We start from the raw sequence: 505240 nt of genomic DNA, 5'->3' as shown, positions 1-505240 counted from the left end.
TCAAAGAATGTATTGAGCTGCAGCCCGTCCAAACAGAAAAATGTGTCTCTGTTACATGCAAACGGTGCCCGAGAAGTCTTTTTTTTTTTTTTTTTTAACTGTAACTATTTACATTTTCGTATCGTATCGGTAATAAGTTACTGTAACTAGTTCCAATGTTATTCAAGTCACTTGTAACTGCAACAGTCAATTCTCATTAAAAACAAACTCAGATTAGACAAATTTCCTGATAGTACGAATTTTCTACATGGTCCGGGCAAAATTTAGCAGCTGCTTATTGTAAATTACTGCTTATAATACGATTTCACTTAACACAGCACGCCACTGGACTAGACTGTAAAAGACACATTCAAAACTAGCCCTCCGGTAAGCATGTTATCCCACTCAAGTGAGATAACAAAAATATAACTAGATATACCTACTCTTGTGCTATATATATATATATATATATATATATATATATATATATATATATATATATATATATATATATATATATATATATATATAGTGTATATATACCTATAGTTCACGTTGTCTCAATTTGATGCTGATGTTTCGTTATTTTGACACATGGGGTCCAATGTACCCAAACACCACTTTCAGGCTTCCGTTTTCAGCAGGCGGTAAGGATGTTGCGCAGCTCTCAAATGAGCGGATTTGCGGACGGTGAGAATATGTCACCTTACCTGGTGAAACCATAAGGTCTACACTTCACAAGTGTTACTGCAATTAGCTCACTGTTTGCATACACCTGGCTAGTGTAAACGGCTAATCCCGCTTTAATTCACATGATTATACCCATTTCACTGATGTGTCAGTTTAGCCAGTTGTTAACGTGATAGAGAATATGTATGATAGACAAGGGGCTCGTTTCTATCAACGTCGCTCACACTACTTGGTCGTATTACTAGTATTCCACCGACACCAATACACAAGTATAGATACGACAGGAGGACCACAGTCATTTCCCTCATTGAACTTTGAGAAACATGGCTGCTCTCATTTATGCTGTGTATTTTAAGACATAGGCTGAGACAATTACAACGACAGAGGGCATCGGAAAATGCGTGTGCAGCATCTTTGACATGGTTTCTGATTAAGACATTATAGTGAATCGCTTGAAGGGGGAGGATATATGACAGACGACCCCAATATTCAAATGAACCTCTCATCTGCTGCTGAGAGTGTGTACCAGGGTGAGGGGGTCTCTGCCTGTTTTTTCGCACTCACGTCGCCACCTTTTTGATGATTGCGTAATTCTTTCATAAAAAAAAAACTCAGCCTTAAAACTACTGTAAATGGAAATTGGCTGGGGATAGCGCAATAGTAATAGTAGCATAATAGTTTATTTAATTCGACAGGATTCAATCTAAAATATAGGTAAAATATAAAACATCTTCAAGCTGTTATTGAATGAAAAACACGTGTTTTTATTGTACGACCTTTTATGTAGGAACAGATTACAAAACCCATTTTTTTAAAGTTATAGATGATATAACATAGTTATGAAAAATACAAAAGTCTGAACGGCCATTTTTTTTTATTGTATTATGTGATATTATTTCGTCACAACGTACAGCCTATTAACTATGTCTACTTATAATTTAATATAACGTGTAGCTTAAACGGGCCAATGTATTGTTAAGTCATATAATTGTACTGTATAGGATAGCTGTTTGGAAATGAATCTGTCGTGTTAAAGCAGATTGCACTATAGTAACGTGGGGATGCTGTTGTTAAATCCGGTATTGCTGACCACAGGTGTTAAAGTTGACTGGTTTGTAGGATGTGAGGAAGTTACGAGAAGTGAATTCCATAATGAGTTGACACTAAAATAAGTGGAACCCCGTAGGAAAGTAATTAGTCTCACTTAATCACGTTTTGACTGCAAATAATTGATTCTGCACTTCATAATCTGTATCGACTTCACGGTTGACTAATTTTATAATCACTCCTTAAATGTCAATGGTTTTTCTTTTAATTCTAAAGTTCCACAAGGCCGAGTTAAAAAAAAAAAAATCTGACATGAGTGTTAAAAATCATGCAATCACGCAGTTTTGTTTGCATGCTGTTCCATGTTGTGCCACAAGATGGCGAAGCGCTACCAGCAATGTTTAGCTATAAATGTATCTGTACTGTAATATCACATATCATCACATCACTTTGGAACAGATGATTTCATTGCGGAATTGTTTTTTTTATAAAAAATAAACAATAAAACGTGTTTTCCAAAACTATAAAGCATTAGTTTAGCGAAACCCTGGGTTAAACACAAATGTGTGTGATACTTTTAAATATTTGGAAATAATCTGGAAGTTAAATAAATAAACTCCAAACATATGATCAAATTGCACCTCTATATAATCAGATAAGATTATTTTGGAATGTTCATAATTAACGTGCGCTATTGTGAGGTCGTAATTCAGGAATGCTTTAGTGTTTGTTATTACAGTATGCGCATAACTCCGTTGGACTGTTTCTACACAGTCTGTATGGTTTGTCCGCAATGTTGCGTATATTTCTCCAACATTTAACCCAACAGGACTTGAATAACATTCCTGCATTTCTTTAATGAGCTCTGTCTGCAAGCACGAAAACTACAGTCCCAAAAATGTCTGGAATGCATAAGCAGTTTATCATTCAAATCACTTTCAGCCATTAGACAATGTATTATTGCATGTTTCTATTAACGGATTGAATAATGTTGGAGACAGTTGGTCACTGTAAGCTTTATTGTGCGTGGTGCTAAAATTCTTCAAATACTCAATCCAGACGGTACTGTTTGTTTAACTTTTCGATTGCTTTAGCCCCAAGGTTATAGCGACAATAGCCTATGTACGGGCATTTTAGCATAGGACTCATCCTGTGTACGTGCACCCAGCAAACTTGATATTCGTCAACGTTTTCTTTTTTGTTATACGATGTGCCTAAACAGTGGCGGGGGGAGGGGGGGGGGGGCTAGCCAAGTCCGTCTGAAAAGTAACTGAATAAAATAAAATAAAAAATAACCTTAGGTTTACAGACGTGCGTGTTATACGAAGTTAACGATAATAATAATAATAATAATAATAATAATAATAATAATAATAATAATAATAATAATAATAATAATTTTGGTTTACTTTTGCCTGCTCAGCCCCTCCCCCCTCGGTCCGCCACTGTGCCTGAATGATTTACATATTGTATCATACTGCATGTTATTTTTATCAGTAGTCTGTCTTATTCGTCTGTCTGATTTTACATAAATTATACAGTGATTGGCAATGTACAGTATTTATTTGCTTCTATATAAATAAGTGTGCTACCTTTAGCAAGAGGAATATACACACACACACACACACACACACACACACAGAGCTATCCAAAAATGTTGCATCACCTAGAATTTTGGGATTGAGACTAATTTAATAAAAATAAAAAAATAAAACTATATGAACATAACTATAAAGCGGCATGTAAGTAACATTAGTCAGCAGGCTTCTTTTGACTTTATGAAGCAAAATTAGTTAGCTTTGTTAAAAACTGGCCATTGCTCTCTGTGTGTGTACATATATATATATATATATATATATATATATATATATATATATATATATATATATATATATACACACACACACACACACACACACACACACACACACACACACACACACACACACACACATTTATGAGATGTAGCAACACAAATATAATGGGCCATTAATATCACATACAAGCCCTGTAGACTCTGTAAATAACAACATGTTGAAATGAAGCAGATGAAACGGTGTGCTCCACAGTCCTGCAGTAGAATTGAAGCACGCGCTGAAGGCACGGCTCAGGAGGAATGTATAACTTTGTGGTTTAAATTGGCGGCAAGTTTCCAGGGGCCCCGCCTTAAGTCCACAGATCTGATTCATTCATCTGGTCGCTACAGATTTCGGTTGCGACTGTGGTCGACTTGTACTGATAAAATTGTTCAGTAAACGCCATTTTATTGGCGCTCATATTTCAGGTTTTAACGAACCCCTTCAGCCACATCCAAGTAGGCCTATAGGCTATATTAACGCAGTTTTGTAAACGTACAGAATGACATTTTACCTGAGGCAAAACATTATATATTAAAATTAGAGAATCTGTTTTTCTAACCACTTTAAGCCGTAACTGAGAGTTAATAAATTTTCTGCATTTTTTAAATTACGGTTTTTTTTAATTGATCTTCATAACGTTTAGTTTAAACAAAGTTTTATATATATATATATATATATATATATATATATATATATATATATATATATATATATATATATATATATATATATATACACACACACACAATTATATTAATTTATGTACATTATTTAAAAGCAGGCCTTTAAAGAATAACACTTGTTTTGTGTACATATATAACTACTTCTATAGTCGGTAGTGGATTAATTACATACAGCCTAGTCTTTTAAAAGCATGAGTTTCTTTTTTGGTATTCTTTAAACGTTCGTTAACTGAATCTCTGTAAAAAATACACAAGCATATTAACTGGTACATTTACAGAAGAATGTGAAATATACCGTAGACTATCCAGTAATTCTGTATCAATTGGGGTGTAAAATATATATTTGTGAGTAAATATTAGTTCATGTAGCAATCTGATATCCGAGTCACTTAATAAGCATTATTATACAGGCAAAGTTTCGTAATTGTAACCGTCTTTTCCGATGTTCTCCAAAAAAAGTGTGACTATTAATTATTATTTTTATTTTTAACTTTTTATTGTCGTTTAAACTGTATTACTAGTATCAACCGCTTGGTGTCACTGTTTAACAGCTGAGACATCCAAATGCAACATTTACCATTTAACAAGCAAGTTGCTACTTAAGTATTTTTTTCTCCCAAGTTGCAGCATTTAGACATTATAAAATGCAGTATGTGAATGAAACACATTTAGCCTACACTTAACGTTGTAACATTGTTTTGCTTTCTTATTATTATGCATTGTTTTATGTATTTTCTAAGAAACACGAGTTAGTTTGTTTTTATGTATCTGTTTATTTTAAATCGTTTTAGTCAGGGTGTTGGTTCACTAATTATACATTAAACCATAGCGAGGCAAATATCTAGCTGCCATTTGCTACCGCAAATGTAGTGTTGCGGTGCGCTGTTTTTGATGTAGTATCACGTTATACTAAACCACTACAAATAACAATTATTTTCAGTTGCTATTTTACACACATTTTAAAGACAGTAAATGTATTTTTTCTTTCTTTTTTTGCAGATTGAATCAAGTATACAAATCGTTTGAGGTGATGATGTGATTCCAAAATAAATCAGTTATTTCAAATGAATAATGAACAAAATGGTTAGAATATGAATCGATGAATATGCAGACAGATAGCACTGTATTTGACTATGAAATGCATTGCATGCTGGGGTGGGAATCAAAAGTTTAAACATTTAAAGGTCTGGCTGTAGGTTGTTCGCTTTAAAATTAACACGCCTACAAAATGTGCCAATATTGCTTTGTGGTGTTACAATCTAGCGGTGTTATAGATTTACTTTTACTTAACGGTTGTATAACTGTGGTTTTCAGTAACTGTTTCACTGTAATGCGTGTGATTACAAAGCAAGCCAAAAGTAAAAACAAAAAAAAAACTCCCGAGTAAGCAAAACCTACCCAGAGCTAAACTACAACTAATTTTACAAACAACAGAACCCACAACGCTGACTTTGTAACCAACCAATCACAGCAGCTCTAAAGTTGGCGCCAGTCCAAGCCCGCCGAACATCCAATAAAAAAAATCAGAGGCGGGTTAAGACTTGAATAGGTGGTTAAGACTAACCAATCACAAGTGAATTTTACGAGCAACACATGAGTGCACGCCCCCATTGAATGCTTATGGACTTTAAATACAAGGTTGATAACAACTCAGCCGCAGAATCCAACTTTTCGCACTATCCGTGAGTAACGTGCAATAGCAGCTTTAAGGAAATACACGCAAACGAGACGTCGATAAAACTTGGTTTAATCCCAAACTTTTGCGTGCGCTTCTGTTTGTTTTTTCTTAATTCTGTTGGATTGCCCTTTCATATTAGCACTATGTCCAGCGTTCAGCTGTCCAGCACGTCCTTGGATAGGTTGGTTGCCAGAAGGACCTTCCCCCTTCACGCCAGGACTGGGGTCTGTAGGAACCTGTTTGGGCCGATTGACCATGACGAACTGAACCGCGAGATGAAGTCCAAGCTCCGGGAGATAAGCGAGCGGGACCAGCGTAGATGGAACTTCAATTTCGAGACCAGCACTCCATTGGAAGGTGGCCACTATGAATGGGAAGAGAGCGAGGTGGATGCAACGCCCGGTTTTTACAGAGAATCCATCCAGATGGGTAAAATTAGGATTACAGTCCCAGGCAGGGCAAAAACATCTTTGGACACTATCAAGGACAGCATGGACTCTGACTCCAGCCAGGAATTATCCTCTCCCTCTTCCCAGGAGAACGACAGGTTGTCCGGTTTGGATAGCATTGATCGCTCCGGGGAAACGAATCAAGAAAATCGGTCGGATAAATTAAACTCAGGAATTAAAGCCAACAAAAGCGATCCTTGCATTTCGAGAAAAAGGGCATCTGAGTCTTCAGCAACAACGCACAATACAGGTAAACATTGCATCCACGCATTTCAGAGGCTTTCATTTGTACCATGTGGATTTGTTTTTAAATAGCCTGTACTAAACACGTACACAAACCTACATGTAAAAATCAAATTAATATGCGTTAAGCAATATGTGTAGCAGTGGCTGAAATACCTGGTTTAATTCAAATGTAGGAAACGTAAATAGTTACAGAATTCAACTTTGCTTTTATATATATATATATATATATATATATATATTGTATGTGTGTGTTATGTCGTTGACTTATCATTTTCCCTGCTATTTACACTAATCACTTCTATTCTATCCAGATGTATTTGTAAAGAGGAAACGAATATTGGAATGTAAACATTCTGAGAACGGTTCAGCAGCGGCGTCTGGGATGGCAACAGAACAGACTCCTCGCAAAATAATCCGATGAAGGTAAGAAAGAGTGCTTCTAGTATTTTCTGTAGTTTGAGATTCTTTGTAATTAGTTACAGTTGGTTATCAATAAATGTGGGGGTGTGGAGTTTTAGTAAACAACCCGCATACTAAAAATGGTAAAATCAAAAAAATGTAATCTTAGGTAAACTTTTGGTGTGGTTTTAAAAATGGTTGATTTAAAGTGTGTTAGTTAAACTTGCAAAGCTAACGCAATCTGGTTAATAATTTGCATATAAAATGGCTGTTGGCAACATAGTAGCAGTGACTTTTAAACTCCTTCGTTAAGTATTTGGAGTTCATTCCTGTAAACTTTTGTGTGTAAAGGGGGAGGGGGGATTGACGTCAACGTGGCGGGAAAGGTTCTAGTAGCATGGTGACGTTAGCATTTTTTTTTTTTTAAGATGACTCATGCAGTTAGTGTTGGGAGTTGGGGGTTTGATTGTGCTTGGAGGGGGAGGGGGAAACACACATGTTTTTTTGTGCATGGGGAAGATCTGATTGCTCACGATGTCTTTTGTTTTTATTTTCAGATAGTTGCACAAAATCCTGGTGAAGATTCGTGGGGTTTTTTTTCTGATCGAAGAAAAGACTGTTCCTGCCGATGGCTCTGAAGAAAGTCTATCCAGGAGAGGAAAAAGGAGGGGAGGGACTGCCTCCAAATGTAGCAAACCAGTGGCTTTATAATGTAGCCACACAGTGTTAGACGAATTAACATCTGTGCAATAGAGCGTGTGTGTGTGTGTGTGTTTTCTTTTCTATACTGTCTACACTGGCAAACGTGTAAAGCTTTAAAAGTTATAAATATTAAAATATTTTATTTCTGCTGATGTGTTATTGGTCCAACTTGAGTTGTATATTTGTACAAAGGTCTTTAAAAATATACTAACTTATATTTTGTATTTATGTATTGAGTTCACGTTGGCGAAACCGAAAATTTCATTTTTTATGTTTTGAGCCAAAGGGCACTTTTGTTTTGCTTATTTACGAAATGTAAAAAAAACAAATGTTCTATTTTTTTACAGTTTTTTTTTTCTTGCAATCACATCATGATGTAGCTTTGAAATCTTTTAGTGTACTTGAAATGAAATGTTTCTGAGCCTGTTTATTTTTTATGTATCACTGCCATTTTACAATAATTTCGCAAGAACAGAATAAAAAACAATGGTTTACTCTGATTCGTGTTAATTTTCTTCTTGTCTACCCTCCATGTATGAGCAGACGTTTTAGTCACAGATGGTAAACCTTGGTATATTACAAGAATAGCCCCTCAACACGCACACAACAAAAGGCGTATATGTACGGGGTATTGACAGCGTCTGTGTTGCTAAATCAAACAACAATCGTAGCAATATATTGATTTATATTATATATACACACACATTACATTTTTAAATTAACCACAGCATTACACACCAAACATCTGACTAAAATCAAGCTATCGACACCCTTAAAATCCAGTGACCAATATTAAGAGGTTCGGTAATACATACAAGTTGGAGAGGAGGAGGTGACCCCGTCTCTAAACACCTGTTCAGAAATTGCATTAGCCTAAACTACAAAGGCTATGCATATAAACAAACTCTACACGGCGAGCTCCAAGCCGGTGTGTTTAATCCTCTCTTTATCAACAGACCATAACAGCTGTTACTATCAACCATTTAAAAACAAAACACAACAAAGAGATATATATATAAATAACATGGTGGTTTGGCGCCCCTCAGTAAAACATATCCCCGCTATGTTTCAACTTTCTGGGATAAAAAAAAATTCAGGGAGATCCCTAATGCCACCTGACACAGAGCTAGATGCGCTGGGATTAGAAAGATGCACGTTTGCCCTGCACAGAACAATGTATGCGTTTGGTGGATCAAAGCTACATTTAAGTAGGCATTGCTCAGGTCAAGTTTCATGCAAAAACAACATGATGCTGACCTAAAATGATTTGGTTATCTGTGATTTTTTAGATTAAATATAAAGATGACGGCAATGAAATATCCTGATATAATTATTGCTGTTAAACAAAACCACTTAAAAGTACGTAAATACAACAGTTTTGCGGGTAACTAGAGTTTTTTTTTTTTTTTTACATTTGCTGAAAATGAACATACGATTACACTGTTGAAGATTTAGAAATTTTAACGGGTAACGTTTATGAATCACGCATAAATAATTATGTTTCTTTTTTTCATGCATCACAAAATAAACAAATTCTCAAGCAACACTTTGACCCGTATACAACTTTATTACTGTCAAATGTGTCAAATTCTCGTTTCTTACATGTTCTCTTTGTGTGGCTATTTTTACAACCCCACCCCCTTTGTGTGAAAAGGATGCTCACCGTTCACGACTGAAGTTTCATTTTTGAATGAAAATAAGGAACGCTGAAACCGCAGAGAGCAGGTGACCCGAAACCCACAACAGCGCCGGGAAGAAAGACTTTGAATTATTCATTCAGATTGCCAGATCAGAATGGACAGTCTGTCATTTAAAAAAAAATAATAATAATAATGTAGGCTAGCTGACCAGAAAATAATGATACAACAATAATGCGCTGTGTGAAACTACAACATTTCATGTAAACGTACACACTTTACACACATTATGTCTGCTGTAATATCAGTTTCCCTCGGTGACATCGAGTATATTTTAGAAAATAGTTTTGCATTTTGAATCTGTTGCAAATCAGAACCTTTTTTTCTGTTACCGAATGAACTCTTATAGGAACGCCTCATGGACTGTATTGTGTACACTTTATATAAACCTGTTAGTTTAACATTGCGTAACAAGTCAAGTTAAAGTTGCATAAAACGAGCAAATATAGGGTATAAAAAGGCAGACTATGCCTGTCGTGTCGTTTACAAACCAAACACAATACTACACCCCGACATTTGATTAAGGAATTTATATGAATCACGCACTATTTCAGTTCGGTGGTCTGGATGATACTAGCAGTAATATTCTTTGACAAGCGGTTTTTGCCAGAATATTGAGTCATGTGACTGTAATTATGTTAAAGACACGCAAAATAGTTATTACAAAAAGAAATGCGCGACAGGCTACTGTAAAAAAAATGCAGAAGTGACCATTTATTTGCATAAGACGAAAAGGGCGATATCACTGCAAATCATAAATCTTTAAAAAGAGAACGGGCAGCCCTTTGTTATATAATCTGCAACTGTTCGCGTTGTTTCGCTCCCCCAGGATCACAGATTTATACAAATCCAGAGATCATTTCAACAAGGCGTTCAAGTCTCTCAATGTTTACAGAAAGAAAAGCAACACAAGTATAAAACGAGAATGTGCGCTGCGCTATTTTATTTTACTGGATGCATACGGGTATACTGCGGGATGTCTCTGTATGTTTAATAAAATGACCAATACATTGAACGACGCAGCTGGATAGTGTACGATTTATAGACTTCCTTTCTCTTCACCAATGGAAGCAGGTGCCTTTGGGACCCCCTATTGTCTCCACACAGACATTCTTTAAAATCAGCACATTGTAGAGCGGATAACCTTTTTAAAGGAACCTCTTATAAACACACACTTTTATACTGCGAAACAATGTCCAGTTACCTCAATGGAGAAGGCACCTGCTTTTAAATTCAACCCTACAAAAGAGTAGCGCAGGCATTGAACATGTCTCTGTGCAGTCGTTTTGACTTTTTTTAGTGTTTGAATTGTATTACTTTGTATATAGTATATTATTTTTATAACCTAGTGTTTAAAATAGAATTTAGTGCTAGTATACATATAGGCCCACTGATATGCAAGTTCTTAAATAAACGTTCAAGTTGCGAAAAAAAATGAACCGAAACGCTGTTATCGTCTGATTATAGTGTCTAATAATAATACTAATAATACTAATAAATCATTTGAAAGGCTTTGGTAAATTAGGCCTACTTTATTTAAGAAGGCTCCTGGTTTATAGAAGGCGCAGTGGGCCTATAATTTAATTTAGCTTTAAATGACATTCATTTCTACAAAACTATTTTGCGTTATACATTTGATTTTACGATATATATATATATATATATATATATATATATATATATATATATATATATATATATATATATATATATATATGCAAACTAAGGACATTCTTAGCGGTTTGAGTGGTATGACTATTGTTCTTGATATTTATGTCAATCTTGTTGTTATTTATGGGGGTGGGGGTGGGGGTGGGGTGGAGTCCCCGTCCTCCCCCCCGCCCCCCCCCCGCCTTCAGTGTCTTTTTCTCATTTCCAACACAAAGCACATAGCCTCCATTCTCCCTTCCTTTGTAGCCATATGGCAAATCCATGTAGACACAGCCAAGATCCATTTATTCAGGCACATAATGTCCTGCGCCGGCGAACAATCAGAATTTTGTTAGGCTCTTCTATTGCGAGTGGGCGAAAAAAAAACACAACAACATTTAACTATGACGGATACCCAACTAATTATGAGCCATATGCGCCTTACAGTTTCAGCGCAATCCAATAAAGTTTGCTGTAAATTCGGGGTACTTTATAATTTAAAGAAAACAGATGTCCCAACACTACACATCACAGGATTAATGAAGTCCCCTGGATATATTCGAGTTCATTGTTGAAAACGAGCATGCATTTTTATTATACGACCGGGAAAGACTGGGACTATGACTCCAGGAAACTGCATTCATTTGATTGTCTAATACAGTATAATCAGATTTTATACGAATAGTTATGCTATATGTCCCAGTTCAGCGGTGCTCATTTTAACACCAACACATTAATGCGTTTTAAAATAATACCAAAACATAAATAAAATAAACATTATTAAATCTATCAAACACACACACACACACACACACACACACACACACACACACACACACACATACACACACACAGATAAATACGTCTGTATTCTCTCCTTGATTTATTTACACAACGTAGCAAGAGCACATTTTCAAAGGTGTATTTATTTTGGTATATGCCTATGATTATTATTAACAGCAAGGTTCAATCATACTCCAAGTATCCAACTCCAAGAAAAACCTGTCGCTTTCACCAATTGCTGTGACATATCTACAAAGCCTTATAATGTAAACGATACAGGAGATCAAATAAGTAGCAAGCAAACATCACGTATATAACGGATACTTCCGCGACTGCCTTTTCTTTGTACACACGAAACTTGTTTGCCAACTAAAAAAAAAAATAATACCGCAATAACTGTCCCCTGTCCCCGCCCCCTCCCATGGGTTTAAACTTTCTCAAATGAATCCCCTACAACTGTTGTTGTCTCTAATCCAGAACCACATTAAACTACTGTATTTTTAGATTACGCATTACTCCCTTGCATGTCTATTTAGCCAGTAAGAAAAGCGCATCTTTATCAATATATACTACGTGTCAGTATTGTCTTTCAGTCACACATATATTTTTGTAAATGTGCCTTACTGTTAAAGCGTTAAAAAGTTTACGAATTATGATACAATATTATTATAAGGCATCAAGCTACACTTCGTATTCTACTCCCCCCCCCCCCCCAAGGTTTCAGCTCCATAAATTCAGTTATACCAAAGTGTCCTTGCTTACCATTGTCTTCCGTTAGCCTCACCTGTCCTTACGTTCCATTATTTATTATAAGTAATAGCTGGTGTATACAACTAGTTTGTCTATAAACACAAGTTCATATAATCGTATATTTTGTATATGGGCATACTGCAAATTGTTGCTTATTTTTACGATTTACGTTTGGAATGTTTTATGTTTTGTGCGTTCAATTGAGAATATATATATTTTTTAATTAGGTTCAGTAGTGGCATTTCCCCAAAAAGCAAAACAAAACAATTTTGTACCGATTACACTGTATATTTGTAATGTATTTATTTGTATCATAGATCATTTGAGAATAATACATAATTGTAATCAAAATAAATAAATAAATAAAATCAAGCTGCTGTGCCAAAATGTATACGTTAAATATTTGCATGCATGTTTAATGTACACATTAGGAATGAATCAGTTACTGACAGGATTTAAAAATGCGATTCGTTTAACATCTGTACGAAACTAAGGGTTAAAAAACAAAACTACCCCCCAAAAATTCTATTCGTCCCTTCTCAAAAATGATACTACAATTGATATCCACGTTAGGGATTCAATCTCAAATGAAATTAAGTCTGACGTTTGATTTTGTCACTTAAAAAACGTATTATTTGTGTATTCATTTCATTATTATTTGTTATTTGGAAGTCCTGAAGTATGTAATAAGATTAATGGCATCCGTTGAAAAAGAACACTTTTAATTGTAAATCTTTACAGTGCCCTATGATGTGCTTCGAGTCTCAACTGCATATATCCAGTGAGGATAAATTCACAGTTGGGATGTCTTCACTACTACTATTAGTTTTACCTTAAATGTTTGTTTGGTTGACTTGAAGTTACGGGTGATGTAGGCTACTTTGCTGAGATAATTACTCTAAATTGGCATTATTGGCTGGTTTTGTACATAATCCTGCAAAATCTTCAGCTTGTGACTGTTGTTTATGATACAGGGAGATGGTGCAGACCTCCTAACGGATTCTTTAAACCCCTTCCCCGTCACACCTAACCCAGTTGAACTCATATCAGACTTTAGAAACGTGCCTGGAAACAAAAAGTAAATCTCATTTGAATACGGCACACACTCCTCAGTTTCCATCTGCAAAGGATGCAATTAAATGCAAAAAGAAAAAAAAATGCAGCTAAAGAGAATTAGCATTTTCCATGGCCATCTGGCACTAGGAGAAGACGATGGGTAACAAAAGCTGATTTCGGAAGAGGAGAGGCGAGTGTGCCACCGCATTGACCTGCAAATGAGGCTTTGTCACCGAATTAAAGCTCCCCGACCCACAGGGTCCCCAAAAACGCGCATCATTAAAAACGGTCGGGATAAAAAAAAAATCAACCAATACTGCCAGCCTTAGAAACACTAGCAACACTCCACACACAGACAGGGGTCGTTTGGGCCGAGGTGAATCTGTCACAGAGTTTTGCTGAAGATAATTTATTTTTTCAACAGCTGAGCTCTGTGGCTGACATGTTTCGAGTTACAGCTGGGTAATTTACCCTATACCATATAGGCCTAATATTCCACAAACTGTTGGCAACGCCAGTTTTAAATAGCTGCAAAAGAAAAAGTCAATTTCTTCAGAACAACGCCAACAAAGGCCTAATAGGTTTGGATGATAATTGTACTGTTTAGTGATGCAAATTGAAAAAGGTAATCAATCTAATCGAAACCTATTCTATACAAATGTAAACCGTGCATAGACCTTCCATTTTAGAAATATAATTTAAATGAGGCTTCTGTTTTAGCGTCTATATATTTTCGTTAGTAAAGTCTGAAACCTGAATTGAATTAACCCACACACTCAAATTGTCAAACATCTGGACATAAAATAAAGTCAAAGGGAAACTATTTTGCTAAACCTATTATTATTATTATTATTATTATTATTATTATTATTATTATTATTATTATTATTATTATTATACGATATTTTAACCCAATTGAAGCTCTAATTTTAGGCCTATATTTTTTTTAACGATTTTGTCAATATGCATGCAGCAGTTTAATTGTCTATTATTATGTTTAAAGATGAGCACACTGTATATTTCAGAGTCGAATAGTTCAATGCACACAAATAATAAAGTTATAATTCCTTTGCTACCTTGACCCTGGCTTTAAAAAAAAGGTCCCGGAACCGGGGCGGGTGACTGCAGATGTACATTACTACACAGTCCAATTGATTCCTTATTCTTTTCCCCGCACGTTGTTTGGGCTCACAGGTGTTCCCTTTCTTTGCTTGTGTTTTCCACTCAGTATTCATGTCTTTCGGTAACAATGAAGCTCTTTTCAATGAGATCAGCCAGGCAGAAGGCTGGTTGACAGGGAACTCGTGGCAGCTTTTCAGATTTTTTTTTTTTTTAAATCTTTTTGTTACTTTCCAGAGGCTGGTCCCAGTTGGGGGCCCTCTGATCACTTTTTAAACATAAACATCCCGATTCACTTCGCTGATCACATGCATCACGAGGACTAGGCCGAGACTGTGTCAGCAACAACCATAGCATAGGCAAGTGCCCAAACTACAGACGATGTTTTGGCAAAACAAAATTTGGACTAAACCTCTGGGATCTGGCGGACAATATATTTTAAAAAGGAGAGAGTCAGTTGCATACAATAACCCACAACGGCTTAACCCTCAAAAGCCATCTTTCCAGAAGTGGTCAATTCTTATACTTATGAAATATGTTTAAGTACAGTATCAAATAACCCAAAACTATGCAATACGAGGAGAAAAAAAGAAAGAAAAGAATATCACAGAATGTGTGTGATTACAAAGCTCTTTACTCGTCTTGTCATTATAAGTGATGGATTAGACAATCCGTTGCTGCAGTGCGCCCTGTGCTCTAAAGACCTTTAGAACAGCCGAACGGAGCGCAAATGCAAATGCATGCGCTTAGCTGCCTATTGTAATGCGCGTTGCAGAACCTCGTGCATTCATGTGCACATTCCAGACTTGCTCTTTTTTAACATTTAGAAATAACTATGGCCATATAAAGCAATAGAGGATAATAATCTTTGCCTTGCACTGTATACTGCGGCAACAGACCTTATAATCACATCTTTATACAAAACCACCGAGGGACGAAACGCTTTAAGGATGTAGCTTACTGTATCTGAATGCCATTGGTCTCAGTCCTTCTGTATTAAATGAAAGAAACAATGTTCCATTATCTACGTTTAACTTGGTAATACAAATATCAAGAGCCAACTCCAGAAGGCTTCCTTTAGTTTATCTTTTAATAATACACTATATTTGTTTCTGTTTTTTTTGTTAATCAGTTTTTTAAACGGTAACTACTTCTAACGATTTCTTAATAAAGAAAACAAATAGTCGTCAAAAGTTTCACTTTTTAATGCAGTGCTGAAATACAGTTCTGATGTATTTGACAGTCGCTTCTTTAAACTGTTATTAGGAATTAAATTATGTTTATGAATCATTAGCTATTTGTTATCTCCACACTATACCACAATACAAATCCACAATTAGGCATTATATAAGGGCTTCTAGTTTTTTTTTTTGTTCGTCGTGAAATTTATGGAAAAAAGTGTTCTATTTGTTCTGTTTGTTCATGAACTATACTGCATTACTTAATAATAATAAAATGTAGGCTATTAAATAAGGCCTACACTATATCTCTTTCGTACACAACAACAAATGCAGGAAAACTAGAGATAACTCATTTTATTGACATTAGTCTATTGAACTAAATAATAAATAATACAGTTGAAAATATTTTTGTACATTTATTTAGTTAGGTTAAGTTTAAGATATGTTTCGGCCCAGCTTTATATCAGATTTCTATTTTGAACTATTTAAACAACGTTACATTCAGACTATAGTTTGTGTTTAGAATATATTTCAAAATATAACAAAGCTCTACCCCAAATAGATTTTAGATACTGTACTTTAGTCATCAATTTAATTATTTGTATTACTTGGGTTATTGTAGGTTTATTTATTATTTCAGTAGGTTACTAAATACAACAGATTAACACGTGCTTTGTAATAATGCTTTATCGATGAATTTGTTATTAAGTGAAGGATCAGTAATAATACACCGCCAGGGGATAATACTAGTGGGTTTATTATACTTGATAGGATATTATCTGTTAATATCATGCCAGTTGCTATCACTTCAGATCATATTATACAGATTCGGTATCAATAGTAATTGTGTTGAGTGTTGTTCTGTTGAAAAAGTCATATTTGAAAATAGTCTGATACATTTTAGCAACGATTTTACCGTTTTTTTTTTAAAGGATCCATTCAATAACGAATGTGTGTCTAAGATTCGAATGTCCATTAGTTACAAGGTTTAGTAAAGAGATAAAGCAAAATGCCTAAATTAAACAATTTATTTGATGAAGGCATTTTAAGCTTGGGCTATATATATATATATGTAAATTTACACCCCAATTAAACTTGTTTACAGAGTGTGTTGATACCTACTGGATTAAAAAAAACAAAAACGGTTGAGCTGTCTGTTGAATTGGCGTTTCATTTTAGTTTTGTATTAATCATTACAGATCGTTATTCCTTTTCAAAAGTTGGCTTTATTTTATTTGAAATGTATCACAATATTTGGGATTGTCCCAAGAATATAAAACCTTGGCCAACAGTTTCTCCCTTTTTCTGGCCTTCCCATCACTCTGAGAGCCTTAAAAGCCAATAGCTCTTCCAATTATTTGGTTTCTATTAAAACTCTTGTAAGGGGAAGGGAAACGTGTTTATTACAATTGACTCAGCCTGTGAAGTGATTCAAAAATAAAACTTAAAATAGCAAATCAACTATGTTTAGATACTTAACTGAAATGTTTATATTCATGTTAGCTGGATTGCACAAGTAAGTGTATTGAACAGGTTTTCATGGGCCATTCAATAAATTATATCACATTAGTGTACAGTATATAACGTTTCAATAAAAGGGTTGTTATTTAAAGTTCAAATTAAATCCATTTTCATTTCATGTCAGTATTGTCAATAGAACCACCTTTGTGTTGAAGATGTTCTTTTTTATTGTTTATCCATTTAAAGAATGCAAATAAAAAAATGTTGTTATTTGTCTGCTTCTGACTCACTTCCTGTCCTGTATGTAAATTTCACCTCAGTGGTCTCGCTCCAATCAGACTCTGTACCCTACAGCACAGGAAGTCGTTAAGTACCAGAGAGAAACAGTTGCTTTGGAAACGACAGCTTCCTGGTCCCTTTCCTGTACTGTAGGTCAGCTCCATGGTCTGGCCTCCCATTACAAGATTTATGCCAATGAAGACAGTATCTTGGAAATGACTTGCCTGCAATTAATCAAGCTTTGCAGGGACATTATTACAATAAGGGTTAAACATAGTATTGTACAGAACACACAACAGGAGAACATAATTCACTCATTTTAAAATGAGCTTCTTATATCTCTAATGGGTATTTGTATGCTGTTTTGTCATGCTTTTCTTTTGTAAATATTAAAGCTGTAGCCTCTAGAGTTTTTAAATCAATTTCTTACTTGCAACAAGAGTGTCCCTGAAACTTATACACGCTACCCCCCCCCCAACCCATACAAATGTGAAATACTATAAAATGATAAACACATTTTACTGCATAAGATAGCCAAGCTGGTTTTTTTTTCAAATAAAAAAAGAGCAGACTTTGTATTACTGTTGAAATCATCACTAATGATCTTTAGTGCCCCATGAGCCAATGAACCAATCTGTAATAGCAGGAAGAGAGCTTTTGAAAGGGGCTTCTACATTACAAATGAAACAAAAACTGATCTGATAAAATGTCTTATTTAATGCTTACTTAAACATATCTATACAGGTTTAACCAGCTGGGACTGGACCCTGTTCAGATTTGTGATCTTTGTGGAGTACTCTGCAGTCACTTAGGCCTCTGTGCTGCTATAACAGCTGCTACTATCTCATAGACCATTTAAGATTACCACTTTGTATTTCCAGTGTTATGGAAACTCCTTTGGCGCAATCTAAGAGTACCCTTCACTTTGACCTGTGATCAAGATGGCACATTTTGGTTGTATGATGTTTTGGTTTCTATGATTCTTTCAATCAAGTTTCATAACTGGTGTTGTCAAGTAAAAATGAAATCTCTCTGCCACATTGTTTCAGCCACTTACCATCATAAATAGAACACACTCAAAAGTGTGAATTTAGAAATACTAAAAGAATGTACCTTATTTTGTACTTAATAGTACCAATTCCATGCTTTAACCACTGCCAGTCTATGTAAATGCACACAGACAGTCAAAGTATACCATTACACCTTTCCAATGACATATATATATAACAACCTCTGATTGGTTAAACAGCATCACATGACTGTGCATATATATAGTGTATAGCACGGCTTGCATACTAATGACATATATATATATATAGGTCTGTGTGTGTTTAAAAGACTATATATGTGATTTTAAATTGTGCATTCAAAGTCCCTTTCCAATTGAACACATGCTGTGCCATTGTGCTTTAATTGAAACTACCAGACAGGTGAATGAATCAGACATTTCCTCTGAAAGGGACACTCTCTCTAGCACTGTGGATTGAGAGGCTTTAATACATATATGTAGGCTTCAAAAACAATACTGTAGAGTAAAGGTTGCTTTTCTTTTCTGTTACCCATTCACTTCCTGTGCTATAGGTCACATTCACTGCAAAAGCTGAAGTGTAACCAGATCACAAGACCTACAGCACAGGAAGTAGTAAGGCATGGAAAAGCAGCAATTGTAAAAAAAATAAAATAAAATAAAATAAAAATAAAATCAGAATATGTGATCAGGTTGCTATTGCTAATAAAAGGTCAAAAATGTTACTTGCATATAATTAAATAAAATGTTATGATAAAGTGAATGCACTGACACTGAAACACAATTTTAACATAGAGCAACACTTTAAGACCGGTGCACTTTCCATATTCAATAAAACTGACTAATGTAAAGACATGTATTTTAAAGCTTTGGTTGCCCTCATAAAAGTTTCCCATAGTAAAAGCACAACAAAGTGTAATAAAGCACAGTGAAAGCATAGTAAAGCATAGGTAAGGATTGTCAAGATTTAGCCTACAAAACTGTATGGTAAAGCATATTTTTTTTAAAAAAATAGCAAATCATGGGAAACTATAGTAAATGCATAGGGGAAAAAAATGGGAAAACTGCAAAATTATCATGCAAATGTACAGTGGTAAACTTTAGTAAGGTTAGCACTTCTTTAAACTAGCTTTTAAAAACAATTACAAAGATATACAGTATATGACACTCTATGTCAATACTTTCTGGTAGAATAGGGTTCCAAATGTTATCTGGTGGAGACTGCAGAAAATGCCTCTCGTAATTTCATTTTAGAAGATGCACCCTCTATCATGTTTGTATAAAGGATCTAAACCTTCGTTATTTAGATTGGCTCGTTTGAATACAGATGATAGACTGAGTCTTGAAACCCTATCCTTAATGCAGCATGGCAGGTCAGTCCAAGGTCAGTGTCCACACAAATAACCCATTCAGGGCTTTCTTAATGGAACGGTGTGTTTAGCCTGGGCAGATGAGGTTAGTATAAACATCAGCTCAGAGTTCCAGGTGTAGCTCTTTAGAATCCTCCTCTGCTACTGAAAACCAAACCCCAGATAAACTGTTAGCAGCATAAACACAGGAATTCCACAGCTTACATGCAATAGCGGGGTAGAAGTAAAAAAAAAAAGGTTATATACTGCATAAAGATTTAATGGATAATCAGAGAATGTGTTTGGGTTTTACGATTGGAAAATGAAACAAAGAAGTACCGTAATACAATATTTGCATGGCAAGGGACCAATGCTGTGTGTTACTTTTATAGTTTGATCTGCTCTTTTAACATAACAAGGTATCATTTAATAATCTAAACAGTGATCTAAATACAGCCAACCGATATATTATTATTTTTTTATTATTTGTTTATTTAGCAGATGCCTTTATCCAAGGCGACTTACAGAGACTAGGGTGTGTGAACTATGCATCAGCTGCACTTACAATTACGTCTCACCCAAAAGACGGAGCACAAGGAGGTTAAGTGACTTGCTCAGGGTCACACAATGAGTCAGTGGCTGAGGTGGGATTTGAACAGGGGACCTCCTGGTTTCAAGCCCTTTTCTTTAACCACCGGACCACACAGCCTCCTATGATATTAATCTAGTTGAGAACCCCCCCCCCCCCCCCCCAAGGGTGACTTATATAAACACAACATTACTACATATCATAAAAGAGCAGCAAAATGTGGATCTACCTTGTCTGTGGAATCCTAACTGCCAGGACTGAACAGTCTTCCTCATTCTATTCGAATCATGATAATGTGAGTTTTCAACTGTGCTAGCCCCACCTACTCAACAGATAAATAGACAGAGAGCAGGTTGGGCTGACAGAGCTGAATGAACTAAAGAAGGCTGTCAGTGCTGGCACTTCGGAAGCTCCAGTCAAGCTCAAAGCCAGGTAAAGGCAGATTTAAAGAATGGTGATACCTCAGTATTGGAGGAACAGGACCCAGAACCACTAAGAGTGATTGTTAACAAACAGTTTCAAAGGGAAGCTTCATGGCAAGGCTGGTTACCTTCAGGAAGGAGACTCAGAAACAGGAGATCTGCGGTTTAAGTACTGTTGCGCACGTCTATTTCCAAAAGCATGAACAAAACAAAACACGGGAACAAAAAATGGGTTTAAACTAACACAAATCAAACACCCAAGTTTCAGCTATCGCAGTGTATTGTACTGAACTTTCTCCCTTTATACAGGCTGGGCATTGACCTTCACTGCACCGTCTCTACTGAACAAAGGATTTGGCTCCCCTTATATACCATGTGGCTGGGGCTTGATTGACCATCAATTAGTCAATCAAATCCCAGCCACCTTCCACACGTGGGTCTGGCAGGGATGGAATTAACCTGTATTGTTACAACTGTTTAAATAATGTACATGTTATTTTTCTTTTTACACTTATAACTTTAAAGTCTGAAATGTCTGCTCTAGTGCACTGGGGTTTGAGATCTGTCCTCTAAATCAAGAGAGAGAAATAAAAAAAATAAAAACAAGGGCTCTGTTTTTTCTGTCCCATACCACCTCATTTTGAAAAGGGCTTTGAAAATGACAGGTACATTATTTAAACAGTTGTAGCAACACGTGGGGACATGCAATGTTATATTTTCCGCTACTTACTCTTTAAATCTCCCATGTTTGTAAAGGGGTGTTTCCTCATGCATGTTTACACAGTTACTTTGCACAGTAATTATGCAGTTTGCACATACATTTCCAATAATAAAACAAGTAGAGCTACGTTTCCCATTAGTGTACAAGAGAAATCTGTGCAGTTAGTGACATCTTTTTATTCCAGTGGTTTATACTGTCATTGTTCATTATCTGAAGCAGCAGATGGGCTCATTCTTTGGATCCCTGGGGCTTAGCTTTTTGGCAGTACCAATTTAAAATGACAGAAGGACTCAAATGACACCCCCCCTCCCTTTCATTAAAATGTAACGATTACCATTTAGAAACTCTATCAAGAGATGTCTTTGGCATTTTAAATCCTTGTTCACCAAACTGTTCACTGCATTAAAAAGAGTGCAGTTCATTACATGCTGACTCTTTGTTGGGATTGGTGATTCAGTTTTATACTTTATTGGGTACTATATACACTCAGACTTCATTCCTTCATTCAACACTTACAGTATCACTGTTTTCAAGACATTTAAATCTGGACAGATTAAAGACCCTTGTTTTTTATTGAGAAACAAGTGTACTATACTTTCCTGTTTCAGAGGCATATATGGCAGTCTTTTGTTAACTCTATTTTTTAAAGGAGAAATTCCATTTGAGAGTGTGCTAGGGAATTACTTAGTTGTTTGGTTTTAGTGAATTAAAGATGAAACAACGCCAGGTTTATGTAATTTAGCATGTACACACAGTGCTGGACAAAACCGTGAAAAATCAAGTTATGTATTGATCATACTTTAAATTTCAGTTCAATGCACTTATTTCAAAATACAATAATCTGAGCACTGAGTGATAAAGGATCCCACATTTTTAAAAGTTACTGATTGGATTTTCAGATAAAAATAGAAGGATTAAAAAAGTCAAAATAATGATAATAATAATAATAATAATAATAATAATAATAATAATAATAATAATAATAATAATAATAATAATAATAATAATCACACATTTGTCCATGACAAAGGGACCTACAGTCAAAGTTCTAATTTTAAAATATATATATTTTTTATATATTCCCTGCTTGTATTCTTTGACTACAATGTAGAGGTGTATACAGCAGCTAACCTTTAGTATTCAAAAGCAAAAGAAAATAAATGATGTGCAGACTCCTCACAAAATACACTCACAAGTGGTAACACACATATGCATATTATAATACATACAGACGTGCTCAAATTTGTTGGTACCCCTCCACAAAAAACGAAGAATGCACAATTTTCTCTGAAATAACTTGAAACTGACAAAAGTAATTGGCATCCAACATTGTTTATTCCATATTTAATAGAAATCAGACTTTGCTTTTGATTTTTTATTCAACATAATATTGTAAATAATAAAACAAATGAAAATGGCATGTACAAAAATGATGGGACCGCTAACCTAATATTTTGTTGCACAACCTTTAGAGGCAATCACTGCAATTAAACGTTTTCTGTAGCTCTCAATGAGACTTCTGCACCTGTTAATAGGTAGTTTGGCCCACTCTTCCTGAGCAAACTGCTCCAGCTGTCTCAGGTTTGATGGGTGTCTTCTCCAGACTGTAAGTTTCAGCTCTTTCCATAGATGTTCGATAGGATTCAGATCAGGACTCATAGAAGGCCACTTCAGAATAGTCCAATGTTTTGTTCTTATCCATTCTTGGGTGTTTTTAGCTGTGTGTTTTGGGTCATTATCCTGTTGGAGGAACCATGGCCTGCGACTGAGACAGAGCTTTCTGACACTGGGCAGTACGTTTCGCTCCAGAATGCCTTGATAGTCTTGAGATTTCATTGTGCCCTGCACAGATTCAAGGCACCCTGTGCCAGGCGCAGCAAAGCAGCCCCAAAACATAACCGAGCCTCCTCCATATTTCACTGTAGGTATGGTGTTCTTTTCTTTGAAAGCTTCATTTTTTCGTCTGTGAACATAGAGCTGATGTGACTTGCCAAAAAGCTCCAGTTTTGACTCATCTGTCCAAAGGACATTCTCCCAGAAGGTTGTGGCTTGTCAATATGCATTTTAGCAAATTCCAGTCTGGCTTTTTTATGTTTTTCTTTCAAAAGTGGAGTCCTCCTGGGTCTTCTTCCATGGAGCCCACTTTTGCTCAAAAAGCGACGGATGGTGCGATCAGAAACTGACGTACCTTCACCTTGGAGTTCAGCTTGTATCTCTTTGGCAGTTATCCTTGGTTCTTTTTCTACCATTCGCACTATCCTTCTGTTCAATCTGGGATCGATTTTCCTCTTGCGGCCACGCCCAGGGAGGCTGGCTACAGTTCCATGGACCTTAAACTTCTTAATAATATTTGCAACTGTTGTCACAGGAACATCAAGCTGCTTGGAGATGGTCTTGTAGCCTTTACCTTTACCATGCTTGTCTATTATTTTCTTTCTGATCTCCTCAGACAACTCTCTCCTTTGCTTTCTCTGGTCCATGTGTGGTGCACACAATGATATCAAACAGCACAGTGACTACTTTTCTCTACTTTAAATAGGCTGAATGACTGATTACAAGATTGGAGACATGTGTGATACCAATTAAAGAAACTAATTAGTTTGAAATATCACTATAATCAAATTATTTATTATCTTTTCCAAGGGGTACCAACAAATGTGGCCAGGCCATTTTAGAATATCTTTGTAGAATAAGCAATAATTCATCTCTTTTCACAGCTCCTTTGCTTTATTCTATGACATACCAAAGGCATGCAAGTATACATGATAAAATAGCTTTTGATTTCATCAGTTTTCAGGAGGAATGAAGCATTATTTCAATGAGCTGTAAGGGTACCAACAAATTTGAGCATGTCTGTATATAATAATATAATACATGTATTGAGAAAACCTATTTAAAAGCAAGAAAGACATCTGATTTTTTATTACATTCTGCAATTTCTCAAATGGACGGAAAGCATGCGTTTCGGGGTAGCTAATTGTGGCTCCAAACTTGGTGCCAGGGAGTTTAATCGATTAATGAATGTTTAATTAAACCTTGAAAAACGAAAGCCAGGCCAATCAATAATCAATTAAAAAATAATGTAATCAAATGTTGCATTTTTACTAAAATAGCAGAACCATACTTAAAAAACAATACAGCTTAATTAGAAGAGCAGTTGATGGAGCCATGCATTAGGACAGCATCATTTTAATGGATGTGATTGGATGTTTTGCTGGGAAGTGACGACCGCCCTCAAGGTCACTTTGAATAACTCACTGCTAATATATAGGGTGAAGTAAGAAATTATTAACCAGTTTAATGTACTTAGAATACAACAAATAAAAATAAAAAACTGTACAGCTATGAGGGCTTGGATAACAAGCACAAGCACTGAGATTTCAGTGTTGGAAAGAATTTATACGAAGAGCTGAACAAACAGCTGCATTTCCTGACTGGGCAAGGTGGGGAATGTTTATTTGCATCCTTTAAATATCAATATATCCTGCTGTCCAAAGCCTTTATAAACAAGCACGTTTCCTGTCTCTGTTTGCACAATTTTGTAGCCCTTTGAGCTGTATTTAAAAATGAATGAATGAATTAATGTTGCCATCCTTCTGCGTAAAATACACAGTATTAAGATACAAGCATGCTTTAGGTCACCTCAGTAAAAAGGCAACTTCACAATTAAAGCTCCTACAATATCAGCAGTTCACTGGTTAAACCACCGCTAAATGATTTCTCAAATATGACCAATATGCTGTAAACTACCAAATCCTTTGAAAAGTTAATGTTACTTATTTTATTTAGGTTAAAAACATAACTATTAGAAACGAATACAGTAAATTAGATCAGTTTGCTTAGAAGAGAACTAAAACAAACATTTTGACGTGCCTTAATCACAATATTTCACTGTAATAGATATAAAAACATTTTCAAAGAAAACTAAAACATCTGTCAGACAGTTGCTGGAAGGTGCAGTACAATTATTATTATAAACAGTTTAGTTGACAGTTTTGTAACAACAAACTTGCTTCAAAATAGGTCTTGTAAAGTAAAAAAAACAACCTCTCATGCAATAACAAATACAACACACTCATGTTAAAAATGATGAAGATGACACAGCCAACACCATTGAGTTTTATAGTTAGTTTTTAAGGTAGGCAAGATTTATCAAGGCCTTTAACAAAAATGCAATTTACTCTATTTTTTGTTTAAGTAAAATAAAACTCTTATTTTCACAAAACAAATACATTTAATTGACTGACTCAAAGGTGTGGCTACAGTGTTTCTAATTATAGATCAGTAAGAGCTAGCATCACAGACCCTGATTAGGACTACAATAGCAAAGGTAACATGAGGTCGTCTAAGATTGCTCATCATAAAGAAATCTGTGAAAAATTGTCTCTGATAAAACTTGACCTTTGTGTTAGAAAATTAGCTTGCACTAGAACTAAACATTATTATTATTATTATCCGTTCATTTGAAACAATCTCCTTCCATCTATTTATCAGTCTGTCTGTCTGGGTCTGGTAAATGTTAGGCTTATAAAACTGTGAATACATCAAATGGTGTTCCATAGTCTCGACTTGAGGGCTGGGTAAACATCTAAATGTTCATTAGCTTGGATTAATGGCATTTGGGTTTGAGATTTGCTTTACAGATCTGATTGAAGAGATAGCAATAGTGCCTTCTTAAATGGACAACAGAAGGACAATTTGATGCAGTCGTATGCCACTTGCACCCCACAGGGATCAGCTAAAGCCCTTTCATACCCAATGTGGAATACAAACAAAACTTACAATTGTTTTCCATCCATCTGGATTTTATTTGTTCCGTGAATGTTTATTTCTATAGCTAAGCAAATTATTCCATTAATCTTACCTGTCAAGTACTTCCATTCACCATGTGGGTCTCACATGTGCAGTTTTTAAAGAAACACATTTAATAACATGGGTTTTAATTTCTAATGATTATATCTGGTACCATATTAGGTTAAATACAGTTTTACATGCCTTAATTTCAGGTTTCAGTCAGGAAAACTCATGCGACAGAAAGAACAATATTTATTAAAGCTTAGACAACAAATACTACGTTATACATATTTTCATTTCATCTTTGACCTTTGACCTCGCCCTTCAAGGTACCCCTAGTGGAGAGGCTGACTGTAGGGAAGCCATGAGCAGGGGGCAGGATAGCTGCCTTGAATCTCTAACAGGTGAATTAAAGGAATGCTCCAGCATCCAAGCACACACAGTTCAACACAGCTTTATGCTAACACAACTCACATTATTGATAACCACACACCAGTTTGTACTTGAAATCGGAGGGATGAGTTATAGTTTATAATTAGAGAAATGTCAACTGCTGAAACCATTTAAAATTCAGTTCAATCAAATATAAAGTTATTAGGGAAGAACTGAAATTCCTTCAGGAAAACTTGTTCACTTTTGAATTTGATTTACAGGCAGTTAGCTTGATGGCACCAGAAAAGCTATTCATCTTAACCTTTGTTATTCAGGGACCATAATCTATGGGTGCTACGCTCAAGACCATCACAATAACAGTGCTCCATATGGCCTGTCAGCTCCCCCTAATTTGTGGCAGTTGCCCACAGGCTCAATTGATCACAATCTTTGCTTGACCTAACCCATTCTGTGGATTAGTAACATCTTTCTTTGGTGCATAGGCCGTATAAAGTCTTAAAATCAATTTGAAGAGAAAAAAGTTCAGGAAAGCATCAAGTTGAAGTATGGAGGCACTAGGGTTTTTATTTAGTAGCCCAAAGGACAAACTTCTTTGTCTCAAAGCGGCAACAAAAGAAGACATCTGGAAAATGCAGATCTTGGCATTCTTCGTCTCTGTACTGTTATAAGGTGGCTGTCAGGGGTAGTATTAAAAACACAGGCAAAAGAAGGCAAGTCAGAAAGGAGAGGTGGGTCTACCAGAACCAACTCATTCAACAAGCTCCCTGAAGCATGTCAGGAGCAAGCAAAGGGAAGGTTTACAAGTCTGCAGCCCAATTCTCTCATCACTTCACTGCTGATATTGAAATTACGAATAATGGAAAAAAATTTGTAGACAATGACCACTAGGCCCAGGACAAAATGTTCACGGATGTTGTCAGCATCTGAGTAACCAAGCTGCAAAGGCCCTGGTGACAACAATAGATGAAGGAAGAAAAGGAAAACGTGAGGAGGCCTAGGCCTCAATAAGGCCTAGAGCTGCACATGCTGCTGTTTCCTTGGAAACCAACCATGCTCCTAAGGAGGTTTGATAGGCCATTGTGTATGGGACACAGGATGTGTCATACACCAGATGGTCGTGTGCTGTATAACTCAGTTATCTGTCAGAAGACACTAAAGGAATGTAGGCAGAAAATCCCTACAGAAGATGGAGTGGGGCACCATCTGCTTCTTGAGACTATAGGCACCCTTTTACCATACGTAGGGGGGTCTAATAATTACCACCTATCAGAAAGAGTGTGCGAGTGGATTATTTCAGGTTCACAAACTCTGTCTAGCAAGGAGTCGCTGGAGGTCAGGGACCTGTTACAATGTAACGCTATGAATTTATAATATAAAGAGGTGTCTCCTCACTGAAATCTGCACGACAGCATTAAGGATTATAAATGGGTTGTTTTGTTTGGAAACAAAAATGACTTTGTTTTGACTGATTGAAATGCTAGAATAATGTAATTTGAATATTATTGATTCTGAATGTATGTGAGGATTCTGCATGGTTCAGTCTCTAACTTCTTGAAAACTGAAACTTGACTGCAACTTTGTTTTACCTAACAGCAACCTTATTTGCTGGTCATAAACTTTACAGAACCTAATTTGCATCACAAAGCCCCCTACATATGTCGATTTATTGAAGGTCCTGCTTTACTTAGCATAGTGCACTTTATCCTGTCATCATTATAGAAGCTAGAAATAATCTAATCATTGGCAACAAGCAATAACGTTAAATTAAGATCCCCCCGCACTTTTGCTGCTAGTTTTATCATTTCAAATGATTGCATTCCCTTCAGAAAAAAATGGGGGCAAACTTTGCAAAGTTTGGTCCACAGTATTATTAGAATTTGTAATTTGTAGAATTACAAATGACTTCGTACCAAACAAAAAAAAAAAAAAATAGCTTAGAATTACAAATGATCTCATACAATAAATTATAGAGATAACATGTTTCCTTTGATTAAGGGATCAACTGGCTGGATCAGTCAGATATCACTGGAAACCTTAGAGTTCCCCAATTATGGTGCTAATTTATAGCTGTCTGCTGGGTATTCCAAGGTATCTAGCAAGACATAATAAAATGCTGCCATGTTCCAATGTTCTGTATGGTGATGCCAGCATTTTACTGTTGTGGCATACCATTGCTGTGTCAAATTACCTACCTGGTGCCAAACCTATTCTAAATCTTATAATTTATTTTTTGATCACCTTTTTTTTTTTTTTTAATAAGATCAAACAATGTACAATACTTCTAACAATAATAGTACAAACATTTTGTATTATATAAATAAACACCCTTAATAGAATTGACAGGGTGGATGCAAGTAGACTAGAATTTGAAATGTTCCTATTTACATGTTATGCAAATACTAGCCGGTACAATTTGGTATCAATATTGTCCAAGACGTTAGATTACAATAGCTCTTTTTTTTTTTTTTTTTTTTTTTTTAATAGCAGAATCTCACATATTTTAATCACATTTGTTCAACAATTGTTTTTAAAAAAAGTTTAAAATGTTTTAAAATGTATATATATATATTGTCAATAATTAAGGAACTGTCTTCTAAATGTTGGTCACAATCATTAATTTTGTGCAGTTGAACAAAACTTTATTTTTCTTGTTGATTTGCGATCTGCCAATTTAGAGACACAGTTGGTCCCACACTCTGTCAATTTCTGATTAAATATATTTTATTGAACAGACATTATTTTAAAAACAAACAAAGAACCACGACGTGTTTCGACACAATGTGTAGACACTGTCGACTCTGGTTGCACATGTCCAGAACAGCGTGTGCGTTTCAAATTCACATATTCTCAAGGGGTTCTGTCCGACAGAAGCCTATGGTATATACACAGACATTTAAAAAAATGTGTGTGAATGACCGATGGATGGTTATGTATTCTATTGTAAGTATCCAGCGTTTGGAAAGAGTGATGTATTGCATCTACCGCCTGCAAAGTCTCTTTTAAAACACGAAATTGAATTACATGATTCCTCAGTTAGTTGATTAGAAAACACGCACCTGCTGAAGAAGAAATGATGGAAAAACTAACGAGAGAATGCGCCTTTTCAGGTAACCTAGCCATATTTATTTTGTTTCCTTCATATAAAATTATATACAAAGTTATTATTTATTAGAATTACGGTTATTTTGTTATAGGTTGGTATAGAGAGAAGGCATCTAGAGTAATTTGTTTATTGAAGTTCCATAAAAAGAAAAATCACTTAAATTAATAGTATCATATTACCGTTGATCTAATTACTAGAAGGTTTTTTTTAAAGTATATATTTTAAACATTAAAGTTAATAATTTGATCTCATATTTTAGGTTACGTTTTTTGTTTGTTTTATTAATACTTTTTTAAAATTTATGGTCCTGCGCCATTCAAAAAGATTAATTTATGTTGACTACTTATGTTCTTTCTATTACTTTCTATTACTGTGTATATATATATATATATATATATATATATATATATATATATATATATATATATATATATATATATAATGACATTACTTGTTGTTTTATATGCGATACACAGTAATATTTATAACAAGATACAATTAAGTACACATAAAAAAGGTCCAAAGGTGAGATAATTGACACACAGTTAAAACCATTAATGCTGTGATAACCCAATAAACATGTATTTGTTTTATAATGCACATACAGTAAATTATTTTAAATTATTACCTGTATAGAAGATTTGTTTCACTTTAAACTCTGAACATCAAATATAAACGCTGCTGGTAATAAACAAAATGAATGGTAATTTAATGTATTTGTCATGGGACCAGATTCCATTATCTTCTACAGTTTTGGATGATACAGTAACAAATATCAAATGAATAACTTAAAGTTGTATAGTTTAAAGCTAAATAAATTCTAATTAATTAAAAAAAAACAAAAAACAAAAAAAAAATACTGAGTGTTAAGTAATTTGGATAACCTAAAGCTGTAGTTAAACCTAAGACATGATTGGCAATGTTTTATACAACAATGAGATTATAAAATCAGTCGGCATATCTGGATGTTACAGACTGCATTCATGTTCATGGCAGATAGAAATCTGAGGCAAATGGCGCCCATATTAAACAGTTAATGCATTTACATTTAGGGTATTTTCTGCAGGGAGATTGGTGGTATGTGATGATTGTCTTACAGTCTTACAAAGCTCATCATTTGCTGTGTCCAGCTGCCAGATTTAATTGCACACTGAACCACTGAATGGTTTTTCTTAACAGCAGAACAAAAGGGCCAACAGACTTCATCATCACTCTTACTAGAACAAATTTATGTTAGGATGCCAAACTGAAATATGAGCCCCAGTGGGTATACCTTGTTGCTGATTTTATTGCACAGGATGGGGGACCCCTGCTGGTAGTAGCAGGACTTTAGTAGCCACAGGCTCCTCTGCCTACTGTGGCCAGCTGTGCAGTCTGTTGCAACGCATCTGCCATCGTGTCCTTTATTAAAGTCACGACTAACACAGTGCATCCAAACTGAATTAATCAATTATCTCTCTAATAAGACCAACATTTTGTGAACTACCAACTGTTTTTTTAAACTTGGATACAAAATAATGTAATTCATTTGCACATTTGATTGATAATATTAGAAACTAAAACAGTAAATTAGAACCATTTGTATAAAAGAAAATTATTACAAATTCACCTTAGCATGGATGGAAATAAGACTCCCACTGCATAGCAGTTTGAGCCATTCCTGGTTTTACTATGAGTTTAATAAGACACAACTGAGCTTGTTACCTGTACACTGGAGCTAATCAAGCTCATATTAAAACCTGGAATGGGTGAAACTGCTATGCAATGGGAGTCTTATTTACATCCCTGCTTACTATGGTTAAACTGTTTAAGGTATTGATTTGTTAAAGGAAATTACAAGTCCTTCAGTAATAATGCCATCACTTTGAAATTTGCAGTATTTTATAGAGTGGATACACTCAGACAGTTTGAGTCAAATACATTAGCTGTTAAAATAAAAGCATGTGATTTGGTTTACATCTACTACTTTGTGCATTCCTGCTATTCTGCCTTACTTCATCAAGACAAAACAATATATTTGTCTGGACCTTGCTTCACCCGGCCCTATCCACCGTTTCCCTGGAATTTGAGTGGCAGCCTCAGTGTTTGGAGGACACTAGGGGTCTGATCAGCAGGGCAGGCCTTGTGTTTGACAACTCTGCTTTATACTCGGTGATTGTCCTGTGTAAAAGGGTGGCCATTTTAGAGGAATACAAAGTCTAAAACATGCATATTCATAGTGTAGAAAAACAGTGCCCTTTTTACAGTAATAAGCCATTCATATCAGACCAATAACAAGCCCAAGTGGATCCTAATATACAGAACTTTGATTATCAAAAGGTCTTGCCATAGACTGATTTGGGTGGCAGTTAAAACGTGCAGAGTGGCAGCTAAACTTACTCAAGACAGTTTACGTAATTAAATAATCCATAGTTTTATATTATGTTCTTTCTCCAAGCATCTTTTTAAATGATTTAGTTTGTCTTCTTCAACACTGGATGCATATTTTCTGAAGAACGAAAGTTAAGGATGTCAAAGATCTAAACAGTGCCCAGATCTGAATACTGCTGCTCTTTAAATCAGTATTAATCTCGAAAGTTACCCCGTCTTGCCCAGCTGCACTGGCTACCTGTAAAGTTCAGGCTTACTTTCAAAATTCTCCTGCTTGCCTACAAGGCCCTTCATCACACAGGTCCAGAGTATCTCTCCAACCTGCTGACCCGCTATGTCCCTGCACGCAAGCTGAGGTCCTTTGACTCTGGCTTGCTTGTTATACCCATGCAAAAGTGCACCACACTCAGAGAGCGCTCTTTTAGGTTCATGGCCCCAACTCTCTGGAACTCTCTCCCAGCTTTAGTGCGGGTAGCTCCCACAAATCAGCTCTCAAGACCCACTTGTTCTCTTGCTTTCATTGCTTTTTAAGCCTGATATCTGTAATTAGCTGTTGTCTAAATTGCTATTTCAGGTTTTTTCCTCCATCTTATTCGTATGATTCTGTATGACACACGCATCCACAATGTTTAGAATTCATATCCTAGCCTTTTATTTAATGTATTATTTCTGTATGTAATGTATTTGCATTGTTTTTTTTACTATTTGTATTTAATGTACTATACCCTGTATTTCAATGCATGTCTATTTTAATGTATTATGCATTGTTCCTCACTATCTTGTAAAGCACTTTGTGATGGTGGTCCACTATGAAAGGCGCTATATAAAATAAATATTAATTAATTGATTGATTGATTAACTTCTGAATGTTTTACTAGCAAAGTTTAATGGATTTTATTATTCAACCGATGTTGTTTCTGTTTAATAAATACTAAAAGAAACAATTCATTAATTTCACTATTGAGATTGTTTGTGTTTTGTAAAAGTACAGTTTAGCATTTCTTTTATCTAAAATGCTTTTCTTTTTTTCAGAAATACTGAGTTCACCAAAAGGGTAAGTCAGATGTACTTGTACTTTAACAAAAAATACAACTTACAAAACAAAAGTAACCCATAATTTCAGGAGCAGCCCAACCGTGAATAAGTTATGCGAACCCTTCACGTAAGTAATTTTATAGAAATACATTGGTGTTGTAATGTTGGTGTTCTCGGAGTGTGGTTTGATTTATTTTGCTGTATTTTATTTTATAGATAAATGGCTGTTACAAGGAATATCAATCCACCGGAAATATTACCTGCCTGTGTGTGTGTGGTCCCTTCAGGGCTGGTAAATGATATCAGATGTCTTCTAGTCTCTGTATCACACATGCAGAAATTAAAATGGTATTACACCTAATATTTTACTGGAGATTGTCTTTCCTCAAACATTTTTCATTCAAGTATTGCTCAAGTGCAACTTTTAAATACGAAAAAATTCACACTGTGCCTCTGTGTCGTTGAAATGAAAAACCTCTTAATTTACAAAGAAAAGGTAAGGCTTTGTGCTAGCTAATCAGCAGTTTTATGAGTAATATAGTTGTATGTGGTGGGTCTAAACTAATGCAGTCAGCATGAAAAACGACCTATAAAATGTAAAATAAAATACAAATTGAAACAATATATTCCTTGTTACAAGACTATAATGTAATAGTTTAAGATAATGACTTTCTGTCTACCGGTATTTATTTCACAACGAAACCCAGAGCCCATTGTTTAACTTGAAATATTTGTGAGTTAAAGGTCATCACATGCACTCACTGCAGACGGTATTACAGTCAAATTGTCAGTGATTTAAAAGATAAATCCATCTAGATATTCTTTAGCATTTGTTTCTGGCAGACTGGCAAGTAGAACAGGGAAAGAAGAGCTGGACAAGGGAAATAATGTGTCAGGCGTGCAGGTTTCGAAACAAAACGTTAAAATAAATTAGTTCTGCACCGTATAAAACAGAGCTGATTTTACCAGTGCTTGCTAGTCTAACTGATTAGAAGGCCGTCTTTGTTGTTCTCCAAGTTGCTGCAGTGACATTTTAGATGCTAGTATAACAAGATACTGTAAATGAGATACTGTTTTAGCAGAGATTTCATTAAGTAAACATTTATTTGAATCTTTTTGGAAGTAAAAATATAAATACAAAACTGTGTTCCATTTTTCTTTGTGGCCTTGCTAAGTGAAGAACGGCAAATCAAAAACCGTCAAAATCCCCCAAGGTAGCAAGTCCCAGAAGAGTGAAATCGGACCAGAGAATTTGGGCTCCCACCTGAATTGGGAGCCAACTCGAGTAATTTAAAAACATGGAAACGGAGGGGGGGGGGGGGGGGGGGGGGATGGGGGGGGGGTTTGGGCAACTCGAGCACGTACCCAAGTTCTGTGGTTCATGGAAATGTGGTACTAGAATGGCTAGTTTTATGGAAGTTTTATGGAGCTGAAGTTGTATTGTTGTAGTGTCAGTATGTACTAATATTTCTTTGGTAAATTGTTGTTTAAAACCTTAGCTCTCATTGTAATGCTTTTAACGTGATATTAATTGTGTAACTGTTTTGTGTGATTTTCAAACTTATTTTTGTTGCATGCTTAATAAATACCATCTTTCTAAGATGAGATTCCCAGTATTGAGTTATTTGCTCATGTTGAACAAACACCATTTATGAACTTTGAACAGTCTGGAATGTGGTCTATTTTTGGCTTGTTGTAATGTGTAAATCCGCCATTGTTTTCAGAGAGCGATAATGAAAACGGGTTTGTAGATTATAATAGGTCACCGTTTATTGTAGTGGTCCCACCGAGATGTTGACAGCGTTACCCAAACAATCGAAGGCATCTCTTTATCTCCTACAGTTTTTGGAAGTTCCTTAATTTATTGCCTTTAAGAATATATTAACTGCCTACAATAGTCCCTACAACCGCCTGGGAGAGACTACACGGTGACAGCATTGCTACTGGCAACATTGTCGTCCATAGGCCAAAGGATGCCCCCGTTCCTGGCTCAGGACTATGACCAAGACTGCTGGGTGTTTAAGGGGGGAGGTGGCCTTTGATTCCATATGTGCTGTGAACAAAGGGGGAGATGTGTGTCAGAGTACCCCTGCCCATGGGTGTATTTTTGGTTATTTTTTATAGTTTGGGTTATGTATCACGGGGGAGTGTCACAAAGACGGCCAGAGTGGGTGGCGTCAGACCAGAAGCAGGAAATAAACAGACAGAGACTTGTGGTTTGGTGGAGCTGAGCGAATGCTTTCGCTCAGCATTTAATAAACAGCACAGAAAATAAAAGGTTTGTAACAAAAACACAGGACACGGCACTATACGCCAAAATAAAAAGACAAACAAAACGAACTAAAAAGGTGCACAGACAGACGAACAAAACATGGTGAGCAGATTACACTAACTATTTACTTTTCCAATTCACAATTACCTCCGTCTCCAATCCCGTTCTCAACTCACCGAACACCCAACCCCGACTGAAAGAAATGTGCGTCTATATATACTATTGTGCTGGGATTCAATTACTAATTAATTATTCACTTGAATCCCAGCACGTGAATTAATTCTGTGCAACACCGTGCTCACATATTACATTTAACCAGCACGTGAAGTGATTTGTGCCCTCCTCGTGCCTAAATACAAATCTACCTTTTTAAATCACACGTGAAACACAGACCCGTTTATATCCCGTGTACCAATCTATACACCAACATTAACACACGCAACATACAACACATAATAAGCACACAGGGGCGGAGCACATTGCCACAGGGAGTTACACTGTATATTGATATGTGAGCATGGGGTTGTGGGATAGTGTGTGTGTGTGTATGGAATAGTGGTGATGGGGAGGCAGTTACAATCCTACCTACAAAAACACGTAGGAATGTTGCTGGAGCCGTGAATTGATTAAATGATTAATTAAGGCTCCAGCCACAGGTGTATAAATAGGGTGATCACGGGTGACAAAGAGGTTAGTGTGTTCGGAGGCGGAACGAGGGTCAGGAGGTAAAGCGAAGGAAAGCTTGAAAAATCATAACAATTGCTACGTGTGCTGGTTTAACACCAACACAATACTTGTTTGTTCTGTGTCCGTTTGTGTTGTTTGTCTGTTCTGGCCACTGTGCCGTTTTGTTTTGGAGTTCAGTGTTTGTTCCTGTTTTGTGTAAACCTTTTATTTTTGATTAATAAAGAAATGAGCGCATTCGTGTCTCGCACTGCAGTACTGGCCTTTGTTGTTGGTTATTTCTTCTGGGTCTGACCTCATCCACACAAGCCATCGTGTGACATGGGGTTATGTATGTTACTAACATCCTTGTTTTATTTGGCCTAAACTGCTAATATCTGGAAGCATTTAGTGTTAATAGTATTCAATTGACTTTATCTGCTGTTTTGGAATGTGACTCTACATTGGAAAGCATTTGTGTCGACATCTGCCGTGCACAGCATGTGTTACAAATCCAACATGAAAGTGCTCTAGTTCATGGCAGTTTTCATAACCTCCAGCTGACGGCCATGGAACCAATATAAGGAAGTCCACTGGTTCATTGTGTTACGTGAAAAGCAAAGTCGAGACGTTCATAGTGAACGTAATGTAAACACTGGTACTGTACCCTTGCCAATTATTACTTCATATATTAATGTGACAATGCAACCGTTTTTTTGGTAATCCTATGCATGTAGTGTGTATATTGACAACAGGGGTAAATCTACAAATACCATAACTTTTAGTGTATAAAGTATTAACAAATTCACATTAAGATTAGTTATACTGTTTATACTGGCATTGCTGTGGCGTATAACAAGGCAATAATGGAACTCCAAAGTCAATTATTTGAACAAGACAGTTCCATAATTAAAAGAGAAACACTTTTATACTACAACTTTACTACAAGTCTTTCATTTATTTACTTTTATTTCTATGAAATAATCATTTTAGTCCACAAAAAAGAGTTTTGAGAGCAGGCCTTGAGCGTCCATGTGAAGAGTTTCATCAGTAAGCAGTGGTTTTAAAACTGGTGTCATTAATTAGTGTCATGTTCTTATCTATGCTTTATTTGCTGAAATGATTCTTATTCAACAATATTTTACATATAGAATATTGTATAGGAGACTGTAGGATACAAGCTGAGATCCACTTCACGAGAATGGGATCATTTAAGCTGCTTCTTTCCAGGAACTCAGTACTGTAATTTAACAAAGAAGCACAATGTATGTAAACAATAAGACCTGACACAGAGGGCATTACCATGCATTATGGACTGTTTAGGTAATGCCTGATGTGGAGGGTCTTGCTGTTTTTATTCTTCAATGTTACAGCACAATGAATTATCATTTGTATTTATTTGAACTGTATTTATTTAGTTTTTAGTTTTTTATGTATCCTTCCATACAAGCACTCTAAAATGAACGTTCTACAAAATACAGTCCTCAATTATAACAACATTGCCTTTGAGCTTCTCTATAAAATTAGTGCACAAAACAGTGTTTTTAAAGCACATTTTTGCCATTATTTTAACGATTTTATTTTTTCCTGATGGTCTGCAAGTATACCAGATATCTTGATCGCTTCCATTGGTTGGATCTAGTCTGGTTCATGGATAAAGATTTAAAGTTGGCGGATTCTTCAGTCATTTCATTACATATTTCTCCAGTGACTTGATGGGGCAGTTTGGATCATCGGGGCACTCATACATTTAATGATCATATTTTGTTGTAAATAAAACATTACCCTTTTAAATGACCCCTACGCATTTTATTGCAGTGCACTGGGGCCACTGCTCAATCAGTGCCTTCACTTTTGACAGGTGTTTTACAGGGAGAGATGGTGTTTTTAGGGGCATATATTGTACAACCAAGTCAGTGATTTGTTATTTTAATCAAACAATGCAGCACACGTTCACTTTTCTATTGAAAGCGTTTTTTGTTTCAGATATCTTTAAATTGGGTTAAAACAGATTATGGGTTATGATTAAATGTAACAATACGTGTTACCACCCTGCTAGTAGTACTAGGTTTTTCAGTTTGTCCGACAGCACTCCTCTTTGTAATACTTGACTTTAAATGACATTTTATTACAAGTGAAACTGGCAGCGTGATACTATTTGATTTGTTATTGTGATGGGGTTACAAACATTCTAATTCTAAGTTCAGCCAGTGCAGGGAATTTTTTCCATTGGAGTATATATATATTTGTCTTGTTAATTGTTTTATTTAATTGTGTAATTGTTTTGGTTAATTGTTTTATTATTAATCATTACCTGCACCTGGCTACTATTGAAAATTGGAGCCAGGTGCAGGGTTTAAAAGGAGAGCAGTCAGCCCGCTCTGGGCGGCTGCTGAAGAGGGTAGAAGCCCAACTGTGCTGGTGTGTGGGGACAGCTGTAATTTAAAAAAATGAAAAAGGTAGAGTGAAGCCTTTTTGTTGTGTGTGTGTGTGTGCTGTTTTTGTTACAGGTAAACAGCTTAGCTGTCCTGTTGTTTAGTTTAGGTTCCTGTTTTGTTTTAGTTATTGCTCAAAGAAGAGCTAGGTGTTTGTTTTGTTTATTTTTGTTTTTGTGTTCATTAAAAATAGCGCAACCGCGCTTCAAAAATCCATTTGCGTGTGTTGGGTCAGTGCTTTTAAAGGGGCAACGAACTGTGGTGAGTGCGAGTCTATTACAATATATATATATATATATATATATATATATATATATATATATATGTGCAAAAGTTTTAGGCAGGTGTGAAAAAATGCTGTAAAGTAAGAATGCTTTCAAAAATAGACATGTTAATAGACTATATTTATCAATTAACTAAATGCAAAGTGAGTGAACAGAAGAAAAATCTAAATCAAATCCATATATTCAAAACAGCATCAATTCTTCTAGGTACACTTGCACAAAGTCAGGAATTTTGTAGGCATATAGTCAGGTGTATGATTAAACTATTATACCAAACAGGTGCTAATGATCATCAATTCAATATGTAGGTTGAAACACAATCATTAACTGAAACAGAAACAGCTGTGTAGGAGGAATAAAACTGGGTGAGGAACAGCTAAACTCAGCTAACAAGGTGAGGTTGCTGAAGACAGTTTACTGTCAAAAGTCATACACCATGGCAAGACTGAGCACAGCAACAAGACACAAGGTAGTTATACTGCATCAGCAATGTCTCTCCCAGGCAGAAATTTCAAGGCAGACAGGGGTTTCCAAGCTCTTTTGAAGAAGCACAAAGAAACGGGCAATGTTGAGGACCGTAGACGCAGTGGTCGGCCAAGGAAACTTACTGCAGCAGATGAAAGACACATCATGCTTACTTCCCTTCGCAATCGGAAGATGTCCAGCAGTGTCATCAGCTCAGAATTGGCAGAAAACAGTGGGACCCTGGTACACCCATCTACTGTCTGGAGTAGACTGGTCAGAAGTGGCCTTCATGGAAGACTTGCGGCCAAAAAGCCATACCTCCGACGTGGAAACAAGGCCAAGCGACTCAACTATGCACGAAAACACAGGAACTGGGGTGCACAAAAATGGCAGCAGGTGCTCTGGACTGATGAGTCAAAATTTGAAATATTTGGCTGTAGCAGAAGGCAGTTTGTTCGCCAAAGGGCTGGAGAGCGGTAAACGAATGAGTGTCTGCAGGCAACAGTGAAGCATGGTGGAGGTTCCTTGCAAGTTTGGGGCTGCATTTCTGCAAATGGAGTTGGGGATTTGGTCAGAATTAATGGTCTCCTCAATGCTGAGAAGTACAGGCAGATACTTATCCATCATGCAATACCATCAGGGAGGCATCTAATTGGCCCCAAATTTATTCTGCAGCATGACAACGACCCCAAACATACAGCGAAAGTCATTAAGAACTATCTTCAGCGTAAAGAAGAACAAGGAGTCCTGGAAGTGATGGTATGGCCCCCACAGAGCCCTGATCTCAACATCAGAGTCTGTCTGGGATTACATGAAGAGAGAGAAGCAACTGAGGCTGCCTAAATCCACAGAAGAACTGTGGTTAGTTCTCCAAGATGTTTGGGCCAACCTACCTGCCGAGTTCCTTCAAAAACTGTGTGCAAGTGTACCTAGAAGATTTGATGCTGTTTTGAAGGCAAAGGGTGGTCACACCAAATATTGATTTGATGTAATTTTTCTTCTGTTCACTCACTTTGCATTTAGTTAATTGATAAATATAATCTATTAACATGTCTATTTTTGAAAGCATTTTTACTTTACAGCATTTTTTCACACCTGCCTAAAACTTTTGCACAGTACTGTAGTTATATATATATATATATATATATATATATATATATATATATATATATATATATATATATATATATATATATATATATATATATATGACACAGTTGTAGTCAATGGAAATGTATAATTTCTAGAAATTTCTCAAACAAATAATTACAGGTAAACAAAACTTTAAAGCAAAACTCCAAAAATGCTAATTCAAAAGTATTCCTATCCTGACAAGGAAAATGAAATTTAGAGCTAGTTGAGGCATCTTTAGCAATACTAACCTCTCACACAAATCAATATTTATCAATATAAAATTAAGCTAGCTGTGCAATGAAATGATATAAAACATAATTTTACAGCCTTACTCAAAGTACATTATGCTTAATTAAAAGCAGAGTACAATACATGCACTTGTCTGAACAGTCCTCCTCTCACCTTACCTGTCAAACGTGATATTGTATCATAAAAAGAAGTTCAGTAATCTTTGTGCTCAGGGAGAAATAAACTGTTGTGCCAGTCAGCTGCTTCCCAAATAGTTCAGACTTTTGTTCGAACCAAACCATTTGTGGTTTGCCCTTCGGTAGCATTAGACTATTGCATTTAAGATGTCTCTTTCCAGGAACTCAGTACTGCCATTTAACAAAGAAGCACAAAAAACGTATTGTACATTAAAGGCACATGCACTCATATGAACTCATTCCCCTAATCCTCAAGGACCCACTATTGTACACATTATTGAGTGTATCAGAATCTTGGGATATGTGTTGCTGCCTGTTCATCCCGCTGTACCTGGTTTCACAGACCCTGGTTAGCACTAATGTTACCTTAGGTAAAGTAGTGTAAGATTAGTGCTAACTGGAGTCTGTTATGCCATCTGTTAAAGTTACATAACATTGCATTTTGGTGTGAAGACCTTCATAAACCAGGCCCATAATGCATTCTATTAAATTGTATGGCTACGCTCCCCGTCACTGTAGCAACTTCCCACAAAAGCTCAGGAGAACTGATGGTCAGTGGGCCTCCGATCTCACTGCCAAGCCAATCAGCTCTTTAGGGTAAAGGCCAGCACTGCAGGGGTCTGCTTGAGTTCACCAGGCGCCAGGCCGGTGAACACTGGGGCCCAGATTTCTAAAAGGATTGCGCATGTTTTACGACCGCAAAATGGGCACTGAGGGTTCTTGGATAGGATTTATAAAACACACGCAATGGCATAAACACGCAATTAAGACGTAATTTGCGGGGGCAATGTCTCTGTGCGCTTTAGCCCTTGATGCATATGCAATTCTGTATATGCATATGTAATTCTGTATATGTATATGTAATTTTGGGGCGTTCCTGAACGAAACCGCTAAAATTGGGAGGGAATTTTGCAAATGAGGTCTATTAAATATTCTGTCTAATTTATTAAAGCTGCCGGTAATTGCGGGCCTCGTATTTGCTTGATTATTTTAAGAACTCTGAAAAGCAGGTGTTAATTTACCGCAGTCAGACTGTAGGCTATATAAAAGGCAAGGTGATGTGGGAGACTTGTCTGCAGCAAGACATCGTTTTCAAGGAAAAAAGAAACATTTAATAACATTTTGCAAAGAGCTTATTTTTTATTTAACCCTTCTGATCAAGTCAGTTTGTAAATTGCGGTTTATAATACCGTATTGTTTTGCAATACACGTTTCATCATAGCTTACATGACATAAAAGAAAGTCTGCAAATAGAGAATATAGAATCCATGTAAAAAAAAGGTTCTTAGAAGCATCTAAAAAGGTCTTTGTGTGCCATTCATTTTCTTTTGGAATGTGTAAACTACACACGCAAGGTTGACCCAAACCCGCTACTTATTGTGAGAGGTGTGTAATTCTCCACCGCTAATTGCGGTGAGGGGTAATTAAATGGTTTGATTGCGGAATCGCCTGCTTCACCTAATTAGTCTTATATAATAGGTTGTTATTTTGATGCTGAGTGCGGCCGTACTGAACACACACATTACATGTCTTTTTGCAGTCAGCTTTTCCCCTTTATAAATTTGGGCCTGATTGCCTCCCTAACCCAGAGCTACTGTAACTCTCCCTGTGGAAACACCAGAGAAGACTGGCAACAATCTTTTAGGAAAACAGTGGTTCATCTTTATTTTGCTATCTGACTTGCACAACCTACGGACAATAAATTATTGAGGCAAAACCAGCAGGGACTGTTTCTCTTCATCGTGCTACAGCGGATACTACCTGCCAGGTGCTTGGTGAGCTCAGGGGACACCTGCAGGACTGTCCTCCAGAGGCTGGTAGCTCGCCGACATCTGCTCTTGACTTCCTGGGTGTAAAAGAAGAGATTGGCTTGGTCGTGGGATCGGAGGACGCCCTCTGAACCTTCAGTTCTCCAGAGCTGTGTGGGGAATTACTGTGCTGAGGGAAAATAATTGGAAGTTCTAAACTGGGGTGAAAATCAGGGGTAATAATTGGGCACTCTAAATAAACAAATAAACAAATATTGAAATATTGAGTTTTGGATTGGTTAAATATGAAGGGAGCACTTTATTGTGGGCATTTTATGCAATGACAAAAAAAAAAAAAAATGATGGGCTATTAGGGTGCTATGATTAAAACAAAGTAAATGTTAATGATGGACTCTTGTTAAAAAGCAAAAAATAAAATGAACACAACAATAAATCACAATGGTTCATCATTTTAGAGCCGCTTGGTGGACAACTTGTATCTGCTTTTGAGTGCTTTTACTAATATACCGTTACAGATCATGTACCAAAGTTAAGGTTAAGATAATAATACAGAAGCTGGTTCAAATATGAGGACTGATTTATTGAGTCAGAAATGATATTACACTGTAAGTGATACACTTTAGGTATCAAAGAGAAAAATCATTACAAAATCAGCATGATTTATACAGCAATTGCCCATATCCCTGTGTCATAATAAAATAAACCTGAAGACCTTTGAGATTGTAAAGGTGTATAGTTCAGTTCAAGCATGTAGAGCTAATTTTGTTCACCAGTGCATTTGTCTTATGGTTAGGTTTTGGCACGTTTAAGTTAAAAAAATGTCCAGTGTCTTTGACTGAGTGCCTATTGTCTTCTATTAACCAGTAAACAAACACAGCTAACTTATCTAATTGTGACCCAACAGTCCCTAAACTGACTGCATTATTATTATTATTATTATTATTATTATTATTATTATTATTATTAAAATACCAGTAATGCATGCTAGTCAAAATACAAAGAAAAAGTACATCATGTCTCATATACACATATGTGTGATTTGTTTCTAAAAGTTTGACCTACATAAAATACAATAAATGTGTACCGGTATACATAACAAATCCATGACAGTAACTACTTCTTGTCAGGTAAAACTATAAGAAACTAAATCAAGCAGAAAAACATATCAGCTAGTGTCTTCTTCAGTTTGAATGTTTGTCTACCTGACTTCGTTTCTTCTAGTTTTACCTCAATTCTGATAGAACGTTTTGAAGTTATGGATGATAACTTTCTTCTGTCAGGACTACCAAGTTCGGGCTGGAAGTGCAGCGTTGTATCTTTACAAAGCGGAGATATTACACTCATACACCCTCAAAGAAATGTTAACATACAGTACAGTGTAGATCATGACACATCAGATCCAGTTCAACAGGATATCGACACAAAACTGGCCATTTCTCCAGTAGGAGGATTAGACTCATATAAAAACATGTGGGTAAAATGCCAACTAACCAAACTTAGTGGTGGATATATCAGTATAAAAATGGGTAGGAAAAACACTGGGTTATATTTACAACATTGCAGATATTGTCTTTTGGCTGCTGCACGCTTACATGTACCAGTTAAACTTTTGTAAAATACAGGAATCTTCTACTTGAATTATTACTGTAGTATTTGGTTTGTAACTTTATTGTAAAATCACCTTTGGTATCAAAGAACTTCTGGCACCAAGTATTGGCTGATATCGAAAGCACCAGGGGGTAACTAGCACTGCCAAAAGAACAGGTACAGCACATGCAAAATTACATGAACGTTTCGGTTTCTTCTATTAGGAAACCTCACAAGGCACTTGGCTATAAGAAAAAAATGATTAAATCTTGTCTGAATACATTTCAGATTAAAGGCTTCACAATGCAATGTATACTGTTACTGTAGCTAAAGTAAAAGACTGCTAGCTTGTGATTGGAGACCTGTTTAACTAGGCTCAAAACTGGCAATTGTTTTCAAAATTATTATAAACAGGGTTAAATAAGGTCTTTCTTTTTTTTATATTAAGTTGTTTTTTTTTTACTGATACTGTTATGGGTAGCATTCATTGTGTCAAAATACTACAGTACTTTTTTGGTAAGTTTGATACAATTTGTAAGATTAGGAGACACAGGCTACATAGAATTCTGAACATATTCATACATTACTACTGTACATCTGAATGACATTAGTAAAATAGGTGTTTTAAAATCTGTTTTTATGCTTTAAGAAGTTAAAAATGTAAGAGTGTTTTTGAGTTGTCCCGTTTCTTAAATGAGTGTGTCCAGTTTCGATGTGAGGGACAAATAGATATGCAAAATATTAGTTATCTTCTTGTTTAGATTTACTTTGTATAAATTTTCTGTTTTCATGCTGGTGAATTTTAATGTCTCAATGTGGCATCAATAGGGTTTTCAGAAGCATGTTTAATCTCAGAGTACAGCCATTAGCCTGTCCCACTGCAACACTGTCCCTGGTCGATGTATCTGCATATAACATATGTTCAATATAGTGTTGCAGCGGTATAGGTTATTGGTTACATTCTGGTTTACTAGATGTTCTTTGAGGTTAGACATTTATATTGAGGACAAAAGTGAATCTAAACAAAATACATCCATTACGCAGAATAAAAAACTTTAGATTCTGACTTTAGAATAAAAAAAATATATATACACACACATAGATATATGGCAAGTCATTATTATTATCTGTCTGACAATTTTTTTTATTTCTAAAACCCATCTCACTTGAGAGAGTCTGCTTTTAGATTTTAATAATGCTTCAATTTCCACCTTGTGAGAATACGATCTTCTATTTGTTTTTATGATAACATTTATTTATATCCTAATGGTCTTCATGTCTCAGTTTAACTGAAGGCTTGATCTTCAAACAGTATTTACAGTCGAGCATGCGGGGGGAGGCACTCAGGAGCTGTGGTCCTGGTTCATCCTGGGGATGGACAGCTGCTCGTAGGTAGGCAAGGTGTTGCTGTTGGAGAGGAATTCGGACTGCATGGCTCCGCTTCGCACTGCTGGTCGGGCAGGCTGACTCTGAAGACCAGCGGCCAGACAGTTCAGCACATCGGCAATGTGGTTCAGCTTATGGTCCATATGCGTGATCTGATGGGAAATAAAATTAATTTAGAGCTCAAACAGAAAATAACTGTTCGGTCCATCAAGGATCACCCCTTCGCTAGCACAACATAAGCCCCCAGGACGGTATGTAAAGCTTTCGCAAGCGATCACAGTGTTTTAAACCTGGTAAACTATTCCATGCATGTAATAGCTAGGATATATAGAGGCATCTGTACAAGTTAGAAAATTAGTTTGAAAAAGTTGGTTTCATAGACCCCGATAAGCACTAATCTTGCACTACCTAATGCTACCTTAGCGCCAAACAGTGTTTGTGAAACCAGTCAAAAGCATATCAGAATCTGAGCATATTAAGATGCCCAGTCCATCTGTTAACATAATTTGCACTTACCGATTTGTGGGCAATATCACAAACTATTTTGGATCACGTACCACTATGTTAAGGTTGCAAGTTTCAGTCCAAGGGTTTAATAATGTTTCTTACACGGGCTGGAGGTATTCCAAATTATATTGCCATAGAGAAATCCAACTTAAGAAAAAGCAACACTACTGTTTCAGACTGAGATGATGTTTGAAGTCAAGACAAAGAGATAGCATTAAATACTTGTTTGGAACCAATACAGCTACACACAATTTAACTAGCAAGGAAACCTGCTAATAATACTACTACAACTGTGTAAACAGTGACTTCTCAACATCACACCATTCCAACCTCACTCACAGGAAGTTCTATGCATAAACTGTTTAAACTTGTAACCAAGGCTTAGATTGTTATCTTCAATTCTAACGCTTTCCTTTAGATGGCCACGGAGTTGAAAAGGGGAAGCCCCCTAATATATCAGTCTGAGCATTAAACAACTGCATAACCCCTGTAGTCACCTATCAAATGCAGCCAATGTGGGTTTGCCTTGCAACGGTCACAGAAGCTGTGTTTTGAGGCTTGTCAGATTTAGGTGGTTAACAACTGATGGAAATGCAGATTTTATTTAACGTGCCAATGACATACTTTATATTCATGTACTTAGAAGTTTAAAGCACCGCTGGCCTTCAGGGCCCTAAACATATTTTCTCTATAAGTAGAGCTGGTACACAAGAGTGTAAACATTAGCCTGTAACCTTAGAAGTTAAAAGCACCCCAGTGGCCTCAATATAGCTCTCAAACATGTCTTCTCAAAGTACAGATGGCACACCTGCACTCTGTCCCCTGCTGATGTAAGAAATACCACATTTGTTCAGGTACTCTCGCTGCAGGTAGCAGACATGTTTGAGCGCTCTATTATCTTTATAACACACACTTTGAGACCAGGACCAATGGGCACATTTGGGAGTTGAGAGGAGTTCAGAGGGTAGAAAGCACCATTTCACACAGGGAGTGGTTGGTGGTTGCCGAGCCCTGTTGTGGCTAACGATTAATTGGGATCAAGTATCAATTGAATGCTATAAATGGCTTCTTAAAGCTCTATAGTAGCTGAGGAGTTAATACAAATGTTGTTTTTGATATACTGATAATATGTTACAGGAAAAACAGTTGATATTTTATAAGACTTTAAATATATAATGTAGTAATACTAAAATACCATTTCACCAACGTTAGACTAGAAGTCTTTTTCAAGTCAACACAGTTTCAATTAACTAACTAAAGACACTGAGAAAGACTTGTAGTCAAAATGCTTGTCAAAGAATTTACCCTTGAGTGTTTTATTATTGTGGAAACATATGTAATGCCTGTTCTTAAAGTTGCAGGGGACCTCTTGTTAGGCGGTGTTTAAAGTTGTTTGGGTTTTTTTATTCCTGTACAGTTCCACACTGGTTCCCAGTGGACTTCAGTGCTTGCTTTGTGAAAGTGCGCTCGTCAGCCCCGTGGCCATGCAACTGAGACATTCCCATTGAAAAACGTTCTTATCAGCTGCCCACACGGTCGCGGCTGTATCCTGCCTGTCACAATCACCAAGCAGCACGTCTACACTGTTCCTTCAGACATGGCAACAATCTAGACTGGTTTCACAAAGTACTTCCTGAAGTCTGCAGGGCTTTCAAAACCCCAGCCAGCATTGTGTGGGACACATGAGGCTAAAGCATTCCTCAGGATTAGTGCTCTTCCACTCGTCTGACTGCAAGTACCCACATCAATCACAGCAAAGCATATAGAGATAGCGTGTTGTGATTTTTAGTTTTTTTCAGGTTAAAAGCTTTCACACTGAGAAGGTGAAATCAGCTTCTGTTTTGTAAATGACTCTGCAGCTGATGCATAGTTTACACGCCCTAGTCTCTGTAAGTCGCCTTGGATAAAGGAGTCAGCTAAATAAACAAATAATAATAATAATTATAACCTAAGCAGACAGACACACTTGATCACAGGTGACACTGTACTGTTTAACTGTGCCTGAATAGTTTCCTAAACACTGAAAATATGAAGGCTGTATCTCAAAAGGTTGAGATGTGGGAAGCAAGGGATGTTTAATCATGATCTTTACATGTAGTACTTTTCGAGTAAAAAAAAAAAAATCTTAAAATGGAAAAACAAGTCTACGTAGCACTGTTAACCTGAAACAATGAATCACCTTGTCTGAAAGAGTTACTGTATAAATTGTATCTGCAAACAGAGAAGCTACTTTTTTATACAGAGAGTACACACATGTGTGTTTTCATAAAGTACCTAGCTTTAAGGCCACTTCAATAAAAAAAAAACACACCTTGCAGTTAAGAACACTTTTTTACAGCCCCATTTTGACGGCAATATAAAGTTAACTTCAGTATTAAGGCCACCTCTGTATTCAGTATTAAGGCCACCATCTGCAATATCAAACCTAGTTTAAGACCAATATGCTGCAAACTAATAACTCTGATGACTTGGATGCCTGATGATATAATTTGTTTACCCCTTTTATTTAGATGAAAGAAACTAAAACTGTAAATTAGAACAGTTTGCATAAAACAAGTATCAACTAACACCTAGAACTGTTGAATAAAGTTAATACATTGTCTAAACTGGTATAAAGTTGATAAAAGAAATCCTATGTACATTAATTAATAAGGCCATCCCCCCTATTAGTAGTCCCTGCACAAGACTTAATATGGAGATTTCACTGTATTAGGATTCTGGCAAATCCAGTACTCTTGAGGTCTATAAGGAGGTCTTATATCTTTCAAACGTTACACATATACAACAAGCTGGAAGTGTAAGTTCACAGCACAACCAGAATCTCAAGTATTACTTGAGCTGGTATTAGAAAGGTGACAGTAACAACAGATGTATACTGTGCAGTTCTGACAGTACGCACTCCACTTGTTAGCAAACTCTTTAATACAAAAGACATCTGATAGAATGACAGGCTAGTGTACAAAAGCACCCCGTGCGCTACTCTCTTTAATTCTTGTAATATTGACTGAGGGATTTGTAAGGCTTTTTGCATTTGATGTTGGGGTCACTAGTACTTGAATGCCTTGTCAAATAAATAAGCTATACCACAAAACGTGCGGACTGATGGCAGGCAGCATTTTAATCTCTGGATTGACTGAGGCTCTGTTGTTTTTGCATCTTTTTGCCAAGAGGTTGAACTTTATTTAAAGGAACTATAGTTTCCTCAGGGGGGGAGTATCAGGTGATTATCTATCCAAGCAGGCTGAGTGCAGGTTCAGTTATATTTCTTCCTCGACTCGAGTCCCTGCAAGGCTCTTATCTGACAACTGTCACAAGGTAGAAATGCAACTGATTCCCAAATGTGTTTTTCTGAGGACCAAATGAGGAGGTGATCAAGTTTAGAAATATTAAAAGAAATTTAAATTCAGTTACATTCAGAAAAACTTAGCCACAATGTTTGTCTTTGAATTACCAAGTATGTTTTAGGATTTATTATTTTTTTCATTTTAAAGGATCATGTTATTTGACAATCAAGTAGATATTAAATCAAATTAGTAATTTTACCCCTAAATAAAATGTGTTTACTCTACTTTATCCGAAAGCAAAATAAGTCGACATGTTAACATTTAACATCATGATGATAAAACATTAAAACCTTGCTTTCTAGCCATTTTTAAAAAATGTTACATTTTTTTGTCCTTTGCTCTTATGGACCGCAAAAGTAAAGGCACCTTCAATATTAAGGCCACCATCTGCGGTCCCAGATGCATCACACCTTTGTTCGATAACCTAAAGATAACCAAATGTAATTTTTAAAACAAACCATTTTAATTGGATTTTTTTTTTAATGATTGAAACAGTAAATTAACATAACAGTAAAGTAAAATAATATCAGAAGAAAAAGGTTAAACATTTCAATAAATTTGAAATATTACAAGAAATAATATCTACAGTACCCTCGGTAGTAAGGCCACCTCCCTATTAAGGCTGGTCTTAACAATGAGGTTTCACTATGTAATAATAATAATAATAATAATAATAATAATAATAATAATAATAATATCTCACTAGCACTGACCTCTCACCTATTCCTGTTTAGCTTCACCTCACAGCACACACTGATAAGAGATGCTGACTGACAGACAAGATCAGCAGATGCAGAAGAGCAATCTGAACAATACTGCATACAAAAGCCCTGTTTCAAACAGACCAACAAGGTCAGTGTGCAGCAAATCTGAACATGTTCCTAACCTGAAATTCATGATTTGCCTCTGATCTGAAGGTTATAATTTTGAACTCCTTCGGAAACTAGTTATAGTGGTGAGTGACCATGGTGGTAAGTAGATTCAAATGTCACTGGAATTGTTTGCATTCCTCTTGTATTTTATGCTGTTTGCAATCGATCTGAGTGGGTTTGGGTTCTGTTGCTCCAGTATCGAGTAGTATCACTGTTCTGTAATTCTGCCTTTACCTAACAATGAGTTGCTTTGAGCTTGCTTGGAGAAGCCTAAATGCTGGGACTAAATGGCCTTGCTTATTCCATTCAAATAATGTGCCATTCTGACTTATGTACACAGAGAGTAGGTGGGGTTGACAAAGTTAAATAGTCACATGATCACATGATTTAAATGGTCCTGGCACTTTGGATGCTCCAGACAAAGGCTGTTTTCAAAGTTCAAAAGGCAGATTTAGAGGAAAATGGTAATTCAGTATTGGAGAAACAGAACCCAGAACCACTCAGAATGACAAAAACACCAAAACTTTAAGGTACTTACCTAATTGCCTTTGTGCTACACTACATTTAAAAATGAAGATAAATCTATTTAAAAACTGTCCAAAACTAGTTTTTTCAATGGACAACACAATTGTTTTAAAATCTATTCTTGGTATGCCCTCCCTTGCCCAGTTTGTGATTAAATAGCTCAAGCAGACCCTTTTGAACCTCAGCTGTATATCTTTGTAACAGTTCAATCATATTCAACTGTTAGATGATTTTATAATGTCAGTAATCGTCACAAGTTACCAAAAAGTCCCTGTCTTATACCAAGATGCACAAGGGCTCCATTTCATGTACTATAAACATTACCTGATTTGTTTCAATTACTGAGGAGGAGTAAACAGAAAAGGCAGATTAGAGATGCATACAGAACACGTCTCTTATCTAACGGAAGTCTGAACCCACACACTTAAGGACAGGATGTTGAAAGTACATCAGGTACTGTAATTCATGCCCACAACCTTGTATCTCTTCGATCAGAAATGGCAAGTACACAATGTTGTGAAAATGCGATACAAAAAAAGACAGAAAGTCTCAATAAGTATTTGGCTCAGTATTTTGGCGTCAGGCCATTGCAATAGTAGTATAGTTGTGTTTTACAGTTAATTACACAAATAGACAGACTTCAACAGACTAAACTGTATCTAAACCAAACAGCTGGCTTGTTTAGTATCAGTTTACCCAACATGAAGGTCTGTAATTACATAACCCTAAAACAGTACAAACCAGGGACAATCTCAGGACTTTACAAGTACTGAGGCTTTATTAGGACCCATCTACCCGATTGGGTTTGGTATCACCCTGAATTAGAGATACAAATTGGGTTTATCATGTGATGTGATCCCTGCAGGACTTTACATATGTGGGAGCAGCACAATTGCAAACAGTCTTCCATAATGGGGGAACGATCTAACGGCATTTAAAAAGAGGCATGATAGTGGGTGCACATCTTGCAGGTGCCACTGTGGCAAAGACAATCATGTTAGTAGGCTGCTCCAAAACATCGCCATTAGAACGCATCAGCAATGGCAAAACAAAGGAAAAATGGTCACCAAGAGAGACAGATGTTGCCAAAACAGGGGCGAACAGAGGGGAAAGATGTTTACAGAGGCTTTTCAGTTCTGAAATATTAATGCCTAAATAGATGAGCATTGCTCAAGATGCCTCCCAACACCATGTTGAGTTTATGCCATGTTGTGTCATGACTGTGATCAGGGCAAGCGGTGGTGCAAGTCCTAATGTTGTCAGGCAGTTTATATTATGTGTATATATACAAATACAGCTATATACCTACAGTCAAAATGGGGACTGTTATGCACTGATGGCACCCATCACCATACACCATAACTGCCTTCTCCAGGTATAATCTGATAAACTATATATTTTCACCAATAGATTAATTAAGTCTGCGATAATGAAGACCTTCTGTATGTGTAAGCATTGCACATCTCAACACTTCAGACCCATGTAGAGGTCTAGGAAAGAAAAAGTGGAGAAAAAGTGCAAAATGTTGAGTATTAATATCTGGATGATATCACGGTTCTACTTCATTGACTTCTGCTGTCATCTCCAAATTAATAGCTTATATATATTAATACTCCAAACGTACCCCCAGGCTCCAGCCATATAACCCTTCTGTGAAACTGTGTCATAATTTGGAGCCCAGCACGTGACACAATCTCTTGCTGAGATCAAAGTCAACGGTAATACAGGTTCAAAACTAACGACTTCTGCTACTTTCCTTTAGGTCAGTGCCCTGATGTACAAGCAGTCACTTCCCTGCACTTTGATTGCCAATTTGTTTTAACAAGACTGTACAAAGTCAAAGCCAGGAGGCACAGCAAATACTAATTCATGGCCATTAAAAAGAAAGACCGTACACAGACTGATTTAGGGCTCAACTGTTTGAATTTCAAAGAAGCTATATCGAGTAGCAAAGATAGCAATAGATACTGTGACTTTTGGGTTATTCTTGAAACTTTAGAAAAGCATGCCGATCGTTGTTTTCATTAACGGGAAACAAACACAATGGCAATTAAATTGTAACAGTATGCAAAGTGAACGCCCAAAATGGAAATAATAAGCTCTTAGAAAACCTTTTTTTCTATACAGGGACTGACATCTTTAGAATTACAGAACATTTTTTAATTCTAAGGCTGCATTCACACCGTTTCAAACGGACTCGGTCTGGTTCGTTTAATTTGAAACAATGTATCAATGTGCTTGCTGTTCACACTTATCTGTGTGCAAAGGGACCGAGTTCGTTTGGATGTGAACTAAGTTAGTTTTTTTTTCATCCTTTTTCCTTTTCTTTTCATGACCGAGTCTGTTTGTGTTCACAACGCAGTTTTCAAGTGAACTCGGTTCGTTTATATGGTGTGTGAACCAGATGTTTACAATATCCTGCAAGACATATTGAAAGATGGCAGCTATTGATGTATTGCTCTGGTTTTTAATATAGCATGTTTTAGATTCTTTCATATTGCTGTGGAAGAAAGCACTTGGGGAGGCACTTTGCTAATTTAATTCATACCTACAGTAGGAGAATAATGCAGTTTACACATTTCTGCACGGTTCTCCTGCTGTCAGCAGTAAACACAGTAATTTAAGAAAAGACTAAAGATATTTGACTATTTTTATGATTTTTGTCTAGTTCGGATTTTGGTGTCTGACCAAACTTCTGTCAGAGCTTCAGTTTCTCCCACTGTCCAGATTTTCACAGCGAAAAACTAGAGTTTTTTTTCAATTCACTGACGCTGTTAACATAACAGTATATGAGTCAGTATATGAACCGAACTACGTGCAAAATGTTTACTTCCGAGTCAGGTATAGTTTGTTTCCTGTGTGCAAAAGGACCGAGTCCAGAAGTTGTTCACATTGACATTTAGCAAGCAAACCAGACTCGTGCATTTGTCAAACGTACCGAGACCAACTCTTTAAACTTTGTTATTCATACTTCACACCAAATGTACTGAACTGTACTGAATGTATACCAAACCCAGTGTGAAGACACCCTAACACACACAACTGAATTTCCTGTGACATACAATATCATTATTTCTGCTTCTCAAAGGTTCAACATTAAAAAGAGCAGTACAGCTTAAAACTACCTTTGAGGAATGTAAACAAAGTGGTCTGTCAACATATAATGCATTCTGTTAACGGTAGGAATAAAGCTGTAAACAGACTCCAATGATTCTTAGTGTAAATATGAACATTATTGTGGGGCTCTGGAACTTGGAGGGAAATGCCGTTGATGTTTTCCTTTTAAATAAGGACTTATTTAGTTAAACAGAATGAGAATAGGTATAATAACAGGAGGGTGTGTGGTCCAGTGGTTAAAGAAAAGGGCTTGTAAGCAGAAGGTCCCCGGTTCAAATCCCACCTCAGCCACTGACTCATTGTGTGACCCTGAGCAAGTTACTTAACCTCCTTGTGCTCCGTCTTTCAGGTGAGACGTAATTGTAAGTGACTCTGCAGCTGATGCATAGTTCACACACCCTAGTCTCTGTAAGTCGCCTTGGATAAAGGCGCGCGCTAAATAAACAAATAATAATACCACCACAAAACAGGCAAGACAGGTAAATTTAAACCGTCTTTTACAGGTGTCAGACCCCCCCAAATACAGTAAAAATATTACAGCCTGCCTGCAAAATGCTCATTCAAGACAAACAGAACAGTACTTACTGCAGTCAGAAAAAATAGTCCATGGTATTTAATCAGATTAACATTGATTTTTTTTTCCACTATGTTTAACTGGGATAACTACGATGTACAACTAATTTAACTGGAGCGAAATTATTTAAAAATCTTATTATATTTAAACACAGCACATAATTAAACATGTTACAAACTTCACATGATTCCACAGTTATCAAAACCTATTTGTGTTCGTTGTTTAAAAACAAAAGACCACATGTTTTTAATAGTGCCAGGGGCTAAACTGAACTACTTATAAACCCATTGACCCTCTGTTCTGCTGAGGTGGAAATAAGGATTTAGACGATAGATGTGAGATTTAATTTTGATGGTATTGAGAAATACTGGAATTTTTTATTTGTAGAATGACAAGTTTCTCAACCACATACCACTTTTTTGGGATGTCTCAAGAAACGTTCTGGATTTAAGTCCTTTGTCAATGGAAGCACAGGCTAACTTGAGGGAGCAGTTCAGTCTATGCTTGTCTAATGCTTGGTCTCTTGCCTTCATAGACAGACTAATAGTTCCTCTATTAGGTACCTGTCCTTAGTGTTGCACTTTTAGGGTTTAGTTTCAAATTAAGAAAATTATTGGAAACAAGGATGTCAATAACATGCACCCCGCTGCCACGACTGTAAATTCAAAACAGAGCAAACAACACGACAAGAAAGATGAAAACCATGATGCATACCAACAGAATGAAGAGAAGAGAATAGAAGAAGAACATTGTAGAAGTGGTATTTAAGACCTGGACGGCAATAGGTAAGCCAGTTAGGGGTTAATATCATGGTAAAGTATATTAAAATGACTGATTTGCACTATGTGAACTAGAGATATGGAAAAAGTTAAGTCTGTCATACGTATGTACGAGATAGAGGCCTAACTTTGAAAACTGACAGAACATGTTGACATAACATTTTACAAACCAAAAGTACAGGAATAAAAAATTCAGCATTCTAAATGCATTCCTGTGACTATTAAATGATGAAATATCATTTTTGCAGAATTATAGTTACAAATGTTATGACAACATGTTATAAGTACTTACATTCTATTTGGGGTTTCAGCGTGATAGAAAGAGTTATGCACAATGTGTGGCCTGTAGGAAAGCAAGTTCAAATAAAGCATTACCTGAATACAAAAACACAAGGAACCTCCATTGAGGAGGCTAAAGTCATGGACTAGCAAGGTGAGCAGTGATACTGGCGACATCAAGCAAGGCCACACAATAGCAACTGATCAAAGCTTAATGCCTCCACCACAATTAACCCTTAAATAGAATCATATGAACACCTTCAATCAGGGCTCTTTGTAGCCAGACAAAAGATCCTGACATCAAAGCATCTCATCCAAGCCGCCCCCCCTGTCCTGTCAAACGCAGCAGTGGCCGCGGTGGAAAACCAAAAGAGAACCACTCCCTCACAACCATCAGGGAGACCACTGCACAGCACTCTGGGAAATGAACACCAGAAGGGAGGGGCTTCTGTGATAGTGGTTCAGGAGAAGGATGTGTACTTATTAAAAAAACAAACAGAAGATCTGTTGTTTCAGTATCATTTTGGAAAACTGAATTAAACAGTAAACAAGATATTAGGGTTACAAGTCTTTTATTTTCAGTTTGGCTCCCCTTTTCATTGCTGCTTTATTTTTGGTTATTACACTGTTATTTGGTGATTGTTGTATTATTATTTGTATTAAATGTACAAATATTAAAAATAACTTTCAGACTAGAAGCCTCTCCCAGTGTCTTCTTATTTTTAGCATGGAGGTGTAAACACAGACAGTATGGTCACCACATTGTCACATTTTCATAAAGTACACTTTTCTGCCCATGAATGTATTTTAATTGTAATTCTTTTTTGTTTGTAGTAAAATATGTATTTGCATGCTCTACTTTTCATTAAAAAAAACAGTTCCATCTAGTATCTTGACACGTGACCTTTTTTAAAAAAAAAATAATGTTTTGTTTTCTCTGGCAACACAGACAGCAGAGCCGACTGTTTTTGTCAGTAAAATGACACAAGTGTAACCCCACTCTCCCTGCACACATTTACAGCCAAGCTCCAGCTCGAATGTTTACTCTAGTCTAAAGAATCCCCCAGAGTGCCGTTTTTTATCACCGACTGTCAGAGAAGCACTAGAGCGGCCTCATAAATCAGCGTGCAAACTCATTACATCAGCATGCTGCGGCCAGGATTTGAGTGGAGCGCGCCTAGTCAATAAACTGCTTTACAAAAAAAACCACACACATGCTCGACGAGGATTCCAGAGGATGTTATTTACCAATCAGCCAATGTTGTGTGTTGTGCACCTTGCTAGAGATTCTGGGGAGGCGTTTCCTCCGGTTGTGGACGACGACACATAAACCACATATTATTAAGTGGTGCCAGGGCAGCTGGTGTGTATGCAAACAAAAATATGCATAACTCGTGCCCTACAAGATGATAGGTGCCTGAAGGTGGTAAAAAGGCCCATTCTGATGACCTTTTACACTATTTTTGTGTGGGATAACCTATACAAATAACTAGCATTTAAAAACATGTTTCAAGGACAACAGATAATTCATTAACATAAGAGGCTGCGTCTCTCATGTCATTTGCCCACTTAAGCTGGAATGACCCTTTGACACTGAATATATGATGGTCTTATCCATAACTATAAACATTCACTTGTGGTGAATTTAGAAATAAAATAAACTTTGCTTGTTATTGAATTTTACAAAGTTTCTTTAAGTATTTCTAAATAAACTTTTTTTTTTCTTTCTAAAGACTAAAGATTACAACAGTACTACTGCAGCAATACAACCTCTCTGGAAAATATGAGCGGATATTATATCTTCCTGTTAGTGAGCACTTACAAAGTTGAGAAGTGAAAGTCTGTTAAGCGCATATTGTAAAAAGTGTGTGTGTGTGTGTGTGTGTGGAGGGGGTGTAAACTGATCACATTATCACATTGTTTTTTCACTCGCTTTTTTATTTATAGTAGCAGCAAGTTACCGCAGACGCATGAGTACAAATAAACTCAGCTGGGGGCCATAACATTGTGAGTAGCAGAGATGGTCATGGTATGATTTCTGCAGCAGTTTCACAATGCTCAATCCTGTGGGTAACTTTTTCTTTCTTTCATGTATTTCTTATAAAACTGAGGGCCTTGATTCTGGCAGGCACTGACTCAGTCTTCCCCTTGCACCTCAATCCTGTCTTGAACACCCTCTGTTTGACATTGAGCAGAGACTAATTGTGCAGAATTCTCAAACAGTTATCCAACGTCCACTGACTGCCACTGCTATGAGATATTCTACACACGGTACTGGATTTGAGGAGATTACATGGGCCAGTGTAGCTGCAGACATATTGCTCCTTCTACTTAGGAGGAGCTCTCTGTCTTTCTTTGTACCGTACTAGGAAGATACATTCTAAGCATACTTTATAGGGACAGAGGTGATCATTATAAAGCTTACTACTGGGTGAAAATCCACTCAGCCCAGTAGGACCTGCAAACTACCTGGGTTCAGGATATCAATGCAGGGGCGGCTGGTTAACAGTGTCCACTTGCTCGCCGAACCCCCAGTCTCTTATTAAAGAATTGCCTTCTTCTGGGTGATGTGCGTGTCATTTCCCCCCTCTCACGTGACACTGGCACATCAACAATGCCGTTCATCCCATCTGTTTAATGGGCTGAAGCCAGGCTGTGCTCGTTGAGAAATGCGAGCACCCAAATCCACCGTGCACATGTGCAGTAGCAGCCAACTGTCAGCCAAGACGGGCTTTGATTGGCTTACAAATGTCTGGATGGAGCACAGCCGGTTAGCGAACATGGTGAATAGGTGATCAGCGCACATGTACCAAGACAACAAAGTCTATATATAATATATATGAGCTGCACAACTTCATCTCTTCTCAGTCTTGCATGGTGTGTTACTTTAAGTAAAGACAGAACATGTTTGAACTATTTAAAATGTTAACTTTAAAATAATGTTAGTTGTCTTATTTGTTCAACTTCAGCAGTGCTTTAACTTAAGCTCAATAATATCTTGCTGTGTTCGGCAATTTTCTGTAATCAAGAAATTTGCCTTGATAAGACCTGGACCCCACCCCCTCACCTGCATCTGAGGTGTGAACACCCAAAAATGCACCAGCCGCCACTGTCATAGTGTACATATTAATTGACACTTTCTAGGTAAGAAAATCAATCAGCAGTATAATGTAAACACAGATACACAGTAGGACCCAAGCAGGATCCCATTTTCATAAAATAATCCTGTGGTACATTTGGTAGGCCTGTTTACACAGTTTGCATTGACAATTATCCCAACATTATCAGTGCTGTGTGCCAATTAGTTTGCTTTGACCCTGCAGCTTGTTGCAAGAACGCAGTACTGAACTGGTGAGACATTTGTTTTTAACATGTTGGGTGTTGAAAGCCAGTTTACACAGTGCTGTTGCAATGTGCAGAGAGATCTTAACACTAATCAGATATGTTAGTTAACATAAATCCCCTGCCACGATTGTAAAACCAAAATTACAGTCTTCAGTATCATGAAAAAATAGATCACTATAACCTACACCCTTTGCAAGTGTGCCATGCGTATGTACAGACTGACAGACAGAAGGACAGGTTGCGCCATATATCCCCAGATTCTGATACTGAAGTTTCATCAAAATTAGACAAGCCGTTTTCTTTACATATGTAAAACTCGACTTTGAGTCACACTGAATTAGGGGTCTGATCACGGCCTCATTTACCTTGCTCCAGTATCAAAACAAAATGTTAGTAGTAGTTGTTTTTATTTGTTATTAGACAAGACAACGATAATAAAACCTTTTTCCAGAGGTCGTTGTGCTCATTGACGCTTGTCTCTCTCTCTTGATGCCAAGACCATGACTAATTTCCTGCCTATCTGCCTGCCTGAGCTTTGTGGATAATTTCACTGTTGAGTAGTTGCCCTGGTTAATCATAATAAGAGCTGGATTTGAGCTTTAGTGGGGGTCCTTGTCTTCACAAATAACTATTTAGTTAACACTCACTCAAACTGGTCACCTTGAGGAGGAGATAACTAATTTGGATATTTTGGATGGCTGCTGCTTCAATTGTTTATGCTTCACTGACAAAGTGCAAAGAACAGTTCCCTGCTGAAATTAACCAAGTGTAACAGTGCACCATTTTAAACAAGTACTACATGGCAAATAAAAGCTAGTCCTAAGAACCTCAAGCTTTCAGTACACCTTTAATTTTACTGGGCACTGAAGTACACTGGTGTAGACACACAAACACTGTGCAATGACCCCTTATCAAAGTTTTCAGCCACGTAGCAAACCAGGATAAGCAACCCCGGAATCTATTGCAATCTTTGTTCCCAAGCCATAGCCAGCATGTAGAGAATAGTGTGGAATAACAAATGGCAATGACTACTTCAATGAAAATGTGTTAAATCGGTATTAAAGGACCCCATTGATTCAGCATCAACAACATGGTTAGGTAACCCATTGCACACCATCACCACTCTCTGTGTAAAGAAGTATCTCCTACATTCCAGCTTGAGTCTATCTGCACTTCATTTCCAGTTAGCGCAAATTCCATAGGTAATAGCTGGCAAGTTCCTCTCTGTTACCAATAGCTGTGAATGTGGCTTCTGAGGTGCAGCTCTATGGCTGAGATATTCTGCACACGGACACATGGATTTGAGGAGATTACATGGGCCAGTGTACCTGCAGACATATTGCTCCTTCTACTTAGGCAGAGCTCTCTGTCTTTCTTTTGTACAGTGCTAGGAAGATACATTCTAAGCATATTTTATTGAGACAGAGGTGATCATTATAAAGCAGCTACACACTACTTGGTGAAATCCCACCCAGTACAAGACCCTCTGTGCAGACTGAACTAGTCAGTACGACTTGCTACCCATCTGAGTTCAGTCTTTACCATATATTATGCACAAAAATTGACACTATTCAGATAAGAAAATTGATCACTAGTGTTACTTAAACACAGACATCAGTTGGACCCTAGCATGCCATGCCTGTGTACACAGTGAAACAGTTTGCATTGACAATTATCCCAACATTATCAGTGCTGTGTGCCAATTACAGTTTGCTTTGACCCTGCAGCTTGTTGCAAGAACGCAGTACTGAACTGGCGAGACATTTGTTTTTAACCTGTTGGGTGTTGAAAGCTAGTTTACACAGTGCTGTTGCAATGTGCAGAGAGATCGTAACGCTAATCAGATATGTTAGTTAACATAAATCCCCTGCCACGATTGTAAAACCAAAATTACAGTCTTCAGTATCATGAAAAAATAGATCACTATAACCTACACCCTTTGCAAGTGTGCCATGCGTATGTACAGACTGACAGACAGAAGGACAGGTTGCTCCATATATCCCCAGATTCTGATACTGAAGTTTCATCAAAATTAGACAAGCCGTTTTCTTTACATATGTAAAACTCGACTTTGAGTCACACTGAATTAGGGGTCTGATCACAGCCTCATTTACCTTGTTCCAGTATCAAAACAAAAATGTTAGTAGTAGTTGTTTTTATTTGTTATTAGACAAGACAACGATAATAAAACCTTTTTCCAGAGGTCGTTGTGCTCATTGACGCTTGTCTCTCTCTCTTGATGCCAAGACCATGACTAATTTCCTGCCTATCTGCCTGCCTGAGCTTTGTGGATAATTTCACTGTTGAGTAGTTGCCCTGGTTAATCATAATAAGAGCTGGATTTGAGCTTTAGTGGGGAGGGGTCCTTGTCTTCACAAATAATTATTTAGTTAATGCTCACTCAAACTGGTCACTGATTTTCTTACTGCGCAATCACCCCTTATCAAAGTTTTCAGCCACGTAGCAAATCATGATGATAAATAACCTCAGAATCAATTTCAATCTGTGTTCCTAAATCATGGACAATATTTACAGAATTGTATAGAATATGAAATGGATAGTTTAATGATAATTGTGGTATTTAAATCTAGATGTCTTTAGGAAAGCATCCGTGGAGCTAGTATCATGGTAAAATAAATCAAAATGACTGATTTACAGTATGTGGAATAATTTATTGTGTTCTCCAGAAACAATTTGTGTACAAACAGAAAGACCCCTCCATATAGCCCCACAATCTGATAGTGTCAATAACTGATGCTACATAATGTTGATAACAAGTAATTCAGGAATTCAGTAAGAGGTTTTCCAGATATACAGAAAATGTTAATTGTGACAAACGTATGTACACTTCCACTATATCCCCGTCGCCAAGGATTTCATATCTTCATAGCTTTACAATATGTAGAATTACTTATGACAGATGCAGAGTTGTATTCAATTAGTGGTTTCATTAACCTAATCAAGTAGGCTGGAATAAGGAATGTCCATACCAAGTTTCCTCACAATTGAATGGAAAATTCTGAAAACTGGGACATAAATCCCTGTTGACAAAACCATTGGCTTCCCCTTGGTGTAGGAACAATACTACTTCAAAGTGTTTATATTTTAGTTTGTTTTATATTGTGGCAGACAAATGTCACATTGTAGGGTGAGAACAGTCTGTACAGAAATACAAAGAGATAGACATATCATTTTAATGAAGCACACTCATTCCAGCCTTGTAGAAACTTTCTTTGGCATTTGTTGGCTTCTTAATAGTAGACTATTTGAGGGCAAAGAAACACAAGGGGATTTGGTATAAATAAAAAAAAAGAGGTCTGCAAGATTGGAACAAACACGACAGTCTAGGCCAAAGCTATGGACGTGAGGGCTATAATAATTTGAAGCCTCTTTGCCTTAATCTAGCTTTCTTTTTCTCACCCAGTACAGTGTTGTGGACATTTATTTTCTTCTTGTCAATGAGAAAAAACAGTGAAAAAACTAAAACAAGCATGCGAGTAACGGAGTAGTGGTTAGGGCTCTGGACTCTTGACCGGAGGGTCATGGGTTCAATCCCCAGTGGGGGACACTGCTGTTGTACCCTTGAGCAAGGTACTTTACCTAGATTGCTCCAGTAAAAACCCAACTGTATAAATGGGTAATTGTATGTAAAAATAATGTGAAATAATGTATAATGTGACATCTTGTAACAATTGTAAGTCGCCCTGGATAAGGGCGTCTGCTAAGAAATAAATAATAATAATAATAATAATAATAATAACGTACATCCCTCACCACAGCCAGGGCTGGGCACGGAAATGTTTTACTATTTATAAAATAACTATTTTCAAATAGAAATAGTAAATAGAATTTTCAGAGACTATTTCTATTTAGAACAGAAATCTATTTTGTAAATAGTTTTTTTAAATAGATTTTTTTTTTACTGATGTACTTGTTGATTGAGGCAGGGCTGACATTCTCAATTCATTATTATGAAAAAAAATAGTGCATACTACAACTGGTAAACAGTGTCAACTATTACAAAAAATAAAACAATTCTACTATTCTCAAATTAGAATTTACTATTTAAAATACATTACTGGCAACCTATTTTCTAGCTGCATTTTAAATAGATTTGTGGACAGCTATTTTTCTATTTAAATAATTTCCTTAACTATTTTGCCCATCTTTGCCACAGCTGATGTCAGTATGATGAAAAGGCTGGTGACCGTGACAGTATGAGTATGTACAGAACAGTACAGATTATGAAGTTTCATGACAATTGTATGAGTGATTATCCAGATATATACAAACATGGAAGTGTGACATACGGACAGACGGATGGATGAACGGACAGACAGACACCTCTCTATAGCCCCAGAATCAAATACTCTCGATAACTAAATAATGTTAATACCAAGCTTCATGACAATCGGAAAAGCGGTTCCTCAGATATTTGGAGAAGTCTGAAGTGTGACACACATACGTCTATACAACTGCCTTCACTATCTCTGTAGGGGTTTCGTCCCCAGTGGGGCAGAACAGAAGGCTAACAGAATGCTAGTGACCCCATACAGCACACCTTCATATGGCAGCCACATTAGATTGGAAGTCAATATCATGGTATGTTAGGAAATATAAGTTAGTAAATAATGTGTGGTGCAATTTTCATAATCTAATTGTGTGAAATGTGTGTGAGTGTGGGTGGATGTTATTATAGGTTATGGGTTTCAAGCTAGAAAAAGTTATGGGTCCCAACCTTAACCCCCTCAGGTTCTTCTGTGGTTTAATAATTAAAAGGGATCATCTTTAAAATAAACTCTTAATGCAATTAATAATCCAGAAATAAATACAAGCATATTCCTCCTGTCCTAAATCAAACTGCTAAATTGCTAACTATTTTTTTCCCTAAGATGTAAGGAAGACAATTAAAGCAAACACTTTAATCTCCTCGTTCTGCATCTGTCATTTAATCCGGCGGCAATATTAACCCATGTTTGATGTGGTTCTCCATTGATTTAAAAAAAAGTACTTGAAACAGTTGTACTCAAAGCACATTTTTGTCAAACAAGATCAAAATGAATTACACTCCACTGCTGTTTGATAAATAAATACTTTTGATGGGGATGATCCAAGACAGCAGATTATTTTTTTTGTGAGGTGGTTAGAATGTAACCATGGTAACAAAACCCAATGTAAAATACATAATGTTTGCAGAACTTTCAACTAGGGGTGTGCAAACTTCACACCCTTTAAAATAAAAGCAGCACATTTTTTAAAAATTTTGCAGGTTGCAGTTTTTTGGAAATATAGGTTCTCTGTAAGTCACACACACTTCAAACTTCAATCAAAGTAAATCAAGGTAACATACAGAAAAAAAAAAAAAACATGATTTAAAAAATCCTCTAACATCAAATAACAGTTCAACAGGAATTGCATGGACTAAGTTACGCAGGGCCAGAAGACTGAAATTAAACACATACAGACTAACGAGTGAGAAAGCCAGAGTGGTTCAATAACATTTTATAATTATCTATTTTTACTGCAGTTTCACTTGAAGATTTTCAATATTGCCCACCCCCACATTCAGCTCTACCAGGAAGCAGCTGGAGTCAAGAGAGTTAAAATAAATTCAGGAAGCAAAAAACAAAACAAAACACCACAGGTCATAAAGCAAAATTCAATTTTTAAAGTCATTTTTGTGTCCAATTTGATTTTTTATCTTCAAGCTGCTACGAGTGAATAATTACATGACATAGTTTTCTAGAAATAGCCAAAGCAGAAGCTGAAACTGAGTGGTTTTTTTATGTTTAAAACATTTCCGTGACGCCACCCTTTGATCTTTTGATTGATTCATTCTACAAATCTTCTAAGTAAAAGTGGCTTTGAAGAGAAGGGGAGTGTGGGACAGATATATTGTTGATTAACAAATTCACAGTTTGTGCTACGAATCCACAGAAAACTGTTAATTCATCAACACAACCACATAGTATTACACATTTCAAACGTAACACTTACAAAAGAGCTTGCGATTTCAGTTTAGCATTTCCTATTGCTTGCTAATATAAAAAACACATTTTCATAATTTCAAATTAACACAAACACGCCTCTTTTTTTTTTTTTTACGTATCTTCTGAATTGGCTTAGGAACAACAGCAATTTCATTATCACTTAGTAAATCTCCATCAATTACACGGACGTTAGATTTAAACTGAGCTTTTGCATTTCTTTCCTGGCTTTAACCATTGTTCAAACAAGCTTACAGCCCACTTACATTTTGCTTGAGTACTTGAGTGCTCTTTTTTAGGTTTAGCAAAACGATCAATTACTTCACTCTCCGTTCCCGGTTCGCATTCCTTTTTTATGCACTTTTCCTAATGCCACTTTCATGTTCCACATCTAAAACAGTCCTAGCTACCATCTGCACTTACAACAGACACTTTTGTCTGTGTAAGTGGGATTTCAAATTCAAACTCCGAGGAACTCATGAAAACATTCCCACAATACAAGAGCAAAAACCAAATCCAATTACCAAATTAACAATCAAGTCGAAACAGTGAATTGTTTTTTTCACTCTCATCATTTTTACTGAAACAGTTGTCCATACCAAGCAGCAACAACAATAATAATGAATTGTATGCATCAACTGCCTCAAGATTAATGGAGGTTAGTTACAGGACCAGTCAGTATTTATGGAAACTGGTGCTTTTGAAGCGAGGCGACATGCTCGAGGTATGGGAACGGGTTAAACTGGACGGGCACAGTATCTATTCCAGCCTGACAGGCCGAGCTGTAGTTTGAACTCTCCATGACCTTATGATGCATAAGCTAAGCACGCCAGGTGCATTCGTGTCCTGAGCCAACATGGCACCGAGTCAGCAAGTGATATGATGGCAAATCCGTTCAGTCATTTCTTTTTCCAAGAGAATTGCAAACAGATTGATCTCCGCGGGCTAAATTGAGTCATGAAAATATGTTACACAAAGCAATTTCTTAGCTGTCGTGTAAAGACAAAAAACCCAGTTGAACAATAGTTAAGATGTCTTACTGCAGGTCAGGAGAGTTCAAGCCCCTTCATGGCTATTCTATTACCAATACCCAGTTTCATCTTGCAATATGGGGAACTACATGCTAGAAAGTAACGGTATTTATCTGACACTGCAGAAGCATAGTTAGAATGAATCAGTTTAAAGATTTGAGAAAATATACAGGGTGTTCCCAATTAATTAGTAATTAGAAAAACAACAACCATATACGAGACCCTGAGCAGTTAGTTATTACTTTGTTTGCTGTAAAAGTTTAAAAGGGACATGACAGTGGGGCCTGACTAGTCTGGGCTATTATTTACAACATTGTAAAAACATTAAATCTCCCGTTAAAATTCAATTCAAATGCAAATGAAACTATTGAATGAAAATCAAGTACAATAAACTCCCTCCATTGTAACCAGCTCCACATAAAGGTACGCATACAATTAATCCCTTTTTAATTTGAATCTGATGATCTATTAAGACTTCTTTTTGGAGGTCTTATTGAAAGGAATACACAACTCAGCATATTACAGGAACTTTTAAGGGAACACTCATTTTGTTACAGCCATGACAGTTAAACAACAGTTAAGCCCCACCAGGTTGTGTGATTGTTAATTCTGTGAGGACAGCAGTGGTGATTGCAACGCTTGACCATTGCCCTCCCTCTCGAGTCCCTGTGGACCCGGGCACATACAACATTAGCTGTGTGTTCATACGCTTAATGCATTCGGCAACAAGAATCCATCGTGACCTCTCCAATTCCCATCGGCTTTCTCCCTGTGCCTCCTGAGCCGGCTCCAAGAAAGTTGTTTTCCCAATAACAACACTATTATTGTACTGGCTCACTTTTGCCCCCGACAGCCTCAAAATGGTCATGTGACCCTCCCCTGGAGGAGGCTACAGTATGTCTGTGTGTCATCTGCTGGAGAAATTAAGAATAAATAACCTGCCAATCATGCCCTGGCTTGTAGCTCTCAGACCTGGTGCTGCTTACACAGCACAATGCGTGAGGGGAGGGCTCGTCTCCTGGTGTATTACAACCGTGGTCGGCTTACAATACAGCAGGTTATTTCATTATTGGCCCTGGCTAGCATATCTGTTCTGGACAAAGCTCCTTTCAGGAGGTACCCAGTGACTTCAACTTGACCCTATTTATCAGACCCTTGCAGCTAGGGAATGCGTTTCATTATCCAGGGAGCACCTGTGCTCATCGAGCCAACAGCCCCCACCCCCACCACCACTGCCTGCTTGGTGCCTATGGATTTGAAGTGTGATCAGCATCTACTCTCCATTAGGGGTGAAGAAGGGCAGAAGCTGGGCGGAAACCGGCAACCACACACACCGCAAGTGAGCATCTTAACCACTATGCAAAACTGCCAGGCTGGTCTGCGAGAATGGTTATAGAGCTTTCAACCTCAACGGTAGGGTCAGTCCCGTAATGACATCCCGTTGTGCATCTGTGGCAAAGTGCCCCCCCTGTGTGTGTTATATGTTACGTGTTGTGTGTAAATGTTGGTGTATAGGCATTGGTACACGGGATATAAGCGGTCTGTGTTTCACGTGTGTGTAAATTGTATATTTGTATTTAGGCACGGGGATGGCACACCACATCACGTGCAAGTAAAAAGTAATATGTGAGCACGGGGAATTGCACTTTAATTAATTCACGTGCAGTTGTACCGAGATTCCAATTGAATGATTGACTAGCAATCGAATCTCGGTACAACTGCATAAAAGCTGCATGTTTTCACTCACTGGGGGTTGGTGTTCGGTGAGTGGAGAACGGGTTAGGAGACGGAGGGTAGTATAAAGTAAAATAATAGTAAAAGAAGCTCACCGTGTTTGTCTGTGTAGTTCGTTTTGTCTGTCTGTTTATTTTGGCGTGTAGTGCCGTGTCCTGTTTTGTGTTCTGTTGGTTAAACCTTTTTATTTTGTTAATAAACGCTGAGTGCAGCCATTGCACTCAGCTCAGCATCACCACCGTCTCTGTCTGTGTGTTTCTCTCTCTGGTCTGAGTTCCTCCCTGCAGCCATCTTTGTCACAGCATCCCACAACACTGCCTGTTAAACCCATTTCAAAATGGTGCTGTGAATTTAGTGTTAAAGAAAGCTGTAGAAGACAATTGCACTGGCTATAGTCTTAAAGATATCATCACTCCTCATATCTCTCAGGCAAGCTGCCCTCAATCCTGAACTAAACACCCTTTGCCATTCACTCCTTTCAAGCTGTTAAATGTGCCAGATTGGAATGGTTTTGTGGCTAATTTCTGCCACTTCTGTGGTCGCCCGACTTAAAAGAAAGCATCCTAATCAGCATAATACATGATATTGCCTATGATGCATAACCTATGAGAGATCCTTTATATTTATCTATTTATAAACTAATAAAAAGATACAATGAAACCAAACTGTATTCCATTAAATAAACATTACAAGAGTAGCATCTTTAATCACATTATATGAACTTGGAGATGATCTGATATTTACTGAACAGATTTAGCAGGCTGTATTTGTTCATAAATAGGTTACTGTATATTAACTTACTATTAACAAAAGTTAACGGTTAATAACAATGAATACTAATTCTTTATTTTCAAATACAGTACACTATTAACACGTGCTACCTCTGTGTGTCCCACTGGTGCTGCCAAACTCTAACATTTATGATGCACAAACACACACACACACACACACTTGTTAGGGGACCACCACCCACAGATTATTCGATTAAGGTGAACAGCCAGGTGGAGTCAATGCCTTTCCTGAATTTCAAGTCCTTGGCCCTGATATGCCTTTGCTAGGACAATATGAGACCTAAAAAATTGTGGCAACACCTATGGTAAGATTTTCCTAGAAATATTTGGCTCTCTCTATGTACTTTACAGGGTTAACACACAATGGGTTTTATTATTCTATGAAATCAACCTGCTATGACGTTTGATGGTTCTTCAAAGCCATCCTTGAAGTTGACCCCTGACATCTGTTGTTTATGGAAAAAAATCAAACACCTGTTTCTATTGCAAGGTCTTTTTCAGGCTCTGAAGTAAAAAAAAAAAAAACACAATGTTGCATTAGTTTACCATTTGCAACTAATTTAGTGTAAAAAATGCTGCCTACCATGAAAGATTGATTTATTTATGGTTTAAAAAAAAAGAATAAGACAGAACCACAGGCCAAAAAGCCTGGCCTTCGAGTTTTAACTCACCCACTGTGAGGGTGTGAACTTAGGAGCCAGAAACACATGGCATGTATTGAAGTATGACCGGTTCGTCATGAACATGTTTGAAATAGTTCTCTTATAATGAAAACTATAATGTTATAAAACTAGCAATAATCAAGCAGATAGGAGTCTGGGTATTCCATTAAAAAATATTCTGAAAATAAATTGCTTTTAGACTCAAAATAGGGTCTCCTAGATTTTATTTTAAAAATGAAATGACTGGTGTCTATTAAACTGTTCTTATCTTATTACCATTGTCATTCAGATCAATGCAAAAATTACTGAAAAAAATTATGAAAGGTATAAACTAAATAAACACACTTGCACTGTTGGAATTGTTAGTTTTCATTGATCCTTTTTGAATGATTCGGTGGTATTAGGATCCGACATGGTTTAGATAAATGTAATACACCCGTGTTAATAAAACATTACAAAAACCAATAAAACAGAGAGGCACTTGTTTTGCTATTCAGGTACACACTAAATGGATTTTTTGTTTTTAATTAACCACCATCCAAGAGCACCACTACAAAAATTAGATCCAAGAAAAATAATTTGTGGGTTAACACCACTTGATGAACAAGCGTTTGATATTCCATAAGCACAGGCGTGACAAATGTAACCCTTCTGTAGGCATGTTCACTCAGCCCTCCTCATCTGTTATTGATCTACGAGCACCCTGGCTCTGGTAGAGCAGACAAGCTTTCTTCAAAATCCAGAGCAGTGTGCTTTCTGCTTGGAGCCGTTTATACTGGTCCCAACGCAAACTCACAACTCCAGGGCTGCTTTCAATGGCCACGAGCCAAACATTTTATTAGCGTCTTTGAGATGTGCAAGCTCAGTAAAACCAGAGCTTTCAAATTTAATGAGGACAGAACCAAGGCAGATGCTGCTGCATTAGCAATTGATCTGATATCAAAGTTCACTTTTTTATTTTTATAATTTAATAAGGGCTTTATTAAATGAATACTCCTCAATTTTCATAGCTTCTTTGTATCTATTTAGTATGTTCTTATTATTTTTGTATTTAGTGTGCCCAATTATTTGACCCCTGTTTTTCTTCCCAATTTAGAATATTATGATTATTTTCCCTCACTGTTGTAAATAATGCCAGTGGGCATTCTCTGGTTCCACTGCCAAGCCAATCGCCTCTTTTCACCCAGGTACTTGACGTGGATGTTGGAGAGATACTGGCCCCTTAATGGACAAAGGACAGCGTTGCTAGTGTCTGCTTTGAGCTCACCCTACTGGGCAGTAGGGTATATCAAAAAATTACTGGTGCACACCACAAGTGGTCTTTTATATACTAGCCTCACTACAGAAGCAATGCTTTCTCTACACTATTGCTACTAAAATGTTATACCACAGTAAAGACACCCTACACAAAAATGAAATAAGTTATACATACTTTAGTTGATTTTTCTCACATCAGTCTATTAAAATGTTCTTTAGATTACTCATACATTATGATTACATGTTTGGGAAAACAAAAAATGACTATTGTTTTTGAGTGTGAAATGCAAAATTATAAAAAAAAGGTTTATAATGTATAATTTAGTAAACACCATAGCTCCAATTGATTATTTTATTAGTACAGTTTTGATCTACTATAGTCTTCACTTTAATGAAAGTAAATAATGAAGGCCATGACCTCCAGTAACCCTACTAGCTTTACTAAACATTGAGGCTTCAACAATTGACATAGTTTGTAGACCACATTAGTGACACGTCACACTTGTGATACAAACCTCAAAGTATGTGAGAGCCAGGAAACAGTACAAGAAAAACACAACTAAAAAAAAGTAGTAACACTTACCAGAACTGAAACTGCAAACAACGTACAAATCCTCACCAGTGATAAACACAAGACATGACACGGGTCAATAGAATGAGAACAGATAACTTGCATCTCATAACAACCATGAATACTTCTATTGAACCTGGACAGCAGTTCTACAAATGTGACGTGAATGTGATTTGATGCGCATACGCAATGGAAAAACTTAAGCTTACGAAAAGAGATTTTGTTTTGCCACATAGAAAATAAATATTCACCATTCTTGAAACTTTCTTGCACCAAATTTTCTTGAAACAAGTCTGTCAGTAGCTGCTTTTTCCAACAGCATTTCTTCCACCAAATTCATTTGGACTTTGAATGATGGCAGCACCACTTGTTCTCCCTGTATTCTACACAACCATGCAATAAAATTAGCATTGGCAAAAATAATCAATAACATCCTGAAAATGCAAATTGTATGTGTGGCATACAGAAATGTGAAGTGTAATTTCAAAACTGTGTTTACAGTGTAGTTACAGTAGATGAAATCTCCAGGGAGACAGATAGAGACTAACCCCCATCTTTGAGGAACAATAGCCAGCTTGTGTGTGTCGAAGCTGGAAAGGTGCAGCAGCAAACTCCCCACCCCCTCTAGTGTGTGCAGCCCAGACTACCCTCAGCTCCCCAAACTACCATTTATCATTTTCTGCAAAAAAACCCCCCAAAAAAACACAACATTTCTTGGCACGGCTCCTTTCCAAACAATGATTTCCAAAACAGCCCTCCTCCATTCCAGCCGAGTACGAAGCCACAATGCTTTTGGCATGGCTTCTCAATTAACTAGAGGACCTTGTGCCTCCTGCATTGTAAAAAATGAATATGTTTTTGCTGCAGTGCATCTGGGAAAGTGGGTTACTGGGTTTGAGGACACTTTAACTCCTTCACAGCCAGCCAGTCGGACAGATTTGCTTTACTGACAAACTGTGGCTGAACAGTACGACATTGTGTGCCACATGAAACCAGTGCACACACTTACAAAAGGTTCTCATAATTGTGCAATAATCACTCAAGTCAAGGCTTTATCACATTACATGCAAATATAATCCAGACCTACCATAGCAGTGTTTGATAAAAGGTTGGTGAAGCTTGATCAAGTTAGTTATTCTGTTCAGTGTGACGGTCACACAGATCTTAATAAATGTTTAATACGATGTTATCATAATGCTGTATTTTCAGTTGAAATTACTTCTAGATTTAAAATGTGGTTTAAAAATGATCATGGTAAATTAAATGAAATTAAAAAGAGCCATACTGTGGAGCTCAAGTCACCTGATGGTCAGCCCTGCTTTAGAGAACTTCATTGTTATTGTAGATTGATCTATTACTTTTTATGTAAGAAAGTATTATTTCTGTTTATTGCACCTTTTTTAACTCTAATTAATTATATTTATTAAAGTTTTAATACATCTTTGTTGCATACAAAAAATGCAATATGAAAAAAAGTAAAAGATGTGAACATACAATAGGGAACACTGTAGTTTAAAAAAAACAGGAGCTCCCCAGTGTTCTTGGTTTTAACCATTAGCCCATGCTGTCTGTCACAGGAGGTGGGCAACTGGAAATAATACTCTGAGAAATTGACAGAGATAGGGCTTTATAACATACAAGTACAGTAGAAACAATACTCTTCTGTCCTCAAGTTAAACCATTTCAGAATTATTCTTTTCATCCAAAACAAATATTCTTTCAATGCAAAAACATTTATGACCACAAAAGACTAAAACAAGACAAGCTTCATGATGTAAATAATGCACACACACTCGTCCTTCAACAGCACGAGAGTTACAGAGTTGGCTGAACAATAAATACAGTAGAAATGTTTGTAAAACAAACAAAAAAATAGTTTTAAGAAATCCAACCATAAACACAGACGTAACCAACACAGTCACAGATGTTAAATATTGAAAAGTGTCCAAGGGAGAGAGCAACCTCCATTGGAAAGCCACGGACAGACTGAAAAATAAAATCTCAGTCCCAACATATCATCTACAAAAAAAGAAGAGACAGATATGTCCTGGGTTTCTTTCTGCTACAGACAAATTCTGTAGGTAAAACTTTAACAAACTAAATAAAGCAGACAAACGTTTGCCTTCATTTATTTAACACATACACACATCAGTACATTGATAAGAACGTATATTTCTTTGCGTACGCGTATGTGTGTGTTTGTGTCAGTCTGTGTGTGTGTGTGTGTAGAACCCTGCAATCCTAAACTTCTCCTGAGAATACACGCAACAAACAGGCAGAGAAATTACTGTGGCTGATAGCGTGCACAGAGAAAGTCAACATAGAAGTAATTAGATAATTGATTTTTCTTCTAAACATCTGAGCTGTCCATCATCGCCTGTAAGGAGTCCCATGGTACTTAAGTTTTCACCAGAGCAGAAAGATTGTGGGAGGGTGTCTGCTGGAAACCTACACTGAGCCCATTCAATTTCTTCAAACAAACACTGAAAAGACATTCCACAATTAAATATGTTTTACACAATTAAATCACCAAAGAGACTGGATAATATTGTCTTATTTGAGAGCTTTCCTTAAATTGAGGGAGATCTTCACATTCAAACTGAAAGGAACTGAGAAGTCTTAACAGAGTTTGTTACAGGGATGGAATTCACTGTGGTAGCAATATAATGTCAATAAATAACATGTCACTTTGTGATTATTCCAGTGGAAATATCCTCTCTAGGACACTGACATTTACCTCAAACACCAATTCTTCATTTTAACATCAAAGCGCTCAATCAGAATTCCAATGTAAAGCACTAGCCGAAATGTTTGTTAACTTGAATTCTTTTTAAAATGTCACTTGTGCATTTTAACTCAAAGCTATACAAATGCATCAATATATATTGTGCCTACTGTAAGTAACCTTCAATTGAACATACATACATGTGGTCATTATGAAGTCACACGGGTTTACTCTGCTGTTTAGTGCAAACACAATGCGTCTTGTTGCTGGGCTTACATTCATAAATCTATGTGAAATCACATATCAACAATCAACCGATCACTGTTGAAATTGTCAGAATTTTCCAGTACATCTTATCCTGTTACCTGATGTCATCCCACAGATCAGACAACATAGTTGTAAAGTAATGTAAAACACTATTTAAAAAAGTAGTTTGTTTTTGTAATTTACAATAATTGAATACTCCATGTGTAGGGTGTCTCTTATTATAAGAGATGTCATTTTCACAGTTTCATCAACTTCACTTTGAGGTCCACTTGCCAAGCTGCATGAAATTACATCTCTTATACAATAAGAGTCACCTTACACACAATATATCAACGTGTATGTTATGCACTGATTTAACTAGAAAAGCTTACTGAGACATGCTTTATTTCTAAGGGGTTCTGGCAAAACAACAGAAAACAGAAAGACTGCACGGTGCTGTACGATATTAGCTGATATCCACACAACAAGGTCAAAGCATTCATTTCCACAAAGAAATGTCATATGAGTATCCCATCAACATCAGGGTCTACACCATATAATAAGAAAAATACACATAAAGTTTCCCATAATCAATAACAGTAGAAACCAAGGGCTCGTCATTGTGTCCCAAACACGAGAAGAAGCTATATATACCCATATCTATATAGCTGGATGTACTGGCTGCTAAGCTATTCTCTAGTTTGAAATAAAAATCTTGATACATCTATGTATCGACAGACAGACATCACTGACAAAGCTGATGACTAAAGTAGTGTTGAAGGGGGCGGTTTTGTATCTACAGTATTGAGTATCTGCACTCCACATCTTGCTGACTACTCAATACTATTATCTGCCATCCGGCCCAGCAATAGCCTGGTCTGTTTTAAATGAACAGATTTGCTGATACAATTACAACCCATGCTGCCAGGGAATTATTGATTGACTCACTGGAAACCACAGTAATGAAATCACAGAAAGAAAATGGTCAATCAATAGTACTGATTAACAATGGGACCAGAAGGTCGAAGAGCCTTAATCCAAACCGGACCTCTCTTTGTAAATCACACCATATCCCTGAGCTCGTCTAGCTAGACAATATTTCTTGTCAGCAACTACCCTGATTCACTGGAAAAAACTGCTGTACAAAATTCTGTTTTATTTACCTGGCGAGTTTCTAAGTAACTAGAGATTTATAAACCCTGAACAACGGTTTACAGCAATATATAGTGTAGACAAACAGTACATTGGATTTTTAATATTACAGTAAAGAGATGTTAAATTGATATTTTTGTTTTATTGAACTAGTGACTCTTAAAATCAGCACTACCAGTTCAAAAGCAACACTACCATCTCTACTACCTTCTCTGAGCAGTGTCAGTAACTACAGGAATTTACAATAGGAAAAAAACAGAATGGTAGAGAGATGCTGTCTTATAAGAAATATTACAGGAGTGACAACCAAGGCTTTGAAATCAATTTTTGTATCTCTTATTTGCTTTAGGAACATTATCTCAGGTACCATAACCATTTTACTGAAGTTGTTCCTATTTTTGTCGTGCTCATGCCATGTTTTTTACTCTTTTTAATTGCAGGCGATTTACACATTTCCACGGTCTAAAGAGCTTAAACTTTTGCTTTCTAATGCTGTATCACTTAGTGTTGTAACCTTTTCTACAGCCTCACCCTGGCAGATGCACAGCAAGTGACGGGACACCAGGAAGTAGTAGTGTAAATTATAGTGTGGCGCTTGAAAAATATACTTCAATTAAACTAAAAAGAAAAGGAAAGAACAAAAGATATTCAGCACAACAGTAGGGGGGCTACTGATGACTGGCCCTATGCATATAGCTAATAAGTAGGGTAATGATTTCAAAGCATTGTCTTTTAACTGTATAGACACCTTATTTTGTGATTTTGTGACTATTCTTCAGTACCCCCATAACTAAAAACTCAATCAGAAGATAAACTGGGCAGTACAATTAAAACGTTGTCTATGATTAACCTGTACAATTCTTAGCTTTCTCCAGAAACATGCCGATGTGAGCAGTTTGTTTGTATTTACTGATCACAAAAATCATCCCCAAATCCTAACACAGCAGAACACTACACATTGCTCTCGCCACAATCCTGCACCACAGCTAGCTAGGCTTTGGCAAAAGCTTTGTCCTGAGCTTTTGAACTCATTCCAAAACTGCACTCAAGCTGCACCCACTGCAAAGCGCTCCTATGATATGAGGGCATTTACGCATCACAGGTGCAGGCTGTGCACATTTCTTAGCATTGCACTGTCCATTGCCTAGCATCAGGGGGCCAAATGCACAAAAAATAAAAGCAAGCTGTACTGAATCACACCAGATGCCACAATCCTCGGATCTCAATCAAATTGAGCATCGTTGGGATGAACAAAGGATGCATTTGCTCTTCTTTCTCTGTGAAATATTAATGACTGAATAGCTCCCTCGATGCATCTTCCAGCACCTGGAGTCTATGCCACATCTGACAAGGCTGTGATCAGGGAAAACAGTAGCCCAACCCAATATTAGGTTAAGGTCCTAATAAAGTGACCAGGCAGGGTATTTTGGTAGATCAGGGCTGATGCAGAACTTCTGTTGGGTGGTAGTGGGGAAAAAAATGTGTAAATGTAAACTTTAAAAACATTTTAAAAGATGGAAAAAAGTCTTAAAGGGTTAATCTATACATAAAGTAGATACATTTGGTGCCTATTAAATGGGTATTAACTCTGCAAATATAGCAATTAGCAGCTGGAACTATAACACAATGTTTAGTAGGCTGTAACTTTAATTGGCCAGAAATCCTGACTTGGACATATTCTCTTTTACTCCGGGATGTTGATATATACCCCGGTAGATGAAATCAACTTCAAGTTCTATAAAAAGGAAACTTTGCTCACCGCATTTCTATGAAGGCACTATATTAACCTGTCGCCTCAAGCATTTTTGCAAAGCTCAGTTATATATACATATATATATATATATATATATATATATATATATATATATATATATATATATATATATATATATATATATATAAAATAAGTAAAAAAAAACAAACAAAAAAACACTCCTATGAAAATTATGAATTGGCAGCCAAATGCTACAGGCATTTCTGTCTGTTTCTATTTTCTATGGCAGGGAAAATAAATTATAGATTAATCAGAACCTGGCGGCTGTTCAGAGCTACATAATTATAGATGCAGTGCGTGGAGTGTGTATTGCTCACAGTCAAAGAAAACTGAGCATTCTCTCGAGGGATTTTATAATAAAAAGCCATTCGCTGTTGAATTAATGTGGCCGTCAGCATGACTTAAAGGCTTAATAAATAAATGTACTAAACTTAAAATGCAGTGCTATTGACGACGCTTAAAAAAGCAGCACACTTCAATGAGAAAGTGTTTTAGCTTGTCTCTCCAATTCCTTGAAGAATCATGTGACTGATATGAGGCCATTGCTTGTTGCATTTAAAGGCTGCCAAGAATTGGAACGCCTGTTGAGCTCTTTGATATTAGCTGTCACATATCATGACATAGTTGGGCCACTTTATTAGCACCTGTACATAGTATCTGGTTGGGCCACCGTTTGCCATGATATAATCTTGCATAGGGCACAAGGTTTCTCGATAGTCTCATTCTCTCTTAATTGGTGAGGTATGCAGAGAACTGTGATGACGAACACGTTGTTCAGGCTCCTTCCGAACATGCTCAACTGGATTGAGAGCCGAGGACTGTTAGAGCCGTGGAAGAAGTCTCTGTCATGCTCCTCAAACCATTTTGCACAATGCTGGCATGGTGGATGAGTGCATTAACGCCTTAAATATAGCATTCGCTATCGGGGTACAAGTGCAGCACTGCTGGGTGGACTTGATCTGCTGCAAGGATCACAGGTCATCTGATATCAATCTCTAATTCAGAATGATGCCAGGTGTAAGACAGGTCTTTATGAAGTGGACAGGTGTACAGGGCAGAGGGTACATTTAGTATGGTACTTCTGTGTAACTTAAAATGAAGTGTTAGAAAATCATTATGAAATGATGGTAAATCACAGGCAAAAATCACTGCAAAGTAAGACATGGTAAAAAAAAAAAAAACACAGTAAAGATGCTAAATGCAATGGTAAAGTGCTACATTATTGTTCTTTTACAGTGAACTGAGTTTGGGTAGTGGAATTACAGCACAGGTGTAAGAAAGGGTGCATTTCGCTTATCTTAGCTGAGATCTCCTATTAAGTTTGGAAAAAGGCACTGGTGCACTATGCACAATGGGCTACCCTGTTTAAACTAAAATAAATAATAATATTCCTTAATGAACAATCCTGTGTGCAACCAGGCAACAAAACTGTCTTGCCTCACCTGAGTTGGACTGTGGATAAAGGAAAGCCCTGTTTACAGTCTCGAAGTCTTCTGCTCACTGGTGCTCCTGTTTCACTATACAATTACAGGCCTATACATGAGGCTTGTAGCTGTAACCCCAAACCTTCAAATTAACCAGAACACACAGATGGGACTGATTTCTGTAACGCTATATTTAACAAAGCAACTAACTGCTACAAATACGTATCAAAACACTGTTTAAAACCAAAACCCTGTAAGAAAGAAAGAAAAAAAAAGAAAGAAAGAAAGAAAGAAAGAATTGATTGATTTTTCTATGGTTTCCTCTTTTAAAGGATTTTGGTTTCTTCCTCCATGGATTTTTATTCATTCAAATTCTCTTGCTTTAAAACATTAAAAAAGCCAGCGGCAGCCCATGGCAGTGTGTTTGTAGCTGAGCTTCCCTAATCCTCGGGAGGATACACATTAAGCACTCAGTGAATGGTGAGATCTCCAAGTGCAGCTGGGAGTCCAGCCAGAACGACTCTGAGGATTCTGGGAGCTGTCCTAGCTGGCGCCAGCGGCAGCCATTCAAAACAACATCGAATTCAATCACACTGTGCCTTTAACCTTTTCGATAGGGGAATAGAACAATATGTCACCTGGGAGTGCTATGCTAAAATTGCCACACTACATTGTTAAATAAAGTGATTATAGCTAATAATTGTATGCATTTTACACACCATGCACTTCCATTCAAATCTGTAGTATTGAAAGACATCTGTGTTTTAGCAACCATGTGTTTTCATTTTAAAACATGATATCTTGTTTACAAGCTATGCTTTCAGATAGTGCTGCACTTCCTGGGTTAAAATGAAATTGTCCCCACCCCTTCACTGGCTTCTTTCCTGTGATTAACCAACCAGTGGCTTCCCCTATTCACTGACATGCTTTTTGCCCGTAACATGCTTTGACCCCGAAGACCCCGCTGAAGTGATAAAGGAAGTGCAAGTGAAACACCTTTCTTAAAAAGACAGATATGTTTTAAAACACAAATACATGTTTGCTATAACATGTATTACCTTCAAAACAGACGTGACACCCGAGAACCTTCAGAAGTTGGAAAGTCCATGGGTATTGACAATTTCAGAAATACCGCTGTCCAATTCCAATCGCTTACAAATAAGTATGTGTGATGGGGTGCTAGCTCGCCCCTATAAATTTGTGTTTGTTATTGTTGTTAGTTTTACTGTTTTCATTATGTTTTTGTGATTCTTGTTTTGGTTTGGATCAGCAGGGAAGGGGTTAAGTTCCTCCCTGTGAAAATACATGTGAGAATGTGGCTGGAGCCTTAAGTGCTTAATTGTTAATTATTAGTTAATTGGGCTCCAGCCACAGAGTATAAAGGGCAGGTGAAACCCTTTGTGTGGGAGTTTTTTTGGGTGAGTTTGTTTGTTGGTGTGCTGTGCTGTTTAGTTTTGAGAAAGAAACTGTAGTGAAGGCGAATGCCCAGCCTACATTTCTGTATTTTGTTTGAACCTTTTTGTTGGCCCTTGTGCCTATTTATTTGATTATATTTTGTTTAATAAAGATCATTATTTTGCACCTTTCACTGTCTCTGAGCCTCAAACCTCTGTCATCCTGCCACACTTGGTGTCAGTAGTGGGATAGCGCCACCTAGAGGCTCAGAGCAGTATTTGTTTTGAATTTTTGGAGGTTTTTTTTTTTTTTTTTTGGCGGTGCGCAGAATGGGAAAAAAACAAAGGCAGCGAAGAAAGCAGCAGCAGCAGCGGCAGCAGCAGCGGCAGCAGCGGCCGCCACCACCAACCCAAACCCTGTGGGAGGACCCAGCGAGCTTGTTCCTGTGGTGCTCCTTGTGCGGGAAGGAGGACCACCGGTGGAGGTCCTGTCCGGATGGGCCACCAGCTGACTGGTGTGGGCGCTGTGAGCTGGATGGCCACAGCTGGGCAGGATGCCCCCACAACCCGGACCAGGAGTAGCTACCAACCCCGTCCTCGACAGCCACCCCACCAACACCGCCTTCACCACCATCACAGGAGATCTGGGAGTGGTTGGTGCACCCCGAAGCGGACCTCTTCCACGACCTCCCCACAGCCATCAGCACGCTGTGGCATCGAGATGGGGAGAGGTGGGAGGAGTGGGAGTGAGAGCATCACCCGGGGTCCCTCCAGGAGATAGCCGTCATGGTCCTGGCATACCTGGCGATAGACATGGGGGAGATCCCCCTCCTTGAAGAAAAGGGGGTGGAGCCGCTGCCGTCGCCCAGAGAGGGGGAGCCGCTGCAGTCGCCCAGAGAGGGAGGAGCCCGAACGTCCGCAGCCCGAGAGGGAGGAGCCCAAACATCCGCAGCCCGAGAGGGAGGAGCCCGAGCGGGAGGAGTCTGTGCGTCCACGGCCCGAGCGGGAGGAGTCGGTGCGTCCACGGCCCGAGCGGGAGGAGCCGGAGCTGTCTCTCCCTCCACCGCCAGCAGAGGGGGAACAGCCGGAGCTGTCTCCCCCTCCACCGCCAGCAGAGTGGGAACAGCGGGCGCTGTCTCTCCCTTCACCGCCAGCAGAGGGGGAACAGCGGGCGCTGTCTCGCCCTCCACCGCCAGCAGAAGATGCTGGAGGTCCCTCCCAGCCTCTGTACTGGCTGCTGAAGGGAGCGCGGGGACAAACTGCCCGGCGGCTAAGAGGCACAGCACCGCCCAAGGATGCCTGCCTGTCCGCATCGCCTGGGGTTGCCTGCCTGTCCGCATCGCCTGGGGTTGCCTGCCTGCCCGCATCGTCTAGAGAAACTCTCAGTGTGCTTTCTCCTAGGGATGCTGGTCCGCCGTTGCCTGGGGTCGCTGCTGGTCCGCCGTCGCCTGGGGTGGAGCTACTGTCCCGAGCGCCAGAGAGGCCAGAGGGTCCCGCGCCGCCAGGGGGTCCAGAGGGTCCCGCGCCGCCAGGGGGTCCAGAGGGTCCAGCGTCGCCAGAGGGGCCAGAGGGGCCAGGGGGTCCCGCGTCGCCAGGGGGTCCAGAGGGTCCAGCGTCGCCGGAAGGACCAGCGTCGCCGTTCCCGCCTCCGCCACCAGAGGGAGACGAGCTGCTGTTCTCGCCTCCGCCACCAGAGGGAGACGAGCTGCTGTTCTTGCCTCCGCCATCAGAGGGAGACGAGCTGCTGTTCCCGCCTCCGCCACCAGAGAAGCTGGAGCGGGCTCTACCTCCTGCTGCCAACAGGGAAGAGGAACTCTGGCTACTGCCACCCTGGCCGGAGGTTCCTGCAATGTTGGCCACGCCCAAGGATGCCTGCCTCGCATCGCCTGGGGTTGCCTGCTGCTCTGCTTTTGTTCCTCCTAGGGTCGCCGAAGGTCCTGCTTCGCCTGGGGTCGCCGAGGGTCCTGCTTCGCCTGGGGTTGCCTGCTGCTCTGCATCGCCTTGGGAGCCACCGTTTGCAGAGTACGAGGGAGAAGTGGAGCTCCCGCTGCCGTCTTCATGGCCAGGGGCTCCCCTCCCGAGCTTACCTCCCGAGGGTCCGCTGCCGTCGTCGCCTCCCAAGGGTCCGCTGCCATCGTCGCCTCCCGAGGGTCCTGCTTCTCCTGAGGTCGCTGCCAGTCCTGAATGGCAGCAGGAAGTACTGTGGCCGGAGCCTCACAAAGGGGAGCTGCCGGCCACGAAGAAGGGGGGGGAGGTGAGGAGACCACCTCCACCACAGCCCCGACCACCACCCCTGTGCCACAGCCCGGCGCCTGGGGGTTGGATCCCTCGGCCTGGGCTCCTGGACACCCAGGCTCCATGTCTGGACCTTTGGTCGCTGGGCCTGACTCCCAGGTCGCAGCACCACCCGGCACAGGAGGTCACCTGGTCTCCTGCTCCGCTCCCCCTGGTTGCCCAGACGTCGCTGCACTGTCGCCTGGGCTCGCACCTCTGCCTGGGGCTGCAGCCGACTGGTCGCCTGCCTGCGCTCCCGACGCCCCATACAATGCACCTTGGTTCCCTTTCGCCAGGTCTCGGTCCCGCCAAGAGGGCGCCGGGTTGTGGACTGAACCTCCCTCAGCATTGGGAGAAGGAGGACCTCCCACCATGGCCGCCCTCTTGGGCCACTTGCTTCCCCCCGTCCGGGACTTTGGGACTAAGGGGGGAGGTGGCCGTTGGGGCCAAGTGTGCTGCGCACAAGGGGGGGAAATGTGATGGGGTGCTAGCTCGCCCTTATAAATATGTGTTTGGTATTGTTGTTAGTTTTACTGTTTTCATTATGTTTTTGTGATTCTTGTTTTGGTTTGGATCAGCAGGGAGGGGGTTAAGTTCCTCCCTGTAAAATACATGTGAGAATGTGGCTGGAGCCTTAAGTGCTTAATTGTTAATTATTAGTTAATTGGGCTCCAGCCACAGAGCATAAAGGGCAGGTGAAACCCTTTGTGTGGGAGTTTTTTGGGGTGAGTTTGTTTGTTGGTGTGCTGTGCTGTTTAGTTTTGAGAAAGAAACTGTAGTGAAGGCGAATGCCCAGCCTACATTTCTGTATTTTGTTTGAACCTTTTTGTTGGCCCTTGTGCCTATTTATTTGATTATTTTTTGTTTAATAAAGATTATTATTTTGCCCCTTCCACTGTCTCTGAGCCTCAAACCTCTGTCATCCTGCCACAGTATGTAACAAATTATATTGCACTTTGGGTTACAGAACTGCTCAGCCTACCTTTGCAGCCCTCTCACCTACCCAAAGTGCTTTTACCATAAGAGACAGGGTCAACTGTACATATGAACTTGTATATACTTGTCACAGGATGTCTTGAGCAGTGACGTCAGACCCGGAAGAACACAATACTGAGGGTGAAATGTGAATGCGCTTGCATGTGCCGGTTTTTTACAAATAAAAGGTTTAAACAGAAAACAAAACACTGAAAATAAAGGGCCAAATGAACAGACAGACAGACAAACGGGGGACAAACACTAAACAAGTATCGTGCGAGTCCTCTTGCACGAGTAGCATTTGTTATTATTATTATTATTATTATTATTATTATTATTATTATTATTATTATTATCATCATCTTAATATCCTCTCTACATCTGCTCTCCCCTCACGAACACACAACCCAGAGTGAGTGACTTGTGCATCTATATATACAGCTGTGCTGGGATACAATTACTAATTCATTTGAATCCCAGCACGTGAACTAATTTGTGCATTCCCCGTACTCACATATTAATACACATTTTATCTGCAGCTGAAGAGTGCAATTCCTGTGCCTAAATACAACTTTATATTTTAAATCAAATCATGCTACACAGACCTATTTATATCCCATGCACCATTATATCCACATATAACTGACATAAAACACAAAATACACATAGGGGCGGTGCACACTGCCACAATACTGTATACCACCACACCTCGAGTCATTGACACAACAGAGAAAACAGTAAAATGAAAGATTTTTTATAACTGTGGGTGAACCTACATTATGAAAGTATTGCACTGTGGAAGCAATGTGATATTTGGATCAATAAAGAGATGGGAGCAGGTAGACACTAATTTTAAAAAAGTGTAACTATAAATAAAGTTTAGAGCCATAAATTATAAACATATATGCGCATTGGCAATAAACATAGGAAATAAATCATTCCACTTTTTTTCTTTCAACTGGGGTCAACAGAGTCATTTACAGAATGTTTATTTTGTTTTCTTACACACTCTTTTTCTTTAAGCTTGCAGGGGCTAAGTCTTTTCTTTTTTTAAAGAAGCAAGTGTAAGCCTGACCAAACTTGTTTTCATTTAGCAGCCTTGGATTGTTTTTGCCAAATCCTGAGTGCCAAAAGCGAGAGCGAGGGGGGAAGGAGAGAACAATAGATATTTGTTCTGCAATATATTATTTGACAGGAGTAAAAAAAAAAAAAAGGAGGGAAAACTGCTTATGCAAGCTCTTTTCTACTTATGAGAAACTGCTGAAAAGAAGTAAAGGGGGTTTACTGCAGATTAACCTGGCTTTCTTTCTCCAGTCCAATAGATATACAGAGAAGGCTGGCTCAACCTAAAAACTGCATTTCCATGAGAAAAGGCATTAAGGAATACTAAAAGAAACTACACTTTAGCATTTCTTAATTCAGCACTATTGAGTGTTTAATAGCTATGGAGGATCAAATGAAGAGGCAAACTGCAAGCATTTTACTTCAAAGGATGAACACCTTGCAGTAAAAAGTACAAGGGCTATTCCGTGCTTCAAATATGATTTTAATCGTTATTATTTTTATCTTATCATACTTTTTTATAGAAAAATTCTGTGTGCACTGCTCAGATCTTTTTTGTATGACATGGGAAAGTTGCTAGAACTTATTTCTCTTTCACTTTTCTATTCCTGTAGTGGATTTCAATGGTTACCTGTAGCATCCCATAAACCCTCACTGATGTCCAATCTAACAAGAATATGCGGACTGAACAGTAAATAAGATTGTTTGAAAGTGTTAGGATAATTAAACTGAAGTGTCTAAGTATTATATAAATGTTCATTTCACACCTCCACCTGTAAGAGGCAACACAGTGTATGGCTTTCCATACCCGATTATAGTTAAACTATGAAGTGGTTAACCATGCCATCCAACAACAGCCACATGGTTTAAGAAACTACGTCCTACTCTACCACTCAAGGGCCAAGAGTAGGGACAAGTTTCAGTTAATCTGGGGTAATTCCACTTTCAGGACCAGTGTAAGCATCTGATTTGGTGCCAACATCCTTTGGTGCCCTCCGCATCTGATGGCTGAGTAAAGGAAGTTTAGCAGACTATTTGCAAAGGAAGTACTGTTCCTTAAAAGACTGTCAGCGACAAAGACAATTATATGTTTTAAATAAAAGTGAAATAATGTATAGCTGCACTGTTATTTAAATACTGCTTATCAACACAATTCTCCCATACAGACTATGTCGAACTTGCTTAAAGAGATTCAGAAAACCTGTAATGGTCCTGTAAGTAAATATCACAATTACCGGTAACATGTTTCACATGTTTCAATGAAGAAGCAGCCAGCTCAAACCAGCTACGTTCCTCTAAGTGATTTATTACTGTACATTTGGTACTCGTAAAAACAAACAAAAAGTTCAAGACCTATTTCAATTACAGTACAGTATCTTAAAAGCTTTGGAGGGCAGGGTGTGTCTTCATGTTTTTGTCCGTATAGGGAACTTGCACAACTGTTGTTTTAAGAATCCTCCTGTTGACCCAGATGTGGCTCATCACCTGACTTACATCTCAGAGAGACATTGAGCCTGCTCACATTTCACTGCCTGAAGGCATAGCCGGGAGTAAAAAACAAAGATGAACTGCATTATAGAAGCACATAAACTATATTCACCATCTATAACTTTAAACACTCAACCATTAGAATTACTAAAAAGAAACTGACAATTTGTATCAATGTCTTCAAAATGTCATGTCAAGTTTATTTTTACTAGGTACTTCCACAGCAAAAACTGAAAGTATGCAAAGACAAATATCTGAAAATGATCTGCCCAAAATGAATGCTCAGTTCAAAACAATCTATTTAGCTCTAAAATGAACCCAGAACAACCACAGAGAATGCACATTTCACTAAGTTGATTCAATTAAGCACGTAGTTCCAAAAACATGCACAAATAATCTGCTTTGACTCCCAAATGAATGCCTTCTTCAAAACAACCCGTTTCAAATCATTTGACCTTTCTATTTGCTTAGGAATGGGTTCTGATTGTACTAACTGAAAGCAATATAAATGCACCCATCTTAAAATATTACACTGAAAGAGCAATTATACAATGCTATTTTTGTAGAGAAACTGGTGAATCCCAAAGTAAAGCAACCTCACTATTATTCAGAAAATGGTTCCGAATACAGTGATTCCAAAGTTGATGGTGGTGCTAGTTTTTCCTGTGTGCATCGCACTCATCTTCCTCTCTCCTGACATGTTGCTCTCAATCTGCTGGCTAGTGGTACTGAAAGAAGTGGCTGAACCTTGTCAGGAGAAGAGGTTCGTTTTCAAAGTCCTTAATAACAGAGATGGCAAGTGTTAATTGCTCCCTATGTTATTCACCTCTGGAAATCATGAACTCTGCTCTGAAGAGAATTGCATGCCAGCTCAGCTGCATATTTACTTAGTTTATTTAGAGAACTGCTTATCCAATTGAGATAAAACTTGATAAGGACATGGGCTTGCACACGTCATGTAAAGAATCAGAACCTGGGTATTTATGGAGGTTCCTGTCTGTTTTTTGTAAAACAGACGCCTGTTCTTACATCAATACAGTTTATAGGCTGTGGGGCTGATTTGATCAACCTATATCCCTCTGGGTAATACAACTGGATTGCATCAACCACATATTTTTAGGAGGTAATCATGGATAGGTGGTTAATGCATTCCAGTGCTGTAAAATGCTCTAATAAAGTATATAGTTTCTCACAGGGATATGTATGGTACTGACATGCAATGCTTGTTTGTCATGTCATGTTGTTGACTGCAATGGAAAGGCACAAGCTATGTTAAAAGGCTGAAGAACAATAGAGGAATTGAATTGTGATTTAGCATGGTGCTCTGTTTTGTTTACTGAGAGATATGATGGGACGCTCCCTGTAGTTTGTTTACAGACTGTCTTGCCCTCAAGGCCTGGCTGACCCATATTTCAAACAAGAGAGGCCCGAGTCAAAGTGTAGTGTGCTACAGACATAGTTTACACACAAAGTGCATTAAAACCTGGGGGAAGAACATAACTTAAGAAGGGTTTTTAAGTTTTAAAGTAGTAATTTCATGTATGCTTTGTGGATGTAATGGTTTCCATCGGCACCACCGGTTCCATCGATTCAATCTGCAAGTGGATGCTACACTAAGGTCAAAAATTGCCCATCTGTATCATGTTTGCTATCATTTTTATATTAATTCACCCACCTGTTTATCTGATTCTATTTTCAGCACTGTTCTGCCTACATGTTTTTTTCTGCAATCCTGCATCTTGAAACTCGCCTCTAGTCTTGTGCATTCGAATTTGTCTGTCAGAGTCTTAATTCAGATAGTGCTCCTATTGATTTGTTGCAGGAAGCGGAAAAGATGGAGAAAACAGGCACAAGTCTATCCGTAAAGTTGTCTCGTATATAACAATACATGTCGTGTCTGTAATTGTATAAGAGATGCAAGCCCTACACAAAACGCAATATTCTAAATCACAAAAACGAAGATTCTACTTGGAAACTACTATAAAACATAAAAAGTTTTATTTTTATTTTTTAAATGTGTCGTGTGTTTTTTGCATGGGTTGACACAGGCACAGAGGGTAAGATGCTCTGGAATTGTGACAAATCCTGAACGGTGATTGGTGAATTACATGATTTTTACAAGACTGTCTTCTTCCATAATTATTCAAAACTCAACAGTGCTAAATTTAGAAATACTTAATAAATTATATGACAAACTAGTCAAAATGTTTGTCATGGATTATATTCCAATTTGTGTAACATTTCCAAGACTGTTTTTTCATGTGGGACAAGGTCATCTGCACATATCGAAGGATTAGATTTAAGTTTCTTTTGAACCTGAATTATCAGCCACAAATATCCATTCCCTTTGGCAAATGGTTCATTCAGGTTTCATCCAATATCAAAGTGGAGCTACAGCTGTTCCATCTGCAGTCTTCAATCCAATCTGCAACCGGACATCAGTTTCAAAGATCACCTGTATGCATCACAATTTTGCAGAATTGCTTTTTATAAATTAATTCATCAATATCTAATATTTCCCTGAAATATTTTCTATTCTGCATTGCTTTACACCCTCATTAGGTAAGTTCCACCTTCAGCGAGAGCTGCCAACCTGCAATCCTAATTTGGACTGACAAATTCCCAATAAAAATCGATGTGATCTTGACCTGCTGACTTGCGAATAAACACATTTCACAATATGATTCTGTGCAAGTAAGATAGCAAAGCTAGAATTGTGTTTGCCTAACGTGGAAAATCACACCACTAAGCACTTATAACTTATACAGATTATGCGCCAAGATGTTTTGGGAGAACATTTTGTTACAACAATCTGCTATTGTGCATTGTTTACTCAACCACAGTGGGTAAAGACATCTATGCATTTTCAAATTATTTCACCTTCCTATTTGCTTCTACATGAACGTATCAAATGAATGCTCAGTTTATCACAATGTAATTTCCTAATTTATTAATAATAAAATCTCAGGGGTGAAGACTTTTCAGACTTTCTAGATTTAAAATAATTTTCCTTTGGTGCACACAGGAACCATTTCTAGTAGGGAAATATGTCCCAGGGCATTGCACAGAACAATTTCAGCACTGTGCTGAGTCCATTATCAGCTCCATAGAGGGGCTCCTACTAAAAAGTTCTCACCACAGCAGCAGCAACAGTTCCATGCAGCTTCAGCTCTGCATACACCACAGCCAGCCTGGGACTGAGAAGCAGCTGTGTTTCTGAATGACAGAGTTGTGAGTAAAGGATGTGATTTACAATCCCTGCTTCTCCCCGAGCAGCATTTGGCTAGTTAGTGTGTGTGTGCGTGTGTGTGTGTGTGCGTGTGCACGAGTTGGAAGTGGACAGGAAGACATCTTATTTTGCAGAAATACGGTCTCTCACACTGTCTGGTAAAGTGCCTTGTAGTTAATAAAAAATACAAATAAAAAGTTTGCCATGGTAAAATCAGTAATTTTGCAGTTCATCATCAAGGTTAATATGTCATGTGTAGAGAGATGGCATGCAGTTTGGTTTTTGGGTTGTACAAACTTCTAATAAGAGACACCGAGCACTGACACATTCTATCCTGTTCCGCATCTATTTGCCGGTAAATGTCTAGGTTTCTGAAATCAAATAGTGAGTTATAGTTTGTAGCAAGTCTTGTAGTTGGCTTCTTAATATTGGTGTGTATGTCCATTGGGACTTTTCTATGACACTGGGGGACCTTTGCACCTTTTGAGAATTGTTTATTTGAGCGCAGTAATTTGTGATACCCCACTCATAACTCTGAACTCTCAATCAGAAGCTACAGTACAAGATGTAGTACTAAAGAAGATAAGTCAGCAATACTACAAGATAATCCATAATATTGCCAGGAATATGCATCTCATCATTTGCATTTCTTAATGCCTAATTTGACTACTGTATAGATATTCTTATATCAATAACCTTGGTTTAAAAAAAAAAAAAAAAAAACTTTCACTGTCTGAATCCCTCACAGATTAGAGTAGGGAATTGCAGTCTGGAGGTCTGTCCTGAACATGTAAACACCAAAATAGCCTGTCTTTAGAATATTGACAATGCTGCCTACAAATCTACCAGCAAGGAGGTAGCCTGAAGGCAACACATGTTCTTCGATGCAGAATACAATTAGCAGTGCAAACAAACCTTCAGCAGGTCTCAGAACCAGTGAAAGTCCTGCGATTCTGCAGAGCTTGGGTCAACAAAAACAAGCTCATCCTTGATTCAGCTAACTTTTGTTTCGTAACAGTTGCTGTCTGATAAAGGTACGTGGGAGCTGGTGGATTTGAAATGGAAGGTGAATCACAAGGATTTGACATGAGGTTGGAAATGATAGAAAATGGAATGATTCAATGATCACTGTGTTTGGCTGTCATCAAACCCCACCCTCACACCCACTTCACTGAGCTGGGGGAATACAGGATGTGAGAAGATGCCTACAAGGTAGAACGATCTGTACTGACAGGCCAAACCAAGTCAAAAAACACCTGCGTAGAAATTCAAATCTTAGTGTCAAACCACAACTTTAACACTCTCACACTGGGGTAGCTTGGTGGCGTAGTGAGATAATTCTCCAGCCTTTATTGTCAACTCTGAAAGCTTGGGTTTGGAAAGTGCTGTGGTGTTATACTTGAATTAATTTTAAAAATGTGGCCATTTTTATCTTCATATTGCAGGATCATTGCAAAATAACAACAAGAAGACATGTGTTATTCAGAGGCTACTCCTATGCAATCAGATTACGATTTAAATTCATATGAATTTGCTGCCCTTATTTTAAAGTGTTTCCGAAAATAGTTTAAATGGACAATGAAACATGCAACTGTAGTTATTTCTCTGTTTAACCCTAAAACTACAGAAACACACTTAAAGATATTTGCCAATTACATATGTTTGTGTTAGGGTAGCAGTCAAGGCAAGAGGCGGGAATAACAGAGGTCGAAGACAGAGATTGCAGTTTTAGAAGATCTTTATCTGTGTACCTTTATTTTACAAAACAAATGCTTTAAATCATGCAAACCAAAATGACAAATAGGCTATCTCAATACAGGACAAGACCGCACAACCTGCTCTTAGCATTTTCTCTGAACTAACTATCTGAAGCTATCTCAGCTCCTCCTATGTATGTGGTCAAGCTAGATTGAAAAATGAATTGCCAATCTAGTTTAAATTCCCCTCCAATCAGGTCAGACTAACATTCTCACATGGCTGGCTTATACTGACTGTTGGTGAGGAACCCAGACACCATGCAGGGATTCAACAGAAAACAATCCCTGCTTTTAAACGAATACAAACATAAACTAACAAAGTCAATCACAAACCAAACAACAAAGGTTCACACAGTACCTTTCTAAGACCACACAGGTCTCTTCACTGTAACAAACACCTTCACACAGACTGGAGACTGCCTAGAACAAACATTTCTTCTGGTTTAAATACCTATCTGCTAATTGGAGGCAGGTGATAATGATTACAGGCTGGAGCCAGATGAACCCTATCCTGGCTCCCTCCCATGGCATTCTGGGGGTTGTAGTCCTGCAGCTCCCTTCTTAGACAACAATTTTTTTTTCCTCTCTCCACCCTATTCTGCCACTACACACACACAAACATGTTTATATGCTCAGGGCCTCAGCCCTGCCACAATCCTGTACGGCACAAATGATCTAGGAAATCAAGATAACAATGTGTTACTACTGTGTAAAAGTTTACCATAGTAAAAGCATGGCAAAGCTTAATAAAGCATAGTGAAAACATGGTAAAGCATAGGAAAGCAACATTAAGAACAGTGAGGTATGGTAAAGCATATTAATAAACATGGTAAACCAGGGTAAATTATGGTTAACACATGGTATTACCATGGAAAAAGCATGGTAAAAAGTGCAAAAATACCATGGTAAACTTATATAAGGGTAGTTATATGATCTCAATATATTTGGCCTTTTTGTTTAATTAAAAAGTTGCAAATCCTCTTTCAGTTGTAAACTGAAGTCAGTGTTGGAAGGGTTACTTTTATCCATTACAGACTGCAGGTTTCATTTCATATGGATCCTTGTAAATGCTGTGTTTTCTGTGGTCATAGTTTTGTGTTTTTCTCTTACAAAAATAAATAATCCCAAATAGTAAATCACTAAAATAAATGACAGAAACTAATGATGGTTCACTAATGTGATTACAGAATTGGGTTATCATTTTTTACTCTTAACCACTGCTAATCAGTGGTATTAGAAGAGAACATATTTGTATTTTGACCTGCATTACAAAGTAAAGAAATAACCCAAATCTGCCCAGTGTGTTCAGCAGTAGATGTATGCGTAGCTGGACTCTGAATGATTGACTGGGGAGTAAACAAGGTTATCTAATCACATTTTTCCAAGAATCTACATTTAAAAGATTCTAGAAAACACATCCAAAAACAAAAAAAAAAACATTCATCTCAAACAATGTAATGTAAACTTTCAGCTAAAAAAAAAAAAAGTTTAGGCATTATACAATCATTTAGGGCAAGTGTGACCCTGGGGGATAGGCAATCAGCTTCTAATAGTTCTGAGAATTGGAATTCAGAACTGAGTGAAACAATTGGGTCATATGAATTTGGTCTTTAAATATTGAAAAATGCATCTTGCATTGTAAGTAAAACAAAATAAACTTAAACCATGAAAGATGCTACTGGGAACAAAAGAGCAAAACTTGGAAATCTAATTAAGCTCCATGCTGTAAGGAGTCAAATAAAAATGATTGGTAACACTTTAAATCTGTCTAACTACTGTATACTATAATTACGTGTTGCACAAAAGATTGTGTAGTTAAAACTAATCATTACAAATTGAGAAACGCTGCGTCTTTTGTAATTACACTGTACTTCCACAGGTGATTGTGTATTCACTATTCCATAGAAATGTAATTACCATGGAAACACACCTCCAATTACAGGTTTACTTGTTGTAGTCAGTGTAGTTAGACTATTGCGACGTACCCTGGGCTGAAAGGCCACACACAAGTCGCAGAAGTCCTCTCTGCCCATGGCCTCCGAGGCATGTTGGGCCTCCAGGCACACAGCGGGTGTTCGCCTTACAGGATGTGCAGACGTGGAATGGAACACTTGTCATGGTTGCCACTACCGAGTGCGTCAAGCACTGTGTGCACCAACTGGCCCGCGTACACCGGACTGCTATGATCACCGAGTGCACCGAGCAGTGTACATCCTAAGCGTATCAAGCACCGAGGCACACCGAGTGGACCTAGCACCGAGCAACGGGTACTGTGCTCACTGGGGTGCTATCGTACCGAGGACACAAAGCACTGAGTGCACCGAGTGCACTAAGCACCGTGCGCACAGAGCACCACATGCACCGTGTGCACAGAGTAACGTGTGTACCGGATGCACCGAGGCGATCTGTACTAAGCACCGTGCGCACCGTATGTACCAAGGCGCTATGCACCGAGTATCGTGCACACAGAGTGCACTAAGCACCGAGCGCACAGGGTGCACTGAATGCACCAAGGCGCTGTGCACCTAGCACCTTGCGCTCCAATTGCACTAAGCACCGAGTGCACCGACTGCATCGAGCACCTTGTGCACCGCTCACCACGTGCACCGAGCACCGCACTGCAGATGTACCAGCAAGAAAGAAAAAGGTTGAGTCAGGAGTCACTGATTCCGTGAAAGTGGCAAGCCAACTTTTAGCCTGAAAGGCAAGGGAACTGCAGTGACTCGAAGCTCTTTTTCACAATGCGTTCAGATACTAACACAGAAGGTCTTACTTTACTGTCTTGAGAGGCAAAAAAGAGTATGGCGGTTTTAACCCCTCGGTAGGTGGGACCGAGGGCGTCATCCCAGGAAGGGGCTTATCAGCAGCTCTGTTGTTGTTGGTGGTCGTCTTCGAATTGAAAGGGAACTGGCTTTTCCTAGTTTCTTTACTGCAGGAACAACAGCGTCAGGACAAGGCCTCAGATTCTAGATGTTTATGTATCAAATATTCTATGGATTCTTAGGTTTAGAGAACCCTCAGGCCCCTTTGTTATTGATACACTTTGTATAAAGCCAGTGGACAATAATCACACTGTATCCCAAAGGATGGCATTTCACAAAACCTCTGATTTCTAGGATTTTGTTTACTGAGATTCCTAGAAAAATATGACTTCCTGAAATTCCTAGAAAGACTAGTTTTTCCCCTCTAGCACATTAATTTTTTTCTCGTACTTTTCCTTTTACTGGAATCTGAAAATGTATTGCAGTGTTTTCTTTCTATGGAAGGTTATGTCAAGCTGGTTGTAGTGCAAACTTACACAAAACCATGACACATGCTAAACCTTTTTACTGTAATACTGTCTCACTGACCACATTACTGCTGTGTTGTAGCACACGATACAGTAGCATAGTAGGAAAGCAGCACAATAATGCTCCATACCTGGCAGAAGGAATGATGCATTACTGCAATAGTTTTTCCAACTACCAAGGTACAACCATTCAGCAAAAACAACCACTCAAAAACATGCCACCAACTTTGTTGCCTACAGTAATTAAATGAACTGTGTGCAAGCAATAATGTATGCTCGTCATGAATTCCTGCTATTCCAAATATTTTTAACAATCCTTCCTACAGCTTTCTGAAAATGAGTTTCAGGAACGGCAGTGGTGGCTTGATTCATTAAACCCCACAGAGTCAACATGGTTTGTCTCACTGCACCAACTTTCCAATAATTCACTTTGACAAACTTGTTAGGCTCTGCTTACAGTTAAAAATAGGCTGTCAATGGCCTTCATGTTTCAGTTCATCTTCCTTGTTCAGTGGGTAAATTGCAGTTGGTGTTATAAACTGTAGATATGCCAAAAATTGTGTGAATCAATGCAATTTTTCTACTCCGCTGCAAGGTTTTAACAGGGCTGCTGGGGATTGTATATTAGGTGTTGGGCAAACCAGTGAATGTAGCTAAGTGTTTAATGGGAGCCCTGTCATATTTCTACATTTTTCAGGATACTTTTACAGAGGTTTATAAGCTTGGGGTGCCTTGGCCTGCATACGGGGGCAGTGCAAGCTTCATTAAAAGGTGCAGGTTCTACAGGCAGGCCAGGAGATTGTGATACGGCTCAAGAGTTTTACAACGCTGCTACACCTGCGCAAATAGCACAGTTTCCTTGTCGGTTTCGATCTAAAAGTCATGAGGTTTGCTATTGGTTTATCTAGTATAATGTGGGACACATGTAATGCCCATAAAGACAATGGGCCCAACTGACAAAGCTTTAACTTGTGAGTCATTTGAAGAATGTTTTTTTTTTTTTGTAAGTCAGTTTAATACAGTGCTCCCTAGATATTTCACAATTCAATAACTCAGCAATTCTGGTTCTTCCATTTTGACAGTAAATTGTACTAGAAGAACCCTTCACTGATTCACTCTTGTGTTTTTTGCTGTGTAAAAGAGGGGGAGCTGTAGCTGTTTAAGGCTATTGCTATTGGCTTCTTCAACAACAGTTCACAACAGATTCTTCTGTAAATAACTTGTGTGTTAAAATATACTTCACACACACATTTTGGAATGATAGTTTCTATAAAGTTTGGTGGTCAGCAATTAGCAAAACCTGTATGTATAAACACTACAGGCTGTGTATACAAAGACCTGTTCAACACTTCAATTACCTGACTGTTTTCATGTTTAACAGAATGACCCAGTTTGACAAATACCACAAAAATACTGTAGATATGTATGTATATGGATAATTTAAATTACATATGGAAAACAAATATCAACAAGGCAATAAAGGACATGTGAAAATGCTAATGAAAGGTAAGAAATGTTTTTTTTAAAGCCTTGATTTAAACCAACTTAAAGTTGTAATGACAAGGACCTTCAGCTGTCTAGCCTAGAGGAAGAAATTGTTGAGTTCATGGACTGTCCAGATGAAACTTGGACAGATGGTAGCACTTTAAAACAACCCTGCTGGTTCATCTGGACTGGTTGCCTGTCAACTACTGCAGAGGGGGAACCCTTTCTAAAGACAACTGGAGACCGAGGAGCAGACAAATCATAAACGAGAAGGAAAAACACCTGTATTACAACGCATGTCTTGCATTAATTAAATATTTTTACAAAAGTTTCTACAATTTCCTGGATAACCCCTTGGCCACCTTTACAGATCCCAGTTTGAGAACCACGGACTGTATCAGATTCAAGACTTAAAAGGCTGTGGTTGTCTTCATTGTGTTTATCAGTACCAATAAGGGGTTAACTTTCTTGACTAAAGACACACGTGTGACCAGCACTTTACCTACAGAAACCTGGTTTACTAGTGTAAATTGTGTGTCAATGGACTGAATTTGTACCTACTGTGTACCATTGTAATTTGGGATATTAAGCTGACCATGATTTTTCCATGCTAAATATATCTTGCTTCTCTATGTTTATTGAAGTTAACCCTAACCAAGCACAGCACATAAAACAGGACCCGAGGACACAGTTGGAAATTAAGTAGAGGTAGACTTAGGACAGAGGATTGGAGACATTTCTTTGCACAGAGTGTATGTAATGGGTTACTAGCCTTGTGGTTAATGCTGAATCTTTGGTCTCCTTTAAGACCCAACTTGACAAAGTTTCAAGATCAATTAGGTACTCTTGTCATACACTTTATTAGGTTCTTAACCATGTTTATTTTTTACAGTATCGGTATTTGTTTGTACAGTGTCTGAGATGGATGCTTAATATTGTTCTCATTTGGCAGTGTTTTTTTTTTTTGGTTACACATACTGTATGAATCAGTCCCAGTATAAAGTAACAAGTGGTCTGAATCCTAACTTTCTACACAGTCCCAAGTACACAGATGGTATTAATAAACTGCCTACACAACATTTTTGAAGCCTGCAACGAGCGCTTGCTTTTTACTACTTTGAAAGCAGGGTCTAAAAGGTTAACATTTAATTGAATTTTTAACAAAAGAAAGGATATTTCACAAGTCACTTGCTTCTCCAATGGTGATTAATGGCCTGCAGCTGGAGCGGCTGTAATCAGCAAGTCCTCTAATAATTCATACAAGGAAAGCTGCATTTACTCATCTTTCATCAACTCCCTCCTCCAAACCCCCTACACACACTCCCCATACAGCAGGTAAGAACAGCCCCTGTCATTTGTTAACATGCTCCCTGGCTGTGCTGAGGCTCTATTAACCTACACAGAATTCGGTGGTATAATTAAGACCCTGCATGGAAAACAGCGACTGCTCTGAAAAAATAAAATAAAAAGCCAGGTAACAGGAAATCACATTCCTCCTGACTGAAGCCCCTTTTTAAAATTCCTTCACTTGTTTTTTGATTGAAATTCTTGGCACAGCCATACTCCCAGAGAAACACAAACAGCCTTGGGCCAAAGATCTGAACAGCTGCTACGGTTGTGACCAACCCCCCAACTCAACCCACCCCAACCCCCCCCCCCCCCCCCCCCCTCCCTTTTGCAGCTATAACAGTGCGTCAAAACATACACTGGCAGGAATAATACTGCACCCAGACAGACAGCTGGAGAGCCAGTGCAAACTACAGAGCTCTCCTTATGAGTATACTTGACACCGTCTGAAGCAGCTAAAGAATACGCGGACTCACGCTTTTGTGAATTTTCAATTAATCAGCTGCGGGCCTGGGGACTGGCCTTTGGGGAGGGGGTTGAAGCTGGGGGGGGGGTTCTTTTTAGCAGCCGTGGATAGTGGGCAAAGTCAAAGGTATTTGCACAAACTTCAGCAAGTGCACTTAATCGCCAGCTGTCAGATAAATTGTTCATTGGCTTCTTACACTTTTAAGAGGGGGGCTGCAACTGGTTTGAGGAGTTTTCTAGTCTCATTCGTCCTTGTCTGGATTTTTTTCTCCGACAAGCGTCCCCCCCACCCTCCTCCTTTCCTCAAAAAAATGTCCCATTGTGAAATGGCCGCACTCTCTCGCTCTCTCTGCACATTCAGGTTGTAAGGTTACATGTCAGCTAATTGCTGGCTCTGACTCGGGATTTGTAACATTAATCTTCTTGAAATATGACTACTCTCTTAAACGGGACTCCTTCATTTTAATCCTTTTAAATGACCTTTTATTAAAGTACATAACAGAGCCCCAGCTGATTATCACGTAATTCATCATTAGCTTGCGTTCATGACAGGCCTAAACAATGTCAGAAATGGAGGATTTTGAAAACTTTGTTATGATGCTGGGTAATATAGTGCTCATACAAAGTGAGGGGCAAGAGTACATTCAGTTATGGGTTTCACTCAGACTGCTGATTGTATGGTTTGTGGTGGTTTTGTGATCTTAGCTAATGTCCAGTCAGTGCAACTCCCAAACTCATTCCTTTGGAGCTCAGAGCTAAATCCAGGCCTCCAGAAAGAAAATGCATGTGGGGCTAGTGCACAGCAGACTATTGCACCAAAACAGGAGAAAAGTTCATCCAAAGACGCAGATCCCTACATGGCACCAGCTCCTGCTTCTGTAATGACACTTGTGATCTAGCCTATGTTACCTCTCTCTGGCAGGCAACTAAAACTGAAGAAATCACCGTAACACACACAAAAAATAGAGAAAAAACACAGTACTTTAGTAACTGCAATAAGAACCACTCACAACGATTGGAAACACCATTACATTAAAAGCTAGTTTAAGAAAAAAAACATGGTAAACAGTAGTCCTTTAAAAGATAATAAACAGTTCAAATATTATACACAATAATTAGAGACACATTGTACAATATTTAATCCACAGCATTACCAATTACCCCCATTCATAAAGAAACTGCACACTTTATAACGAGCATTGGCATAGGCAAGTAATCTGACAATGATTACTAGCTTCTCGTTCCTTTGAATCCACACAGTTTACATCATGTTCTGGTACCCAAGAAGTTGAGGAAGCTTCCTCAAATGGCTGTGTGCTTAACTTAATAATTACAAAGCTATTTTAGGGTGGCATCAAAGGACTACTGTAGTCTAGCATATTTCCTATAGTTATTTTAAGGTCAGACTTCCTGGCAAGGATTACATAGTGATGTATGTGAAAATTGTTGACTGGCTCGGTAGGTTGGACAGGGCTAGCATGGATTAAAGAGAGCTTGTCGGAAGGAAACAGTCAGCGGAGGTGGGGATCAGCAGCCAGCACATATTTTGGTTTGTTCCAGCTGGCCCGTGGTGGCTGGGTCTTTTTGTGCCACGGTGGTTTTGTGCCGGGCTGTTACAGGTCGTTTGTTTATCTGGGAAGAGCTGAAGACAGCAGCTTGCACGCAGAGGGTCTGGGCTTCAGTGCTACGACTGGCTGTCCACATTTGTTTTTTTTTTCCATTACAAAACATTCTGAAGATAATTGCTTGATTTTTATTTTCCATTGTGGGACGCCAGATGGAATCCAGAATGTAAAACATTGAATACTTTGCCTAATTCCTGAAATAGTGTTATGTCCAAAGCTTAAATCAAATCAGAGACATACCGTTGTAAACCTTTATTTTTTTTCCCTTGAAGGTCAGACAGTCACATATGTATTGCCAAATATATAGTATCTGTTCTGTGTTTATACATTCAATCTTTTTATCTCGCTCAGACCCCTTGCTTAATAAACATTTTTGATGTCTCTGAACAAATAACCTCTACACATACACACACATGATTTTAAAGAGCAAGCCATCTCACAAGTGCAGTGAAATGTCATCCATGGTCTAGCAATGTAGAATAGGTTCATAATGAAAGTCCCTGATTTTATAAGATGAAAACAAAACATAAAATCAGTCCAGCAGTCCAGTGAACGGTTATGTCATTGTTTATTGAGTACTACTGGTTTATAATAATGTATGGCTTGCTGTAAACCCGCCCTAATCCTATATTTTTTAATACTGTCGAGAGTATGCTTTTCCTACAATTTATTACAATACAATACTAATATTGACAGTTTCTCCTGGTACAGTACAGTAAATATTATCTTCATTACAGAAACTTGTACTTTCTTGAGCAAAAACAAATAAAAACTAGAAGTTGCTAGCAACTTTACGGCTTCCAAGGTGTTATCGTGAAATTTAAGCATTGTGATTGGCCGCTATCCATGTGACCAATGAGCTTCATTCAGTTGTGGACATTACTTCCCATATGTCTCTACTATTCTGCAAAGTTTCAAGAGTTTCTGTGCAAAAGTGTTGATGTTATGGAACATACAAAATTTGAGTAAAATGTCAATATGGCCACCATCCATATGACCAATCAGCTTCATTCATTTGTGTACACTACTTCCCATAGGCCTCTACAACTCTATGAAGTTTATAGGTTTCTATATGTGTTCCGTAATTACCATGACCCTATCTGCACTCTCTAAAGAGTTATAAGCAAGTTTTGCATTTGACCTTTAGGAGAGGTAAGAGGTCATGGGCAAGGGCATTTTTTGATAGAGCATACATGGGTTCCATAGTAACCATGACCCTGTCTGCACTCTATAAAGAGTTATAAGCTAGTTTTTCATTTGACCTTTAGGAGAGGTCAGAGGTCATGGGCAAGGACATTTTTTGATAGAACATATATGGGTTCCTATGTGTCCCATAGTAACAATGACCCTATCTGCATTCTCTAAGACGTTATAAGCTAGTTTTTCATTTGACCTTTAGAAAAGGTCAGAGGTCACGGGCAAGGACATTTTTGGATGGAGCATATGAGGGTTTCTATATGTGTTCCATAGTAAACACGACTGTATCTGCCCTCTCTAAGGAGTTATAAAGCCAGTTTTGCATTTTAAGGAAATTGTCCAAACTATGTCCAAACTATGTGTCCAAACTATGTGGCCAATCAACTTCATTCTTTGGTTAACATTAATTCCCATAGGACTCTACTACTCTTATGAAGTTTCATCACTCTACCACATTCTACCATAGATAAACACTGCAATATGTAAATGAACATAACTGAAATTTGATTGGCTTGCGGTGGCCATGTTTTTTTTTTATGTAGTGACTTGCCTTGAACAAACTTGATAGACAACCTTACCAAGGCTATGTATGCAAAGTTTTGCTTCAATCGGCATAACGGTTTCAGAGAAGAAGAATATTTTTGACAAATCCAATATGGCCACGAACCCTGTGACAAATCAACTTCCCTTGAACAAATCTAAAATCTAGGGTATAAGGGTAGTCTGTGCCCCAAGTTTCACATCTCTAGCATAAGCGGTTTTGTGAAGATTTTTTTTAAATCGTCCACAACTCTTGAAAAATACAATGTGGCTGCCAAACATGTGACTTATGACCTTCATTTTCACTCTAACACAACTTCCCAAAGGCCTCTACCATGTTTCGTGAGTTTTCATGCAACAGTGTTGATTTTAGAGCTATTTAAAAAAAGGGAGGAAGAAAAAAAAAATGCTAACAGAAACAACAGGCCTCTCCTACTTACCCACCAAATGACTGAAACCACGTAGCAAAGCAACATTTGGATAATGTACTGTACCAATACATTTAATATATGTACGGTATATTTTATTTCAAGAAAGGTTTAACAATAACTCCAGACGTGCTGCCTGTGTAATTTGTTCAGTGGTCTGGCTTGTCAATTAAAGAGCAGAGACAGACTTACTAAATCGCTAGTGGCTATTTTTAGGTTGGATTTCTTGGTGGGCGTCTTGGTTTGGGAACCCAGCTGCACAGTGGGATGTGATGTGGTGTTTTCATGAGGTTGTGAACTTTGTACTTCTCCAGTCCAGGTTGGGTTAAAAACATATACAACGTGTGTGTGTGGGGGCTTGTTGGCGCAGTGGTCTAATACAGTTTGAATCATTTTGGTTTTGAATATGGCTCACGCCTTAACAAAACCACCACACTCTTGTAAAGCACAGCAGTATACTGCAAAGGATAAGAGTGGGTGGTCATGGAACTTGAAGAAATGATCTTGTCTGTTGCCACATTCTAATTCTTTACATGTGCATTGAATCCTATGTAGGCTTACTTTACTTGTGCAATTTTACATAGTACATAGGATTCAATACCAATGGAAAATGAATGGGACTATAGACAAGGTAATTTCTACAAATATCCATTAAAAGTGAAACAACTTCCATAGTATATATAACATTTTTTCCTAGCAGAATTCCTGTCTTAAAAGACTGTTGTTCTTTACAATACTTTAATCATGGGATACCATTTTTATTACTACTACTCTAGTTAATTACTGCTGTTTCTGAAAGATCCATTGTTCTTGTAGTGATAGTGGTATACTAGGACAGTCTATTAAAATTCACCTCCACACAGATTTAATGGTAAATGAAGGACATAGTATCAATAATATACCACCAACATTTAAAACACTGGACCATCAACTGAAATCAAAATCACACAGTTCAAAACTCAGAGGCTTAATTTCTTTATCTGATCTCAGAATGAGAAGAAAAAAAAAAGTAGATAACACTTTCGTTGTTTTCCCAGTTTCTACAGAATTGGCTCCAATTTCAACCTGCAGTCTAATTCTCTTTGGGTGTGCAGCAGTTGCTGGACAGTGATCCTAAAAGATGGCCAATTTTGTGAATAAAAACATCTATTTGTTTTTGTTTCACTGGTATTATGGCGAGGTTAGAAAAACAAAAGAATACTTCTGTACATCCTTACACCTGGAACCACACCATGACCGAGAATACTTCTGTACAGCCTTACACTTGGAACCATACCGGCACCGAGCCAGGCATATTACAGAGGATTCTAGAGTTCAGGCTCTAGGTGGTACAGAGGGCTAACTCCCTAGCCTTTCACTTCTGGAGGCCTGGGTTTGAATCTGATTTGTTTCAGCCTTGGACATTGTCGTTTACCTTGGGTTAATCCAAAATCTTGGAGCATGACAAAGCTTTTGTAGCAAATACCTGCATTTACCTGCAGTGGCTTCATAAAAAAAACCAAAAAAACTGAACGCAGTTCCCTGACAAATCACTGTACATCTGGACATTATTGGCTAAAGATACATTAAATGCAGATATCACAGTAAAACAATCATGCTTTAGCTAATATCTGGTCAATCTTTTGGTTAGTCAGGCTAGTAGTACAAGTAGTAGCAGAGAGAAACAAAAGTAATTCACCAGACAGCTTCTGTAGTTTTGTGATATTAAACATATTGCATGAGATTAAACACATTTTGTTGCATTTTGTCAAACAGCCTTGAATGGGATACTTCACCTTTAAGTCAAAAGGATAATACTGTGGAGCTATCTACAGCTCAAGCGCCATACTCTGGACAGCCCTGTTTCAGGTAAAGCTGAGCACAAAGCTGCTTTTAGTAATCACCACCATTTTTTTGCAGGATCAACTTGACTCTATCATCTCGCATAGTTTAAATTTCCATTTCAAATAGATGGCAGAAGTGAAGAGAAAAGCCAGATTAAGTGAATCAATAATGAATTACAAAAAGGAGGAATCTGTGAGGCTGAGACAAATCCAATACAGCAACCATGTGGCTTTTCTTTTTTAAAATCAACTTATTCTTTCTTTCTTTCTTACTCAAGTATTCATTTAAAACCAGCAAAAAAACTAAAACTGAATAAATGCTGCAGTTAAGAACCATCTGCCAATATTATACAAGTCAACCATTTCTATCTATCTTCTTTCTTTTTTCTTCCTTCTCTGTCTCTCCAGGTCCCTCTTTCCCTCTTTTTCCATATACACTCACTGTGTTCTGATTGTGGTGATATAAGCTTTGAGTCACAGGCACTGCGTTTTGCAAAGGTTAAAAGGTTAATGAGGTAAAAACACAATCCCTCTGGTTATTATCTCAGAATCGTAAACAAGGATGGTTACGGTGTACCAGAACCTAATCCACAATTGGCCAAAACAATGGAAATATCATTTTAAAAGAGTCATGGATTTTATCCAAGAAGGACTCACTGAACATCTGACTCCAACCACAAATATTTTTGTATTTGGTGGTGCTGCAAAAGCATCTCAAAATGTAGCAAGCACATGGGACCATGTACATTCTTCCTCTTTACCCTTAAGTAAGTAAAGACATAGGGCAGCATTTTTACTCCCGTATTGCAGGATACACTTACTATACATCATGAGAGATTCCTGATAAAACCAATTCTTTATGATCATATTATTCATGGGCAGCTGACCATACTGCTATTAGATAACAAAACAGGTGCCCAATTCACAAAGCGTGTTATTTTAGTGTTCATTTCATGCCTAACATATTATGTATTATATAATTTATGATATATGTATCTTTATAAATATGATCATGGTTCACTATTAAGGAGTATAATATGTTTACATTTTTAAGGCCAATACCAATAATAAAAAGATTTGTCTTAATTTATTTTTAACAGTCGCACCAATAACCATCTACAAATTTCTTTAAAAAGAATCCCTGGAATGTTAATTTTGATCATCGGGTATATCCTTTTATTAAATGGGAACACAACCTCAAGTTCATCCTTTAGAATGTGGCATTAAAGAATTAATTTATAAGTCATGTCATATTTAGAACCATAGCAGAGTAAGTACCAGCTACACCTATATCATGAGGGCTCAAATTCGTCTGATTTTATTTTTGATCGTATGACGTCCCTTTAAACTAAGTTTGAGCCCATTCTGTTTCCTAATTAAACTCAGAAAAAGCTGTTAATTACAAAACAATGTTGTTTGTTTTTATCTTCATATCTTGACTGAGTCTGATTATGTTTAGCCTTATTTGTATTTCAAACAGAGCTGACAAGTCACGTTAATTGTTCATCCCTGATCCCAATTGCATTTAATTCTTACAGTTGCTGGGTTTATCACTGGCCTTTTGTTATTTTCACTCGTTTAACGAGTTGTCTGGACAGATATTCTTTTCTGTATAAAATCCCCAGTAATATATATATATATATATATATATATATATATTGTGACGTATTTTGACCTTTTCAGCCGGAGACTGTGCTGTCCTTTCAAATAGGTGTCTGTCACTAGCCCTTTTTCAGGCGCTAACTAAACTGGTTAACAGTAGTGCTATCTAATGCAGGGCAGGGTAAGCCTGTTCCCCTGTTTAAACTAATTCCACAAATCACCTAATCCAAATCACCGTCCAGAACTTCGTTGTCAAAAACCCGTACCTTTGTTTCGTTATCAGAAAATCTTTCTTTGTCCAACACACTTTTCCACTGTTCAGTTTTTCCCCTCTCACCACTTCAACCCTTCTCCTTGAACACACAAACTGAAACCTTTTTAACCCCAACTTGATCACTTGCATCTGATCAGCATTTGCCCATTAATTATACAATTAAGCAATTGTTACATTTGTTATCATACAATGTGTGTGGCTATCCCCAGGGTCCTAAAGCCTCCAAATTAATGTTTGGTACATACACATCATCACTATATATATATATATATATATATATATATATATATATATATATATATATATATATATATATATATCCCTCAAAAGCTCAAAGTAGGTCACTTATATCAGCACCCCCTCTTTGAAATAATTCACCTGTGGGAAATCGAACCCACGATTCAATTTCCTTGTTCCTGAACTTCTTTTATTTCACTGTGGCTGCAGTTCGACACAATTTCCTGTATGTCTGTCTTTCTAACCTGTTTTTAAAAAGACCTGAGATGCTTCCTACAACTATCCAGAAATGTCCTTTTTACATGTTGTTTTGTAGTATGCTCAATTATTTTATCTTTTAGAATATCCAAATATGTTGCCTTAGTGCACACAACCCAACAGCAGCTCAGGACTGATGGTCAGTGGGAGTCTTCTGATCTCACTGCCAAACCTGCCTCTTTAAATCCAGGAGCTCTACAGCAGATGTTGGTGAGTAAGTGCCCCTAGGAAGACAAAGGCCAGCCCTGCAGGTGTACGTTTAGAGCTCACTGGGTGTCTGGCCATTAGGTCATGCAATTGTGCGTTGGAGTGCCAGAGCCAGCACTCTCTGTGGAATAGTCAGCGAAGATCAGCAGCTTCACACAGCCATGATGCTCCACTGACTTCATGCTTTCACTAGGGGAGCCTCTCGGACCCCCATATCCACCAAATTTCATCTCTATTCCCACTTGCTTCCATGGATCTTTTAGTGTATAGAGAGTACAAATTACACTTATTTTCAATAAAGACAGGCAGAGTATGACAAATATGGGATTTTGTTTACAGGGCACTTAGTTACAGGGCACATAATTGTTTTGAAATGGCAAGGCAATTACAAGGTCATAGTATGTATGAATTATATAGTATGCATCAAGTGTTAGAAAGTATGAACTGTATAATTTGTGGCAAGGGTATTTTGTTATTATACTTTTAAAACACTTTCATATTTGGGGGAATTTTGCCCATGAAAATATTCACATTGCAGCCAAAAAGTAATCTTGTGTGCCTGCAGCTAATACAGCTCTCAGAATCTAACCTCCATGTATATCTGGTACACCAGAGTATAGCTATTAACCTGCCCCACTTTCTTACATCCACTTGGGGCAGAGTGACGCAAGGAGACAGGTTAATGGTTACACTCTGGTGTGTGGTAGATGTAATTGGAAGTTAGACAAAAATATCTATTGAGGACACAAGGGTGCATTCAACTTCTGAGTTATAAAAAGTTACCAGGTTGAGATGAAATAGTTACAAAGTGAATCTAAATAACAACAAGGATAGTTGCTGTTTATATCTTTCAATTTATATACGTTTCACTCAAGGCAAATTATTTTTTTAATTGCGTTTTTTAAACAGCATAACACCACGGTCACTTTCCGCTTCACAAATCCTTATTTTCAATCAACTAACAGCACCTCAGTAGAGTTATATATGCCATTCCATAGAGTCACCACCCCGTGTCTTGTCACACGCCCAAGGGTTTGCTATTGAAACAGAAGAGAAAGCAAATCCAAGTACAATCCTGGGACAACAAACACTCCCAGGTTGGACCCACCACCTCATGTGTGGAGAGACTCGGGTATCACACAGTTTATAACCGGTTCAGTTTAATACGGACCACCCAAGAAGGAGCAACCCTGCTGACACAAATGAAAATTCCTTAATCTCCGTGTTTTAACCAAACCAGTCAATACTGAGCTCATAGAACAATGTGGAGTTTCCACTGCCTGTCCATTAACACTGGCATTCTTTCTTCATGTCCTCAAATTCACTCAAGTAGAGAAATGACTCGCTGAGATTCTCACTTACATTGCTACTCTGTTGGTGCTCTAGTATAATATCTCACTCTATGCACTTTACAATAATGTATCCTTATATTTAGCATTACGTAATCCACGTTGATATTTATGTCTCTACTATGTATGGGACCGCTATTGCTCGTTCTACTGCGTAACAAAGTGTCCCGAAAATCACAGAGAAGTTTAAAAAGATAAAAACTATATATTTTTTAAAAAAATATGAAATGACAGGAAGTGGATTCATGGAGAAAAACCTTGATCTTACTACTGAGCTTGTTCTTTAGTTGATTGGTAGATGTTCATCTTTAAACCGTATGGTTTGCGGTTCGCATCCTGCCCTTGCTTTTAAGTTCAATTCAATTGGTGGAGTTGACAATTCATTAAAAGCAACAGCACAAATCCATGTAAATATAACCTCAATAATGCACTTATACTACAGTTTTGATGTGTTGATACACCCTGACAACTTCTCAAATCAACATTATAGATGGGAATCGCTACATAATGCAACATGTCAAACTATATATATATATATATATATATATATATATATATATATATATATATATATATATATATATATATATATATCATTTAATCAAAAACCTAAATGGTTTGATCCATGTAACAATTTAGACTTTTTCATTGGAAAACATCATGTCCCAAGATACTGTAGCCATAATTGCAATCAATATAACACTATTTCAAGCATGGCCTTGCATGGGTTATTGCATTGGTAATGAAGTTCAACACTTTGCTGAGTCTTGAATGCACAATTGAATTCTCCTTTAACGATTCACAGGGGGGAGTCTTTGGTTGATTAGGTAATTGCTGTTAAATACGGTCCCTTGTTTATGCCTTACAGGTTAGTTCTTGGCATCGGCAGACACCATCTGATGTGTGGGTACACTGTGGGTTACATAACATTTTCTGCACAGATACAGTGTTCCATCAGCACACACCGTGTGGATTACAGAGCACTCTCATGCACAGGACACTCGGGATTTCATTGTGGACACTTTCTGTTTGGGTTTTGTATTTTTGTTTGGTTTGTCAGCCAGCTGTGTTCCCCCCAGATACCATCGCTGGTAAAGGGGAGGTTTATTTTAATAAACACAGTCGTTTTGGGAGAAATACTGTTTCGGGACTGTTTATTCAATACACCACTCGCATCCGTCATATACTGATAATAATAATAATAATAATAATAATAATAATACTTATAACTGCACTTGCTAATGATAATAACAACAACAACAATTATTTATTATTATTATTATGGAACAGAGCAGGATCAGTTTCCTCATCAGGTCAACATATGATGTTCTCCCATCACCACAGAACCTAAACCTCTGGGTAGGAGAGGATCCCTCATGTCCTTTGTGTTCACCTGCAACATTAAGGCACATTTTGACAGGATGTAAGGTGGCTCTTAGCCAAGGACGGTTTACTTGGCGCCATGACCAGGTGCTGCGATGTTTGGCCTTAGCATTGGAAGACAAGTGTAACATGACCAATAAGTTGTCACCTGTTCCATCAAAACATTACAGACAAAAGACAACATTCCTCCGCCCAGGAGAGCAACCACCAAGAAAAGGTGTTAAAACCAATCCTCGCCCAGGACAACTGGAAGCTGCTAGAGACTGGAAAATGCTGGCAGATGTTGGTCAACGGCTTATTTTTCCACCTGAGATTGCCACCACTAACCTTCGACCAGATATTGTCTTGTGGTCTGGATCAGCACGCCTTGTTCACCTGGTAGAGTTAACAGTGCCATGGGAGGATGCTGTAGATGAGGCGTATGAGAGGAAGAAACTGCGGTATGCTCAACTAGCCACTGAAGCGGAGCAGCGAGGATGGAGAGTTCGGGTTTACCCAGTGGAAGTGGGTTGTCGAGGATTTGTGGCACACTCTACAACCCGGTTTCTCAGAGACGTCGGATTCAGTGGCCAAGAGTTGCGTCGCACAGTGAAGAACTTATCTGAAGCAGCAGAGAGGAGCAGCAACTGGCTGTGGTTGAGACGGAAAGATTCTGGCTGGGGATCTCAAGCACAATAGAAAGAAAGAAACACTGATGTACGGGTAAGTAAGCTGGGCTGAGTTGAGTGGGGGACGGAGGGAGGTGATGCTGGGACGCCAGAATCACCGTCGAGCCCTCTTGAGGTGTCGTGGGCTAGTCGACGAAACACTGAGGATGGAAGGTGCCCACTTGAAAACCCCAGAGATGTACCCTACTTAGCTCAATCCAGATGGTTGTCATGCTGATGCGCTGGGGAGGCCGCACTGTGGTTGATCCCCGGAGCCAGCATCGCAGCCGTTGTGTGTGCTGATGCGCCAGGGAGGCAAAATAAGCTGATCCCTGGAGCCAGCATTACACTTCAGCCATTAACACCAGACAGAAGGATATCTACATCATCATATGGAAGGAAACGTAAATGGATGGAGACACATATGGATCACATTAGTTTACTGTAAAGCTACGTCTTAGTTGGTGCTTATCTTGGCGAGAGCCGAGTTCAATTCAGCATGAAGTTTTAACATCTACTCTTGTGTAATGGAAATCATTATTATTATTATTATTATTATTATTATTATTATTACATGCAGACCTCAATTCATCAAACAAAACTTGATTCATCAGAAAAATGTTTATCAAATACAGTCACTGAATTCACATTGGTCAACTGCTGATTTTCCTATCTGAAAATCCATTCAATTGTAATGACTAAAATGGTTCAATTGCTAGAAGAGCTAGAATATAAATGACATTTTTAATGGATATCAGGTGAAATGTTAAGTGGATAACACTACTTAACATCAGTGGATTATTTTCACAGATGCACCACTTTCATCTGTTTATTGCTTACCAAATAGCCCTTTCTTCATTGTCATCAAATACCATTTTAGTTGAATAAGAAATCCCCCATAGGCTTAATATAAAACAGATGTATCAACTGGGAAAAAGAGAAGTAGTATATCAATAAAATGGAAGATCTTAGAACAAAAAACACTTTGAAGCAGTGTTTTATCTGACATCCTTTTTCATGCTACTTTGGCATAGCAACAATTTCAAAACCTTTTTAACTTTCAGCTCCAATAAAATGCTGTACATCTTAAGAGATCAAATGCATAATTTCCGTGCTTCTTTTATAAAGCATGTACAAATTCCTAACATGCTCCCCCAAATGAATCTCCCAAGCTCACATCAGTCCCTTCATCACTGAAGAATGGTCGAAATATTTATCTTACGGGCTCACTTCAAGAATTCGCACGGGATGACTGGCCAATTCATTTTTCTCTTGTACTACCAGGGGAAATGAACTATAAATTAGATTTGAAAACAAATCACATTGCTACAGCTCTCCTCCAATATCAATTTACTATTTAGCTTCAAAAGACAACAGTGGCTTCTTTTTTTTTTTTTTTTGGCAAAAGCTAGCGGTTAGAAAAAAAGAAAAGGGATTAAAAGTGTGATTTAAAGGGGTGATTTCTGTAGCTGAGGTACAATGATGTTACTCAAGGGACCATATTTCTGTCTATAAAAGAAGTTTATTATGAAACTGAATTAACACCACATTTTGGATTAAAACACAACATGAACATTAAGAAAACAAATGTATGCAATGCAGATCAAATAGATAAGCCTCTTTTTTTCCAAGTTTTGGATGTGTCACACTAATTCACCTCTCTTAATTTGGTTTAAAAAAAATGTGTACCCCTAAAGAAGAAAATAACCTATTTCCTATTAGGGCCAAGACACGTCAACACTTTTACATCTCTTTGAAAGCACACAACGTGCAGCAGATCAGCTCTGTTTGGATCAGCAAGGACATTCCTGTTAGATAAGCCCTTCTTACTAGTTCTTAAAATGTCATTCCTGCTTGCCTCCTTGCAGAGAAAGATAAACGTCTGTAATTGGAATGGCATAATGTGATTGCTACAACAGACAATGGCTCCATTCATTCTTGCATCATTATTATTATTATTATTATTGTTATTAGTAGTAGTAGTAGTAGTAGTAATAATAGTCGTACTATTCTTTAGTAGACGGACAGAGACCCAATTAATGCAATGCTAATACATAGAAACGACTGCTCCTTGGAGAGGTTACTTCAGGCTGTGTGACTGGCGAGTAGCCAGCTTCATTACCAATCCCTGCCTGACCCAGAACATTTTGTACACTTCAGGCACAAGGAGGGACAGATTGTCCACCAACAAACACATTAGCACTTGCGTTATCTGAAAAATTACATTGGTCTACTGTTTTGCAGCACGCAACTGCTGGAGCATATCTGTGTTACAATTATTGTGCAGAACATCTAGAACTAAATGTCTCATTCCTTGTTAAATATAAAAAGTAAAAAATAAAAACAAAACATACGTGGGCCCTATTATAAAGCAAGTGCCAAAGGAAAAGGCTCAAAAGGTAATAGATTTACAAGGTACAATTTAGCAAGAATCAACTTACTTGCTATAATGTGTGGTTACTAGTTGTTATGAGTAGTTCCTAGCAAGTTTTATGGCATTAAAGTTATGTTAAACCCACTTGAAAATGTGCCTTTCCATTTTCTTCAAAGAACAATTTGGCATGTGAAATATTATTTACCTTAATCCATGTCCTCTTCTTGTTGTTTAGATTGACTTTATCCTTTTCTGTTTCAGTCATCCAAGTGACTTTTTAAAGCACCCCTGTGGCCTCAATAGAGCTCTCAGAATCATGTCTAACCTCCAAATACATTTGGTGCAACAGAGTGTAACCATTAAAGTGTTCCCCTGCAAAACATGTGCCCCTAATATATGAAAGTAAAACCACTTTTGTACTATGCAGTATTTCTTATGGCTAGGTACTTTACCTAGATTGCTCCAGTAAAAACCCAACTGTATAAATGGGTAATTGTATGTAAAAATAATGTTCAAAAAATAATGTAATTGTATGTAAACATAATGTGATATCTTGTAACAATTGTAAGTCGCCCTAGATAAGGGCGTCTGCTAAGAAATAAATAATAATAATTTCTTACATCTACAAGAGAGAGAGTGTATTGGGGGACAGGTGGATCTGATGTACTTCACTGTTAGACATGATACTCTCTATTGAGGCCACAGAGGTGAGTTAAACGTCAAAGTTTTTACCAGGATGTGATGATTGAAACAGAAAATGATACAAAGTGAATCTAAACAACACAAAAAGAATACAGTACTAGTTAAGATACACTATGATATTTCACACCCATACCAAGTTTCTCATTAAGTTTAAAACACATGTGGTCTATAATGAAACATTTGAGAGGAGGGAATGAACACACAACAGGCATTCAGAATCAGTTTCAGCTTGGACAGCTAGCTTTATTGCCCTGTATAAAATCCTTGAGAGAATATAACAAGCCATTGTTAATAGAATAGGTAGGGGAAGGCTGAACCCCCTCCTTATCAGCTTATACCTGCCAACCCACAGCTACAGAAAGGAAGATAATGACTAAGTCTTATAAAGGACCCCATTCACTCCTATATCTAACTTTGCACCTGTTCTATAACTTGATGTGCACCAGGAAGGTTTCAGATCTAATTGATTCAAATGTAAACAGCGTGTATTTGCAATTCCCATATGGGGACGAAGAAAGTATGTAAATATTTTTCTTAAGTGGTAAAATAAAAATGACATTTGTGTAGCATGTCCCATTAATCTGGCTACACTAGCAGGTGTTATAGCTGAAGTGTCCATAGGGATTAGACTTAAATATACACTTCATTAGTACCTAACATTGGCTTGCTCTAATCACAGCCTTGATACAACATGGCATGGACTCAACCAAGTGTTAGATCGAGGGCTGCTGATACAGTAAGATTAATATTTCATGCAATTGGTATAGAGAGATAGGCAGGAATGTGTTGCTCAAGTTCACCCCAAGCATGCTCACTTGGATTGAGATTTAAGGATTGTGGAGGCAAGGGAAGATGCTGAACTCTCCTCAAACCATTTGCACACAATTCTGGCACGTGGATGAGTGCATTATCGTCTTGAAAGAATCCACCACAGTAATGTTATAAGTGCAACATTATTTGCACTTATAAACTATGTCAGTCGTACCCCTGGCCATAGTAATCACAGGATCCGGGGTATGCGCCCACACCAGAATGATGCCAAATCCAATCGGGTAGTCTGGTCTGAATAAAAAGGCTAGGCAGTGTATATAGTAATGTATTATAAATAGGGCTTCTAATTTTCGGTTTTAACCGATAAAACAACCCCCGATACAAAAAAAATTTAATCGATGGATAGCCAATAAACACCGGAAAACACTGTAAAAACTGTGGAAATGGTTAATCTATTCACGTTGACGTTACCCTTTTCACATTAAAAAAAAAAAAAAAAAAAAACTACTACAAAAATAATAATAAATACATTTCTCTGTGCTGCTGGGCAATGTCCCGCCTTCCTGACTTGTATCTATCATTGATTAGTTCTGAATACTTTAAACCCGCCCCAACTACTGAGTGACAGCACATTCCTACATTTCTATTGGAGACTCCGCTTGCGAGATTTAAAATGAGATTACAATCAGGATGGAGGCTTGTTAGCGGGATTTAAAGCTGTATTACAGCTAAGACACAGAGGATTTAAAACAGAATTGTGGTGAAATGTACAAAACATGCCTACACACAAAAACCCCAGAAGAATGTGCCCGTGACCATAGGGAATTCGTTGTGGAAGACAGCAAAGGAAAGAAGGTACAACTAAGTGTGCAAGTACTGTCGAGTTACTATACATATTTTGACACACACAAAAAAACAAAAACAAAAAACGCTCAAGGATTTTGGAAAGTAACCAAAAACACTAATTTCATACAGTATATATCAAAAACGAAAGCCCCCCCAAAAAACGATTTACATAAAACTCGAAAATAGCTAAAAATGAGCACAGAAAAATACAATTAATAAAACCCAAAAAACAGAAGCCCTAATTATAAAGTATAGGTATTTGAGTAAATAAGTATCAACTCAGTTCTCTTGTAATCCTTATACAAGACTCATTTGTAATGTATGGAAACATACTAGGAGTAGACAAAACATCAGAGACATCTCCATTAACAATGTCAATAGGCAAATAGGTGGTCATGGGCTGACAGGACAGCAATCATTAGATGATGTGAGGAGTCATTATTATCACTACAAACCCTATGGAAAACAGTTCCCTGTTTTTTTAAGCTTGAGATTACACTTATATTTTTACTGCTAATTAAACTGTTATTAAAATTACAATCCATTTATAAATACTGTGGCATGCAATAGAAAGTACCAGGAAATGCATGTTTGAAAAGGTTCTCCTGTTTAACAACAACAACTAAAAAGTATTGTGGAGACGAGGGGACATGGGTGAAAAAACAGCCTGGAGGTGTTTGGGTGGCAAAACCGGTTCACAGCAGTTCAGGGTTGGCTGTACTTTCACAGATTTACAACTTTGTTTTGTTACTGCTTTGGGAGCACATTAACCCTTCAGGTGCTTGTGTCCAGTGTACTGCAAATGTTAAAAATCACCCAGGTGCTTGAATTCTTTTCATTATCCAATTCTAACTTTCTCTTTAATGCATTATTCATCTAAATTCTCCTATATCAACGACAACCTTACATTTTGATAAATAGGAATGATTTTACCTGACTATATATTTTTTTTTAACTATTAAATATATATACACACACACACACACACACACACACACACTTCTATGCAATTCATGTTTTTTGTAATTTTTTTTTTCTGTGAGAAAAATATATTATATACAAGTTGATTCATAATTGGCACCACATTGTTGTTTTGCATTGTTTTCAATTTTACTTAAAATGTTGACATTCTGATGTTGCAAACATTTTGAATACAATTATAGCTGACATCCTAGTTCTAGTAGCTTTCTGTTGACACCTCTGCACAGGCCTGGGGACAGTGATAAGCCTGGGCATGTTTGTGGCTTGATGTGGAAGTGTGCCGGGAGAGAACCGCCAAGGCACAGTGCTCACTCAGTCCCGTCTCTGCAGGCATGTCTGGGCTTGTCAGTGAGTCACAAGTTTGATCCCGTCAAGACCTGCAGCTGCAGAAGAGGGGCCTGCAGAAAGGCTCACTCTTGTGACTCCAGCAGGACACGCCCCCTCTTGCTTCTCAATGGTGTCGTCCAAACTTAGAACGAAACCTTGTGCGTGTGTGTATTTACCAAGTGTGCACTATTTCCCTAAAAGTATTTGAAACATATGATAAACAAACGTTATAGAGACAATAAACAATTGCAAAACCAGCATGTCTGCTGTCTCTTTGAGTGATTGAGTCAGTTCTGTTTATATTGTGATATTTAAATTTAATTTATTTTACATTTTGTAACAGGGAGGAGGCTGGGTGTGAACCGTCAACTCCGCACACTGCTCCTTAAATGCAGTGCATCCCACAACACTGCCCGTTACAATTGCACTGATAAATATTATTTTGCATACTAATTTGCATGTACCCAAGCACAACACACACCTAACAAATGCTTCATAAACACTGTTACATCTTAAAATGAAGTTAAGACATGTTACAGCTCAAAGCCCGAACGGTAAAGGACACTTCAGTCAGATGACAAAACGGGCCTGTTCAACCGTGACCTCAATTGTTAGAGCTGGCCTTTAACGGTGGACACTAGGTGCGGCTGTACCATGAATACTTTCTCTCTTATACTATACACCATGAACTGAAACAGCTTGCATTCATATAATCAATAACTGAATGCTGCTTCTAGTTATTTTTTTCACCCAAATATTATTATCATTATTAATTTATTTATTTGGCAGACACCTTTATCCAAGGTGACTTACAGCTGTTACAGGGCAGTAATGTTTAAATACAGTGTAGTTTACAGTAAGTGTAAATACTACTAAAATACAACTGATTCCTACCTATTAGAAAGTTTGAAATTTTTAAAGAATAAAAAGTTTTGTTTAAATATGAAAGGTGGTTTACCACGGTTCACTGTTTTTGTAATTTCTATGCAGTGAAATGTTTGTTTGAGGTATTTATTTAATCCTGTTAGCACATCATGAAGCTAGTACAGATTTAATTTTTTTTTTTGAAAAAATGAAGATTAACATAATTTGTTACATTAAAAAAGCATGTATTTGGAGAGCATTTAAAAACATTGTTCTGTTTTAAATTCAGTGTGTTACATGGTAATCAATTTCAATTTAAAAGTTCCAAAAACAAATGTACATTCCAGACTGATTAACTAACTGTTGGTAAAATCATATCACAAGATGTTAACAAACAGTGCATGTCGAGCCATTTTATTTAGGAAAAGAGCCTGGCAAAAAATACGTTCAGTTGTTTAAAAATCTGTTTTACAGGTTTGAGTCAGAATTAAATTTAATTCAGAGAATTTTGTCCTATGGATAAATGGAACTGATCATTTTAAACTGGAGTTCCTTCCTTTTGCTATAGACAGGCTCCCTTAACAAACTTTATTAATAGTATAGAAATCATAAAGGAGCAGTGTAAAGATGAACTCTGGCAGCCACCTATTAGGTTGTAGTTTGAAATGAAAGCTTTGAAATGTCAAGATGAATAAAACAGTTATACACAATACTCCTAATTATAGAGGTGTGCAATTTTTTGTTTTTATGTATTTGTTATTTATTAAGCCTCTTCAAATCTCAGTCATCATTTGTTTGCTTACATTTCGGTTTCTATTTTAGTGCATTTGCGATCATTCTGAGTGGTTCTGGGTTCTGTTGCTCACTGTTGAGTTGGATTTGAGCGTGCCTGTAGAACTGTATGACGCACTCCATTCAAATCAATGTGTGACCGCTCAGCTCTGTACAGTAGGTTCAACCGGCACAGTTTAAAAGTAACACTCACATGATTTGAATGGAATTCTGAAGGCTATTCAGTCCTGTCACTTATGACTTTCCAGGCAAGTTCAAAGCCAGGCAGGTATAGAGAATAGCTCAATATTAGAGCAACAAAACAAATCCAATGAAATGCCTAAATGCAAACTCGGGTCTCTCTTGAGAACTTCAAAACAAATCCAATGCAATGCCCAAATGCAAACAAAGAAGCTCAAAACAAGCTAACAAACACGTTCATGAATTCATCATGGCTATAATTTTCTTTTAAATACATTTTCCTTGTTTGACATTCTTAGAATTAACTTTGTCCCCCACTAATTTCAGAGCTCACACAAACACAATTATTTCTTGATTAACAAAGACATTTTTCATAGTTACCTCTAACTTGGCTTTATAATTGAGTGAAAGCAGCAATATCCGACTCAAGACTGACCACAAAGTTGTTTCTCAATTCCTTTTTTGAACTTCTTCACCATAACCCACAAGTTTACTTTTAGTTCTCGACATCTCAGACCAGGGCTGCCCAATCCTGGTCCTGAAGGGCCGGTGTCCTCCTGGCTTTTGTTCCAACTGCCCCCTAAATGACTTAATTGGACCAATCAAGCACTTATTAGAAGTTTAATTGGTCCAATTGAGCAATTTAGTGTACAGTTGGAACAAAAACCAGGAGGGACACCGGCCCTCCAGGACCAGGATTGGGCACCCCTGTCTCAGACGAATACATTTTTTTCTTCTACATCATGTATTGTGTAGGACCGACAAACAAGAGTTTGCAACCAAAAATGATTTTGCATGATTACTAAGGCTGCAAAAACATGGGCTAAAACTGAAATATGATAGTTTCAAATGCACATGTCATTCAGATGTAAGTTTCAGCGGTAAAGTGTGCCAGCTGTCAGAATGGTGTATATTCTTTGCCATAATAACACATAACCAGGCCTATCTAAAAAATAAACACTGTCCCACTTGGACAGCTTGCTTCCTAAATATTATGGTAGTGAAAAGATAATCGTCTGCTCTTCAAATACATGCAAATGACGTCCCATCTGCACGAGTCCAACAGTTGCTACAGTACCCTGCTTTATCCACTTAATACGACCATTAGAGAACAGCATGTGGAGATATTTGTTCATTTTAGATTAGTACAGTATCCAGTGCCATATTCATAAAGCATTTACCACTGTGCTAAATAACCAGTTTCTAAAAGTATTCCTGTTAAAAAAGCTTCAAATGAATACTTCAGGAGGTTTGTTTGAGAGTTTTGATATGCACCTTAGATGTTTCTTGATATTTCCGTAATATTAGCAGTTTTCATTTTACAAAAAAAAAAGAACCTACCTGTCCATCCCTAATGGAAATTTCCCTGATGTACCCTGAACTGGTGGTTTACCGGTTTTCAGCTGGTCCATGAATATAAGTAAATTACAAATCCCTTTACTGAAAAGTTCTAAAAACAGCTGTTTGTACATTCTTCTATTTGCTGTAAACCTAGTTTTCAATTGTATACCTGTCCAGTAATAGGTCAATAGAAAATGTTTTATCCAATTCTCTTTTAGTTGGTCAGTTTACCATCAGTTGGCTGTCACTATCCTCACTTTTGTGGGGTAAATAACAAACAAATGATACATTATTAACCCGCTGTACTCGGCAGGTGATACGCTGGATACATTTTGTATTACCAAAGGTTCAGGATATTAATACCACTGAAATCTGACGATCCCCAAGAGTCGTTCTGCCCTGATTCAAATCGATAATTACGTGGTAGGCATTTAAGAGGGGTGGAAAAGCATCCCTATTTATATCACATACGTTTCACAATGGGTCCCTTAAGGACAAACGTTTGAACTTTTCAGTGTTGTTCAGATGCTTGTGCTGTTGACTCACTAAAAAAACACTACCGCCTAATTTAACATGAAAATGAGTCTTGGCTTGGCTATAACTCAGCTGGACACAATTGAATTATAGCCTTACTGGAATTACTTCTACTATTACCATCAAAAAATACCTTATTTAAACTAGCTACAAACTCAAAACACTTGTGATCTGTTTGTAGTGCAATGGAAAAAAAGAGGGGACTGTTGTGCAACATGCAAAACTGTGACCTAGCAGTAATGTGAGACACTAAATAAATGCTTGGAGCTGCAGAGGGGTTTTTTTCCCCCTCCCCTTATTTTTTAAATGTATTTTAAGAAAGTGTACTTATGCCAGTAAATAGTATTTATATATTTCAAATGTAAAGGAAACAGTGCAGTGTGTTGAACTAGGGTTTTTAATTCCAAGACTGAATTGTTTTTCCAAGCTGTAATTAAAAAAAAAATCAATTATTCCTGACATATTTAGCATATGGAATAGGCAAACCCAAACTTGGCAGCACCGTCTTTTTACACCTCATTAATTCAAGCACCAGCCCCTGATCTCAGACCTTGCTATGAAAGCAAACTCAAACCAGCCTTGAAAACATTTAAGCAGAAGCAAGTTGCTATGGGGCGTTGCCAAATAGCCAGTATATAAACACTTTATAAATTAAAGAGCATCTCAGTTTCTAAACACATAATTAACTGGAAGGGGTTAAAATGCTGGTGAAATATTAATAACAAGAGGCCAGAGTAAGCCCTGAAGGTCCCACATTAATAGCTTTCTGTTGCAGCTTGTGTACTCTGAATGGAGTGTGGACAACTGCTGTTTGCAGAGGAATCGAGTGCTTGAAGCAGATCTTCTGTAGCTTCACAAGGAGGTCTTTTGTCTCCTGTGAATGTTTAATGCCACTAAGAGGGTGCTCCTTCCAGGGCAGGGCGGTTGAAGCACATTGGCAGGGGGCACAATTATTTTCTTACAGTATGTACTGTACTTGTATTTTTGGATAACAAAATTGCTTTTAATAAAACCAACAAAGAGGTGCAAAGAGGAGCTACAGGCCCTATATATAATTAGAGTGGCTAAAACAGAAGTAACCATGGTCCATGGCTCTCCTTTGGGAACTCCCCAAAAACAGATCAGTGTCTGCATCAATTTGGTGGCCCATAAGAAATCTTCCCATTCCTCAGATCCAGCAAGGAAACACTCCGCTTGCTTCCCAGCACCAACATGGGGAGATATTGCATGGAAGGACTTTCATTGGCTGTTAGAGGAATGGGCAAAAGGGCAAAACAAGCAGAAAGCAACTGACACAGCTTTTAAGACTCTGAAAAACTGAATACATAATTTAAGGAATTTCATTGTGTAAGCTTGGAATGCCAGAATGACGTTATTGCAGTCCCTGCATTGAGCAGAAAGTTAATAATTGACAACCTGCAGAGCGATGCCATCCTTGTATGTATCTTCTAGTCCTGCTAGCAACATAAAACAGCCATGCGCACAGCATCTCGTTTAATTAAGTCCCTGTTAATCCTTTTTCAGATGCATCTTCAACAAAATGAAGTCAGACAATTATAGCAATGGTCATTCAGAAAAGATTGTAACAAAAGATCATTACATTGGAAAGGGTTTACTGTAACACAGAACATAGGACACATAGGCACTTGGTTATCTCACACATTACAGTCTGCTTAAAGTATTCATGTTGTGAGGATGATGGGCTGTTCTGAAGAACAGACTGCACTGCAGATTTCTACAAGCTTCCCTCCAGAACAATTCAAACACCTTGCAGAATGTTCGCATTGAATCCATGATGAGAGGCTGCTTACCTGCTCTGAGAGAAGGTAAGCCACTTCAGTAAGTGTGAAAAGGAGATTCACCTACAGTACCTCATCCCATTTACAGTGTGTGTAACCTGAGGTAAACGGGTATTAAGTGGCTAGACATTGTATGTGTGGTCACCTGCCTCCACTATTCACCCCTGTAGGGATATTGCACGCCAAGCAGAGAATTACCAAAACACCACCATCACTGGTGGGAATCCTTCTAATCCTTTAACAGAAAGAGTCTTATCTTAAACTCCCTTAATAAAATTAGTCCTTAAACTGCCGACATGGGCTGGTTACAACTGTATTAGCCAAACAAGTGTCAGTCAGTCACAAACAATTTAATTAGTTATCCTAGATTTGCATTTCTGCCAATTTACTTAGTGCTGAAAAAGTTCAATTTAATTATTTTTTTTTATTTTTTATTTTTTTTTAAACCAAACCAGACCTCAACTTTAAATACATTCTGTGACTAACATGTTGTGAAAGCAACATTGCGTGCCTGTGGTGTTAAAATATCCAGCTTGGGTTTGCATTTGGAAATCCTTTTTTCTCTAATCAAGACAGGATTGCCGAATGCTGCAGATGAAATCTATGGGGTGCCATGTGAAAAAAAAAAAAAAAAAAAGCGTTAATATTTTAACTTTTTTTTCAGATTTAACTTAAATCTTGTATTTTTTCCCCAGATTTATAAATGTTATATATATATACAGATTTATAAATGTTATAATATATATATATATATATATATATATATATATATATATATATATATATATAATGTGTACATTCAGATATAATTTATAAATCTTAAAGTATTTAGCAACTTTAACATTTAAATGCTAAATCTTTATATATATATATATATATATATATATATATATATATATATATATATATATATATATATATATATATAGTTATTAAATATTTATTTTAAGAATCAAGATTTAGCTGTTTGCAAATAAATCTGGATTTTGTGAATTTAAATATTTAACTAAATCTTAAATCTCTAAAAATATTTAACATTTAGCTAAATATTTAACTAAATCTTAAATCTCTTAAGATTTATTATTTAGCTAAATATTTAACTGGCCAGCTAATTTACCCCATTTAACTGGCCACTATTTACCCCAGCAGGGATATGCATCCCCAGTCAGGAATTACCAAAACACCACCACCACTGTCTCTCTCTGCTGGTTTCAATACAATGCACTGGGACAGATGCAAATTACAATGTTTACCAAGCTGATTCAGTGCAGGCACTTTTTATTTGAGTCCTAGATGCATTTGTTACCTTAAAAACACATCTTTACATTGACTGATAAGGATTATAACCTTTCACCTAGTACAAATGACCTGTAACACTTGCTTGACCTTCTCTGTCTCTCTTTGGGCTCTGTATGTTTGTTTATGTACCTCATAGTATTATCGTTATTTACAACATTAGCTGTTTGACTAAGCCTCAGTAAGACCAGGGAGTTGGGTTGCAGTTGTGTCTGTTTTTGCATGGCTTATGCAAAAAGCACAGGGGATTTTAGGCCTATTGTTTGGTTGGCACTTGAGACTCTAGAAATGACAGAACTCTCCCCAAAGCAAACACTGCCGGTGAACAATACATGTGATCAAACCTCTAGTTATTTATCCAACTAAAATACTGTACATTTGTGTTCCAGTTAAAAAGCACACTTTTGCTTTGCAATTGTGATAATGTCCTTGGAAGACTAAAGCTTCCCTATTACATACCGTAAAGTTGCCATGGTTACATGAGAGGAAAAGGCCTGGCCAAACCCTCAAGACCTCTTTAAAAGTTTGTTAAACTTCTCATTCTTTTATAGTTCATGGCATGACATCTCCATAAGCACAAAAGTGAGGTTCATAAACATCAAATACAGGGTTGCTATGTATTGAAGGAGTCAGATTTACAGTAAGAAAAACTTGGTAAAAGGTGAGAAAGATAAAGAAAATTGCTGGGGATTACCACCGTTTACACACAAAGCAATGTTTCCTGGAAAACAAGGTGCAAATAAATCATGACACGGTTCAAGAGCAGAAATACCAGTAAAACAGCAGGTCTATCAGGAGGTGAGTCCACTGCTTGTGCAGGTGTGAGGACTTTGGGCTGTGAAGGGCTTAAAAGAATAGCTTTGACCCTAAAAGGCCAGGAAGTAAAATTGCAGAAATAGTTGCCATTGCACTTAACCCAAATGTGCTCTCTCTGGTGACCACATGAAACTTGAAAGGAGTGGTATTCGAATTGGAACCCTCATGATAACAAAAACAAAACAGGTGCACTTTTCCTTAAAACGTTTATGAGCTGGTCCTAATTGAGAAGCAATATGGTACACTCATAGTCAGGATTCGGTCAATAAAAGTTTTTTTCGGTGTTTGAGCAAATTATTTTTCTCAAATTGCGAAATGTAAAATACCAAATAAGCAAAGAATGGAAACACAAAAGAAGAGACAGCTTCTTCGGTCTGCTGGAGGATCTCTGGAGCGTCTTTACAGTCGGAATGAATTTCAATTGTAATTTTGACAAACAAACTTTCCCTTTGTACAGCAGCAGAATTTTTGTCAAGCAAAGAAGTGCTTCTGTGTGCGTAAGGGAGTTTAGTGCAATTCTAAATACCATAGCAGCAAGTCTTGCAAAAACAAATACAGTGACTTGTATGTTAAAAATAAAAACATGAAGATGGCTTTTTTTTTGTTATTCCACTGTCTGGTGCTGATTGGGTCTGCAAAACCTGTTTTCTAAAAAGTGGTATTTCACCCCTTCCATGATTTATGAAAATATTAAAAATGTTTAATAAGCATCCTTTTCTTTCTTTTTTCTTTCTTTCGCTTAGAAACAGTGATTAGACAAATGTAGATTGACATTTGACTTTGCAGTTTGTGTATAGAGTAGTCTTAAAATATGAATAAAACAATCAGCTTTTACTTGTATTTGTTTTTTCCTCTAAAACTGTACTTTCTAAATATCAAGGCGAGAACATTATGCACGTTATTTCAAACTCGCTTGAAGTTTAATGTTTGACCTCACTATCCTCCTAAATTGCTTAACACGACCCCCTTGCAAATGGGGCCATGGTCTCAATGGGTTAACTTCCTGCATAAACAATAAATACATAAATATATATCTTATAAATATAATGTACTGATTTTATGTTAATTCAATAAAAAATATATAGTATTAAAACGTTTGTATTTCACTTGATGCCCATTTTTAACACCCCACAATTAAATGCTATTCGCAGATTGAGCAGCATCTTTAAAATCTGTTTAGGAACTGTACATTTGCTCAAAGCACATTTTGCAATACGATTATATCGCTTTACTTAAAGACTGAAGCAGCTGTCTTTTCTTTTGTGTTTCGTTCTTTGCTTGTTTGGTATTTCCCATTTCACAATTTCAGCAAAATAACTGGCTCAAACACCAAAATAACCTTTCATTTCGTTCTTTGATAATTTCTCAGTGCTCAAATCAAATTGCGAAATGGTTATTTTTGTCAGTCCTGACTATAAGTGTGACACATACACACACAACTGGAAGAGTAAAAAAGATCATTTTAAATTGGCAAGTTTAGCTTCTGAACACCATTTGTTTAACAGAAGGAACTGCACACACCTGTTTAGTTGTATATGCTAATATGAAGAAATATATATATTGTTTCTCCGGAGAGTTTGTTCTTGCTGGCACACCTCAAAGGTTCTCACCAGGCTCAAGTCATCATTGGCTTTTCAGTTCACCAGAAACCTACCTGCAGTTCCCGTAATCCCACTGACCTGAACCGAGCCTGTTATTGTTAGCAGTGGTGCCTATGATGTCATTCTCTGCAAAACACACTGGGCGAGGTCGCACAGCATATTCAAACTGTGCAATGTGGAGGTCAAGAGATTTCTTCCCAGGTCTGGCCGTCTTCCGTTTCAACAAGAAACTCTTGGATTACTGTGTTGTGTGGATTGTTAGAACTGAAGGCTTCAAGACATCTTGCCTTGTGTCCTCCTACTACTCCATCGATTGCACAAAACATATTGGATCCAAATTATTAGAAATATTATTTATTTCAACCTCTGGGTCCTTATGCAAACATACTGTGGTACTACAGCAATAAACTGCAGTACAGTTTTTGTTTTAAAAAATGTTAGTGCAGTAGCACTTTTTGTTTATGAAGCACCAAAAACAGTTTTGAAAGAAAATGAAAACTGTTAATATCATAAAACTATTAAAAAACACTTCAGGGACATTTTAATGAAATTAACCTTACTAGTTGTTTGTTATTTGCATGTATTTTGCATGACCATGATAAATTAGACCCTTGTTCCCACTACAAATATTCTTGCCATCAAGATGTCCCACTTGTTTCTGACTTCACACAGCTACACCCTACCAGAGGAGCCTGAAACCAACTTCTGGAGCATGTTACAAACATATAAATTAAAAACACAATAAAAATGGAAAGCTGCCAATAAGCAACATTTGTCAATATAGGTTGGATTGAGGCCAGGCTGACTTTAGCTTATTTCTGTCAAAGATGGCTTGCTGCAAGGTTAATTCTGTCAGGCGATTAGGGTACAAAAACAACAAATTCCCAGTAATAAAACTTTTCTATTAAAAACAGACAATCTATAGATTGTTCATGTTCAAAGACTTCGAAGAACCAGTGATGTTATTCTCTATACATACATACACCAGTGGCAGCTTGTCAAAAGAGGCTACGTGTGTAATTTTGTAAAAGTTAAAAAAACAAAAAAAAACAAAACTTACCTTACGTAATGCTTTCCAAGGTCTACTGTATTGCCCAAATGTAGCCTCAAAATGGGATTCTGAGCGTCTTCCACCTGCAGTCACCCTCTGTCTGTCTGTATTTGTATTGGCTACACGATGCAAGCTTGCGACTAGCCTCTACCACTCATAATTAGACTTAATCTTGATGTGTCTGTTGACAGGCAGGTTTTGGGTCACGTGTGGCTACTCCTTTAAGTCTCAGTTTCCATACAGTACGTTGTAGATTTTTTAAAATTCATACGCCATTTTCCTTGCTTTCAATTGAGGTAAAAATAAGAATAAAAAATATCAATAAAGGTTGTCCAAAGCCTAAATTGGACCTTCTTCAAAACAAAATAGCTTTTTTAATTGCTCATTGTACGAAAAAATCAAATGGTTGAGTATTTGCAGTTTGGTTTTTCAAACCGACTCTTCATCTTCCAAATATTTTTTCTACAAATGACAAAGGATTCATCAATCAAGTGTAAGGACTGCCCAGTCCCTGACCACATTCCGGCGCCTCCTTAAGACTCACCTCTTCAAAGAGCACCTGTAGAACTCCTCTGTTTGTATCCTGGGACACTATCACCCTTCATGTAAATGTGCTTTATTTTGCTCTTATCAGCCCCCTATTTTACTGCATTTAATCCTGTACTTCAGAATACTGTAATCTGCCAAGTTTTTAACCTGTAGTACTTTGTATTTAATCACATCCTGATGTAACTATCACTATTTAATCATATCCTGATGTAACTATCACTATTACCTGCTGTATTATTGAATTGTGGTTTGTCAAACTTGTACTTTGCTTGAACAAAAGTTATTGTATATCTTGCTCTTATTGTATTACTTGTATTGTAACGCTTGAAATGTTTTTGTTTACGATTGTAAGTCGCCCTGGATAAGGGCGTCTGCTAAGAAATAAATAATAATAATAATAATACAATGTTTTTGTTATATTCAGTTGCTTGACTTACGTGATGCGTATCACATTACTGTATCACGTTTCTTATTAAATTACAAAGTACCTTTTGAAATGTGCAACGTTTTATTGCATATTATATATATATATATATATATATATATATATATATATATATATATATATATATATATATATATATATATGCCGAGTACATCCCTTCCCTTCCCTTCCTGTGTCAGTTTGGCTATTTGTGGTATATTTATCTCATTAATGCTCACTAATGGTTGGGCAGCTGTAAAACAAAGGACAGATCTTTGACTCTCCCAATGGCTAAACCTACTCAAGACCTTTAACCTTTAGCCTCCACTCACTTATGACTGGACTGCCATGGAGAAAATACAGGATCTATTGGTTGATTTTATTTTACATAAAAAAATAAATTTCTGCATTAAATTGTAAAGAAAATGAATCTGCGATGAACTCATTAGTTGACTAATCGGTCTGATTAATCTGTTAATCGGAACATCCCTTTTATATATATATATATATATATATTTATATATATATAGCCTCCCCACTTATTAAAGTCAGGAGCCACTACTGATACACACACAGTGATCTTGCAGGGGTGTGTCACTGGATTTCTGATTGCATGACGCAATTGCAGAGTGCATGTTTTGATTGAATCCCACACATCCATCCACTATATAGGCTTCAAATGTATAGTATGAAAGAAATGCTAAGAATGCCTTAGCATTTTCATTTTAAAACATGATACCTGGACTACACTAGGGTAAAGGAATTTTGCAGATGTTGCTTTCAGAAAGCACTTTCATGGTCATTTCACCTGAAGAGTACAATTGTTATTCCTGTCAGTAACCAACCAGCAGCTTGCCCCAATGACTGCTTTACAGCCAGTAAGATTATTGACCCTGAATATTTCCTAGATTGTTTTTCATTCTTCGTTTTTCAACTTTTGAATAATGGAAAACTGTGGTTCATTTTCACTTTTTACATTTTCAACTCTCCAATAATGGAAAACCAACTGATTACAAATTAAATGACAAATGCCACTGGGACTGGAAAGGCTCCACTTGTGACTGAGAGACTGAGCAAGAGTGGCAGCGGCGCATGCAGCTGTTCAGTGGCCAAGCAGACAAGCAAGTGGAGCAGCAGCACTGCGCTATGGACCATGAGAGGGGAGAGGCTGAGGGCGAGTTGCTGCACCCCCAGTTTGAGCTGCACGTGGAGTACAAGTGTGTTTCTAGCTTTTTTTATATTAACAATGAAGACTTTGAAAAATTGGAACTTAGTGTCTGTGCTGACTCTCTTTTCCTCCCCCACATTAACATCTGTTAACATACTCTGAAAACTCTTGGCACAGCGATGACAGATCTCACTGGTTTGGTGGCAGCTTGAACGCGCTACCTGTCTTTTCGATGTCTTTTAATTACTAGTACGGCAAAACAGGAGAGTTACTTGACCTTTGTTTTTACTGCCAGTAGGTGTTTTCCTAGTGATTATTATTTCCAGTCAAGGGCAGTTCCGGAAAAGCACTTCCTTCTTTCAGAAAGGGATACGACTTCTTTATGGTGTTACAGGTTCTGAAAAGTACCTTGAACCTGTTCACCAGGAACTTTGTGTTGAATGCAAAAGGATTTTCAAGGTCTGAATCAGCCTTTACAATTCCACTGCTATTAGGTAATGCCTTAAGCTGCATTTAACAGTACACTAGGGCAACATCCACCAGCTAAATGCCTGTGTAATTCGGTTTTAATTGTGTTTAACCATGATAACAAAAAGTCTTGTTTACAAGGATTCTTCAGGACTTCATGTTACAATAAGCTATCTAGTCTGATAAATCACTTTTATAGATTTTAGCTGAGCTGTATCATAATAAAGGTTATTCAGAGTTCATTTCTTCCCTAGTTTTTTTTGTGTTTGTTTGTTTTTTTGTATTGGCCAAGAAAATAAATACATCTGTGTTAATTTATTTACTTTGCAATTGTCTGGCTTTTTGTAATAACCCCAAAAAATCTGTCAACTGTTTCTCTGTCCAAAAAAGTATTACAGTAGTTCTATATCAATGCACTTTGACCACGGCAGCTTTAGGACCACTGACCTAACAACATTTAAAACAGGTATGTCAGTAATATACACTACCGCGTCTGTAAATTCAAAATTAGAACTCAGTATGATGAAAAAGTTGATGACTATGACACATACCAACAGTATGTACAGAATAGCAGAGAATAAGGACTAGCAATGAAATGTTTAATTAAAATGTGTTATTCAAAAATGTAAGCGTGGCATACAGATTGTCTGTCCGTACATCTGTCCACAACCTACATCCCCACAATATCTCAATAACTTGTACTAAATAATGTTTATACCTAGTTTCATGAAAATTGGATAAGCGACTCTCCAGGGAAAATGTGAGACTTTAACGCAGCAAAGAGCTAAGCCAGATGAATGGGATGAACATGTGGTGATGTACCTGCACAAAGTTCGAGCTGCGAAGGATGCATTCCTTTAGAAGCCCGCTCCAATCGGCATACCTCTGGGATCCCTTGGGCCAGGGGATTGGGGAGGGGGTAAACCTGGGATTATGGAAACATTGTTTTTTTTTTTTGAGATCCCAAGAAATTCGCTCTGTGTTTTCACAAGGATTTATGGAGTGAGTTGTGAATTCGTTAAAGTTGAATGAATGTTTCTAAAGCAGCGGATGGTTCCTGAGGTTAGTGGTGGAATGTACTTAAAGGAAAAAAAAAGAAATTGCAGTTCAATTAACTCACAGATGTGTCAAAGAAAAATATTCAGCCCTTCGCTTGCGTAAAAAAAAAAAAACAAAAAAAAAAACATTGGTTTCCATGGCAGACATTCCAAAGTGTGCCTTTGAAATGAAAAATATCAAAGGAAAAAACCTTCTTCAGCATCAAGCCTCGTTAAGTTGGAGGCTCGTGCTGCAGACATTATACAGTCCAGTATCAACAGATCAGCTTGGTGGAAAGGTATACGGTTTACTTTACATCTCTCTCGCTGACATTCATCAGCTATTCATTCCCTCGTGCGTCTGTCTGTCCTATTTTTCTTTCATTCTTTTCCTTTTTTTCCCAATGTATTTTCTTTGAGTCTGTGCTAAATGGCTAAATTATGGAATGCTATACAACACATTAGGAACTGTTTTAAGGAATATTTTGTTTAGAACTGTTTTGATAAATCAATTTTTCAGTTAATGAAACCGTTCAACTATTTTGAGAGGGTTAGACAGTCCTTAAACATTCCTTAAAACAGTCACAAATGTTTTGTGAATCAAGCCTGCTGTGTGTAATGCGACAATGGGCTTTTTCACAAAACATTTTTTCACTGTTTCAAGGACTGTTTTTTGAAGTCTGTTTTGATAAATCAAGTTTGCAGTTCATAACACTCTTTCTGAATTGTTTCTTAGAGGGTTAATTGTGGGTCCTCGCTAAAAGCACTGTTAATACCAAGAAATGTTAAAAAACAATCCTTAAAAATAATTCCTTAAAAGAAAGTTTTGTGAATACGGTGTGTGTAAAGTGGCAATGTGTTGCCATGCCACAGTGGTTCTGTGGCTTTCATCGTGCTATTGGTTCCACTGCAGGATCAAGGGGACCAAGTGGAAACGAAACATGTTGCAAATTCATCTGGTTTTTTGAGGTGGTTTAGAATTGTCTAGTTCAATTACATCGTTACCTCAGGAATCAACTCCTTACAGTTCTCCTGGTATGCCCCTGCATCAGGAAATGTCCAATACTGAATATTTTGTATTTTTTTTTTATAATACACTGGCTTTCATGACTAGCATTTCAAAGTGCCTTTGACAAAATATATATAACGCTCGCCACACAGGCTCTCTTGGGCTCTTTTCCCTTCAAAACACGACGCAACACACAGGAATGGAAAGAAAAGCGTTTGCACGCATTTTAATTTTTACAAATCAAAACAAACCAAAATCCTAACTCTGTTTTTGGAGCACTGACTACACACGTCAGGATCCTAATTCTAGTAAGCCGGACAGCTAAGCTGTTTGCCAGCTGGAAAACACACAGGTTTACAAAACAAAAAGGAACACACAGTTACCTTTTTTTTTTTAGTACGATTGAGCACCTCTTCAAATCGGGCTCCTTCACACAGCAGCAGCCCTGAGCAGACTGACTGCTCTCCTTTAATACTCTGTACCGGGCTCTAATTTACAATTACTTCCAGGTGCAGGGGATAATTAACAATAATTAACAATTAAAATTAGGGCTTTTCAGCCCATGTCCTTCTGGGAGGAATAGTCCTGCATTCTCCCCGGACTACACTTTCTTACACAATATATACAGGTATATAAGCTCAAATATCTTCAGTACAGGCATCAAGCCAATTAAGCTGGAGTGCAATGGCACTATACAGTCCAGTATCAACTAACCCATTTCATGAAATGGAATAAAGGTATACTTTTTTTTTTTATTCCTAAAACATAAATAAACTAAAAAGACATTAAAGTCAAAATATTTGTTATTGAATTTTACAAAGTTGTATTTAGTATTTCTAAAAATACTATAAAAGTACTATATTTATTGTATTGCACTCACATTTTGATTAAAGCAAAGTAAACCCAACATTATTTATCATTTTCCTAAGTTTATACTAAAAGAAACTTTCACTGTTATGAAATTGACCCTAATAAATTTGTCCGGTGAATGAAATTAAAATTAAAATCAGCCATGTAGTTTTCTCTGCCTTTTGAAAATCACCATATTGTTTGTGTCACCATTTTTTTTAAACAAAGTATTATCTCCTACCTCAAAATGAAAGGATACATGCATTTTCTTAATTTTATATCAATCTGGTGGAGAATGTACCAGGGTTAAAAACCAGCAGTAATTCTTTGTTGTCATTTTACTTTAATATTACCATACACTTTCAAAACCCTTTATTCTCAGTTTTTACTGAAAAATCCCCAGGTTTAACAAAAGCTATAGGTCAGTATTTACCGATTTTAAACCCCCACAAAAAATGGCCCATTCAAGTCATGTGAAAATAATGATTTACACCATGGAAATCCATGGTTTTACATTCCATAGATATATTTATGCAAATATAAAATGTGTTTTAATGTAATATGCCTGTTTAACACACTGCATTTAAGTAGTAATACAATTTAACTTCAGCAGCTTTACAGTTTGCACTCACAAAGAATAGCAGGTGAGATGTGCTCCTCAACCCTGAGTATCACCCCTACTCAACCCTGAGTATCACCCCTACTCAACCCTGAGTATCACCCCTGATATATACCTGGAATACAGGGAAATTCAGTATTGTATTACTGTATTTACACAGACCTCCCATTTATTTTTATAAACACTGAAGTAGGGGCAGTTAAAATGTTAGTGATATTAATATTAAGCAAGAAAAGAATTGATAATCACGTGTGTTAGAGAGTGGCTTTAACATTATATTGGGGAAAAACAATGCTCCTTGGTACCCAGCAAAAGTGAAGTATAAGTGAAGGTGAATACCATATTCATCACCATGATTTACTGGTGCTACCTTTTTTCTGGCATATCTATTAAAATCAAGTACATTTTAAAGGTACTGGTTCTATTATTTTACAAGGAAATGAGGACAAAATGTTCCTTTTATAACATGGTGCCTAACAGTGGAGTTCACAGATACCTGTGGAACTCTTTCTGTCAGCTGAATGACCGGAACTCTGTTTGCCAACTCTACACAGACATGTCCCAAATAAACCTCACAGGTAAATTACAGAGCCGTTTGTTATATTCCAGCTCAGAATGGGCTGACAAGGATGTATTCCACAGAACTGTACAAAAATATAAAAAAATAAACCGTTTCCTCAAACCTTTTTTGCACCAAGTAGCATATTTACAGTACTTTTTTTAATTGTATACTCCCAGGGTTTTTGTAATTTAAATCTTCACTATAGCTGATATTACACAGGCCTCTAAGGGTATCAGTTTATCATGCTTATAAATACAGTCAGCATACTTTTTTGTTCTTTTTCTAGCATTATATTTTTTGGCTGTGTCTCATGATTCATCTGTGTGACTATAGGTTTTGTACCAGCAGCCCTTTGAAGAAATCACCTAATTTTGATGGCTATCTCTGCTTTCAGAAGCTGTACACTTCATAGGTTACTATGACCATTTGTTACCTTGAGGGACATACGATGGGTATATCAGCCACTAGGCTCGTTCAGTCCTATACACCTTGTTCTAACAAGACCCCAGACATCCTCTCTGTCAGCCTGACAAATGACCACACTGCTGCACAGGATGGGCAAACAACCCTAGACCTGCAGCCAAGCACATTATAGCACTGGGCTTCAACTTAATAGCCACTTTGGCGCCAAACACTAAAACTGCACCATATTTACTTAGTTGCCTCACAAAACCCTCGGCGGACATAAAGTCAATATTCAGTAAGTGTCTGTGTGCAGAAGAGACTGCAGTGCATTTTTTTCTGAGCTTTTACTGTTTCCCTAGAAACAGATGAGCAAAGTTCACCTCTTTTGGGCCTGGTATGTGAAAGGGATTGTACAGAAACCCACTGCTGACTCAGACACACAATGCTCTGGCACCAGGTGCCTATGAGATTGTATCATACTGATTGCTCTCATTAGGAATTTATGGCCATGGCATTGGTGTAGTGGAAATGGAAGGGTTAAACCCTCTATCTTCAATTTAAAACTCTCTTGATGTGAAACAGCAGAACACAATCAGACGCTGACTGTTGTAAGAGTTAGAACTGCGTTTTAATTTGCAGATTGTCATAATTCTCCAATATATGTTGCTACCTGGGGCTTTTAAATGTCAAAGGTCTGTATTTTAATCTGTGCAGAGTCAGTGTCTGCCTGTTGGATATAGCAGGCTTAATACAGTCTTAAATCTTTGGGGAGAGGGGGGTTGTTAAGAGTATGGGTCTGATTTCATTTCTTTGTTGAAGATTGCTAGATTTCAGATATTGCCAAATAAATACTCGTAGATTTTTAAAAGCTTTTTAAATATTATTCCCCAGAAGGGATTCATATACCTGTACTTGAGGTTAATGTATGTTTAGTTATAGCTAAAACCAGCTGTCTTAAAAGTGTATAATGGTATTAAAGAAACAACAGCACAGCATTACTGCTGGTTTTTAACCATGTGTACATGAACCACCAGAATGATATAAAATTAAGAAAATGTATGTATTCTTTCATTTTGCAGAATGTTTTGGTGCATGTACTGGCAAACTAAATTCTCAGCTCAGCTATTCATTCAGAGATCAAACTCTGGCACTGGCTCTTCTATAAAAAGCACTTTGGCGGATCAAGCCCATGGTACACACATCTATGACAGGCAACTAGAACTGAATAACACCACTCCAGAATTCAGGTGGAAGCACCTTAACAAAATAAACAGTAATATAGGAATTCAAAAACCTCAAAATGATTGCAAACAACAAGGGAACGGTAAAACAAACAAAGAAAAACTAGGAAAATGAAATTTGAAGCTACTGTAGCAGAGAGAATAAGTAATAAGTAAACATAAGTTTAAAAATGAGAGGAGGCCATTCGGCCCATCTTGCTCGTTTGGTTGTTAGTAGCTTATTGATCCCAGAATCTCATCAAGCAGCTTCTTAAAGGATCCCGGGGTGTCAGCTTCAACAACATTACAAACATTAAACTTACACTGACTTTAAATGTATGTCTACTCCTTTATATTTCAGGTTTGAATTAAATTATAATGTATCAACAAATACAGTAATACACAATACTACTATGGGGCACAACACCATTAAATATAATATTAATAATAAAAGGCAAGATAAATTATTAACTGAAAATGGGAAAGATATGTTCCTACAAACTTGGAGTGGGTCTGGTTTAACTTACTGCCAACAATCTCTCCCTCTGCATCTCCGCTATCTGCAAGTGTACTGCAGTGGATCTGTGAACGGCTGGGGAGAGGTAGGGCCTGTGATATTAATCCCAGGGATGGCAGTAAGACTGTGCAGACTTCGAGGCTGCTGTGATTAATGCTGGTCGAGAGAGTTCCTTTTGAGGGTTTGCACGCGATTCTCTTTACAGGTCGGATTCCCACCTCTCAAATGTTATTCAAAATATTTACTGCACTGTAACAGACCAGGGTTTTCATTCCTCTATTCCCCAGCGCATATCAAAGCACTATCAATGGCTCCAGGAAGCATTAATGACAATGCAACAGTAATAGGTTCCTTTCTTTCTAACTTGTTTAGCTCATTTGTTCACCGGACTCAACTTTTTTTTTTTTTTTTTTTTTTACACACATTTTAAAACATTTTGGTGCATTTTATCATGAAAAGTGATCCATGATCCTGATCTATAACTATACAACACTCAATAGTGCTACAGTTTGAAACATTAAAATGGATAATCATTTAGATTAGAAGTTTTGAATGCCTTTTATGTTGAAAGAGTTTGTATATTTAAGTATAGTGATAACATGTGGATGATCTCCTAATGGTCTCATCAAGAGGAATGTGCGTTACTGATTAGGCACGCAATTGACAATAATCTTCCACAAGGGTGAATGCGCTAGTTACAGCAGGTCACGTAAGAAAGAAACAAGTTCAACATGAAAAATGCAGATAAGAACATTTTTTAAGGTAAATCATTTTGGCGATTCCTAAAGTTGAAAATATGCTCTGCTATAGTGTTACCTGGTTTACTCTGAATGGGCTATCTGTTATGATTGTTGCTCCCCTGACTCTCTTTTTTTGCAGCGTTACTGCAGCATACAAGAGCTCAATTCTGGCTGTTAAGATAAAAACTAATTTAACTTGTGAGCCAGATTCTTGTCCAAGCCTCCACATGTAAAAGAGTACATAATTAATTAACCTGCTGGTGTGCTTCTTTGCTCCCAGTGTAACTGTTCATAATCTCAGTTCCACACTATTTCAGGTTCTACCTTTTTTTTTCTTTTTGCAACCAAGCCCAACAAAGAAGGATTAGATTCAGGTGCACCGTCAAGTAACAGCATGGTTACTGCACTAACTTCATACCATTACAATCGTTGCCACTGCCTTTACACTTAATGGCGTCTGTTCAACTGATCGCAACAGCAGCTGGTCTAAATACTGCTACTGAGAATTCAATTAGTACCAAGGTTTGGCGAATCAAACTATGTATGATTTCCTACTGACTGGTATTGTTTGTAAAAAGAAAACATCCCAGTTTCCTTCACTATCTTAATTTTGAACCATTTTTTATAGAATTGCTACCAGTCGTAAATATGGTTTCAGATGGTATAGAATGCATCCTATGTAAAACAGGCACCCCTTCTATGCCACACACCACTTGTATACTACAGTGTCAAAATCACCACGGTATACTTATTGAATCTATTACTTGAGTATACTGCCACCCCACAATCGATATATAACACCCAGATTTTCTGTGAATTTGTTCAGAATATATTTAAAAACTGACAGCGTATGTGGTGCTGTGTGGAGGTCATTAGTGATCAGTGTGCGTCACTGATACATGAGCCTGTTCTCTGAAACGCACTGCCTCCTTGTTGTACTGTATCACACTTACACAATAGCAGCTGGCTCACTCTGTGATGGCTGAAGGCACTGGAGACCCTGATAACCAATCAGCAGGGCCCTGTCAACACCTGGGCCAGCTCCCTGTAACAGGAGCCACACGTTTCACTCCAGGAAAAAACAGAAAGTACCAATTATTATGGAAAACCAATACCTTTAACCTTTACCAAGCCCTCTTTATTTTCCAGTGTCGCAATTTATTTTTCATATCTGCTTCTACTTGTGAAGAAGAAAGAATTAAAGAAACAAAGGCAAGTATAGTACACACACATACCACCATAATGTACCAATGGTCAACTGATCTACATACTGTGGATCTAAATACTGCTGTAATTTAAACTACTAAAATAGGTACACTAAAGAGACACAAGCTCTGTTGTTTAATTTCATAACCTTGATAAACAGTAGTGATAGACCCCAGGATTGTAGGATACAGGGTGCCCAATAAGTCAGGCACCATTGGCAGACATATTAGTGGAACAGATTCAGATAATGTCGATGTGCGGTGCCAATGGGGGTATGATAATATATGTATGATATGGCCTACGATACCTGACATGAGACAGTCTGTATATTCAGTGATGAAGAGAAACAATTCTGACAGCTGGTATTTTCAATTTTGTCTTTGAACATGGACATTTATTTTGAATTATTTATATTATTTGGTATTACATACGGTATATTGTTTTTTCTTTTCCAAATAGTAGTCCAGTACCATGCGAGACACTGTAACAGATATCAAGTTATTTTCCTTCAAATTCCCAAGACTACACTTGTGAGACTGGTAGAGCATAAAGGACAGTAGACCCTATTGTGTTGGAGGCCCCAGAAACAACCCCATTGTTTATATGGTTAAACGTAACCATCCAACGACAAGACAAATAAAATGTAGGGAATTGAATGCTACAACCTAAGCGGTTTCTTAATGGTTTAAGTGCAAAATAAAAATTGGAGGTCATTCAACATATTTAAAATATATGATGATGATCAGCACCTATGTTTTTCACAACATGTAAAAATCTTGCTAATATAGGCCTAAACCTGGAAAACAAAAATAAATTATAAAAAGTGATAAGATGTACTTCTGTTATATTATTCGTTGGCCCAACTCTGCAGTTATGCTGCGACTCTATTTGGTTTCAGAATGAGCAGTTGCTTGCTTCCATTTATTAGTAATCAAGCCTCCCTCTATCTCTGCTTCACTTCGACCCACCGGTCTGCAGAGATGTTATCAGATGGGCCAACTGCAACGAGGCAGGAGCTGTGAATCATGACCGCTGCAGACTGGAGCCACACTTCAGGGAAAAACAACCTGCTGACAGACAAACACTGAGAAAGCCATGACAGCTTCAAGAGAATTGAGAAAGAAACAGAAAGCCTTCTCTCCCTCATACCACTGCAGGGTAAAACACATTGACATTCAGATAAACTGTAGCGTGCACATAGAAAACAAAAGTCATAATTCACTGTTGACATTACCCTCTGTCCGGACATCACAGCATCAAACTTTCCCTCTGTTTTAATCCCTGTGTATTATAAATAAATAACAGATGAGTTACCCATCAAGGGGTTCGGTGGCATTGTAAACCACAAGAGCAATGTCACAGAAACCTTTCAAAGTCAGTACTGAATGACTATAAGAGTTTGCAGATAACATTAAACTAAATTACATGTTTTGTTATGCTATTGGAATAACACTATACAAGAGGCACCTATATAGCAGACATGAACTGCTCTTGACTGTATTACTTCTCTTTTTGTTTTGTGGGACTCACATCTTTAAGGATTCATAGCATGAGGTGATGTTACCAAAAGCAAGTTGCTTGTAAAGGACTATACATACACTGCTTTGTAAAATGGGTTGATCAGAGGCATAGTTTGCTTCCCCATTCTTTCAAGCACCAAATGTAATTTATAAAGAATGCTAACTGCTCAACACAGCATTTCTTCATCTCTTGAAACCATAGCCTTGTGTGACACGCCAGGGGCCCTGCACAAGCAACATGTGTGTTGTGTGGCTGCTTTTATACAGCCACATGTTAAAATGTTTATTTCATAGAAAAGAAGTGTCAAAAAGGAAGCGCACATGGAGAGAGCAGGGCTGAGAGCAGCAAGTTATGCTTTCTGCTCTGCACTGGGATAGCTGTAGCTTGGGTGCCGTTGTGTTTATTTGTGATAGTGTTTGTTTAATGTAAGTTTTGCTTAAACCTTTCATTTGTTATTTGTGAATAAAGTGCACCAAGGCGCTTTAAACTACAGTTCTGTGTTTGGGTTTGCCTGCCGGTCGCTACGCCACATCTTAGTATATTGTTCTCACACTAATATTCATCACACAGTTTAAGGGCTTCATCTTTGATCTCAGTCAAGCCCTGAACTTTTGATCTATAAGACCTAAGGTCACAGTGCAGCTAAGTGCTTCAGAGGGCCAAGGCCACAAGATAAGGTACAGGTCAAGTCTGCCCAATAATGACAGTTTATAATCTGTGATTTCTGCAACAGAGAAAAATAAGGCACTGCCAGATTAGCTCTATTGTCACAAACAGATTTGTAATGGGGATATGCAGATTTTACATACTGTATTACCATTCAGGGGTCCCATTTTAATAACACATTTATCAAGTCGAGTCAGAGAGAGCCCACTTACACAAAAGTGTGTGTTACATAACAGTATCCGTATTGCAGTCGAAATTTTGCAAAACTAAAAGGAACAAGGTAGTCAAAAGTTTTGTCTTATTGCTTCATTTAGCTTATAGCATAAAATTAAGCCATTTGATGAAATATTTGTGGTTATGTTCAGAATTCCATTCTGCAACTCCATCGTTTCTGGAGTTTACTGTGTCTAGAGGTGATAAAAACAAAAAGGAACAAACACAAAACTGAAAACTGAAAGTCAGATTTTCAGTTCATTGCACACGCCTAGGCCTCTAGCACCCACATTGTCTCAGTCCAGGGTAAACATACAAGATAATGTAGCCTGTCAACTCATTTAGCTGCTCCCCCTCTCTCTTTCTGTTCCCTGACCAAAAATAAGTCTTTCTACAATCTTGTAACTTGAAACCCTTTATATCTTGGCAGGAGTCCATATCTGGAAGCAAACAAAAGTGTCTGACCCCCCTCCCCCTCCCCGCTCTGCACAAGGACAGAAAACATTACTCCCTGCTGGATAGCCCCAAGAGATAGGATCTGCTTTTCCACTGGATGGTTACATGATAGATTGTTGGAATCAAACCAAGGCTTGGACACTGAGGAGCCAAATTAATAACGCTTGTATGGCACCATCTACAAGAAACTAGACAAGCAGATCACAAACATAGCCATCTCGGGTTTTTACAAACAGACAGCTTATGTAAGGAATATGACACAAGCCAATGTTGCTATTTTTTATATCAATTTGGTTACTACCACAATACTAATATAATTTAGAATTTTAATCTTAAATCAAAACAGGTTTACAGAATTAAATACATCTAAAAGTGCAGTAAACTTAATACTATGAAAGGACTCAGTTGAACCAGAACCATCAGCTCTTCAATGAACCCCCATGCCCAGTAGCACTACCAACTCTGACCAATGGCTGCCACCGCTGGATTATCCAACCATTTTAATTAGGGATATCCACAACAACAAGATTGTTAATGACTATTTAAGGTGGCTTCTAAAACCTTTGGTATCTTTTGGTAATTTATATAGCAATACATAAAGCAGTTATGTTGATGAGGCCCATTTTACAGTAAAGCACTTCAAGTTTATTGTTATTACATTAAAACAACTTGGCATCAAACTTGCAAACACTTAGCTGAAATTCATATGATTGCTCCTATTTTTACTCCTGTTGATATTTCATATAGTTTACAAATCTTTCATAAGCAGGAAAGCCACTTTTCACTGTTTCTGGGATACAGTATCTCTATAATATCTCTGTAAATTTGTTTGGGGAGAAGCTAATCTCACTCACTGCTCTTGTGCTCTATTAAGGTCAATCAAGGGACCAACACAATGTGGGTTAGTATCAAATGAATACCATAGGATTCTGATAAGTTTATAAGCTTGTTTGGCCAATCCATTTAACTGGTTAACACTTTATTGAACAGTTTCACCATATTAGGGGTGTATTTATTTTAGTTTTTTTGCATTTGAGTTTTCAGAAGCGTGTCGGTTTACTTAGAAAGGCGGCCTTGGCACTGAAACAAGGATGGCATATTGAAGGCCACTTTACACTGCTGTCAATAGGAGCAAATCAGGACTGTAAAGGTGGACTTAAGTGTGACCTTTTTACTAAGGTGGTCTTAAAATAAAGTTGCACTATATATTTCAGTACAGGGATCACAAAAGTGAAAAGTAAACAAGAGGTAGCCACCATTTTTTACATTGTTACACATTTAAACTATAGTTATTTCAACAGGAATGCAAAGTTATGCATTATCTTAATTAAAAATGCATCATTTATGATTGACTTTTTTATGTTGACCCTTTTTTCTTTCTTTCTTTTTTTTTTTGTAAGTAGTCTGTCAAACTCACTATCAATACATCAGTCTGGCATCATACACAGCCCTAACCCTGCTATGCATAATGGGAAAGCAGAAGGAAATCCTTAGCAACAGTGGAATGTGACAGTATGTTTATTTACATTAAGTGGGATCCTGGATTTGGACTTCCCTTGTCCCTCTATCTTAATGCTACTTGTCTTGATATCTGTTTGAGGTCACTTCCTCTTTCCAGCCATGGTCTCTATTTATAACTAACTGCTGGTTATCACCCAGTGGACGAGGGTTTTCTGGGTCCCCCTTTAAAAATGTACTAGTAAGAGCATAGTAACGTGTACTAAAGCATAGGTAAGCATTGTGAATCCCAGAGAGGTATACTAAAGCATATTAATAAACTTGGTAAATGCATAATACAATGAAAATTGAACAAGTCAGCACTCCTTAAAAAATAATATTTTTATTTTAGTTTAAAACATGGTTAGGCAGGCCACCAAAAATGAAAGATAAAGTAGCAGACGCATTGCAGCTATCAAGCTTTCGTCAGCGCATTTGATTCCAGTTTTATTCAAGTTTCAGCACCCATTGAGAACTTTACTGAAACCGAGTTGAGCGTGTTTGTTACAATGTTTTTGATATTAAATGCATAATATAACAATGGGGAAAATTCTACATTACCTTGCAAATTAACTATGGTACCCTTTTATAAGTGTATCCACAAATAAATTGGTTTATTTGCAGTAGGCAAAGGTGTAATTTTCATAAGTGATTCAGAGGCCACTTTTGGGTTGATATTAGCAGGAGCTGAAATCAGTTGTTCAGCTGAAACAGCCTGTGGCATTTTAATGTGGTGACAATAAGCGGCATGTGAAGTTAACTATAGTGGTATTAAGCAGAGTTGACTATATTATCACCTAATAGAAGCATTGCTTCCCAATGGTAAAAACGAATCATTGGAGTACGTTTATAAATAACTAAATAAATAAGGAAATGGCATTTAGTGCTGTCTGTGTTCGTTCCACACTCTGTGGTTTGTCTCAATGACTTTTCATTAGACATTAAGCACTAACATTATCACATGAGCATCTGTAGAGTCTGCACAATGCCACCAGCAGAAATCCAATTACAGTAAATAGATTATCCTTAATGCACCCATCAAACCAGCCCCCTAGCTAAACAATCAGTCTTGTCTGGGGGAAAAAAAAGAATGCTGTACTGTTCTGTCCCCAAATCAGATCAAATGGCCATTGAGACCACATCTCAAACATTCCATGAGCACAATGAATGATTTGTCAGTATTTTTTGACATTATGGAGTATTTTCTTTATTATTATTATTATTATTATCTATAGAGCTATTATAATTCATCCCACACGGAAGATAAGTTATAAATAATATGTTGAAACAGTCAGCCTATTTGGATGTATATATTGTTTTAATATTTTATATATATTTAAATATATCATACAGCATATATATTTTGAAAAATTGCTTTTTTTTTTGGCACATTGACTATATTTTGATCTGTTTTTGACATGAAGCAACGCAACCAACTGAATAAAGGCCCTGTCCACACTACATAACCGATCTTGAGAACCGTACTCAAAAACGTTTTAATTAATCGAGCTCAAAGCGTCCACACTAAAGTACAGTTTCATGTTTAGTCTGGCTTAATGCATACAAAAATACACTGGTTACAGTTCCTAAAAGCGCAATGGACTGTGGGACTGAATATGACATTATCCCACCATGCACTGTATTTCATGTTTACAACCCGGCAAATATGGAGCCCGTGCCCATGGAAGACATGGCGCTTCTTAGCATGAACGTTATGGCTTTGTTTCTTAAAAACACAAGGTACATTTTGTCATAATGTATGCGTTTTGTTTTGAACTCTGAAGTTCACCTTGACCGATTTCATCGCTCCACATATAAATGAGCCTTGATTTCAGCATCTGATCACGTCGCTCTATGAGCCACCATTTTTACAACAAGCCCTTTAACTCCTTCAGCCGCCTGTTCCGAGTACTGTATTTGTAATGTCCACGCACCAAAACATATCAGAAAGCATTTGGGGATATTGGAGGATACACAAAAAATGTAGTTCGGTATTACAGCGTCCACACTTCTGACAAACCGCCTACCTGATGCGATCTAATTTAGAACTGGACTCGAGACCACCCCCTGAGGCAACTAATATGGTTTAAAGACATGTGTGGAAAGGACCAAATACCATAGCTCTGCTGATATAAAGCAGATTTAATGCAATTAAAAAGCAAAAGTGTATTTTATATTAAGTAGGAACAGAGTGGTAACAAGGATTTATTTATTGCAATAACTACCATGGTAACATTTAGGCTAATATTTATAGTTATAGAACTCATACTGCTAAATTTCCCTGATTTATTTTTATGTTATGTCATGAAAAAAATGTTTGTGACATACTACAATAGAAATACATACTATTGCTAAGCATACTGTGTGTCATTTAAACAAACTTACAAAACATTGACATTTACTGACTATGTATTCCCTTGAAAAATGTTATAGAAGTTTCCCCTACAGTTCCTTCAAATGAGTTAGGGGAGCTACAGTATTCTCATTGATATTGTATTTATTGACAATGTAAACATTTGTGAAAAACCAAAACATGTTATTAATGTCATGAGCGGTGTGCAGAGGAAAGAGGATAAACTCATATGCCATAAATACCCTATGTCATGGTTTTTCAAAACATCGTCTTTATATTTCTATATCTTTAACAATGAAATGTATGTATGTATGCATGTATGTATGTATGTATGTATGTATACATGTATGTATGTAAACCCAAAACAGTGTAATACATTTTTGCTTTGGTTGGTGGGGACATAAAAAAAACGAGACAGACCCAACATTTGTTTTGAATAAACCTCTCATTAAAACAGTAGTTCAAATGCAGGAGGAGCATTGTTCTCCATACTGTTGTCATTAAAAATTATTTGTAGAATCCAGGCTGTAAAATGAAATTGTTGCAATCATGGGGCATGCTGGTTCTAATTACAATTATTAGGGAGGGAGGGAGTTTTTTTTTTTTTTTTAATTATTTTTATTTTATTTTAGTTTAGAGGTAAAACTGGAAACAGATCGCCAGGCCCGTACAATCTGGGATCCATTGCTAGTTTCTAAATTCCGCTGGGCTAATTCACAATCCGCAATTAGCTGAATATTATATCAAATGGTGGGACTTCCCGAAATTGGGGAGCTGATAGGTCTACACATGGTTTCATTTAGCAATAGAGAGAGCATTACCTGTGGAGCTGCCATTAGGGACTCACAGGGTGAAAACATAACAACAAATTCACAACAGGCCCTCCATGCAATGAGGTCCTGTAAAAGCACTGGCAACATTAGGTTCCTGTCTCCACACTGTGCTGAGGACAGGCTTTCTGGAGGTTTGGCCTCATTATTTTTCAGTCTCCAGCTCCAGCTGTGTTGCTGTGAGAAGAATTACACAAGGTATATGGGTGATAGTGCCAGCATCCTCTGGTGATGGCAACGGTTTCAGTCCTGGGTTGGCAGCCAACGGTGAACTTGAAAAGTGTGTGCGCCTCAATATTTGAATATATGGCCAAGTTACATTTACCTTAAGCCACCCCCCCCCCCCTTTGCGTGAGGTAATTATTTTGGCATGCATAAGAAATAGAATAAAGAGAAGTTATGAATGAGAGCAGGCTATTTGGCCAGTCTTCCGTAGCCTACTGTACTCTGTACTTTATCAGAAATAAATCATCCATTAAGGTCATTTTACCTGCAGGGACCCACCTTATAATAAGCACATGTTTAGCTTTATAGGTGTTTTCTATGTTAGCAGCATAACAAAACAACATCTGGGAAAAAAGCTAGTTATCACTCTGAATGTACGTTCTGAAGACATCATTAGAACACACCAATCTTGCTCACGGGGACAAAGTGTGCAGGCTTCAAGGAGAGTGGAAGCTTGTGAGCCTACAGCTAAAACTACTTTTGTGGAATTGTTTCACAATTATGGGAGACTGAACTATGGAAAAACAGTAAAATAGGACTTTTTAGCATTGATTGAACATGATTGTAAGGCAGGTCATCTTTAAATATGTAAAAATAAAAAATGCATAATAATAATTGTATGGAGCAATATCCTTATAAATCAGTTTTTTTTTCTGGTGTTTGCACTGTTGAACCTGGGGTTAAATCAGGACACTCATTTCCTAGGCTTGTATCTGTTACACAGAGAGAGGTACCAGAAATAAAACACCCTGCAATCAAATACTTGTAGACGATACAGGAAATCATTTAGTTGGTTCACTCTTAAACTGCCAGGTTTCATTCATTCAGCAGAGGTCAGTTGCTCAATAGTACAGGTGCTATCCCTTAATCACTAAGAATTTGTACACTTCACTCTTTCTTAGTTAAACTGCCAACCTTTAACCTTCAGGAAAATTGTTCCATGTGTTTGGGGGCATTAAAAAACAATCCGCACTTGTTGCTAATTTGTTGAGGTAGTACCACTCGTGAGTTTTGGAAGAATTTATTGACGCATGTAATTCAAGCCATACCAAAGAGGCTGAATGTTTCTGCCAAAGATCTTTGTACAGGCAAGTGCCTGTAGTGTTACTACAGTATTTAGCATGTTGTGGCCCCACAGTTGCAGGATACTGGTACAGCTGTGGTAAAATGAAGAAGAAAGTCTCTAAGGTGTAGTGTGGGGTTTTTTATGTTTCACTGTGACAGTCGAGAAGGTCATTTTTACAGTGTTTCAGCTTTGAAAGTTCATTTTGGCTCATGCTTTAAAATAAATATTTGGAAGAAAGATTCCATGCTACAGCTTGTCAGCAAAAGATCTGCGTGTGCAGGCATGGGCAATGTATGGTAGTTTCTAAAACAATTTGGTAAATTGATAACAAAAAAAAAACAAACAATGTATTTAAAATAGAACATTGAAAACTGTATCCTCTGTAAGTACTTGTACTGCAACAGAGACAACTCATGCTGTATAAACGTCCGCCTTTGGCAAGCTATGACAACCTCAGATAATTTTAATCCATTCAGGCTTGACAACGAAGCTTATGCCTGAGGGCCATGTCATTCAACATCACAAAGGCTTGCAATATAAATCAAGCTCTATAACTCACTCACTGGGCTCAGTACAAGTTTCTCTCCACGTATCTACCAAAATGGGTTGATGTCGAATGGCTCAACTGGCCCGATCTTTACACAGTACAGTAAAGGAAAAAGGGTCTATAGGTGGCCACATGCGGCTCCCAAGCAGTTCAAGCGCGGCTCCCGGTGAAATGCTGGGTGATGCACACTTTGCGGCCTGAATGAAATGAAGAAAGAATATTAAAACAAAAATGAAGAGAGAAAATGTAAAAATAAACACAACACGTTTCTTTCTCCCCCCTTTTCTATCTTCAGTTTCCTTGAGCCTGCATGTTCACTGGCGCCTGCGTATTTCACCTCGAGTGAAAGCCGGATGTGCAGTTCAAAGTCAATCAAGTGCTTGTTCATTTTGTGGAGACAATGTCACTGAGCAATTAAACAAAAGTATGAGGCTGTAAGCCAGGATGGGAGGAAGAGTTTGCTTTCACTGAAAACAGGTAAACCTGTCTCATTTGCAACAAATCGCTTACACACTATAGTCTGTACAAGGCGAGCAACTTCAAATGTCATTATGAAGCAAATCACAACAAATTCAGACTTGAGGAGAAACAAGCTAGCCTCTTTAAAACCACGCCTCAGCAGTCATCAGATGCTCCTTTTGGCGTGAAGTAAAGAAGCTGAAAATATCGCTCGTGCCAAACGTCCTTATTCAGATGAATGAATGTTTTTATAAAACTGTTGGCGCTAGACTAGAGAATACATGTTTAATGAACAGGTACTCTAATCCCTTTCAAGATAAATACAGTGCATTTGTCATCCACAAAGCTCTCAAAAGTATTTAATACACTTAGCAGTCATACAAAAAAAAAGCTTCCTTTTTTTGAAAACTGAGCATTCAGATCTTCAAGGGAAGAACTTGTCAAAAAGAATCCTTACAAAAATGTGTCTTTTTATGTGGTGCTTTTGGTGAAATCAGGGCAGTTATCGTATTTTGCTTCATAATAACTGAATATATTTGATTTAAAGTGCACAATATATACAGTATAAACAGAAATAATGGAAAAACACCATTTGGCAACTCCTGGTCTATAGGATGGGAATTTTGCCTACAAGCGACGACCAAAAATGAAATATTTCTTTAAACAATATCACAGTTTACTATTTATCACATCTCATAATGCTAAACAACATACAAGGTACTGAAGACCGGAATTGTTAAAAGATGGCGCTCACAAAAATGTATGCACAGATGAAAGAAATACCTTAAAATGAACACGTTACATTCTTGACCGTTTTGGACCCTTGTTCTAGTGCAGAGTTTAAAAATTATGGAGGTTCAGACTGTTCACTTTTGAGCATAAACAGTATTTTTGGATCCTTTTAGTGAATTCTGTATGCCTCATCTGTTCTCTAGGCTCAACCACTGTATCTGGGTAATATCTTTTCCATGTTCCTCTCAATGAGTTTACTTCAATCCCTTCTAAGACTGTCTAACCCTGACCCTGTCTAACTTAACCACTTCAATCAATTCATTGTCATACTGAAAGAAGAGACCATGTACGGGCATGCTCAGGACTGAGACAGGGTTACAGGTCAGCAGATTTAAGTGGAGTTATGTTTTCCAGTCTGCAATAGACATCTGCTGTTTTGAGTCCCCTGGACCCTGATACCAGTCTGCAGTTTTGAAAGAGTTAAAACTAGACATGTGAACAACAAAGCATCCTGGAGCCACTGTATTAGGGAATGAACGAGACGTGATTTTGAGGTAGAAGTACCGGTATATAGGAAATCTGTATTGTTAATGGCTTTTGAAATATTGCAGCCAATTGTTAAATATAAAATTATTTGATGAATTAATTGCGTCTCTTTTCTGAAGGAAAAAAATTACTGTAAGCTCACAAATATGGTCTGTTAATCATTGAAAGCAGGTAGTTTTTTTTTATTGCAGTATATCAAGTCTGGGTCATGAGGGCTCACATGCAAAGATAAACCTGTTGCAGCTAAAAGCCTTAGGAAGACTAAAGTGTATTGTTGATTAAAGCTTGATATAGGGTTATCTCGCTCACTATTTGACATTGCGTTCCAGATGGTTAAGAACGTCGCTAGACAGCTATCAGTGATAATGTGCATATAGTTTTGGTAAAGTATTTACTTTATCTGTCACAGTGTCCAACTGTAGCTATTATACCAAATTGCTGTAAACAGGATCTACCCTATTCTATTTAAATGGCATGTTCAAGTAGTTTGTCTCTATGTATCCTTAAGAAATCACAAGTGCAAGACCTGGGTGAGTTTAGGGGTTTGGGTTACAAACTATAAAAATGTTTTGTTTCAAACCTTTGTCAAATTCTAGGCAACTCTTTGTGGCAGCTAGTGAAGGCACCCATTATGAAAGACGCTTCACTCATCTCACATTTTCAACCAACAAAATCAAAAGCAGTATTGATTTGAGAAACTCAGAAAGTGTTACATATGGCTAGGTCATGCTAATGGGGACAAATATGGTTTTAGCATTAGGATTTTCTATATACTGTTCTATATTCTATATACTGTATATTTTAGATATACTGTTCATTTACAATATTATGACATTTATTAGGTGTGTGTTTAATAAAACAAACTATTAAATGCACCCAGAAACTGGATTGGAGTGTCCAATTAGACACTTTATATGGGCCTGGTTTATAAACTTTAAAATATCCAAAAGTCCAAAAAGAGAGACAACTTTATAATAGCATGTTAAACTAACAATTTTATATCAAGTAAAGCACAGAAATATTTGTAATAGTATTTAATTATATATTTTAAGAGGTACAATTCCCTCTGTACTCCAAATTCAGTAAGTGGTAATTACTTTGCAAACAAACAATATCAATTAATGTTGTTTTTTTAACTGTTTCTTAACACACAAATATTGTCTTAATGATGCAGTCTACTTACATGTAATACTGATCATATATATATTTTGAACATTGGAACGAAAGTCATTGGAACATTGGAACAAAAGTCTTTCTGACCACTTTTACTTGTAATCGTGACCAAGCCCATATAAAAATATTTTGCAAGAGCAAACATAGAAAAATTCACATGGGATGAGTTTTAAGTATAAACCCCTCCATTATAGCTCAACCAATGGGGTTCAATAAAAATACCATGAAGAGTCCAACCCTAGAAATATCACTGACAATAAGCACAGTTCACCTTAAACTGGCAAATTAATCATTAAAACACAGAAGTGTTGAATCAACAAATATCCCTTGTTTTGCTGTGAAAACGGTACTGCATTGACTGTTGTTCATTAATACAATGTATTTTCAATATTATTATTATTATTTATTTCTTAGCAGACACCCTTATCCAGAGCGACTTACAATTGTTACAAGATATCACATTATTTTTACATACAATTACATTATTATTATTTTTTTTTACATACAATTACCCATTTATACAGTTGGGTTTTTACTGGAGCAATCTAGGTAAAGTACCTTGCTCAAGGGTACAGCAGCAGTGTCCCTCACTGGGGATTGAACCCACAACCCTCTGGTCAAGAGTCCAGAGCCCTAACCACTACTCCATACTGCTGCCCTATACAGTGTAAAGGATGTGTGCTGCTCCGCACACTTTGGGTTATTTTCTGCACGGCTGATTGACCAACACACACAGGATCTTGGTTTCAAATGCGCGACTGTGCTTTTATTTCTTTTTTTTAATACGCATGGATAACACACACTGTTGGGGCTCTTCACACAGGAGACACCCAGAAGAGACTACCTGCTCTCCTTAAATACCCTGCACCTGGCTCTAATCTACAATTGTGGCCAGGTGCAGGTGATAATTAACAATAGAAAACAATTACGCTGGCAGGAGCATTTTAACCCCGTCCCTGCCAGTATTACAAAACAAACATTTTAAGTTGCAGGGCCACTGCCCTGTCACAACAGTCAGTTATGCTGTACCCAGTGTACTAATTCAAAACTTGAAAGCAAACACATTGCAGTGTTCTTTGTATTGTGCTACTGTATAGTACAGTATGTTGAAGTCCCAATATTGTACAGCAACTTACTTACATGGGACAACTTTATACTCTTGCGTATTTATTTATTTATTTATTTAAGCGGAATGGAAATCTGTTGACTTCAATGTGAGTGATTTTAACCCGAGTGTAAAATCCCATTATATTGTGATAGGGACATGTATCATGTTGCTAAACAATAAATTAAAATTGCATTCACTTTTTTAGAGGATCCCTTAAACCAGGACAGTGCCATAAACAAACTATAATTGGTAGTATAGAAAATGTGAAAACTCTGGTAAAACGTAAACGTTAGACCATCCTTAAAATCATCCCCAAAGAGCTTGGAATGGCTTTCATTACTGTATAAAAAAATCTCATCGAAAAGCAAAATATAATAAAGCATAGTAAAAGAATAGGTAAGTATTTAAAAAACATGGTAACTTATGGTAAATGCATGGTATAACTACGGGGAAAGCATAGGGAAACTGCCAAAGCACTGTGTAGTAAACTTTTATAAGGACTGTTTAAAAAAGCATTTCAAAATGACTTTGTATGACTTTAAATGACTAAGAGACACAGTAGGTGCAGAACTGACAAATTCCTTCACCAATTTGTAATTGATTCGATTAATTATTTTAAGAAATTGTAAGTAGTTTTTTTTTTTTCCTTGTATCAATTTGCATCAACACAATCAGTTTGAAGCTGCTGAGGAATGAAACAATGTAAAATGGCAGATTTTGCCAGGCTAATGACTAAACAAAGGGGTTGCTATGCAAGGAAATGGTAGGCAAGATGCTAGTCAGCTAACTCTGATCCAATCAGATTAGAATGGTCATTTAAAATGAGCAGTAATCTCCTCAGTAATCACATTAGGGTCCCTACAGTAGCCAACCACCAGTCAGGCAGAATTTCTCATGGCCCCTTGGAAATACTGCCATTGTAAAATGTACATTTGTTAAACAAATAACTAAATAAAATAAAATAAAAATCACCAAATCAGGATAGAACAAGATCATATTACTTTATACATTATAAATGTATAAAACATGTACAAAATTATATATTTATCCTTTGAACGTAAAAGCTATTAGACTAGAGTTATCTTAAAATAATCTTTATTGTTCCTAGAATGCATTTGGGGGAAAAACAATGCACCCACATTGTCATTAATTACTGGTGATTCCACAGCTCCGGTATATTCTGCTCACTGTAAAATACATTTCCAACAGATCAAATGAGTTATTTTGGAATGGTTTACAAACACCTTTAACCTTGGTTTCTTGGAGTAAGGTACTGTGTGTATATTTATACTTTGTTGTTTACTTACCCCCCATTCTTTTTGTATTTAATAGCAATTTCGTATTCCAGTCTTTGTGTGATTCATGTGTTCTACTTACTGTACAATGAGACAATCTGCACATATTAATTAATATTAAATCCAAAATGTGAATGAAAAGACTGTAATGGTGTCTGTTACTATTGAATTTTGAAATTCAGTCTAAAGTGTGTTGAAGATCTTCAAATCGATCAAACAATAAAACATACACGTATGGGAAATAAACTGTTTGGCAGACACAAAGTAAATACACTAAACTATAAACCTGCTATTTTGCAGACCAGCTTCCATTACATATTATTTGTCTTTGGTTAATAAGGGGTCATAAAATCACTCTGTGTGGAAAACAGTAGTAGAATTAAAGGGCAGGCAGAATTAAAACAGAGCACCATTCTGGTGCCGTTATTGTGTTTTTCTGGGTGTTTTCCTTGACTTATATTCCATAGGAGAGACGCTGTAAAATTAGTCACTGTTTGCACACTCACCTTCCTGGGAGGTACATGGCGCTCCAGCAGGGTTTTAGCTTTGTCATAAAAAGCTCACTGCCTATTACAAATAGCCATCATTTTTAGTAATAGAGGTGATAAGTGCTTGAAGGATCATTTAGAGAGGACTCTACCCTCGACTGGCACCAGCTTCTCCCCGTCTGCCAGCTGCAGTGTAGGCAGCTCTGGAATTATCTGTCTGTGTCACATCAGCCCATGCGTCAAAGCAAGACTCGAGGAGCCTTCGCAAGCAACACTTTTAAAGGAAGAAAAACCACAAGAATAATGGGTTTCAGCAACTATTGCTTTACAAACAGCAATAGCGCTTAAGCCATATCCAAGCTATGATTGGCGACACTAAATTAAAACATAAACAGCTCTTTAGTTCAAAATGCTTCTGTAACTGTTCATTAGCACAGTCCTGCATATGGATTTGTAAAGTACCAAAAACTCCAAAGACTATTTAATCTGTTGTGTCTTCCAGCTTTATTGCCTTTCTAACACAAGCACTGTAGCTGCCTGTCTCAAATACGTAGGAATCAAACCCAATTTCATCTAAAATGGTGTACAAAAATTGGTGCAAAGATCTATTGATAATGCTGTGTAGCCAGAGGCGCTGGAACCATTTTTATAGTGGGGGTGCTGAAAGCCATTGAACAAAACTGTAACCCCTGTATATGAAGGAAGCCATGCAAAGCCAGGGGGTGCTACCACACCCCCAGCACCCTTAATTCCAGAGCCCCAATGTGTGTAGTTGTTATAGATGAAATTTTTTGGCTAAACAATGTTCCAGGTATTTTTAGATTAGTGTATTTAATGAAAGTGCATTTAATTGCTCCTGCTGTTTTATTAGTTTACAGCATGATAAAACAGCTTTGTTTTAAATTTTGGACTGCAGAAAAAAAATATGTAGGCGGAAAGTTAGGGCTGTGAATAAATATAAATGATGCAAATACCTAATCCATTCAGTTGATGTTTTCTGTAAATGTCCGGGTCCAGATTGGATTATACACTACAGATGAAACTGCCCCCACTATGATATTAGAATAAGATGAGAAGAGTTTTTACAGACTGGTTTCATGGCACTGATGGACACCTGTCTTTAGACACCAGGACCAGTGGACTCAGTGGATTCAGGACAGAGGGTAGGAGGCAGTGTTTCACAGAGGGTGGTGGGGGTATGGAACTGGCTGCCAAGCTATGTTGTTGCTGCTGACTCGTTGGTATTCAAGAATCAACTAAAGCGATTCTGAGATGAACTAGCGGTTAGGTACCAGGTGAGCATTGATGGGCCGCCTTTAGTTTTCCAATGTTCTTATGTAGTAAGACAACTGAGCAAATTCACATTAGCAGTTAGTAGTATTTGTTTTCATTTGGTTAATAAACTTCAATCTGATTTCCACCAACTAAAAAGCAAATCAAATGGTGCCCAGATCTTCCTGCCAGCTCAATTTGAAACCATACAATTACAAAGATGACTTACCAAATGAACCACTAAACCATGAAAGCAGACTGTACATGTACAATCAACAATTATAAGTATATAAACCAGAGCGGACAGCTGAAGAGAAAAACAAAACAGAACTGTAATCGAGTCACTGGGTTTTGACCTTCAGTCACATTTATATTTTACAATACTATCCGAACCACTCAGCTGAATGTAATTACATAGGTATTCTGTATGATTTCCAGCAAACCATGACACTGACTGTAGCTGTCTGTTCAGAGTAATTACCATTTTCCATGAAATAGTACAGTGGCCTCAGACTGTGAGAGTATAGAAAATGAAGCCGCTTTTTCTGAAGAGGGCCTATTAGGAATCAGGGAGGCATACTTAGCAGTGCACAATAAGAGAGGGGAGCAATTTCCAATAAGTAGAAGTAAATATGAACAAGATTGGAAAGGATGAGTCTGTTCACATGAACAGTTGGGGAATTATTCATTAATGGACAAATACTCAATTGGAATTCAATAGATTAATTGAAGATTAATACTTCATAATTGCATTTTAGCCAATTAACGTAAAGACAGATCATTCTCTACTATTCTTTTTTTTTTAAACAGTAATAGAAGTGCATAACAGATCAAATGTATGGATTGTATTTATCAGATAGAACCACTTGTCACATTTAGTATGGGACTAGAATGTACACTGCCTGGACACTTGTACCTAATGTGATCACAGCATTGACATGGCATAGACTCCACAAGGTGCCGGAAGGGATACATTCAGTCATTAACATTTCAGACTTGACAAGCCTCTCTATCTGTCTATGTTTGTCACTGCTGTGTGTATCTCTTGGCGACCACTCTTCCTCACTCTGATGGCCATTGTCTTAGAGCAGTTTACCATCATGACTGTCCTTGCTACTGAGATACCTGCTCGACCTGCACTCACTATGATGACCCCTTAGATCTTTGCCTTTTATGCATTTCTGGTTTTGCAATCATACTGCTTCCTCAGCTTTATAGTGCCGCAGGGATCACATGATCAGGGTAGATATTTACCCATAGAGAGTATAACGTACCGTAAGTTAGGCCAAGACCCACGGAGCATGTTTCCTCGAGGGTAAAAGGCATGTATTCTTCTCTCAGTGTGTGGATTGTCCCAGAGTCTACTCCAAATCTGAACACTTGGTAAAACTATGCGCCTGAAGAGGGCATTGCGATGGAGATACGCTTTTAGTTCATGGCGCCTAGGTGTCTAAAAAGGAACCACTGGAGCCACATCCACTTCATATCTGGCTCCATGTAGTTACTTTTGTCCGTCACAGTTCTGTCTGTATGTAGGATAACAGAACAAGAAGATACAATTCTAAAAATAGGGAATAAATATAACCAAATAGACACCAAGGTCTTCTGAGAGATAACGTGGCTGGGAGGCATTGATAACACAAAACTTTAGATAAAAAAAATAAACGCTTGTGAAAGCACATTCTTTTAAGTTTCTGATGACTAATTATGGGATATATTTAAAATCACTGCAATGGTGGCTATGTCATTGTGGGCAGGGTTTCAGTGTGTAGATGGGGATGAAGGTACTTCACCCTCTGGCTCTCTTCAGCACAGCTGCAATTACCAGATGCTTCCCTTAGAATTAGCAGCTTTTTCTCTGTGGACAGTGATCAACAGGACCTATGTTAGTGGAATCAGCATGTTTTCTAAATTGCAAAGTTACTGATGTAATCATTAATGTATTTTAAAAATTATTTAAAATGACCAATTGTTGTAAAAAAAAAACTTTTACTATTTTTTTTATTTGGTTGTATATATTATGTTTCTTAAATAGACTAAAGTAAGAACCAAATAAATTGTCGACCTATATCTAAAGTAATATATTTCCCAAATACGTTTAGTCATATTCTTTTTAAGTCTTGTTAACTATTTTTTCATTAAAAAATATATAGTATTTTCCTAAATGTCATTTGATTGCAGTCAATTTGCTAAAGCATAATTCTTTTTTTTTCCTGCATAAAGTGTATGGAAAAATTATTCTTGAATTAATAATCAATGACTGCATAAGAAAAAAATATACAGCCCTCATTTGTTACTGTATGCAAGTCCTGAAGGAGGTCCAAATCGAATTCAGTACCACAGCCCTACAATCTACACTGTAGTTGCTCCATAGCAACTATAAAATATATCCTGTCAGAAATTATAATTCAATACCCTTTAAACAGGACGTAAAGGCTGAAATCAAGCTTGCCTGTATAATCCACCCGCATTCTTATTTATGTGTTCTGCTTCAGAGGAGAATTTCAGATAATCCCTGTTAATTAGAAGAAGCTTCCCAGTTTTCATATGAACGGGTTTGCTAATTGGAGAGTTTATAGACCCGCCCAAAACATAATGGCAATGAAAGGCATCCTGTGTAAATATTTACATGTCCTATAACAGTGAAGCAGTGCAATATTGCAGGCCTATAAGCCCATCCCTGTCTAATACAGCAGTTACCGACTCCATCAAGTGTGGGTGTTAGGTCTGTGCCTCTTCCTGGCAGAAAAAACCTGTTTGAAACGGATATTAAAATGTATGTTTAAATTTCACAAGCCATGCCAACTGGCTACCCACACAGAAATAAACGTGGGTATCTTTTCAATGCTGCATTTATTAGAAGGCCTCACCTAGAAACCACTTACAACAGGATCTATGTGGATTGACTACTGACCCATTAATACTGAAGCAGGGTGACATTTCCCTAATAACATTTTTACCACAGTAGTTTTGCAGTTTTCTTACACTATGCATTTGTGTTCAACCATACTTCTGTGGGCTTAAGCATTTATGGTTTTAGTTAACATTTTAGTGTCATGATTCTTTTATATAATTGAATACATGGCAAGACTCACTAATCGGAAATATAATAAAGTGAATCCTTTAAAGACACTGTACTACAAAACGTATATTAATCGGGTTAAATGCAATTGACATAAATGGTAAAGAATCTTAATACTGGCTTCATTAAACCTTTTCAGTGCTTCTGACAAGGTGTCTTAAAAACCATGTCAAACCATTGCAAACTATGGAAAAAGGAATAGTATAGCCATGGGATAAGTGTGGGAAAAATGACCGTGCAAATTTATTAAACTACTGTCACTTCTTATGTGCCAATGATGAGGGACAACATAAAGGTTGTAACACTGTGCGGTTAACATGTTGTGAGATTATAAGTTGTTTTTAATGAGGTATTTATTTTTTTGGAACTGGAAAGGCAAAAACAATATCATGTATTATTGCAGCCAATTCCCTTGCAGCTGTATATCTGGAGCACAGTCTAGCCAGCTCCAAGTACATCATGTATCAAACTTAAGGGTTGATCTTTGTTATACAAATTGAAAAAAGGAAGTAGTTCCAGACTCCGGGAAATCTCTAGTTCCGTTATGTTTACCCAAACAAACATGAAACGTAAACATGTTCCTAGTCCAGACAGGCAACACTGAATACAAATATCAGAGGGCCAAATAATCCGCTGCCAAAATAAAACTTTACTTCTTCTGCTGTACCACGGTAGAAAAAAGGCCACTGCACATTATCTATAAAAAACCTTTGTGGGCTTACAGGTTATTTGTCCATCATCATTCGTTGAATAGTTATAATATTCCATGAAGGTTTATGGAGTATCCTCTATATTTTGCTGAACAAAATGCATTTGCAGGTGTACATTTCTTAATATTTTATTGTTCCTCTAAAACCGCAACAATAAAAAAGGATCGCCTGTTTTATACAGAATCTTCTTCTCATTACCGAAATTCGTAATTTACATATCAGTGAATAAAAACATTTTTGGTATGTTAATCAGGGCCGTTGCCAGCCATGAAAAATGACTGAGGCACTTGCCCGTGAAGAAAAAATATGAGGACATTTTTATATGTTGTTTATTTAAATACAAAAGTTTAGTTAACAGTACCTGAGGTTCTAAATTTGCAGGACCTGTGTGGTTTTGTAGAGTGCAACATTCAAACTTAACATAAAAGAAAATACGAAATGTAGCAATGCCAGAATATTTGTTGTAGACACCATACTTAGTTTAAAATTCTAATCTATCAGACAAATAATTTTAACAGTGATGTCATTATCCAAATACCGAGAAGACAAGAGTGCTTTCATACATAAAGTTTTGTGTGATATTAATTATAAAATCACATTCAGCAATAAAATTAGCTTAAGCCGGTTGACAAGACGGAGAGAATTTAGCTGCATAAGCACTCCAATGAGGGTTGCAGCTCTAGCTTTTTGGCTGGCCAGTTGATTTGATAGGCTGTTTGGCTGTGTTCTGATTTATACTCATGAATATGCATTTGACTTATATTAATGTGATTGGCCAGCTGCAAGGCTCCTTGCAAACTGCAGCACTATGAACTCAACACAACCCTCAACTCAACTACTAGTGTCAATCACGCACTGTCTGAAATAAGCTTCAAGTATCCCACTTCAAATGCAAAAAGGGATGAAATGCATTTTTATTTGCGGCAAAGCAACATGTAAAAGGGCCTAAATAAATAATTATTAGTATGATTTTAACCGAGTCACGTGCCTCAGGTGCGTCATAGCTGGCTACGGCCTTGTTAATGCTGACAGTCTATACATTACCAGTACCTGAAAACTTATCAATTCATCTCAACCTGACAAATACTGTGTCGCCAAAATAAATAATATTAGTCATGTGCAGGGTGATTAGAAAGTAAGTTTACCATCTGAAATATGGGACATTGATGTGGCAAAATGCTCATATCTACAGACTGATATAAACCATTTATGGATTTGTCAAAGAAAGTGTTCTACTATGCTAGCAAGCCAGCACAACAAAATGAAACAGAGAGCAATGCCTATGATCTGTCTAATGACTACTATACTTTTTCATAACATAATAATTATCATTATTAGAAACAATGATTATCTATCTATCTATCTATCTATCTATCTATCTATCTATCTATCTATATATATAAGGAAACTGATCATTTGAAATGCAGTTGGTTCAAACAATTGAACCGCAAATGCAAGAACTTTTCTGTATAATTTTGTGTAAATAAGTAGAAAACTATAAAAGAAGGGGCAAAAATATTATTCCAGAAATAAGACAACAGGTTTTTTATGCTGGGTTGTTTTTTGGCTAATAATAATAATAATAATAATAATAATAATAATAATAATAATAATAATAATAATAATAATAATCATCAGTAATAAAACAAACAAATGAGATGGATGCAGTAATTGTATCAATCAAATATGTGATTAAAACTATGATTAATTAAAATTTTTAAAAATCGCAAGGTTACACGATTCATTATTTTAATTGCTTGACAACCCTAATTTGTACATAATGTAATGTGTAGCTTACCCAAAACACATCAGTGTTATCTCAGGGTAATGATTTATACATTTAAAACACATTGAACACTATAAATGTATGTGTGTGTGATTTTATTGTATTTTTCTTTAAATCCGACACCTCCTTATGTCGGACAAACATGACCGGTTTAGCGAGGGGCTACTGTATGATTATGAAAAGCTTTTTGCTAGAAACACATTTTTTATTTGGGAGTGAATGTGGGGCCCCATTATAGAATCTGATGAGATTAAACTGCCTTTCATTATTTATTCGAAAAAATGTTGCACGAATCTCGCAATGCTAGAGATCAACGCAACAGATATTTAAATTAGTATATTTATTAACATATTTTCTTTTAGTATATTCAACAAAATGTATACTTTGCAAATTGTCACAACGGAAATGCAAATTGCAGTTTGTTTGTGCTGCGACTGGCCCATCTTAGTAAATCTACCCCTCAGTCTCATAAAAATCAACTGCATCACTGATCAATCACTGATCAGTTCAAAATTAACATTTATATGAAACATAAGAGTAAGTAGCTTTAAATGCCATTTCAATTTTTCAGGATGTTTTATCATTTTGAGTGGCTCTAGGTTTCGTTGCTCCAATGTTGAGAGTTCTCATTATTTTTCTCTAAATCATACATGGATTTGAACTTGGTTTGAGCTTGTCTGCAGAAACCCATAAACTGGCACTAATAGCCTTCCATATTCTATTCAAATTATGTGTCGGCCCCACCAACTCTCTCTGTCTCTATATGAGTAGAGATGAAAAGCCACACGGTCACATGATTTGAAAAGAATGAGGAAGCCCATTTAGTCCAAGCGCACAGGATGAAGACAAGTGCAAAACAAGCTCAAAGCTGGTAAATACAGATTTAGATAATATTGGACCAACAAAACTCAAACCACTCAAAATGATAGCAAACACCCTAAAAAAGAAAGGGAAATGTGAATAAAAGTTATTAAAAAGGACAAAGCTACTTACTTTAATACACTGGACATAAGGGCTGAACCAATTTCAGGTAATAGCTTCTTGATCGCTTTTACAAGGAATACATACTCTCAAAACAAGCTGCTATTATACAGCTGCATCCGGGAGGCCCCTCCTGTAGCGCTCAGTTATCACAAGAATCGGGTCACTAAACACCAAGATCACACAGCTTCGAGCCAGACAGGAAGTGTTGGAATGGACACAGAAACACAGTGTGCCCCGCTAAAGGCTACACCCTGCTCTTTCAACTTCACTGAATTAACAACCTGCAAAAAATCAAAGGAGGAGAGACTTGGAAGAGGTGGTTGTTCAAGTGCACTGAATCCTGCTTATTACAGTACCAGCTGTATAGCACTGCACTACTTTATGAACAGCTTGCCCTGTGTGCTGAATCAAATGAGATGCTTCTTAGAAACAACAGAGTGGAATTTTAGACGAGTATTACTTATTATTATTATTATTATTATTATTATTATTATTATTATTATTATTATTATTATTACTGTTTATTTAGCAAACGCCTTTATCCAAGGCGACTTACAGAGACTAAGGTGTGTGAACTATGCATCATGCGTCACTTACAACTACGTCTCACCCGAAAGACGGAGCACAAGGAGGTTAAGTGACTTGCTCAGGGTCACACCATGAGTCAGTGGCTGAGGAGGGATTTGAACCGGGGACCTCCTGGTTACAAGCTCTTTTCTTTAACCACTGGACCACACAACCTCCACACTTAGCAAGTCTGAACAATTTTTTTACAATTTACAATTTAAAGAGCAAGTAGCTTTGCTCAAATATTGAGTTGTATTCAGTTTTTCAGTTTGACGTTAACTGTTTTGAAAAGTCAGAATTCTTTTCTAAATTGCTGGCACTTTTTTCCCAAAATGGAGCCATTTTCACTGCAGGTTTATTTGAGTAACACTTAGACATGCCAATTGAATTAGTGTTATCATAGGTATGATACTGATTTACTGTTCAATCTGCATTTAACTCAGAGACAGGAGTTACTGACACGATGTGATTGTTTGGGATTTTTAAGATCAACTTCACTGAGGGGTCAAGAGACTGGTAGCCACAGAGGTTTTCTGGAAGTTGCAATGGAGATTCAAAGGCAAACCTGTAAATGGCCCAAAGTGCTACAACAGGGTTTTTTAATGAGAAATAATCACTCTTTGTGTATCGTAATACTAAAAGAAACTTAATCAATATTGTTGGCAAAGACTTGAAGTACATTCTCTTTCTCTACTTGAAGTACTTAGTGATAGCGTGCAAAACTAGCACAACACTAATTGTCTCTCTTAATAGGACCATTAGGAGATCACACCTTCCCACTAGAGAGGCGGACACAACACCAAACCCTGGGGTATCTTTAGTTACAGAAGAATCATTTCATACATATTGCTTGAACAACTCAAGCCCTATAATACATTTACTGAAAAGAATGGTACATGCCTGTCTAAGATTGTTTGTCAATAATTATCTTTTGAAGATACATGCATTGTGGGCATTGCGTAACCAAGGGGCATGTATTGACTTACATTACCCAGAATAAAGTTGATCTTTAAAATGCATTTAATGTGATCTCAAAACTTAATTATACATTTTACTTTGCCAAGACTGACCATGTCTACAGTTGTTCACAATTGACCTGCACACAAACTGCAAACTATTCTAAATGGGATTTCACAAGCCAGTGTGCTTTAGAAAGTCTGTGAGAACATGTCAGATTTAGTTTCATGCTACCTCAGAATTAAACAAATTTTGATTTGTCATTTTCATTTCCACAGCCAACTGTAATTACTGGTACAAAAGCTGATGGTGTTCACCCCTGGTTAGAGTTACAACAGCAGCTAGCAGATTAAATCACTGTAATTCCCTCTTCTGCCGTATAGCACGATGAAGCCTCAATGTTTAGCTGAGGGCTGTCCCAGGTTAACCTTTGTCCAGTTTCATGCAATGCTGTAGTGGTAATCATTCCTGTCTGAAGCATTTGATTGGTTTCATAATTAACCAGGTCACAGCTATTTACACATAGGCTTTGGTAATTAGCCAAGGCCTACATCACTTGAGAAGCGTTTGCGTTCACATTTGTCATGATTAAAATGCATCAAAACAAAGTCCAATATCGGAAAATAAAATAACAAATTAATCAACACAATGTCAGAATGTAGCTAAAACTATCAGGTTCTTGGAATTGGTCCATCATACTGTACTCCCCTGTATTGTAGTTTCCTTGCTGTATTATTTCCAGGAATAGAGTTTTCACATTCATGTCTGACAAAAGCAGGTTTAAATGGGAATAACTTGCAAATAGTCCTAACCCGGATGGGCGTAGACTCACAATTAAGCAATAGGTAGTGGATACAAGGCTGAATTATGAAAATGTGTAACATACTATTAGAAAATAATTAAAATTGGAAAAGAAAATCCCTTAGTCAATTGCCTTTGCATTATAGCAAAGCTTGTGTATTATTTTTTTTACATTCAATAATGTATAGTATATTAAACCTTATAAATGAAGAAATTGCAGAATATCTTACAAAGCCAGGTTGAATAAAAACAAGCCATTATATGCACATTATATGCACAAAATGTAGTAACTTTAAATTTATAAATAATGCATTATGCATTATTACAATTAATACAACAAGAAGAAACCCAAATGCTAATTTCCCTTTAATATTTCACAATTTTCTGCCTTGGAAATGATAGCGCAGAATTTCAAGTACTAGATGTCAAATCCCACCCATTGTATAGTTTGTACTTTTCTTTATTAAGAAATCATACACACATGTGTTTGCACAATTACTTCTTCTCACCTTGTTAACAAATATCACCAACAAATTGCCACTCAAGCCTGACATGTGCTAACCAGGTTGCATTCAGTGTAACGGTAGCAAATTCAAGAGTACGTACTCTTTTACAAAAAACCTGTACAAAAAATAGTATGATTCCTTCAAAATTCACCTGTGCCATTTATTTCATTTATTTAATTGTGTGCTTTGTAAGCAATATCCAGCTTTTTTTTTTTTTTAATATTGTATAAAATGTATTTTTACTGTGGTACCTACCATAGAATTGTGACAAATAATAATGCTGCCATCCTTATGCAAGTTAGATAATTGTAGATGAACTGAAAAATCTTGAATTAAAAACTAATTTTTTTTTTACTTGTGGTTGTTGTAGCCTTGTAAACGTTTACCAAGGTGCAATAAAGTACAGTGAAAACGTGGTTAAGCATAGCAGGGATGGAAATAAGACTCCCATAGCATAGCAGTTTGATCCATCCCTGGTTTTACTATGGGTTCAATAAGACACAGCTGAGTTTGTTACCCGTACTCTGTGTCTAATTAAGCTCGGAGTAAAACCTTTCCATCCCTGTACAGGTAAGCACTGTTAAGCCCAGAGCGGTGTGATAAATCATACTAATAAATATGGAAAACAGTTTTATGTGGTGAAGTTTTATAAGGTTATCTTGGCATGAATTAGTAAAATCAGGGTATGCAATGAAAATGTTGTGTTAGTGTGATTTGATGAAGGGACTTACTGATCACGGTGACAAGTGACAGCAAATTTGACACACCTTCAGTTCCATTTCCTGTGACTTATTTGACGCTATACAGGCACTGAACAAATCATTTGTACAGCCAAATTGTCACTTCTAGAAAGGGAAATATACTAAATATCACTTGTATCAATAGGTTAGCTCTAACTGGCTCCACCCAGCATGTACAACCTTGAAGTGCCATATTGGCATGGAGGGATTTAGGCCTTGAGTCCTTCACTAATATTTTTAAAACATTACCAGCAATGATTAAGAAATAGGTTTTCTGATTATTGTTTGTTTCACGTTGCATTCTCCAAAATAAAGACACAGCAAAACATGGAAGCATTCAGAAAAAAATATATCGAAATTTCTCAGTACTGGTTAAAATAGTCAATAACAGTGTAACAGTGTAAAAATGAATCTGAAATTCCTGCTGGGTCTTTTGAATGGAAAGTCCACAAAAATTGCCTCTTTCCATTCACAAGCAATATCTTAGTTTCATTTCCTTATCTTTCTTTTAAATGATTCCGTTCTGGTAAATGTCTAGTTATGTCAGTGGCTTTTTATTACACTGTATTTTTTAGAACGGCTGAAAATTAAAAATAAATTTGAGCTATCAGTATCATGAAAAAAGTAGATCACCATAGCATACAGTAAGTATAAAATGTAAAAAAAAAAAGAAAAAAAAAAGGTGTGACATATGAACAGACAGAACAGTTCCATGTTTTCCTTGATTCTGATACTTATGACCTGTGTGAAACACTGTCCTTCAGTTATTTGTGTGGGGCATTTCTGTATCAAAAATGTTTGCTGCAAATGGTCACTCACTGTTCCACCTAGTGCACCAGCGACAAATAAAACGACCGAGGTGTACTACTTTTAAAAAAGACAAGTCCCAAAAGCATTGCACAAACACTTGACCAAAAAAATAAATAAAAAAAATGGAAACCAAAAATTCACATGACGACAGTATGGCAGCCATATCTGGTCACAACTATGTACATTAAGCAATTTATGAGTTATGAGCTGTTGAAAAAGCATCCACAATAATGCCGAATTACAATTTCAACTGACTCCTTATAAGGAGTCCTTATAAATATCATCAAGACGGTGATTGTTTTGGGGTGTATTTTAAAGATATAAACAGTAGCAGATATAAATGATGCTGCTCTTTATTCTTGTATTAATACCGATTGACCAACGTATTAGCATTAGTACTACACACCAACGAAATGAAAAACCAAGTTCACACATTTTAGGGTGGCAGAATTAAGATCTGCCACTGATGGTGAACAAAGAGAACAGCCTCAATAATGAACAATTTCCTTAAGTGGGTTGAAAGTATATAAATCAGAGATTCATAAGCTGCTGGAAAACGGTTCACAACCAGACCATCCCATTTCCACCTCTGTACAGAGATATCACTGCTCATGACGAGGAACTAAAACTAGTTTATTGCTTGATATAACTCATTAAAAAAAAATATATATATATATATATATATATATATATATATATATATATATATATATATATATAAATCCCTTAGTCTCCATTAAGCTGATAACTGCAGTAAAATCCAGTCACAGTCTACAGTATCATGAAGTATATTATACTGTAAAACTGAAGAGCAGACACATTTTAATGACCTTCATCTACTGTACATGTGACACTGATTTGCTACAAAACAACAAGTGGTGCCAGCTAGTCCGAGAGTCAGCAGGATGTACCATGCATTGGATGGCATTCTCTTTTTGAAAAAAAACAAAGCAAAAAAGCAAAGTGCTTTTCAGTCTCACCTCCTTTCAGTTATGAATCAAATCGGATTCTCCAAACAACATAGAGACAAGCTGTCTGCCAACACAAAGAGCCTGGGGACTTGATTTTAAATCGAGGGACTTAGAAGGTAAATCTTTCCTCTGATAATGAGGGATATGCTGTGGTTTTCTACATTTTACAGCTCACTTCTACCTCTGCCACTGTCTGCAAGTTAAAACAAATGTGTGTGTGTGTGTGTTTATGTGAGGATACGCACCCTATGTATCAGAATATAGCAAACTAGACCCAACCAGTCCAGTAAGGAACAACGTTTTGGAGGAATCTCCTTTTAGCTGCAAGATCAGTTCAGCTCCACCCCAGAAAGCACACAAGACACAACATGAAGCATAGATACAGACACCCCTTTCCAGGAACTCAGGTCCTACCTTATCTTCCACCCGGTTTAAGCGTGATCCAATGGTGTTCGTTCCTCTGTCTTTACTTTTTTCTGGACAAAAGCAAGAACAAAAATGAGTGGTACTAAAAATGTTTTTTTTTTTTTTTTTTTTTTGCAGTTTACACTCTATAGACCCAACATTTCATGCTGCAACACATTTGGGGGTGAATTAAACACATTTATTTATTTGAGATAGTACACTAGAACTGAACGTCTAAGTATTGTATTTCAGGGTCTCATATTATCTCTTGAAGTTTTTTTTGTTTCAATTATTTTTATTATTGTGTAATGTTCTCCTTACCAAAAAATAGGATCTTAGACCTTGAGACTATGGTACTCACAAGCATGTTTAGCAATTAGCTTAAGTAAAAAAAATCCCCATGTAAACTCAAGACTAGCATTGCAACGTCAAGAGTCTAGTCTTGTAAAATTGAGAGGGGTTTCCATGAAAGCCATTTAGAAATAATAACTCACAAATCTTATTCATTTTAATAATTGAGGATCAGCTTTGGGGTCAACATTTTCTGACCGGATAGCGAGGTCATTTTTCATGGTAGCTGCCAGCACTCCATCTGTGTGTGTGCATGGAGTAAGTGTGCATAACATTGTCCATCAGCTTTGATTTATTAGGATTCAATACTTTCATAAAAAAAAGCTTCTAATGGATACATATGTTCGATTCCATAGCAATAATCAACTCATGCAGTTTTATTATTAGTTAGACCTGTGCATCTATTATGACCTATGACCTAGTTAGACCTATTATTGATGAAAGCATGAGTATTGTTGTGCTTCACTGCTACTTTAGCCATCTCTCTCTTAGTTTGAACGGCCAACCATTTCTCTCTCAACCTTACACAAACATACATTGATATGTGACATTTTGGTTTACATAATTCCATCTTAATTCATGTTTGAGACAATGGAGCCTTATGCACATGCTTCATAAATTATTTAAACAATTGTTCTTTAAAAATAGGTTTTGATTAAATAGTTTGTTGTTTGTGATGACTATTGTTATAGAAACCAACATTCTAGAACATGAATCTCAAACTGTTTAATAATAATTTCATAAAAAGACAGCACTTCACTCTTTGCTTAAATAATAAGTAGCTTCCCATTTAATTTTATTTGCCTTTTTACATTTCCCTTGTCATTTTATTGCATTTGCAATCATTCCAAGTGGTTCTGCTGCTCCCATAATTAGTTATTTAATTTAATAAACAAATCTAAATCTGACTTTACCTAGCTTTGCGCTTAATTTGAGTTGGTCAGTAGAATCCAAAATACCAGGACTGAATAGCTTAACCCAGTCCATTAAAATCCTGTGATATTCCAACTCTGCTATATATGTATACCAGAGGAGGAGAAGGCTGTGTGGTCCAGTGGTTAAAGAAAAGGGCTTATAAGCAGGAGGTCCCCGGTTCAAATCCCACCTCAGCCACTGACTCATTGTGTGACCCTGAGCAAGCCATTTAACCTCCTTGTGCTCCGTCTTTCGGGTGAGACTTAGTTGTAAGTGACTGTGCAGCTGATGCATAGTTCACACACCCTAGTCTCTGTAAGTCGCCTGCTAAATAAACAAATAATAATAATACTAATAATAATAATAATACTACTACTACTACTACTACTACTACTACTACTACTACTACTACTACTACTACTACTACTAATAATAATAATAGGAAGGCTATTAGTCCCGACTCTTAGGGTACTCCAGACAAGCTCAAAGCCAGGAAATGGAAAATTTACAGAAATATTCAATACAGGAGCAACAAAACCCAGAACCACTTAAATGAATGCAAAGACCATACAATAGTAAGGGGCATATAAAATAACTCCATTCCTGTCTGTATCCAGAGAGGTCTGGGCTTTAGGGTTATGTTTCCAAACACTCTACCTGTAAAGAAAGTTTAGTAATGCTAGCAATTGTTTTAAATTAAAAGTACAAGAAAGCAGATTTCGGCTAAAGGAATACACTATTTCAGAATATTCAATATTTCTTACCTGTTTATAATCTTCTTGTGTATGTTCTTCCATAACTATTAAACACTCAAAAATGCTGAATTAAGAAATACTGAAATAAACTCAAATTGTAACTTCTTTAAAATAATCCAGTGTGTGGTTTGCTGAGTCTCTGTAGAGCTTCATTTACTGGCTTTACTAGCTCATTTCCCCTATCAATTACTGCTTCTGAAAAGACTCCTAAAAGCTGTATTTTTGAAGGTTGGTTGTTTTAGAAATGACCACTAGGGGTCTGCATCTGTAATTTCTGCCTCATCTGGCCACCTCTAATTTCTATGGTTTTGTATTGATACTGTATATAATATTCTTATCATTTAAAAATCTTAACAAGATAACAATTATGCGCAAGTGCATTATTATCATCATCATCATCTATTTATTCATGTATTAATGTCTAATTTTATTTCACTTTCTTGCTTTCCATATTTTTCTTCATGCTTCACCAAAATAGTGTGTATTATTTGTATGCACTCGTATAGTATATATGTCTGTACCTTGCTACTGACAAGGCGCCAGCACTTCAGTATCATGTACAAACAATGCACTTAACAGCTGTGTTGAAATTCAAGAAGAAGAACAATGATGGGAATTGGTGTAATAAAGAACTGAAAAAGCAATTAGTCTTGTATTATTTGGTGAATTTATGATCATGGTAGATAATGGTTATTGCTATAAAAAAGGTTAGTACAAGTTTCGTGCAAACAACTCATAACCAAGCTTTAGTGTGTGCTTAGTGAATTGATTTATAGGAGTTACCTGGAATCTAATGCAGAAAGAATGTACAGATACTAAACTTGCTGATATAGTAGTTTTGTTTCAAGCAGCCTAGTACAAATAATAATAATAATAATAATAATAATAATAATAATAATAATAATAATAATAATAATAATACATTTAAAAAATAGGCTTACCTGAGGCAGATTGAAATAAGGAGGGCTTTCCTAAGGACTGGTCCAGTCTGTAGAAAAGAAAAACAGAACACGTATATAATTAATGTTTAACTACGATTGAAAGCGGATGGTTAATGGCAGTGGCTATAGCCTGGCACAGTGCTATGAAGTAATTCCACCTCAGTCCTGACCTGAACACAACACTGTCTGCAGCTCAGTCTAGAGACTGACAGTTGTGGTGAGGGGTAAGCTGAGACCACTTTAATTTCACTTGGGGATTCAAACCCAAGCCCCCAGAATATAGTCAAATAACCTGCTTAAATACAGGACCTCACATGGTCTATTACAGATCATTATTACAGGAAAATAACTACAGTAGACAGTAACAAACACCACACAAACTAACTGGGCAACCAAAATCACCACAGGGCTCATGGCTCCTGTAAAAGATCCGACAGTTGGACTTTAAACGGTTAAACACAGCTAGCCTGGCTTTGTTTGTTTAGGTAACACTATTCCTTGTGTTGAAAAGGTAGAGATTGTATTAATGCATACATTACATCATTGTAAGTCAGTTACAGAGTCTATAAATATCCTCCATTCCCTGAGTGTTGGTCAGGGTGGATTCTATTGTGAAGTTAATACAGAATAAAAGACACGCTCTGTCATTGTAGTAAATGCATGCCAAGCCTGCCCTGCATGTCGAGTGTAACTGCTTCCCTTTTCTGATTGAGCCAGATAGCAGAGTTATGACATTAATCAAACACAACAGTGTGTCGACCAGGTAACAGATATTAGAAATGCTAAAGTAACTAAATACATGAACTGAACCAACTTGCTGAACTCTTGAATCAAACGATGGTGTTGTCTAAAGGATGAGGATCTACACCGAATGTATACCGTATGAACGTTTGTAATTAAGTCGGTAATTAAAATGTTAAATTAAATATGCTCTTTTGCCTGTATTGTGCGATCATTGAAGACTACATTGCTCTGTAAGTCATTTAGACTCAGGGGTCAGTCTGTTAGCTTTTTTTTTTTTTTTTTTTTTTTTTTTTTTGGAATCGGCAGTTATTTTTTATCCCATTTTCTCCCCAAAGGACAAAGCAGCTCTGGGCCGCTTACAGGCAGGCCCGCAGGCGCCCGGCCAGCCTACAGGGGTCACTGGTGCGTGGTGAGCCGAGGACACCCTGGCTGACCTAACCCTCCTCACCCCAGGTGATATGTAGAAATACATATCACTCGAGGGACGAAATGGTTATTGTAACCTTTGGAAAAGAAGGTAAAACTAAATTAGTTATTTAAACTCGGTTCACTGTTTACAAATCATGAACAAAATCGCCTTCTCTGGCCACAACATCGCATTTCATTTTGAATTTACCGACTTTTGTTGATAAAAACTAATCCACATCTGGGAGGTTACTAGATGTCCTCTGCTTTTGACCAACTCTGAGGACACCTGTTTTTTAGTCGCCTGCGAATCATGCTTTAAGTGGCTGTTATAAAACCTATATGTACTCGACAAGTTTGCAATGAAAAACAGTAGGATGGACTTGGGGATCTGAACAATAGGTAAGGTAGGTTAGTGTTTCTGTTATTTAATTTGTATGTTTGATAACTGCAGTTTGGAGTGTAGTTAATTTGTACTTACAGAAACATTTTTATAAATTATTACCCATCTGCAAAAATCTCCATCCCCCCACCCCGAAACAAAACCCTGGCTACACCACTGGCTTGCCCTCCTGCTGGACTCTAGCAGGAGGGTCAGTCATTTGTAAATACCTTCGCTGCAGTTCCTTGATTCGCACCATGAGGTTGAGGTGGCCCTGAGAGTACTGCTCAATTACATCCCGCACGTCGTACGGCTTCCGGGCTTGCTAGAAAAGAAAGGAAACAAACTGCACGTTACACACTGCAGAAACAGGTGCTTTACCAAATACACATACCTAAAACAGAGATGAGCAATTCCAGCCCTTCCTGACCAGGTCTTTGTTCAAACCTTGTCCTTAGATGTTAATTTGAACACATTAAGCCTTCATCCAGTTCCTACAGCAGTTAACTAGTTAGACATTTTATACCTGGTTGAACAGAATGGCCTTCCATGACCGGAGCTGACCATGCCTGTTCTGATATGTACACCACCAAGGGCCAGAAAGGGCATGTATTCTTTCAGCTTGAATTACTAGTAACCGTTCGCATTAATGAAGGCCAAGTTAACTTTGAAACAAAAAAGACTACCCACAGAATTAAAATGAGGTTTCCCAGTATTACAACGTGAATCACAATATTGGCAGCTCGCTGGTATGAATCTGAGTTTTGTCAAGTTGCTAATCTTGGCTGTGGGACCACAGAGGAGCGTTGCATTGGCCTTAATTTGGGTGAGGGAGGAACAATGGGCTGGAGATAGTACTAGCCAGACAGGCCCTCGTCTCCAGGGTTCAGTAGCTTGGTAAAATCCATTGTTTAGGTTTGGAGGGTGAAAAGATACAACTGGCTTGACAGTTGGAATTGAGCTTGCTTTTTGATCTTCAGTCCTATTGATTGGTAAGTGGGTTGCAATGGGGAGGCACATTTGAATCTAACATTTTAACTAAGGTAAAAAAAGTGGGATTTTATATATTATGAAAAAAACACCTCTGAAGAGATGGTATCACTTAATTATCTACAGCAGCATTACACAACTCTCCAACTCACTTGAAATAGTTGTGATCACTGTATAGAACAAGGACATGTGGTTTATAGTATAAAGCTACAACCAGACCTTGTAACCAGAGTTGTAACCAGACCTTAAACCAGCTCCTCTGTGTAACCAAATACCTGGCTGGTAATAGCTTTTCCATGAGCCCAGACATGTTTGGATTCCTATAATCATTAGTACATTAGCAGGAATAATAATCTAAGGGAACTAGCAGGCATTTTCTGCATCACATACAAGAAAAACATTATTTGCAAACAAGCTTCATTGAAATGAGGGAATGAGCACGCCCTGGCAATGGATGGGGTATGTGCACAGCTATGGCATGTGGTTGTTTAAAAATAGATATTTATAAAAATGGCTGCACGCAAATAGCAGCCCCTTCATTGCTCAGTGATGGATGGAATAGGTATGACAAAGCACACTAGATCAACTATGGTAAATGCATTGTATAATGATTGGAAACTTACCATGCAAATTTACCATGGTAAACTTTTAAAGATTCCCCCTTCCTGTTAAGAGTCTATCCTGCATTTCTACAATAAAAGCAAACTATACGTATGTACAGTGAAACCTTTCTATTGAGGCCAGTGTAACAGGGCAGATAGTTCTGACTAAACGTCTTCATTTCTCAATTGACGTTGCTTGAAATTGCGTTGCTGAAGACTTAGAAAAAGACTAGAATTGAATTAAATGGACCAAACGTTTGTCAAATAATGTTCTTTTAGTACTACTACATAGTCTGCCATTGAGGGTTTTACAGAAGTATTAGCATTGCGCATACTTACACTTGTACTTCTAACCTAAATTGGTTTACATTGTGTTCCTCCAAATAACAAGTGCAACCAAAAGTTATTTGGAAATAAAAAATAAATAAATAAATAAACTTCACATCTGCCCCAAATGAACAAAATGGAAAAACCTGTTAAATTAATTTAATGTTGTATTATTATTATTTTTGCTTTTTGGCTGTTCTTTAAATGAAAAGAAATACAATCATAAAATAATGGAAAAAACCCACCCAGACACTCAGTAAAATGTGTGTTGTAATTGGCCTTTAAAGACATTCCAAATTGACTCAATGCATTTTAATGGATTTGACAAAACTGAATTTGTAACAGTGCAACTGCATGAAAATCTAATTAAGGAGGTAGCTTTCCAATATGTCAAAATACAATACTGCACTAAGTGCATTGGCTACAGACAGTATTTTCATTCTAACTTACTTACTAGTACAATTACCCATAGGGTTACTATTAGGCAGTCTATTCAATTGATCTCAAAAGCATATATATATATATATATATATCTATATATATATATATATATATTATATATTATATATATATATATATATATATATATATATATATATATATATATATATATATATATATATATATCCAAGATCTTTCATTTTATGTTTTCAGGGGCCCGAGTAGCGTCATTCATTCACTCACTCATCTCAGTCATAAAAACTACACAGGAAGTCCAATTTCAGAAAATGGGCATATATTTAAAAATGTATTTATAAATGTATTTTTATTGATGACATGACTACATAAAATATTTAATGAGTTATATAACACTAATTTATTTTAAACAAAATATAAAAATCTGGATATGTATTACATACTTAACTTACAGTCTCAGTCACTCCACTGAGTACGCTCTCTAACTGCTTGTCATAAATACTGTCAAACGTGAAATCAGCTAATCATTCATGTTCCAACCAGAAACTACATCCATCTCTCTGATTGGACAGTTACAATAATACAACTCCTTATTATTGTTGTTGTTATTACATTATTAATAATACTGTCCTTTTTGTACGCAAGTGTCAATGGGGTTTCTCATGTCAAATTTGGTTCTGGTGTTCCTTGTTCCAAAGGTCTGCTTGTCACTCAGAACAGGAATGAAAGAACAGAGAGAGTGATTCAACCTGAGATGCAGTGGACAGACCGTGGTTTGCCCGGGCAAAGCCAAAAATAAGTTATTTAAAACATTTTTTCGAGTTTTGCCCAAAGTCAGTGGGCAATTCGCAAATTGCCCGCATTTTGAGTTTTGCCTGTAACATATTGCAGCGATCTCAGTTAATGCAGGCGGGCGCATCAAGCAGGGCGAGGCAATCCACACACAGGCAGGCACGAACCCAGGACCTCTCGCACTAAAGCATAGTGCCGATACCGCTGTGCAATGAGCATATATTGGGCTTATGTCTTTGTGTGTGATTATATCACCTACCAGCCCTGCTGCTGCCTTATTATTATTATTATTATTATTATTTACAGACGTGCTCAAATTTGTTGGTACCCCTCCACAAAAAACGAAGAATGCACAATTTTCTCTGAAATAACTTGAAACTGACAAAAGTAATTGGCATCCACCATTGTTTATTCCATATTTAATATAAATCAGACTTTGCTTTTGATTTTTTATTCAACATAATATTGTAAATAAGAAAACAAATGAAAATGGCATGGACAAAAATGATGGGACCGCTAACCTAATATTTTGTTGCACAACCTTTAGAGGCAATCACTGCAATCAAACGTTTTCTGTAGCTCTCAATGAGACTTCTGCACCTGTTAACAGGTAGTTTGGCCCACTCTTCCTGAGCAAACTGCTCCAGCTGTCTCAGGTTTGATGGGTGCCTTCTCCAGACTGCAAGTTTCAGCTCTTTCCATAGATGTTCGATAGGATTCAGGATCAGGACTCATAGAAGGCCACTTCAGAATAGTCCAATGTTTTGTTCTTATCCATTCTTGGGTGCTTTTAGCTGTGTGTTTTGGGTCATTATCCTGTTGGAGGACCCATGACCTGCGACTGAGACAGAGCTTTCTGACACTGGGCAGTACGTTTCACTCCAGAATGCCTTGATAGTCTTGAGATTTCATTGTGCGCTGCACAGATTCAAGGTACCCTGTGCCAGGCGCAGCAAAGCAGCCCCAAAACATAACCGAGCCTCCTCCATGTTTCACTGTAGGTATGGTGTTCTTTTCTTTGAAAGCTTCATTTTTTAGAGCTGATGTGACTTGCCAAAAAGCTCCAGTTTTGACTCATCTGTCCAAAGGACATTCTCCCAGAAGGATTGTGGCTTGTCAATATGCATTTGACCAAATTCCAGTCTGGCTTTTTTATGTTTTTCTGTCAAAAGTGGAGTCCTCCTGGGTCTTCTTCCATGGAGCCCACTTTCGCTCAAAAAGCGACGGATGGTGCGATCAGAAACTGACGTACCTTCACCTTGGAGTTCAGCTTGTATCTCTTTGGCAGTTATCCTTCTGTTCTTTTTCTACCATTTGCACTATCCTTCTGTTCAATCTGGGGTCGATTTTCCTCTTGCGGCCGCGCCCAGGGAGGTTGGCTACAGTTCCATGGACCTTAAACTTCTTAATAATATTTGCAACTGTTGTCACAGGAACATCAAGCTGTTTGGAGATGGTCTTGTAGCCTTTACCTTTACCATGCTTGTCTATTATTTTCTTTCTGATCTCCTCAGACAACTCTCTCCTTTGCTTTCTCTGGTCCATGTTCAATGTGGTGCACACAATGATACCAAACAGCACAGTGACTACTTTTCTCCATTTAAATAGGCTGAATGACTGATTAAAAGATTGGAGACATGTGTGATACTAATTAAAGAAACTAATTATAATCCAATTATTTATTATCTTTTCTAAGGGGTACCAACAAATGTGTCCAGGCCATTTTAGAATATCTTTGTAGAATAAGCAATAATTCATCTCTTTTCACAGCTTCTTTGCTTTATTCTATGACATACCAAAGGCATGCAAGTATACATGATAAAACAGCTTTTAATTTCATCACTTTTCAGGAGGAATGAAGCATTATTTCAATGAGCTGTAAGGGTACCAACAAATTTGAGCACGTCTGTATTTCTTAGCAGACGCCCTTATCCAGGGCGACTTACAATATCACATTATTTTTACATACAATTACCCATTTATACAATTGGGTTTTTACTGGAGCAATCTAGGTAAAGTACCTTGCTCAAGGGTACAGCAGCAGCGTCCCCACCAGGGATTGAACCCACGACCCTCTGGTCAAGAGTCCAGAGCCCTAACCACTAGTCCACACTGCTGCCTTCCCCCGTGCACGCTACAATATATATATATTTTTGCAGACAGAAATGAAAAGAGATGCTCATATGCTCATATGGGGTGTTTGGTTTATATCAGCAGTAACATCCTCAGCGGCGGTCATTACCTGAAGATGACCATGTGAACTAACATACTTCCTATTGAATTCATGTAAAACAATCATCAATGTAGGAATGTATGACACATACAATATCGACTCATATCGGGGGTATAAAACATTGCCTTATTCACAAATCATTATTGTAAGAGTTAAATATGAATTATTGTTTAATAGGAAAGCATACACTTGTTCACGTATTTTAAATGTAATTAAATTTGAATTCCAGGCACTTTAAGGGCTACCAAATGGAATCACATTTTAGTATGAAACTAATTTGTTTGTAGAACACTGCAGCTTTATATATAACTGATGATTTACAGAATGCATTATTGGTTTGTCTACAGGATGAAAGAGCACAAAACCCATTTCCAATAATGGACCTGTGTCAGTGAAGTGGGGATGGTTTATGTCAAGACCCTCTGTTCGCTATACAGTACTGTACATCTGACCAGAGCCAACAAACAGGGAGAAAATATACATTTATTTTGGAAATATGTTGCAGGCCTGGATAATAGCACATTGCAGTGCTCAGGCCACGTTCTCCATGGGCAACACTGCTTGAAGACACATGCTTGAAGGTGCCGGTAGAGGTAAGGCAAGCCCCAGTGGTCTATGGGGATTCAAACTTGAGAGGGCCATTTGGAAATCCAGAACTACAGCAGTACTGAGATTTTCATGCACTACAAGGTAAACATAGGTGGCTATACTTCGCAAAATGTCTAAAAGGAAATTATTGCTTACATACAAAAAGGGACACTTATAGAGGCATGGGCACAAAAAAACAGACATTCTAAAAACATCTCTTCTGCATGCAAGGATGATTTATTTTTGGTTATAGTTTCCAAAAATGTATCTGTTTATTTAAAAAAAAAAACAAAAAAAACACTGTCTCCCTGCAGTACCCAGTGGACGTAAGTGTATTTGTTCAATGTTGTAATTCTCACATCCACATGTTAATGGTTACACTCTGGTGCACCAGCTGTACTTGGAGATTAGATGAGATTTGAGAGTTGAACGGAGGCAACATTTCTGAGCTTTAAAAAGTCATCAGCATGTAATGACTGAAACAGAAAATGAGATACACACTGATTATAAACAATAAGAGCAATGCATTTGTTAACTGATATTTCATATCTGTACCCAGATTGTTCTTTAAGGTGTCATTTTTACATATAACGTTTGTTACCATTTGGATATTTGGAGAAATGATATCTTGTTGACTATATAAGAATGATCTAGTTAATGAACCTGCAATTGGGAAAGTGGATGACTGTGTGTATGCTGAAACAATTTAGAACTGTAGTTTATTTTCTTGTATTTTGTGCAGTATTTTTCCAGCTTTCTTGAGTTTTTTTTGAAGAATTTACATGCCTTTAGCACCCCCCATTCCAAACGCAATTAAAATTCAGAGCACTTCATCGTGGAGCTAACATATGGATGCATTTTGACACTTTCTATGGTGCTATATGTGATATTGCTCAATCTTACAGTGAGTAACTTGACATTTGGACACCTTGTAATTAATATGCATTTGTAGATGCAGAAAATAAATAGGCTCTAATTTATATTATGGTGCACACCCTTATTTACATTGGCGGGGTACAGCCATAAAACAGAACTGATATATTTCACTACAAAACTTTTGTTGGACTTGAAGTTGTGATGTTAAACATTATTGTAGGACTCATTTCAGTGGGTAGGCTGTATAGGAGTGGTTAGGGAAATGAATGCAGGCATTTGATTGATGAAGAGATAACCAGAATGTCAGCAGTGATACAGACCGTTTGCGGGGGCGAAGGTCATGGCCATTAGTCAAAAAATTACATTGAGCTAAATTTCAGGAACCTGTGTTGTTCCCAGTGGACTACAACCCCCCCTTCTCCCTTGACTGAACAATCATCTCATTCAGCAAGGCAGAGAATAGTGGGTGTAGCTCCCAATTACAAAACCCGGAATTGTGCTGGCTTGGGCTTTTCATCTCTCCACAAAGGAAACTTTAACTGGCAAGGAGAAGTTTTTTTTTATTATTATTTACCAAACAAAACTCCCATTCACAACTCACCTGAAACTTCTTTTTGGCCACAAAGTATTGCATCCGTCGAATCACGCGAATAGCAGCGCGGTGCTGGTCTCGTAGTCTGTGGGAAAGATGGAGAGAGGGAAAGAGGGAAAGGGGGAGGTGAGCCAGGTGAAAAGGGAGCACACAATGCACTTTACAAAATAATTGTATTACATGTGCTTGTTTTTCGGTTTGCAAGAGTTACAATATGTTGATTTGGTATCGCCCTCAATTGCGTCTTTCGCCAAAAAAAAAGCAAACTACCAACTTTGTAAAACACATGGGTAAAGAGCTAGACTAAAAGAAAGCCCAGTAGACATTAAAGGCCAGTACAGAGAAATATGGCCTTAATAGGGGGGTGGTCTTACTATGATCTATAATTTATTTTGTTTATTTAAAAAGTTTGACCATGTATGTAACGTGTTAACACTAATTGAACAGCTTACCCATTTTAGATGTTATTTACATTTTGTGCAAATCACTAACACAACTAAACCATTTTATTTGAAAGTGAAAATGTTCTAAATGTAAAACAAAGTATATACTTTGAACTACAAAATCACATAAAATGACAAACTAACATTTCAGTGGAGTAATTTTCAAAATAGCATTCCCACATATCTAGAAAAACCTAAAAGAAATGTTTTAAATGACAAACGTCATAAAAGTCTTATACAATGTATTCTAGTCAAAATGTTTGTCATTGAGTGTATTACGTTTCTTTTAGTATTTCTAAATTCAGCACTATTGAGTGTTTAACAGTTTGATGACAAATGATATCTCATCTAATGGAATCAGAAGAGAATAGCAGAATTGACTCAATATGGAAAAAAAAAACAACATATTTACAAAGATCTGGAAACAGTTATTTGCCCCAATCATCACATATTAACAAAACAAACACATGCTTCCTGTGTGCTTAACCATAACAAGACAGAGTTCATGCAAACTTTGCTTTCACTGCTAATTAGCAGTAACCTGGCAGGAGTAGGCCTTCCTAGTGATACAGCAACACTACACTGGGACCCACTGCTGGGTTTCATGATCTGTTTGGAAAACTAAAATCTGATTACTTGTTGTAAAAAGTTTTATTGGAATAGTTCATCTAATAAGAATATTAAAATACACGCTTTCTGAAAAGTGTTTACTTTTAAAATCTAAATGTTTTGAAAACTAAATGACAGATGTACAGAAATAGACACCCCCATATCCAGTATCCTCATAATCTGATACTTGTTAAAATGCTAACTAATATTACAGTAATACAGAGTTTAATGACCTTAATAAGCAGTTTTCTAAATATGTGCAAAAATATGACATACAGATGGACAAATGTACGGACAGACAGACCCCAATATATGACCCAGAATCTATTACTCTCAAAAACTAGATCACGTTAATCACAAATTTCTTCACAATTGGATAAGCAGTATGACATGAAAAGTGAAGTTAATCACCAAGACTTATATCCACTGAATGCACATGTATGATTGACATACAGATAGATAGACAACGGCATACATATATGCTCAGATTCCAATTGTCTCAATAGCTTGTGCTATAGACAGACGGTCAACTGACATACATCCAACAATGCTCCCAGATTATGATATATTCAATCACTTGTGCAAGTTTTGTGACAATTGGACAAGCAGTTATATGCAAAACTACACACTTTTTTGTTTTTAATTATGTCAGATCTGATCTGTGACATGTTTAAAGCAGTGTGGACTGAAACAAATGCTGTAGGGTACATGGCTTCTTTCATTTAGTGTGGGTTCAGGCACAAAAGAATTCCGGGTGGGTTTGGAAAACTTAATTTTCTGAAAAGTAATTCCAATTTGAAAACTTGTGTAAACACCGTTTTTAGGAAAAGGATCATACTATTATTATTGGATTAGCTGTTCACAGTTCTGTAAACACAGGAAAGGGCAGTTTTAATAAGCTTCACTTTCTAATTTAATTTTCTAAAAGCAGCACTTTATTTATTTTATTTTTTTACAAAATGTTAATGCATTCATTGATTGCTACTCACACATCTTAATTTAAAAATAAACTGGCATTTACACTGCAGATCTGAAACACTAGTGGCAAGTTACATATAAGGGTACCTAACACCGGCTATAGTACACAGTCTTGGTATTAAAATCCCTTGAAGTACTAAACTATCTGACAAACATTTCAAACATAGAACCTGTACTACTTACCGGTAGTTAGACTTTAACTAATGTAGCTTCAGCATTCTGTTATCTCAAAAATGAGCCTGCCCGGCACATATTAGGAATTCTAAATGAGATATTAGATGTGCAGTCGATTGTGTTTACCCGAGGACACTGTCCACTGTGTTTACCCGAGGACACTGTCCACTGTGTTTACCTGAGGACACAGTTCCGGGGATTGTTGGATTATGCACAGGTGTTTCCTGTTTGAGGTGTTTCCTGTTTGAGGTTTTAGGATTGAATCAGTGTTTGTTTTTGTTGGCATATTAGTATCCCTTGTAGTTGAGGTTAAAAGTCACCTGTCTACAATTCACAAACTAACCCACAGTTAATTTAATTATAAATCAATTAGGTCTGACCAACACCCTTCAAACCCAATTCATAGTCTTATCTCCCCACCACACAAAAAATAACAACATATTTGAAATGCTTCCCTTTTTTTTCATGACCAATAGTAATAATTCATGTTAATTACTATCAATTAGGTACACAAAATGGGGATTTCAACCACATATTTAAATTGACTTGCGTTGCCTTACTTTTAAAACCCTTATTCTTACGAAAATATGTGTCTGGAATACATTCTGCCTGAAATTAAGTCCAATATATTACTGTAAAAGTGTTTTACTTTTTCATCTAATTTAGTGACTGGTCAATAAAACAGAGAGCTCACCAGGGTGCCACAATCAAAAAGGGTCCTCTTTCTCTCATTTTATGTTTCATATCAAACTTAAAGGAAGAGACCCTTTTGAGTACTACACTTGTACTGGAAATATTTGACACTAATCAAATACATGGAGAAAGGTTATTACCTTTTTTATGTTTCATTTTTCATTTCTCATACAGTATTAGCATAAGACAGTTCTCAAAAGCGCCCTTTTTGTTTTTCTGTTGATATTTTACTTTGACTCAGGTGAACACTGTCAGCTTAAAGAGTGATTTTTTAATTTTATTTTTACTCTTTACTATTCATTACACAGTGTTACAACTAATACAGTTGTCTCCCTCCTATTGTTTTCTACTGTATGTGCAGCACAGCAAGCGTAAGAGATGGGGTCCTATTGCCAGTAACACAGGAAGTACCTCCAGCAAATATTGTGACAAATAAATTGTAATAGGGCAGAAAAAAAGGGCTTGACCCGAGTCAGTATGAAAACAATGACTATATATTTTACTTCTTGAAGTTGTCTAGTTTTATCTTTAAAAAAATAAAATAAAATAAAAACTGCTCACAAGCCAAGTAAATTGAGCCTTCTTAAATCTGCCCTTTGGAACATCATGGCCCCAAAGAAAGATTTATATTCAAGCTGTATTTGAATTACAGCTGTTTTTGTACATCTTTTGTCTAAACACCCACAAGCAATGTGGTACAGCCAACAGGGAGTTGATCCTGGGGTATTGTTAATTAACAAATAAATCAATCATGCAAGTAGTGGGATTGGACAGTCCGGACAGAACTCCCTAGGGCTAGTAGGCTTTACTCCAGGTATCTGTGTTACAACATCTGGTCACAGAGATATTGGAGAACACTGGAATTGCGCCAAAGAGTTCACGTTTAATCAAATCTTTCATCATTTGCACTAGCAAGGCCATCGGTTTACAATTTACTACAGTCTGAGGTTATTCTCGTCCTTTCACACATTCCTGCAGTCCGTGCGAGTCATGCCTAAGCCGAGCCTCTTTCCTTTACTATAATATTTTAACTTGGACTTTTTAAGATGGATTAGGTTGCCCCTTGGGGCATTAAATAACAGGAACTGCTGGCCACAGAAGAAAGGCTAAAATTACCCTGTCACTAAATTCTGACTTAAGGTTGTGTTCATAAACACTGACAACTTGCTGAATATGCAAGAAACTGGGATTTCATGTCAAGATATTTTCTTTCTTTCTTTAAAAACAAAAAAGAAAAGGTGAGTTTTGAAACTACTCATTTACTAACCAGGATACCATAGCGATGGATAAATGTTAGTTAACTGGCATACAATTCAAAATACAAGAATGTTAACTTGATTTAGTTACAATGTATTAATATTTACTACATGCACTTAATCACATAATTGTGAGGATAGAACTCCATACATTAATAAGCAAGTAGCTTAACACTGAATATATATATATATATATATATATATATATATATATATATATATATATATATATATATATATCAATCACACAGTACACCCTCGCTAGAACGCCCTTCATTAGAAAAAACCTTCAGCTATAACAAACCTGGCCCCTGGACCTCAAATAAAAAAAACAAAAAAAGATAATATAAACACGCTCTCAACATCGCGGTCAGTAAGCACGGGATGCCACCTCCGCTGTGAAGTGAACTCTTTTGTCTTAGTAAGAAGCGCTCGCTGTGTAACTATGCATCCGAAACAACTATGCATCAATTCACATTGGATCCCAGCAGGTTCGTTACAGCGAGGGTTTGCTGTATATATTTCCATCCCCTTCACTTTCTATGATGCCTGCAATAATTATGACGGGTTCTTATTGCAATGCCTCAAGGACTGTGTTTTCACCTTTCATGAGAAGCTCTTCATTTCCAGCTGCCTGCTATAGATATATGTCAGTTAGGTTAGAAAGTGTATTTATGGAAGTATTAGCCAGCCATCTTGTGACCTGCCACTTCCAGTTCCTTTTTCTTTTGCTGGCAAATGCACAGCGGTGCTCATATATACATTTATTTGATCTAGCCTATGTCTATGGCACACAATTGGAACTGAAGAGCAGCTCCTGAACGCAAGAGATTTGCATTTGTATTGATGACGTGTATATTAAATAGAAAGAGGTCCATTGGTAGTTGTTTTGTAAGGGTTGATACTGTATTAAGAGATTAAGGCCTTGTAGATTTAATTAAGGCCTTATAGATATGTTGTTTGAATTATTATTTTTAGAGTTATTACTAGGATTCAATATCACAGAAAATTACACAACCTTTATCTGACCTCATTCTTTACTGACAAACTGTACTGAAGGTCTTCTTCAAGTAACTTGCCAAAATGCAATAGCTGAGCTTCAATCAAACCCAGAGAACCTTTGATATAACCATTAGACTACAGACCCTATTTACAAGCAGTACCGTTAATAGGTAACTTTTTATCCCGTCTGCCTTGCTGTTTCTCAAGAAAATGTTTTAAACAAAGTCCAGTTTGAATTGGTCTTGAATTGGTCACTTGACACTAAGTGGAATATTCTATATATATATATAAATAAAAAAATATATATATATATAAAAATAAAAGAATAATAATTAAACAGTACAGCTAATTTTAATGTAATTTCCATCTGATACAAAGACATTTCAGATGGTGGTATCACATCAATATCAGGGTCTACTACATATTATATATAAATAAAAGATATCATTTGGCCTATCGCTACGGTTCTCATTTTGTGGATCAGGCACACGTGTGATTTATCTCATTTTTCAATCGCTGAGTTGACTCAAGTTTAATGGTGTGTCAGTCTGTCAGCGCTTTGAAGTCTGTTTCTGGTGGAGTCTGGTTGCCTTTGAAGTGAAGCTGGCCCTCGCTCAGTGTTTGTTATTTTTCTGCTCTATAAAACCAATCTTGTCGCTGGACATCAGACTGCTGGAAGCACAGAGCTCAAAGGATCATGTTAAATAAAAAAAAAAATACATGTTTTCAGACCTTATCTCAGGGGAGTCTTAGAAATACACCAGCATCCAACAAATATCGGGACAGATAAATAAATGCACAACAACTTGTGGGTTAGGGTATTTATAATCATGTTACCCCACTGAGACCCCTAGCTTACTAAATAACCCTGACTATGTGATCCCCTTGAAATATGAATCTGGGTGCGGTGGTAGCCTAATTACTAAATTTACTTCCAAACACAGAACATCTGACTGGCAGATTATTTGTTAATTTCTAAAATTGTTTCTGCAATGGTGTCTGTCAAGCACTGGGTATCTTTCAATGTGGGACCAGTGTGAGCACAGACGCCTAAACCACTATGGATGTATTTATGATGGGGCTTGGTGGTCCTGCATGTTTTTTTCAATGTCATTTGCCGACGGTACAATTGATATTCAAATTTAGGTATATCAAGTGAATCAAATGCTCTCTAAAAAATAGTTTCTATTGACACTAGGTAGAAGAAAATAAATAAACAACTACATGAATACAACACCATTATAACACCAAGAGCCAAATCTATTGAGGTCTTTACACCAAACTGAAATGGCTGTTGAACTTACAGAACATTTAGCATACAATTTGTAAGGTTCATTTAAAGATTCAAAGACGAGTCTCTGTTGTTTACTGTTACATAACAAGAACTTGGGCCCAATTTTCAACTTTAGGCAAATTGCCCATGTAATACAATTACTATAAAGGGGACAATTCACCTGTGATTTACCCAAAGTAGAAAAATAGGCCCTTGACTCCAAAAGTGCTTCTAGTTAATGTCACAAAACTAGTATGGTACTTCAAGCAATTTCAAGACAAGGTGAGATTTAATGACAATATGTAGCTGGGTTTGTTACAGTTTGTAACAAGAACAGTTTGATTTTCCTTTCACAAAAATTGCTGCAAATAAAACAGTTTTCATATTTATTGAAGTAGAAAGCAGAAAAGAGAGTCATCATTATCATTCATTCCAAAAAACATAAAACTTTGGAATGTGTTTCTGAATTACTGTGTCCAATTAAAATGTTCTTTAAAAAGCTTTCTAAAATATTGTATACATACAGAACAATGGTCATATAAAATGCTTTTTCACCCAGATAAAATCCTTCAAATTCCAGTTCACTATAGCTACACTGTAGTTACATTTCTGTTGTATTATTTAATACACAATAAATAACAACTTTGTTAAATGCACGTTACATTATCTCCATTCTCACAATCACATAATTATGTGCTACAGTAGAACAAGCCATACCCAACGTATCTGTATTATGAAGTATGTCATGTTTAAACAAATAACATTTTGCAACAGGTGGTGAGCTTATGGTGAAAAACATGTATAATCTTTAAAATTTTATGTATGCTTTGCCTTTGCAGTTAATTCTAAATGTATGTTTTGTTTATCTAATTGATATGAAATTATTACACTATGTAACACAATTTTTGTTCCTGGGTAGTAAGTGTTATTTCCTAATTGCTTATGCCTCAAAAGTATAGAAAATGGCTATTATTCCCCACAAACTTTGCTTTTGTGACCAGGACAGTGATATTTTGAAATTTACCTATTTCCAATGAGAAAACGGGCGAATTTGTGTCTTTTCGTTCACATAATGTCAGAAAAAAACAACATATGAATCCAAATTAACATGTATTTGTACTAAAGTAATGCAAAAATGACTACAAAAGATTTAGAAGTGAGTAGTTTTTCGAGATTTACGATTATACTGTAAATCACTTTCACGAATCAGCCCCCAAATATAGTCTCCCATCATGTTCTCGTTATACTGTCCTTGGTAGCGGCGTTCAAAGTCCAGTATATCCTGGTGGAAGCGCTCGCCTTGCTCCTCCGAGTACGCTCCCATGTTCTCCTTGAATTTATCAAGATGAGCATCAAGGATATGGACTTTGAGGGACATCCTACAGCCCATTGTGCCGTAGTTCTTCACCAGAGTCTCAACCAGCTCCACATAGTTTTCGGCCTTGTGATTGCCCAGGAAGCCCCGAACCACTGCGACAAAGCTGTTCCAAGCCGCTTTCTCCTTACTAGTGAGCTTCTTGGGGAATTCATTGCACTCCAGGATCTTCTTTATCTGTGGTCCGACGAAGACACCGGCTTTGACCTTTGCCTCAGACAGCTTAGGGAAGAAATCTTGAAGGTACTTGAAGGCTGCCGACTCCTTATCTAGAGCTCTGACAAATTGTTTCATAAGGCCCAATTTGATGTGCAGTGGTGGCATCAGCACCTTCCGGGGGTCCCAGCCGTACTCATCATACTTCAAGGCGTCCAGCAAGGTCCTGATGCTGTTGTAATCCTCTTTGAGGTGCACCGAGTGAGCCAGGGGAAGAGACGGGTACTTGTTACCATTATGGAGCAGCACGGCTTTGAGGCTCCTGGATGAGCTGTCAGTGAAGGACAGTATAACGAGAACATGATGGGAGACTATATTTGGGGGCTGATTCGTGAAAGTGATTTACAGTATAATCGTAAATCTCGAAAAACAACTCACTTCTAAATCTTTTGTAGTCATTTTTGTATTACTTTAGTACAAATACATGTTAATTTGGATTCATATGTTGTTTTTTTCTGACTTTATGTGAACGAAAAGACACAAATTTGCCTGTTTTCTCATTGGAAATAGGTAAATTTCAAAATATCACTGTCCTGGTCACAAAAGCAAAGTTTGTGGGGAATAATAGCCATTTTCTATACTTTTGAGGCATAAGCAATTAGGAAATAACACTTACTACCCAGGAACAAAAAAAAAAAAAAATTGTTACACGGTGTTATTATTATTATTATTATTATTATTATTATTATTATTATTATTATTATTATTATTATTATTGCTGTGTTAGTCCCGGTAATCATGATATTGCTGTAGATCTGAAGAATCAAAAGCTCAACTGGAGAAAAACCAAAGTCAGGTATACAATCTGAAAAAGGCGCTCGACATGGTTTATCTTAGAAAATCACTGGACCTAAAATACACTGAAATTATGTATTTATTTTTTTACCATAAACAGGCACACTGAAACATTGTTACAATGTTGTTTTTTTCTCTTGCATATCAGTTCTCTAACACGTTGTATTTTACAAAACATTTCCACATTTAGGGCCTCAAGGAAAAGTATTAAAAACCTCTGTGGAAAGGCGTGAACGTATTTTATGTTTATTGGTTTTATGGCTTTTTCTATCTTAAATACAATTTCCAATAAAATCTTACCCACGGTGCAGGATATAAATATCCCACTGCTAATGTTTCAGTGCGGAGTGGCAGCTGCAGAGTGCTACATAAGCATCTACAGTGCCAAACCCCAAAGTCTATGCTCAACAGCCTCTCGCGTGTCTTTTATAAATCATAGTTTTATTAGGTTCCTAGTTTAGGTGATACAGTGAACATTTGTGTAAAATAGATAATAGCCCAGTCTGACCCTTTTGTATATTGGTCTTGAATCTTAGTCATGATTCAATAAATATTGCTATATTTAATTAAACGACAAACAGATGAGATTAAACGAAGTGTTCAGTTTGAGAAAGGCCTCCACCCTTTCTTACACCGCATGTTTACAATGTTTTACGATCACAACGAAGCAATGATCAACAGGACTGTCAGTTCTCCTCTGGAACCTGCATTAGATGTCGTGCCTCTCCTTTCAATTCAATGTGCTGAAATGCCAATTCATTACAACTGGCACCCTATGGGAAAGAATACAGACCCGTGTGGTTGAAAAAGTTAATTTAATATCTGTTTGCTTGTGAGACCCGTGATTCTCTCTCGTCGCTTCAGGTGCTGGCGAGTGGTCCGGGTGACGAGCCCCACATTGAAACTCTGGGTTAGTGGACTCCCTCGAGGATGAGCTCCACATTGAAACTCTGTGTTAGTGGACTCCCTCGAGGATGAGCTCCACATTGAAACTCTGTGTTAGTGGACTCCCTCGAGGATGAGCTCCACATTGAAACTCTGGGTTAGTGGATTCCCTTGAGGATGAGCTCCACATTGAAACTCTGTGTTAGTGGACTCCCTCGAGGATGAGCTCCACATTGAAACTCTGTGTTAGTGGACTCCCTCGAGGATGAGCCCCACATTGAAACTCTGGGTTTAATGGGAATATGTTTGTCTTCAAACCGCCTTTGACTGTATTACTGAGTACTTTTTTCGTAAAACTACAAAAGTGCTTATCAAAATTAATTTTCTATATTAGTGGTCTTGGATAATAACTCCATGGTCATATTGCATGAATGTCAGATGACCCCCTACAGTGAACTGGTCATTTGTAACACACATAAAATTGCATTCAAATCAAAATTATTCCAAAATCAACACATCACTCTTGTACATCCATTATCTGTACAATAAGAAATGTCTGTTAAATAAGTTCCTTCATTTTTTATGTCAAATTAAATAAATAAATTGATCCGGTGTGCAATGGTCTTTAAACAGAATTAACATGCTTTCTTACAATAAAAACAGTCAGTGACTGAATTCTCAGCAGGCCTAAAACATTTCAGTTTTAAAAGGAAGAGTTATTTCAAGCCCTGGACTGTTTATTTTCTTTTTTTTCCTATGGAAAATGTGGCTTACAGAAGTCAATATTTTTGTCATGTTTCACTGACTCCAGTGTTTCATTGGGGATTGTCCAGAAAACAAAATCCTTCCACTGCTTGTTAAACTTCTCAAAATGGTTCCAGCTAGTGCCACCTTCCTGCTATTCTTAACAGCTTAAAGAAAGAAAGAAAGAAAGAAAGAAAGAAAGAAAGAAAGAAAGGAGAGAAAGAAAGAAAAGAAATAAAGATGAAACCAGCTTGTTCTCTACCTAGCCCTGCTGAAATATTAGATGAAGTCGTTTTATATGTACTGTTTTAATGGCAGTAGTGTTGAAGGTGAAAGCAAACAGAGGTAATTATATATACCCAGTGGGTCTCTTAAACTAGTCCAGACTGCCATTGTGCTTTAGTGGCTTGGCTCCAAACTGGCAGGCCAGACAGACAAAACCACTTAAGGCGAAGACATCGCCATTTATTTGACTCCCAAATCGCTATGACAACACAGGGGTCATCGAAGATAAACACTCCAAAAATGTAAGGCCATCTACTAGACTTTGCCATTAGAGGTTTTGAGGTTGGAAGAAAAGGAGGTGCTACGACAAATTGCTCTAAAACATTAACCACTTAGGGCAAATCTTTTCCCAATAACAAATCAGCTTAAGAGCTAATGCATGTGAAACATTTGCGAAATTTGTGCCACAGGGTTTTTAATGCCCATACAAAGTAAACATGACCTTGGTTTATAGCATAATCCTTTGTATTTTAGCTTCAACAGGCTATTTTGGTTTGCCTAACAGATGGCACACTATACAGCTTGGTTGCTTGTACCCAGTTTTTGCAGCTGGGTGAAACAAGGGGTTAGACAGAAGCTACGTAACACAGAGATGCAAAGCATGCAATTTGATACTGTAATGGGCAGTGTTCTGTAATGTGATTCTGAAGGTGAGATGAGATGAGATTAAAAGTTCTATAATGAATACAGAAGAGCCTGGCACTTTTGCATAGTAGTTAAGATGCCCGCTTGTGGTATGTATTATAGAGCAGCCATATAATGACACAGGAATGTAATGCCAGGTGTTGGTATCCACGTTTATATATAAATGAAATCCTGTTCTTCAACGCACCACCATGTAGCCTGATGTCTTGAGACTTCAGCCTACCTAAAACAACTGAAATTAGTTAACCTGTTGACAACCACTTCAACAGTGTATCATTAGCCAGTGAATAATAAAGACCTGGGGTTGACATTAGACATAGGCCTAAAGTGAGTGCTCAGTATCTAACTGTATTGTGTTATCTTAACTGTGCTACAAAATCTGCTAGAGAGACTACACACCACTTTAAAACTTAGCAGCATGACCTGTCACATATCTGTCATATACTGTTGAGGTTTTTGACATCAAGATTGATCTTTGGGAGAGGCAGGCACTTAGCACTGCAAAGATAACTATGATAATTTTACTGGAATGCAGTAATGTGCATACTGTGTGCTAATATAATTCAGCAACAGCTTTGATTTGGAATGAGCCGTGAAATTATTTTGATTTTTTATAGTTTTTCATTTTATATTTCACAAATGTAATAGTATATCAATAATAGTATAGTATAAATCATGTTTTAACTACATACATATTTTTTATTAAACATTATCTTTTTTTTTTTATTATTATTATTTATTTATTTATTTTACTTTTTTACATTTTGACATACAGACCTGGCACAGAAAAATTATTTAGTTACCATAATTTTTCACTGGTGGCAGTAACAGTAACATATAGTACCCAACTCTTTAATTAACTGGCTATTTACAGTAAATACTGCCCATGCCCTTTATAAAAATACCATACGATAAAATAAATAAAAAAAAAATAGTACACTGCCCTACTATTGTGGGGCAATCTACTCATTAAAAAAAATAAAATAAAATAAAACGATAGGAATTGTATTTCAATCCCACTGCACAGAAGCAGGGCTATATTATACAGCAAGCTTGGGGTTTCTCAGTATTTAAAAAAACTAAGCAAAGCAGATTCATTCATCAAATTCATTTGAAACCCAAACCACATTTGCTCCAGTACAAAGTTTGCACAACTGAAATAAAACATACTAATACAAAATATAATCAAACAAGCCATATTTTCCCCAAAAGGAATAAACAGCTGATGCTTAATGATATCTTTTGAAAATCTGACATTATTTTGTCAGCGTAAGCTGCACACATCCCCTCATGGTCAATTCTTTGCAGCGTTGTTTAATTGTTATGCACAGTTTAGGCATTTTAGAGACAAACATCTCTTCTCTTCCATCACAATCTGAATTACCAAACAACTCGCTCCAAATTATACATCTGCACAAGTGCTAGTCAGAGCTTCAGTATCCCTTCAGACCGTGTCTATGGTAACGGCGGAGCCTTGACAACTACGATTGTAAGTATTTATTAAAAGGATTTTTTGTATAAACCTCCTCATTTAAAAATGTTTGCTTTACAATGATTTTTCATTTTATTTCATTTTATATTTGCATTTCTTTTTATTTCGTATTTGCAAAAAACACTGGGCTCTACATATATGTATGTATTCGTATGGTCTGAAAAAGAGATCATTCCAGGCTTGATAAGTACGTCTTTATTGTGGCAACTGGTAAAGAGATTTCAGTTTTAAAAACAGAACAAAACCTGACCGGCTAGCATCCCTGAACAGTTTTCTAATTCTAACAACAATATTAAGGTCATGTGTTTAATATTCTCCTTCAAAGAGAACATCTCTCAAACCTGATTTCCCTTTGCAGCAAAAAAAAGGGAGAAATGGTAAGAGACAAAAATTAGTTTTTTCAACTTGAGAAGTTGCTCAAGGATAAATAGTTTTCTAATGGCTGGGGCACCCCAGGGATTTAGATTAGCAGTCCTTTGTGTTTTCTTTTTAGGACAAAGCTTTTCCTATAAATCACCTACAGTAATATGAACCAGGACACAGCGCTGTGCCATTGCGGCTCAGATTGATGGCTTTAAAATCAATTTGAATAATAGCAGAAATGTGAAGCTTTTGTGTATGCACCTAACTCTGCAGGCTGCACCCTTCAACAATACCAACGGAAGCCATCCCTGCCCATTAATACAAATGTAAATGCTGAAAAGAGCAATGGGTGTACTTGCTAGTTAATGTCAAATAAAATATTCCTCACAGTAATGTTTTCCCCAGAGTAAAGAAACTCTATGCTTGGCTGGTTCACATTGAAAGTTTTTCAATGGAGGAGTTATTGAATTCCAATGCCACCTGGGACACTTTGTTCCCCTTTTAATAGTTTTTCATTTTAATTAACTTATTTATAAATCTGTCTACGTTATGTAAACGTCTATGAAAGTGATCATTTTTGCCTGAAGGCCAAGCTGAATTATCAAGCAGGAATGACTATTGATAATATTATGAAACATATTTTATTTATATATGAATATGTGAGCTGAATCTCTATTAGAGATTTCAAGATCTAAAAATACAAGGGTATCTACCATAGGATAGTGACTGCTAAACCCAACTGACTGGTCAACAGTACATACTGTATTCTTTTATAATTGGAAACTACTTTTTGGGGAGGACAATAAAAGCTGCTTAAAAGCTATAGATTTTAGTATATACTTTAAAATGCTGGTATATTAACTACATTGTACTTACAATTTGTTCTTAAACAGACTTATATGATCTGAAAATAAATATGGAGTTCCATTCTTACAATCACAGAATTGTGCGCTAAGTGCATGTACTAAACATTAGTAAATGGTAACTACAGTTTAACAAGTTTTTTGAAGTGTACCCTTTAAAATATCCATCATTTTTGACAACAAGAGAACTGTTTTTTGTTCTCTAAAGATGGATGAGACAATCAGAAATAATAAAAATAGTTGATTACATGATGTTAAATATAGGTGATATCTTTTTTTTATATTATGTCTCAATCTTAAAATTCTAGGTGATGCCAAACGTTTGTCCATAGCTGTACTATTCCTTTCTATTTAACCCTTTGGGTATCATGATATTGATTCTATATATCCACTTATTATCCTTTATTCTTATATGGTACATTATCCCATATTGTTTCTTCTAAAACTACACATTGTAGGCCTTTTACATTGTGAACTATGTAGTAAATTACATCACAAACACGTTAATAAACTTAAATAGAAATAAGTGACTGTAGTTACCATGGCATCAAAAGCCTATAAGTGCCTACACTGTTTGTTTTCAAACACACTTTCCCTTGACAACTGCATTGCATATTGTCCGATATTGGATTAGAGAATAGGTTAATATGTATATATGTATGTATGTATGTATGTATGTATGTATGTATGTATGTATTTATGCGTGTAAGCATGCATACTGTGTATGTATGTATGTATGTATGAATGTATGTATGTATGAATGTATGTATGTTTGATATCCCGATTGACAAATAAATCATCAATCTTGAAAATACTTGATGCAACAGATTTCTACAACTTTCTTGTTGTTGCAGGCAATGTCAACAACAATGTCAAAGACAAAACCAGTTTGGACCTATTTCTTTCCTTTTCTATCTGTTTGAAGGGTAAAGCTATTTTGGCACTTCCAGGGTTAACAAGGAGCAGGCGTCCTTAGGATTTACCCTTCTGAACGCAAGGCTCCCAAACTTGGGTCCTGGAGAGATTAGGAGGGAATTTGCTGCGGGCTGTCAGACTTCATTAAGTTAATGGAACTGGGAGCTGGCTGTCTTCCAGGACATTGTAAGGGTAAAAACAAGAATAATGGCTTTAGCTGAGGAGCGAGAGGGCTACTTTACATGATCAGGTTTCAGCTTGGCAGCAGACTGGAGTTTATTAGCCATAAATAATGACCAATCTGAATTGACTCAAGTCAGCTTCCAGGATTTATTTACGCTCTGTAAATATGTAACGTCTTTCCCAAACAATGGGAAGGATTTATATCATATACATTTTCTTTAAATACCACTCCTTGGTTATTATTTTAGTATTATTGCATTGTTCATGTTTTTTTTTTCTTCTTTGACAGTCCTTGAATCAACTCACAATTAAAACAATTAGCTTATTATAGGTATTATGTATGCATGAGTGCTTTCAAAAGGTTAGTAGTGTTATGTAATTGCTACAGCTAAATTATACTTAAATACACACTTGTATACAAACGTGTAGGTAATAAATTACATTTTGCAAGCCTTAGCACAGCAATATACTTGCATGTAAGGTATACAGTGCTATTAAAACACTTTATAACACTTTGCTATGGTAAAAGCCTAGCAGTGCAGTGTAGTAAAACATACAACAATTATATTAAAAACCATGTCAAATCATGGCAAACTATGGAAGACAATGACCACAAGAAAACTGCAAAATTATCATTCAAAAGATGGGAAATAACTAGGAAAATTCTAAATCTTAAATTGTGTCACTTGATATGTCAAGTGTTAGTTGACAATATGCTCATAAATAGAGATTAATTGAATAATGCTTTTTTGCAAGTTTGTTCTTGGTGTTAAATTGGAAGGCGGCCTCCACGGATAACACAGATGATTTTTATTGTATAGAAGTGTCCAATTAGAAGAGGACAAGATGATGAGAATTCAGATGTCCCGCAGAACCACATTACCTAAATATTCTTACATAGAAACAAGTTTCTTGTTATAAGAAGAACAATATAAGAAATATTTCATATTAAAATGAGGAACAATTTCTTATCTGGCTCCAAAGCCAAGAAAATTATTTATTTGGAGCCAGATAAGAAATTAGTTTTAATATTATTTGAAAACATTTTTCCTCTTATAAAAGAGCAACAGTCCAGTAATAAAATATGTGTTCTGAATAAGAAAAGTGTTTTTGGCACTGCAATGTCAAAGCCAGGTTGTCTATCCAAGTTTTAAGTATAAGGCTATAGAAAATGGCTAGAGACACCAGATTATTTTCAACTATCCACTCACATAAAAAGGTATGCGTTTTCCACAATGATCTATTTCAAGCCAGCAGCAGGACTAGTCAGCGCTCATTATTCACCATGGTAGCTCCACCGCCCCAATAATGAGTGTTATTTAAACAAACAGAACATTTTTACTGATTCGTGACACTGAGGAGGTACAGCGGCCCAGTGACCCATGCAATAATACGACTCTCCACGTTGCTTTCTCTACCTCCTACTGGTCCTAATATAGCATACTAATTGCGCCCTCAGGAAAAGGCCTATGTTAATAGAACATATACAATCACAGATGTTACTCGCCACCTTACAACATGAAGCCTTACCCCCATTTTGAGTTGTTTATTTTTATAACACACACCCAGCCGCTACCTACGAGGTGCTGCTGCTAAGTGCTCAGCTGTTAATAAGTCATGTTTTTCTTTAAGGTCATTTTGCCATACCTGTGGGCACTTACAGTAAAGAGCAACTTGGTATGAGTATGAAATATGACAGTTATCTTCACTAATGTATTCTTCTTGTTTAGAATGACTTTTGTATACATTTTCTGTTTCAATCATCACATCACTGTTGACTTTTTAAAACTGGGTTAAATGCACCCAAGTGGCCTCAATAGAGAAACATTTCTCTCTAAATATAGCTGGTACAACAGAGTGTAACTATTATCCCCTTCAAACACTCTGCCTCAAGTGGATGTAAGAAAAAACGCATTTGTGCTTACTGATGTATTTCTTGCATCTACTGGAGTGTTGCAGGTTAATGGTTACAGTCTTTGGTGTCCCAGCTGTACTTACAGATTGACAAGCTTGAGAGCTGTATTGTAATTATTTATTCTGCCGTTTTTTTGATTTTCTTTTAAAAATCTTACATGGGACAGCACAAATTCAGCCATACATGGTTAAGCTGTGATTCCACCAAGGGGTTCAGGTGATATAATAAACATCAAGAGCGAGTGGTTTTTTTTTTTTTTTATCTACCAAGTTACAAGTGCCCCTTACCAGAAAAACATAACACTGAAACCCCTGCAGCTGCAGTGAGTTAGTAAATAAATGAAATTCTATAGTCTACAGCCAAGCACTCATTTAAACATAGCGCTAACTTGTTTACAACTCACTTTACTGAAGTATAAACTGCCATTGAATATATGTAATACCAGAGTGTTAATTTCCATTGTGTTTCTATACGTATTGGCTAGATGATGTTGTATTCTGCTGACAGGATGTCTTGTGCCTCTTACACCTCAGAGCACGAGCATGTATAAGATGGTGCTATGATAGCAGCTATTATTGGGTTTTTCATTTATGGTGTTTATTTTTGAGGAACACACAAAAAATCATAATAAATCACTCATGTATGTAACTGACTCAGGTTCTTCATTGTGAAAACTGTTGTCAGGTTTCTTCATTTAATGCGATAGCATAAGATATCTCCAGGAACCAATAGGATATTTGGATGGAAGGTAAATATATTTAGCAACTTTCAAATGTAACCCTTGTGTATTCTTTTTATTTAAGTATTTGATTATATACACATATTTCATGTTGAATTTTAAAAATAAGTTCAGTATTAGAAATACGTTTTTCTATTTTCTTCCATGTCCCTTGTTACTGGCACATTTTTCCATTAAGTACATCGGGAGCTTCCTAATTGTCTTTCTTTTTCGTTGTACACTGAAGGAGGTTTGACATGTTCAACACTCAGCTGGCCTGCTTACTGTCATGGATGTCTCTGTCCCTGCTACAAGAATCCGAGCTGGCTCAAAATAAATACGTTTCTCTAAAAAGGTGGGGGCTATGTTACAGCATTCTGTGCGCTCCTCAAAACCAAGATCCCTAGAAATGAGCCATTGCACACTGTTCCAAATCTATTGTCTTGCCATTGCTTGTAATGATGTGGTGTGGTAGGCTTTCTTCAGATTATAATAGCTCCCAATGGAGTTTGTCAGACTTTCCTGTAAGGTTAATGAGCCCCAGTGGGTTCCCTGGGGATGACATTGGGATATTTAGGCACAGTATGTAAAGAAATGGCTCACATTCTTGCTTTTGGATTCTGTGTGTCACAGAAGCTGCATTTCAGAATAATACCCATGTACAGACAGCCAGGTACATACTGGGATCCCCCAAGGACAAACTCTAGCCCCGCCCCACCCCTGCCCCCTCCAAACATACTACAAATCAATCTGTTAGATTGGAAACTAATCGCTGCTGCAAAATATCGCATTGCTGTGGGAAACAAATAAAAACTAATAAAACTATTTATTTTATTTTGTCATTATTGTTTATGATGGCTTTGTTATACTGAAAAAAATAATACTGCACTGGATATTTTCAGCATGGGCTGTTAAAGTACTGTAGGAAAAAAAAAAAAAAATTATTATAGCATGTTTCAGAGCAATTAATCCATAATGTATGACTATAACTCACCAAGACTAGGAGAACAAGACCGCTGACCAAAACGATGAGTATTTAAACTATAAATGCAGGAAACTGCCCCAGGTTCAACACTGGTCACGCAGATCCATGCACTCATCTAAAGAATGTCAGGCATTACACTAGCAACATCTCCCCCTTGAGTATTAAGGGAAAAACAAGCCAATTAATCTGCTGGTTTGAGGGCGATTTTAAAGATTGCTGTTATATAACTTATCGTTAACTTTAAACATACAATCATAAGATCTTCAATATTGAAAGAAACTAAATGTAGGAACAACTTTTTGACAAAGAAGTGTATTTAGTAGTTTTTGTACATCATTTGTCAAAACATATGCCTACTTTAACTTTTTTAGTACAACAATGCATACAACTGTATGTAATACGATTTAATAAGAATTGCTATGTTAGCTCCTACAGGCCATGCATATGTTATTTATACACCCTACTGCTGCAAGTAGTAAAAAAATGGAAAACTAAAACTAACTTAACTGTCAACGAGATCTGCTTTCTAATAAAGTTTAGTGCACAGAAGGCCGGACTTTGATAAAATTGATAATATTCCTTTTAAAAAACACTTATGAATTATATTTTAGTGTAAAACTTAATGTGACCATGGGATGCTACAGCTTTAAAGAAGGTCTTGTAAGTTAGTGTATTTCCTTATTAGATGCTTCCCACTATCCTGAATTCATTACACTGAATTTGCTGGATCTGTCATTTTGCAGTAGAGCATTTTACAGAAACATAAATCTTACTTTAAATTCAAATGGGCAGATCATGCAGTTTTTGCTGGTTCTAAGCATACTAATTTGGATCTTAGGGCTGAAATGTATTTCCAGATTATTATTGTCTGAAACAAAGGGTTAAGTCGTGGCACTCCACATTACATCACAAAGGTTCTGATCATCTCATTCCGTTTGAAACGAAAGACATACAAATTGTGTGCCGATCCACACTTTAGCCTCAAATCAACGTTAAAGAAGTGATGCTGATCGGCTATGCTGAATTGTGGTCTCTAGTTGGTCCTAGGCCTGGGAACAATTGGGACTTTCATGTTTGCTAACAATTCCAGCAAAATAGACAGACTTTTATGAAGGCAGGGAAGCATATTGAGCCCAGAGGTGAAGCTGTTTGTGCTTTCCTACCTAACTTCAGGAAATCAGCTTTGAGAAGCTATACACTGGGAGTTAGTAAGCATGGACAAGCAGAAATAATAAATACAGAACAAACTTAACACATAACAGGATGTAAACAGGTGAGAAGTGACATATTAAAACACTGTAGTGATATTCTTCCACCTATGAAGGCCTGGGCATTAACACAATCACCACACAGTTTGTCAGCTTGTCTAAAAAGGACGAGGACTGGTAAATGGAGAATGAACTGCTTAAGACACCGCCAGGGCAAACAACATTTAAGGATTATATTTTTCAGTATTTATTTTTAGACTTTTTTGTGAAACAGTCCTAAAAGTGAATTAACCTAGAGATGTATTTTTTGCATTTCAGATAATATTAAAATGAGGAACAATCAAAGCAAACCAGTCCTCAAGTTAAAGCCCTTGGCTGAGACTTGAAACCACAGCACAGTACTGATAGACTAAATAACTGTGGTAAATCTGCAGTGTACAACTCAACTATTACTTGAACCGTGTACTCAAACACAGGTGCAAAAGGTACATAATTAGGCAGGTGACTGTAAAGTAGGGTTGGAACAATAATCGATTATCGTGATATTATCGATAATGTTTTTGCATCGATAATTGTATTGCGTTGAAAAATAATTATCGATAATCATTTTATCGTCTGTTACCCACTATGATATGCTTGTGTGTAACAGTAACTCTGCATTGAAGCATTAAGACAGGACTTAACTGTCTGCGTGAGACGCAACACGTGATCTGTGCGCGCTGCGTAGTGGGAAGTTGTAACATGTGACGTAAGATTCACGGAGTAAAGGCAAACGTTTGAGCTAATGGCGATGGCAACTGCAGAAACTACGAAACCTTCCGAAAAGATTTTAGAAAAAAGAAACAGCATCAGTCCTGTGTGGCAGTTTTTTGGAGTGACAGAAAGTGATCCGCAAGGTAATAAGCCCGTCTGTAGGCAGTATGGAAAAGCTGATATTTTTTAATCGCAATTTATAATTTGTTTGTTTGTTTTTTTTTAAACACTTTTTTTAATAAGTAGCCTATATTTCAAAAGTTTAAAAGCTACCAAAGATTTGGTTATATTTAGGGGTCTACTTAAATCGCGGTAAATTTACGTATTTTTCACGGGTATGTTGCGGAATAAAATTAGGATTTCGAGGTCATTTCGCGGACCTGTTTAAACATTAAATAAACCCAAGTAGACAGTATTTCAGAACACTATAAAGCCTAAAAATAGTGGTACTTGCTTCATTTCTAAAACAGAGTGCTGGCATTTGTTAAAGGCGAGTATGCAGCATCACCTGCAGTTGACTTGCCCATACATTGAGACTGCGCGTTCTGCATCCACTGAATTGCTGGAAGTTAAGGCAAAGCTTTGTCAAGTTATACAGATGTGGAAATCGATTAGAAACAGCCCAAAAACTCGGTTACACAAGGGCATCTGGCATACTTTAATAAAGGCAATGTATGCAGCACGTTCGTTGTCATGTTATTTGTCCCATCCAATCATTTATTTTATTAGTACCGAGTCAAAACAAAGAAGACGTGGCTATTCGGGTCTAAAATTCCAACTGTAATGTAAGCAGCAGGTTGAAGCGAGGTGGCTGTGCTGGATCGTTTTAGTACTGATTTAACTTGCAGACAGGAATACTTCTTGTCTGTGCAGACTTTCCAGTTTGGTTTCTGAAAGCTGTTTATTTTACGTTCTGTTCAGCAGCCTCTGAAGTAGCCGTTTGTTTAATGCGTGATTTTGAAGCTATATAGCAATCGATCGTACTTTCTCCAAATTCACATTAAGATATGGAAAACAATTACCTCTGTCTGCATGTAGTTTCTTTGTGAAATATCTTTAAACGATCATCAGCCGAAATATACTTTGCTTTTTTTGTCGTCCATATCTACTATTTTCCCTCCAATGCTGAAAACTAGATTTTAGCAACCTAAATGAAAACAATGCAGCACCTTTGTCCCGCCCTCTCCTGCACAGTACAGATCACATAAAATCAGTAAAGACGCACTGATAGGCTGAAAACTTTGTCATTTGAATAGTAAACAAGAACGTTAACTGCTTTGGAGAAATTATTTTGTAAATGTTACTTGTGGACATTTTTTTTTTTTTTGCTTAAACTTAAACTGCAATGCACACGGGACGACGAAGGAATAAAAATGGGCTATCTACAGAAGGAAGATACATAGTTTGCATCGCTTGTGTTGTGCAGTAGTTCATTTAAACGAGGTTTCTTTTTTTCTCTCTCCGTACTTGTTTGTATGCATTGGCCCCTAAGAGGTGAATTTTGCGGTGACCCCTCAATTTCACGATTTCCGCGAAATCGCGAATTAGGTAGGTCCCTAGTTATATTATTTGTGCTTTTTTGTAACCAACCATTGTTTCATAACTTTTATTAAAGATGCTGGTTTTATTTCTTCTAAACTCATAGAGGCAGTTGTCATATATAGCTTTAAATTTGATAAATTCCAAGACATTTTACATGTTATTTTTTCAGCCGATAATCATGATTATCGTGATAATTTACAGCCGATAATCGATAACTGAAAATGTCATTATCGTCCAACCCTACTGTAAAGTGTCCTTCATCTTGCACTTACTAGAAGAGTTAACCTTTATTGTATAATGCACAAAAATATCTGTTGTTTCTATCAGTTAACCTTTTCAAGGCCAAGCCTTGAAAGTATTTTGGGCCTGTCGTTTCACAGCGCCGCCTGTTTTGTTTTCCAGTTGCATAATTTAAAATGATGCTGAATTGTGATCTGTGTGTACTGATAAGCTTAAAACAGTCACATGGACTGAAGGGAAGGCTCGATGAACTTTGAACCCAGATGAGATTGTAGTTAGGAGTGAAAGCAGACACAGCTAATTTTGTGAGAAGTAAATGATTGCGCAAGATAGGCACCCAGGCTGCAATGGAGCTGGTTCTTAAAAACAACAACAACAAAAAACAGCTCAGGATTCCAGCATAGCATTCTAAACCCGGCTTTGAAAGGGTTAACTACACTCGTTTGGCCTTTTTAACATTCTTGTCTTAAATTCAATCATTGTTCAGTACCACTTTTGGGTTGTAGAAGAAGACGTAAGCCTCTCTTTATTCATGGAAGCAAACCAGAACAAATTAGAGGATGTACTATACATATGTTTACACAAACCGAAAATGCAAGGGGGATACCAAGATAGAAATGCAGAACAAGGGAGCAGAATTCAAGCAAGATAAATATGACTGAGACTTCCCTTTTAAGATATGAGGTACACAAAGATTATAAATCAAAGGGTTTGCATAGCCACCAAAGTAAAATGTGTGTTACTGAGGGTAAATTATAGGATGCCATGTGTAAAAAAACATAAATCTTGTATTTTTTCCCAGTTACAAGATAAATCTTAACAAGATTTAACATTTAGCTAAATATTTACTGGCCAGCTAAATCTGGAGTTTGTATGCAAATGAGCCCCGCCCACTTTGTGCTTTCACACGATTAGATTGGCTCTTGTAATGCTAATTGGAAAATATGCAAAATCCAGCATTACAAGGGTCAATCAAATCACGTGAAAGCACAAAGCAGGGGGAGCTCATTTGTATACAAACTCCAGATTTAGCAGGCCAGTTAAATATTTAGCTAAATGTTAAATCTTGTTAAGAGATTTAAGATTTAGTTAAATATTTAGCTAAATGTTAAATCTTGTAACTAGATTTATAAATTATATCTGAATGTACACATTTAAAAAAATATTTATTTATTTTCACAACATTTATAAATCTGGGGGAAAAATACAATATTTAAGTTAACATGATTTACACATGGCACCCCATACAATTAACACAGAGGTATATGTTTGCCTTTGCAGAGGTAGCTGGTTGTAGATTAGACATGCTCCACATGTATATGCACTTTACAAATGCAAGCTTTTAAATACCAATCCGACCCCTCTCTTCAAATAGCAGCTATACTCTTGGGTCTGGGACCTAGTATGCAATGATATACATCTCTCCATACATTAGAATACACTTTAAAAATACAGTTACATTAACTAAACGTAGCTACACTGCAGTTACCATTTCCTGTACTTTTATTTAACAAAGTATTTTTTCAATAATGTAGCTTTATTGTAAGAACGTGTATTAAATAATGTAACACAAGTGTAAGTACAGTGTATATGTAGTGCAGTTAATGTTCCTGTATTTTGAAGTGTATCTAATATTTCTAAATAGTGAGATACTATTCCCACTAAAGAGGATTAGAAATCCTTTTGATTACAGCACAAAAAAAAATAAAAAAACTTCCTAGGAGACGTCCAATTATAGAAACCAAGTGAGAGTTAGTACCACCGTGATTTGACAGACTGATGGGAACATTCAGGAAAACTTTTTAAAGATCTTTTTTTTTTTAAACCATTTTGCTTACATACTTGGGAATAACTTTGCAACAATGAAAATGACTGGGGGGGGGGGGGGAGTATTTAAAAAGCTTGTGTTGCAATTTGATTATTTCATTATTGTACATGCAGAGGCTTTCCTTCGCACTCACTGATGTGGGAACTCCCCATCTGGTCTGCAAACTATACGGCTTCCTTTCCCATCCCCTGGTTCAGAGTGAGAGATATAGTCCCATGACCTGGGAGGTCACCATCTGCTCACTTACACTGGCACAATGCCTACTCCGCTCGAGGTAATGCCACCAACCTTTCCTCCAATTCAACAAGAGACGTCTGAACCCCAGCAATGCGTTTGCACACAATGGGCGCTGGGTCCCGCTGGGATCTGAGCAAAGATACTACCAAGGGGCTCCCAGAACTTACAGTAGTCTGGGATTCCATGCCCATAGACATGCACAGTCTCGCTGGAGCACAAGGTCATTCTGCATAAACAAAACACTCAATTCTTGTTAAGTGGCTAATGTAGCCTATTAGCGAGCCATTGTGTCAGACTGTTCACCCCCCCAGCCCTCCTGCTCCCCTCAAACCCCTTTTAATGTCATCTGACACATCCACTCCAGAAGGACATTTCTTCACAATCATTATTCAAGCCTCAGGAGTGCGCTTAAGAATAGTGAATGGCTCCCAGATGTAATAAAAAAAAAAAAAAGAAATGTCATACCAACTACAACAAGTGCAATAAACATTTTATCCAAGTGCTTCCGGTCTGCAGGGCAATTATCTTTCATTCCATCAGCTGTTACTTGGTCTAAACTGCAAGTAAACAATGATTTCTTGCACCTAAAGCAGCAAACAAATGCTTACCTCTCACTAACTTTATTAACATTATTTCTCCACCCACATTTATTGTCCCAAGTATCTTCTGGCTTTTAACTTTTTACGTCAATGCAGGATATGCAAATAAATAAATAAATAAATAAATTGATAACCAACAATTTCAGACTAATTTTGCTTAACATTACCATCAAATATTTTCTGGGTGATTTAAGAAAAACACATGGTCTAAAAACTTGATAACCCATGAACATTTCAGCTTACTGAAAATAGTATTCTGTTGGTAATGTACAAAACAAGGAGAGTTTATCTAAAGAAAATTACAATCTGGGATTATCTACTTTTTCCAAGACACCCTCAGATGTTAAGATGTCAACCTTGCCAAGGTTATCCAACCTACGTTTCACAACCTGAGCGGCAAGGTGGTTAACACCCTTCTACAAGTGTACCACAGCTAAAGCATAGTAAAGTGAGGCATGGTAAAACACAGAGAGGTATGGAGACACACACTGAAAATCATGGCAAACCATCAAAAGCTATCATAAATGCCCATGGAATTTATTGGGGAATGAATGGGAAACTTATAGAAAATCAAAACATAATCTAGTTCCTTAAGACTTTGAACCCAAATGCCTATGTGCAGGCTCTTATCTGGAGATTCCATGGCTAGCTCACTGTATCGCAATAACCATCTTCCCTGCCAGTTCTCATTATTGGCTGGATTTGATCTCCTCTTACAATGTGCCCATCTGTTCTCTTCCATACTTGGTCCTTTTGAAAGTTTGACATTCATTCCCGTCCGCATAGCTACAGGCACCTGAAGCTGATGGGCATGATTATGAGCTGCTGTCTCTAACTCACAGAGTGCAACAGACTGTCATGGGAATATATGAAGTAACTAAACTGTCCTCAAACAAAAAGTGCATCTGGGGGTATTTGATGAAAACCTCCTGTCCATGTAAAGCATACAAGTGTATCAGTTTAATCAAACAGATTTCATCCTAGTGATTGAATACATCTGTTCTAAACCATATCAAAAGATACTGGATTATATGGTGTGCAGAGTTCTAAAGCAAAGCAGATGACCAGTGAGAATGGATACACTACATATAAAGAGGCTATACCATGAACGAATAAGCCTAAGGGGGGCCGAGTGGGTTGTTTACGGCTGTCATCAAGAGTGAGATAACCATAGCTCTCCATAAACGTTTATAGGGTATTCTGCATGGAAAAGAAAATATGTTTGAGCTAAATTAAATAGCTGAGAATTACTTTGCTTAGATCAAGCTCTGCATCTGCTTACAAATGCAGTGCAATTCACTCATTCCCTTGTTGGATTTGAATGAATGCAAGATAGATTCCAAAATGAGACCCAGTTAAAATGAGTTTGGTAGACAGTAGTGCAAATCACAAAATAAACACATAGTTGGTCCAACTGGCACTTGGCTCCCACTAAAAACTTAAAATCCTGTTTAAAACTCAATAAAGAAAGATGTCTTATCCCTCAAAAAATGTGAAGGTTTTCTTCTCTAACAGCAGGAAGTCCACACTATTTATTTTACAATATCTAACCACGATGACCTTATCTAACACAATATTCGCTTAGCTGGGAAGCCCCTAAGGTGGCAGTGCTTCACAGACTAATTGAGAGACCTGTGGTAGATATTAAGATTGTTTCGACTGGCTTGGTTTCTCCTCCACTGATAACAGCTGTCCTTGTAAAGACCTATTAGGTGTATAAAAATGCACCAACAATTTCAACAGAAAAATACATCATTTTAAACTGTAAGAACATGATCCAACTGTTAAAAAAAAAAAAAAGCAGACCAGACTAGCAGTAGATAGTTTTGATACAGTAATGGTTATTTTAGATTGCGCTCTGTATTGAGGCCAGTCAACAAGAAGTACCCTTATAGGGGGTGGCTTTACTGCTAAAGGTACATAGACTTTAAAGAACCAGAGTACCAGATTGTTTTGATCATTTAAAAAGTTACCAGTTTAGTAGCACCAAACCAAGCACAGAACTGAAGTTGTGAATATATCCAAACGCTGCTGAGCAGTGCTATGGTACCTACTTTGAGAACAAGCCTGTAAACTCAATTACAACCATAGGACGTTGAAATGACAAACATTTTCTTCGGTTTCATTAAAGCTGAGCTGAAAAAACTGGCAGAGATCTAAGTTGAGGACAGCCATTCTCAAAAACTGTACAGGCTATGTGAGCATCTGGGTGAAAATGAGTGACAGAATGTCAGAGTGTAAAATGCTGTAAGTGTCACTGGGGTTATTGTGTGTGGGTCTTTGTGTAGGGATGGCACTTGTCTTGGTTTCCAGAGATAATGAAACTCTTAACCTCGCCTTATGCTGCTCTGTGACATCTCGTCACAAACAATATCCTCATTGAAATGCACACAGATCATGGCTCCCTGAGCCCGCCTGATTATCATATATTGGGTGGTCTCTAATGAGTTCATTGGGTTAATGAGGGTTTGTGTAAGGTGGAAACCCTCTGTTTTGTCCTGCCTTGTACATGGGCTGCCCTCGACATCCAAAAGGCCAATTAAAGCCCATTGTATCACCCGGCAAAGGCACTTGCTGTCCGCCACACCATTCACTGGCATTGTAAGCCACTCCCTCCACACAATAATCCCCTTGCTCTGTCTACTCATACATTTTTAGTATCTTGTAAAAGACATCAACGTACATTGTGAAAATTCAGGTCACACGGGCAGTAACTTGCACATTTCCATTTGTAAAAAAAATAAATAAAAAAAATAATAAAGAACAGTTTTGCAGAACAACTGAAGGTTGAGAACTTTCCGCTTCTGAGAGAACTCGGGTTAATCAAAGTCTAAATTCCTTACGTGTACTCCATAGGAAATGTAAATATCTAGCTATAGATTTTTACTTCCAATCCATTTTATGAAATGGAATGAAACTTTCATTTCAATTGCTTTTCATTCACAAGGAATCTCAAAGTTTTTTTATAAACCACAACTGAAACTGAGCAACTAATAAAGAAGAGGGTTGGAAAACAATAGCCATTTTGCACCTCCTCACCACACAACAATTACAGAGGTAGACTGAGACCAGCAGAACCCATTTCACATGGGTGAACAGGGGATGGAATTGATCCAAGGCCGAATAGAGAAGTGCTCTAACCACACCACCACTTCTCTGCTGCTTTTGCTTTCCTTGCTATCGCAGGATTCAGCTAAATGCAGTAGATTCCTCAAAACCTCCTCTCTTTGTTTCCTATATATTGGCTACGCTCCATGTTCTTTTGAGGAGAGACATTAGGGATTTTAAAAAAGTGTTTACTGACAATGTGTTTGAAAATGTGTTGGGTTTATAGAACAATTTGCAATGCTGTAGTAGTTAAACACTGGATAATACAGACTATTTTCTTGTGCCTTGAGTAGTTCACATAAAATGTTATGTTGTATAAATTAAAGAAGTTTTATCTACTTCCTCCCTTTTAAGTGAAACCATTTACAGGCTGCTCCTTCTGATTTAGCAATACAATCTACAATCTAAAGTTTAAACTTATAACCAGGGACAGCGTAAAAAGTACAACTGACTCAAATCCATTAGTTTTATCAGCATCTATTAAGAGTAAGTAGCTGGGTTTCAAAAAATACAGTATTACACATCCCAACGTGTTGCTAATACGGTTTAAATAATGTACCTGTAATTTTTTTCATTATTAACATCCTGACAACTTTTTACACGTATAACTTTTCAAAATATCTGCTTTAGTGCACTGATAGTGTAAGGATTGTGGCCCACATTGTCAAACAGGTAACACAGCAATAACGATCCATGATGTGGTACGGAACAGAAAAGCCAGAGCAATTCTTGTTATGTTTTTTTTTTTATTATTTTTTTTTTTATTGCTTTTCCTGATTTAGAGGACAGATCTCAATCCCCTGTGCACTAGAGCGGACATTTTGAAAAGAGCTTTGAAACAGACTTTAAAGTTGTAAGTGTAAAAAGTTGTCAGGATGTTAACAATGAAAAGAAAAATGACAGGTACGTTATTTAAACAGTTGCAGCAACACTTGGGGACGTATAACGCTATATTTTTTTGGAACCCTACAACATTCCTTTACAGAGCTTCGATTGAACTGCTTGTCTGTCAACCGGCAGCTTGCTTCCTTGCAAAAGGCCTCACAGCCCACAACCCCTTTCCACACCTGTGCAAATTGACAGCAGCATTTCCAGTTTGCTTAGGGAGATCTCGGCACACAACGGCCTCTGAGCCCTGCTGACCATTGGAGCTGCCTCAAACACAGGCTGGCTTGTTATTACTGTTTGAAGAGCAGCGCTACCAAGGTGCAAAAACCCTTGAGCGAGTCACTCAGTGACGGTTTGGAAGGCGCCCTGTCTCTGATAGTGTTTAGAAATGCATTACTGTCCTTTACTTGTGGTTTAGGGTTTGATGAGTCATTAATTACAGTTCTCTGAGCAGATCTAGGCAAAGCAAACAGACAAGTTAGCTATTGTTTTAGCAAGAATGTGTTCTCTTTTAACACCAGGTCTGTGGTTATTTTTTCTTTAAAAATTCCTAGTACAAAAATAATTAGATTTTGTACAACCTAACAGCTACAAAACGCAGTCTGGAACACATTTATGCTTGTTTTTTAAAGTTTTCTTCAAGCTTGCACCCTCGGAAAACACACAAAAAGGAAATATAAAAGTCTGAGGATAACTTGCAAAATCCATCCACTTAACTGTATAATCAAGTAGACAAACATTTGGGCTAATTCCTTTAAAAGACATAGCTGAGACTTTGGTCAACTTCAGCTTTTCTTTTTTTTTTTTTTTTTACCTCAGAAGTTCTACATGACTGTTTGAAGTTAGGAATAACTCTGTATCTGGTTAATACAGCTTGCTCACTGCTTGTGTTTGGGTTCTTATACACATTGACTGATGCCTTTCAGAAGTCACAGTCCTCTGTGGCTATTGTCTTCAAACGAAACCGAGTCTTTCTAGCTAACCTTCTTCTGTAGGCCCACATTTGTTGGATGTCATTCCGTGAAATGTGAAAGCAGTTTCAGTTTGAATATTTTGGGTTTCTAGCACTAAAACTCACCGCCAAAACATTGACTTGTGTTTCCTTTAACCACCTTGTCTACCACAGAATACTTTTTACCAGATGTCACCCTACTGTGCTCAGTGCGTGTCGAGAGACACTGATTGCTTTAGCATGCACTCACTTGAGGGCACGAATAAATTTGCTGGATTTATGATATTAAAATTTGAAAAAAAAAATTAAAATAAAAGTGGGTTCTGGACGCAAAAGCTGCGTTTCACCAAGTGTAATTTCTGACAGTTTCAACGCTTTTTTTATTTTTATTGGCAGGTTCAATAAAAGCCAGATGCTGGCTTTTCTGGGTCCTATAGGTGATGACAGGCCTTCATTAACTGCTGGTTAAAGCACGCTTCTAATCCCCAGGACCCCCTAGAAGCATATGTAAAGAAACAGGCACTGCGAAGATGTGTGGCTTATCAAAAAGACACTACAGGTATATAAAAATTACCATTGCCAATAAGGTGCAGGTCCACCATTGGCAGCCAGGATTGCACTAAACAACGCAATCCTTTTGACACCTGTGAAACACTACTTGCATCTTGAATACCGTAGCACCTGCCAAAAAACATCTTCCTCAGGCCTCTAGTGCCCCGAGTACAGCATAGTACACTAGGCTTTGACACGAGTGGGTTTTAGATGCTGTGACCTTGAGTGAGGGGAAAATCATTTTGGATCTTACAGCTTCCTAACTGTATTTCTTTTATAATATATAGTTGTAATGCTGATTCAAGCCATCTGATACAAGCTATCTGATACAAAGACGATACAACTTGAATGTTCATAGATTACTGTAGTTATTCCGCGAATGAGGATGGCCAAAAGGGTATACTATACAGTATATTTTCACACCTGCCTCTGGCAGAAGCCACAACTCCTGCGTGCTTTTGAAGCAAGTCTTTAAGGAAGATTATTCAGAGAAATAACCCACTCCCCAATTCCTTTTCAGTGGTGTACGGAAGGGGGGCTTTTGAATATAGCAGTGCTCATTTCGGTCACACTTCTGCTGACTCTGTGTGTCCCCAGAAAAGTGCTTTGATCACAATTACAAGTCTCACACCACAAAGACCGAGCCCAGCTACAAAGGAACTGCAGTACTGCTCATTTTGAATGAGGGTCCCTAGCCACCAGGCTTCTCCTCTACCAGTGGGGTCGCAAACGCTGAACACTGATAAGAGCGTAGTGTTAGAGTTTCTGCTTAACTCTCCTTCGGCACATTGCAATATCTTGTTTAGCTTATTTAGGAAAAAAGCCCCCCACACAAACTACACTGGGTTTTAAGTTTGAAGTATAATGTCATTAAGAATTAAGTGCAGCCTTACACCAATCCCCTAGCACTACAATAGCAATTATTAAGCCCATAAACAATTCTAGCTATGGGATCATGTACAGCTGGTCTGAAGGTTCTTAGATGGTTACTATCCCATTTAAACAATAGTGAAAGAAAGACAGAGAGAAAAAGAGAGAGAGAGAGACAGCGAAAGAAAGTCCCCTCCAACAACTCACTGAAAAAAATGAAATAGTGACAGACCTGAATACCTTTACTATCTATACAAACAAATGCTGTAGTGCATCATAGTGGATCAAATCTACCCAACAGTTCTGAACTTGTACCCTAATGGCGATGGCTACTTTCAAGACAATAATGTAGCATGACACAGACTTCAGGCATCTTCAATGGCCAATGAAACAAAAGAACAGCTTATTGCATAAGTTACATTTCATGTTTTAAGGTTAAGAAAACAGTTATTGTGCTTACATTGTTTAAAATGTTCAGTTATTCACATGGCTATTTTTCTTTTTCTTTAGTGATGAAGATCCAAACAGTACATTGTTGTCTACAATCAATCAGCACCCCACTTTCCTGTTAAATTCTGAATAAAAATGGGCAATGCTGGGAAAATCAGGCACCACAATATTTTTGATAGAACTTTACAATAACAAGTCTAATGTGCGTCACAGATTATCATGATTAAAGGACGTCTCGCAGCGATGCTCTTGGTTTGTTTTCATTATCACAGTAAACACGGCTTCAGAAACCTCTAATTGAGTAGGAAATTAACAGTGTAAACAAAGCTCCGTTCGAGTGGGACATTTTCTGCTTGGTTAGCCGTGGTCCGGCAAATTTAGGCCTGTGTTTACGGAAAGGGCGTGTGAGATAAAGAGGGACCCATCAAAATGAAAACATAAATAAAAAACCTTATCTAGTTTAATGAATTCTGAGACCTAGTTAGGAAGGGATGGGTTAATAAACCACAGAGAGGTTCATATAAACACTTCCGCCCTTTATATAAAATCCACTAGGGCTTTCTCTCAGGGGTTTCATTAACTCCCATATTAGCATTACTAAGAACAATGCAAACCTGTTGAAGAGTGGCGTTATTAAGACCCATTGCCAGGACGTGAAAGAATTCTCCATTAGGTATTTTCATATACACTGTGTGGTTCAGGTCCATCCTGGATTACTAAGGATTGGTTCATTTTCTGCTGTAAATATAGTGCAAGTACAGGAAGTCTTTAGGTTCCTGTGGTGGAAAAGATTTACAACTTCCATTTCCTAAGATATATGATGAAAGCATTAGCTAAAATGTTTGTCAACTTAGCCTATCATTCAATACGTAATGATGTTTTAATCTAAATACAAGGGGTCATATTCATAAGATGAATAAGACGGCTGTAATTTGCAGGCACTAAAAAAAAAAACCCAAGTGATTTATAAAACTACTACATGGTTATTTTACAGGCCAGTAATGGGTTTAGATGTGATTTACCATCAAAGACTGTTCCTGAGGGATTTTATCTAACCAATTGTCTGAGGTATACAAATGAGCCGTGTCCCCTACTGAAGACATCAATGGCATTCACCATCTGTTTACACCGTCACGTTATGGCTACGGAACCTGTCTGGAGACAGGCAGGTTGTCGGAAATATCGAGATGTCAGTTTTAAAAATAATAATAATTGCACACACAGGTTCAGGACTAGAGAGGTTAAGGTAGGTGCAGTATATGCTTTTTGATATATAAATATATAATTTTTGTATATGGCTTACATGCACATGCCTTCCTGAAAACGAACTGTAACCACCAGAAATGTAAATGTGTTGTCATAGCTCATGACATTTTACTTTTGGTTGTGAAAAAAAAAAAAAAAATGAACAAGGAAGTAAAGCAGTAACAGACTTCCTGGAAGGCAAAGGCATGCAAAGTGTAAAGCTTCCCTTAACCTAGTGTACAGCTACAGCCAAAAGTTTTGCATTACCTAGAATTGTGGGACTGAGACATCATAATGATAAAAAAAAACTATATGAACATAATTTATATATTTTATTTAACATCATGTAATCAAATAAACTACAAAATGGTATCGCAAGTCTACCGGAAGCTATAATAGTATTACAGTATTTCATGCTAGATTTCAAAATGTCACATTTGTCAGTTTTCCTTTATGGAAAACTACAAAGCGGTATGTAATTCAGTATGTAAATCGTGAACACACGTACGTGTTGGGGGGTCGTAATAAAATATAATAGGAGGAGGAAACGACAAGAGTGAAGAGTCTGAAAACTCTTACCTCTTAGTTCTTTAAATCTAACCATTAAACCACACCACATCCCATTATATAAATACAACATTACCATTGTGCATCCATTGGGGAGGTCTAATGAATGGTGATAATCTCAGAAAACATGGTCCTGCCAGGCTCTCCCTAAAAAGGGTGGACTGTGTTTCTCATTAAGGACAGTCGTTAATTGTTTCTCAACAAACAATCAGCTTTGTCCTGCCTGGTTCCTTATGTGGATGGCACCTTTATGTAAATACAGGCAAATGGCAGCATGGAAAATAAGCTTGTACTGCACTGATAACTTGTCATTTCTGTAGCGCTTAGATCGGAAGCAGCTTTCAGGCTAGCTCTTAGAATGTGGTTTACAGGTATTTCTGACTATCTTCAAATTAAACCCCTAACTGGTTTACATGCTGTATGTCCTATGGAGCTGACCCATCCCCTTGCCCTGTCCTGCCAGAGCCATCTCAGGGGTGAGGCCCTCCAAGGGTCAACTAGCTACCTCCAAGTATGATCCACCCTATAGTGATGCTTAATTAGGTCGAGCAAAGGTTGTTACTTCTTTGCAAATGACACCTATTTTATGACATGAAAGGATTGGATCATAAACAGCATTTAGATGTTTAGACATATTTTGGTCCCGTTACACTTAAAGAAAAAAAAAAAGAAAGAAAAGCAGTCTTATTATCTAAATGATCATGTACTAATGAGGGCACATGTGGCACATTAGTTGATAAGCATTCATAAAACTGATCTGATTTATTAAATGAGTAATCTGATCTGCAATGTCCATCATTTGAATTTGGAGCTTTAATGGGTTACATACAGTACCTGCTGTAAGAGATCCTGATAACCACGGTGTTTCCCATTTCAGAGCTGATTTGATGCAGGACATTCTAGTAAGGGCTGTATTTTCCCACACTTGATTAATCCCACAGATTAACCGCAGATTAACACAGACATGGTTTTTACAAAATGGCAGACGTTAAGCAGAACTCCCTGCAGTGACTAAACCCTTCCTGGCAATAGAATTACCAAGCAAAAAGCATTGGAAGGGATCTTTGTGTAGGCATACAATCTCTCCTATTAGAAATTGAGATCCGACCAGTTATTTTAACTTTGAAATGGTGTAAGCCAACGGGATGCAGGAAATTTTCAATCATTAAACTCAATAACACAGCTGACGGTGTGGGTATAAGACACTTCCAAGTGGTGGAGGGCTAACGTAACATATCCCAGCCTTCAGAACAACCAGCCCATTCCATCTCATTTGCTACTCTTGTCCTTTCTAAAGGACAGTTGTTTTAAACATCCAAGAAAATAAATATTAAAAAAGACAAATAATTTGTGGTTCAGACCTATATAAATAGCTAAGGAATACAATTTCATGGTCAAACACTACTGTTGTTTACCATAGTCTTAATTACTGTATCTCCATCACCAGGTTCCCAGAACAACATGCCCTGTTATCTAACAGGCCCTGAACAGTTTTCTTTGCCTTTTCTGTTGTCCAGACAGCTGCCCTCTTATCAGCTCAGCACGTAAGCTTAACAGAGCAGAACCTCACTGACAAACCGTCGCTTATTGAACAGGAACACTGACCAGGGGACAGCAGCAGATGACTGCTGGAGCAAAGTTCAAAAGAAGTGACCAAGGTCAAACAGCCTGGAGCTGCCTCTCCAAACCAAACATAGCGAAAGGCAAAACAACAGATGATGTAAGCCAACACAGCTGCGTAGACAACTGTTAAGTACATGTGTAAAATTACGCTGGGCTGGGAACATGTTAAAAGCAGGATGTCAGGATGTTGTGGATACACGAACTCACCACTGGAAGCAAGCCAGAAGATCGAGACAATAACACTGCCCAATTTTAGAACTTGGTGTGAATTATTCAAACAACGTCGTCAACGAAGGCCCATTAATGAATCAAACAGCTATAACAAGGTACTGTATGCCAGTAACACACATATCAGTGATAATAAAAACACATTGTAGGTTGCTGTAACTTCAGAAAGTACAGTAGGTTACCATACCCTCAATCTATTTAGAGTATCATCCGATACAAATAGCGAGGGAAAGTTTACTCAAAACCAAGATAAGAAAAACCTGTTTCATACCTGTATATTGTCTACCAGACTATTTGCATGGCCAAACAGAATTACAGTAACTAAAAGATATCAAAAGAGGTACCTATATAGCTAGAAAAATGCATGCTCTTGAACTCTGCCTCATAACTTAGTATCCCACATTCAGAAATCCCTGGCAATCAGGATAGAGTGGAGGCGGTCGTACATCCCGTAGTCAAATTTAGCATTTTTCCATACGTACCACTTTGGCATTAATATCATTTAGCATAAGTTATTGGGAGGATCAAACTGTGGGATGCCTCCCTGTGTCTGCACATCCGTCCATTTGTTTTACCTGCATCTTGTGAACACAAGCTATTCCACTGTCATCTTAATATACTTTCCTATAATACTAACACCCCATTTGCTTACTTAATGATATGTAGGTCTTAAATACCACTTCTCCCATGTTCATTCATCTATGTTTTGCCAGGTCTTGTTCTGTACTATTCTGTACATACTGTCTTGTTCATTAACTTTTTCATCATGCTGATCGCTCTGATATTGAATATACAGTCATGGTGGAGGATGTACATGCCTGACAGACGTGTTTGTTGTTGATTACATTTGCTACAACAAATACAGACCTATTGAGGTTGCTAGTACACTGGATAGAGCGTTAAGGGCTCCTGTCATGGACTGTAATAGGTTAAACCATTCCAAACAGAGATTTAAAAGCAGGGAAGTTTGGGGGAGGTTCTGGCACTCTTGTGTGTGGATACAGTTTGAAAATGCACCCTTACAATCAAAATCTGCCGATGCTAAATGAATCTGTTTCAGTGATGTCAACCTAAAGCATCTCAATAGCTTCACTGTGAGGGGATAGAATCTGCACAAAACCTTTCGACATAATAGTTTGAAAAGCCTGACTGCCAGCCAAGAGCTGCTGAGAAACCCTGTGACTGCTACGAAACACTTGGCTGTAGACATAGTGTTTAGCAAGAAGGTTGAAGTGAGAGGCAAACATGAGTCTGTAATTACAGTGCCAGTATTGCCAGTTTTACCGTGCTTCAATGGTTGTTTGTATTTTGGGGTGCAGTACCATTGATGGCACATAGGCGTAGCTGTTTTGCATTAAGCCACCCATCAAGAACTGTGTGGCTTGGTAACTGTTGTGCGACACCAACATACAGCATACATGATTTAATTTGCCATGTTTCCAAATGAAAACATATACCATCCAAATGTCATTTATGTAGCATCCTTCCTGTAGAAGCACCCCAAGATGTCCTACAGCACTACAGTTAAGTTTTCATCTGCCACTGGGATTGCCTTGAAAGCAACTTGCTCATTTCCATCAGCAGCAGATCAAGATCGAAAACAGTTTCAATTGGTACTGTCAGCAGGCTGGTAAACTCAATCTCTCGCACTGATAGAGGAGGATACCTAGTGAGAGTCTAAAGTAAGGACATTCAAAGTGACACAGTTCGAGAGCCCTAGCCCCACAGGTTCTTGGAATCATTGGTGATCACAAAGCACAGGCTGGGATGCACTGTATAGACGAGAAGCAAAGTTTTGAAATCAATACAATACTCCACTGGACACCAGAGTAATGACATTAGAAACTAGGTTTGTGTAAGTATTCTGGCTGCTGCATTTTGTACTAACAGTGAAGCATCATGGAACCTGGCAAACAGAACTACATTCAAATCGACCATTGAGGTTAATCAACGCTACAACAGCTTGCTCACTTAATATACCTGCTTACTGTGGTCACAAGCTGTGTCAAAGCATTTTAGCAATTATATAAATAATAAAATACATGAATGTATTTAAAACAGAAATAAATTAATACATCAACCCAGCTCCAGCAAACGTGGTTGGAAAGCAACACAGATAATAACAGAAACAGCACTGAATAGACAGAGTGGAGGCTGCAGCTGAAGCATTTCCTTGTTGATTTAAGAAACCAGCCTGGTTAATGGTGACTGCGCTCTCTCTCTCACTCACACTCACACACACTCACACACACACACACACTCACACACACACACACAATGATCTATGTCAGTCCTGGAAGACCATCCTCCTACAGACAGTAATCTGAGCCTCTGCTGGGGATGGGGATTGTGAACCATCTTCTATGAGGATATAGAGATGTTTGTATTTACTAACTCACTGTTGTCACAGCTGGGAGGGCAAAATAGTACAGGTGCAGAAATTCAGCTTTCTAAGAGTCTTTCCAGAAGCAGTCCATGTGGTGGAAACAGGACACAAAAGGATAATTATTTCAGAAGAAACTATTTTTATAAATGGGCTTAATTATATATAGATATAAAAAATATACAATAAAAAGGCTGACTAAATAGTAGCAAAGAAATTGAAAACAAAGCTATCTTGAAGAATATTCACCTATAAAAAGCCTTATGTGGAGCTCAGTAAACCATATATGGCGCAAAGCCATCTACTGGACAGCTCTGTTCTTTATTATTATTATTATTTATTTCTTAGCAGACGCCCTTATCCAGGGCGACTTACAATCGTAAGCAAAAACATTTCAAGCGTTACAATACAAGTAATACAATAAGAGCAAGAAATACAATAACTTTTAGACAATATAGACATGACTTTTAGACATATTGTTCTAGACAATATACAGACTGTACACAAAACTTAGGGTTTTAAAAATGCATATCTTTAGCTGTAGAAACTAACCACAGTTATAGAATGTGGTCAGTCACACCAACATATAACCCTAAGCATCTGATGACGTACAGAAATTGTAGTAGTTTCCACAACTGTTCAAGCATTCAGCAAAGATGGGGGACACCTCCAAAGCAAACAATGACGCACACACTACCTAAACAAAAGTGTGTGTCTGTACATGAAAACAGAGACTGTTTAACTGCAAAGGGATGATGAATGCGTGACCAGCCTTTGAGACAAACCCATGAATCCAGAACTGGACAAACACACTTGTCCTGCACCCAGCCCTGTATTTTTTTTTTTTAAACAACCTTTGTCACTAAAAAAACAAGCTGGGACCAGCAATCAGGACCATAGAAAATCTACTCCTGACTAACACAAGCAGCTTCCTTTGCTAAGCTTCCCTTTGGAACAATACTTGTAACACAGTTGTTTGGTCAAGGTGGATTGCTACAGTTGATGATAGCTGTCTTTTTCGGTGACGTCATTTCATTTAAATTACTGTAAAAATAGGAAGAGAAACAGGAGGATTGTTTTTAGCAAAAAGCCATTTTATTTTTTCTCATTGTCTGTAGTCCGAGGCAATATGTTCTATTGAATCATAAGTATCTAAAGTTTAAGATATGCCATACAGCTGCTTTGCTTATAATTGTATCATTTTCCTACAGTCTTTTTGGTCTGCTGCAAAAGCTCAAAATCATTGAAGGAAGCTTATAAATATTTTCATTCCTCAACAGCGCATAAGCAAATAGGCCCAAATTTGCCAGCATGATTACCCAGGAATTGCCTGCTAAGATCATATAGGCAATTAAGGAGTTCCCTATGGAACAGATGCTTTTAAACTGAAAAAACAGACACTAAGTATGAATTTACTGAAAACACAGTATGTTTTTTAGAGAGAAATGTTTACATTGCATATGATCCCTGTTGTAATGGAGTTCAGGGTATATTCTCACAATAGGAATTGATTTATTGCATTTGCTGATTCATTTGTTTATGGTTCTACTATGATAATGGACAGAAATGTTTCCAGCTGGTAAGGTTGAGTTGCTCATCTCTATCCAAGATTAAGTCCTGGTTACTCATGCTACTATAAATGGCATGGCAGTAAACCACAGATGACATAATGTTAGCCCACGTTCTCTACCACAGGTCAGAGGGCAGCGAGTCATCGGAATGATGTCATGCTGGCCCCCTTCTTTTTGGTGCAGATTTTGGCGCTCTTTTTACTGCCTGGGAGGGGGTCGGGTGTTAGGGGTGGTGAATGTGGGCCTATTACTCAGTTGAAGTGTTTAGGATAATAAAGGCTGCAGACAGATAAGAAGGGACAGGAAATGAACACACTACTTCTCAGTCACTTTGTGCTCGAAGAGAAAAAGTAAGATGGATCACAAAGTGGATTTAATTTAGTTTGGATGGAGGGGGATGGAGTTTAATTGTAATGCAATACAATTAAAAAAAAAAAAAAAAAGACATTTGGTGGGAATACAATGGTTTTCTTTGTGGAATCGTATAGTTTAGATACAATTAGACACTTTAAAAAATAATATATGGTTCTGAAAATGTACTTTTGTAGTACAACTACACAAAATAAAGTGATATGTCCGATTAAAAGATTATAAAATGGTTTTAAAAGGAGTATTAACCATCTCTAAGTTATGTACTTACTGGTACTTTTACCACAGATACTGCATGCAACTCATTAAAGAGTTGTGTTATAAAAAAGGGAAGTAGAAAAGTACCCAGATTACTACCTGTGGAAAATACCTTCTTCTAATTTAAAACTTTATTTAAAAGATGCAGAAAATCCCCAACACTGTCTTATATCAAACTGGGCTTATTATTAATACAGCTTTATTTTTTTAAATGTTTGATGCTCCTTTCTAGACTGCAGCTGAAGTTTGCAGCTTTAAAAAAAAAATATATATATATATATATATATACAGTATATATCTTTACAAAAATTCAATAGGTTAAAGCTTTAGGAAAAGGTACCAATCCTACAAACTGAATGTAAATAAAAAAATAAATAAAAAATACTTAATCATTAGGATCAGACACAGCAGGAATTCCTGCTTTAAAATAAACAGCAAGAACGGCTGCTATTTATTCATTTATTTTTTTATATGTAGTTTTTAAAATTATGTTTTTATGGGTTGTTTTTTTTTGTATGTATTCGGATATTTCAAATGAAATAGCTATTTAAGTGAAGGATTAACTTTGTGTAGTATACAGCACGCTCTGCTTGGAGCCTGGAGGCTAGACTATCTATGTAGGTTTATAATAAGGTATAACTTTAAGAAACAAAGTCAAGCAGACACTGTGTACTCATACACTGTCACTAGCCAAAATGTTTGTCTGCTTGACTTCTTTTCTTATAGTTTTACAGTTGATTTGCGTGTTTTTTTTAAAGTTATAGACTGTGTGTGTATGTAACGAGCTGTATATCTTAAACCAGTCAAATAAGATTATTATTCTTCAACAATTCTTTTTTTTATTTTGTAAACAAAGACATCAGGCAAGGTACACCACAGAAAGACTGCACTTGGAGAATTCACCGTTCACACACTAGAAAATAAAAACGAGTAGACTTTCACTATGTTCCTTTCGGTTAGGGATTTTAGTAAATGGCTCACACACTTTCTCCACCCCTGTTACACCTACAACCTTCCATACCAGTACAGGCAGGTCTTTCATTTCACAGTGCAAGTAAAAATGGCTCCATTCAATTAATTACAATGACTGTAAAGTTTGACATAATCCAATCGGGAATGGCTCTTTTTCCTCATTTTACTTTTCCTGTTTGTTATGGAGAAACCAGGGCCAGTAAGACGTCACTTAAGAGGTGCATTTGCAATGTATATTAGCAAAATGCATTTACAGTACAAAAGATCATTCTCCTGCTTGAAGAGCTTATCTGAAGAATTCTGCAGCTCTCATTGTGTTTATTATTTGTGTGGGGAGACATGGGGGTGGGGGAGTGGGCTAGGGGTTAATTTATGGTGATATATATGGTCAGATGCATTAATTTAACATTTGCTATTTGGGTTTTGGGATGGAGGAAATCTTTTAGAAATAACAAATTGTATGGGCTAATTTTCAAAGCTTGGTAATTCTGTTAATAAAGTTCGAAACAAAAAATGATATTTTGGTTTAAACGACCAGTTAAGACACCAGAGAACATAAATGTAAGTTAAAATACAAAAATAAAGCTGGTTCTATTTGTGAATATTATCAAATTTCACTTAAACTCCTCTACAGCATAAGTTAAAGTTCTAAAGTACCGGGTCCTGTATGTGTATAACAATTATACACAGCTAAAAACATGTTTATATAGATGGGGGTTGAATCTCTGACTGCCATGTGAATGACTCTGTTCTCTTCAACTAGATTTGTTTATGAAGGACGTGAAAGAAAAATTTAAGATAAAGTATTTATCGTTGTATCTTTACACAAACATATTTTACATTTCATTTTGCAGTCCTCTGTGTAGGTTCACGATGGAATAAACACTGTCTGTAGTTCAGCCAGATTTCCAGGTTGACTGGGAAAATAAACCCTGCTTTAATACTGTATCTAGTCAGTGCATATACTAAGCTGGGGAAAGGAAAAGCATTCCACAGTTTCTTCGGGCCGGGTCGGATCTGGGTCTAATAAGAATTTTACATCGGGTTGGGTCGGGTCGGGTAAATAATTGTCAGTTCGTGGTCGGGTCGGGTCGGGTTGATTAATTTGGACCTCATATATTCATGATGTGGTTTTTAAATAAAATAATAAGTTAATGGCTTACTATGAAAGGAGCAGGAAAGCTAAGTCAACATTTCACAGATGCTTCAATACAAAGACTTAAACAACCTGGTAAACTCTTTTGTTTTTGGTTTTGTTTGTTACGGCATGCCATAACTTAAAGACTAAGGAATATGCTAATTACCTGCAACTTTTCTGTTTTCCAGCAGGATGTGGTAATAATGGCAAAGGTGAAGGTTACAGTCGAGGCGATGCAATGAAAACATTACAGTGCATGGAAATGTTTTAGAACAATTGTAATCACAGTTAATTGTGCATTTTATGATCCCTTTAGTATACTAATGCAGCATCCCCTGTGGCTGAGGTTTTGAAAGAAACTACTGGCATTTCCTAAATTACAGATCACTCATAAAACTCTTGCTAAACACTGGGGCGCATTCTCCAGTCGTTAATTAACTCCTATATTTGTGATAGGAGAAAACCACCTGTTAATTATACTAAAAATAACTAAGACAAATGTAAAAAGGTCCCTTAAGCAGTCTTGAGTTGTTTGGTACTCATTTTGTAACTGGGAGAAAATAGGAGTCAATTAAAAGAATGGAGGAAACTTTGTTTCTAAAATGATCTACTGTAGTTTTAGAACAAAAGAATGAGCACCAAATCCCATCTGGAAACAGTCAAGCAAAGTATCATCTAGATATACCCAAGTTATACACAACTCTGTAATATCCCACACAAAACACCATCTCACCTAGTGGAACTACTGAAAGAGAATGTTCCACAAGTCTAAACTCTAAGGTCTAAGGTCCTGGGTTAGAATTAGGGTGACCAGACGTTCCAGTTTGACCGCGACCGTCCCCTTTTACCATCAGCAGTCCTGGTTTGCAACAGAGCCACATAGCACTCCCTAAGTTAATTAAAACAATCACCAATAGTATCGGAATATGATTCCAGAATAATATTTTTCACAAAGGTTTCTACACTAAATTAAAAGGTATGCAAAATGATAGAAATTAACATATAGTTAAAGGCGGCCATGACTTGGGAAGGGAAGGTGCAGTGGTTGTGCAGCAGTCAGTTTTTTTGGGAGGGTTATTTTAATGTGAAAATAGTAACAGTGATAAAAAGCACCGTATTCAAATAAAGGGTTAAACGGGTCTGTAGTCCTAAAGTTCACAGGAAACACCTGAGGCCTCTGGGGCTCCCTGGCAGAGAAAATGAAGAGGAGCTGTATAATCAGCAGCCTGCGCTACTGCTATCAGTGAAACCTGATCCACGCTGGTCTGTGAGAGAGTAGGCAGGAAGGGAGAAGAAACTCTGGGACTGCCACAGCTCCCTGCTGAGAAAGAGCTCATTACACTTGTGCAACCCCCAAGAAAAATATTACATTTGATATACATTTGTTTGTTCAATTTGGGTTTTATAGTGTTGTCACTCTATTGCCCTATGTACAAGTAGCGTGAGTCATAATGTTGTTAGTGCTAATTATACATTATGAAGCCATTCTCAGCCAATCAAAACACCAGATTTTAGAATATTTCAATACATCTTATGGTATAAGAGTATCTGACTGGACTTTTGCCTACCCAAAGTGCTCACAAGAAGACACACTCTTATACCTTGAGAGACAGGGTCAACTATACATACAGACTTATACCGTATGGAACTTGGCACAACCCAGCAGCCACTGCAGTGTATGCATATCAATAACAGTGAGAAATTTCTCTCTACGGTAAGAATATAGATTTTAAAACCTTGGTTACCACTCCATTATATAGTATAGAAAGGACAAAAAGATTAACATTACAATTACATTTGAAGTTATTCCTAACTTGAATGGCAAAAACTGCAGATTGTTCTCATTCATAATGTTAAAACTTTGTAAAAACTTCCCCTGCCACAACGAAAACACCATACCAGACCAAGAGCGTTATACTTTGATTGTGAGCCAAACATGACTAATAGACTGCCAGGATGTGTCCCAGAGTTCTGAACAAGGCATAAAATAAACACAACCAAAACTGGGGGAAAAAAAAACACTTATTGAAGGCACCAATATGCTATAAACCACTCCTCAGACACTACCATCTTTAAGATTGATACATTAACACAAAATACTAAATATAGAATGATAAATCCAAAACATAATTTTATATAGGAGAAAACCATGAAGGGAATATATTAACAACACAACAGTTGTTAACACAATCAATGTTTTTTTTCTGAAGAAAGCAACCATGCCAAAACAACAACTTACAACAAGCCCCGAAATTCAACGTCCGAGTTGTTTTTTGTTGGTAACTGGATGATAATGGCGATTTAGAGTTAAGAGCTTTGAGATCCAGCCTGTGTTTAAAATGTTCTTCCCCATGTAATGCTGGCACTCTTTTGAGTGCTGTTGTGTGAAGCTCATATATTCTGGTTTCAAACAGCAGGATGTAAAAGAGCACAGAGCAGAAGAGTATCCATAGGTGCTCCTCAGTTATGACCCTGAACCTCCACTGCACACTAAACAGCCTTTGTGCTTACTCTCTCCATTGGCTTACCTCATGTTTTACTAGTAATATGTTCAGTTCAAATATTCTAGGGAAAACAGCAAATTTTAAACACCTTTCCTACTTTTGGGTCATTTCCGGTTTTGTCACAAAAATAAAAGAACTTCATACTTTCTGAAGTTGTCATGGCTTCAGCTTGAAATCCTCACTCTCAACGCAGACACACCCTCTTAAATAGAGACGTCAAGCACTGCATATGAAAAGTGAGATTTCACAGTATTAGGGGGGAAGCTTTGTATGCAAAACTCAATTTTGCACATAAATGAACAGGCACAAATCAGGACAAACATGTCCTTTGTACCCCACTCAGGACACCTTGCTTACTAAATATCTTGGTATCACTGAATAGAAACATACGTAAATAAGGTATGTACAGAGTGAAAACAGAACAGTACTGCTGTGATATTTAAAGCACTAGAATACAAGCCATGTAGTAGAGGGTCAATCAGCAACCAATTTCCCAATGGGCAGCAGTGCGGAGTGGTGGTTAGGGCTCTGGACTCTTGACTGGAGTGTCGTGGGTTTAATCCCAGGTGGGGGACACTGCTGCTGTATCCTTGAGCAAGGTACTTTACCTAGATTGCTCCAGTAAAAAACCAACTGTATAAATGGGTAATTGTATGTAAAAATAATGTGTAAAAAATAATGTGATATCTTGTAACAATTGTAAGTCGCCCTGGATAAGGGCGTCTGCTAAGAAATAAATAATAAATAAATAATAAATAAATAAAATATCAGACCGGTAATAAACAGTAATTCATGCATTGAAAACACTTTATTAGTCAAAAGCAAGAAGCACAAATACTATTTACAATGGCCTTCAAATACAATTCAAAACATGCAGGTGCATAGTATTATAAATTATGTTATTTCAGTAATGGAAAAGATGACAAAATCTGTTCTAAAACCATTGCAAACCTTGACAATCTACATATTAAGTGTAAACATTTACTTGAGATGATAAATCGATAAATTGATTAATTACTGCATCTCTCTCTATTTCCCTTTCCTCTCCTTGCCTGGTGGACAACGAATAGTTAATTTGCTAGACACTGATAACTCTGAAACTCACTCCATTAGCCAAGTAGCCACAATTAACTTTAAAAGGACCTCATTGTGTGTGCCCTGCCTCTGACCGCCTTCCTCGGTGAAACAAAAGACAATGACAATTACCTTTCTGGTGCAAGGAAACAATATAATAATAAATCACTAATGAAATGACTGTTCAACGCATCTTAGTGAGGCTAAATAGAAATCTTAATAAAGGAGGGGGGGGGGGTGGTAAAACATTAATAAGCCTCACCAAGGTCTTCACAAAGAAAATGAAAATAACAAATGGCATTAAGAGGAAAGCAGCACGAACGTTAAAAAAAAAAAAAAAAAAAAAAAAAAAAGCGAATCAAATCGTTTGCACAGATTAAATAAGAAGTCAAAATAGCTACCCACCGGGAAAGGGTTTATTAGAACTTCAAAAACAAAGCCCCCACTTTCTCCATTATTGCCAGGGGGTCTTTCAACTCCTCCAGAGTGGGCTTTTAACTTTCTCTTCAGAGAGATAGCCAGAGAGAAAGAAATTAGTCTTGGCTTGGTGCTGACTGAGCTGCTTGGAGAGGGCAGGATTCATTGCTATGGACTCTGCCTCAGTTGGGTTCATCCCACATTTTTAAAGAGGGATTATCCTAAAGAGCGGCACTCTCCTTTGTCCTTCTCCTTGTTACTCACTGATCCTTTCATCTTGAAAGATCAGGGGAGAACCACGTTCACTTCAACAGTGTAATATGGACAGTGGGAGGCAGATCTTGCTTTTAATTAATACTTAACATGACAGTGTTATATCAAAGGGCCTTTAGAAAGGGCATTAACTGTTGATAGTAGTCCATTTCCCTCTCTGTGAAGATGACTATACTGTACTAAAAAAGCCATTTCTTAAACAGAGTATGTTAATGGCAGAAGTATACATAAGTTAAGATGCTGGCTCTTTTATAGAAATACAAAAATAAACTTGAATTCAATGACAAACATTTCAACTAGAAGTCTTTTGTCAATATTTCCATAGACACTGAAAAAGACTTCAAGTCGAAAAGTTTGTCATTGAATTTAAGTTACTTTTAGTATTTGTAAATTCAGCACTATTGAGTGTTTAATAGTTATGGTTAAGATGCAGGCTCATTAACAATTAGCTTAATGTGGGGCGAAATACAGTGATACCACAAAGGTTATATTTCAACATCCATAGTCTTATACTGCATATTATTGTAAGACTCAAACAAAAAAAAAAAACAGATAAACTTTAGCTATAACTGCAGTAAACTACATTTGTATTAGTCATTACTAATTCAACATTAAACTTGCTACAAATATTCAATTGAGTTTAATTACAGTAACAGAAACATGTCTTTTAACACTAATTTTGGTAGCTACTTAAGTCTAAAAAATGTTTAGGAACAAAAATGTACAGTAGGCTTCTTTTTCAGTACTGTTTATTTTAAGATGAAATCTGGGATGTTCAAATCTCTGTCTCGAAGAACAAGTTGGAAGGTTTTAAAATCAGAAACCTTTTAAAAATGAATACATTATTGCAGTTCACTTAGAAGCATTCTGAATACTGTATTTACAGAACAGATATTTCCTATCGTACTGCAAAACGTGTTCTGAATCCTGCGCTTGTATGACTAGAATATGCATTCTGAAAATCAAAGGCCAAGTCATCGAATGGGGCTTTAAATATGTGGGGCATATATTCAAACACAAGTACACTGTTTAACTTATTTTGGGGTGCAATGACACCTGAGTTAGTGTTGGAAGATATTTTGAAGCCAGACTTAATAGTGTGTTGATTGGTTCAAAATGGCAAGCGACAATAGTGGAGAGACTAAAAGGAATAAAAACATAGAAAACTGATGCAGCCACCTTGTATTATTGATAACGGTTTACATGTATGACCATAATTGCCATTTTAACACATGCTGTATTTTAAAAACTACCAGTTATAATGGATAAGTGTCCATAAATTGGACGTTTTGCCTACAAGTCACGTCAAAAATGAAATCTTTACTATCAAAGTTGTTTCACCTTTAAAGGAATTTGCTCATTTACAGTCATTTTTACTACTTTATATGAGCAAAACAATATCATCTTTCAATATTTACCATATCTCATAATGCTAAACAACATACTGAAGCTGTTTAAAGAAAGTGCTTACATTAAAAAATGAATGCAAAGTAAGACAAAATTGCATATTTGCACAAGTGGGCCCACATAGGTTTCTATGCAAAAATTAAGAATGTGACAACAGACAAGTTCATTTCTGTGATAGTGCAATTAAAAGTGAAACAGCTTTGTAAATATAACATTTTTGGATGTCAATTGTAGGCAAACTTTCCATCTTAAAATATCCTTGTAGTGGGCCCTGATCCTGATATAGCCATCTGTAATTACTTTGTATTAGATTGTATCAGATGGATATGATGCCACATTAAGATATATACTGTTATACTGTTTACTTTAGATCTGCAGTATAACAGTATCTGCAGTGTTTTTTCTCAAAAGGATTGAAACCGGCTTGTGCTGTACAGCACCCTACACAATATTCTAAATACATTTACAATTTGTCATAAAATGTTGCTGTATTATTTCTAAAATGATTTTGCTATGGATGGCAGTAGCTAATCACAATGCATTGGAATGTCTGTCAATCAGTGTCCCATTGCAGCAAGTAATCTGATTGGCTGAAAAGGATGCAATGTGTAAATAAGGCATAAAGCAATGCAGCTGCACCATGATGTCATTTTAATAGTAAGGTGATGTATAATGGCAAGATGCGATTCAGTAGTTTATTGCGCATGTGTAACGGATCATGCTATGGTTAGCCCTGCAACTACCACAGGCACATGTGTGGTTGAGTATAATTAAGTTCATGGTATTTTAAATGAACATCTACATTTGTCAGTTATTGAACAGATACAGCTGGTTTCAAAGACCCCATTAGCACTCAACTTGGACTACATTATGTTACCTTAGGTAAGGTAGCTAAGATTAGGATCGGTGCTGCCAGCTGTTTTAGTTTGAAAACAATTTTCAGAAACAGAGATCTAGTAAAAACCTTTTTTTTCTACAGCTACCCATTTTAGGCAGTGGATTCTTTTAACTGTGTTAACCTTGCTTGTGTTTTCTTTTGACCACTATAAAACGGGCTGTATTTCTCCCCCAAGGTAAAAAAAATTGCTTATTTCACAGCATTTCTCGATTAAACATAATATTTATTTAAGCAGAAAAAACTGCGTTGTCGCATTCAAAATTGATAGTTTTTCTCTAGCATTACTATACAACAAATATTCATAAACATTTAAATGCTTACCTGAACAGTAAAAGCTACATTGCAGAATGTTTCGTTTTTTAAGTCCACCTTTTGAAGACATTTTATTTTCAACATCAGTGAATTACCAAACTAAATAAAATTGAAAAAAAAAACATAAATAAAAGTAAAAATAACAGACACATGAAATGTCCCCATCCTGTACTGAACAGAGCGATCTTTAGCAGAAATATTTTTAATCTTTGATGCAGCTGGTGTCTTTTTCGTTGAAGACATTTTAAAGAAACTGTGCAGCTCTATGCAGTGTGTTCAATCATTTACTGGAAGCAAACTAAACCGGCTGCCAGATTCCTAACAGGTAGTGTGTCAATAAGGCAAATGTTTCATGTAATTATTTTTAAGGGCAAAAAAAAAAAAATGGATATATTTACACTAGTCTTTCAGAAATTGAAATCGTGAAATCCGTAAAAAAAATGCAGCCTTACTTATAAACATTTACCTTGCTTGAACAAAAGTTATTGTATTTCTTGCTCTTATTGTATTACTTGTATTGTAACACTTGAAATGTATTTGCTTACGATTGTAAGTCGCCCTGGATAAGGGCGTCTGCTAAGAAATAAATAATAATAATAATAATAAATAATCACCAGACGCAATACTAATACAGTGCACAGTGAAAAGAGAGTTGAAGCATCAGGTTTGTATACTAGTGAGGGGGGTGGTTCTCTCCAAATACATTCTACATGTACTCTAGTTATAGCTAATATGCGTTCAAGTGCTTTGTACTCCTGGATACTGGTTTTAATAAAACAGAAGAAGTCAGTGCCTTTTTTTCTGAGGCTGACTTTAAATGAATCTGTCAATTATTGCAGGCTACGCTGTGCAGTGAATTTGAGCCTTTGTGATGCTTGTTATTGAAACTTCTGTCGTTCTGTGATCGTAAGATTTGGAATCCTCATGAAAGTGAATGGTTGACAGATTACACTGGTCATATAATAAATAACAATACAGCTATCCACAGCACTCCATGCAGGTTCATGGAGTATTCTGTTTATATTACAAATTCAATGTATGGTAAAGAAGGTATGTTTGAACCTAAATAAAACAGCTAAATCATTTGAAATCAAGATCTGCTTAGCAACGCAGCGTCATTTGGAACACTGCGATTTGATCAGTTATTTTGTCATTGAATTTCAATGAATGCAAGACAGATTTTAAAATGAAATAAACACATATTTCACTCTATAGCACTGAAAACTTTATACAAAGCTAGAACTCTCAACAATTGATGTACGAAAGTGTTTGGGCAGGGCTGTCCAGTTGCATTATTCATTGTCAATTCAATTTTACAGACCCACTAGCACAAACTGTGGTCCAGCAGCAAAAATAATTGCTAAAATGGCATATCAGCTGTTCAGATAAACCAGGAAACTCCATAAAAGAGGTAGATTTCATCATATGTTCACCATTTATTTTTTCTAGGTACTGTGTTGATTGTTTTCTACCCTGGATCCTAAAACTCCCTGGCCTGAAATGGGAGGGTTTGACCTGAATCAAATCACCAGACGTATTATTTCACTCTAAAACCCTCAGCTTCTAACAAAGACACGTCTCCTATCCCTAGCACACCACTGCTCATATGGGCATGTTCTTTTAATAGAAAAAAAGAACAGCATTTTTGCTGATTATGAGACTTTACTCTGAGCTCTGGCAGTTTTTAATCTGCCTCTCTACGGGTTTGGGGTCATGCTTCATTTACCTTATTAACTCAGACGCGCTGTAGCTAAGTGTAATTACAGCAACAATAAAAAAAAGACTAAACCTCCTGTACTGTCATTCCTCGGGCTGAAATCCTTTTATAATACACTCCTTTTTATAGTTAACACATTAAAAGCCCATTCTGCTATTTATTACGCAGAACACACATCATGTACTAATCGCCTAATTTAGTATAATCATACTTAATAAGGATGTGCCTGAGTGGTCCCATGACTTGGTCCATTTACTACAAAATATTTATGTGTACCCGAATGAACAGTGCTCTGTAGTATCATAAAGACCTATTTGTTATTAGACGTGTTGGTGATAAACAGATTAAATCCATGAACACCGAACAAAACAAAAATTCTGACCCCTGTCGGTGAGAAGAGGTTAAAAGCTCTACCACGAATGCAGCCTGGTTCTTTTGCATGGTGGTTATGAAGCCTGCATGTGGTGTGTGTGGTCCCAGGTTCATACCCAGCCTCCTCCTCTGTTTTTTCCTGTTAAAATGTAGTCGTTTTTTTGACATTCTGTATGAAGTGGTGCTTAAACAAAAATCCTTGCGGTTTTGAGAGTAATTCTTTCTAGTGCGGACAGTTCCTGACATATGTTCCCTCAAACTTTAGGGGGTCAGAAGTACTACGAAACCCCCATAAAGGGTTTGTTAATGTGCCCCTAATCCCTAGATCTCCCACACATCTGGAACTGGTTACTGTTTACTGCCAGCATCTACCTTTTACACGTTTCTATTTCTGCTTCCAGAACATTTATGACTGTCTCACATGCTGTCTACCAGACTTGTAGTCATAGCTCGCGGGGTAGCCAGCCAGCCAGCCAGCCTCTGTCTTTTGGTATTTGCTTCTTTTAAGCAGTAAATTCAATTTATTTTCTGTATTTCTATTATTACAATTTATGTTCCTTTTAAAACTGCAGTTGGTTCTAAATACAGTCTTCTATCTTTGGGCTACCTCAAGTCTTCAGTGCTGTATGCTTTCTATAACTGCATTTTACATGTTTATTGAGAGGTGCAAAAATACAAATATACAAAACTTCAACTGTGAATGATTTCTTAAACGTAATTTTTTAATAACTTCATAAACTTGTTATGTGTTCCACAAGAAGGATCAATTTGACACCAAAATATAGATTTGTGCTTCTCTCTGTCTCCGAGTCAAATCACTATGTAACACAATTTTTGTTCCTGGGTAGTAAGTGTTATTTCCTAATTGCTTATGCCTCAAAAGTATAGAAAATGGCTATTATTCCCCACAAACTTTGCTTTTGTGACCAGGAGTGATATGTTGAAATTTACCTATTTCCAATGAGAAAACGGGCGAATTTGTGTCTTTTCGTTCACATAAAGTCAGAAAAAAACAACATACGAATCCAAATTAACATGTATTTATACTAAAGTAATACAAAAATGACTACAAAAGATTTAGAAGTGTGTAGTTTTTCAAGATTTACGATTATACTGTAAATCACTTTCACGAATCAGCCCCCAAATGTAGTCTCCCATCATGTTCCCATCAGGAATAATAGCCATTTTCTATTCTTTTGAGGCATAAGCAATTAGGAAATAACACTTACTACCCAGGAACCAAAAAGAAAAATAATAATTTGTTACACGGTGTAATCACGATCCTGCTAATACTTGCTATAGGAGAAGGTTGAAAACCAGATCTTCAAATGTTACAAAACAAAAATGTATCAACTTGAGTACGAAATATTACTTTTTAAAACGTATACTATTTGGTCAGTATGTGGTCTTGAAAGCTTGTACAGTATATTTAAACTTCTATGATGATCAAAAAAGGTGTTTTTCTTCTTTCAGTTTCTTCTTTCTGTTTTAAAGCAATTGTGCTTCTTGCCAAGAACATTCTATATGTTTCTTACAATAAGAGTGCTGCCACAAAGCTGCTTTTGGGCAGATTGTTAAAATCTCTGACTTGTACCCGGTTGTCAATCAGCCTATTGTTTCCATCGACTCGGAAGGACACAATAGACCTTTGTCTTTCTACAAGATTAGCTAGTCCCCTTAGTCAGGCTTTAGAAGACTGCTTCCATTTTCTGACGTATAAATTAATCTTTTCAGTCAACCGCAGAAAATGAAAAATCACTTTTCAGTGAAAGGAGCGCACGCCCACCAATGTAGCTATACAGTAGTACGCACATTGAGAATGTCAATGTGGGCTGAGGCATTAGAAAAGCTTTTGCATACACAGGTTAGGTTAGACATTCTGAAACAATTGCAGTAAGTCTTTATAAAAGAATAGAATTTTAAATGGCACAGTGGCTCGAGAATGCTTGAGGCGACTCATCCTCAAGTGCCTCTAAAAAGCACAAAATAGGCTTTGGTATGGTAAATAAAAACCCTGCCATTCTCTTTACTCAAAGGCTGTTTAAGACAGATTATTTTATATAAAATTCCCCATTAATATCAAAATTGGTTAAAATTAGAAGAATGTATTTCATAAATTTAATTGTTGAATGAATACAAAGTAAAGACATTCATAAAGAAGTTGTAGAATTCAGTTCAGTTTTTCTAATTTATATATATATATATATATATATATATTTAAATTCCTGACCACCCTTAAATTTGGCCTAGTCCACTTATTTTCATTGAAAAGAGGGAAAAGGTCAAGTGTCTGAGGCAGGTGGTTGATTGAGATGTCAGCTGGAATACCGAGAGGAATCATTTTTTTGAGCAGATGACGTCAACAATACTGATATTGAGAGTACTGCATGATAAAAACTCAAAATGGTACGGCTGACGTCATGAATTGGGTTCCTCTGTGATGTGTCAAGGAATGGCTGACTGAGAGACCCTCAGCAGACTAGATCAGTACTACATTCAATGTTAATTTTCAATTGCGTATTGTATTTTATTTTTTCATTCATGCTTTATTTTAACTTCTTAACGGTTAATAACTATTCTTTGAGATATGATGATGATTTTTTTTATTGTAAATGGTTGGTAATATACAGTTTAGTAACCTTTTTATGAATGACTAAATAGTCCAGCTAAAAGTATTTATCAAACATCAGATCCATTCTTTGGGAATATCAACTCCAAGTCAATATCATATCATTGAAATGGGGTTGTTTAAAGGCAATCATATCAGGTTTTATTTTTTTGTACTTTATTCGTTTATAAACAGGTTAACATATTTGAACAAACTATAAACAGAAAATGAACAACATTTGTTAGATAGCTGTTGCCCCTTTAAAAACTGAAAAAAACCCAACCAAAAAAACAAAAAACACACAAATATTGAAAATGAAGGTCATTATGTATTACCCAATCGCCAGTGTTTTGAAGGTTTCCAGTTAACCGGCATGAGTTATTTTGTATAACCCTCTGCTGGTGTAGTGTCTTTAGGGAGAGACAAAATTAAACTACAACCAGCTGAATAATAATTGATCAGTAAAAACACAGTGCTCCTTTGGGGACCTGGCGTGCGGTGAGAGGTGAAAGAGAACACTTCAGAGAGGAACATCTGCTTCCAATTGGAACCTATATTTTGTGAAGCATTACTTTCAGAGCTCTTAAACTCCAACTCAATCCACTCCAATGACTTGGCATCTCAACCCATTGAATTGAATGGAAAGGCAAGGCCTGAATGCGAACAACAAACTGTACAGTTCAAAGATGAACGTCTTACCATTCAACTAAACAGGAGGCTCTGTAATTGAGCGGTAAGTACATGTCTAAGCTGATGTCAGTATTATTAACTCATTAGCCGCTAGGAGGAGTTTCACTACATCATGATACAGCGTTCCTATACCTACTGAATTTTGAGTTCAGGAGAAGAAATATTAAAAGCATTATCTGAAATGTAGGTTTACATACAAGTTATACTCAAATATATAATAACAGTCCCAGCTTTTAGGACTAGTATTGGCAATTACAATGGAAATCACACCAACACACTGAGAAGGCTAAATTACCGAGCTAGCTCAAAGTACTGTATTCAAATCCAGTCTGAAGAGGGCTTAATGGATGGGGTCTCCTACTATAAATTTACAGAAAATTACGCCAAGGATATAAAATATCCACAATGGAACTTCCTTGGCAGCCAGCGCATATAAAAATTCAGTTGCAGTGGAACGTGCTGCTGACCAAACAGAATGCACGCAGTAACATGGTGAGATTTACATAGAAAACAATCCCTGGCTTATTCATCTCCCATCTGAAATATGCTAATTAGTAGAGAATTCCAGAAGAATCACCAGTTCACTATGAAACTTTTTTTCCTTATGAAAATAATCTACTTCACAATAAATAGTATGTGCTGAAAGCTACCATGCCAACCATCTTTTCAAAAGTAAGGGCTTAGTCCTCAGTCAGATACAATTAGTTCACTTAGTCAGTCATCCTTTTGCAGCACACGTAAGGCTTAAATTACAATTCTGTTGTAACAAGGGTTGTAAAACGTCCAACTCGTGATTAGCTTGGGTACTCTCAGCTTCATATTATTTAGCAGCCCTTCTCATCCATGCTGACCTGCAATTTCGGTCCCTCTCAGAAGACATATTGAATGATGCACCTGTAGCACAGATTGAGCTTGTTGGGGTTATCCAGCCAACAAACTGTCAGGGAATCCAATAGTGGTGGAGGTAGGTTCCTTGTCCAACTCATTTTAAATTAAAGGTTCCTAGCAACTCAAAAATACATACACACTGCCTATGCACTTTATTAGGACATGTACCGAATATCATGTTGGCCCAGCCTTTGCCCTGATCACAGCCTTGACAGATTGCATAGACGCCACAAGGTGTTGGAAGGTGTCCACTCAGTCATTTATATTTTACCCAATTGGTACACAGAGATAGGCAGAGGATCGTGATGACAAATGCGCCATTCAAGTTAATTCCAAAAATGCTCAAATGGTTGAGATCTGGGGATTGTGAGTGTCAGGAAAGATGCCTTTAGTCTCCGTCATGCTTCTTAAGTAGGGTGGTCAAACGTAATTTTAGATTTGATCAAAAAAAAGATCAAATCCATTTTTGTGATCAGTTTTCTTAAACATATCTGAAATGAAAACATACAAAAATACTTTAAATATTAAAAAAAAAAAAACACCTTTTTACGCACCAAATGTAGCTTATTTATTTATCTGGTAGCCTCTTGAAAACCGCACATCTCACTATGGGCAGAAGGTGGTAAGGGCGTGGCACCAAACAGTTGATCTTCACAGCAAAGCTGTGCTGTTGCCATTGTCTCACAGAGCAGAGAATGAGTTAAACTTTGATAAGCCTGAATGCGTGTCACTTAACCAAAGTTCCAAAGAATTCTATTTTGTGAGATTTATATAATATTTTGGGACAGGTTTCATTGTCTATTGCGATATGTAGTGAATTTATAGCTCTGTAAACATAAAATTACTCAAACATATTTAAACATTGTAAGACAGACTTGTAGTGGATAAAAAGTTGTATTCAAAATATATATTTATTTTGCAATTGAGGATTACTGGGATAACCTAACATCGATTTCAAAACTGGTACATTCACGATTCGCACACACTGTCCTCATAGGGGATAACGTGATCACACCCTGTTCTGCCCACTCTTCCTCAAGCCATCCGAGCACGTTAGAGGGGTACTTTATCATCAGTACAAGTGCAGCATTGTTGGTTCCTTAAGTAAATTACGGAGTTTGTTTGGCGTTCCAGCGTAATCAAGGGATCCAGGAAATATCAGGAAAACATGCCCTACACCAGTGCAATGGCAAGTGCCATCAAGTAGACATGTCCGAATAAAGAGACCAGGCAGTATATGAATACAAATATGCAAGCCTTGTTCTAATTGTGACATGCACACACTTGACACTAATGCCCCTTTTACACAGGCACACCCGAGCCGAGCCGGTGCTGAGCCCAGCCAGCCTGGTATGGCTCTGGTACCTTGAGTTGCTTTTACACTGAGCCGAGCTAACTGAATGATGTCACATGTCATGAACGTGCTGGATCTCAGAGAATGGAGAGGAGGCATATGGCAAAAAAGGTAATGTGTTTTTTTTTCCTCATGCTTGTCGTTCAAACATTTGCATGCAGTATGAACTTTATAGCCTAAAATTAGTAATAATGACAATAAAAAATAACCATGAAGTCATGCTTAAATATACAGACTATTATAGCTATATACAAAGATGGTCCTTAGTTTTCGGTGTTATTTTATTTAAGATTAACATATTTATAAAGTGACATTAAAGCCATATGTCTTATCTAACGTAAGTTAAAGGAGTTTCATTATTTCTGTTTAATACTTAACAGAAGGGCCCAAGTTAAATCAAAACATTGACTCACTTGTCAAATAATTACAAACTGTTAATGTATGGAGATTCACATTTAGTGAAATTGACAGAAAAAAAAAACACAGTACAAATCCGTAATACTTTAGTTTTACCGTTATTAATCTGTGAAAAGACAACTTCAATGACAGTATACAGTGAAAAAAGAAACAAACATATAAAATAAAGACAAAAGCAATAAGGTTACAGATGCAAGTGTCAAGATGCACCAGTGTCATGACGACAGGTCAATAACCCCGCCCACGGCCTGCTTCGGCCCCGAGCCAGATTCAGATATGTTAATCGGGCTGGAGTTTCACGGTTCGGGTCGGGTATATTGCCAGTGTAAAAGCACCCGACTGATGAAGGTCCCAGGCCCCCACGGGTCGGGTGTGCCGTGTAAAAGGGGTATAAAAGCACTTACTTAATCCTGTATCTCACTAATGTCACACAAAACAAAGCAACCAAAATATTTCTGATAATTAAACATGTTTATAGTCCTGGCACCTTTAAATATAATGGTGACAAAATAGGTCCGAGATTGAAATCCCCATCTGAAAGCGATTACAAAAAGTTATGCTGCCATTTTATATGTAAAAAAACAAAAAAAAAACACAGTAATAAAATAAAAAGAAAACTGCTGGAAGTCAGCAATACCTCCTCACGGTGTACTCTTTACATTTAATGTTTTCTTTCCATTTTCAGTTTAGGGGGGTTTATATGTTTTTTTTGGTTTTTTTTAATAAAAAAATGGCATAGAAAACTGAAGAATCTGGTATTAACAATAAGTTATGCTAAAAAATACTGTACCAAGCTTTACGAAATAAGCGGTTTTCCAGATATACGAAGAAGGCTGTGAAATGTAACAGAAGCACGTGTGCAAAGACGTACAACCGCCTTCACTAAATGAAGAGAAACTGCAGCAAGTTATTTTGTAGTGCCAGGATATTTCATGTTTTCAAAATTAACAAAAAAAGCATTGCAGTAGAGAATTCCCAGATGTAAAATAAACTCTGTGCCTTAATAAATAGCCTTAGAAGGAGGAAATCGCACCGTCTGATAGATCTTAATAATAGAATAATACATACTTGGTAGTATATCATATACTGTACAACTTTAGGGTGTTCTTTAAAGAAAGTAAAGTGTGATTTTTGTATGTGTGATTACAGAAGTATTTCTCCATTTTTTGTAAGCCTTCATTTTATAACTTGCATAGTTTACTTTAGCCAGTAGCCAGTGGTACTGCAGGTATGAGCTATTCAAACAGTAACCCTTTGCTTCTGAACGTGTTGGCTTCTAGATTAAAGTTGCAACTTGTCAGCAGCTAAAACTGCCTTTGAAATGTATATACACTGGAATCAACACTATTAATCTTCCAATTACTGCAAAGATAACTAAACTATGAAAGAATGTAGTCAACAGGCCAAAGGAATGGTATTTTAATAAGAAACTGAAAATGACACCTGGGTACGCCACAGCTGTGGGAAAAATGGAGGATCCTTTTTCTAATGACTATAGTATTACTATTTTGACAGAATGCTCTTTCAATTGGTAGCGCTAGCAAAACTCACTTGCAGTATATTTTTAGTGTGCTGGCATGAGGGAATCAAACCATATTTAACAGTTTTCTGGAGACCAGTTAGTTTGTATTGGATGGAAAACAGCTTTGAATCCTTATAAGTTTATTTATACTTAAAAACATTAGAAACAAGCTTAGATTAAAACCATACCACCTTAATTAAAGGCATTACAAATCCAAAGTATTACTAGCTTTTTTTTTTTTTTTTTTTTAAGAAAAGAAACTTCAGACCAAAATATGTCATATTTAAAATGTTAAATATACCAGGAATAAAAATGAATTATATACGATTACAAAACACTAAATATTGTCACTTTAATTGAGAAAAACCCTTTTAAAAAACACACTGTACATCAATTTTTGACTATATATAAAAAAACTGCATCTTTTAAAAGTAAAATATTTATTTTGTGAATTCTTTCACCTTAATTAAAAAAAAAAAAAAAAAAAAAAAGTTTGCTTTGTGCCTGTTCCACGGAAAGCCCCGAAGTAAAGTAGAAGAGATAATTTGAATGGAGAAGTGAAAACGCTTTTCAGAGATTCCACTTGCATTGTGGCAGCTTTTCTCCAATCCCCATTTTTATATCTGTTTCAGCTGTAGGCCCGAGGTCTAGTTTTTGTTTCTTTAGCCTTATGAGTCAACAGGACAGGGCAGAGATCAGACGAGGTATAAAAAGCTGAGAGAAAGGCAGTCAGGGTAGGAGGGAGAGGAGGGGGAGGGCAGGGGCTTCAGAATTGGCGGGAAACTTCAGAAACACAAAGTAATTAGCATGTCTATGTGTCATCAGCCTGCAGATAACGAAAAGAGAAAAGCAAGGGCTGGACTCCATGCAAGGAGTCTAAATCAGTAAAAAGTAAAAAAGTTAAATAAGGAAATGTACACAAATGTTACGAAAAATAAAAACATTCCACATTCCTAACCCTCTTTAGAAATAGTTGAGAAACTTGTATTGAATAAATACCAACATGTCAGATTTAATAAATAATAAAAAAAAAAAGTTTTGTGAACAAGGTCCAGTGATAGGAAATTTCTTGTTTTGCGCTGGAGAAAAAAAACCGTACTTTAAAACAAGAAACAAATATGAAAAGCAAGTAATTCAATATTATTATCTGCGACTGGAATCATGTTTTTAGTACTGTAATAGCAGAGAGTGACATCCCGGTTTATGTCTTGACATTTCTTTTCAAAATCTTTAAATACCTATTGTCAAAATAACGGAAACCAGGAGTTCTCAAACTTTGGAAATGTTTCAGACTGTGCTGACCCCCCCACCCACGGTGCGATATCATATGAAATTACTGTACATCAGTGGTCCCCAACCTTTGCTGGCCCATGGGCAACAACACTGAACACGTAACGCACCGCGGGCAACATCATACTTTGATCTACCTATCAGCCTGAAGAAACATGTACTTGTGGCAAGCACAATATAGGAGACAGAATTTCTCTCCCTCAAGCTAAGGAAACATTTATGTGTGTAAAATAAAATATAGGACCTACATCTCAGACAGTGGCGATTCTACAGTATATCACACAGGGGGGCACAGAGGGGCCCAAATTTAATTATGGAGGGGCACCTTAAGGGTTCTACAGTGTTTTCACATCTAATAAAATGCCACACAAAAACAACTGTGTTAATTAAAAATAAGAAATCTGCAACGGCATAATCTGATTGCAAAACTGTATTAAATAAAGTGGGGGAAAAACCACACACAACTGTGCATCATCCTACAATTTAGCAAATTCTGAAGTGCCTTGAACCCCCCTAACTAGTATTAACCTGGACACACTTTTTTTCTTTTTTTAATAAATAGCAATAGAGCAAAATAAACATATAAATAATATTATAAAATACTTTAATGCCGACATTAAATGCTGGGTGAGTTTGAATCTGATGTATTACAATATATGTAATATATTGTGAGCAAGAACAGAACAAACCCCAAATGACAAGGGAGAGGTGGTAGGCTCATCATCAAAGATGGACTTCCTTGTCTCACTTTCTGTAAGCCAGGGCACTTGCAACACTGCAGTGGCCCTCTTGATCAGCAGTAGAAGCTCTGCCGACAGGGAGATCTTAACCGCAGAGGATGTGCTGTCTGACTCCACGTCCTCAGACGGGAACGCCAGCTCTTGTTCACCCACCTCCTTAGGGGCAGTGATGGACAGCACATCATCCTGTTGCTAATCTGTGCTCGTAGCCCCCTGGGGTCCCAAGGGGACAGGCGTGGCAGGAGGTGCAGAACATTCAAGTAGTAACTCTGGGAGTACCGTTCCTTGGCGGGGAACAGTTGCCCAGAGCTTCTCCATCTGCTCCGAGTCCAGTGATCGCTTGGAATGGTGACTCTTCTTGCTCTCCCTTGGGGGAGGAAGAGGAGAGGCAAAGGAGGATGAGGAACTTGCTCCTTGCCCTGGTGCGTCATCCAGTTTCCCTTGGCACAGAGCCATGGGGTGAGGATGCAGTCACTTCTCTAACAGAGGGTGATGGGGAAGAGTGCTGTGCAGGAGTAAGGGACGCAGTGTGCTCTGTAGAGCGGCAGGAGAGACGTTTCTCAAGCATACGCTTAGAGAAAGGCACACAAAACTAGCAGAAACTGCAGTTCGCCAGTGCCTCCTTGGCGCGCTCTGGCCCCAGGCAGGAAGAGCATCTGCCGGACTTGTGCTCAACAGGCAGACTGGCCTTGCATGTGCTGCAGGGATAAAACTCAGGCATGATGCCAGAAACAAGCAATGCAGTGTACAGTATACAGATGTACAGGTGCTACCTCAATCTGCTTATAGCCAGGAACCAGGGGGGTCAAGACCCGAACAACACCATTCTGGTAACGGACCAGGGTCTTGCGCACCGGTCGGTAGTGTGTCGTGTAGGACCAGGTCAGTACCATACGATACGGGTCCACCGGTTAGCAGTTACCGCAGGTGGCAAAGGGATGCTCACCTTTACAAGTCACTGGCAAAACCACTCAGTCAGTACTCACACGAGACTGAGGGAAGCCTTCTCGTTAGAATGAACTAACAGCCTTCGTAATGGTGATGCTAAAGCTGTCACCAAAACGGCATCAAGATACTGTGGTTGAGAGTGCAAGCAACCACAACCGAAACACATATCTTGGTCCTGCGCAGCACTGCTGTTAGCCCAGCAGCTGCTCTCACTACACGTGTGCCACAGCACCATGTTGCAGACAGGCCTGCGCTTGGTCTCTGTAAAAACAGAAAAAACACAAGGAGAAAAAAAGTTCTCTCAACAAAATACAGTAATTTAACAAATTACACAAATAATATAAAGCGTCTCGTAATTTTTGCCAAAGCCAAAACAAGAAATAAATAACTCACGCCGGAGCTATTGCAGCAGACTGTGTCACAGGCTCTATGAGCAGCTTTGATATATCTTATTTGGGTTTTGGGTCTTTAAGAGGTAAATACTTATACGGTAATGGTTACATTTTGTACTTTCGTACAATATATCAAATTAAACTAATCAGCCACAAACTCTACACCCGGGATTGTACTGAAATTAGCCAACTGCTTCAAAAATAAATAAATAAATAAATAAATAAATAAATAAATAAATACTGCGAGGATGGCTATTTAAATAACCATTAAATAGCCTATATTATAATGGTTTAATTAGTCTTATCAATTATTTAACAATGTATCCCAGTTATGAGCTTTGCAAATCTGGTCACCCTATACTAGCACCCTGCATACCATAAATGTGGTCTTTTACCTTCAAATATAACACCACAAATACATATTTTCAATTGATCTAAACAGCAGTGGATCTAAAATACCACCGTCTTTTAAATCATTCCTGAATCCAGATATAAAAGGAGACTAACATGCACTGTTGGATGTATTTGATTTTCATAAACTTGGTCCCTTTAATCATCTGTTTAACGATGGTGGTACTAAGATGACATAAAGAAGACAAAAAAAATCCAAAACACACCAAACAAAATCTGTCAATTACTTTATAAACAGAATAATATTTAAAAGTTTACAAAGGTTTTGGAAAAAATGACACATTAACTTCTTTATTCACATTTTGATTCAGATGAATGCTTACGCTAAAACATGTATGTAGTGCATTTAGCAGATCATTTTTACCTCAATTTGACTACCTTAGAGAATTTATATTTTGTATTCCTTGAATTGTGACGGTTAGAAAAACATGATTTACTGTAAAATGAGATTTCCCTTACACTGTACGTTCCAGCACTCTTCTCTTTACAAACAAGCTGAAACACAGTAACTATTCCAGTAACTAACCTGGAATAAAATTCTCAACGACTTTGAAAAAAAAACAAAAAAAAACCAACATCTGCTACATAAAGATATTTAAAATGTTTTCATGAATAAACTTGCTTGTAATTTATGAAAAGCTGCTGATACAGTATGTGGACTCCCGCCTGTACCCAACGTTAACAAGGGCTCAAGTTTGTCAGAATCGAAAAACAAGCCTGGCTTTGCCAAAAATACTGAAACGCTACATTAACCTAGCTGTGAAAAAACTGTGCCAAGCTACCTAAGCAGTTTGCAATCTCATGTCCTGTTTAACGCCAGCCCTTCCACTTTAAAAGAAGGGTTGTTTGTGGCTCGAGCTAGTAGGAACAAACAAGGCAAACAGTCCACATGAACACTTTCTGCATGGTGATGGGCGGTTTGTTGACCGAAATAAACAAGAAATAATTCAAAATAAAAAGGAGCCCTCAAAATAATGTCAGTACCAAGAGACAGTAAAGGAACAGTAAACACAGTTAAACTTCTCTATTAAGACCAGTCAAAGAACCAAAACATTTGGCCTTACAAAGGTGAACAGGCTGGCTTGTAGGTCCAGGAAGAGACTGACACCAGTAACGTGGGATGAAGCGCTGCTGTGCGTTTTTATTATAAATAAAAGATTTATACAAAACAGAAACAAAAACACTCATGGCACGCTGGCCAAAACAAACAGACAAATAAAACAGTGAACCAAACAAGCATAGTGCGGAGATAATTCAGCACAAGTAGCAATTGTTTTGTTTTTTTTTATCTATATTTTCACTCACGTCTCTCGTTCTTACTCCCTGAACACCCAACCTCGACTGAGAGGTTCCGGCCTCACTTATGCCGCTGTGCCTGAGCTTGATTCTACATGTGAATTGATTTGGCAGGGGAGGCAATTAACCCTTCCCTGCCGACCTAAAACAGTAGTGCAAAAATAAAACACATTTAAATCATAATATAGAAATACAAAATATGCACAGGGGTGGGGTGTACCCATCACAGGGACATATCATTATTTGTAACAATTTAATATCCTAGGATTTAGATTGTTTTCAAGTTCTTAGTTGATTTACATGATTAATAAATCAAACATTTTTTCTTGATATTTAGTTTAGTTTATTTTAAACAAACTGTTCTAATTTACTGATCTAGAGAGTCTCTGTCTCTACTATATATTGGTTGGCAGGTTACAGCGTGATGGTCTTATTAGTGTTAATAGAGAGAAATTTAGCACAGCTTTGCTGCACTTGAACCTGCCAGTGGTAGCTTTAATAATGAATACAGAGGTGGTGTTAATATTGAGGTGACTTTACATTGCTGTCAGGAAGAGCAAAAAACAGGACTGCAAAAAATTGGACTTAAAACATGAGGTGGTCCTTTTACTAAAGTGAGCTTTAAGGGCCTGTATAAACCAACCTTTAGATTCATTGACAGATGAATCCTAAGAAAGTTTGGCAAACAGCTGCCTCTTGTGACACAACAATAAAGACTGCCACCAGCAATGCAGGCAAGTGCAGTAACACTTCCCCTGGTGATTCTGAAGCGGTTTAATCTTTGCTTCACTTTCAGAGGGTTAATAAGTTCTGCATTGTGCAGCTTGAACTAATCTGTGATTTGCCCTAAGGAAACGCATGCAAGGGTTTTATAATGTGTTGTGCTGTAATTCTAGAAATTATTCTCAGCTAGACTGTAAAAAAATCAGCAATGCAGGACAGGACCCATTTTTTCTTGTAACACTTACAAAATGTTAGCAGTTCCTAAACATTTTGTTTATTTCATACTTTCAAAACATTTCAAACATTAGAGAAAGTTCACAAATAAACATATTCTTTTAATAAAGTGCGAGTTATTCACACTTTTATAAAAGCTTGTTATGATTAAAAATGGTTTGGTATTCATTCAATCTTTATTAACTATACAGGTCTTGAAAAGATCAATGTACTCCACTCTGCTCTAACAGTACAGGAAGGATAACTAAAACAGCAGACTAGTAAATGGATATACTAATATATATTCTGTATTCATTTTTTAGTTTGTACTGTATACCATTTTATTCCTTGGATTTCATTCCTGTGATACCAAACACTAACTAGCACAGTAAAACATAACCCAAGAATAAAAAGAGCAGGCAGGCATGGAAAAACATGGGTGCAAAATTACGGTACAAATATAGTGTTAATCTTTTATAAGGAACATATCCAAAATTCTTAAACGGAAGCAACAGTAACTAGGCCCAGAAGCAGCACTGCCACGTTCAATCACATTCAAATCTCTACAGCGGGGGGGTGTAGGTCAGATAACATATTTTACAAGTAGCTGCGGCTCTCTGTGGGTTTTTCTGGAGCCAAGTTACTTACTGTCATTGGTATGACACCCCAGTTCTGCAGAGCCTTTTGGATGCCAAATGGTACAAGAACAAAGAGAGGCAAACACCTGTCCAAGGTGCGGCCCCCCGCATCTAAACCCAACAAGCATACCACTTCCAATTCTCAGGTTACTAACACGAAGCAGGCAACTCATTAAAGCAAATTCAAATTTCATAGACAAGTTGGGTGTTCAATGTGCTCCTGTTACAAACTAGCAACTGCGTACTTAGCCACTAAAATGTATTTCAATATTGAAACAAAGGGATCACTGTTCCCCCCTTTCAAATGAAGCTTTGGCAAACGCGCACTGCTTGCACATGCGGTATAATCGTAATATTTAGATTCAAAGGCAGATGGTAATGTCTCTGCTGAGAAGAGGAGAGGTCAAGTTATTCCACTGAAAGAGCAGAACAAAGGTAACATTTCTTCAAATCGTGGCGTATGATACCTGGGAATAGTTGTTTTCTTTAGGGGTCTCAGTTTTATAAGGGATCTGCCCTCTGATGATTTACTCCTATTGACAGCAATGTAAAGTGACCTCCAATATTAAGGCCACCCGTGTATTCAGTATTCAAGGTCAGAATCTACAGTCCCATGTCAAATCTATGTTAAATTTAATCTCTATAAAAACATCTGGATGGATCACAATCATATTTGCAAACTAACCCTAAAAACTGACTGAAACAGTGAATTATAATAATTTTTATAAAACTAAAATAATGCCAAGAAAATAATTAGTGTGAGGAGTGGAAACTGAAGTGTATAGAGGTGTTGACGCAATATTCTATTGTGACGTTCATTTTATTGAAAAATAATGTGAAATTTGAAATACATACAAAAATAAAATATACATTTGATTTTATAAAATAATATATAAATGACCGTTCTCATAGATCTAATGAATGTAGATTTACACCCCAAGTGTGGGAGACAGGATGAATTTGTACTGAGGACTTTCTCCTAGAAAAAGAATGTCCACACCTTGTATGTGACCAATACTAACTATCTTCACTCAGCCACTTAAAAGACCACATACAGCATCAGGTGACCATAAGAAATTATGCAAAATAAATAAATAAAACAACTAAAATCAGCTGATTTTTTTATTTTTAAGACCTTATTTTTTCCATGCAAGTGTTGTGTACGTGTGTGGGTCTTGGGGTGTCTTATTCCTTCCTATTTTTACAGCCGACCAAAACACATGAAGGTCAAGTGACTAACCCACTATCACACAGTGAGTCAGGTGCAGAGCTGGAACATGATTTTACAGCTTTTGTCCTTTGATCTACTGGACCACACTGCCTCTTGACTCACATAGTTGCCAAACAGGATTTTAGTTAATTCAGTATTTTCCAACCGTTTTGTGCTTAGATTTCAGCGGTTAAATCAAAGCTCCAAGCTGACTCAGTTTAATGTTTTGAATAGCTTTGCCTATTAAAACAGGTTAAACTCGCGTGTGCCACGGTTTTCTTTACTGATGAGGACACATTCCTTATTTGGCATTTGGTAATCTTCTGTACTAACGTCTGTGTCTTGTGATCTCTTGTAGTATTATATCTTATTAGCAGTGTGTGTGTGTGTGTGTGTATGCTTATCTTAGAAAATTAGGACCAAGAGAGAAAAGTTATGAGAGGATAGCAAGTGGTACAGGAGAACAGTTACAAAAAGAAAATAATTGTGGAAGAATTATATAACTGCAGGCTTATTTGGAGGCTTATTGTGCAGGCTTATAACAGAGAGGCTTATTTGGAGCTCTTTTGTTAGACCAGAGGAAGAAGAGAAGACTGCAACACTGTCTCCCTGAAATTGGTAATTATTCCTTTTATCATATTGCATGCTGTTCTGCAAGTTTAATAAAGTATTGAACAGCTTAATTGTTGCATTGAGCAAATCATTCCGATTTAATCCACAAAATAAGAGTCACACCAGTGAGCCAGTGAACAGAGTTGTATTTAAATACAGCAACATGCATGTTGTCTTCTGCAGATTCAGCTGCTCAGTCCCAGTGTACAGCAGCAGCAGTGAGGCAGTAGATTCCTGTATGACTGAGTCATTGAGTAAATAAAGCAACAATGACTGAGCAGATCATGTAGGGATACCTCCTACTTTCAGCCTAGTAGTAATGACACCTCTATCAATGTGACAGGAAAATCAACGCACATTTGGTTCCTACTGTACCAGATGGTTTATCTTAAAACACAGTGTTGTAAAGGATCCCAATTATTCAGCATCAGCAACATGGATAGGAAACACATCCCCTACCCTCACCACTTTCCGTCTGTTCTTAAGTCTCCACTTATTTTCCGACTGTGTCCTCTGATCCTCGCTGCTGTGCTCCATGTAAAGTATTGGTTAGGATTTGTATAAACTCCTTTAAGATTATAAAGACTAGAAACACAAAATCACATTTGAACTCCTTTTTTTATCTCATTAAACATGACATACAGAATGGCATACAGACAGAATCTAATAGTCTCAATAACCTCTCAGTACCTAAATGGTATTAATACCAAAGATAACCTGATACAGTATATGCAAAAAATGGAAGTTATGGACAGATTTACGGACACACAGACAACTTGTAAATCCCCAGAATCTTACATTCTCAATAATCTATGCTATGAAATCTTACTACCAATTTTATCCCAAGATATATGCAAAAATGTAGGTGTGGCAAACACATACGTACGACCGCCTCCACTATATTCCCTTTGCAGGTGATTTCTTCCCCGGTAGGGGATAATAAAAGCTCTTTCCTAAGTGACTGCACATTCAATTCCATACGCTATCCACAGAAACATATGTCTTTCAATGAGCTGTTGTAAAGAAAAATGTCTCACGTATTAATACGTCAAATACAATATGTTGTATGTACATAGTTTATACACATGGATTTTTTTACTTTTTTTTTTTTTTTTTTTACACAAGTTATAAAAATATCCGCTACAAACAGACTTTGCAAGAGCCACGTTTAAAAATAAAAAAAGGAGCAAAATATAATATTAAACAAACTGATTTATTCCCCGAGGTATAGAGGAATTAGGGAGTGAACAGTTCTGGGAAGTGTATTTGGACTTGGTGTACAAAGCAGTATTCAGTGTGCGAAACAGCACCTTTGGCTAACAGAAACAGAGTTTGAAAGCTGTTGGTTCATTTTCACTCAATCAAAATGAATCCTTCATAGGCGTCCCCAGTGGCTCACCATGTTGGGAGCCTGGTGAGTCTTATGAGTGTAATGGGCAGGGCTGTATGACGCACTGCCTTTACAGAGTGCTCTGTCGTGTGACAATACACCCTGCCCTGGGGCCTGGGAAAGTACTGCATATTGTTTAAAAGAGATTTTTTTTTTTGCAAATCCATGGAGAAAAACAACATTATCTGGAACCAGCCTTAAATTAAGATCCTACTTTAGGGTGTTATAATTGCAGGATGTCAATTTGTCCAGTAGTATTCACAGTAGTATTGGGATTCTGGCAACATTGGGGCAGCAGTGTGGAGTAGTGGTTAGGGCTCTGGACTCTTGATCGGAGGGTTGTGGGTTCAATCCCCAGTGGGGGACACTGCTGCTGTACCCTTGAGCAAGGTACTTTACTTAGATTACTCCGGTAAAAAACCCAACTGTATAAACGGGTAATTGTATGTAAAAATAATGTGATATCTTGTAACAATTGTAAGTCGCCCTGGATAAGGGCGTCGGCTAAGAAATAAATAATAATAACAGAGTCTGTCCCCTGTTGGAGAGCTACAAGCTCTGTAACCACCAATGCAGACAAACTCCATCATTCTGATGGTGCAGGGGCAATAGGATCCTGTTTTCTACAAGGCTGTAATGCTAAAGCTTGCCATTTAATTTAGTAAGGTCAACACACGCTGCTATAAATCACACTTCCTGCAGTTACTGTTATATATTTCCTTTTTACACTTGCATTTATTTCTGGATTGCATGTCCCTATGGGATACATAACAAATTAGGGTAATTTTTAATACGATTTTAATACTTTAGACTCGAAGAACAGTTGTGTTTGGCACCACAACAGGAAAAGCACTGCCTTTGACAGATCCTATCAAACGCTTGATTAAATTAATCTCAGCTTGCCACCGCGCTTGATTCCTTTTAAATGGGAACAAATAATGATGTCATATTAATAATAGCTTAAAAGAGCAACTTTAAAGTAGATGGAGCTGACAAACGAATGCCTATAAATGTTACCTAATAGAAATTACTATCCACTAAAAAGTTGCACGTATTATAGTCATTTGATTCATTTAATGGTAAGCTTTTTTATTAATAAAATGTACTGATCCTTCCTTCTGCCATGTGCCAGCATTCTACTTCAAAAGGTCAAATGAAAGAACGAAAATATGAGAGTCAATGAGGAAAAGCTTTGCAAGAATTCCCAGAAGCCTCAAGTTTTGTCTCTGGTCCTTAGTAACCAATTGCTGCTTTTCCAATGACACAGGTGTCTTCAGTCTCTCAGTATTCCTCGATGTGCAGCATATCATTAAAAAAGACATGTTTACTATAAAGTCTTGTATATTATATAGGAAAACGTGAAACTTGCGAAAAAATTGTAATTTATATTATATTATATTATATATATATATATATATATATATATATATATATATATATATATATATATATATATATATATATATATATATATATATATATATATATAGGGCAAGATGTACACACCGTCACACTGAACTGCTTTGCTTTTGCACCAATCCTTTCTCATATACTCCTGCTGTAGACGTTTCAGATTGCCTTTGGTTTTAATCTGATAAACAGCTTTATACACATATTTTGTAACCTTTCAGGTACATTGCTATTATTACACGATTATGAGGTCCCTCTGATGTGCCTGCATTGGTTTAATGAGGAGATGGCATTCTATATGAATTCCTGCTCAGCTGCTTTTAGGATGAGTAGGAATATCACTCTGAGCTACACCCTTTCAGAAATACATACAAAGTGAACAGCAGGAACTAAATGACAGCACTTGGCACCCTCATACAAAGAAGCAATACAGAAGCTGAAGAACTTACTCCTAGCTGCTAATTAGATCTTCAGACCCGAGGAGGGGGGGGGGGGGGGGCTAAAGGACTGGGTGGTCCGAGCAAAAGGCAGGACACTGCACGCTTCTGCCTTTGTTCTGACCAAAACCCTGGGTGTCCAGTGCTTGAGACCACATCACTGTAACTCAAGTGCTAAACTAGCGCATAATAAATCAATGATCTGACCCTGTGGGTTATAAATGTCAATATATACATAGCAACGGCAAACGATTTAAACAGTGTCTGTATTTAGATTTCCACCCTTTGGATCATTTGTGTTTTTCTAATACCTTTATGTGTTTTTTTTAATATTTAATATGTGAGCAGCCTTTTATTGTGTAAGAGATGATATATTGTGCAGGTTCTGGCTGCTCAGACTGCACGGAATGATGTATCTTAAAATGACCCTACACACTCCGTATTAACTTATTAGAACGGAAATCACAAATTAGCAGTAATTTCTCATAAGTGACTCATCATTTAAAAAAGATCAGTTTTCTTGGTATTGATATAGAGAAGATATAGAGCCTGTTACAGCCGTGGCCATCTCAAGACGTTTTGCATGCAAATCATGGAAAAGCTAGATTTCAGTTTTGATTAAAAAACAGGCACTAAGCTCGGCTCCCTAATATCACCTGTGTTCGGCTATACCAGGATATGTGAAAGAGAATATCTGGAAAGTTTATGGCTGGACAGTCTGGAATGTTCTGCAGTGCACAGTGTATCTGATGGAATTAGTTGGCAGGACCCCTGTGCTCAAGCTTCAAATTTGGCAACACCACAAATACCAAGGATACTGTTTAATTACTTGCTAATGCGTGTTTTGTTTGATTTTCTATTGCTGTTTCTGCTTAGGTCTTTATGTTTACTGTGGCCTTCACCTGTGTAGTGCATGGCGCCACCTCACTTCCCCACAATGACCCGTGAGGAGTCTTTTCAGAAGCAATTTTGCAGGTACATCATTTGCATGGAAAATAATTACCTCAGCAGAAATCAGAGAACTCAAAACACATGCAATACTGTATTAAACGGTTAAATACAAGCAAATGTAGACGATACAAATCTCTCTTTATGTGTGCTTTTGACAATAGTTACCTATATTTTCTCATATTTATGAAATGAAGTCTGTAGAAGGTATTGAGGCTGCGCTAAAGCACACACATTATTACTGTCTTAAATCACCCTGCCCCGTCAAAAGTCTCATTGAGGAGGTTAAAGTAATCCGCTCTATTGGGTTTCTCTTTGTGTATCATCCATCTCTTTATTCTCCACAGTGTCTTATCTTTCAGTCCATGCACACGTCAGTCACAAACTCCTGTCACCAAATATGCTGATCTTCATTACAACAACAAGGCGGCACATGCAAATATCTTTGTAAAATGTGACTGAATTGAAGCGTAAAACTCGGGGCATTGTCATAGCTGCTGTCCCAGATGTTTTCATTAGCAAGCAAACTAAACCTGGGTGGTAACAGGCAGGGGCGACCCTAAACTGGGATTAGGGCATCTTTTACACAAATTGGACAACCCTTGACCTTTATCCCTGCCCTAGATACATTTTCCTTGCTCCTATCTCATCTTCGGATGCTGCTGTGTGGCCTTTCACATCACTGGATGTTTAGCAGAAATCCAAGTTGGACGCAAAGTCTAAATCCTACAGGAATTAAACCACAAAGACCAGCGAGATGTCATGCAGTGTGGGCTGCTGAAACAGTGTAATTGTTAGGACAGACGGGCATTAATTTATTAAGCAGCAATAGCACACTTCTAACTCAAAACATTATCATAACTATGGGACATGGTAAACCCAATGTTCTCTTTAAGACCATTGACCAAATCCTACATCCAGCCACCAACAGATCCAACTCCCGTCCATCCTCCTCTTACCTGTCATGATTTCTCCTCTTTCTTTTGGAACAAAATCGACAACATCTATTCTACACTCGCCCACCACTAACCCAGTTTACTACTTGACCACCTTGACGCTCCTCCTGTTGCCCCTCCTGCCCTCTCCTCTCTCCATTGCTGATGTTTCCAGCTTACTGTTGAAATCAACTACTGCCACATGCCCCCTGGACCCCTGGCCAACTAACCTTGTCCGTCTCTGTGCTTCTGATCTTGCTCCCTCCATTATGCACACTCTCAACCTGTTCCTGGACTCTGGCTCGGTTCCTGCTGGCCTTAAACTTGCCCGAGTTACGCCGGTACTCAAAAAACCATCCCTTGACCCAGCTGACTTATCTAATTTCCGTCCCATCTCCAATCTCCCTTTTCTCTCAAAAACTCTCGAAAGGGCTGTAGCCAGTCAGCTGATGAAACACCTCACGGACAACAATCTGCTTGAATCTCTACAGTCTGGTTTCCGTCCGCATCACAGTACTGAAACTGCTCTGCTCTGAATTTTGAATGATCTCCTGCTCATTGCTGATGCTCCCTCTGTGCTTGTCCTCCTTGACCTAACAGCCGCTTTTGACACCATAGATCATGGCATTCTTCTTGACCACCTACAAAAGTATGCTGGAATCTCTGGAACCTGTCTCTCCTGGAAGTCCTCTTACCTATCCGGATGCATGCAGTCTGTTTTCTATGCTGGACGTAGTGGTGTTGCAAACCCAGTCACTCGTGGTGTCGCCCAAGGATCTGTTCTTGGGCCCCTTCTCTTCAATATCTACATGCTTCCCTTGGGTCACCTCATCCACCAGCACAGCCTCATGTTTCACTCCTATGCTGACGACACCCAGCTCTACTTAAAATTCGACCCTGGTAGCCCTTCTGCCATGGTCCGGCTCTCGGTTTGCATTCAAAACATCGAGGCCTGGATGTCTGCCAATTTTCTTCAGCTGAACACTAGCAATTCTGAACTCCTTCTAGTAGGATCTAAAACTCAACTTAAGAATCTAAATATAGCTGCCCTGAACCTTGGAAACTGTCTGCTGCTGCCTTCCCACACAGTATGAAGTCTTGGCGTACTTCTTGACAGAAACCTCTCCTTTGATGCCCACATCTTCGAAACATCTCCAAAGTCCATCCCTACCTTTCCCTCCCAGATGCGGAGATACTTTGTTATGTATTTGTCTCCTCTCGACTACTGCAACTCTCTATATGGTGGTCTCCCGGCACGCACCATAAACCGACTGCAGCTAGTTCAGAATGCCGCTGCCAGGATCCTTACCAGATGTAAAAAATGTGAGCTGCTGTGTTGCTGCTACTATTTCATGTATTATGCTACTATCATGTATTATGCACTTTCCACTGTATTTGATGTATTATGGATTGCTTTTTTTTTTTACTGTATAGCATGTATTATGCATTTCTTTGTATTTAAAGTATTATGGATTTTCTTGTTGTTACTGCATCTTGTAAAGCGCTTTCTGATGGTGGTCCACTATGAAAGGTGCTATATAAAATAAAAATTGATTGATTGATTGATTGATTGATTTAAATATACTGTCGACCAAGCAGTTATATTGCTAAACTATTAATTATAGCCATGCAGTTATACTACAGCCCCAGGTGAAACTTGCATCACAGTTGAATTAGACACAGCATGTGTGCCATGGTTCAGTTTAAACACAGCACATCTTGGTCTTGTTACTTATGTTCCATACCTGGACTGGACAATCTGCGGCTGAGATCATAACATCTGTAAAACTGCCCAGATACAAGGAACTGTAAAGTTTAATATCCAAATGAAATAGCCAAGCAGCATCATCTGGTAACATCAGGAATGATTACTCTGTGTGTAAATATTCCCTCGGTAACCAGGTGCTGCAACTTAATTATTCCATATACAGTAGACTCACAAATTGGGATCGTGTACTGCACTTACAAACTGCAATGAAACCTGTTCTCTGCACAGGATGATGTCTATAAACAGGATAAAATCTACTCTGCAGCGTGATTTATAATCTCAAAACTCTCCAAGCAGTATATTGTACCTATTCAAGAGCACTTTGAATAGTTAAACATTCAAATCTTCAACGACTGAACGACTGTAATGCATGTTTTGTCAGGAAGTGAGCTTTTTTCAATTAGCATGTGGATAAGTTATGCTTTCCTTTTCTGAATAATTTGTGTGATTTAAATGACACACTGTACTCAAATAGGAAGGGATACATGCTTAAAAGTACTGCTGTATATACTGAAAAGCATTTAACAGGAGCCCGACATAAAGAAACCCATCTGTTATGGCTATTAAAAAACACAAAATAATTGTTTGCATTAGTAACAGTGGCTTTGTTTAGACTTTGATTGCAGTTCTACTGTTGTAACTAACAGTGCTGAGTCAAGTGTAGGGAAAGTTTACAGTTGGCCTGCACTCCCGTAGTTAACTGTTGCTAAGCGTTGTGTGGCAAGAAAACAAAAAAACACACAGGCTCTGCACGAAGGGGGCCATTTGGGTGGCTGCTACCTGCTGTGTATTATGTTAAGAATGTTAAGTACCTGATAAGGTTTTCACATACACACAGCTGTAATTCCGTTATCAACTAGTTAATGCACAGTTACTCCTTGCTTTCCTTCAACAGGAAAAGCGAAATTTAAAAAAAAATTGCTTACACAGACAACTGTATGAGCTTAATTTCATCTGTGCACAAGTACAACTAGCAAGAACCATGCAAAAGAGTGGTAATACAGGAAGTAAAGAACAAGCAAGGGAACTGTAATGAGTCTCCATTTAAGGTGTAGTTTAGGGGTCAGAGCGGCTCACCCAGTAAAGGCACTGCCATGTGTTGTGCAGGGTGAGTTACACAGTCAGGGGAGTGTGAGTTCACATCCTGGTTGTGTGACATTGCCAGTCTTCGCTGGGGATTCCACAGGGAGCACAGAATTGGCTTTTGTGCTCCAAAGGGTTAGTGAGGCAGAATATAAGGGTATAAGAGGCATTCCATTCAAGAGTTCTGTATAAAACAACCTACTATATTACATTTGTTGTGTGTAGCGTGTAATCTAACAGACACCCACAATGTATTAACTTATTATAAATCACAATAACGCAGATTGTATACTTTAGAATTGTGCCGTACGTTATATGCATGGGATGACAGTTAGTAAGGCTGCATTTATCTTTACTTTGTTTGGGCACATTTTATGTTTTTTGCCTTGTTTTTAAATGACCAGTGAAAAAGAAATTATACATTATAGCTTAGTGTGATTACTTTAGCTCTATAGCTCCAAACAGACCTGTTCTGCTAGCTAAAAAAAAGGCTTGCACACATCTGTCAGAAAGCAGCAATCTGGCCAGTTTCTGTTCCAAACAATTTAATCTATTTAATTATTTTTCCTTCAGTAGAAACCAACTTCAAAGTATTTTGATAAAGCCATACATCATTATGCAGTTTCTGAGGAGAGAGAGGGAGGGATATCTTTTTTTTTTTTTTTTTTTTTAAAGGAATTTTCCAGGGGGACCAAAAAAAAAAACAAAAAAATGTTAATTATTCCCTGTTCAGGGTAGGATGCACATGTCTTTAATAAACTGATCTAATGAAAGTTAAAATGTATCAAAAGCCTATAATAGGGTTCTAATTGATTTATAATGACAGCTCTGAAAGCACCGAGCTGCTGAAGCCACGATTGGATGTAATAAAATGATTCCAAATGTAATTTGCACGCACAGCAAATAAAGCACTTGGAGTTGTTTTCGACATGTGTTTCTTTGATTGCAAACAGCTGATCCACTACGATAGATTCATATTTTCCAGTTACACTTCCAGCAAAAACAATCTTTTGTTTTCTTTGCGTGCGTGCGTGCGAGTGTGCGTGAGTGTTATAGTGTGTGCGTCCGTGTTAGTGTGTGTGCGTGTGTTTAACAGGAAAGAACAATAATTTCCATTTCTGGAAGGTTAGAAGTAGAGGTATATGAAACACGCAAGAATATAATTTACTGAGACCAGGCTAGAACGGCAGTGGGTATGGAATATCAGTTTATCTTTATCACTGTATTCTTCTGGAGATTCAGTCCTCATATTCTGGTAGTTTATTTAAATGTTTAAGCATCCTTGGCTTCAAAAGGACTGTCTCCAAGTACAGCTGGATGTGACAATAATTGTTTTAAAACATTTGTAACTGTTCAATTCAATGTTTGTATAAAACAGCAACACAATCATCTGGTAACTGTTATTTATTTTACTAGGATTTTTTTAAATTTTCCTTCTTTTTGTTTGGCAAAAATACAGTACAGTGACAAAATGCTAGCCCTATGCTTGGTGCTACTTAAGAAACTTCCAATTGGTAACACTCCAATTGAAGAAATAGTCAAACGCTTGTCAAAGAACTTTCTTAAGTTTCCTGTACTAGATATTGTAGTGCTTTTAGTTAGGGATACAGTATAATGGTCTGTTTGGACTGAATCATGTTTGTGTGTATTCCACTCCATCTCTGCCTTTTAAAAATAAAACCTCAATCTAGAAAATTGCGTGCAGACTTTCTTCATTTTTCTGATGTTTTGATGCCGATGTCAACAGTTCATAACTTTTTTAAGTAATCGATTAACTGCACAAAGGCATGCATTAAGAAAAAATGATGTTCATGTAATCTTCTGGTGACACAAGTAACCTTATAAGCTTGACAGGACCATTTCTGAAGAATGACATGACCTCCTGGGATGAACAGAGAACATGCCTTTCAGAAACGCATGTTGAAATCTATTTGTAACAGAATAGAGGCTTAATTTAGGGCACTTTGCAGCTTATAAAATACAAAAGCAGATCTATAGACGTGATGGAATGAAGCAGGTTTGTACACCTCCCTATTGGTTCATGCAGTGAAAACGCTGTTGCCACAGCAAGCGGGCCTGACTGGGGCAGCTGCATCTCAGAAAGGTTAGCACTCCAGGACAACAACATCCAGGGCTCTGGCCCCCCAGTGTGGACAGCAGCCAGCCTCAACACAAAAAATGCAAGCACGCTGGCCTGTCAGTCAAGACACTGGGGGGCAAGTGGACACCCCATTGCCAACCCCCTGAAAAGTGGATGAACGCATATCTATTTAAGAGAAGGGGAAAAGGGCTTTGACCTGGACTCCCATTGAAAAGCCCAGCTTTCTAATGAGTTCCGCCCCCTGATCCACATGTAAACTGAGCTCTTCAAATCTGTTTTTGTCCCATTCAAATGGACACGACTCTCCTCTGATCTGCATTGAGTACAATGGTCTAAACGTTCAACTGAGCATTTCTGTTAAAGGGATTTCAATCACGAATTATGACTTTAATCCCCTAGTTTTCATTGACATTGATTAGGTGGGACCTTCTCTTTATTTAGCTTTGGGGAGGGGACTGTTCAATATCCGTAACTTTCCCTTATATATTTCACTCATCACTTTGAAAGAACTGATAACATTCTTTCCCTTTGCGATTTCAAAACACATCCTTACAATAATACAAATCTATGTTTTACATCTACTGTAGTACAAAGTTTTATTCTATATTCTAGGATACATTTCAAAATAGAGGTACATTAACTACAGGTAATTAAAAGTATTTACAGTGAAATACACTTAATAGTATTACTGGTTTGTTAAATCAACTGCATATAGTAATTAAAAATGTCCTTTGTAACAACTGCTTTATTTAAGAAATACAAACATGATCACATTAACAGGTTTTCACTGTACCAGTTAAAAAGATTTGCAGCACACATGTATTTGATTGTGCGGACAGAGCATCTGTTAACATGTATTTAAACAGTAAGTAGCTGGGTTTCTAAAAATCTAGCGTTATACATCCCCACATGTTCCTACAACTGTTTAAATAATGTACCTGGAATTTTTTATTTTCATTGTTAACATCCTGACAACTTTTTACACTTACAACTTTAAAGCAGACATTTTGAAAAGAGCTTTGAAACATAAGTGTAAAAGGTTGTCACAATAAAAAGAAAAATGACACATACGTTATTTAAACAGTCGCAGCAACACGTGGGGACGTGTAACGCTATATTTTTTGGAACCCAGCTACTTACTCTGTTATTTTCCCAATCATTTTGTTCTATTAAATGACCAAAGTGTAAAGTACAGCACAGCTACAGTGTAGTAATGTATTTTGCAGTGTTTTATTCACATAACCCTCTAAATGTTATATATAGTAAATATGGAATGCAAAGGAAGGCCATAGTGGAAAATTATTGCCCCGAAGGAAGACTATTGTTACCTACTGGGGGCTATAATGCCCGAAGTCCTGGAAGCAACAATAGGCTTCCCAAGGGGTATTTAATTTTCCACCATGAGTGGAGTCTGCAGTACATATTTAATATACGAGTCAGTCAAAATAATAAGGCGGCAAGGTTGGATAGTAAATATGGCTTTATACACTGTATACATTTTTGGCACAAATATCTTAGTGCTGTACATATAATGAAGTAATATACTACTACCAGTGCAACAGGTCACCAACATTTCTAGAGCAAAATAGGTTTTATGGGTCAGATTCGCCAAATATTTTGGTTGCAAATATTTATGGATTTACAGTATTTTGTTTAAATATAGCAGATACAGCAGAAGTAAATAACTAAATAAACTTACATAAATAACAGAAAATGTTTTTGAAGTTCATACCGCATAGTTATCAAAGCTTTTTTCTTTCTTTTGTGGTATGTTTTGTAATTCATTTTCTATTAAGTCACAGAAATGCGATTTTTTCATTCAGCCATTTTCTCTTGTTGTTAGGAGTGGAGGTGGAAGGTGTTCCTTTGAAAAGGGGCGGGACTGACAGGGATGTGAACCAATCACATGTCACAGGGAGACTATTGCCCAGTGGTGTAAGGATGTAGGGCAATAGTTCAATCTATTTTTGCTCCTATGAGGTTTTAAGTAATCACAGGCCAGAATTTCCAAGCACTGAATATTGTAGTTTTTTAAAACAATTTAACAAAAAAGTGTAAGTACAGTGTACCTAGAGTGTATACCAATTCATTTATTGAAGCAGGAATTACATGCCACATAAAATTGAAAATAGAGTCCAAAGTTGCTAGTTTGTAAGTTTGTAGATAGTTATATACAAGCAAGGGGGGTGGTTATCTCTAAGTACACTCAATGCATCTTCAAGACATAGCTGTTCTGTGACATGGACTTTCCTATTGAATCAGCTATATGCTACGCTCAGTTTGACTTTGGCATAATGAATCCCAGCTTGCACAGGATAACAGGAACTGTAGTGAAACTAACTGGCAGAGACATTTCACTTTTCAGACAATATAAAATGAGTGCATGTGTTAATGTCTGTCTTTTGAAGTGTACTATCCACATCAATCAGGTAACCTTGAGGAGGTTTAAGCCATGGTTTGTGCAGCTGGTAAACTCAACACATCCCCAGTTGTGCAGTGTGCCTGGCTGGGTGATGATTTGAACTCATGGCCTGGGGCTACAGGGTCAACATACAAGGGTCAAAGCCACCACACCAGCTGTTTCCATCGATATTGTATAGTCAAAGCAAATTCCAAGCTAAAACTGTGCAGAAGTATGTTGGCCCAGGGATAAGGAGGTCATAGACTGCAGGTAATGCTTTTTTCACCACATTTTCACTGAACTGCTTGCAAATGTAGAATGTAACCTGTATCTGTACAATTTGCTAGTCTTCTTATGCAGCTGAAGATCGATACAAATAACCTGCACCATGAAGTGGAATTTCCCAACTGATGTTTTAGCTTTTAGCTTTAAAACCACAAAATGAAATGCAGTGCAGCCGGAAATATTCACTTCAGCTGTGCTAGCTTTGTTATGGAGCTCCCTTTGAAGCATTTCAACATGTTAGTAAAAAATGATAGGCGGCTCACACTTAGTTTTTACTAAAACAGGTTACGGGAGATCATCATATGAATCATAATGTAGTCTCTTGCACACAGGTGTTCCTAACATGCAGTAGATTTTGTTACTTTTTATAAAAGGTGTAAAAATAAGAAATGATGTTGCTAAAACTGTTGATGAAGGTAAGGATATTGGACCATGGTGAGCGAACATCAAGTGGATTAAACAGTCTCAATTTCCTCCGAGTGGTTCAAGACAATGCTGCAAAAGCTTACAGATGTTGAAGAGGTGACCCCCACTGAGGGCTGTCTCTGGAATAAGAAGACCTGCCTTTGAGATCCAGCTCATCCTTCTCTTTGTTCATGACAACTCTCACACGATAGCAACGTCCCACTGGGGCTCATCTGATCCAATTAATTGAATCAGCAATTAGCATTGGGAATTGAGAGAGGGATTACAAAAGGACCGTCCTTTTCCCTATAGGAAGCCCCAGAGTTTAGCTGATACATTAAGCCAATTTGCTTCAAAAAACAAATTGGTGTGTAAAACCACTGTGAATTTCTTTTTTTTTACTGCAGTATGAAACAGCCGTTGTGGAAAATGGTGTAGGCTTAATAGGTTAGCATAGCCATAATGTCGTCAGTTGAGTAGCACACCGGAAATTGCTAATTTTAAACAATACTGATCTATGCTGTAAATAAAGTGGTTTGTGTAAAAGTATAAATGTCACAATTTCATGTAAATTAGGGGAGACATACCTAAACTTAGGGAACATGTGATGTGAGTGTGTGAGGAGTAGGGCTATTTCAGTGCATGATGGTTTCATGCTGCATGTTTAAAAAACAATGTTTAAACAATGGTCGCTAATGCATATGAATTCAAAATGTTATTGCTATGGTGTTTCATCTGAATTCATTATGAATCCATGGACATGTTTTAGCATTACTTCATGTTAAGAAAATGAATTATGAAAGGACTACAAAAACTTGAGTTCAGATGTTACACCTGTGAAATCCTACAGAAACAATCTCGTGGTAAAATGGAGATGGACACTTCTTTCACATGGAGCATGGTACCTCCAACAGTTTACAATGCTAGGGCTATGAAGGACTATGAAAGCCTATTGTACTCTGCAATGATTGTTTATACCAAAATATGTACTACAATTGTCTTTGATGGAGCTGGTTATTTACAGGCGAACACATGAAAAGTTACGAATGAAGCAATTCGGCGCAACAATGTTCGACCGGTTCCTAGTAGCTGATTTATCCCCACTAACTCAGCAGCAACAACCTGGCTTGGTAACCCATTCCATACCCTCACCAATGTAAAATGGTCTCATACCCTCTGTCCACTCAATTTCTAACTGTGCTGTACTGGCTAGGGTTAACTTTATCAACTATTTATAGGATTTAAAAAACCAAGTCAATTCAAGTCAAATCAAGTCTCCCATAATGCAGCTTTGTTCTAAATTAAATGGCTTCAGATCCTTAATCTTCATAGCTCAAACATTTGCTGAATTTTAGTTTCACTGTGGTTTTACAGGTAAAATCAACCAGTTGAATTGTGGAATAATACGTCTCAGGTCACCAAACAACTTTGGTGGTCTCAGTCTAGCCCCAAGTGGATATTTGTGCACATCACAAAGCCACCACCAAATTAGGCACAATTTGCTTAAGAGAGGCCCAGGACTGAATGTCAGACAGGAAGTTTAGGCCAGGATTGAGGTGAGCTTGCTTACAGGGCAGTTAGCAAATAAAATGAAAAGAATTATTTTAAAATTAAAAAAAAAGTTTTTTTGCCAGTACAAACCACACTTTGTTACTGTGTTTTTCAAAAATAAATACATTAAAGTCTACATGGCTAATAGGTACATATGACCTTTTAGAAATATAAAAATAAATTGTGTTAAAAAAAACAAAAAAAAAAACACAAGTTTCCATTGCAAGACAGGAAACCCAATCTTTCCAATAACAAATCAACGGTGTGCATCCAGGAACGTGTCTACACCCACACACATTACAGCAACAGAGAAAGTTCTCACGAAAGATCAAGCTCTGCTGAAAAAACTGAAGAAAAGCTTTTATTAAAAATGTGGTCATGGTAATATCTCTAACTGTGATGGCCCCAAACACTGCATCACCTTCCATGTTCCTGTGATTCTTAGCTTTTAAACTTTAATCTAAAATGAACTGCATAATGTACTATACAAATGGAGGTTCAATCAGCAACCAATGTCCTACTCTAATATAGGAAAGGTAGTCTATCATTGCGTAAGCATGGGTTACTGGATTGCCAGCTACGTGAGGCTCCAAATAGGGCACCAGTGCAATGTTTAACAGAGCCTTGTGAAGCCATTGTGAGCACTATTATTTTTATCAAATAACTTTTTAAAGTCTATATACAATGCATTATACAGTTCCAGGATGTTATATACATGTAAAGAGTGGGAAATAATTACTTAAAGCAGTTTGAAAGAAATGCATTCAGTTGTTTTGAAGATACTGAAACCACAAGCAAACATTACCAGCTGCCAGGGACACACTTTGTATAGGAGGTCAATGACATCCTCCAGAGGTGTATATTATGCCTGCATTGTTTAAAGTTAGTGGGACAGATAATCCCAGAGATTTAGACTAGTCATTGTGAGACGGCAGCGATGGAAACAGAAACTCTGAGGATGCTTAATAACTGGCAGTCACCGACACAGAAGAGAGGGTGCGAATTCCTTGTGTCAGTCCTTGAACTGGTTTCTATTTTAAGCTCTTCAGAGACCTAGTCTGAAGAACAGTCTATATAAAGTAAGAACATTTGTGTTCCAGTTATAAATTGTTTAGCAAACGAGAACACCCAGTTGGCTGTACATCAAGAAGCACTGGGCATTACAGCCAAGGCCATAGAGAATACAGGATATTGAGTTACTGGATATGGTACAAAATAGGAACTTGGAAAGTATTGCAATGCAGTATAAAGTATATTAGAAGTGTTTGGTACTGTGGGAATGGGACTGTCATTAAGCATGCTTTGCCGATGTGTCGTTCATGTTGAGAATGTAGGACAGAAAATAAACACCATAGGCTAGATGAGCCAGTCTCTTAATTGAAGTAAGAGCTAGCGCTACCTGGGGAATACCTAATTTGGATCTTGCAGGCAATAAACAGTTCTAGATGGCGCTGGCACTTACCAATACAAAAACACTTTTGCTTATCTAGCCTATGTTACATGTCTATGGCCGGTAGTTAGTACCAGAGAGCAGCACCTGTGTTCAGGTCTGAACACAAACTAGATTAAATTTTAATATATACATATATATATTATATACACACACACAAACACACACACACAGTGCCTATAGAAAGTCTACACCCCCTTGAATTTTTTTCACATTTTGTTGTGTTAGTGCCTCAGAGTTTCATGCATTTAAATGAGGATTTTTTTCCACTTATCTACACACCATACGCCACACTGCTAAGGGGAAAAAAGTTTTTATTGAGAAAAAAATTATATATTAAAAATACAAAACTGAAAGATCATAATTGGATAAGTCTCCACCCCCCTGAGTTAATACTTGGTGTAAGCACCTTTGGCAGCAATTACAGCTGTGAGTCTGTTGGGATAGGTCTCGACCAACTTTGCACACCTAGATTTGGCAATATTTGACCATTCTTCTTTACAAAACTGTTCAAGCAATGTCAAGTTCCTTGGGGAGCGTTGATGGACAGCAATCTTCAAGTCATGCCACAAATTTTCAATTGGATTTAGGTCGGGGCTCTGACTGGGCCACTCAAGGACATTTACCTTTTTGTTCCTTAGCCACTCCAGTGTAGCTTTGGCTGTGTGCTTTGGGTCGTTGTCATGCTGAAAGGTGAACTTCCATCCCAGTTTCAGCTTTCTTGCAGAGGGAAGCAGGTTTTCCTCAAGGACTTCTCTGTACTTTGCTCCATTCATTTTCCCTTCTATCCTGACAAGTGCCCCAGTCCCTGCCGATGAGAAACATCCCCATAACATGATGCTGCCACCACCATGCTTCACAGTAGGGATGGTGTTCTTTGGGTGATGCGCTGTGTTGGGTTTGCGCCAAACATAACTCTTTGATTTAGGCCAAAAAGTTCCATTTTAGTTTTGTCAGACCACAAAACGTTTTGCCACATGGCTACAGAATCTCCTGAGTGTTTTTTTGCATAATTCAAACAGGATTCAAGGTGGGCTTTCTTGAGTAATGGCTTCCTTCTTGCCACCCTACCACACAGGCCAGATTTGTGGAGTGCTTGGGATATTGTTTTCACATGCACACTTTGACCAGTCTTGGTCATAAAAGCCTGTAGCTCTTGCAAAGTTGCCATTGGCCTCTTGGTAGCCTCTCTGATCAGTCTCCTTCTTGCTCGGTCATCCAGTTTGGAGGGACGGCCTGATCTAGGCAGGGTCTTGGTGGTGCCATACACCTTCCACTTCTTAATAATCGTCTTGACTGTGCTCCAAGGGATATTCAAGGCCTTTGATATTTTTTTATACCCAACCCCTGATCTGTGCCTATCAACAACTTTGTCCCGGAGTTCTTTTGAAAGCGCCTTGGTGCTCATGGTTGAGTCTTTGCTTTGAAATGCACTACCCAGCAGAGGGAACCTACAGGAACTGCTGAATTTATCCTGAAACCATGTGAATCACTACAATTTAACACAGATGGAATCCACTTGGTGTGTGTTTTTGAAGGCGATTGGTTACACCTGAGCTAATTTAGGATTGCTTTTACAAGGGGGGTGGACACTTATCCAACAAAGCTATTTCACTTTTTATTTTTAATTAATTTTCTGCAAATTTCGGGAATAATTTTTTCACTTGGAAGTTATGAGGTAGGAGGTGTAGATCAATATATATATATTCGACTGGGTTACAATATATTGTACCTAATAGAGTTATTAGAGTTAAGTTATTTTAACAGAGGCTTGATGCATTTGGACAGCAGATGCTAATGAATACAAAGGGTGGCCATACTATTAAAGGCAACTTTACATTGTCATTATTAGGGACTGTAAAACAGTAGCTTAATTATCAGGTGTTCTTTTATTACTGAGATGGTCTGAAAGCGAGTTTTACTATTAAATTCAATATTACTTTTTTTGCAAACTAAATTTGAAATTGATTATTTTTGAGCATTTGCTGATTAGATCACATCATTTTTTTCATGATTTATTGAAGTGTACAAGGATAATATAATGCCCAACAGTGCATTCAAATAATATTCAATTATATCTATTAAAAGCAACATACCTTACTAATATATATATATATATATATATATATATATATATATATATATATATATATATATATATATATATATATATATATATATATATATATTGTAACGATAGTAAAGGAAACACAAATTAAAATGATATTGATTAAAAAAATAAGAATACACTGTATTTCTTCAGTATCTAGCCAGGCAGTTAGCTGTTGTCAAGGGGACGGTATTTCACTTCACTTCATCAGCTCAATTACCAGTTGATACAATCTTTCATATGAATCAACTGTGGTATCAGCAGAGACAGGCACACATTATCTGGTGTTGTGTGGGCATTGTGTAGCAATTCTCTAGACACTACTGTACATAAGATTAGTCATCTAAGTCAAGCATTTGACTTCACACCATATTCTTAAATCACACCTTTGCATAGTGATGTCAGATTGTCTGTCTGTCTCTATGCAAATATGCACTTTGTCTGTCTGTGTCCAGGTCTTCTAGTAGGAAGGAAGGATGATTAAATGGAGTGTCGGGGGCTTGTCAGGGTACTGAGAGCAGAGCTGGCTCCTGGTTTACTTTCAACATGTGAGCCAATGGGTCACAATGTCACATGAGGCTGCCTTTTCTCAGCTATCCTTCATAAACAATGTTCATTGACATTACCATTCATATTACTGCATGTAATTTTTACCATATCCACACACTGCCTAATTTATGTGCAAGCACTGAAACCATGTGATTGCAGGGCTTGAAACTCACACTCACCCTGCACCTAGCTCTGTGTTTCACAGCTTTCCTTGATTAGGTATATTATTGAAGTGACCAGGTGCCAGGAGTTTGAACAACAAGGCCCCTGGATAACTATGAAAGGACATATTGAACAGATACCAATGAGTTGTGTTTCGAGTGTAAAACAATACATTGTTGGAGGACACAGCAGCAGTAAATAAAATTTTGGAAAACAGACCTATTTCTGCTTACTATATTTCAAGCAACTTAAAACAGTTGGTTTTAAAATAACTTATTCTTAAAAAGAATAAACAATTGATTAGGACAAATTGTTATTCAAAATGTGTTTTTGATAATAGGGATGGAAATAAAAATCCTACTGCGTAGCAATTTTACCCATTCCAGGTTTTAATAGGAGCTCGATTCGCCACAGTGTGTAGGTAACAAGCTCAGGTGTGTCTTATTAAAGGTGTGCAAATCGTTTTGAAAATTGGTGTAGACTGTTTTGAAAGTTGAGCACCAGAGAGTCTACTGGTGTTAACTTATCAAACCCAACACTAATCAAGCCCCGCTCACAACTTCCCACAGGACACAAACCTCTTGGGTATGTGGATGAGTGTGAGTGGGTGATGCGAGTAGTCCAGAGTATTGATAATGGTGATCGCATTGCTGACAAAGGATACCAGCATGAAACACATATTAACAATATAAACATTCAGCTTCTTGATCCGTAAAGAACCCCTTTCTACAAAGAGGAAGCTCAGGACTCTGCCACCTGTGTCGTTCAGGGAATTAGAGAAACAACAAAACAGAAACTAAAGCTTAAAGGGAAGAGCCTGACCCCCTAGTGCTGGAAAGTGATACTTCTAAAGCCTTTTGCATGGGACAAATCTATGAGCTGCTACATAAATGGCACTTTGAGACAGTGAGAGTGGTTTGACCATATATTAAAAGGTAATGAGCCCCATACGTTTAAAAAGGTTCCTACCTCATAAGCCACTTTGAAGATATTGCATTTATTCTAGAAGTTTCATGTAATACATTATTATTGAACAAAAACACCGGAAATGTAAATGTAAACATTAGAGATGCACCACTGTACCCAAAGTACAGTTTTAGAAGAACCAAGTTTCCACTAATGCATCATCCTGCTACTTAACAGATGTACCACAATTTACACAGGAAATCACATAGCAGATCTCAGTCATGGAAGTGGGTTACCAGGCAGCTAAGACAGACCGTGGCAACCCAAAACCACAACAATCAGTACACCATCACGTCCTGTGTACTTGGTTAAGGCCAACAGGGGGAAGAAAAAAAACAAAAAAAAAAGGGGGAACCAATGTTCCTCTCCCAGGTTTGATAATTGATAAATGAAAAGGTAGAAAACAGCAGACGGGTTTCTCAGAAATCAAAGATGAAAGTCAACCGAAGCCAGAGTTGCCTGTGCCAGAGCTAGAGTTGCCTGCGCCGGAACCAGAGTTGCTGCCACAGTAAGAGTCGGAGCAAGAGATGCTGCCGACGGAACCAGAGTTGCTGCTGCCAGAGAAGCACCAGCAGCCTGAAGCACCTGTCCACATATCTCACTGGTGTGAGTATTGTGGAGAACGGGCCCAGCTCTGGAGAGACTGCCCAGATGTCCTGCCATACTGGTGCAGACTCTGTGAAGAGTTTGGACAGGGGTGGCAAGAATGCCCATACCGAGAGCCAGAGATGGAGGAGCTGCCTGCCCAAGAGCTAGAGAGGGAGGAGCTGCCTGCCCAAGAGCTAGAGAGGGAGGAGCAGCCTGCCCAAGAGCTAGAGAGGGAGGAGCTGCCTGCCCAAGAGCTGGAGAGGGAGGAGCTGCCTGCCCAAGAGCTGGAAGGAGAAACACCGCTGTCTCCAGAGCTGGAAGGAGAAGCCCCGCTCTCTCCAGAGCTGGAAGGAGAAGTCCTGCTGTCTCCAGAGCTGGAAGGAGATGCCCTGCTGTCTCCAGAGCTGGAAGGAGAAGTCCCGCTGTCTACAGAGCTGGAAGGAGAAGCCCCACTGTCTCCAGAGCTGGAAAGAGAAGCCCCGGTGTCTCAAGAGCTGGAAGGAGAAGCCCCGCTGTCTCCAGTGGAAAAGGGAAAAGCACCTCCATTATGGGCAGCAGTGTGGAGTAGTGGTTAGGGCTCTGGACTCTTGACCGGAGGGCCGTGGGTTCAATCCCCAGTGGGGGACACTGCTGCTGTATCCTTGAGCAAGGTACTTTACCTAGATTGCTCCAGTAAAAACCCAACTGTATAAATGGGTAATTGTATGTAAAAAATAATGTGATATCTTGTAACAATTGTAAGTCGCCCTGGATAAGGGAGTCTGCTAAGAAATAAATAATAATAATAATAATAATAATAATAATAATAATAATAATAATAATAATAATAATCATCATCTCCAGTTCCAGAGGGAGAAGCACCGCTGGTTTCCAGGTTGCTGCACCACCAGGCACAGTCATTCATCTGGTCGCCTACTTCGTTCCCCCTGATGCCCCAGACATTGCTGTGTTGTTGCCAGACGTTGTTGGTGTTCCCCCTATCTCCTGCTTATGAAGCTGTGAATACACTGCACATGAAGTCTGTGCATGTGCTGCTCCTATGAAGGTGTGAATACACTGCACATGAAGTCTGTGCATGTTATTTGGTTATTTAGCAGACACCTTTATCCAAGGCGACTTACAGAGACAAGGGTGTGTGAACTACGTCCTCCTGGTTACAAGCCCTTTTCTTTAACCACTGGACCACACAGCCTCCTATGTGCTGCTCCTATGAAGGTGTGAATACACAAGTATAAAGGACGAAAGAAATTACTTTCTATGCTTGGCAAAGAGCTTCATTATATATTTATTGCAAAGGGCTACATTTGTTATTTTGTAGTAGCTTCAGTATTTTTTTATGACCTTGCTTATAAAACAACTAAACTATAAAAGCACTATAATTGTAGGAGTCACCTGCAAATGGCAATAATTTAAAATATTCAATAAATGGTGTCACATAACTCTCTTTGTCGCTGCTGAAGTCTTGTGAACATATGGTACGGTCTTTGGACTTAAAATTATTACTTTCGTTCAATTTCCGCTACTTTTTAGCGTGAGAAGGCGATTTACCCACACTTTTTAAGTCGTACCATGTTTTGGCCGCACACTTCCTATAGCGTGAGGAATGTGCGTGATACGTCACATTCTTGCAACAATGGAGAGAGAATTTGGGGCTTTAAACTGCATTTAAACCGCATTTAAACCATGCCACTGTTTTTAAACCTGGTAATTACATGTTTTTTTTCGCAAAGCATGTAGTGTCGTGTTTAATGCCCAGACAGATAGGCAGCATTGACTCAGACTGAAAGCTGCCTACATGATGCTATCCTCTTCCCCCTGATATTTCTACCAGCAATAACATGCTCACCACAATGCAGGAGGGCATTAATGCAAGTCAAGCCTGCACCTGGTGTGGGATAGCAGAAACTGGTTTTATCAACGTCAAAGCACACTATCAAAGTTCCGAATCACGCCTAAGAGAAATGAAAATACAGCATGCCTTTAAACAGCTTTTCTGTTGCCCTTTGTGATAAGGTAAAGGCAATGCTGATGAAGTCTTCAGCGGTTCGCAAAGATCAAGAACGACATGAACAGTTCAGGTGCTTAACTTAATTTAAAAAGTAAAAGTGCAGTCTAACACGGTACGATGAAAGAACATTACCGCCGATGATCAGTTCAGAACTTGAATTTCTAGCATTCCACTGCTGATGTTGGCCTGTTTTTCATTATGGTAACAATTTACAATCTATGGAGGAAATTCAAATTTAAAATCACTTCTGAAGTTAAAATATGATTTCCAATTTAATTTTAATTTTGTTATTAGAAATAGAGGTCATTAGTGTAGACTTACAAAAGTTTACCTCTGCAGCTTTCCCATGATTTTATTATGGTTATACTATCCATTTACCATAGTTTGCCATATTTACTCCTACACATGCTTTACAATGATTACCTATGCTTTATTACACTTTGCTACACTTTTATTTTGGTATGTTCATGACCAATGATATACCTTTGAAGTTTCTGAGGTGCTGTGTTTACTATGGGAGAGAACAAGACTTTACACTAACTAAGGTACGATAATTGAATACCTTAACACACAAAAGTTCAGTTCAGTTCACTGACCTGCAAGGCTTTCTTTTTTAAAGTATTCCAGTCCTTATTCATATGGACCCACACAAAAGATAGACAAAGGCAGTTTATCTTACATTTTTAAAACAGAGGTTATCATCAAAGCTTGGTGACTTCTTCCGAGTACTCTTTAAATTTATAACTTTAAAAAAAAAAAATTTAAGTCTGTATCACAGTGCTTTTGTCTGACCCCAGATCACCCAAGCAGAGCAGCCTGCGATTGAGAGTCCATATCCAGCTATAGGATTTATTTATTGAATGCACTTACATGTATTATTCTATCAGAAACAGAACTTTACAAAGATCAAATAACAAACAAGGTCATTTACTGGATGTTAATAGAGTAGTGAACTGAATAATACAAGGTCCATTATCACAGGCAGGATCTTACGGTCCATTCAGAATTATTAGTGCACAGCAATTGCCATCAACATAAAAGTACAGGTCAACATGTAACAAGAAAGATGTTTGTTAAAATGTGTCATAGAAAGTTATTTTAATTTTACTTGATAACCCAAAACCCATCTAACAACCGACTTGAAGAGTCAGAGACATTCTTTTTTTTAATATATTTTAAAATGTACATCAAAGTGTTATAATATTTTAATGTTCTTCCAATATCAATGTTAAGATTTATATTGTTGTTCTTTTAATAAAAAACGACATGACTTTTATGATTTCATCCATTTACTTTTTACCCTAAACATGTGTTAGTATCGGTTTGGCATCTGGTGAACAAAAGTTTTCAGAAGCAACGTTTAATGTTTTGAATTCTGGGCCTCTAATATCAATGTGTTTCTCCCTGCCAGGATTCAACTGTAGCTCAGAGCAGAGGGCCAAAACAGGCTCCATTCCTTCTCACAGATTCTGCAAAAAGCTTTGTCGGTTTGTTGCTGCTACTGCTGCTGCTGCTGCTGTTGTTGTTGTTGTTGTTGTTGTTGTTGTTGCACATTGTTCCTTGAGGCCTGGAAACCCCATCTGAAAATGTTCTGCGAGATAAGGACATGCTTTGTACTCTGGGAGCTTTCATGTGGCCTGTGGGCTCTGTGCTGCTAGAAGAAACCTGCCAAGTCTAGAAAGAAAGTTCAAAACAATGCAGGGCACTCGCTCTCTCCCATCAAAAGCATCTGATGTGTCCCTGCTGACAGCAAGAATGACCACAAATGCTGTGTCAGGGGAAAAATAAAAGCACAGGTCCTTAGAACAATTCAAGCAACAGACCCGCTTCATTTTCCTATTCATTTTCTACTTTTCTTCCTATTATTAAACAGTAAAGGATAGTGAAAATATATGCACAGGTATACAACTGAGAAATACGGCAAATCAAGGTAAAGCCAAGATAGACTATTGCAGCTGCATAGTGTTCATGGGGAACTGAAATATTATGTGCAAATAAACTTTGATAAACTTTTATAAGGGGAGTACGCACACATTTCATTTGCGAGTTTAACGGAAGCAGCAGCTGAGTTCAGCAGTGTTTGTGTGTGTGCGCGTGTGTGTGCATGTTCGTATGTGCGTGTGTTGGGGCTTTGCTACGTTGAGTTCAGCGAGTTGATTTTTAGGTTGCAGAAAGTTATTTGTGTGTCTGTGCTGTCTCTTTAGAAAACATGTTAATAAAAGTGTAGGCTGCTATGTTTTTATTTACTATTTTTTTTTTGATGTTCAGTGAATAAATATGACCACACTAAGGTAAACTAATGCAGTCAATTACTGTTTTCACTGAGTTTGCTAATGCAGTCTGTGTTAGGTTCACTTTATTCGCACAAAACACCACTTTAAAGTCTTCCTGTCAGTGTGAGGAAGTGGGCTCATACAAGAGACTTACAGTCTCTGAATTACAAATAATGAATGTGTGGGAGATGGGGACAAAAAGTGTTAACCTGTGATTCATAGACAAACTAAAATATCCACCACATTAAAAAAAGATATATTTTACCAGGATCGGAACAATTTATTTAATTTGATTTATTTTGTTATAAAATTGTTGTCTTTAACAAGTTAAAGAATGTTCTTATTGCCTAAGGATGGTTACACAGGTAAAAAGTATGAGAATAATAAAAAGTATGAGAATCATAAAAAAGACAAAAAATACTAGTATTATATCAAGCAAGGAAGCGAAGAAGCTAAGTGAAGCTAAGCCAGGAGTGGTAAATCAATGGAATGTCTGTGTGACATCCATTCATCACTTCAATGTCTTCCAGATGAAATAGACTTAGCCTAGACCTTTGTCATTGAGTTTAAGTTTATTTTAGTATTTCTAAATTGTGCACTATTGAGTGTTAAATAGTTATGGATGAAATGTTTTGCCTCCCTTAAGCGCTATAACTAATTTACTGTTCTTACAGAATTACTTTGTTCATACAGTGTATGCTGTCAGTAAAATACCAGCGCACACACTCAAATTATACCCAAATGCAAACCAAAATACCAATTGGAGGCAAACAGTCTGTGACATACAGTAAGTTTAGGGAAGATTTGCTAAAATTCAGAATGTTGCACCCACAATCCACAGTGTCCCTTTCTCATTTAAAGACACTGAAGCAGCCTTGTGATTGCACATGAAGTGAATACAATACTACATGCACTGTGCACTTACTCTGTGCTTTGGATGTAACTGTAACTTGCTCCTGCCTTCCTACAGGGATGCCTTCCTACAGTTTTCCGTTTCTATTTTTTTTTTCTTCTTCTAAATCAAATGAATTACACCATGACGCATCCCAGTTTTCAGAGGGTTAAACAGGTAATTTAACACATATGTTTGCGACTGCAGATGGTGTAATTCATACTAAATACAGAAGGCCTAATATCCAAGGTGACTATTTTAACCCTTTGCGGTCCTATGTCGGACCTGGTCCGACATTGCAATTATTCCTATCCGGTCCAATGTCGGACCCTGTCCGACAACATCAAAAAGACGCAAAAAACGGGTTTCTAGTCGTTTTTTCTCCGGAAAAAGCCAAGAAAACCGTTCAATGGCTGAGTGGGAGCGACAGGAGCCGAGACAAGCCGAAAAAAAAAAGGGCGTATCTCATGAATAGTCATACTTGCCCCTGGCATCAGATAATGGCGGCCATAAGGAAACAAGCTGGCTGATACTGCATTAGCGCTCAGAGAATATCACAGACATTTGCAGAGCTTTTTTGAGATGTTATAGTAATAAAATAATGACTTGGATCACATTATTGAGGTGTTTGGTGATAAAACGAGTGATCAGGAGATGATTGATCGGTATGTACGACTATTATTATTATTATTATTATTATTATTATTATTTATTTATTAGCATATGTGAAAGCTATAGCGAACGAAAGGGTGGGGCGGGGCTGGAGATGCCTAGTGAGTGCTTTGTTGATATGCAGGGCCTTTTAAACCTGTTTGACTGTGGAAAAAAAATACTTTTAAACAGCGCCTCTAAAATTAACTGCGCGTGTGAAAATAAATTGGACCTGACGCGCCTGACACGCACTTAATAAATGGACTGCAAAGGGTTAAGGCATCTATATACCTACTACATTATAACGTTCAGAACCATAGTGAAGTGGAAAGTACAGACAAGTGGATGCCATGACTTACAGGTGCTGCCTAAAAACCACAAAAGAAAACATATTCCCTCCAGCAACAACTAATTGTGTGACTTTTGGCAGAAAGAAAATGATAGCGTTGCCATGGAAATGTGTAAATCCCCTGCACAGCAGTGGTGGGAAGCATTAACCGACAGACTGAGGTGAGGGTGCCAGGATCTTCTCAGCCTTGCATGTATTAGTGTGCAGAAACATTTCAGGTTAAGTTACTGCACTGCAAATCCTTCATTTATTCCTCCCTGATAATCCCTTTTTGGCAGTGAATCTTTCCCCGATCCTTTAATTGCTTCCACACCGCAGCTAAGATTTCTGTTCAATTACACACAATGAAAGAAAATATGCAGAGGCCCAACTGTGTGAAAAACAGAGTTATCTGCTGGAATTGTTCTCTTCTTCACAATTCTCACATACTGTGCATTAGTATACAGATCAGCACTTTTCATATGACTGCAATGGAATTAATAATATATACAATACAGGACAATCAATAGACTAGACATTTTATATTTCAAAACATAATGGTAGTCTAGAGTGGAGAAACATCTAACTCTGGCGATCTGTCTCCCTTGGGTCACCAGACAGTCAGTCACATGACTAGATGGACTAGCATTTACCCTGAGCGGCGGCCTGCTATTCACATACAAACCAGCCTTTATTGCGCTGAATTCTTGGTTCTTAAACTTGTTTTTTTCACAATAATGTATGCAAGATGCTACCTGGTAACTTTGTAGTTGGTCCAATTGCCGCTAGACCATCTGAGTGCTTAAGACATCCCATGGTGTCCTATATAGCAACAGGTCCAAGGGTAAAAGGCACATTATTTAAGGAAAACCTAGACTGAAACCCCTCAAAATAATAATTTACCTGCTCCCAGCTATAATTAAGTTATTCTATTTTTTTTATCAGTTTTATGCCAATAAAAAAAAAAAAAGAAATTTGCCCTGGCCCTTGCTAGCATTGCTAAACAGGCCCGATGAAGAAGTCTGTAAACAGGGAGCAGTGGCAGTGTCTATGAGATATCTGCATATTCCATACAAGCAAAGAACCAACGTATCTTTAGGAGGGGACCAGTGATAATATACCTTTGAACTATTTATGTATGGTAATGTTGCTTTATATTAGTTGGGTCAAGTATATGGAAATAAGTGGAATAAGCTGTATAATCAAAATGGAGTGCACTGTACTTCTGTTTTAAGATTAGAAATACATTATAAATAACCCTTTTTCTCCTGCATTCTCCAAGCGGTATAGTGGGTGTTAGCTAGAACACATCTTTAGGCCTAACCACACCTTTTATAGTCCTCATAGTCACCCCACACATTACAGCTTAAACAATTGTAAAAGCAACAGTTATCGCTTTATAACTACAAGACAATAGGTCTATAGTAGGCTAGGATAATAGAAGTTTGGAGTACAAGACAGTTATCGTGTTCGTCATGCAGAGTGTGACACAGACAGACAGACAGACAGAGACACCACTGGTTAAAAAATAATACAAGGTTAAAAAAAATCAAACATCCAACAGTGCAGGTTCATCTCTTTAGTTAATGGTTGTGAAAATATAAACTCATAAAGGGTATTGTAGGGATTTCAATGATCACTGGAATAGTAAATAAGCCTTACATAGAACCAACAACTTTTTCAAAGTTCAGATGCATATTCATTTATATTGTACTCCAGAGCTTTGCTTATCGTTCTCTAAGCATCAGATCTGCATCTTTTTCTGCACTGCACACTTGCCCAAGTATTTAATTAAAAGCAGAAGCCATGCATAGAGTTGGAATAAAGCTCCAGGTTGCTGACAGATGGTGGAGAAACAGCGCGAGTGTGCGGTTATATTGCTGAGCTCAGTCACTTTTCAAACACTGTTTGTATGGATAACTGGCCAGGTCTGCCTTTCACTTAGATACCCTTTAATTTGACCTGTCTGCAACATCCTGTCTTAAACAACAAAAATACCTCCTTTACACATTCAAAGTTCAAATTCCCTTCATATTCCACTGTGGGCTCTGTCACAGCGAAATAGTTAACTTCATGTCCTGTTTGTGGATAGTTGGCAGGAGTGGATGGATCATTGGCAGAAAAAGAGTTCTTAGCTGTATAGTGTGTGGAATCGGTTATAGCACGGTAAGGTTGTGGCTCCCATTTCCCCCATAATGCAATTTGACTAACAAGCGTTGGGTGAACGTTCCAGATACTTTAAGTGATCCTGGTTATCATGAATTATGCTAGGAAAAATTGTCTACGGACCCTGTTGGTTGTTTGTGTGTGTGTGTGTATCAGCAGGTAAGCAGTAACCTTGCCTCAGCTGGCTTTGGTGGGTGATGTCTGGGGAGGCAGGACATGAAAGCACACAGGGGTGTGCCCACATCAGCACGGGCAGAGCCGAGTGAGACAAGCTGCTGTGAGAGTGCAAGAGTGCTTGTTATTTTTGGTGTGGCCCAGGCCCTTGATTCGAGTAACTGCAAATTGTGCGTGTCTCCTTCCTTAATTTTCCATCGTATGCTACAATATTAATTTGGCCATTGTAAATAATTTCGGGAACAAAAATGCCAATATTTGTTATAAAGTGAAACACAATAACGTGGTCTACTAATTATGGACAACTGCATTATATATAATATCACAGTAGTGACATCAAAAAGTGATAATTCCTCTAGAGGAAAATAAACTTGAACTTTGACCCATTTGACTCCAAGACCATCGCTTTCAATTTAAACACAAAATGTCTCATTTTCAATCACTCTACAACACCCAAAGTACAGAAATGTTCATTAATGATCAACAAAATGAGAATACGTTAAAAAAATATATATATGATTGTGGCAGGATGGCAGAGGTTTGAGGCTCAGAGACAGTGGAAGGGGCAAAATAATGATCTTTATTAAACAAAAAAATAATCAAATAAATAGGCACAAGGGCCAACACAAAGGTTCAAACAAAAATACAGAAATGTAGGCTGGGCATTAGCCTTCACTACAGTTTCTTTCTCCAAAACTAAACAGCACAGCACAGCACACCAACAAACAAACTCACCCAAAACTCCTCTTCCACAAAGGGTTTCACCTGCCCTTTTATAGTCTGTGGCTGGAGCCCAATTAACTAATAATGAACAATGAAACACTTAGGCTCCAGCCACATTCTCACATGTATTTTACAGGGAGGAATTTAACCCCCTCCCTGCCAATCCAAAACAAAACAAGAAATCACAAAAACATAATGAAAACAGTAAAAATAACAACAATAACAAAACACAAATTATTGGAGCGAGCTGGCACCCCATCACATTTCCCCCCCCTTGTGCGCAGCACACTTGGCCCCAACGGCCACCTCCCCCCTTTGTCCCAAAGTCCCGGACGAGGGGAAGCAAGTGGCCCATGGGGGATGCCATGGTGGGAGGTCTTCCTTCTCCCATTGCTGAGGGAGGGTCAGTCCATAGCCCGGCGCCCTCTTGGCGGGACCGAGACCTGGCGAAAGGGGACCCAGGTGCATTGGATGGGGCGTCGGGAGCACAGGCAGGCGCCCAGCCGGCTGCAGCCCCAGGCAGAGGTGCGAGCCCAGGCGACAGTGCAGCGACGTCTGGGCAACCAGGGGGAGCGGAGCAGGAGACCAGGCGACCTCCTGTGCCTGGTGGTGCTGCGACCTGGGAGTCAGGCCCAGCGACCAAAGGTCCAGACATGGAGCCTGGGTGTCCGGGAGCCCAGGCCGAGGGATCCACCCCCCAGGCGCCGGGCTGTGGCACAGGGGTGGTTGTCGGGGCTGTGGTGGAGGTGGTCTCCTCACCTCCCCCCCCTTCTTCGTGGCCGGCAGCTCCCTTTTGTGAGGCTCCGGCCACAGTACTTCCTGCTGCCATTCAGGACTGGCAGCGACTCCAGGCGAAGCAGGACCTTCGGCGACCCTAGGAGCAGAGCAGCAGGCAACCCCAGGCGATGCGAGGCAGGCATCCTTGGGCGTGGCCAACATTGCAGGAACCTCCGGCCAGGGTGGCAGTGGCCAGAGTTCCTCTTCTCTGTTGGCAGCAGGAGGTAGAGCCCGCTCCAGCTCCTCTGGTGGCGGACACGGGAACAGCAGCTCGTCTCCCTCTGATGGCGGAGGCAGGAACAGCAGCTCGTCTCCCTCTGATGGCGGAGGCGAGAACAGCAGCTCGTCTCCCTCTGGTGGCGGAGGCGAGAACAGCAGCTCGTCTCCCTCTGGTGGCGGAGGCGGGAACGGCGACGCTGGTCCTTCCGGCGACACTGGCCCCTCTGGCGACGCGGGACCCCCTGGCCCCTCTGGCGACGCTGGACCCTCTGGGCCCCCCAGGCGGCGCAGGACCCTCAGGACCCCCAGGCGGCGCAGGACCCTCAGGACCCCTGGCGCTCGGGACAGTAGCTCCACCCCAGGCGACGGCGGACCAGTAGCGACCCCAGGCGACGGTGGACCAGCATCCCTAGGAGAAAGCACACTGAGAGTTTCTCTAGACGATGCGGGCAGGCAGGCAACGCCAGGCGATGCGGACAGGCAGGCAACCCCAGGCGATGCGGACAGGCAGGCAACCCCAGGCGATGCGGACAGGCAGGCATCCTTGGGCGGTGCTGTGCCTCCTAGCCGCCGGGCAGTTTGTCCCCGCGCTCCCTTCAGCAGCCGGTACAGAGGCTGGGAGGGACCTCCAGCATCTTCTGCCGGTGGTGCAGGGAGAGACAGCTCCGGCTGTTCCCCCTCTGCTGGCGGTGGAGGGAGAGACAGCTCCGGCTGTTCCCCCTCTGCTGGCGGTGGAGGGAGAGACAGCTCCGGCTGTTCCCCCTCTGCTGGCGGTGGAGGGAGAGACAGCTCCGGCTGTTCCCCCTCTGCTGGAGGTGGAGGGAGAGACAGCTCCGGCTGTTCCCCCTCTGCTGGCAGTGGAGGGAGAGACAGCTCCGGCTGTTCCCCCTCTGCTGGCGGTGGAGGGAGAGACAGCTCCGGCTCCTCCCGCTCGGGCCGTGGACGCACCGACTCCTCCCGCTCGGGCCGTGGACGCACCGACTCCTCCCGCTCGGGCCGTGGACACACCGACTCCTCCCGCTCGGGCTCCTCCCCCTCGGGCTGTGGACGTTCGGGCTCCTCCCTCTCGGGCTGCGGACGTTCGGGCTCCTCCCTCTCGGGCTGCGGCAGCGGCTCCCCCTCTCTGGGCGACGGTAGCAGCTCCCCCTCTCTGGGCGACGGCAGCGGCTCCACCCCCTTTTCTTCAAGGAGGGGGATCTCCCCCATGTCTATCGCCAGGTATGCCAGGCCCATGACGGCTATCTCCTGGAGGGACCCCGGGTGGTGCTCTCTCTCCCACTCCTCCCACCTCTCCCCATCTCGATGCCACAGCATGCTGAGGGCTGTGGGGAGGTCGTGGAAGAGGTCCGCTTCGGGGTGCACCAACCACTCCCAGATCTCCCGTGATGGTGGTGAAGGCGGTGTTGGTGGGATGGCTGCCGAGGACGGGGTTGGTAGCTGCTGCTGCTTTCTTCGCTGCCTTTGTTTTTTCCCCATTCTGTGCACCGCCAAAAAAACCTCAAAAAATCCAAAAAAATTCAAAATTCAAAAAAAATACTGCTCTGAGCCTCTAGGTGGCGCTATCCCTCTTCTGACACCACGTGTGGCAGGATGGCAGAGGTTTGAGGCTCAGAGACAGTGGAAGGGGCAAAATAATGATCTTTATTAAACAAAAAAATAATCAAATAAATAGGCACAAGGGCCAACACAAAGGTTCAAACAAAAATACAGAAATGTAGGCTGGGCATTAGCCTTCACTACAGTTTCTTTCTCCAAAACTAAACAGCACAGCACACCAACAAGCAAACTCACCCAAAACTCCTCTCCCACAAAGGGTTTCACCTGCCCTTTTATAGTCTGTGGCTGGAGCCCAATTAACTAATAATTAACAATGAAACACTTAAGGCTCCAGCCACATTCTCACATTTAACCCCCTCCCTGCCAATCCAAAACAAAACAAGAATCACAAAAACATAATGAAAACAGTAAAAATAACAACAATAACAAAACACAAATTATTGGAGCGAGCTGGCACCCCATCACAATGATGTAAAGCTGGAACATTCTTACCTCAGAAAAACTGGAGAGGAACTGGGAATTAAAACAAGGTAAAGGCAATCATCCAAATAAAGCTGAAGCACTAACGGATAACGACATAGAACGTCTGTACAGCACTGAAACACCACATTTAAAAAACCCAACTGTACTGCTGAACCTCGTCTTCTTTAATATTAGCATCACAAGGGTATCCATGTATTATAAAAAATAATAGATGGGCCTCTTCAGTGAGTTACAGGAAAACAATTCCATCTCAGGTTTCTGTGACAGTTTATAAATAACTTGACCTTCATTCTCGTAATTTATGACGTCACAGAAACCCTAGATAGAATTATTTTTCTCTAACTCACTGAAGCCCATCTATTATTTATATATATATATATATATATATATATATATATATATATATAAGGTGTGAACTTAAAACAGAATTGAGATTAGACAGATTAGACATAGATATGTCTAATCACGTCTATTTTTATTTGTAATCAGTCACTGATTACAAATCAGTCGATTAGTAATCAGTGACTGATTACAAATAAAAATAGACATGTGATAAAAGCTGTAAAAGGTGCATGGTATTTGCCAGCAACATATCTATGTCTAATCTCAATTCTGTTTTAAGTTCACACCTTCGCATTGAATTTATCCATCCTTTTTTTGGAAAACATTAAAATGTCATTGTTGACAGACTGCTTTTCCTCAGAAGAAAAGCTACCAAAACTGTTCACCTTTATCTAGCAACTCAAATGTTTTTGTGAATTTACTTTTGTTTTTTTTGACAAACCAGGTAACTCCCTGAAATACTTCCAGCACACCAATCCAGGCATGGTTACAACAGGCAAACTATCTAGAGGCAGCTTTTTGACACAATGTTAACAAAGGGCTTGTTTCAGTAGGGGTCTACAGGTATTGCTGTAACCTGTATTTATCATGTTAAACAAAAAAAGTAATATAAAACTTGAGTCTCACAAAAGGCCAAATCAAACAATAATATATTCAAAATAAAGGTTTGTAGCAAAAAAAAGAGATAAGTTTTCAGTCCCCTGCGCCCTAATGGAATGCATTTTACAAAAGGTTGAAGTCTTACCAAAGTCTTGCAAAAAGTTTAAAATCATTAAACTTCCCCACCTAAATTAAATGACCTACTTAAACCTGTTAAATAAAAATCAACTAGTTTGGTTACTGAAATGTTATATTGTGGGCATTAACACCAATTAAAAAGTTTCCTACTGAACAATACCCCTAACTTTTATATAGAGACACACACACACACACACACACACACACACACACACAAACAAACAAACAAACAAACAAACAAACAAACTCGCTCTATAGAACAGGCTAAGCAATTTCCTTCAATCCATTTTCAACCCTGTTTCTTCTCTTTTTCTTTTTAACTATGAATAGGATTTTTTAAATAAAGTAGCCCAGTACGCTTGCCAAGTTTGACACACCAATAATTGGCATCATGTCATATTTTCTTCTTTGTTGTGTATCTTGGCCACTTACAATACCACAATTAGGTGGAGCTCCTCTGTATATACTGTGGCTCAAACAGGTTCCCAATAAGAACAGTGCTCACGATGAGGGATTGGTTTGATGCTGCCGACACTCTGTAAACGCTGCTCTAGGTCAGCCAGAAACTCCGATTTTAAATCAGCACCGATTTCCAGTACACAATATACAGCACTAAAAGGAAAAAAAAAAACTCAAAAGAAACTTAGAATGAAAATACTTTGCAAAACACAAAAACGTTTGGCTAGTCATAACTTGTTTGACAAAGCACCTTAATCAAATCCCTTATAAAAGTGTAATAAAGCATAGTGATAGCATGGAAAAGCATATTTAAGCATTGTAAAGCCAAGAGAGGTATGGTAAAGCATATTAAAAAGAACATGGCAAACCATAGTAATCTATGGTAAATGCATAGTATAAGCATGAGAAAACTGCAAAACTACTATGCAAATTTACTATGGTAAACTTTTATAAGGAAAAGACAAAGTTTTGGCTCACGGTATTCTAGCACACACCGATTGCTTTACGTATATCTGATGGTTAAAAAGAACTGGACTGGAGTGGACACTGCTATTGTTAAAGCTGTTGTCTTTTCTCTGTATTTCTAAAAAGTTAAGTTTTTTTAGCCCTCGATTTGCTAGTGAAGGTACTTTATTTTCTGTGTAATACAATCCTTCTCGCTTGCTGCCAGGATTTTCCACTTGAGTTCATCCCCTTCTAACTGCTGCTTAAACACAGGCTGACAGTGGAGCTGTCAGAGTAAGCGTGTGTCTGGGCTTCAATGATAAATAGACAAAGTGCATTGGAATGCTCCTGTGAGTTTTGGCGGGAACCTGCCTCCGAGATTGCATAACATGAAGACAAGTCTCTGGGAGCACATTTCAACTCAAAGGTCTTTCAGAAAGACCCAAAGTAAATACAAAAAGTACAAGGTGTTCTGCCACGAAAAAAAAAGGAACAGCTGATACAATATTGAAATGATTGAGGGTACGCATTTAAAAAATATAATGTTCTGCACAAATACAGTGCACATTCCCAGCTTTCACAAGAACTCTGCTTCAGGGCTAAAGTGCTAGATCCTTTTGGTAAACAGTCAAAGTACACAGAGCTAACAATATTTCCAGTAAATCTTAATATGTATAATTGCCTAGGTCTCACATTTTCCTATAAACAAACATTATAGTAAAGGCGATTTATTTGTACTAGTTATTCATTTTTAATTAAAGTTATTAATGAAGAAAATGCATTGATCTTTCCTTGCAGATACTTAAATGCCACTACCATGACATTTTTGTTTTACGTTTAACATAATATGTGCATCTTTCACATAGGAAAATGTGAGATCCAGAAAATGCTGGCAACACATATCCCACATCAGGTCAGGACCACTACTAACAAGCATATTGGCCAGAATAAAATTATAAGCAGTTTTAATCTAAAACAGCAACAAAAAAAACAAAAAAACAAACACATTGTCTTATTTAGGTGTGTCCAATTATTATTTAACCCAGGATTCTCCCAATTTGGAATGCCCAATCGCTTTCCACCTCACTACAGCAATTCCCTACATGGCTCTGAACTGAAGGTTCAGTGGGCGTCCTCCGATCCCACGACCAAGCCAGCTTCCTTTTTCACCCAGGAACTCAAGAGCGGATGTCCGCAAGTTACCAACCTCTGGAGGACAAAGGCCAGCCCTGCAGTTGTCCACTTTTGAGCTCACTGGGTGCCTGGCCAGCAGGGTTCACTGTACCGCGTTGAGGAGAAGCAGTCCATGCCAGTCTTACCTCCCTAACCCACGGGAGCGCCAGAGCCAATGCGATGCTCCCTTCGGAGTCCTCAGCAAAGACTGGCCTACACCACACCACATGGCCATACTTCTACCAGGTGAGCCACCCTGGGACCCTTTAAAACAGCAAATTTGAATATAAAAATCAAAGTACTCAACTTTTTATAACCAAACCTTGTTGGAGAGGTTTCTTGTGGCCCTCAAAGGTGTTTGAGGATCAGAGCGGCCCCGAGGTTAACTCAGGGAGCTGTCCTCTAGTTTGAAGCAAAAGTGTTAAACCCAGTCAGTTCAAGTGGCCCACACTAATGCCAGTACACGCTAAGAGTGTTTTTAAATTCACATTTGATAAATGCAAGTTACATGTTAACAGCCTCCCCCACCCAACAGAGGCAATCAAAATGACATGATCTTTTGTTTGAGCTATAAGACTGACTGAGCATGAATGAGCTGGAAATTTAGTTAGCTTGTTCTTCCTTTTTGGTTCATCTTCACCTTAGTCTGAGACTTTAAACATTTAGTCAGAAAGTCCTTATCAGCCAATCGTTTAGTTTTGACACAGTGGGGTCTATTTAATTGATCATTCTGATCAAATTTAAAATCTAGACTTCTGTTTTCCTTTTAAATAAAAATTATGTATAATAAATAAACACAGTATGCACTTTTATCTCTGCTTTGTCTTCAAAGTGTTTTTCCCCCATGTAAAGTGTATACAAGAAGATACGTCAGATACCAACACTTATTACCAGAAGACAGTTAGCCAATTCTTATGAGCTGCTCACATGTTGAATTAGGTTTCAACTTTGACTGGAAAGGACAAGGTTGCCATCTCTGTCTTTAAGCCTAATTCAATTTACCATTTTTGCCGGAAGGAAACATTATTATAACGTCATGCCTTTAACAGGGCAATTGTGGAGAACTGTTTGAATTTAATTAAACATGACAGCCAGTGATGAGCAGTTAATTGAATCCAAACACATTGCTACTCATTCCCTCATTGTTATATCATGTGTGCGTTCCTCCCAGCTAACAAATTAAAACCAGGCACTTAGTGTTTTCTAAAGCCAACCTGCACTGCATCCTAAACTTGCGTCACCAGGTTAAATAAAAAACAAACCAAAAAAAAAAAAATCTTAAAAAAGTACTTTATAGTTTTCCTTAAGAATAGTGACAGAATTTGGCAACAATTGAACTGTAATTTCTAGTGGACAGAATCCCAATGACGATTGAGGAACATAATAAAGAAATACCCTTAACATGTTATGATCGAGCCTATCTTCCACACAGGTGACTAGAACTGAAGAACACCTTTGCAGAATTACTAAAAACATATAAAAAATGTACAGTATTTGAGTAACTGCAATAAGAAACACTTAGAAAAAGATGTAAGGGTACAAGAAAAAAACAAATAATTTATTTTGCAGCTGCTTACTCTAATTTAAAATGAAACCTGATGATTGTGGAAAACGTTATTATCATAACTCTGGTTCCTTTAAATAGAAATGTACATAATGGGTATTTATCTCCTAAAGACCTAGATACTGAATAATATATAAAAGCTGCACACTGTGCCTGTGACTCAGTCATGCCCGCCCCCGAGGGCATATAAGGACTGCACACACAGATCTCGTCATCATTTTTCCTTCAAGCCTGCTGCAATCATGGATGCAGCAACTTTGAAGGTTAATGGTTACATTTCTGTTTCAGAGAAACAGGGTTATGATAATAACCTAACGTTCCCTATCAAGTATGAAATGTAACCAGAGGGGACAGTGGGTCGATTCCTGGGTAGCAAAGAGATCCCGAACCACCCCCAACTGAGGCTCGTCACCTCAGGGTGATGCCTCCATTCTTAAAGGGTACATAAGGACCTTTTTATTTTATTGTGTCACATGTTCCCATGTGTTGCTACAACTATTTACGTAAGGTGTGTTTGTTTTAATGTTTTTTTTTTTTTTTTTTTCACATTTTGACCACTTTTTAAAACTTTTACATTGCATTCCCTGCCTCAAGATGGCTTCCCATGTACCCACATGGTAAATTATTATTATTATTATTATTTATTTCTTAGCAGACGCCCTTATCCAGGGCGACTTACAATTGTTACAAGATATCACATTATACATTATTTCACATTATACAGATATCACATTATTTTACATACAATTACCCATTTATACAGTTGGGTTTTTACTGGAGCAATCTAGGTAAAGTACCTTGCTCAAGGGTACAACAGCAGTGTCCCCCACTGGGGATTGAACCCACAACCCTCCGGTCAAGAGTCCAGAGCCCTAACCACTACTCCACACTGTTGTCCCACTACTCCACACTGCTGTCCCGGCAGGAGAATGATGGGAAATGTAGTTCTGAGAGGTCCATGCAGACTGAAGCCGCCATCCGGTTTGGGCACCAGGAAGTACCTGAAGTAAAACCCTTCAAGTAGAGAGGCTGTACTCTGCAAATAGCCTGTTTTTTGCAACAGCGCTGTCACCTCCTGAGACACCACAGCGTGTCGTGGGTCCATGACTAATGTTGGAGTCACACCCTGAAAATAGCTGGTCTGTACAGTAGTAAGCACCCAGAGTTTCTCCAACTGCTCGGAGTCCGATGAATTTTTGTATCGGTCAGTCTTTCTCTTCCTCTTCCTTGGAGAAGGAGAAGAAGAGGCAGAGGAGGACGTGGGTTTTTCCCCTGGGCACATCGCCTACTCTCCCTTGATACAGCGCTAACGCAACGCTAACAGAGGGTGGTGGGGAACACTGCCCTGGTGTGATTGACACCGAGCACTCTGTGGAGTTGTGAGACCACGTTTCTCTAGTGTGCGCTTAGAGAAAGTAGCACAGAACCGGAACGGTACCAAAGGTACTGGTTGGTTCAGTGCCTTAGTGTCGGGATGGTATGGTACCCTTAGTACAGTACGTGAGCCAGAGCGGTGACCTGTCAGTTCATTACCGGTTCTGTGACTTGCAGTGTTGGTACGGTACGGTACCCTCGGTACAGTATGTGAACCGGAGTGGTACCGGGATGGTAACCGGTTGGTTCAGTGACTTGCACCAGGTTGGTACAGTATGGTACCAGTCAGGTACCGGTGTGGTAACCTCGTTCTCTGAGGAACAGAGCAGGTCGGTGACCTTTACTGGTCTATTCTGTTCACATTACCGCAGAAAGCAGTATAAAAGATTCGGCTAAACCAGATAGTAAGTATGCATACAATACTGAGGGAAGCCTGCTTGTTAGAGCCTGTAGGAGAGCCAAGTCAAGTTGCTTGATCGCTGGGAAGGCGCGACAGAAGCCACCATGTGGGGCACAATGCCACTGGTGGACGTATCAAGCAACTAGCTGTATGCAAAAATTACGTGTAATTAGACAAACTAATAACAACATCAAGAATTAATCACCTTAATAATGTAATACACAATTAGCAATAAAAAGCAAGTAAAATTAACAAGTACTCATCCGTCTATGGCTCACCTGTCAGGTTCCGTCTGAAAGGAAAAATGATGACGAGATCTGTGTGTGCAGTCCTTATATGCCCTCATGGGTGGGCATGACTGCGTCACAGGCTCTGACGAGCACCTGTGATATATTATTCAGTTTCTAGGTCTTTAGGAAATAAATACCCATTCATACTTGATAGGGAACTTTAGCTTTCAAATATTACAATTAGATGCTCCCCCCCCCCCCCTTTTTTATATTTGCCATTATATTGAAGACCAATATAACAGACAACAGTTCCATTGTTAACTACATGCTCATTTAAAACCATACAACAGCACAAGTCCATGCTTTTAAAATCAGTTATCGTGACCCTGAAAGCAATGAATAGTAAAAGTGAGTTGTAAAAGACTCTTGGCTATGTGTTCCCTGCTGCACAATTCCATGTACATCTGGCTACCAGTTTTCCTCCTTTGTTCTTACATTTATTTGGAAATACAAACATATGACCATCTGACAGCAAGCTGTATTTGTTTAAAAATGTCCCCTACAGAAATGCTTAAACATTTTACTATTTTCCAAGATACCTTTTTAAGCAACAACATAATAAAACAATATTAATTGTGTTTTTCCCTCCATGTGGCAGGCACAGCTGCTTCAAACAGCTGAAACATCATCTTTAAGCCATTCACTAAGCGGAATTAGTCAACTCAACGATTTCTTCAATAAAATAATATCTGTGCTCAATGTCAGGTTAATAACCAGATCTTTTTAATATGGTTGTGGCATGATGCCAAGTGTACTCTGCATAAAGATTTGCAAGTCAACGCTAACTTGAATGTCACTCAGACGTCTTGGCTCAGTTAATTAGTTCTCATTTCTTCAATTCTCTGCATTGTTAAACTTTGTGATATGTATCTAAATTTCTATTTGTTTGTGTGCACATCACAAGAAAAACCCATTCATGACATCCAATGTACCATGTTGAGTTTCCTACTGGAATTCCAGTCAATTGCCATTGGTCATGATCCATTAAAAGTTGAATTCCCTTCCGATTTTTAGATTAAGATACCAATAAAACATGCTCACAAAAACAAAAAAGATGAAACCTGCAAACTCTTTAACCCCAACCATTACTTCTCCCACTTCATGGTGCAGCTGAATATTTTGCATTTTGCATGCAAAGTCATTCCCATAGTTGCTGTGATTTGATTTGAGCAGTACTACAAACTCCTTTTGCCCATGCAAAGTGTGTACAAGAAGATACGTCTGCTAGCGACAAGGTCAGCTGTACATATCTGCTCGATGTATTTACTAAAACACTTTACCAGAATGTAATGGTAAATTCACTTTTCGGACAGCATAAATAATAAAAGCCCTTGATATACAGCCACAAAAAGCTGTTTCTAATACACAAACACTGAAAAACAGAGGCCACAACCAATAGGAGTCCTACTGACAATGCAGTTAAGGAAGTCAGGAAGTACAGGAAGTATTTTAAAGCCTTGGTTATTAGCACTCTTTTAAAGTAGCACCGGTACATGGAAACTGGAATTTAAAACCAAGTGAAAATATTCTTGAAGATTACAGCTATATCCTTCTCCTTGACATTTCACTCAGTGTTGAATTCCAATATTCAAGTACTGTTTTAAGTACTGCTCACACTTGAGTTACCCTTGTACAGCTTTCTGTGTTAAAACAGTAAAGTAGAACAGTTTTAAAAGGGTGACAGTTTGGCAGCAACATGCTGTTCTGTCAGGGACATGAATACATTAGTACTGAACAGCAATAGTAGGGGAAGACCTATCCAGCAGCAGTACGTTTTTCAATTTGTGCTGGATAACATTGTAGACTGACTTCTAATATGTTAACGTGTGCACTTACACAACCCCTAATTACACTGAGAGTGGTTCCTCTGGCATTCTTTGTGTGACAGGCCTGTGTCAACGCTCTCAACACGATTAGAAGTAAGTTGCAATCACATAAGAATGAAGGAGGAGTGGAGAAGGCTGCCTAGCCAGAAGACACACTTGGTGTCAGCTGGAGGTAATAATACAATTCAGCAGGTGAGAGCTCAGCATGAAGACAAAGGGACAGAGGAGTCTGCTTCCCATTGACCCCTCGCTCAATTCATACAGGCAGCTGCCCTTCTAAAGATAGCCTTCACCAAAGTACATGCAAGTAATAGGCTGCACGCTATTTTAAAGACAGTTTTGTCTGCATAAGATTGTTAACTTAACTTACTAAAATAATAATTTACAGTATTTTTATAACTTACCATATAACAAACAATATATATATATTATATATATATATATATATATATATATATATATATATATATATACACATATACACAGACATATATACAGTGCCTTGCAAAAGTATTCAAAACCCTGACCAATGCTCTCATATTACTGAATTACAAATGGCACATTGAAACTTCGTTCTGTTTGATATTTTATTTTAAAACACTGAAACTCAAAATCAATTATTGTAAGGTGACATTGGTTTTATGTTGGGAAATATTTTTAAGAAAAATAAAAAACTGAAATATCTTGCTTGCATAAGTATTCAACCCCCACACATATTTGGTAGAGCCACCTTTCGCTGCAATGACAGCGTTAAGTCTTTTGGGGTAAGTATGTACCAGCTTTTCACACAGTGTCGGAGTGATTTTGGCCTATTCTTCTTGGCAGATTTGCTCCAGGTTGTTCAGGTTGGTTGGACGACGCTTGTGGACCGCAATTTTCAAATAGTGCCACAGACTCTTAATGGGATTGAGATCAGGACTTTGACTGGACCACTGTAGGACATTCACCTTTTTGTTCTTGAGCCACTCCAATGTTGCTTTGGCCTTGTGCTTGGGATCATTGTCCTGCTGAAAGGAGAATTTCCTCCCAAGTTTCAGTTTTTTAGCGGAAGCAGGTTCTATTGCAGTATTTCCCTGTATTTTGCTCCATCCATTCTTCCTTCAATTTTAATAAGATGCCCAGTCCCTGCTGATGAGAAGCATCCCCACAGCATGATGCTGCCACCACCATACTTCACTGTAGGGATGGTGTGTCTTGAGGCATGGGCAGTGTTAGGTTTGCACCACACATAGTGCTTTGAGTTTTGGCCAAAAAGCTCTATCTTGGTCTCATCTGACCACAAAACCTTTTCCCACATCGCAGCTGGGTCACTCTCATGCTTTCTGGCAAACTCCAGACGTGCTTTCAGATGGTACTTTGAGTAACGGCTTCTTTCTTGCCACCCTCCCATACAGGCCAGTGTTATGCAGAGCTCTTGATATGGTTGACTGGTGCACCATTACTCCACTCCCAGCCACTGAACTCTGTAGCTCCTTCAAAGTGATTGTTGGCCTCTCTGTGGCTTCGCTCACAAGTCTCCTTGTTTGAGCGCTGAGTTTTGAGGGACGGCCTTTTCTTGGCAGTGCCTGGGTGGTGTGATGCAGCTTCCACTTCCTGATTATTGATCCAACTGTGCTCACTGGGATATCCAAACACTTGGATATTATTTTGTACCCTTTCCCTAATCTATGCATTTGTATTACTTTATCTCTAACTTCTGTAGAATGCTCTTTGGTCTTCATTTTCCTTCAGATTCACAGCCTGACCAAAGATCCTTCAACAGTGGGGTTTTTATCCAGAAAATGTGACAGCAACTTTAATGTTTCACAGGTGGAGGCTAATGGTAAGGTAATTGTGTCCTCGTTAGGGCAATTTCTTTCATCGGTGTAAACTGGGAGCTTCCACAGCACAGGGGCTGAATACTTATGCAAGCAAGATATTTCAGTTTTTTATTTTTCTTAAAAATATTTCCCAACATAAAACCAATGTCACCTTACAATAATTGATTTTGAGTTTCAATGTTTTAAAATAAAATATCAAACAGAAAGAAATTTCAATGTACCATTTGTAATTGAGTAATATGAGAGAATTGGCCAGGGGTCTGAATACTTTTGCAAGGCAATGTATATATATATATATATATATATATATATATATATATATATATATATATATATATACACATTGCCTTGCAAAAGTATCTATATATATAAGCTTAACATTTGCACATAAATAACTAGGTGTCACCCACCAATACAAGAAAGCTCAAAATATAGGTAACAATAATACCTATTGAGTATTGAGTATGCCTTCATTAATGTAATGATGTACTTACACTAATAAAAGCATTATTAGTGCAAATACATCATTACATTAAATGAAGGCATACTCAAACTGTCTTAGAAACTATGTATGTGAAAGTACTGTTTGTTCTTGGCAAGCCAGTTGAATATTTGTGTGGCTTTTCAAACATTTTACTTTGCTTTGGGTTTCTCTGTCGCTCTCATTAGCATCCACGTAATACCACTCTCTAGGGAAGGGTTTAAAGGACTGATGACACAAACACAATAAAATATTTGAGCTGGAAGAAGTTTTTTTAATTTTATTTATCTTTTTTAAGTGCTCTGGGACAGCTGTTGGATGAAAGAGGATTAACTCCTCAATGAAACCCAACAATTAAATACCATGGGGTATATTTACAGAAATCAACTTCTATTGACACATTCTTATTTGTCCATGTATATCGAATCCTATGTAGACTCGCTCGTGCAATTCTGATCATTTTAGATTTGTTCCCCCTGCTTTGCATCCATTAAAAAAAAAAACACATCTTTAGACCCCTGTCTTTTCAGAACAGCCCTGCTAAATTGAATAGAAATTTCAGAATTGAATTGTATAGCAGTGTGATTTGAAGAGAACAGCTTTAGAATAATTCTTCATGGCTTCTCAGATTGGCCTTGTCCAGCTGTTTGGAGGGATGGCCTTTTTTGGGGGGGAAGGGGGGGGGGAGCTAATGCTCCAGGGTCATCACCCTGCTCTTCAGCAACAACTGCTGTGGGACCTTTGACATCTGTAATGAACACAGGGCTTGGCAATCCCCAGGCAGATTCTGAACCTGGGACCTTTGAGTTCAGACTTGACATCAAAACCCAAGAGAAGCAAAGCACAGAGCCATACTGAGTGTCACTGCGGCAGGACCAGTGCTTCACATCAGTCTCTACAGACTAAAGCTCTGTCTATTCTAGAGTACAGGACCCCAATCACAATCTCAGTGTTGGAATTACCCTTTCATTAAGTGATGCTTACCTAGTTTTACTTTAAAAAGTTTCATATTTAATATGATGCGTCAGGGCTGGGCTAAACAAATTGTTCTACCTGAGGTCTGGGCAAATTCATAAACAGTTTTAACATTTAAATTGTATTGTCTGTTAGTTCAAACACAAATAATCAGTTACTAATTTGATACTAATTTGATATTACGATGTGCTACAGCATCATATAGTATTATATCTTTGTGATGCTCATGTCATCTTTTTAACTCCTATTAACAGATAAATGGTTTCCTGGATAAATAATGATCCTGTTAATCCAATACTATTATTAACATTAATTAGGATAGACAACTACAGCTACCTGTATTATCTGCTTTACGAAGTAGAATTCTTGAAAGACAAAAGCACACCAAGTTTCAACATATAAACAAACAATACACACTATAAAATAATCATTCACAATTCTACACACTCTGGAGGAGTATTTAATACATCGGACCAGTAGGAGATCTAAATATGACCACTGTTGAGATTTTTAAGACCGTTCGCTTTGTGCACCAAAACGAACATTTAACAGTATAATTAAAAAAAAAAAAAAAACACAACACACAACACTATTTGACCCACCAGATGAGTTCAAAAGACCCCACAGTGATAAATTATATTCCATACACCTGTGTGGTTTGTGTTACATCACAAAAAAAATAGGATATTGTTTCTCTATATACTGTACAGTATAACCTGTCCAAAAAACCAAAAAATAAATCTATCACTATCTTCAGTGTAAACATACTAGTTTATCTGTTCAACAAAATTCAATTAAGAAATGCTCTGAACTCCGTGTATTAGGACTTCTTTAAAATAGTAAATGCTTTATCAGAAGCAGACAAATACCTAAGTTCATTTAGTTAATGAAACTGTAATTAACTGAATCCAAAACTATTAAAATGTGTCACCTTTTCTTGAAAACCAGCCCGCTTCTTAGATTTACTGAGCACCTTCACTTGCAGGTCACTGGAAGTTGAACAGACTCTATAAAATGTTGCTCTGGGCACACTTTGTTTCAAGTGGCTAAATGCCACAAATAAACAAATGAACATTGTGTGAAACAACTTCTAGCAATACAATGGCTTTACTCTGCTAGTGACAAAGTGAACTGCTCCCTCACAAACTGGGAATTCACAAGGTTTTCAGAACCTGACCTTTTGATAGAAGCAGCTATTGAATATAACTGGCATCCGTTGTTTTGATATTGGTTAAAAAGTTATTCTGACAAGTTATTCAGCAACTCGCTTCCGCAGTAATTTGAAAGGTATTGCCAATCTATGCTTAACTACTTCAGCACCACTGCTATTCAACACAATTCAAAAGGACACGTATGAGTTAAGGTGATAGGACTGTTGTATTATGACTTTAATTCTAATGCAAGTTAGGTGCTTCATTAAAACACCACCTAATACAGCGATGAATCATTAACATATACGTTTTCCCACATTATTCCACAGTTTGAATAATTGAAGCAGGCCATGTAGTCGCGTTTGTTTACAAGTCCCCAATCCCCAAAGGACACAAATGCCCCCCTCACTCCTATTTATTGACCTTAATCATCTATGTGAGCCACATTGGAAACATCACTATTTTTAGCCATGATAGTTTTTTAATTAAACTTGTAAGCTTAAGCTCAGTGTGCTCGACATTTTATGGATGGCTTTTTATAGGAAACACCTAAAAGGCCGATATTTTCAACATGTTCTTACAATTACTGTGTGTGTGTAATATATATATATATATATATATATATATATATATATATATATATTTATATATATACACACATATATATATATATAAATTAAAAAAATGAGGACATGTAGAAAGAAAATGTAAAGCAGAGAAGGAATGGATTGTGAGTGCTTAGAGTAGAGTACCATGTGTGTTCTGTTATATATTACAGAAACCATTTTTTTTATTTTTTGCAGGACTGCTTTGTTTTTTAAACCTGAATGCAGTGTTTCTAATGTGCTCTGGTTTTAGTTTATTAGCTGCAATTACAGAATGTTTTGAGCAATGTGAAATGTGATTGTGAGGGGCATTAAGATACTGGAACAGACCCTTAAAAGAGCACGGGTCACCTCTCCTCCAAATCAGGTGCAGATGAGTAGTTTGCTTTCTCTGAACAGATCCCAAGGCAAGCAGGCAGCCCATTTTAACACACAGCCCTTCCCCCAGCTTCATCCACACCTTTGAAGAACATGAAAGAATGACACGCTGCTGCCACCTGGTGGTGATTTGAAAAACGTTTTCCAGTGTCTGAACAGTTTGAGACAACATTATTGAGATGTAGCACATCCCCTGAACCAGCCAGTCACCAGCTCCCCCTTCTGGACAGGATAAGACAAAGGAAACAAAATACATCACATGTATGGTAACACCTTTAGAGCAAGTTTTAGATCAACAAAAACACAGGATGTTAAATGCACTTAAAAAAAAGTATTACTCACTATTATTCGAATTAAAATATAAAAATGTTTTGTCAGTTCACTATATCACTCCATAGCTTTCTGTCAACTTGTTTACAACTGTGTTTCTTTACATTCCCCAAAAATGCTTTTGTTTTTAAGGGCACTGCCTTAAAACCTGATATCCACTGTTTCATTCAAAAAGGCTTTGTTTGTGTGTGTTTAAATTTCACAGCATTCACTTAACACTGCATACTGATGTTAGACAAATCAGTGTAACGAATCTCATGCAGTACTTTCCTCCCACATCCCAACTTGAATCCCTTTCAATAAGACAATAGCAGATATGCCAACGACTAAACTACAGCTTGTGTTCACAATGGACCTGGGTTCATCAAGGCCAAGATGAGTTCAATATCTGGAAACTATTCAGGGATCATGTGCTTATGCAATTAGCCCATTAGTGGATATTAAGATTACCTTAAGTTTGAGCTGTTTGTTTTCACTAAGCTAGTCCTATTTATTCCTGAAATATGCAGCAGGCACGGTTCCACTTATTTAATAACTAATGGTGCGCAATAATGCTGCTAATGGCACTATAGCATGTTATCAGAGCCTTGCTTCATTACACTGGAAGAGCTTGACATAAAACAAGCTGGAGACTTCTGGGAAAACTTAAAAGCAACGTGAATGTCAATGTAAAATATTACAGATAACAATGCATTTTAAATAAAACTAGTAATAACAACTCTAAATGGTACTTAAAGTACTGTTTTTCATTCACAAAAAGTGTAAATACCTTTTAAAACTATAAGAAACAGTCAAATAGACAAGCGGTTTGGCTAGCGCTTTCTTGGGTGTTTACTTTGCCTAGTTTCCGCCTTCAATATACTCCCATTGCTTGGGAGGTGTACACTTTTTAACCCATCCTTAGCACCATTGATTAAACAGAAAAAGAAGACCCTCCATCTTTAGTTCTCTCTCCCTCCCTTTCCAATGAAACTTTCAAAATTAAAGACAACCAGGATGGGCCATCCAAATCCATAAAACACCACAGACAGGAAGTTCATATTTTATATATATATAGATTACACATTAGCTGGCATTATGAAACATTTGCAGTAAATAGCATCATGTTAATACAAATTCATATCACTAGCAAACAGGCCAACTTAGTTTAGTTGTCTGCTATTTTGAGTTGAGTTACCTTCCTCTACTGCCACAGTTGTCTGCAGTTTTGTGTGGAGTTACCTTTCCCTGACCTGTATAGAGTGTATATAGTGCTGAAACAGTTCAGCTGTTCCTAACACTCCTGCAGGTGACTAACCTACTTTTTAAATAATGGCTTGCCCCTTATTAGTCTCAAACAACCTTCAAAATCACTGGAGTGCAGGCCCGCTGTAATGCACAAAGAATGATGATCTCCTTTTCAACCTGAAACACTGATGGTTCAGCAGACCTCAAGACAGTGAATAGAGAGGAAGGAGAGGAAGTGTAGCCCTACACTAAACCCACAGGTACCACAGAATACTAGAAACAAAAGGAGTATTTACTGAGAATTTCATCAGCATCATTTCTGAAGACCGCATTTAAAATTCTGTTTGTCATTTATAAATGACAGTTGTTTTTTTAAAGTGATTACAACAAAGTGTCTCGTTTCAGAATTACAATACGGACTGAAAAGCATTTCAAATTGAAATGTCCAAGTCACTAGCACTAAAAAAGAAATGGAATAAAATGTGTAATACCACCAAAACTAAAAGGGAACACCACCATCCCCAAGAATATACTTTTTTCCAGCTAGACAATGCAAAAGCCAAACAGTCAAGTACATTGTTAGATCTAAGTAGACTGCTGTTATTTTAAGAAATTAACTGAGATTATCGTGTAACATTCATAGCTTCTGACATCTCAAACACAGTAACCTACAATGACCGATTCTGACAGTCCTTGGCTAGATAAAACTCTGCAGCTGCTATTTTATACATTTTACAACCAAGGAAAGGACATTTTGCCTTGTCATCCTTAGGTGACAGCTATGGCCAAAAGTTTTGCATCACCCTATAGAATGAACACACTTTGCTTCATAAAGTCGAATGAAATGTTACGTAGATATTGAATTACATACGGCTTTGTAGTACTCCATATACTCAATGAAAAACGGACAAATTGAGACTTTTGTGATATCATTTTGTAGTGTCTTTGATTATGTGATGTTAAATAAAATATCTATGTTGTTCATTATTATTATTATTATTATTATTATTATTATTATTATTATTATTATCATCATCGTCATCATCATCTCTCAATCCTAAAATTCTAGGTGATGCAAAACTTTTGGCCAAAGCTGTACTTTATAAGAACATGTCACCACAGACTTAATACCGGCGGGTGTCGTTATCACCAGATTTAAATGTGCTATTTCGCAATCATGTCCAAAATTCTGTGCATTACTGATTTCTGAGCTTAACTCATTTGATGCTGCTGACACATGTGAAATGATATGCTGTTTCTTTGCATTAGTTGGATGTGTAATAAAAGGATTGTTCAAAGTGCTGCACCCCACAGCTGCTCTGCAGAATGACTGAGCTGCTTTGCATCAGATAATGGCTACAGGGTTCAGTACCAGAAGTATATAGGTCACATGACATTATTGTTACATTGTATTAATAGACCTGGAATGAAATTATGCACTATGTGGCTCGTGAACTATGTCATTTTAGTTTAGAATAACGTTTATTAAAAATGTTGGTTTAGAATAAAGAGTACATTTCTCCAATATAGCAAAGCCTGAAAAACGTCAGTTTGAAATGGTACCTGGAGTACAACGGCTGTTTTAGTCGTTCTGAACTATACAGGTTGAAGGCTTTAGATGCCTTCTAAATCAAGAGCCAATTCTGTTTCACATTGAAATCAAAGAAAAACTAAAGTGAAGGTACCGAGGTAACTTGGTACACAAGACTATCCCTTTGATATTCTCTCTCCTTTGACCCCTGCTTATACAGCACTCTCAAAGAAAGATGCCCCTATTTAAAAACAACAGGAATGTTATTTTATAAACTGTGTTGGCAGGTTGTAAAGCGGGCTGTAAATCATCATTAAGGTTTGATCCGTGTGACATCAAAAGTGCTCCCTGACGAAGCAGAACAGTTCCGCTAATATGAATCATAATGACTTCTAATGTTGCGTTTTCTTTAAGAACAGCTTGCTCCTTCCAGAGGGGGGAAACGTGAGCCCAGAAAGCAAAGGGTGAGAGCAGGTGTAAGGAAGCCATGGGGGTCCCGGAGCACTGAATACTGCTGCCTGCCCTTCTGCACACTTCTAGTCAAAACGCTCAGTAGGCAGTGGTGCTTAGGCACAGCCAGGTGTTCAAATTGACAATGGCCCATTATGAGCCAACAGTTACTGGACCATGATCCCTGCATGGCTCTGTAGATGTGTTGTTTTAAGAAATGGACCCCTCCCAAGAAGCATATGCCATGTAGGAAGAACTGCCACTTCCTAAAGGAAATACTAAGTTTTCCTTTGTGCTACAGTAAACAGCTAAAATAAGCATGATTGTTATTATTATTATTATTTTGTTGAATGATAATTCAAATTTGCCTGAAATGTGTATGTGTGTGTGTGTGTAAATATAGTAGATATTGATGCAATAATGTAAATTATGTTAAGCTATACTGTTTAATTATTCTTCCTTAACTGTAGATTACAGAAAATACAGAATAAGGTGATTTATATCAGCTACTCTGTCCTTGAGTGGGGTGGACAGCAGCTTGCATTATACAGTACCCTATATAATAACGCATGGATAGTGCTTAAATTGTGCTTAGGTATATACAGTAATAAAGTAAATCATAAATACGTGCCAGGTCTTAAAATAATGTAAGCAGTGCAATGAAAACTTGTAGTTTACCTTTGGGAAGACATAAACAGCTGCTATAGTAACAGAGTATGTGATCTATGATCTCTTGTTGATATATCTATTCCCCTGTTTCCATTGCCTGCCACTCCCGGCTATGGCTGCCCATGGCTGCCCACGGCAACAAAGCAGGGTGTTTCCATGGCTCGCCCAAGCAGCTGAGTGCAGCTATCTGGTCAGCCAAGGGGTGCATTTAGAGAAGAAACCGACAAGGAAATCGTTACCATTGTGGACGATTTTCATTCATATATTGTATTTCTTTAAAATAAGCTTTATTGTACTCGCCGAAAGCAGAGAATGTTCATCCTGCTTCGGCACGAGACAAAAGTCTAAAGTGGCATTGCTTTTTTTAGTATTCATGATAAACACAATGACAAAACATGGCTGTTTGTTTGGCTGTGCTCTCCTCCTTAAACAGGTTCCTGTAGTGCCAGCCAGTGGAAATGAGGCAGAAGTATAGAAATGTATTATTTGTAAATAAATAAATAAAATTAAATGACAGGGAACTGTCAAACGTCTAGCTTTGGCTTTACTTGTATCAGTCATGGCAATCAGGCATTATTACATAGAATTTACCAAGTTTCTTTATTATTATTTGTTTATTTAGCAGACGCCTTTATCCAAGGCGACTTACAGAGACTAGGGTGTGTGAACTATGCATCAGTTGCAGAGTCACTTACAATTACATCTCACCTGAAAGACGGAGCACAAGGAGGTTAAGTGACTTGCTCAGGGTCACACAATGAGTCAGTGGCTGAGGTGGGATTTGAACCGGGGACCTTCTGGTTACAAGCCGGTTTCTTTAACCACTGGACCACACAGCCTCCTATATATCTTACAATCTATATCTTACAAATGAAACCAATGCCTGAAATAAATAACACACACTTTACCTTTGTTTATATTACTCCAGAGATTTTTTTTTTTATTCTAATATCGTTATCTAGTTTTCATTCAGCTTATTCAAAGTGAAAGAATATTTGAACATGAAAATTCAATGTTTGACCTAGACATCAGGGTGTTTCAATGATGCACCTTTTATCATTTAGGGGTGGGTGCCTGTTTGAAACAGACCCATTTAAAATGTCAATGCATTTAAGATTCACATGAGTTTACATGACCCTTATTCTTTTATAGCCGTTCTTTGTTTTCAGGTGGACCAAAAACACTCAGTTACTGATTATGTTTTTAATGAAGGAAATTGGCACATACTATAGCACTCACTCCAGGGCTTATTGAATATATGTGATGGAAACTGGATAACCTGCAGGCAGTGTATATGATGGATGAACCTTATTGCATGAGACTCACATGCTTATACTGATTCGTCTCCTGGACACACACATGCTGTGTATACATATTAGGGACAAAACATGTTTTTTCATGTCCAAATATTCTTTCCAACTAATATTCAAACATTCTGTTATTTTGAATTACCTGAAACAGAACTGTATAATTAGTACCAGCCAACAAATCAATTCAGTACATAATTAATTTGCTTTGTTGTGACTTGAATCATGTATTTTAGTCTATTCTGTATTGCTTACTCAACTGTTCTAGAAAGTTACAGCTGAATTACAACATTAACAACTACAACATTCTGAATGTTAGATTTACTTTTGGCATCAAAGTGTCTAAATGTAAACTGCGGTTTACTGTAGTTGGTGTAAAAGTTTATAAATATCTGTAAAATGTAGAAGCTAAGTGCCCACTCCCAAATGATAAAAGGCACATTACAGCCATCACTGACAAGGAGCTGTGTTGTACATGTTAACTGTGGCTATTCAAACATTTACATAATGGGAAGGATACTGACATGGATAACTACAAGCAAGTAGAACACTGAACCTCCATCAGAAGCCTCTTTCATGTTGATCCCTGCTTTTCCTCAGTAGCTTGTTGCTCTGTGATTAACGACAGAGCTGAGTAGCAATAACCATTCTGCATTTCAAAGAGAGCGTGCCAGCAAGCAAGCAAGGCCAAGTTTGAACAGATGGGTTCTATTAGAATGCGTGGACCACTTGAAAGTAGAAAAAGTAATGTTTGTATAAACATCCTTTCTAATTGTTTTAAACAGGGAACTTAGATCAGGGGTTTTCAACCTGATTCTGTACCCCCTCTGGACGGGAGGTTTCAGCTAAAATACCCTTTACAATTTTCGCAAACTGAATGGTACCACAGTTACAATAAAAGGCAGAAAAAATCTGATTAACACATTTCTTTTTTCCCCTGTTTATTTAATATATAATTTTTCACAACAGTTTGGGACTTATAAACTGCTGGTTTAGGATAGAATACGAACACAGTAGGCTTAATTCTTAAAACTTAATTACATGTCTTTGGATGCACAGAATTAAAAGACAGTATTTAGGAATCTCTTTGGAAACACTGCCATTCACTTTTTATTCGGTTATTATAAATAATAATAAATAGTCTGCACTGTAAATGTTTATCACGTTACCATTTACTTCCCAGCTCAGCATAATTTTGAGTGTCATTTAAAATGTTTACAATTTCAAAAACATAACAACTAACAATGATAAACTTTTGTTTTTATTAAAGCCAGCATACTAATTATGCAAAAGGTATAACTTTGTCACTTTGTACTTTCTGTATCCAAATTAAACAAGTCGCTATTGCTAAATGCAGCCAAGTCTAATAAATAGAACAAAAACCGTCAAAGTATGAGTATTGTTATTATTATAGGCACAATCAGCAGATGCCTGCTCCACCAATAATATATCAGAGTGGAAATCTGCTCAATTTAAATGACGCGTGAGTACAGGTGGAAAGTGCAGAAGTAACAGATTCTATGTTTTAATACCGTTAAAAAATCATTATTTTCTTTTACTTTCATTTTTATGTGTGCATCCTGTGTACCCCCTATGATCCTTAGAAGTACCCCCAGTTGAAAACCCCTGACAGATGATATGCAATGGTTCTCAGTACACCAGATACATTTCACATTATCTGATGAAACCAGCAATCTTCCGATCGCTTGATTTTGGGGAAGGGAGAGGGAAAGTCCAGTGCAAAGACAGGGATCTTTTTTGGGGGGCCTCAGTAATGGACAAAACAAAGGAAACACAAACGTTTTCCAGTTCATATATGTACTGTATGTATATGGTTTTGTAGCAATATCCAGCCTAATATGAATTTTAGTTAATCTGGGTGCCTACAGCCCTCCTATACCCAAGACGGTGTTTCTGAACAAGGCTGTCTCCAATAGGCAGCTAATGTGATTAAGGGTTAGAATAAGGCTTTTATATCACACACCTCGAGTCAGGTTTTTATTTCTCTAACTCATCAGTTGCAGGCTGCAATATGAATTTATTTTGGATGGATGATTACTGAATTGAAATTCAACAGGAAGAAATATTTCATCTTCTACAGGTATGGCATTCAAGTACCTGCCACTTACTACAAAGTGTTACACCCCCACCTCTTCTGCACACACCCTTATAAAAGTGACAGCTGGTAACAACGGCCTACCCCCTAAACAACCTACAGAAGCCCATTTCAAACGATCCGACAGTCAGGACTGGGAGGGGCAGACACCAGGAGTATTTGGGTTTGGTATGGTATAGAATGCAGGCTGTGCGGGTCTCGCATAAAGCAATGTTTGGCTTTGAATTAGCAGAACAAAGAGCGGGACTGAGTAATGACTGCAGGGGGCATTCTGGGACAACGTGTGATTAGTAACAGATTACAGTGAAAGCCACCCAAAACGCTGCAGTTTCCTTTCATTTCAGTGGATTCATTCGGAACCTGTTCTTTGATCCCTTTCTCCCCCCCCCCATGTGATCTAATTAAGTCTTGAGGTGCGCACCCTGTGCTGTGGGTATGTTATGGCTGTGAGTGATCTGTGTATGTGGCCCTGTCCGTCTATGGGTCGGTGGGTAGATGAAGCACACTGAAGCTCCAGGAAACTCACTCCTACGTGCCAAATAGTTTCCTGCTTCCAATAATTCTGTAATTTCAGGAAGTATTTAGTATATTTGGTAATATTTAGTTCCATATTTACGTTTTTTAAAGACTGTCACTATACCACCTACTTCCTACATATTAAAATAATTCTCTGCATCTATGATATGTCTTGGGATGGAGTGCTTTTAAGACATGGTCCGAAGTCAGAAGTTGTAAAGACAGAAATACATTTACAGGTAGTTTGATTTTCATAAATTAACACACAGAGCCCTAATTTATTCTATACAATCAGTTACAGTATTCAGATCCACTGAAAACATTTATACAAAAGATAACGAACAAGCTGGTGACACCATCTGTTCTTGTTTTAATATTGATTTAATATTTTGATCAGAATGTTTATCAAACTGACAGTATAAAATGAGATAGATAACTCCACTTGATCCAAACAAGCTGGAGATTTCACACACTCCATGATCATTCTCTTTGAACCTTTAATCACCTCTGATTATTTAGAATGACAGCTGTAATACACATTCCTATATTATCTGGTATAAATGTTTTTCACGTTGATTAATTGTACAATTCAACACTGTGGATTTGTCAAAGAAACCACAGCAAATGCATTGTAGCCAGCTATACCTAATTGCAAATGAACTGCAATTAAGTCAGTTCCATAGGTGCAATGCATCAGTAGCAAGATACATAACCATCTGAAATAGTTTTGGTTAGAGAGATAAGTTTTAGGTGACATTACTCTTTTTAGTTGTTTATCCTTGACACAGAAACTACTATATAGTCTCCAGGCTACTAAAGTGTACAAAAGTGGGTTGAAATCAGTTTCATTTACCATCAAGAAAACAATTTGCTCTTCTTTTTATTTAAAATTATCCGCCACAAAAACTGAAACATTTAACCTGGAGCATTACAATAATAAATGATCTGTTCTACTCTTCAGAACTGTCTGAAACAATAAATGGACAGCAGTTTGTAACCTGGGTGGTATTTTCGTGAAAAGTATTACCCTTAAGTAATTACCGCACACCATTCTTTGTAGTTCACATTCAAAGCCAGCCAATGTTTGGATATTTATCCTGGGACACTACCCTCCTGTCATCTCCCAGGACTGGACTCTGTTTCCAGTCACTACCACTGGCTGTTCCCTGCTCCGTTGTCATATTAAAAGACACATTAAAGGGAAAGGCAATTGTTTGATCTTGCTTGGTTTGGCCTACCTACTATCCTCCCTTCACATCATATAAGAAAACCATCAAACACTCTCTTCAATGGTAGTGCTATATGTGTTCTTTGAAAAGGCACGGCTTACTGCGCAAAGCATTTTCCTCACAGGTCAAGGGAGAAGGCACAAGTCCAGTTACAGCTTTCATCAACTGCCTATATAACGGTATTTCTGGTCGAAAGGATTATGGTTGAGGGAATAGTGTCTAATTAAGCTGCGGTTACCTCCCACCTCGCAATATAGTGGATATATTGTTCGAGACAGGGCTGTTTTTCAGTCAGTGTGGTGAAGCAGGATTGCAGACACCAGCCATTAGGTGGTCATCTAGAGTTCAGGTCCACACATACTCCGGTCAGATCGATATTCTGGGAAGAATTAGGAATTTCTGCTATATCCAGTTATTATTATTATTATTTATTTCTTAGCAGACGCCTTTATCCAGGGCGACTTACAATTGTTACAAGATATCACATTATTTTTACATACAATTACATTTTTTTTTTTATTTATTTATTTTTTTTTACACGTTTTTACATACAATTACCCATTTATCAGTTGGGTTTTTACTGGAGCAATCTAGGTAAAGTACCTTGCTCAAGGGTACAACAGCAGTGTCCCCCACCTGGGATTGAACCCACGACTCTCCGGTCAAGAGTCCAGAGCCCTAACCACTACTCCACTCTGCTGCAGTTACAATAAATGGGATGAGGGGAGAGTCAAAAGCTGAAATTGTTTGTGCGTGTTCTATTATTATTATTATTACTATTATTATTATTATTATTATTATTATTATTATTATTATTATTATTATTATTATTATTATTATTGCGGATAACCAAATTTATCTAATTTTTTTTCAAAGTAACCAAGCACATGATTTCTTGCCCGATCATTCTACTGTTTTAATCTTTTAGGACAGAACTTTGTAATTGCACTTTTATCTAATCTTGGGACCAATATTGTATTCTGAAAGCTTATTTTTATGCTTATTTTAAGTATTCCTAAAAACACACACACGCTATACTGTGACATCGATTGGTTTACAATGCAATAAATGCATTTCAGTTTGAAAGGATATCTGTTGGCCCGACACTCTTACTTAATTTTGCACCCAGTTGTTATGCTAGTTTATACTACTTTCCCTTATATGAACCCGTCAATGCTCATTTTCCATTTCCATTGTGTGTCACATGCGAACACACACACGGGTTTACAGGAGTTGTGTGTTTAACAAAGTAATGTATTTACCGTATGACTCATTCAAAGGATACACCCTTGAATAGCACAGCACCCCCCCCCCACATCATTATTACATCACTTCTGTCCTGTCCTGTCTAGACAGCCAGGAGGATATCATGCAAGAGTCTTGCTTACTCTATTGTAAGAACAAGCTTGCAGTCTGCTGAGGACCCTTTCAGGTCTGAGGAAAATACAGATGTAACATAAATATGTGCAGGTTATGTAGTATTTTTTTTTACAAATACCAATACACTGACTCCCTGAAGGTGCAAGGACTGAGCCCCCAGCACACAGAGCAGTGCATTCTGAATCATAGAGCTGTCAGCACCGTCCAGCACAGTTTACTGATGACATTTCCTCCTCTGTTCACACTCATTCACAGACAACAGGAAATGACAAGAAGGTGACTCATTATCATCCCTATAATGACACCTACCTGAGAAAAGAAAAGCAGCTGAAACAGGAAAGAAAACTCTCAACTGAGGTGAAAAGAAAGCTTCCAGCCACAGCTGCCTGTCTCAGTTTAACATGTTACAACTGAGCTGTAAGAACAAAAAACACAAAAACACAGATACTGACAACTAAAGTGAGTTATTGTAAGCTACTGTGCTTACTTGCTGGTCATTACGTACACATCATCAAAAAAAGTATCCGTAAGCCAAAAGTGCAATACATATTGAGTTACTGTATACAGATATTGACTGGAGTTTATGTTTTTAGTAGAAAACTGTTGCCCTGACGGTTTGAACAGTGACAGAAAGCAGGCAGCAATGGACACAACTAAAGACTGAGGGCTTTATTGCCCACTGGAGGTAATATTTCAACCCAAGGGGACAGTTTTCCACTAGAAATTCAAAACTACAGTCGATATCTGTTTTATTAAACTATTTTTTATTGAAGTCACACATGCGCCATTGTTTTTGACAACCTGAAAAGGCTTGGTTGATGATTTTAAATTGTAAAATACTTATACAAAAGAAAGATTAAGGGATCGTACAGTCCTTTAGGAGGAGAGCTGTGTTAATATTTGTAGAGAGGCTACTTCAATAGAGAATTAAGTTTTCAGCAGGTGTTAGTCTAAATCTTTAGAGGCCACGATCTGGTTAAGTGTGGTCCTCATGAGCACCAACCAAATGTTATTGCGATTCCTGGTGCAGTCAGTCAACCGAGACTCGAATCCATGATTTCATTAACAATGACTTTGAACAAAGTGCATCCAGGCACAGGAAATCAAGTGGTTTGTGAGTTAGTTCTCTGTGGTGTCTTTGAAGTGTAGGGAGACGGGGCCAGCTTTCACTGTCTGGAGCAAGCCTGTGGATAACCCGGTGAGAAACGCCAATCCAACAAGCAAAGAATCCTTTTGTTTGCTCCTCGGGTCTTTGATAGCATGCCAAGCACATTTATCTTGGGCGAGAAGCTTTGAATTATTTTCAATTAAAGTATTAACTGCACGGCCCATTGTCTTCATATTTTACTTCATAAAAGTTAACTTTTATAGAATATCAAACAAAAATAAGCTTTCCTCACGGAAAGTCAAAATTGAACACTGCTGACAGAATTAAATACATCCCTTAAGGGTTTATTGTTGAATGGCCTGGAAACGTTTGCAACAGGAAATACAACAAGACTTGATATGCTTCTTTACAACTGGCTAAGCAAGCAATATTAAAATAAATAATATAGAAAAATGTAATTATCCCTGACTAATTAAATACTGTACCTTGAAGTATCCTTTATGGTACTATGGTACCAATACTAAACCTCTGTACTTATCATTCAAGCCAGAGGAAAAAGTGTGTCAAACTCAATGAACAACCATTTTTTTCTTTCTTTAATAGTTTGTAGGACCTCTTACTCAAACACATGATGGAATGTGACAGGCAGCGTTCTGCTACCTACGAGGAGCTACAACCACATTTATGAAATCAGCAGCCAAGCTTGCAGTTGGCAATGAAGCTTTTGTCTGCCTTTGTCTGCCTTTGTATCTTCAACTCAATACATTGAGGAGAACCTTACAGAATACAGAGGGGAGTATCTACATAACCCTGGCACTGAATCAATTGACCAAACCTGTAGCGTATTGTGAATCCTTGATTTAACCAGGAAAGCCATGTTGAGATGAAAAGCCTTGTTTACAAGGGATGCCTGCCCAGAAATCAATATAACATCATCGCACCTCAGTCCCGTCAACAGCTTAATAGCAGAGTGCCATTATCACACTAACACTCCATGTACACATTAAAAAAACACACACACACAAGTACATTTATAGTGCTCAAATTATTTTACATTTATAAATCATTGCGCTGACTGTTCTCTGTATACATTACATTATGTAAAAATATAAATCTGTAAAGAACCCCATATATAGCATTTTTTTTATTCCTTCATTGTTTTTTTAATCATTAACAGGCTGTTTTAAAAAGCTGGGTAAAAGTCAGAACTGAATGAGACTAAGTACTGTTACATGTCTTTAAGACATTATTAAGATAAAGTGCTACAGTATTAGACTTCTAAGGTACAATTAAGAACACTGAGGTCTTTTCTAGGTTGGATATATGATGGCATTGGTTAAACAGCCAGCTTCTAAACTTGGTTTGCCTTGAGGGCTCCTAAACTTTGATCTACAACCCAAGACACTACCTTTGATTGTCTGCAAACACTTCTGAAGTGCTGTGAAGAACCACATCTGATGTCAAAGACACTTAAACTGAGTAAGACTCAAAGAAATACCCAAAAAGGCAAAGACAGTTTTTGATGTGGTGAGATCCAAGTTGGAAGAGCATTGGCGGTTTCAGATGTAAGAATGAGGCAGACACAAACTGAGCACCTTTCAAAGACACCCAAGATATTCTCTATGCAAATGTTGAATTAGACTTGTCACTTGAACTTCAAGAGTTGGTGTGGCAATGCGCCCCGCCCCTGTGTGCATTTGTGTGTTATGTGTTGCGTGTTGCGTGTGTAAATGTTGGTGTATAGATTGGTACACGGGATATAAACGGGTCTGTGTTTCACGTGTATTTAAAGTGTAGATTTGTATTTAGGCACGAGGAGAGCACAAATCACTTCACGTGCTGGTTAAATGTAATATGTGAGCACGGGGTTGCACAGAATTAATTCACGTGCTGGGATTCAAGTGAATAATTAATTAGTAATTGAATCCCAGCACAACAGTATATATAGAGACACGTAGCACTCAGTCAGGTTTAGGTGTTCGGTGAGTGGAGAACGGGATTGGAGACGGAGGCAAACAAACACGGTGAGTACAAAACACTTATAATTATATCACTTATTTTAACTCCTTTCTCTCTCACCCGTTCTCCTCTTCCGAACACCCAACCCTGAGTGCAAGAAATGTGCGTCTATATATACTATTGTGCTGGGATTCAATTACTAATTAATTATTCACTTGAATCCCAGCACGTGAATTAATTCTGTGCAACCCCGTGCTCACATATTACATTTAACCAGCACGTGAAGTGATTTGTGCTCTCCTCGTGCCTAAATACAAATCTACACTTTAAATACACGTGAAACACAGACCCGTTTATATCCCGTGTACCAATCTATACACCAACATTTACACACGCAACACGCAACACATAACACACAAATGCACACAGGGGCGGGGCGCATTGCCACAGTTGGCCATCTCTTTGTGAAATAAAACTCCCTTCAAAATGAGTTAAGAGTTTGGTAAAAAGACGCAGATTCTCTGGTCTTACTCACTGTGAGATGTGTGTGACGGGGGTCAGGGCACTTTCTCCCTCCAGTTCAAGGTCTTCCCCGAAGCTGTATGTTCTGTGGATAGCTCCTGGTTGGTGGACTTCAAGAAAACCAGATGATTTTTTTACTGAATGTAAAAAAGTTTAAAAAATACAAGACAGTCAGGCATCAATCTTTAAACCAAAGCTACTTGAACAAAAGTTATTGTATTTCTTGCTCTTATTGTATTACTTGTATTGTAACGCTTGAAATGTTTTTGCTTACGATTGTAAGTCGCCCTGGATAAGGGCGTCTGCTAAGAAATAAATAATAATAAACCAAAGCTGCACCACGATAAAACAACAGCTCTTATACTGAATCTACCTGTTCAAATAGAGGGTCTGGAACTAATTTCGCCTACCGGTATATAACTTGGAGAAATGACATGCAAAAAGTTCAGCTGAAGCTATAAAAGTATGAAATAACCATAGAAGGAAAGTGATCGAACCAAAGTTGTATTAATAGTCTTGTAAAATAACCTCTTCAGGCTTGGCAACTGATGAACAGAAAAAACACTATATTGTCAGAAAACTTTAATTGCAATTGTTAGTGTACCCGTTAATTCCTTCACCAAAAATCCCTGTTAGTCTACAGCAGGAAATTAATATGCATATACAATACATTCACTGTTATTTAAACTTTCTGGGCCATGGGCAAATAAAGTTGTCTAATAATAACTCTTTTTTGATTCTGGATGGTCATTGGCTTTCACACCTGTGTAGTTAAAATGCATCGATTTTGTGTTTTGAAAAAAATGAAGAGAATACATATATTTTTTTAAACTGTTTAAAGTTTTTTTTTCCCATGTTTTTCTGTCTCTTTAAAAATCTGTCAAGTTCTCGAAGAATGTTTTTATTTGTAATGCCCGACTACAGTTCTTTTCTCTAGCATTGTACTTGAAACCAGGATTTAACAAGTTCTACAGGGGAATGCCAGGATGTTCCATGCTAACAGACACCAAGATATGTGCTCTCCATGGAGAACAGACAGCACAGCAATGTTATAAATTTGAAGCTGAATCGCAAAGCAAAACTCATGACTACAATGTGGAAGGCCATTTAGGTTGGCCTCTAAGTTTAGTTCCTTAAAGCCTACTTTTGCGCAGACCCTGGGATGTGGGATGTGGTTTGGTGTGCATTGATCCTCTGATACTGTGTATAAACCCAAATTCCTCTTGGATTAACAGAGATCACAGGTGGCTGATCGTCCACACCTGCAGAGTTAATTGCTGTCTGCAACTTTATATAAAAATATACATACAATCTCTTCAGGTTTCTCAGTTTATTTTATTACATTATTGATGAAGTAGAGAGAAGCTAGTGTATTTCAATGTTTTCTTACACACTAATATTTCTGCCGTCATTTAAATATTTGAAATACTTGGGTTGGTGCCATGGATTACCATAGTTTTTAAGTTTAATAGACAAGGACTAGGTAGTTAAGGTAGTTAAGAAGGTCAAGGCAAACACACCCTAATATTAGACACTGGGGATGGGTGTGAAGAATCTAACCCTTGTCTTAAAACTCAACCAGGGCAAGATGTCTCCCAGACTTCCGGAGCTTGTGGGGCACTTGGGGAGGAAAGAACTATATTGTATTAGGAGGTTAAGGCAACGAGGAAATAATGAACTGTATTTCTTTTTTGCATTTTCTTTCTTAATGGCAAGGTCCTATTATGATGAGTTACGTAAGCTTTTATGAAGCATTGTATTGGACCCGATTCACGACGGTTTAAAGGAGTTCTTTAGTCTGTTTTAATGAATAAGGTTTCATGCTATTCATGAAACATCCTTTTTATAAAAGGGTTAAGCATTTCTTAAATATATATTATGAAGGGAAACCTTTGGTCTTCTAGTTGATTAATTCAAACATTTATATGCTCATAAGCCACATTAAAAATGGTGGATTATTTCACTGAATCAACTTAGTAGCCACTTTAAAATAAGTGTAAATATATATAAATTATGGAACTAACATACATGATATGGAATTAATGTGAACATAGTATAAATGTAGTACTAAATAATGTTTGTGTAAGGGTTAGGTATGAATTCAACAGTAACTATACACTTGTTCATATGTAATCGTCTTTCAGATGAGATGTAAAACCGAGGTCCTATTGTAAGTGATTCTGCAGCAGCAGTTGATGATGCACAGTTCACCCCCTAGTCTTTGCAAGTCGTTTTGGATAAAAGCATCTGCTAAATGACCAATTAATAATAATAATAATAATAATAATAATAATAATAATTACAATTACATTTGACATCTATTATATAGTAATGTGTTGCCTAAATTCACTGACAACACTTTGTTTACCATTTTACAGTCAGTGAAAAATAAATAAAATACAGATATGAATAAGTTTTACGAGTACAAACTGTGTTCATTTTACAACCCTGGTTCCATTTCCAAGTTGTAGGTGACATTTGTAGGTGCAATACATGAAACAATTCATACCTAACCCAACAAAATAGAAACCATTAATTACTGAGTTTGAGCACGCAACCTACAACTAGCTGCGTTATGGTATTAATTGACAAGTTCGTTTCAGTTCAAGCTTGCAGAGACAGGAGAAATTCCCTGGACATGTAAAGACAGTGGGGTAGAGTAGAGCAGTGTTACCTGGAGAGGGGGAGTAGAACTGAAACGAGGTCCAGGACGACGGGCGGCCTACATCACCCATAAAAGAGACAACACAGTGAAACAAAGCCAAAACAATGCAGAGAAAAAAAAACAACAAGGAAAGCTACTGTCACCAAGGCAACAATTTCACTTTGAAACTACCTAGTTGTTGACTACCAAACTCATGGAATTGCTTCATCATTCCCAATGAAGGTTAAACATTGGCCGAAACATGTGTCAACTTGAGATTTATAGTATGAAAAGCATGACAAATGTATATGTGAAAATGATTTGCCCTGGTTACAGTACCACAACAAGACATGCTGAGTATATCTACTTAGTATATCTATCAAGAGTTAGCTTCATGTTGAAATCCACATGATATGCGCATCTGTTAAAAACAAATGTTAAATGAGCAATTTAGCTGTAAGTAATCCTGGTCTATAAAATTGTCACATGCAGTACACATGTCATGGATGCCAAACAAGTAAAGAATATACCGTATTTTAGAGAAAAAAGTGGTTTCAAAACACACTGTCCGGATACAGACACAGCCTACATAGAAATTTACAAATCTCAAGCCTCCCACAAGCTACACTAAAAGGTCTACTGTCCTAAAGAACTTGCTCTTGTTATTATGTAGACAATTTGCTGACCTGAACTGTCTAGTTACTGCCAGAGGTAGATGCATTAGATTCCTGACCTGGCGTCTCTATTCAAAACGGCCCATGGCTGCTGCTGCTCTGAACTTACCAATCATTTTTAAGGCCACTGTCTCGCCTGGATACTTGCATTTAGGGTGGCACAGTGGTGAAGGAAGGGATTGAAAAAAAGAAAGGAGGAGTGAAGAAATCAGGACATAAAAATAGGAAGGTATAGAAGTCTAGCACATATATATATATATGTGTGTGTGTGTGTGTGTGTGTGTTAATAACTTCTTTATTACCGTTTCTGCCATAGCAGAATTATATTAATTCTGGAAACATGTCTTTTGATCTGCTAGGAAACTATGTGAAGCACTTTTAAAGTAGGGGTTCCCCAATGTTCTTGGCTCAACATTGACATTAGGCATCCAGACAAATCCTTAGAAATGGGACATTTTGTTTCTTACTATCACTCCCTTTTAACCTATAATAGCACTTTTATCAAGAATAGGTCACACATTTGTGATGTGATTGACTGTAATGAACTTGAATGATCGTGTAGCTGTTAGAAGTGGCTGCTTACAGCTACCCTATGAACAGCTACAATCTACTCTGGGACTACTGACTGGTAAGAGCAGGTGATAGTTACGATGGGTTAAACAATTACCTCTCACTGTTGATTGTTTTCTATATCTTAGAAAAGTAAGAACTGTAACAAAAAAACATGTTAAAAAGGGCTGAAAAATGAAAGGTGGTTTAAAATTAAGACCAGCATCTATGCTTAAAAGAAGTACACCACATTTATTTCTTAAAAGAGTGGCAGACATAAATACAACTTCTAGCTACGGGTGATTTCTAATCAAAATGTATAAATAACAGGATGCTAATCCCTGTGTATTGTATTTTATGAAAAATATTTCAAATACAACACTAGAGAAAGTGCTCCATCCTGGTACCTGTGCTGTAGTTCACACGGTCTGAATGCAACCATACAGCAGCTTTTTTGTTTTTTATCTATAGCGTTGCATTTAAAATATCTGCATTTCTAAAAACAAGCAAAGAACTACAGTATAGAAAGGAGAGGTGCAGCAAAATAAGAGGCAAGAAATTGCATTTTAAAAACTTGCAGGTAAAGTAAAAGAGGTCTCTCTCACACAAGTGTTTGACTTGGTTGGTCTTTGTCTGCTAGACTACCACTGTGGTCTCATATTCAGTCTGTCACCGCCTTTCTGTCTACCTAACTCTACAGTGATTAGAATACAGTATCCTGTTCTCCCGTTATGCTTGTTATGATCCAGGCCATTGATCATCACCGATCTCTCCCCTACCTGCTGAGTTACTGAATCCATCAGAGCTTTGTGGTTCCCCGATGTGGTCATACGTGATGTGAGGAACCATAGGTGAGTTTGTTCCATTGTCCTTCTCAGTCTTGGTCTTCTTCCTGACTTTAACCTGAAATAAAAAAATAACATTCATTTGAATATATTACACAACGCTCAACGTGGTTTGCACTAATCAGCTGAAAAAAAAAACAAACAAACAAAAAAACAAAACACAACAACATGTGAAAGCACATTTAGCTATGCAGTAGTACAGCTAAACAGGCATATAGGCATGCATTTATACTACAATGATTTTACAATGTATGTGCATGGTTCGGTTCAAACACTGCACATCTCAGTGCTAAAGTACCACAGCTGCGCCAGTGACGCCACCTTCAAAATCGAGCTCACAACACTGGCCCTTTGAAAAACCACAAATGTAAAAGGTTGTTCAAGTGCCATCATGGGTTAACTTTCACAGCAAGCTTACACTTGGTTGGTTGTTACTAGATTCCATCTTTTTTTTCTTGTTTTTGTTTGGATGTTCCTATGTTTTTTTTTTTTTTTTATTCAATGAATGGGTAACACTCATGATACAGAATATTTCCCCTCACCGTTTTCTTTAGTCTTGGGCTGGATGGTGAAGCATAGTTTCTGACGGCTTTTCTGATGTACATTTTGAAAGTTGAGGAGTCAGGGTTTTCACATGCATAACATCTCCAGGCCGTCTGGAAAAATAAAGTACTGATTAGATTGTTTTAATAGAGTCCTGGCAACTTTCAGGCAACTCTTATCAGGTAACTGCTGAATCAATCCATTGAATGTGACATTTAAAAACAGTTTCACCAAGTAAATCCAATTTGATGCAATGTTGCTCACACAGGATCAAACTGCAGCTAGAATAGTAGCTAAAAAAAAGTTGCCAGAAAAAGCGGTTTGTCTTTCAAAAGAATTTTCATGTTAGTCCACTGTGCAGAAATCAATAATTGAGTGGGATTGTATTTATTTATCTACTATAGATACAACATCTGAACTTTGTTAGTAAAACAAATGTGGCACTTTCAGTAAAGTTTGTAGAAGTCTGTTTTAAAGAAAACCCTTCTAGTTTTGTCTGCACTATAAAGTACATTTTACTATATGGCACATTAGCATGTGCACTGCAATTACTGCAGTTTATCCCTTATGATCTCTTGGAAACTTGGTAGGGGGTTGTGAAATCGAAAGATCCCTTTGTCAGAGCGTAACGCAAGCGACTCGGAATGCTGTGTCAACATGTTCGAGGAATGTGTATGAGCAACAACAAAAAAAAGAAGTGTCACATGACCGCTTTGCTGTATGGTCAAGAATGTCAAGGTCACTAACAAATTTCACACATCTTAAAATAACTCTGCAAGTGTGAATTCTCAGACCCTAAATAGCTCCTTAATTAAAGCTTTGTAATTAGGACTTGATAGATCTCAAATAGGTTTCGGGCAATACGATCTTTACTAAGGCATTTTATTCAATATTTTAAATGCGACATACTCTGCTGTTACCGCTTTGTAATTATATCATTTAGGCTATATTATACAGAAACATAGATTCTTAAACACCTGATGTGTGAATATGTATGTAATTAAATATCTAATTTCTGTATGTTCAAATATAGAATATGTATCTAACTATGTATTGTGTAAATATGTATTGGAGTTATTTTACTAATACTTGATCAATGTACTTAATCATCTTCTATTACTATGTATTAACTGAATATTTTCCTGGAACATTTGATTAATAAGCATGAGGAGCTAAAATATTACATTAAAAAATGGATGCTTTTCTCTTGTCTACGTTGTACGACATGGCAACAACAGTGTCTCATTGCAGAGTTCAGCATTGTCTTTTAGCTCTGCCAAACCTGCAGATGTTTCCCCTCTAACCCTTTTTTTCTCCTGAAGCGGCAAAAAAATATGTGTGCTCTTTTCCTGCTGAAAATAATCAATTGCCTTATTGTAGAGCACTGAAAAACCACAAAGTGGAGAACTTCATATTTCTGAGCTGAATCACCAGCTGAAACCTTTTGTGTTTCGCTGACTTGTCAAAAGCCAGGCACTGCGACTGCAGTTCCCTCTGATCTCCAGAAAGACTGATTGTCAGGAGCCGCCTCTGCACCCAGTCCCTGGCTCCCTCCCTTCATCCGAACCCCACTGCTCTGGCATGTTCCCTTTTTTAACTTCTGCTTTCAAATAAGGAATTTCTGATGAAGCAGCCGGCTCATAACCACGGTCGTTAACAGAACTGAGTGTATCAAACCACCTCTTTGTATTCCTCAGGTTAATGTTAAATAATTCTGTGCTTTTGCAATCTCAAGGCCCTGCTACTGCATTTATTTGTTTGCCAGCAGCACTCCAGATGAGTCTATAAATTGGTTGCTATTAATATGGTAGTCTGAAACCTGCACCCAATCTACTCACCAACTCTCTCTACTCCTTTTCTAATGTGTATACAATTATTTTAGTGTTTTTTTTGTTTTTGTTTTTTTAAATACTGTGATTTTCGTACAAGGAGGATGACAATGAAATTGGTTTCACCAAACAGGTTTCCTGCTGTTCAAGTGTTTTAATTAAATGTGTTGAAAGCATGGATACATTTTTAATGGAGTGCTTTTTTTTTTTAATACTTGTGCACATTTGAAATATATGTAGAAAATGTTCAGAACCGAATTATTACTAAATTTAACAGAAGACAACGACATTCCAAAGGAGGTTACGTAGGCTATATCCTCATACTGTACATCATTGCTATGTACATTATATCAAATTATTATTTAGCTGATAATTTTGATTTAAAATTCATTTTGCTTATTTATGGTTCACTCAAATGCATAATGGGTTAATTATTTTCAAGTGTGTATTGAAAGTAGCAGCTGGCTTTTGTAAAATAAGCTTATGATAAGTTAGTCATCCGCAGCTGCTGAATCACATTTCAGTTGTTTGGAAACCAGTGTATACGAGCAACTAATTAAGTCATATACTTGAAAAACAGGCAGAAACCATAGAAAATGAATGACTAAGCATGTGTAGCAACCTTAAGATAAAGAAACAAAGAAAATTTGTAAGTGAAAAACAGATCTGTGATCTTTAAAAATGGAATGTGCTACAGTGTGAGGTCTTATTTGTGTTTGGAGGTGCAGCTGGGGTCTATATTTAGAACCAAGGGGTTTACCTGCATTACTCAGCAGTGACTGAAATACGGCGCTGTGTATGACTGCTGTCTCTCACCTGTATGAGTGACGCCGCTGCAGGAATCTGTCTATTAAAATGCTTCTGTCGCTGCTTTTGCTGGACTTTCAAGGCAAAACCAGAGCCAAGAATTCCCTAGAAAAAAAACACCATCAGAACAGCTTGTTATTCAGAGATGCTGATCCTATTAACAAAACACTAAGGACTGTTTTAAAAAAAAAAAGTTTTTTTTAAGCCAATTTTGATTAATTAAATCAAAATTACAGTTCATGAAAAATATTTATATTCTTAGTTTTTAAAGAACTGTTTAACCTGAGAGAGTGTATATAAATACCCTTAAAAAAACACTAAAAACGTTGTGAATAGGACCCATTTAGTTTAGCTGCTGCTAAAAACAGTTTTCAGCACTTATGGGTTGATATGATCAACCTATACCTCAATGTGATAAGCCTCATCATTACTGCAAGGCAGAATCCCCCTGGATTGCATCAACCCTGAATCTGTGGTTATCTTGGGATACCTCTAAAAATAGGAGGTCAATGCAATCCATGGTGATTCCCACCCATGCTGTGAAATCCAGCTGTGGCTTATCCCAGCCTACCCAAAACCGCCCCCTTGCAGATTTTTTATTTGGTTTCATTGAAGAAAAAATCATGAACATCATTGGAGTTTTAATACAGATGTATGCCTGATATTATGTGCAAGAAATCACTGAGGGAATACATCTTAATTACACCAGGCCTGGATTAAACCAAAATTATATTATTATTATTATTATTATTATTTGTTTATTTAGCAGACGCCTTTATCCAAGGCGACTTACAGAGACTAGGATGTGTGAACTATGCATCAGCTGCAGAGTCACTTACAACTAGGTCTCACCCGAAAGACGGAGCACAAGGAGGTTAAGTGACTTGCTCAGGGTCACACAATGACTCCTGTGGTTGAGGTGGGATTTGAACCGGGGACCTCCTTGTTACAAGTCCTTTTCGTTAACCACTGGACCACCATAACCATTATTAATTATTAACTATAAATTAATTCTAGTCTAAGTTCCTACATATTACCCTGTTGTCCATACTCCTATATCAGAATCCATCTTAGGGACCACAAGACCGAAACAAACAATTCAGTGCTTGATTGTTGGTTGTAGTTTTATAGAATTATAGAGTGAATGCTTCTATGCCACTGTAGTGCATATTGAGGTACCTTGTAATATAGCGACTCAATTTAAATAAATAGGCATTTCATCTTCGAAACCCCCAGGACACCAACTTACTGCAGGCAGCGCAAAGAATGAAATAGCAAACACTGAAAAGCAGGAGGCGATGGTCTTGCCTATCCACGTCTGAGGCACCTTGTCACCATAGCCAATCGTAGTCACAGTAACCTGCAAGGAGAGGGATCAGTGAACTGCTGTGCGTTTCTGTACAAAATCATAGAAACCTGCTGTAAAACTCTGTTGTGAATGCATTATAGGACTTAAATTAATTAAGTGACATCCGTTGCAACAGTTATAAATACAAAATTAGTAACATGAAAAAGTAGATCTAAATGGCCCATACGCAACGTATTTAAAATATATACGTTTTACGTCCTTATATTTACAGATTCTGATAACTTCTACAAATAACTTCTACAAAGAATGTCCTTACAAAGTTGCAACACAACTGGATAAATCATTTTCTAGATGTATAGAAAACTGTGTGACACACATCCAGATGCCACCACTAAATGCATTTGAGAGGAGTTCAAAAGTCTTTTCAGTTGTAAGTGGGAAGAGAGAGGTGCTACATTCCATTTAATTTCCAAAATGTTTAAAATTTAAAATTATTGGTAACCACTTAGATAACCCATAGAAGCACCCTGGTAACCACTTAGATAACCACTACAATATTAATGTGTATGAGACTACATCTAAACAACACTAATGTGAATGTTGAATAAATACTGAATAAACAACATTACACTGTATAGATACTACTGTATAAAACACCAGTGCTAACATCTTTATTTCACATGCAACAGATTTGACATTAAAACATTTTAAATATTTAACCTTCAGGGTACATTTAAACTATAAACTGTTAGCACCATTAATGTATCCCCACACCCATTGCTGAACATAAAACTAGGACTGTAATTAACTTACTGGTAATGCTTGAATACAGTGTATGCAGTTGCTGAAATGATACTTTGAATAGCCTGCTTAAAATAACTTGGCAAAAATGTAATTTATATAAAACATCTCTGCCTACCGCTGTTTAAACAGCATCAATAGCTGTAATAGCCTGGGGTATGCAGGAACTGCCCCCGGCACCCTTAATATGGATAGACCCATCAATAGCGTCACGCTGTTCCTTTATAGAAGTATACAATACAAATGACATTTACTGCTTGTACGGAATGCCAGTGGAAATAAAACAACACAAAGTTCAAAGTGATTAAGAGTGATAATAAATTAAGACCATTTTTAAGTCCTAGGGTAAAATTAGTAACCCCCTATTTCACTTATCCGTTTGCACCCAAATTCTTATTATCACACATCCATTATTACAAAACAAACTATTGTCATAGTTCTACACCAGTTCACTTGGGTATTTCTGTTTACAGTCATGAAGATACCAGAACAGCCCTTAGTTTCTCATAGTAAAAGCATAGCAAAGTGCAATAAAAGCACAATGAAGGCACAGCGTTAACACTGAGACAGCGCAATGGGGAAGCTCAGCAGGGTGAGTTCATCCAAGGACAGGGTAATGAGTCAGTCTCCATCGCAAGGTATTTTGCCTGCCAAGACAGGATCTACTTGTATAAACTCAATTCAGAAATCTCTCCTAAGCTTTTACAAGAGTTAAGACGCAGAGATTTTTTTTTTTTTTTTTTTTTTTTTTAAAGCATTGTGTGGTGATATTTTCTGTTTATGTTAATAAACTGAAATAATTTGGGCGCTTGCGGCTGGAATACCTTACATATTTGTATGGTAATTGTACTGTAAGGATATAATCCATATTATGTAAGGATTCTACCTCGTACATGTTTTACATAACATAGAAAGAAAATGAGGCGCCACACAAGCAAGGGTAAAATAAAACCACAGACATAACATTTTAATAATCGATTTGAAGAGTTTATACTGTTTATTAGATTAAATTATACATTATACAAAGACAAGCTTTCAAGAGTTCAAAAGTCTTTTCAGTTGTAAGTGGGAATTTAAAGAAACAGGGGTGTTGTTAAGATTTGCGTATTAGTAGAGCAATCTGATAATGGGGGAATAGACAGGCCCAATTGGAACATGGTAACGCCTGAAGTGTTGTTTCTTAATATATTGATGACTTTTAAATAACTGTGTACAAATGTAATACTCAGCTCAGCTAACTCCAGAAACACTATACTAATTATGAATCATGGCAGCTTAAGACACAAAATGATGGACATCAAAATACTCCGACAAAATAAATTAGTTCAGAGCTGGCTTAGAGTCCAGTACAAGTGTAACTGTCTGGCCCAAATGATAAACATCGTTTAATCCAATCGTGTCTCAGGCGGCTCAGATTGTAAGTGTAAACGCACTATATAAGAACAGAGTAAAGTAACACTTTTGTCTTGTCTTAAGAAAATAGACCCTCTAAGGACACTTTTTTTGAAGCAATGACAAAGGCATATTTTCTAAAAAGGAATAAAAAAACATTTGCCCCACTTTTTTTTCTAAATGGAAAAATAAACTGGCAATATTGTAAATCTTTAAGTAAAAACAGTCCAATTTGTTCATTCAAGGGCCGTGATATTCACCTGTGTTACTTTGATTGTGACTTGTGGGTTATACTGCATACACCAATCCCATGTTATACACACACACAATTAAGTAATACATTAAGGATAAAAAAAATTATCAACAAATCAGTATCACAAGCACATTGATATTTTAAATCAATAAACAGTCAATGGTGGGATGGGACACTATCTCCACAAAGCATAAGTTAGAAGATTAATATAACATTTACTGTGACAATTTTATAAAACGAGATTAAGCCAAGTCTAAGATTGTTGTGGTGATGGGTCTATCCAAATACAGAGAGCTTTGATCAACAAAAAGTAGTCTGATATTATTGAGTTATCCATTGCAAATGTTACATACTTATGCCTAAACTGTATATTCTTGCATCCAGAATTTTAAACCTGGATCTTGCGGATGAGATTTAGAGAATAAAATAAAACAATGCTGACTGATTTGGCCTGCCTGTAGTAGAAATCTACTGAATAACACATCCAACATCCAAGCGACATAACATCCTTACCACTCCCCACCACAAGGCATCAGCGTAGCTGGCAAACTCCGTGACCCCATCAGCATCAACAGCGTCTTTCTCAGCCAGGTACACGAAATAGGAACAAAATATTAACCCCAGAAAGCCAATGTACAGGGTTGTTATCAGCTCCTACAAAACACAAATGTAATAATGCTGAATACAGATATTTGGCCTTGTTTTTTGATTTACTGTCCACAAGTTTATTTAAGGGTTAATAGCATTACTGTGGCGTGTTCCTCTGTAATAATGGAAGTCTCAAGTGAATAAAACCTTTTAAAATTGTTCTTTTTATTTACCTTTGTTTGTCTGAAATAATCATTGTAGTGTACTGAAGAGAGCAGGGCTTGAGCGCCCATGTGAAAGTTTAATCAGCAAGCAGTGGTTTTAGAACAGTTGTCATTAATTAGTGTCATCTCTCAACCATGCTTTATTTTCTGTTCTGTTATTGAGAAATAACAGGATGGCTGACTTCCACAGAAAACGATGGGAGAGTTGGTTGCTATGTAATAACTGTTGAAATGTTTGCTAATATATAACTCTTTCAGCACTCATTCAAAGTAACTTTGCAAAAATACAACAAGCTCAATGGTTTCAGTGTCTTATATGGAAATAAGTTACACAAACATGATAATAGGGGCCTACACAAGACTGGGCTTGGTTAACAGGTTAAAAAGTGCAGAAATAGTTAGAGCTTCTTTCTTGAAACATTTTATTTTTTGGAGACGATTCTTACTTTTTAATTAAAAAGCGTAGTTGTAATGTCTCTTATTATAAAATATATACTATTGCCATTGCAAGTTGAAAACACCCCCTCGCCTGATCCCTGTCATTAGACCCACCTGCCGATGAATGAAAACAACAGACCCCAGAAGCCTCCAGGTGCCTCCCTGTCGGTCAACGTGCAGCATCCGGAGAATCTGAAGAAAGCGGATACCTCTGAAAGAAAATGAAAAGTGCTTGTTTAGTCCAGTCATGGCCTCTCATCTCCAACAGGACCAGTACAAACTGCGCAGAGTTTATTAATCGATTTTGGAGTATTACCAAGTAGAATGAGTGAAAGCGAAATATCCAAAATGGAAAGACAGCAGGCCGTATTCCTAAAGCATATTTTTCCTTTTTGTGCATTATTTCATTTTCTGATATTCTTAAAAAAATTAAAACTAATATTCTTTCATTTTAATATTCTTTCATTTTGTATTAGCTGGAAAACAAAATTACAATGTATACCTATTACAATAAAATCTCTCAGGAGTAAAATAATAAACCTGATCAAGTTGTCCAGGAAAGGGGTGATACATACGTCTGTATAGCAGAATGTGTTACTTATTTCATGAATTGGTATCCTTTGCATCTTTTTGAAATTATGTTATATTGACGAATAAAATGTTTCAAACAGTTTTTATTCGAACAGGCAAATATTTGTCCCAGTACCAGTTAGCCAATTAACTCCCTGTTTTAGAACTCTAATGTTACTAATCCAGAAACAAACAACTTGAGTGTTTAAGATGGTCAATTATATGAGTTGCTTGTTTTCAGTTTTGTAAAGTGTTTTTATTATATCCTTTTTCACAATACTCAAGCAGTAGAAAAGGATATCACCCTGCAACTGTTCTAGGAATCTGGACGATGGATGCACATGAGCCTTCTAGGAACTAAAGGTTAAATTAACATGATGGCCGCAACACATTTTCCACATTTCCTTTTAAACCACTTTCATGTCTAGATACTGTTGGAAGACAACAATTAAAAGCAATAAGTAGTACTGTATTTAAAGCATTACCTGATGGCAGAGGTTGCAAAGACTCGTCCATTTGAGCCGACACACAGCACAATTACTGAAGCTAAAACAACTATCAAATCTGCAAAGCGGAAAAGAAGGAGATTACACCTGAACAAACACTGTACTTACATGACAGTGTCTTAATAGGGTACAGAGAGACCAAAAATGTAGACCTAGCTTAAAAGCATATCAACTTCAGTTCCATACACAAATTCAAGGCTGAAAATCTTGAAATTGTAATAAACAATCTTTGTAGAATATTTAATTTTTTTTTAACATTCCCACTTTTTACAGCCTTTAACTCTCCAAGTCAATAATTAAAAAAACAATAAAATGGAGTATACTTTACAGTATGCAGATACAATATGCTACTGTACGTAGATATAGACAAACTACATCTCATCATAGTGTGAGCAAAAGCACTCTATCAGGAGTTCACCAATAACCTGGCAACATAAGATTTAAAACACAAGTTGATATAATGCTTTTCTTTGTTTGTTTTTTTGCTGTGGATCCCAGAATACAGTGCAAGTATTGCATTGCTTACAGTATTTTGTATTAATGAAAGGTCCATCCCATATACTGTACACACCACAGTGTTCTGTATGCTATATAGTGCTACCTTACCTTTTATGTAAACCTTCTAATCTTAGGCTTTTATTCTCGAAAGTGGAATTAAGTGGACTCCCATTATATTCTGGCATTTTCATATGTTGATAATGAGCAGGAGTAATATTAAGTGGGTTTGACTATTATTTTTGTATTGTACTCACCAATGATCGAAATAGGTTTACTTGCAAAGCGAAGCCTGCCACAGATACCAACATACTTGCTGCGGCATCCTGCAGACCACAATCTCACCACATACTCAACCCCAAAGAACACCACCAACACGATTTCCTACAAAATAAGAAGACGGCAAAAGGTCAGACTCTGTTTCTGTGATGAACAGGCAAAAGTTTTGCATCACCCTGTAGAATTAACTAATTTTGCGTCAAAGTCGAATGAAACCTGAATAATGAATAATGTTGCATTAACAAATTGATTTACATACCACTTTGTAATTTTCCATATAATTCACGAAAAAAAAAAAGCTGTCAAAAATGGAAAAATGTGACATTTCAAAATCTAACGTGAAATACTGTACTACTATTATGGCTTCAGGTTGACTTTTGCAATATCATTTTGTTGTTTCTTTGCTTACGTGATGTTAAATAATGTCTAAATTATGTTAATATAGTTTTTTTAGTTTTTTTTTTTTGTTAATTAGATCTCAATCCTAAAGTTCTAGGCGATGCAAAACTATTGGCCACAGCTGTAGGTTTGTTAGGAGTATTTAAAAAAAAAAAAAAAAAAAAGCTTGCAGACAGTAAAACTGATTGATCATGATTAAGCTGATTCAGTGGATGACTCTGGCTATATTAAACTGATAATATAGTCAGTCATACTTAATACATATAGACTATTGTATGTACAAGCTGATATCCACCCCATCAGCGGTCAGAGCAGGTACCAATGAGTGGCTTCACTGGCCGACTGAAAATCCGCTTCTTACTGGCCACTCCGACTGAGTGAAAATCAGCTTGTATCTTACACAGCTCCCTATCCTATATTTTTTTAAATATAAAAAATACAATTAAATAACGAAGCAATAGAATCTGAAGAGGGCTATTAGATTGTTGAATTTCGAGATTTTATGCAGCACTAGTTTTTGTTGCTAATGGATACAAAAGTTTTCCTAATTATTCATGAGCAATGCGTTTTGCTCAGAATTCCACCCATGGTCTGGTAGCCTTCACTCAGGCTTCAATATCCCAGCGGTGGACTGTCACGTTGTGGGTATTTCCAATAGCCTAAATAATACCTCAATACTAAAAACTAAAGTTCTACTTAAATAGAGCTGTTCTTCAGTTCAGGTACCTCGTACACAAAAGCGAACATGGTTTGTGATTTTTTTGTAAAACATGTAAGAGACTTTTAGTACAGCTAACTTTTTAATTTTTTATTAGGATTCCAGTGAAAGTTTGTGTAAGTTTCAGTAATTTATAAGTGAGCGAAAAAAAAGTTTTCATAATTAAATATCTATGTGTAAATGCTGATTGTACTGTTTATTCATAAAGATTATCCAAAGCCTCCTTCCTGTCTTTGTTAGAGAAGAGAGCACCGTGCCTGTGTTGTTATAATTATTATTATGATATATGCTGAAATAAAAGTTGCTGAAAGTACATTTATTTTTTACTGTATTTACTTTAGTAAATTTTAAATAGATAAATGAAGGTACAGGGCAGCGAGGAAGCAGAATTAGTCTACACCCAGACAGCATTCACAGGGTGTGTACTAGAACAGAGATTTTCTTTCATCAAGCAGAACAAAGGTAAAATACACAAATACTGTATTTACATATTTTCTGGCATATTGATTTGGAACAGTGATTAAACATCACTTAAACATTCAAGGTCCTTTACCAGAGATTAAGACCCTCGTATTGACCAATCAGGTTAAAGGAAATCTTCGATCCATGTTCTAATAATAATTGCAGTACTGTGACATCTGATGCCAATTCTCTTATACAAGCCCCCTAATACAAAGAACTGTCAGATGGCTGTATCACATCAATACTATATATTATAATACAAAACAAAAACGACAGACTTACGCAACGTCACTGTAACAGGATAGCGTGACTCAGTCAGCATTTGAATGCTGTAGTTTTGTCCAGAGATAACAATTCAAGGAACATCCATGCTCTCAGGAAAAATCGACACATAAACCCAATCCTAATCTTAAACCACAATGTACCTTAAAACTTAATCACTTTAAAAAGTCACTATCAGATTACAACATTTCTGTACAGTTCCCAATTCACTAGTAAGAATAAATAGTCCAATTAATACCCCAACAACTGTAAGTCTAACCTAAAATCCTACTTACTGAACAGATTTTAACTTTAGCTAATAGAAATTAAGAATGTTCTTTCATCTAAAATTCCAAGAAGGTGTTGAAGATATATTAAATAAACATAGTGGGTTATTTATTTGAATGGTTTCCTCAGATTAATATTTATTAAAAAATAAAACTGCATTGTGAAACTCGACGCAGATTTGTAGATGAATTTTTCAGATACGCAGTTTGTCAGTGAAGTGTTCCTAAATGAAAGCTGAATGTTTTGAAATTATTTTTCTTGGGCGGCTCATTGATCACAGAGCCAGACAAACAGCAACAGAAAGCATTTTCATTACTCTGGGAAGCATCGGTTTCAGGAAATAGGGGGATGTGTCATGATTCATGTCTAATGCAGGTCAGCAACATTAAACTAGTTAAAATCAGGATTATTGGTAGTTCATGCTGCTTTCCTACATCTGGACAGACAAGCACACGTTCCAATCCTTTCCTGGAATTTACCTAGATAAACAAACATACTACTAAGCTTAAACTTCCACTATAACTTTATATGAACATCAGTTATCTCTGTGTATAAACAAATTCCCTCATCATTTTCCGTTGATCGTTCTGATTTCCAGACCCAAGTTAACACATCCTTGACAGTGATTGGTTTACTTCTCCCAAGTGTTTTATAATTGAACTGTCCTGCAACCACACTACACATTCACTTTATGTGGGCAGCAGTGTGGAGTAGTGGTTAGGGCTCTGGACTCCTGACCGGAGGGTTGTAGGTTCAATCCCAGGTGGGGGACACTGCGGGTGTACCCTTGAGCAAGGTACTTTACCTAGATTGCTCCAGTAAAAACTCAACTGTATAAATGGGTAATTGTATGTAAAAAATAATGTGATATCTTGTAACAATTGTAAGTCACCCTGGATAAGGGCTACGGCTAAGAAAATAATAATAATAATAATAATAATAATAATAATAATAATAATAATAATAATATGCAGCAGGAGTGGCTTGGTGTTATTCAGGATTTGGTTTTCAATGTGTATAGTTTACAATTGGGTTTAAGTGTTATTCCTGTTAATCAAATAAATGTTTTCATAGAATATATCCGCAACTTCCATACACACAATCAATGAAGACATTAGCCAAAATTTTTGTCTACTTGACTTTCCTTTAAATGTTACTTCTTATAGTATGCACCTTTGTAATAACTTCAGCAATATTTTTCTAAAATTACCACAACCTCAAATCGTAACTGCTAGAACATGTCATGAGGCGGAGATGCCAGTAATGAATGATATCTCAAACCAAGGTACCACCTGCTTATTAGACATTAAAAATGTTAACGCTTCTGTCCATGAAGCATAAGGGCAGTGGCCCCAACCTCCAAAAGAGACTTTGCTTCTTCACTTGCAGACTGGGAAAGAGGGCCTTTCAGGAAACAAGCGTGCAAGCTCAAAAGTTTACTTTGTCCAAATATCTTCAGATAATAGCAAAAATCAACAAGACCAGCCCGAGCGCAGTGGGCAGACAGAGACTGTAGGTGATGATGGAAATGCAGGCTGTCTCGGGGACAATGCAGCAGACACAAACTCAATGGTTCCTGTTGCACTGTGCTGGAATGACATGCAGACAAGCTAAGTGAACATCAATTGTTCTACAAGATGGACCAGTCGGCTCCACGCCAAGTGACATTTTTCACTGGTGATGTCAGGATAAATGACTTCTGCCGCAGGAGATATTCAGAGAACGTCAGGGGGTGAAAGAGCACAAGCTGTTCTCCTGGTATCCCGGAGCAACCCGTATACAGCCTCTGGCGACTGCATGTCATGAGAAGGCATTTTCAATATCAGGCCTACAAGTCTACAAACTTGCTTTGGGGAAGGAAGGGGTGGTAAATATCTTGGTCACTGTCGTTACGCTTGCCTCCTGAAACACAACTTTGAGTTTACCCTCCTCCTTAAAAAGACAAATGCAAAAAAAAAGAAAACTCCACACACACACACACACACACACACACACACACACTCGCCTTTAGAGACACAAGCTCTTTGCAGGTCGAAAGTCGTGATTGACAATATTACCTTTGATTTTTAAAAAGTCATCTTTAATTCGATCTGTTGCTTTGGATTTAATTTTGGAAATGCTAATTAAAAACGACATTGTGGTACCAGTCTTGACTGCCATTCACCATTGTAGAGCCACTAGAAAAAAGAACTACTGTACAACCCTGTAGTTCTGCACTGACCTCTTATGTGTAAATAAAGAGACAAATATTTATGTTGGCATAATACCAAGCTATTTAGTAAGCAAGAAGTTTGAGCAAACACATGTCCCATCCCAGTCAATCTCCTTTTCCTTATCTGTCCCAATACTTTCTAGGGTGGTAGTCTATTTATAAGTTTGTAACACTAACTTGCACGTTTTTCTTCAAGATGCTTGACAAGATTGTCCCAATGCAAACATTCAAAATGATTAACTCTGTAGACTTGTATAAAGATCTAGGAAAAATAACACCACTCAAAACAGACCAGCAAATCAAAACGTGTGTATGTTTTTTTTCAGTATAACATATGATATCCTAGGGTATTAAAGTTACTTTGTGATGACAACTAAGAACAAGGAAACTACTGTAATCTTCAAGCTTTGTGTGATTTAATTTAACTGCACAGTTCATGTAAAAAAGACCAAGAAGTACAGATGCAGCTAATTACTGCAAATTCCCTGCCAAAATACAACCCAATAACACTGAAGGAATGATTGTCTAGATGGAAACTTTACTGACAAATGACAGTCAAAAATGAAATGTTTACGATGGAAGTAGTTTCATAGGGTAAACATGTAGAAATGAACTTCTCTATTGCCACTTTCTTATCTTCACCCGTTTGTATTAAAAAGAGTAAGTAGCAGGGTTCAGAAATACGTAGCGTTATACATCCACTCTTGTTGCTATAACTATTTAAATAATGTACTTGTAATTTTATTTTCTTGTTAACATCCTAATAACTTTTTACACTTAAACTTTAAAGTCTGTATCAAATCTCTTTTCAAAATGGCTGCTCTAGTGCTCTGGAGTTTGAGACCTGTCCTCTAAATCACTGCAGGAAGAGTTTTAAAAATTAAAAAAAAAAAAAAAAAAAACACATAACAAGTGCTCTGGCTTTTCTGTTCCATACCACATCATGGATCATTATACCTGTTTGACAATTTATGCAATAATCCTTACACTATCAGTGCACTAGAGTGGCCATTTTTAAAACAGTTTTGAAACAGATGTTAATGATTTTAAGAATGAAAAGAAAAATTATAGGTACGTTATTTAAACAGTTGTAGCAACACGTGTGTGGTCCAGTGGTTAAAGAAAAGGGCTTGTAACCAGGAGGTCCCTGGTTCAAATCCCACCTCAGCCATTGACTCATTGTGTGACCCTGAGCATGTCACTTTACCTCCTTGTGCTCCGTCTTTCGGGTGAGATGTAATTTTAAGTGACTCTGCAGCTGATGCATAGTTCACACACCCTAGTCTCTGTAAGTCGCCTTGGATATAGGCGTCTGCTAAATAAACAAATAATAAAAAAATAATATGTATTCTTTAAATCCTATGTAGGCCCATAAGGTTATTTTTCCTACTTTAGATCTATTTTTTTAACCCTTTAAAGGGTACGAGGGACATGTGAGTCCCACAAATAAAATGATAACTTTCATATTTTTGCAATGAGGTGCATGAAACAGGTTTAAAATGTACCAACAGGTTGGATCTGGTCATCCAAATTGTCAGTTTCCTTGTGATACATCTGAGTCACTCAAATGTATTTTAAGAAGAAACTGTTTGAACAACTGCTCAATTCCTTGCATACCTTAAGGGGTTAATGTGAGCACCATCTTTAAACAATATAACCTTTTAATATTTACTTCATAATGCTATACAGCATTAAGACTTAACTTTTGTTTATCCCCACATGATAAGTGTTAGCCTAGGCTGGGGTTTTGTTTCCACATTTACATTGAAACACCAAGTCAATAGGCAACAGTGCTATTTGAACGGTGTTCTCTAGGGACTTTGAAAACATCATCATACTAGTTTACCTTATGGCCACAGCAGCTGGATTTATGTTGGATTTACACTTGCTTATCTGGCAATACTCCTTCCAATTGATTCAGTTGCATTGTTATCACATGTGTTTTTAAAGATTACCACATGCTGTTGTCCACACTGCTACTGCCAGTCACTCACTGTGTGATATCTCTGTTAGCACAGGAGATGAGAAGCAGACAGTAACCTGCCAATCACACTTTAGATATTGAAATGACATGAGCTTTAGGAACTGTGAAAAAACAGCATGACGCATAATGTTTACTGATGATCCACGTAATCGTTGTTTTAAGGGCACTTCACAACTAAGGGCACTTTTGCTCCTATTGACAGCAATGTAAAGTCAACCTCCAAATGAACTGCATCCCTGTACTCAGTATTAGGGCTGCCATCTGCAGTCCCAAATGTATCTATTAAATGACTTCTCTATAAAAACCTCTGAAAACCTGGATGCAACTCATTCAATTTAGAAACTCTAAAAGAAACTAACACAGTAAATCATAGAGCAGTTTGTATAAAATAAACTGAAATAAATACGATCAAGAAAAATGCTGCATTGTTAAAATCTGTGAAAATACATTGGCTATTATTCTACAACAAATCTTAATCCTATAGTATCATTTTGCTTTTCCTAAGGTGTGCTTTTCCTTCTACTGTGCATTTACCATGTTTTAATATGCTTTATCATACAGTATCTCTCTAGACTTTACAATGCTTACCTAGGACTTATCATGCTTTCACAATACTTTACTGTGCTTTTACTAAGGTCATTTTTTGGTCCTTTGAGTGGCCTTGATAGATTCACTGTTTATATACCCCACCCCCCCCCCATGTTCTCAAGAAAAAAAAAAAAAAAAAAAACATTGCAGATTTTATATGATTCAATGTTTATATAGTTTACAAAATCATGTAGTAATAATACAATAATAGTTACCAACAACTCCTTTCAAATAATTAATTGTTCCTCATGTTAAAGAAAAAAATAAGAGGCAGTTCTGCTTTAATCACTTTAAAATTGAAATAAATGTCTCTTAAAACATTGAATTGAGCTGATTTAAAAGGTCATGCGTCACTCCTGGAAGTGAATAGCTTCCTAAAGCAAACAGCAATATTGTTTTAACCCTTTGGACCCTGCAGACCGATACAGGTGCTCAAAACTAGACTGCTTTTGTAGTAGAGGAAAGATAAGCACTCGAAACCAGTAAATCATATCTACATCTCTGACCATTTGTATTGATTTTTCAGTACAAGGCTGTGAGCTATTTAATTATTAGATATCTTTGGTTGATCTTTCACTGAAGTTACTTTTAAAACCAGAAACCGGAAATAAAAATCCTAAACTGCATATTAATCGTTTAACTGAAAATGGCTTTATGAAGATCTTGCATTCATCATTTATTGTATGATGCACTGTAAACCACTAAATTGAATACTGGATTTGACAAATAACTGAAATAAAATACAAGTTAAATATAAATGACTAGAATTAAATCAAGTCTCCTTTTGAGCGCAGTATATTTGTTTTCAGCTGTAAATCACTCTGAAAGCTTCTGACTGCCTGTCCTTAAGCCCTGGAAGCATTGCCCTTAAATGACTGATACTGGATACTTTATTACAGTAGACAGTGGGGCTTTTAACCCCCACCCCCACCACTGATACCTGTGACTCAGCAGTGGCTTTCAGATTACACATTTTTTAATAAATCAATCAATAAGGGCTTTGTATCAATCAATAGCAACACCGACAACTCAGGAAGGATGCCAAGTATAGGTAGACTCATTCACTTGCATTTGTTTCTGGGAGCAAAACAGTTTATACATTTCCATGAACGTTTTCGTATCCAAAGTATATTCACTACATGTAGTTATACCGTAGTTAACATTTACTAACATGTACTACAAATCTGACTGTGAGGATAACAAAAGTGAAAGTACATTGTAACTACAGTGTAGTTAATGATCCTGCATACTGAACGGTATCCTTTATAAAAAAAGAAAAGAAAAAAAAACGCACACAACATAAGCAGATCATGCAGTGCTGCTTTGGTACTCAAAAGTCAAATGTGTCCCTTGTGAGTGGCCCCAAACCTGACCTACAATTATTTAAATGAATATTAATTTGTATGTACCGATTGATACACAATATCCAAATACCTTGCATGCAAATATAACAATACGGCTGTTTGTTGTAGCCAACTGCCTCAATCTGTAGTTACCTTTAAAAAGTAATCAAATCCTGACTGCAACAGATAACATGTCAGGTCAGTGTCTTGCCATGTGATTCCTTAAAGGTGGCAGGTGAGAACTACAGAACAGCGAGGCTTTACCTATTGAAGAGTACCGGCATGTAGTTTGCCTGCCATAAGCTAGATTGTATTACAGAGGTAGGAGCCAGCACCATCTAGTGACCTGCCACTTTGGAACAGGTTTCCTTTTTAGTAGAAGACGCTGGCTCCAATATAAAAGATACAGGCTGATCTAGCCTGTGATCACATTAACACAGACTGAAATGATTACAACATAAAACATGGTAAGGAGACAGCAAAAAAATGAACATTTCAAATAACTTATTTAAATAATTTATTTTTAAAATCCTCATTTAAATTGCAGCCACCCTTCACCTTGCTCAGCTATAAAATACATTTTGAAAAACTCTGAATCTCAAATGTCTGACAGCAGGGGCTACACAGAATCAGTATATTTGCACTAGAAAGGTCTTAGCTGAAAGCATTTCCAACTGAACTGTTAAACTCTGGAAGCTGAAAGGCTGAATTGTTATAAAAATGAGCCATAGTGGTTGTGAGTTGATTGAATTAATTATATTATTATTATTACAAAGCAGTTATCTTCTACAGTTTGCTGAAGACTATCGGATTTGAATGCAAATTAACTTCTTTGGCTTGTGGCTTCTTTATTATTATTATTATTATTTATTTCTTAGCCGACGCCCTTATCCAGGGCGACTTACAATTGTTACAAGATATCACATTATACAGATATCACATTATTTTTACATACAATTACCCATTTATACAGTTGGGTTTTTACTGGAGCAATCTAGGTAAAGTACCTTGCTCAAGGGTACAGCAGCAGTGTCCTCCACCGGGGATTGAACCCACGACCTCCGGTCAAGGGTCCAGAGCCCTAACCACTACTCCACACTGCTGCCAATAGCTGCCATTCTTTGTATGGTATTATCATTGACATGAAATCAGACTGGTGATAATGCGGAGAAGGAAAGGATACCTTTCTGATTATCGAGAACCGATGTCATTCATATGGATTATCACTAACAAACAAACAAACAAACAATTTGGAATTGCTTCAGGCAAATATTTTTTTCTTTACTGTACTACACAGTTTGATATGGTGAGCAGATCTCTTGTAGTAAACATTCCAAGAACATTCTATATACTCTAGAACTATAGCTGCTTACAGACTTTCTCTTAAAACCTTCTCTGAAATGCATTGCGATTTAACCCACTGTGCTGCATATTGACAGCTTCTCTTGCAAATCACTCTGCCATTCTTTATATGACGTGAAATGTGGATATTAAATAGAACAAACAACGTCCCTTTAAAATAAATTGCAACAGGTCATTTTTACATGTTTTCAGCAGGTTTGCTCCGGGGATTTCCCCGCATGCCACAAGTGAAACGGACCCTCGCAGAGGAGGCACTTAGCACCTCGACCTGCAGAGCTGGGGATAGTAAAACAGGAGGCAGGCAGGGGTCTGCTAACTGGGTGGGGGCAGCAATTACATCCCTAGGGATTCAGCTGTGATAAGTAAAGGAAACAGCAGCCAGCACTCTACTATTCTATTGGGTGTAAATTCTACTGTGAAGCTGAAAGAGCATTCATCCACGATCAGTCAGAGTGCGCATACTGTGTAGTGGCATTGGCTACAATTCAGCCGTTCCCATTCACTTCAATGCTCTTCCCTACCTGATAAAGTTGTATCACATGTTCAGGCTGTTCAAAATGCCGCTGCAAGAGAGTTAACTAGGTCTAGGAAACACCATCATACCACCCCAGATTTAATCTTGTTGCACTGGCTTCCAGTACTCTTGACCTACAAGGCATTACATCGTCTAGCTCCAGTCTTAGTACCTTTACACTTACAACTTGGGCCTGAGCTGGCTCAGAGACGATCACATTAAATCGCAGAACTCAAGTTTATTTACCTATACACTAAAAAGGTACTATTGATAAATTTAAGAAATAAAGCCTCCTAATCAAAAGATTTTCTTCTACTGGGTGAATGCACTCCTTTGTTTAAAGGTAAAGTGCTTATACATATTGTGTGGGGTGTACCTGCGCTACAACAATGGGGTTTTTTGGGCCACGGTGAGTGGTTTCTGGTGACCATTTTGGGACTGACATGGGAGGTCGGGAGTCAAAATGGATGCCAGTTTCCAAACAATTGGACAGGTGAAGCTGGTTAAGCTGCAATCAGGGCTGTATATAAACTGAGGGTGTTTGGAGAGGATGTGATAGGAGTGTGGGGGGTAGACACTACCAGAAGAAAGAAAGAAAGAAAGAAAGAAAGAAAGAAAGAAAGAAAGAAAGAAAGAAAGAAAGGATAGATAAATAGATAGTGTGGTTTTGTTGGAAAAGAAACTTAATATATGGTTTAATTTTTACAGGGTAAAAGGAGTTAGCCTTCCCTGGCTTAGGAGTAGGTTTGGTTAAGGAAACCTACACCTAAGCGGTAATAGAGCCCCAGGCCATCCTGACAAGAGGGGCTTCACCACAATGTATTCACATCTAGGGTTACCAGATTTCCAAAGTGAAAACCTGGGCCGTTTTTTTTTTCCTCTAATTCACTGATGCCGAAGCCATTAAAATAACAGTATATAATAACACAAACATAATTTTAAAATTGTAGATCACAACAACTCGTTTTCTTTATATTGTAATCTAATCAAAACATATTAAAATGTACAAAAAGCCAGCATAGAAAAAAAAAGATCAGCTATTACCATTTAAACATGTGATATACAGAATCGGAATTATTAAATGCATAAGATCGCAGAGCCCCCTCTGGAGCAGGCTGCTAAGGACCTGGACTGGACTGGGACAGCTGCGTTTACACTACAAAAAACAAAAAGACCTAAGCAGTCAGAGTCGGATTAAAAGTGGCTAGTGTAAATGGTGTATATATCCCAGAATTATGATCTCCATACATCCCTGGTCATACACTATGCTCACAGGCAGCCAGTTTGTTGTGATTTCCCAGGTTTAAAATGCATCCCAGGGGTGAAAGGACATTTTCCCACCTCGCCCCTAGCCTTTGGAATACTTTCCACTTTTGGTCAGACAAGCACAGTTTCTCCCTATTGCTGGATATTGGCAAACAAGGTATCTACACCATTCTAGCCTCCCATTAAGACTGCTTCATGTTATAATTTGTGGGATGTTTGAACCCTGTGCATGAGACGCTAGTGAATAATCTACAATCTAGACCCTTAAAACACCAGCAACAAAAGCCCTTTTTAGATGACCTTTGGGCCCATGGGATTTGAATCTCTCCAAAGCACTTAACTTCTAATAATGTATATTCATGGACAGTCAGTACTTTTCACACAATGGCCCAAAACACGAAAAGGTTGTAACTCAGAATTAAAATGCGAGCTTTCAGTCTCCAGCTCCCTCCAGGTCTGTCAAAGAGGTCATCTCCCCTCCCCGAGGACTGCTGTGAGGGAGGTCAGGGACAAAAAGGTCTATAAATATATTACATTTACTCGTATATCTACAAAGTTTCACATATCCAAATGATTTGATGAGCCTAAACCTCACCGTAACAGATGCTTCCCTTTAACTGCCCAGCGAGGGGAAATTACAACCAACTAGAATTAAGCATTGTTAAATGAAAGTCACATTGCCTAGTTTATTTTTTAAAGAGCTTTGTCCATATAGGTTGTGATATTTTGCCAACATGTAGTGTGCATAACATGAAAAGCTATACATACAAAATATTAGCAATGAAAATATTAAAAGGAGTAGGTAGTTACTAATAGGGTTGGAACAATAATCGATTATCGTGATATTACTGATAATGTTTTTGCATCGATAATTGTATTGCGTTGAAAAATAATTAATCGATAATCATTTTATCGTCCATTACTCACTATGATATGCTTGTGTGTAACAGTAACTCTGCATTGAAGCAGTAAGACAGGACTTAACTGTCTGCGTGAGACGCAACACGTGATCTGTGCACGCTGCGTAGTGGGAAGTTGTAACATGTGACGTAAGATTCACTGAGTAAAGGCAAACGTTTGAGCTAATGGCGATGGCAACTACAGAAACTACCAAACCTTCCGAAAATATTTTAGAAAAAATAAATCAGCATCAGTCCTGTGTGGCAGTTTTTTGGAGTGACAGAAAGTGATCCGCAAGGTAATGCCCGTCTGTAGGCAGTGTGGAAAAGTTGATATTTTTTAATCGCAATTTATAATTTTTTTTTTTTTTTTTTTTTTTTTTTTTTTTTTTTTAACTTTTTTTAATAAGTAGCCTATATTTCAAAAGTTGAAAAGCTACCAAACAAACATTTGGTTATATTATTTGTGCTTTTTTATAACCAGCCATTGTTTCAGCCGATAATCATGATTATCGTGATAATTTACAGCCGATAATTGATAACTGAAAATGTCATTATCGTCCAACCCTAGTTACTAATAAACACTTCCAGCCTATTTAACACATACCTAAGACAGGCAACTAGAACTGAAGATCAGCTTCTGAACTCTTAGCTTAGCACAGACTTATTTTAGTAATTGCAGTAAGAGCCACTTAGAAAATTTAAAATGTACTAGCAAAACTGGACAACATTTAAAACCAAAACCCAAGTGACCAAGACAATACTCCAGAGTGGAAAATACAAAAACACCACAAAATAACATAAAATGACTTATTTGTTCATTTAAAACCACTTGTTTCAATGTTCTGCCACTATGGGGACACACTTTGTAGAAAATTTTATGAAAAATACCAGTGTCCATATTTCCCATTTCTTATCAGATATATTTACAAATTAAAGAAGAAAAAAGAAACACACACACACACACACACACACACACACACACACACACACACACATATACATATACACTACCGGTCAAAAGTTTTAGAACACCCCCATTTTTCCAGTTTTTATTGAAATTTAAGCAGTTCAAGTCCAGTGAATAACCTGAAATGGTACAAAGGTAAGTGGTAAACTGCCAGAGGTTAAAAAAAAAGTTTAGGTTACCTTTCAAAACTGAAAAATAATGTACATTTCAGAGTTATACAAAAAGGCCTTTTTCAGGGAACAAGTGATGGGTTAACAACTTACAGCTGTTCTGCAGCAATGGAAGTAAATTAAGCCTTGAAAGTTGATGCTAACAATTCCTACAGGTGTCCCAACTTTTGTTGATTACTTACAAACCCTCTGTCTGTATAAAAGCAGTGTTGGAACAGACTGTGTTACTACACCCTCTTAAGCATTATTTGGACAGTATTGTACTGCAGGAAGTAGTATATTGCTCTCATAATGGCGAGAAAAAGGCAATTAACAAAGGAAGACAGACAGACCATTATAACCCTTAAAAGTGTTGGTCTTTCCTTTAGAGAAATTGCAAAGAAAGCCAAGGTGTCAGTGAGTACAGTTTCCTACACCATCAAAAGGCACTTGGAAACTGGAGGAAACTCTGACAGGAAGAGGTCTGGCAGACCCAAAGCCACAACAGAATCAGAAGACAAGTTTCTGAGAGTCAACAGCTTGCGTGATAGGCGGCTCACAGGACAACAGCTTCAAGCACAGCTTAACACTGGTCGAAGCAAGTCTCAGTTTCAACTGTGAAGAGAAGACTTCGAGCTGCAGGTTTGACAGGTCGAGTGGCAGTAAGAAAGCCATTGCTAAGATGGCAAAATAAGAAAAAGAGGCTTGCCTGGGCCATGAAACACCGCCAGTGGACTACTGAAGACTGGAAGAAGGTCTTATGGACCGATGAATCAAAATTTGAAATCTTCGGTTCATCACGCATTGTTTTTGTACGCTGTCGAGTAGGCGAAAGGATGGTTCCTCGGTGTGTGACACCAACTGTCAAACATGGAGGAGGAAGCGTGATGGTCTGTGGCTCTTTTGCTGGATCCAGAGTCGGCGACTTGCACAGAGTGAGTGGCACCCTGAACCAAAACTGCTACCACAGCATTTTGCAGCGCCATGCAATACCCTCTGGTATACGCCTAGTTGGTCAGGGGTTCATCCTACAGCAAGATAATGACTCAAAACATACCTCCAGGCTATGTCAGAACTACCTTAGAAGAAAAGAACAAGACGGTAGGCTTCAAATCATGGAATGGCCAGCACAGTCTCCAGACTTAAACCCCATCGAGCTGGTTTGGGATGAAATGGACAGAAGGGTGAAAGCAAAGCAACCTACAAGTGCAACACATTTGTGGGAACATCTGCAACAGTGTTGGGAAGAACTTTCCGAACAATATTTGATTTCCATTGTAGAAAGAATGCCACGAGTGTGTTCGGCTGTTATATCTGCAAAAGGTGGCTACTTTGAGGAGTCAAAAATTTAGATTAAATTTTGTTAAACAAAACGATTCCATGATTTCTTTTTTATCTCAAATTGTTTATTTGTTCTATGCTTTAATTTCAGAGTACATTGAGACATTAAACTGCATAAATTTCAATAAAAACTGGAAAAATGGAGGTGTTCTAAAACTTTTGACCGGAAGTGTGTATATAGGGGCAGCAGTGTGGAGTAGTGGTTAGGGCTCTGGACTCTTGACCGGAGGGTTGTGGGTTCATTCCCCAGTGGGGGGACACTGCTGTTGTACCCTTGAGCAAGGTACTTTACCTAGATTGCTCCAGTAATAACCCAACTGTATAAATGGGTAATTGTATGTAAAAATAATGTGATATCTGTAAAATGTGAAATAATGTATAATGTGATATGTTGTAACAATTGTAAGTCGCCCTGGATAAGGGCGTCTGCTAAGAAATAAATAATAATAATAATAATAATAATACTAATAATAATAATAATAATAAATAAATAAACTATCATATATATATATATATATATATATATATATATATATATATATATATATATATATATATGATAGTTTCCTCAATAATTCCATGAAATAACAAATAGTGGTCCTCTTTAATGGCTTCTGGCTTGTGGTGTAACCACTTCTATTATTCATCCCGAGAGCGTTAAATCCCCAGCTTGTTATCATGACTAAAACCTTGGCCATAGTCGAAGCCAAAAACAGCAAACTCTAAATTAGCAGCATTTTTTTTTTCCCCGTTTACAAGTTGTTGTTTTTCAAAGACTGAGCTAATCAGGCTGAAGATGGTGTTTCCTAGGAGCCTGGTGGATAAATAGAATAAAACGCACAGCCCATAAATCTTCTGAGTGTGAACAAGGAAACCTGCCAAACAACAAATTACTTACCATTGAAGCCAGGCCAAAGAGCCTGCTTTATTAAATATGAGACCAAGTGGAGGTTACCTCTCCCTGAGAAACAGTGTCACTAAACCCCACACTGTTGTGAGTCAGGTCTCAGAAATACTGTTTTTACTTTAAAAACAAAAGACTATGGGGCTGATTTTCAAAGCATTTTACTCAAGAGTAAAAGAGTAAGAGTAAACTCAGTAATTCATGTTTTAGTGTAAAAAGCTTAGAAAAGACGTCCCTATGTAAGAATTAACCGATTTCTACAGTAGTAAGAATTAACTAAAGCAAACAACTTAAAACACATTTTTGGGCCAGACTCAAAAGTGATTACAGACTTGGACTCTGTTCAATCCTTCAAAACCAACTTCAAACTTTATTTATAGTTAAAATGTATTCATATAGTCTGGCCTTTATCTTTTGATTTTAGTGTAGTTTTGTATTCAATATATTCAACACTCTGAGGTGTGTTTCACACGAAACGTTCCACTTAAACCAGTTTAACTGAGGTTTAAACCTGAAAACGAGTCTTAAAAAAAGACTGTGCAATGTACCAATTTAGACCACAAGGTATTGTGTCTGATTTTCATGTCTTCTTTCTTTCTTTTTTTAATTGCATGCATGTTATTCCTTGTTTCTTACTGTGATGTCTGTATGGTCTTGATATGGTTTATTGTAAGAGCTTTGGGATATTGTATGTAAAAAGGGCACAAGTGTTACGGTACGTAAAAAGGGCACAAGTGTTAGGGTAATATTGTCAGTTTCATGGTCTTTTTTACGGCTTAGCATGCAGCAATCACATTTATTCGATTGGACGTATGCTGTAGTGTGTAGGCTATATTTTACGGCTCTGGCCTGTATGTCATGGCTGATTCGAGATCGGGCAGTATCGCTTCTGTTTGTCCAGCTCCATATACACTTGCCTCCTAATCTTCACATATCCCAGACTGTCTGAGGATGTACAAGTCGTGTGCTGTGCCAGGATAGCTGGCGACCACATCAAGAATCCTCAGTTTCGCATCACACACCATGTGTACATTAATAGAGTGGTAATGCTTCCTATTACAAAAGATATGTTCTGTATCCTGGGGGGGTGACAGTGCTATGTGGGTGCAATCAATAGCCCCCAATACATTTGAAAAGCCAGACATAAAAAAGCCACTTTTATATCATGGAGAGCATCTGTCTCTCTGGGATAATAGATATAATTCCGAGGGCTTCAGTACCTGCTGTCCTGGCGCTGCATCACTCCTATCTGTATGTAGCTCTAGATCAGATTTGATCTCCTCCTATAAGGCTAGTATGATCTCTGTGCTCAGTCTGTGTCTAGTTATTACCTCCTCCTCACACAGCCCTCTTAACGTCTGCCTGGTCTGAAAAACTCTCTCCCTGACCCTTCTTTTCGCTCTCCTGTGCAGCTCTTCTGCTCTCATTTGCGCTCTTCTCCTGGTTCTGTGATACAGTACCTCCTCCATGTTTCGCACACCCTGCACTACCAGTGATCTGCCCTATTTATGTTGTGATTTAGTAATTACACTGCCTGGCTTTACTAGGCGGTACTTTTAACACTTTAATGCTGAGGCACCTAGTAAAGTTAGCTCCCTTAAGTGAATATGGTTGACATATATTGACATATCAAATACCTCCCTCATGGTATTTTGTGACGTAATTTGCATACATTTCCACCCATTAACCTGCCACTAGTTAGTGAATAGAGAAGGTGTACAAAGCACACAGTAAAGGGGCTTACTGTGTGCAAAACACGTTACCGCTATTTAGTGAATAAGGCCCTAAGTTTGTTGTCGTATTTACTTGATGGATATCCTTCAAGTGCTGGGGTGAATTTGGTTCCAAAAAGGTTGTCTATATAAGCAAATCTAATGTTCCTTTGAGGTAAAAAAATAAGTATATTTATATAATATTTGTAGTATAGTCATACAAGTCCATGCAATAACAACAATGTATATAAGTAACATACTGTAGTGATCCTGAGGGGGTATAGAACTACATGCTAATTTTAGGGGTAATTAGCTACCCATGGGCACTAGTCTCAGGACTGCAATAGGGAGGAACCATGGCTTTATTAACCCCCAGCATTTTCTTTGTTTTATTGGACTGCTTCAAGTGTCACTCAAGAGAGCAGCACGTGTGGATTGGTTTACGATTGCTGGACCGACGACATCAGTCAGGGAGAGGATTTATCCTGGAGCTAGGTGGGGTTAGAAGAGCAGGAAGCAACTACCGTCTAGGTGGTACTGACTGTGGTAGAGATGGTCAAGTGCAAAACCATTCTGCTGTGCTCCGGTGGTTGATTCTGCCGTAATGAAAGGGCCCAGTGTGAGACATTCTTTGGCTGAACCAGCAAAGACGACTCTCAGTAGGTGTCCCCCTGGAATCTTTAAAGTACATATCCTTTTCTAAGGCATATTTAACTTTACATATGTGAAATATACTTGCATGACATCCACAGCATATAATGATGTACAGTTTCCTAACAAATGTCCATGCTCAGGTCCATCCAACTGTTGCAGAGTCCTGCCGATACCTCATGAAGCTCCAGTCTGGGACCGGAATCTCAGGACAGGGTCCATTCAAAGAGAAGAGCTATATTACTGATCTCCTGAAGTGTCGCAGAAATCAAACAGACAGAGACAGTCTCCTGCAAAAGCCTGTGAATTTACTGGAAAAATTATTTCCTTGATACATTATGAAGAAACTCAAATTGGCTCACAATGATGTTAAATAATAGAAAATGGTCAATTCGATGGAAAGTATTGTATTGTTTTGTACATTCAAGGTCATTATTTCAATTGTTTTTATAAAAAAAAAAGAAAAAAAAAAGAACACCACATTAAAAATTGCCTTGCCAAAGGTTCCATGAAACCTCAATATTAATACAATTATTAAACAATGGAAACAGTACAGTCCAACCAGAAAACTGCCCTATGTGCTATCATTATTTTTACAAAGAAAGTTTAGGGACACAAAGATATCAACCCCAAACAGCAGCTGAGACAGTAATTGGATTCTTTTAAAAGAAATGAGATAACCTTTGACCTCCAAAATTACTAAACCTGTCACTTTGTCTCTCATTATTCATCATCCCTCAACTAAACCTGGACCCCTTTGGATGGCTGTGGTTGCTCTTGGATGAAATGCTCTTAATTCCCCCTGGGAAATTACTGCACTGACCAGATGTCTTGAGCCAGGCCTCAGCTGAGATAGTAGGCCGAGTTGGGGATGGAGGGAGGAAGGAAGGGGGGGGGGGGGTAGCAGATGCAATACCTTCCTGAGTTACCGTGGCAATGGACTTTCCCATCCACCCTGCAGCCGGAGGACGAGTGGGTGCCAGCTGCTCTTATTCTCAGAATTCACTGGGGGTGGGGACTGGGAGAGAAAGACCGAAGAGAAAATGGAGGGTTTGGCCAACTTGTCACCTAGTCCCCCCCCCCCCCCCCCCTCCCCCAATTACAATGCCTGCCATCAATTGTTTTAAAGCAGTAGTTTTTGTATATTATTCCCTTGCACAGTCTGACACAGCAGGGGATTGGAGGGGGGAGGGAACTACACATATAGAGGTTTCATTTGATATCCTCTTCAGCAAACGCATTCCAGTCTAAATGGTCTTATAAGCTTAACTCAAAATTTCTATTGCTTTCCCCCTAGGAAATCCCATTTTCTTTCAATACTTTTGAACAAAGGGGACCTTCATATTAATGGAACTCCCCTGCAAAGGTAGACCAGCACTGGGTTCTATTTATTTTAAACCCCAACCTGAACCCCGCTATGAGATATTAATCCACCTCATGCCATTCCGGTCCAAAGAGGTTCATACAATAAACTTAAAAATATCCCGTTTTTTTTTGTTTTTTTTTTCTGCCCCCCATCATTAAGAGTGCAGACTAATTTTGTCTTAGCGGAGTTAATGACCAATTTAGTAAAGGCTTAGAAACATCTTTGAAGTGGTAACAGCGCACCAAAGGGGTATCAGAATGTTTAGTTGAGTGAAAGATGGTGGGGGGTCCATTTGTGTGAAGGGGGGGGGGGGGGGCTTTTTGATTATCTTTCTTGGCTAACAACATGTGCAGAATGGGTTCAATAGGGGCTCCTTGTAAACTTCTTGGCTGTCATGCTGCTCCCTGGCTCAGCATTCTGATAAACAGTGTGTCAAACAAGGCTTTTTCATTGATGAACAGGGCTCATCATTGCTTGACCAATTCAGGCATGTTTGAATTCCATATCCCACTGGGTTTGGCAACGCCCCTCTCTTTCTTTTCACAGTAATTGCTAGCATGTCCAACTGGTGACAGGAGAGAGAATTTGAGAACCACCGATAACAGCTTGCAGCCTCAGTCTCTCATACCTCCCGAAGACTTTAATTTGTATTACAATATTATCATTGTACTACTACTACTACTACTACTACTACTACTACTACTACTACTACTACTACTACTACTACTACTACTACTAATAATAATAATAATAATAATAATAATAATATGTGTAATATACAGTTTTTTTTCTATAAAACAGTGTTTTGCCTCCTCTCTCCTCTTATAGGGGACCCAGTCCTCCAGCAGAAATCTGTCTTCCCTAGCCATGCTTCTAGTTGGGAATTTTTTGTTGATTGAACAATTCTATATAACAAAAACAAGATATAGAAGAGGTACAGCACTTTGACAACACTACGTCCCTCTTCCCCCCCAACCTAAACTTACACAATTTAAGATAATGCAAGTATATGTCTGTGTGCTTTTATAGTTGTGCTTGGACATATTAAGGTTCAAGATATTTTGACAATGGGTTTCAAGTTTTTTTGCATTGAGATGAGTTAGTGACTTAATATATACAAGGTGTTTAATAGTTGTGTCAGCATTTGGAAGACTGCTTTTCCAGTTTAACAAAAAAAAATATTTACAGGTTAGGAGGAAACGTGTGTAGTATTCCTTAGATTAATAATATAAAGACCATAGAAAGACCATGATTCTCACATTTTGCAATGCCTATGTGTTTATGTACAATATAGGATACAGTAAACCAGCAAGAGAGACGATTTTCACTTCACTACGGTGAGTAATTACATTTTGACAAACTAGGGCCTGCATCTGACAGTATTTTTGTGTATGCTTGTTTTTTTTGTGGGGTGGGGGTCCTGAAAGAGGGTACGCTTGCTGTAATTGATAATTATGGACAACCCCTTATACCCCACAATCAAAAGGGTTCATATTTTCATCATTTCATATGACAAGCACAGGGTGTCTAAAAGTAAGTGTCTATTAATCTAATTTAAATAATTTCAATGCACATAGACAGATTTATAATATTGGAAAAGTTGGCATACCGAATAGGGTGGCTGGTTTCCTAGACCCTGATTGGCACAAATATTGGACTAGCTAATGTTATCTTAGGTAAGGTAGTCCAGGACTCGTGCTAATTGGGTTCTGTGAAAGCAGTCACTAGTCCTCTTTCTATACACAGTATAACAACGGTGTTGCACAATTATTTGTGCGTTTTTCTCATATACCAGGGCGACTGGTTTCTGTGAGAACTTCCAGCAGGCTTTCCTAGGCCCTCTGGGAGTCAGTACTCTTGGTATGTGAATGCATAACCCCACCGTAACACAACCTATGCATGCACTATGATTATTTATAAGTGTTAGAGGTTAGAAGTAACTCTTAATACCTCCTGTCCCTAGGATTGAACCCTACCCATTAAAACACTCCACTCCTCATCATTCTATAAGGAGGACAGCTGTGGTAACATGGCTGCAGTAACAGAATCTGTTATTTATTTTTACAATTACAGCAGAGTCACAGTAATAAAAATAACTTTACTATCAAGTGACGGGAGAAAGTTTGTCACGGAGATGAACAAACAGTGTGTAAAAACTATTTTGGTGGTGGAAATATTAATTAATTATTGCTGGGTTGTTGAAATAGAGGCATTTGCTCACAAAACTTTAAATACTTTTAAGGAATGCATCGTTTAGGACTGCTTTTTTTAAAGCCAATTTTGATAAAATAAATGATTGTATTTTATTTATTTATTTATTTAAACCAGGAGATTTACCCATTGAGATGAGGTGGTCCTAGAAAACAAAAAATGACAATTGCACAAAAGTACCAACACCACAATAAAAACATGTGCAGTTCAAACTTAAATCTGCAGCACAAAGAGATCAAAAAACAAGAATAAATATATTAGTGTGTTAATGTGGACTGAAGGAGAAGCATTGTCAGGAGGTGCTAAGCAATTCCCAAATATGGAAACAATTCCCTGTCTTCAGAAGTCGATATGCAAAAGAAAGATCAAACCATTGGAACAGCCAAATGAAGCCAAAACAATCCTGAGAGTGTAAACTATAGCCAATGCTAGTCTTCTACCAGCAGTCAAATAAGGAGATACCAAGCCTTTAAAAACCTTGGAAACACAAAAGAATATCAATGAAAAAGGCTCGAGTTCATAGGTGAGAGCCAGTCTAGCTGTATGTACACGTGACAACGATGTGTCAAAGGGGACACTCTACAACATGAATGATACAGTATATCTAATTTATGTAGATACTGCTTACAAGCAAACTGAAAAATATAAATCACCATAATCTAAAACAGGGAAATAGGAGCAGTCAATAACTTTAACCTGCTAGACAGGGGAAATGCTTTCTTGTTCCGAAACAGAAAACCTAATTTAGGGGGACATACTAAAAGGAAGGACCTGAAAGGGCCATGGTTTAAAGTGGTAGGACTACAGTTTAAAGTGGATGTAAATATATAGAAATGACTTTGAATGGGAGGATACATAATCCATTTATTCTTTTTATCCTTAAAAAAACAAACACACACTAATTATTTTCAAGAAAAACCCATGCGAAATAACCCACGACGGTGTGCAGCAAGACAATTCTTACCATTGTGAGGCAAGATGTGAAGCAGAGTAGCTTTTTTTAAGAATAAAAAGAATAACAGAATACATGGATTAAGCTGTCTCAGAGTCTGCTGAATAGTGGCTAGTGTAAATGGGGTATAAAAAAAAAGAAAGACTTCTAGTTGAAAGCAAAGTTCCAAACAACAACAGTATTAAATAACAACTTCAATAGTTTTTTTTGTGGTACTTTTTAAAAGCTGCTTTAAAATTAGTGGCACCATAATTAACAGTCACGTCCCCATTGGAACCTATTAGCAGTGGCTAGTTTTATAATTTCACTGAGAGTGTAAATCTTGCACTCTGAATGTTAATGACAAAGCATTCTAAACATTACAACCACAACAGGTTCTATATAAAGAGATTTAGTATGTTAATATCAGGTTTTTGTCTATTTTTTATTTAGATTTAATGACTCATTAAATATGTTTATAAGTGTCCAGTGGCTACCTTGAATTAAGTTGAGAGTGTACTTTCCTTTGCACTCTTTGTATGTCAGGCCTGACAAAGTAAAGAGTGCGCAAGAAATACATCTGCAACTTGATTAGAGGCAGCTACCGAACATAAACAAAGCATTCAGCTACAGGGTAGGACTTAACTAACGTCCTCTCAGTTTTATCCAAGGTTTGGCACACTCTAGACCATTCTGCCTTACACACAGAAAACTATTCGGTACTTTACTGTAAGGGATTATCAAGCCTTCGTTGGATTAAGGGCCCTTTTAAAGGCCTAAGAAACCAAAGGTTAATTTACTGAGATGACTACTTCTGAGATTTCTCATCCTCTGTGTGCATTTCTATATACAGTGGTATTTAGATGTTTCAGGAACTATGCCACATATATTCTTTGAACTTTTGTGCCATTCCCAAAGCTTGTTTTTGCACCACCGTTCCTCGGTGAAATTGCATCAACTCTGTAACATATGCTGTTAAATCAACAGTAAGTGATCTCCTTCATGTGTAGTCGTGAATCATAAAGCTAAAGTGTTTATAATACTGTACCGCCAACCTCTTATATAAAGAGATGCCAAGGTCAAAATATTCAAAAGAGTGAGAAAAAAATAAATAAATAAATACATAAATACATACATACATACATACATACATACTTATTTATTTTTTTGGGAAGTTTTGTCATGTCCTTTCTTTTAAGAGTGAGACTGTTAAAACTGACACCAAACAAGTTTTTAAAATCAATGAGTCTCACTCTGAATGACTGTGTAAATTTTATAAGGCTTAAACGTCACACTTTTTTTTTTTTTTTCAAGATTGTTTAAATGTGTTAAGTGAAATCTGAAATAATATTGTTTTCCTTTTCAATTGTAGTGTAATTTCTATATTTTGTATAAAGTTTGTTAGTGAATATAAAAAATAGAAATGATTTGCTCTCCTAATGCACTTGTAGAAATGACTCCACAGCCCCATAGTAAACACAGTAAGAAACAAGTAATTGTAGCAGACTTTCATTACTTCCCTGCTTATATTTCTATATGCTGTATATAAGATTGTAATGGTCTACATTTTAAGGGGTTTTAATTTTAATATGTAATATTTAAAAGTCAGATTTCTAATTGAAAACCCCAATTTCACATGAAAATGGTGACAGTTAACTTAGTTATTAACTTGACAGATCGCTTCATTAAAAAATTATCAGGTTCCTTTATATACATCCCAGGCTAAGATAGGGCAGGGAGAAAGAGGAAAAAATCAAAATGGGCAAAAGTGTCCTCATCTAGACGGACACTGCGGTACTTCAAATGGCACTTAATCAACAGTGTGTGCGTGTGTGTGTGTGTGTGTGTGTGTGTCTGTGTCTGTGTGTGTGTGTGCGTGTGTATGGATACAGGCCGGGGCACTGCAGGGGTGGCCCGTCTAGTGGCTGGTGTGTGGCGAGTGAAAGCCCCAAGGGCAGCAGGGCCACAGAGACACAGATGGGGAATGGGTGAGAAGGAACCCATGAAGGTGGGCCTGAAATCTGACATGCAGTCTGGTACCTGCAAGGTTCTGCCAGTACAGTTTATAAAAACAGGTGTTGGGGATGTCTGTAGGCTAATTCCTACTGGAGCAGTATACATCTGTAAAGATTTTTTTATTATTATTATTAAAAGACTAAATATTTTTCATATATAGTCCCAAAAAATCGCTGTACATTTAAATTCTGAATATATATTAAAAAAACGTGAATCGTGTAGAAACCTTACAATTATTAAACATATTTTAATGTGTATGTTATGTGTATGGACAGATAAGAATATACTAATATTTGCCAAGCATTTACCACCATGCAAAGTTTGCATTATTATTATTATTATTATTATTATTATTATTATTTATTTTTCTGAAATGGAAAAAACACACTGCTTCTTTTTTAATTCAATTAAGGTGCACATAGGAGCGCTCATAATAATCTCCAAAGCATGGCTGTAACTAGCTATGAGGACACCAAGGCCGTGACCTTGGTTGTTATTTTGCATCATCAATGTTGATGCTCATGTAAAAAATTTTATTAAAGTACAAAAGACTCCTTAATTTTCTCTTTTGGTTTGCTGTGTAACATAGATTTGGAAGTTGAGTAATAAATATCAGTCATATAAATACTGCCAGCTAGAGCTTGAAACCTAAGTTTGACCTCGGGAGAATATCAGCTCTGGTTACGATGCAGCTCCTAAGGTATTTATTTGAAGCTTTTTACCATCATTTTTGTTTAAAAAAAATCTGGTGTTATCTTAGCACAGAAATATATGGTTTGTAAATGTGACCTTGAGATACTGCAGCTAAAAACAACATGACAACTAAAAGGAAAACAATTTTTTCATCCAAAAATAAGCATGTGTTTTGTAGTTTGTATTTTTTTTTTTGCTGTAATTACTGTCCTGTTTGTATTAGTAATGCAGGCAGTAGACAAACAGTCGGAGTCTCCAGAGAGGCTCTGCTCTTCGTTCCAACTGGGGGGGGGGGGGGGCAGGGGGGGTGGGACACAATGAGGTCAAGGCCAAGGCCAGACAGTAAGCAAGTCAACCCCATGCTGGCATCTGAACTATCCTGGCTCAAAGCACTTTATTGAGGCCATTAAACCAGGTCTGTCTCCTTCTTGAGGCCAGACTCAATTGAAAAGGAACAGGTAATACAGTGCATTAGTACATTCTGTACAGTTTTATTTTTATCTGAAGTTAAACAGCTTAGACATACTCAAATTGATACCATTGCATGGCATCACAGAATATAAAAACCTTTGCAGAAAACAAAGTAGTTTAAATCTTAGTGAGGAAAACGATTTTTACAATACGGAGCCTGCATGTTATCTCTATAGAGCTTGTCAGTATTATAGATGCAATGGTCTAATATGCTTTTCACCTGCAGACCACCGCACAATAGGCAGACTGTTTGAGAAAGACTCAGGACTGAATGACCGAGGGCGTTATGGTCGTGAATGACTGCCCCTCATCCGTCAGAAGCACTAAATTCTCACACACACACTGTAGCTATTTGATAGAATACAAAGACGACTGAAAAACATTTGAAAATGATCAATCAGTCAATCAGCTTCTATCTCTAGCAGAAAGGAGATGCCTGCTGGTACATCACGGTATTAACTGTGAATCAAACTTAAAATCAATCCGCGCAAGTGCCGACTTTTTCATTTTGACTTGCCTTAATGAAAGTACAGTTCACATCTATTGGACAACAAACACTAAACAAAAACACGATTGGTCCAAATTTATTTTATTATCCACCAAAACCAGCCAATCAATACTTTGCACCGACAAAAGCAACTAGTCCTGTAGCCGCAACTGCCTAAATCAGCCAATCACAGCCTGTCAGGACAACTGGCGCTCAGCATCTTTCAACCAATAACAAACCAAGACTGGATAATTCAGTAATATTGCTCCATTTAGATATCTGGCACTGTTCAGATAAAGTATAAGCAACTCTTAACAAGTAAAAAGTTATTTCTTTAATATTATGAAATTATGTATGCAATCCTTTATGAAAATTTTTGGTACTATTTTCTTAAAAGCCTTCTCAGCAGAAGGGTACCGGATGAATCATGACAAGTTCAAGGTAAATCTAGGTTTTAAAGTGTTATTTTAATGAAAACAACAGTTTCAAACTTTTGGCCTACTGCTCGGGATTCATAACTCCAGTCGCGGTCAACTACCACACGACAGAGCCAACATCGACGGGCACTGTCGCTTACATAGGATATCAACTTCTAAATAAAACAATGAGATAGGAAAGCAATGGGGTGATCGTGTTTAAAACATACCCAAACTTCAGCATAGTTACTAATATCATTGAATATTTAGTGATTGATGTTTAAAGTCAGATACATTTACCCTGTACCGAAGTTAATTAACATTTTTAAGAGTTGCTTCTCCCAGTAGCTAGAGATATTCAACCCCGTTGCAGATAACACTCCCTAGTAGGTGTTTTCAAACCAGTCAGGAAAAGTGGTGAAAGAGGGCTGGTTTAGCATAAACCCGATTCTCTGCGCCATCTACTTGGTAGGTCTGTGTGCTGTGTCTTTTCAGCTGTAGCTGACAATCTGGTAGATTTAATAGCAGTTTCTGCTGATTGCCATCAGGTTCTCCCCTGAATAAACAACGGATTGTGGGGAATGTGATCCTTTTTTTTCTAACAAAAAGACTTGAGACCTAAAATCTCTGGTTTAAATTGTGTATCAGCTGTTACTCTCTATACTGCACATTTAAGATGGTCATATCAGTTGCACAATTCATTCACTTGGGGAAACCACTCTGCTTTTACTTCAATGGAGCCTATGTAACGCTATCTTTTATTTGGCCAAAATTAAAATGGAAATAAGTGCTTCTAAAAGGAACTGCAATTGACCAGAGACATCTGATCCTAAAGATAATACTCATCTTGACAAATGCAGCTTAAAACCCTTGTATTTTCTCTACTGTCTACGACTTGTCGGTCATTAATTACCAATACCTGAAATGCCATTTTGGTAGCTTTCTGTGCATTTCAATATAAGAATAGTGTATATCAATGGACAAAAATAATTTTAAAAATTGTTGCTGGTTTAATAATATAATTATTGTGGATCACTGCATTTATTTAAGCCCTAACCACAACTCCAGCAGTGTGGAGTAGTGGTTATGGCTCTGGACTGACCAGAGGGTCGCAGGGTTCAATCCCAGGTGGGGGACACTGCTACTGTACCCTTGAGCAAGGTACTTTATCTACATTGCTCCAGTAAAAACCCAACAGTATAAATGGGTAATTGTATGTAAAAAATAGTGTAAAAAAATAATGTAATTGTATGTAAAAAATAATTTGATCTCTTGTAACAATTGTAAGTCGCCCTGGATAAGGGAGTCTGCTAATAAATAAATAAATAAATAAATAAATAAATAATAATAATAATAATAATAATAATTTAGTTTTGCCATATGGGTTCAAAACTAGTGCTGTGGCAAATATTTGAACAAACACTGCTTGAAATGCATTCGGTGTCAAAAATGACCTTGTTTCTATTAATTTATAAAACAAAACGTATAAAATGACTCTATCAAAATGATACCTTGCTTATTAGTTTTTTACTGGAATATGGTATGAATTAAATAAAATCCAGTTATTCGAAATTAAATTTGTTTAGAAATATTTGAACATTTAAAACCAACGTTCATACCAGCACTAGAGTTCAAACTAACAAAAAAAAAAAAAAAGAGGGAACCATTATAATAATACAATCCCTTGCCTCAACTAACCCACAGAGGTGTTGGCCCATTATAAGGCACACCTGGGTTCACCACTGAGTAATGAAAGTGCTCTAAAACTAATAAATCAAACAGTGTCTCACCTGAAGTAGTGTAACTGAAGTTTGCCACTCCCCTGCTGCACTGCCGACGCCTTCCCTTTCCATGCATTGCGACACAACAACCCTGCATTGCTATAAGGGCTGCATCAATTCTTTTTTTATTAAGAAACCCTTAAACAATGCTAAAGCCTCAACCAAAACAACACACCCCAAAATGAACCAAATTGTACATATTACCCTCACCAGGAATGCACCACACATGTACAACCCTGTATTATGAACCTTGCCAGCATGTTATTATTTATTTATTTCTTAGCAGACGCCCTAATCCAGGGCGACTAACAACTTTTACAAGATATCACATTTATTTGTACGTACAATTACCCATTTATACAGTTGGGTTTTTACTGGAGCAATCTAGGTGAAGTACCTTGCTCAAGGGTAAGGCAGCAGTGTCCTCCACCTGGGATTGAACCTAACCACTACTCCACACTACAATATCACAAATACTCTATCATTTCACTGGTGTACTGTATCGTTTTGGAATTCTTCTATAAAACAACCCGCTTCTTTAATATAACACATGTATTCGACACGTGCAGTCTGCACTGTATGAGTGACATTCTGCACTGTATGAGTGTAGCAGAGAGGTGACGAAGCTGCTTTTAAAAAGCTGCATTCGTTTTTTCACAATTCTCTATACTCTGTCAATTGAATGCTCTTAAAAACCTGAACGGAAACCAGCTACCAGACTTCCCATGGACGTGCGTGTGTGTTTAAAGGTTGTGTATTGGCTCTTGTCCAAGTCATGAACAGATGACAAGGCTCTCCTAAAGGAAATATGCAGAGCTCACGTGTGATTCAAGCAGATCCCAGCTCGTCATGATGTTTTTAAAGGTAAAACTACCCTTCTAGCTGCACATGGACCAATCCGCTCTTGTCCGTTTGCTATTCATGCTGCAACCAGTTTATCAATGAACTTTTTTTCCTCCTATTTTTTCTGATGAAAAACTATTTGAGCATAACTCAAAATGTTTCTCTTGTTGGCATGTGATTTTAGTCTGGCTGAAATACTGAATTAAATGTTACTTTCAGTGGCATACTTTTTAATAGCAATACACTTTTTAAAGAATTAGGTTTAGTTAAAAAAAAAAAAAAAGAAAAAAAAAAGAAAAACCAACAACTTGTTCAAAAGTAGTGACACCCACTGTGTATTTAAGCTTTGTTTGGATATACCACAGCTTCAAAATTATGAAACCAAGGACCTATATTTTTCTACTCTGGTGTAAAACCAACAAGGAATAGGAAGGAATAATACACACGCAACAGCACAAGCTTGATTCTGAAGGGTGTAGACACAAGCGATTTCTTAATAAATGTATGTTTTAGGTGTACTTCTGTTATTTTGCTCCTTTGCGAATTTCTCCATATCTTCCTTCTACAAAACATGAAATCTGTTTATTTTGGTAACTTAGTGATTTTAATGGCAGCATTGTTTCTTTAGTTGTGTTCTGGTTTTCTTATTGAAAATCTCACATCACTGTTAAAATGTATAGTTCACCCTGTATCATATTAAATTAATAGAGGGTGGCACTGGCACCACTGTACGGCACTCTGACAAGCTTGGTGAAAAGTTGTCACAAAGGGGTAAGGGGTTAAGGCACAAGCAATGGGAGGGAGGATTCCACAGCCAGGAGGTATGCACCGTTAGCCCCCCCCCCCTCCACACTCTCGAGTCGGCCTCATTGTATTTACTGTACATGGCTCAGTCATGTGTAAATCCCTTGAGTCCCGCTGTGTGACAACACTGAGGAATGATTGGTTATTCAGTTACACTGCCGCTGCCTGCTCAATCCCTTTACCACTCTGACATAAGCCACTTTAAGCTATTTCAGCAGCCGACAGCCCACGACAGCTGGCAAACCCCAACATGTCTCTGGTGGTTCGTCACAGGGAATCACTGGAGAGGGGAACGAGAACCAGGAGGAGGGGTAATGAGCTCCTTGTCCCGGCTGCATCGCTAATCCCTCTGGGAACCCACCCCCTTCTCCAAAGGAAAATACTGGCGATCTATATGATAAAGACAACTCAATAATGTCTATAAGAAAGCTCATCCAGAATTATTAAACATTCGATAGAGCTGCATTTAAAATACTAAAAAGAAACTTTTTCGAAGACATTGAAAAAAGACTTAGTTGAAATGTTTGTCATTTAACTTTTAGTATTTCTATCTATAGAAAGCTACTAATATTACACTGAAGACATTTGCCAAAATTACTTGACTTATTATGGTTTTACAAAGTTGTATATTTAATAGAACAGCTATCTGTAGCAGTACAAGATCAAAGTGAATGATATGAAATAGGTTTTTATATGGCTATTGACTACAACTTCCAGAAAAAGGGCTGTTTTGAGCTGCGTTCCCTTCATTCCCTGTTTTTCAAAACCTTCCTTTATCTTTATTTTGCACCTTTAACAAAACAATGGCAGCACTTCCCCTCCCAAAAGAAACTTGTCAAGAATCTTTCTGGACTTTGCAACCCAAACTTGCCACATTTTTAGTAAGGTATGGTTGCTTACACAGTGGTTTGCAGAAGTATTCACCCCCCTGCAAAGTTTTCACATTTTGTTGTCACCTGAGCATACTCCACGATGCTTTCAAATTAGACTTTACATATAGAATCTACACAAACTACTCCACAATGATAAAGTTAAAAATGCATATAGAATATAAATAAGTAAGATTTACAGAGGAAAACAGATTAATCTCAGTTGCATAAGTATTCAACCCCTTTGCTACTGCAGCCCTAAATCAGCTCAGGTGCAAATGATTGGTTTGAAAGTCATAAAATTAGTGAAATGGTTTCAGCCTGTGTGTACTCAAAAGTGGTTTAACTTGTAGATAATTTCCCTCAGATATATAAAGACTTTCAAGCTGCAACTCACATAGTGATCCAACAAAGCAACCATGAAGACCAAGGAGCTTTCGAAACAAGTCGGGGATAAAGTGGTAGAGAGGCACAGAGTAGGAGAAGGGTACAAGAAAATTTCAAAAGATGCTGATTATCCCTCTCAGCACAGTGAAGTCCATTATTAAGAAGTGGAAGATGCATCATACCACCCAGATCAGGTCGCCCTCCCAAACTGAGCAGCCAGGCAAGCAGGAAACAAGTTTGGGATGTCACTCTGAAGTCAACAATGACCTTGAGAGATCTGCAAAGTTCTGTGTCTGAGATGGGAGTCAGTGTTCACACATAAACAATAAGCCGATCCATACACAAAGCTGGCCTGTATGGACGGGTGGCAAGAAAGAAGTCATTACTCAAAAAGCCTCATCTTAAAACACGTATGGAGTTTGTCAAAAAGCATGTAGATGATAAGATGATACTGCAGACATGTGGAAAAAGGTTTTGTGGTCAGATGAGAAAAATATAACTTTTCGGTCTAAATTCCAAGCGTTACGTCTGGAGCAAGCCCAACACTACACATCACCCATGGGGATGCTTCTCTTCAGCAGGGACTGGGAAGCTTGTCAGGATAGAGGGTAGAATGGATGGTGCAAAGTACAGGCGAATCCTTGAAGAAAACCTGTTTGAGTCAGCCAAGACTCTGAAACTGGGCAGGAAATTCACATTTCAGCAGGACAATGACCCGAAGCACAAAGCCAAAGCCACAATGGAGTGGTTGAACAAGAAGAGAATTAATGTTCTTGAGTGGCCCAGTCAAAGTTCTGACTTGAAACCAATCAAATTTATGGCGAGACTTGAAGATTGTAGTCCATCGACAATCCCCAACAAACTTATCAGAACTGGAGCAATTTTCCCATGAAGAATGGGCAAAAATGTCACCATCCTACTGTGCAAAGCTAGTAGAAACCTATCCAAAAAGACTCATAGCAGTAATTGCTGCAAAAGGTGCTTCTACCAAGTGCTGACTTAAGGGGCTGAATACTTCTGCAACCAGTAAATTTCATTTTGTACATTTTCTTTGCAAGTTTTGCTGACATTTAACCTCCTCCTCATATAACAGTGTTCAGTTTAACCACTACAGTTTTGAATAATAAAAAAGTTTGCATACATTATCTGTAATTCAACAAAATGTGACATTATTGGTAGGAGCTGAATACTTCTGCAAACCACTGTATGTCAAAGCCACAGCAATGCATTTAACTATAAAATGAAAAAGGCTACGAAAAAAATATCCAAACAGCTTATTTCTATTGTTGTTTTTGCCATGAGAACATTTACTAGGTAACTGGGATTAATTAATATTGTAATTAACAGTACATTTCACAGTAATAACTTTTAATAACAATTGTAGATTATATTGTACATATTACAATGCCACCTTGCAAATAAAAGTTGTATTAGATGATAAAATATTAATATAATGTTATATAGAAAACAAGTTGAGACAAACAAAAAAGTAACAATAAGATAATGAAAGATATGCTGAACATGAAAACTATTTATAATAACCTATTATATATTTTAACTATTGTACCAATATGAAATCTTCGTGTAGGTGTTTCCAACCATTTACCAATTTTTTTTTTTTGCTGTTATTTTCATTGTTTGACTAAAGGTTTTGAACCCAGCAGCAGGAAAGAACTTTTATATACAATTACCCATTTATACAGTTGGGTTTTTACTGGAGCAATCTAGGCAAAGTACCTTGCTCAAGGGTACAGTAGCAGTGTCCCCCTTGAGCCCTAACCACTATTCCACACTGCTGCCCACTACTACACATTGCTTGAATCCACAAAGCACAGTGTGCTGATAAAATATGTTCAGGATTGTGATATTCGGGGGTTTCGAATTTGCTCATGTAAGTTTAAAATCCCATCTCCTCTAGGTAAAAAGAGCTTGTGTTTATTTGTTAACAGATTGATGTAATGAAGTGGGTGTTCCCGACACAGTAACAGCTGTGATATTACGTCACACAACAAAAGGGCAGGAACTAGTTTGCAGTTCATTATAGGAACAGTGTAGTAGTGTATATTTCTATACTTGCTGTATATACTTACTATAGTTTATACACTGAGGTAGGGCAGCAGCGTGGAGTAGTGGTTAGGGCTCTGGACTCTTGACCGGAGGGTTGTGGGTTCAATCCCGGTTGGGGACACTGCTGCTGTACCCTTGAGCAAGGTACTTTACCTAGATTGCTCCAGTAAAAACCAACTGTATAAATGGGTAATTGTATGTAAAAATAATGTGATATCTTGTAACAATTGTAAGTCACCCTGGATAAGGGCGTCTGCTAAGAAATAAATAATAATAATAATAATAATAATAATAATAATAATAATAATAATGTTGCATGCAGATGTATCCTTAACTTAATGGCACTCTTATCAGCTCAAATACAGTAACACGTGTATTATATATACACACACACACACACATACAATTTGCACTGCAATTTTTTCTGTATTTGTAATGTTAATACACTGTTCTGTTTTTGGAAGTCACTCTATAGCCAAAATTAATTTCCAGTGTAAAACCATTCAAACTGTACCTTGTCGCATTAACGCAGGACAACAGGATCCCAAAAAAGGGAGTACAAGAGAGATTCCACTCCTCATATAAATCAGGGATACCAAGGTATTTAGTATGCAAGGGGTCTGCCGGGTAAAATGGATACTAAATGGACATGTTGGTGCATTTATTAGTCTGTCCCAATACTTGCTGGATGGTAGTCTCTTCTCTGAATCTCTGGCTTCATTAACGGTGCAGTGTATCTCTTCCACCAGAACTCCAGGCTGCTTTAGGCTCTTGTTATCTCAGCTGCAACATTACACTAAAACAATAGGACCCAGCTGGAGGGGTCAGATGTAAAAACAAGAGCCAAACAAATCCCAAAGTCCTCTCAGGATGCAGCTTGAGCAGCACATGAGTTCAATACTTAATGATCAAGTCCCTTGACATTTGGGAGCAACATAAAAGCGGACACCTGTCACAGCCAGTACTTATCCAGGGGGCTAATTCTATTGAATCTAATACATCAGCAACACTCCCCCAAAACAAGACATGCTACTGTAACCAGTCATTGTCTGCAGATTAATTTGTGATCTCTAAATCTTTTAATTACAAGTTCACAGCATAAATCTATGCAGCCTCGGACTCAAAGACATCAGACTGCGCCTTCTGTACACTGTGGCCTTTTAGACAACATGTGGTAATTAATACCAATTTATTTTTTAATCCTTTAAATGTATTTATTTTCCCTTTTCAATCCAGCTAAGATTGATTTCTTGATCTTCCCTTTTGTTTTTGGTGGGTGATTTAGGATTTGGAATTTTTCTAATCAATTTATTAATGTGAACAGCCGGCCACTTGCCACAGCATCCATAACTGGCTGTGTTTGGGGATAAAAATCTGTTAATTATAAGACTGATTTATACCGGTTTCTTTCGTACACAGTAAAACCTGTATTAAAGTGGTCCTGTTGAGGTATAAAAACCATGTAAGACCTGATAAGCACATATAATTTATGTTGTCCTGTAAAGCGTTGTCTGAAATGACATATAATCCGAACAATGCTATTTTAATTGAATGTATGCGTATTACAGCTGAATAAATCAAATTTCAAATTTCAGAAAAATCTTGAGTATCTAAAACATTTAAAGCTTCCCAGTGTTTGTATTCACATCATTAACTGATTTTTGATATTTCAGGACCAGACAATTGTAGTATGGAACAGATTATGACAATCACACCGAACAAATAACTCTTCTGATCTGAAAGGGTGCCTTCTGGGCTGGATTAACGAGGGTCTACTACCATATTGAAAGACAAAAGACATTTTTTATTAGTTTACATTTTTGTTATGCCTTACAATACTACAACAGAACTTGTCATTCATAACCTCCTGCTGCTGCAAGTAGAGGCACGGACATGCTGGTTTAATGAGAAGAATGGGTTGAGACAAACTACCACAGTAATGGCAAATGTTGTAAACTATCACTCCTACCACTGAACATTTGAAAACATATTTACACAATGTATTTTTCTTTATCAGTGTTAAATATGACTATATCGGTTGGTCCATTTCAATGTTATGTCCTTATCCTGTATGTAACCTAACCTGCTACAAATCCCCTCAAAGAACAAGTAATACCAAACCAAAACACAAGGTCCTTCATGGGACGCTTGGCAGGCAATTAGGACTCTTTCACAAGATACATGCTGCCACCTTTTGGTAGAGAACAATACTACAGTAACGTTTTACTCAAACCTGCGCTGCCAGCATGGACATGGGCACAACACAGGGTCATCTTTCACAAAAACATGCAGTACAATATTCAAAATGATCCCAGTCTTGGTATTTGATAGTACTCTTTGCAGAAGACTTGTTTATTTGGATTAACTCTCAATTTGGTTGGATTTTAATTAACCAAAACAGTGCTGCCTCTACTGCAGTATTAGAAGAAAGTGGAGGTTTTAATTTCCATCAACAAGAAGAGGTGTAACCTGCAGACTCTTAAAAAGACATTACTAGTATTCTTGTCAGATTCATCTAAAAAAGATAGAGACATGCTGGGGTATAAATTATAATACAAAACAAATATGAAGTTTGCAATGAGTTTCAATAGACAAGTTGTATATGGTGGAAGTACAGCGAAAATAATTCTGTGTTTTAGACAGACAATGTTTTTATTGAGCTGAAAACTACTGAAGTAGTATCATAATGTTATTGCTATTGTTTAGTCAGCTTTATTAAAACTAATCTTTTGTGTGTATGTTTATTTATTTGTATGGCTCTTTAAAAAAAACTTCCTGGTAATCATTATGGCTCTTTTGCCCAAAAGGTTTGGACAGCTCTGAGCTGTGTAATAATGTGAACCACCGGCGTAGATTTAGCTAGGGACGGTATTGACATGTCCCTACCAATATCAAGGGACCATAGAATTGTCCCTACCAATAATTTTGATAAATCTGAAACGTCTTTTGTCATGTTATTTTATCCGCTCCACAAAGGGTTAACTCTCTCAAGATCCCCTCGTTGCTCCTCCCTCCTCCAAAAAAAAAAAAAAAAAAAACCTGATAATTTGATTGGCTTAGGCACTAGGTTCTCAACCAGGCGGTGAACGTTTGAATAATAACGTACTAGTAATAATAACAGTGACGTGCCAAACGATACTCCCGATTTCGCCCTTTGAGTGCAGCGAGTTATTAAAGAGAGAAAAAGAGATAGCTTTAAAAAGAATGGCACCCTGGGATTTGTAGGTGTTTGGTGGGGTTTTGGGGTGTAATCAGCAGACAAGAAAACTACAAATTCCATAATGCATCACTGTAACACGGACTCAGTGCGCGGCTGACGTCAGGGACCAAGCAGAGTGTTCTGTTTTCATTGAGGTGCGAAAGTGCACAAGGACTCGGGAGTGAAAGGTGATTCTCCGGGTTTAAAATAAGGAACATTCTAGTCAATCTTAAACGGTGTATATTGTGCCACATTTTTCACATTTATTTTAAAAAATAAGAACAAATATAATCAGTTAAATTCGATATTTATTTTGTGTTTGTTGGTTAATGCGTTGTCACATTATTTCAATCCTCCTCCTTCCTCCCTTTGTAACTAACTCACTCCTTGCTTGATATTTTTGTATTGTGTGTGTAAAAAGTGAACACGAACATATATTTGATTGAATGGACAGTGTGACTATCCAGGCGGCTAAATAAACGCTCTATATTATATAGGCAGTCATAAAAAAATATATATTAAAAAGTCAAATTAAACGGGGGAGGGAAGAGATATAAAAATAAATTTCAGTGGGGCGTGAGTAAAAAATGGTTGAGACCCGCTGGCTTAGGCTGGACTCTGGAAAGACGCTCATCTGAAGCTGCCGCTTGCCGGTCAGTCTGATATGAGTGTGAGCCACTGACTGAATGAAAGCCAGGTGCCGGGGCTGAAGGTATTGTCAGCTCGTCAGCAACATAGTTTGAGAGAATAAACCTACCTACCTACCTGATGGGTAGGTAAGTAGGTTTATTACGTTAGTGACCCATTGCTAGCTGCTAACCCCACGTCCTTGGTGGCTAGCTAGATTGTTTCACAGCTAATCATTATGTGTGTGTGTGACAGAGAGAGAGTGTGAGTGTGTGTGAGCATGTTTTGATATCGTCAACCAACTAACATTAGCTAATCATTTCAATTTGGCTTTAGATGACTAAAGCATAATGGCAGCCAAAAAAATAAAGATGGACATAAGGAAGTTTTTTTTACAAAAAGTCAAAGTGTAAGTAGGAAGATGTTGTTAAAGTAATAAACACAATTGATAATGATTCTCATAGCAAATGAAAAACTAATTTACTAATGAAGTTAGCAGAGTCATACTTTCTCTCTAAACAGCATGCATCAATTTATCATTTTATCAGGTGAATGAAGCAGTGCAACCTGGTAAAAGCAGTACAGAGGCAGGTGGAGCAACAGGGTCGCAGGTGAGATCTGTAATGGCTTAGTGATTACACTATGTAACACAATTTATGTTCCTAGGTAGTAAGTGTTATTTCCTAATTGCTTACGCCTCAAAAGCATAGAAAATGGCTATTATTCCCCACAAACTTTGCTTTTGTGACCAGGACAGTGACATTTTGAAATTTACCTATTTCCAATGAGAAAACGGGTGGATTTGTGTCTTTTCATTCACAGAAAGTCAGAAAAAAAACAACATATGAATCCAAATTAACATGTATTTATACTAAAGTAATACAAAAATTACTACAAAAGATTTAGAAGTGAGTAGTTTTTCGAGATTTACGATTATACTGTAAATCACTTTCACGAATCAGCCCCCAAATGTAGTCTCCCATCATGTTCTCATTATACTGTCCTTGGTAGCAGCGTTCAAAGTCCAGTATATCCTGGTGGAAGCGCTTGCCTTGCTCCTCCGAGTACGCTCCCATGTTCTCCTTGAATTTATCAAGATGAGCATCAAGGATATGGACTTCATGGACTAGTTCTTCACCAGAGTCTCAACCAGCTCCACATAGTTTACGGCCTTGTGATTGCCCAGGAAGCCCCGAACCACTGCGACAAAGCTGTTCCAAGCCGCTTTCTCCTTACTAGTGAGCTTCTTGGGGAATTCATTGCACTCCAGGATCTTCTTTATCTGTGGTCCGACGAAGACACCGGCTTTGACCTTTGCCTCAGACAGCTTAGGGAAGGAGTCTTGAAGGTACTTGAAGGCTGCCGACTCCTTATCTAGAGCTCTGACAAGTTGTTTCATAAGGCCCAATTTGATGTGCAGTGGTGGCATCAGCACCTTCCGGGGGGTCCCGGCCGTACTCCTCATACTTCAAGGCATCCAGCAAGGTCTTGATGCTGTTGTAATCCTCTTTGAGGTGCACCGAGTGAGCCAGGGGAAGAGACGGGTACTTGTTACCATTATGGAGCAGCACGGCTGTGAGGCTCCTGGATGAGCTGTCAATGAAGGACAGTATAACGAGAACATGATGGGAGACTACATTTGGGGGCTGATTCGTGAAAGTGATTTACAGTATAATCGTAAATCTCGAAAAACTACTCACTTCTAAATCTTTTGTAGTCATTTTTGTATTACTTTAGTATAAATACATGTTAATTTGGATTCATATGTTGTTTTTTTCTGACTTTATGTGAATGAGAAGACACAAATTCGCCCGTTCTCATTGGAAATAGGTAAATTTCAAAATATCACTGTCCTGGTCACAAAAGCAAAGTTTGTGGGGAATAATAGCCATTTTCTATACTTTTGAGGCATAAGCAATTAGGAAATAACACTTGCTACCCAGGAACCAAAAAAAAAAAAAAAAATTGTTACACAGTGTTATAACAGTGAAAGTGTTAGACTCAGTTTTGAGGCACATTGTGATATGATAGTAGGCTAATGCTGTATAGTAATACTCAGCAAATAAAGTTAGCATAGCCATATATTTTCTCTCTATATGACATACATCAATTTATTATTTTATCAGGTGAATGAAGCAAAGCACCCAGGTACGAGCAGCAGCACAGACACAGGAGAGGCAGGCAGAGCACGTGAGCGTGCATGTGCTCATGCTTGTAGTGGCAGGGGTAATGGTAGCTTACAGTAAGGCTGGGATAGATTATAATTCAGGTTATTAGTAATTCTATAGCAGGGATGTCAAACCAGCTATCATAGTGTTTTAAGTGTATACCAGCCAACTTCATGTCAATCAGATTATCCTCGATTCATTCATTTCAAGCCACCAGAAATGACCATTTAACAGCTGTCTCCTAAAAAATGTCTTCCTGGGGGGGCACGCCCCTGAACCCCCCCTAGCGACCGCGACTCCACCCCCATAAAAAATTGTGTCCCCACCAATGTTCAAACCAAACCTACGCCCTTGGTGTGAATATAATGTGTAATCCACCAGCACCACCTAGTGGTTAAGTAGGTTCCTTGCCAAACATTCTGTGCCATTACTGTTCCTGGAAACACCTAGGAAGAATTACACTAAAATACCAAAGGCATGTAATATCTGTATTTGTAATTTTACCATATTTTTACCGTATTTGAATGCAAAAAAGCTGAAAATTGTTTCATGAACTGCAAACTTGATTTAAATAATCAAATTTATCAAAATTGATCATTTTGCTGACATTAAGGCCAGGTAAGACATTTGATTAAGATATGGTTATCGCTTCAAGGAATAGTATTTCAATACAACTAATTCAATCAAAAAGCATTGATAGTTCCTCGTTCATTATGCAGCAACAGCACAGATATCAGCACGATATGCAACAAACACCACTATACCACAAAATATTTCCCACTTAAGGTACCCAAATATACAATTCTCTCCCATCTCCTCCCCTGTACCTTCTACAGTAAGAGGTCCTTCACACATTACCACTTGAATCCCTGTGATGTAAAGTACGTGAATCACAACCCATTTCAACATTGAGAAAGACTTTTAGTTTATTTTCATATTTCTAAATGTGCCACTATTCAGTGTTTTATAATTATGCCATTTATTTTCTCCCAGAAGCTTCACACATTGACTGGCATTTGAGTACCAATCGCTGCTTTTCCTGACAGACGCGATTTCAATGTCAACTTAGTTCCATTATCCCTCTAATAAATCAGATCCACCTTTACCAAAATGTGTACAGGTTTCATTGAAAATGGGAGACCTAGGAAATAATGATAAAACATATACTGTATGTTAAGAGGACAAAATGTTGCTGCTTAATGAAAAAAATCCAGTAGCAGGACTGCTCCTTGTTTTTTCTCCTGTAAAACGACAGTTTCATGGAATTCTGTGGTGTGTTACTTTTTCTGATCTGTACAGATGAAGATTTTTTTAATTCATGAAGAAAATTATTTTACATACCATCCAGAACAGAGTTCCATGTGCAAAAGAAGTGTACTGCTCTATGGTCGACAAGACACTGAAGATGAGGCAAATGAGCACTATGAGAAATCTGTGAGGGGAAACAACAGAAACAAAAAGACATTTAAACTTCCAGAACACAGAATAATCCCTGCTGGACAGAAGTAGTAGTGCATGCAAAAAATAAACAACAAACAACAACCACCAAAAAAACCCTCTCAAAATCGAAATATACAAATAGTTTCAACATTTACCAATTTGTGTTACTGAATAAAAATACATTAAAATAGATTATCAACATTAATTTGAACCATACAGTGGTTATTTTTTGCCATTTTATCCAGATAAAGAAATAGTTATTTATTATTATTATTTATTTCTTAGCAGATGCCCTTATCCAGGGTGACTTACAATTGTTACAAGATATCACATTATTTTTTACATACAATTGCATTATTTTTTATACATTATTTTTACATACAAATACCCATTTACACAGATGGGTTTTTACTGGAGCTATCTACGTAAAGTACCTTGCTCAAGGGTACAGCAGCAGTGTCCCCCACCTGGGATTGAACCCACGACCCTAACCACTACTCCACACTGCTACCCCATTAATATTACATTTGTGATATGACAAACACACAATCTTTTTTTTGTAATTCACAGCTAAAATTCATTAGTTATATAAACTAATACTAATATACTCTTGAAATACAAATTTAAAAATGCATATATCTTTTTATATTATATTACTGTGTATAATTGGACATGTGTCAAATGTTCGGGAAGACTTCTATTCTAAATCATTCGAAAGCCCTACAGTCTTATGTTTTAATTCAGAATAGGAAGATTGCTGATGACTGTTTAACACAAAATACACAGATACGTTTCTTTTTTAATGGAAAGAAAAAAGCCTAAAGTAAAAAAATGACAGACATTATTTCTCTGATATTATGCATGCTCTCGAAGCCCAGATAAATTATCCTGACTCCTAAATTAGAGTGCATTAATAGTTTAGTTTATTAAAAAAAACAAAAAAAACACACAAACACACGTTCTATGAAGAGCAGTATGGGCAACAACAGATTTAAAAAGTAAGAATGATCAAAGAACAACGTAAATAAATAAATTAGGGCTAGACTTTCAAAGATTTTTGCAAATTCATGCAGCACTGCTTGCCTTGCAAATATCTATCATACATTCGCAAGTCTGTTAAATTCAAAAGAGTTTCGGATAAATGTTAATATCACAAGGCTGCGGAAATGAACACTTAAATGAAGCTGAAAAGGAAATTAAATCGTAACTCGGACTACACCCAAAACAAACCCGAGGTCAATTATAATTAATTATAATTACAGCAGAATTGTTTGCTGAAATTGCCATTACAACGCTATTTTGTTGAATTAGAGTTACGCTGCAGTAATTGCAATTATATTTACACTAAAAAGTAACATAAATAGCTACACACATTAACACGTTGACTCACATTAACATGTTTATTCTACCCAGCAGTAATCACCGGTACAAATACAGAAGCATACTGTATAATTAATGTTTTTCCAAACTAATGGGGTCACTAAAAGTGGTTGAAAATACGCGCAGAATGTTCGCTCAATGTAAAACAACATGGAACTGTGATTAAGCTTGGAAAGATGTGTAATTGAACAGGAATTGATCAATTATATGGTGATTCCAAATACAATTACACAGATGTGCCAAGGTGCAATTAATTACAAATGACAATTACAATTATAAAATCGACCCCAGGTCTGCACCCAAATGATGTTTGGTACCAAGCGAGACAATGGCTCAAAGTGTTCAAAGGCACAGAAAGGGCAGCTTTACTGAAAAAGAAGATTATAATAATAGCCTTTCTTTTGAATATCTGGCCCTAAGACCCTTAATTGTCCACAGTTATAGTATTGTGGGACACTGCAGTATATGAAACAAGGATAAGCTGGACTTTGAGTTAAAAACAGTCCTAAAAATGATCAGAGCGCTTGATATTCCAATCATTTATATTGGTTCTAATTGTAACTACAAGTATTGTGCTTTTTATTTTATTTTATTTTTATGCCATAGACACAGTACAAATAAGGAAGGCTAGATCTTAATATTAGTAAGCGCCAGCGTCATCTAGTGCACAGCATCAACTTTGCAAAGTGGCATTTCACTAAATGGCACTGGCTCTGTGATATACTATATGAGGTTATTTAGCATTCACTTGGTGCAAAGTGTCTGCGTAGTTTATATAAAAATGTAATTGACTATCAACAGAGCATGGATCAATGAAGTAGCACAATTGCCATGTTCTACTGTCCATCCCAATTTTCAAATAAAATTATACTTAGCTTTGTATGCACGTCTGCTGCCTACAGTCCGGACAGACAGCTGTTTAATACAGCACTACTGCCTTGCCTATTGTAATATTGCTGTACCTTCAGGTAAAATAAAACTGGAAACAACAACAACAATGTTATGATGACTGTGTCTATTGTCTGATCAGTGTTGTGGGCAAGATAAGCTTCCTCATTGTGGTAGCATTAAGAATTCCAGCACCCATGGCAGTGACAAAACAAGCAGCAATCAACCAAACAAGTAAGCCACTTATATAGAAGTCATATAATATAAAGTATTTGTAAATGTCACCAATATTTCCCCAAACTGATTTATTTTGCAAACTTATTTAAAATATGTAATTAAATTGGGCCAGTTGGGCCACAGGAGAGAAAAGTCGATTGCCACGTTTCCTGTGGGCTTCCAGCCAAGATGGACAGCATAAACATGTTTCAAGCCACTCCACACATCAATAGTTTAACAGGTCAGCCATTAGGGTCAGTTAAATCAAACTAAATTTTCCTTAAATGTAAGGTGTTACGATGTATGACCAGTACTGCAGGTTTCTGCAAAATTAATGAATCAGTGTTATTTTCTTGGTTATGCAAAACATGACAGCCTTAGGATTAACCAAACAAAAGTTTAACACGTAAACCCTCCTACCAGCCAGGGATTTACTTTTATTTCTACAATTGAGACAAACATTTCTCAGTGGTTTTTAATTTCAAGGAACAGGAAGGCAAGACGAAGAAAATGAGTATTTACAAATTCAATATCTGATACTTGGTAAGTAGAACACAAAACGATTCAACCCAATGTTATTTCTTCTTTCCAGAGACATACAATACCAACAGCCCCGCTTTTTAAAAATTCTGCAATTACCCTGAACTTGAAACAATTTAAATGACTTTAAATGACCAAATAATTTGTGGTTCATATTTTTACAGATGCAAGGGGAAAATGCAGACGCCCTTATACCTTTGAAGAGTAAAAACGTTCACTCAGCTGAAAACATTTGTCCTTCTGGACATTATTTTCACCTGAGCTGTGTTTCCACAGCCTCGCTTCAGCAAGCGAGTCATCTGCCACGCCTGGCCCAGTGTGTCTAAACCAATCTTCCATTCCAACTCTCACTTTGGTAAGCTGTAATGTGGAGCAAATGGCCATAAATGCAGCACTGCACCAGTGCACCAGTGTCGAAAACATAGTTCCTGGTAAAGCTCTTAAATTACTTGTATTCATCGCAGATATTTTGAAGCTGCAACTGCACACAAGTATCAATTTTCCCTTCCCTGTGAAAAAGTGCGAGACACTGTACATTCACCTCCTGCAGGTATTAGTGCCCCACTTGAGCCGCACACTCACAAATACTATCTGGGGGTCCCAGTACATTCTTGGGATACAATAGCCACTGGTACAGCAGAAATCTTTTATTACAGTTCCACTCTCATTTCCACAAAGTCTTTGAGCTCGTTGAAGAATGCTGATGCTCCCAGTATTCTAAGAACCCTCAGTGTCGACCTACATTCACACGATCCTAAGCATTTCCCCCTCTTAAGTTGTAACGCTCTGTTCTGCTGCCCTATAACCTCCAGGTGCTAAAGCTCTGATTTCAGCGTTACTGTCCGAAGTGGCTGGTAATTTAAAAAAAAAAAAAAAAAAAATGGAACCGATTCAAGATAGCAGAGGGTGTTGAATGACAAAACTGCTTGAATTATTTCAACAGATTAGCTTAACTCATCACAAGTTATTTTAGTCTAATGAACTTGACAATGATGTCAATGTTGTGCTCAGGTTGCTGCCTTTGAAAATACAAGCTGTTGTATTCAGTATAATGAATTCCACAGTTTCCTTTACTGATAAAAGATTAAGCTGAAATGCAAGTCCTTCTTTGTTTGTCTTCAATTAAATGAACTGTGTGAATATTCTGAGAACACTTTTTGAAAGTTGTATAAAGGTAAAACAAACATGCAAATCAAAACTGAAGCCTTGAAAGGAGACCTTGGTATGGATATGAAATCTCAGGTTATTTTAACTAGTCTTGTTGTGTAGATTCACTTCGTATATTGTTTTCTGTCAGTCATCACATCCTGGTGACCTTTTAGAACTCTGAGGTTTGAAGCATCCTGATGGCTTCAATAGAACTCTCAAACATGCTTCTCTCTATGTAACCGTTAACCTGAAATACAACATAGAACAAATGTGGCGTTTCTGCTGGGGTCAGAGTGTTTATGAATTTTATATCAAATATGTTTATCAATTGATATTTGACAGTACGCACTTCATTAAAAAAATAACCGGTTGATGTCTGTCATTTGAAGCTTGTCTACAGGTATACTACTGCACTTGAAACTTACTGTGACATACTGTATAAAAATTAAAAAAAAAACAAAAAAACACAAACGTGTGTTATAGAGGACACCTTCAAATCTCAGCTCATTTCAAAACAGGGTTAAAACTAGGTTGCTTATCCAAGTAAAGTGCTATAGGAAAGAGACTGCAGACAAGCATAAAATCTGACTTTTACACCCCAGAACTCAAGATCAGAGGTCAGCAAGCTACTGGCTTCTGGAGGACAAAGGCCAGCCCTGCAGGTGTCCATCTGAACTCACCAGGCACCTAGCCAGTAGGGCCCACTGTAGTCACAGCCGGTTTTGCCTGTCTAACCCGCAGGAGCGCCAGGACTGTGTACAGCCAGGACACAAACCTCTGCTCCCCTGACTAAGACTCACCATGCAGCCATTCTTTTACCAGGTGGGAGACCAAAATCCTTTTTTTTTTTTTTTTTTTTTTTTTTTTTTTAAAAACCACAGGAGACAGATTCGTAGCACTTCTGATAAAACCGAAGAGCTTTATGTAAACTAACTAGTCAGCTTTCCAAACAGGTCAGTTGGGGTCCCTGAAAAGTTAAGTACACAGCAGAAGCACCATCATCATAAATCTTACACTTGAAATGTGGTATTCTTAATGATGCAAATAAAATAAAGTTCCTGGCATTTCAAACTACACACTGAGGCAGACTGCCAAAATGTTTGTCATTTTCTTCTCCCGTTCCACTTGGTGTTGCAATTTCTCAATACCTATGGGTGATAACTATTCCATAGATTGTAAGTGTTGTATGCTTACTATCTTAGGGACAGATCAAGCCTGAAGGTAGACTGTTGTTTTCCCAGGCAATGTTTCCATTAGCACGGTGTTATCTGAAACTTAGGGTTGTAGATTCTCATAGTGAACCTCAAGTGTTTATAGATAATGAAGATAATTCCATTAAATCATATCTGTTATTATTTATTTAGCAGACACCTTTATCCAAGGCGACTTACAGAGACTAGGGTGTGTGAACTATGCATCAGCTGCAGAGTCACTTACAACTACGTCTCACCCGAAAGACGGAGCACAAGGAGGTGAAGTGACTTGCTCAGGGTCACACAATGAGTCAGTGGCTGACGTGGGATTTGAACCGGGGACCTCCTGGTTACAAGCCCTTTTCTTTAACCACTGGACCACACAGCCTCCTGTTATGCACTCCCATTCACTATACAGGGCTCTATGTAGGGTCCATCTGGCTTGCTCTTGTTTTGGATCTTGTTCGGGATGTTTAGAAGACATTTTTTCTCCAGTCAAACACTCCTGGGTAAATGTTGAGAAATCTACTGCCCAACTGATTTATGACCCATGATGTGCGATTCATAATTTTTATTTATTTATTAATTTTAGAAATTTGCCAATTTGTTTAAATGTATAGCACTGTGATATGGACAACACAGGACACAGCAATGATAACCTTTTCTGTAACACTTTAAGGTTTTCCAAAAATCAACCAAATATATATAACGACACTACATAATGCTTTACATTAGTCTAAAAGCCAAGTGGAACCAGAGTTGTCGTGTGTATGCCCGATATGATATTTACAGGTCTCACATTTATTCATGCCTCGACTACTTTAGAAGCACTAAATCTAAAAACCATGGCCTGTGACAGAAAATTCGGACAATAACTTGAGTAATAAATCGTGGCGCAATGACTATATTGGGTCACCAGGTGGTATTGTGTGGCAAGCGGAAAAACAACAAAACAAAAATAACAGTTTTCATTGCTTCATTATTTTGAATATTTACATTCAACTAATAGCCCCCCACTCTGTGTCAATACCCTGAGTTTGCCACAGTAAATTTGTAAGGACATTTAGCAGTTTTCCCATAGTTATACTATGAATTTACCACAGTTTACATTTGATTTATCATACCTCTGTGGGATTTACCATGCTTTCACTATTATTCATTTCACTTTGCTATGCTTTTACTATAGTAAACTTTTTCAGGGTACCTGCAGACCAACAGCTATACCCATTAAGAGGCCAGTATCTAGAGACTATATCTAGAGACTATATCTAGCCATATCAGATTTCAACAAGAACTGCTGACCAAAACATGCTGCACCTTTGTCAGTTTACTTCTGTTGCAAAAACAACCCTCATCCAGAATACAGAAACTCAGTTTACTCAGCAAATGTTATGTACATACTGTACCCTTACAGATGTTGGTTTACCCCAGTATTTTTGCAGGTTTACTGTGTGTTTCCCTTGGTTATACTATTCAATTACCATAGTTTATCCTGGTGTTCCAGGCTTATTAATATACTTTACCATACCTTGTTATTCTTTACAGTGTGCATCTAAGCTTTAATACACTTTGCTATGCTTTTATTATGGTAAACCTGTATAAGGTTATATGGTGTACATTTATTTTCCATTTAAGCTGTTTAATACTGTCACTTAAAAGCACAGCACAAAATACAACTCTGAAAAAAAACAAAAACGAAACACCAATTTAATGAGATGGAACAACTTTTTCCCATTTACTGGAAATATTTGCTCAGAATGCATTTCGACATGTCATGTAAACATACAAGTAAAAGGTCCACGCTGATTCACGGCTGAATGCCAAGACTGAGCTAGCTAATAAAATATTCTATTGTATTCAAATTCAAAAGCCTAAAGGCTAAAGTTGACATGGGAAGCATGAGAAACCAGTTAGAAAAACAGGTAACATGAGGATAATCTCAAATCTTTAAGACTTTAAAATCCTCCTAAGTATCGCTTAGGACACTCCCTCGTTGTCGTCTTAGTGCCAATTACATTTTAAGCTACTTATTCTTTGAAGTGATGGTAGTTAAAGTAATTCCATAACCATTCAACTCTATTGACTGATATGTATTCAGCAGGTAACATCATGAGGTGAAATGGTACAGGAAGTGTAATGGTGTTTCTTTCAAAACTGCACAGTTGAGACCTATTAATTGAATTATTTTGTTAGCTAAAATTACTTTAATTAGTTAACCTGTCTGAGAAAATGCTTAGTACTGAAAGGCTTAATAACCAGAGGCATGATGGCAGAACAATACAGAACCTCCCTAAATATCAATTTGTGATGTGTGAAATCTTGTACTCAAGTACCCATGTTCCTTTCATGAACCTCAAAGCTTCAAGGTCACTTTCTGTATCCTTAAAACAATCTTCAATATGACCCCTGCATCCAGTATTCTACAAACAGATAAAAATGTTCTTTCAAGCGATAGAAAGTCTGGAACAACAAAAGACAGGATGGAAGAACTTGGTTAACAAAACCACTGGGCTTGGCACTCAAATAAATACATGTGTATGAACATATAAATGCATGTACATATATCACTTCTTTCCTCAGCTTCAGTTAAAGTACTCATTTTAGATGTATTCAATTAGAGTTTTCCCAGAGGGGCGTTTGGAGGGACACCAAGATCCACACCTGTTTCAAATCATTAAAATAGACCCCAATTTGTGGTCCATACCATCATCATAGTCCCTATAGTCCAGTCTTATGGTACATTCAATAGCTTCTGAAAAAAAAGTTCTCACGTGACCACTTCATCAAATCACTCAGCAGTACTGTAGACCAAGAGTCTCTACAGTGTTTCACTGTCCAACTAAACAATTCCAGTAACTCTTACCCAATACGCTATGCGGATCACAGATTTTCCTATATGAAACCCACACATTATGGTACAGGTGAATTATATATATATATATATATATATATATATATATATATATATATATATATATATATATATATATTATATATATATATATATATATATATTTGTTTTTATTGGTAATTCATTGAAAGCTGTTCCTGACGAATATTTTTCGAACACTCCTCGCAGATACTTCAATGCTACACTTCTGTTAAACATCATAAGGCTGCACAAAGTAACTAAGTGGATTGGTACTCAAATGTGAGCCACTGCGTCTAGCTTCTGGGAGTGCTGTTAAAGAAAATAAATAACGCAAATAGGATTTATTTTTTTTTTTTTCTGGAGAAACATACATTTAAAATACATGTGCTCAGGGAGGCATTATTGTAAAAAAAAAAAAAAAAAAAAAATAGAAAATAAAAAAACACACCCAACACATTCTGAACTGTCTTTCCTACAAGTACTCCCAGAAGCAACTGATCTGTGTTGGATGCGTTCCTTCTATTCAACAGGAAGGGCAGCATGGAAAAGACTGCCAGAGACATTGGTCAGTTTTATTGTTTACAAATGCTATGAATCTATGAAGTGATGACATTGGCACTACATATTAGGTTGATTTATTGGAGTTCTTTTGTTAGCTATATGTGTTTTAACACTCCTTAATCCAATCGCTAATCCTATATTATAATACACACATTATATAAAGTTCAACCTGCTTTCACAATCAGTCATTATCAGAGTGGAAATAATACTGACATCAGGTTTGACGTAAGAGAGGTTCTATCCGAGACAAAAAGACTAACAAAAACATTTTATATTATCTATGCACCCTTGAGGCTTGCGTGTGATTTAGCAGGTCTGTGTACATGGCTTACTCTTATGAACTTTGAGAAACTGTGCCTGGCATTGAGCTTGTCTGATGGATTTGAACAACCTTCCTCATTCCCTCTTAATCATGTGACAATGTGACCTTTCAACTCTACCAGCCCCACCTACACTATCTATATAAACAGATTAGATGGGGCTAGCAAAGTTGAAAGGGCACACTGTCACAGTGACTTGAATAGAATGAGGAAGTTGGTTTAGGGCTTGCAATTGGTAATTCTCCAGACAAGCTCAATGTAGCTCAAAAGGTAAAGAGATTTGCAGAACTGCACCCCTAACCACTCATAAGAACATAACATAAGAAATTTTACAAACGAGATGAGGCCCTTCAGCCCATCTTGCTCATTTGGTTGATCCCAGAATCTCAAACAGCTTTTTGAAGGATCCCAGTGTATAAAAAAGTGCCTCCTATCTTCTTTTCTGAATGCCCCTTTATCTAATCTCCATTTGTGTCCTTGTTTCTTTTTTCAGGTCGAAAAAGTACCCTGGGTCGACATTGTCAATACCTTTTAGAATTCTGAATGCTTGAATCAGATCACCGCGTAGTCTTCTTTGATCAAGACTGAATAGATTCAATTCTTTAAGCCTGTCTGCATATGACATGCTGTTTAAACCCGGAATAATTGTGGTCGCTATTCTTTGCACTCTTTCTAGAGCAGCAATATCCTTTTTGTAGCGAGGTGACCAGAACTGAACACAATATTCTAGATGAGGTCTTGTGCATTTAGAATGCATCTTTCTAACAGTTCTAACATTCTGTTGAAGCATCAGGCAGGTAAAGGAAGCAGAAGATGTCAATAATTTGCACTGGATTCATACAAAATCATAATACAATATAAAATGTGTGATATTATTATTATTATTATTATTATTATTATTATTATTATTATTATTATTATTATTATTAATAATAATAATAATAATAATAATAATAATAATAATGTTTGTTGATGAATATTCCACAAACACTGCCTTATTAAAAAAAAAAAAAATGCTGCTTACACAAAGCCGAGCGCAAAACAATTCTTCTTCCCTCACAACAATCGTTAGACTTTGAATTCCTGATTGGAATATTTGGTTCCCAAGGAGTAAGATTATTTTTCTTTTAAACACTGCAGTGTATCCAGATCATGCTCCCTCCTGCAACAAAGCTGGTGCTCTGATGGAAAGGAGATGCATAATGTGAGAACAGGAAACAGAAAACCAGCATTGGAAACACTGCAATGTTTACAAGAGAAATTCTCTCTCCTGGTGAACGCTGCAGACTAAATGTTGTGAAATGCATTCACCAGTCGATTTATGATGTGTGACTAAAAATGTTGAAACATATACAAATGCTGCAATACAGACAACATGGGACACAGTAAAGGTAACAATGCATTCCTTGTACACACTGCAGGTGGTCTTTAACACTCTTCATAATACGCTAGTTATCTACAAATCCCGTATAAAACAGTGACACATACGAATGCAAATTCTGAGCAAGAAAACCAATGAAATCCCAAATAAAATAGAAATAAAAAGCAACACAAATTAAGCAATGTTTGTGTGCTGCTTAGTGTGAAACAGATAGTATAGTAATCCTGCAGAAACCACTTATGAAAATTAAACTACTATTCAAATGTTGTGATGTTGTGATATTTGTATTTCACTGTAAAAAGAGGAAAAAGATTGATAAAAAGAATACCAATAAAGTGGACGCTTGTGGTGTCACCGTTTTGAATTGACTTTGAAGTTGAATGGAATTCCAAGAGGTGCCTCAGGTATGATTTTTTAAAGCAGGGGATGTCAACCATACCGATATGGAGAGTACAGCACAGTGAGAACCAAATACGGTGTGGTTGATGTGTCATGGAATACAGCAGGTGAAATCTGCTCTCTGTGATTGGCTGAAAGACCCTCAGCAGTCTACAAAATGAAATATTGCTTGTCTCTGTAGATTTCTGCCATTCTGATCAGCTCCTGTACTGTGTGTGCCATTGTTCATTTGACCTTCAATAGCAGGACCGACATATCTTAAAGCAAACAATGTTTTGTGTTCTAAAACTCTACCTCGTGGAATAAAGTGCTATTTAAGAGGCCTCTCTGGTTAGGGATCAAAAGTAAACAGTAAATTAAGAATGTTATATTGTGTTTAGAGACTTTCAGGCGGCAAAGGACTTTTTTTTTTTTTTTTTAAACCTGCATAGTACCACAGAAACCGCCGGCTTCCAACAGGCACAACCCACAGCACTGCCAAGAAGTTATTGATTGATTTATGTTTTCATGCACACTTTCTTTAAGCGAAGATGAAAAAAATGCCATTGTACACCTAGAAGAAAGTGTGCTAGAAAGTGTGAAGCCCATACTAATTACAAGGGCCAATGCTTTTTCATTATACCCTTTTGTTTGACATTTGAGCCCAAGGTCGAAGATGAGTGCAAATGCAAGGCGTGGAAGGGAGTTTATAAATGTGCATTACGTCACAACAGCATGTTAAAATGACTTGGTAAAGTTGATAAGACTTGGCTTTCGAATAGATTTTCACTCTGTTTTCTTAAACAGTCCCCCTACAATATCTCTTTGTCCATAAGAAACCAACTTAAAAAGGAATACTTTTTACCCTCTGAATTTGAATTATTATTTAAAGGCTTTTATTATTGCAGGTAGTGTGTTCTTAATCTTATTTATACCTGTTTCTGCAATTGTGAATACTTGACAATAAATTTGACCTTTAGGGTAGTCTCGGTGCAAGTCTGAGCAAGATGGAATTTCTGTGCCCCCACATTTTGATGTGCAGTTAGTATCTGCAATGATAAGGTTAGGTTACGGATGTAACCCTGGTTCCCCGAAAGAGAAGACGACTATAAAAAGATATTGCAAAAGTCTACCGGAAGCCATAATAGTAGTACAGTACTTCATGTTAGATTTCAAAATGTCACATTTTTCAATTTGTCAGTTTTTCATTAAAGTATATGAAAAACTATGCAATTCAATATGTTAAAGTAACAATATTCAGCAGGATTCCATTCGACTTTATGAAGCAAATTCTATAGGGTGATGCAAAACTTTTGGCCATAGCTAATACTGTCATTTTACAACGATATACACTACGTGATAGCTGCTGCTCACATAACTGTTTAATTTGATATAAAACAGAAATCCCTGACATGTACTCTGTGATATATAAAAGCTGCATTGCCCTGTTCCCATGTCTTACTCTCAGGAAATCTGTTACATTTCCAAGGTAATTTCAGGGGAAACAGCTGAAAGGTTAAATGACAGGAAAGAAGTTGTTGAAACGACTAAGGAAATGCAAATATCTAAAAGTATGGTTTGTAAAGAGAGATTTTATTAACCTAGTGCCAGATATTACTTTTTAAAAGAATTACATTTCATAACTTTAAAACCTGGACATTGTGGATCTATATAAATAATGGAACTGCAACAATTACTTTAACATCAGTGATTCTTGCAGCAAGATGACACAGGTGAAAATGGTGTTTCCCCATTCTATAAAACCATTCTGTAAATGAACAAAGCACTTGCTGTTTTTAAAGCATGTATACACACAAACAGGTGCATTATCCCTGCTGTCACTTCACTGATGAAAGGCATTATGTGTCTTTATTAGTGTCACCCTCGACATCACTTACTGTATTAATCTGCCAAACCGTAAAGAAACAGACGGCAAAGGCCTAGGACACACATTTATGGAGTATAAATTGCAGAACATGAAATATACGGCGCGGTTTACATGTACAGTGCATTACAAAGTATCACTAACCAGAAGATACAAAGCACAAGGGGAGCTGACATACAATCCAGTCACATACTGTACCGATGTATATTTCCTGCCTGCCTTTCATATATATAGTTGAAAAAAACAGTGCCATCCTTACACCCTATTGACAGTGTTATGGCAGGTGATTTTTATGTTCAACTAGAATTTTCTTTGTGTGTGTGAGTGTAAGAACAAAAACAAAGCATTCTGGGGGCAAAGAAAATGGCTAAAGTTAAAACTGGACAGCACTTGGAATGGAAATGGGTCAGGACTGGGTTAAGGAAGGTTTTGTTAAGGCCCATTTTTTTAAAAGCCCATTCTGTTTGCAGTTCAATAACCCCATTTCAACTGTTTTGAGAAAGTTAATTAGTTTATTCTAAAAGCAATATGGAACAATTGATCTGGTCCAAAAGATCTGGTCCACTTTTCAAAGTTGTGCATATAGTACACTTTTTTTTTTTTTTTTGCTTACATATGTGTGCCAGGACTTTACACCCTTCGCCATTCCTCGGCACACCCACCTACTCTCTGTCTACAGTATACAGTAGTAAGTAGCGGCGTTCCGAAAAATATAGCGTTAAACATCCCCTCGTGTTGCTACAACTGTTTAATAATGTACCTGGAATTTTAATTGTCATTGTTAACATCCTGACAGCTTTTTACATTTATAACTTTAACGTCTGTTTCAAAGCTCTTTTCAAAATGTCCGCTCTAGTGCACTGGGGCTTGAGAACTGTCCTCTAAAATCAATGCAGGAAGAACAATTAAAAAAAAATATATATATATCTATTAAAAAGCGCTCTGGCTTTTCTGTTCCGTTCCACATCATGGATCGCTATTGTTGTGTTACCTGTTTGACCATGTGGGCAATAATCCTTACACTATCAGTGCACTAGAGCGGACATTTTGAAAAGAGCTTTGAAACAGACTTTAAAGTTAGAAGCGTAAAAAGCGTTCTGTTAACAATTAAAAGAAAAAATGACAGGTACATTATTTAAACAGTTGTAGCAACATGTGGGGACGTGTAACGCTATTTTTTTGGGAACCCCGCTACTTACTCTTCAAGTACACTCTAACATGTTACAGTATCATGACACTAATCCTATTGTGAGCTGCTGCTTATTATTATGATGTTTTATGACTTTGCTATTGTACCCATCAAAACATTTTATAATACTGAACACTATTCACTCATTTTGCTCAGGATTAATTTTTTGATAACTTTCTATCCTAATCAATTCATCTAAATATTGACACTGTTCAAATATTAAATGCGATTCATTACACCAAGAAACTCACACAGCGTAGATCAAGTAGCTTTGAAAGTCTTTCTTAGTTCTTTTACTGCCCACTTACCTTTTTGATGTTTGCAATCATTCTGAGTGTAACTGGAGGCTAGACATGTCTTTCTAGAGAGGTACGAGTCATCTAGTGATCTGACATTAATTGCCAAAAGAACCACTCAGAATGATAACAAACATCATAAAACGGATAAGGGAACAAAACAAAATCTCCCATTCATAAATTATTCAACAGCAATAGTATTCATGTTTGCGGAGCAAATTTTTTTTTTGATTATATGACCTTCAATTGTTCTATAATACTTGGCCCTGGAGAAAAGTCATTTAATACAAAATAAAGTCAGAGGAAAACTTTTTTACATTTGCAGAATTTTGATCGGATTAAGCTATTATTTTATCACACAATTTTTAGTTTAAACTGTTTTTTATTTTATATTTTTACATTTTAACTCCACCCCAAGGGAAGGGGACAAGAAAGGAAATCAATACAATTGAAACAAATAAAACAAACACAAAAAGAAAATAATAAAAATACAAATAGTCAATAATAATATAAATAGAGAAAAATTACACAACTCCTAGAAAAACAACAAAAGAGTAAAAAGCTAATACAAAACTAAAATAGCTGTGCCACCTGGTCCACAAAGAAGTCCCATGGATCTTTCTAAAATAATACTATCGTAAAAGTAATCTAGCCAGACCGAAGAGAAAGAAATAGACTGCTCCATCCATCCCTTCAGAATACTTTTCTTGGCTGCCGTCATCCCTGCCTGGAAGAGCTTCCTGGAGTGTGATGTCAGCATCAGCCAGTAGGAGTACCTCAGGAGAGAGGGGCACCGCCAGACCCAATAGAGAGCCCACAGTAGTCACAACAAACTGCCAAAAGGTAACCATTTTTGGGCACTCCCAGAACATATGTAAGTAAGTGCCCGTCACTCCCGAGGCACAAGCCTGGCACATAGGATCTGCAGCAATTTTCATCTGAAACCTCCTAAGTGGAGTAGCATAGAATCTATGAGCCACTTTAAAATGAATAAGCTGATGGGCCAGATTTTTGGATGATATAAAAATATTTTCCCAGACAGTTTCCCAGTCAGGGGTGACAGCAACCTTGCTTAACTCTCTATCCCAAATGAGCATAATTGGAAGGGTCTTGACATTGTAAGCTACAGGTTTATTATGCATATATGATACAAGTCCTGAGCTAGGAGAGCTGCAGAAAATATCTACCAAAAGGATAAGGACGCAAAGGAGCATCCCAGGGAACCTCATAAGCACGGAGGGATGAACGAAGCCTGAGGTATAAAAAAAAGAGAAGCCTGGAAGAGAGTATTCTTCTTATGACACAATTTTTGTATTTTTTTATCATAGTATCTGTTGCTACTTTAGGTTTAAGGAAGTTTCAACATTCTTGGTTTTTCACAGGAAATGTGTTAAACTTGAACTTTCTGGCTCATAACACCTCAGCATTGTCTTCTGGGCATAGCAATAGGGAAAGCATCTGACTGGTTATTTAAAGCCATTAAACAGTTACTGACAGGAAAGAAGACTCCAGGTAAAATGCTCAAACAAGCGTAACACATATCACATAAAGTTGACTAGCTAATCCTGGACTGTGTTCATATTAGTGGGCTGGAATACCGTATATCTATCTGTATATTATATAGATAGATAGATAGATAGATAGATATAGATATATAGATATATATATAGATAAATATATAGATGTTCTTGTTCTTATGTAATGCATAAACTGTACTAAAATGCCTTGTCTAGCCTTATGTTTTTCATATTTCATCAAATATCCGCAATAAACATTTTTTGAAAGAGGTGTTATTGTGTTAATCAAGTCGATTTGTAGTTTTGATACTGTTTATTAGATTAAATGACCCATTTCCAGACCTCAAAATGACTCTTCCTCAGGTGTAAGTGCAAATTGAAAGACACATTACTGTTGTTTACAATGTTATTGTTTTTTTTTTTTTTTGGTTTCTGATATGCAAGTATAAATAGGAAGAGTAACAGTGTTTCTTTAAAATTTCCATTCACACATGCAGGGGGTCTTGAAAGCTGGTGACGTCATATCATAGTTAATACACTACTCCAAAGAATTAAAGGAGAAACATTTGAAATGGCAAAAATAACACCATGAACGTACAGTCAAAATGCTGTTAAGGCCTAGTCAAGTGGCTGCTCAGGCAATGGCACTGTTTGTTGCTGTTTGTTTTTAATGATGGGAGGTGGTGACAGACAAAGGTTTTTGAAATTTACCATGGTTTGTCATGTCTGAACAATTGAACCCCAGAGACCAAGCCTATAGTCATTGTGATTTCTACTCAAGCCTGGTCCTGGAGGGCCGCTGTGTCTCCCGGTTTTTGTTCATCATCAAATCTATCATCAAGAAACATGTTAACATTTTCTTTCTGAAGCATGCATTTCATTATGATTGAATGGTTCGATTATTGGTCAATTAATTATACCTGGGTTCAGATTAGTGAAAATCAAACAAGCGTAACACTATCTGAAATCATTCATACCAAACAGAGGTTTATTTAACCAAGGGTAGCATCGGATATAATTTTACATAAAGAAAATACATGTTTACTGTTACCATGTTTCTTTTAAAACTGGTCATTTGACACATATAATGCACTGAAGTGCCCAATAGGTAAGGTTTATATATATATATTTTAAACTATAATTATTTTTAAGGTATGTGATCAACCAACAGGTTCTACTAAAGTAAAAATAAGCAATGCAACGTTTAGAAGCAGAGCTGCAATATCAGAAATGTGCACTGATAAGAGCCCTACACCATTCTGGAATGCATCCTAGCTGTTACCACGAGCAGTGGAACATCTCAGCAACTGCCAGGGTTTTTTTTTTTTTTTAAATGACTAACACACTGAACACACTTTTGATGAACACACTACAGCAGATAAGGTTGTGGCTATTCTTGGCAGGCTAGCACTTAAACCCAACCAACCCCCCCCCCCCCCCCCCAGCAAAAACTGCAGTTAAAAATTTTAACAAGCAAGAGTGGTGGACTTGGGCACTGACCTACACCTTAAAGTACATAGGGCTAACAAAATAATTCAAGTAAATAATTACGGTCATGTCATAGGTCCTGTTTAAAAGATGCACATTATATTCATTTTCTTTTTGAATGCTCCTAATATTCCTTGAAGATATTTCATTACCACACTTCCGGCACGTTTGGACATGTAAAGGAACGCAAACATTGAAAATGTGACAGTGGTGTAAAAAGCAGCGATTCTTTACAGCACTGAGAAGGATAGCAGAGCATGAGGCATCTGGTAATTTGCGTTCTTTTAAAAGTCCTCAGTAACCAATCGCTTCTTTTGCAAAGAGTCACGTCAATGTCTATGTAATCTAATCAAGTGATCTCTTAAAGTCTAATGCAGGGCCTGCAGCAGTGTGTATATCTTCAAGTAGCGACGAATAAGATTTTCCGGAATTATTATCTTTTTATTCACTTTGATTTTCTGCGCAACAGGCATTAAGACCCCTTCTGATCCCACTTTGAGGTTCAGGTGGGGGTTGTAATACCTGATGCACAGGAAGTGTCTTTAGGGTGGTGGAGTGAGTAATTGACTTCAGTGAAGCCTGAAATTTTTTTTGGCATGGGACTTGGGAGTTTGCTGTTATTTAACCTTAACCTTAGCTCCATATCCCCATCATTAACAGATTAATCATAATGATGGGGGCAGTGTGGTCCAGTGGTTAAAGTCCAGGGCTTGTAACCAGGTAACCGGTTCAAATCCCACCTCTGCCACTGACTGACCCGGATGAGATGTTAAATCAATGTCCTATTTTAAGTGACTCTGCATATAATGCACAGTTCACAGCCTACCTCTGTAAAGCGCTTTGTGATGGTGGTCCACTATGAAAGGTGCTATATAAAAATAAAGATATTATTATTATGATGATGTTCACACACAGCTTAATTAGTACACTGAAGAACATTTTCTAATAAGGTTGGTCATGGGGTCATTGTAGGGAAGCCTAGAGCTACTGAGCGATCAATCAGCGACTACTAAACTTGCTACTCGAAGGAATTTCATCATTGGTAAAGAAACAAAGCAAAATCTAAATCCCAAGGCCAGGCTGGGATCAGAGAGGTGCCAACTTGTTACCATAGCTCTCAGCTCCCCTCCCTGCCAAGCAACAAGTATCTGAATAAACAGAAGTGCTTGCTTGGACATGCTCAATAATGCTTTTTAAAGGCTGTGTTGCATTTACTGCAAACTCCTTGTCATATAGATAATGTAGCCAGAGGGGCTGGACTGTGATGTACATCTACAGTCTCTTAATTTCCATGACAACATATTCACCTCAACTTAGCACATTACTTAATCAAACCCTTAATTGAACTAATAATTGAGAACTCGGTTGGAATGAAAACCAGCAGACAGAGGGGTCCCCCAGGACCAGGATTAGGAAACCCTGCCCTAGTTCAGGGGTAGCCAACCCTGGTCCTGGAGTGCTGCAATTCTGCAGGTTTTGTAGGTATCTCTTAATCATCAATTGCTAAAGGGCTTTTTTTCGTCATCAATGTGTGAGTAAACGTAAGAGATTGAGACTTATTTGATTATTAGTCTCTTGTTCTACGCCTGCGTGAGCTTCCCTGCTGACAATTGCGTTGTTATGGGTTAGCTAATTACTGCTGCTAACAACATGAACGATCATAGGCGAGATAATTATTTAGTTTCATACACAAGATTTATTCTACCTTTAAAATGAGTAGCATTAATTTGGGAAATCAGTGTTATAGTACTTCCAGTCCTCTCTTACACACACATCAATAAAATGCATACAGGAGACTCTGTAAGGCTGCTCAGTTGTTAGTTCTACAGATCACAGAGATATGTACATTATTATAGACAGAGGGAAGGAGACAAAAAGGGGAGTGGGAGTCAAAAAGATGATTTGTAGTGTAATAAGTTAATTGGGAGAATGTTGTCTAAATGAGAAATATGTTGAAAATTATCCTTTCACAGAATTCTAAATCACACCATCTGAAATGTGATATTTTAATTTCCAGGCCATAAAAATCATGCCATCCCAGGGGCTGGGGCAACATGGATAATGCACAATTCTATTGTCCTTTCATCTGGAGTCAAATCCAGCTCAAGTTCTAGGTAAAGTGAATGTGTCTTAACTTCATCCACAGTCCACATCACAAACATTCTGGGAACTGCATGACCTTGCAGAGCTGTAGGAGAAGTTTTTATAGAGACTCAAGCTAGCCAGAGCTCTGTTTGAGGTATGTACAAAAACTAGAATGCCAAGGCGGCCTGTTTCCTGAGGGATTAGATTCCACAGAGGCTTTATTATGAAAGAATACAATAAATATAATTGTAAGTTAGTGTAACTGAACATAATTGTAGGGCAGCTTTAAAATGTGCAAGTTCTAAGTAACTCTGAAAAAGGTTTTCTGCTGAAAATTCATGAAAAGTTTTTCTCATGAATGCATATCACATAAAGTTGACTAGCTAATCCTGGACTGTGTTCATATTAGTGGGCTGGAATACCGTATATCTATCTGTATATTATATAGATAGATAGATAGATAGATAAATAGATAGATAGATAGATATAGATATATAGATATATATAGATAAATATATAGATGTTCTTGTTCTTATGTAATGCATAAACTGTACTAAAATGCCTTGTCTAGCCTTATGTTTTTCATATTTCATCAAATATCCGCAATAAACATTTTTTGAAAGAGGTGTTATTGTGTTAATCAAGTCGATTTGTAGTTTTGATACTGTTTATTAGATTAAATGACCCATTTCCAGACCTCAAAATGACTCTTCCTCAGGTGTAAGTGCAAATTGAAAGACACATTACTGTTGTTTACAATGTTATTGTTTTTTTTTTTTGGTTTCTGATATGCAAGTATAAATAGGTAGAGTAACAGTGTTTCTTTAAAATTTCCATTCACACATGCAGGGGGTCTTGAAAGCTGGTGACATCATATCATAGTTAATACACTACTCCAAAGAATTAAAGGAGAAACATTTGAAATGGCAAAAATAACACCATGAACGTACAGTCAAAATGCTGTTAAGGCCTAGTCAAGTGGCTGCTCAGGCAATGGCACTGTTTGTTGCTGTTTGTTTTTAATGATGGGAGGTGGTGACAGACAAAGGTTTTTGAAGTTTACCATGGTTTGTCATGTCTGAACAATTGAACCCCAGAGACCAAGCCTATAGTCATTGTGATTTCTACTCAAGCCTGGTCCTGGAGGGCCGCTGTGTCTCCCGGTTTTTGTTCATCATCAAATCTATCATCAAGAAACATGTTAACATTTTCTTTCTGAAGCATGCATTTCATTATGATTGAATGGTTCGATTATTGGTCAATTAATTATACCTGGGTTCAGATTAGTGAAAATCAAATGTAACTTTTACCAGAAGGATTTAAACTGAGATACACTGGCAACAGCATGCCATCTAACAGCAGATAGCATACCCTCAGTCCCCATTTATCCAAAGATACCGGTAATAGTACTATCACCTTGCTAAAACCACTGTATAAAGCAATATTAAATATTAAAGAACTGATTGTAACCAGAGTTAATGTTCCTTTTAAAATGTAAACTGACATTACATAGCCACCAGCAGGCTAAAGACAGATAGAAACTTAATTAAGAATTTAATATTGGATTTAGTCAGGGCTATATTGGAAAATAGTAACGTTCAGGGCACTCCTTGAACTAAATCAGTTAAAAAAAAAAAGTTAAAACAATTAATAAATAAATAAAAATAAATAAATAAATAAATAAATAAATAAAAACAGACAGATGTATTTCCCATACAATTCTTAGAACTACAAGAGAGAGTATAAACAAGTGTGCTCTCTCATTTATACAAGTACATGAAGTACTTGTACTAGACCGGCTTATCAGTTAGAAATGTTAACAAAGAGTTATTGTCATTAGTATTGCAAGGTACACCTGATATTAAATGATTACAGTGGTGGAAGTATTAGCCAAAAGTGTCTTATTACCTCCCCAATCATTTTGTTTCCGTTTATGGATACAGCAGTATTATGAACAGAATGAATGATACATGGTTTGAGGAGCACCTTCCATCCCCGGATCTCAATCCAATTGAGCATGTATGGGATGAACTTGTACAATGCATCTGTATCTTTACAATCCTCGACCCACTTTTAACATTAGAATGTGTGAAGGGTCTGAGCTAAAGGTTTTGAGGTTTAAACCCCCCACCATTAGAAAGTTTGACATGCACAAATATATATCAGATGGTCATATTTTGTCAATTTGCACTTAACATTACCATTGCATTTTGTTCCTATTCTTGGCATTCAAGGAAAACTTTCACATTACAACCTTTCAATCCTCGCTTTAAAAATAAATACATAAATAAAAACTACATAATAATGTCGGTGTACTTTGGAATAATTATATCAACGTAATTATAGCAACCAAATGTTTAGAAATTAATTTAAACTGATATATCAAAAGATTGAGCACACTTTGGCATTTATATAGTGTATAATGTCTATTTTGATATCACTTGTCCTGTTCTTGTATACTGAAGCAATCAAAATAAACATTTATTTGTGATTAAAATTGCATAAGATCAATGTTTAATTCAAGATGTGTTTTTACAGTGAACTTTATTTTAAAAAAAAAAATGAAGTTTCTCTTTTAAAAAATAAAAATAAAGAAAAAAGAAAAAAATAAGATGCTCGATATAAATTCGGTAAACTGTGCTCCGCTGACCAGTGCAGCGATGTGGTGGTTGCCGTCATGTTAGTACAGGCTAACCTGAAATATAGACATTTGTTACAGCCTACTAGTGCAGGGGCCACCTCAACACGGTTCAATGTTACTTCACCGTTGTGCCTTGAGAGTTTTTATTGCATATTTAGTTAAGAAATCCTGTTCAAAATCCCCACAAAAAGTTACTTAAAGGTTTTAATAAATTATAACCGTTTTAAACTGGCATCGACCTATACAAATGTGTATATATATATATATATATATATATATATATATATATATATATATATATATATATATATATATATATATATATATATAATTGTGCTACAAAAAGATTAAGAAGCATGTACTCACACAGTGAAATGGTAAAAGAAACATTTCCAACCGCTGGGTCTCTCCAGGAAGTTGTAAACTCGACCTTGGATGTTAGCCCGGGTGAAAATGGGTCGCCTGCCACTGTAGATTGATACCCTGGGATCCAGGTTTACTCTGGGAACAGGTGGAACAGGGTGTGAAACCCCTGTATCCACAAACACTTCCTCGTCTAGGCTCCTGCTTAGACCGGCTTGCCGTTCCATGGATGGAGGCTCTTGACTGGTACCCAGTGGTTGTATGGGTTCATATTGCTTGTTATCTGCGTTTTCAGTCATCTCCAGGGCTGACTGTCTCCTGTCCTGTGCGTTTTTCTTGGACAAAGATCTACCAAAATTCCACCGGCTTTTCTTCTCCGAGTTGGGCAAGGACATTCCCGAATACTAAATATGCTTGCGTGGTAAAAGAAACAGTGGCTATACGGTGACTGTGGGTGACCAGATTCTTCAAGGCTGCTCTGGGCTCCAGACTCGCGTTTTTGGCACTGTATATAAGGGGAAAAAAACTCTTATTAAAAAAAAAATCTACTGAAAGCAGTATTTACAACCCTGCCCCCTGGGGTTAGTTTATTGTGGGAGGGATTCGACAAATAAAGCACAGTTCTACTCAAATGAAAGTGATTATGCTATACTATATACAGTTCCCAACATAGGAAGGATTTTTTTTAGAAGTCACAATTCATGCAATAGAGGGTTAATGGAAACGATCCTTGTTCCCGAAAGGCCGTTTTTATAATGTAAACTGTAATAAATATGAATTATCCAATTTACATTTTATATATCTATAAAAATGTATTAACCTAATTTTTAATAACATGTAGGTTACGTTTATACCTACCGTACCGAGGCGCAAACACGTTAAACCCACACTGACATTCACAATCACGTTTCTAAAACAAATCCCAATTGTTTAATTGTAGGTAAACTCGAGCATGTATCTGCTACAGCTGTGCATGTGCTGTGTTAGGCAGATTCCTGTATCCCCATAGATTTGACGCCTGCGTAGATCAAGACCGCGATACGTGCGTGAACCCTTGATGTTTCTGAACAGTATTTACATGTAATAAAATTAATGTGTTTCAAAATAAATAGTTTTATAAGGTTACTTTTAAATCAAGGGTTTCGTGTATTGAGCCACGCAGGAGGCTGAGCGTGCTGTAGAAAATCAGTGGTGTTAAATGTGCTGTTTTATTTTGCTACAGAATTAGTTTGGTCTTGTTTTCAATAGTTGTTGCAAACTGCAGCAGAACTCAATGGTAGTGCTTGAGAACACAGCGGGACTCGGGCACAGGAATATCGCTCAGCCGCGTCCAGCTTTGAAAAACTGCATCTGCACAGGCATGGAATCATGCGGGTGATACAGAATTCTATGGGGACACAGAAAGCTGCATAACAGTGGTCTGGCGTAACCTGTGGAATTTCATCACCGCCAAAATGAATGTAGCCTTGAGAGGAAATATATTACATAATTGACAGTTTATAATGATTTTTAATGTGTCAATAATTCACAAATCTGACATATTTCAATAGTCCCTAACTGTTTTTTTGTTGCACTAATATAAAATACGTTTATATTAAAAATTGCTTACAAATATTGAAATACTTCTCTGAAATGTCCCTGGTATTACTCGCTTTGCAGTCCTTGCTTAAAAGAAAATAGTTGCATTGTTTGTGTAACATGTGCAGGTTTATGTAGGCTACATTTTGGCTGAATAACTGTAAACAAATATCTGCATTTCAGGTGAAAAACTTCAACTAAAAACAAACAGCACGTTATAATTCTAAAGTGGAAAACAATACTTAATCCACATCGAAAACATGGCAGATGGACACCTTTTTATACAAAACAAGCTCGGACAAGCAAGCTCCATGGGGTCTTTTTTGTGCTGCTGAGCTCGATTCCCCCCCTCCCACTTAAGAAGGTACAACAGAATATAGCATCCCTCTCCTATAATGAATGGTGTGACACATCACAGACGTTTTCTTTAGAATACGAGTAGCTTTATAATAACACTAACTCAACTAGCTTTACAAATAAAGGTGGTTGCTCAGTCTAGCTGTCTCTCTATCTTCTCCAAGAAAACGTATCACAACTGTGAACTAAACAATTCCACAGTTACTGTGAATAAAAGGTGCAACTGTATAGTAAAACATTTACTCCATTTTAAGAAAAACCGATCACTCAGCCAGTGCCTTAATTACAACCGAGATTATAAACAGATCCCCTGATATTCGGCGCTAGGACCTAGCGGTTAACACAACGATAGTTAAAAACAGACTGTGGTGTCTGAGAAAGTACTCCATACTCTGATGTTATCGGTAATAAACGTGGGGTCTTTGACTTTGACAATACAGTTATACAGTTTATGACGTAGCCTACAGTAAAAACAAATCCTGGAAAAACATTACGATTATAGTCTGTAACAGACAAGTAGCTCTTTATTTATGGTAGTAAGAAATCTCTCAATAAAGTTTATTACAACTGACTTACCAATGTTCTGGTTTGAAAACGCCGGTTCTTAAATTGCTAATAATGAAACTGGCACGATGGAACATTGTTTAATGCTGCCCTGGTGTAATCGCCGTGTTATCTTTTCAACATAGCAGCTCTGTATTTTAATTAAACGAGGCTGGGTTTCATTGTAGAAAAGTCATTGGTTACTTAAAAACTCCAGGGCGTTGACGGCGCCTGTTTCGAAAAGCACATAGACAAACGTGTACTCGAGCTATCAGGGGACCAAATGCATTCAAACCCATAGTTCTGATTGTTCCATAAACAGAGAAAACCTTTGAGTGAAAAGGAACATCATCAGATTTGTGGCCCAGTGTGTGAACAAGAAAGGACTTCAGTTTATTGAATAGGAATTGGATACATCTGTGCTGGTCCAAAGAGGAGAAATGAAGCAGAGCTGTAGTGGGTGATCGGTGTCCCGGTTTCCAACAGCGCCAGAAAGCACTCCTTTACTCTTTACATTAATTAAAGCAATCATATTAAAATATGGGGCCAGAATAATATGTTTTATATACTGTAGATTACATAGATATTACGTGTAAACATCGCAATATTTATGGTTATAATATCTAGTTAAATTTGGCCACAAATTGAAAAGAGAATGTGGAGTGGCTGTTTAGCTGTCAGAGTTTTAGAGTGTCATCTCTGGTAGTCATTTTGTTTTAAACCTCACTTCCGAAATTCAGTTTGTAGGCGTCTTGTTAGATACAGACCCTATTTTATTTCTGGAACAGTTAGTAAGAAATTGTTTAAGCAGAAACTAAAATAGTGAATAATGGTATTATACATTAAATATTAGGAAAATACAGCGATAGATGTAAATATTTTATTCTGTTGATTAGATTAACTATGATACAAAATTACTAGCTTTCAAGACCACAATGTGGAGATTTAAGGAAACAGGATTAATTGTTCATATTTGTATACTGTATGAGAATATTTTTCAAACAATACAATTGTCAAAGTACACAAAACATTTCATACAGCAGTCAAAAAGTTCCAGTTCTATGTGATAGGGGCATTCATACATTTTGCATACCATAGTGGAATAGAAAGTTTTGATTTAGCCCTTGCTTAATGGAATCACATTGGTTCATTACTATAAGTCCCTAGGTGTTTCTGTCCTTGACAGATACCGATGTTATATCCCTGCTCTTATTGCAAGAAGTTCTTCAGACTCTTTTCACATGAATCAAAACACATATCCCTTCAAAAACTGTGCTTCAGGTCAGTGCTGGTCTAAAGTAGGTACAAAGTTTGCACCTGTGTTCAGACACACATGCAGGTGTAAAGACTACCTCCTAATGAGTATTATATCTGTTGTTCAAATCAGACACTGTTTTAGTTATTTCTCGCATGGATTATCCGATAGCTTTACTTCTCTGAATTGAAAGGAACTTCCAAACGGTCAGTGCAGTTGTTTAACTGTTACAGCAAATAATAAATTACTCTTTTCGCTGATATTTGACAAACAGGTGTTTTAACCATTGGGAATTATATGACATGTACCCCAAATCAAGCAGCCACCAGAACTTTAAAAATGTTCCTTTTTGGTTATAATTATAATTCCAGACCAGATTAGTAAAGGCTACAGGCCATGTTTTCAAGGTATTTCCTCCATTCTTTAATCATTTTTTTAAAGGTTGTAATTACTCGATTTTTAATTTTTAAGTCTGTATTAAAGTGCTTTGACTTTCAGTTCAGGAGCATGTGTTATGTAGACAAGATCAGCCAAAATGCCTTTATATATTTGCAAGCATCATCGCCATCTAGTGCACAGCACTGTTTTGCCAGCAAAAAAATGTAAACTTGATCCAAAGTGGCTGATGACCAGATGGTGCTGGCCTTTACTTCTAGATACACTGGCTGATCTAGCTTTGAATACATATATCTATACCAGGTAACTGGAACTGAAGAGCAGCTCCTGAACTCAGGTGAAAGTACCTTACATAGGGCTGCATTCTGATCACAGCGCAAATGCCAGTGCAAGCGCAACCCCCGATTCTGTGGCGCAAAAATGGAGTGAAGACGTAAAAAAACACCCCTGCGCTGAAATGGTATTCTGATGACATGTCTTGCACCGTTATATAGCGCTTGACCCATCACCACGGGTTGGCATAAATTTCAGGGTGTGATATCATTAACATATGAAGCGATTCTGATGACAGCGCAATGGGGTCCCAAATAGACAATTAAGCACTGCGTTAAGACCCGCTGAAACCAGATAACTAGATTATTTTTAATTACTAAAACATTTAATTTTATTTATTTTGCTAATAATGTTAGGAGTATTTTTTATTCATAATGGACTCAAATGTAAAATATATTGATAACTTCAAACATGCCAAATATCCATGCATGCAAAAACAGAAATACATGAGTTGTAAAACCGAGGTCCTATTGTAAGTGACTCTGCAGCAGCAGTTGTTGATGCATAGTTCACCCCCTGGTCTCTGTAAGTCGCTTTGGATAAAAGCATCTGCTAAACGACGAAATAATAATAATTAACTGCACCCATCACACTCGTTTTAGTATTTTTCTCCATAATGTTTTTCTTTATTTTTGTTGCATGTTTTTCTTCATTTATATTAGAGGTGGAACAACCACTCATTTAACAGAGTCAAACAGTTGAGGTAAAATACTTTAAATATGAATAAATAAATGTATTTGATCATGTCTGCTTGTCTGATCGTGACGTGTAATTCCTTTTTTAAGTCAACTGGTTGGTGTTACCCATAATTTATATTTGCTTGGTGTGTAAAGAAAGAAAGAACTGAAATGGCACCGCAGGAAGCGAGTCGCAGCATTTTAAGAAGGTCAAGACAGACCTACTTCTGTTATTTATATTCCTTAAATATGAACTTGTTATACACTAAACACAATTAAATAAAAAAAAAAAAAAACGGAAGTGAACAGATTGCAATAGCATAGAGGCACGGTATTTTGAAAAAAACATTTTTTTTTTTTTTTTCAATTAACCTTAGTAAAAGATGAGGAAGATGTCATGTGAAGACGTATTTCAAATTGAAACAAAAATTAAAACATCTGCAAGTTAGAAACAACTTTTTTTCTGGATTTTTTTTTTTCGTTTTTTTTTGTGTGTGCGTTGAAAATTGACAGCGTTGACACTAAAACAGATTTTACGATAACAGATTAAATATAAATTCAATTTCTATGTTTGGGGAATTTGAAAAACATTCAATCTGACCCTTTTGTGGTTTCCAACAAAAATCCTGCAAGACAGGCCTTTCATTTAAATGTATGACCTTGAATCTTTGTAAATGTCCTATCTTTCAAGAGACTAATACACTACAGTCACATCATATTGGGTTGCTTTGATGACAGGTACTGTTGACAACTTTAAATTGAAGCACAAAAGAATCTCACTGGGAAGATTATATTTTATACCCATCTCGAGTATAACTGATTACCATGGTCAGTTAAATGTATTTCACAATCCTTTACCATTATCTGTGACTTAACAACAAAGCTTTACCATGCTTTCACTACTACACCTTGCTATGGTATTATGAGGCTATAAAAGTCTAACATTTAAATGGTAAACTGAAATATAAATTCTAAACAATATAGTATTTTACAAACCGTTTAACTGAAAAAGTGCCAATACAATCAATGTGCTTAAATTGTGTTTGAATCATACTTTACAATTTGTTCCAATATAAATATAAGCCACTTACTATACATGAATTAAAACATTCCATAACCTATTTTTTTTCCATCTATGCAGTTGAAAGGGACTTTGACAAAACAACATCTCTCACAGTGTGCGTGGGTCTTTAATTTTTACTGGTGCACCAACTGGAAATGTTTCAGAGGGTTTGAGGGGTAGAGGGTGTACTGTGCTCAATTGAGGAGGGACAGTTATGAATGAAGCTGATTCAAATCCGCCCTCTCTTGGTTAAGAGGGGCGGATTTGAATCAGTCGAATGCAGGACTAACCATTTAAGCTGCTGAATTAGGAGGAGTTGGAGCGGAATGGGTTCAGCAGAGCGTGCAATCACACCACTTTACGAAGCACCGGTAGTGCAGATTTCCTGTGAACCCTGAAAGTAAAATAGCGGGTATGCTCTGGTATAAGGGTTGGGATAACGGTTTATGCAAGAATGTGCATACATGTAATTATATTACAAGCAAGAGTAATATCATGTATTGTAAAAATATGTAAATAGTAGTGAAGATGATAGAAATTGAGAATAGGAAAGTCACCAGATGGATTAGATTATTCACTCAACTTCACATTTCTATATTTTACCTGCTTTATTCCACAGAACACATAAACTAAATGGAGAAACCAGGAACTTACAACAGAATAAGTGAACCGAAGTGTGAAAGTCTGAAAAAACTCAAATACCAACAGCAAAACAGTTAGACCCTTGTTTGCTAATGGTGAAAATCTTGTTTTTGTTAGAGGGTTACAAGCTAATGGGACATTAAATTGTGGCACACACCAGGTGTTGTAAGTTGCCATGGTGATGTTCTTTATTAGGAGCTGATTTGTTTTTAATGCTAGGGAGGGGTGGATCCAACTGAAAAGAAGTGCAGTACGTAGGTGCTGCAGAGAAACCAGTTCTTAACTCATGAACTAATTAACAGCCTCTGTGTCCTTTATGTTGATGTTGTAAATTGTTGTTCACTTTTAAGGGACATATGTTACCTATATTGCAATATATCAAGCTTCCACAGGTTTTTCACCCATTTGAGTTATTATACGGGAGACACCTTAGGGCCACATTAAAATCCTGTCACTTAGCAAGGTCCCTATGAAGTAATTGAACGGGTCAACAAGTAGCCAGGGAGAAGGAAGCCTGAACAGATTTATCATGTTAAAAGCATGGAAGGATAGGAAAACATTAGTGGCCACTGAAATGCCACTGCTGATAATAAGCCAAAATCTGAAGCAACTGTCAGAATAGCTGACACCCTAGCTAATTGGCAGCAACAAGATTTTCACTTTATCTTCAGTGTTGCCAAGGGAAACTGATGTTATTATGCATGATTCATATCCTGGCTATTTCACTGACTCACTGTCCTTGAGCAAGTCACTTAACCTCCTTGTGCTCCGTCTTTTGGGTGAGACGTTGTTGTAAGTGACTCTGCAGCCGATGCATAGTTCACACACCCTAGTCTCTGTAAGTCGCCTTGGATAAAGGCGTCTGCTAAATAAACAAATAAAAATGATATCATAACTTACCCAGGGAAAATGTACAATTAAAAGCCTATCGTGTTCCAGAAGCTAGAAGGGAAGCAATTCACATGGAGGTTAAATAATGTTAGAACTCTGGATCATTGAAGAATCTAATAGTGAGTGGGCTAACCTAACAAGCTTTTTGTTTTTGGCAGCACGCCATAATTCAGGAGCAAGTCATCATTACACTTTATCTAGGACATAACCCTTCTTCTTCCTTGTTTACAACTCAACTGTATGCAAACTACCCTCAAATCAATAAACTTTAGTTTATATTCACTCTGTATGCACATTCATTCCTATTCGTATCAGTACATTCCATAAACCAACAGTAAATGCTATTTTACTGTTTACTATTATTTAACTTCTCAAAATAAGTACTCCTCTCCTGTAACTTCTATCTATCCTTAGGTCTCTTCCTCTGCTGACTTGCTGGGCTAAACATTGTTAGTTTGGTTACCTAGAGTACCACAATAACACTTTTTCTTTTAAACATGCACATTTGTAAGATAAAGAGTTATTCAGCATCAATAGGCCCAAACAGCAAGAGACATACAGACAAAATAACAAACAGCAAGAGAAAATAAGACACAAAACTATTCAAGCACAGTAAATCAGCTGAAAAAAACGAGCATGTCAAAGATCTTTTATTTGGGCTTTAAAGAAAACCTGTTTGGCAACAGTAGGAAATGTTAAATATGCATGTAAGTTTATTTTACCACTGTTTACTGCCATGCCATGTATTTAAGTTAGAAATCTTTCATTGACATTTAAACACATTGCAGTTAGAACATGTTGATATATATTTAGACACAGTGCTACATTTTTTAAATCAATCACTACGATGCTCATGCAACATAACACGATTAATAATTGATGTGCTTTCATTAGTTAGTTTGAATGCTTGCTGCGCAGTAATTTTCCAAAAAAATATTTCCAAAAATAAGATGGTGCGAGGGAGTGTCTATTTCAAGCAATAAGAAAGGGAAATTAGATGTCCATTAATTTCTCATGAAAATAACTTATAATTTTAAATGTCATAGTGTAAATCAAATTACGATTAATAGCTTGCTGTTTAAATAGCACTTGTGGGCTTTGTATAATTATAATTTGTTTGCAGATATCAGGACAAATATATTTGCTTTCTATTTGTATTATTAAATGGTAATCATTGTAAGTAGTTATTTCTGAGATGTACTGGTTGATTGATGCAAGTGTTGTGTTGCAACATTATGTCATGTAAAGTGTGATTAGTTAGATTTTCATAACCGTTTAAACACACCTAATTCTGAAATAAGAAATGTACTAACCATTGACTGATAATATAGCAATGTAACCTGAATTGTACTTTTCAAAACATATCAGAACGCATTCTAGTTCCAAACTCATTTAGAACAGATGTTTTTCGTTAACTCTTATTAAAACAAATAATTAAACAGGATATCTCAAATAAGATCAAACCTTGTATTCCATAAACACTAAGAACCATGGCTCATTGTTGAGGTATAATATGTTATTGATTGTCGTGGCTGTATCTGCACCAAGCTAAAATATTGAAGGATGCCAAGTATAAAATCAACACTCGAGCTTCTGGCTGACCTACAATGTAGAAGTCCTTCAGCCCCCAGCAATCTTCCCAGTGCTCTCCAGATTATGTTACATTCAATAACTTTTTTTCTAAAGAATGTCCTTTGCACGAATATGGTCATGCTAATAAATAATGGTCTTGGCAAATACTGTGCAGGGACCAAAAAATGGAGTGGTAAAAGGAACTGGAATCAGAAACAGTTTAATGAGTTGTGTGAAATAGCTGATCTTGATATTACTACCTTGAAAAAAAAATAAGGAAGAAATATTGTCTAGTTTAGTTATTACAAGGGGTAACAAAACAATAACTTGCACTTGATTTTGATCTTTAACCGCTCAAACAGGGCGACTTCAAACAGAACCCTGCCACGTGTAAGGCATTACATGCAACTATGAAAAGGTCTATAAAAATGACACTTGAACCCCCATCTTATAAAAAGTCACTCTTCATGCAAACTAGAGGGATTTGAATCTTGCTGCAGTAGTCCCAGTGATAGGCTCAAATAAATACAAATGTACAGTACTGTGCAAAAGTTTTAGGCAGGTGTGAAAAAATGCTGTAAAGTAAGAATGCTTTCAAAAATAGACATGTTAATAGATTATATTTATCAATTAACTAAATGCAAAGTGAGTGAACAGAAGAAAAATCTAAATCAAATCCATATTTGGTGTGACCACCCTTTGCCTTCAAAACAGCATCAATTCTTCTAGGTACACTTGCACAAAGTCAGGGATTTTGTAGGCATATAGTCAGGTGTATGATTAAACTATTATACCAAACAGGTGCTAATGATCATCAATTCAATATGTAGGTTGAAACACAATCATTAACTGAAACAGAAACAGCTGTGTGGGAGGAATAAAACTGGGTGAGGAACAGCCAAACTCAGCTAACAAGGTGAGGTTGCTGAAGACAGTTTACTGTCAAAAGTCATACACCATGGCAAGACTGAGCACAGCAACAAGACACAAGGTAGTTATACTGCATCAGCAAGGTCTCTCCCAGGCAGAAATTTCAAGGCAGACAGGGGTTTCCAGATGTGCTGTCCAAGCTCTTTTGAAGAAGCACAAAGAAACGGGCAACGTTGAGGACCGTAGACGCAGTGGTCGGCCAAGGAAACTTACTGCAGCAGATGAAAGACACATCATGCTTAGTTCCCTTCGCAATCGGAAGATGTCCAGCAGTGCCATCAGCTCAGAATTGGCAGAAAACAGTGGGACCCTGGTACACCCATCTACTGTCTGGAGAAGTATGGTCAGAAGTGGCCTTCATGGAAGACTTGCGGCCAAAAAGCCATACCTCCGACGTGGAAACAAGGCCAAGCGACTCAACTATGCACGAAAACTGGGGTGCAGAAAAATGGCAGCAGGTGCTCTGGACTGATGAGTCAAAATTTGAAATATTTGGCTGTAGCAGAAGGCAGTTTGTTCGCCAAAGGGCTGGACAGCGGTCCACGAATGAGTGTCTACAGGCAACAGTGAAGCATGGTGGAGGTTCCTTGCAAGTTTGGGGCTGCATTTCTGCAAATGGAGTTGGGGATTTGGTCAGAATTAATGGTCTCCTCAATGCTGAGAAGTACAGGCAGATACTTATCCATCATGCAATACCATCAGGGAGGCATCTGATTGGCCCCAAATTTATTCTGCAGCATGACAACGACCCCAAACATACAGCGAAAGTCATTAAGAACTATCTTCAGCGTAAAGAAGAACAAGGAGTCCTGGAAGTGATGGTATGGCCCCCACAGAGCCCTGATCTCAACATCATCGAGTCTGTCTGGGATTACATGAAGAGAGAGAAGCAACTGAGGCTGCCTAAATCCACAGAAGAACTGTGGTTAGTTCTCCAAGATGTTTGGGCCAACCTACCTGCCGAGTTCCTTCAAAAACCGTGTGCAAGTGTACCTAGAAGATTTGATGCTGTTTTGAAGGCAAAGGGTGGTCACACCAAATATTGATTTGATGTAGATTTTTCTTCTGTTCACTCACTTTGCATTTTGTTAATTGATAAACTATTAACATGTCTATTTTTGAAAGCATTCTTACTTTACCTCATTTTTTCACACCTGCCTAAAACTTTTGCACAGTACTGTATATGTGGCAGGACGGAAGCCCTGCTGGTGTAATGTGTGGGTGTGTGTGGAGGGATAATATTGCGTTGGCAGGGAGGGGGTTAAATTCCTCCCTACCAGAACACGTGGGAATGTGGCTGGGACCATAATGGAATAATTGATGATTAATTAGGCTCTAGCCACAGGTGTATAAAAAGGGGAAAATCACTGGTGTTAATGTTAATGTTGGTGTTAATGTTGGTGAAGGTGTTGTTGATGTGTACTGTGCAGTGCCGTGTGATATTGAAGGGCGAAGGTACAGCTGTGTTTTTGTAGTGTTTTTGGTGTCATGAGAATCATTAATTTGTTTAATTTTGTAATTAAAACATATTTTTTATCTTAGCAAGTTAATTATTCATTTTTATTGAAGTGTTCAAGACACATTTGAGGAGTGTTTAAGACAACCTGCTACATTTGTGGTCCAGTGGTTAAAGAAAAGGGCTTGTAACCAGGAGGGCCCCAGTTCAAATCCCAACTCAGCCACTGACTCATTGTGTGACCCTGAGCAAGTCACTTAACCTCCTTGTGCTCCGTCTTTCGGGTGAGACCTAGTTGTAAGTAACTCTGCAGCTGATGCGTAGTTCACACACCCTAGTCTCTGTAAGTCGCCTTGGATAAAGGCATCTGCTAAATAAACAAATAATATATTTTAGTTAAGTACATATTAACATGTTTAGAATGATGCTTTAATGGTATGTGTAGGCTGATAGACATACAGGGCTGTTTAAACTCATTTTCCAGTGCCGTTATTAGCTCTAGATCTTAAGCACACATCAAAAGGCTTATTTCTGAGTTTGATATTTCTGTATTCAATAAACTGTTAGCTCTTCTTGTGCCCAGTTGTGGGCATTCATCACTAATTCCTCAACCTCTAGAACCTCAATAATATTCTAAATTGGAACTAATTACATTAAAGTAAACTTTTAATTATAAACTAACCTATTGTTCCTACCTTACATAGTGATCCCAACATGATAGAGATTGATTTAATGCAGTACGCATCAGGTTTATGAACACCTGGATTGACTGAGATTGTTTGATTAATAGTGCTTGACTTTCCTCTTCTAATTGTATTTAAAAACAAAGACAGGGTGTGGTAATAATCCAGCCCCAACCTACATTGTCAGGGTTTTTTTGTCTAGGTCAGGATCGGAATCAGACTCTTCAGAACCAGACATGTTAGCTCATGAAGGAGTTAGTGCGTCAACAGGATAGGTTAGAAATCCGCTTCAGGGACTTGACTGTACTCACCAGGAGAGCTTGACTGTACTCACCAGGAGAGCTTGACTGTACTCACCAGGAGAGCTTGACTGTACTCAGCTACCCTTTGCAGCTCTGTCTGTAATTGGTCTGCTATGGTCTCACACACATGCTGAACCTCATGTTAAGCATGATTTGTAATTTATTTATATTATATATATATATATATATATATATATATATATATATACACACACACACACACACACACACATGGATGAAGGCTATATTTGCATCCTGAGCCATTCTAAAAAAAAAAAGGCATAATACCACCGTAGTGATGTCAAAAAGTGATAATTCCTCTAGAGGAATATTTACTTGAACTTTGACCCATTTGACTCCTCGAGACCATCACTTTCAATTCAAACACAAAATGTTTTGTTTTCAATCACTCGAAAACACCCACAGTACAGAAATGTTCATTAATGATCAGCAAAATGAGAATACGTTAAAAAATAAAAGATGTAAAGTTGGTACATTTGTATCTCAGAGAAACAGATAACGACATAGAACGTCTGTAGAGCACTGAAACACTATGTTTTATAAAAAAAACTGTACTGCTGAACCTTGTCTTCTTTAATATTAGCATCACAAGGGTATCCACGTATTATAAAAAATAATAGATGGGCCTCTTCAGTGAGTTACAGGAAAACAATTCCATCTCGGGTTTCTGTGACAGTTTATAAATGACTCAACCTTCGGTCTCGTAATTTATGACGTCACAGAACCCCTCGATTAAATTATTTTCCTGTAACTCACTGGAGGCCAATCTATTATTTTTATACATAGATAGATAGATAGATAGATAGATAGATAGATAGATAGATAGATAGATAGATAGATAGATAGATAGATTATACTATTATAACAACCTTGACTCACATAAGAAGGAAAAACATTGTGTGAAAAATAGCTTGCATCACCAACAAGTACAGAGAAACATAACCTGTAATTGACAAACCCAGGACTGGAATACTCAAAAAGCTGTCTAACAGGGATGAGCAATACTTGAAGATTATATCCTTAAGGAATAGAAAGAAGACGAGCATTGAATTGACAACAGAAGTGGCAAAAGGCACAGGTGTTGTTGTCCATCAAATCAACAGTATGAAGGTCACTCTTGAAATCAGGACATAAAGGATGTTTTGCAGTAAGAATACCTCTGTTAAGAAAGGCGAACAAGACTAAAAGGCTATAATATCCACAAGAACACAGAAATTGGACTGGAACAATGGTCAAAGGTGCTTTGGACTGTTGATGGATGGACAACGACACCTGTGTCTTCTGCCAGTTCTGTTGTCAATTCAACGCTTGTCTTCTTTCTATTCCTTTATATATATATATATATATATATATATATATATATATATATATATATATATATATATATATACACACACACATGGCAATGCCTAGAAGTTGGAATAATGGCAGGATGCACCATTTCACCACTGGCTTTTACCATGGAAGTAATCATTAGGGCATCAAAATGGGTAGTAAGAGGAGAGCGCTTGGCTTCTGGAATGCGACTACCACCAATTCGAGCTTACATGGATGACATGACAACCATGTCTACAACAGTAGGCTGCACTAATCGATTATTGGGCAAATTAACCAATAACATTGAATGGGCACGAATGCAATTCAAGCCCACTGAATCAAGGAGCATCTCTATAATGAAAGGTAAAGTAGTAAATAAAATGTTCTTCAATAATGGTGAGGCAATACCAACAGTGTCCGAGAAGCCAGTGAAGAGTCTTGGGAGATGGTACGACGGGGATCTAAAGGACACAGTTTGTGTGGGAGAAGTTAGACAACAAGCAGTGGAAGGTTTGAAGAGCATAGACAGCAGCGCTTTACCAGGCAAACTAAAACTCTGGTGCTTTGAGTTTGGTCTACTGCCGAGGTTGCTGTGCCCACTGACTGTGTACGAGGTTTCTTTGACAACAGTAGAGAAGTTGGAAGCTTTAATCAGTTCATACATCAGGAAATGGTTGGAAGTTCCACGCTGCCTCAGCAGAGTGGGACTTTATGGTAAAGGAATACTGCAGCTACTAGTCTCCGCTCTAACCGAGGAGTTTAAGTGTGCCAAGGTTAGACTGGAAATGACATTAGTAGAGTCACGCGACAAATGCGCAAGGGAGGCAGCACCTGTGTTGAAAACTGGAAGAAAGTGGGCGGCAAAGAAAGCTGTGGAGGATGCAAAGGCTGCCCTTCAAATTGGTGATATCATGGGGCAAGTTCAGCATGGAAGAGGGGGTCTTGGTCTCAGTTCAGCTCCTCCTACATGGCACAAGGCAGCCCCAGCTCAACGGAGGAAGCTGGTAGTCAACGATGTGCAAAAGCAGGAGGAGAGGATGAGGTGTATAAAGGCCATTTCCCAGGCCAAGCAGGGAGAATGGATGAGATGGGAGAGTGTGGAACAATGCAAGATTGGCTGGCAAGACCTATGGTCAATGGAACAGAGCAGGATCAGTTTCCTCATCAGGTCAACATATGATGTTCTCCCATCACCACAGAACCTAAACCTCTGGGTAGGAGAGGATCCCTCATGTCCTTTGTGTTCATCACCTGCAACATTAAGGCACATTTTGACAGGACGTAAGGTGGCTCTTAGCCAAGGACGGTTTACTTGGCGCCATGACCAGGTGCTGCGATGTTTGGCTTTAGCATTGGAAGACAAGCGTAACATGACCAATAAGTTGCCACCTGTTCCATCAAAACATTACACACAAAAGACAACATTCCTCCGCCCAGGACAGCAACCACCAAGAAAAGGTGTTAAAACCAATCCTCACCCAGGACAACTGGAAGCTGCTAGAGACTGGAAAATGCTGGCAGATGTTGGTCAACGGCTTATTTTTCCACCTGAGATAGCCACCACTAACCTTCGACCAGATATTGTCTTGTGGTCTGGATCAGCACGCCTTGTTCACCTGGTAGAGTTAACAGTGCCATGGGAGGATGCTGTAGATGAGGCGTATGAGAGGAAGAAACTGCAGTATGCTCAACTAGCCACTGAAGCGGAACAGCGAGGATGGAGAGTCCGGGTTTACCTACTGGACGTGGGTTGTCGAGGATTTGTGGCACACTCTACAACCCGGTTTCTCAGAGACGTCGGATTCAGTGGCCAAGAGTTGCGTCGCACAGTGAAGAACTTAGCTGAAGCAGCAGAGAGGAGCAGCAACTGGCTGTGGTTGAGACGGAAAGATTCTGGCTGGGGATCTCAAGCACAATATAAAGAAAGAAACGCTGATGTACGGGTAAGTAAGCTGGGCTGAGTTGAGTGGGGGACGGAAGGGGGTGATGCTGGGACGCCAGAATTACTGTCGAGCCCTCTTGAGGTGTTGTGGGCTAGTCAACAAAACACAGAGGATGGAAGGTGCCCACTTGAAGACCCCAGAGATGTACCCTACTTAGCTCAATCCAGACGGTTGTCATGCTGATGCGCTGGGGAGACCGCACTGTGGTTGTTCCCCGGAGCCAGCATCGCAGCCGTTGTGTTTGCTGATGTGCTAGGGAGGCAATAAGCTGATCCCTGGAGCCAGCATTACACTTCAGCCATCAACACCAGGCAGAAGGATATCTACATCATCATATGGAAGGAAGCACAAATGGATGGAGACACATATGGATCACATTAGTTTACTGTAAAGTCTTAGTTGGTGCTTATCTTGGCGAGAGCCGAGTTCAAATCAGCATGAAGTTTTAACATCTACTCTCGTGTAATGGAAATCATCAGCAATGCTTGGCTTTGCGAGTCATTCTAACAAGTAAATGCAGTAAATAATTAAACATAAAATAGTAATAATCATTTTCCAGACAGCAACTACGTTGCCTGGCCCTTTAATAACAGCAAACGTGGTACCCATATACCTGCTACAACGCGAGCGCACAACGGCACACATCTTTGTTTACAGGGACAAAATACCAGTTCCTATGGAGAACGCTAGGGTAATATGCTTTTTAAGGCAGACCAAACCTGTCGGTACTTTTTTAGGAAAAGTCTCGTTAAACATTACTAAAACTTTTGTGTATCACTTCAAACTGCTACATGACCAATAAATGAGGAGATAACAAGCCAAACTGTCGGAATTTCGTCAATCGTCGGAATTGTGAAAAACAGCAGCATTTTTTTCTTTAAATAGTCGGAATGTGGGAAGGAGTGTTTTGAGTATCGCAAATACTCTTTAAACGTTCATTAAAAGTTCCTTATTAATTTGGTACCGACACTTTTGAGTATGGAAGCCAGCAACTCAACAACATTGCGGTATACTGTTGGGGAAGCACGCCAAAAATATCAAAGTACAATTTACTACTGTAACCAAACGGACTTCACACAAACAAAAGAAAGTTTAGAGGCAAAACAAAAGCATTAAAAAAACAAGGAATGGGAAATGGTCAGATGTAGTACTTCTTCAAGCTACTGCAAACGGCTACAACAAATTATAACAAAGAAAGTACACAAAGTGTGCATGCCCATAAAAAGCTTGTAATTGTATCTCGGGCTTCTGGTGACATGGATACTCCACCTTCGGTCTCGTCACTTATCGTGCCAGGAGGGTGTATTCCTTATATTAATATTATTGATATTTTATTTTATTAACTGCCCGTTTTGCCACGTGTAACATTAAAAAAAAAGTTTATGTTTATACGCCATGCTTAGGGGAGGAGTAATGATTAGTTGCAGTGATTTTTGAGCTAGTTTTTCCCCTAGTTTAAGTCGGTATTTCAAATAGGTTTATGTGTAGCTTTTATTGTTGTTGTGGACTATTTGGCTGTTAGTGTAGTTGCTGTTCTGTCTCGATGGCAGCGCGTTGTGTTTATTCATTTTTATTGTAAGTGACTCTGCAGCAGCATTTGTGATGCACAGTTCACCCTAGTGTTCCCACCTCTGACTTACAAAAAACCGTGACACCAAAGTCATTTCGTACATAAATAAATAAATAAATAAATAAATAAAATACTTTGACATTTAATGTCCCGGGAAGTCTTACATATTTCACAGGACAGCTGCCTCAAAAAGAGAACAATCCAGGCAAAACCAGAACGGGTGGCAACACTAGTTCATCCCCTGCTAAATGACAAATTGTGAGGGTAAAATGATTCGAAATGAAACCAGCATAAAATATTTGTGACCTAGTTTTTTCCCCTAGTTTAAGTCTGTATTTCAAATAGGTTTACTTGTAGCTTTTATTGTTGTTGTGGACTATTTGGCTGTCACTGTAGTTGCTGTTCTGTCTCGATGGCAGCGCGCTGCATTTATTCATTTTTGAAAGAGTAACAGTGATGCAATGTCATTGCAGAGACTCAAAGCAGCAGCATTTACTTACATTACGTGATTCCCCGGTCTGGGGAACATTGCTTAGGGTAATTTGGGAGATAACTTATTTTTTATGTGCTACAGACCCCAGGAAACGATCTCGCGACCACCTAGGGGTCTCTGGTCCACAGTTTGGGAACCCCTGATGTAACCGACGTGTATTTAGGGCTCCCAAGCAAAGTTTATAAATACACGGCGATGCTCTTTCATTTGCTGACACCGGCTCAATTTACGTGAAAACATGAAGTACATCCAATTCTTAAAACCATTCGTGGCTGTATGTTCTTGGTTGCGTGTTGTACAATGTGTTTATGTCACACTGCTAGTAATCACTATATGCTTCCATCTTCTTTTACTTTTTTAAGTCCCAAATCATCCAGCATTGCTAGAAGTAAGCAACACTGGCGAGTGACAAAATATTATATGTATTATATTTTCATGTTCATATTGAATTTCATATATATATATATATACAAAGTTTCTCATCATGTGCTTCCTTTTTGACTTTCCAAATCATCTGTGCGTCATAGGAATTACTCAAGTTCTCAACACTGGCGATGGCGAGTGAGAACTAATCACTGGGATATGCATTTATTTATGTGTTTGTTCAGCGTACTGTCGATGTGCATACACATTACAACACAGTTATTTTGGCTAATATCCAACGTTTCTAGGCGAAACGATTGTTACTATGAATATTTTCAACATGCACATGCACTCATTCACTTTCTTACCTTAAGCAGCCCAAAAGCTTTACATCATCACTACGCCGTATCCGCCAAATGGGCGTATACAAAAACAACTGTCGAGGCAAGAGAGTGGTCAGAAGTTATCAAGTTACGTTGGGATACACAGGCAACCTTATAGTTTTGTTTTTTTTGTAATACGTGGCAGACTTGGCGCCGAGTTTTGACCCGGTGGGGTATGTCAATTCTATTTCTATGCAACAGACAAACCAACAATATTTACGCCCCCAGTGTCATTAGCCAGACAGATTTACATTTTTGATTTACATGTTTGTCACATTGATAGTAAACATCATGTGCTTCTCTTTTGACTTTCTAAATCATTATTAGTTTATTTGGCAGGTGCCTTTATCCAAAGCGACTTACAGGTGTTATAGGGCAATACAAGGTTACAGTGCAAGAGCAATGTTTAAGTATAGTGTAGTTTACAGTAAGTGCATGTACTACAAGAATACAATATGGATTAAGACCATTTGTATCTTCAGTTACATAACAGTAGAGCAATAGTGCAAGGACAGTGCATTAGCTGAAGATCCAGTAATGTGGTGCTGAGGTCAGGCGAGTCCAGTGCATAGTAGGAGGGGTAGATCATGAGATTAACAAGTGCACTCTAAACATATTGGTCTTGAGGTGGTGGAAGGCAGTGAGAGACGGAGCAGTCCTGAAGTTCTCCGGTAGCTGGTTCCACCACAGAGGGGCTAGGGAAGAGGTGGAGTCGGAACGGGAGAATGGAGAGTGGAGGGAGGCATGACCAGTCGGCCAGTAGAGGAGGAGTGGAGAGGACTAGAGGGGGGGGGGGGGGGGGTAGGAAGACATGGGGGGATTGGAGGGAGGAGGGGGCAGTGTGGTGAAGAGAGCGGTAGGCAAGAAGGGTCTTGAAGTGAATGTGAGCAGAAATAGGTAGCCATCTGTCATAGGAATTATGCAAGTGACAAGGCAGTGGGCTATTTATTTACTTATTTGTACATTTAAACAAAGCATTTCTTATGACTATATTAGCCAATGTTTTTAGCCAAATAGATTGTTGCTCCACTTAATATATAAAATGTAGTCCATGCCTATCAGTATAATACACTTTTAAACTGTTACAAGGATAGAATCAGTGTTCTATAAAGTACAGTATGTAGTATGTTCAATATTACAAACAAATATTATTTCGATTACAGGCCCACATGTCTTTTTGTCTGTCACACTCTACGTGGTGAACACCGTAAGTGTATAGATTTTGCACCAAACTTTTATACTCTTAGCCTCCTATAGAAGTTTCAGAAGACATTTTGCTATTACCTTGTTATGGGATTCTGAGGACCCTCTGTATGTGCCTGCATGATCTTTAATGCTAGCATATGGTGCCTGCACAGATAAGATCTCCTTGAAATGACCCAGACAGCTGAAAAAGCAATGTTTCCCTGGGGATCAACAGTTACTATGTAAACAGCAGCACTATCATACATTATAATCTTCATTTCCAATGTTAAAAGTATCTTTGGCCATTAGTTAGATTGAGTAACACAGAAAATACAGTCTTTATAGTAGAGAAATAGAACTCCATGCAGAACTGTTCAAATGACAATCATAGAAATATGTCCTTCAAGTTGATATGGTACTGATGTGATGGTTGTATCTTTTTAATAGCTTTGTGCTACTTTGCAGTAATCAGTTAATTTAAAGCAGTTCTCACTCTAGTCGTGTTGGAATACTTTCTTAAGTTTTCTGCTTGATGTTTATCAAAATAACCTTTTTACTTACTGCACCTTTCTGAAATGTGATGTATAGCCTAGTACCTTGGTACATAATGTGTGCTGTGACTTCAAGGATATCAACTTAGTGGTTGACATCTTTGTTTGCAAGCCATGCTTTCAGTTAGTGTTGCACTTGCTTGGTCATTTCACCTTGAGGGTAATGTTTAGCTACAATTACTTTAAGATGTTTTTTTTAATAGTTTTATTTGGCATCATGTGGATTTTATATACTTTTGTTACTCTATTCTGTTTTTATGGAATCCTGTTCAAATTTCTCAGTACTGAGTGCAGTCTTTGCCATAATAAAATGTCTTTTCAGCTCTTTGTTTTTTATAGTTTCACAGATTACACTAAATCAAAAAGCCTTGGGGTAAAACTATAGAGACGGTTATAAATGTTATACACTCATCATAGATTTATGATTCTGAATATGTTTTCTACAGCTGCTCTCTGCATGGTTCATAGTTAAGACTACCAAGGTCTGGATTAGTGTCAGTCTAATGTACTATTCGTTTACCAGGGACACAGATTACACACAGAACAGGAACAAACAAGGTTATCCATTGCTTGAGCAATTGGGGAAAATCTCATTCTTTTGAATTCGTCTGGTCGGTTGGGAGGGGTGTGAGATACCTGAGATATTTAGACAGCATCTGGTACTGCATACTAAGCACTAGCAAAACCCAGTGTTAATGCAGACCTGCAATTCTAAAACTTTTTTTTTTTACAAAAGATTTTTATCCCCCATGTTGTGACATGATTGATAAAAAAAATTACATAATCATAAAAACAACGTGCTGGGGTATCAAAGATGTTGACAGCTATATTTTACAATAAACAGTAATCAACTGGTGTCCTCTACTGGTCTACATTAATAATGCAGCTCTCAATAACAGCAGTGTTAATAGTGCATATTAAAAAAAAGGAACTCTACCCAGATCCTGAAATAGAGTTGTGCATCTTATAAATTACCTGTTATCAAACATTGAACCAGACACAACATATGTCATGTAAAACAGGTAATTCTGCGTATAAAAACTGCCTAATTAGTATTAACCCAACTATCCAATTGTCATTTTATAACTGGAAATCAGAGTATTCAGAATATGTAGAATCTACATAAGAATTACCTGTTCACCCTGAAAGAAAATATTTTCCAACAAAATAACAATTTTAAAGCACTTATATTTAATTTACAGTAGGCACTCGCTAATAATAAATAAATAAATAAATAATGCTGCATAATAAAATGCTGATAGCTGTATTAGAAACCAAACTTCAATATCATAATTATATTATAAAAGTGTAAATTCTCTTTATTTAAAAGGTGGAATACAAGGGTGTACAAAATGTTAATTCTCTTGCCCATTTTAACGATTCTTTACTTATTGGTTACTGTACCTTTAAGACCGTATATACTGGGTTGTACTGTGCAATATCTCTCAGGTGTAAGGGAGGGGGAGGGAGCTGTCCAGAGACGTGCCTCGGATGTATCTGGAGGCAGTCATGTGGTTTAAATAATTAGGCTAAAAAAGTACCTGACTGACACGTATGCTATAGAATGGAACTGTGGAACAAGGTTATGTATGGTCTTGTAAGGAAATAGTTAATGAAAAGATTTTAAATACAACTGTGATGGACTTAATTGTCTAAAACAGGGACATGCAACCCACGGCGGCACAGTGTATTAATTCCATTTCACTTATGAATATATATATATATTTAACTTTGTTGATTTGCTTTTTCTAAATTTTCTCTTAAAAAGCACCACACCATTTTAATTTGTACTGTGGAGGGTAATTGCTTCTCATCAGCTTGTCTCCAAACAAATTTTATAAGTCTTTCTCTCCTTTCTTAAATGCACAAACCCGCTGAATTGAAAGAATACAATCCCAACATAGGAGGCTTGTTGCTAGGGAGCTGACGTCACTGCCCTTTGACTTTTGCTACAATGCTGCCTGCTACAACTAAACAACTCGTCTGCTAAAAAACGCTTTAGATATTTAATTTGCTTTGTATTATTGTGCAATGCGTGTGTATATGGTGTAACTGTACGATATTAATGCTTTGTTTTTAATTGTTTTGTATATTTTTGTTTGTGATGTGTATTGTGCAGTATGAAATAAAGTGCTTTGGTAATTGTTTGTATGTAATTGTAGTTATATTGATTTGTAATTGATATTGGGTGATGTTTATTGTTTTGAATCGTTTGTGTGATGTTTTAATAATATATTGAATCCTGTTTGCTAATTTAGCATGGCATTGTGCAATAATTAATCTATTGATTGAACCTGATTATAATTGCTTTGAAGTCATGTACCTCATTTTCTCTATATAAAGACATATTTATAAACTATCTTGCTTTGTGTCTTGTTTGAGCTTTTACCCTCCAGAGTCTTTTGGGATCTCTTAAACCGGACCTTCCCGGTCAAATAAAGGTAGTGGCAGCTAATTACGCTACTGAAATCCAGTTGGCCTTTTACAATAGTCTGTTACAATATTATGATTGAGATTCAGCTGTGCTGCTGTTATGTGGGCAGTGTATGCTGCTATATTAGGGGAAAAAATATTGGGATGGGGAGTTGGGTCATAAATTAGAATAAAAACACCACGTGACCACCATGATAGTAAAGACAGTGAAGCGTTCTTACCTTTTGTATTAGTGATCAGCAGATTTGTCAGCCGAACGAAGAACAGGACGTGTGTTTTTCACTAACTACTGCGCAGAATAAATTAATATTTTTTTTACTCCGGTCACTGTTAAACGAGCACTTTACTTTTTTTTTGTGTGTGTTGCTTTGATTGATAGCATTTTCATTTGCTGCACCCGACAGGCTGACTTTAATATAGCCTACTGTATGATCTCAGAACCTTCAATCACTACTAATGCTGTACGAAAATGATGGGTGTAATTCTTAAAACTTTAGTCTTTGGATGCACGAAATTAAAAGACGGTACTTGGGAATCTCTTCGGAAACACATTACCTTTCTATCTGATTACTATAAATAATACAAAATAGTCTACCCTGTAAATGATTACGTTACCATTTACTTCCCATCTCAGCATAATTGTGTGCCATTTAAATGTTTGTAACATCAAAAACATTAAATGTTAGCTTGTGTGGTTCAGGGGGCATGGAGCTGGGGGCTTCTAATTTCCTGTTAATTAGTATCTATTTTTTATTTAAGTCCTGATCACTTGCACCTCTGCTGTCTAGTGTTTCCTTTTCCTCCTCCTCCTCTCCTCCACCTTGCATACATGCCTTCGCATCGGTCGTCTCTGGGGGGCAAGTGAGTCTCACTTTCCCGACCTCAGGGCTAGGTATCCACCTCCCTTACCTTCAGGGGGGTTCTCACCATGTGAGTCAGAGAGGACCCCCGACCACACTCTGTCCTGTCGCAGCTCCTGCGCTTATCTTACCTCACTCAAGGCTCTGTTCTGTTCTGCCTTTCTTTTGGGACGTGGCCACTCGTGCTCAAGTCCCATACTAACCTCTACGCTTTGTCCTTATTTTGTCCCAGGTCCCAGGCAGCGTGAAGTCTCGGCCAATCGGGGGTTTAACGAGCGCCCCGTTACAGAAGTCTCAGATGCTGTGTGCCTCTCTCTCATCTCCTTTCGTGTCCCGGTCTTCCAGAACCGACTTCCTCTCGAGGGGCGGCTCTCCGAGTCATAACCCTTGTATATGTTTTCAGTCACTGGGTCCTTTGCCCCTGAGATGTGTCGGCATCGTCGCCCTCAGTCAGTGACCACTTTTCTATCCTGTCTTCGGTTGCTGGGTTCTTCGCCCCCGAGATGAGTCGGCATCATCACCCTCAGTCAGTGACCATCTTTTCTATCCTGTTTTGGTTGCTGGGTCCTCTGCCCGAGATGTGTGTCGGCATCGTCGCCCTCAGTCAGTGACCACTTTCTATCCTACTAACTGCTCCTTTCTGCTTCTTCTGCCCTATCCTTACACCCCCCAGCTCACGCCCCGTGAACCTCGAGATAAACCTATAATAACTAATAATTATAAACTTTTTATTAAAGACAACATAACAATTATCCAAAAGGACTCCTTTGTCGCTTTGCACTTTCTGTGCTCTTTTGCGTTTGCTTCCTTTGTTTAAGACATTTATCCAATCGAGAAACGATACACAGAATAATCTGGATGTACTCATTGAAAACAAATTCAACCAGTCCCAACTGCTGTTACTAAAATGCAGCTGTGCCTAATAAAAACATAAAAAGACTAAAAGTATGAATATTGTTATTATTTGTTTACCGGAGCATTTATACTAATAAAAAATGCATAACTCCCGGTTGAAACACTCAGCCTTAGAGTATGCTACTGGGAATGCGTTGTTTTTATTCACAAAAACTCCCACTTGCAGTTAATAATTACATTTCTTTGTTTCTTTGGTTCAACCAAAGCAGAAATCACTTGAGAAGATGTACTGGTCATTGTCTAAACCTGTATTTACCTCTTGAGATGAATATTGACAGGGTTTATCAAATCCTCTGCAATTAAAGATTAATTGGGGTAATAACATTAACTGACTATCATTTCATACAAGTGTGTGCTATTACTAGTTTGTTTGGTATCTCCGAGTAACTCAGAAGCACAATCTCATGTAAAGAACAATGTGTACAAGTTAATAAATAATGGGGAATAGATTGCTTTGTGAGGATATGCAAATTCTGCAATTCAATTTTTTCTGTGTTGTTGGTCAAAGACTGGCTGTATTATTGATATCCCACTTGTGGATGTTTGATACAATATGTATTCATTAAACCCACTAACACTGATGGCAGAAATATTAGCTGTTATGTTTTTATAAAATGTTCTCCATTTCATAAGAACATAAGAACATAAGAAAGTTTACAAACGAGAGGAGGCCATTCAGCCCATCTTGCTCGTTTGGTTGTTAGTAGCTTATTGATCCCAGAATCTCATCAAGCAGCTTCTTGAAGGATCCCAGGGTGTCAGCTTCAATAACATTACTGGGGAGTTGGTTCCAGACCCTCACAATTCTCTGTGTAAAAAAGTGCCTCCTATTTTCTGTTCTGAATGCCCATTTATCTAATGCCTTTTAAACCCGGGATAATTCTGGTTGCTCTTCTTTGCACTCTTTCTAGAGCAGCAATATCCTTTTTGTAACGAGGTGACCAGAACTGAACACAATATTCTAGGTGAGGTCTTACTAATGCATTGTAGAGTTTTAACATTACTTCCCTTGATTTAAATTCAACACTTCTCACAATATATCCAAGCATCTTGTTAGCCTTTTTTATAGCTTCCCCACATTGTCTAGATGAAGACATTTCTGAGTCAACATAAACTCCTAGGTCTTTTTCATAGTTCCCTTCTTCAATTTCACTATCTCCCATATGATATTTATAATGCACATTTTTATTGCCCGCATGCAATACTTTACACTTTTCTCTATTAAATTTCATTTGCCATGTGTCTGCCCAATTTTGAATGCTGTCTAGATCATTTTGAATGACCTTTGCTGCTTCAACAGTGTCTGCCACTCCTCCTATTTTTGTGTCGTCTGCAAATTTAACGAGTTTGCTTACTATATCGGAGTCTAAATCATTAATGTAGGTTAGGAATAGCAGAGGACCTAATACTGATCCCTGTGGTACACCACTGGTTACCTCACTCCATTTCGAGGTTTCTCCTCTAATCAGTACTTAATGTTTTCTACCTGTTAACCACTTCCTTATCCATGTGCATGCATTTCCTTGAATCCCTACTGCGTTCAGTTTGAGAATTAATCTTTTATGCGGGACTTTGTCAAAAGCTTTCTGGAAATCTAAATAAACCATGTCGTATGCTTTGCAGTTATCCATTTTCAATGTTGCATCAGTTATCTAATCATAAAGAATCTGTAATATATAAAGAATCAAATATTTTAAGTATTTAAGTCTTCTTTTTCCAAACAAACAGGATCTCCAATCACTCCAAAAACTCAGCACTGCTGAAATCTGTTCCTGTTTTGCATCCCTTGTGCTCACTGAACCTACCCTGAGAATTACTTCCAAGCATTCTCTCTGAGACCTGAATGAACCTGCATGCAGAGGGAGGGGAGAGCAATTGTTGCAACAGCACGCTCATCAGGAATGGTGTTCAGAACAGGGCTTGTGCCAGTCAAAATGCAACTGAAAACAACTGCAGCCAACAAAATCATTTTATAAATCTTTCTGTTGTGCACGTCCATTCGTTCTGTAGGAAAGTGAGCCCAAGTCTGGGGGAATGGGACCCAGTAGTGCTTGACTGGAATTCACTGCCACTACTGAACAATAATCTGTCATAGGGCAATAATTGAAATACTTGGGAGGACAGTAACTATCTATGTACGTACATAGAAAGTCAATTTTCTTTTAAAACACACATTTTTATTATTCAACATTTTATTGTACTATTTATTTCATTAAAATGTTTAACCAGAATAAGAACTGAACAGAAATTGATATACGTTTAGCAGTTTGTGTTTAAAAGTTATAAAAATGCATTACCATTGAACCAATTCTGTATCAAAACTACCTGAGGTACTGTAATAGGAAAGCTAAAAAAGTTTGACTGAGCAAAGTTCGGATAAAAATGTCTACATCAAAATTGTAATGTGCATCCAAAAATACAGTTCTAAGCAGCCTTAACAATTACTATTTTTGTATGGGCATATTGATACAAAAATAAAAAAAATCAAAAAAAATCAAGGCAATTGGAATAGCTCTATCAAGCCAGGGATCTGTCCACAGTAGAGATAGCTCTATCAAGCCAGGGGTCGGTCCACTGGAAGTTCAGGAGTTACACCCAGGGTCTTAGCAACCTTATTCTGAAAAACACAGACAATATATAAATAAAAGTAGCTTTCAAATTATTAATCAATCAACCACATTTTTGTATAGTGCCTTTCATGCCAAGGCATCCCAAAGTGCTTCATATTACAAATAAATATACTATATAATAATATAATATACAATAAAATATCAAAAAACAACCAAAAACAAATGGGAAAAAAATAAAACCCATATTAACAAAATGCTAAAACAGGCGATCCTGATCTACAAAAAGGCTTCTGCATAAAGATGTGTGTTAAGCTTTGATTTAAATGCATTTTTTGGGTCAGCTTTACAGATTTCAGTTGGAAGATTGTTCCACAATACAGGTGCATAATGACTAAAGGCTCTTCCACCACAAGAGCTACGTTTTATCATTGTAGTAACCAGAAGCCCAGCATCAGCAAATCTCAAATGTCATTAATAAAATTTTAAAAATAACTGTACTTCACCAGAAGCCATTGCAAGCAGGCATGAACAGGTCTAATATGTTCAAATCTTTGTCAGAATTCGTGTAGCTGTATTCTGAACCTGCTGTAAGCGACTGATAAGTTTACAAGGTAGACCAGCTAATAGGGCGTTACAATAGTCCAGACAGGATGAAACAAACACATGAATTAAAATTTTTATGTCAGATTCTGCAAGATACAAACGGACTTGAGATATATTCTGCAAATGATAGAATAAGCAGACTTCACTACAGTTGAAATGTGATGCAGAAAACTAAGAGTAGAATCAAATAAGACTCCAAGGCCCAGATATTTGAATCAATGCGCAATCCCCTTGCAAAATTTGAGCCTCGCAAAAATTTGTGCTTTTGCACAAGAATTGATATTTTCCAACAAGGCACAAAACAGTTCCGCGAAGTTGAAAAATACCAGTTTTTTGCTTAATTCGCAAATGTGTTTGTGCCTCGCAAAACCACCTGTACATTCAATACCAATATAGCAGAAATGCACAAGAGCTACGCGTAAATGCGCAGAATTGGAATACTACACGACAATGTAATGTAATGGAAACATTCTGCGCATTGCAAGCCTGTCACGCTTATCACAAAACACCATTTGGGTGCAATTCAAATATTTTTGTGCTTAAGCATATGAAATTCGTGCACATGCACACATTTGAATCTAATGTTTATAATCATCACAGGCATTAGCCTGGCTAATAAGCTAAATAGTTAAAGGGCCATCACAGATTCTATGGAATTCAAACACATGTATCTAGACTGTGCTGTTTTCTGGGAAGTGAGTTTATGATTTCTCTACTTCTGTCTCCATAATTTTGACAGGTGTCACATAAATATGAGTACATGTTACCTGTTCTAATTCATTTACCTTTTTTGACCTTTTTGTTTTCTGTTACAGTACCATCTGTTTTTTTTTTTCTTTCTCAGTATTAGCCGTGATCCCGCTTATCAAACCGTTATTGCTCCCTGTATGGAATGATCTGATTTTTGTAATGTGTTTTTTTGTAAGAACTGTAGTCGCCCTGGATAAGGGCGTCTGTTATAAGAAAAAACATACATTAACAACAACAATAATTAATAATATTAACAATCACCTGGAATCACCTGTTTTTTTATTTTTATATATATATATATATATATATATATATATATATATATATATATATATATATATATATATATAGATAGATATCTATCTATCTATCTATCTATCCATCTCTCTCTCTCTCTCTCTCTCTCTCTCTCTCTCTCTCTCTCTCTCTCTCTCTATATATATATATATATATATATATATATATACAGACATGCTCAAATTTGTTGGTACCCCTCCACAAAAAACGTAGAATGCACAATTTTCTCTGAAATAACTTGAAACTGACAAAAGTAATTGGCATCCACCATTGTTTATTCCATATTTAATAGAAATCAGACTTTGCTTTTGATTTTTTATTCAACATAATATTGTAAATAAGAAAACAAATGAAAATGGCATGGACAAAAATGATGGGACCGCTAACCTAATATTTTGTTGCACAACCTTTAGAGGCAATCACTGCAATCATACGTTTTCTGTAGCTCTCAATGAGACTTCTGCACCTGTTAACAGGTAGTTTGGCCCACTCTTCCTGAGCAAACTGCTCCAGTTGTCTCAGGTTTGATGGGTGCCTTCTCCAGACTGCAAGTTTCAGCTCTTTCCATAGATGTTCGATAGGATTAAGATCAGGACTCATAGAAGGCCACTTCAGAATAGTCCAATGTTTTGTTCTTATCCATTCTTGGGTGCTTTTAGCTGTGTGTTTTGGGTCATTATCCTGTTGGAGGACCCATGACCTGCGACTGAGACAGAGCTTTCTGACACTGGGCAGTACGTTTCGCTCCAGAATGCCTTGATAGTCTTGAGATTTCATTGTGCCCTGCACAGATTCAAGGAACCCTGTGCCAGGCGCAGCATAGCAGCCCCAAAACATAACCGAGCCTCCTCCATGTTTCACTGTAGGTATGGTGTTCTTTTCTTTGAAAGCTTCATTTTTTCGTTTGTGAACATACAGCTGATGTGACTTGCCAAAAAGCTCCAGTTTTGACTCATATGTCCAAAGGACATTCTCCCAGAACGATTGTGGCTTGTCAATATGCATTTTAGCAAATTCCAGTCTGGCTTTTTTTATGTTTTTCTTTCAAAAGTGGAGTCCTCCTGGGTCTTCTTCCATGGAGCCTACTTTCGCTCAAAAAGCGATGGATGGTGCGATCAGAAACTGACGTACCTTCACCTTGGAGTTCAGCTTGTATCTCTTTGGCAGTTATCCTTGGTTCTTTTTCTACCATTCGCACTATCCTTCTGTTCACTCTGGGGTCGATTTTCCTCTTGCGGTCGCGCCCAGGGAGGTTGGCTACAGTTCCATGGACCTTAAACTTCTTAATAATATTTGCAACTGTTGTCACAGGAACATCAAGCTGCTTGGAGATGGTCTTATAACCTTTACCTTTACCATGCTTGTCTATTATTTTCTTTCTGATCTCCTCAGACAACTCTCTCCTTTGCTTTCTCTGGTCCATGTTCAGTGTGGTGCACACAATGATACCAAACAGCACAGTGACTACTTTTTTCCATTTAAATAGGCTGAATGACTGATTACAAGATTGGAGACATGTGTGATACTAATTAAAGAAACTAATTAGTTTGAGATATCACTATAATCCAATTATTTATTATCTTTTCTAAGGGGTACCAACAAATGTGTCCAGGCCATTTTAGAATATCTTTGTAGAGTAAGCAATAATTCATCTCTTTTCACAGCTTCTTTGCTTTATTCTATGACATACCAAGGGCATGCAAGTATACAAGTAAATAGCTTTTAATTTCATCACTTTTCAGGAGGAATGAAGCATTATTTCAATGAGCTGTAAGGGTACCAACAAATTTGAGCACGTCTGTATATATATATATATATATTTATATATAACTTGCTTGACAGACTTGGAGGGCAATTAATTCAACTTAAATAAAACGGGCTGAACGGGCAGTGGACTAAGAAAGGAGCACCTTTCATAATTTTACATTCAAAACGCAGACAAAATTTACCAATACAATAATCAGTAGCCTAGCCTAATACTGTAAAAGCAGTGTCTTTTATATTGAAATCTATGTGAATGCAAGGTAAGAAAGTGCAAACTGTTGTTTTCCCCATTTGCGACGCGCATAACCCTATACGCTGTGCGCTAACCTTTCGAATATCTGGGCCCAAGACTTTTCACAGCTTGCTAGCAAAGTTATCACAATCCAATACTGAAGTAACTGCACCACATAGTACTCTAGGGTTTCCCTGCCCCTCAGTTATAATAGAAGAATAATAATTAGACCCGGCAGAATTGAGGGCTAATCTGTAATCAAGAAGATGTTTCTTCCACATTTCTTTGTGAACAACCAGACCCGATCGCTTCCACTGGCACTCCAGCTTTCTACCAGTTGTTTTTAGAGCCCTAAGCTCATCATTGGACCAAGGAGCAGAACATATTATTTTAATAATTCGAGCTTTAAGTGGGGCAATATGGTTAATTGTGTTTGTCAAGGTCAAATTGTAAAGTGCCACGGCATCATCAACATTACTTGGTACTACGTTTACTAATGGTGAAGAGGCAAGACATTCATTAAAGACCACTGGATCTAAAAGACTCTTTGTATGGTAAGTCATTTCCTTAGTTTGTTTAGGTTGGTCGAAAGAAGGAAAATTAATTTTTGCAATAATTAGGAAATGATCAGATATAGTTAGATCTTGTAACACAAGATCAGAAAGTTCTCTACCTTTACAGATATAAAGATCTAAGATATGTCCATGAACATGTGTGGAGGACTGAATCACTTGGGAAAGCCCAAAATAATCAAGAATAGAATTACATTCTACAGCCATAGTGGAAGGAGAGTCCACATGTATATTGAAATCACCACACATGAGCAGAGAAAAGCAGTAACTAATACAATTATGGGTAATTGGGATATGGACATTTTAGCATTACAAGAGTCAATCAAATTGAGCCAATCACCAAATGGCTTCTACATTCACAGCGTTTTAAAAGGCAGCACAACAACTGCAGACATGTTTCGTCCTGTTTGGGGCTCATGAGACTTTTCATGCAATTTGATTGGCTCTTGTAATGCCAAAATTTGCATACCCTGATCACTGAGAATTGTGTGTGTGTGTGTGTGTGTGTGTGTGTGTGTGTGTGTGTGTGTGTGTATATACACACACTTATGGTTCATATGTACTGACTGGATTCATGGAAAGAGGTTGAGGACAGAGGGTAAGAAAGTTACTACTAATTTGCTACTTACATTTTAAAGTGAAAGTAATTCACAAAATACATTTTCCCTGCCATGCACATCCATTCACTATATAGGTCTAAATATTTAGGTGTATATATAGGCATTTTAAAATAGACATCTATGTCTATCTATCTATATACACACTCCCCTCTTGCCCTCTCCACTCCTCCTCTACTGGCCGACTGGTCATGCCTTCTCTCCACTCTCCATCCTCCCATGCCTGCTCCTTTTCTTCCCTAGCCCATCTGTGGTGGAACCAGCTACCGAACTGCTCCGTCTTTCACCGCCTTGCACCGCCTCCTCAAGACCCCCCTGTTTAGACTGCACTTGTATATCTCTTGCTGTACTGCTCCTATTATGCACTGGACTTGCCTGACCTGTGCACCACGTTATTGAATCCTCAGCTAATGCACTATCCTTGCACTATGTCATTGTAGATCTAGCTTGTTGACTCCTTGTTCATATTGTATTTTAGTAGTATTGTTGCACTTGTAAACTACACTGTATTTATTAAGCTTGTATTGTAACCCTTTACTGCCCTGTAACATCTGTAAGTCACCTTGGATAAAGATGTTTGCCAAATAAATAAATAGTATACAATTGCATACAAAGTTATTGGCACTCTACACTTAATATAAGATAATTCAGGAAAGCATGTTTAATACAAGCATTGTAATTAATATGACAAAGACCAAAATGCACAATTTCTTGTAGTTTAACAAACAATCTTTATAAAAAAACAAAAGCAATTTCAAATATTTGTTCATGACAAAAGTACTGGCACGGTTACATTAAAAGTATCTGAAAATGGAATATAACTAATTAAAAAAGATATTAATTGATTGAAAACCATTACATCGTAACTAAGCTGCGTTATAAAGTCAATAGACAGAAACATAGGTTATTATTTCCAACTTCTGTTGATGAACAGTGTTTTGGCAACACAGCAGATGATGGTCAAGACAAAGGCTGATTGGCAGACAGTTTAATTTTCCAACATGACAATGACCCAAAGCATACGGCTAAGTCAACTCAAATTCTTGAAAAAAATGACAATAAACGTTCTGGAAAGGCCTTCACAATCACCAGATTTCAATCCAATAGAAATGCTTTGGACTGATATGTAAATAAGCATTGGGTATCCAATCTGTTTGAGCTGAAGGAAATATGCAAGACAGAATGGGCCCAGATTTCACCAACAAGTAACATACAGTACTGGTTAAGAATTATCATAAACAAGCTGTAATAAAAGCAAAAGCAGGGGTGACAACATTTATGTCATGAATGAATACTTTAAATGAAATGTGTGTTTTTTTATGAAGATTATTTGTTAAATTACTAGAAATTGTGTATTTTGCTTTTTGTTTTATTCAAAAGTGGTTTACGAAATTGTTTACTGTACTCATAAGCTGCTTTGGGATTAACAGTTGCACCTACCATGTGGTTGATGACGTTGATATGATAAGACAGTCCTCCCAGTTCCTTGCATCTCTTTATGTTTATTCTCTCTGGGTCTCCTGGCACCATCACTGGGGTCCCAGGTTCAGCCTGCCATTTAAACAGTCACACCATGAGCTCCACTCACATGGAAGTATGGAGCAGGGAAGCATTCAGGACTATTTCCAACACATTTGATGTTATGTTTGTAACTGGTTGCAGTGAGCCCATGTAAAGTGTTAATACATATCTACTGAATGTATGCACAGTTTAGATTCTGTATCACTACCATCTTGTATAAAGTGTGATCATGCTACTTTTTAAAAGCCACTGGAAAAATTGTCAGCAATAAGGAAAGATTGCAGTCGTTTGAATGATAAATGAAAATAGTTCAGTATTTTACTAAACCGAAATAGTCCCAATAAACTAAACTAATGTTTAAAATGTTTCATCTTGTCACATTGTAAGCCAAATAAAGGCAGTGTTTATACAAAAAATAAAAAGATGACAAAACAATAAATGAGTTTTACTTTTTCCTTGTATAGAATACTTTAAATGAAAACTCATTTATAGAAAATTGATTATGTTGTTTTAAATATTTTATCTATTAAATATACATTTTCAACTTTTTTTTTTTTATTGACAAATATATGTGCATTTAGAACTATGGAAACATACACACACACACACACACACACACACACACATTGTTATATAAAAAGTAGTTTTCCCCAAACACCCTGCATTCCTTACATTTAAAGTGAATACCATGTTTCACGTGTACAATAGACGTAATTACTAATTAGTAACCCTCCCTTAAATGAAGGCATTGCAGTAAATGGCAAGTAGAATGGGTTACTTACAGGTTCCAAATCTCTGTGCAAAGTGAGCAGGTCAGACATTCTGTCCTTGAATCCAGGAGTAAAGTTTTCAGGGTTTATAGCAACAAAGCACTGGCCCTGAAGACAAGAGCCATAGACTTATATATAGCCATAGACGTAATATATATTTATGTATTATGCAAATATATCCAAGTTTACCAAACTTACAGAAGAATGTAAAAAATGTCCAGGATTTGAGCACTTAATATTCGCTCCATTTGAATAAGAAACAGAAAAACAGTATGCTACTAACATATATTAGGAGTCTGTGTGGTGCAGTGGTTAAAGAAAAGGGCTTGTAATCAGGAGGTCCCCGGTTCAAATCCCACCTCAGCTACTGACTCATTGTGTGACCCTGAGCAAGTCACTTAACCTCCTTGTGCTCCGTCTTTCGGGTGAGACGTAACTTTAAGTGACTCTGCAGCTGATGCATAGTTCACACACCCGAGTCTCTGTAAGTCGCCTTGGATAAAGGCGTCTGCTAAATAAACAAATAATAAATAAACAAATAATAATAATATATCCCTGGCACGACTGTGAATACAAAACTATATGATGAAAAGAGCACCTACAATCAACCACATGTAAAATTAATATGAGACAAAGACAGACTGACAGGAATCTTTGTATTTTCAGTGATTTGAATAGTCCTAAGTCTCAGAAAGTCTTAAGTCTCAACACATTTGTAAAACTGGATATTGTGTAACACATACAGTACACAAAGCTGCCTCCAATATATCCCTGTCTGCGGTGGTGAACATTCCTCCCCTTTCTTCTAAAACTCATGTACAGGTTGGCAAAATTAGGTCCTTTCAAACAGATGTGCCTACTTCAGTATCACTAAAAATAATCACACATGTTGGGACCCCACAGTACTGCCAGGGTGTAGAAGTTATAAACTAGGGCAAAACAAATGGATCAAGTGGAACAAAGAAGCTCAAAAAACAAACTGACCGCAGTGCTTGAAATACACAGCAGGGGGCAGTAGTGGTAAAGAAGACTGTTGTAAACTCAGTTTCAACACAGCACAGTATTAATTTAATGCACAGGCCCCTGCTAACCCATTATAATGGTGGATCTCACTCCATACCAGATTTGCTACTCTGTCTGTAACCTTCCATGTACGGATGTGTTTGCTGTATTGGGAGCCAGCCAGTATGCCACAGAACACCTCGACCATCATGCCCAGACCATAGCCCTTGTAACCACCTTGCAAGTAGACAAAAAAGAAATGATAAAAAAGGTCACGTTTCTATTGAACATCCTCAAGTTATAGCGAAAAACAGAACACATATTGAGCCCCAAACAGCTCAATTAACACCTATGAATTTAATCAGTGCAATGTGTCTTTTTACAGTTTAGCTATTTCCATTTACACATCCAGAATCGTTTTTAGTAAAGCATTATTAAATGTGTGTTTCATTTTATTCATCTTTAATATTGTCCACATGGTTTAATTAAAGTTAGGTATTTGGTACGGTTTTCTCTCTTAACGTTTGGTGCCACCACTGTTCAAGTTTCAGATCTCTGGACTCACCTGTAGCCTCACAGCCCCCAATGGGCAGCAGCCCCCCTCCACTCAGCACCTTCCCAGGATCGGTGCTCGGCTTGCCGTGGGAGTCGCAGCCCCAGCCCTCGGGGATGGTATCTCCACTCCGGTGATGCAGTTCAACCTGCAGTCAAATGGCAGGGAAGCTTTCGGATTTGGATGTGATTTATAAAAGATTACAAAAACATAGTGAATATAGGTATCAGGTAGAAAATTAATCTCCTTCCTGGTAAAGGTCAAGTTCCATGTGTAACAGGGCAGAGGCTGGGCGCCAACCAGCGACCAAGCACACCACAAGTAAGCATCTATGCAGAAGTGCCAGGCTGGTGTGCATTATAGATTATAGAGCTTTTAATGTCAGAATCTGTAACTGCAGTGTATCACACAACACTGCCTGTTACACATGGTCATTTCAAAAGAGCCTAACCCTACAATATTGGAAAATTATTATCCAAGACGACTTACAGGCCTTACAGGGCAGTACAGGGTTACAATGCAAAATTGATATTTAAATACAGCGTAGTTTACAGTAAGTGCAAATAATACTACTTAAATACAATATGAAATATGATGCAACAAGTTAGGATTACAACAAGTTATATCAACAATGACATATTAGTAGTGCAATAGTGCAATGATAGTGAGTCAGCTGAGGATCCAGTAACATGGTGCATAGTAGGAGGGATAGATCAAGAGATCTAAAAGTGCAGTCTAAACAGGGGGCCTTGCTAACAGGAGGTAAGAACATTGATTATTACAGCCTTGGTTTTGTGCTTTTTGCAGAAAAAGAGTAACCAACATTTATTTAAGAAAAAGTGAAAAATCAGTATTTAACAGTATTTAATACTTCCCTGCTGATTCACAGATTGCATCTATTACACAAACACTCAACACATTTGTCAAGGACTTTGCTCGTAACCACATGTCCTGTAATTATATATAGGAGAGTCTGGGACCTGTTCAAACTATTGTGTTATCTCTCCACTTTACAATTAGTTTTATTGCATAGGTTATATTACCAGTTCTGCTCTTTGAGATGCAGCTGGAACACAAAACTCAACAATAACCTCAGGTTACAGGGATGGAAATAAGACTCCCATTGCATAGCAGTTTGATCCATTTCTGGTTTTGCTACGGGTTTAATAAGGTACACCTGAACTTGTTATCTACACACTGTCTAATCAACCATGTATTAAAACCTGGAATGGGTGAAACTGTCATGCAATAGGAGTCTTCTTTCCATTCCTGAGTTAAGTTGCCATCTTCATATCTATATTAAAAATGTGCAAGTATGGCATGTGCATGCTTAAAGACAATCAGTTTTTGATAAAGCCTGTATTTCCACAGTACCTTTCCCAACGCCACTGCGGAAGTAGCCATGTCCAGTACAAAGCTGTCACCATCGTTAGCAGGTGCCGCCACACTGATTGGATTGGTCCCCAGAGTGCACTAAACAAAAATAATAATAATATATATATATATATATATATATATATATATATATATATATATATATATATATATATATAATAATATATATATATATATATATATATATATATATATATATTAAATCAGTACAATTAAATTGTATATGTATTTCAATGTTTACGATTTGGAAGACCTTTTTGTACAGTGTCTTACATTTGTACATTTTAAAATGTCAAGATCTCAAGATAAATTCTCTCAGTACCTTGATATGTCAGACCGTTATGAGATCACTTATCTTGTGATCTCAAGATAATTTGAAATTTTGAGATCCTGTGCAAATGTATCTTGTGACATAATGAGCCACTGTATATCATACTAGTGAACAGGGCAATTACAAGTCTCTTCTCCGCTTACAGCATCAAACACACACACAGTAATATAAAAGAACTGATTACGTCTCTTGCTCTGGTAGGAACCACCAATGGTGAGGTGTTGGTGTAACTCATACCCTAAACAACAAACAAAAGCAGAATTAAACTGACACGTTAGGATGAAGTCAAATGCTGTAGTTAATTTGAATAAAGGGGGCAGCTCACAATCATGTCTTGTTTTAGAGCTTGCATAGCATAATATCCAGCAATCCCATAGTGGTTTGAGCCTGGAAAAACAAAGATCACACATTCAATCCACACTAATTGAACAGATTTCAGAAACTAAATTTATATTAGATTAGAACTGATCGTGTTTGGGATTATTCAAGTACAGAAGTGCATTTTTACTACCATCCATACCTCTTGTTTTAGTTCGCTGTGGATGAATACTTACCCTTGGCTACCACCCAGCCTATGCCAACATCCTTTGCCTTTTTAATCGCCAGATCCATGCAGAAGTTCCCAACCACTGGCCCCAGAACATTTTCACCATTCACCAGCGCTGTGGCCACCGACTCCTTTTCAATAACAGGCTCCCCATCTTTTGAACAGATTCCTGTCTGGATATCTTTTACATACATGTCTGAGGAAATAAAAGTACAACAAATGAGCTTTACTGTTTATATGCCATCCACTTCCAAATTCTGTTATATTGGGAGGGCTGTCATAATAATTGCACATACAGCAATCTACCCATTACTATGGTAACGGCTGAGCCTTGACAACTAAGATTGCAAGTATTTATTATTATTATTATTATTATTATTTATTTCTTAGCAGACGCCCTTATCCAGGGCGACTTACAATTGTTACAAGATTTCACATTATTTTTACATACAATTACCCATTTATACAGTTGGGTTTTTATTGGAGCAGCTGGAACACAAAACTCAACAATAACCTCAGGTTACAGGGATGTGTCCCCCACTGGGGCTTGAACCCACAACCCTCCAGCCAAGAGTCCAGAGCCCTAACCACTACTCCACACTGCTGCCCAGTATTTAAAGTATTTTTGTATAAACCTGCCAATTAAAAAATGTAATTCTATTTGCTTTATAATGATTTTTAGTTTTATTTCGTTTTATATTTGCATTTCGTTTTATATGTTGCATTTCATTTTATTTTGTGCTATTTTGTATTTGCGAAAAACACGGGGCTCTACTTCTAATGCACTATTCAAAGTATCCATTTTTTAAGAGTCACCAATTATGTTTTGTATTTTCCCCCCGATCCCCAATTTGGTTAAACCCAATCGTTGCGTTTTACTGAACTGTAGAATCTCGGGACAGAGCTAACCACTTTTATTACTTTATTATGACTTATTGTTAAGTCTGGTGCTGTTTTGAGGCGAATACCCTGGATGCTGTATCAATTCTAACATAACACTGACATGGTCGATTCGCATGGGAGTAAAAAGACAGGGTGCCTAATTTTGACATTTTACAGAAGGTCGCGATGTACTGTAAAAAAAACTCTGAGAAAATTATCTGGGATAAAAATAAATGGTTGGTTCACACAGGACTAAATTTCACAGATGGTAAAAAATATGAAACCACAGGCTATGTGGTGATTTTTAGTCCTGTGCGAATTGGGCTTTAGGCCATCCCTGTACAGCCTGTAGAAATCTCTAGAGAGTCTTCTTAAATTTGAACCTTACAAGGAAATGGACCTCTTGGCTTATATCACCTAAATGCTTACTTTACAGTTGCAAACCACACATGCCTTATAAGTGGACCCATATCTCAAATGATGTTAGCGTTTCCGAAGTGATTTCCACAGATACAGAAGCAGTGATTTTGTACTGACCCATTCGGTTTAGTCCATGGCTGTAATGACCTCTGCAGTCCCCTTCTACCAGAACGTCTGCCAGGGATTTAGCATGTGAAGGCTTGGCTCCTGCGGCAACCATGCACTTCTCAATGAAGCTCTGGACTTCGGACTGGAGAACAAGGCACCTGAAAGGTAGAAACAGGCCAGATAATTAGCAGTTCGACTTTATAGCGTCTGCACGCCTTAACAGTGACTGCTTCAGGCAAAACACAGCACCTGCCATGTGCTCACCGCTCAGCAGGGTTTACTTGTCTGAACTCAGTTCACGCCTCGAGTCCTAAGCAAACTTCTCATCTTTCTGTCTTGTGCCAATCTCCCATTAGATAAAGTTCTGGAATATTCTGATAATTACAAATTAATTTTACTCCCAGGGCATGAGTGTTCCACATTGTAATTGTTCTCCATAGACCTGCGCGCAGCACAACCAGCTGAGCGAAGCTTCACCTACAATAGGGATCTCCAATCCTTGTCCTAGAAGGCTGGTGTCCCTCCTGGTTTTTGTTCTAATTATACACTAAATTAATTAACTGGACCAATTAAGCTTCTACTAAGCATTTCATTGCTTCAATTAAGTAATTTAAGGTACAGGGAACAAAAACCAGAGGGACACCGGCCTTCTAGAACCAGGATTGGAGACCCCTGATCATAGGCACACCACATATCCTGCTTGCATTGAAGCCAGCTAGTTACTGCATAACTACCGATGTAGTTATAAAAGCTCTCTTATACCTTGATTTTTAATCACATTTTCCTTATACTGAACATTTTACAGCAAATTATTTTTATGTAACATGGTTTAGAAAAGTACTAGGGCTCAATTACAGTATATAGCAAGCTATGCTTTTGGACATGAGGGCTTTACCCACAAAGAAAGCACTCTTATGAACGGTAGCCCGCAACATGTTTAAAAATATAGTCAATTGTTCCAATAAAAGATTCACTGAGGTACCTTATGGCTTCCTTTGAACTCTAGCACAGATTTTGACAAATGATTAGATCGTTACTACAATTGTTTGCACCCAGTAACCCCGATCCCCCTGTGCGTGTACATTGGCTGAGGAGTCTGGGATGGCTGGTCACTGGAGCGAAGGTCAGGATGCACCATTGGTTTGGTAAATAAAAGGCTGGCCTGTCTTGAGTCATTGAGGGTACAGTTTCCACCACAAGCAAGGAAAAAACAATATGTGCATGAAAAAGAAAACACACACGTTCAGCATGGAGCTAAAGTCAGGTGAAATGGGAATAACCTGGTAAATAAATGTTGGTAAATATATATATATATATATATATATATATATATATATATATATATATATATATATATATATATAAACATGTTTAGAATAATAATAATTGAGTGTTAATATAGATAATAATATAGATAAATAAATAAATAAATAAATACATAAAAAGTATGCATAATCAGGGACACCACCATCAGTAACGTAAAATAAATAAAATCGGGTAATGTTTTAACAGCTATAAATGTATTGCAAAATATGAACCATGGCATATAATTAGACAACCTAAGGCATCAATCAGACTGTATGCCTCTTTGTTACGTATCTTCCAAGAAAAGACAAATCCAGACATGCACCCAAAACTTGTTTCAGTGAAATAAAATCTTGCAAAATCTATAGTCTTGGAAGCCAGCAAGTCCTCTTAAACTACGTTCTCACTCTAGCTGTTCACTGGCACTTGGCCCAACTAATCACTAACCACAATTAGCCCCTTGTGCTATTCTATGTCCATAGAGTTCAGTTTCGCAAACAGTGACAAGAGATCCTGGAGTCTGCAGGGGTTGCCACGGATGGGCCCTCGCAGACCAACATTGGTGCACCTTATTGTGTCAGCCAGAATGAGCGAGGATGGCATTAGAACAGTTGGTAACAGAAAAAGCTGAGAGGGCTCTCACATTCACTAAACAGAAATATTATGAAAGTGGTCCAAGGGCTTCAAAGATTCTGGTTCTTAGGCTCAAAAAACAAAACCAGAAATTTTGTATTACAAAAATACAAGTGAAAATAGGAAAAAATAAAATAGTTGAAGAATTTGCAAAATATTATCAACACTTATACAGCACAAACGAAGAAAACTATATGATGTCTAAAACTGAAGCTTATCTCCAAAAAATTAGATCACCCAAAGTAAAGGATCAAAATAAAGGATAAAAATAAGCAATTTATCTCACCAATTACTGAAGATGAAATAAAAACAACAATTATAAAACTTAAACGGCGAAATGTCCAGGTAGCGATGGATATACTAATGAATTATATACAGCACTACAAGAACAACTAACCCCTATTTTAAGTAAAGTATTTAACTGGGCCTTAGACAATGGGGAATGGGCTCCTACCTGGAACAGTTCAGTTATAACAGTGATAAAAGGCAAGGACCCCACTGACTGCACATCATATAGGCCTATTGCTCTGTTAAACGGATACATCAATTATAGCCAGTAGACTAGCAAACATTGTCCCAATGATAATTAACCCAGACCAAACAGGGTTTATTCCAAATAGACAACTGTCAGACAATGTCCAACATATTCTTAATATTATGAATTATGCAATAAAAACAAAACAACAAATATTCATGTTGACTCTTGACGTGGAAAAAGCAGGGTGCTATAGGCTTTTAGATTTGAGACATGTAGACAGTTTGGTTTCCATAGTGATTTTATACGACGGCTACAGGCAATGTATAAACAATCAAACGCAAGAGTAAGAGCTAATGGAACACTGTCGGAGAGTTTCAGCTTATCCAGAGGAACAAGACAAGGAGATTCTTTATCTCCCTTGATTTTTCCCTCAGTGAAGAACCATTAGCAGAAAGTATAAGACAAACTAAAGATATATATATAGGGAGTTTATATAGCAGGAGAAACACACAAGTTGGCTTTTTGTATGCAGACAATGTCATTATATATACCTTAAAACTGGTAAAATCCATCCCTGCTCTAATGGAAACTATCACAGCATATAGTAATCTTTCAGGATATAAATTAAACAAAGAAAAATCAGAAGCAATGGTTATAGTAGAATCTTCACCTCAAGAGATCGAAAATAAATTCCAGTTAAGTTGGGATCAGAATATAATTAAATGTTTAGGGATTACAATCCCCAAATGTTTAGAAAACTTGTACAAAAGTAATTATGATGAACTAGAAAACCAGCTGAGGCAGGACTTAAATAGATGGCATTTGATGCCGCGCTCGCTCTTGGGAAGGATTGAGACAATACAAATGAACATACTTCCTAGATTTTTGTTTTTGTTTCAGGCCTTGCCTAATCCTATTACATTCAAATTACTGTGAGTCATGAATATAGAAAACAAAACACATTGAATAGTGCTGGGTTGGTTTTCAAATGCACCTGGACAGGTGAAGTTAATTGGCTGGTATCAAATGAAGTACAGGTAACTGGCGTTTAGCTATTCTTGTTTTGATGTATTTAAAACCCTGTTTCCATGACCACAGTACATAATGCCATAATTCTAAACTTGGGACCGAATTACTTGCAGCGTCTTGAATAAGATTGGCTGGACTGTCAAGTGAACTATGAGATTCATTGTGAAACCAGTCCTGTCATTCATCAGGACTGTAGAAATCCATTGTAAATGGCACACAGTCATTGTCTTTGCTAGAAAACAGATACAAATATTTGAAGCTAGTAGTTTTTATTCAGGGTTACTGGTACAAAGGGGGCTGGTTAGTGGTTTTGCATTTTGCACTCTCAAATGATTTCCAGATGTATAAGACTGAAAAAAAACAGAACACTAGTCTGGATTTCTACTTTGAAAGGATGATGGTGATTATTACTGTTGCTTTTTTATGTGACCGGTTACCCCACAGGTTTATAGGAGCTCTATATAGCTGGCAGATAATGGCCATGCATCAGGAGAGCAGACTTGTGTTTCAGTTAATTGTTCGTTATTGCTCAACAGTGTACCTGTAAATGTAATTATACAGGGAGACAATCTGGAAGCGATCCCACCTTGCCCTTGAGCATAACCTTCATCAATCCTTAAATGAAAGCTGCTATAGAAAGAAGGAATGTATTTCAAAGATCTGTAATGGCAGTGCTAATCCATCCTGGAGGAGTGAAATAACTTACTCAGAAAAACATGAGAAAATGGCCACATGTTTACTTGTAGCCAATTACCAATTCCACAAAATGATTAGGCCTTAACCCAAACCATGCATCCATACCCAACTGCCCTCTTCTTCAGTAGTCTGTTCTGAAATAGCTGTTCCTATGCAGTACAAGCTAAATCAGTTTCTGCTGCCAAAACGCACACTAGTAAACATAAAGCTGATACAGTTCTTTATCATTAAACTGCTTCCTGTGTTCACCAATACCTTTACGAGCTCCATAATAAATCCAGGATCTTAGAGATACAGGCCTGCAAGCAAGATGGCAGCCAGCAAAATGATAATAATACTCTATATCGGAGCAACACAACACATAATGACTGAAACTATAAAAAGTGTACGGACAAGTTATAGCTATATGTTCTTAAATAAGAAGGTACTCAGCATTATTAAGGTCATATTAAAACCAGGAATGCAAGTCTTATGTCATGTTTCCATTTGCACTATGAAACCAGCCTGTAACTCAATCTCATCTTGTTCCATTATGGGGCAGCATCCGGTTATATCTACAGTCTACAAGCCAACTTACAACTGAAGAGTACTCTAAGGGGTAGAATTACTAAGATGGGCCAGTCGCAGAGCAAACATACTGCAATTTGCATTTCTGTTGCAACAATACGCAAAGTATATATTTTGTCATATGTACTAAGAGACAATATGTTAATAAGAGAGCCGCAATATACTAATTTAAATATTTGTTGCGTCATCTTTGCGAGATTTCTAGCATTGCGAGAGTCGTGCAACTTTTTTCGAATAAATAATGAAAGGCAGTTTAATCCCATCAGATTCTATAATGGGGCCCCACATTCACCCCCAAATAAAAAATGTGTTCCTATCAAAAAGCTTTTCGTAATCATACAGTAGCCCCTCGCTAAATGGCTTACAATAAAATCGCACACACATACATTTATAGTGCTCAATGTATTTTAAAAAGTGAGATGGGTATAATTGCAGGCTCGGAGACCTTGCTTGTGGTGGCCTGTGGTGGCCTATGCACGCACAGCTTCAAAATACGTCATACTGTTGTTGCTCTTGATAGGCGTGACATTTGAGAGAGATGGAAATAAAATCAACACTGGACTGGATGGCCTGACAATTCATTCCCAGGTTTAGGTGGAAGTCGGCCATCTAGAAAGGGGGCGGAGCTACGGTACACCAAGTCATCGACCCGGAAGGGAAGCGGTGTGGCAGCCGCAGATTGGAGGAGAAATGGTTGCACTAACCAAGGGGGCATGACTGATGCTACAAAAGGGGACGTAGCGAGGTGATCTGTTCCTTTATTATGGTTAAGCTGAACCGGAAAGAGTACTGTGAATTATCGTAAGTGTTTTGTCGTGTCTAAAAATCTACTTGTTTGTTATTATTAGATGGCTAACCCGATCCGAAGCTGTTGCCTTAGGCCAGCACCAAACCCAGACAACACTGCACCATTGTACACAGATAAATTCTATTTCACCACGAGCACTTTAGCACTCACTCTGGACCTGTGACCGTGTGTGTGTCTTTGTGTGTTCTACTGTGTTTATTCATTTTAAACTGTGTTTTATTATTTCGGGACTGCAACCCGTTGTTTTGGAACAGTGCAATACACATTGTGCAATATACACATTGCTGTGTATTGCCTGGGATTATTCTTTGTGGTAACCAGACCAGGATTTACAAAATAAAACCTGTTTGGATTGTAAACTTTGTTGTCTGTCTTCTGTTTCCTAATCACATCACCACTACACCTGCGCACTGCAAACCACTTTGCCACACCCCACCACCAATAATATAAAGTACATAATTAAGTACAGCATTTCTTTAATTTGCAGATAGAAACAAATTGTTTCTTCATATATTACAATTTATAGCAATATCTACGATTACATTATACAAAATATATCAAAATATACTGATGTATATATAACAAATAAAGCAGCAGATGTTTTAACACACTATATAATACTGCTGAGTTATTAATGATAATAAAAAAAACACATTTCACTTTTTATGAATATGAATATGGTTGCAATACACAAAAAAACAAATGGGACACAGTAATTTCGTGAGATCTGTAATACTGTATCTAGGCAATAGGCCAAACAACATAAAAATGAGACAATTACAAAAAAGTGAGAGGATAATAAACATTTATTTTAAAATGTTATTATGGGATTTATTAACCTTAATCTACTATTCTATTAAAATATATACATCAGTTTAAACAAAAATATTTGATAAAAACCCTATCAAGTTTGCATTCTCCAACATGCGTTACACTTCTAGTACATAGACTAGTATTTACATTTTAACATTTACACGCACACAATATGAAAATGAAATAAAACCTTGATACAGCTATTGTGCTATAAGAAAAAAAAAAGTTAATATTATAACAAATGCAGTAAGCCATTACCTGTTCATTTTGAGTGCGATGTGGCTTTAAATGTTGTACAAACAGATGCGAGTGGATGAATGAATGCGTGTGTGAGAGTGAGCTACACAAGTACAGGCGGTTCCAGGCAAGGTTGTGGCCTCTTTAGAAACTCCCAGAGCAATAACAAGTCAGTCAATTTAACACTATAAAGAGATAAGCTGAGCATGAATTGAGCAGCATCATTGATTTTTTTCCCAGAAAACAATGGGTCACAAGGGCAGCTGGTTAGGTAAAAGTTTTTTCATCTGTTACATAAATATTTAAACACTTGCATTACCTTTGTCCATCTTCATTTGAAAACACTACCATGTGTGTTTGTCTTGACTTCACATGAGCTGCACAAAACACTTTTAGGGAATGAGGGCTTCGAATTTTTACGAACAACAAACTGTTCTGGTTATCTTTGCAAACGTATTTAGTTTTACTTTTTTGAAAGTAACTTTTAATTAAACAGTCCCTGTCGTGCAGATATAGATACCGCTTGTTCAAAATTAGCAATTTAAAATGTTTTCTTATATTCAGTAAATTCAGTCTTTTTGATATTCCATCTAGTAGACAAGTTACATTTTTGAAGACATCATATTTTAGACCAGTAAATTTGTGTGTCAATGTAACATGGAAAGAGTTTTAAATTAACACGAGGTGTGGAATGAACATTTCATATAAATTAAAACATGTATTTAGAAACAGTTTACACATGCAGATATTTAGACTACATTCAGTTAAACTAGGATTGTTGATTCTCTACAAAGTGCATTTATTACTGAAACAGTAACAAAATGACTATAATATCAAGGAGTTCAGAGTTTTATTCCATTGCATCCAACACACTAGATATTAAATCTATTAATATAATTTACACAGCTAATGACTGTCAGATAATTGAGTTTCAACCCCTAAAGACCAAATAATATTGAAGCGCTGACAAACACTGTTGTGGGGTTTACCTGAGAGAAATAACAGACACCTGTATACGTCCAAGCTCTTATTGAAAAGCAGACTGACAACCAGCCAGCTGAATGGTTTCAAGAACAGCCATTATCACAGGCAGCACCTCCCCACCCCAGGGTGCTACACCGTCTGTCAGGGTGACACACCCTTAAAACAGGGGCAAACACAGAACAGAGTGAAGAGTCTCAGAATTATACAACACAATAAACCACACAGTAAATGCAAAATGAACAATGATCAAAACAGTGAAATAACAACAACGATGAACATTTTCACCAAAATTCCACAGTCCCAGCGACCTTTGCACCTGTTTACATGTTTTATGGTAGGTTAGTGTATTGAAATAGAACAGTAAGATATATGCCTGATTCATATGAAAATGACATTTAATAGAGAAAAGTGTAAGGTACTGAACGCAGGCAATAAAAATGTGCATTATAAATATAATATGGGAGATACTGAAATTGAAGAAGGAATCTATGAAAAAGACCTAGGAGTTTATGTTGACTCAGAAATGTCTTCATCTAGACAATGTGGGGAAGCTATAAAAAAGGCCAACAAGATGCTTGGATATATTGTGAAAAGTGTTGAATTTAAATCAAGGGAAGTAATGTTAAAACTTTACAATGCATTAGTAAGAACTCATCTAGAATATTGTGTTCAGTTCTGGTCACCTCATTACAAAAAGGATATTGCTGCTCTAGAAAGAGTGCAAAGAAGAGCGACCAGAATTATCCCGGGTTTAAAAGGCATGTCGTATGCAGACAGGCTAAAATAATTGAATCTATTCAGTCTTGAACAAAGAAGACTACTCTGTGATCTGATTCAAGCATTCAAAATTCTAAAAGGTATTGACAATGTCGACCCAGGGGACTTTTTTTCGACCTGAAAAAAGAAACAAGGACCAGGGTTCACAAATGGAGATTAGATAAAGGGGCATTCAGAACAGAAAATAGGAGGCAGTTTTTTACAGAGAATTGTGAGGGTCTGGAACCAACTCCCCAGTAATGTTGTTGAAGCTGACACCCTGGGATCCTTCAAGAAGCTACTTGATGAGATTCTGGGATCAATAAGCTACTAACAACCAAACAAGCAAGATGGGCCAAATGGCCTCCTCTCATTTGTAAACTTTCTTATGTTCTTATGTTCTTATATGGGAGTATAGATTTTTGTTATGTTTTTTTTACTGCAGGCTAGTGTATTGAATAGTACAGTATGTCTTCTTTTCTGAATGTTCCTGGAATTGGATGTGATTCAAGCAGAAAATATAATAAACAGTATGTGAGGCGCCTGAGGTGTGGCAGCTAGAACATCTAACTCACATAACCTGTTTGTACCTGCTGAACAATGTACTAAGCTGCTAAACTCTGGAGGCATGGGGCCCCAGCATGGGAAATCTCCATCAGGAATCATGGGGTTGCCTCGCCAGTGAACTAACCCCTAAACCTGCAGAAACACAAAGGCCAATGCAGCCATATATACAAAACACTAGAATATTCTATAGTTGTGGCCAAAACACTATACTTTCCTATAGTATACCATACCAAATACAGCAGACTCCCACTAATCTAGTGTGGAACGGACCTGTTCAGATTAGTGATTTGTTTGGAGTGCTGATCATCATCTGTTCCATACTAGCCAGTTTATCTGATTATAGGAAAATGCATTCCAGGACGTCTATATATAAGGCTAGAAGCCTACGATAAAAGTTTGGTGAAGATGTCAAATCAACATTCTCCTGTTTATCATGCAGAGTGTGACAGACAGAAAGACAGATACAATCGGCGCACAAGGGTCCCCATTTGTTGAATGACCCTAACCTTGTCTAATCTGTTTTAGGTTTTATTTCTTCAAGGAATAATAATAAAAAAAAAAAAAAATCTATGACAAATGAACATTTTGTCTTTTCCATTTTAGTACATGCTAGGTTTGTAGTTGCCAGTAATCTAAAATTTGACATACATTCACATACATAAACAGCAGAATGTCCATTGCATTAACAACCAGTATTTTAAGTTTTTATGAATTGAATAATTAAAAAATGAATTTAATAATTAAAAACAACAATATGTTGAATTAAATATGTGAAAAAAAAGATATTCACATGCTGGTTAATTTTAATGTATGCAAATGTGAATTGCGTGCCTGTAAAATGCATTTGATTTAGGTTAGGTTTACTCTGTACCACATTGGGTCTTGTTAACATCTGGGATATCACTATAGCGATGAGTTCAGAGTAATTACAACATTGTATGCTTCAAGGTGCTATGATTAAATTGTATATCCTCCAATAGTAACAAATTATCCAGATTTCAATAGATCTGCAAAAACAAGTTTTGTAGATTAGTTTCATTCTACAGGGGAAAGGTCAACTAAAAAATGCCCGCATTAGATTGAGAACTCAATGGCAACCAGGATATAGGAGAACATTGATTCAAAGAAAGCCATCACAGCCAGTTTTAAGTTTGCTGACAATTCTAACCAACTGTACTATTCTACAGTAATCTATACAAAACAAATGCAGTCTTTCATGATAATGGAAATATAAGGAATTCATTTGTAGAAGAACGTTAAATCTAGACAGGGATAACTTGTTTACTTCCAGTGGAGCAGTGTGGTTGGTACACAGGGAGAAAAGGGATTTGAAATTAGTTGAATCCTACTTAGCAACACATAACATAGAAACCTACTGTACATAACCTAAATGGCCAGGTTGTTCCACTAGTTGGTGCTTTTGCTGAGGGATAAGTAGGTTAATGCAAAGTTTATACAGGGAACACAGGCCTGTGTTCATTTTCTTTGGTAAGTTATTAAGTTGTATTTGAAATGTGCATATAACCTAGTTAGTGGGCAATGAAAAAATAATGCAAGGGTAAAAGAAAAATATTCAACAAGATGTAATTACAGAAAGTGTCAGTTTTTGACTTTACTAAATTATATCTGATATTGACATTTTCTTTAGTTTCTGACTGCTAGTTGGTTCAATTAAGTGTATTAATAAGAACTCTGGAAAAACTACTGAAAAAGTGGAATATGAGACAGAGAAACAGAATAAAAAAAACATTTAAAATAAGTCTGGTACCATATAGTACAACCAAACTTCTGGGGGATTTTTTTTTTGTTTATTTTGGTAATTTTGGTTTGTTTATAATTATTTTAGTCTTCCTTGTACAAACAAAACCATTAATGTTACAAAACGATTGACAAGTAAATAAGGTGGTTACAGGACTCACAAGTGCATCTACCTAATTGTTTTGTTAGTTAGATTTAAAATATGCTAATTGGTGTAAAACCTTGGGGCTACAGTATTTTCTGCCACCAAATTAAAGTTAGGCTAATGCATTGAAACCATCAACCTTACAATACATGTTCCTCAAGACCATACAGTTCTATTTAAATGTCTAATTATAAGCCGTAACACATTTTAAACCTAATGACTTGACTGAAGCATTTGTTTGAGTTTCCCAGGACAGTTCTAAGTAAGAAGCCCTGGGCCATTAACTTCCTAAAGCTGGTCTGATATTGGGAGTTGGCATCTATTCTTTTGTGTGTTAATGTACTTGGCTGATAACAACATGTTTCCAAAGAAGCACATTATGCCTGGAGTGCAAGGTATAGCTATATGTTCTTAAATAAGAGAGTACTCAGAATGACTGAAACTATAAAAAGTGTATGGATAAGTTATAGCTATATGTTCTTAAATAAGTGAGTACACATTTTACCGATACACTGGATTATTAAGGTCATATCATGGGTCATGTTTCCATTTCCACTATGAAACCAGCCTGTAACCCAATCTCACCTCGTTCCATTATGGGGCAGCAGCTGGTTATATCTAGAGTCTACAAGCCAACCTGCAACTGAACAGTACACTAAGGGGTAGACGTACTAAGATGGGCCAGTCGCAGAGCAAACATACTGCAATTTGCATTTCTGTTGCAACAATACGCAAAGTATATATTTTGTCGTATGTACTAAGAGACAATATGTTAATAAGAGAGCCGCAACATACTAATTTAAATATTTGTTGCGTCATCTTCGCGAGACTTCTAGCATTGCGAGAGTCGTGCAACTTTTTTCGAATAAATAATAAAAGGCAGTTTAATCCCATCAGATTCTATAATGGGGCCCCACATTCACCCCCAAATAAAAAATGTGTTTCTATCAAAAAGCTTTTCGTAATCATACAGTAGCCCCTCGCTAAATGGCTTACAATAAAATCGCACACACATACATTTATAGTGCTCAATGTATTTTAAAAAGCGAGATGGGTATAATTGCAGGCTCGGAGACCTTGCTTGTGGTGGCCTGTGGTGGTCTATGCGCGCACAGCTTCAAAATACGTCATGTGGTTGTGGCTTGATAGGCGTGACATTTGAGATGGAAATAAAATCAACAGCAGCACGCGATGCTGTTTAGACCAACTGGAGAAGAGACGGGTGATGAATGCGATACGTTTAAATTCATCCCATTTGTTGAATAATGCACATTATTAATTATTTTTTTCTATTACTGTCTTCATTGAGGATTTAACATTTTGATAAGGGTTCCGTGCTTGTAAATCAACCTTGGCTTAAGTTAATGAAACATGTTGGTAGAAGCAATAGCCTATCTTTGCACTTCTTCATGTTGTGTTTGTTTGTAACTTGTACGTTTTGTATAAATGACCTATTGCATACAAACTTGTATTACCCTTTACACTTGTAAGTCACCTTGGATAAGGTGTCGGCTAAATAATAATAATAATAACTAATGTTTGGGATGCTTCTTTGAAATTTGGCAAGTATAAAAAAAGATATAGGGGCCTTTATTTGATCCTCTGACATCGAAACATCTGATGTATCCTAGGATACAGTGTAGGGCTGCTTATTACAAGGGATCCTGATTTTCTGCAATAAAAAAAATGAAATTCTCCGATAAAAAAAGGAAAATATCCACGTTATTCCGCGAGTAAAATAAAAGGCTAAAAATGAGTTTTCCCTGCCACATTATAAGACACACAAACAGCATAACAAATACAGGAAGTATTTATTGTCATTCTTGTTACACTTGTTGTGTCTCTTTATGTTGTATTTTAGTTTATAACTTTAATTACTCTTGAACTGTAACCTTGTATTACAGTGTAACACGTGTCACTTTCAATAAATAAATACAATAAAAATGGTTACACTTTCAAATTCTAAGCAAGTTACAAGCGTACCAGTGCCATTAATCAATAAAACAAACAAAACTTCAAATATTACAAATAGTTCCCTCAGAGTTAGTCTTCGTCAAAATAGTTAGTCTTCATCGTTAAATATACATTTAACACAGAAATAAAAACAAGGGTCACCAAATTAGAGATGCCTATAAAGCAGCTTATTTACATATTTTTTAAAGAAAGGTAAAATGAAACGAGGACGTGGTTTTTTTTTTTATATTGTTTTAAACTATTTGTATCATACGGTACTCAGCTATCTAAATATATATTTTTAAAGAAATTAAATTGGCACCAGGAGACCTGAAACTATTATATTTCATTATTGCTAAAAACAACATAACATGTCTACTTAAAGAAATAAAAAAATGTTCTAAAACTTTTTCACAAATGTGACTCGTTCATAAATTATTTTGTATTATTCACGAACATACTTTTGTTAGAGGGTACCTGTGGCGAACTGAAAGTGAATATAGACTTATTTCAATAGAAAGGTTTTCCAAATACTTTTGTCACATTGTACAGCCCCTCCTATTATTGTGATGGGCTGTTTTAATGCACAAAGTGTTCAAACCATGACAAGCTTCAGTGCACTGCGTTGTAAACATGTCAAGGCAATGTGACATGACAGTGTATATTTCCACATTGTCGCCTATAGCTACACACAAAGCAAAGTTGTTTGCATGCAGATATACAAATTTCGTTATTGACAGACTACAGAAGTCTAACCTCTTCCCACAGCTGAAGCATACATGAGTCAGTGGTTGGAAATTCTGGCCTGTGATTGTCCAGGCTACAGACTCTGGTATTTTGTTTGTCATGCCTCACACATATATTCATTTTCTTATATAATATTTCATTAAATCCATACATGTACCAGTCTTAGACACATTTTCAGGTGCAGACTCCCACTTTGTGGGGTAAAATACAAGAAGAACAATCAAATGAATGCAATTCTACTTTGGTATGTAATTAAATGCCAATGCACCTGTGGGGTGGATCTCATTAAAATCATAATTTAAAAAGGGGATGATTATCCTTTCAGGGATATCATAGTAAGCAAGTATGTACTTCTTAGTTTTATTTAGTAACTTGTTAGATAAGGGATTACCTGCAGTCATACATTAAAATGTATGGGATAGAGTGCATTAAATCCTGATAAATCCTGGTGAACTGGGATGAGATTTTATGGACACTGCCAAAGCAGACTGTTGGGAGAGAAAGGCTCCTTCCAGGACATTTCCAATGAGTGAGAGCTACACAGTCTTTCATCTTTTTAGAAGCACATATGGGAGCGTTTTGTTGCCTGTAAAAAATAGAAAGTTGGAAGAGTGGCCTGTAATTTTGGTACGTAAATATATCATCAACTTATTGGAAAAAACCTAACTGCAAACAAAACAAAGCTCTCAGAGAAGTGAGAATGAATTTCATAACCATGTTTAAACACTAAAACCTAATGCTGTGCATACATTTAGTAAATTTAACTGAGTTACTTGCTTTGTAATCAATTTTCTGACATATAATAAAAACCATTTAAAGTGGTCAACATTTATTTGGGTATCCTCATTCATGGAATAACTACAGTAATATTTATTTATGAAATGCCTACAAAAAAGTGTAAACTGTCCTGTAATATATGTAGTGTATATTTATATGTATATATATGCTGATGACATCCTCATATTTACAACGTGCCCAGAAGAATTACAAACAAGAATACAAGAACTACACGAGGCTAGCATCAAAACGGGTATGAAAATGAACCTGAAGAAGACTCAAGTCATGTTCAATAAATATACCACTCCACAGGCAATTGAAGTTAAATGGGATCAAGCTTGAAGAAGTCAATAACTACATATACTTAGGACAGTTAGTTTTGGCAACCAAATGTGAACCAAATGTGTGAAATAAACAGAAGAGCAAAAATGGGCTGGAGTGCCTTTGGAAGATTAAGCATGGTTCTGAAAGGGAAGCTACCCTTATGCCTCCACAGGAAAGTCTTCAACCAATGCGTGCTGCCAGTGCTAATTTATGGATGCAAAACCTGGACCCACAATGAAAAAATGACTCAAAAATTACAAGTGACTCAATGGAGTTTGGAAAAATGCATGCTGAGAATAACAAGAAGAGACAGGAAAAGGAAGGAATGGATAAGAGCACAAACAAAAGTATGCAATGTTATTATAAGAGCGAAAAAACTCACCCAGCGCCCCCTGTGCACGTCACAGATGCTCATTGAGGGTGGGCATGTAGCCTATGTACAGTACACAATTCATTGGCATGTTGCTCAACATAAAAGCAACCATGCCACATAATGATAACTTAACTTTCTGTTTCATGTCTTTGTAGTGGCTTTGCTTGCTAGAAAAGAGCTTGCTAGAAAAGATTTATATTTATTGTTCCGGCTACAAAAAGAAGTGCCGGAACTCTGTTCCGGTGCCTTCCGGCAGGACTTGATTACTCTTAACAAGTGGTAAAACAGCAGTAATGGAACATCTGAAGTTTCACATTCAGATCCATGTAAGTTAGCACTAAACTTTGTGCAATGCTCATTTTGTTTGTGACATGCAAAAACAGCATGGTAAATTGTTTCAAACAATTGATAAAAGACTATTATAAAGCCTTGTTGGTGGATTTTCGATGCTCACTCTTTTCTAAAATAGTCCTCCATACCAGCATATGCGCTTATCATGCAAATAAGTTCATCCCCTCCAGCCGATTTGTGCAGTTTTGCAGAACTGTGGCAGGGCGGAAGAGCTGCCAGTGTAAATAGTATGGAGGGATGGTTTTTTATTTAAGTTTGGCAGAGATGGGGTTAACTCCATCCCTGCCGAATACAAGTGTGGAATGTGGCTGGGTCTTGATTGAATAATGGATAATCAATGAAGTCTCAGCCACATTGTATAAAAAAGGGAAAAATCCTTTGTTTGGGGAATGAGTGGAAAGACAATACAGCGAAGGCCATTGCCCAGCCTGAATATCAAAGGTGTGTATATTTGAAAGCATATGCATTGTTTTGTTTGAACCTTTTATTTTGGCCCCTGGGCCTTTGTTTCTTTGTTCTTATTTTATTTGTATTTTGTGTTTAATAAATGTGCACAACATTGCTTTAAAACTGCAGCTTCTGAGTCTGGCTTTACTTCCCTGCCGCTGACCAGCCTTGACCGCAACACTACCTGCTCCAAGGACATATTGAAATAAATGGAGAATGCAAATACAATAAATTAGGAATACATACTGTTGAGCTTCACAGGTTCTTCTACTTGTTATTGAATCAGGATTGGTATAATTAAGTGTGTGTTTACTGATGGAACAGAACATTCCCGTACTCTGATTAAATAAAATGCACACAGAATTAAAGGTTTTGTAAGACAAAAAGGTGGTTACCTTTTTTATTGATTTTACGCATGAAAATAACAACCCTGCCTAAGCCAATGAGAAAGCTTTATTACATTGTAAACCAATCCATAAGGAAACATTTCTGAGTCTAGAAATACTAAAAGAAATGTAATCATCTCAATGACAAACATTTTGACTAGAAGTATTTTTCAGTGTCTTAGAATACAGCTCTACAGTAGACTCTACTAATGTGCAGGTTTTCAATTCGGCCACTGTAGAAGGCTCTGGGAGTATTATTATTAGTAATTGTTTATTTAGCAGACGCCTTTGTCAAAGGCGACTTACAAATACCGGGGCGTGTGAACTATGCATCAGCTGCAGTCACTTACAACAATGTCTCATCCGAAAGATCACAGCACAAGGTTAAGTGATTTGCTCAAGGTCACACAGTGAGTCAGTGAGTGAGCGGGGATTTGAACCAGGGACCTCCTGGTTACAAGCCCTTTTCTTTAATCGTTGGACCACAGCCTCCTATAGTATTGAGACACACAGTGAACACATCTACTGTGCTTCTGTGCATGAACTGCTCACTGAGGGAAAATCTTCCCTTTAAGCAAAGTAATTGTAACTAATGTGCAGGGTGCTCCTGCAATATCTTCGGTTTAAATATGTTCTTATAATGTACTTCTAAATTGTTAATTTAATTACCCGTTTCTCGTTCTCTACACTTAAGGCTAGTAAAATATAAATATTTCAGTTTCTTCGGCTTTGATGTTAATCAATGAAACCCCAGTCAAAGTATCCAAAAATTCTAATCTTAAACTGCTGTTTGTTTTAAATAAAAAATAAAAAATTAAACCGCTTTAAAGTTAAACAAGACACAACTAGGGCAAACTTGGCCCCCATTTGTATTGCAGTAGGAGGGAGGAGTAGTAACATGAATAAAAAAAGAAATGGAGCCAAATATGCCCCCAATTGTGTCTTTTTGACTTGGCCAGTTTTACATCTTTATAGGGCAGGTCTCTATAACAAGCAGATACCACATAACTCTTTTGCAGATACCACATCTTTAGATGACTGGTCTGTTTATTCTAACGACTACTTACTGAAGCTGCCAGTGGCATATTCAATTGAAAATAAATGTGTTCAGAATCATTTTGGACAGTGTTTCATAAAATTGCTACTTATCTATCACTATTTACATCTGTACAATTCAACCACAGGGGAATTCACTCGGCATTGTAAACTGTAATGAATTAAACCCTCAGTAGGCATACATTTGGTTTTCTTGTTCTATGCAGTGCTGCACTGTGAGTTGTTGTTGGCTGATGTTAAACAGAAGAGATGTTATTCCCTCGTACCCAGACTTGTCCTATACACTCTTTGAAGGGATAAGAATAACGGGAAAGTATAAGATGTTGCAATATTTGTTGCTGCCTATCTCTTCCAATTGAATAAAACATTTGGCCACTAAAAAGTAATCTGTTTGCATTTGCTTGCAGCCTGCTTATGCACTCTTACAGTTAAAAACTCTTGAGATGCTTTTTCAGTCAGGACAATCTTGTGTTAAATAACCACATTTATTATAATAAAAAATCTTACAGATTTCCAAAAACACTGAACCCAAACAATGGTTGAAGAAAAACATGTAGAGTAAAAATAGTTGGAGCACAGCCTCATCCTTGGTGCGCCGTGTTCATTCGGAACAAAAATAAAAAATATATGTAAATACATACATAATTATGGCCAGTACAGCACCTCACACATTTGCTGAATGCGCAAAAAAATCTAATAAAAATAGTGAACCCCCCCCCCCCCCCCCCCCCCCACAAAAAAAAATCACATAATGTGATGTGACAGTACTAAAATAGCAAAATATGGGAGTACAAATACGGCATTTGGAAAGTATGAATGTTATGTTGTGATCCTGTGTTACGTTATTTTCTTTTTTGTTTTGTTTTTTCTGTGATCGTATTGTGCGTGATTTCTGTCGCATTCGGCTACGCCCCATGGCATTGATGCATACTAGACGGCGTATTGGATATGCGTCAGAGGCTGGGTTTAGAAACTAAACTGAAACAATTCCGGGAAAGATACTTTTTTGCACAAGCGAGGTGTCGCAGTCCTGAACTTGCTGTCATGCTTTTCAAGGAGAAATAACAATATGACTACGTTTACGTTGCTACCTTGTGAATTCTGAGCATGAAGTTTACTGGAACGAGGAACGTTTGGCAAAAGTGTGACTAGATTGAAGGATCGCTTGTAGATTGACCAATGAACGTACAAGGCACTTGTATTAGTGATACTATAGATTTCCTGCCTGAAAACCTCGCAAGCTTTATATTCATGTAAGCTCTGCAAAAACACTGTACTGTGGATAGTTATGACTATTTTTAATGGCTTCCTATAATTGACATGCACAGACTCATTAAGGTAATTCATTCTCTGTACTTTTCTCTATTTTCTAGTAACAACTAAAAATAGGTAATTGGTTAGGTTTGAGGCAAAATAATATATAATATAATGAAATAAATCTAATATACCTGAACAAGTATGTCAGTGACACATCCCCTGCCATCGAAATGTTTCATTTTAAACTATCTGTAACATGAACAAGCAACATTCTGATCACAATGACCAACCCTATATATGTAGGTACATGTGTAACGTCCACTTAGAGGGTCCTTCAGAAACAGAAGCAATGATGGGTAGCTTAAACCACCAACAGGAATATTGTCCAACTGCACCAACCTGTCTAAGAGGGAGAAACCTAAAGAAACTATCAAAATGAGACTTGCAAGAAACCTTTTAATACATGTAAAAAAAAAGAAGAGACAGACAGTTCCAGTATATCTTATCTTGTATACAGATATCAGCTAAATGATATATTTAAAAACAAAAAAAGGTAATTTGTAGTTCCTGAGTACAGTTCCGTATTTGTGATTTATAATAAGTGAATATGCTTTATGTAGGGTGTCTTTGATTATAGCAGACATCATTTCACACAGTGTGAGTGGACAGAACTGCACAAGATAACATTTCTTATGCAATAAGAGATGCTACATAGAGTGGGAAACATCCAACAGAATGGAACATGAATCCCAGCAATAGAAAGGCAAAGAAGAACATTCAGAGGGAAAAGGAAGTTAGCAAGATATTAAAGAAGAGGCAGACTGGATTAAATCATTTGTTTATTATGAAACAAAAAAACATGATTTCTTTGATAACAAAACAATTACAAAGAGGTTGACAAACACATATAATAATTCACTGTTACATTAACACAGATACGTTTTTAGTGCACCATTATTTTATTTAATCTGTTTGGACACAAGGAGTAAAAGTACATTACACGTTGTACAGTAAAATAATTTAAGTACTTCCAAAAACCTCATAGTATATGTTGCCTCTTCTATATTAATGTTTGTAGGGGTGGCAAGTCCAGCCTTTGATTTAGTTGTTTGCATGTACAATACTGTATTTGCACGTGAAGTTGTCAATGTTAAATAGTGTACCCTGCATCCTGAGCCATTTATGTTTGAACATTTAAAAATTAAAAAATATTCAGGCAGAATAACCCTTGTAGAATATAAATGTGGTTTTCCTAAACTGTTTCCCCATAGATAGATCTTTGATTTTCCACACATGTTAACCAGGTTGGATGCAATTAACTGATTTTCAAACCCTGAAGCAGACCTAGACTTGCAAGTCAAACAGTCTGCTTTGGTATTGCAATAATACTGATTACAGCCTTCAGTGTTAAATACAACCTATATACTGTACATTAGATGGACACCAGGCTAGTCCCACGGTAAAGTGCCTGATTTGAAGACCACCTTAGAAGATCTTTTAGGTGGTTGTTCAAAGCAACTTTAAATTCTTACCCAAAAGTAAGGGGGACATGTTGAAGTTATGCATCTACAAACTGCACTGACTTGCAAACGTACTGTTTGAGAACTTGAGATATAAATATTCCGCTGGTTGTGTAATCTGAAGTTTAAATGACTGTACAAAGCCTTCAATACAAGTTGTACTGATGTTTTCACTTGAAAGGCACTGTCCAGGTGTTGTTCTTGTTCAGTGTTATTGAGAAGGTCAGATGATGATTATTTCCGGAAGAGCTTTCCAAAGTTATCATAGCCTTCCTCACCGAAGAAGTCATAAGAGCCCTTGACGTTGGAGAGGTGGACAATCCCAGTGACAATGAGCACGATGATGAGAAGAGGAATAATGACGTTCCATCCAGAAGCCAGAATATTGTACCACTTAGCCTTGTGCGAATAGAGGTGGGCAGCTTTGACGTTTCCAAGAACATTCTGATCTCTAGTCTAGAAAAGGAAATGGCGAAAAAATGTTTGAAGTGTGGTTAATTATTATTATTTATAAGCATGTCAGAGACCTTCACTTCTCACCATGCTGCAAATACAAAATTAGCGCCATCAGTAATATGAAAAAGTACATTAGCATGACTTACAATTTCCATGCACATGTAAAAAAGGAAATCTGACACATGCCTCCATATACCTGATTCTGATACTTGATAATTAAGAATGTCCTTTTCAAGTTTATAACTGGATAAGAGATTTTCTAGACAATGTAAAAACATGACATACAGACAGACTCCTTATAGCGCTAGATTCTGAGAAACACCCCCATATTGTGATGCACTCAACAGCTTGTTTTTTATACATATTTAACCCATTAGCCCAGCAAATTAAAAAAAAAAAATCCTGTTACAAACTTACTACTTAATATTACTGTACCTCACCAATTTCTGTTAAATATAGAATCCTGACAGAATGTCAGTCATTTCCAGTAAACCGTTATCAGCTGAACTTATAACCTTCTAGCGCTGCAAGTAGCCACTGCAGCATTCCCATCAGCTCACAGCCCTACTCACAATACTTTAAGGACTGTTTCAGGAATGTTTTGTGAAGGATTTAAGAAGGTTAGTAGTTAGAATCAGGATTCATCCGGAATACAGGGTGATGGCTCAATTTTGCAGCCTGGTTGTTCTTACTGTAAATATACATTCTAATTCTAGGGTCTTGTGTCACTCACATCCTGACTAGGACTGAAATAAAACCCTTAGACTAACGACACTTCCACCGCAGCCAAAAATCTGTATGGATTTTACAGCTTTTTGGATGAGGTCTTACAAAAATAATGTATGTCAACATGCAAGGTCTAATTTTCTTGCAATTGGGTGCTTTATTGAATAGGGAAGAACCTAACTACGTTGTAATTAGGGTCATAAAGAGACCAAAGATTTTATTTGTATGGAAGACCTCCCTTTTTAATATGTGGCTTGTACTTTCCGTATTCATTTTAATGTGTCTTGAGGCTTTCACAATGAGTAAAGGGCTCAGACTCCCCATCATGTTTGATTTATATGTTTTTAAACATAATTGTTACCAATACGTTTGTCGAAATGAATTACTAATCCTTTAATTTTCTTAATTTTGCATGGGCTGGCTTTATAGACATCCCTTTAACTCGGGTACTACTGCTATAATTATGCACACTTTGTTATATTGTCCAATATAAATACATATTAACAAGTAGTTTCAAGTAGCTTTTTTGTTATTGTGACGTTACACTTGCATATATCTGGAAAACCACTTACCTAATTATGATGAAACATGTTATTAACATTGTTTAGCATCAATTACTGGAAGTATCAGATTGTTGGAATATACAGTATGGATGTGTCTCTGTCTATGTCAGTATGTCACACTACCATTAAAATGATTTCCAATATGTGGAATAACTTATTTATTCAAGATACATGCAGTAATGTATTTTCTCATGATACTAACAACTGATTTACTTACCTGATGACATCCTAAATACCACTTTTCATTAAACTATGTATTGCCATTTCTCATCCTGTACTATTCTGTACCGTTGATATACCTCACGCTTTTTGAATTTACAGCCATGTGGGGAGCCACCTTACTGACATACTTGTATCTTCCATTACGACTGCATGCAGTTTAAAACACATATGAAAATCTCACCTTCACCGAGTAGATAAGGGCCAGAAATCCAAGGCAGCAGAAGTTCATGTAGAGAGTGTTGCAGATAGACCACAGCAGATGGTCTTTAGGTGGAGGAGGAGTGGGTCTCACATTGATCACTGTAGAACTGGGTGGATTCAAGGGAATGGAGTTGGTAGGACATGTATAAGTGGCGTTGTCCATCTTGGTCTCAGATTCTTCCCTATAGCTTTCTGCAGTAAGTTCCTAAGAAAAATGCACCAGTGCTTTGGGCTAAAAGGCAACTCCTTTTTATACTGGCAAAGTTTAGGGGCAGTCTTCATACCAAATTACAGACGAGCTGTATATTTAGATGTGCCACATGCAAAGATGAGAAAGGTTATTATTAAGTGGTTTTGGTATATTCTGCACTCTTAAAACATGAGGAGAAATGGCTACTTAGTGATCTTTAAACCGCTTTGTTCCCTTTTATCTGGTTACTTTATAGGAATGGGTGTGCAGGCTTTTACTTCGGTCCTGATTAAGTGACACATTTTAAACGCCCAGGACCAAGTTGAACCCTAAACAGAAGGCCCACGAGGGACTACACTGTCAAGGGGTAGGGTTAATAAGCTGTAGCTCCTGTGGAAAGTATGCCACCCTTCTCTTTCTAAAAGAAAACACCCAGTGATTGCAATGATGTCCTAGAAAGTATAAGAAATCAGCAAAAAATATTTAAAACAGACTGTGTTAGTAATATTTCAATGCTGATATTTGATTTGCTGCTTTTATACTGAGAATGTATTAGTCTTGTTGTAAAGGGTTATATTCTGGGAGCAACATTTTTAAATAAATAAGTTTACATCCCCCGCTGTGACTATTAATTCTAAATTTAAGCCATTAGTATGATGAAAAATTTGATAACCATATATCAACAGAATAGTGTAGAATAAGAATTAGCAATGACATGTTTCATTACGATTTGATAAGAGATTCTTCAGACTAATGCAATAATATGTGTCATACAGACAGATGGGTGAATGGACATACAAACAGCCCCTATCCGCAGAATCTGATAGTCTAAGAATATTCTAAGAATTTAAAAAATGTTACTACCAGGTTTCATGAAAATTGTATAAGTGGTTCTGCAGATATATGATTAAATCTCTGGCAGGGATACTAAAAGAAATAAGAACCGATACTGCCAGAAGATTTAAAGGAACAGTATAGAAAGCTGATTAGATGGCAATACCGTCTGGTAATTAATAGCTTGCTGTACAGCCCAAGATTAAATACAATGCTCTCTAATCAAGATTTTATTGCAATTAAAAACAGGTAAAAATTTGCTTTTTCATGTAGTCTGCACATAAATGTTGTACTTGATATTAATAAGTACCGGCGCAACCTGGCTTTAGTTATTGGTCAATCAACTGTGTTAAATCTTCAAGTGTAAATGTTAAGGAAATTAAAAATAAGTTCACACACCCTAGTCTCTGTAAGTCGCCTTGGATAAAGGCGTCTGCTAAATAAACAAATAATAATAATGAGTAAAAGTCAGAATCTGGTCTTAAGTTTTACTGGTAAATGTCAACATTTACCAAATATAAGGTGGTTAATGTCAGAAATGATCAAGAAATAGATGGCATTTTGGAAATGTAATGGTTGATCTTATGATTTATCGACGCATATTGGTATGTCATCAAAGAATGTACTTATTCCTGCATATAAATTGTCAATTAACAAAATAGTTAATGTTGAAGAATATTTTTATTTCTGCATACACATCATTAATGAGCTTACAGTAATGCATAATAGAGCAATTTAAACTACTGTAAAACAGGATTTCGCGAGCAAGAAATGTTTGCTAATTTCGCGTTTATTAAAAACCTGCAAAATTAATGTGCTGTGAAATATATTATTCATATATGTGCCGTACATTAAAAGAAAAAAAAGAGCAAACATTTATTGCAGAAAAAATTTACCTTTTAGGCCATTAGCGAAATTAAGTTACCGCAAAAAAATCCTGTTTTACAGTAGTTCAACGCGATACTCTACTGAACAATATAGTGATCCACATGTGTAGAACAAGCAACATTCTGGTAAATTTGCATATATAACAATTCACAATGGCGTTGAAGTATATTGTACTCCAAATACGTTGTAGTTTGATGAAAAATAAAATTCTGTTAAATGCAAATTAAATCATTTAGGACTTTTGTTTTTTCAACAGAAAAAAACACAAAACGCCACAAATAATGGCAGTTAATAGATATATTTACTTTCTTATTGCAGTATTTTGTGGCACTTGTAGTTACACGGGACTGTTGAGCATTAAAATGCATTACAATGCGCTAGACATTCGGTCATTAGCAAAGACACTTGGTTATTCTTGAGATTCACCGGTAAACGCCTGAAGTAAAGCGTTACCATGTTTACTTCAGACATTTACCGTTTTGCTTGGTAAATGTCAACATTTATCAGTAAATCTTAAGATTTGCCAATATTCAGACTTTTACTATAACACATATACCAAATCAGAAAATGTTACGGTCGTGAAAATAACTTTGTAAATATTGTTAAATACATATTTTTAGTGCATGGAGTTCAGTTCTCATATGTACAGCAATACATATTATTAAATGCTAACTCCAGTGAAACTACAGTGCCTTGCGAAAGTATTCGGCCCCCTTGAACTTTGCGACCTTTTGCCACATTTCAGGCTTCAAACATAAAGATATGAAACTGTAATTTTTTGTGAAGAATCAACAACAAGTGGGACACAATCATGAAGTGGAACGAAATTTATTGGATATTTCAAACTTTTTTAACAAATAAAAAACTGAAAAATTGGGCGTGCAAAATTATTCAGCCCCTTTACTTTCAGTGCAGCAAACTCTCTCCAGAAGTTCAGTGAGGATCTCTGAATGATCCAATGTTGACCTAAATGACTAATGATGATAAATAGAATCCACCTGTGTGTAATCAAGTCTCCGTATAAATGCACCTGCACTGTGATAGTCTCAGAGGTCCGTTTAAAGCGCAGAGAGCATCATGAAGAACAAGGAACACACCAGGCAGGTCCGAGATACTGTTGTGGAGAAGTTTAAAGCCGGATTTGGATACAAAAAGATTTCCCAAGCTTTAAACATCCCAAGGAGCACTGTGCAAGCGATAATATTGAAATGGAAGGAGTATCAGACCACTGCAAATCTACCAAGACCTGGCCGTCCCTCTAAACTTTCAGCTCATACAAGGAGAAGACTGATCAGAGATGCAGCCAAGAGGCCCATGATCACTCTGGATGAACTGCAGAGATCTACAGCTGAGGTGGGAGACTCTGTCCATAGGACAACAATCAGTCGTATACTGCACAAATCTGGCCTTTATGGAAGAGTGGCAAGAAGAAAGCCATTTCTTAAAGATATCCATAAAAAGTGTCGTTTACAGTTTGCCACAAGCCACCTGGGAGACACACCAAACATGTGGAAGAAGGTGCTCTGGTCAGATGAAACCAAAATTGAACTTTTTGGCAACAATGCAAAACGTTCTGTTTGGCGTAAAAGCAACACAGCTCATCACCCTGAACACACCATCCCCACTGTCAAACATGGTGGTGGCAGCATCATGGTTTGGGCCTGCTTTTCTTCAGCAGGGACAGGGAAGATGGTTAAAATTGATGGGAAGATGGATGGAGCCAAATACAGGACCATTCTGGAAGAAAATCTGATGGAGTCTGCAAAAGACCTGAGACTGGGACGGAGATTTGTCTTCCAACAAGACAATGATCCAAAACATAAAGCAAAATCTACAATGGAATGGTTCACAAATAAACATATCCAGGTGTTAGAATGGCCAAGTCAAAGTCCAGACCTGAATCCAATCGAGAATCTGTGGAAAGAACTGAAAACTGCTGTTCACAAATGCTCTCCATCCAACCTCACTGAGCTCGAGCTGTTTTGCAAGGAGGAATGGGCAAAAATTTCAGTCTCTCGATGTGCAAAACTGATAGAGACATACCCCAAGCGACTTACAGCTGTAATCGCAGCAAAAGGTGGCGCTACAAAGTATTAACTTAAGGGGGCTGAATAATTTTGCACGCCCAATTTTTCAGTTTTTTATTTGTTAAAAAAGTTTGAAATATCCAATAAATTTCGTTCCACTTCATGATTGTGTCCCACTTGTTGTTGATTCTTCACAAAAAATTACAGTTTCATATCTTTATGTTTGAAGCCTGAAATGTGGCAAAAGGTCGCAAAGTTCAAGGGGGCCGAATACTTTCGCAAGGCACTGTAAGTGTAGTTAACTTAGCTCTGTTTTGAAGTGTATCCCATATAGTTGTAGTGATGGGGGTATTAATATATTTAGTGAGCTTGAGAGTTAAATGACAACAACTAATAAATGCATTAATCTCCTATCCCAATACTTGGCATCATAGGTTGTGAAAAGATTGAACACCATTTTGATGAATACTGGACTTATCTGTACAGTTCAGCATATGAGCTGATAGAAACATTATTCCTCTACCAGGGAAGTTTAAAGAGAAGCTGCTCTAGTCATCTGGAAGACATTAGGATACTATGGTGGCTATTCATATTCACCCCGCAATTAGAGGTAAACTCCACCCAGGGTGTACTCCTGAAGGAAGACCGATAGATACAACAGGCAGCAATGGTGCTGTTGAGAGGTGGGGGTTATATAAGCTGTAATATAGAAGTTATAATGTACTAAGTAACACAACTTTCAAGACTGTACATTAAGTTAGACTAGTGGTCCTCAAAGCTGTGCCCATGAGACCAGTATTGTTTATACAATGGCGTCTGACAATCTGCAGAACTCATGCATTGCAAGGGGAACTAAAGTCATTACAATCTACTGCGTTTTCAAGCTCAGGTTTTGTTCCTTTGAAAATCTGTTTTTAATGTCATTTTAGCTCACAATTTTGGTGTAAGTAGTTGGTTAATAATTATCATTCCCTGGACTTCATGACAAATACTACACATATATTTGTACCACAGCAGAAAACACAATGGTTCTAAGTGGGTAACACAAAAACACAAGTGAGGGAAGACAAACACTGAGGTACAGAGTTGTTTATTACTCCCTGTGACAGAGATCGAATGATTCTTGGTGTTAGATCTCCCTCTCGACCTGTGAGGGCACGGTGCACGAGGAACAGAGTACCCTTAATTAAATGGCACGACAATTTATTCCGTAGGGTAGATGGAAGTCGGTCATTTAGGAAGGGGGCGGAGCCACGGCACCCAAGCTCATTGACCCGGACGGTAAGCGGCGTGGCATCCGAGGACTGGAGGAGCGGATGCGCTCGTTAACCTCGGGGTCATGGGGGAGGGTATAAATAGGGGGCATGGCTTGAGTGAGCTGTTCCTTTGCAAATGGTTAAAATTACATAACCGAGAAGGAGCCCGTAATAAAGAAATAAACCGTGAGTCTTTCGTGTCTGTGTGTTAACACTGTGTGTCTTGTGTGTTGTTTTCACTAAAGATTACTAAGCACGATCCGGAGCTGCAGCCGCAGGCCAGCAAATACCCGGACTTCACCACGCACCTTTACCACTACAGGAACTGTCTTTGTTTTCACCACTAGCACTAGAATCACGCACTGTCTAATTGTGTCTGTGTTTTGTGTTTTGTGTGGGTGACGGAACGGGACTTTTGGTTACGGGTCAAACCCGTGGGATTACAAACTGAAGTGATACACGCCGCTGTACCACTTCCAACATTGTCATTATTTGCAGGTTTGCCTTAAGGCTCTGGACATTTATCAAATTAAATAAACACCCTTGCACCTGTACAAACGCTGTCCGTGTAATTACTCCACTCTGCACTGCACACACCTGCACGTCTTTACCACTTTGCCACACTCCCATATAAAATACCACAGTAGCATCCAACAACACTGCAAACATGTATTATAGGAAAGTGTTTTGGATGGTACTATTGTATTTTCCTAACTGGGCTTCCCTTCTGTACAATACATTATTTTGTTGCCTCGTTTAGTTTGAGGCCTACTGCGGCTACTTTAAATTACAGATATTTCCTCTGGCAAAAGCCGCCTTTTTCACAGATTAGTTACAAATCAGCTTTCAGACTCTAAATGATGGTTATTTCTCTACAAAAGATCAGTAAAACGATAAACATAATATCCACCTCAACTGGTGTAATTATATTTGAAATTAAGAAGTTTATGAAATACCCAATTTGTTAAAGTGTTTCTGACAGAGAATCTATTTTAAACAATGGATTGTCTTATACGACACCCTGGAATTCATAAAGCTGCTCAATGGTTGAGGTGTTTCTGAAATAGTAAGCCTGGTAAATATTATAGAAAGATAGATGATAAAATATTTAACAGGTAAGAGATGTTATGAAAATGTAAGTAGGGGGGCCAATAAAAATCACCAACAGTGGAAAATGAGACATTTAAAGAGACCCCATTTTACACATATCTGATACCATGTTTATAGTTTGGTTGTATATTTGAATCTCTCAACTGCTGTAAATGGCAACTGTGATCTAAGGCAACTGTGTTGAACCAAAAAGGCTTAATTTATGATTTATGACTTTAAGAAGACTGCTGATGACAGGACAAAAAAGCCTGGCTTCAAAGGGTATAGTTAAAAATCTTCCAAAAAACCTTAGTCCACTGACATGCACAAATGACAAAGCAATAATGAACCCTTGCTATAAAGATAAATAAACTGATGCAATAGGGTTAGGGCTGTCTATTTATATAAATTGTGCTACCCAAGGCTTTACATAGTTTTTCTTACTTTATTTTAGCCGCCTTATCACTTGTCCACGTTCATTGTGTTCAAATCTTTTTTTTTTATTAATACCTCACTATTAAGGCCAGTCAAGGGACAAACATATTGGGGCCTGTGACTTGGGGTGTGGGCTGACAGGAGAGAGACACAGAGGTGACATACACAACGACATTCAGGTGTGCAGGATTTATATACACAAAACACAAATGAAAAACTATGTGATGCTACCAGCAATGGTACCGCACGAGGACATACAAAAACTGTACAAAAGGCAACGGCAAGCACAACTCCGCTATGCAATGGAGGTCCAACTGACACACCTCGCTATACTTTTTAAATCCCTAAACTAATCCCTGTTCCTTATAATAGTAATTATAAGCCTGACCCTGGTTTCACACACTGTGGGCAGCGGTTTTGGCTTCCTATTCACAAAACTCCGATCCAGGTTAAAATGCCTGGTGATCAGAGGATTTTGGCTTTTAAGATTCATTGTTCAGTTAGGGATCTGCAGCTGGCCAATCAGCTGCTCTTTCCTGCATTCACCAGCTGCTCTTTCCTGCATTCACCAGTTGCTATTTCCTGCAATCAAACACAGCAGTTAGCATGTCAATTTTGAAAGAAGCACATGTTTTAGGAAACATGTATTTTCATGTTCAGTAAATAAATGTATGTTTGCAAGGACTTCATCTAGAGGGTGAAATTGTCCCCACGCCTTCACTTTCTTCATTCCTGTCAATAACCAATCAGCTGCTTCCCCTATTGACTGACATGCTTTTAGCCAGTAGCATGCTTTGACCCAGAAGAAGTTTATCAGATTTTTCTGAATAAAACCAGACTTTTATTTTGTTCGTAACACAAACTTTGTGTACGGAAACCCCTGAATACTGCAGTAGACAGGTACAGTGAGCCCTTTTGAACTTGACAGCGTCACAAGGGTGATGCAAAACTTTTGGCCATAGCTGTAGTTCCAGATGTCTGTTTTAAAATGAAAATACATGTTTGCTATAATGTGTTTCTTTCAAAACTGCACTTTTGAGACCATGTAGCTAATAGAAGTGCAAAATGGGGAAGATTTATAGTATTTTGTTAGTTACAATTACTTGAAGACTGTACAATATTTAAAGTGAATATGGATCAAACATTACCTACTGAGCTGTCATTAAAAGAGGCAGTTATCAAAGGAATCCAAATTCCAATCACGAGCAAATGTTTGCACAAGTCCAAAGAGCTGTTATTTGTTGTGTATTCAATGGACATTGTCCTGGTATCATAAGACTGAACCCTGTTTTAAAGAAAAAGCCAGACCCATTTTCTAGAAGGATTTAAACCATTTTAATGGTATAAATAAGCAACAAAAACTTATCTTGCCTGCAACTGCCTTGTTTCTAGCTAGGATTATTCCATTTTAGAAATCTTGCCTTTAAACTTGCTTCAGAATAGGGCAATTGTGTAAAATCTGATATAATGAACATGACTAGTAATGCTATTGGATTCATTGACATGTAGTCAATATTATAGGTACATGGCAAGTGGATTATCTTTACTAAATCAGTATATCCTGCAATGTACAGGAGGAATGTCCACCATTGATATACAGGGACGTCACCAAGGCTCCCATTGACAGCATAACACAGCTGTTTGTCGCTGAATGGTGTTGAAGTCATAGCGGAAGCAGCACACATTTAATTAAAAAAGGATTTACTTAAAAAGACTTGTCACTATTCTAGAGGAGACTATCCTTCTCCTCCCCTCTGCCTCCTTAGCAGCTACACCTCCCTTATGTGGGTTGATGTGCCCCATCACCCAGCCTTGGTTAACCCCTGACAACTTCACTGATTGAACACTCTGAAGACTGTTGTCTTATGTGCTAGATGCACCTTCATATCACATCATTATACTGAGAACTTGCAAGGTTTCAGTCAAGATGGGCGAGGCAGTTGATACAATACTTTAATTGCAGGAGCTCGGTTGGTAGTTGTTTCCATACACAAGTGGAACCATCTTCAATGAAAATATCCTTTAATCAGATTTTGTGAATCTGTAGAATACAATGGTAATGCACAGACAAACACAAAAGTTGGTATTCCATATACTAAATGGCTCCCTCTAGTGGATAATTTTAATCTTGGGTTTGGCTTCACAGTGGACTGAAAAATGATGCACACTTTAACATGGTAGTTAAGAAATTAATATTACTATTGTGTGTTGAGAAGAAATAAGGAAGTTTGGGGTTTGACTATATTGATGACTAAACTGTTCACTTTACATTTGTTTTACAGTGTCTTTGGCTGATCAATGCAACATAACCAATTTGACTGGCTAAACTGATGTCAGGTATTTGTTTGACTGGAGCAAACAGGTATAAATACATAAATAGAAATAGAAGTATCATGGAAAGGTAGATCACAATGACATACATCTTCTATAGATCCCAAGATTTAGATACCTCTAATCATTTGTGCATTCTTTCTATGCAAGGTCAGTGTTGCTACAAAAGAAGAGTTTACAGTATGTAAATGATTTGAATGCCAATTAATAGCTGTGAAGTAATGCAAGGCTATTTTACTTACATACATTATAATCTCAATCAGTTAAGACTGTGCATGAGTTCAGGAGCTGCTCTTTAGTTCCAATTGCCTGCCATACACATATGTAATATAGGCTAGATCAGCTAAAGAGGCTTTCTATATTAGGAAGCACCAGCACCATTTAATGCACAGCCGTTTATTGCCATAAAGATAATTGATCCAAAGTGCCATATCATGAGATGGCCCTCGCTCTTGCTTATTCTCACGAGATGGCCCAAGCTCTTGCTTATTCTCTCACACTTTTTGTTTGATCTAAAATACATCTGAATCTACTTGCTATTTTGATCTAGGAAAATGTTTTTTTAGGAAATAAAAACGAATGGCAAAGAACAGGATTGTAATTCAGTACAGGATGAAAAATGTGATTGCCAGCACTGTTTTACAACTTCCTTTTTCAGTTACCACAACAGGGGACGGGGGACGGGGGACGAGGGAGGGGGGAACACTACGATTACATATTCAGGATCTGGGCCATGGGAAGAGGTTTGCCAGAAGAAAAGTAGAAAAACATCTTTGATAAATGTGTGTCCTGTCCTTAAACTGAAGTTAAAAAGCTCTGCAGGCATACTATAAAACAGAGCCACTATGCATCCTTTGTTTATAAAGTAACACATACTGAGGTACTTTCTTGTTGTTGTGTCCTTTTGAATAAACAGTCTTGTAACATTTTGTTTGAGGCTACAATGGCTGGAAGCTATTATATATGGTAGGCTGAGAAAATCCAATTAGATGTCTGTTTTGGATAATGTTTCCATGGACAGCTTCAAAGAGGAATGTGTGTCTTAGTGTTGCTATGGAGAAAACAAATAAGGGTTTAGGCATGGCAAAAAAAGGCTTTCTGGAGCATACATGTGTACTTTATAGTCCAATGAAAATAATACTTTGGTAACTAAGGAAAGTAAAGAAGAAAACCTGACAAAATCCCACTCAAGAAGACAAATGTTTCAACAAAAAATCTTTTGGTGCCTGTATTGGTGACTGTGTGTTTAACTCTTTCAAGTGACATATGCTGCCTATCCATGTATTATGACCTCTAACTAACATGACGTTGGGTCACTGTTTGCCCAGGATGTTAATCTATTCAGTCATTAAAGTTATTGTAGCTAAAAAAAAAAAAAAATCCATAAATCTTACCATATTGCACTACCATCCGCTACATAGGTCTCAAATGTCCAGTTTTGAAAGAAACACGTTATTGTAAACATGTTTCTGTTACTACACTTGGTTGAAGAAACCTGTTTGATATCAATGTTTTCAGATAGTATTGCTTGGTCATTTCACTTAGAGGATGAAATTGGCCTCATCCCTTCAATGGCTTCTTTCCTGTCAAAATAAGTCTTCTGCTTCCCCTATTGACTCACATGCTTTCAGCCAGTAACATGCTGTGACCAAGAAGACACTGCTGAGTTGAAATGACCCAGGATATACTCTCTGTTGAAAAGGCAGAGAAAATTGAAACTTCCTTTAACCTATCAGAGATCATGTTTTAAAATGAAAAAGCATGTGTGCTATAACATGTGTTTCTTTCAAAACTGCACATTTGAGACCTATGTAGCTGAAGGAAATGCAAAATAGATGAGATTTATGAAATTATTTTGTGAGCTGCAATTGCTTTATTATTTAAGTAATGAAAGGTCTCTCTAACAGTCTTTCTATTTGTTACTGTTTGCAGCCATAGCTGTGTCTCTGGGCGTCCACTTTCCCTTCTGTTTGCCTATTTGACTGTCCTTGCTACTGTGGCACCTGCACAACATGCACCCACTACAAGCCTCTTTCTGGTGGACTGTTTGCAATTGTGTTGCTCTCACAGTTTTATAGTGCTGCAGAGATTACCTGTCACATCACATGTTCAAACGATATATAGAAAGATAATGCAACTCAGAGATCCTGAATGGCTCACCTTGTTAAGGCATACAGTCAGGAGAGAGCAGGTTTGCCTCCTAGCTATGCCAAATTGCCAATCTTCTCTGGTGATCCCAGGGGACACTAGTGTGGCTAGTGTCCCCTTCTAGCCACACTACAACAGCACCTACTAGCCAGACCTCTGCAGGGCTGGGAACTCATCAACACCCGCTGCCGAGCTGTTGGGTTTAAGAGGCAATGTGCTTGGCAGTGGGATGCGATGTTGTGAGATTTCTGTGGTGAAGAAACATAATTAGAAATTCTAAACAACTTGAAAGGAGAGTGTCAAAATAAAGTCATAATGCGATAATACTGTACAAGTTGTCAAGTTTAAAATGTTCTTATTTTCATGTTTAAAGCCTTGTTTGAATTAAGTAAAAAGTGTCAGACCTGCCACGACTTTTTATTTTATTTTAACAAACACTGAAAACTATGCCACGGTTTCAACATCAATATATTTGTAAGGATAGTCATGTATAAAGGAATTCAACTTTAATGTTATGGATGAACTGTCTAGCATACAGTATGACAAGATCCATGGAAACAAAAAGAAACAGATGCTTACAAAATCTCTCATACATAGTTTTCAAAACCCTGGTATATTATTTTATCATTGCAACATCCATCTGGTCCAAAGAATGAGTAACAATATTGGGGTGAACCAGTGATACAATATGGTAAGCTTTTATAAGGTTGTTCATGTCTAAAAGAAAAGTCCATGTTTATTTCAGCACTGATACCCTGTGGTATTCCAGTGAGTTTGCTGTTATTTCCTCACTTACGAATTTGTTTTGTCTGAGTGACTGATAACATCTGGGTGGATGGGTGGAGGCCGTGAGTGAAATGCATTTTGGAAAAGAAAATTCCTCAGGGAAATGTGCATGAAAGTCTGAACACTTAAGTTTCAGTTGCAATGTTGTAGTTAGCATGTACTTCCATTACAAAGACTGCAAAATAACTGATGTTACACAAGGACACACCTCCATATGTACCCACAAGCTGATACTCCCAAAACATAATACAAATGTCCATACTAAGTTTCATCACAATTTATTTATTTATTTATTTATTTTAATTTAGTAATCGCCAATTATTTTATTATTTTCTCCCAATTTGGCATATCCAGCCGACCACTTTTTATTCACACTGCAGACTCACCGTGCAGCCACCTCGTCTACAGTCACCAATAGAATAGCTTGAATCGAACCGGCGACCTCTAGGCTATAGGGCACATCCTGCACTCCATAGAGTATACTGCATAGAGTACTAAAAAAAGTAAATGTCCTACATTTACTACAAAAAGTAGTTTCATTCTAGTCAACTGCTGTCGCTGTGTTGCACTTAATATTGTGTCTCTGTTTTGATAATGGTACTGTACCAATACCCCTCCAACGTGAGCCAGTCCGTTTCCAGGGCAAGTCCCTCTACTTTTTATTTTGAGATAACTTGTTTGTAAAGAACACTTTTCTATGGCTTCAGTAAAGATGTTAGTATTTTCCCATTTCATTAGACTAGAAGATTAGGGCCACAATATAAAGTTAAAATAATTGGTAGAGATCAACAGGGATCATTTAGTTTCATGATATCTTTAATATTAAATGGACAAAAATAGAATAGGTGTGTATGCACTGTAGGCCTGGGGTTACTTTTATAGCCATCTATTTACAAGCATAGCTTTGTTCTCTGAGGATGTAGATGTAAATGCTGTTTTAAAATGTTTTGTATCAGCTATTTACTGCCTTGAGAAGCTTTATTAAGTTCTAAGGATAATATATTGAATATTTAGTTTTGTATGATTCATTTTTGTATTATTCTTATTATTTATTTCTTAGCAGACGCCCTTATCCAGGGCGACTTACAATTGTTACAAGATATCACATTATACATTATTTCACATTATACAGATATCACATTATTTTACATACAATTACCCATTTATACAGTTGGGTTATTACTGAAGCAATCTAGGTAAAGTACCTTGCTCAAGGGTACAACAGCAGTGTCCCCCACTGGGGATCGAACCCACAACCCTCCGGTCAAGAGTCCAGAGCCCTAACCACTACTCCACACTGCTGCCCCTTAATTCTGGTCTCTGGTTGGCTGAAATAATGAAGGCTATATCCTCAGAACCACTCAGCAAATTTTTCAAAAAACAAAAAAGCAATTTTTTGTCACAGTTTTACAACAGGAAGCTGACTGTCCTACAAGTACTTGATACATTAGAAGAGAATGGATTTCGTTAATCAGACAAAATTTAGCTGGAACCCCCTGAACCTAGGGATATATCAGATGAAGATAGTGGGCCAGAAGAAGGACCAAGCTCTGGAAATAGCTTGTTGCTTACACCAAAGCATCTATCAGTTATCCAGGGGACAAGGCAGTCAACCTTGGAGACGTTTTACCTTCCGATGATGATCTACAGTTCAAATAGACTGAGTGTGTTTCAGAAACAGGACACTGAGACCTCAACTAATACTAGACTACAGCTGAGTAAACAAAGAACCACACACTCTAAATCACAAAAAATAACACACAGTTGGGTGAAAGTTGATCGACCAGCAAAGAACAACTCTCCAGTGTGGAAATGTGAACCCCCTGCATTTTTTAATACTGACCGGACACCACCACAACTGTTTGAGCTCTTCATTAAGAATTAAGTTACATAATTTCTTGTAGAAATGAGTACTCTCTATGCACTCCAGGAGGGTAAACCTAATTTGAATGTAACTGTGGCTGAAATGAAAATCATGTTTGCAATTCTATCATTTCAGGCTATGCCCCTTTACCAAGAGAATGGTGTAGTGGGAACACAGTTCAGATACTGTTAACATGGCCATAAGTGAAGCAATATCAGTCAACCGATTTGAAGATATCCTTGTTCATTTCCATTGTGCAGACAATGCAAAGCTCATTGCAAATGACAAGCTTGCTAAAATGCACCCTCTGTTTGACATGATGAATACTCAATTCACAGTACATTGGCCTGTTGAAAAAGACCTAGATGTTGATGAGGCAGTGCTTGCCTACTATGGCAGGCACTCTGGAAAGCAGTTCATCAGAGGTAAACCAATCCAATGGGGATACAAGGTTTGGTGCCTCAACACCTGCCTTGGGTACCTGGTTTGCTTTGATACCTACGCTCATGTGCTGTGGGGTAAGAGTATATCTAGCATCCGACAAAGTAAGACCACAGATGGGACGCTGGCTGCTGCAAGTCCTTAATTGCCATGTCCCTGTAGATGTACACTTTGATGGGATCATTTTGTGGATGGAATTGACACTCAAAGAAGATGTGCTGCATGTGGAAAAAAAGCCCTGTTCACCTGCACTAAGTGTGCAGTTGATCTTCACCCATGTGATTGCTTCAAAGCATTTCACATGCGCTGACCTGGATGGTAGAGCCTCATTTAAAGAGTAAGTAGCGGGGTTCCGAAAAATACAGCGTTATACGTCCCCACGTGTTGCTACAACTGTTTTAAACGTACCTGTAATTTTTATTTTCATTGTTAACATCCTGACAACTTTTTACACTTATAACTTTCAAGTTTATTTCGAAGCTTTTTTCAAAATGTCTGCCATAGTGCACTGATAGTGTAAGGATTATTGCCCACATTATCAAACAGGTAGCACGGCAATAATGATCCATGATGTGGTATAGAACAGAAAAGCAAGAGCACCTGTTGTTATTGTCACTCTTCCTACAGTGATTTAGAGAACATATCTCAAACCCTAGTGCACCAGAGCAGACATATACCCTGTTACTCTAACACTATTATTCATTTTGCTGATCTCACATCTCTTCTCTTCTTCAGTGTAATACAGTGACACAGTGGCTAGTGTAGTTTTGGGTAAAGACGTTAGTCTTCAAATCATCTAAACACATTCAATGTGGCACACGTTTTGAGTTAATTATGAATATTATTACCATTTGGTTTTTAATTTAAAAAAATAACAGCCAAATCAATGTTTGTTTATTTTTTTATGTATGTATTTGTTCATTTACTTGTAATTTGCATTCATGCATTGTTTAAGCTGTGTGCATTGATTGGTATTTGCATATCATGTTTGTTTTTATCCTGTTTCTTTTATATGCTTAAAGATTTTAAATTCAAAGTTCAGTTCAAATCAATTGTCTCAACATTTTAAAATATCTTCTTGCTACTGTACTTCTAAGTGAAAGATATTAATATTTAAAAAACAATTATACATTTAAAGACACTGTTTCTTGTGTGAATAATTATATTCTTTGACTAACAGCCCCAGGTATAATTATAAATTCACAACAGCTACCAAAGTATAGGTATTTTTGCTTAAACTTATTTGACAATACTCCAAAAACATTTGTCAAGTAGTAAATAATGTGGTCATTATAGTCAAAATACTGTAATATGAAAACCCCAGGTGTACTGCATGGTGTCCTTTTTTTGTGACACGAATATTTTGGGTTGTAACTTAAATGGACTGAGATATTTAAAAATCTATAAGTATAAGTATACAAAAGGATATCTAAACAGATATTTTGATCGAAAAAGAAAGTGTCATGCAGTAAAGGGTGAATGGTTTCACCATTCTTTAAGGGCTTTTGTGAAAAATTATATTATATATATATATATATATATATATATATATATATATATATATATATATATATATATATATATATATATATATATAGTAAAATGGATGTGATTCCTGAACCTCCCTAAAAATACAAAGGAAAACCATGTTGATTAAAGCTGGATTTATTATTTTTTTCTTACCAAAGTGTGAAAACAAACATTATAAAAAAACAAAAACAAAAAAAGCAAAGATACTATTACAAGAACTTGTGCTGCAGAAAACCTTTACGCTGCAAGTGAGCTGAAACTAGAAATTTTGTTGCTGCCTTCTTTCTTTACTTTCCGTTTCCTTGGAACGGGTTATGCTGGTTCTGAGCTTCTTGCATGGCCATACTGTAGATCTGAAAGACTCCAACAGCAAACAGAATAATCATAATCAGGAAGGTGAGGATGGTCAAGACCAGGGCGGTCACATTGAGGCATCGTGCAGTAGACCCATAGTGGCGAGCTCCCTCCAGATCTCCCACAACTTTCCTGTCTCTTGACTGAAAGGATAAAACGGAATATAAATACCAGTAACCACAATGGAAAATGAAGTACTTTTTAAAACAGCAGAACTCAATACCCTACGGCAATGTAAACTGCCAGTCCTACTCGTGCCTATTCCAGCATGAATATTTAAAAGGGGCTGGTCTTCAGTTACAGTTGCCTGTTCCAATAACTTTGCTTAGATCAAGGTCTTAAAGTGAAGGTCAATCTCAAGAGCTGCTACTTTGGATACTTTTCTTTTGTTTACTGGCTATATACAGCTTGAAAATGGGTGCTTACAAATATAAAAAGGCACTAGCTTTTGTTCTGTACAATGTAAAGTGATACACCGCACATTTTTAGCAGCTTACAAACAGGTCATTCTTTAGCAGAAGTGATTAAGTGTATCATATTTGGGTATATGATGAGATGCCTGCACATGTATATCTAGAGAGTTGTGAATTACCAAATCTGTCTGTCACATGACGGGTACAGACTAGTACACTTAACTCACACATTCAAAAAACAAATTTCTACCAAATTTCTCATCCTTGGCCTTTATTATATTAATATAAAGAAGAAAAAAAGCGTAACAAAATTCTAAACGTATTTATAAAAACATAGCAAAACAAAAATACAGCTGTACCATGATAATATACTGTAGCGATCTGTACTAAGTGTTGTACCGTTTTGTGTCGCTGTTACGTGTTTTGTCTATGTCCCATGAACGAGTGGGGTGTGGGGTGTGGGGTGTGGGGTGTGGGTTGACCGAGTCCCCATTGTGCTCTTGAATGTTGTCGAATCGTGTTGTTTTTGTGCTTCGTTCGATTTGTGGGGTCCAATATGTTATATCTACATTGTATGTTCAACGTTAATACAATACAACTACGGTTCTTGTTGCGCTCGAGCATCTCTCTCTTTTTTTTTTTAAAGCATCCAAACAAAAAACAATTTAGAGAAAAAAAATCATTAAACGGGATACCTTTGGCAAATCATAATTTTAAAACCTTTTTTCCCCTCCACCATTCACCTTACTTCATTTACAATTGCTAACACAATTTGTCTATGCGCAACGTAAGTCTGCGCTAAACTCCTAAACTTTACCCCTAAACCTGTCGATGATAAATTGTGACTTATTTAATACCGTTTGTTTCGCACCCTCTAGCGGCCTTTAGTGGCTACTACATCCGACGCAGAAATATGTTGACCTATATATTTCATAAATACATTTCTAATTTATGTGTTTTCCTTCTCACTTTATTTTTTCTTAAAATTAGCTAATAAAGCTTAACGAAAAAAAGGGCAAAATGTTCTATTTGAGTGTGTGAGTACAGTGTGCCATAACCATAACCCACATGAATGCCATTGTACGCTTAGATACTTATCTAATTGTTTACAGCTTTGCTGGAGAACGTATTATGTTTACATTGTTACTTGACGATGTTGTCAAGATAGAGAAATACAGTATTTTACAGTTTATTATTCATAATAACTGTATATGTAGCCTATTAACCTAAATATTACGTTGTTCTAAAAATTACAATCACACGCCACCTCTCCCGAAGCAATCAGTCCTGCCAAACTGGCATTTTTCCAGCGTGTGCAACTAGTGAGGGGCCCTACCCTATCTTCAAAACTATTTGTATAAGCTACATATGTTCAAAATGCAGAAATGCAGCCAGAGAATGGCGTGACGCAATTACACGTTCTTTATTAAAAACACGATTCTTTGCAGTTGACAAAAAACACACTAGAATTGCAATGAAACCAACTTTTTTTTCTTTAAGTGTTTTATAGAGTGCTTACCTTGATTGAGAAAACCAGGGCTGCGAATCCCAAACAGCAGAAGTTCATGTAGATGGTGTTAAAAACTGACCAAACAATGTGGTCCCGAACCTGGGGGTATACAGGAGGACCCATGTTCACCACCGCGGTGCTGCATACCACTTGGTCTTCTCTCAGCCGCTCATAGTTACTGGTTTGGATTTGCAGTGGGACATTGTCTCGGGTATATTGAAAATTCTCCATTGTTGTGAATCTCTAGCGTTTGAATAACGTTCTTACAGTTTACAACAAGTTGACTAAGCGCAGGCTGGGTTTATCTGAGGGAGGGTGTGTTTTACTCATAGGCTACAACGAATGTATCCCATTTTATTTTTGCAGCTCTGCTCCCGCCCCCAAACTGAATCCCAACAAAACTCGATGAGTCATTTCTCCAGAATCGAAACTTAAGCATCTATTATATTCCAACTCAGACACATTTAACAACTCCAGTGAAAAATAAAAATAACATAACATGTGCTTGATGGTTTTCAAGGGACAAAAAATCCTGAAAAGCAGAACAGCACATTCTGCAAAAAATATTTACACGTGTAAAAACAAAAATAAGTTATTCTAGTATATTTTCTTTATTGTTGTGGAACAGGTTTTGTTTTCTTTTTTTTTTTTTTTTTACTATATTATATAAAATCTAACTTCATCTCAATATTAACAATTATAACTGAGAAATATCTAAACTACAATGTCATAATAATACCTGCAATTCCAGTTAATAAAACTGTCATCTTTCTTACAGAGATACATTACCCAGATGGGTAATTTTTCATTTTTTCAAAGTGCAAAAATGAGTCTACACATTCCTAGCATAGTAGGCCATATAATACTCTGTATTCAGAAATAACATAACTACAAGAAATGTAAACAATTATATAAGATTTAAAGTTGTTGTTTTTTTTGTTTGTTTAATTTAAATTTGTAGTATTAAACTGTAATTGCTGTATTCTACCGGAATCATAGTAAACTATAAGTCATACATTTGAAGAGTAATTTAACACTACCTTATATTATATATATTATATATATATATATATATACACACACACACACACATTTTACAGTTATTTTGGCATTCATTTAACAGTAATAATGGCAGATTAAGCACTGGAAAAATTGTTCAGGAGACACAAACGGCTCTGGGAACTGGGAAGAAAGTTCAGCTAGCTGTTTTAAAATGGGATGTATTTTTTTTTAGACACCTAGATCACACAGAGTTGTTTTGTAAATGATTTTCTTAACCAATGAAGGATAGTGGGCCTTTGTCTGTGTTGTGATGACCGCTGTGATATATTGACCAGTGGCAGAGGGAGCTGGTCCTCTAGTGTCTCAGCCAGAACATTGTGACTTAACAGTGCTCCCAACAGTCCCAAAATTAGGAGCGTTGTTTACAGTCTATTGAAATCTGGCAGTGGAAATAAAGTGAATGTTCCAAATGCCTGACCACAGAGTACAGTGTGGAAAAAGAAAGAGTGGGGGAGGTTCAACAGACTGAACAGATTTGACTTGAATATGAAAATGGCCACTGTCCTTCACCTTCTTGTGGGTTCCTTGTGTTTACTGACCAGCACAGATGAAACAACACACTTATCCAATGTGCTTGGATCTGATCAATGTTTATCCTAACAACATGAGGTGTTCTGTCAACATGAACTATCTTGTCAGAACAAATGTAACAAAAACACAGAGTAACAGTGGATATTAAAAACACAGAGTATCAGTGGATATTAAAAACACAGAATATCAGTGGATATTAAAAACACAGAGTATCAGTGGATATTAAAAACACAGAGTATCAGTGGATATTAGAAACACAGAGTATCAGTGGATATTAGAAACACAGAGTATCAGTGGATATTAAAAACACAGAGTAACCGTGGATATTAAAAACACAGAGTAACAGTGGATATTAAAAGTATTCAGAAATATTTGCAGGTGAAAGTGGAGAACGGAAACTCAATTAATTGAACACAACAATTCTGAGGAAGGGTATATACAGCTGAAGTGATAAACCGGGCACATTGTTAAATCTATTTTCATAATTTCACCACATTTATAGTATTTTCCCCATAGTGTGTGTGTGTTATTTTCACGTTAGCAAAGGTTAAAAACTGTTTTTTAAAACATAGAACCTAATGCTGCCTTTCAAATTGACATATTTCTAAGAACACAGTAAGCCTTTTTCATTTTTTAATAATGCCAGAGGTAATATGTTGTATCAAATCTGAATTATTACTAAATGGGTAATTGTATGTAAAAAATAATGTTTAAAATAAAATAATGTGATATCTTGTAACAATTGTAAGTGGCCCTGGATAAGGGCGTCTGCTAATAAATAAATAAATACTAAACTGTTACAATCAACAACAAAACCGTCCAAAATAAGTAAACAAGTAGGGTAATGAATAAAATATTTAAAACTGATCACAAGTGTGTACCAATATTCAATAAATTAAAACATATTCAATTACAGTAACTTTATATTTGGATGCATAAGTTACAGGTATGCGTAAACAGGTAAAAATAGATGTAGGAAGGCCAAAAGAAATATTGCCAATGATGCTAAACATAATCCTAAAAACATCTTCCAATATTATAAAAGTAAAATAACTGAAAGGTATTAAGGGATGAATATGAAAATGAGGTTTATGAGGACTGCAAAATATCTGATGTATTAGACAAACATTTTTTTATGTTTTCACCAGAGAGGATACACATAATATGCTGGTTGTGTACACACAGGTATTGAAGATTTCAGCATCAGTGAAGTAGAAGTATTAAATAAACTACAGGAGGTACAAAATAACATATCACCAAGCCCAGGTATAATTTATCCAGGGGTGCGTAAGGAAACAAGGGTAGACATGAGTAGACCACTGGCTACTATCATGAATAGTTCTATAGAAACATGGAGTCCCTAAAGACTGGAATCTTGCAAATTTGTGCCATTATTTAAAAAGGGGGATATGACAGACCCAGGTAATGGTAGACCTATTAGTTTAACTTCTGTAACTTGCAAAAATGATGGAAACAATATTGTGAGGTAAGCTTGAAGACTATTTATACAGCAACAATATTACAGGGGATAGCCAGCATGGGTTCAGAAGAGGGAGGTCACGCTTGACTAACCTACTTGACTTTTTTGTGGGTGTTACAGCTAGTGTAGATGATGGCAACGCTTACCATATAATTTATCTTGATTTTCAAAAAGCCTTTGATAAAGTCCCACACAAGAGACTAATACGTAAATTAAAAGCCGCAGAAATTCAAGGGGAGGACATGAAATTGGAAACAGAACTGGTTCAAAAAGAGAAAGCAGAGAGTAAGTGTGAGAGGTGTAAAAACAAATGCAAGGTAATGCCTGCAGAGTTTGGTGGATTATATCAAATACTGGGATTACAGTTTTCAATCACGGCACAGGAAGGCGAAAGAAATAAGTATAATTGTATGTACATAAAGTGTCATGTATATAAAGACATAACACTAATCATAGCAATGTTAATATTTAACAATAGATAAACACACTCAAGGATTCAGTGTCACCAAGCCCTTTTGAAATGTTTGCTGATGTTCCAAAGTCAGTTTCATTTAGCTGGAAAAATTACTGGATCTTTATTTGAACACTCACCTCTTGATATGCAACACTGTGGTTGCTCAATACTAAATGCAGCCTCAATTATAAAAACGTCTGAACAAAACACTGTAATGGATTTGAACACCATAGACCCCAAATAATTCCAATCTACTATAGTGTACATGTTGTAACCCGACCGGCACTCACGGTCGTTCATTTGCCCCTTTAAATTATGACCCAGGACACAGGAAATGGAGTTTAAGCGCGGACGTGCTATTTTTAATAAACAAACAAAACAAAAACAAACAAAATCCTAACTCTGTGTTGGAGCAATGACTACCCAGGCAGGTCCCTGACTAGCTCGCAGGACGGCTAAGCCGTTTACCTGCCAAAGAAAACAAACAAACCACACAGGTTTAACACAGAACAAAAGGTTTTACATTACCTTTTTTCCCTTTTTACGCTTGAGCACGCTATCAAGCAAGCTTCTATACACATCAGCAGCACTGAACAGCCTGGCTGCTCCCCTCAAATACCCTGCACCTGGCTCTAATTTACAATGATCACCAGGTGCAGGGGATAATTAATAATAAAACAATTAAATTAAACCAATGTGCATTTGCACATGTTTTTCATACAGGGAGGATATTAACCCCCTCCCTGCTGTGTTACAATGTAAAACAATAATCAAGCAATCAAGTAGGCAATTGTGCTTTACATGATATCTAAAATCCACTGTGACATGGTAGCCGGGACGGTAACGTCAGGACAGGAAATAACTGCAGCACAAACAGGTAGGCTGGGTTATGAATCGTGCTGCTGCGCGTATTTATTTAACAAAAATAAATACAATATTTAAACAAAAACACTGCTCACAGAACAAAAGTAAAAGGTTCCACCTCTTTGAACACCCACCCTCTGCAGCTAAACTGCATGTCTTTCATATTTTGGCCGAGGGGTTAACTAGCTATTAATTATCTTATTACCCCCTTGGCCATAGTCTGCATGACTTAATAATTATGCCTGACTGCCAGCTAATTCAACAATTACTAGCATTCCCTCGAGGTATTCTAAAACTAAAACAATAACAAATAATGGCAGACAGCACCTTGCTCACCCTGCCAAACAATAATACAAAATACAGCTTTTCACCGTCTTATTAATAATACATAAATCATAATAATCCATCCATCCATTCTCTGTAACCGCCTAGTCCTATAGAGGGTCGCAGTGAGCTGGAGCCTAACCCGGCAGACAAAGGGCGCAAGGTGGGACTACACCCTGGACCGGATGCCAGTCCATCGCAGGGCAACTAAGAGAGGCCAATCCACCTAGCCAGCATGTCTTTGGACTGTGGGAGGAAACCGGAGTACCCGGAGGAAACTCACGCGAACACGGGGAGAACATGCAAACTCCACACAGACAGACCCCTGAGGCCAGAATCGAACCCAGGACCCTGGAGCTGTGAGGCAGCAGCGCCAACCATACTGCTTTTTACCATCAGGCTGGGCATTGTCGTTCACTCACGGTCTCACCAACACAGTACATACCCTACCAAAACTCCTCCCCCAACAAATGATCCCAACTGTCTTTTTATATACCTGTGGCTGGAGCCTAATCAATCATCAATTGTTCTGTTGAATCCAGCCATATTCTCACTTGGAGTTGGCAGGGAGAGATTAACTCCTTCCCTGCCAACTCAACAACACATGTACAGGGCCTCTGCCCTGTCACAGGCACATTAGCATTAAAAAACAAAATAAAAGAAAAACAAAACATTCAAAATGAACCAGTAAAAGTAAAGGCACTCTTAACCATTTTTTGCTTTAACACCCCCATTATCAGGCATTACCTTGGACCCCTAATCAAGGTCCTTTTGCTTTAATAATACCCTGAGGACAAGAAGTGCTGGCTGGAATCCATGGAGTTACACTTGACAATGCGGGCTCACCGTTTCAACCAGCTCCTGTTCTTTGATGTGCTTTGAAGAGTCTGAAATGTAAATGTTGTGGGTGTGCAGTACATGTCACATGATTTATGGGACAAGGATAACATAATCCCAGCCGCTTCCATCTGGAATGCATCACAGACAGGGAAGTAAGATAATGTCAGGGGCTATCGTTAACACTGGTAAGTATAACACAGACCTTCCCCAAGGAGTATACAGGAGACACAGAAGGCAAGTAAATTTCAACAATTGTTATTAACACAGGTAAATATATCATAGACAAATTTCACAGATAGACAAGGAAGCACTAAAAGTCCTAAAACCTAACAAACCTTAAAAATAAAATAAAATGCAAATCCTTGTCTCCATCTGTCCCACCGTACATACCCAGTCTCTCCTCTTCTTCAACAGGTATGTATGGAAAAGATGATATAACAATATCACCTGGGCCCTTGGGGGCCTCGAGATCTAATCCTGTAAACAGTTCACTGTATGCTCATTCCTGTTTATATCGCTGGTATGGAGATGGTAATTAACATAGTGGCCACAGCCTGCTTGATCTCCTCCAGGCCCTGGTGGAAAGTCACAAACACAAAAATATCTTCTGCCACTTTTGCACCCTTACCGACACCGCACTGTAGTTCCTGTAGAACAGAGGACATGAACAGCACTTCTTCCCACTCCAACCAGAACTCTATCTGGTTCCAAACACACCCCTGCTCTACGAATTGCCTTCCGACACGGCCACTGGTACTTCACGTAAGATTAGGGCCTCACAGTTCAGGTGTGTGTTGTGCTGCTGGTAGTCGATCTCCTGGGTCATCCCTTTATACCTTTGTAGCAGTGATGTCAATAGTGTGGGTGCCTTTGAAACAGAGCCAAACACATAGGTCATTAATATATCCACGTCCCTCACAAGTGGCAGTGCATGAGTACCTGGGTCTTTTGGACCCCCTGTGTACTCGGAGGTCATGCAACCACACCTAGATGCAGTCCAACAATAATCCACATTCAATATTCTCTACATGTAGCATTATGCTGTTGACTTATCTTGTACTTAAATATCCATAATACTTCCCTTTGTATTACGCAGTCTCTGTTTGGGTGACCACCTTTTCAAAATGCAAAAACGGGACACCTGACCTTTTTCTATGGGGGGGGGGGGGGGTACTGTATATTTATATATATTTATACTATATACAGTATTTCAAAATTAAATATCAACTTATCAACTTTGAATGCTTCTTAACCACGTTTCCACATAATGTATAAAAAACTCCTGTTGAATGATTTACACTTTTCCTAATCCACGTGTATGACCGTTATAGCCCATTCCTCTCTGAATTTGCACAGGTGCTTACATTTTTTTCTCTGGTGGAGTAGGTCTTATAGGGTACTCCTTCCTTTGCTGACATATCACTAGCAGCCCGGGGAAGATGGAGTCCAGCCTCTGCTCTGTGCCCCTGTGCAGTTTCTTTCTCTAGGCCTCTCTGAGCCCTGGGGAGAGAGAACTCCTTAGCCCACTCAACATTTTCTATGTCAGCCCAGCCGCTCAACCAGCTGGCCAGCAGTTAATCAGTGGGAGAGCCTGTGTTCCAGCAGATGGGCCAGCCGGGTCACTCCTGCCTTCACAAAGCTGGCTCCTCCAGCAAGGACCGGACTGTCAGGATCCCCTCATCTCAATCAACCCTCACTGCTCGTCAGAGACTAAAACACTTTGATAAAAAATAAACTGAAACGATTAAATCAATATTCATAAATCAAGTAATAAATCAATAAATAAATATGAAAAAAGTAGCGTGAAATTCCGCTCCTACCGCCCATGTTGATTCGAACTACAGCCTCTCAGCAAACTCCTCCCACAATCCCACAATCCGAGAGAGCCAGTTTACAATTTTTGATAGCATTGAAGTGATTGATACTTTCAGAATGACAATCATTGACATCGCCCTTCACCTTCAAGAGGAACGGGACAGTTTTTTCTTGTGTGCCAGGATGAGAGTGTACAGCAAAGGGTCTGCACCCTGTGTAGTGCCCAGGCGAGGCACCATGGGAGCGCTTCCTCCTTAGGCTCTTTTGGGCAGGTGGCTGGGGTTGGATTTTTCCCTGGAGGAGCCATTCCTCCGCCATGCTCACCTCACCCCACCTGTAGGCTTCCACACCAGAGGGGTCTTTGTAGGGGCACACGTCCGGCAGGTGCCCATACTCCAGACAGGCAAAGCACCCCTTTCCTTTCGCTGCACTTCTTGTTTTCCTTTCTTTTTTTTTCAAACTTGCAGTTCCTGATCTGAGTCTCTAGGGACCCGATCCCGACTGACACAAACTGTGACAGGGTAGCGTCCCTGGCAAGGCTATTTCTACCACAAATTGAGACTCAGACACACAGGCTTCAAGTTTAAGCGCAAATGCACATATTTAATAACAAACAAAGACAGTACACATTGTTATTGAAAAACAGAAATGAATGGTGAAAATGTTACTTTCAGCTAAAAGTTGGGGTGGGGTGATCATTCAAATTGGGGCGTTGACTCGGCAGAATCCGGTATATTGCTTTTAATAGATGTAAAATATAAGTTCTTTCCGTATGGGTTGTTAGGGTTCCTTGTGATGTAAATAATATTTCACATGGCCTTCCTGATCGGACAGCACCTTTGGAAATGTTTATATTTGTTTGTATCTTATTGTGTGATAATGTAAATGTGTCTTTGGCACTAACTCCTGAGCAGCTGCTGGGATGTAATGTGCTTTTGCTTGCGGGTACACAATGTGGTGCTCAGGACCTTTTCTATACCTACTCTAGTAATAAGAACAACATCAAATAAAAGCACATCAATGTATTTATAATAAAGACAGCGAGACAAGAAAAACCCACAACCATGAACTAAAACCCAAAGGGCAATATAATGCTTGCTTTCCCACAAGGCTGTGTTAGAGAAAGGCTAACTCTGAGCTCATTCCTTATGTAGGTCCTGTACTTTGTTTTTATTGCTATCAAACCACATCCCTTCATACATTTAGAGAAGCAGAGCCAGTGGTTGAAAAAGCACAGTTTTGCTGGAATAGTTAATAAGCATGGATATGATCTAAGCAGAAGCAGCAGCAGAGAATTATATTATTATTATTATTTCTTAGCAGACACCCTTATCCAGAGCAACTTACAATTGTTACAAGATATCACATTATTTTTACATACAATTACCCATTTATACAGTTGGGTTTTTACTGGCGCAATCTAGGTAAAGTACAGCAGCAGTGTCCCACCACCTGGGATTGAACCCACGACCCTCCAGTCAAGAGTCCTAACCACTACTCCACACTGCTGCCCCATCACACATACCTATATATTGAACAAGTAAGAAATCAGATATCATAATAGTATCCCTTTTTTATGTAATTGCTACAACCAAATATAATGAAGCATGTCAGGGGTGGTTGATATTCCCCCTAAAACAATGTTTACAGTCGTGTGTATGGGCAGCATGGCTGTAGATAGTTCTCAGTGGGGGATTAGGTAGTCAGGCCTACATCAACCAGCCAGGGTTAATTATTAGGAAAGTTCCCCTGCTAAATGAGTCCCTGTTTATGTTCTGTTACTGGGCTTTACTGTATAGACACCATGTAAGTCTTGTGAGATCTGTGAGTCAATAAGCACCAGTCAGTTGCTTGTATTTATGTATTCTTGCAACCAATGTGCAGTATTTATGCCACCAAAAGCCTTTTTAAATAAGGATATGGCTTCAAGGTTTTTTCATCCTTGACAATAGCTACATTAACAAACGTTTAAGAACATTAAGATACATGAAGAACATGAATGCAAGCGTTATCTGGCTTCTCTCGGGTAATCGCTTCAGCTGACCAACAACAGGCAGATGACATCAATTTGCTGTGTCATATAAACAAAATGAACCAATTCAGTATGTCTGAATAACCATAACGTAGTAGCATGTATATACAAGTTATAAAAGTATAGAAAGAAATATAGGGAAAAATAGTAGGTGAATTTCCCATGGGTTTTTGACAAACCCCGTTCTTCGCTCAGTCGTTTAAAAGCTGAGACTTGCCTTCATCGTTATGTCGTGTAGCTTCTTTCCTTTGCAGCTACGTATCCCTTTCGGGGGGTCTGTGGCAGCTCTCAAGGGGTCAGGGTGACTGGATGGCAAATCAAATGTTTTTCTTGGGTTGTAATAAGTAGAACTGGAGTCACGAATGCAGTAAAATGTTATCAACACTCTTTTATTTACAGTGTATTCAAGGTGGGAGTCTCGATGAAGGTGATTAGCCTTCTCTTGGTCATAAGCTTTCTGGGGCAAGCTAAGATGGTTTCCCAACAAAACACAGCAATTTTAGCATATTATACCAAATTTGCAGGGTTAATAACCCAGAGATCCCTCATTCCCAAAACAGAATAACAAAGAAGAAAAAAAGTCATTATATACATAGGAGAACCAGTCTCATCTGTACTGTATTTTCTAATTTACCTTTGATCACTGATTGAGCGATTGAGTCAGGTCTAGTGAGTGCTGTATTACAGTATGTTGTGCTCTACTCAGAACCAAGACATAATACAAGCAGGCTGCAATGCCTTTAAATGGTAAACAATCTAGATGGGTTTGCAAGCAAATAAAAGGTCTAAACTATGAACAAATGTAACACATGTACACCAATTTGATGCTGTTTGAATGTGTAATTTAACATGGCTGTTTATGGGAGCAGTGTATGTTGTTTGAATGTGTATTTGAACACGGCTGTTTGTGGGAGCAGTGTATTTTAGCTGGAGCGAATGGTTCACACTCACAGTTCATTTTGCTTTCCTCATTAAATGATTTTCACTTAGCCTAAGCTGCCAGGGCTCCACAGCAACTACTGTTGCTATGAAAAATCCAGTAAGACACCCCTTTATACCACATCACCCAGACAGTGTATGCATGCACTAAAAACCACCCCACCTACAATGTTTCTGCTAAATATTCATTAAGGTTCAAAGATGGAGCGCCCTTGCTTCCCCATTCAAACAGAAAGCTCTTTGCAATGCCATTTTTTGGAGGTAAGCAATGAATTGTGTTGATTGTGTTACTTTCTTTTTAAGAATACCGTTTTTCATTCTTATTTTCTATGTTGTATTTCAGTCTGTATCTGATACAATTATGAGTTGCAAAAAGCAGATTTTATCAACCACAGTTCACACAAACAACTCATGACTGCACAACTCCCACTCTTACAGCACAGTTGATTACATTTCACAGCTGGACAAGCTGCACTTCAAATTGCATAGCTGTTGACCAGCGCTGCAGCCCAAGACTTGATCAGCAGCCCATATTCCCCTTTTCTTTTGCTGCAAGTGGCTATAAAACGTCCTGGGTCTGTTCTCATTTGCCGATCATTAGAGTTATTTTGGTCCACATTGAGAGCAATAGTATAATAGTTAAACATAGACCTACTGTACATGAGTGGAAGGGATCAGCAAACAGTAGATTAGCTTTTGTGCCATTCCTGAATGCTTTCATTTTTTATTACTAAAAAAAAAACTATAGTTTTGAAATATTGTACATAACTAAACACATTACAGGTGACTAGAAGTCAATACCAGGTAAAACACTAGATATTTCAAATGTATCAATAAACTTCTCCAATGCTAAATTGTTTGTATAAACTACTTTTTAAAATGTTTTGCACCGGTGTTGGAAAGCATACAAGTTAATCATTTCAAAATGTTTGTTGACCAGCAGCATCTCCACTCAACAAGATCTCATCAGACTTAATCAATGGCAATGCTTTAATTATAGGGCTTCAGATTGTAATTCATTCCTTAACAGCAATTGCTATGATTTTAGTTTTTGAAGTGTAAAGCACAATACTTTACGTTAATAATAATAAAGTCTGCATTTAACCTACTTTCTGAATTGCGTTAAATTGTATTCAGGTTTATTCATATATTTCAGCTCCTTATATCGATTTGAATAAAAGCACATTATTTTGTCATTGTGTGTTAGTTTTGGTTATTTTCTTTTCATTATTGTGTTGGAACGATTTCTGTGAGTTAAATCGATATATTCCACAAAACTGAATAAATGTTTGACAACACATGGTTTATTTCAGAAATTGAAACATACCCTCCAGTATTTTAATGGTAAAGCATAGGTAAGCAATCATAAATGCATAGTATAGGCTGTGTGGTCCAGTGGTTAAAGAAAAGGGCTTGTAATCAGGAGGTCCCCGGTTCAAATCCCACCTCAGCCACTGACTCATTGTGTGACCCTGAGCAAGTCACTTAACCTCCTTGTGCTCCGTCTTTCGGGTGAGATGTAGTAAATGACTCTGCAGCTGATACATAGTTCACACACCCTAGTCTCTATAAGTTGCCTTGGATAAAGGCGTCTGCTAAATAAGCAAATAATAATAGTATAACCATGGGAGACGCATGGGAAAACTGCATAAATACCATTCAAATAGGGTGCCTGTACAATGCCCCTCCAGGGACAGAGCTGATATGGCATTGTACACAGTCCTTGTGGTTGCAAATGGAATTTGTTTCACTGTGGTCTCTTCAGGTAAGTACACCGACAGCAATGATAATACCGATATTTTGGTTTTCTCTTTAACAGGTTTGTTTGGGAACCCCTGAATTAGTAACACAGTCCTATATTCACAATAGAGTTCTTGTACAAACATGAACATATTGCGGTTCTTCTTTTAATAAACACAGTTTGCGGCAACCTTCTTCGCATCTGTGTTATACTTTTCACGGTGAACACTTTAATTTATGCACCACAACATTGATCTGTTCCCAGTAGCGAGAGGGACCAGTGGCCCACACGGTGGTCATGACAGAGTATCTGGCGAGGCTGGGCCTCACCATCAACAATGCAATGAGACGTCTTACACCGGTGCAGTGCACGATGTACTCGGGGCTCCGGCTGGAATCCAGTACGATGCACACATACCTGTCAGATGACAGAGTTGCAGTTATCCAGGGTTGCCTCTCCCTGTTCCAACAGGGATCACAGGTCACCCTCCTATTGTGCCAGAAACTATTGTGTCTGATGGCTGAAAGGGACTGTTGGTTAGCCCTAGGGCTATCAGATGCAGTTGTGGGTACGTTGCAGAGTGCTAGGGTAGACTCCACTAGGTCTTTGTACACCTATAATTGGAGGTATTTCCAAACTTGGTGTCTGGCTGGAAGCCATGACCCAATATCTTGACCTATGCCAGTCATCTTACAGTTTCTGCAAGAACTGCTTGATGCTGGTAGGTCACTTTCCACTTTGAAGGTGTATTTAGCGGCTATCTCTGCATGCCATTCCCCCGTATATTCGGTGTCTCCAGGTGCGCATTTCTTGGCTACCCGATTTCTTAAAGGCGCTCAGCGATTACGCCCTCCCAGGAGGACTGTTCTCCCTGAATGGAGCCTTAATATTGTACTGGAGGCTCTCACGAAGGCCCCGTTTGAGCCCATACACTCCATAGAGTTTAAGTACCTGTTTATGAACACAGCTCCTGCATGCGTATTTGGGAGGATGGCAGCAGGGTGTCTCTGTGCACCAACACTGCTTTCCTCCCCAAGGTGATCACAGCCTTCCACATTAATCAGTCTGTGGAACTGGAGTCCTTCCATCCACCTCCATTTGCTTCAACGGAGGATGAGAGATTGAATTTCCTCTGCCCAGTGCGGGCATTGAGATGCTACGTGCATAGGACAAGGGCCCTGTGTCAATCTGACCAGCTCTTCGTCTGTCACGGGACACGGACCCTAAGACAGCCCCTCGCTAAGCAGCGTCTGTCACACTGGATTGTGGACGCAGTCTTGACTGTGTATGATGGTGCTGGCTTGTCCCCACCTGCTAGGGTAGCCAAAAACTCCACTAGAGGGTTGGCTACGTCTTGGGCCCTCTTCAGAGGGGCCTTGATGTCTGATATTACCTTTTCCAGGTTCTACCACCTTAATGTGGAAGACCCTGCCCTGCCTTCATTAGGCACGAGGGTCCTTGAGGGTGTAAGTTCACATTGCTAACCCCTGGGTTAGACAGTGCTAGTGCGTCCCTCATATTGGTTGTCGTCTTTGAATTGAAAGGGAACGTTAGGTTACTTGCCGTAACCCTGGTTCCCTGATAAAGAAGATGACCACCAACCACGAGGTCGATGGAAAAAGAGAAACGGCTTCCTCAGGATGACAGTTTTATTCCCTTGGTGGGCGGGACCGAGTGCATCATCCCAGGAAGGGGCCTATCGGCAGCTCTGGTATAGAGAGCTCAGCGATACATACCCAATGGGCAGGCATATCCCATACGTAATGTCATTGGTGGTCGTCTTCTCTTTCAGGGAACCAGGGTTACGGTAAGTAACCTAACATTTTAACTATACAAACAGGTTATCGGTTCGTCCAGTAGAAAAAAAATATATATATAGTTATATATACAGTATATATATATAGAGAGAGAGAGTACCAATCACTACCAGTCTGACAGTGTGATTTAATATAGAACCCGTCAGGATCAAACTAAGGAAATCTGAGTCCTTCAACAGACCTATTTTTAAGCAAATAGAAGGGGAAAAAATAAACAATATCTTTGCTTGAAAATGTATTTATTTCATGTTAAAAAAGAACAGAAATATAACTGATTACATTTCAATAGTGCAGGACAGTTTTTTTAAAAAGATCCATTTTGCCGCTTGCATTTCATCTTGTTCAGCAATCCATATATATATATATATATATATATATATATATATATGGATCCATATATATGTTGACTGATTTACACTTCTATATGGCATTTCAATCAATTAATGTTCTTATCGCATTATTACAAGTGGTCTCAATGACGTGCGGTTATACACTACAGACAATAATACGTTTGATTGATAACATTCTTGCAATTAACCGTGCATTTCAGTAAAAAAAAGCATAAAAGACTTTAATAGTAAATGTACATAATGTATTTTGTACTAAGCAAATATCCATAAAATATACCAAATATATCTGATGGTGACATTTTTTTTAAAAGGAATGACAAGCTGTCACAAAGACGGCCGGAGTGGGTGGCGTCAGACCAGATGCAGGAAATAAACAGACAGAGATTTGGGGTTTTGGTGAGGCTGAGCGCGTGATCGCGCTCAGCATTTAATAACAGAACAGAAAATAAAAGGTTTGAACACAAAACACGGGACACGGCACTTGCGCCAAAATAAATAGACAAACAAAACGTACTACACTTAAACAAACGGTGCACGGAGAGACAAACAAACACGGTGAGTACAACACTCATATTTACGCTTGCTTTCTTATTATTTAGTTTCTCCTTCTCCACACCCGTTCTCCACTCTCGAACACCCAACCCCGACTGCAAGAAATGTGCGTCTATATATACTATTGTGCTGGGATTCAATTACTAATTAATTATTCACTTGAATCCCAGCACGTGAATTAATTCTGTGCAACCCCGTGCTCACATATTACATTTAACCAGCACGTGAAGTGATTTGTGCTCTCCTCGTGCCTAAATACAAATCTACACTTTTTAAATACACGTGAAACACAGACCCGTTTATATCCCGTGTACCAATCTATACACCAACATTAACACACGCAACATACAACACATAACACACAAATACACACAGGGGTGGGGCGCATTGCCACACAAGCCCATAATGACAAAGAGCTTCACGGTCCACTTTGGATGTTTTGCAGCACAGCAATAATGGTTGTTACATAAATGGCTAAAATGATGACAACAGCAATTACAGAAATGACAGTGCTGGCGATGTTGAAGCGTTTAGCAGTTTCACCATAGTCTCTGGCTCTAGTCAGGTTCTTTGAATGCTTCTGGTCCCTGGACTGTAGAAAGAAAATAGACAATAATTATATTATAAAAAGTTATTATATTGTAAAAAGAATCATGCTTTCAAAGTTATTTTTTTATATTTAATTATTTTCTGGGTAGCAAAGGAATATATATATTTTGACATCAATGTTACATTTGAAATAACTCCGTTCCTGTAAATGACTTGATCCCCTGGTCTGGGGAACATTGCTTTGTCGAGGTCATTTCGGAGAGAACATTTTTGTATGTGCTGCAGACCCTCAGGGGTCCCCAGCCCCTTGAGTTATAATATAAACAGGGAATATGTTTATATTCATTTCACATTTTATTACATTTCCAAGACATGCACTATGTGTATTGTGTTTTAAAACATTATCTACAACAATCTGTAGTCTGTGAAAATGCTTGATAGAATCTCTGGTTAAGGTAACCAACCACATATGCTATTGTAGTATTTGAAGTTAAAAATCTAGGTGTTAAATTTGACTCTACATTGCCTTTTGAGGCTCATGTTAAAAATATCTGTTTCTTTTCTTCATATACAAAATATCACTCGCCTCAGATCATCTTTGTCAATGTTTGATGCGGAGAAACTGATACATGCCTTCATTTCATCGAGAATGGACTATTGTAGGCCTTGTTAGCGGGTGTTTCCACTAACGTTCTTAATAGGTTGCAATACATTCAAAATTCTGCTGCTCGAGTTTTAACAAGAAAAAGACAGCATGACCATATGACACCAGTTTTAGCATCTTTCCACTGGTTACCATTTAAATATAGAATTGACTTAAAGATCTTGCTGCTGACCTTCAAGGCCTTGAATAGCCTGGGTCCATCTTACACCAAGGATCTGCTTTGCTGCTACATTCCCCAACGCAACTTGCGGTCTGCTAAAAATGATCTCCTTTCCATGCAAAGTTATGAAACTATGGGAGATCGGGCTTTTTGCTCTGTGGCCCCTCATCTCTGGAACTCCCTTCCAAGGGCTATCAGGGACTCAGAGTCTGTGTCTATGCCTCAAGACTCATTTCTATACACTGGCTTACTGCAATGCATAGTTTTTATTGTATTGTTTTAAGTATATTTATGTATTTTTTTTTTAATGTGAAGCGCTTTGGGATTACTTTTAATGAAAGGCGCTATACAAAATAAATACATATATTATTATTATTATTATTATTATTATTATTATTATTATTATTATTATTATTATTATTAATAAGTAGTCAAAACTTGCATTCCCTTAATGTTCAACCAACACAAAACCAACCTTTTTTTTATCAACCTGTCTACGTGATCAAAATGAAGATATACACACATGATACATGATATTTGGGGTACAGCACTGCATTGCGCATTAAAAAATGTTTGCATGTATTATTAAATAAGCATCTTAATTAAAAATGATTACTTATATAGTACCGATAGCCTTTCTTTACTAATTGCACTGCAATGTCTGTTCCACCCCGGGGTTCTCTATGTAACATTTGTTTAGTGTATATAAAATATGCCAAGAAAGATCGATATGTAAATCAGCCCAAATGCATGTTTAATTCATGTATTTATTTATTTATATATATATATATATATATAAGCATTAGGTTAATATGAAAAATAAGCCATCATCTTTTGTCTCTCCATATTATTTGGGTTGTTTTGATATTTGTTTATCGCTAAAAAAACTAGAGATGTGATGCATAAATATATGTTGTTTGGTTGGAAAAGAGGGCCATTGATAACATATTGAATCCTATACTGACAAGCGTGGTATATATGGTACACAATTTTTGTGGCTTGATAATTCAAAGTGATTACTATATATCCAACTATTCAAATATATAGTATAGATAAAACATGTAAATAATGAACTGGAAATGTGTATTCCAATAATAATCTGACTTATATATTAACATTTTAACATACCTACGTGAATATAGGGTTGATTGAATTCCATCATTTATGCATACAAGCAGTGCTGGAGAGTAATGCATTACTGTAATCTGATAACATTTTTTCCAAAAAATATCTCTAAAATGTAAATGTGACTGAGAAGTAACTAACTGTTACTGTAAGTAGTTAATCAAAAAGTTGATTACTTTTTAAAAAGTAACTTCCCCAACATTTCTTTATCACATATATGTTTTTTAATTGAAATGTAAAGTAAAAACACTTACTTTAACAGAATAAAACAATGCAATCAATCCCAGGCAGCAGCAGTTCATGTTAACAAGGTTGAAAAGGGACCACACAACGTAATCTTTCACAAGTGTTGGGTCCTGGCCAACTTCAATAACAGTAGCTGGAGAGTAAAGAGTCTTGCAATCATTCTGACTGTATGACACAGCTGGATCCATTTTAGCAGTGCTTCTTTGTGTGAGCTGAATGAAGCTATAAACGTGTGAGGGTTTTATAGCAACTACCGAGGGAGGGTCTTAAAAGCAACCAAGGCCTGACGCTCATTTTTGGGAAAGGGGATTTCTATTTTTTGCAGTTTAATGAACACACCCACAATAAAAGTGTAATTGTCACTTAGTTTTAGGTGTAGTTTCAGTTAAGTAAATAAACTACTTGGTACATAGGCCTAATTCTTATAATTGGGGTATATTTTTTGGTTCTAACAGAAACACTGGATACTGACCTTTTTGTGTTTTCACTCCACCATTGTTTATGGTGAATTGACAGTATTTTGTTACAGTACAGGGACATTGTGCACTCTGATTCCCTTTGTTATTTGATATGAGGAGTTGTGACAGAGATCGAATGACTCTTGGTGTTAGATCTCCCTCTCGACCTGTGAGGGCACGGTGCAAGAGGAACAGAGTACCCTTAATTAAGTGGCACGACAATTTATTCCGTAGGGTAGGTGGAAGTCGGTCATTTAGGAAGGGGGCAGAGCTACGGCACCCAAGCTCATTGACCCGGACGGTAAGCGGCGTCCGAGGACTGGAGGAGCGGATGCGCTCGTTAACCTCGGGGTCAGGGGCGAGGGTATAAATAGGGGGCATGGCTTGAGTGATCTGTTCCTTTGTAGATGGTTAAATTACATAGCCGAGAAGGAGCCTGTATTGCGAAAACTAACCGTGAGTGTGTCTTGTCTGTGTCTTAACACTGTGTGTCTTTTGTGTTATTTCTCACTAAAAGAATACTGAGCACGATCCGGAGCTGCAGTCGCAGGGCAGCGAAAACCCGGACCTCAGCACTCACTTTTCCACTGCAGGAACTGTCTTTGTTTGCACCACTAACACCAAAATCACGCACTGTCTAAATTGTGTCTGTGTTTTGTGTTTTATGTGGGTGACGAAACGGGACTTTTTGGGTTACGGGTCAAACCCGTTGGATTATAAAACGGAGTGATACACGCCGCTGTACCACTTCCTACAGTGTTATTATTTGCAGGTTTGCCTTAAGGCTCTGGACATTTTCTGAATAAACACCCTTGCACCTGTACCAAACGTTGTTTGTGTAATTACTCTGCACTGCACTCACCTGCACGTATTCACCACTCTGCCACAGGAGTTCACAAGATGCCTCAACACAGGTGAACTGATTTATTCACAGTAGAATTAAAGAGGCCCAGAACCACATTTCTTTTACTTACAGCTCATTTAAACAAAAACTTTGTAACAAAACATTATGTTTTTAAATGTAATTTAACATGAGAATAGACTGTAAGTAAAACTATAAAACAATTACAATATTCAAATCTGAATAATTTTTTACTGATTTTACTTTTGTATGGCAAAAAAAAGAAGAAAAATTAACACAGTGAACCATGGATCAGTCTTGTTCTAAAAACTCAACAAGCATGCTTCAATGCATAGGCACACTGCATTTCATTTCTTCTTTTGGAGAGGATTATAGAAGACAATGCAATAGAAGATCTACAAATCTGCAGTGAAAATCAGGGAAAGGGGGTCGATTTGATACTATTTAGCAGCACTATTAAGATTAGATTAGATAAATAGGCAAATTGTCAGGCCCAGAATTGTGGAGCAGAAATATATCTTTAATTTATTTAATCTTGGCGTGGGGGTGGGGGTGGTTATGGCTGGTTTCACAGAACATAATTAGCATTAATCTTGGACTGTCTAATGTTACTTTAGGTCAGTTAATCAAAGATTAGTTCTATTGAAGGTCTGTTAACCAGAGTATGGTTCTAGGGGAACACACAGAGCAGGATTACAGTTCAATATTATGGATTTTAGGGTGAGAAAGCGTGTAGCAGGGGTGCTGGAACTAGGGGTGCTGGCTTTGCATGGCTTCCATCATATACAGGGGTTACAGTTTTGTTCAATGGCTTTCAGCACCCCCACTATAACAACGGTTCCAGCGCCTTTGGAGTGTAGCCAGATTCATTGCTGTGGTAGTAGGAAGAGAGGAGTGCTAGGTATGGACATTGTTCACAGTTACAACAGGAAAACTGTTGCATTTACTTTAGCAACAACCAAGCTTGTGGGGAGCTTTTATAAGCCTTCTGCTTCCTGTCATGTTGAAGCGTATTTAAATGTAGCAAAAAAGCTTGAAGGAAGCCTATGTAAACACAGATGGGTAACTTATCAAAGAATGTAGCACTTTTCTTTCAAATCCCCAGAGGTTCTGCCTCCACACAGCCTTTGCTCCTGTCCCAAGAAGCAATTTAACATTACTTACAAGCACTTCAAATAAATTGTACAAATTGGCTCCACCGTAGCATTTGTTTTTTGTTTTTCTGAATAAAAATCTGCTAAAAACTATGAAGTAATTCAATCAGTAGTCAGTAATCCAGTCACAGTAGGCACATTTAGAGCCATATTTTCAAAGCCTTTACTCCAGTTTTTAATTAACTCCTAATTTTCTGAAACAGTAAAACATCTTAATTTTACAAACCTAGAACCAAACAACTAAGTAATATAATCGGAGTTAAAGACTGGAGGTTACGCTTTCAAAATATCTTAGAAAAGGTTTCTTTGGTACATCTGCATGGCAGTTTTGCAGTATTTTAGGCTTTACCTATACATACAGATGTGCTCAAATTTGTTGGTACCCCTCCACAAAAAACGAAGAATGCACAATTTTCTCTGAAATAACTTGAAACTGACAAAAGTAATTGGCATCCACCATTGTTTATTCCATATTTAATAGAAATCAGACTTTGCTTTTGATTTTTTATTCAACATAATATTGTAAATAATAAAACAAATGAAAATGGCATGGACAAAAATGATGGGACCGCTAACCTAATATTTTGTTGCACAACCTTTAGAGGCAATCACTGCAATCAAACGTTTTCTGTAGCTCTCAATGAGACTTCTGCACCTGTTAACAGGTAGTTTGGCCCACTCTTCCTGAGCAAACTGCTCCAGCTGTCTCAGGTTTGATGGGTGCCTTCTCCAGACTGCAAGTTTCAGCTCTTTCCATAGATGTTCAATAGGATTCAGATCAGGACTCATAGAAGGCCACTTCAGAATAGTCCAATGTTTTGTTCTTATCCATTCTTGGGTGCTTTTAGCTGTGTGTTTTGGGTGATTATCCTGTTGGAGGACCCATGACCTGCGACTGAGACAGAGCTTTCTGACACTGGGCAGTACGTTTCGCTCCAGAATGCCTTGATAGTCTTGAGATTTCATTGTGCCCTGCACAGATTCAAGGCACCCTGTGCCAGGTGCAGCAAAGCAACCCCAAAACATAACCGAGCCTCCTCCATGTTTCATTGTAGGTATGGTGTTCTTTTCTTTGAAAGCTTCATTTTTCGTCTGTGAACATAGAGCTGATGTGACTTGCCAAAAAGCTCCAGTTTTGACTCATCTGTCCAAAGGACATTCTCCCATGGGCAGCAGTGTGGCGTAGTGGTTAGGGCTCTGGACTGTTGACCGGAGGGTTGTGGGTTCAATCCCTGGTAGGGGACACTGCTGCTGTACCCTTGAGCAAGGTACTTTACCTAAATTGCTCCAGTAAAAACCCAACTGTATAAATGGGTAATTGTATGTAAAAATAATGTGATATCTTGTAACAATTGTAAGTTGCCCTGGATAAGGGCGTCTGCTAAGAAATAAATAATAATAATAATAATTGTGGCTTGTCAATATGCATTTTAGCAAATTCCAGTCAGGCTTTTTTATGTTTTTCTGTCAAAAGTGGAATCCTCCTGGGTCTTCTTCCATGGAGCCCACTTTCGCTCAAAAAGCGACGGATGGTACGATCAGAAACTGACGTACTTTCACCTTGGAGTTCAGCTTGTATCTCTTTGGCAGTTATCCTTGGTTCTTTTTCTACCATTCGCACTATCTTTCTGTTCAATCTGGGGTCGATTTTCCTCTTGCGGCCGCGCACAGGGAGGTTGGCTACAGTTCCATGGACCTTAAACTTCTTAATAATATTTGCAACTGTTGTCACAGGAACATCAAGCTGCTTGGAGATGGTCTTGTAGCCTTTACCTTTACCATGCTTTAACAGCACAGTGACTACTTTTCTCCATTTAAATAGGCTGAATGACTGATTACAAGATTGGAGACATGTGTGATACTAATTAAAGAAACTAATTAGTTTGAAATATCACTATAATCCAATTATTTATTATCTTTTCTAAGGGGTACCAACAAATGTGTCCAGGCCATTTTAGAATATCTTTGTAGAATAAGCAATAATTCATCTCTTTTCACAGCTTCTTTGCTTTATTCTATGACATACCAAAGGCATGCAAGTATACATGATAAAATAGCTTTTAATTTCATCACTTTTCAGGAGGAATGAAGCATTATTTCAATAAGCTGTAAGGGTACCAACAAATTTGATCATGTCTGTATACAAAGAATGTACAGTGCTTTCCCATTATATTCTCCCAAACCCGCTACTCTCATGCTACCCCTCTGCTTCACACTCTCCACTGGCTACCTAGCTCTGCTTGCATCCATGTCTGTTTATATGTCTGTCTCACCAATTGTATGGGGTTGCTTTATTTTTGCAATACAGTTATTATACACTTTTGTCATTGTTTTGCTTTTGCTATTGTTTATAACCACTAACGAATCCCTAAACTAAAGTGTTACCCAGGATTCTAAACAATATCATACATTTTTCACTTTCTATAAACCTAAGACCAGTACACTGTAAATATAATTTCCTCAGCCCTAATGGTATTCGATGAAACCCTACCCAAACTCGACAATGAGTTAAAATAAAAAAGGAAAAAAACTTATTACTGCTTTTAAAAAATAAAAAATAGCACATTCCCAACCCAGATGTGTATCCCATTCTACAAAGCTGTTCCATTGTTCCATTCTGAGTGGCTTACTGCAATAAAGATGTTCAGTTCATTTTGTAAATATTCCCGGAGTTGCAAATGTACAAGCCTTTTTCAGTTGACAAATCAATATTGCTATAGTGGTTTAACTGGATATTTGTCATAGGCTCCAGTATTAAAACATGAGTTTCACGTTTATTTTCTGAGCAACCAGGGTGAAGTAACTCTGTGAAAGAGGAAAAGACAAAAAGTGCTCTGTGCAAGTAACCATTTCATCATATATTCAAGAAAAAGGAAAGGCATCGGTGGTGAAGTATATTGGGGGATATGTTTGCTGATAAACAGCAGGTTTTTTATCAATATTTATACACTTAAACGGAGTATACACATAAGCAGGTTTGTTTCCCAAATCATATACAGTACAGTATAAATGTACTGATAACAAAAAGCATTATGCTACAGTCCTACAGGCTGCATTTGTAAAGCGATGCAAACACAATGACCCATTGACATAATATGGGTTTACATCCTCACAAAACTTTTAAAATCAAGACCGAAGTATTTACCATTTCATTAAATCACTTAATAACAATAAGTCAGACCGACAATGAATTACAGTATTTCACTATAATTAAATACAAAACTATCAGTTTATAACATATTTTATTTAAATGTGCAGTAAATGGAAACTACATGCCATTTTATATTAATTGAAATTTGAACAGAAATTATTATGGATAAATGCTTGGTTCATTTTAACACATCATAGTCCTTTACAGCAGTCTGTTAACCATTTAACTGTCGCTCAATGTGGCTGTACATTCCAGTTGCTGACACGTGGTAAAACAAAAGTTGCAAAAAATTAAGAAATATATGATAATAATTTTAAATCGCCATAAAAAATATGATACGATACAGAAAAAAGTGTCTCCAAAGAGGGCAGATAATAAATAATAAATAAATAACAATTACTTTTTAATTTCCTTGCTTGAACATATCGCTCATTTTCTTTTGTTAGCATCTTTGCACCATGCCCTTTTCAATAGTGTCCTCTATCTCATAAAATTGTTTTCCAAACTACTTTGAATGGTTTGTAGAGCAGTCAGTGCATTGCAAAGTTTTGGTTCAGGTAGGGCATCCTCCTCTTTCTCTTGTGGCAAGCAGGTGTATTGCTTCAGCCAAGCTAATTGTTGTTACAATGGATGCCGCATTGTCTCGGGACCCGTTATGAATCTGGTTCATTACCCACTGTACAATACAGCAGCGATACAGGGCTTTGGAAGTCTTGATTATCCCCTGATCCAGTGGTTGAATTAGGGATGTTGTGTTTGGAGGCTGGGATGAGCAGCACAGTCATCCAAAACAAGTGCAATCTTGTGTTGCTTTGCTCCCATTATGTCTATCAAATTCCAATAGTCTTTGAAAAGCACAGCGGTCATCCAGGTGTTTGCAATGGCAGCATATGTAACAGGCAAAGCTGGCATTGCCACCCCCATAAACATCTTGGGTTTTTGCTCTTTCCAATCAAAAGAACTTTGCGTTTGTCGGTTCCAGTCAAATTGCAGCAAAGCAATAATGTACACTTTTTGCTTCCCACAACCGATTCGTTATTAAATGCCAAGGTGCCATCTGGAGCAGCTCTGTAGTACAGAGCCATTTCATCACAATTGTAAATGTTGTCTTCATCAAAATCAGTAAGGATTGCAGTAAGAGTAGTGCTTACCCAGTCTTCAGCAGCAGGGGAGTCGGTATCATTTTTTTCGCCATGTGTACGTAGGAACTTTATGTTATGCCTTTTTTTCCAACGACATAACCATCTATTTGTTGCAGTAAAGTTGGTAATCTCCATTTCTCTTGCCAGGTTCTCCGCTTTTCCTGTTAAAATTGCATCAGTGATTGAAGCATTCTGTGTTCTTGCCATTTGGAGCCATTGTAGTAGAGCCGCATCAACGTCACTGTCCTTTCCTTCTCGCTTATGTTTCTGATTTGGATTGGAATTGTGCTCCCATTCAGACAGAATAGCGTCTTTTTTCTTAACCAATCTAGAGATGACTGGTTGAGACTGGTTATGTACAGAACATCCTGTTCTGTACATAAGTAAAAAAATGCTCCCTCGGGAGCGCAACTACTCCGTCGTCGAAAAAGAGTGTTTGGCCATCAAATGGGCCACTCACTCTTTGAGATACTACCTGCTGGGACACTCATTTGATCTCGTCACTGACCACGCCCCACTCAAGTGGTTAAGCACAATGAAGGACAGCAATGCCCGGATAACTCGGTGGTATCTGGCATTACAGCCCTTCATGTACCACATGGTACACCGTGCAGGGAAAGACCACCAAAATGCGGATTATTTTTCCCGGGAGGGGGGAGTAATGGGAAAGGTAGATTCAGCCGAGTGTTCCTTCAGCTCCACTCTGAGTGGTGGGATATATGACAGAGATCGAATGACTCTTGGTGTTAGATCTCCCTCTCGACCTGTGAGGGCACGGTGCAAGAGGAACAGAGTACCCTTAATTAAGTGGCACGACAATTTATTCCGTAGGGTAGGTGGAAGTCGGTCATTTAGGAAGGGGGCAGAGCTACGGCACCCAAGCTCATTGACCCGGACGGTAAGCGGCGTGGCATCCGAGGACTGGAGGAGCGGATGCGCTCGTTAACCTCGGGGTCAGGGGCGAGGGTATAAATAGGGGGCATGGCTTGAGTGATCTGTTCCTTTGTAGATGGTTAAATTACATAGCCGAGAAGGAGCCTGTATTGCGAAAACTAACCGTGAGTGTGTCTTGTCTGTGTCTTAACACTGTGTGTCTTTTGTGTTATTTCTCACTAAAAGAATACTGAGCACGATCCGGAGCTGCAGCCGCAGGGCAGCGAAAACCCGGACCTCAGCACTCACTTTTCCACTGCAGGAACTGTCTTTGTTTGCACCACTAACACCAAAATCACGCACTGTCTAAATTGTGTCTGTGTTTTGTGTTTTATGTTGGTGACGAAACTGGACTTTTTGGGTTACGGGTCAAACCCGTTGGATTATAAAATGGAGTGATACACGCCGCTGTACCACTTCCTACAGTGTTATTATTTTGCAGGTTTGCCTTAAGGCTCTGGACATTTTCTGAATAAACACCCTTGCACCTGTACCAAACGTTGTTTGTATAATTACTCTGCACTGCACTCACCTGCACGTATTCACCACTCTGCCACAGGAGTTCACAAGATGCCTCAACACAGGTGAACTGATTTATTCACAGTAGAATTAAAGAGGCCCAGAACCACATTTCTTTTACTTACAGCTCATTTAAACAAAAACTTTGTAACAAAACATTACGTTTTTAAATGTAATTTAACATGAGAATAGACTGTAAGTAAAACTATAAAACAATTACAATATTCAAATCTGAATAATTTTTACTGACTTTACTTTTGTATGGCAAAAAAAAAAAGAAGAAAAATTAACACAGTGAACCATGGATCAGTCTTGTTCTAAAAACTCAACAAGCATGCTTCAATGCATAGGCACACTGCAGTTCATTTCTTCTTTTGGAGAGGATTATAGAAGACAATGCAATAGAAGATCTACAAATCTGCAGTGAAAATCAGGGAAAGGGGGTCGATTTGATACTATTTAGCAGCACTATTAAGATTAGATTAGATAAATAGGCAAATTGTCATGCCCAGAATTGTGGAGCAGAAATATATCTTTAATTTATTTAATCTTGGCGTGGGGGTGGGGTGGTTATGGCTGGTTTCACAGAACATAATTAGCATTAATCTTGGACTGTCTAATGTTACTTTAGGTCAGTTAATCAAAGATTAGTTCTATTGAAGGTCTGTTAACCAGAGTATGGTTCTAGGGGAACACACAGAGCAGGATTACAGTTCAATATTATGGATTTTAGGGTGAGAAAGCGTGTAGCAGGGGTGCTGGAACTAGGGGTGCTGGCTTTGCATGGCTTCCATCATATACAGGGGTTACAGTTTTGTTCAATGGCTTTCAGCACCCCCACTATAACAACGGTTCCAGCGCCTTTGGTGTGTAGCCAGATTCATTGCTGTGGTAGTAGGAAGAGAGGAGTGCATTAGGTATGGACATTGTTCACAGTTACAACAGGAAAACTGTTGCATTTACTTTAGCAACAACCAAGCTTGTGGGGAGCTTTTATAAGCCTTCTGCTTCCTGTCATGTTGAAGCGTATTTAAATGTAGCAAAAAAGCTTGAAGGAAGCCTATGTAAACACAGATGGGTAACTTATCAAAGAATGTAGCACTTTTCTTTCAAATCCCCAGAGGATCTGCCTTCACACAGCCTTTGCTCCTGTCCCAAGAAGCAATTTAACATTACTTACAAGCACTTCAAATAAATTGTACAAATTGACTCCACCGTAGCATTTGTTTTTTGTTTTTCTGAATAAAAATCTGCTAAAAACTATGAAGTAATTCAATCAGTAGTCAGTAATCCAGTCACAGTAGGCACATTTAGAGCCATATTTTCAAAGCCTTTACTCCAGTTTTTAATTAACTCTTAATTTTCTGAAACAGTAAAACATCTTAATTTTACAAACCTAGAACCAAACAACTAAGTAATATAATCGGAGTTAAAGACTGGAGGTTACGCTTTCAAAATATCTTAGAAAAGGTTTCTTTGGTACATCTGCATGGCAGTTTTGCAGTATTTTAGGCTTTACCTATACATACAGATGTGCTCAAATTTGTTGGTACCCCTCCACAAAAAACGAAGAATGCACAATTTTCTCTGAAATAACTTGAAACTGACAAAAGTAATTGGCATCCACCATTGTTTATTCCATATTTAATAGAAATCAGACTTTGCTTTTGATTTTTTATTCAACATAATATTGTAAATAATAAAACAAATGAAAATGGCATGGACAAAAATGATGGGACCGCTAACCTAATATTTTGTTGCACAACCTTTAGAGGCAATCACTGCAATCAAACGTTTTCTGTAGCTCTCAATGAGACTTCTGCACCTGTTAACAGGTAGTTTGGCCCACTCTTCCTGAGCAAACTGCTCCAGCTGTCTCAGGTTTGATGGGTGCCTTCTCCAGACTGCAAGTTTCAGCTCTTTCCATAGATGTTCGATAGGATTCAGATCAGGACTCATAGAAGGCCACTTCAGAATAGTCCAATGTTTTGTTCTTATCCATTCTTGGGTGCTTTTAGCTGTGTGTTTTGGGTGATTATCCTGTTGGAGGACCCATGACCTGCGACTGAGACAGAGCTTTCTGACACTGGGCAGTACGTTTCGCTCCAGAATGCCTTGATAGTCTTGAGATTTAATTGTGCCCTGCACAGATTCAAGGCACCCTGTGCCAGGTGCAGCAAAGCAACCCCAAAACATAACCAAGCCTCCTCCATGTTTCATTGTAGGTATGGTGTTCTTTTCTTTGAAAGCTTCATTTTTCGTCTGTGAACATAGAGCTGATGTGACTTGCCAAAAAGCTCCAGTTTTGACTCATCTGTCCAAAGGACATTCTCCCATGGGCAGCAGTGTGGCGTAGTGGTTAGGGCTCTGGACTGTTGACCGGAGGGTTGTGGGTTCAATCCCTGGTAGGGGACACTGCTGCTGTACCCTTGAGCAAGGTACTTTACCTAAATTGCTCCAGTAAAAACCCAACTGTATAAATGGGTAATTGTATGTAAAAATAATGTGATATCTTGTAACAATGGTAAGTTGCACTGGATAAGGGCGTCTGCTAAGAAATAAATAATAATAATAATAATTGTGGCTTGTCAATATGCATTTTAGCAAATTCCAGTCAGGCTTTTTTATGTTTTTCTGTCAAAAGTGGAATCCTCCTGGGTCTTCTTCCATGGAGCCCACTTTCGCTCAAAAAGCGACGGATGGTACGATCAGAAACTGACGTACTTTCACCTTGGAGTTCAGCTTGTATCTCTTTGGCAGTTATCCTTGGTTCTTTTTCTACCATTCGCACTATCTTTCTGTTCAATCTGGGGTCGATTTTCCTCTTGCGGCCGCGCACAGGGAGGTTGGCTACAGTTCCATGGACCTTAAACTTCTTAATAATATTTGCAACTGTTGTCACAGGAACATCAAGCTGCTTGGAGATGGTCTTGTAGCCTTTACCTTTACCATGCTTGTCTATTATTTTCTTTCTGATCTCCTCAGACAACTCTCTCCTTTGCTTTCTCTGGTCCATGTTCAGTGTGGTGCACACAATGATACCAAACAGCACAGTGACTACTTTTCTCCATTTAAATAGGCTGAATGACTGATTACAAGATTGGAGACATGTGTGATACTAATTAAAGAAACTAATTAGTTTGAAATATCACTATAATCCAATTATTTATTATCTTTTCTAAGGGGTACCAACAAATGTGTCCAGGCCATTTTAGAATATCTTTGTAGAATAAGCAATAATTCATCTCTTTTCACAGCTTCTTTGCTTTATTCTATGACATACCAAAGGCATGCAAGTATACATGATAAAATAGCTTTTAATTTCATCACTTTTCAGGAGGAATGAAGCATTATTTCAATAAGCTGTAAGGGTACCAACAAATTTGATCATGTCTGTATACAAAGAATGTACAGTGCTTTCCCATTATATTCTCCCAAACCCGCTACTCTCATGCTACCCCTCTGCTTCACACTCTCCACTGGCTACCTAGCTCTGCTTGCATCCATGTCTGTTTATATGTCTGTCTCACCAATTGTATGGGGTTGCTTTATTTTTGCAATACAGTTATTATACACTTTTGTCATTGTTTTGCTTTTGCTATTGTTTATAACCACTAACGAATCCCTAAACTAAAGTGTTACCCAGGATTCTAAACAATATCATACATTTTTCACTTTCTATAAACCTAAGACCAGTACACTGTAAATATAATTTCCTCAGCCCTAATGGTATTCGATGAAACCCTACCCAAACTCGACAATGAGTTAAAATAAAAAAGGAAAAAAACTTATTACTGCTTTTAAAAAATAAAAAATAGCACATTCCCAACCCAGATGTGTATCCCATTCTACAAAGCTGTTCCATTGTTCCATTCTGAGTGGCTTACTGCAATAAAGATGTTCAGTTCATTTTGTAAATATTCCCGGAGTTGCAAATGTACAAGCCTTTTTCAGTTGACAAATCAATATTGCTATAGTGGTTTAACTGGATATTTGTCATAGGCTCCAGTATTAAAACATGAGTTTCACGTTTATTTTCTGAGCAACCAGGGTGAAGTAACTCTGTGAAAGAGGAAAAGACAAAAAGTGCTCTGTGCAAGTAACCATTTCATCATATATTCAAGAAAAAGGAAAGGCATCGGTGGTGAAGTATATTGGGGGATATGTTTGCTGATAAACAGCAGGTTTGCTTAATAGCTGGGCTTGCTCAAACTACCACGCAATACAATTTGTTGTATTTGTATTTTTGCACATTTGCCATTGTAGTTCACAGCTCTATTTTAAATTTAAATTTTACGTTCCTAGCAACGTTATATTTTGGATGGAACAACATTGTGGTAAACGTGGTGCAAAAGCAAATTTGTGGCGCTTCTTATATGTTGCAGCAATGTTGTGATGAAATGTTCTAATGACAGTGTGGAGACATTCAGAAACTAATGAAGAAAGACCACACTGACTTTTGTTTTAACATTTGTTTAAATTGCATTTTATTTAATTACAAAACATCCCTAGCTGGGCTATTAACACTGTGTGCAAAAGTTATTCATTCCGAATCTGACTAGCCAATATTAGCAGTCAGATCATGAGTCTACTTGGGAGCAGCCTTCTAAAAAAATTACAAAAGAAAATGCAATGACATTTACTATAATATATTGACGAAAAAGGAAAATTGATTGATACTTGCATTTTTCCTGTTCCATTTGCATGCATGTTATGATATGCACAAGAAAACAAGTATGTTTCATTTTTGGATAGTTTCCTGATAATTAATACATGTCAAACATGGATAATAAAGAAGATTAGGTGCATAATTTAGTCCAGTCAGGGTTTTCCCTGGGTTTTATATTATTGTAGTTACAAGTGGTTAATCCTTTCTACAAACTTCAGTCGCTGGATAAATTCAGTAGTCATTATCTAACTCAAGGGATGTTTGGCCCCCAGTTTTTATTTCACCTGTACTTTAAATTACTCCATTGAACTCAATTACTAATTAATTGAAACAACTTCATTGCTCTATGTCTATTTTTTTTCAATTGTGACCATTTAAAATGATCTCTAAACTTTCATATATACACAGACACAGAAATACAATAGATCTAATAACTACGAATAAATAACACCATTTATTATAATTCCTTGTTTATTTTGCAGCTCTTACTCAACAAATACGGCAATAAATCATACAATTCAATATCATTGCCTTTACTTATTTGGTCCCTTCTCTAAATTAAACGTGTAGTGCAACATTTGAAAGTGTAGTATGAGAAAGCCTGGGAAAACTAGCTTGAAAATGTACATGCAACAACAGTGTGTGAATGTTTTCAAATTTTGCACTACCACAAGAATGACAAGCAACAGTGAAAACACTGGATTCACTTTAAAATGAATCTGTGGTGCTTTACCTCGTACCGATTCCCTCCTGGCTGATTCAGGGCGCGTTTCAGTGTTATTCCAATTATACCCTTGACCTCACAAACCTTTGCCACCTTGTTGTTCCTCAAGCAGGCTTCTGAAAGAGTGTTAATATTTTTTTTAAAGAATTTGACTACCACAGACGCCTGCCATCTCCCTATAAACATGTTATTTTCCTAACAATATGCATGGATATTTTAATCTTCAGTGTCACTCCTACACCTTTCAAACAACAATTAGAGATCAAGAGATCATGTTGTTTCTAAACTACATCAGGAGAGAAATGTATTGACATTTTTAAATTCAGTCTAACCCACTTAAGTGTATAGCCTATTTTTTATCAATATTTATACACTTAAACGGAGTATACACATAAGCAGGTTTGTTTCCCAAATCATATACAGTACAGTATAAATGTACTGATAACAAAAAGCATTATGCTACAGTCCTACAGGCTGCATTTGTAAAGCGATGCAAACACAATGACCCATTGACATAATATGGGTTTACATCCTCACAAAACTTTTAAAATCAAGACCGAAGTATTTACCATTTCATTAAATCACTTAATAACAATAAGTCAGACCGACAATGAATTACAGTATTTCACTATAATTAAATACAAAACTATCAGTTTATAACATATTTTATTTAAATGTGCAGTAAATGGAAACTACATGCCATTTTATATTAATTGAAATTTGAACAGAAATTATTATGGATAAATGCTTGGTTCATTTTAACACATCATAGTCCTTTACAGCAGTCTGTTAACCATTTAACTGTCGCTCAATGTGGCTGTACATTCCAGTTGCTGACACGTGGTAAAACAAAAGTTGCAAAAAATTAAGAAATATATGATAATAATTTTAAATCGCCATAAAAAATATGATACGATACAGAAAAAAGTGTCTCCAAAGAGGGCAGATAATAAATAATAAATAAATAACAATTACTTTTTAATTTCCTTGCTTGAACATATCGCTCATTTTCTTTTGTTAGCATCTTTGCACCATGCCCTTTTCAATAGTGTCCTCTATCTCATAAAATTGTTTTCCAAACTACTTTGAATGGTTTGTAGAGCAGTCAGTGCATTGCAAAGTTTTGGTTCAGGTAGGGCATCCTCCTCTTTCTCTTGTGGCAAGCAGGTGTATTGCTTCAGCCAAGCTAATTGTTGTTACAATGGATGCCGCATTGTCTCGGGACCCGTTATGAATCTGGTTCATTACCCACTGTACAATACAGCAGCGATACAGGGCTTTGGAAGTCTTGATTATCCCCTGATCCAGTGGTTGAATTAGGGATGTTGTGTTTGGAGGCTGGGATGAGCAGCACAGTCATCCAAAACAAGTGCAATCTTGTGTTGCTTTGCTCCCATTATGTCTATCAAATTCCAATAGTCTTTGAAAAGCACAGCGGTCATCCAGGTGTTTGCAATGGCAGCATATGTAACAGGCAAAGCTGGCATTGCCACCCCCATAAACATCTTGGGTTTTTGCTCTTTCCAATCAAAAGAACTTTGCGTTTGTCGGTTCCAGTCAAATTGCAGCAAAGCAATAATGTACACTTTTTGCTTCCCACAACCGATTCGTTATTAAATGCCAAGGTGCCATCTGGAGCAGCTCTGTAGTACAGAGCCATTTCATCACAATTGTAAATGTTGTCTTCATCAAAATCAGTAAGGATTGCAGTAAGAGTAGTGCTTACCCAGTCTTCAGCAGCAGGGGAGTCGGTATCATTTTTTTCGCCATGTGTACGTAGGAACTTTATGTTATGCCTTTTTTTCCAACGACATAACCATCTATTTGTTGCAGTAAAGTTGGTAATCTCCATTTCTCTTGCCAGGTTCTCCGCTTTTCCTGTTAAAATTGCATCAGTGATTGAAGCATTCTGTGTTCTTGCCATTTGGAGCCATTGTAGTAGAGCCGCATCAACGTCACTGTCCTTTCCTTCTCGCTTATGTTTCTGATTTGGATTGGAATTGTGCTCCCATTCAGACAGAATAGCGTCTTTTTTCTTAACCAATCTAGAGATGACTGGTTGAGACACATCAAATCTTTTTGCCAGCTCTGCTTGAGAGATTGGTAGGATTTTAGCTCTGAAACTTTAACTTTTTTCTGCCAGAGTAAGCTCCTTTTGCTTCTTTTTGGCTGCCATTTTAGTGCGGGAATATCTTGAAAGCATTCATTTGCCTGATACCAGACCAGGTTCGTGCCTGTTTATGTCACATTACATTGCACTCGCTCAGTTAACTGTATAGAAGTATCACCGCTATGCAGTAAAACGGGAATATACACTTATAATATTACACTTAAATGGGGTAAATTTCATAATGTAGCAATGGTAATTAATAGTTTTGGATTTTAAAATGTTATACACTTAAGCGGGATATACCCTTAAATGATATACACTTACAGTAAGTCGGGAAGACTGTACTATTCTGGAGAAAGGGAGCTGAAAAATAAAGGGGTGGAGGGAATCATTGTGATGGCCTGTCAGATGTGAGGAATGGGGGTTGGGTAACACTCAACTTTTGGTTCTTTACCAACACACTACTTAGATAATGAATCGTATATACAAGCAGTATTATTAAAAATTATTTTTTCACTTCATACTTACTGATCAACACCCTGCAAATTGGCAGGTCTTGCAAAGCATTCTTTCAAAGCCTTCTTGCCCTTCTTCCCCTTAAGGCTAAACACTGACCAAAGCCTGCTGGTTCCCAGCTTTCGACCCATGTGTCGGACACAGCCGCTGCAGTTGTGCCCACCTAATGAACTTAGATAGTATACCTGAAGAATTTAAAAGGGTTGCATTCATTAGAAGGTCAAAACATCATGACTGTTTTCCAGAAAGGACAAGTGTACACATTAAGTGTACACATTAATCATAGCACTGCTGAACTGCAAGAAACACAACTTACGGTCTGTTATGTCTACAGCTGAACAAAGAGTGCATTTTGACCTCTGAAGGTCCAGAAGACATTTCCAAACAAAAGTTCAAACCTTCATATGTAATTTGCTAAATTTACTGATGTCTGTTTTTAGCTAGTTTATTTGATTGAAAAGCCTATTATTTTATTGGTAATCCATATACATGTAAATGGAGCAAAATATTCACATGTCCTTTAAAAATACTGTATATGTTACAGTAATCATGTTCTTCTAATTAATCATATAAAATACACATTGTTTATGTACATTTAATTGCTTTGCAGGATATGTCCAGAAATGTTCAGGTTATAAAATGTTTGCTTGTGAAAATCGTCCATGCATAGTTAGTACGCACGTCATAATTGGTTCTATTTACCAGTTTCTTTTAGAAGTCAGCATCCTCCTTCAGCTTGCAGCACATTTCCTCCACTTCCTCCAGGGAATCCATTTCAACTGCTTTGCTCACAATAGCAATTGTCTTAGATGAGAACTGCACTTTCTGATTGTCTAGTAAGCTGTCCAATGCCTTCATGACATCAAGCTGGAAATCTGTTAGAGATTTTAAAAGTGTCATAAGTTTTAAATAATTTAATATTGTCTAACATCATCACAAAACATTTATTACAGTACTATTCCTACTCACTGTTTATATGGTGATATACAAAATTAACTTTTTATATATTTGTACATGTTGTGTTTAATATCTTTTAAAACAAAATAACAAACGAACTTTCCTCAAAGTCTTTTCTCCTTGGTGGTCTACTTACTTCCTTTTCTCTTCTAAGGTCCCCTTGAACTGAAGTATTACTTGAATCAGTGCCTGATGTCACTTTGGGTCAAGTGGGACATAGGAGGAAATGAACAAATGCATACAGTATAAGATGTTTTTGCACCAATTCTTTCTTACCATTGAAATTCCACTGTGATTAATGATGTTATGTAAAGCCACGCATATTCGCACATGGGCAATTTAAATATGTAAGAGCCACCTTTGATAAGTTGTCTAATGACTAGCTCGAAAGCTGGAAGCAAGCTTTGCTCTCCGAAGGGGGAGTCTGGCACGGGTGCAAATGAATAGATTTAAGCAGGAGAATGGCAAACGAAATGTAGTTAGTTTTTTGGCTAGGGGTATTTGTGGATTGTGGATTCTCTAAGTATATATGTTTACAATACTGTTAATAATAGTTTGTGCTTTGTCTTGTGTTTTTTGAAAAAATTATAAAATGTATATGACAAAAAACATACAACATCCATGTTTTACGTTTCTGCTACGTTGCTACATGATCAAACTACAACATTCCAGCGACGTTGTAAAACATTGTGTATTAGCTGGGTACAGGTTTTGAAAATCACACCTACAATTACACGTCTAAATCCAATGTTACCTGTAGGAGAGAATGTAGTCATCTAGATGAGCATAAGTGATTTGAATGCTTAAACCTTACAAAATTCATGCTATTTTAGAAATTATATCTAGTTTAAATTATTGCTACTCTGTATGTATTTGAGGATTGCAATGTCAATTATTCCTATTGAGTCCTGACAATTTTAGACATTACATTTGTGCTATAAATGTGTGTGTTTCCTTTTTATTAAGTTTGTACAGTTCCAGTTTTAAACAACAGATGGAAATAAACAACAATAGATTACTGATGAACTGAACCGCCAATAACTGCTTGATTAGACCTGAGTTACATTGGCGTGTTGCGCTGTCATGAGAAAGTCTTCAGCTGCCGAAGTGAAGTGCTTATGCAGAACGGGTTAAGCTTTCTCTACAGTTCTAAAGCTCGATGCAACCCATCGAGTGTCTAACACTCAACCTATTTTGCAAAGTTGAATGTCAAGAGCTTCTCTTTTAGCTCTATTTGATTTTTTCCAGATGTGCTACAAAGCGAATACAGCTTGTCTAGCAAGCTTTTAAAGTGATTTGTAGCTCCAACGTCTTTCATAATATCACTGACTGCAAGCTGTAGGCAATGGGCAGAGCAGTGCCATGCTAGAATATTCAGAAACATGTCCTGCAACCTCTTAACACCAGTATTGTGCCCAAACATCACTGAAGCTACATCACAAACAACTCCTACCAGGCACTTGGTGAACAAGTCTTCAGTTAGGTAAACCTTTTTGAGCACTGACAATTTTTTTATTTATTTATTTATTTCTTAGCAGACGCCCTTATCCAGGGCGACTTACAATTGTTACAAGATTATTTTTACATACAATTACCCATTTATACAGTTGGGTTTTTACTGGAGCAATCTAGGTAAAGTACCTTGCTCAAGGGTACAACAGCAGTGTCCCCGACCGGGGATTGAACCCATGACCCTCTGGTCAAGAGTCCAGAGCCCTAACCACTACTCCACACTGCTGCCCTGCTGCAATAAACTGTTCACTTTCCTCCCTTAAGACAAATCATTAGCAGGAGACTCCATACCTTTTTTGTTTACGGCAGAAGCTTCATCAAGCAAGACTCACTTTAGGAGCCAGCGCTATGATTTGGTCAAACAACGTTTTTTTCATTTCAGAGGAAATGTGGTATTGAATGTTAGAGCATGCAATGTTGGAATGTAAAATCCACCCCCTGTCCAGTCCATTTAACTGCGGGCAGTCAATTTCTTGTTCAAAACCATATGCAGGCCTGTTGCGCTTTGATTGTTTATAGTACAGAAAATCTGAGCAGTCTAGGAAAGTAAAAATAAACACAAGTCCTAACCTGAAAAGTTCAAACAATTCCGTTCCACAGAGAAAAGGACAAAAAAAATCCTAAAACATATTAGATGGCCAGTTTTTATGTGATTATGTTTATGTTTTGTTTCTTGATATTATTAATTTAATGTATGCCATATATATCTAAAAAAACCATATCTTTAGTAAACAGTAGTTTAGTATAATACTGTATATTTTTGTGATATGAACCAGTCAACTTACAAATGAAAATCTCAAACACAGTATAAATAGTGTTTATCATTTCAGCGAAATAGTGTATAATTTCCTTAATTGTCATTTTCTTCTAATTAGAATTTTAAATTAGCATTTAACATGCATCATAATGTTTTAAAAACAATACAGGTATGCACATGTTTTATAACATACAATCGGATCAAAGAAAGTTATTTTAATCTTTGTTTTGCCTAAATTAAACCTCAAAGTTAAATACTTTGCAGATAAAAGAAACACTAAAACATAAATCAACTGATAACATGATTATTAACAAAAAAACTATGGAAAAGCAGATGTTGGAACTGAAGGCAAGCAATGGAATTCTGCAAAATGAGAATAGAAGTCAAAGAACAATATGTGTGATTGAGCTACATAGAGGTTTGTCTGTAGAGATTTACTAGAATGTTATAAGCAGATAGGGAATAGGCAAACGGCTACAAATAGATATCAAATGACTTTAATGTACCCTTGTCACAAAGACGGACGGAGTGGGTGGTGTCAGACCAGAGCCAGGAAATAAATAAACAGAGAGATGTGGTTTGGTGAAGCTGGGCGCGTGATTGCGCTCAGCATTTAATAATTAAACAGAACAGAACAGAAAATAAAAGGTTTTAAACACAAAAACACGGGACACGGCACTACACGCCAAAATAAAAAGACAAACAAAACGGACTACACAGACAAAACACGGTGAGCAGATTTACCTATTATTATTATTATTATTATTATTATCTTTACCTCCGTCTCCAATCCCGTTCTCCACTCACCGAACACCTAACCCCGAGTGACAGAAATGTGCATCTATATATACTGTTGTGCTGGGATTCAATTACTAATTAATTACTCACTTGAATCCCAGCACGTGAATTAGTTAAGTGTACTCCCGTGACCACACATTACATTTTACCAGCACGTGAAGTGATTTGTGCCCTCCTCGTGCCTAAATATAAAGCTACATTTTTAAATACACATGAAACACAGACCCGTTTATATCCCGTGTACCAATGAATATACACCAACATTAACACACGCACGCAACATACAACACATAACACACAATTGCACACAGGGGCGGGGCACATTGCCACATATACCCCCCCTTGTGCGCAGCACACATGGCCTCAACGGCCACCTCCCCCCTTAAAAATCCAGCAGTCCAGGACAAAGTCTCGGGCTGGGAAGGGAGGCTTCAGTGGGCCCCTGGCTGGCCATGCTGTCAGCACCCCTGCCGGTAGTGGCACGGCTGACAGCCTGCTAGTCCACGCTTGCAGCGAACTTGCTGCAGGGGATGCTGGTCTCCTGACCTCTCCCCCTTCCTTCGCAGCCGGTAGCTCCCCTTGGTGGGGCTCCGACCACAGTACTGCCGGCAGCGAAACTGCTGCAGTGGGAGCAGGTCTCCGGACCTCCTCCACGATCTCCGGCAGCAAAACTGCTGCAGTGGGAGCCGGTCTCCGGACCTCCCCCACGATCTCCGGCAGCGAAACTGCTGCAGTGGGAGCAGGTCTCCTGACCTCCCCCACCTTCTTCGTGGCCGGCAGCTCCCCTTGGTGGGGTTCCGGCCACAGTACTTCCTGCTGCGATGCGGAGCAACTGGCAGCCCCAGGCGATGCGGAGCGGCTGGCAACCCCAGGCGATGCGGCGCGGCTGGCAACCCCAGGTGAAGCGGCGCGGCTGGCAACCCCAGGCGATGCGGCGCGGCTGGCAACCCCAGACGAAGCGGCGCGGCTGGCAACCCCAGGCGATGCGGAGCGGCTGGCAACCCCAGGTGATGCCAGACAGGCATCCTTGGGTGAAGCGTGGCAGGGAGTCAGGACCAGCCGGGGTGCGGGTGTTGGCCCTCTTCTCGGCCTCTGCGGCCGGGCGGTTCTTCCCCATGCTTCCCTCAGCAGCCTATGCAAGGGCTGCTGAGGGCCGCCAGCTTCACGTCCTGGTCTTTCTGGTGATGGAGTCAGAGGCAGCTCCTGCTTCTCTCCTCGTGATGGTGGGGAAAGTGATACCAGCAGGCATTCATCCTCTGCTGGTGGGGGAAGTGATACCAGCAGGTATTCATCCTCTGCTGGTGGGGGAAGTGATACCAGCAGGCATTCATCCTCTGCTGGTGGGGGAAGTGATACCAGCAGGCATTCACCCTCTGCTGGTGGACAGGGACCCAGCAGGCATTCACCCTCTGCTGGTGGACATGGCGGAGGCAGAGGCAGCTCCTGCTGCTCTGCTCCTGCCGGTGGAGGTGGCGGAGGCAGAGGCAGCTCCTGCTCCTCTGCTCCTGGCGGTGGTGGAGGCAGAGGCAGCTCCTGCTCCTCTGCTCCTGGCGGTGGTGGAGGCAGAGGCAGCTCCTGCTGCTCTGCTCCTAATGGAGGAAGCGGTGGAGGTGGCGGAGGCAGAGGCAGCTCCTGCTGCTCTGCTCCTGCCGGTGAAGGTGGCGGAGGCAGAGACAGCTCCGGCTGCTCTGCTCCTGCCGGTGAAGGTGGGGGCAGCGTGTAGTCTCCTGGCGATGGAGGTAGGAGCAGCGTGTAGTCTCCCCCTTTTTCAGGGGACTGGTGCTGCTCTGCCTCTCTTGCAGGGGACTGGTGCGGCTCTGCCTCGGAAGGGGAAACCAGCAGGCATTCTTCCTCTGCTGGTGGAGATGGGGACAGCAGGCATTTTCCCTCTGCTGGTGGAGGTGGTACCAGCAGGCATTCTCCCTCTGCTGGCAGCTTGGTTCCTAGGGTTATGGAAGCCCCGACTTTCCTCTCTTTGGGCTGTGGACGCACCGACTCCTCCCTTTTGGGCTGTGGACGCACCGACTCCTCCCTTTTGGGCTGTGGACGCACCGACTCCCCCCTCTTGGGCTGTGGACGTTCGGGCTCCCCCCACTCAGGCGTAGGACGTTCGGGTTCCTCCCACTCAGGCGTAGGACGTTCGGGCTCCTCCCACTCAGGCGTAGGACGTTCGGGCTCCTCCCACTCAGGCGTAGGACGTTCGGGCTCCTCCCGCTCAGGCGTAGGACGCTCGGGCTCCTCCCGCTTGGGCTGTGGACGCTCAGGCTCCTCCCGCTTGGGCTGTGGACGCTCAGGCTCCTCCCGCTTGGGCTGTGGACGCTAAGGCTCCTCCCGCTTGGGCTGTGGACGCTCAGGCTCCTCCTCATAACTGCGGAAGGGACAGTTGGCGAACAGATGATCCTGGTCGCAGAGGAGGCACCCCGGCGTTGGCTTGTTAAATCGCCGTGGATGTCTGGCCCTTAGGCGGCACTCCTCCTCCCTGTCCTTCACCTCTTTATCCTCCTTCCATCCCATTTTATTTATTTATATATATTTTTTGTAATCCAACAATTTTTTTTTTTCCCCCTCAAAAAATGCGGTTCCTGCTCTGGCCTGAGTCCTGGAGACGCTGTAGATCCCACGCAGGACACCACGTGTCACAAAGACGGCCGGAGTGGGTGGTGTCAGACCAGAGCCTGGAAGTAACACACAGAGACTTGGATTTTGGTTAAGCTGAGCGCGTGATCGCGCTCAGTATTTAATAAACAGAACAGAAAATAAAAGGTTTTAAACACAAAAACACGGGACACGGCACTACACGCCAAAATAAAAAGACAAACAAAACGGACTACACAGACAAAACACGGTGAGCAGATTTACCTATTATTATTATTATTATTATTATTATTATTATTATTATTATTATTATTATTATTATTATTATCTTTACCTCCGTCTCCAATCCCGTTCTCCACTCACCGAACACCTAACCCTGAGTGACAGAAATGTGCATCTATATATACTGTTGTGCTGGGATTCAATTACTAATTAATTACTCACTTGAATCCCAGCACATGAATTAGTTAAGTGTACTCCCGTGACCACACATTACATTTTACCAGCACGTGAAGTGATTTGTGCCCTCCTCGTGCCTAAATATAAAGCTACATTTTTAAATACACATGAAACACAGACCTGTTTATATCCCGTGTACCAATGAATATACACCAACATTAACACACGCACGCAACATACAACACATAACACACAATTGCACGAAGGGGCGGGGCACATTGCCACAACCCTACATGTGTGAGGTTACAGCAAGTTAAAGTTTGGAATCCCTAGATTAATACTATGTAAATACATCCCAATTATTGACAAATAGCACTATGTTCATAATTTTCAATACTGCTATTCTGTATCCATATGAAACTATAACATGTTGAAAATAATTATTCTTCCAACATTTTCTTTTTTTGTTTTAAGGTCTTCCAGCAATGGCAAAAAAAACTGACAGGGCCTATCAACAATAAGTGGAAATGTTTATTTTAAATCTCAGAGATTTCTACCAGCCACTTCCAGCACAAGTGAATTCACGTGGAAAAAACAACCCTTTCAGTCTCCTTCTGAAACTATTATATTGTTTACCTGTTTTTTTTTTTTGTCAAAATAAAATATTAATTTAAATAGATGTTCATTTTGCAGTTAAATAAAATTAAACTGAAAGACATACACACTTTGAATGAGTATTTATTTTCCTATTGTATAAATAGGTGTTATCGATTTTTTTTTTTTAGTGTATAGGTAAGATACCCTCATGAATCCCATTAGTCCCAAGATATACCCCACAGAAACACCATTAAAATCCCATGAGAAACCCTTGGGAACCCCAATGAAATCCCATGACAACCCCATTAAAATCTCATGGAAATCCAATTAAAATCCCATGAGAATCCCATTGCGAACCCCATTGAAATCCCATAACTCCATTAAAATCTCATGGAAATCAAATTAAAATCCCACTGGGTAACTAAAATTTAAAATCATGCGATTTTCATGGGTCCCAATTCACCATGGGAATCCCATGGGTTTTTTTTTTTTTTTTAATTTCCCCATGTGAGTTTTCCATAAGGGGGGTCCTACAAGTTGTCCATCTTGCTTACTACAGGAAAATAGACCAGATCCAGTAGAAACACATAGAAATAACTCCAAGAAAAATAATATCCTATCCTGCCTGGAGGCCTGGGACTAGGGAGCGCAGGTTTACAGGTGAGACGCACAGCAAACAAATACTTCATTTCTAATTTTATTTCCATATTAAGAAAATGTAACCACTTTTACAAAAGACTGAGAAACAGAAATAAAAAAGACAAAGCTCCTCCCATACACACACTAAAACACTGCCGTTTTTCAAACCTTAAAAAGTAACAGGGTTCCGAAAAATAGTGTTACACGTCCCCACGTGTTGCAACAACTGTTTAAATAACGTACCTGTAATATTTATTTTCATTGTTAACATCCTGACAACTTTTT

At 37.7% G+C, this 505240-nt stretch overlaps 5 protein-coding genes and 2 long non-coding RNA genes across 10 annotated transcripts; 2 read left to right on the top strand and 5 right to left on the bottom strand.

Annotated features, from left to right (window-relative positions):
* The first annotated feature begins 5885 nt into the window (after nt 1–5885).
* LOC117434788 (cyclin-dependent kinase inhibitor 1C-like) lies at nt 5886–8232 on the top strand. Its single transcript, XM_034057440.3, has 3 exons — nt 5886–6635; nt 6943–7054; nt 7588–8232. Exons 1-2 carry the CDS (start codon nt 6080–6082, stop codon nt 7050–7052), a joined length of 666 nt encoding a protein of 221 aa, XP_033913331.1. The 5' UTR covers nt 5886–6079; the 3' UTR covers nt 7053–7054; nt 7588–8232.
* Nucleotides 8233–43517: 35285 nt separating this feature from the next.
* Nucleotides 43518–401861, bottom strand: LOC117434639 (potassium voltage-gated channel subfamily KQT member 1-like). Of its 4 annotated transcripts, none has more exons than XM_034057236.3 (18): nt 401795–401861; nt 383045–383546; nt 360601–360691; nt 319879–320005; nt 319106–319184; nt 318165–318261; nt 317314–317454; nt 314295–314405; nt 313055–313150; nt 310409–310522; nt 309801–309924; nt 307829–307876; nt 305168–305291; nt 176696–176771; nt 169500–169594; nt 167739–167785; nt 164786–164847; nt 43518–46083 (listed from the first exon to the last, which is right to left on the bottom strand). In XM_034057236.3, the coding sequence occupies exons 2-18, from the start codon at nt 383434–383436 to the stop codon at nt 45889–45891; spliced, it is 2019 nt and encodes a 672-aa protein (XP_033913127.1). In that variant the 5' UTR covers nt 383437–383546; nt 401795–401861; the 3' UTR covers nt 43518–45888. The 4 variants fall into 4 exon arrangements, with proteins under 4 accessions (XP_033913127.1, XP_058858756.1, XP_033913126.1 ...); XM_059002773.1 differs by lacking the exon at nt 401795–401861 and adding an exon at nt 390786–390828; XM_034057235.3 differs by lacking the exon at nt 401795–401861 and adding an exon at nt 385553–385826.
* Nucleotides 189501–208923, top strand: LOC117434640 (uncharacterized). The gene is made up of 3 exons (XR_004549085.2): nt 189501–189548; nt 207245–207407; nt 208781–208923. It is a non-coding gene; the product is annotated as an uncharacterized LOC117434640 (long non-coding RNA).
* Nucleotides 401862–409927: 8066 nt separating the features above from the next.
* On the bottom strand, nt 409928–429419 carry LOC117434722 (uncharacterized oxidoreductase YjmC-like). Its single transcript, XM_034057347.3, has 11 exons — nt 429275–429419; nt 422697–422845; nt 421285–421473; nt 421056–421117; nt 420915–420968; nt 420379–420477; nt 419017–419152; nt 418570–418688; nt 417462–417557; nt 416599–416709; nt 409928–410370 (listed from the first exon to the last, which is right to left on the bottom strand). Exons 1-11 carry the CDS (start codon nt 429280–429282, stop codon nt 410308–410310), a joined length of 1086 nt encoding a protein of 361 aa, XP_033913238.1. The 5' UTR covers nt 429283–429419; the 3' UTR covers nt 409928–410307.
* Nucleotides 429420–441956: 12537 nt separating this feature from the next.
* LOC117434508 (interferon-induced transmembrane protein 5-like) lies at nt 441957–445040 on the bottom strand. Its single transcript, XM_034057076.3, has 2 exons — nt 444803–445040; nt 441957–443110 (listed from the first exon to the last, which is right to left on the bottom strand). The coding sequence occupies exons 1-2, from the start codon at nt 444983–444985 to the stop codon at nt 442889–442891; spliced, it is 405 nt and encodes a 134-aa protein (XP_033912967.2). The 5' UTR covers nt 444986–445040; the 3' UTR covers nt 441957–442888.
* Nucleotides 445041–460760: 15720 nt separating this feature from the next.
* LOC117434641 (dispanin subfamily A member 2b-like) lies at nt 460761–463272 on the bottom strand. Its single transcript, XM_034057237.3, has 2 exons — nt 462928–463272; nt 460761–461138 (listed from the first exon to the last, which is right to left on the bottom strand). Exons 1-2 carry the CDS (start codon nt 463147–463149, stop codon nt 460929–460931), a joined length of 432 nt encoding a protein of 143 aa, XP_033913128.1. The 5' UTR covers nt 463150–463272; the 3' UTR covers nt 460761–460928.
* A 13767-nt stretch (nt 463273–477039) lies between these two features.
* On the bottom strand, nt 477040–480667 carry LOC117434642 (uncharacterized). Its single transcript, XR_009309223.1, has 2 exons — nt 480472–480667; nt 477040–478311 (listed from the first exon to the last, which is right to left on the bottom strand). It is a non-coding gene; the product is annotated as an uncharacterized LOC117434642 (long non-coding RNA).
* Between the last annotated feature and the right edge of the window lie 24573 nt (nt 480668–505240).

The sequence above is a fragment of the Acipenser ruthenus genome, chromosome 28 (assembly GCF_902713425.1).
Source record: "Acipenser ruthenus chromosome 28, fAciRut3.2 maternal haplotype, whole genome shotgun sequence".
Lineage (NCBI taxonomy): Eukaryota > Metazoa > Chordata > Actinopteri > Acipenseriformes > Acipenseridae > Acipenser > Acipenser ruthenus.
The sequence above is the reverse complement of the archived record's forward strand: the minus strand, read 5'-3'. Positions and strand labels throughout refer to the sequence as shown.

Bases quoted from the DNA above. Each gene is read 5' to 3' on its own strand.
- LOC117434722 (XM_034057347.3), bottom strand. The intron at 421,474-422,696 runs GTCAGTACAAAA...TTATTTCCTCAG, and splicing joins CCATGGACTAAACCGAATGG to ACATGTATGTAAAAGATATC. The intron at 421,118-421,284 runs GTAAGTATTCAT...TTGTTTTTCCAG, and splicing joins AGGCTGGGTGGTAGCCAAGG to GCTCAAACCACTATGGGATT.
- LOC117434508 (XM_034057076.3), bottom strand. From the start codon at position 444,985: ATGGACAACGCCACTTATACATGTCCTACCAACTCCATTCCCTTGAAT. The intron at 443,111-444,802 runs GTGAGATTTTCA...TTCCTTTTCTAG, and splicing joins CCCTTATCTACTCGGTGAAG to ACTAGAGATCAGAATGTTCT.
- LOC117434639 (XM_034057236.3), bottom strand. From the start codon at position 383,436: ATGTCCTTGCCCAACTCGGAGAAGAAAAGCCGGTGGAATTTTGGTAGA. The intron at 319,185-319,878 runs GTGAGTACAATA...TCCGCTTTGCAG, and splicing joins TAAACCTATTTCGATCATTG to ATTTGATAGTTGTTTTAGCT. The intron at 305,292-307,828 runs GTAACACTGCTC...TTTTACATTCAG, and splicing joins GTTCTACTCCCCCTCTCCAG to TAAAAAAATCATCTGGTTTT.
- LOC117434641 (XM_034057237.3), bottom strand. From the start codon at position 463,149: ATGGAGAATTTTCAATATACCCGAGACAATGTCCCACTGCAAATCCAA. The intron at 461,139-462,927 runs GTAAGCACTCTA...TTATCCTTTCAG, and splicing joins CCCTGGTTTTCTCAATCAAG to TCAAGAGACAGGAAAGTTGT.
- LOC117434788 (XM_034057440.3), top strand. From the start codon at position 6,080: ATGTCCAGCGTTCAGCTGTCCAGCACGTCCTTGGATAGGTTGGTTGCC. The intron at 6,636-6,942 runs GTAAACATTGCA...TATTCTATCCAG, and splicing joins AGCAACAACGCACAATACAG to ATGTATTTGTAAAGAGGAAA.